The 576,716-nt window shown below is 46.6% G+C and overlaps 2 protein-coding genes, 1 long non-coding RNA gene and 1 pseudogene across 4 annotated transcripts; 2 read left to right on the forward strand and 2 right to left on the reverse strand.

The window, feature by feature from the left end:
* Positions 1-403: 403 nt before the first annotated feature.
* On the reverse strand, positions 404-7,576 carry LOC131398093 (uncharacterized). Its single transcript, XR_009216826.1, has 3 exons — positions 6,607-7,576; positions 4,666-5,035; positions 404-4,070 (listed from the first exon to the last, which is right to left on the reverse strand). It is a non-coding gene; the product is annotated as an uncharacterized LOC131398093 (long non-coding RNA).
* A 71-nt stretch (positions 7,577-7,647) lies between these two features.
* SLC15A4 (solute carrier family 15 member 4) lies at positions 7,648-36,287 on the forward strand. Of its 2 annotated transcripts, none has more exons than XM_058531235.1 (8): positions 7,648-8,206; positions 13,758-14,053; positions 18,291-18,459; positions 18,894-18,971; positions 19,436-19,604; positions 28,494-28,649; positions 29,838-29,996; positions 35,216-36,287. In XM_058531235.1, exons 1-8 carry the CDS (start codon positions 7,682-7,684, stop codon positions 35,362-35,364), a joined length of 1,701 nt encoding a protein of 566 aa, XP_058387218.1. In that variant the 5' UTR covers positions 7,648-7,681; the 3' UTR covers positions 35,365-36,287. The 2 variants fall into 2 exon arrangements, with proteins under 2 accessions (XP_058387218.1, XP_058387219.1); XM_058531236.1 differs by having other exon boundaries at positions 19,499-19,604.
* Positions 36,288-96,680: 60,393 nt separating this feature from the next.
* Positions 96,681-453,667, reverse strand: TMEM132C (transmembrane protein 132C). The gene is made up of 9 exons (XM_058531234.1): positions 453,429-453,667; positions 334,530-335,418; positions 231,285-231,431; positions 175,788-175,971; positions 129,944-130,087; positions 110,025-110,230; positions 108,254-108,527; positions 106,875-107,066; positions 96,681-101,370 (listed from the first exon to the last, which is right to left on the reverse strand). The coding sequence occupies exons 1-9, from the start codon at positions 453,511-453,513 to the stop codon at positions 100,186-100,188; spliced, it is 3,306 nt and encodes a 1,101-aa protein (XP_058387217.1). The 5' UTR covers positions 453,514-453,667; the 3' UTR covers positions 96,681-100,185.
* On the forward strand, positions 158,380-158,664 carry LOC131398092 (small ubiquitin-related modifier 2-A-like; annotated as a pseudogene).
* Positions 453,668-576,716: the final 123,049 nt, after the last annotated feature.

Here is a 576,716-nt window from a genome sequence, read left to right on the forward strand (position 1 = left end):
TTTCGGGATGAAGGGGGCTACGTGGCATAAAATGCTGGCAGGTTCTAGAAGCTGAGAGCATCCCGCAGCTGACAGCCAGCAAGGAAACGTGCACCTCAATCCCTCACCTAAAGAACTAGACTCTGGGGGGCTGGCCTGGTGGCGCAGTGGGTAAGTTTGCGCACTCCGCTTTGGCAGCCAGGAATTCACCAGTTCAGATCCTGGGCGGCGACCTACTCACCACTCATCAGGCCAGGCTGAAGTGGCGTCCCACACAGAAGCGCTTCAACTCTACAACTATGATGTACAACTATGTACTTTGGGGCTTTGGGGAGAAAAAAGAAAAAGAGGATGAATGGCAACAGATGTTAGCACAGGGCCAATCTTCCTCAAAAAAAAAAAAAAAAGAACTAGACTCTGTCAACCACGTGAGCTGGAAAGAGCTCCAGATGAGATCTCAGCCCAGCACACAGCTTGATTTCAGCTGTGAGACCCCCAGCTGAGAACCCAGCCAGCCACACCCAGACTTCTAACCTACAGGACTGTGAGCTAATATATGCGTGTTGTCTGAAGCCACTAAAGTTGTGGTACCTTGTTACACAACAATAGAAAATAGAATAACACACCACAAATAGTTTTCCTCCTCTGAATCCTACTTCTACAATGTCATTTGATTAACTACATAGTATCTCCAGTGTATGCGTGCACTATAATTTATTTAATCAATGCCTTCTTATTGTACATCTTTGCTGTTTCTGAGCTTTTTGCTACTTTAAGCAACATTACAATGAATATTTTATAGCTAAGTCTCTGCACACATTCTTTAATTCCTAGAAGTGTAACTGCACAAAGTGTAGGCGAATGTGATTTTCATACTAATGACTAATTGCCCTCCAGCAAAGTTGCACCAATTTACCTTTCCATTGGTTACTTATGAGTGCACTCATTTCCCAAAACCTTGCCAACACTGGGTATTTTCAGTTCAAGTGACAAACATGTCTGTCCTTTTTCCATTTTAACATTATTGGTGTAATTTGACCTTTTTTCATGAAGGGCATTTGTGTTTTGTCTTTTCTCTGTGTCATACATGTGTATGTATTGCTTGTATTAGTTGGGACTTTTTCAATTGCAAGCGACAGAAAGTCACATTTTCTTAATCAAAAAAAAATTTATAGGCTCCCAACTGAAATGTCCAGGAAAAAAGCTACTTTAAGGCATTGTCAGAACCAAGACCTAGAAAATGTCTTTTTGAAACAAGGCCTTCCTCTCCTCATCTCTACTTTCTTCTGGGTTGCTTAATTCTTGGGTTTCACAAGATGGCCCCAACAACTCCAGGTGTATATAATTACAAATCCAACTGCAAGAGGAATCAGTTTTTTCCTGGTCACCAGAATGTCACAGGAGTAGCTGTGACTGGATCAACTTGGGTCACATGTCCATGTTTGAGCCAATCACTGCAGCTCAATAGATGGACTACTGCTGACTGGATAGGCTTAGGTCACATGACCACTCCTGGTTTAGGGGACCACCAAGTCCTACCTCAACCACAGGGAGCACTGATGAACCAAGATAATCAAGGTGCTGTCACCAGAGGAGGGACAAATGCTGAGGAGGACCAAAGGACAGCCACCCTCTACATTGCCTGGACATTCACTTTGTCAGTTTTATATATTGGATGTTTATCCAATAAATTTCATGAGATTCCTAAGAACTCTTTATAAAATAATGACATTAACTTCGTCGTATGTATCGCAAATATTTTTTCAGTTTGCTGTTCACTGCAATTATTCTTTTTTATACAAGTAAGTTTGAAGTCTTTATGTAGTCAAATCGATTAACGTTTTCCTTCATGGCTTTAGTGCTGGGCTTAGAAAAGCATTCCTCTCCCTAAGATTTTATATTTGCCAATATTTTCTCTTAATGCTTTTATATTTTTGATTTCTCCATGACAATATTTTATCCATCTGGAATTTATGTTGGTATGAAATGTGCAGCCTATTTTCCCCACACGTTCAGTCGCTTATTCCAACGGAATTTATTCAATAATGCATTCTTTGCCCCGTGGATTGGAAATGTCTTTATTATCAAATGCTGAATTATTTCAAATGTATGCTTCAGTTCTCATCCTTTGTATTCATCTCCACTGATCTTTCCTGTAAGGCCTAATCTAAAAAACAAATACACTTCTAACTGCCAATTATCTACTTTATTATTGCAATATAAAGATATTTATAAGAAAGTATAAAAGTGCTAGTTAAAATGGAAAGGGTAGGTGTGGTCCCACATTTGTGAACATCCATCTTGCGCTTCTTCAAATAGGAGGAAGCAGAAGTTCACTTTCTTTTACTCACTCTCTCCCTCCCTGTTCTGCCTGCCCTTGTACTGGTGAATGCCTCGCTTTTGCAGGTGTCTTGTGGGTTTCTAAAACACAGCAGGAAAAGAACCCAAGAAGTAGAGGCTGCTACTCACAAGGGTCAAATAAAACGAGGGCTTGAGAAAAGCCAAACAAAAACCCATCCTCCTGGCCACACACTCTCACATCCTCCGTAAAAATAAAGCACAAGTCATTCTGAGAGCCGGGTTAACTCACACTAAGGCAGGTTAGCGTTGCCTTGCTTTGGGCTCAAGAAGATAAAGCCTGATTCCATTCTACTGGTGGACTGTGTTTTTATTTCTTATCTTTTCTGCTTCTACCAAGATTATCTGCAGCCAGATAGAACTGTTGCAACAGGGCCTCCCTGAGATAAACAGAATTTATGACAACTCTCTGTTCCCAAGGAGAGTCAAAAGATGGATGACATGGCCTGTGGCTCTGAAATGGCTACTGACTTAGGCCATGGCCTGATGCATAAAGATGAGCTGGGCCTATCAGAGGCCCTCTGCAGGGAACTGGGAGACCAGAAAAGCAGAAGCCTCGGACATGAGAGCTGACACTGAGCTGTCGTGACGTATGGAGTAGGTGCTCAACAGTTATTTGTTGACTGAACGAGACAGTGATGTGCAGATGGCACAGAAAGTCTGTGATGGGTACTTGGAAACCAGCCTTTTGAGGAAGCTGAAATTGGGAATAAGCAGCTGCAACTGTCTGGCAGCAAGGGGTGAGCAAGGCAGATGTGAAACAGGAAGCAGAAATGTCGTGAGAAACGCTGGAGGAATTAGATGGCCCCTGAAATGTCCTCCGTCTCTGATGGCTTCTGGATTCACTCCATCAGATAGCATCTTCTCTGAGCTCCACTCACTGAGCAAGGCACAAGGGCCAGAGAAGGAAGGGCCCTGCATTTCAGAGCAAACAGTGCATTTCCAATTCTGGTCCACACTGCAAGCCTCCTTGCAGTAAGGTCCTCTTTCCCAGAAGGCCCTTGAGGTGAAGAGGCTACCCACAAAACTGTGTTTTGTAAGACAATGTTACCCATCCCCTAGACACCTGCTGTATGAGTCAGGTCATTATTTATTTGATTATTTTAGGTGCAGAGACTCATACAATTATTTTCAAGAACAAAGGTGTATTACAAGTATACCCAACCAAGTGGTGAGAGTCGACTTACACCAATTCCTTAGCCGTACAATCATTGGGGCTCAGTACAGGGGCTGCAAACCGACTGATTACAGGGGCCAGGCAGAAAACTCTAAGACAAATTAGGCGAGGCATGAGAAAAAAGTCCAGTTTCCCTATTGTTCGTTCTTTTATTTTCCCACTTTTTGGTAGAATCACAATAGGCGACTTTTGGCTACAAGTAACAGAAAGCCCAACGCAGTGGCTTAAACAATATAAGATTTATTATCTTTTGTTATCTAACTTCTCCCTTATTATCTTTTGTTATCTAACTTCTCCCTGGTTCTCTACCGTGCCATCCACAAAGCTGGCTTCGTCCTAAACTGCTTCATCACACGGTTGTGAAACAGCCGCCAGCAGCAGTGAGGGCTCTAGGCTTCCTGATTCGTGCCGTTTGGAAGAGTGTTTCTCTCTCGCAGTCATGAAATCAGAGTCCTTTCCTTCAGCCTGACTGTGCCAATTATGTCCCTTGTTCTCTCCTGGGCCCCAGGGGAATTTCACGTTCTGATGGTCAGAGTCCAGGCTCCTGAACTCGTCACTGTGAAGAGGCATGAGAGAGTAGCATTGGTTTGACTAGTCGGATCCAGAAATGAAGATGAAAGTCCTTTCTCCTGAGCCACAGGGGCAGCTGGTTGGGAACAGGAGTGGGGTGAGGAGGACAAATAAAGACCTAAATAGAATCAGGAGTCTGTTTGGAAGGAGAAAGGGGGTGTGGCTATTGGATAAGCAATCAATAGCGCTAATCACATATTAGTATAGAGCAGGGCTGTCCAACAGAACTTTCTGCAATGGTGGAGTTGCCACGTACTGTGCCATCCAATATGGTAGCCACTAGTCACATGTGGCTATTGAGCACTTGAAATGTAGTTGGTATGATTGAGGAACAGAATTTTTCATTTTATTAAATTTGAACTAATTTAAGTTCAAATAGCCACACGTGGCTAGTGGCTACTACACTGGATAGAGCAGATACAGAGAACACTTTCCCTACTATAAGAAAAATAAGACAACAGAGCATGGGGAGGATTTGTGTGCCCCACCTAAAGACAGCAGCTGCTCCCTGGTGTCGTCAGAGAGCGGCCATGGGGGAAGCAGGTGTGCTTTCATTACCTGATGATGCACAACAAACCTACCCAGAAGTTAGCAGGTTAAAATCAACTGTTTTATTTGTTCACGATTCTGCAATCTGGGTTGAGGCTCAGCTGGGCACTTTTTCTGTTGGTCTTGCTGACAGTTATGTGCGTGGCTTCACTCAGCTCGCAGGTTGGCTGGGAGGCTGGGGCAATGGGACCCCCTTTCCACGCAGCTGCAGAGTCTCCCTCCATGTGTGACCTCTCCAGCCAGGCAGCTGGACTTCTCACATGGTGGTTCAGGGCTCCCAAGGCACAAAATGGGAAGCTGCCAGAACTTCTTACGGTTTAGGCCCAGACCTGGCCCAGGAACACTGCTGCCACATTCTCCTCGCCAAAGCAAGCCACAGAGCCAGCCCTGCGCGACGGTGACCTATGAAGAGTACGTAAGGGCACAAGTGCCAGAGATGTGGTTCAAGCAGAGTGGGAGGTGGTCACTGGTGTAACAGGCATCCGCAAGTCCCAGTGCTGCCAGAGCTCCAGTTTACTCTTTCAACAGCAACAGGGCATCCAAATTGATACGTGAAACCTCCCAATTTTTAACCCTTAGCTCATTTTTTTGGCAAGAGCCCTACTGAGACATAATTCACATACCATATAGTTCTTCCACTGAAAGTGTACGATTCAGTGGTTTTTAGTATGTTCACAGAGTTGTGCAACTATTACCACAATCAATTTTAGAACATTTTCATCACTACAAAAAGAAACCCCATGCCCTTTAGCAGTCACTTCCCCGTCTTCCCATCCCCCCAGCACCTGGCAACCACACCACCAATCTGCACTCTTTCTCTACAGATTTGCCTATTTTGGACATTTCATAAGAGATGGAATCTTGCAATATGTGGTCTTGGCTCTTTTTTTTTTTTTTAAACACTGCAGCCAAACCCAAACATTTCTGCCTGCTGGCTTTGTTTTGCACCCTCAGGGTATCAGAGACTGCAGTGCACAACAGACCTCCCCAGGACCAAGAACAACTGCTCAAAACTCCTCAGGGTACATCCTAATCTCTGAAACCGCCTCCCCTCCCTTTCTTTCACTTAGCTTTAGGCTCCTTTTTTTTAATTTATTTTTTTTGTGTGTGAGGAAGATCAGCCCTGAGCTAATATCCATGCTAATCTTCCTCTTTTTGCTGAGGAAGACCGGCTCTGAGCTAACATCTATTGCCAATCCTCCTCCTTTTTTCCCCCCAAAGCCCCAGCAGATAGTTGTATGTCACAGTTGCACACCCTTCTAGTTGCTGTATGTGGGATGCGGCCTCAGCATGGCCAGACAGGCGGTGAGTCGGTGCGCTCCCGGATCCAGATCCGAACCCAGCACGCCGGCAGCGGAGCGTGTGCACTTAACCGCTAAGTCATGGGGCTGGCCCAAGGGGGGGGGGGTAGTTTTTTAGTGAACTTAGCATACAAATATATGCCGCAGAACGCCACAGGAATATAAAAAAAAAATAGGTGAACATAACATGTTCTTCGGACACCATTTACAATTCAACAGGTATTCATTCATTCATTCAGTTAATTCCACAAATATTTATCATTGGCAGGTACTGCGCTACATTCTAGGTATATAGCAGGGGACAAAACAAGCAAAATCTCTGCCCTCCTGGCTTTGAAGAGAGAGATGTTTCACAAAATAAATAATTATAAATTATAATGGGTGCTGTGAAGAAAAAAGCAGAGCATGCTCTAATCACCTATAAAAAGAGCTGATCTAATCTGGGAGGATCAGGAAAGTGACCTCTGAGCTGACAGCTGAAGAGGACCAACATTAACAGGCAGGGTGGCGAAAGTCCTGTTCTGGCATCAACTATTCTCTCCTTAAATATTAAATATTTACCTACTGCCTGCCCTGTGTCAGCACAGTGCTGGGCATCTAGAGGTCAGACGTAGGAAAATACAAAAGTTAATAGTACATGCTACTTCAAGCCTTTTTGGAAGGACTACTTACCCGGATGACCCACAGGCAAGCCCACTTCCCAGCTGACGGCTCCATCCTGGTCTTAGCTGGAGTTAAGGATGGAGGAAGGAAGAGGAAATGGCCTCCCACTAATTCAATCATTGCAGCGTGGTCCCAGTTTCTGCAGCGATGCCGGGGTCTGTTTTTGGAGGACCCTCTTCCACCCCACCAGGTGCCAGGCAGTTGGCAGGTGCCGGGGACACGGTAAGGAACAGGACACCCAAGAACCTGCCACCATGGACCTTATACTTGTGGGGACCGCATACAAGCTGGGAAGACAAAGCAATAAACGAAACACGTGGCAGGTGCTATGGAGAAACTAAAACAGGGCAGTGGGATGGGGGTGGGAGCCACTTGAGATGGCCTGGTCAAGAAAGGCTTACAAGGAGTCAACACTTGAGCTGAGGGTCGAAGGAAAACGGGAAGCCAGCCGTGTGACGACACAGGGCCTGAGCCTGGCTTGTCCTAGGTCAGAGGTTCTCAGTGGGGGCGACTTTGCTGCCCACGGGACACTCGGGAATGTCTAGGGACACTGTTGGTCGTCAAAACTGGGGAGCAAGGGTGGAACTGGCATCTAGCGGAGAGCAAAGGCTGGGGACGCCTCTGACCGTCCTCCGAGGCACAGGACAGCCCCCACGACAAAGAACTGTCCACCCCCATATCAACAGTGTGGAGGCAGAGACCCCCGTCCTGGGGCGGGGCGGCAGGAGGCTGGGGCGCAGGGGCGGGGCCACCTGAGGAAGTCAGCCTGGAGGGCAGGCGGAGCCCCGAAGCCACCGTACGAAGTCTGGGCTTTCGAGGGGACGGTGGAAAACCTAGGAGAGCAAGGCTCTGATTTCGCTTGTCACTGACTTCTGGGGGCAAGACGGCGGCCATGTTGCCCCACTGAGGCGGAAGCGGGAGCCCGACCGGGACTTCCGGGGTGGTGCCGGAAGTCCCCGTCGGGCTGCGCGGCGGCCAGCCCGGCCAATGGGGACGCCCGCGGGGCGTGCCGCGGCGCCGGCGGGGCCGGTCTCGCGAGAAGGGCGGCGGCGGCGGGCAGAGCGGCGGCGGCGGCGGCGGGCGCATGGAGGGCGCGGGCGGCGAGCGGGCGCCGCTGCTGGGCGCGCGGCGGGAGGCGTTCGCGGGGCGGCGCGCGGCGTGCGGCGCCGTGCTGCTGACGGAGCTGCTGGAGCGCGCCGCCTTCTACGGCGTCACGGCCAACCTGGTGCTGTTCGTGAACGGGCCGCGCTTCGGCTGGGAGGGCGCGCAGGCCAGCCAGGCGCTGCTGCTCTTCATGGGCCTCACCTACCTGGTGTCGCCGTTCGGGGGCTGGCTGGCCGACGCTTGGCTCGGCCGCGCGCGCGCCATCCTGCTCAGCCTGGCGCTCTACCTGCTCGGCATGCTGGCCTTCCCGCTGCTGGCCGCGCCCACCACGCGCGCCGCGCTCTGCGGGGCCCCGCGCCCCACGCGCGTCCGCAACTGCTCGGCGCCGGCCTGCGCGGACGAGCCCTCCCGCTACTGCGCGCCCGCCGTGCTGACCGCGCTCGCGATCGTCGGCCTGGGCGTGGGCGCCGTCAAGGCCAACATCACGCCCTTCGGCGCCGACCAGGTGAGCGCGCGCGGGGCGGGGCCGCAGGGGCCGGGCGGCAGGTGGGGCGAGGACGCGTGAAGCCGAGCGCCAGGACAGGTTGCCGTAGGCGCTGGGGAGGGGTCCGCACGGGGCGGGGCGTAGGGGTGGTGGCGAGGGGATGAGCTCCTTTCCACTAAGGGGCCATTGGGGAGTGACGACGAGGGTGGCTGCAAATAGCGGGGGCTTCCTTTCTCTTGGGGGGACATATGAGTGGAGACCTGAAGAGTGTCAAAGGAGCTTTGGGGCTTGGGGATCAGCAAGTGCGAAGGCCCTAGGGCCGGGAAGACAGGGACGCCGTCCTTGCTGCTGTAGTAGCTACAGTGGCAATCATGTTGCAGTGCGTAAATGTATCAAGTCACCAAGTATTGTACACCTTAAACTCACACAAGCTTATGTGTCAAGTATATTTTAAGACAAAAGAAGTGGGAAGAGGGATGGTAGGCAGGGGCCAGGTCCTCTAAGACTTGTAAAAGAGTTTGAAGTCTGTTTTGAATACAGTAGGAAGGCTTCATGGGGTTTGAGCAAGGAAGTAATGTGATCTGATGTGTATTTCCAGTACAGGGGCCTGGCAGCTGTGGCCTGCCAGCCAAATCTGGTCTACTTCCTGTTTTTGGAGGACCCACAAGCTAAGAATAATAATGGTTCTTAGGTTATTAAACGGTAGGATGAAAGTGAAAAGAATATTTTGTGACAACTTATATGAAACTCAAATTTCAATCTCCATAAATAAAGTTTTATTGGAACACAGTCCTGTTTACATATTGCCTATGCTGTAGCCGCTTTCACAGTACAGTAGGAGAATTGAGTGGTCATGACCGAGACTAGGTTGTATGGGAAGGGATGACAGTAAGCATACCAGGTAGGAGTCTGTTACGCTGGCCAGGTGAGAGCTGGAGATTTGGACTAGAATGGAGGCAGAGGACATGGAGTGAAGTGGGTGGATTTAGGATAAGTTATGGAGGTAGAGTGGGCAGGAATTGCTGGAGGATCATATGTGAGCCGTAGGGACAATAACTCCTAGGTTTAGGTGCTAAATACCCATATGATTGCTAACATTCACTGAGGGCTTACTATGCACCAGGCCCTGTGCTAAGTACTTTGTGAGTGCACAGGACACCGCTGCTGTTATTGTGCCCGTTTTACAGATGAGGAAACTGAGGCTTGAGAGGTTGGATCATTAGACAGCTGGTACATGAAGAGCCAGGATACAAGAGCCTGTCCTTTGAATCTGAGCTTTGACCATACCTGTGTAAGGCTGTCCGTTATACCTTATAATGTTGTTGGAAATAGTAGTTGCCGGATGTCCTGAATTCTCCCTTCTCTGCACCATAGAATGGGCTTTATGTACTCAAACTCATTTGAATCTCCTCATGTGAATCTTACAGCCATTTTTCAGATGAGGACGCGGAGGTGCAAAAAGAGATGCTTTCTTTGTTGTCCTGTAGGTAGTGAGTGGTCAGGCCAGCGTTTTAGTCCAGGTCTGATGTCTTCATCTGTATTTGAACCACGGCACCAAGATGGGCGTTGCATGATGGTGCAGCAGAAGCACAGTCGGTGCAGAGATGATCTCAAGGCCCAGGTGTGTGGCTTTGGCCTCAGGGTGCCATCGGCTCACAGGCCAGCAGTGAAGTCGCAGCACTGGGAGCACAGTTCTCCCTCTTTAAAGACCAGGCCGCACAACTGAGGGGCCACATGAGTTGGTTATGCCCGAGAGTGTACTGCGTGCTCTTCCTACACTGTCTTATCCCAGCCTCACAACAATTGTGTACTGTAATTGTCCCTGTTTTACAAGAATCAGAGGCTTAGAGGGTTTGACCTGCCAGGGCCACAGCCATTGAGCGAGGGAGATGGGTTTGGACCCAGGCAGTGCAAGTTAAGAGTTAGTGCTCTCCAGTAGATGAGAGACAAGTAATTAGTATTTCTTAAAAGAATGAATGGTCCTGTAGAGGTTATCTAGAATGCATGGCAGAATATGCACTCTTGATGTGTAACTAAATGTGGATGTTAAAAGGATGCTCTGTTCTACAAGGTAACTGGCCTAATCTCTTCAAATACGACACTTTGATGGAAAAAAGAGGACCACTCTAGATTCGAGGATATTAGAGAGACTTGGCAACCAAATGGCACGTGTGTTTTGTGGTTGGATCCCAGATTTTTTTTAAGCCATTTTTGGGGACAATTGATGATTTGATTATAGACCACATATAAGGTAAAATTGCATTGATGTTACGTTTCCTACGTGTGATAATGGTTTATGGTCAAGAGAAGATTGGCCTTATTATTAGGAGATTCATGGTGAAGTCTTTGGGGTGAAATATCATGATGCTGCCACTTATTTTTAAATAGTTCAGCCTAAAAGAGTATTTCATACATATATATAGAAAAAGAGAACTGGGGATCTAAGTGAAGGGTATAGAAGTGTATGTTGTACTGTTTGGTCAGCTTTTCTGCAAGTTGAAGATTTTTTAAATAAAAAGTTAAGGAGATGTCCATCAACTGATGCATGGATAGAGTACATGTGGTCCATCCATACAGTGGGGTATCATTCAGCAGTGAAAAGCAGTGAAGTGTGATGGGTGCTGCAACATTCATGAACCTTGACAGCATCATGCCGAGTCGAAGGATGCCAGGCAGGAAAGATCATGTATTGTGTAATTCCAGTTATGTGAAATATCAAGAGTAGACATATCCATGAAGCCTAGATCAGTGGTTGCCAGGGGTCGGGAGAGGGGGAGTGGGAGTGACTGCAGAGGCAGCAGGGTTTCTTGCGGGTGTGATGAGAAGGTGGAAGTGGACAATGGGGATGGTTGTACAGCTGTGAATAGACCAAAAGCCACTGAGTTGTACATTTCAAAAGGGTGAATTTTTTAGTATGTATGTGAATTATATCTCAGGGAACAAACATGTAGAAGGAAAATGTTAGTGCCCTTATGCCAGATGCTGCATGTCAGGTGCTGGCTGGTCTGTGAGGGGAATTTCACAGGCAGGCGGTCCCCCAGGGTGCTGGCTGCTTGGTGGAGGTGTGGCTCTGAGCCGGACACCTGCCAGGGCTGTCCTTCAGGACTGGTTAGTCGACTCCTGGCCCTTCTCATTTTGAGAAAATGTAATTGTGTTTTTAAGGTACTTTTTATGCTTCTCTGTCCTCACATCCCTGTCTCCAACGTGGGGTCTTCAGGAAACATTCTGAGTGAGAGATGAATGAGGTCAGGCTGTGCAGTTTCCAGGAGGAGGCCCGGGCTGACTTTTGAAAGAGGATGAGTAGCTGAAAATTCCAAAGGTGATCTATTTTGATGTAAATCACGTCAGCTCTGTATTTTCCCTGTGCTTAACCTTTTTCAAAGGTCACAATCATTCTTCATGGATGGATTGAGTATTTGAAATAATGAACTGAAAGAAGCAAAACTTATTTTACAGATAAAGGGAGCAAACGATACATTTTTTTTTTCTAGAGGAAAAAATCTTGTACTCGTGTGCGTTTTAAGGAATTTTTCCAAGTCAGCCAACTGTTGGCCTCACTGTACACAATTCTGCTCTTTTCTTCGCTGCACTCTGTGGATTGATTGCAGTGTCTTTCGACCAGTCACGTGAAGAGCCTGTTTACCCTTGGTTGCGCCGGGCACCGGGCAGCTGTGCAGAGGGTGATCTAATGTGTCTGATACGTAGGGGCCGCCCAGGGCCTGGAGCATGTGATCTGCAGTTGGTGGAACCAGCTTCCCATTTGTTACACAGAATTACTGGGCTGTGGTTATTTAGGGCCTTAGTAATAGGCTTAGGTTTCTAAAGTAATTTTGGTGAATTACTCTTGGGAGTTCAAATAAGCTGACTGCCAAGTGTACACGGGGCAGTGTGTGTTGATAATGGAATGCCCCCACATAGTTCAGTTAATATGTAAATTATGTCTCCGTTAATTTTGGGTATTGTACTCACTGGCCCTCTTCCCTTTTAAGCTTGCCTCCGACCCCCAGTTACTTGTTTTTAGTTGTATTTTCTCTGTAACCATTCCTCTGCTTACAGTTTTTCTTTCCTCCGGTCTGTCTCCAGGATAGCATGAATATTTGAGTCCAGTTTAGTAACATTTAAATGCATTGTGTCCCCATGAAGAACTGTCTCGCTTTGAAATATCAGGAATTCTCAATACAAATCATTTATTCAGTAGTCATGCCAGCATTTGGTCTGGGACCTCTGTTCAGTGAGTAGGAGAAAAGTTTAAGCTCCCCCTGAGAACATGTGGTTTATTTAAAACTCAGATTTTTAGTTTGAGGTGGTGGCTACCATACAATTACTTCAAGTGTATTATTTGCCCAAGCAGTAGCCGTGTTGAATCATTTTGGATTAAAACAAAATTTTTTTTGAGGAGCACAGGATTTTGACTATATATTTTACGGCTGTTCTTTAATCTTAAAAAAATAGGATAAAATATCATATCAAGTAACGTGACTGCTCAAAAGATGCTTTTTTGTGTATCGTAGTTGGTTGTTTTGGCCCCCATTGAAAACCTTCTTCTTTAGAACAAAGTAGAGGAGATTGCTCTGTGGATCAGAATTCACATCTGTTACTGGAACAGAAATTACCCAACTTTTTCATAATCTGTAACTTATGGACAAGACAACAGAAGTTCCTAAGACAGCAAGATTAGGCAATCTTTGTATATGATCGAGCATCAGCCTTTAGAGTAAGTTTGTTTAAAAATTTTACGAAATGAAACTGGCTAGAAATGACTGGCTAGTATAGAGCCTGTTCTCAGTGTCCATGTCGATGTGAAAATCCAGGTGGGAAGGGGAGTTATGGGGTGCCTGCCCCCACATCTCAGCCACCAACACAATGGGCTCCGTTTAAGCGGTGTTGTGGAGAGTGTACACCTAGAAATTGCTTGTGTTACCTGGTGCTTGTGTTTGTCTCAATTCAGGAAAGTAGTGATTTTTGTGCCTTCCAGGAACCTCTATCCTTATCAGAATTCCTCCTGATTCCATTGATAGCCTTCCTAATCTAAAAATAGCGTGTGGTTTTAGCTTCAGTCTGTAATTTCCTCTTTGCTCTAGATCGAGGCGTGGAGCTATTTAGCTGTGAACAGAAGTCCCTTGGAAAGTTTTTTAAAATGCAGATTCCTGGGCCCCAACCCCGGAGATGATGAGTAGGTAGGTCTGGAATGCAGGTCCTGTGAATCTGTATTTTTAAGGAGCATTCCAGGTGTTTCCAAAGCAGGTGGTTCACAGATGGTACTTTGAGAAACTCTGTAGGATATTAAATCCAACTCTGTTGGCTTTAAGCAAAATTAAAAGAAACAATCCCCAGAATCTGTAGCAATTAAGAGTGTAGGATACTTTTTTGTCAGGGAACCCTTAAATCTATCTGTAAACACCATTTTGATTGTGCTGCATTTCTTAAAGGCTGTGATGATAACAGCAATTATAATATATAAAAAAAATACATAGTATATATGAAAACATTATATATACGTATATATTGTGTTCTGTTTTTCATTCTTTCAGGTTATCACACGTTTTTAAGTCTTTTTCCTTCCTGATTTTAGGTTAAAGATCGAGGTCCGGAAGCCACAAGAAGGTTTTTTAATTGGTTTTATTGGAGCATTAATCTGGGAGCAATTGTCTCGCTGGGAGGCATTGCCTACATCCAGCAGAACGTGGGCTTTGTGACCGGCTACCTCATCCCGACCATCTGCATCGGCGTCTCTTTTGTGGTCTTCCTCTGTGCCCAGAGCTTCTTCATCACCAAGCCTCCCGATGGCAGCGCCTTCACCGATATGTTCAAGATACTGGCCTATTCCTGCCGGCCCCGGAAGCGAGGTGGAGAATGCAGCCGTAGTGGGTGAGCACCGAATTCTCGTCCCAGGCTCAATTTGATAGGATTTACCGATCACTGTACGTGAGACATTAGCTTACGTCTGTCGAGTGGCTTATTGTGTGCGGGCACTGGGCTGAGTGATTTAAATGTCTCATCCCCTTCACTCTTACATCACCTCAAGGAGGTGGGTGTAGCATTCTTGTCTGCATCTTAAAGACAGACCACCTGCTGACTCTGCAGCTCCTGCTTTTCTTTTTTAACCTGTGCACTGACCTTCCTCACACTGCTGGCTTAGACGGAAGCCCCCAGCTCCTTAGTTATATGCAGACGATAAAGGTAGAAATCCACGAGGGCACAGTGAAGACAGTGTACGTATTCTATACATTTCTTGTTTTATTTTAAAAAGCGCTGAAATGCATTTTAATGGAAAACCAAGCAGTTTCTTACTTTGTGGGCACCTCTCTGTGCTCCTTAAACGGTAAGCTGCTGCCTCTCACTTCTGGGTCAGGAACGGAGTGGTCAGCAGGGGCCCCGTTATCCAGCGGTCACTTCAGCCGCTCTTTGACAGAGGACATAGTAGCAGAATTTTGAGATGCAGGTAGGGTAACTCCATCATCCAAATTGGCACAGACTTCCCTGGTGTTAACGGTGTAAGTCCTGTTAAAACCCCGAACTGGGGTTTTAAAGCTGAAAGCCCCTTGTCCTGGGGAAGTCCCACAGTCCCAGGCAAACTGTGACAACAGCTGGTCACCCTAGGTGCAGATTAATAAAGAAAAGTCCAGAACTTAGCCCAAGAAGAGAATTTTTGTTATTTATTGAAGTATAATTTACATGCAGTAAAATGCATGTCTTTTAGCTGTACACTTCTGGGAATTATTTATTCGATCATGTACCCACCGTGCAGTCAGGACACAGAATATGTCCATCACCCCAAAAAAGTCCCTGGACCCTTTATAGTCGACCCTCTCCGGTAGTACTTTTATCAGGGTTGGTGTTCTCAATGGGCATTTAGTCCCTGAGCCAGAGGTTGACCACTCAGCCATGTGCAGCGTCCTGCCTCTCAGCGCAGCACACTCATTGTTGGGTGGCATTAATTGCTGGAATGTTCTTCTGCAAGCCGACCTCCACATCGGCCTCCTCGTGGCTTATCTGTGTTTTATTTATGTCCTTGGAGCCATAACAAATGTCTAATGTTCCTTCCATGTGGTAGATTTGTGGCTAAACCAAAACAGTGCTTATGGCCCTGCTCCCTCACTCCAGGCTGCACGTCTGGTTTCTTCAGCTGTCCCCGTGGGGGGTTCCGACAGATCTCCTGACCATCCTGTTGACCTGGATGTTCTGGTGGGTCAGTGTGGCGTTCAGACTCATAATTCAGAACTACCAGTGGTGGGACCACACTAAAGAATTTTTGAGAATTAAAACAGCACAGCCTCAGTAGCAGGTGTGAGTGCTTCCCTGGGCCTTATTTTAATTAGGCAAAAGCAGGGTTTCACACGCTAGGGGTTTATTCTGTAGCTTGAGTACCCATTAGCAAAATACACCCTTGTGAAGGGGCACCCTTCCTGGTTTCAGTGTTCTGTGTGGGTGGTCCCTGGTAGACATTTCCGCAAGAAGGGCCGTTGCTTCCTGGACGTCTTGGGGTTCTAGTGCACAAATGGCCTGGCGAAGACGATGTGGGCTTATATTTACTGAGGAATCTGATTTCCTTTTAGGTTTGATTTTGGAAATCTTTGGCACAATTAAGAAAAAAGGACTAGTTTGAGGAAAAGTTGATGGTCTAGAGAATTCTCAGACTGTGCTCTCCTTATACACAAGGTCCGACTCTGTGACCTTGGGCAGGTTAGTGACGTTGCCAAGTCTGCATTTCCTTTTGGACGGTGGAGAGGAACTCACCCTATAGGATCATGGTGGGTCCTGAGTGAGCTGGTATGTGTGATGTTTTTAGCAGGACGCCTGGCCCAGGATAAGTGCCTGCTTGATGAGGATGCTTTCACAGAAGGTCGGCTCCAGAAGCCCAAGGAAGCACATCACCCAGTGTTTCCTTATTTCTGGCACTAATTTCATCTGGCCAGTGCCAGTTTCTTTCTCATCTATGTTGATCTCTGTTTTGAAGATAATGTTGATTTTAAATGAGAAATCCATGAATATCTGTTCAGTTCGTCAGACCAGAGTGGAGATGGTTTTGAACATTCTTGAGATACAGACATCTTTGTGTTGAGAATCTGAGAACCAGCAGGGCCTCCTCCCGGGAGAATGCACATACCTGCCCACACAGCCTCTGCAGGCAGTCTCAGGGAGGACAGGCCTTGTGAAGCGGGAGCACTTCGACTTGCTGGGTTCTCGTCTGTGTTCCTTGTCATTTGTGGCCATGGCTCCATGTTGGACCCTTGTATGTTGCAAAATAATACACTAACAATATGTGTGAATTAGGTGAGGTTTTAGGGGCATATTGACTTCGCAGTTTTAAAATATTTTAACAACATAAAGCAAAAGTAATATAACCAGTAACCTGTGTTAATGATTCTATGTGTGAAAATAGATTTGTTATTTGACGTTTACATTTTTTAAGAGAAACACGTGTAGTATGATGTACTAAATCACTGATGGTATCTGTGTTAGGTATACAAGGACTTTAAATTTACTTTCTAGCCAAAAAAAAAAAAAATTTGGAGAAGGTATTAATGTTTTCAAGTGAACATGTGAATAATGTTTTTGGAACTTAGAGTTCCACTTTGAGTGTATTTTTTCTGATTATTTCTCCCCCTTAGACTAAGGTACATATGGACAGGAAATGTATCTTTTAAAATGTATTCGTGTGTCCCCAGCACCCACTTAGAATGGAACTGGGCAAATAGTCAATGCTTAATAAATATTTGCTGAATTGAATATAGTTTTCCTGTCCAAAATGTGGCTAAAATATTATTACACTTTTTTGTTTCTCCCCAAGTCTGAAAGTTCAGATTAAAAATGTCGACATTATAGGACAAAAATGACTTGAAATAGTGGCAACTTAGTTAAATGGGATAGAAGTTTGTAAACTAGAAAGCAGACAATTGCCGTTTATATCTGAGTCCCAGAATTGGAAGCAACCTTAATGGTAATTATCTCCTGATATTTCTGGCTTTAGAGAATAGCATGCAATTAAAGCAATTTTTTTTCTTTCTCTTTTACCCTTAAGAACCTTAGATCACGTTTCTCCATTAGAATGTTTTGAGCTAGGAGAGATCTGGGATCTATCCACTGGGACCTGTTCATTTTATAAATAATGAAACAGGCCCAGGGTAAGCGAGAGAGCAAAGCTGCTGATACCAGAGCCAGGACCAGAGGGCCGAGTCCTTGACTGCGACCAGCAGACCTAGCATGAGGGTGGTGCCTGTGGGCGGGGAGCAGAGGGGCAGGGGGTGTCCTGCCATGGTCGGGGCCGCAGGCTCAGCCACCAGGACTGCTGGGGTTCAAATCCCGGCCCCAGCTCTCTAGCTTTGTTTCCTTGGGCACGTTCCCTACCCTCTCTGTGCCCTAGTCTCCCCATCTGTGCAGTGGGGCTAGCAGGAATGTCCTGATGCCTCCTAGGGTTGTGGTCAGGGCTGACGAGGGGCCACCTAGGCGGGAGCGTGGTGCACACTGAGCACCCGGTGTTACCGGGTAACAGGTAACCTCGTTGTTATCATCATCACGAGCATTGTCGCTCCCCTCTCAGCTTCCCCGCCAGAACAGAGCCCTTCCTCACACTCACACCTGTGACTACATTTTAAAGAAACCATTATGGTTTATGAACAACATTCGTATTGGTTGTCAAGCCTTAACATTTGGTAAATTACCTAATTAAAAATCCAGACAATGCAGCACAATTTTTTTTCCCAAATACTAATGCAGTGATGTGGCTGATGTTGTCAAGGTCAGCTTCAGATGAGATTGCAGGCTTTCCTCAACACAAGGGGATGTTGACCAGTGGGGCTTCAGCCGAGGTGAGGCCAGCCACGATGTAGACTGATCATTCCGTACCTGCTAGTCTCGTTAAAATGACAGGAGCCCCGCCTGCACTTTGACTAGGAAGTCCTTCTCTCGGCGTTTTGTAGATTTTGCAATGTGTAGGAATAATCTCGGTAGCTATCTTTGGTGTGCGCAATTAGTAAGTAATAGAAAGAAGTTAAAGCAAATTCAAGACAGCAAGCTGGTTTCCTACCTCCAAACTTAATATGTTACCAAATAATTGATTTCTGGGGGTGGAAGAAAACTAATTCCTTCATTTTATTTCCCAAAGTGAAGGCATTGGAGTCTTTCAGCAATCTTCTAAACAAAGTCTGTTTGATTCATGTAAGATGTCTCGTGGAGGGCCATTTACAGAAGATAAAGTGGAAGATGTGAAGGCTCTTGTCAAGATTATCCCTGTTTTCTTGGCTTTGATTCCTTACTGGACAGTATATTTTCAAGTGAGTGGTGACAAACAGGTTTCATTTCCTTTATCTCCTATGCAATGTTACCCCGGCACTGGTTTTGGCCATCCCTAGAGTGCATAGGGTCTCATGATTTCCATGAGTCTAGGATCTTGGAATCTTGTTTTTAGCTAAGGAGTCATTTTTGCTGATTTAATTGTTTTGAAAACCTTTTCAAAAAAGAAGCTAAGAATGGATATGCTTCTGTTTTTCCAGGCCCCATCTTTTAATTTGATTTCTCATTTGGATAACTGTTAGTTCTTTTTCAAAGTCGATATCCAGACGCGTCTTATGATGACCACATAGTTGACTTGTCTGTTTCCAACCTGAGCCACTGGTCTCTTGTCAGGAGTGGGCTGGGGGAGGGCGACACGCTGAGTGGTTGAGAGGCAGAGCTGCTCTCGTGTAATGACTCTGCTTTTTACACCCAGATGCAGACAACGTATGTTTTACAGAGTCTTCACTTGAAGATTCCGAAAATTTCCAATGTTACAACCACTCCTCATACGGTGAGAACAACTGAAATGATCTGAATATTGTCCCTCGGGGTTTATGTGACAGACGGATTCCTTCTGCCAATAGTAGATGCTTTATAAATGTTAGCAGTTAGCAGGAACTTCCAGCATTCTTATTGAAGTGGGATTTTTACTTATCTCAGAGACTTTTTCCATTGGTTGTGTCATTTACTAGATTCACTGATATCAATTAAACATTAGTTAATATTTTCACCTGCTGCCTTTTCTTTTTCCCACTTAAAGCACAGAAAAACAAATGCAGACCCATTTAGAAATGAAACTGGAGCTTTTCTCGGTTCCAGTTTCTTGAAACTGAGACTTTTTTCCTAGGCAGTTATACTTTGTAGACATGAACTGTTCTTGAAATAAGTTTTTCCCATTTGGACATTAGTTATATAATAAGTGACCACTCATATTGCAGAAAAATAAACATGTGTCTTATGATTTTAAAATTCTAGTTTCCGGCAGCCTGGCTGACCATGTTCGATGCAGTGCTCATCCTCCTGTTAATTCCCTTAAAGGATAAACTGGTCGATCCCATTTTGAGAAGAAATGGCTTACTCCCGTCATCCTTAAAAAGGATCGCTGTTGGCATGTTCTTTGTAATGTGTTCTGCCTTCGCTGCAGGTAAGATGCAGTTTCTGCCTCATTTCTGCTCACGTCAGCGGTTGTGGGTGATTCAGAATAGGGATCGACCTCCAGTCGTGCTCCCTGTTACTCAGGAAGTGCCTGGACTTTAAAAGAGAACGTCTGTGGAGTATTTTAAACCTGAGTGTTGTTCATTTTCTAGTTTTTTGTTATATGAAGTTTAAGTTTTTTCCTAAGGATTATTATTTTTCTGCTCGAACTAAAACCAGTGAAGTGCTCTGGAAAGGGACTTTGGATTGAATCAAAGGAGGCTTGTTCTCTCCCTCTTGATCTAAATTTTAGACAACTGTTGACTGCTGAATAGATGAAATTTTTTAAGTTAAAGGTGTTACATAATTCTCAAAGATGTGAATTCACCCTTAGGTTAATAGGATTCAGTCTGCCCCTCCACTCTTTGCATGTTTACGGAAAATTTCATCTGTGTTTTCCCAGGGAGAAAGGTTTTATCAAATATAGGTTCATGACCAGCCCCCATCTCCTAGGGGAAAAAAAGGTTAAGAGCTAATGTCTGAGTATTCCAACACCAATGAGGAGAGTTGTCCTTTTGGGGGCCCCATGCTGTTTTCATAATTCTTATATAAGTTTAAGTATCTTCTGATAAAGCTGAGATATCGCTGACTCCCTAAACCTACTTGGGAGTTCTTCCTTCATTAATATTTGAAAATTATTGAACTGTAAAATAGCTTAGTTATATAACAAGAAAAGCTGCTATTCCTGAATCAACTATATATCATCTCCTGTTATGAGGAATTTCGTGTTAAGCACTGCTGAGATGGAATTTAATATTCTCCAACAATGCTTCATAGCAGCCTTCATCTGCTATCGCCAGAGCGAACATATTGATGTAGTACTTAATAGTTCTAAAGAAATGAGTCCCTAGGCTTAAGAAATCCATATTCCAGAGACCGGGACATCTTAAAAGACTATTATATTTTCTCTTGATCAAATAGATACTTAAAGTGAGGTCGTGTCTGACTGGAGTGTTTTCTGTGTGCTTTCGTTACAATTCCGTTTCTCTTCCAGTCCTGTGGCACATGAGGAAGTGAGCAGAGTGAATAAGAACTCAATTAGAGCGGCATCTAATTGCAGGTTTCATTAGGCAGAGTCAGTGAGCAACAGGGCCGTCTGGAGGCACACTGGCCGCGTTGGCGATGGTGTCTGTCTGTCTTGCCGCCTCAGAGCACCTGCCGTTGGCTCAGCTTTGGCCCTAGGGAGCCAGCCCTCTCGGTGCACCGTGACCACACTGGTCGGGTGCCAGGGAAGAGAGTCCTTGTTCTCCCCCTGGGGAAGAGGACATGTCCTTGGGCTCCCAGGCATTTCCTGGTAGATCCTGAGTTTGGCCTCCTTTAATTTCATTTTCTCTTTCTGTTTCATTAATGGCCAAATAGCTCGTGTGGGCTGCCCTAAGAACCACAAAGGGCATTCTGGTGGTTTCTGTACATGCTTGTGCAGGAAACAACTGGCAGACAAGTGGCAAGTGCCCAGTCAGGCATAGCAGTTCTAACTTTTACAAGTGCCAACAAAATACATGGTAGTTCCTCCCAGGGCTGAGCAGTGAGGCTGCCTTCTGCGTGGATGCTGGCGCCTGTGGGGACCTAGGTGCTTGGAGCAGTGAGACCACACAGCTCTGAGCTTTCAGCATCTAAATCGATGCCTTAGAAATGGAAAATGCCTACTCTGCTTGTATTCTTAAGAAGGCTTTCTTTGCTAAGTGGCCAGGTATTGGGAAGGAGCTTAACTGTCACTGGTTCTGAGAGCTTCAATATCTCGTAACTTGACTTAAGCACAATTTATTAAATTTAATGTAAGCAGTGACCTGGGTTTTGTATAGTTTTACTTCCAGCTCTAGTGTTGATTATTTAATTGGAACATTGATAAGCTTTGAGCTTTGAGGAGAGACCTGAGACTATTATAGCAAACCAAATTTTAATAGAAAAGAAATGATTTTGCCTTGAACTTACTACATTCACTAATAATGTTTGCCTTTTAACTTACTACATTCACCCATAATAAATCAGTGTCTTCCCTTAGTACCACGCCTGCTGTAGTAATTCTTTCTTTGAAGTTTCTCAGATAAGAATCAAGCAGGTGCAAGGGATTTCTTCAAGTCAGCTTAAGAAAAAAAGAAGTGTGTTAATTTGTCAGATTTCTTTTTTCCCTTAAATTGTGCATGTGTTAAATTACTAGCATAATAGATGCTCACTGGAGAAAAGGAAACCTTAGAAACAAAGAAGGAAATAAAAATCAACAGTAATTCCCCCAGAGATGCTCGCTTCTAGGATGGTGTGTATCCATCTAGTCTTGTTTGTGTGTCTGTACACATACACCTTCTGTGTTTTTGCAAAAATGAAATTGTATTGTGTAAGCTAATTTGAGCCTGATTAACAAAAAATAAATGTAAGAAAACCATAAAAGTATAATAAAAGCTGTGCATGTTAAGTATAAGGAGGTAAAAAAAAATCCCCCAAATACAGATGAGCCGTCACACACACATGCGTACACACACGCTGATATAAGTACTCATAATTCCACCACCCAAGGAATCCACTATGACCATTCTGCAAGTGCACGGGAAAAATTGATACATGATGTTAACACACATATATATTTACTTATACTTCGTCACCTGCTTTTGTAAAAAAAAAACCTAATGTATCGCGAATATCCTTCCATGTCAGACATTCATCCGAATCTTTTGTTGTTGAGTATTTAGGTTTCTAGTTTTCACTGTTATAGTAATCACCGCAGTGAAATTTCTCTACTCTCAAATCCCCGGAAGTATAATCAGTGCATCCTTTAAGGCTTTTGATAAATTGTCAGAATTGTCTTCCAGGAAGGCAGTAACTCCCACCCATCATCCTGGGACAATGGTACCCACCGTCGGCCTTTGCGGTCTGCTCGTTACACTTGGTGGTGTCCTGGATGCTGTTGCCACGGTGGTTTTCAGACGGGAGTCCACGCACGGGCTCCGGGGCCTGGAGAGCACCTGAAGCTGAGCAGAAACATCTCAGTGCCTTTCTGGTCACAGCTTTCCTTAGAAAAGCGTTCAGTACCACTGGTCTACAGCAAGCTTTTAAAGATTTTCATTACACGGTCCATCCATGGTCATGAGAAATATATAGATAAAGTGGAGGGAGACCTAAATTCATCCATAATCCCACCATCCAACAGTGACCACTACAACTATGTTTAAATCCTCCTAGAACATTTTCCGTTACAGCTAAATTACTTTCTTTTTAAACAAGTGAAACAAGCTCTTCACACGATTTATAACCTACTGTTTTTGTATACCATGTACATACCATTTTTCCATGTCAATAATTAAAATTTACATTATGGTTTTTAACAACTACATAATATTCCATTTTGGAATGTACTATCATTTTAAAACCAGTCCTCTCCTGTTAAATATGACGGTTGATTCCGGTCTGTCCTTACTGCAGACAGTGCTCTGTGTACACCCTGACACGTCCCTGTCTGTGCACTTGTCTCATTGCTTCCTCAGGGTAGATTTCTCGATACAAAAGAGCAGAGCAGAGTGCAACATGTACGAATGCTGATCTTACAGCACCCTTCAGTATATGTTCCTTTCTTATCTGAAGGGTTAGAACATTGTATATCTTTGCTTGAATGTATATTATTAGTGATGTTTAGGATTTTTTCCCCGAATTTATCAGTCATTACATTCTGTGTACAGTGCATGTGTTGTGCCCAGTTTTCTAGTGGGTTTTTCTTTTTCGTGTTGATAGTAATAGATTGTTACTATTCAGAATTTTATGGCATCTTATGTTTTTTGCCCATTTTTTCATTTTCTTTTTAATTTTATTTATGAAGTAGACATTTTATTTATTTATTTATTTATTTACTTTTGAGGAAGATCAGCCCTGAGCTAACATCCACGCTAATCTTCCTCTTTTTGCTGAGGAAGACCGGCTCTGAGCTAACATCTATTGCCAGTCCTCCTCCTTTTTTTTCCCCAAAGCCCCAGTAGATAGTTGTATGTCATAGTTGCACATCCTTCTAGTCGCTGTATGTGGGACACGGCCTCAGCATGGCCAGAGAAGCGGTGCGTCAGTGCGCGCCCGGGATCTGAACCCGGGCGGCCAGTAGCGGAGCACGCACACTTAACCGCTAAGCCACGGGGCCGGCCCTAATTTATTTATGATATCTTGCAGAGTTTTCTTTTAGGTCATGTACATTTTATGTTAGGTTTATTCTTAACTGCTTTATGTGTTTTTGGTTTCTTATATATGGGATTTTTAAAAATTCTGAGTTGCAACGAATCATTTTCAAATCGTCATCTTCAGATAACATAGTTCCTTTTCCTCCTTCTTGATAATTCTGCCTCTTTTCTCCTTTCATTGGGCAGTGTTGTCTGGACTTTCTCTTAAGGCGTAGATGATGGTGGTGATAAATATCCTCCTCCCGTCCCTGCCTTTAACAGCGGCATCTCTAGACGTTTCTGTGACGTTCACTGTTTACCATTGACCCTCAGTTTGAGATATCTGTTCGTGATGATGTTAAATATCTCACCTTTATTTCACCTTTGCTGAGTATGTTTGGCAGAAATGAATGTTGAATTTTTCTCAAATATCTTATGTTCGTTTCTAAGAGGATTACATGTCCCCCATGTGTTTTATTTATATTAACTTCTGATATTTAACTCTTCCTGCATTTCTAAAATCAACCCTGTTCGTTAATGGGGTGACTGGTGGTTTGATTGGCATCTGTGGCTGTTTTATTTAGCACCTGTGCGTCTCTCTATAATTGAGGTCAGTCCCTGGCCTGATGTCAGGGTCGCACAGCCTTGTAAACGGGGTTGGTGAACTCCCACTTCTGTGGGCAGGGAGCATTTTAACAGGGTGAGAATTACCTATCCACTCCCAGGAAGCTCCAGCTCTTTGCCTAGAAAATGATGTGAGCCCATACCTCTCTGAGAGGAAATGTGGTAACCTTTTACTTCTCCTCAGTTTTGTGTAGATTTTTTTCTCCCTTGAATCACTTAAGCTCTTTTTTTTTAATGTCCTGAGTAAACGATTCATTTTATTGAGTTTTAGAAAAATTATTAGAGTGGAGATAAAAATAGTCTTTTAAATAAATCTGTTGTGGTTCCTCTCTCATTGCTAGTTTCATGTATGTATGTGCTCTTTTTTATCAAACTCACCAAAACTGTGCATTTTATGCTTGTGCTATAGAAGTATCTCTTGAATTTATCAATTTAACTGTATCTCTGTTTTCTGAGTGAAATGAAGAATGAAGAAAGTAATGTCTTTCTATTACCTTGGGTTTGTTTTGTGATTTTTCTCTCTCGTTTGTTGAGTTAAATTCTTCATTTACTTTTTTTTGTTCTTTCCTCTTTAACAGTGAAAACCAGGTAACAGTGTGAGTTTCCCTGTTCCTGCTGCTCTGTCGCAGTCTCATGTGCTTGGATTTCTTGTAGTGTTTTCTTTGTTGGTTTCTAAGAATATTGAAACTGTGGTTTTTGTTTCCTTTTTGATCCACGAGTCGTTTCAGAGAATTTTCCTTTCCCAGTGTTGATGTTTGTGTCTGTCCATTTATTGGTGATATCTGGTCCCGTTGTGGAGTTGGGAGAGAGCGCGGCTTTATAATTTCTGCATTGAGGAGTTCCGGGTTCCTTTGGGCCTAATAGCACTTTCTGAACGTGTTTGTCGGGAGCTGGGTGGGATGGTTCGTCTGTTGTAGTGCGGTTGGCTCTGTTAGTTAGATCCTTGGTAGCAGGTGTCCGCATGCCTCTGGGGGCCTGGGTCACGTGGATGAGTGCACGGTCCAGGAGCGCGACAGTCTGGTGAATGGGAGGCAGGGCCGGTGCAAGCGCTCTCTAAACACTGGCTTGTGAGAACAAAGCCCTGAGAGGCATGGATCTCGTGTCTGTCCGCTTCCTTCAGTGAATCGAACTGAATGCTTCGCTGTGTCAATGAAGTTCAGGGCCTGGGTTTCCCTTTGTGTCTCTGGATTGGGACCCTCACGCTAAGCAAAGCCTTATTTTTGTCTCCTTGTTCTGACGAGGACCGAGAGGCGTGTTTCTGTCCGATTCTCACTGTGTTTCTAGCAGATGATGCTGTTTTACTTATAAAGGTTTACAGCTCATGTTTTCTCTGGGGATGGTATGCGTCGTCCACAGCAAAAGTGCCCTTTGGAAGGGAGGCGTGCACGTGGCGTCCCTCAGGCTGGGGTTGAAGCCCAGGCTTACTCTGCTGGTCCAGTCTCCAAGACTCGGCCTCGTTGTCTTCTCAGGAGCCTGCTGGTGTTTCTCTCTGGCTTGCTGTGGATAATAAATGAGGTGTAGTGTCTGTAAGCAGTGAGCAAAGGACGCACGTTAACACCAAGAGCACTCCTTGAACAGTGCCTGTTTGTTCTCTTTGGAGTGTTTGTCTGAATCTCTCTGCCCTGGTGTCCTGGTTGTCACCCTTCTTTCTCCATGAATCCACCCCTGTGTCTGGGCCGTCCTTTCTTCTTTTTCCTTTCTTTTTGGTGAAGAAGATACACCCTGAGCTAACATCTGTGCCAATCTTCTTCTATTTTGTATGTGGGGTCGCCGCTATAGCATGGCCACCGATGAGCGGTATAGGTTTGCGCCCGGGATCCAAACCCGGGCCCCAGAACTGGAACGCGCCGAACTTAACCACTAGGCCACGGGGCCAGCCCCTGGGGCCAGCCTTTCTTTGACTCACAACTTGGCGTTGCATTAGCTCCAATGTTTCATCTCATCCTCAGTGTTCAGTTTTGTTTTGTTGTTGGACCCCATGTGAGTTTATGCCCTTAATTGAAGACTTTGGCCCATTTATGGCAAGGATGCTGTGTTGGTTGTTCCAACATCTTCTTTTATCTTCGTTTATAGTGATGCTTCCTGGTTGCTTCCCTCATGCTTCCTGGTTGCTTCCGTCATGACGACGGCCTCTTTCGGCCTCCTCAGGAGCCTCAGGTGTTGGTGAAGGCCTCCTTCCCCCACCAGCAGCTGCTTCTGTCAGCTTCTCGGGACGCGCTTCCGGCCTGTGCTGTGTCCTGCAGCATTGGTCACGCCTCTGCATCCTTCTCCAGTCCTGCCAACGAGCAACTTTTATCTCCCATGTTCTCTTAAGTTGGACTCCTTACATGTGACTCGTTAGACAGCACCCCTTAGTTTCTGGTCCCTTTTCACTCTCAGTCTTCACAGACTCTGTGTTTTCTTGAGTAATAAGGAGCACAGAGCAGATCCTGGCTGACAGTTGTCTTCCCTTCTCTGCCAGAACTTTGCCAGAAGTCGACAGTATCTCTTCTCTTCATGTACTCAGCCTGTGTACTGTCCCCACCAGTACCCACCACACACACACACACACACACACACACACACACAGGTTTGCCTTTCCTGTGAAGGACTGAAGTCTTACCCAGTGTCAGTATTTATTCCCCCAGAACAGGTGGAGTGGCTCCCTTCCCTGTAGGCCTAACCGCACTTGAATTGCACTGGGACCCTTCCAGCTGGAGGGCTGGTGGCCGGTGCAGTGACCTGGCAGCTGGAGGGGAGCAGGCGGGACCAAGGGGAAGCCCGTTACACTTGATCCTGTGCACTTGAGCACTCCAGCCAGGCGAAAGTTGTTGCCCCGTTAGTGCTGCCCACTGCCCCTCAGGGAGGAGCTGTCACTTGTGGACAAGGCCCTTGCCGCCACCAGCCACGTCCTAAGATCACCACTGGGCACTGCCACACCTCAAATACCCTCTTCAGAGCAACCTGAGCTCTAAATAGCCTGCTCTGCACCCCCCGGGTCTGCGTCTGAGTTTCTTGGTCTGAGTCTGCGTTTCTCAGTCGGAGGACGGGGCTGAGGGCTGGGTCACCTCAGCTCACCTCCGGGAGGAGACACGGGCTTCTGAGGGGAGTGAGCCGGGAAGTGTCTGTACCTTGGTCCTTGGAAACATTTTCTCTTTGCTTGGGCACTTCACTTTAGATGTGGTTTGGGGTATGGATTCCAGAGCTTTTCTTCTCGTCACCCTGTCAATCAAATCCTGGTCCTCTCACCCAGACTCTCGTCCCTCCTCAGACCCATGGTTGTAAATACGTGTATTTTTATATGTGCCTTAAATATTAGGGTCCATTATTTCCTTTGCAGTTAGAATTCTTTAAAAACAAGACTTGGTGACATCTTTAACTTAAGAACTTGTCCTACAAATTGTCATTTTTAAACTTTATTTTGATTTTTTTGTTTTATAAAGAGTCACTGTCTCTGCTCTTGCGTATCTTCCCATGTCTTTCTGTTGCACTTGACAGGTGACCAACAATTTGGTGCAGTCTTGGTGCTGCTGAGAGCAGAAGTTGAGTTGGAAAGTTCAGTTTACTTTGTTGTTAAGGTTAAGCCCGCCTGTACAAGGAAACCAGCATTATTATTAGCAGCCATGGTTGTAATAGTAATGATAATAAATCAGTGGGTCAGCTTAAATCCATTACCATGATGGGAAAAATATGTCAAAATTTATTACCTTCTGATAAGTAAAATAGCGTTATTAATCTTTCATTGCAGGACTATTAGCTTTCCCCACTCTTCCTTTTAAAAGAAACAAAAGGAATATAGGTTGTGAGCAATCCAGATATTTGAGGATTGAATTAAACATGTTGAACATCTATTTTATAAAGCACTGTAAAAACGCCCAAATGAAATATGTGTGGTATGACCTCTATTTTTCAGGAACCTACTTAGGAAGCTGAAAGCTGGGAGATTCCTAGATCGAGTGGTTTGGGGAGAAGCTGTGTCATTGGGCATTATCCTTCCATGTATTTTTCAGAATAATCAATAAACACCTTGTAGCAAACATCTGGTTTTTTAGTTTAATTGCAAATGTTAACTAATGCTCTATTAACCTACTTATGTATTCTAGGAATTTTGGAAAGCAAGAGGCTGGACCTTGTTAAGGAGAAAACCATTAATCAGACCATTGGAAATGTCGTTTATTTTGCTGCCGACTTGCCAATATGGTGGCAGGTCCCACAGTACGTGCTGATTGGTGTCAGTGAGATATTTGCAAGCATAGCAGGTAAGGTTCATGTCAGAGGTGTCTGGGTCTAGTCTAGGCGTAAGATAACAAAAGCCATACTGTTTTCTTACGTGTTAGAATTATTGAGACAGAAATAGCACAGTGCTATTGTATGTTTGGGCAGGCAGTTGTGGTTCAGAACATGGATTGTAAATAAACAGTACGACTATGTCTGAGGTTCTCATTTCTTGGTATAAAAACAAGATTCCCAAAACATTTCCATGACATTCATCCCCTGCCATAGAGAGGCCGCAGGAGAGAGGAAAAGAAGGAAAAACCTATTGGGCGGCTTTCCCTGGGCCTGGCGCTTCTAACAGACCCTGCAGTTACGCTGTGGCAGCCGGTCCAAGGGATGTGAATCACAGCTGCACTCTCAGTGTTTCTGTTCAGATTTGTATAAGTGTGCAAACCCAATTTTGAAAAACATGTTCCCACAGGCCTCTCTTTCTCCATTAGTGGGAGTCTGTGGTGGTTTGGACAAGTGTGTTCTGTGCAGACCTGCTTCCACTGCTGGGAGCGACGGAGGGAGAAAATTAGTGATGACCAGAGTCGATGGGTCACGTGGGCACTAGGAGACGATCATTTTCACCTCTCCTCACGTCTCACAAAACTCAGGCGGAATTGGCTAATGAATTTGCGAAGGGCATACATCAAACAGAACAGTCCTCCATTTAGAACACTCTGCACATCTCAATGTCTAGTTATTACACAAATCGGAATTTCTGGATGTGCCTGTTTTAAAAAATCGTTTTAAAATATATTGCTTTATGATAGAATTCTTAAGTAGATGCCCCATTTTAGTGTACGTACTTTGTTTTCAAACTCCCATTAGTTGAGAATATGGGAAAGTTTTGCTTCTTTAATCTCTTTCTTTCCGTAAGGAATAAGAAATTCTAAGAGCTGACAAATCAAATTTACCTTCAGGTTTGAGAGCAAGGAGTTTACTTTCTACCTCCTTGAGATGTTTTAGGAATTGTCGCAGTGAACAGGAGAGTGAGCAGCTAGCTCTTAGCCAGTGATTGCTTGAACTTGTGTAAGTACTGACTTCAAAACAGGGAAGGGAGTTGCACTACTTAGAGCTCCAAGTCCCCATTGGACCTCTGCTGCTTCTGCCGTATTTAGGCGGGAGCGTCGATGCGGCCGGTCAGAGGGCTCGTCTCACAAAAGCGCCTCCTTTCCTTCCTGTAGGTCTGGAATTCGCGTATTCCGCCGCGCCCAAGTCCATGCAGAGCGCCATAATGGGCTTGTTCTTTTTCTTCTCTGGCGTCGGCTCCTTCGTGGGCTCAGGACTGTTGGCTCTGGTGTCCATCAAAGCCATCGGATGGATGAGCAACCACACGGACTTCGGTGAGAGCGGCGGGCCGTCTTTTTGAAAATGACCGGTGACAAAAACCACGGGTCTCAGGCTGTGGTGGAAGGTTTGTGAGTGAGTGAGGTTGTGTGAGTGCTGTTAGGCTGTCCCCAGAGCTACTGTGCACTGTGCCCTGAGCGGCATCACACACTCCCATCGTTTCGTTTACTCACGTGCTACACTATTGCTGTTTACTTGGAATATCTGTGATGAATAGACTGCTTCTCCACCTTAATGTCCAGCACTACTTTTATGAGGCAAGTAAAATCTATATCACAAATTTCCCTTCATTTACCTTGGGTTTTTTTTTTCTTTTCCTTACAGTACCTTTTAATTTTCTGCTATTAAAAAAACCCATATAATAAATGGGCTTTTTTTCTAGTAAACAAATATTACTCATGCTCAATCATAATGGGCTTTTACAGCTAATACCAGTAGGTGGCATCTTGGGGTATTGAACAAATTCACTCACAAAAGATGAGCGTTTTGCCGTTTCCAGATTTATGATAGCTTTTAAACGGACCCAGGAGATGAAGGTGTCTTTCTTTTCTTTTGTGTTTTACTTGTGAAAACAACCTTATTCCTTTGTCTTGTATAACTGTGTAGCACTTGCTCAGATCCAGTGGCACCGAGCCAGTTTTAGGTTATAAATCCCCTTGAAAGTCTGATGAAAGCTTAGGGACTTTGCTCTAGAAATGGCGGAATTCCAGAAGCCCTTCCGATGTTGAGTTAAATTCCTGTCCTAAGGGATGCATTTAGGCCTGTGGAGTCCTGATGTACCTCCCAGAAACCCATGCCACCCCCGCCGCCCCCAGGGCGCTGTCAGGATGTGCTCCTTGGTTGGAGTGAGTCTGGTGGCAGGCTTGGGCCTGGGTGCACTGGGAGAACAGGCAGGTCTGGGGCTGTGGCTTTCATTCCCGGAACCCTGGAGGATACACGGCCCTGCATAAGGTCCAGGTACACAGTGGGTTCTGAGCATTCTCCTGAGATTCCTGCATTCACAGAATCTACGGTGTACGTGGGACAGCCGCCTTCAAAGAGAGACTTGTCACAGAGACCAAAGCCCTGTAGTTCTTAAGGTGTCGATTTTATTTCATAGTTTTTGTTTTATTTCTAAATGTATCACAAAGGATTGATTGGTTTTGTCACTCGCATTGCTTTCCAGCGATTTGATCCCCTCGTTGCTAACATAATCTCAAAGTTTACCTGTCACTCATCATTTGTTTCTGACAGGTTACTTTTAAACTTTGCATCCTGAGGTTCGTCTCCAGTACTCGTGCATCCAGCACACACGTGCAGGGGTTGGACCTGGTTCTGTTTGTTGATGTTATTTTCACGAGAGGGACATGATTTGTAGTGTTTTCTCAGACAGCCCCCACACCGCATCCAGCAGCACACGGGGTCTCTCCTGGTTCTTACGTCAAGAAGGAGAGTTTGTGTCAGTCCTGCGCGTAGCCCCGTGTCCTGGGTGGGGAGTTAGGACAGTGACGTGGGTGTCAGCTCCCTCTCGTTCGGGGGCAGATGCTGTCAGAGGCGGCTGATGCAGAGAGAGAGTGGCACCAGGTAACCCCCGCCCCCCAAAGAGAGATTCTTCTCTAGAAGGAGCGGCACACGTAATCCCAGATTTCACGGCTTCCCTCAGCTTCTCTCTGCCCCCCCCCCCCCCCCATTCCGTATCCCGGTGAGTGGTGCAAGGGCTGGAGGCGGAGCTGGCTCAGCATCTCAGGATTGACGCCTGAAACAGCTTCCTGTGGGGTCACGGGGCTGAGGTCAAGGACGAGCCCCCAGGTTCTCCTGTCGGTTTCCTTCTCTGCCTGTGCTGGGGGGGCTGCTGTTCTTGTTGATGGTTATGGTTATTAGATTCGGGTTAACATTCGTACTGTGCAGTGCGCTGGTCTTAAGTGCACAGCCTGACATGTTTTTACTCCAGATTGAAATGCAGAACATTTCGGAAGGCTTCCTGTGTCCTTTCTCAGCTAACCCCCGTCCCCCCAAGATCACACTGTCCCACGTCAGCACCCTGAGCCTTGTCTGTACTGGTGCTCCGTCGTGGCTGTCTCCACTCAGCACTTACATCCAGGAGAGGCATCCCCAGTAATGAGATCTCTGTTGTTTCTGAGGGGTGTCCACTGTACGAATATGTCACAGTTTATTCATCCCTCCTGCTTCTGAGAGGTGTTCCCGATGTTTCCAGTTTGGGGCTGCCTTGAATCAAGCTGCTGGGAACTCGAATGAATGTTTGGTGGACATATGAGCTCGTTTCATTTATTTATTTATCTATCTATCTATCTATTTATTTATTTATTTCCTTCCTCCCTTCCTTCCTTCCCTCCAAAGCCCCAGTAGATAGTTGTATGTCATAGCTGCACATCCTTCTAGTTGCTGTACGTGGGACGCGGCCTCAGCATGGCCGGAGAAGCGGTGCGTCGGTGCGCGCCCAGGATCCGAACCCAGGCCGCCAGCAGCGAAGTGCGAGCACTTAACCGCTAAGCCACGGGGCCAGCCCATGAGCTCGTTTCTTTGGGGCCTGAAAGTCGATGTTATCAAATGTAAAACTCCAGTGTTTACCACCTTTGTATGGGGCTCTCCTGCAGTATGTGAAGAGGCCCAGGAAGGTACAGGGGGATTCCTCTTAGGTGTGGCCCCGTTTCTGAATACCCTTCCTCATCCCAAACCGGACTGACTGCGAGGGAACAGTGTGCATTTCTCTTTGCCCCCCGGGATAAACCCGGTGTACAGTCTACCTGGCCTGCCAGCTTTGAGCTCTAGAAGTTTTAGTTTTATTTATTTATTTATTTTAAGTTTATTTATTTATTTCTCCCCAAAGCCCCAGCAGATAGTTGTAGGTCAAAGCTGCACATCCTTCTAGTTGCTGTATGTGGGACGCGGTCTCAGCATGGCTGGAGAAGCTGTGTGTTGGTGCGCGCCTGGGATCCGAACCCGGGCCCCCAGCAGCGGAGCGCGTGCACTTAACCACTAAGCCACGGGGCCGGCCCTGAGCTTTGGGAGTTTTAAATGATCATCTCTTTAATTTGGGGAGATTCCTATTTCAAAATGAGCACGTAGAATGTCATCATTGATATTTTGACAACAGCTTTGTGGTGGCATCAAATGCTAACACTGTGGTAGTGGTGCCAGCAGACACAGGGCTCCCTGAAGGGGGGTGTCTCTGTGTCCAGGACAGAGCCAGCACGTAGTGAGGACTACATCACTACTATAAGTGTCTGTCGAATCAGTAAAGCCCAGTCTGACCGAAATTAAAGGTATTACGAGATCTCTTCTGAAAACAATAAACGCAGGAAATCGTTGTCTACAGCCTGTGTGAGTGAGGATTCCTTAAAAATGTGTAAGTGCTCATTATACAAATGTGTGATATAGCTGTTCATTAATTCCGTGTATCTGATAAAAGCATTGTTAAACATCTGATATTGGTGAGTTCAGGTAGAAACAGGAAGTTCCAGAATAACCCAGCTTTACAGGGACCTTTGGAGGAAAGGAAGTCGCACTTTCTTAATAAACAGATTGAGAGCTGCTCTGAGGCCGTCGGCATGCACAGCAGCTTTCATTCTGAGACGCTGGCCCCCTGTAGGGACACTGCTGACCAGAGAGCTCCCTGCTCGCCTGTCAGAGACATGTCGGGTCCTCCTCAGTGGGTGACCAGCGGTGTAAATGGTGCGCCATCCTCGGGCCGTGAGGATGAGGCAGGGTTGCCTGGTGGTGTGGTCAGTCTGCAGGGAGCACAGGGTGACGGGCTGTGAGTGGCTCTGGACGTTTCCTTACAAACCGTCCTACATTTTCTACACACTCACCCTCCCTGCATCTCCATGTTGAGTGGTCGTGGTCAGTTCTCCACTGAAAGACTATCCGTTTACAGACCTGACGGCACTGGGCCTGTGTGCAGAGTGGAGATCGTAATGATGGCAGGCCCTGAGGACGCCTCGTTGGGTCCCAGCTACTGTCCGCGTACGTTACCTACACGTTTACCCCGTATGAGCACACCGTCCAGGGGGTGCAGTGTTTCCCCCTTTCACAGATGAGGAAGCTGGGCCCAGAGATACCAAGCCACTCACACTTGAACCTTGTTGGTTGAGCCCACGGTCCACGACTGTAACCCCTTCAGCCTCCTCGGGATTAATGGGAACCAGATGGAGCACCGCGTGTGCACTCCCTCACGTGATGCTTGGGGCAGAGTCGAGCGTTCAGCGTGTTAGCTGTTAGGGCTAAAGTGCACACCTGCATCAACTTGAGGGTGCTAAAACCTGGAGATTTTTAGGAAAAATTAAAAAGCAAACTTGTGTCTTCCTGTAGTATGTGGAATGTAAGTTCAGCCGCCTGCCTGGCTCATAAAGGGCCCCTTGGCGTGTCGTGTATGTCAGTGAACCTCGAGCTGGATCAGGACTCAGCCGGCCGTGCTGTCAGGCTGTGTTCCCCTGTTGTCTGTGCTGTCACGTGTCCGCGTTCTGTACCCGAGTTAGGAAGACAGCCGCTTGGGATCTGGTGTGGAGCGAGTCAGGTACTCTCTGCTTGTCTTCACGCCCCTCCTGGGAAACGTCAGCTCTGCGTGCCGGTGTGACTATGACCCTAGGAAATTCCCTCCCACAGTCGAGGGGAAACGCTGCGTGAAAACAGACTGAACGGAAATACACCATCTGCCAGGTGCTGCTTCTGGCGGCAAGAACACTGGAAGGTAGTTTTTCCCACATTTTGTGTGTGGGGAAAAAAAATATAACAAACAAGAGAAAAGACTTGCCGTTTTTTCTCTTGCGGCTGGTTCTTCCGAGGTGGACGTGCGGCTCACACTTTCCGTCAGTCCTCATCTCATCCACCTTCTCAGACTCGTCCCCCTGGCCCCGAGCAGATTCCTGGGTGTGTGCTAGACGTAGGGTACGTCCCTGCCTTTCGTTGTCAGGCGCTCTGGGAGCCTGGTCCTTTTATCTCACAAGGGAGAGACGCTGGAGTTGGACGCGCAGGAGGGGTCGAGTCAGAGCCCCGATCCGGAGCCTGTGTTAGAGATGTGGCTGGCGTGAGAGTGGCTTGTGCAGTGTTTTTGGAAATAAAATGCTTGTGTATTTGGAATTACAGAGATATGATTGTTTATTTTTTATGACCACAGTTAGAATTCATCCTGACCTTAGTAGGAAGCAAATGAAATAGATAAAATCTTGTAAAGTATCTAAGTGCAGCTCACATGCCTCTTTTTCTCTTGTTTCTTTAGGTAACATTAACGGCTGCTATTTGAACTACTACTTTTTTCTTCTGGCTGCTATTCAAGGAGCCACCCTCCTGCTTTTCCTTATTGTGTCTGTGAGATACGACCGCCAGCGATCACGAGCGAATGGAACACCCGCCAGCAGAAGGACCTGACGCGTCTGAGGTCCGGTCGGGTCTCAGACTTTAACCGTTGGCAAGTTACTGGCTGGCGGTGCTCTGAGAAGAGGCAGGACTTCAGGTCACTGTAAACGTCAGACTTTCTTAAAACTTGCATGGTAGCTGGTTTGGTTTCTTCTTTCCTTCGGCCCCGATGGACGAAGTGCCTCACGTGGCTCGTCTCCGGTCCCACTGGGCCCTCTGGGAGCAGCAGTGCAGGCGTCTTGAAGATCTGCTAATCCTGCCGCTGGTTTCCTCCAACAGACTCACCAGTGGAGCTCACAGAGTCTTGGAGACGACACGTCAGTTGGTTGGCATCTCAGTATTTTAAACAAATGTATTCATCTCCTTCCCAGAAACCTTATGATCTCACTTTTTTTTTTCTTTTTGATTAATAAACAGCTACTTATGTTGAAGAAAGGGAGGATGTTTTAAGAGGTGAAATTGTGGTCAGATGCTGTCAAGATGTTATCTAGAGGTCAAGTGTATGGTTTCTTTCTTAAGCTGCGAATCTTGCCATTGCCAGCTTCTTTGGTACAGGCCGGTAGTGAATATATTTTTTCTGCTGCTTCAGACGATACTTATTTTTTTAAACTATTGACATTGCTTTTTATCCTCAAGTCAGAACACGCAACAGGAAATCTTTAAGAGCACGTGTCCTGTCTCAAGCTGCAGACAGCCTGGAGGGTATTTGGAACCTTGCCTGGTCAGTTCTTGTGTATCTGGGCACCACCAAGACTGAAAACTGATTATTGGGGGTGTAAGGAAAACGATCTTTCAACAGAATGAGTGTAATAAAGATAATTGCAAGTGTTAAACGTGAACTTGAACTGTTTGCCAGCCACTCACTTTTGTATTGTTTTACATGTACGTGGGGGTTCTAGTTTTGTTAAATAAACTATTCTTTATTTGTTGCTGTATTTTTGGTATAACTTTATTATAAAAAGCACCTCAAATTTGAGACCCGTTAACCGGTCCCTTGCGTGGTTTGTCCACAGTCTTTGTTTATTTGGCATTTACACAAGGATATCAAGAGAATTCATAAACCGTCACATGGATGGTGTATGGTTTGCTGAGTCAGGAATTGACGAACATCAGGGAAGGACACCTGTTCTGGACACAGCTGTCAGGTTTCCAAGGTGTCGTGAGTCTTAAGCCTGCTCTGTATTAACATATGGTTTTATATTTGGGGAAAACAAGCAGAGACAAAAACCCCCCTTATTTATTTTTTTTGTAATACAAAGTGTAGAAAAACTGCAGAAAAATACGAGGAAATCTTTTTGACCGGTTAGGCCAGACTGAAGACAGACGACTTGGGGCAGCACGGGTTCTCTGTGGGGCCGGAGGTGGGAGTTTGGGTTATGGGCAGGGGGAGGTGTTGAAAGCACCGCTCTTGGAAATACGTTATCCCCTAGAGGTATAATGCATGTCTTCAGGATATACTGCGTATTGAAAACCATTAACCCATGCTGTCAGAAGGTCCATTTTCACTGTAGGGAGTTAGCCGTGAAAGGGAACAAAGGAGGAGTCACGAGAGCGCTGCAGCCTCCCCGTCACATGGTGTTGACTCCTGGGCACATGGAGGCAGGAGGTGAAGGGCCAGGTCCTCGCCCAGCCTCCTGGGCCTTACATGGGCGCCCACCACAGACCCAGGGCAGGGCTGGGAGCGGACCGCCCATGGAATCCATCCAGGTACAGAGCTGGAAACGCCCTCGGTGTGATTAAGGGGAACCTCTCCAGAAGGTTAGTTGAAAATCTGACAAAGCGATCAGAGGAACAACCTTTTAATCTTGCAGCTGATTCTAGATAGTGAGTAATGGGGTTCACCCTGTGGCACTGAACAGTAACTGAATAAATAAGTACACAAAACCAGTGTGCTGTTGGGAGGTTTATAAAGAGTATGTGCCTGCCCTCAAGACTGCGTCCTTAACGTGTTTCTCTCGGCCTCATAAAGCAAACGTGAGTTCAGTCTGAGGCGACGCTCACAGCTGCTTCTCCTCGTTGACGGAGGACGGGCCAGAGCTCTGCATTTCTGCACGGTATCCTGGGTAGATTTACAGAGGAGGTTTTAATAAGACAGCTTTTCCACAGGAGTGTATGGTCCTTCTGGTTTCAAACAGGGACCTGTCCAGCCTCTGTTGGTTCCATTCAAGTGCCACTCCATCCACACGTCCTGCTTTAACCTGCCAGGGGGTTCCGCTTCCCAGGGCCTGCTGGAGCACCTCGCCTCCTTAATATCCAGAGGTCGAGATGCCCTCTTCCTGGTAGACGGGGAAAGCACAGCACTGTGGATGTAACGTTGCAAAGTTTCAAAACAGTCCTTTCCAAGTTACATTGGGCCGTACAAAACTGATCACTTCTGAATTCTAGGGAATGAAAAATGGATGGTCTTCAGTATTACCAAATTGTTCCACTTGGTGCAAAACGGTTCCATTCTCTGAAAATCAAATCACATTAGAAAAGAGTGAAGTACTGTAATAACCCTAAGTTACTCGGGACCATTGAGTGATTCACTCTTACTGAAACAGGCCAAGTATTTTATGGGCATTCTCAAGTAGGATGAAGTCATTCGAGTAGATATTTTTAAATGTTCATTGTAACACCTTGCTCTTTCTGAAACAGCCTTTTGGAGGAAATAATACATAAAACGTGCTTTGTTGAACTAGAACATATTAAATGACAAATACAAAATACAAAGACAGCCAAGAAAAAAAGCCACATGATGCAAGGCTGCATAACAATATGAAAAATCAGCATTTGCTAATTGCCGAATTGGCTAAAAGGCAATGCTCTTTGGAAGAGAACCCAGCACAAAGCCAGATAGACCCATCCATCGTATTTACGTATGAATCCTGCAAACCAGCCACAGGAGAGAGGCACCTCGGCTGACGTGGATGCGCAAACCCAGACAGTAAATGACTTAACCCGCATCGAAAGCTCTGAAGTGGGAGAGACTGGACGGGAGCCGCATTCTCTTTTCTCCTCTGAGCCATGCTGATTTTCCCGTGGGTTTGGGACCTGCAAAACAGGTCAGATAAGGCGTAGAGGAGGCGACACAGACCGCCTGGCTTTTTCGAGAAACGCGTGGTCGGCCCCTTGACCTGCAGGATTCCGGTGCTGGAGGTGAAGTTGGACTGGCTGATCACGATCTTCACTTGCATATTCTCCGTATCTGTCCCCGACTTCCCTGATGCTCAGTCAGAGCTGCAGTCTTTCGTTGTTTTTAAAAATAGATCACTACCTGAGTCCTCCTTTGAAGGCTTCCAGTCGTTAATCAGTGATTTCTCCCAGGGAACCCAAACCTGGAGTCCTGCCCCAGACAGGCCCCGAAGGCTTTCCGCCTAGTCGGTGACATGGTAGCTGGACCGCAGAGACGGGTTGGAGTCATCTGCGGATAGGGGATGCTGGACGCTGAGTTTGTGAGGGCAGAAGCGTTGATAGAGTGGGGATCTGACTCCGGCCGCCCCACGTTCCCGGGTCCAGGAGATGAGGGGTGGAGGTGTCTTTCCAGAAGGAGGGAGAGACCAAGTCTGCCGCATGCTCCTGCTGAGCAAGATGAGTGGACGTGGGGCCCGCTTGGGAGGGGTGGTGAGCTAGACTGGAGAGTGCAGCCGGCTGGGAGGGGAGGACAGAGCATCTGTACAGACAGCGCTAACCTTACCCCAGAGGGAACTGGAGAAGGGGATGGGGGTGCTGGGGGCCATGCGGGGCAAGGGAGGCCTTCATGCTCTTGTTTTTTTTAGGAATGGAGAAATAAAAGATAAGCTTTACGAAATTCCAGCATCTGTGTAAATTGAGGATTGTGCTAGTGGGAAAGTGCTGATTCCCAAGGTGGCATTCTCCTCTCGCCGCCTGGGTGGGCTGGGCTGGGGTCTGATGAGTGAGAAGAGAGGAGTAAGGGCCCCTCCCACAACGGAAGCCCGCCCCTGCCCAAAGGGGCCCCAGTATGTGGGGGACGCCATTCTCCATGTCCTCCCCCTGTTAGCAAAAGCGTAAGGCAGAAATGCAGGGGACCACTAACTCGGGGGGAAGAAGAAAACGGAGCTCATGTAGGAAGCTGTGTGCCCACCACAACTGTAACACGGCCATGCAGGCCAGACAAGGAGCCATGAGGTATGGGGGACAGGCCCTCCTTGGAATACAGCCACCTCTTGGGGTCTGTCCTGGTGGAGAAAGAGGTGGCTGCTGTACTGGGTGGAGTGGTGTCCCCCCAAATTCTTGTCCACCCGAAACCTGCGAGTGTGACCTCATTAGGAAACAGGATCTTTGCATATGGAATCAAGTTAAGAAGAGGTCATATGGGTTCCTGTGGGCCCTAAATCCAGTGACTGGTGTCCCTACAAGAAGAGGGAAATTTGACAGAGACTTGCAGGGAGAGCGCCGTGTGACGACGGAGCAGAGATGGGAGTGATGCGTCTGCAAGTTGTGGGAGATCAAGATTTGGCCACCCTGAAATATGTCTCTTTACCTTGATTGTTTTCTCTGAAGGACATTTGACCTCCCCCACTAACTGCCTAAAGAATTTGACATGGTGGCTCCTTCCTGGAACAGATCTTCTATCATGATGGCTATAAAGATAATGTAAAATAGATGTTACAATGGGAGGGGCACCAAGCCCCTTTTATCAAAAACTCTGTCTCTCCCTGACCACATTATCTATAGATGACCCCGAAAAGAATTGTCCTGCTGCCCTCTGAAGTCCCAGGCCACTACCCACCCCCAACACGCTCCTCGCCTTTAGCTGCAATACTTAATTAAGCAAGCAGCTTAGAAAGAGGGAGGAGTTGCTCGTTTCTGAGTTTCTCCCATGTGTACATGTTATTAAACTTGGTATTATTTTCTCCTGCTAACCTGTCTTGTTGATTATTTGGCCAGCCATAAGAACCTTAAGGGAAAGGGCAGAGGGAGATTCTCCCTCTTCCCCCGACAAAGTCAAGGAACGGCAGGACTGCCAGCAGCCCCTGAGCTGGGAGAGGCGAGCAACGATTCTCCCCTGACCGTTCAGAGAGCACGGCCCCGCGCACGCCTTGATTTCAGACCTCAGGCCCCCAGAACTGTGAGAGAATACACTTCCGTTGTTCTAAACCACCCAGTTTGTGGAACCGTTACAGCAGCCCTAGAAAACCAGTACCGCAGATTCCTAGGGCTGCCCTAACAAGGTGCCATCGACTAGGGGGCTTAACAACAGGAATGTGTTCTCTCGCAGTTCTGCAGGTTGGAAATCCACCACAGCTCCCACCGGGCTACAATCGAGGTGTCGGAAGGCTGCGTTCTTTCCGGAGGATCCAGGGGAGAATTTGTTTTTTTGCCTTTTCCAGCTTTGGGAGGCTGCCCACGTCCCTTGGCTGGGGTCCCCTCCCTCCAAAGCCAGCGGCAGCGTTGATCACATCTCATCTCTGGAATCGTGTCCTCTCCCTGATTCCACCTGCAAAGATCCTGTTTCCTTGAGGCCACACTCGCAGGTTCCGGAAAGGACTGGCCGCCTCCTCCGCCCCCGTCTTCCACTGTCAGAGATTCTTGTGATTATACTGGGCCCACGCGGATGACCCAGGATGATCTCCCATCTCCAAGCCAGCCAGACAGCAAATGTCATTCTCTTTGCCAAGGAAGGTACCCTGTTCTCAGGTCTCGGGAGCTGGGTGTGGACATCTTTGGGGGCCGTTATTCTGCCCACCATGGTGGCTGACCGGCAATCAACATTCCAGAAGGCTGAAGCCACTTGCACGAGGCCCTGGCATGTTGTCACAGGAGAGCTTCGTAATAAATCAAAATACCTTCCACACGTACTCGGTAAAAATGCTAAAATCGCTCCCTCTAGGTCCGGCAGTGTTAATAGCCAACAAAATTAAAATTTTTTGACAGATCCAGACACGAATTTTTATACTTTATAGTACTGCATAAATTCACTTGATGGGTACAGATGTGGACATGAATAAAAGTAGTGGCTCTTTCAGAAAACTGAATTAGGAGGAGCGCAGCGTTCTCCCCTCAACCCCGCACTGTCCAGTCACGCACACTGCCCAGCACAGCATGTCGGCCAGAAAACACGCACGGTCAAGTCAAGTCCTCTTGCTTCCTTTGCATCTTTGGTCCAGGACTTTAGTTGTTCTGCGTACCGAACACAAAAGTAGTCTGTTCCTGAAGTCAGGAAAATTGCAGCTGGCCATTTCTATCAATTGAAAGTTAAACATTCGCTCTGCTCATTAAGGCGTATTAGGCAGAGCTTTATGGCCCACATTGTTCTAACGAGAATCCCGTCTCCGCCAGACAGGACTCTCCTCTGCACGGCCGCTTTTCATGTCCACACCGCAATTTAAAATCCATCAGGAAATGGAAGAGAGGAGCCCGGGGCTGTCACTAAGTGGTGTCTTTAAAGCAGAAATGTGCTGATGGTAAGGGAGCCCTTGCCGGGGCGCAGCCCTCCACACAGCCGGGGCAGGCCCGAGACCCACGAGGCGGGACAAGGGCATGCGCAGGGCACAGGGTTTCCCTTATGAATAGGTGGACCTCGAGTGTTAATTTATTTGGGCGCGGGGGGGGGGCTGTTGATGTATTTTCTTGGTTTTATTGAGATAACAAATCATCATGATGTATGCTTTAGATATTTTACCATGTGTCAGTGAGAGTCTTGAGTGTTGAAAAGGCCCCTTCTGCCTAAAACTACAAACGATGGAACCCCTTGGACCTGGCGGACCCCCATGCCCAGGCCGTTGAAACCTTCAGACCCCATGCATGCTTCCCTAAATTATGAAGTCGGCGGGGGCTGCACCCCTGCCTTAGAGCTTTGATCCCACGTGCTCTTTGCAGGTTTGGTGGCTGGTGTGGCTGGAAACCAAAGAGAAACAACCACCTATGGGAGTTCCTCTCGTCTCTGGTCTCAAACCCGGGCCAGCCTGCGTGGGGCGGGTGGGCTCGCCTCATCGCCCTCCTTGCCCACAATCCCCCGATTCCCTGACGATGCTACTGGTGTCCAGTCCGGAAGAATTGGTCACCCACGGGGCGCCCCTCCTCTTAATGAACCAGTGCACATAAGGCAGCTGGCCAGGGCTGGAGCAGAGCAGTCAGGGTTGGGGCCCTGCCCTTAGAAATGGTGGCACAGGATTCTTCACTAAATGTGGCCTCTTCAAGTGCATTTTCCTTCTTGGGAGCAGGCCCCTGACAATGAATATTTTCTCTGTTCTCTGTTAATTGCAGGGGGGAATTTCAGATCAGTTTTGTGGTAGACTGAATAACGCCCACTGCCTCACCCTAAATATGGCCTCATCCTGATTTCTGGAACCTACGATTATGTTACCTTATATGGCAAAAGGGACTTTGCAGATGTGATTAAGTTCAGGATCTTGAGGTGGGAGGTTGTTCTAGATTGTCTGGGGGATAACTGGAATCACAAGGGTGCTTACAAGTGAAAAAGGGAGGCAGGAGATTCAGAGTGAGGAGATGTGACAGCAGAAGCAGAGTGCAGAGAGGTGCGATTGCCAGCCTTGAAGATAGAGGAAGGGGCTGTTGGATTCCCAAGGGGAAGGGGAGGGAAATCCCAACTCACCAGGTCTCGGGATGACGCGGGCCCACAGACACAGAAGACCGAACTTGATGCAAACGCAAGAGGTTTATTGAGCGGAGCTCCGGGTCGACTCGTGTCCCTCGCAGGAGACAGAGGGGTCGACCCCGAGCCTTAGGGGGCAAGTTCTTTTATAGGATTTGGGAGCATAAAGCGGGAAAAGGTTGGCGCGGTTTTACATGATTGGTTAATTCAAAACATTCAGACAGTTACATTTTATGGCGCGAATTGCTACGGCGCGAAACAGCTATCAAGGTGCACACACATGTCCCCACCTGGCCCCCCTCCACCCCGACCCTCCCAAACTTATCCCTCTGTAGCACTCCCTTGTTCTCAATTTTCTCTGAACAGTTTAGGGTGAGTCTTCCGCGAACAGAGTCAGTTAGGATCGATAGACTCTATTCATAGAAGACTCGCCCCAACTGCCCCTTAACATATTAAATTTTTAACATAATTTACATCCTTCAGGGCCACGAGATCCTTGCTCTTGGAAGACTCAGCCTCACTCTCCTCACCCTAATCCTGGCCCTCCTGTACTCGTCCACTTGATTTCTCAGTCCACGGGCTTGTTCATTTCCAGGATGTGACATACAGGGCGCTCCCCACAAGCCTAGCAAAATCTGTGACTGCTTCGACGAATTGCAAATGGGTGATTTATGTAAAGCAACCTCAATGGGCCAGAATTTACGGCTTCACTTCTAAATGAGTCATTTGCTGTTCCTGGAGCTGAAAGGGAATGGATGCACGTCAGGGATGGTCAGAGAAGCCTCTGAGTGGATTTATGCTTGCCATTTTAAATTTTAAACCCAAACCAAGCTAGTTAGACCCAGAGGACTTCTTGCTTATTGCTCTTCAGGGCTTAGGTATTTCAAAGACAAACCAAACCACGGAGTTCAGCAGTTTGCTAATGTCCTGGACACCACGTTAAGTGCAAATGGTCCTTCACGATGAGGCGTAATGCCACTGGAAACAGCCAGGAAAGTCAGAGAGGGAGATTCAGCCTGTGTATGAGCGTGGATCAGAGGTCACATTCATTCGTTCACTCACATCATTCATTCACTCAACAAATACCCCTCGGCCACCCATGGGGTGCTGGCTCTATTTTAAACATGGAGGCTGCAGCAGGGAGCAGAGTCTTCCCTCTCCTGGAGCTCACATTTTAATGAGGGAGACACGATAAACATGGAAGCAAGCAGTGACTTTCAGAAAGTGTAAGGATTGTGACAAAAACAGTATAAGATGATAGGACGGCATGATGCCCCCACGAAAGGCGATGAGATACAGAGCAAGACTGGGGCACACCTCCTCACAGGGCAGCCCCCCCGTCCCTCTGGCCAAGCAATTGATAAGAAGCCCGTTAGCTGTCCACCATGTCTCTCCGCCTGCCATCTAGTGGCTGGAAATAGAACTACAGGCTATTTGCAAAGACTGCTAGGAGATTTTTTGAATCCCTCTACTAGAAAAATTACGTTGTTTAAGGGTACAAACTGGGAACCAGTAGATAAATAAGTCCTGAAGAGATAAGGCATAACATAGTGATTATAGTCAACAATACTGTATTGTAAACTTCAAAGGTGGAAAGAGACTAGATCTTCACTGTTTCCACCACAAAAAAGAAATAATTATGTAACGTGATAGAGGTGTTCGCTACAGAGGCAATCGTATTGCAACATATAAATGTATCAAAGCAACACATTGTACACCTCAAACTTACACAATGTTAAATGTCAATTATGTCTCAATTTAAAAAATTTAAAAAAAAAGAAATTTGTGTAGAGATGAAAAGTACAGTTCGAGTCCACTAAAATGTTTGTATGGAACCTGATCACTCCAGTCTTTTTTCCTAAACCTCTTAGTTGCAACAAAATTGTTGAGGACTGCTTAAAATGTATTAGCGCTAATGTGATAAGTTGCATTCGTCTTTGGGTTTATTGCTCTTTCTTGCACACCTGGTCCTCTGCAGTAACATGAACCAGCACAGTTCCCCATGGCCAGGGAGACTGAGCACAGGCGTATAGTGTTACAGCATAAGAGGGATTTACGTAATTGTGGGTTTGCTTTTGCGACACATGGAGGAACGGATGCAGGTCCTCGCTCAGGAGTCCAGCCGGCTTCGAGAGCACAGCCGCGTCTGTGGGACTGCGTCTCCCTGGAGGAGAGCCTGCTGTGTGATCTCAGAGCAGGAATGGGCACGGAGAGTGACATGGGGGGGAGAGAGAGCAGGTAAAGACCAGTTACCAAGTTGTTGCTGCCACTACAGGCGCCTGGCGCTGGATTCCGTGGGGTCTTCAGAGGAGCCTTCTGAAACGCATCTCAGATCTGTCTGCCGGGGAACGGAGGGGGACCATCCATCCATCAGTCCCGTCCCCCATTGTCAAGTGTGGCGTTCACTCCCTGACTGCTTCTGGACTCCCCACGGGTGAGTGCTGAGTGGGTCCCCACTCATCCCACCTCGTGGAGTCAGAAAAACCCCAGGGGGGAAGCCCGGGGCTCCATGGCCCGCCCAGTGGGGCCGAGAGGCTTTTGAAATGGGGAGAATTGACCAGTACACTGTGAGACGATGCCAAGTAGCATGTCCCCAGAAAGCCGTCCCCAGGACTGATGGGGACTCCCACACGTGGAGCAGCAAAGAACTGCCCACTCACAGGCACTGGAGGAGACGGAGGCCTTATCTGCACTGGGACTTTGCCCAGGACGGAAAACGTCCGGGGACGCGGAATGGGGCGTCTCCTGGAGACTGCATCTGAGCATCCTCCCCTCTTTCAGCTGCGAAGACACTTCCTAAGGGGAGAGGCTCTTGGGGGACCAGTGTTTACCCCTGTGGGTTTCAGAAGCCGGCGTTTCCAAATCCATTTGCTGGCCTCAAGTGGTCATCCCTGAGGGCTGGGCTGGGGTCAGAGCGGGTCGAGATCCTGGGCTTACATAAGACTCAGCTTGAAGAGTAGTTTTTAAAATTCACCCAATATATCAGTTTCCGGGGGCTGCTGTAACAAATGAGTACGGACTCTGTGGCTTAAAACCAATGGAATTAATTCTCTCACTGTTCTGGAGGCCTGGAGTCCAGCATCAAGGTGTCGGCAGGGTCCGGTTCCCTCCAAAGACTGGGGGAGGGTCCTCCTGCCTCTGCCAGCTCCTGAGGCTCTTTGTGTTCCTGGGCTGCCCGCGTCTTCTCATGGCTTTCCCTGTGTCCCTGTGTGTTGTTTTCTGTCTCCCATAAGGACACTCGCATTGGATTTAGAGATTTAGGTCCCATATTAATCCAGGATGATCTCATCTCAATCCTTACCTTCATTACATCCGCAAAGTCCCTATTTCCAAATAAGGTCGCATTCTGAGGTTCTAGATGTGAATTTTGGGGGAACATCGTTCAAACCACTACATCCGACATTGAAAATCGGGGGATTTTACATTAAAAAATCCATACTTCGGGCCCGACCAGGTGGCCCAAGCAGTTAAGTACGGGCGCTCCGCTGCAGCGGCCCGGGGTGCACCGGTTTGGATCCTGGGCATGCACCGACACACTGCTTGTCACGCCATGCTGTGGCAGTGTCTCATGTAAAGTGGAGGAAGATGGGCACGGATGTTAGCCCAGGGCCAGTCTTCACCAGCAAAAAAAGAGGAGGATTGACAGATGTTAGCTCAGGGCTGGTCTCCTCACACAAAAAAATAAAAATAAAAAAATAAATAAGTAAATAAATAAATAGATAAATAAATAAGCCATACTTCTGAAGACATCAGAAAACGGGTCAAGTGGAGATTCCTGTCCCTGGGGCATAAGCTGTAGCCGCCTCCTTTGGATTTGTCACAGTTTCCACCTCTCGGAGAAGGCACAGGTACGCCTTCCACAGGGTTGGTTAATGCATTTACATCCCCTGCCTGGGCCAGGCGAGGTCTGAGCTTCTTGGTCCTGATGGGAGAGAGTTGGGTAGTCAGCAGAGAGAGCTGAGGAAGCAGCTGGTTCATTACGGTCATTCAAAGTGTAACAAAACCACCTTATCTTGAAAAGTCCATCAGTGTGGAAAACACACCATTCACACCCTTCTCTTCAGAACCTTCACGGGTGGGTCACAGGATAGAGATAATACCTGGGTGAATTTCTCTGTCTTGGGCAGACAATTTGCATTATAGCAATTTATATCATTCCAATGATGTAAAGCCATTGCTTCTCATACTCATTAGCCCAGATTGCTCTTACTTCCTAGAGAGGGCAAGTTCATCCAGGAGACCGACTTTGTGTGATCTTACTTTCTTGCCTTTGGTAAGAAGAAATCTGACTCATGTTGCCTATTATTTTACAAAGGTTCCAAACTGGAGAAATATCTTGCTGTCATAAAGTTGTGAGTGACAGAACAAATTGTTTTAAATAAGCAAAAAGCCCAGACACGGATTTCAGGTATGGCTGGATCCAGCAGCTCACTTTATGTTGTCAGAACTCAAACTGTTTTCATCTTTTGGATACGGTTTTGTTTGTGTTGGCTTTACTCTCAGACTATCTTTTCCCACGAGAGCGCATGAGCTCCCAATCCCCAGAAGCCCCATACTTTTATTCTACCAGCTTTGAGACCTGTGAAAATAGGGTTTCTCTTTCTCAAAAGTTCCACCAAAGTCTTAAAGTTGATCTCATTGGCTCCAATTGGCAGGATTACAGACACACGCCCATTGTCATGGCTAGGATGGTGCAATGCTCTGATTGCCCAGGCCTGGGTGATGTGCCACCCTGGAGAGGGGGTCAGAATCAGCTCTCCTAAACCACCTGGATAAAGACTGGGGGACTGTGGCTCCCCAAGTCTGGGATACTCTTTCCACAGGAAGGGGAAACACATTTAAGCAAATTAACAGATGCATGTTGCATATTCTTTACCCACTTTACCTGTTCAGAGTCTTTCAGGATCTCAAACTTTCGTCCAAGTTCAAGGCCCTCAGCAGTCAGTCTCCCTGCAGACTACAGAACAGTTTCCCGACTGACTTCATGGGTCTTCTCGCCTGGACCGCTTTGTCTTACTTTCTGAGCAAGATCTCCAACGACCGAAGCTCTCGTGCATCTCACGAGCTGTTGTCGGAACTAAATGAGATCTTTTTCTTAAAATACCGTCTGTCTGTTTCAGCTCCCTGTGAATTTCAGATGCGCTCCTTTGCCAGGGGATCAGCTTGGTGGTGGCCTCTGAACTGAGGACTGGGTCCTGCAGAAATGGTGAAAAAGGCCAGAGGTAAAGAGTGCAAGCTGGGGCCAGGGGGTCCTGAGGAGTCCAAGCCCGGGACCCTGGGACCTGGGTGTGTGCCCGGGTCAGTGGAGGACAGGTGGACGGAGACTTTGAAAACAATGGGGTGGTCCTAGAAGGGGGACCAGAGGAAACGGTGGCCCACGGTGCTTCCACGTCACCCCCGTTCAGGCACCACCACGAGTCTGCTGTGTCGAAGTGCATGAGGTTCCTGGGGCTGCTCTAACACAGTACCTGAAACGGAGGGGCTGCAAACAACAGAAATCTTCTCTCACTGCTCTGGAGGCCAGAGGTCTAAGGTCAAGGTATGGGCAGAGCTGTGCCCCCTCTGAAGGCGCCAGAGGAGGACCCTTCCTGCCTCCTCCAGCGTCTGCCGACTGCTGAAATCCTGGGTGCTCCTTGGCGCGTGGACGCATCATTCCAGTCTCCGCCCCGTTGTCAGGCGGTCTTCTCCTCTGCGTCTCTGTGTCTCTCCTTTCTGTCTCTTATAAGGCACCAGTCATTGGGTCCAGGGCCCTCCTGCTCCAGGAGGACCTCCTCTTTACTTGAGTCCATCTGCAAAGACCCTATTTCCAATTAAGTTCTCATTCACAGGTGCCGGGGTGAGGACGTGGACATATCTTTTGGGGGACACAGTTCAACCCATTATACCAAGTACTGTTTATTTAACATGTCCTTTAAACCAACTCATTTTTTGCCGCCTGAATGGGAGGCCGCACAGAGGGCAGGGTGGAGCGGAGTTTGGAGCAGATTCTCGAGGCTCAGATCCCAGGTCATCTACCTCCTTGCTGAGCAACGAGGCACGTTGCTTTCTCTCTCTGCCTGCTGCCTTCACTATAGTGGGCATAATCGGATCTCCTCTTGAGGTCGTGAGAATTAAAGCAAGGGCCAGGGCTGCAGGAGCTAGACCGGCGCCTGGCACACAGGAGAGGCAGGTGGTGTGGTCATTCCGTGATTTATTTTAAAAGGAAGCGGTGTCGCTGCCTTGCATGGAAACCACGATCACATGCCAACAACGAAAGATCATTGTCAAATTACATACCGTGAAAACAGTACACACCATCGCCTGCCAACGGCCAAGGCCTTAAAAGGGCAATTAGGCAACGTGGGAGCAGTGGTAAGGCCGAGCACCTGGGGGAGACTCTCCTGAGCTCCAGGGCGGACTGCAAAGGGGACGACTTTCTGGTTCTCTGGATTGTCTGGGTCAGCGTCATTTCTCGCCGTCGGTGTGCAACCTCAGATCACGTCCCCAAACAATGGATTCACGCTTCATTCAGTGTCCAGTTTCCAATGACCAAGGAAGTCGGGGAGAGTGGGGCGCTGTCTGCGAGGCTTCATTCCAGGGTTGTGAGAGTGCAGACGAGCGGCCTCGTCCCAGCCAAGCCAGGCGGGCAGGCCCGCATGCCAGGCCCCGCTCAGCTGTCTCCCCGGAGATGGCTCAGCTGCTGCGGCCAGAGGCGGTCCTCGCTCCCCCCGGGGGGGGGCGGCCAGCACGGCGGCTTCTGCGGAGTCAGCTGTCCGGGCCTGTAAAATAAGGCCCCCCTTTGTCTCCAGATTCTGCACTGAGAGTAGGGCTGCCGGTGGCAAAGCTTGGCAACTGCTTCTTCACACACAGACACACATGGGTGCATACACACACTCACGCACGCATGTGTGCACACACAGGCACATGTACATCTGGTGCATACACACGTGCATTCACACACACACACACACACACACACACACACCCAACCACCCCCCAAGGCTCGGCTCTTTCTTGTCTTCATTGTTTTACTACCTACGTGTGTGTCCCGAGACACTGTTTTTTAGTTTTGCGTACATTTAAATTTTGCATCAGTGGATTCACACTGTGTGTATTTGACAACTTGCTTCACCATTTCACGCATGAGATTCAGCATGTCGATGCGCTGGCTGCCGTCCCTTCATTTTCACGTCTACTGAGTATTCTAGTACACGAATACACCACAAGTTCTTGATCCAGCATCCGGCTGGTGGCGTTCGAGTTGTCCCAGTGTCGTGCGTATGAAGAGGCCAAGACGTGTCCCCCGCACGGTGTCTCTCTGGTGGTGGCATTGGTGGGCCTTCCTCCTTTTCTATCTGGTGAACACCTGATTGGCTTCTAAGCCTCCATTCAAAGTTGCCTCCTCTGAGAAGTGTTCAGATTACGTCTCTCCCTCCCGCCCCTCGCCCACAGCGGGCCAGCGGCAAGGCCTGTAGGCTCAAAGAACGAGTCTTATCACGGCCCCAGGCATCCCTCTCTGTGTGTCCTGAGTATTAGTCACGTCTCCAGGAGGATTTAAACCTCCTGAACTTACTCTTGAGGAGCACGATACCACAAACGCTAAAAATACTCCAGAGCCGGCCTACTTACCTTCAAGTCCCACGAGGCCTAAGTTGCATCTTGAACGAGTCTCCTGAGATGACAATGACACTGCGTCCTCCCAGGGTTGTTGGGGGCTGAAGGGGTCAGCACAGGCTGAGCACGTAGACTGGGGATGGGCTCAGGGCAGTGCTGTGGGTTTGCCGTCATTCCTCCCACGGCCGCCACACCGTCTACCGTCAAATCCTATCATCTTCAAAACGTGCCTGCCTCTGAGCATCCCCACTGCCACCTTTCCTGTCCTGTCCAGCCCTCCTCCTGCACACCAGGCTCCTGCCCTGAGTCCTGGTCCCACCCTGGCCCCCAGGGTCCATTCTCCACCCAGCCAACAGGGTGATTCTTTTAAAACCTCAGTCAGATCATGTCACTCACAACATCACCCCTTGTCCTCACTGTGGCCTCTTGCCAGGGCCCTGCATAACCTACCTCTGGCCTCAATGTCCACCTGTACCCCCTCCTTCACCTGCTCCGGCCACAGCAGGACTCTTTATGCTCCTTGATCACTCTGAGCCTGCTCCCACCTCAGTCTCTGCACTTGCTGTTCCTCTGGGAACACTTTGCCTGGGTGCACACGTGGGGTCCTCATCAGAGAGGGCCTTCCCGCTGGTTACGTCCACACCCCAGTCACCTCCTGTCCCTTTAGCCTGCTTTAGTTCGTTGCACCATTTCTCATTACCGGAGACACATCTGCTTCTTGATGCTGTCACTTTCTGTCTTCACGTTGGAAGGTAAGCACCAGGAGGAGAGATTTTATTTTGTTCTGTGCTGCATCCTGGGCATGGAGTCCGTGATCAATACCCATTTGTTGAGTGAATGAATGAACAAAGAATGTCCAGATCTTCTGCACCGTCTGCATTAGTTAGCTATTGCTGTGATGATGCTGTGCGACAAACAGCCCTGAAATGTCATTAGCTTATAACACAAATGTTTATGGGTGTGTGAGCTGGCTGAGTGGCTCTGCCTCAGTCTGTGATCAGCTTCAAGTTGGTTCTTCCTGTCTCTCCTCCTGGGACTCAGTGAAGGAGCTGCAGTTACCCAGGCGTGCTCTTCCCACGGAGTTGGGTGGGACCACAGAGGCCAAGGCAAACCGCGTGAGCCACGGAAAGGCTCTGCCTGGATCTGGCACATGTCAAGTTGGCTAAAGCCGTCACATGGCTGAGCCCAGTGTTGAGGTGGGGAAAATACGTTCCACTCCCAGGAAGCCATGGCGGGGCAAGGAGGGGAGGAAAAGTTGAGAACACGTAACTTCTGACCACCATGTCATTTATGCTCCCAATGGTTGCACAACCAGCCCCTGGAACTGTCAGTCATTCAAGACCCAGAGAGAACCCACACAGGCCGGTGTGGCTGGAGCAGAGGGGTGGGGGAGAGGGGACAGGGATGAGGAATGGGATCACACGGAGCTTCAGGACCTGGAGTTTTCCTCTGTGTGATCCTGGGGACCACCAGGTGGCTCTGAGCAGGGGAGTGACCCGGTCTGACCGAGGTTTGAAAAGAGTCACCCTGCTGTCTGGGTGGAGAAGAGATTCTAAGGGTGAAGCCTGGATGCAGGGAAACACAAAGCCCTGGAAGAGAACTGAAGGGGAGCGTTTCTACCACAACATTCGAGGAGATTGCTTCAATGCCCTGCCCTGTCCCTCCCTAAACCGTCCTGTGTCCTCTCAGTGGTCCACAGCCCACATCGTGGCCTTTGAGGATGACAGCGTCAGCGGATGTCTGCGGGGAAAAGAGAGAGACAGCGCTCCCCTGACGGAGGCAGCGCCACCAGCAATGCTCAGAGTTGGAGGGAGTAAAGGAAACAAACTCCATGATCTCCCACCCAGAGCGACACCTGCTCCTCATTTCTCCTGTTTCTGAAGAGGAAATTCCCATTCCTCGCCCCAAGAAGGGAGGCTGATAATGTATCATCCAAATCAAGACACCTCTGAGAGTGACAGCTTTAAAAACAACAAACACTCTGTACTTGAAAAAGTATTTTTATGGACTTATAAATTGGTTTTAATATATTGGCAAACTTATAAGATCTATTCAAAAACTCTTCAAAAATATAATGTTTTCTAAAACATATGCATCATATGTCTGTGTGCATTACAGAAGAAAGGTAATCCTTTATAATAATTAAAATTAATTCATATTAATTAATTTTTTATATTATTACATCTTCTATAAATATTTTCTATTAATTTAAAAATAATATAAGCAGGCTAATTCTTCTTGGTGCACATATTAGGGTTCTCCAGAGACATAACACCAATTACATACATATAATATATAACATATATAGTATATATTATACATATATACACACATATATGTAAAGATTTATTATGAGGAATTGGCTCATGTGATCAAGGAGGCTGAGAAGTCCCGTGATCTGCCTTCTGTAAGCTGAGGCAGAGAGGCGGTGATGTAGTTTCTGACCAAGATTGAAGGCCTGGGAGCCAGGAGGACCAATGCTGTTGGTTCTAGTCCAAGTCACAAGGCCTGAGAATGGGAGTACTGCTGGTAGAAGTCCCCGTCTGAGGGCAGGAGCAGACGGATGCTCCAGCTCAAGCACTCAGGCAGAGAGAGAGAGACAGAGAGAGCATCCTCCCTTCCTCTGCATTTTGTTCTATTTAGGCCCTCAGTGGATGGGATGCTGCCCACCCGCATTGGGGAAGATCATCTGCTTTACTCAGTTCACCAATTCAAATGTTAATCTCTTCCGGAAACACCCAGAAATAGTGTTTAACCAGATATCTGAGAAGCCCAGTCAAGTGGACACATAAAATTCACCATCCCAGTACATATTCACATCCTTTCATTAGTTTCTTAGTCATATGTATCTCTAACACTATGCCACAGTTATTTTTCTGAAGAATAAATTTTTTCAATACAATCTATCTAATATAAGCTCAGAACCAACGCTATTACATAAAGGCGATTTTTTATTAAACTTTCAAGTATTGAAATTAATAATAAAATATTCGGTCCAAATATTTTCACAGGCAGTGGCTTTTTTTTGCCTGCATTCCGAGGACTTGTCTTTGACAAGTATTTTTACAACATAAAACCTATCAAACAATTGACCTTTACTTAAGGTTTCTTTTAATATTTTACCAAATTTAGATCTTGCAAAATTGTAGGCTTTCTCAATTTTACTCCGTTCTGACACAGAATAGAAATTTACCTAATTAAGTACAGGAACTCTATCACAAGAGGCTTCTTCTAGGTCGGAAAGTTTCAAGGGACAGTTGTATGATTTCAGAATTAAATCTTGCCTGTCGTGTTGTATCCTCACAGATTTGTTCTCTTCCTCCTGTGCGTCTGTCGGGGTAAACGTCAATGTCTTCTTGCTTTTTTTTTTTTTTTTTTTTTTTTAATGATTGCCATTTGCTAAAAGCTTTAAAAGCTAAGATTTGTGATGTTCCATTGTTCGCATACTCTGAGTTCCATCTGATTTTGGACACAATGCAGCCTGAATCTCAAGTTTCACAAGACAGTTCAATACCACTGTAGGACACTTTGCTGACGCTACAAGGCTGTTCTTCATTCTACAATCTGAGTGAAGAGTGGCACCAAACAGAAAGTGCACGCTGCTTTGGTGAATTTTTCTTATTCGGTTCACTTTCATTGAAACATCTTGAAGTCCACTTACTCTGAATGTATAGAAAAATATCTAAATTTTCACAACTAGAACTTTGTATTAGTTTTCCAGTGCTGTGCAATAAATTACCCCCAAACTTAGCAGTTTAAAACAACACACGTTTATTATATCCCAGTTTCCATGAGTCAAGATCCAGACCGAGCTTGACTGGGTCCTCTCGTAAGGTTGAAATCAATGTGTTGACCAGGACTGCCATCATCTCAAGGTTTGGCTGAGATGACCCGCTTCTCAGATCCCTCATGTAGCTCTCGGCAGGCCTCAGGCGCTTGCCGGCTGTTGACTGAAGTTTTCGGTCACTTGCCACATGGCTTCTCCACGGGGTGTTCGCCACGTGGCAGCTTGCTTTTCCCACAGCAAGAGATCGGGAACAGATTGCGCAAAACAGAAGGCAGAATCTTCTTGTAAGGGGCTCAGAGGTGAATTCCCTCCACTTTGCTACATTCCATTAGTTAGAAGCAAGTGTCTCCATCCAGCCACACTCTTGGGGAGAGAATTATGCAAGGGCATGAATTCTTGGTGGTGGGGATCAGTGGGGTCCCTAAGAGACTGCCTGCCACAGCTCGTATTTGTCTTGGTAGACTATCGCAACCTGATCGGCCACAATTGGCCATAAGATTGTTTATCACTGCAATCAAATCAAGTAAGTTCTGCTTCATGAGGTTTCTTAATTTAGTACACTATTTTTTTTATCATGATCTTGTACTACACTAAGGTTTGTATTCATATTATTGATATGAAAACAAATAACTATCTTGTCTTCAATGTAGAAATTTTACCCAATTTACAACAGCATTCACAATCATATCAGATATTTCCTCTTCAACTGAACAAACTTCCAAAAACTTTGTTTTGATTTCATGAATTGGATGAAAAAATTGAACCATTATTGTAATAACTGATTTTTATTCAAAGCATCTAAGATAAAGTCAGTATCATTTATCCGTTTGAGAAGTTCATCTTCTGCTAGCGGAGCCAACACATTTTGCATCATTGTTTGAACATACCCAAGAAAGCAAGGAATCAAAATGATCTCACAGAAAAGTCATAGTTCACAGAGAAACATAAACAAACCTGCTGTAGCTTCACCTCAGGAAGAGAATATTTCAATAACTACTAATTGTTTAAACTGTAGTATAGAATAATTTCCCATATACATTCCCAGACATTAGGTCATGTTATCCATAAATATTTTGTATGTATCTCTAGAAGATAAGAGTGATAAATAACTCCACAATACCATTATCACACCTGAAAAAATTAACAGTAGCTCCATAACATCATCAAAGACCCAGTCGTTATTCAAATTTTCACTTGACTCGTAGATGCTTTATGGACTTATTCATTTTTACAGTTTGTTTGAATCAAGATGCAAATAAGGTTTGTGTTGCAGCTGAGTGATGTCCCAACCCTCATATAATCTCTAGATCCTTCCTCTAGTTCTCTTTTATTGCAGGTCCCACGAGACCTGGAATCACTCAAGTTTAGCTAAATTCAGGGTTTACAGGACATTTTTCAGGACCCGGTTTCTCTGAGCTTTGGCCTTCTGTTGGCACCTTTCTCACGCTCCGAGACTTAGCATCCTGGCAGCCGGGCTCCTCACGTCCTCCCAATCCCACGTGCAGCAGGAAGGGAGAATGTCTTTCTTTCAGGTGCTCCTGTGAGAGTACTGAGGTTCTCTAGGATGGGATCCATTCGGGCCACATGCTTACCCTTGAACCAAGCCCAGAGGCCAGGGCAATGCCACGTGCTGACTGGCTAAGAGTGGACGCACGATGTGCCCTGTCGAGGTGCTGCCTGCAAAGCACGTGGCTGAGAGTCAAGAGAGGCGGGTCCATAGACAAAAACAGTATCTTCTCCTGGAAGAAAAGGGGGAGAGAATTTCAGGAAAACAAGACGCCAATATCCATTATTCTCAGCATCCTTCCACTATCTTTCCCTGGAACCAGATCTTTGCCTTCAGCCTTTTCTTGCTTATAAAGACAGACCGTTGGGTGAGGACCTCGACAGCAGAGCCTAGGCTGCCTCAGAGCCCCCAAAGCCCACCAGTGGCTTGCCTCTCTCCAGGACCAGCAGTTCTCAAGTCCAGCAGAGGGAAGCCCCCGGCCCCCTCCCCAGAGCAGTGGATGCATTGTTGCTGGGTTATTTTTGTTTTTTCTGTCATCTAAATATTGACTCTCTCTGGAAGCAGCAGACATTGGAACAAACTTCAGAATTTTTTTCAATCACTTCAGACTAAGGAATCTCCTGGAAGGCGAGAGTAAATATTTTGTTGAAGTACGTGGAGAGTGAAAGCAGAGAGAAGAGAGGCATAGTTGGGCCGAAGGGCTCCTTGGTCAGACTGGCAACTCTAGGTGGATCCTGAAGCCTGGGAGAGTGAGGCAGCACTAATTCTGCACCAACATGAGCGATCGGGAGGGTAGACCACCAGGGCCAGCACTTTCCACTCAGGTGGCTTTAAATGAATCGGGAAGAAGATGAAATAATCAGGGGGAAAGGCTGCAGCAGGCAAAGGTTTCTCTCAGAGAAGTTACAGAACAACAACAAAAATCCCAACATTGAGAAAGAACCGGCCGGTAGCAGGGACACCAGCACGTTAGGGGTTCACGAGCACCTAATTTGTGTGAGATTTTTACAGGCAGCGGTGCATTTAATTCCTACAACTTTATGATGTGGTTATTATAACCCCCAGTGTTTTTACACAATGCAGGGAGGTAGGAGTTATTCTTCCAAGTTAACAGAAGAAAAAATTTGGGTGCAGAGAAATGTGCGTCTCTCTCCTGTGTTCAACAAGTATTTGAGAGCACTCGTCCTGTGCCAGGTGCCGAGGAACATGCAGGAAAGAAGACCGTCCCAAATGCCTGCTCTCATCGACCTTAGAGTCTAGTCGGGGCTGGGCTGGGGGAGTTGAACAGACAACAAACAAGTAAACAGCTCAAACTAGCTCATGTCACAGAGTGATTAGTGCCACATGGGAAATTAAACACAATGATGTGACGGTGAGTGGGGTGGGATCCCTTAGATTGGGGGAGACTTCAGAGAAGAGGAGCCTGTGAACTGAGGCCTGAATAAGGAACAGAATCCATGAAACCTTGCTGCCACCATTGCCCTTCCCGGGGAAAAGTCTACCAGGCAGAGGGAAGAAAAGGATCTCATGTTGGGTCTGTTTGAAGGATAAAAAGAAAGTGCGTGTGGCCTGGCAAGGAAGGGGAGAGGATAAGTCGTGAGAACAGAGAGGAGAGCAGATAAGGGCTCCGTGTCTCCCGTGGCCAGAAAAGGAGAGACAAGGGCACTCAGTCTGGCTTCCACGTCCAAGACACGCTCTCTTTAGTCACCCATTCTGGCTCCAGCCCACCACCTAGAGGAGCAGGCTTAGTGTTTCTCAATGGGGCAGTGATCAGCATTTTTTTTTTTGTGAGGAAGATCGGCCCTGAGCTAACATCTATTGCCAATCCTCCTCCTTTTTTATTCCCCAAAGCCCCAGTAGATAGTTGTATGTCATAGCTGCACATCCTTCTAGTTGCTGTATGTGGGACGTGGCCTCAGCATGGCCAGAGAAGCGGTGCGTCGGTGCGCGCCCGGGATCCGAACCCAGGCCGCCAGTAGTGGAGCGCGCGCATTTAACTGCTAAGCCACGGGGCCAGCCCACGATCAGCATTTTGAGTAGGTAACCTCCCTTGCTGGACCATCCCACATGTTGTAGGATATTTACCTAGAAGCCCTAAAGCCACTAAATGCCAGCAGAGTTCTTGAGTCGCTGTGATGGCCCCAAACTGCCCTTCATATTATCAAATATTCACTTGGAAAATCCTTCTAAGTGAAGGAGTGAAGCAGAAAGCCAGGTCGAGGGGTTTATTGATTAAGGTAATGTACTGGTTTTGTGCTGATGAGTTATCACTGACCCCACACTTGGTGTATTAAAAAAACAACATTTATTTTGTTCCTGAATCTGGTCCTCGAGAGCGCTCAGCTCTGCTCCACTCGGCTTCAGCTGGGGCGGCTCGAAGCCTGGGGACAGTGGGGTAGGAAGGCTCACTCACTCCATGTCTGCTGGATGATGCCGAAGACTGGGACCTCAGCTGGGGCCATGGCTGGACTCGACCTGCTGCCTTTCCATGGCTTGGGCTTCCTCACAACATGGTGGATGGATTCCAAGGGCACGTGTTCTAGGACACAGCCACGCCAAGATGAAGTGCCTTTCCTAACATCACTCAGAAACCTGGCAGTGTCCTTTCTGCTGCGTTCTCTTTATTAGAAGTGAGCTATCAAGACTGACTCATATTCAAAAGGAGGGGGAGGTAGTTTCCCCTTTTTGACGGGAGGAATACTGAAGAATTTGTAGACAGGTATTAAAACCATGACAGCAAGTACAGATAAATCCTAAAATCTCAGTGCCTATACACAATGAAAATTTGGTACCCATGTCACAGTCCAGTGTAGGGGTGTGTGTGTGTGTGTATTTGTATCATCCATCTATTCAGGGACCCAGCCTCCTTCTGTCTCATGGTTCATCCTTCCTCTGAGTTCTCAGAGCCTTTTCAAGCCCTCAGGATTCTGCATGGAGGTTTAACGGCCCTCGTCACGTCTGCTCACCTTTTATGGGATGAAACTCAGTCCCATGGCCGCACTTCATTGCAAGGAGCCAGAATGTGCAGTCTATCTGTGTACCCATGTAGCACATTGAAGATGTAGCAAATACTTTGACACTCGTATCAAGAGGTGGGATCCGCTCCCCTTCACCTTGAACCCGGGCTGGCCTGTCTTTGCTTTGACCAAAGGAGTACAGGCAGGGACAAGGCAGCTTTTGCCTTAGTCTTGTCAGACCCCCAAGCCACCCACCATATTAGTCCACCTGCTTTGAGGTCACATGTTGTAAGGAAGCTGAGTGTTTAGAGAGGGAGACGCCCACACAGACCCAGCTAGCTAAGCTGTCTCAGCTGTGCCTTGTTTGAAATACTGACCCCCTCACACACATGAAATATAATAATAATAAGTTGTTGCCTGAAGCCACTGAGATTTGGGATAATTTGTTATGCAGCAATGGGTGACTGAGACACCAAGGAAAAAGAGAACACTGACAGCAGTGAGCATTGCTGCTCTGCCCCATTTCCCTTTACTTCCCCCTTGGATAGAACACTTGTGCAAGAATGACTGTGATAAGAAACAGCGCAGTGGGGTCCAGACAGATGCCCAGCAGTCAACTCTCATGGGGGCGGGGGTGAGCCTGACTCGTCTTTGCCAATTTCAAGGTGTAGATGTTCCCACCACAGCTGATTTCATGAAAGTTGGGATTATTTTCTCCACCTTAAAGATGAGGAAACTGAGGTTCTGAGAAGTTAGGTGACACAACTCAGGGACATTCAGCTGCTTAGAAGAGCTAGGGTTCACACTCACTTCATCTGGATCTAGAGTCCATTCCTGTCTTTTAATCACCTCCTCTTCACCCCATCGGGGCAGGAGGGATTCATGCCCAGGGTCACGGGGAGGGCTGAACACATGACTCTGGACGTTGGTGAGATGAGATCAACAGCGGTTATGAGCTGTGCACGCTCAGCGTGGAGAGGGAGGACACCATGCACCATGAAGGGCACATGGGGTGTCCTGGGAACAGAGTAACCAGCAAGGGCTGTGGGAGGCGGGCTTTGTGGTAACGAGAGGGTGGGGTGCCCCCCGGTTCCCAAAAGAAGATGTGATTGGTTTGTTTGAATGATTCCATGGGCTGGCAGAGAACTGAAACCCGAACTCAGGGACACACAGGAATTATGCCTGGTCCCCGTGGTGGGGAAGATTGGCCCTTCATCGATGCCATGACAAATTACTGAATATTATGCTATGGTAGTAAACCCCCAAATCTTGGTGGCTTACCGCAGTACAGATTGGCTTCTCACTCACAATCTCATCCAAGGCAGGACCGGAAGATACTCCATATAGTGGCCGCACCACTACAAGGGGCTAGGGGCCCTTGTCTGTGGGAGCAGAGCCGGGAAAGGAGCTTTTGATTACGCCATCTCAGGCCCTCCTAGTTTCTCCTGGCTGCTGGGGCAGCACGTAACATTAGACCTTATACCAAACCAGGCTGTCCCATGGCAGCCTCTGCCACCTGACATACACGTGGCTACTGTTTGCTTCTGGACACTTAGCCAAGTCCCCTCCCTTGACAGTAATGGCTACTACAATTACCTTGTGTGTTATGTTACACAACATTAGGTACCCTGTTGAGTTTGACTCTGTGTCCTGTATCTTATATAATTCTTACAACAGATGCACAGACTAGGTTCCACTGGTTGACACATTTTACAGGAGAGGAAACTGAGTCTCAGGGAGTTTAAATAGCTTGCCCATGAGCACATAGCTAGCGAGGGGTAGAGGTGGGAGTGGAGCTCAGGTGTGTTGACTAGTCACTCGTACCCTGTGATCCAGCCCTTCTCCCTCCCTTCCCTGCAGCTCCCCCTGTCACTCAGGTATCATCAGCCCACGGGGCAGCATCCAGACACTTCCAGAGTTATAGCCATATTCAGAGACTGAATCTCGAACGTCCTTGAAATTGAGATGTTTCCATTCAAATCAAATTCTTCAGGGCAGTTGAACATTGGGGATCGGCAAAATGAGCTTAGCCAAAGCGATAGATGATTGAAGCCATCACTCAAGCTTTAAACTGAACCCCAGCTTTGCCTGGGACGTGTCCAATTGCTTCCCCCCATGAGGGTTTTCATTTCTACAGAACTCTCCATGTGTAAGCACCCGGCCCTGGCCTGGACTCAGAGCAGGCACGTGCAGTGTGTATCGGGTGGTGTTTCGATGGCTCTCTCCCCACTTGGATGGTGAGCACCTGAAGTCAGACTCTGGGCTACACTCATGTCTACACCCCACTGCCCAGCCCAGTGTCAGATCAGAGCAGGTGCTTCGAATGGCACGGGGATAAGTGCAGATGATCACAGCTCTCATTTGTTGAAGGCCTACTATGCACCAGACACCGATCTAAACTCTTTGTCATGTGTTAACTCACAGAATCCTCCTCTCAACCGCACAAGGCAGATCCTTCTATGAGACACATCTTCACATGGAGAAACGGAGGCAGAGTGTCAGCCCACCCTCACCACTTCCTGGGGCTGAGTCATGAGTTTCTTCCTGGTGGGATTTCTGTGCATGGAGCGCCCTCTGCATTTCTTTCCCTTTTAGGAGAATGAGAGACAGTTCTCAGCTATCTGGAGTGGGAAAAGGGAAGAAAGCCCATATAGTGATTCTTTCTGGTAAGGTAGAGCCTCTTGGGGGATGGGTCATCCCTGACTGAAAAATTGCCTGGTAATTCCCACACCAAGAAAAGTCTCTCCAAATAGCTGGAAATTCAGAGTTCACAATTCTAATGATTTTTCAACTACCAGACCTTTGGTTAAATGACTAAATTTCTAAAAGCTGTAAGCAGGGATTCATTTTGGAACAAGTCTCCTTGGCAAGAGGATACAGAAGAGGCAAAAACTGAGTGGCAGAAACTATAGAAGTTTATTGTCTCACAGTCCTGGGGGCTAGAAGTCCAAAATCAAGGTGTCAGCAGGGTTCATTTCTCCTGAGGGTCATGAGGGATGGATCTGTTCCAGACCTCTCTCCTTGGCTTGTAGACGGCCGTCTTCTCTCTCTGTCTTCACATGGTCTTCCCTCTGTTTGTGTGTGGTAACTTGTTAAGGCAGCCCCAGTAAACCAATACATGGGCTAAAATCAAGGTGTCAGCAAGGGCTGGCTCCTCCCGGGGCTCCAGGGGAGAGTCTGTCCCTTGCCTCTTCCAGCTTCCGGCTGTCATTCCTTGGCTCCTGGCCACATCATTGCAGTCTCTGCTTCTGTGTTCCATCTTCTTCTTCTTTCTGACACCCCTCTGTGTCATCAATCTCCTCTGCCTCCTTCTCATTGTGATTAGATCTACCCTCTCATAATCCAGGATAATCTCCCCAACACTGATGCTTAATTCAGTCACATCTGCAAAGTCACTTTTGCATGTAAAGCAACACATTCACGGGTTCCAGGGATTCAGATGTCGACACCCTTCGGGGGCCTTATTCAGCTGGCCACACGCATCTTTGGAGGTGATCTTGGAGGTCACATGCTCCATATGGTGCGGCCACTATGTGGAGTATCTTCCGGTCCTGCCTTGGACGAGATTGTGAGTGAGAAGCCAATCTGTACTGCAGTAAGCCACCAAGATTTGGGGGTTTACTACCATAGCATAATATTCAGTAATTTGTCATGGCATCGATGAACTCCAAGATGCTCACCGCGAGTGGCCTTCTCTAATGAAGGGACAAGCTGCATGTCTGGGTGTTAGGAGCCAACAGATAAGGAAATTGCTGAAATTATGGATAAATTTTTATGCTTATAAAATAAGATTTGGGTCAAATTTAACCTTCCCTCTGAAGGACAAGGGGACTCAGTTTTTTCTTGGGTTCCATGTAAAATTGACTTAGCACATAGCAGATTTTTCCCTACCAATATTTGATATTTCTGAATTCAACCCCTTACTCTCGCTCCAGGCCACCCCACTCAGCTATACGCACAGCAAGCAAAGCCCCTGAGATTTCCTGCAGACCTTCAGTGGAGAAGGATGATGTCTTTCCTATAACAATGACGCCTCTATTCCAGTATCTAATTGACTCGATTTCCGTATCAAGAACACTTTTCTCCCTTCCCACAAAGGAATCTTCACGTCTCCGTCTGCTGATGAACCACCGGGCAAGCGCACCTCCTGAGAACTGCCGTGTGGAGTCTTCCTCCCCTGTAATTATTTTCCCGATACTACATGATGCTTAATTACCTCTCGATCGATTTCTCTTGCTGGGAGCTGCTTGCTGCTAAGGTTGAGCTCAAGGCTGATGGAAAAGTCAATCTGACTCGCACATTCCCCAGCCCCGCCGAGGACGTTAATAGATAAGAAAGTGTCACTGTTTGGGTACTTAAGTTAAACAGCCGAGAAGTCTGCGGACGTCTGATCAAAATGGGAAAATGCTGAACACGGACAAAGAGCTTAATGCTGGTCGGGAGAAAGGATCGGAGCTCACGAGTCTGGAAGGAAGGTTTAGGAGTTTTTTGCCTTAAAATGTCTTAGCAGGGCTGGCCCCGTGGCTTAGCGGTTAAGTGCGCGCGCTCCGCTGCTGGCGGCCTGGGTTCAGATCCCAGGCGCGCACCGACGCACCGCTTCTCTGGCCATGCTGAGGCCGCGTCCCACATACAGCAACTAGAAGGATGTGCAGCTATGACATACAACTATCTACTGGGGCTTTGGGGGAAAAAAAAACCTTTAAAACGTCTCAGCAGAAGCCACCGCTAAACGGTGCTTCCAGGGTGTTTTCCCCGTCATTAGTCGTGTCCTTCAAACGTCAGCTCTGCTCCTCGCTGCACTCAGCCTCCTGTCCCATCAGCAGGTGCCGGAGGAGCCTCCTCGACCCACTCCCCCGCCCTCCTCCTGCTGAAAGAGCCTGTGTTACTGGGTGAGTGTCCGTCTCCCCCACAGATCCCGGAGCTTCCCTACATCCGTCATGACGATCCCATTTGGCTCAACAGGCATTGGTTTGGGAATGAGAATAGGAAACCATTCTGGCCCGGGGAAGGTCAAGTAAGGCTTGGAGGCATCTGGGAGATACTCCTTTTTTTCCGTGAGGAAGATTGGCCCTGAGCTAACATCTGTGCCTATCTTCCTCTATTTTGTATGTGGGACGCCGCCACAGCATGGCTTGATGAACGGTGTGTAGGTCTGTGCCCACGATCTGAACCTGTGAACCCTGGGCTGCCGAAGTGGAGCACGTGAACTTAACCACTATGCCACTCGGCTGGCCCGATACTCCTATTTTTTAAAAGAGAGAAGCACAGGAATGAACAGTGTCTCCTTCCATGTGTTTTGTATCTGTCAAGAATGCCCAAAACCTTGGTCGCCATCTTGAGCTTTCTGAGGAAAAGTCCACCCTCTGCTAACGGTGGAGCAGACAGATGGACAGAACCTGGTTCCTCGGTGGCACTGTTGATCGTCTGAGTGGAGAACTCTGTAAACTTCCCAACCTTGGGAATTCTGTCACAGACAGAGATACCTTTTTCTATTGTTCAGGCCATTTGGAGCTGGGTGATCCTGGAGGAACCCTGAATGTACGTCCCTGTGCGGGGCATGACTCTCCTCTCTGGGCTTCCTCAGCATGTTGTGACCCAGTTTTGACAAGTTGGAAGGTGGTGCTTTTTTGTCTTATTTTTCTGCTCAGCTGAATACTCCTTGAGAGCAGGCTTTCAGAATCCATTTCCCCCTCTTCCCCAGTCCCAATAAGCAAGCTGTGGTGTAGATGGTGCGGAGCGTACTTCACTTTAAGGAAGATCTGACTATTCCCATTACTATGGCTGCATTTCTGTTACCGCAAAACTTAGGGGCATCGAACAACCACTGGTTATGCTCACAGACTTGTGGGTCAGGACTTTGGAGAGGGTGCAGTGGGGACATTGTCTGTTCCATGATGTCTGGAGGCTCAGCTGGAAGATTCAAAGATAGGGGCTGGAATCCTCCGAAGGACTGACTGCTCACTTATGTGTCTAAAGGTTGACGCTGGCTGTTGGCTGGGAGCTTCAGTCTCATTCATGTATGGTATCTCCATGAAGTATCTCCACATGGTCTCTCTGCGTGTGTCTCTCTGTGTGGGTCTATCCATGTGGTCTCTTTATACGGTCTCTCAGTGTGATCTCTCCACATGGTCTCTCTGTATAGGTCTCTCCCTGTGGTTTCTCTGTGTGGTCTCTCCATATAGGTCTCTCCATGTGGGCTTTCCGTGTGGTCTCTTCGTGTGAATCTCTCTGCATGGTCTCTCTGTAAAGGTCTCTCTGTGTGGGTCTATCCAGGTGTACCAGTTTGGGCATCTTTACAGCATGATGAAGCAGTTATCTTCCTCCAGAGTGAGCACCTCCCAAAGAGAGAGCCAGGCAGGAATTGTATTATTTTTAAGACCTAAATTTGTCAGTCACGTGGCATCACTTCTGCCATACGCTACCGGCGGAGTAGTCATTGGGCCCCACCAAGACTCAAGAAGAGAGAACTTAGAACCCCTCTCAGAGGAAGGAGCATCTGCCACATTGTAAGAAGAACAGCGGGATGGGGGAGTGTTTGGTTGTTTAGGAAGATACAGCTTGCTGCACAGACTTAGCACAGCACTCCCTGATGAATACATCAGCTCCACGTTTGCTCCCTGAACACCGCAGGCCCTGGTAGGGTCTAGCACAGCCCCACACCCACGTCTGCAGAGTGCTTTACAATTGGCCAAGTGCTTTCCCTCACTTCCTTGCACCTGGGAGCGACCGCCCCATCTCTCCTTTCACAGAAGAGGAGCTGAGGATCTCAGAGGGATGAGAGTCCTCTGGAGGTCATAGCAAAATGGTGGGGACAATCCAGATTTTCACCAACAGAGATCTAGTTAAATAAATGATAGCTCAGCCATTCAATGTAATGTTAGGCATCTACTGAAGGAACGAATTTTATGTTTGAAAGTGAAAAGATCACCAAGTGATAGTGTTATTTACTGAAAAAAAAAAGATGCATAAAAGTTGGGTTAGTGGCTACTCTTGAAGAACAGATGGAATTATAATTGAGGGGAGCACATGGAGGGCTTCTGAGTTGGATAGTATAGGTGGTAGTTACCAGGGTGTTCATTTTATATTAATTTATTAATTATTTATAAATACAATAATTTATATAAATTATAATTTAATAACAAATTGAAAATTTATTGTTTTTCAGGTTTCTGTGTTTGTGTTATATTGAATTATTAAAAAGTTTAAACTAAAAAAAGGCCAGAACAGTTTGGCAGTCCCTCAAAAGGTCGAACACAATTACCATATGGCCCAAGAATTCTATTCCTAGGTTTATACCTAAAAGAATGGAAAACAGGTGTTCAGACAAAAATTTTTACACCAATATTCATGGTAGCTCTATTTTCAACAGCCAAAAGGTAAAGATAGCCCAAATGTCCATCAATAGATGAACAGATAAACAAACTGATCTGTCATGCACTGGAATAGTATTCAGCCATAAAAAGGAATGAAATATGAATACATACTGGATGAACATCATCCTAAGTAGAAAAAGCCAGACACAAAAGGCCACAAGCTGTATGATTCCATTGATACGAAATGTCCAGAATAAGGGGGTCTGTAGAGACATAAGGCAGATTAGTGGTTGCCAGAGCCTGGGGAGGAGAGGGCATGGGGAGCAACTGCTAATGGGCACAGGGTTTCTCTTTTAGGGGATGGAATTGTTCTGGAACTAGATAAAGGTGATGGTTGCACAACAATGTGAATGTACTAAATATCACTGGATTGTACATGTTAGAATGGTTAATTTTATGCTGAGTTTCACCTTAAAAAAAAAAAAGACAGTGCTTTGAGGGTCCTCTCATGTTAGGAAGAGATAACGATGGATAAGGGGGAACAGTCACGGGCTCTCACTAATTACACCATGAAGCTGAACGAGTCCACCTCCCAGACTGGCTCTGCGTTGGCAGGCAGAACAGGTGCCTTCTCTGTGGGCCTCCTGAGTATTGCGGGGCGATGGCTGCTGTCCTCCTGCCTTTGTTCTTTGCAGATCACGGCCCGCACAGCCAGGTCCCTGGCCTGCGACAATTCCCTGGGTGACAGGGCCCCAGGAAGGAAGGCAAGATGGGAATGAATTCACAGCCCCTACAAATCCTAACATTTGTTAGGATCTAGGTATTTCATCTCATGTGATCCTTTCCTTAAGGATGTCTACACAGTCTACAGGATCGATAGGGAAACAGGAGTGGGTGTCAGGAAGTCCAGATTTTAACTGGAAAACAACTTGTGGTCTTCAATAACAGACCCCAAGCAGAGCCAGATCACAGTAGACTAAACACGTCTATTGGGGGTGAGACCTGGGGTGGTCAGGTAGGGGGAGCCATGTGTGTGTGTGTGTGTGTGTGTGTGTGTGTGTGTGTGGTCTATGTGTGCGTGTGTCTGTGCATATGTGCACATATGCCTGCGTGTCTGTGTGTATCTATGTGTCTGTGTACGTGTGCACGTATGTCTGTGTATATCTGTGTGTGTGTGCACCTGAGTTTGTGTGTGTATATGTGTCTATGTGTCTATGTGTGCGTGTGTGCATGTACCTGTGTGTGAATATGTATGCATGTGTGTAGGGGCTGTGAGTATGAGGTTTGTGTGTGTGCATGAATGCAAGTGTGTGCATATCTACGTGTGCATGCAAATTTGTGTGTACATGTGTTTCTATATATGAATGCATATTTGTGTGTACATGTGTTTATATGTATGGATGTGTCTTTGTGTGTCTGTTTGTGCACATGAATCCATGTGTCTATGTGTGTGTGTGTTTATGTGTGTGTGTGTTTTTGTGTGTGCATCTGTATGTGTGTGTAGGGGCCATGACTGTGAGGTGTGTATGTGTGTGCAACCCTGGGGACAAAACCTCGGGGTGACGTCATTCCCTGGGCTGTCTAAACTCACACGGGTTCTCATTGGAAGAGTCAATCCCGAGCCTCGACTGTAGGTAATTTAACGACCTCCGAGAGATCCAACAAGTCTTTCATTGTCCTTGATCAAAGGAAAAAACCCCAGCCCTCCAAAATATTAACGTCTTTTTGTCACCTCAAACCAAACTGCTTTACAATAAAAAATAAAATTACTTTATTGTACGCAGACCTCAAGTTATTCACTTTCATCGCTCAAAAATTTTTATACGCTCCTAACATATGGAAAGCAGGCATCAATGGCCCATAATCCTTTAAAATGAGAAATCATATATTTTCCTTCCACGATAAAAAGGCTCGGCTCTGCGAGGGGAGTGGAGCGTGCTGGCCGCTTTTCTGGTAGTCATCATGGTGAAGGTCACTTGTTTGCTGGCAAAGAAACAGTGTCCTTAAAAGGTGAGCCAGGCCTGGTGGGGAGAGATGGGCTTTGGGGACGGGCGGGGCCCTGAGTGTGGGTTCTGGGAGCCCCAGTGCGGGCCTCCTCTCCCGCCTGTCCCACCTCCCCTCCTCCCAGCCCTGTCTCCTCCACCTCTAGCGCCCGGACAGGCTCCCACTTCCTCTCCCTGTGGCTTGTTGTAAGGAATTTGACTATTTGTGAAAATCCTGGAATAACATGGTATATTAGTTTCCCAGGGCTGCCATAACAATGCACCACACCCGAGTGGCTTAAAACAACAGAAACTTACTCTCTCTCAGTTCTGGAGGCTAAACGTCCACAGTCAAGGTGGCAGCGGGGCGGGGGGGGCCCTCCCCACAGGTGCTGGCAATCCGTGGCGTCCCTGGGTTTGTAGACACGTCACTCTAATCGCTGCCTCCATCTGCACGTGGCGTTCTCCCAGGTCTGAACTTCCCTCTCCTAAGCGCATCAGTCACTGGGTTAGTGCCCCCCTAATCTCGTATGACCTCATCTCGATGTGATTAGGTCTGCAGATAAGGTCACATTCTGAGATTCCAAGTGGATGTGAATTTGGAGGCGCTCAATATTCAACCCAGGACACATGACGAGGATTTGGATAAGGCAAAAATCACGCATGGTCAAAATGACCCTTAAAAACCCTTTGGGAAATAGGCAAAGAGGTCGAGGGCAGCTCTTTCTTCATGAGGGAGGAAACTCTCTCCCTCTGAGACCCCCAGCAGACTCACCTTAATTGTCATTGGCCAGAACTGTGTCACATGTCCACCCTGGACCAGTTTTGGCAAAAGGAATGGGATTGCCATGCTTGGCTTGGACCGATCATGATTCATCCCTGGAGCCTGGGCACCGTGTCACTTGTACAGAATCGATGGAAGCAAAAAGCAGGAGTAACTGCTGAGAGGGGAACCGAATTGTCTGCCACGGAGGGGACACACACCCCAACAGAAGCTGCCAGACCGCTCTCCAAATTATACAAGCTAATTTATGCTGCCGGGAAGCCTGTTGGCAAAAATGGCCTCAATTCTCTCCCATCCTGTATCCACACTCCTTGCTAGACACTTTGCCACTCCTCCGTAAAGAGGTGGAGTCTATAACTCTGAAATATGGGACATTTGTACAATGGAACATTATGCAGCAATGAAAGGGAATGAAGCACTGACACCTGCTACAACAAGGATGAACCTTGAAAACATTGTGCTGAGTGAAAGAAGCCCGATACAAAGGGCCACATACTGTATGATTCCATTTGTGTGATATATCCAGAATAAGAAAATCCATGGAGACAGAAAAGAGATGCATGATTGCACAGGGCTGGGGTGGGTGTTTGGAGGGTTATGGGGTGAGATTAAGGGGTGAAGAGTTTTTTGGGGGATAATACGGATATAAAAGTGTTTGTGGTGATGGATGCAGAACTGTGACTATACTAAAATGAACAATTTAAATGAATGAATTGATGGTATAGGAGTTAAGTCTTCATAGGACTATTAAAAAAGAATCTATGCTCTTGATTCAGGGCTGTTTTTGTGACTTGCCTTGGTCCAAAGGATGTAGCAGAAGTGACGGTGTGTCAGTTCCAAGCCTCTAGAAGCTTTACACGTGACTGCCATTTCTCAGAATCCTGGCGGCACCGTGTGCACAAGTGCAGACTAGCCTGGTGGAAGATGATACATGGTCCAGTCAACTCCCTCGCCCCAGCTGACAGCAGGCCAACCACCAGGCATGTGAGTGAGGCTGTCCTAGGTCACCAGCCTTCAGCCACCTCTGCAGCTGACCACAGACCCTGAGCAACCAGCCAAGATCAGCTGATCCCCCAGCTGACCCATAAACTCAGGCTCAATAATAAGTGGTTGTTAAGATGCGTTGTCTTGGGGCAGCTTGTTACTCAGCAATAACACACAGCTACCATCATAACTTTCTTTTAACAGCTTTATTGAGATGTAATTCACATGCATTACAACTCACCTTTTTAAACTATGCAACTCAATGGTTTTTAGTATATTCACAGAGCTGTGCAGCCATCACCACAATCAATTTTAGAACATTTGCATCATCTAAGAGAGAGACTCAGTACACCTACCATTTTCCCCTTCTCCACCCCTGGAAACCACTAAGTGACTTTCTGTCTCTGTGGATTTGCCTCTCGTGGACATTTCATACAAAAGGAATCATTCAATATATGGCTTTTTGGGACTGGCTTCTTTCACTTAGCATAATGTTTTCAAAGTTCTTCCACATTGTAACATAGCATCATAACTTTTTATTAATAATATTACTTATTAATTTGCTTCCTTATTAATTGTCTTTCTCCAGTAAAATGTGAGATCTGCCCTCAGGGAGTTCGCTTGTTTTATTAATTGCAGCATCCTCATTGCCTAGAACTGAGGTTTGCACATAAAACACTTCTTGAGTGAATGAATGGATTAATAGGACAGTTTAGAAAAGTGTTGCGGGAATATTTAAAGAACCCTAAAGGGCACTGAGTTATCAGCTTGCCTGAGCCAGGGCATGTCTCAGGACTCCGTTGTCACATGGTGGCAGAGTAAGAACTGTGATCCAGACCAGGCCACCTCTGCACCTTCCACCAACCCAAGGGGTCAGCTGCTTCCTTCTCAAGCCTCAGACATTTTGGTTCCAGTCTTGAGCAAGGCAATGCTCTTTTCACAGTTGAATAACAACAATAACAAATTTTCTTCTTTTGCTTCTGGCAACATTGACAAAATTGATGGTGGACGACAAGGGAAATTTCCTAACCTGGTAATGGGGCTAGTTTTGCCTCGAGTGCAAATGCTCCCCTGCCCCGCTGATCACTTTCCATCTAAGCGTGTGTTAACAGGAGTGATGGAGGCCGCACGCCTCGCTGTCTATCCACGCATTTACTCTAATTCCAGGGCCCTGGGTGGGAATGAATTACAATGTTATTCAAACCTGCTTCACAGTAAACCCTGACAAAGTCTTTCATCTAAAGAAAAAAAATGTTTTTCATTTTGGAAACTCGCTGTTGGCAGTGGTGGGTCCAGCCTGTGATCTGTTTCTGCCCACTGCATCCATTCTCCTTCCTGTGATTGGAAAAGTCTTTACCTGCATCATTTTATCAGGATGGGGAAGAGAAAGAGGTCTAGCCACAAATCACCCAGAGAAGACCCTGTTGCGAGATGTTATCACGTCTGAACCAACATCAGGGCGCCGGGCTTGGTGTCAGCCAGTGGAACATTTTGGACTCTTCTTAGCATTCAGCAAACTTGTGAAGGTCGGAGCCTGTCTGCTAAGAATGTTGTTGAAGGGCAGACACGAGGGGGAGAGCAATAATTTTCAGACCCCTGGAGGACCATTTGGTGTTCCAGTGCTGACGCGTCACCTGTGCTGCCGAATGGATTTGTAGTAGATGCATGGAACTCACACTATTAAGGCATTTCAGGGGCTAGGACGGAAAGGACACGTCGCCAAGAAGAAAGATGGTGGCGCGGTATTTGGGGCAAATAGCCGACAATTCACCAAAACCAAAATCATCCTCAGCCTTTGCCGCGTCTGTGAGGAAAGGGAAGGGAGTTAGGAGCCGGTGTGTGCAGCGTCTTGGCCAAGAACCTTCAGTGTGTTAGTTCCTTGAAACCTCACGACAGGTCTGCAAGGGGGTTCAGAGTCGTGTGGTCCAGCTGAGGACACTGAGCACGGGAAGACCAGGAGCCGGACGCTGCTCTGTTTTATTTGTGGAATTAAAAAAATTGCCCTTTTTCTATTTTTGGTCCTCAAACAATACCTGCTTGCTGTAAAAATTCAAACAATTCAAAAATATATAAAGCAGAACATAAAAGTACCTTTTCAGGCCCCACGCCAGCCCACCAAGAGGTAACCCCTGGTATTGACTGTAACGCTCAGTGCATGCTTTATCTGTACCTGGATTATCGTGATTCTTTGAACTAAAATGAGAATATAATCTTTATATTGTTATTGGTCTTACTTTGTAAAAAATCTTTCCTTGACTGAATTCTTTACACCTGCACAGAGGGAGAGAGAGTACAATGATGTTCACATGTTCATCGTCAGCTTCAGTTATCGACTTGGCCATGCCTGTGTGATCTACCACACCCCACTTTTTAAAACTTTGTATTTTAGCGATTTTTATATGCAAAGGTAGAGAGATGGGTGTGAGCCTCCTGAGTTCCCCACCGGCGTCGAGTGTTTTCAACGCAGAGACAACCCAGCCCCGACCACTCAGCTCCGCTTGCGAGACACCATCTGTCTCACTTGCCGCTCTCTTTCCTCCTGGCTATACTGAGATATAATTCACGTAAAACTCACCCATTTAAAGCGTGCAATCCAACGATTTTTAGGATATGCACAGAATTGCGCAGCCATCACCATGATCAATGAACGTTTTCATCACCCCGAAAAGAAACCCTGTACCCATTAACAGTCGCTCCCCATTCCCCCCTCCCTCCCCAGTCCCTGGCAAACATTTACCTGCTTCCTGTCTCTATGGATCTGCCTGTTCTGGACATTTCATATGAATGGAGTCCTACACTATGTGGCCTTTTGCGTCTGGCTTCTTTCACTCAACATAATGTTTTCAAGGTTCATCCATGTTATAGCGTGTTATCAATATTTCATTTCTTTTTATGGCTGAATAATATTCCATCATATGGCTACACTACATTTTGTTTATTCATCAGTTGATGGACATTTGGGTTGTTTCTACTTTTTGGCTATTGTGAAACATACTGCTATGGACATTTGTGTAAAAATTTTTATGTGGGCCTATGTCTTCATTTCTGTTAGGTTATACCTAGGAGTAGAATTGCTGTGTCCCGTGGTAACTCTGTGTTTGACCTTTTGAGGAACTGCCAGACTGTTTTCCAAAGTGGCTGTGCAGTCTTACATTCCTACCAGTAGTGTATGAGAGTTCTAACTTCTCTGCCTCCTTGCCGACACTTTTATAACCTGTCTTTTTAAATAACGTCATCCTAGTGGGTATGAAGGGGTATCTCATTATGGTACAACATTCTTTAAAATTTAACTATTTATCGTGGGACTATTTCTAGGTCTGGATAGCTTCATCTATATTATTCTATTTACCAGCTGCCTGCTACTCTATTATATGAATGTATTGATTCAACCGTTATCCCTTTGGCTAAACATTTAGGCCATTTCCAATTTTTCAGCACTTCCGGACATCCACAGCTTTCTCAACTAAAGTTTCCAGGAGAATTACATCCTCTCGCCCTAAGGCATCCATTATACGTAACGAATTAACGTTCCTCCCATGCTTCTAAAATGGTGCTGGTTATGTACCGCCTTTGGGAAGATTGATAAAGTAGCTATTCGCTATTTTCTGTGTTCTGGGATTTAGATGGGTAACCTTGGTTGAGAAAGGCTACATGTGTTCAAATACCTTTCAATACTTTTTAGAGCAGAATTGAGGTCAGAGGTTCCCTTTTCACCATGGAGCCGTTCCTCAACTGCCCTCCAGGGTGGTCATTTCCCTTCACACCATCGCAAACGGTGTAGAGAGCACACCCCACATATCCACAAATTTTAATCTTTCACAATCTGAGAAGTCAAAAATATTTTGTTTTAATTTGTATTTTCCCCCCATCCTTAGTGCAATTGAGAATCTTTTCAAATGTTTAATAGCCACTAGTAATTCTTCCTGTGAGACTTTATAAGCATTAGAATTTAGGAAAATTACTCTTTGGGGACACATGCATTTCCGAGGGCCTGGTGGACTTCAACATTTAATTCAAGACACTCCTGACAAGTGTTGGGGGCTAATTCTGCTTACTTGTAAAAAGTGGTACCAAAATGTGTCTGTAGACAGCACACAGGTCACAATCGATTTTGTTTGACAGTGATAAATTTATGTGACTCTTGATACATTTTTCATTTATGGGATTCACATTATTTTAAATTTTGCTGATAATTGAGACTTTATTGATATTTTAAAGTTGCTCCACTTTTTTTTTCATATTCACATAATTCAAATTGATGTTAATTACAACCCGAACTCTAGGTTCTCTTAATGTAACTAGCGAGTTGTGGAGCCCGATGGAAACAGACCTGCTGGATTCTAGAACCCTCCATCATTCCATCCCAGGCAGCCCCCTATTTTCCTACCCAATTCCTGAAAATATGTAGAACAATGTGAAAATATGTCAAAAATTCCTGTCAATGTATCAAACAGACTTAGTGTAAGCGGACTGGGCACTGGGGAATGTCTATTCTCAGTAAAAAATCAGAAAAAAACATTATAAAATCTGTAATTACACCTCACCTTTTAGACACAATCTCTGTGATGTATTTTCAGCAATTATACACAGCCCTGAAAACATAGTCACCTATCTTCACCTCAATTTTATTAAGAAGTACGAGTCTCATAACTGTGATGATGTCACTTGATCTGGTTAAGGGAAGCCCAGAGAGCTGGGAGCACCTTATGCTCGGATGTGTCTGTGCAGGCGTCTCCGGAAGAGATTAGCGTTTGACGTGGTGGACTGAGTAAAGAAGATCCATCCACACCAAAGTGGGTGGGCATCACCCAGTCCACTGAGGGCCCGGATAGAACAAAAGGGTGGAGGATGAGAGCATTCGATCTCTCTCTTTAAGCTGAGGCATCCGTCTTCTCCTGCCCTCGGACACTGGATCTTCTCAGACCGGGACTCACACCACCAGCAGCCCTCGATTCTCGGGCCTTTGGACTTGTTCTGAATTACACCACTGGCTCTCCTGGGTCTCCAGCTTGCAGATGGCAGACTGTGGGACTTCTTTGCCTCCATAACCGTGTAGGCCAGTTCCTGTAATAAATCTGCTCTTACATATTTCTCTCTCTATATCCTATTGGTTCTGTTTCTCTGGAGAACCCTGACTAATACAGTAACCATAAAATAATAATTTTATTTTTTTACCATTTTTCTCAATTTCACAAAGCAAAGGCAAAATACATTTCAAACATTTCAGATAACTGCTCTCACCCATACCTCCAAATAAAGAATTTTTGTTACTGTTCACATCCACCACCTTCCATTTAAGGAGAGTCCTGTATTTTCCAGCTACGTTCCCAGGAGACATCAGAAGAACGGCTGGAGAGAAACATGGCAAGGTGGAGACTTCCGGTCTGGGGCTCAGAGGAGAGGGCTGTGGTGGAGATATCCAAGTCTAATCATGGTGACATCATTGACGAGATTACCAAGCCAACGAGTCAATGATGGAGAAGAGGAGGGAGCCTGGACTGAGCCTTGAGGGGTGGGAGTCTCATGACCTGGGTGTTCCTGTGTTTCCCTCTGGAGCACGGCAAGGGCACCCTCCCAAATGTCACTCTCCTCTCCTGTCCCCATCAGACCCTGTGCAGCATCATCCTGTGCCTACTCTTCCCTGTACTGTTTTTCCTTCTTATCTTTTTCGTTTTGCGTTGAGGGAAGGTATTAGTTGCCCATTGTTGCCGTAACAAAGGACCAGAAATATAAGTGGCTTAAAACAACATAGATTCATTATGTCACAGTCCTGTAGGTCAGAAGTCTGAAAGGAGTTCCACTGGGCTGAAAACCAAGGTGTCAGCAGGGCTGCATTCCTTCTGGAGGCTCCGGGTAGGTTCTGTTTTTGTGTCTTTTCCAGCTTCAAGAGGTGGGGGGCGTTCCTTGACCCACCTGGAGGATCCAGGATAGTCTCCTCATCTGAGGGTCCTCAACTTAATCACATCTGCAGAGAGCCCTTTGCCATGAAGGTGCTATATTTGCAAGTTCCAGGGTTTAGGATGTGGACATCTTTAATTTGTCTGTCTCAGGGAAATTCTCACGATATGAGTCTCTCATTTTCTCATTGTAGGAGTCAGAGCCCAAACCTCCAGAGTCTCCATATCCCATCTTGTTGCAAGGATGCTGATCATCAGGGAAGAACCCCAACCTCATGGAGAAGAGAGGAGAACCAAGAGTCCAGGGTGGATGATGTGGCAGGCAAGCAGGTTGGGTGCCAAAAGCAGCCAAGACTTATGGATCAGAGCAAGGCTTTTACCATCCACGGCACAGGACACAGTGCGAGCATCTGCATCAGAATGCTGGCTTCTCTGCCCCAGGTTCCATGAGGCTGGAGGCTGCACACACCTGCGTCACACCACAACTGGGGAACCCAGGGCCCAGGACCCAGTGCCTTTGGTAGCACGCATGGGGAGTGAGCAGTTGCCTGGTGGTCCATCCCTGGGCACCTACATGGTTAGCTACCGAGACTGCTCAGCATCAGGGGACGACAACCCTCCAGCAAGGACACGCAGAGATGCTGCAGGGCCGTGGACTGCCTCTCCCAACATGGACATGTGCTCGAGCTGATTCGCGGAGATTCCTCTGGATGCAACTTGAGTTCCAAGGTGAGCCATGGGGAGAAAGCTCAGCCTGGAGCTGACAGCTTGTCGGCCTGCTGGCTGAAGTGAGGCTTAGCTGAGGGTGGGAGCCGCAGTGGTCCTTTCTCAGTGATGTGGGTCAGGTTCCCAGTGCAGAGGTGGAATCGCGGAGGGGAGGAGAGTTTATGCCTGAGTTGGGGGCTCTCTGGGGCTCAGCTGGTCAGCAATAGCAGTGTCAGTTTCTGCATCTGGGCAGGTCTGCTGTGTGATGTTGGAGAAGGTTCTGGAAACTTAGCTTCCATGTTGGTTCTCTAGTCCTGCCGAGGATTCTGTGAGCTCCCCAATGGCCTTGAAAGGGACTTTTTTGAGCTCAATAGCCAGAGTCAACCTCTGATAATTGTGGCTAAGAAACTTGATCTGAATGAAAGTTGTTCTTAAAACATCACTTTTGGCTGCTAGACTGTTTCCTCTTATTTGCTTGTTATCGTGTAGCACTACAGAGGCTGAGCTATCTGGGACTCTGGGATTTGTGTGTGTGTGTGTGGTTGTGTTTGCGTGTGTAAATTTAGCAAAGGAAAATCCTGAGAAGTTATCCAGATTTTATACCATTTTGATTCCTGCAAACACAGTGTAAAATGTGTCTCATAATGCTGCTGGTTCAGTAAGTGAAAATATCTTCTTAAATACACTTGTTGCCCCAGGGTGGTGGACTCTTCTCCGAAATGCACCATTTCCTCTGCTAACTCTTCTCAACGGTGTCTGCAGAGACATGAAGGGAATCAGAGAGGAGAATGTTATTAACATTTTCTGTCTCTGAACCAGGAAAGCCCAGCCTTCAATTGCTATCGATTTACTTTCTGTCTGGAGAGGTTGTTGTTTGGTCTGATGAAGGCTGAATGCGACTTTATAAGCTGTTTCAGCGTTCCCTCAACGAGTACATGCAGAACTTCCAACAACTGACTCATCCAGCAACATCCCAGAGCTGTCCACCTAAAACACCCCGTATATTTATGTAATACCCAAGATCTTGTTATCTTTATCAAGCACCTTTGGCTAGCACGGGGGTGGGGGTGAAGAGAAGGGAAATAAAAAGACAGATTTGCCGATTTCTTACGGACAACATGTCAAAACCACAAAAATATTAACTAGGGCAAGAAGAAATGACAAAACACACGTTCCATTCTGTTCAGCAACTTCTGAGTGCTCTCTCCGGATACGCAAGCATTTTCTTGAGCCTGCGCAGCGCCGGGAGTGAATGAGATGCAGACGTTGATGATGGTTTCTGCCCCGCAGGTGCTAGCTGGGCAGAGAGAGCGAACACAGCGCGAGTCGATCATGAACAGTCCTGGGTTCGCAGGTGAGCACTGTCGTGGCCTCTGAAAGGCACTGATTCTCTGAGTGCCGAGTTGTTTGGTGAGGCTATGCCATCTTCTCTCTCCTTTTCCCAATCCTGCATCCATTCTCTCTTCTTCTTGTAACAAAACCATATAATTTTTCAGGGAATGAGCCGACTTTCGGTCTACGAGTTTTCCTTGGCTCCGGAGGTAGGCGTCTGACCCAGGCAATCAGAGCTTCTAACACCCTTAGACACAGTGGTGGCTTAATAAATAGATACGTAATGCAATGGTCTAAAGAGACTCAATTTTGAGTATTTTGTTTGAAGGGTTAGCAGAAAGAATAGTTCTTTTCATTGGAGGTACTGAGAGATTACAAAGCAAGTCTAGTGCTCCTGATGGCCATCTTTCTACCTGCCTGGGCATGGAGTTAACATAGAGAAAGCAGAACTGAGAATTCCTGAGGACCTGGGAGGAGCACCTGGATCCTACTATGCCTGAAGCTTCATGGACTTTTAATTTCAGCTAGCCACCTCCCACTCCTTTTTGACTTAAACCATTTTGAGTTGGATTTCTTACCGCTTGGAACCCAGGGTTCTGCCTCCTACAGAAATCATGTGATACTTCCCTTTCTTTCTCCCACCCCCCACCATTGTCTCCTTTTCTATCTTGTTTTGTCTCTCAAATTTTGTCATTCTTATCTGTTTTCCCTTCCACTCAATTTTCCAGCTCTCTGCTAGTGATATCACAACCTTCTTTAGGGGCTACAACGGAAGAATCAGGCACTGGTGTCATTCAACAGCATTAAAATAAGGATGTACCCGGGTTGCCCCTGGGCAAAGCCGTTCCAGGTCAAAGTTGCTTCGGAGCCTGCCAAATTAAGCTTCAATTTTTAAGTCAAACATCTGCTTTGAAAGCTGATTTTCCACACACAGGGATTATGGACTGAAGGACCCCATGAGATCTGGGAATTAATTTTATTTCTGCCAATTCACCAAGGTTTAATATTTATACTCAAGTTTGTGCTTCCAAGGGAAGTTCCCATTCTTACTTTCTGATTCTTACAAGACTGAATTATAAGTACACGATCCTGAAGCCTGCACTTACGAGGGAATGGATGCCAGTATCGTTCCTGGCGTTTGTACAGTAAATGTCTGCCGAATGGAAGAAGCTCGGTTCATAACCGCTCCTCCCTCTCCCAGAAGGAAACCCCTAATGAAGCCTCTGAAGCCGCGGCCTCACCGCAGGCACCTGCGGGACAACACCAGCCCCTTTTCTTATTCCCAGAAGCAGAGGAAAAAGAAAAGATTTCACCTTCCTCGTTGGGGCCGTGTCGATGACCTTGTTCCTAAGAAAGGCGCAATTACACTGTGAACGGGACGCTGCGCTCTTTTATGTGAACATCAATTTTGGAGGTGACGGCTCCAGAATAATTAGAACACGTTAAAATTTTTATAAAATAAAAATTTGGACATGATGAGTGAACACGAATCTGAGTATGGGCCACAAAACCTGAAAGGGGTTTCCATGGTAACCCCGCTTTGCTAATACCGCTCGTGGCGACAATCACAAATTAGAGGCCAGCTCTTTCAGATTAGACCCCCTGCCGGACCGAAGTCCTGCTTTTGTGCTGTGCACCTGAATGGGTGTCCCTGATTAGCGTTTCCAAATATGTCTTCGGCAAATATGGTTTGTAATCCCCAGAGTTGGAGAGGCCGGGCTGCCTTCTCTATTAAAGAGATTGGAAAAGGCGGCTTGAGAGAATCCACACACCATCCCTCCGCCCCACTCACCATCAGAATCAGGAAGATGAGAACGCGGCGCCCACGGCCAGTGGAGTCCCAAACTCGACTGTTGGCTGGATGCTATCGGCCTCACCCACAGCGTTTGTGGTGCCCCAAAAGCAACATTAGTGGAGGCCCACATACGTACAAATGCTTAAAAGTTAGTCATCAGGCTAACTATTAAATGAAATGGGTTCCATCCCCCGCTTTGACACTAGGCCTTCATAACAACCCGGATGACCAGGCTTGAGCTGGAAATCCTTACACTCTGGAGGTGAGTGCAGAAAATGTCAGGACAGAGAAAGCCAGTTCCCCACAGCTGGCTCGTGGTCCACCCCCCAACTTTCTCCCCACCTCTTTCTCCAGCACCTGGAGAGGCCTCACCTGCACACAGTGGACCCCTGTCTTGCAGAAGCAAGCTCTGCTTGGACCCTCTGCAAACAGCTGCCCCCGGGCACCTCTCTGGGCCGGGGCTGAGCATGCAGGCTTCATGGTCCTCCGTTAGGAGGCTGGCCTCAAGGTAAAGGCCCTTGCTGCACAGGAGCCATTGTGTAGGGGATTCTGCGGTCCAGGTACCAGTCACATTGGATTATGGTCCACCCTACAGCCTCATTTTAACTTAATCATCTCTTTAAAGGCCCTGCCTCTTAATACAGTTACATTCTGTGAGCCTGGGAGTCAGGGCTTCAACATGTGAATTCGGGGGGGATACAACTCAGCCCATGGCAGCCTCCTTCCCAGGGAAGGACACAGGTCTCTGATAATGTGCAGGTGGAGGAGAGCCAGGATGAGGCTCTCTGAAGTGGGGTCCCAGGGCAGGGACCCACCTTGCCCAGGAGGAAGGGCGCTACTGGACTATTTATCTGTAAAGCTAATGGTCCGGTCTCCATGTTTTTGGTGACCTCTTTTTACAGCTGGACCAGTTATGGTATTCTCAGATCCTTCTTGACATGGGACAAGATGATATCTGCCCTTCACACTGGTTCGGTGATGAGCTTTGCTTTGCAGAAACCACAAAGCTCTCTTCCCAGGGACCCCAGGTGGGAGTGGGTGTAACACAATGGCATTTTGCCAGTATAATGGGCTATCAGCCCAACTGAACGTGGTCAGCTCATAGAAAACCATCACATCTGTTGCTAGAATAATCATTTTCAGAACTAAAGAAAGGAAAAAAAATCGGCCAGTGGTATTGGTGGGAAAAGCAGATTTCCAGCGGTTTCCAAAAGAGAGCGTATTTTTTTCACAAAGGAGATGCAGAAAATCATCGTTTCTGATGGAAAATCTCTTCTTGATTGATCAAAAGATGCAGAGCTTACAGTTTGGGCCAGGGTGCCCTGAACTGAGGTTGATTTTTCTCCTCTGAGAGAGCCGAGTGATCATTTGCTAGAATGGAAACACTAGGAAACATCTGATTTCCCTGTGCAGCTCCCCGCAAAGCGGAACTGGGGCAGCAGACACACGCTCAACTAGTCAACCTTGCCAGCCGAGTATCGTTGCCTGACAAACTCCTCAGGAGTCGCATCTCTCTCAGGCTTTCTTCCCAGTAACAAAGACAAAATGCTGGAAATTGCTGAACACAGATCCTCAAAGAAAATTCCTAGCCTGTAGACATGCCTGTGTTCCCTTAGAGGCTTCTGATCCAGTCTCGACACAATAAGAAAGAACAAATGAGTGGTTCCTCCCTGTAGAAATAGGAGGACCACTAATAAAATCGTGCTCTATTGAGTGGTTTCAAAGAGCTGGGCGCTGGGCTGTTTTGCCTGCATTCAATAAGAAAATCTCCCCAGTGATGTTGAAGTTAGACATCGTCCCATTTTACAGCTGAGCAAACTGAGGATGCAAGTCATTGATTCATTTGCTAACAGCCACTCAGCTAGTAAGTGCCTAAGTTGGTCAGGTTTGTTTGGTTTAAGTGTACAATTCAATGGTTTTCAGTATATCCACAGAGTTGTGCAACCATCACCACAATCAATTTTAGAACATTTTCACTGTCCACAAAAGAAACCCCCTACCCTTTAGCTGTCAATTCCCCATTCCCCATTCTCCTGAGCCCTAAGCAACAATGACTCACTTTCTGTCTCTATGGATTTGCTTATTCCAGACATGTCACACAGATAGAATCACACAATATGTGGCCTTTTGTGCCTGCCTCCTTTCACTTAGCATAATGTTTTCACGGTTCATCCATATTTAGCTTGTATCAGAGTTTTATTTCTTTTTGTGGCTGAATAATATTCCACTGTGTAGATAAACCACTTTTGTTTATCCATGCATTCATTGATAGACATTTGGGTTGTTTCCACCTTTTGGCCATTGTGAATACTGCTGCTATGAACATTCGAATACAAGTCTTTGTGTGAATATCTGTTTTCATACTTTTTAAAAAAATCCACGTTATTGAGGTATGATTGACATGTACAAAGCTATACAAATTTAATGTATACAACTCGATGAGTTTGGGTATAAGTACACAGCCGTGAAACTATCACTACCATCAGGGCCATAAAATACCCATCACCTCCCCAAGTGTTCTCCCGCCCCTTTATTATTATTACTACTACTACTACTACTATTTTTGTGGTAAGAATACTTAACATAAGATGTACTCTCTTAGAGTATTTTTTTGTTGTTTTTGTTTTTTGCTGAGGAAAATTCACCCTGAGCTAACATCTGTGCCAATCTTCCTCTATTTTATATGTGGGTCACCAGCACAGCATAGCCACCGATGAGTGGTGTACGGCCATGCCTGGGAACCGAACCCAGGCCGCTGAAGCAGAGCATGCTGAACTAACCCACTAGGCCAAGGGGCCAGCCCCAGAAAATGTTAGGTTTACAATAGAGTGTTGTTAGCTATAGACACTGTGCGGTACATTAGATCTCCAGGACTTTACCCTGTGTGACTGGAACTTTGTGCCCTTGATCATCAGCTCCCCATCTCCCCCACCCCCACCCCCTGGCAACCACCATTCTACTCTCTGCTTCTGTGAGTTTCACTATTTTAGATTCCACCTATGAGTGAGATCATACAGTATTTGTCTTTCTGTGTCTGGCTTATTTCACTTAGCATGATACCCTCCAGGTCCACCCATGTTATTGTTAATGATCCAATTTCCTACTTTTTAAAGGCTGAATAATATTCCATTATATATATACACCACATTTGCTGTATCCATTCATCCATTGGTGGACATTTAGGTTGTTTCTATATCTTGCCTGTTGTGAATGATGCTGCAATGAACATGGAGTGCAGGTATTTCCTAGAGATACTGATTTCAATTCCTTTGGATAAATACCCAGAAGTGGGATAGCTGGATCATGTGTTAGTTCTAGTTTTAATTTTTTGAGGAATCTCCATACTGTTTTCCATAGTGGCTGCACCAATTTGCATTCCCACAAACAGAGCACAAGGGTTTCTTTCCTCCACATCCTCGTCAGCACCTGTTACCTCTTGTCTTTTTGATAACAGCCATTCTAACAGGTGTGAAGTCATATCTCATTTTTCAAGAGTTTGCATTTCCCTGGTGATTAATGATGCTGAGCATCGTTTCGTGCACCTGTTGGCCACTTGTTTGTCTTCTTTGGGGAAATGTCTCTTCTGGTCTTTTGCATGTGGTTGTCTGGTTCTCCCAATGCCATTTATTGAAGAGACTATCCTTTCCCCATTGTGTATTCTTGGCGCTCTTATCAAAGACTAGTTGAACATATATGCGTGAGTTGAGAACACCTGTATTCAATTCTTTTGGGTGTACGCCTAGGAGTGGATCTGAGCCAGGGTCTGAGCCGGGTCTGTCTGGCTGCTGAGTCTGTTTACAACCAACAACTTTGCTGATAGAGCAGCAACGGGAAACCAAGACATGGTTCATGGGCTTAAAAAGTGAAGAAGAGCTATTAAGTTGAAAAGCAAGATTCTTTTGCGCCCACTCCAACCATTTCCTAGTTTTCCTCTCCTGAAGTGACAATTTTTAACCATTGCTAATTTGACCTATTTGGTGGCAATCTCCATAAACCACCATTTGCATATACTGCAATTTCTGAATTTATCAACTTAAGACATTATCTAAGGACTCTCCACTTTGTGAGAGGTCACTTAACCTCACCCCTAACACCCTTCCCACTTCCTCCCTTAAATTGTTTCTTAATTCGTCAGTTGGTTATACTTGTAACTTTAAATAATGCATACCAATCTCTACCTCTTGATCCATCAGCATTAAATTTTATCTTGTCGTGTCCACATGACCAGATGGGAAGGTAAATGCTTTTGCTTATCTTCCATCTCTCTTTCCCTTCTTTTATCAGCTTACCTTTGGTTTGATTCAGTAAGATTTACTCTTTGGCAACCCTAATTAAATAATGTCTGCTTTAGCTGTAAGTTGATTTTCAAAGTTGCAAATGAATATAAAATGAGTACATTCTTGTGCAAATTAAAATATTCATTTTGCCATCAGAGAGAGTCCTAGAATATAACTTTCCATTCTTTGACTGTAATAAAATAACACCTATGCCATCAACAAAATAGCCATCAGTCTTAGTCTCAGCACAAAAAAAATGTATGTCTTCCATACCTCTCCCATCAAGAACCAGCAGATCCTTATTGCTTCACCCAAGGCCATCTTTTTCTATACAGTTTATTATTTTCCAGGATTCTCTAATTGCCTTCCCTTTTTCTGGAGGAGAAAGAGGTATGCTTTCATAACGTTGCTAAGATCTTCCAGCTTTTCCATCTTCCAAAATAAATCCCTCCATTTTTCTTCTTGAAGACGTTCTCCACTGAGACATTGGCTTCTTGCTCAATTTGAATTGATGCTTCCTACACCCACTGCAGAGATACTGCTGTTTTCTTTCCAGTGGACACCTAGGTTAGTTCTACAGTTTCTTGGGCCCCACATCTTTAGGGTTTTCATTCTCATTTTTATCCACAAGTTACTTCTTCAAAAATGGGCAGAGTTTGGGGTCTTTTCATATATGAAAATGACATTACTTTGCATTCCCAGTTGCATGATAGTTTGACTAGGCTTAAATGTCTAGGTCCAGAGTAATTTTTACTTAGAGCTTTGAAACAATTATTCTACAGTTTGTTATCACTGAGCATTGCCGATAAGTTTGATGCAAGCCTGATTCTTAATTCCTTTGTAGGTGAAATTTTTTCTCGGAGCTTTTACAATATTCTTTTTATCTTTAAAGTTCTTAAATTTCATGAGGATATGTTAGATGTGGGTATTTTAGAAATGTGTTTGTTTACATGAGGTGAACTCTCTTATTCTAAAGATTCACGTCTCTCTATCGCTCTGGAAACTTTTCTTTTATTATTTCTTTGATATTTTTCTTCCCACTATTTTTTCTAGTGTTTCAGTAACTCTTCATAGTTTCTGTCTTGATCTATATTCTGGAAAATTCCTCCAGTTGATCTTCCAACCATTCAACTTAATTTTTAGTTTCAGCAATGTTACTTTTAAATCTCCAAGAGCACTTTTTTTTTGGTTGTTTTCTGATTGTTTCTTTTTTCTTTTTCTTTTTTTTTTTTTTGTGATTTTAGCTCATCAGCTCTGAGCTAACATCCACGCTGATCCTCCTCTTTTTGCTGAGGAAGACCAGCTCTGAGCTAACATCTATTGCCAATCCTCCTCCTTTTTTCCCCAAAGCCCCAGTAGATAGTTGTATGTCATAGTTGCACATCCTTCTAGTTGCTGTATGTGGGACGCAGCCTCAGCATGGCTGGAGAAGCGGTGCATTGGTGCATGTCCGGGATCCGAACCCTGGCTGCCAGTAGCGGAGCATGCACGCTCAACTGCTAAGCCACGGGGCTGGCCCCTGACTGTTTCTTTATCATGTTCTTGTTTTCTGGGTACAGTTTGTCTGAAAATGATAATTAGGGTTTCTTCAAGCTCTCTTCTGTTTTCTGAACTATTTCTGTTTCCCGTGGTCAATTGATCTGCTTGCTTTTCTTTACGTGTCTGCTCCTCTTTGGCAGTCTGTCATATTTTGGAATGGGTTATCCACATTTTCAAAATTTGCCAGTTGTTCTCCAGAGAGTTGATAGATTTGAATACCCACAAGCCTGTGTGGTCACATTCTTGTCTCTCCAAACCCTCCCCAACTTGGAGCAACTTCAGTAAAACAATTGCAAAAAAAAATCATTGCCAATCTGGATGATAACAGATGATGGACTGTTTTCATTTGCAATCATTTGACCATTTCTTAGATGTTTATTGACTCTTTATAGTTCTTCTTTTGCCAGTTAGTAACCGGTCAATAAATGGAAACAACAATGAAGCAGCGAAGAGGTGGCTGAGAGAGAAATTCTCTGGCATCCGTGAGTCCTCATTCAATACTGTCCTTCCCTCTCTGCTCCCCAAGTCTGACCGTCCTGGTGTTCCTCTCTTTCCATCTCCCTCAACGTATCCAGGAATGAGTTACTCTATTCAGCTGGGAAGGGAGATGAATTCCCCAAGGCCAAATAGGAAAGAATGACTTCTATAAAGCTGCAGAACGTGCTCAGCTAACGAGAAGAGAGAGCTTTTGGCAGCTCCTTCTCTCCTTTCTTGTCTCTGCTCTATTCTTGCCATTGCATTAGGAATTTCTACCTTTTTCATTAAATTGCTCCAAATGAAGAGAATTCAGCAAGCTACAGAGGCACCTCTTTGGGAGTTATAAAGCAAGCTCTGTAGAAATGCAGGCACGGTTGAATCAGACAAAAAGCGCTCATTATCCGGGCACACTTAAAAAAAATTCAAACCTGTGAGCACGGATTGGGTTCAGCAGCAAATGGGATGTGACTGCAGATGCCAAGGTTCATTGGCTGGGGCCCTGCAAACTAGACTGAGAGAAGGCAGATTAACAAGAGAAAAGCAAACAGAAGTTTATTAACATGTGCATTGCATATACACATGGGAGAATTCGATGATGAGTAACTCAAAGGAGTGGTTAGAACTTGGGCTTCTGAAGCATCTTAACAAAAGGATGATAATTTTGTATAGAAGTGGCAAGACAAAGGAAAGAGCCTTTGAGCTTCTAGGGGTGGCAAATTGTGTTATCATAAATGTATGGAGGAAACTAAGGGGAGATCAGGGCTAGTTAGAAGGTTTTGTTATGTAGATTCCTCTGGGCTGATAAGAGTCTAGAGCTGTGTCCAGTGGTTGAGAGTTGTCCTGCCCTTCTAGGTAGAGAGGGAGAGGACAGAGTGTCTTTCTTGCGTTTGCTTTTTTTCAAGTGCCTTCAGCTCAAAATAATTAGAGTGGCATACTCTGAACCCCTTCAAATACTACTGAGTACTTGAAATGTGGTGAGTCTGAACTGAGATTTACTCTCAGTATTTTACAATGGTCTTGCTGTGTTTACATGGTAGTTACTGGAATTTGAAGACTTAGTACAAAGATACAAAGTATCCATTAATAAATTTTTATGTTGATTACATGTCAAAAGGATAATATTTTAGGTAAATTGGATTACATAAAACATTAAAATTAATTTCACCTTCTTACTTTTAAAGTATGGCTTCTAGAAAATTTTAAATTACGCTTATGGCTTGCATTATATTTTTATTGGACAGAGCTGGTCTAAAATCTCCGGGAAATGTCTGTCATCTATTCACACATCCAACACATTTATTGAGAAGCTACTAAGTGCAAAGCACAGGAGACCCAAGAGAGAATAAGAACAGACAAAATCGCTGTCTTCCTGGCCAAGGGTGCCCCTGAATTAGGAACCAACTGATCCAGGCTTTAGACCGAGGGGCGTCAGACTTTGGAGCTGTATGGGGTCCCTCCCACCCTCTGCTTGATCTGTGGTTAGAGTTCCACGACCTCTCGATTCCACCAGGACAGCCACACCTTTCCAAACTTGGCTTCTCTGCTTTCCCAGTCCTCGCCACTTGCTTCCAGCAGTCTGTTTAGTAAAACACTCCTGCTGCTTTCCGAGGCGTGTAGGTATGGAAGCGGGAAGCAACCCCCGATGGCTCTGTGCTGGCGTGTATGCTGTGCCAGGGCAGGCGTGAGTGCAATGTGCATATGTGTGCTCTGTCCAACCTCTGGACACACAGAAACTTCTCAGACACCTACAGAGGGAGCAGACTAGAAAAACAGAGCCATCAGCTTCCCCAACACGTTCCTCCCTCCCTCGCCATCTGGTGACCCAGTCCTGGCCCACCCAGCCAGAGCAGCCTTGAGTCCTTGGCAGCGCTGGGGTGGGAGGGCATTGTTTGATAGCCAGGAGGAGTGATAATCTCATTAGTCACTCAAGAAGAAGCAGACCTCTTCCTGAAGCCTGCTTGTCCTTAATTAACCACAAAGAGAAAATAGACCCAAGAAGATGGCCCTGGGTGTCAGATAGGGCAGGAAGGGAAGATGGGAGGGAGGCCAGTAGGCAGGTGTGAAATTACCTGGAGCTTTGCACCAAAATCAGGTCTAGCTTCTCTGTGGCTGATTCTTTGGTGCCAATGTTTTATTTCAGAATTGAAATGGAGCTTAAGATCTTTTCTAAACTAAGGGGTGCAATTTTCTTAATTTATGTTGGGGCCATTGCCAGCACGGGAATGGCATGCCTGCTCTGCAGTGTGTCCCAACCTGCACCTGAGAATCCTCTGGGTCTTGAGAGGGAGTGAGGGTAAGATTGGTAGGTCTGGGGATTTGACTCTGTAAGTGAGACCATCTTGTTACACTAAATGGCCCCAGCCCCTCCTCTGTGTGACTACTCGCTGTTCTCCACATACTCTAAAAAATTCACATGCTCTCCTGATTTATGGCCTCCACTCGGGTATGTACTCTCCAATAACTTGATAACTTAAAACTTTGTTCTATGAGTTTCTCTTCAGGAACAGGCTGACCACAGGTAGGAAACACACCTACAAGGTATCCATCACAGCTGATGGAAGAATGGAGCAATGTGATGCCTGGAGCCCGTCACGCCTGGAGACCAACATCCCTGGACCCCCACCATACTGCTCATTTTCCCTATATAACTGCCTCAGGAGTCTGTAATCCTTGAAGATGGTTTTTTGAGACATTAGCCTGCCATCTTCCTGATTATGCTGGCTAATAGAATTAAAACTTCCCTTCTCGATCCCTAAGTCATTGTGATTAATTGACTCGGATTGCGGTGAGCAGAGCGAGCCCACTGCTTGGTATCAGCTCTGCTCCTGAGTGCTGCATTTGTGCTCCAGGCAGTAGAAAATTCCAGACTGGCTGTCCCTCATCTCCCCCTGATTCAGGGGGATCAGAGAAGACTCACTAATAGACCACATTTACTGATCATTCATCAGACATGTGACACTAAGTATTTTGCCCATGTGACATTTTTATGTGACAGGCAGTGTGGTACAGTGGTTAGGAGCATGGGCGCTGGATCCAGGCTGCCCAGTTCCTGTGCTGACTTTGCCCTCTAAGTAGCTACGTGACCTGACTTAACAGCTGGCCTCTTGCTGACTCGCTTTTCTCATATGTAAAAGGGTGGCTGTGATAATAACTCTGCTTACTCCACAGGTTTGCTGTAGGGAGTAAACGAGCTAATGCTTTTAAAGCAGTTGGAATTATTATCATCGAATCTTCACAACAACCCTGTGAAGGAGTGAATGAGCTTCCTATTGCTGCAGTAACGAGTGACAAACATCGTGGCTGAAGACAATGCAAATGTGTTACCTTACAGTTCCAGAGGTCAGAAGTCCCAAAGTCAAGGTGTGGGTGGGGCTGCGCTCCTGCTGGAGACTTTAGGGGAGAACCCGCTTCCTGCCTCTTTCGGCTTCTAGAGGCTGCCTGCCTTGGCTCATGACTCCTGTTTGCACCACTCTGACCTCTGCTTCCAGTGTCACACCTTCTTCTCTGACTCTGACCCTCCTGTCTCCCTCTTTCCTTATAAGGACCCCGTGACGACACTGGACCCACTCAGATAATCCAGGATAATCTCCCCGTCTCAGGATCCTGAACTTGATCATATCTGCGAAGTTTCTTTTGCCCCGTAAGGTCAAATATTCACAGACCCCAGGAATCAGGGTGTAGACGTCTTTGGGGAGCCATTATTCACACCACCAGAGTTAGACTCATTATTATTATTATTCCACCTGTGCCATCATATGTCTTCCTCAAAAATAGCAGGGAAGGTTTATTTGGGCCATATCCAGCTGAAATTACTGTTAGCAGTCAGGCATAATGGTGGAATTTAGGAATTTGTCCAAAACAATTCTTTCTCTCAGGAGTGAGTTGTACGTTCTAATCTGTTCAAGTGGCAGAGCCGGGATTTGCACCAGGTCTGTCTGATTCTCAAATCCTCGCTTTAACCACCATGTGGGAGAAGAAGAGGGGGATCAGTCATGCAAATGTTGAACAAACAAATTCACTGGGGCCCGCAGGCTCACCTGGACCAGTTCTCAGTTTAGCTTCTTCTCATTCATTCAGTGGAGGTTTCCCGAAGCATCTGATGTGTTGAGCATCGTGCTAAGGGTATAAATGCCAGTGAGCGCTGACAGTCCAGAGTCCGTCTTATCTTCCCACCTGCCTCCTGTAACTCTGTGTGCTTTGCTTCATACACAAACATGTTCCTGCATATTGTGTGCAGAGCAAATCACATTTGAAAGGTAACATGTATGTTTATTCTTTAAAGACTCTTCTGGTGGGGACTTTGGTAAAACAAAGCTTTGGAGATGGTGACTAATGTCATGTTAAAAAAATTAAATGTGGCAAACACAAATTTCAGTACTTAAACAGAAGTCCGTGAGACATGCATCTTTGTTTTTCTACAATCATTTAATTTCTGCTAGGGCAGACTTACCTAAAAACCCACATCAGACAATTCCCATACATGCAAAGTGATTTTGTAAAGCAGTGGGTTTTGATGCATGCAGAAGTAGCATGCACGGTTGTAGACAGCTCCACGAGCATTTCTTCAGATCCAGCAAGGAGGGGGAGCTCTAGAAGGATCCTGTGCAGCCTGGGAGTAAGTTGAAAGTGAGCTGGACCTGGAGGAAAGTTGGGTTGGGCCTAGCAATGACTTAGCAGGTGCCTCCACGGATAGATGGCCCACATGAGATACAGTCCCCCGACCCCACTCCCAGTATAATTTCACGAGATTACCTCAGCCTATTGGAACTTAGATGCATCCCTGGGGAGCAAGGAGGAAAATCTGAACTGCTTGAAATTGAATTCTTGTTCCTAAAGGTAAAAGATTTCATAAGAAAACTTAATTTCAGTTATAGGAAAAAAAATTATATTTTTTACATACCTGAGTGTGTGACCTAGAAGCCATTCCACTAGAAACTATTCGTATCTTTTTTTTTTTAAACTTTTTTTTCTTTCTCCCCAAGGCCGCAGTACATAGTTGTACATCCTAGTTGTAGGTCCTTCTAGTTCTTCTATGCGGGCCGCCTGCCTCAGCATGGCTTGATGAGCTGTGAGTAGGTCCACGACCAGGATCTGAACTGGTGAACCCGGGGCCGCCAAAGCGGAACGCGCCAACTTAACCGCTACGCCACCGAGCCGGCCCCTAAGTGATCTTGAGGTTATTTAAATTAGAGGCCCATTTGCTTTTACTATATTAGGTCATTTATCTATTATTTAAGTCATTTATTAAGAAGCAGAAGATTCTAGAACCTTCCAAGTCTGCCTGAGGCCGTGAATGTCCTTGATATAAACAATGAATAGTAATTTAGGGTGGGAATGAGGAACATCGCCTTCTTTGCTGCTCTGAACTTTGGCTTTGGGTGATTTCAACTTTTCTTTTCATGTAATTGATTCTCCTTTATTGAGAAATGCCTGATAAGTCTTTAAACTGCTTTGCAGCCCAGTAATCCGAGTCCTCAAATTTTTACATAATCGCAAGGTTTGCTGCAATTTGTGCCTGTTTTCCTGGGTGTGAAACTGATAGTGGACTCCACTGGAATGAGGCACTTCATTTACATCAGGCCAAAATCTCGAAGAGGATGCTGCAAATGAAGAATGCTACTTATTAAAAAACCAGACAAAACACAAATGCAAACATCGACAAACTGAAGAGGGATGATGGCTGCTTACACCGATACCCACAGAACCTGCGTTCTAGTAAGATTTGGGCTAGAAGCTTCCACAGAGGAATTACACAGATGTCATTTGTGGATTTCACCTTAGGAAATGGATGGACCCTCTGCCAATTGCACAAGTAGAAATCCCAGAATTCGTTGCTTTCTCTTACCCCCAGGTACCATCTATTAGCAAATCCTGATGGTCCATGTCTTAGATTGAGAATTTCTCCAGAGACAGAACCTGGAACAAGGATTTGGGAGCACATTATTAATTTTGCAGTAGTTTATTCCAAGGAAGCACCAAAATGGAACTGGGGAAGTGAGAGAAGGTAGGAACCAGGGTGTGCTAATGAGCATGTCACCTCGGTGTGTAACGGGAGCTCATTCTTCCTGGGAACCTCAGGAGGTGGTGTCAGCGATGTACCAGTGAACCAGCTCTTAACGAAAGCCCTGATTTGTAGTGTACTGCATTGAACAGTGTCCCTTCAAAAGTCATGTCCTCCTGAACCTCAGGTTGTGACCATGTGTGCAAAGAGGGTCTTTGCAGATGTAACTAATTAAGATGAGACCATCTTCGATGGGGATGAGCCCTAAATCCAATGACTGGTGGCCTCATAGGAAGAGAAGAGACACGGACACACAGAGGGGAGACAATGTGAAGACAGAGACAGAGACTAGAGTGATGCAGCCACACGCCAGCAAATGCCGGGAGCCTCCAGAAGCTGGAAGAGACAAGGAGGGATTCTCCTCCAGAGCCTCTGGAGGGAGCATGGTCCTTCTGACACCTCGATTTCAGATTTCTAGCCTTTAGATCTGTGAAAGAATATATTTCTATTCTTTTAAGCCACCAAGTTTGTGGTCATTAGTTACAGGACTCACAGGAAACTAATACATGTAGCATTTTCCAATCTTCTTGGTGTAAATATTCCTACCAGGGCTGATTTCAAGCTACCAACAGGAGGTCAGAGAGCCTTCCGGTAGCCTCCCCCTATGCCCACTCCCCTTATGATGCTGTTCTAGGCTGGCAACCTTCTCCTCCACCATTTCCTCCTGCACTCACTGCCTTCCAGCCACACTGGCATTTCCTAGTTCTCAAACAACCCTCAGCTCATTCTTACTTTAAGCCCTTTGTGCCTACTGTTCACTCTGTCTATTAACGCCTACTGTTCATTTTGTCTGTTAGCCAGATGTAACTGGATTTGATCACAAATTCTCAGTTTACATGTTGTCTCATGACTACCCTATTGTAGAGTAGTCCCCTTCCACACATGGCACTCAATTATTCTTTATTGCATCTGTTTATTCCCTTCATAGCACTGTATTTTCAGTCTGATATCATCTCATTGATTTAGTTAATGTTTGTTTTGTCTATTTCCTCCCCACAAGAATATAAGTTCCATGTGGATACGGACCCAGAATTCGCTTGTCTTCTGTCACAGTCCAAGTACATAGACTAGCGTCTTATCCATAGAAGGTTCTCAGTAAGGATTCTTGAAGGGACAGGGGAATGAACTTCATCCTCTCTGTCTACGTCCCTCGTCTCCTGTCTCTATCCAGTCTAACTCCATAGTGTCACATTTAATGTAAGGACTCTCACTTTCCATGGCAAAGAAAGCCTCTGAAAGCCACAGCACTCTGAGAGTGCGTCCTCACAAATCAAAACGACCCGGTCACCCAATCATACCCTTCCTCCAGAGGACAGAACAAATGAGAGAAGATGTAAATCTCGACCCCTAGCTTAACCTGGATTTTTAAAATCAATGAAATTTCACAGTCCGGTAATTTCTTTCTGCCCAAATGTCCTCTTTGACAGAAAAAAAAAAAGGCTTTTTGGACAGAACATTTTGGTCCGTAGACTATAAATTGCAAAAAAAGTCATAACTTGCTTCATTCTTTGAAACATTATCTAATGTTCTCCCTAAAGAGCGGCACTGACAGGATAACCTGACTTTCCTTGTCTTCTCAGTTCCACTTTATAAAACCTCCTGGATCCAAAGTTTTAAGTGAGTATCAAAGAACTCCTCAAATAGGACTCGCCTGTCAGAGCCCTTGGGTTTCCTTTCTATTTACTTGTCTAATAAGCCTTCCGAACAGATACACACTTAAGAAACCCACCCAATTTAGCTTCTTCCAGCTGGAAATTTGGAGATGCAGAGACCAATCCAAAATATTAGTATTTGGTCAAAGGTTTGAATACTTTGGACCGCTCTAAAGAACTTGGAAAAAATGTCCATTTTCAAAGCCAACATACTGTACAGGCATTTGGCCTCTGTTCCCAGCAGAGCTGTGCCCTCCGCAGTGTGACGGAGGGGAAAGTGAATCTTTATGTGTGTGAATCCGTTTTCAATGCCCCTGGGAGCCAGTCTCTCCAGCTATGTTTTTTTAATGCCTAGTCCTGGCCACATTCTCACCTGACTGTGCAGGAACTTTGCACCTGCGCCTCCCACTGCCTGGTACTTTATGCAGAGTGCACGGCATCTCTTAGGCATCCTGTGCTTCAGGTCAAACCACATCTGCCCAGAGAGGCCTTTTCTGACCTCCTCGGCCACCTCGAGTGCCGCATCAGAAGCCACATCTAACACCATCTACTTCTCCTTAGTATTTGTCACAGCTGAGACTTTTACAGTGGTCTGTGTGAAGATTTGATTAATATTGGGGATGGATAGCATGCATGCTCTGCCCAGATCCAGATCGCTAGGCCCCGTCCCTTCCCCCGTCTGCTCAATTTCCGCCTGCTTTCCCTGCGGCTCGCTCTTGGTGAATCCCACTTTGCTCCCTATGCAGAGGCCGAGGAAGGCCTGGGGATTTACATCCCTTCAGGGCAGCCCTTAACCACGAAGTACTATGAGATCACCTACAGCTCAGCACAGCTTCTAAACCCTCCGCACCTTTCCTTTTGCTTAGTTTCTTAGTCATTGCCCCTTCGTGTCCAGCTGAGGAATCAGCAAAGGCAGTAAGAGGAAACTGTGCCGAGTCTTGGGCTCTCTTCTCTGCAGGCCCCTTTCCTCAGGCATCTGGGACCCTTGGATCCTTGCTGCCTTCACAGTCCTAGATATAATTTTGTCTCTCCAGTCCAGCAAGCCAGCTGCAAGCTCTAGGCCGTGGCTTTTTGTTCAGTCTCTGAGCTCTACAAGGCGAATCTATAACGCCCCAAGAGGAAGGCCTGGTGGCAAATGTAGGGCTCACCTCAAGACGCTTCCTGCCCCCCTGGGATCTTTGCCCCCTCAATCTTGGCGGCCATGGCTGCTCTCCAGTGCCTCGAAACAGCTGTTTCTAATACTTCCTGCAGCTGGTGCCAGTATTATCTGTGGAGGAGTTTGTCTGATATGAGTGAGTCCTTCATCACCAGTCACAGAAGTCTCAGTGGCTTTTTGCTGACAAAGATCAGACTAATCACTGGTGCTGGCTGGCACCTTGACCCCTTTCACATCATCTTCTAGGGCTCCTTCTGCCCTTGGGAGCAAACTGTAAGCTGTAACTTCCTCTTGGAAGGTGCATCCCCAGGGCCCTTGGCTCAGCAAGCAGAGGGAGCTCTTGTTCAAATTAGCCCGACATGCTTTTCCCCCAGACAGATGCATATTGATAAGCAAAGATGGGGCCAGATTTCAGCCCCGATCTCTCCCTCCCCTTACGCATACGAGGCCCCTTAAGCAACTTTCAATGTTCCACCATATATGGTTATCCTATCGTCTTCTGTTAAGGGCTGAGGAACTTTCCCTGTTAATTATGCTTAAAAATCAATATTTGCACTTTGATCTCAACTATGGAAGAAAAAAGAAATACAAGGGCAAAAACCTATAAGGACATATCTGGAGTACCAGCAGAGGTGAATTTGGTCATTTTTATAAATTTTGTACTATGCTCATAGGCTACTTTTAAAATTGGGAAAATAATCTAAAAGTCATATTTATAATGGTATGCTTTCAAAATACGAATAAAGCCAGGCAAAATTACATGCACTGTTAAAAACACTGAAGGGTGTATAAGACGAGTTATTAATTTTTATTTCCGGGAAGAAGGACGAGGGTTTTTTGTTTCTTTATTTCTTCTGCTTTTCTGCATTTTCCAGATTTTGTGAAATAAGCCTGAATTGCTTTGTTGTCATTTCATTACATTTTTAGCTCACGAAAATATACGTAAAGCTTGTATTAGTGTAATAATCAAGACCACAGTCTTTGGAGACACAGTCAGGGTCAGAGTCCAGGCTCAGCTATTTCCTAGCTGTGACCTTGAGAAGGATACTCTGAGCCTGTTTCCTCCTCTGTGATACAGAGGCAACACCTACCTCAGGGGGTTGTTGCGAGTGAATAACTAAGGAATGTTTACAGCCGGCCTGGCACAGACTCCTTAAATGGAGTCTTATTATTATGTTAGTTATTGTTCATGTTAATAAAAGGTTAATGTTAATAAAAATAATATTAATCAATTATTGTTAATATTAATAAAGATTAATGTCAATAAATGTTAATATTAATAAAGATCTATTCTCATCTGAGAGAGAACAGTTTCTTTTCTCAGACCCTCGTGTTCTGAGGCCATGAGAGGTCAGCCTGGGGTACACAGTGACTCTGGCGACGAGCAGGGAGGAACAGAAGACCCACGGGTGAGGCTCACCCGCCAGTGGGCACCTACTCGCCACGGCACCCATCGCCCTGTGCGGTAACCGCCCGCCTCTCTGCCTCCAGCCTCTGACTGCCAGCGGCTGGAGGGCTTGTCAATTATGCCAGCCTTTGCGTGTTGTGCAGGGCCAAGCATACAGCAGGTGCTCAATAAGTGTGTGCTAAATGAATGACTGGACCGGCAACCAAGACACAAGCTGCCGTTGTTATTCTGACCATTTCAACAGGAAGGAGGAATTCCAGAGCGTCTGTCTGGACGGACGGTCTCGCTGCTGCTGTGTGCACCTCCTCAGTCTCGCAGGCTCACGTCCCCGTACGAAGGCAGTGCCTTTCCTGAGACGGCACATGCTCGTCTCACTGTGACCTCATCTGCAGAACCGGCCTGACACACGTCCTTGGGAATAAATCGGAGGTCATGTACCTGGACTCATTCAGTGGGGACAGAGGCTCACACACCGAGGGACGGTGGGCTTGGCGGGCGGGGGCAGCCCTGTGCTCAGCAGGAAGCGAGTGAGAAATGACTGATCCGATTTGTTTTAGGGTCTGACAACATTTTTTAAAATTATGTTTATTTAGCGTCTGTACACATAAAAGAGAAATCGTCCTCTGATTCCACCCAGCAGAAAACACGCACAAACCCAAGGTATCCGTGGAGGGAAGTGGCCCCGGCCCCACGTTAGTGGTTGGGGTGGTGCAATCCCGTGAGTCACAGGCCCTGGTCAGGGGCGGCTGGACTCGAGTGCTGGGCCGGCTGTAGCCCCCTGCTGCCTCCCTAGGGGAGGTCAGGCTTGAGCCTTAAGATTGCAAGAAAGGAGACATTTTCAACACCGTGACATCCCCATCAATTGAAACGACGGACAGGAAGCTTCAATGATCGTTGGCATCACTTACGTAGACCAGGGTGGCCAACCATCCCAGCTTCCCCTGAGAGGCTTCATGGGACACGGGTCTTCCAGTTTTATTTTATTTATTTTGTAATCGAAATATATTTGACATATAACATTGTGTAAATTTAAGGTTACAATATGTTAATTTGGGGAAAAAAGCCCTTCCAGTTTTAAAACCAGGACAGTCCCGGGGGAAATGGGACCAGCCGGTCACCCAACATGGACACAGTTCTATGCTGACAGTGAGGGCAGGGGCCTCCTTGAGCCTCCCGCTTGTGAGGAAGACCTCAACCGCCCTGGTTGTCTCAGGCCTCAGAGCCTAGTTGCTCAGTTGTTGAGCGGCCCCCGAGGTATTTGCCTACGGCCAGCAGCTGGCTGGGGTGTGTGGTGGTTCTCATCCTTTTATGGTTTAACTCAGGGCAGAAATTAAGCATCCGGCGTTAGAGCCAACCACAATCCTCTCTCCCCTTATTTGGAACCTTAATCTTTTAAAGAAATATATGGGCTAGCTAGGTAGGTGGCCAGATTTAGGAGCGGACATGGCTTCCACATAGAATGTCTTGAAGACCATCCTCTCTCACTGCACACGTCCAGCCACGCTGTTGGCGTTGGGCGGTAGAGGTCTCCTGGTGCCTGGATTAAGAACAGTCACCATCTTTCAATTCTATCAGCTTCTTACAAGAACAACAATTGTTACTTGATGATGTCGTGGGGATTATAATCCCACGTGGAGAATTTTCAGGAGGGGCTCCCATAATGAAAGAGATATCAGCACCTCTAGGCGAATCCACAGACAGAGAGTAGATTGGTGGTTGCCTGGGGCTGGGAATTGGGGGAAAACGGGGAGTGACTAACGAGTTTGGAGTTTCTTTTTGGGAAGATGAAAATTTTTTAAAATTGATGTGGTGATGGATGCACAATGCTGTGACTATACTAGAAACCATTGAACTGTACACTTTAAATGGGTCCATTTTATGTCATGTGAATTATGTCTCAAAAAAGCTGTTATTAAAAAAATACCACCACCTTGTCTTCTACCAAAAAATTCTATATAGCCAACTAACCAACAGCAACAACAATCCCACCGAAACCTCAAACAACAATAATCACAAAAACAACCAGAATACAAGGAGATGTTTTCCCCAGAGGATGGAGCCACATGGTCGTCCACTCAGTGTCACAGCTGTCCTTCTTCTCTGATGTCGATCAGTGGATCACAGGGTGTGGGCCTCAGACCGGAAGCATCAGCAATGCCCTGGACCCTGCCAGAAATGCACATTTTTCGGCCACACCTCGGCAATCTGGGTTTTATCAGCCCTTTTGGCGATTCTGAGCAAGTTTGAGAACCACTGATGTAGATGATGGTGGACAGCAATTGAAGGGTTTCTGTATTAGGAGTTACTCTGGATCAGTCAAGAATCCAGGAGGAAAAAAAAAAAAAAGATTGGCAAGTATATTGTTTTCCCTCTAGCCTAACAGACAGTTTATTTCTTCAACAAGTTGTACCTTCGGTGGGGAGAGGAAATAGGAGTCAAATGAGATAAGAAAGCCCACAGGAGACCGACTTGTCAAGCCATGGATAGCATTTTAATGACAATTGACTTCACAGGTATAAATAAATATCTCCTTCTTTCTGCCTATAGTATGTGCTAGAAATATCTTTTTAAAAGGTCCAGCTGAGGCTATGAGGCTTCAAGAACCCTTTCTTAGCTACTGATTTTAGTAATTAAAAAAATAAAAACAAGAAGCATCCCCCGGGTCTGCCAGCGCCGCCCTGCCAAGGGTACCATGTGCCGGCCGCTGGGTGTCATCCTCCCTCGCTGGCTGGAGTCTGCAGTCACGAAGGAGTTTACTCCACTGCGGTGTGGGCCTCCCTGCCGCATACGCTTACTTTGGATGAATGCGTTTCGCAATGTGCTGCTACACAATTAGGCTGTTAAAAAACACAGTTCATTGACAATCTAACATAGATTTTTATCTTTTCATTTTATGCTGGTACACCCCACCCAATAAAGTAAGAAAAACAACTGAAAAACCCTCCAGCAGGTTTTATCTTTGTTTGTTTCTCAATACCAGTATCTCCTGATAGATGAGGTTGACACTAGTTTTTCTTGGGAGTGGTCTTTCTCTTGTGGGTTTGACCCGACTTTCCCCCACATAGGAGCGTCCCCACAACACCAGGGATGGAGTCACTGAGTGGACAGGGGGCCCTGGCTGGTTTCTGTGATGCTGGCTGCGTCCCAATCGAAGACCCTCTGACAGTGTCCCACCCACTGGCTTGGGCCCTATGGTGGGTGCGGTCGTGGGTCAATGACACTGCCCCCACCCGCCAAAGGCTCCCAGAGCTCTCTCTAATCGTAAAAACCAGCAACTATCAACAAGGCTGGAGGGATATAGAAAAGCATCAAACTTACTACTTAAAGAATGGATTCATTGGCATTGCTTCTAAGAATTTGTCTAATGAATAGGAGTATAATTTATGTTTAATTTAGGAAAATATATCATTCGATCCTCAGAAGTAAACATTAAACGTAAATCAAATGGAAGTCTAGGACACAAAAAGAAAAATGAGGGGGAAGAAAAACGTGGACAAAGAGAAGAAAAGATTATCAAGTAAAGGTTTAAAAATCCTCAGGTCTGTCCCAAGAGGCAACTGATATCCGGAAACATGTCCTCCAGCCCCACGGTGACAGTCACAGGCTGTCCTAGACGGGGCAATATTGAAGTAAAATGGAAAATGTCTTTCGCAGGCCCTAGTTTTACATTTTGCTCCTTTATTAGAAATATAAACAGATGATTATTTCTGTCTCTTTTTATTTGTCTTTTTGCATTTTTTAACAAATAATTTTTGGTAGCGTGTCTGTGTTATAGTTTGACTCATAGAATAACGTCCCTAATTTGGCCTCTCGCAGTTCAATGTCGCTGTCAGCTCCCCTCCCAGAGTTGGTTCCGCTGACTTTCAAAAATCTGCCATCCTCGACTGCTAAAAAACCTTTGATTACAAAAAACGTCCCTTCCAGGCTTCAACACTCCCATCTGGTCTATAAGGGGCCCCAGCGCTTCCCTGCGCAAGCCGCTGACTCCTGCTGCCCTAATTCCTGGGGCCCAGATCTACTCGGGAACTGAAGGAGGGGCCCGGGCACCCGGCCCCTTGGCCAGAGGGGCCTACACTTTACCCTTGAGTTTCTCCAGATAGTTTCTGAGTTCTTGGGGGGCGCCCACGTCCACGTCCTCGCACCCGCATTTGATGTCCTCCTCGTGGCCGCCGAGGATGGAGTTCACGGTGGGGCAGCCGTCGTCCGGGGGGATGGTGGTGAAGGTGGTGAACTTCACCTTCTTCCTTTTCGAGGTGGGCGAGTGCAGGGGCTCGTGCTTCTGGTCCCCACCCTGCTTCCCCCTCGCGTCGGCCGGCCTCTGGAGGTGGCCCTGAATGTGCTTTTGGGAGCCGCCGTTGAGGAGGAGCCGGTTGTTCTCCTCGCAGCCCCCTGGCCCGCGGTCGATGACGGTCGTGTGCTCGTCCTGCGGGGCCGAGCCCTCGGCCACGTTCTCCAGGAGCTCCGCCTCGGTGCCCAGCCACACCCAGTCGTGCGAGTGGGTCACGGAGGCCTGGCCCTCCAGGGGCAGCTGCTTGTGCCTGTACTTGAGGGCGAAGGTGACGCAGTTGATCAGGAAGACCAGGATGGCTAGGCAGAACACCCCCAGGAGGGCGTACATGCCGATCTCCAGGTCGCTCAGGCCACGCGGCGTCTGCACCAGGTCACCGTCCCCCAGCCCGCCCCCCCCCTCGGGGAGGTCCACCGGGGCCGGGAAGTTGGTGAAGTCGATGGGGATGTTCTGCAGCTGCCCCTCTCCGGACAGCCTGCCCCCGTCCAGACGGCTGTCCTTCGCCACCTTGTTGTCCAGCAGCGACTTGGCCGTGGTGCTGCCTCTCCGGAGGGCACCTTCCTCGCGCCCCACGGGGGAGCTGCCATGGAAGTGCGCGTCCTGGCCCTTCTGCCGCCGGTCACTGGCATGGTTCCTGATCTCGCCCTCATCGTAGTCCCTGCCAGGGCTGGAGTCAGCGTCGTTCTGGCCAAACTTGACCCTGACGTTGCCGATGCCCACGGCCAGGATGCTCTTGCGTTTGGATTTTTGGCAGGCTTCCGCAATGGTCAAGTCCACTCGGACCAGCGGCCCCTGGCCTTCCCCTTCGGCAACCACAATGGGCCACCTGGGAGAGCGGGCCTGGGGAATGGACACAACGGCCTCATCCAGGGAGGTGGCAGTCAGGGTGAAGTCCTTGGGGTCATAGATGTCCAGGGGCGTCACCGAGCCGTCGCTGAACTGGAGCCAAGTGCTGACCACGGCTTCCTGCAGGGAGAGAGGCAGTTAGAAGACCAGAGCTCGGGGAGATGCCTCTTCTCTTAGGAACCTGCCCACCCCTCCTAGAACAGAACCCCCCAAAGCAGGGAGCAGACTCAAAATCCAGACCTGGTGGTTGGGCATCTGGGGAGAAAACGTTCAGATTTTATGTCGAGATCAGAGAATGAACTTAATTTAAACTTTTATGTCGAGATCAGAGAATGAACTTAATTTAAACAAGACAAATGTTGACACATGATGAGAGCGCGGCATCATCCTTACCGGGAAGAACCCTAACTGAGAAGTTGCACCACCGGCCTTGTTGACAAGGACTCACTTGAACGCGTTGGCTGAGTCTTCACATCTCTGCTGCTCACTCTGCTGCTCCCACTTCCCTCCCCTAAGGACCCTGTGAGGACGCTCCGTTCAGTGTATTACATTATCCGGATAATCCACAGTCATCTCTCCATGTCAAGATCCTCAATCACAGCTGCAAAGGCCCTTCTGCCATGTAAGTGACATATTCACAGGTTCTAGGAGTTAGGACGTGGCCGTCTTTGGTGCACCCTCATTCCACCCACCACCATGATGACAATAGCTAAGACATACGTAGTGCTTCCTGGGAACCAGCCTCTGTCCCAAGGGTTTTTCATATATCAACTCATTTACTCTTCACAATATACAAGGTGGATACTATGATTGTCAATATTTCTCATTCTGCAGGTGAGTAAACGGATCAGAGAGAGGATCAGTGGCTCTCCCAAGATTGCTCGGTGAAGGGATGGAGACCCAAGCAGTTTATCTTGAGTCTTAACCACCGTTGCTGGTCTGTCTCCCGGCTGCCTTTGACTCCAGGTCAGGGATTGGAGGAAACAATTCTGACTTGTCTGGAATTCTGCCCCGTTCTCTGAGAACAGGCATTTAGTGATGCAATTTTCATTCATCTGATCATTCCATGGACATGTATTAAAAGCCTCATTTGTGCCTAACCCTGCACCAGAAACTGAGTATTCTTTGGAAAGGAGGCTGACAGAGCCAGAGAGAGAGAATGAACAAGACAGGGTGGTTTATCGTGGCAGGCGGGGATGTTGACTGGAGGTGGGCTGGGATGTTCACTCTGCATAGGTTTGAGCGTGCTGAATTTTACTTTGTAATGCACAGTCAGTCAACTCTTTGCACGTGGGGAGGACGGAAGGTGATCAGAGGCCAGGAGGGAGAGGGGTGGGCACTGGCCATGAAACGGGGCCGGGATAACTCCTGTCAGACAATCTGCTGGACGTGATGGAGGTGAAGTAAGGAACAGAGTGAGGACAGAAATGGGCAGTGATTTCCTGGTTGGGAGGAGCTAATGGAGCCCCCGGGGTCTGTTATGGGTAAAGGATCCAGTGTCTCCTTTTATCCTGGCTTCTGGACACGATGACAAAGGGCAGAGGATTTAGAGAGAGAGTTTGGAATTAAATACACAGATCCACTATTCTCTTGAGGACATTTTTTTAAACCAATCCTTCTGGGCCTCAGTTTCCTTAACTGAAAACGAGAATGTGAATCCCTAGACAGCACGGTCTGACATGAACATTTAATTTGCCTTCCCTCCTTTCTGGCAGGGACTAGAACACTAATTTTCCTTTCAGGACCACATCTTCTCTATTCAGTGTCCATGTGGTGTGAGTGGGGTGGACCCACCCCTCCAGCTCCAGAGGTTGGCATGTGCCCAGGGTCTGGCCAATCAGAACATTCCACCATCCTGTTCACAGTGATTGGCTCAGGGAGGGGCACATGATCCAAACCAGCCAATGGGACGTCATGCCTAGGCTTTTGCTGGAACCACAGAGGAGAAGGTTGCTTGACCTGGGGCTGCTGAGTTCGGACACAAGCCTGGCACAGGGAGTGGTCATCTTGCCACCACCCAGGGAAAGTCAGCTGGGACCTGAGGGCAGCACAGGGCGAAGAAGAGCTGAGAGATGGAGAGAGAGAGATAGAGGCTTAAGAGCATGTCCAGCAACAAAGAAGACTGGCTGAGTATAAACCAGTTAAAAAGTAGGCAAAAATATACAACAAGGAGATGCAAATTCCCAGGAATGAGAAATGAAAAAGGAACACACCACAGAGTGGTGCACGCAGTTAGCTGTTGCTGGGGTGGCCTGAGGGGTGTCAGAGCTGCTCAGAGGACCCAGCAGCCCGTGGCTGGGATGTTGATGTCGCCCTGGGGACGTGTCAGAGGAGGACGAGGCCTTTGCATACAGCAAGGACTAGTGAGGGGGCCCACTCCACGCAGGGGGATGAGAAAATCCTTCCCACTGGGCCTGAGACACAGCGATCATGCTTGTTTGTGCTCTGAGCCCTGGGCGGGGAAAAGTCTCCCCCAGAAATCAAAACCCTGCACCTTCCCCATGGCTGGGTGTGGAGTCTGAAGTTACACCCCCCATATGGCACAGGAGCCGCAGGCAAAGGAATTCACTCGAAGCTGGACCTGTGCAGATAAAATGCAAAAGTGCGCAGGAATTCTGAGCTCAGGAGCAAGTCAGAGCAGGCACAGGAGGTGCTCATGATAACAAAATATTTACAGTCCCTAGGAGGGAAGGCTCTACCGTGGGAGAGAACCACCAAACACAAAGAAAAGATCAGCAGACCAAGGACTTGAGATACTGGGACAAAGGAAAAGGACGATAAAATAAAACAAACCACCACCACCAAAAAAGAGCCTGTGAAATAAAGTAGTTGAAGGAAAATTAAAAGGAGTGGAAACCACACTGACAGAGCAGGAGGGAATGGAAAAAGAACGGGGGGATGCAAAAGGAACCAAACAGAACTTTCTAGAAGCGGAAAATACACTAGTTGAAGTTGACTACTCAATGGATCATTTAAACAGCAGATTAGACATGTCTGAGGTGACAATTAGTGTCCTGGGAGACAGAGCCAAGAAATTTACCTAAAATGTGATCACAGGAATATAAAGATGAAGAATACGAAAGGAAGGTTGAAAGAAATGAGGGAGAGAATGAGAATGACCAACAGTTTTCTGTTAGAAGTTTCAGAAGGAAACAATATGGGGGGAGTCAGTATTCAAAGAAATAATGGCTGGACATTTTCTAGAATTGAGGGAAAATACCAATAATAAAAAGGAAGATTTCTGATAACAGTGTGTGAGCATCTGGATCTAGCTTTACCTGAAGATGCAAATGCCTGGACAGGACTGATAAATTCCGATGTCTGTTTATGGCAGCCTGAGTTGGGTGTCTATTACCTGTAATTGGAAGCCCAGGCTGACTGCACTGCCTGTAAGGAGTGAGTGGGATTGCACGCGAATCTGAAGATGGAAAGTGTCCACCGTTGGCGCCTGCCCATTTCTGATTCAGAATCTGCCTGCCCAACTTTTAACTGCCAACCCTGCAAAGTGATTTTGCCCAAGGGGATTCCATGGCCTCTGGAGCCCATGCGGTCATGTCTGCAGCCAGCAGTGCCAAGGAATGAACCCCTCCAGGAGCAGCCCTCAACAGGAGTTGTTATATACGTCCCAGTTCCCTTGCCCCTCAAAACCAACGACTCTTCTCACGTTTTCTACACTGGCTGACAGTTTCCCCAGCAGCCTCGGAGCCCACAGTGGTGGCTGAGCTGGGAGCACACTCTGCTGGCTGTCTTCCCTTCCCGCCTCACTTCCCACTCCCCTACTGGGATTCCCGTCACTGCCCAAATAAAGAACAGGCACATGAATCCTTTCCTCAGGCTCAGCTGCTGGGGGAACAAAGCTAAGACAAATAATACAGCTCAGCAATTTTCCTTCTCACCCTCATCTCCTTTGTCCACATTGACTGAAAAATCACACAGTCAGACAAGTCCTCTTCAAATGCACTCACACCAGGGGTTTCCTTGTTTCATGTTCCCATCCTAGCCTTCTCTAGAACAAATGAGGCACAGGGCAAGTATACGCTGCTGCCCTCACTCGTGGGCCTAAAAACCTTTCCAATCTTGTATTCCAAGTTGGAAACATCAAGAGCAGGGTGCCAGCCTTCAACACTCCGAGGGCTGAGATAAAACGCTATTAGCTCAGTGTGCGGGCTCATCTTGCCTAACTTTTCATCTTGAATTAATTTTTCTTCACATCTCTAGACAGAGAAAGAACTTCCATAAAACAAGCCCCCTGAATGGCAGATTGCCTGAATGGAGCCCTCAGAACACCGCAGGCTTGCCCAAATCCATCCCATCAGCCCTGCTGTGTACGTGAGACCAAGTGCGTCCATTAGTGCATTACGGCGAGGTCGGGATGTAGGGTTTTCTCAGGAGAAGCCAACCATTTCCCCAAAGATGAGACATTCTGAGTGACTTAAAGTAACACGTGCCCACGAGTGACTTAGAGCCCCTTCCTTTCAAGAGTCACGTCTGCAAACTGGATGAACTACACCAACAAATCCCCCGCGTCCGTGCTGGGCCCGCCAATTATCAGCCGATGAAGACAGATGGGTGACATTGGATGGGGACTGGTGGCCTTGCCTCATGCCAGGGAGGTTGCGATGCCAGTCACCCTCAATTAATTACTCATTCTCAGCAAACAGCTGCGTGATTTCTGCTCTGTCTCCTCATTTTCCTCTGCTCCTCTTACTCTGCTCTTTATAAACCAGAAAACACCCTCCACTTTCCCACCCCCAGGAGAGACGAGCAGAGAAGCCAGCACAGCAGGATGGACGTGGATGTGAATGTATCCCAGGTCCCTGTTGCTGATGTTGGAACAACGTCAGGCAGCAACTCCCTGCAGAGTTTCTAGGATGGCCTGCCCTAATCCTGGGGACCTGGGAATAATGAGACACTGCTGCCGTGGTTATGTTATGTTATATGGCACAGTTGACCTCAAGACAGAGAGATCTGCCTGGGTGATCTGGGTGGGCCTGATGTAGTCCTGTGAGCCTTTAAAAGCAGAGAGATTTCTCTGGCTGGTGGCATAGGGGAAGTCAGAGATTTAAGGCCCGAGAAGGACTCCACACACCGTTGCTGGTTCTGAAGGTGATGGGGGCAGTGGGAAGTGAGGAGGATGCTGAGAGAGGCTCCCAGTCAACAGCTCACAGAGAAATGGACTCCTCAGTCATACGACTGCAGAGAGACGGGTGAGTGTGGAAGCAGATTCTTTCCCAGAACATCCCAAGAGCCCAGCCAGCAGACACTTTGCTCTCAGCCTGTGATACCCTGAGCGTAGACCCCGCTGAGCCCACCTGGACTCCTGACGCCCAGGACTGTGAGCTAGTAAGTGGGTGTGGTTTTACTGCTAGGTTTGTGGCGATTTGTTACACAGCAGTAGCTGACTAATACACCCCTGTGCAGTGGGCATCCTTACTCATCGTTACTCATCACAGCCCCATTATTCAGACGCTGTAGCCATATGGATTTCATACAGCCTGCATCACTCCATTCTGGAATGTAGTTCTGCGACCCTGCCCCTCTTCCTCCCTCCTCCTTCCCCTTTTGCTGAATCTGGCACAGTGACTGGCCCTGCTCCTCTTGACCTCCGGCATCTGGGCCCCTACCTGCTTGGGGGTCCGCAGCAGCTCCTCAGCTGTGGCCACAGCTGTGATGGCCTTGCTGTTCTCCGTGCTGGGGTGGAGGGTGACAGATAGCCCAGCCACTAGCTGGATGGCCAAGTCTGTCACCGAGACTTTGTCATCTAAGACGGTGATGGTCTTCTCTGCCAGGATGGAGTCCGACAGTGGGGACAACACCTGTGGCATTGGCAGGACAGCAGACACATCTGTCACCCCTGTTCCCAGATGTCGGAACCTTTCCCAGCAACACTTCCCCCATGCCCCAGGCCTGGGTCCAGAGTACAGGCCAAAGGAGTCACACAACTACTTCACTATATACACTAACCCGACCGTGCCTTTGTAAGAATCAGATAGAGTCACCCCTTCCCCGAGACACTTTAGTTATCTCTGTTGGAAAATTGAAATAAATCTTAAAATCCATTCTGGTTTTAAAAGGAAATGACCCCTCCCATTTAGATGAGGCACGCTTGTACACTGTACAACCTGGTTAACTAAACATGGCGATCCTGCTAACTGGACTTATGAGGACTTGCATACAAACACTTTGCACATCATGAATCACATTCTAAGATGGAATTAACTGGGGAGAACTGAATTATAAATAGTCTACTCTCTCCCCAGGCCCCCAGCACAATGTATCCTCTGCTGAAACATTACTTTCCGCCTCATCTCTTAAACCAAATGTTGGACTTGAAACATCCAGGTGAAATGACAGAAATGTATGAATCACTTCCACATATGGTGGTTGTGTAAGGATCCAGAATGACATTCCAAAAAGGTGGAGTTAGTAGGGTGGGACTTGAGGGCTGGCGGAAAAGGCCCTCGACGCCCCTGTCATCTGTCCTGAATCCCACCATTCTATACATTTCCTTGAGCAAAAGATAAGTGGTAGGAGTTTGAAGAGGGTTTGTTGAATGAATAAACGGCAGAATGACAGAGTGACTCCAGGACAGAAGGATGGGAAGAATGAAGGCATGCATCTTCCCCTGGCCACTGGCAGGAGCAGTGCGTGGAGGAGGGAAGGTTATTTCTAAGAGGGTGTAAGAGGTACAAGTCTGGAAAGGGGGTACAAGTGTGGAGAATCAGCAGTAAGATGGGGAGTGTTGGGAGGAGGTGGGAACGGAGGATGACCAGTGGAGAGTGTGGTGGTCCGGGGTGCTAAGGGATGTGGCTACCATTATCTTGGTTCTGTTTGGAAGGAGATGGGGACTCAAAGAGCTGGCCCCTGCTCCCCTTCTGGTGTCCCCACGACGCCATCACAGGGACAGGGCATTGGCCACAAGGACCCCCATCCTGCAGGCCTCCCCTGTGCCAGCACACGCTCCCTGTTGGGGATGCAGAAAGTCCGAGCCCCAGCTTCCTACCTGGATCGTGGTCATCCCGACCTCCCGCCCGACCAGGACCCTGCTGTCCTGGAGTGTGGCCACGTGAGGCTCCTCCAGCTTCATGAAGTCTGCCACCAGGTGGGTGATGTCCACCTGCCAGTCGGGACTGAGCAGGTGGCTCGGCTGGCCCCACGGACCGGCGTCCTCGGACACAAACTGGGTGAGGACACGCACGGTGGCATGCTGGTACTGGAGGGCGCAGCCCCGGCCCCGCCGCTCTTCCTCATCTTCATCCTCGCTGTCTCGCGTGGGCCTGGTGGGAAAGGGGCAGACGCTCTCAGGTCCAGGGATGGAGTCAGAGATGCCCTCCAGTCACAAGCCAGACAGGCAGGTGCCCCCCTCAACCTCCAAGAGACAACACGCCCGACAGGAGCCTCAGGACCACACGGGGAGCACTGGTTCTATCACTGGGCAGCACAAAGGGTTAGGGAGCTCCTTCTTGAAGACATTTATTGACAAATATAAGACTAAAGAGCTAATATTTACTAAGCTTACACTGTCCAATGAGCAGCTAATAGCCACATATGGCTATTTCAATTTTAAATGAATAAAAATTAAATACATTAAAAATTAAATTTCTCAATCACACAGGCTGTATTCCGAGCACATGTGCTAGTGGCTACCATATTGGACACTGTGGTTCTAGAACATTCCACCACTGCAGAAAGTTGTATGGGACAGAGCTGTGCTATGCTCTCGAGATGTGCCTTTCTAAGCTCCACATGTGTGAACTCCTCTAATCTTATAACACTTTGAGGCAAAGCTGTAACTATTCTCATGTCCAGATGAGGAAACGCAGGCACAGAGAGGTTAGGTAGCGTGCCCAAACTCACAAAGCAGAAAGTGGCGGAGCTTGGGGTGGAACTCAGCGAGTCTCTGTTCTGCCTTCTTCAGGGACATGGAATAGACTCATTCTCTTGGCCACTCACGAGCACTAAATGATGCGAGTATCGGCTGGATTCATGGCTGCCCTCCCCAGTCAGGCCGACTTCCTTCAAGTTCTGGTTGTAATGGAGTCAGCATTGCACTGTCCCGGTCACTCTTCCTGAGGAGCACTCTAGTTTGCACCTTAAATGAAGATCCTGGTGCCTGGGAGGCGTCAGGAAAACGGCCCTGATGGTCTGGGATGGAGGAGTCCAGGCAGGAAACCAGGACTCAGCATCAACTCTTATTTAGCTAATCCGGGGGCCACAGAGCTGAGAAAACAAGACCCCAAACTGCTACCTATGACAATCCAGAGTCACACAGAATAAACTAGGGGCTTTTTTTTTTTTTTTTTTTAGTTTAAGAGCAAACAGTAACCCCATGGTCCAGCATAAATACAATTAAACTTTATCCAATAGTTTGATGAGCACAGAGCTTTTCAAGTTTATAGGTGTCCATAAAGCACAGAGAAGGAATCGCTGAGAAGATAAACCAAACTTCAAATTCCCTGGGGGCTGAGGGGCTGGAAAAATGCATGACATCTGTTGCTTCACTCTGGGGGGCCACTTTCAGAGACAGCCTCCGGGAGCCCAAGTTCGGAGGGCAAATGGCCTGGGTCTGAGGCTGACCCTGCCGCTTAGCAGCCTTCTGCCTGGCTGGGCTCTCCTGGCCTTGGTTTCCTCAGGGTGGCTGTTCAGCTTTGGGGAAATGTGATCGCTGTGATAACGCTATGCGCTGTCTCCTGCGCTGGCTCCTGTCGTGTTATGGTGGGTAAACCAAGCCACTGTCATCACGACTCTGGTGCATCTCCCCATCCCGGGCTCACCTCTTGCTGGCCGCGATGGGGACCCTCCAGCCTCTGATCTGGCTCAGCTCTGTGTCAGAAACCTCGATCTGCAGGGGCAGCCGGGGCACCCACACCGTGACGTGCAGGGGGGCACTCAGGTGCTGGTACGTGAAGTTCACCACCGCGTCCACCTTGCCCTTCATCTCTTTGCCGTTGACGAAGACGTAGTCACAGTGGTCAGACACCTGCAAAGACAGAGGGAGAGGGGATGCAGGGGAAGTTCATGGGGCCCGAGAGACCCCCCTTCTTCCATTTGTCTTTTTCTCTTGCAAAGCACACGTACTTAATTTATGTTGCTCTCAATGCAGAGCCTGAGACAAGGATTCAGTGCAGTTGGTTTACTTGGGGGTGACTCTAGGGAGCAGGGGTCAGGGAGCAGACTGAGGGAGACAGAGAAAGAGGAAAAGTCAATAGAAAGGTGAATTTTTGCGTTTGCTGCTGTGACCATTGGGCTTAGTTTCTCTGGGGCCTCATGAAAAGCCTACAGAGGTCCGGCCCCATGGCTTAGCAGTTAAGTGCACACACTCTGCTGCTGGCGGCCCGGGTTCAGGTCCCAGGTGCGCACCAATGCACCGCTTCTCAGCCATGCTGTGGCAGCATCCCGCATAAAGTGGAGGAAGATGGGCACGGATGTTAGCTCAGGGCCAGTCTTCCTCGGCAAAAAGAGGAGGATTGACATAGATGTTAGCTCAGGGCCGATCTTCCTCACAAAAAAAAAAAAAAGAAAAAATGCCTACAGAATTGTCCACCTAAAGGATAACAGGCAGGAATACTATCTACCAGCTCCTGTCCCTCCCTGGGTGAGGGACGCCCCTGTGGGTTAACTCGCCAGCACTTCTGCATCTGGGAGGAAGGCCCTGGGGCAGGGGGCAGAAAGCAGCTTCAGGTGGGATTTGGTGTCATCACAAAGTGACCTTGAACCTGCACAAAACTGCAGCTGGGACTGAACTCTGGGGGTGGGGTGAGGGAGTGTGATGTGGGCACCAGCGCTGTCCGTTCTCCAGGCTGACATCTGCTCAGAAACTGAGCGGCACGCATGTCCCACCCCATCCAGCCTCCTGGGACCTGAAGGGCTCTATTGCCTTCCTCTCCAGCAGGATTCCCACCATTCGCTCCTCCCTCCACACTGCCCAGGTGGCTCTCCAGGACACCCAGGACTTCACCCATGTAGAGGCACCCTTCTCTCCCTATTTGCCTGCCTGGCCAGGTCCCTCCCCTCACCCCAGGCCTGTTAAATTTATTCGTGTCATAATTATTCATCCTGTGAATGGCAGCATCGCATCAGTGACTACCAACCTGTGTCTCCCCCTGTGTTTTGACCATTTCTAGCAGATTGTGGCCTCAGGAAAGAGACAAAACAGAGCACAAAGCAAAACAGACACACAGACAAAGAAAATAAAAATAAAGGTCTGCAGGCATCTAGACTTTGTGTTCCAAACCTTAAACCTTTAGGGGGATGGATCTATATGCAGCCCATGGACATTCTCCTCTGGCAAAGAAACAGCAGGCAGATGCTTGCGTTCCCTGGGAGCTGGGGGGAGCAGTGTGCACGGGGTGAGACCATAGCAGAGGTAACCCATCTGACTGAAAATGGGTGTCCTCTAGGAACTGTGAACAGAACACTTGAAGACCAGAGGCCTCCTCCCCAAGGCCTGGGCCATAGTTAAGTCTCCCGGAAATTAGACTGGGATTATGTTCTGCTGCCTTAATGAACTGAAAATAGAAATCAAGTTGGTTATAGAGAAACAACATGATCTGTCTTGCATAGCCAAGTTTATGGCATGTGATTTAAACTGGCCCCATGTGTGCCTATCAACCACTAAGCTGTGAAATCTCTGAAGGCAAGAAGTACGTCTTTTTCTTCTTTGATCTCTTGGTTCTTCACACCAGCTTCTCATGAAGCATTTGCTCAGCAAAGTGAATAGTGAATGGATGGATGGATGAGTGGATGAATGGATGGATGGATGCATGAATGGATGGACAGATGGATGGATGGATGCATGGATGGATGGATGGATGGAAAAATGGATGAACGGATGGCAGTCAGAAGGATGGATGATCAAGGCCCTTTCCTCATGGAGAGGCCTGCTTCAAGACAACCAAACAAGGATCTTGGGCTGAGAGGAGATGTGGTTGGGGACTGAGATAAGATGGAGCCAAGAGCAGCAGAAACACAAGAAGTTAATTTGAAATCTTCCAGAAAGCTCGCAAGCAGTGTTTCCTAATCATTTGGGGGTCACTGACTCCTTTGAGAATACACATAAAGTTAATTCTTGCTATAGAAATGCAGATACATACAGTTTTGTGTAACATTTCAGAGTTAACGAAGTCACACATGGCCTCTTCACATAGCACTTACCATACTAAGCTGTAATTGCTAATTTGCTTATCTGTCTCCTGTCCGGATTGTATGTCCTCTGGAAGGAGCAGCGTTTCCTTCAGGGGGGTCTATGGACCCAGTTAAATCACATCCGATGCTGAGCAATGAACTCCTGTGATCGTCCTCTCTTTCCCCAGCTTCCGGGAACTGTAAATGGCTACTCTGGGCCCAATTTTCATCTTCAGCTTGCACTTCTGTTTGGAGGGGCAGCTGGTGAGGGCTGGGCTGAGAGCACTTCCTCCATCTGCTGGGGACAGCGGCAGGGAGCAGTTGGGAGGGGAACCCAAGGATGGATCTTCTTCTTCATGGTCAAGAGTGCTTTCAAAATGTTTAAAGCATTTATTGATTAAAGGTGGAAACCAATTTTAGTTGTTGTCCCAGGCTTGTCATTAGTATGTAAACACTGTCCTGGACCGGGGCAGGCATTAGCATAATAGCCGAGCAAGAGTTATATCAGTAATCACTTCTTTAATCAATGTTGTAATTCACAGACCATTGACTTTCCTCATCTATTACCTTGCTGCGCTCTGGTGGGAGGGAACCCGGCCGCTCCAGAATATATAAATAATTAAGAAGAACGCAGGGGTAGGAAGTTGCAGGGCGCATGATAGAGCCATTGTCACCGCTATTCCTGAAGGTGCCATAAATGTCAGGGGACGTCTCAGGACACATTAATCATCTCCTAAGTGGCCAGCAGTGGGAACCACAGCATCACAAAATGAGCTGGCACGTCTGCAAAAAAGGAACTGAAACCCCGCAGGAATCTTTTCAGTCCCTTGGCTTCGTTTCTGGGACTCTTTTTCATCTTTCCTTGTGGGTGGGCTGCCCATTGAGAAAAGTGCCTGCTGGCCTCTGCTCACTCTGGTGTTTAAACTCTCCAGCCTGAACGCATGGTGGCCACTGAACCAGCCATTGATGTCTGCTCTTAAGGACCTGGAAGGGCTGGGGTGGGTCCCGTGGGTTCTGGCTGAGCATCATATGGTCCATTGACATGTTCTGTTGCCACTCAGGCCTTGGAAAGTTCCTGATGACCTGACCTGCTTCCTAAGAGAGAGGCTAGGGACTACTTTCTATGGGGAAGCCAAGGCATCTTCTGGTCAACCATGGACATCCAATGAGACTTTTGTCTGGACCCCCTCAGCCAAGCAGGTTCTCACACTTGAGCGAGCATCAGAGAGGGTTTGTCACATGCAGACTGTTGGGCTCACCACAGAGTCTCAGATGGAGCAGGCGTGGGGTGGGACCCCCGTAGTGGCATTTCTAACAAAGTCCCGGGTGATGGTGGTGCTCCAGGATGGGGAACCACAACTGGGGACTCACTCCTTGAAATAATGCAACTGCCCCTTCTTCTGTGTTTCCACAGCATCTTGTATGTCCTGTCTTAGTCCATTCAGGCTGCTATGACAGAATATCATAGACTAAGGGGCTTAAACAGCAAACATTTGTTTCTCACAGTTCTGGAAAGGCCAAGATTAAGACGCCAGCAGGTCCAGTGTCTGGTGAGGGCCATTCCTGGCTCATGGATGGTGGTCTTCTCTCTGTCTCATCACTTGGTGGAAGGGGTGAGGGAGCTCTCTAGAGCCTCATATAAGGGTACTAACTCATTCTTGAGCTGCTACCCTCACGACCTAATCACCCTCAAAGCCCTGCCTCCTAACACCACCACATTAGGGGTTAGGATTTCAACAGAGGAATTTAGGAGACATAAACATTCAGTCCATGACATATTCTATTCATTATTGCAATCATTTAGTTATGATGCTTTAAATGCCGTCTCTGTGCTAAGACTCCCCAGCTCCTATGTCCAGATATGGAACTGCTCATTCAACATCTCCACTGGGATCTCTAACTTGCATCTCACACTTAGTATGTTCAGATATCAAACTCCTGCTACAGTTTGTTGCCACTTAGGAGACTGGGGGTTGGGATAGAAATGAAGTTCAGGCACAGAAGAATGAGACTGACGCTTCTGCACCCCTGATTTTGCGTACCTGCTCTGTTCACGTGAAATACTGAATGCTCTTGCACAGCAAGGACGGCTTGTTTCACAATTGCAGGCGCTTCTCATTATTTGCACCCTCAGTCCTTTCTGGAGCTATAGGCAGCAAGGACGACCCCATGGCGTAGATGAGGAAACCGAGGCTCGTGAAGTTGGGTGAGGAGACGTGGGGTGAAGACTAGAACTTGTGTGCGGCCAGTGCAGGATTCACAGGCTGTTTCAATCACATTGTCTTAACAGGCAACATCCTGAGACTGTGGCCTTGGAAGCCATCTTTCCTGCCACATGGGTCTTAGGGTCATTTCCATTCCTGTTGGCACTGAGAGAGGCCACTGGCCATGACTCTGATATGGACCAAGTCTGGGTCTTTTCCTTAAGCGCCCTGGCTCCTGTCCCAAATGAGCCCACTGGACAGGCTGGATCATTCCAAATCTGGGCAGGGCACACACGTGACCCAGAACTTGAGGAGAGTTTAGTAAATGCACTCTTTACAAAGGCGTGGGTAGGGTTAAGGGAAACCAGCAAGAGATGGCAAAGCATGCCAGAGATGGAGGGGGTAGTGGACTGAATAGTGGCCTCCAAAATCCACGTCCACCCGGGACCTCAGAAGGGGGCCTGAGTTGGAAATAGAGTCTCTGCAAATGTAATTAGTAAAAATGAGGTCACAGCAGCTCAGGGTGCGCCCTAAAGGACTGGTGTCCATGTGAGAAGAGGAGAAGACACAGAGACTCACACATGGAGCCAGATGTGAAGTCGGAGGCAGAGACTGGAGTGATGCTAAGGCACGCAGAGGACTGCAGCAGCCCCCAGGAGCTGGAGGACACAGGAAGGACCGTCCCCCAGGCCTACAGAGGGAGCATGGCCCTGCCACACCTTGACTTCAGACTTCCGGCCTCCAGAACTGTGGGAGACTTTCCTCCGCCCAGTGTGTGGTCATTTGTCATGGCGGCCTCAGGACACTAACGCATGGGGCTCAAGGAAGTTGTGACCACCTGGAAGGCCAGGTGAGCGGGCAGGAACCAGAGCCCAGCCAGGTGGACAGGCCCGCCTATGGGGGCTGTGACCCTGGTGGAGGATGCAGCCACTGTCGACCCACGGCCTTGCTCCAAGAGGTCCAGCGGGGTGAGACATAAGGGACCTCACTCTTCTCCCCCCTTCCAATGTCCGCGGTGCCTCCCACGGCCCCAACCCAGTGGGAAACCCGAGGATGACTCCACGAAGTCCAGCCTCCCAGAGCACGGTGGGAGAAGCAGAGAGGAATATGGAGGGACAATGAGAATTCCCAGCGCAGAGACCTCTTCTCGACGTTTTCCCATCCTCTTAATCTGGGGCTATCGTTTACCAATTTTTGTGAATTGCAGACCTCTTTTAAACTCTGGAAAAATCCTTAAATGAGTCCAAGCTCTTCCCTGATGTGCCCCTGCTGTCTTTCCACGCATCTCCTCCCAGTCTTCACCTGCTCACCCTGCCCCACAGGTCCTGGAACACAGCAGACACACTCCTGCCCCAGGGCCTTGCACTTGCTGTTCTCTCTGCCTGAAGGTTCCTCCCCAGGTGTCTGCACGATTGCTCAGGGGTGGTTGTGTTCCCCAGAGGACAGGTGACAATCTTTGGAGATCTTTTTGCTTGTCACAACTAGGGGAAGACACTCAACTGGCATCCAATGGTGGAGTCCAGGGATGCTGCCCAACATCCTACAGGGCCCAGGACAGCGCCACCACAAAGAATTAGCCGACGCTGAATGCCAACAGCGCCGAGGTTCAGAGACCCGGCCCTACCCGAACGTGAGCATCTCAGAGATCTTTCTCTGAAGTTTCTGTTTAAAATTGCAACACGCCTGATCCCCCTCGCCCTTCCTTGCTTATTTTCTCCGTCGTCCATTGCCATCTCATACACTACACACCTCACCTGCTCCTTGTGGCTGTCGCCTGTCCTCTCTCTCTAGAACGTAAGCTCCAGGACAACAAGGAGTTCTCTCTGTTTGTTCCGTGTTGTATCTCTCGTGCCCGAAACAGGCCTTGGCACAGAGCAGGTGCTCGAGAACGTATGTTGAAAAATGAAGGAATGAGTGAGTGAATGAATGAATCAGAGCTTGTAAACCGGCGGCCCTGGGTCCCATTGGCCTGCACGGTATTTTTAAAATATCAAGTAAGTTACCAGCATGGGAAAACCATTGCATTCAATTCTGTCACCAGCCTGAATCCTGAGAGCATTTGAATTTTCTCCCCTGGTGTCTTGCTGGTCTCATAGGCCGGACTGGAGGGTTTGGGGGGCGCCACTGGGCGGGACAGTGGCCTGCAGGTGGCCTTGGAGGATTGAAAGCAGCCCCTAAGCTGCCTGCACTCCCAGCAGGCTGCCTCCCCTCTGTGTCTGCTCTCCACAGGCACCGCACATCAGAGCTGAGTGCCCGGATTTATTTACTTCTTTTGTTATTATTCAGTTTGTTTTTATTTTTGTACAGTGTTCCCACCCGGCTGTATGCAAAGTGTGCCCCCCGCCTGTTGGGAGCCGGCCTGTGCGCTCTGGATGGTGGCAGGCTGCGGGGCCGCTGGGGAGCGTGCCTGGGAGACCACTGGGCAGATGGTTTCTCCGCGCAGACAACGGGCAGACAGCGCGCAGTCTCCCAGTGGAGAAGTAAGCGGCCAGAACGGCTCCGCATCCTCAGGGCAGAGTGTCGCCAAGGCAACCAGGGCCTGCAGCCTCCTGGGGCGAAGGTGCTCAGGTGCCTGGTGACGACACACTCCCCACCTCGGGGACACTCAGGGCTGCCTGTGCTCACAGGACCCCTGACCTCCACCCACCCACCACACACGTGTGAGCACACGCAGATACATGGACATGCACACGCACACACACACACACACACACACACACACACGGGGAGATGGACTTCCATGGTGACCGCATTCTTTATAACAACAGCAAGTAGTGAGTGCTGACAGTAGACCAGGAGCCGTTCCAGGAGGCTCACGTGAATCAACTGGCTGAATCCTCAGCGCGAGCACACGAGGGAGCTACTCTTTTTTATCACATCCATATTTCAGATGAGGCAATGGAGGCACAGAGAAGTGATGTAACTTGCCCGAGATCACACAGCTGGTAGTCAGTGAGTCAGGATCCAAACACAGTCTACCCTGGAGCGCTGCTCTTAACCAGGACGCCCACTGGCTCTGTGTCTAGTGGGTGGCTGTTTTTGACTCTTCTCTCTCTTACGTGGGTGGACTCTGTTTCCTCTTCCTGTGGATGGCAGACTGGCCATGTCACTAGCTTTGGCCAAGAGAAAGTGGACAGAAGTGACAGCTGACCAGTCCAGGCTCAGGCTTAAGAGGTGTTGTGTGTTTCTGCCACCCCTGTGAACTTTGTCAAGAGAGGAAGTTCCCCTAACGTAGCTGCTGCCTCTCAGCCCAGCCCCAAAATGAGGCACACGGAGCCCATCGTAGCTTGCCTTGCAGTCAGGGGCCACACTCCGCTGAGCCTGCAGACCACCAGACCACCCACGAGTGCAGGAACAAGAATAAGCAATCGTTGTTTCAAACAGCTGAATGCTGGGGTCATTTGTTACGCGGCATCGCTGACTGAGTTATTCTGGGAGAAGCCCGGTGAAGATGACCCTGATGGTAACTCTCAGGAGCTGCCATATTCCCCCCTCTTGGCCCCACTCCCATTCTCCCTTCCTCTCCTCCTCAGTTCTCTCCTTAAGGATCAGGAAAGCCCTGATCCCAGGTGTAGGAAGGGCCCAGTTGCTTCGGGAAGCCTCCGCATCGGAGCTTCTCGTCCTGGAGCCGTGACTTTGGCCTGGACTGGCTTCGGGATGTTGGAATCCCTTTCCTTTCTCTGCCACCCCCTTCTCCCCAGGACTTCTGGCTTGTCCAGCACTTTTCACTCAGTTTTCCCCCGCCTCCCCGCAGCTGCCAGAGAGAGAGTCACGTGTCCAGGAGGACTCGTGCAACCTCAGCAGTTCCCTCGTCCTAACGCGTGTCACAGCTGCTTCTCTGCCCTCCCCGGAAGGGCAGAAAGAGGGGAACGGAGACAAGTCGGGAATGAGCAGCGTTCTGAGCTGACGTCTGCGCTCCTCCCTCCTTCTCACTTCTCGCCCTCGCTGTGATGGCCCAGAAGGCCTGGAGTGGCCGGGCAGCCATAAATCTCACTTTCTCCAGCTGACAATGCGAAATGCTGCAAGGCTGGGGGACACCACTGGGTTCTCAGCTCGGGGCCCCTGTCCACCTGGGAGCTGGCGGTGCTGCAGGGGGCCTGGCCCACGTGGGGAGGCCGGGAGGACGGCCGGTGGGCAGCCCAGGGACAGGTGGACGCCCTCGCAGAGGCTCCAGTGTGTGGTTAGGGGCCCAACCTTGCATGTCCGTTGGGGCAGAGACCCCTCTGCTCCCAGCCTCATCCTCATCACCTGTCAAACGAGGATTCTTTCTCTCAACCAATGCTCCCTGGGTCCTACCATGTGCCCGGCATTTTCCTCGGCACTGGAGACACAGAGTGAGAGGCAAGGAGACTCCTCTCGGAAGTGAGTTTGGGAGGGTGGGAACAGATGAGGACAAGTAAATAAGAAAGTAACTGTAGGCAATAAACACCACGAGAAAAATAAAATAAGACAGAAGATGGAAGATGGCACAGGGAAGACCTCTCTGGGGTGGTGACGCTGAGACAGAGTCCTACCTCACAGGATGGTAGCAGCCCTGCGAGATTTGGGGGAAGAAGCTTCCAGAAGAAGAGAATCAATAAGAAGAGCTAGCATTTATTAAATGTCTGCTGTATACCAGATTCTAAGAATGCATGTGTACTGACTCCCTTCGTCCTCACACAAATCATTTTACAGATGAGGAAACTGAGGCACAGAGACGTCAAATAACTTGTCCAAGGTCACACAGCTAGTTGGAGTGGGACTTGGGCTTGAAAGCAGTTGTCTAGTTCAAGAATTGCTCCTCTTTTTTTTAAAATAACCTTTGCCAATTTAATTGGTGAAAAGTTATCTCAGTTCTTTCATTTTTGAATGAAAAAGAACAATGAATAAAAAGACACTTCTCGAGGTCGGTGATAATGTCCTCTTGTTCCTCTCTGTGACTTCCTACAATTCCAAGCCACTAATAGACAAAATTTAAGCTGTATTTCTCTCCTTCTCTTTTTTAACATTCGTCTCATGTAATTACGCATGAGAACTTGTACAATTATAAGATCAGAGGCCCATCTTCATCATCTCAGCACGTACTACTAAAAGGAACATTAGACGCAACATATTTTTTTTTAAAGGAAAAAATCCTTCTTTGATTTTTTAAACAGCTTTATGAGATATCTTTGACATTCAAAGTTGTATATATTTAAGATGTACAACTTGATGTTTTGATATACGTATACGCAGTGAAAAGATCCCCACAATGAAGTTAAATAACTTACCCATCCCCTGACATGGTTACCATCGTGTGTATGTGTGCGCTGAGATTTAATTAGGATCTACCCCTTCTGCAAATTTCAAGACTTTGAATCATTTACCTCTCTCTTATTCTGTGCAAAGGGCCCAGAGGGAGGAATACGTTTGGCCTGTGGTAGAAGCAGAGGGAAGGCTGGCCGATCCAAGGTCAGAGAAGCAGGCAGGGTGCGTTGGGCACGGAGAGAAGAGCGTCGCAGATTTGCCAGGAGAATTAAATGAGGAAACCCACAAGTACGGGAGTTAGCCCAGTGCCTTGCACACACGCGTGCCCAGCAGACAGGGAATCTGGGGAGGGTTGGGTAGACAGAGCGTATTAGCCCCAGAAGTGTGTTTACAAGGGGCTTTAAAGGGGAGGGTGGAGAGAAGCTTCCAGAAGGACAGCCTTAAACTGATCCTACCGTCGTGGGTTGCACAGACTTCTCTCCAGGGGCTCGTGCCCTGAGTCACCCACCATCTGCCTCGCTTTCTCCCTCATGATGTCACTTGAGATCCTAAAGTCCGGGATCCAGGACACAAGGCACAGGGCCGTCCTGCTGATGAGACTGGCTTTGGCACAGCTTCCCTTTGACCCTCTAGGCCCGGAAGAGCTTCCCGGAGACAGAAGCTTCTTTCAAAAGAAGCAGCCGCCACCTGAACACTCTTGCTCTCACCTGGCACCCCTGCTCTGCCGCTGGGAGTGAGGAGGAAAGGGTGTAGTTGTGGGGACACCAGGCAGCAAGGACAGGAATAATCCCGCCACACGGCTCGGCTCGACACAGGAGCTTAGGGAGGGACGTGGTTGGAGCCCCGAGACCAGGCCTGCTGCCAGGCCTGTCCGCCCTCTGAGGGCTCAGGGGAACTGGTGAAGCTGGCGGCAGACAAGTCTGGGTTCAAGCACGTTGGTTACGTTGTTGTATGTCAGGTATTTCCTCCCGTCTTCATTTTCCTTTTCTGATCTGGAATCATTCCATTTATGCTTTCTGCACACGATGGTGCTAATATCCTTGCCAATCGTCCCAGTGTCCTCAACAGCCCAGCACAGCCCCCACTACCCCCCCGGAGATCTAAGGGCAGAGGCTTGCTGGACGACTCCCAGAGACTCCAGACTCCACCACCTCCTCTCGGTCTTCGGCTCCATCAGGGCGGATCATTGCTTTGGCTAACGTCCCCAAGGAAAGCCCGGTCCTGGGTGGGGCTTTTCCCTAACCCAGGCCAAATTAAGAAATGGAAGGGAGGTTGTGGGGCAGGGAAACATTGGGTAGCAAAGAGGAAGGGGGTGGGAGGAGAGGAGCCCCCACTCCAGGCACCCAGTCCTGTTCTCTGTGGCCCCGGCCCCTGTTGCATTTGGGGACGCTCCTGTCCCCAGTGTCAGTCCAGAGGTTTGGAGCAGCCAGCAGTCAGCCTCCAGAGTAGGGTCATGTGACCATGGCCTAAGCCTATCAGCGTCACATTCCTCTGGGCACAGTGATTGGCTCAGGGGTGAACACATGACCTAATCTGGCCCAATCAGAGGGAATCTGAAGAATTTTCCAGGCAAAGCTAGACGGAAGATACTTGCTCTCTGCTGCTGGAATTCTACACGTAAAGGTATGGTTTTGTAGCCGCTTGCAGTCACCTTGGGACAGGACAACTTGCTTGAGAATTCAATCAGCACAGAGGATACTGAGCCGAGAGACAGAGAGCCAGAAAAAAAATATTGATTGATTTCTTCATTTGAGTCCCTGGATCCAGCCATTCCTGAAGCCAGAAAATCTCTTACTGTTCAGATATAGGAGCCAAAAAATTTCCTTTTTTGCTTAATTTTGTTTGGATCACATTGTTAACCAAAATCATGCTTTCAGATATAAGGAGAGAGCTCTTCCGGACGGACATCGTCCCCAGCCGAGACCTATCTGTGTGCATCTCTTTCTAATAGCATCTCAGCGGGGAGGACAAGATGAGACACAGTTAAAAGAGCACTGTTATCATTAAGCAGACACTGCCCGGCCATTATTAATCCTCTGAGAGCTCGGAAGCAGAGGGTCATGGGAAGAAAAGTGAAAGTAAACTGGAGTAATCTGAAATCCAGCTCAGATACGGTGGGCATTATTTTTGCTGCCTAACGGCCACTCATCTCATTTCCTGTGATGGTTTTTAAAACATTTTCAGGGGCCCCTGTCCGGATCCCCTCTCTCAGTCCATGTGCTTCAGTAGGACTGGACTTCAGCTACACAGTGGGACGTACCCATAACACATCACCGCCACCCCCACCCCGGCCCCAGGCCACAGGGATTGGTCCAGGAATGATCACACGGCTCAGCCCAGCCCAGTGACAGCAAGTCCCAGGATTCTTGACTGAGTGAGTGCAGGTAGCATCTCATTTCTGCCAGACTTGAACCTGGGAAGCTGTGGACCTAGATCCTCCAGGGACCACCTCGTGGGGGTTGAGAATGATGTCTACAGTCAAAGGCAGAGCTGAGGGGTGCAGAGGAATCGATTCCTGAATCCACCTGTGCCTGAAGCCAGAACTGGTCTAGGCTTTTCACTCATAGGCAGTTTCTCCCTCATTTATTAAGCTACTTTGAGAGTCTGAGTCATTCAGCAACCACATAATCCTTGATAAAGATATGACGGACAATTGAGAGGTTGGCATACGATGCTGCCTGAGACCAAATCCTTGTTCTCAAGTTGATTTCAGCCAAGCGGTCAAAGAGTGATGGAAATTTTAGTATCTGGCAGGAGAATAAGCTAACACAGGAGGAGAACTGTTTCCAGATCTAAATCTCCCCTGAGGCAGGCCAGATACGCAGGCTCCAATCTGGACCTTCTCCACCTCGTGCTTCATGGAGCTGGCCAGGAAATTTCCATCCATGCAAAGGCCCTTCACCCCTGGCTGCAGGATTCCTGGGGCCTCAAACCCACTATTCCCAGTCAAGGAAATGCAGATGGAGATTTACTTGGCTCAAGTAAACTCTGACTCATAAATATCTTTTGCAAAAGTCTTTTATTAGAACAGAGTATTCTTTGCAGCGTAAGACAGAGGTCAGAACAACCTGCCCTTTCTTGGCTGGTCCCAGGCATCCACTTCTGCCCATCAGCCTCTCCCAGGAACGGGTGTGTGACATAGCTCCTACCACTTGAGGGCTCTGGGTCTGTGCTTTCCATAGGAGTTTCTATGATGATGGAAATGTCCTACTTGTGTGCCATCCAGTACGGTAGCCACTAGCCACAGGTGGCTACTGGGCACTTGAAATGTCACTAGTGGGACCGAGGAGCTGAATTTTTGACTTTAGTATTTAATTTTGTATTTAATTTAAATAGCCATACGTGATTAGTGGCTACCATCTTGGAGAGCGCAGCTTTAGGTAAATCATCTTAACATCTACCTGTGAGAACAGTGTGCTCTCATACTAGCCTGAGCCCACGGGGAGCCTGAGACCATATGCGCCTGGCGATCAGGCAGACCAGGCTTTGAATCTTGGCTCTGCCATTACTGGCTGTGTGGCCCTGGGCAAGTTCCTCAACCTCTCTGGACTTCAGTCTCCTTATCTGTAAAATGAGACTTATAATAGTATCCACCTCAGACTTGCCTGAGTGATCTACTTAAAATCCAAATCAGAATATCCTGCAGTGTCCTACTGCTCTTAGAGTAAAACAAGATTCTGACCCTAGACTCCAAAGCCCTGGGCAACCTGGCCCTGCCGACATTTCTCAACCTCAGCACTACTGTCGGGGCCGGATAATTCTTTGTTCTCAGGCTCTCCTGGGCGTTGCAGGATGATCAGCAGCATCTCTGGACTCTATCCTCTGGATGCCAGGTGCACCTTCTCTGAGTTGTGTCAACCAAAAGTATCTCTGCACATTGCCCAATGTCCCCTTGGGGCTACGATCACGCCACGGAGACCCCTGCTCTAGGTCCACCCGGGCAGTGAGAAGAGCTAACATGAAGGCCTTGTCCTACATGCTTTCTGTGTATAACTGCATTAAAACTTGCAACAGCCTCACGAGGTTGGGACGAGCATGTCCCCATTTTGCAGAGGAAAGAGCTGAGGCCCCAGAAAGACCCCATCAGCGGCAGGTGCACTCTCAGATGCTCTGTGTAAACTGCACTTTGAATCCCAGCTGGAGGAGATCCTGGTCTAGAAGGTCCTCTCGTGGAAGGAACTCCCTGCCTTGCAGTGGAAACCCCAGCCCTGAGCAGGGCATGGCTGGGAGTGTCCTCAGCGGGCCTGGGGACCCAAGACTCCTGCATCCGGGGACTGCTTCACTCTCCTTGGTCTCCTTTCCTTCTCAGAACCAAATGGCTCCCGAGGACAAAGGCCTCCCAGCATTTCCTGCAGAGCCCCTCGGGCGTGAAGCAGGAATGGGGGAATCTCCGCCCACCTTGGGAAACAGTCTGACCGTTTTCCTGCTGGGCGAGGGGGCATCACCCACGGCGGGAATCAATCTCACAGGCTCTTTACAAACTGTGGCTAAAGAGCTCAGCTCTCTCTCTCAAGGACTCAGACCTTGTGGAATTAACAACAAATTCAGTTGGGAGGAAGTTTCATGCTGACAGGAGCCAGAGCACAGGGGAAACATAAGGCCTTTGCCCAAGAAAAACTGCACTCCACCTATTGGAGCTAACGAAGGCTCCTCCAGTCATGGGAGAAAGCCAGGCCCGCTGGGTGCCTGTATGCATTATTTTTAGCTCTGCACTGGGACCCATTAGCTGGAAATGGAGCCTGGGGGTCAGACAGGCTGCCCTGGAAATTCTAGAAATGAACTGTCTTTAGAGGTGTTTTAAATCTCAGCATCCTCTCCAGGTTGTGGGTGGTGCCCAGCCCCTGGGGTCTCAGGAGCTCCCGGGGAAGCACATGCAGGGCCAGAGACCAGGGTAGGGGCCACCAGGAAGCACAGGGTGGGTATCATGGTGTCAGCCTCATTAGGATGAGGGGTGTGCAGATGGCACTGTGCAACTAGGGGTACACAGTCGACGACCCTTCTCCAAGACCACCCCATCAGGTCGGCCCTCAGCTCCAGGCCTCTCCCTGGTACAGCATCCCGTGCGTTTCCTTCGCAGCCCTCGCCACCATCTGCAATGTTATTATGTGTTTGTCACTGTGGGTCCCCCTCTATCACTAGAATGCCAGGTTCCACGAGGGCGGGGGCCTTGTGTTTTATTTATTGCTGAGTTCCCAGTACCAGAATGGTACCTAAAAGATGGCCAATGTCTTTGTTGAATGAATCATCACGTGATTTTTGAAAAGCACTTAGTGTATCTTGTCGAATCTAAGACACTGTTGAGTTCTGCCAATTAATCTATGCCGTGTCATCGACTGCAACACATATCTTTTTCAAAGATGTTGACGTGTGGCCAAATGTGCATAGTAGATGCTCTATGACGGTTACTGGGCTTTGGGAGTGCTTATCCGTGTTACGGATTTTCCCTCCTGTTACTGTTCCTGGGGTTTTGTTGGGCAAATCACTGCCCTTCTCTGGGCTCTGCTGCTCTTTCGTCTCTGGAATGTAAGTCAACACAGATGCTGACATCCGCGGGCCTCTCCCACTCCTATTAACCTGAACACGAAACGTTGCAGACCAGACTCTTTGGCGCTTGTGGTTCTTTCACACTGGACACTGGCCTGGCTTCATGTCCCAATGCCCACCAGTCAGGGGTATTCATGAGGCATCACAAGGTGAGAAGAGGGAACAGGTAGAAACGGGTAAATAATATGACCCCATTTTTGCAAAACAAACCATGACAGAATAACCGTTATATATGTGTTTAGTATATATATATATATATACACACACACACACACACACGTGTCTGTGTGTGTGTGTTTATGATCATATGAGCATGGAGAAAGTCATGGAAGGAGATCGGGCAGGTTACCTGAGGGCTGGAGAGGTATGCCATAGCATGTGTGTGTGTGTGTGTGTGTGTGTGTGTGTGTGTGTGTAGATCTGCCAATTAAAAAAGTCTGTAGCAAAAAAAAGTAATTTGTATGATATGATCTCATTCTTATAAAAGTATATCTCTCTATATGGGTATACACATATGTGTCAAAGAGACATGTAAGAAATGATCACCAAACTGTTTTAACGAGACCACATATTGCATGATTCCATTTATATGAAATGTCCAAAAACGGCAACTCTATAAAGACAGAAAGTAGATTAGTGGTCGCCCAGGGCTAGGGGTGGGAATGGGGATTAACCGTAAATGGGGTGACAAAAATATTCTAAAATTGGGTCATGGTGATGGTTACCCAACTTGGTAAATTTACTAAAATATCATTGAATTGTACACTTGAAATAAGTTGCATTCAATTCTAATTTTTTAGGAACACTGTGCAAACCACACAAAATATACCGACAGGCATCCAGTCTGAAACCCCTGACTTACCTAGTAGGGCCTTCGAGGCGATGACATGAGCTAGCCAGGGTCCACGCAGAGTTAAGTCCTTTCCATGTGTTGGCTACTAGGTCAAGTTGTTTACTTGGTTAATAAAAGTCATTAATGCTCACAATGACCTTTTGAATAGGTATGCTGTGGTCTACCCCATATTGCCAAGGAGGAGACTGAGGACTGGGGGGAATATAGGAATTAGCCAAGACTGCATAGCTTTGAAATGGCAAAGCCAAGAAGAACTTTTTGGAAGAAACTCCGCATTACTCTTACATTTCTACACATCTTACAGGCAGAGCCTTGACTACCTTTGTCTGAATGGTCTTTTCAAGAACTTTTATACAGTGAACAGCCTCAGAAGACAAGATAATGTCCTCTTCTGGAGCGAATGGTGGGCACATTTATGGTCCAGTATAGTAGAGATACTGTCTCTGTTTGGGGAGAAGGACAGCAGGCTTGGGCTGCCATAACAAAATGCTATAGACTGGAAGGCTTAAACAACAGGTATTTATTTCTCATAATTCTGGATCCTGGAATTCCAGAGATCAAGGTGGCAGCTTGGCCGAGTCCTGCTGAAAGCCACCTTCTTGCTGTGTAGTCACATGGTGGAGAGAGAGCAAGCTCTAGTCTCTTCTTTTTTTATAAGGACACTAATCCCATCATGGGGCCCCACGCTCATGACCTCATCCAAACCTAATCACCTCCCAAAGGCCCTACCTCCTAATACTCTCACGGGGGTGGAGGTTAAGTTTTCAACATATGAATTTTGGGGGAACAGAAGCCTTCAGCTCATAACACTGCCCATTATGAAAGACCTAGGTTCCTTAAGCCCAGGGTTCTCCTGGACACAGACCACTACATCTGCAGGCATCCCTGGGCCCCCTGCCATAACCTTATGGGAACCGGATCTCAGGCAACCAGTGCAGGAAGATGCAGATACACTGTTGCCCTTTGTCTCTGGCCCAGGAGTCTCGTGTCTTCTGCCAGCAAACTGTGACAGGTTGATTTGTCAGCCTGCACAAATGTCGGCACCTTCAAGAGTTCCTTACAGAACTCAGGTCTGTCTAAATCCAAACCTCAGGGGCCTGCTGCAGAGCAGGCACTGAGTACAGGTCAGCTCTCTCTCCCTTTCTTCCCTCTACGGCACACGGAGCAGGACCAAACCATCCCTGCAAGTATCATGGGCGTCTCAGATCCCAAACCACAGGCTGAGTCCGGGTCTCAGGGATGGAATTCACACATGCCAAGCCTCCCTGCTCAGACACCCTCGTCTGCTTCTGCTGACTCAGGACTTTACGTTGCTTTGTCAACAGCCAGGGGTATCAACTCTGAATTCATTTCAGCAGGCAATTTTTAGTTTGAATACATTTATTTCCCAAAAGACACTGATTATGTTCCTGGAAATACTAGTAATGGGCTCCATGTCAAACTCACTTAAGAGCAGCTAAGGGTAGTTATGTATACAACTGCGATGAAATTTAGTTCTGGGTTTTTGTAGGCTAAAGGATGGACTTCTTACCCATCTAGAAAAGTCATCAAGGCTGGAGGTGTCCTTTCAAAGGGTCACACTTATCAAGGGTCCTGGCTCTTAGGGGAGTTGCAAATCAGTAATTAAGGCCAATGATTGGCAAGGACCTGGTATGTGACCATGGCTGGGGGGAGGGGAGGCTCCAGATCTAAGCCAAGTGCCTTCCCCGCTCCTCCTCCTAGCCAAAGTTACATTTCAGCCACAAGAAAGTGGGTGACTGTCCAGCCAGAAATAGAGCAGGGTTCCCAATGGAGGTGACCTTGCCTACCAGGAGACATTTAGTAATGTCTGGAGACATTTTTGGTTGTCACAGCTCAGGGAATGCTATAGGCAGATATTGGCTAGAAGCCAGGAATGCTTCTGAACATTCTATAATGCATAGGACAGCCCCCATAACAAAGAATTCTCTGGCACAAAATACCAGTAGTGCCGAGGTTGCAAAATCCTGCCTTAGAGTTTAGATCGTTGCTGTCCAATTCAGCAGTCACTCCCACATGTGGCCATGAAGCACTGACATGGGGCTGTACTTGAGGTGTGCCCTAAGTGGAAAATACACACTGGATTTGAAAGACTGAGTGCCAAAGAAATATGAAATATTGCATTAATAATTTTTATATTGATTACATGTCGAAATGATACTATTTTTTATATAGTGGGTTAAATACATACATTTAAAAAATTAGATTCACCTGTTTCTTTTTACTTTTCTGAATGTGACTACAAAAGAATTTTAAATTCCATATTGTATTTCTATTGGACAGTGTGGTTTAGAACTTCACCTCCCTCCTCTCCTCCTCCCACAGACTTTTTGGGTCTTCTGTAAAACACTTTGGGTTCAAGGCCACCATTAGCCCCAAAATCACTTTTGGGTGAATTAGGAAAAAGCATCCCTTCCTTGAGACACTTTTATCTCCGCCAGTCAGAAAATGGTGGGAATGTACTGATGCTGTTGGAACGCTTCACTGCCACCTACTGGAAGGTTGCCGTAATAACGTAGACCGTGTGAGTGTCGCCCCTGATGGTGGCACCAAGCGCAGAGGACGGTCTCTGCAACGCTGGACGCCCACTTGTCTGTACCGGACGTGGGGTTTGCAGAGAAGGGGTTTTCACCCCAATCCTCCCCCTCAACAGTTTGTAAGGTTCTCTTGTACTCACACATGGAGTTTTTAATATCAGAGAAAAGACTCTGATTGCCGTCAGACTCTATTTGAGGGGGAAAAAAGCATTATCTGGATGCTTTCTTTTGGATCTTTATGCTTTTTCTAGGTGTGTTTCTGGGGATTACAAAAATACAGAAAAAGACCAAATGTTTCATTTCTGTATTGGAAAAGCCCTCACACTGTCTTACTCCTTGAGCGAGCATTGCTGTGCATTATCACAGCCAATGTTGGCGGGAAAGGGGTTAGGGTCCCTCTCTCAAGAAACTTAGACTCTAGAGCAGGGGTTTCTGTACCCAAACTTTTTCTTGAAGGGCAAAATGGTAAATATTTTAGAGTTGCGGGCCCTGTGTTCTCTGTCACAACTGCTCCACTCCCCTGTTGTGCAAACACTGCCACAGACAATATGGAAATGAATGTGAGTGGTCGTGTTCCAATAAAACTTTATTTACAAAGGGTCATGGGCTGGATTTGGCTCATGGTTCCTAGTTTGCCCTATAGAACAGTGGCTTCAACAGCTGCTCCATGGCCAGACCCATCTTGCACATGTATTTTATTTTTTGCCTATTTTTAAAAATTATAATTGGTTGCCAACATTGAAAAACAAGGGGACTTTTACATAAAATCCGGGTGTGCAGCTGCTCTTGAAGAGATAGCAATACTGAACTCCCATTTACTCATGGCCACAATTGGCTGTAGCTGAATATTGACTGCCCTTCTAGAAGAGGGCAGGTCTGATTGACCGCTTCACTCATTTAAATCACCTGCTTGGGTACTGTAGGCATTTGGGGTTTGACCCCTGGTCCAAAGCATACTTGATGAAAACTAGGCTGGCACGATGTCAAAATAAAGAGACGGAAATGGAAAAGTTTAGTGAGTCAGCCAGAAGTATGGTGTCATAAACCAACAGTTGAACCTCTTACAAAAGGTTAGTAGGGTGGCTAACCACACTAAAGGTTAGCCACCCGGCCAAACCTTCTAGCGAATGGGATACCCAAGTGAAGTTCCCATCAGTCCAGCCTGGCTGGTTAATGGAACCACTTACTTTGATGACGTCTTCGTCTGTGGACTTGCATTCCACCGACTCCGAGATATCCGTCACGGCACTGTTCTCCTCCACAGAGACAACCCTGATGGGCATGGCTACTGTCTTTCCCGTGAGGATGGCGGTGTTCAGAAGCTCAGTGTCCTGCCAAAGGAACCAGACATAGCCGGGTCAAGGGGGCTATTCAGTTGTGTAGGACACTAGAGAAACCTTCCAAGGTGTTTTCCCTGCTCTCCTTGTCTAGACAAGATACTGTAGCACTTACCTTGAGCAAAAGCGCCCTTCTTGGGAACAATTTCCGAGGAATATTTAACAATTTACTTTTAGTTTACTTATGATCATCTTCTTAGTTTCTAACAACAACAATCAAGAATTATTTATCGTTTTTCTCAATTACAGAGACCAAGTTACACATCAGTGAGATTCTGGTTGTAAGCAACAGAGACTGACTCTGGCTGATTTGAGCAACTGCGGGAGGTTGAATAATGCCTGTCGCCATCAAGATGCCCATGTTCTAATCTCCAGAAACTGTGCATCTGTTACCTTACATGGCAAGAGGGATTTTGCAGTTGTGATTAAGTTAAGGATCTTGGGATGGGAAGATTATCCTGGATTACCTGGAGTGGACCCAATGTAATCATAACAGTCCTTATAAGAGGTGGCCAAGAGGGTCAGAGGAAGGGGTGGGGATGTGACGATGGAGGCAGAGGTCACACTGACGGGATCATGAGCCAGGAGAAGTGGGTGCCCTCTAGAATCTGGAAAAGGAACAGATTTTTCCCTAGAGCCTCCAGAAGGAACACAGCCCTGCTGACACCTTAGTTTTAGCCCCATAACACTCATTTCTGACTTGTGACTTCCAGAATTGTAATATAATAAATTTGTATTAATCTGTAATGCAGCAACAGGAAATGCAGGTTCTTATTGGATGGATCCTGGTCCATTCACACAATCAAAGGGAAAGCTGAAAAAGGCTTTGGGAAGGCAGGACCCTAGTCAGCCTCCAGGATATTAAAACCAGGAAAGAATGGGTGGTCCCTCCAGAGTGAAGTGGAATGAATGGCTTCAATCGTTTCCATCCTTAACTCTGCTTAAGATTTAAATTCTCTGCAAGGAGTCTGATTGGTTTCATTTGGGTTAAGGGCCCATCTCTCACCCAGAGGAGGATGGGGCCACTTTGACTGACACGCCTACCAAGACTGATTCCAACAGGAGAAAGGTAGTTTAACAAAAATCAAGACTATGTTATCAGAAGAGGATAGAATGGAGAGATTATAATCAAGCAAACAACAGCAACAATAGACGTCCAGCACAAGACCAATGACTCAGGGAATGTTTATCCTCAAACGCCCATGATCACTACACCTTGGCCACTGGGGCTTCATTTTTTTATGCAGACTTTTCAGCAAACCAAACTGTCTTCCTCCATTGCCCCCTGGGAGCCCATTCCATCACAGCTATGGAGACTCTGGTTTATCCTGTTCCTATAGACTTCATGTAAAATGATTCGCACCACATCTCTCCCACATGTGATTTGCAAAATGATGAAGAAAATATGTCCTCTTCTGAATATGTAGGCTACGACCTGCCTGCACTTTTGTAATCCTCTTTATGGCCACATGAAGACGGAAAAGGGTCTGTGTCTTTGGGATGACTATTAGCACTTTTTACCTTCGGGCCAATTTCTCCCCAAGTCCCTCTCCAGAAACGCTGCTCCACTTTGAAGCAGGAGATGCAAGGAAAGAGATTTTCTCAGTTCTTTCTCCAGGGAAGCAACTGACACAGAAACGACCTTTTGCATTAAACAAGAGCACCGTTGGAAGAGTCATCCGTCATCAGAGGAGTCCCAGCCTCTCTCTCGTGCTTGTGCCCAGCAGCCAGCAGTTAAATAACCCTTTGCCAGGTCTTCTCCCGGGTCCACGGGACTCCGGAGCTGGGGCCGCAATCTGGGCAGCTGGCACATTGGCTATTACAGATGCTAAGAATACCGCGGAAATTCCCCAAGTCCATTTTCAGGTTCATTACGGGTAATGGGCTCAGAGTTCAGTCTTTACATTTTCTCTCTCAGAGTGGTCTTTGGCTAATGGCTTCATTAGAGCAGCAAACTCCCTCGTGGATTAATTGGGATTAGCTTTTGAATGGTCCTTGAAGTTTCTCCCACACATGCACACACACACACACACACGCACACAGATATGCACACACACACACCCTCCCCTACCTAACACTTCCTATCCCTAAACTGAATTACATCAAAATTTAGACTGGTTGGACATTAGATATTTTTCACTGACCAATATCAATCTCTGGAGCAGAGAACTAACAGTCATAGAAATACCGAATGGGTGAAGGAAGCATTGGCCTCCAGGATAAACTGGCTAAGACACGTGGGGGAATTCCCTGTATTGAAAAATTACTTTCCCAGTCAGTAGTTCTGGTCTGTGGTTATTACTTGGTGGGCACTGGGAGTCCAGAATCCTGGACCCTGCTCTGCGGTTTATTAGCCTTCTGTATAATCTCGATCCCATCTCTTATCTTTTGGAATCTTCATTTCTTCACTTTACCAATTAGGGATTGGGCCACATCATCTGTAACTATTTTTTCTGGCTGTCAACTCCTAGACATCCGTGAAGATTCAGCAGCCCTTTAATGAATACTTGCCGTGCACTTTGCATGTTCTTGTCACTGGGGTATAAAGTAGTGAACCAGGGGCACAAGTCCCTGCCCACACGGATGGACAGAATGACAGGGGAGACACGAACAAGCAGGCCATCACAGTGTCGTGTTCGTCAGGACTCTTTCATTAGCTAGGGGCAAAAATCCAACTCAAGTTGGTCTGAGTAAAAAGGGGGTATTGCTTGTATAACTCCAATAGCCGAGGGGAGATTCCAGCCTCAGGATTTGCCAGAACCTAGCCCTCAAAACACGTTGCAGTTAATTCCCATGTCTCTTCACCTCTGGACGCTCTTTTCCTCTGTTTGGTTTCATTAATAGGTAAGCTGTGTCCATACAGTAGACTCCCAGCTCCAGGCTCCTATTCTCCATGGCTCAAGTCCATGCCGTTCCCTCATACAATGCAATAGCAAAAAAACAAATAACCGATTAGAAAGGGAGCGAGGATCTGAATAGACATTTTTCCAAAGAAGCCACCCAGATGGCCAGCAGGCACATGAAAAGATGGCCAGCATCACTAATCATGAGAGAAATGCAACTCACAACCACAATGAGTCACCACCTCACACCTGTTCGGGTGGCTGTTATCAAAAAATCAGAAAATGACAAATGTTGCCAAGGATGTGGGGAAAAGCGAACTCTTGTGCACTGTTGGTGGGAATGTAAATGGGCTCAGCCATTAGGGAAAAGTGTGAAGCTTCCTCAAAAAATTAATAATAGAACTACCATACGACCCAACAATCCCACTTCTGGGTATACGTCTAAAGAAGAAGAAGAAGTCACCATCTTGAAGAGTTGTCTGCACTCCCATGCTCACTGCAGCATTATTCATGGTGGCCAAGATACGGAAACAACCGAAGTGGCTGTCAACAGATGAATGGATAAAGAAGATGTGGCATATATATACAACAGAATATTATTCAGCATTAAAAACAAGGAAATTCTGCCATTTTCTACAACACAGATGAATCTGGAGGACATTATGCTGAATGAAATAGGCCAGACATAGAAAGACAAATACTGCATGATCTCACTTATATGTAGAATCTAAAACAAAGTGATACTCACAGAGGCAGAGAATAGATTGGTTGTTGTCAGGGGCTGGGGGTGGGGGAAAAAGGGGAGACGGTGGTGACAGGGAACAGACATTCATTAATAGGAAGAACATGTTCCAGAAACCAAATGTGCAGCATGGTGACTACGGTTAACAATAATGCATGGAATACTTGAAGTCTGCTAAGAGAGTCGATCTCAAGTGTTCTTACCACACACGCGCGCGCGCGCGCGCGCGCGCGGCGCGCGGTAACTATATGAGGTGATGGATGTGTTAATTAGCTTGATCGTGGCAATCATTTCACAACAGATACATATATCAAAATATACCTCTTAAATATATCCAATTTTTATTTGTCAATTCAACCTCAATGAAGCTGAAAAAAATCCATGTCTTTCTGGTAAAATCCTCAAATGGAGTGTCAGTGATTCTGATTGGGGGTCAGTCAAGTGTCGCTATTTGAACTGTGGCCAGGGAGGTAGAAGAAGTCAGTGGGCCGGGCTGGAGTGTTGCCGGGTGGAGGTCACGTGCTGAGTGTCTCCTGTGGGTCCCTCCAGATCCCTTGCTTCCTTTCCCGCCCTGCACTGTGTCCCACGAGGCTGACTCGAGTGGACGAAGTTACAGACTCCCCTGCCTTCTGGCTTCTGGCCACCTTTGGACATGCAGCAAAACTGTGTTTCCCAGAGCCTGTGTGGTTGGTTGGAGCCATGTGACTAATTGTGGCCAATAAGTTTGAGCTGACATGACACAGGTCACTCTGAAGCTAGAGCAGTTAATTGCTCCTTCAGGACCCTTCAGGACTCTTTTTTCCTGAGTCAGAGTGCCTGGAATTATTTGGGATGGTAGCTGCCCCATCTGCCTGAGGCTGCGAGCACCGTGATGGGGACACCCCTTTGCTGACCAGCTCTGGGTATAAAGCCTGAGCAAGAAATAAAAATAAACTCTTGGGAAATTTGGGTTGTTTGTTACTGCAGCATATCCCAGCTTATCCTGACTGATACAAAGGGAGAAGGAAGACTCAAGGATGACCCCGTTTACTGAAACAAGAGCAGGAGCAGGCTATGGCGATAAGTTTAGTTTCGAACATTTTTGCTTCAGGTACCTGGGTAATATTCAAGTATTCAAGGTCATTTTGATATTATTTTTTTGCCATGCATACCCTCCCTTGATGAACTGGATGCTTGTTTTTGCTCTGCAATTTAGACCCGCAATTTCTCGAGGTCCAGGAACTACGTGATTGCTATGGACTGAATTGTGTCCCTCCAAAATTCACATGTTGAAGCCCTAGCCCCCAACGTGACTGTATTTGGAGACAGGGCCTTAAAAGAGGTAATTAAGGTTAAATGGGGTCATAACAGTGGGGCCCTACTACAACAGGACTGGTGTCCTTGGAAGAAGAGGAAGAGACACCAGGGACGCAGCCATCTGCAAGCCAAGGAGAGGGGTCTTGGGAGAAACCCAGCCTGCTGAGACCTTCGTCTTGGACTTCCAGCCTCCAGAACTGTGAGAAGTTAAAGTTCTGTTGGCCAAGCCCCCAGCCTGTGGTGTCTTGTTATGGCAGCCCTAGAAGACTAACAGAGTATTCTAACACAACCCTGGACGTGAAATTGGGAAATGGAGCGAGCAAACATCCCTAATGGCGACCTGAGCAGGGATCCGTGGTATCATGGAGAAAAGGGGCAGGTCCTGTTGGCATAAACCACGGAGGAGAGATGCTGTGAGAGGCAGCCACTTGTTAGGTGTCTGGAAGATAGCAGACTCCAGGGACCTGGGTCTGAGGCTCTGGGGTGGGACATTGGAGGAAAAATCCCTGGGGGCCTGGGTTAGGGGAACCAGGATCGAGTCACTGAGGGAGCCCCCTTGGCTGCCTTTCTGAGGTGCATGGTGCCCTCGAGAGGTTGGAAACGAAAGACCTCCCATACCAACCTCTGTGCCCTATGAGTGGGTGATTTCCGGGTTGGATTGTACTTTTTTGCCTTCTCCAAATTATGGGCATAGCGATGGGATCACAGAAGACAACAGTGAACATCGCAGAAGCAGGATAACCAGGAGGAACCCCCTGGACTGGGTGCATCAGCCAGGTCTGGCTGGAGAGGTCACGGGTCCCGCCCCAGGGACTCAGCAAGTATAGTGGGTCAGGAGGGAGGGAAGCTTTCCTAGAGAGGTAAAACTGCATGCATGTGTGTGCACATGTGTGTGTGCCTGTGTGTGCACATGTGTGTTGGCCCGTGTGTGCACATGTGTGCACGCCTGTGATATTGACATACAGACAAAGAGTTAGATGTGGCTGGTTGCTCCTCCCAAATCCTTCTTCATTCGAGGTTAATTCACAGGGATACGCCTAACATACTGCTTAAATGCATAAAATTGTATTGTTTTCTGAAACCAATCCAAACGCCAGCCGGACCTGAAAGAACACACCGTGTGCGGGGCGGGCAGGGAGCAGGCGGCTCTGGAGGAGGCCTGGACCGCAGGCTGCCCTCCGCCAGCCCTCTGGGCCCTGGGACGCTCAGCATTGCGGCGGGCGTGCTCCCCTGACAGCCCGCGGGGTACAGTTCCCGCCGCTCCAGCACAGATGAGAACTCGCCCACCAGCTCCGTCTCCGAGCCTCACAGAACGCGGCTGCTACTTGGAAGCTTTTCGCGTTATTAAACGCTTTCTCTCTGCTTTTACTGTCTCTTCTCCTCCTCCACCCCTTCCATCATAAGCCAGAGAACCGTTCTGTTTTGCTGAAAAGAATCAATAAAGTCAGGTACTTTAAATCACTGTCACTTCCAATTTGAAAAAAGCCCGAGGCTCCGGAGAAAACATGCTTTGTTGTTTGAGTTCCCCTCATAAATGGAAATTGGTTTGGCCATTTTCTGTCTTTTTACCAATTGCATTTTTAATTTTTAAATAAGTAAAGAACACTGAATTACTTCTGGAGTGTTAAAAAGACTGAGGGGTGTGAACTGACTAAAAAGATGTTAGACAAGTCCGACCAGCTAAGGGGCGGGGGCATTTAGCCCAGGGATGGGGGTGAAATCCCACTCCATATACCCCCCCAGGGTTCTTGTGAAGGGAAGAGGACTGTGGGAACAAGTCATATCCAGACAGTGGAATATTGCTCAGCCATGAAAAGGAAGGAGGCACTGACGCATGCTTCCATGTGGACGAACCCTGAAAGCATTACGCGAAGTGAAAGGAGCCAGACACAAAAGGCCACCTAGCGTATGGTTCCATCCACATGAAATGTCCAGAACAGGCACATCCATAGAGACAAACAGCAGATTGGTGGCTGCCAGGGGCTGGGGGAGGGGGAATGGGGAGTGACTGCTTAAAGGGTATGAGGTTTATTTTTGGAGTGATGGAAATGTTCTGGAATTAATGGTGTTGGCTGCACAATCTCGTAAATATACTAAGAACCATTCAATTATAGACTTTAAAATGGTGCATTTTATGGCATGTGAATTACATCTCAATAAAAAAAGAGAGAGAAAGAAAAGAGCGTGGGAGAGGGGTTGGTGCCATGGGGAGGCCCTGGCCCAGATCGGACCTGGCTCTGCCTCTTGGCCGGCTGTGTGGCCTCAGACAAGCCAGCGATCCATCCACCCTCAGTTAACTCGTCACAGAAACAGGACTAAGAGAAAACACGTCTACAGCTCAGAGGCCAGAGGGCTGGCCTTCTAAACCAATGCTGCGGGTTCAAGTCTCATGAGGGTCTGAGGACGGGGTGAACTTAATCTAAAATGCCCCAGAGAGCAGGAGACACCTCTCTCAATGCCTGTGTGTCTGGGAGTCACTTAGAGGCAGTAGTTAACAACAATAAAACAACAACAGATCACATTTGGGGAGCTTTGCTATGTGCCAGGGATAGCTAAATGTCCTCATCTCTACCACCAACCACGAGGCAGGTGGTCTTATCGTCCCCAGTCTACAGATGGGGGAACTGAGGCCCAGAGCTGCTTAGGTGCCTGGTCCGGAGTACACAGCCCGAAGATGGCCTCGCCGGGTTTGCGTGTGGACCTGCAGGCCTGGGACACATGTATGCTTAACCACCACCCTCTCCCCCTGCTGGGCCAGTCGAGGGCGAGGACCTGGGACAGAACTGCCTTAAATCCTGGCTCTGCCCTTTTCTTGCTATTATTTAAATTCTCCAAGCATTAGTTTCCTCGGCTGTGAACTTGGGGAATAATTAGGGGTGTTGGGAAGATTAAATCAGATAATGTTTATGAATTGCCTGTCAGAGCTTAGAACACAGTCCCTGTTGACTAAAGGGGCAGCTGCTTAGCATAAATGTGAAGTGTCTGGTAAGGCAGACAGTAGATGGAGGAGAGCCAACGCTGCCACTTGAATCTCTCTCTGCTCTTTTGGGGCTGTGGACGAGGAGGGACAGAAAATAAAATAAAAACAAGACAAGTATGTAGCAGGCCTCCCAACACCTAAAACGTGGAATGACAGAGTGTTAGCACTTCTTGTACTCATTTCAGATTTTTTTCTTTTATAAAAGAGAAAAAACATGGCTGATAGCTTTGAAATCCCCATTGTCATTTTCTCCAATCCTCTTCCTTTATTTCCCTCCCCAGAGGCATCCACGATCAGGAATTTGGCATCCATCTTGCAGTTTGTGATTTTACACTTTTATCACGTATTCCTGCATCTGTAATGAAAATATCTCGTTGTTCCTTGCTTTTATGTTTTATACAAACATGTGTTTATACAGTTTACACCAATGTATCATATTATATGTGATGTATCAGTCATATCATATATACCATCTATCAGTATATCATCAACTGGTTTTTCTTCACTAGCCATTATGTTTCCACGAACCATCCCTGTGCACGTGGCTGAACAATATATCCATAGGAGACCCATGTCTACATACTGGTCTGACTCATTCTTCTTAAAGAACGACTGGAATCCCATCACAGCTCTTTTCCATATTTCACGTCCCCATGCCCCCACTGATGAAAGTTAAGAATGTTTACAACTCTTTGCCGTTACGAACACCTCTATCTCTCCTTCTGTGTATGTGTGGACCTGAGGGCCTCTAGCATCTGATGGGACCAGTGCAGTCGCTGGGATGAGGGGCCCACACGTCTTCGTCTTGGATCCCCCCACACTGCTCCGCACGGTCCTGTGCTCATCTAAACTCTGAGCAGCAGCGCGGAAGGGTGCCTCTTCCTGAAATTCCTGCCAATACTTGTGTGATGACATGTCAACTGGGCCAGCCAATGGTCCTGATTATTCAGTCAGACCCTAAGCTAGGCGTTACTGTGAAGGTATTTGGTGGATGTAATTAATGCTCATTATCAGTCAACATTAAGTAAAGCAGATGATCCTAGATAATCTGGGGGGCCCTGGTTTAATCAGTTGAAAGGCCTTTAGAAGCAAAGTTGAGGCTTCCCAGAGGAAGAAATTCTGCCTGTGAACCAGGTAGTTTTGTGGCGATTTCGGTTTGTGCTCCAGAGAGTCAACCATGGACCTCTCTCTAGGTACAGAGATAGATAGATAGACAGACATATATACAGATATGTGTATACATATTGAGAAAGATAGATGGATAATAGATCTACGGATATATAGATCTATAGATATAGACATATATAGGTATATATATATATCTAGATAAATGTCTGTCTATCTATCTATCTATCTATCTATCTATCTATCTATCTATCTATCTATCTATCTATCTATCCATCCGTCCGTCTGTCTATCTATCCATCCATCCATCATCTTTATCTATCTGTCTATCTATCTGTCTGTCTGTCTGTCTGTCTGTCTATCCATCCATCCATCCATCATCTTTATCTATCTGTCTGTCTGTCTATCTATCCATCACCTTTCTCTATCTATCTATCTATCTATCTATCTATCTATCTATCTATCTATCTATCTATCTATCACCTTTATCTATCTATCTGTCTGTCTGTCTGTCTATCTACCTACCTACCTATCTATCTGTCTGTCTGTCTATCCATCCATCCATCATCTTTATCTATCTATCTATCTATCCATCCATCCATCCATCCATCCATCCATCCATCTATCTATCATTACTCCCTGTTCTGTTTCTTCAGTGGACCCTGAGCAGATAGGAGTCGGTATTATCAGCCTCTCTAATCTGAGCTAATGTGCTGGGTAGGATCCCACTTACTTTCCCACGAACGTAGTAGGCGTGCGGGGCTCACGGTGGCTGTGCAGGGAAAGGGGATGGACCGCAGAGAGCCGATGCGCTCCAGGGCTAGCGGGGCTGGTCCATGCTGCCAAGGGCACGTGGATGGATGAGGCTTGGCAATCTGCTCTCTTCCTTGAAGAAGCTCAGCCCCATTTTTAAACTATGGGCTGGGAAAGTGGCTCCATAAGGTGTCCAGGAAGCATGAGCCACAAGGCTCATCCTACAGAGAAGACGGGAACAAGCCCTTTTCACTCTCACTGTGAGAAGCTGGGCCCCTATCTAAGCGGATCCAGTTTAGGAGGCTTTGTACCTGTACAGGTTAAGACCAGTCAGCTCCAACCCCAGTGGAGACCCTGCAGGACCTACTGTGAGGTCACGTCCAGCCCTCACCTTCTCATCCCCAAACCCGACCCCCAAGACGAAGCTTCTTCTACAGGACCAGCTGTGTTCCTCCCAAACAAGGCTGTAAGTCATCCACTTTCAAGTGTCAGAGTCAGGGTGGGAAGGGGTTTCTCAGACGACCTGGAGGACGGGGAGGGACGTGCCCCGTCCACACAGCAGTTGGTGGCGCCATCCTGCTCCTATGCCTTTCATCCGCCGCACCGGCCTTGTACGCGCAGCGCGTCCTCGTGTGGGGCCCAGAGGGGACCCCGGCGGTAATGGCAGCATGTTCTTCTCTTCCTGGCTGCGCGTGCCACCTCCCTGGATCCTCCCGGGAGCCCGGCGACCTCGGTGCTCTTGGCACCCCGATCTGAAGGGTGACTAAAGAGGACAGAGAGCGCCCAGGTAACGCGTCCAGGGTCACAGAGCCGGTGGAGGTGGAGCTGGCGGGAGCCAGGCAGTGGAGCCCCTGGTTCTCACCCTTCTCACCGCACTGACCATCCAGAAAATGGGTCCACGCGCGAGTAGCCTGGGCGTGAGAGGACAGGTGGCCGAAAGGGCCTGCATCGCCTGGACTCTAGAGAAGCCGCTGGATGGGGCACATCAATATTTCCCATTTCCATCCAAACCCTTTGCTGTCATCCGGTGGCTCTTAAATCCAGGCTTCCCTCTTTCCACCAGTGGCCGGCGAGGCAGTCCACCCCCGTGAAGGATGCAAGACGCACTGGCTCTTCTGCAGCCGTGGGTCCCCCGTCTGGCTTCGAGGGAGAAGCCACGGAGGGGACCCCCCACATCCACAGGTGCAGACAGAGCCGGTGTCGTGCTGGCGTCTCCCCTGGGGCTGGGAGCTGACCGCGACTGAGACTTCCACGTTGTCCCGGAAGAAAGAAGCTTAGAGCGGATTCAATTAATAGGGACGTCTACGATTTACTGACTCATTGTCAACGCTGGGGACAGAGATGTCAGCCACGTACTGCTGTTTAGAATGAATTTTTATAAATTTAATGAATTAAATTAATTTAAATTTTTGCAGGGAAGGGTGGTGTCTGTGGCGGCCTTACAGACGCTTTCACGGCACATTAAACTTCTGCAGACTGATGAACAAGATTCAGGGGTCAAATCCTGCCTGTGGGCTGTTTTTACGTGGATTCGTGAGCCAAGGATGATTTTTGCATTTGTCAAGGCTTTAAAAAAAAGAAAGAAAAAGAACATGCAATAGAGACTGTATGTGTCCCCTCAAAGGACTTGCTGATCCCTGGACAAGAAGATCACTTTCCCCAAGTGACAGGCTCTCAGTCCCTCCCCTGAGGGCCTCTCCCAATCCGTTGGTGTTCAGGTCATTTTCCGTCGTAAAGTGGATGGTGTTAGCATCCTTGTAGATGTTAACTCCCGCCGTTGTCCTCACAGCTGTTCTATTCCTCAGCCGTTGCCTCCTCTGATGCGCTGTGTTTCGGGCGAGACTTCAGCATCAGTGCCATGGTCTGCAGGAGAGCCTGCGCCTTTGCTGGACTTGGACAGATCTGCATCGCGAGAATTTGCTGCCTGTGGGAGACCTGGAGGCTGCGGGCCCACGAGAAGCGTTGCCCTATAGCAGAGGGACTCGTGTGAAGTAGGAAAGGATATTTGAATCGGGGATAATTTTACGAGCGATTAATAATTTACAGTCATGATTATTTTCATGTTGTGACAGCATTTGGTTCCCAGCACAGGCTTTTAGCTCTCGGACGGTGAACACGAATACTTGAATCATAAGAAGCTCCTACCATTGGTCTTTCCAGACTTCAGTGTGGTAGGAAAAGTATATGAATAGAAAAACCATGACCATCTCTTCCTCTATCTCAGTTGGAATGCAGCAGGTCAGGAAAACGTGCCACAGGCTTAGAAGAAGGACGTTTGAGACGGCTGGACGGTACCCTGGCTCTTGTGGCCGGCTCCAGCAGAATCAAAGCTCCAATTTCAAAAGCCAAGAAAAAGAGTCCAGCTGCTCCGTTGAGAGGGCTGCAATCCTCGTTGCTTCAGTGAGACAACGTCGGCGTGCCCCTCCTGCCACCTGCATCCTTGCTGTGTGCTGGTCCAGGCCCTGCCTGCTCTGGGCTTCGTTTTCCTCATCTGCAAAATGGGCTAATCCCACTTTCCTTGAGGGCTGCCCTGGAATCAGATGAGAGATCCTCTGCAAAGCCCCAGCTCAGTGGCCGGCACAGAGGTGGCCACCCCATAAACACCAGCCCCGTCGTCCTTAACCCCAGGACACTGCATCCAAGCACGGTGACTGAATTTCAATGTCCTGTTTCACCAAATCCCTCTCGAGCACCTCGGTCTCTCGGCTCTAAGAGGGTGGGCATTCAACTGCAACTAATTTGGAGACTAATTTCCATCGCTTGGAAGTCGATGGAGAAGTCGTTTAATTAAACTTTCAATTCCATCAGGAGGCACCATCAGCAGGACCCCCAGGGGCTGTGGGAATGGACTTTGCTGCGGGCTTTGTGCCTTGAGGCTGAACCCCAAAGTATGGGGCGAAGGGGACCCGGCTGGTGCCAATCACTCGAGAATTTGGGGTCCAGGTCTGACCTTCAAGGGGGTGTTAAAGCCCCCCCATTGCCTGAAGCGAAGAAGAGCTTCTCTCCAATTCTTGCCTGGCAAACAATGGCGAGGTCTGCTCGGCAGGACAATAGTTTGAGATATTAACGTGTGTTTGGTTTTCCTTCTGTGGTTTCTCTGTCCTTATCTCCTGTTCAAGCAAGGAAACCAGTTCCGAGTGTGGATCTTTGGAGGAGAGAGAGCAAGCTGGCATGAAAACAGCCCCCCAAACTCCCTTCCCATCCGTGTGGAGTAGAAAGCAAGAGTCCTCTCTCCTGGAGAAAGGGGTCTTCGGATTCTGAGAGAGAGAGGGAACAAGGGTCCTGCTTCTGGACGGCACCTCTGGGAAGAGGCAAGGGCAGGTGGTTGACTGGTGTATCTACGCAGCAACACCAAAGACTTCTGAATCCCAGACTGGCTAGAAAAATAAATTGATTGCGTTTGGAGGAAAGAAAAACCCAAGATGTTACAGCAAAAAGGGGTTAGTTTCCACTCAATATCCATTCTCTTCTTTTTCCTTAGTAAACTACAGTTTTTGGGGGGTGGAGTGGGGAAGAGTACCCAGCTAAGGGGCTAAACTTCTCAGTCTCCCTTGCAGTTTAGTGTGACGGTGTGACTGGGAACTGGGACAATGGTTCGCAGAGTGGGGTCCCTGGACCAGCAGCACCAGTACCACCGGGGAACTTGTTAGAAATGCAGATTCTAAGGTCCCAACCCAGACCTACTTAGTCAGAAACTCTGGGAGTGGAGCCCGTTAACCTTTGTTTCAACAGTCCCTCCAGGTGATTCTGGTGCTGCTAAAAGTTTGAGAACTACTGTTCTAGTCCATACATAAACAGGAATATTACACGGCACTTTAGGAAATCTGCTTAAGGGGAGCTGGACTCAGTAAGGGTGGATGTTCTTTTTGTTCTTTTTCCCTCCCTGCTACCTGGAATATAGATACAATGGCTGGAACACTAGCAGCCATCCTGGACCATGAGACAAACTTGGAAATGAAAGCCAGTCACTGAGGATGGTGGGGTAGAAAGATGGGAGAAGCCTAAATCTCTGATGACTAAGGAGTGGTCCTGGACTTACTCATGTATGTGAGATAAACCTGCTTTATGTTTCAGGTATTGGTTTTGAGGGTTTTCTGTTATACTCAGGCAAACCTAAGGCTACTCCACGTAGAAATTTCTTTGCATGCTTGAGATGGTGGACGAAAACTGCACTTGCTATACTGGCATGCAACACTTCTAGTTCTGTAACCACAGCCAAGGTGCTAGATGGGGGTTTGCATTTTGGGAACGGCAGGGAATGGTAGCGATCCCATTGTTTTCGGCGGCTGGTGGTGGCGGCGGGAACCTCTGATGAGCAGAGCTGACGGCAGAGCCCTTATGGGAGAAAGGCTGAAGCAGAGACTGACAATTCAGCCTGATTTGCAGCAGCAGAAAAATTACTCCAAGAGGGCGCTTCATTTTCTGGATTCAAGGCATTCTCCTTAAAAGGATGCACGGGCCGCCCGGCAGCCATGGGTATGCTGATGAGTGAGGGGCTTGAGATGAGGGTCTGGACTTAGAGCAGATGAGCCCCGAGAAGTGCCACCTGATTAACAAGCTGACTTTGTTAGGTGCAACCAGCTACCCACACAATCCTGAGATTAAGAGTACATTACGTACATGCACAGGCATTGCAGGGGCGGCCTCTCAAAATTCCACCACTAATGTAATTTTCCCTCTAACCAGGCTGAGTGCAGACACCCAGCTCTGCTGCATGGCTCGGTCTAACAATGTCTCCCGTCAGGGAGAGAAGGGAAACCTTATTCCCGGCGACTTGCGAACAGCAGGCCTGACGGAGCAGGCCGGAGTGGACCTGCTCTCTGTCCACCCTGCCTCCTCCTCGCCCGTTTCCTAATGAAATAATCCCCAAGAGTTCCGCATGATTTTTTGGTAGAACTGATTTAAAAAATGCTCGAGGAGATACCGATGGGGAAACGCACAGCTGCCGATGGGGAAACGCACAAATGGAAACTAACATCTCCATCACCTCTTTGCAATCGCTTGGGTTCTCCGGGAGCAGCGAGGGCCGGGAGGGGGGAGGCAGGGAAAGAGGAGCGGGATGTTCCCCACAGGAAGGCTCTCTCTTCCTAACGTTCCAGGAGCAGGAGAAGAGACCTCCTCCGTCAACAACGCGGCAGGTCCATCCGTAGTGTGTTTGTTCTCAATTACACTTTCTCCTCTGTCATCTCTGTCCTCACTTTGCAATTCCTTCTAGAAGTCTTAGCACAGTGGAATAGTGTACCGATGAGGGTCCATGTCTAAAAGGAGAAAGCATCTCAGTCCAGCATTGCAGAGCAGAGGGCGCAGGGCGCGTCCGAGCTGAGTGAGAAGAGCCACCAGCCAGCTCCAGTGTCCCAGAGGACGGCCCTGAAGAATCAGACTGGTTCCTGCTCATCGGGCATCTACAAGCAGCAAGCAGTCACAGTAATCATCATCATCACCATCATCGTAATTCGTGTTTATGTCTGTATTAGTTCTCTAGGGCTGCTGTGATGAAGTACCACAAACTTGGTGGCTTAAAACGGTAGAAACATCTTCTCTCACAGTCCTGGAGGCCAGAGGCCTGAGGTCACGGTATCGGCCGGGCCCCGCTCCCTCGGACACCTGTAGGGGAGTTGGTCCTCGCCTCGTTCAGCTTCTGCTGTGGCCGGTAGCCCTTGGCGCTCCTTGGCTTGTAGACGTGTCGCTCGGATCTCTGCCTCTGTCGTCACCTGGACTTCTCCCCGTGTGTGTCTGTGTCCCCATCTCCCTCTTCTCATAAGGACGCCAGTCCTCCTGGATCAGGGCCCGCCCTCAGGACCTCATCTTAACTAGATCATCTGCAAAGACCCTATTTCCAAATAAGGCCACCTTCACAGGTATGAGGGTTGGGACTTCAGGGTATCTTCTTGGAGGAGGGGCATAATTAAATCCCTAAAAATGTCTCCGCATCCTTTGCAAAGAGCCTTCCTGTGGATTCTTGCCACAGTTGATCTTCAGCACGGCAGAGTTGGTGTTACCACAGTGGGGGAAACCGAGGCCCAGAGGACTTGTATTTGGACCCTCCAGTCTTCTGACAGCCAAGCCCTCCAAGTGAGTCCCTTCCTTTACCAAAACAGCCCCTCTGAGCTGAGCTGAACCAGTCATCACTGTCATCAGGAGTAAAAGTACCCACCCCACCTCGGCCACCTCCCCGCCTGCCATGACCTCGAGTCCCGCAGGGTACCACGTGCTGTTCCAGGATCTGTGCATGTACTGATCTATTTACTTCTCCCAACAACCCCACGAGTAGTTACTTCAATTCTCCCCACTTCACAGGGAAGGAAACAGAGTCACAGATAGTTTGGGTCACTTGCCCAAGAATCTCGAGCTGGCAAGTGTGGAGGTGGGGAGGGGAGCCAGGGACGGAACGCCATGCTCAGAACCACTACCTTGGGCCGGCCCTGTGGCTTAGTGGTTAAGTGCGTGCGCTCCGCTACTGGCGGCCCGGGTTCGGATCCCGGGTGCGCACCGACGCACCGCTTCTCCGGCCATGCTGAGGCCGAGTCCCACATACAGCAACTAGAAGGATGTGCAACTATGACATACAACTATCTACTGGGGCTGTGGGGAAAAAAAAGGAGGAGGACTGGCAATAGATGTTAGCTCAGAGCTGGTCTTCCTCAGCAAATAGAGGGGGATTAGCACGGATGTTAGCTCAGGGCTGATCTTCCTCACAAAAAAAAAAAAAGAAAAGAACCACTACCTTATCTAATGGCAATAACTCTAAAAGTACTGTGGACTGACTTTGAAAAAGCAAATGCATATACTGAACATCTCAAGAAAGCTTTATCTTTAAAAAATCAACTTTATTGAGATATAATTCAGACACGGCAAAATTCACCCCTTTCACATGTCATAGCCAGTGCAACCATCTCCTCTATTTAGTTTCAGAACATTTCCATCACCCCAAAAGGAAACCCATATCCGTTAGCAGTCACTCCCCAATCTCCCCTCCTCCTCCCAGCCCCCGGGAACCACTCGTCTGCTTCCTGTCGCTGTGGATTTGCCTGCTCTGGACATTCCCTGTGAACATAGGGGTCATACAGTACGTGGTCCTTTGTGAATGCTTATTTCACACAGCATAATGTCTCCAAGGGTCACCCCTGTTGTAGCCTGTGTCGGCACTTCATTCCTTTTTATCGCCTAGTCATACTCCTGAGTCTGGATAGGCCACATTTTTGGGGGTCCATTCGTCAGCTGAAGGACATTTGGGTTGTTATTTGACTACTTTTGGCTGCTGCTAAGAACACGAAAGCACAGTTTTTTGTGTGGATGTTTTCTGTGTGTTTTTTCACCTCTCTGGCGTGCATGCCTAGGAGTGGGCATTGCAAAAGCTCCTTTTAAAAACCAGGTAATTCCATAGACTCTTCCCTAAGATGAATTATCTTTCTTCAACTCCTTTGTATCGAAAAAGTTACAATCATCCCAAGGATTTATGAATTTCCTTTCCTCCAAGCGGCCCAAGCATTTTCCTTAATACTATGCACCTCGTCCTCTGGCATCTGGACAGAGGAAGGTTATTTTTGACGGTCATTTCGTAAAGGGACAAAGGCGGTGAGACGGGCTTTGCCCCAGCTCGGAGGCTGGGAGGAGCGATGCTGACCCGGGCCCCTGTCCGTCCCCACTTACTCGCACGTGGGCGATGGCTCCTCTTTCTTCTGTGACTGCGGCTTCTTGTGACTCTCAGAACGCCGTGTTCCAAGCCCGAACGTTCCTAGACGGTGTCTCATCAATTATAGTCTCAGTCTATCGGCTGCCTTTCGAGCTGCATCTTAATTAGTGACCCCCATGGCTGACCCTGTATTAGCACAGGAGTTCTTTGTTGGATCTTGTGTCTCTTCCGATTCTTAAAGCCCCGATCAATGGGATGTTGTGAGGCCAACTTGTCTCCCTTCCCGTTTCGGGAACAGGAGAGGGTCCTTGTATGTGACGTGTGCGGCTCTGTTCCTGGCACAGACCCCACCCCACAGCAACAAGAGACCCCTTTGATATGCAGAGGAGGATGGCGCTGAGTTCAAGCATTATCTAACCTATGTGGTACTCTCCACACAGCAGACGGGGTGAGCCCCTGAAAACCCAAAGGAGATCGTGTCCCTTCTCCACTGGAACCTTCTCCTGGCTCCCAGCTCACTCCGAGTGAAAGCCAAGTCCTGTGGGATCTGGATGCCGGGCCTCTTTGCTTTCCTCTTCTGCTTTTCCCCCCTCCACATGCCTTCCAGCCACTGCTGCCTCTTAGCTGCACCTTGAAATGACCGAGTGTTTGCATATGCTGTTCCTGCTGCCTGGAATGCTGTTCCCCCACACGGCTCCATCCTCACGTCCCTGGAGTCTTTGTTCAAACGTTATCCCCACACCCCCATTGCTCCCCATCCATATTCCCTGCTGTGCTCTCCAGAGCTCTGATCACCCATGACGTTAAATATTTCATTTCATTCTGGGACGGAAGCTCCACGAGGGAAGACATTGTGTCTGTCTTGTTCACTGCTCCCTCCCCAGTGCCTGGAATGAGAGGCGCTCCACAAACCTACGGGGAATAGCTGAAAAAGAGAAATTGTCTGCAAGTGTTTCTAGTTGGAGGTTCTAAAAGCATTCGGCGGAACGGAATTTGAGGGCTTTTTGAAGATGGCCTTGAATTAGGTGGAGGAAGGGAAGTCTTGGCCTGCTTCCCTCGGGGATGTAATCAAGATCCTGGAAGGAGCTGTGGCCTGACAGCCGTGTAAATGAGGCCGGGACCTTGGATTTGTCATAGAAACTCCTGCAGGTGCAAAGAGACCACAATCCTGGAACGATGGCTGGCTCAGGGCGACCTGCGTGGCTCAGGATCATGGACCCAAATTGCCCTCACTATGGCTGCATTGGGCAGCAGGAGAGCCAGGAGCTGTTACAAAAACGTGAAGGAGTAGAAACTCCAAGCAGGACTGGCATGAACTTGTTTTATTACTGGCCTGACGGAATGGGAGGGGAGATCCAGAAATCAGGGCGACTTATAGGGAAGCACGTGCCGGTCTGTTTCTGCACACCTGATCGGGCAGCTGGACACACGCCCGGCGCTGATACTCCGCTGCATCGCACAGGTGCAGCCAGCGTGCTTTCTGATTGGTCAGTGCTACGCCTCTGGTCCGTCCTGATTGGCTGGAGTCCGCGCCATTCCAACAGGTAAAGAGCTTAGCTGCGCATCACCCGTTTGCCCCCACTGCGAATGGGAAATGGAAGAGAAATGATATTCTGCACTTTCTGGGCCCCCCCGTGCTGGCGATGATGACACCCTAATCTCCTGTTGGAAGTGGTCCAGCCATTACCTTTTAATGAGGCTCTCACAGGGGTCTTCTTGGGGGGTACCCGGAGGGTCAGAACACAAAAGGTAGCTGGTCTTGCAGAAATTACCTACAAGGGCCCAGGCACGTGGGTTTTCGATTGTGGAGAACCGTGCTAACCGCATTAGTCACGTTAAGTTAAAAACAAGCCTCATTCCTCTTCACTATAGCAGCTCCGAGTGCCTGCCAGCCCTGACTGGTGGAGAAACACAGCCTCACGATGGAAACCTTTTAACAGATCACTCCTGGGGAGTCGCAACTCGTCTCCAACGGTAGCCGAGCAATTCCCCTCCCTCCCGGAGGACCGACGCTCGCAGCTCTGCGGGCTCGCGGTGACAGACCAATAATTCTGGGCTCTGTCACTTTGGGGAAGCACAGCTCCCACCTCATTTACTTCCAATTCGTTCACGGCGCCAACTGGGGTGCCGGAGCCGAACTTTACTTATCCGTCAATTTACCTCTAATACAAGATGGAGATGCTGTTCCAAAATGTTCATTTAAAACAAGAAAACAATTCGGTTTCAGAAGGCATCCGTCTCCAGAAGGTGCAGCACTGCAACTGAGGTATTAAACGGGATGGCCCTAGGGGATGGCACGTGGGATATGTGAAATGTCACATTTTTGCAACCTCGCCAGAAAGGAGGCAGTTGAGAAGTATGTACTTTATTTCTCCAAAGTTGTAGTCTCTTTCTGTTTGCAATACGTTTGCATCACTTAAGCATATACAAATGCTATTGCTATGAATCAAGGCTGTTTCACAGGCCGGTCCTGAGGCAGAGCCTGCTCTGGCAGTATGATGAAGGGGCAGAGGTGGCCAGGGTTCTGCATCATTTCTGCTGCTTATGATACTCTCGCTCACCAACAGCACACACCCAGTGTGAGGCATTTCAGGGGTGCATCCATGCCTGGACCTCCTCTCTTTCCTGAGGCCCTGGGAAGAACATGTGTCTTAGATCCCTTGCAGCCAACAAAACATGAGCGCAAATGATGTGTCCTTTCTGAGTAGAGCCAGTGTGCCGGCTCTCTGCTTTCTCTCTCCTTGGGGGGGGGGGGGGAGGGCGGCAACCTAGAGCACCAGGACACTGTGAGTCAAATCCCCGGGTCACCGGATGGAGGCGAGCCCAGGGCGACCTGCACCAAGCTTCGCGTGAGCGTGACAGATAAACTTCGGCTGTGTTGAATCACTGAAATTCCTGTGCTTGTGGAAGCCAGGCATGGCGTCCATCTGGACACAAGAGAGCTCTCCGGTAAACACACTCATATTCAAGCATGACGGACTGAACTACAGGTGTGAGCCCTGCCAGGGCACTGGGTTTTCAGAGGGAACCACGGAGAGAAGGAATATGTAACTCAGAGGCATGAGTTACCGATGGTGAGCTCTTGAGATGACAGCTGTGGGCTGTAAGGGGAGACGATTTTGGAAGTGGGCTTTCTTGGTGCCCATCAAATCATAGAGAGCTTTTATCACGCGGGGATTTGGGGTCGTCAGCACAGAAAGGAAGTCTGGATAACTCAAGCAACAGGGGAATTTGCCCAAAGGATCTTGGGTGTCTCAGACTTGGGGGGGGGGTCAGGTTCAAGAACAGGGCGGGCATCATGGCTGGATCTGGGCAGCAGGTGCTCTGCATCTCATCAGGGAGATGCCAGTGAATGAATGCCAACAGTTGTGTTGTGCCCTTATATCACGCCAGTCGGGGATGAGAGGAATCCAGGCAGCCCAGTGGAGGCGGTGTGACCCCACTGGTAGTGGCCAGGTGGTGAGAGGGAGGGATCTGGTGGAGGGGCCCTTTACTGGGCTGGGAGAATTCTCAGCTCCATGGTCGACCCAGACTCCACGGACAGTGGCTTGGGCACAACCACACCTATTTCCCAGGCTTTCTCCAGTGGGGTCAGAGGCACCGGCAGGACCAGGAGTCCACTCTGAATCTGTGGGCTGCCTCCAATGTAGTTCAGCAACGGCCAGGAAGTTCCTACATCTCAGGGCCCGATTGTTGGCACAGAGGACTCATTTTCCCCCTCAGCACTGCCTGCTCAAGTCTGTCAAGACCCTCATGAAGCCTACTTGGCCATAGTTGTAGACTGAACGCGGAGCATCTGCCACACAAGTAATGGATGATACTTCCCCCTAGTGACAGAGGTCGGCCACACACAGCGTCCCCGCAAATGTAGACATCCGTTACTGATATTTCTGAGCAAACACAAGCCACAGCCCACACCCCTGATCAGAACAGAATGGGGTGAACTCCCTTATACTATTGACTGTTCCCTTTTGAGGTAAAGTACACATTCTGTAAAATTTAACCCTTTCAACTGTACAGTTGGATGAATGTGAGTGACTTTATGTAGTTATGGAACCTTTAGCACCATCCAGTTTCAGAAGATTTCCATCACTGTAAGGTCCCCTTCGCCATTTGTGGTTGATCTCTGCTCCTACATCGGGGCCCAGGCAAACACTGATCTGCTTTCTGTCTCTATAGTTTGCCTGTTCTAGAAATTTCATAGAAACAGACACCTACAATGTGTAAATCTTCATGCCTAGCTTCTTTCCTCCCAGTTGTTTGGTGGCTTTTTCCTTTTCACTGTCTAGTAGTACTCTCTTGTCTGTCTGCCCCTCAGTCTGTTTACTCGTTCACCAGTTGAGGGATATTTGGGTGGATTCCGGTTTTTGGAATTATGAATAATGTTGTGTAATAACGTTTGCCTCCCTGTCTCCGTGTGGACAGGGGTTTTCATTTCTCTAGATACCAAGGAGTAGAATCGCTGGGTTATATGGCAAGTGGACATTTAAGGTATTAATAAACTGCCAAACTGTTTTCCAACAACTGTTTATCGTTTTACATTCCCACCACCAATACACGCAGGTCCCATTTTCCCCCATCCATGCCAACACTTGGGATTGTTGGTTTTCTCTGTTTTGGCCATTCTAGTGAGCGTGAGGCAGAATTTCATTATGCTTTAATTTGCATTTCTCAATGACTAGTGATATGGAGTATTTTAATTCCCCTAACGTTTCAGATTTAAGTGAATTACTACGGTAAGTCTCTGGCTCAAATTCCTTGAACCATTAACATCCATCGGATTTAACCTTTATGTTAAGAGAATTGGAAAAGAACCAGATAATAGGATGGTGAGGAGGCATTTTGGTCCATCGCCAAAAAAACAAAGTCTTAAGAAAATGAGAAGGGTAGTTGTAAGTAGCCTGATGTAGCAAACACAACAATAACATGTTTCATGCTGCCAACCATTTCAATGAATTATTAGAAGTATTTCACATTTCACCATCTCACATTTCCTTGTAAAATTGAGATTTAAAAAAAATATCTGCCTCTTGTCTACACCAGCAAGCACGGTGTCTGAATCATGAGATTTCAGGGCACTGAATGCAGGCTCTGCATGCTGCCGGCTGGGTGGTGGCTCGCTCCACCCGGTTCGCAGAGCTCCTCAGCCGAGGTTTCATTACCTCCTCCTCAATTGTTAACAAGTGTGTCTGCTGAGGAGTCTGGGAGAATCCACCAGAACGTGAGGTCCACATCAAAAGGGCACAGCCAGACAGCAGCAGCCAAAAGGCTCCCTTCCTCTGGAAAGGCTGATCCCTCAGATTAAGGCAAACCTTTTGCAAATTAGTGGAGAAATTTCCAGTTTCCTCTGCCTCGGCCCCACTTTGGAGATTTAATTTTGAGAAGCATGAGCAGTAATCCAGCCGTAAAAAATCTCTTATCCCACGCGGAGTCCCTGACATATTGGACAAATAAGAGCCCGGGGAGAAAAGAGGATCTCGCCTCTTTCTTTCAAATGATTAGGGAAAGAGAGCTGGTTTGTTGCCTCCATGATTTTTCTGGCAAATTCAAGGAAGAAGTGTTCTCTGAGGGGCCGTGAGGGATGATTGTGGTAAGAAGGACGGGAGCAGCTTCGGGAAATGGAGCGTCTGCTGCTCCCGCTTGTCAAATGCTCACTGAAACCCCTTCCGGGTCTCTGCCGGCTGCCCCAGGTAGTGGGGGAGGTTGACAGCACAGACCCCTGATTCAAGCCCACAGCCCGCCGCTCATTAGCTGTGTGTCCTTGGCAAATTATTTAACTTTGCTGTGCCTCAGCTTCTGCCTCTTTAGAGAGGGGAAAATAATAGTTCCATCTCGTCTTGGTTGCCTGCGGCCGCTGGAATCATAGACTTGCTGGCTTTAAACAATATGAGTGTATTCACTCACAGTTCTAGAGGCCAGAAGTCCAAAATCAAGGTGCGGGCAGGGCCACACTCCCTTCGAAGGCTCTTGGGGAGCATCCTTCGACGCCCTTTCCAGCTTCTGGTGGTGGCCAGATCCCTGGCATTTCCTGGTTTGTGGCTGCATCACTCAATCTCTTCCTCCCTCTTCAGGTGGCATTCTCTGTGTCTCTGTGTCTTCTTTTCCCTCTCTCATAAGGACACCCTTGTTGGATGTAGGGCCCACCCTGATCCACCATGATCTCATCTTGATCCTTACCTTATTCACACCTGCAAATACCCTATTTCCAAATAAGGTCACGTTCACAGTTACCAGGGGTTAGGACTGGACATATCTCTTTGTGGGATATAATCCAACCCAGTACAAATCTCATACGGATACTGGGAGGATATGTCTGCAATTATCGTTGTTGTTATTGTTATTATTGGAGGAGATGCTGGAAACGGATATGGAAGATGATGGAAGACGTGGTCATGTGGGGACGATGGCGTGGGCAAAGGCCTGGAGGCTGGAACTGATCGTGTGAAGGGGGACCCATCACACCACCTGGGCTGGAGCTGAATGTGGGAATGAGGAGGACCCTGGCGCAACAGGGGCTGGAGGTCCCGGTGTCAGGACTCAGTTGTCTCTAGTCTGCACTCCTACCAGGGGCTGTTTCAAGTCTCCCCCAGAGCCTTCCGTGTTCCCCTTCTTCCCCCCAGCCTTGTCTCCTGGAGGCTGTGGTATTTGCACTGGGAACTGAGATAGGCTGCAGCCCTTTTTTTTAGAACAGCTTTTTTTTTTTTCTTTTTTTTTGGGGGGAAGATCAGCCCTGAGCTAACATCCATGCCAATCCTCCTCTTTTTTGCTGAGGAAGACTGGTCTTAGGCTAACATCTGTGCCCACCTTCCTCCATTTTATATGGGACACCGCCACAGCATGGCCAGAGAAGCGGTGCGTCAGTGCACACCCAGGATCCGAACCCGGGCCACCAGCAGCGGAGCGAGCACACGTAACCGCTACGCCACGGGGCCAGCCCCTAGAACAGCTTTTTGAGACACAATTCCCACGCCATACAATTCACCCAGTGGTGTTTAGTAGATTCACAGAGTGGTGCACCCATCTCCACAATCAATTTTAGAACATTTCCATCACCCCAAAAAGAAGCCCTGGGTCCCCCAGCTGTCACCCCCAATCCCTCCCAGCCTTGGGCAGCCATGGAGTTGCTTTCGGTCTCCGTGGATTTACCTGTCCTGGCATTTAGTGCAAATGGAATGACACAGGATGTGGTCTTTTGTGACCGGCCTCTCTCACTCAGCATCGTGCCGTTACAGTTCAGCCACGTCACAGCAGGTGTCAGTGCTCCTGTCTTTTCATTGCTGAATGACCGCAGCACTCAAGGTGAGGGGTACCACTGCTAAGGAGGAACCATGAACTACAATGGCTAAGTGCTTTCTAAGAGCCAGGCCCTGTGGAAGAACATGCATTATTTCAGCTGAAACGCCTACAGAGGTCGGGAAGGCAAGATGAATGGGTGAAACAGGCTTGGTAGAAACTATGGTGAACTCTAGTTCACGCTGGTCCAAAGGACTCCACTCCGTGCTGCCTTACAAGAACGTGGGTTCCAGATCTTCTGATTCTTTCAAGAGAAGTCAGGAGTCTGGATTTATTGGTGAGACATCTCTCAACTGCTATATGTGGACAAAAACCCCAAATTCATCTTCAGGCCAGATTCAGACAAAGGACTTCTTCCAGTTAACGATCTATGCTTGTAAAGCAAAAAGACAGTCTTAACCACAGCAGATCATACACCTCCCTCTTGTAACCCCAAAGTCAATTTGCGAGAAAGAGTGACCAATTCATCCTAGTTTGCCCAAACTGTCCCAGTGTTAAAACTGAAAGTCCTGGGGGCCAGCCCCATGGCTTAGCGGTTAAGTACGCGCGCTGCGATACTGGCGGCCTGGGTTTGGATCCCGGGCGTGCACCGACGCACCGCTTCTCTGGCCATGCTGAGGCCGCGTCCCACATACAGCAACTAGAAGGATGTGCAACTATGACATACAACTATCTACTGGGGCTTTGCGGAGAAAAAGGAGGAGGATTGGCAATAGATGTTAGCTCAGAGCCGGACTTCCTCAGCAAAAAGAGGAGGATTGGCATGGATGTTAGCTCAGGACTGATCTTCCTCACCAAAATAAAAAAAAAAAAAACCACAAACTGAAAGTCCTATATCCTGGGAACCTCCTCAGTCCCAGGCAAATTGGGACACTTGGTCACCCTACCAGGACGCCACAGTCTATTCCAGTGGGGTGCCCATGTCTGAGATATTGTGGCTGCTCACTCTTGGGAACTACTCTGAGTGAGTTTATAACACAAGGAAGGAAAGAAGTCAATCTCTTCAATTTATTCACATATCCTTTTGGATCAAAGACACCATTCTCTTTCTCTCTAACTTCTTCATTCATCAGATCTGACTTTTGGCTGTTCTCAAAGATGATATCATCACTATTACAAAGACCATCACCACCATTATCATCATCATCACCACCACCACCACCACCATCATCATCACCACCATCAGCACCACCATCATCATCATCACCATCATCACCATCATCACCAGCATGACCATCATCAACATTTTCATCATCATTCACCTCTTCCTCTTCATCCTTTTACTACAGATATTTTCCAGTATAAGGTGTGAGAGTGAAGAAGGTAGACGCTGGAGTTAGATTTGACTTCAAACCCAATTTGTACCATTTCCAAGCTGTGTAATCGCGGGCATATTAACTATGCCCTCAGGCCTCAGTGCCCTCACCATAAAATGAAGATAATACAGGCTCAGACACTGTTAAAGCAACTGTTATGGGGACTAAATGAAATAATGACTAAGAAGCACTCAGCACAGTGCCAGCACCCTGTAGATGTTAATTATTATTATCATGGAAATGAATCTCAATGTGATTCAGCAAATTTTGATTTCATAGATTTACCAAACCACGGTGGCTCTAATTTCTGGAAATTCCTGCTAGTTTTTCCTCTGACTGTCTCTGGTTAGGTTCCCTAGGACTACACAACCACATTTTCAGGGGTTACTGGTGGTGTTTGCCTCTAGGGAGGACTCTCCGTGACTGACACTGACAAATGAGAAACAAGACCAAATATGGGAGAGTATTTTTACAAACTGTAGAGTGCTGAGCACATGTCAGGGAAGGGGGTTATGACTTATTATCTAGCCTTTGGCCACTCATAGAACCAAGAAGGGCAGCCAGTCCAGTTCTTTACCCAACCTCTTCTCAGAACTGAGGACAAAACACCCAAAGTCAGGCCTCCCACGCAGAACTGGAAGCTTCTGGAGGTTTTGCAGAAAATGAAGGCACTCATGTTTCCTCTGGTGTCCCTCTATAGGAAACTCATTTTATAAGTAATCTCAATTAAAATTAGCCATCAAATGACTGGTGACATTTTCATTTGCTGACTCTGAAAGTCCCAGAGTCCCTACCTATACACAGAAGCCTGAAGAGAAATCAGGTCATGAGAGGCAAATATTCACAGTGAACTTGCCAAAGTTCTGTTCCAGGAATTTCCACTCTGCCAACTGTGGGATCCAACTGGGATGTTTGTATTGGATGAGGCCTCATTTTATTTGCTGTGTTCCCCAGAAGCAGGATTGTATGGTAGGGAGAGGGGCACCTTAAAGACACCTTAAAAATGAGACAGCAAGAATGATTTAGAAAATGTTGCAGTAAAAACAAAAATGCCTTAGACTATACCTACAGCCTCCTAGCTGGTCTCTCAGCTTCCAGAGTGGTGACAGGGAAGAATAATGAAGTCATACAGACAGAGGTTCAAATCCCACAGCTGTGACTTACAAGCTGTGTGATCTTGGATGAGTGACTTCACCTCTCTGAGTCTCAACTTCCTCACCTGTAAAGTGGGAGTAATAATTCCTGCCCTGTGGAGCTTTTGAAATGACTTAAGGAGACACTGTACGTGAAATGCTGAGCAGGTGGGAAGCACTCCAAAATGTTAGCAACTGTTGGTGTAGGGCATTGCAGAGTGTGGGGAGGTTTCTAATAACGTTTTGGGAAAATCAACAACAGGAGGGTGAAGGGACCTCAAAAAATTAAAATCAAGCTACCAGAGGATCCAGCAATCCCAATTCTGCATATATACCCAAAAGAATTGAAATCAGGATCTTGAAGAGATATCGGCATCTTGTGTTCACAGCAGTATCATTCACCACAGGCAAGATGTGGAGACAACGCAAACATCCGTCGACAGATGAATGGGTAAAGAAAATGTGGCACATACATACAATGGAATAGTGTTCAGCCTTAAAAAAGAAGGAAATCCTACCACTTGCAACACCATGGATGAACATGGAGGACATTATGCTCAGTGAAGGAAGCCAGTCACAGAAGGACAAATACCGTGTGATTCCCTTACGTGAGGTCTCGAAAATAGTCAAACTCAGAGAAAAAGAGACTGGAATGGTGGTGCCAGGGGCGGGGGGAGGAGGAACGGGGAGATGTTGTTCAGTTGGTCTAAAGCTTCCGTTACACAGACGAGTCAGTTCTGGAGATCTGCTGTGTGTCATCGTCCCTGGAGTGAACAAGACGCTCAAACTTTGTAGGAGGGTAGACCTCATGGTAAATATCCTCACCCAAAGAAAACCAAAACCAAAGACACAAAGGACACGGGAAACTTTGAGAAGTGATGGGCATGTGTGTGACCTTGATCGTGGTGATGGTTTCCAGGGTGTATCCGTGTGTCCAAACTCATGGCATTGTAGACATTAAATACGTGCAACTTTTTTTCTTTGTACATCTATTAGGCCTCGATAAAGCTGTTTTTTGGTTCTTTTTGAAAAAAGGAGGATGAGGCACGACGTGTGCACACCCCCTCCCTCCTCCACCGCGGCCGCCTCCTTGCTGCTGCCTGTGTGCTTGTTCCGTGTGGACCTGGTACCTCCTTTGTGAAGTGGCAGCTGAAGGGACTCCGGTGTTCACCATGGCCGACTAAAAGCCCAAGGAAGGAGTCAAGACTGACAAGAACGACCGTATTAATTTGAAGGTGGTGGGGCAGGATGGTTCTGTGCTGCAGTTTAACATGAAGAGGCGTACACCACTTAGTAAACTAACGAAAGCCTGTCGTGAATGACAGGGCTTGTCCATGAGGCAGATCACATTCCAGTTTGACGGGCAGCCAATCACTGAAACAGACACACCTGCACAGTTGGACATGGAGGATGAAGATACAATTGATGTGTTCCAGCAGCAGACAGGTGTCTATTAAAAAGGGAACCTGTGCTTTACTCCAGAACTGCTCCTCCAGACAAGAAGACCTTCTCAATTAGAAAACTGCAATTTGGTTGCACCACATCCTGACGACTACGGTATAGTTTTCTCCATTCTTTCATCTCCCCTTCCCCATTCCTTTATCATACATAAAGTCACAGTATATGTGCACAAGCATATTGCATTGTTTTAAAACTAAATGGCCAATGGTATGTTTTCCTCAACATCAAATGGAGATGGGATAGGGAAAAAGACCGGTTCTGTGAAAATACCCACTTTCTCCATTAGTGGCATGCTCATTCAGCTCTTATCTTTATATTCCAGTAAGTTATTTTGCTCTCACGGTTTAAAAGAAAAAGAACAACATAAAAGTCTGCATACCTTGTTCAATTGGAGAATTTTAATGTTTTTCATTTATCATTGTAAAACCAAGGGAAATCTTATAGCTTTTTTGTACATAGCTGTTACATCTAGGGCAATCTGTCTTTAAGTAGGGATAAGTTACTCTAAAAGAAATGAATCCTAGATAGTTTTCCCTTAAAGTCAAGCGTCTTGTTGTTTAAATAAACTTCTTGTTTAAAATGAAAAGAAAGAAAAAAACAGGAGGATGAGAAGAATCCTAAGTATCCCAAGGGCTTGGTAGAAGTGACAGAGCTTGATGCTTCCCCTCCCCCTGGGCGAATAGAAGAAAGGGGCCGAGACGGGGAGGTCAGTGAGGGGAGTGGGGTTCAGGGGGGCATCGGGAGGTAGCTGGACCCTCCTCTGGGGCTCCCTGAATCACAGTGAGCAGCCCTGAGTTCCGTGTCCTCAGTTTTGGACCTGGCCACAATGCGTGGCAGAGGGAGACTCTCACAGGGGCAGGTTGTGGGGCAGAGAGGCGGCACGGCAGCACTGTGCCCTGTGTACACGGCACCCACCCGCCAGCCACGGCTGCCCAGAAGTCCTCTTTAGACTCAGAAACAGAATCCCAAGTTGCCAAGGGCTCTCGTAATGTCCCGCTGCAGCCCTGCGAGGCTGTAACTCGCTGCAGGCTGCCTTTAGTTAATGGAGATCAGTTTCAGGGTCCGTGTGTCACCTGGTAGCAGGTGGCCCCTCAGAGGGAAAACTGGACCTCCCCCCCATGCATGTTTGGAAGGCAAAAGAAACACTTTTCGGTAAAATAAATGAATGTGCTGATTTTGACCTTTTTAAACTCCGTGACAAAATCCAGATGGAGGCAAAAAAAAAAAATATCTCATTCCATCCAGCTGTTCTTATATTAATTTATAAAGCAAAATACCAAGATTAATTCTCATTCACGTCTGCACCCACCTAAGGTTCTTGAAAATGAAATTCCATTAACGATTCCCTTTCGTTTCCACTTTCACGAATTTTTTGTATGCAGGGACTTAGGCCGGGGCGATTTCTGCACTTGAGCGCAGTGGGGATGCTGCAAGCATTCGGGAAACTTTTTCTTTCTCTCCCGTTGCAGGATACAGCGCGGTATCTTAGAGAGTTTGTTATTTACAGTCTCTTAATATTATGTAAGCACGTATCTGAGATAACAGTCACGTTTGTAAGTGAATTTTAGGTCTGATTACAGCGAGTGGTTTAAAATACTTGTTCTGAGGGACTCCATCCTTTGCCGTGTTCGTAGGCGATGTGCATGCCTGCCCCAGCCCCGCATTTCTCAGCAACAGTGAGCCCTGCTTTGCTGCTACGGCTTCTTGACAACAGTGCTGGGGAAGGAGGAATCCTATCCTGCTCGTGTCCTTGTTGTCTAATAAATCCAGTCTTTTAAGGCCTCTCCAGAAGGAAAGGAAGTAGAAGGCACACCACGAATCTCAAGCCACTAATGACAGTCACTTTAGACTCTGACACGGTCAAGGCAGAAAGCAAAGTCCTTGGTTTGGTGCTGAAACCTAAAAAGAGGATGAAAGGAAAACTAACCAAGAAATGAACATTAGGTAGATGGCATCTCTTCCCCTGTAACTAAGGAAAGTGGGTTTTACTTGGTTTGCAGTTAAGTTCAGGCAGGGCTGCCACGTACGGTTGGGCAGGCTTTGCACTGCTCAAGGGCTCCACATTCACATGGCAGACATCACAGATTTTCTGACAGAAGGAAGTCAAGCGTCTTATGGAAGGGCGTCTCTTTCTAATGTGCATGAAGACACTGCCTGGGCCAGTGGTTCCAACCCTCCTTCAGGACATTATGAATTACGGAGAGGAAGCGCACAGATATTTTCACAGCCGTCTCTCCTAAGACAGAAAAGCACTGGTGTCTAAAGCCAGCCCAGCCTCCTTATTTTCCGATTTCATTAATGAAGGGCATGTCCATTCATGTAGCATGTAAGCAGGAACATTGACTGTTTTGTTCACGCCTTAAACTCAAAGTCTAGAACATTCACCTGGCACACTGCCGACATCCAATAAATATTTGTTCTGTGAATGAACTGATGGGTCGTTCTGTACATGAGGCTATGACTACAGTTAGCTGGACACCTGCCCTTAGCTGTTTTCCTGTTGCCTTGGGAATATTAATCATTATTCATGAATTTTTTGGGGAGAAAGGTCATATGAAGGAGTGATAATAATCTCTACCATCAGGAGGAGTCTAGATGGAAAGGTAAATAAACGAATTAAACTCCTCACTCACAGAAAACTCACACATTTGCAAAGACCTGTTTGGTCATGAAGATGAGATTTCTGGGTGAGAATTTGGGATTAGTCTCTCCCTAAACATCTCTTCTTATGACAGTATTCAGTCCTTCCAGCCCTCCTCCCCCGGCCAGGGATTCCCAAAGATTTGGCCTCGGGATCCCTTTACAGTCTTAGAAAGGATTGAGGACCCTAAAGAGCCTTTGCCTATGTGGGTTACACCCACCGATGTTTATTGTGTTAGAAACTAGAACCAGAAGTCCTGGAAACTCAAGATTACAGAAGCACAGGTTCCCCTGGCTGTTAGAGTGAGGACTCCTCTTATGTCTCTGTGCACATGTGACAGAAAGTGAAGAAGGCAAATCACGTTGTAGCATCTCCGAGAGTCAGCACCTCCAAATGGCCCCTGTAATCCTTGCCCCGGAAGTCACGCCCTGTGTGAGCCTGTCCCGGGCTGAATCAGAGATGGTTGATGGAACCAAGGGAATATGGCGGAGTCTATGGCGTGAGACCCATAAAAGGCTCTGCATCTTCCGCCTTGGTCTCCAGGAGCCAGCCGCCATGCTGTGAGACTGCTCAAGCAGCCCTGTGAGAGGAACTAACCTGCCAGCCATGGGAGCGAGCCACTCGGAGGTGACCCTCCAGCCTGAGTCACGCCTTCGGACAATGCAGCCCCCGCCAACACCTTGACTGCAAACTTGTGAAAGACTCTGAGACAGAACCCCTCGGCCGATGGTCCTGAGTTCCTGGCCCTTTATTGCTATTTTCAGCCACTACATCTTGGGGTAAATTGTTACACATCATTAGATAACCACTACAGTATTATTGTGAAAATGGTTTCCTTCTCACAGGATCCCTGAAAGGGTCTCGGGGACCCCCAAGGATTTCTGTACTGCACTCTGATAACTGCTGAACGAGGGCATGCAGAACTGAAGGAGATGGATTCCACAAAGGTCCAAGGGCAGGAGAAGCATCTGACCAGAAAAGTGAATGAAGTGCAACACGGCTAAACGCTGAAGGGACTGTCCACAATCTACCAGCTCCTCGATGCTGCGCACGCCTGAGGAGCAAGGGAAAGCGCTCGCCACCTCCCAAGGAAAAGAGCTCGTCACCTCCCTCTGGCTCTTTAGAGCCCACAGTGCTCTTCTGCTCTGTTATCTGCTCATTTTCGTAGTCTTGGGGGAAAAAAACCTCCTGTTCTTCTACTTACCAGTAATTGAGGGCCTACTTCTACCTGATGTGTTGGGGCAGAAATTTGCATAATATTAATGAACCTGGAGTATGTACTTGAAGAGAAAAAGAACATCAATAAAGTCTGTATGGATCAACAAATAACAAGAATTTGCTCCTTCCTAGTAAATAAGGCATTTTATTATGAATGTGGAGGAAGTAATTAATTAATACTACTGTTACTATTGCTACTCACAAAAAATAATGGCCAGTATTTGTACAGCATTTAATATGTGCCAGGCACTGTTCTAAGGGCTTCATTTATATTAACTGATTTAATTGTCACTACAACCCTATGAGTAGGGACTCTTATTACCTCCATTTTGCAGATGAGGAAACTGAGGCACAGAGAGGGTATGTGACTTGCCTGTGATTGCATAGCTCAAAAAGTAGTGGATTTGGGATTAGGAGCCAGGCATTTGCTACGGTCCACGCTGTTAGCCTCTGACTTATCCCTTATTCTGTCTTCACAACATCCCACAAGAGGTGGCCAGGGAAGAACTTAGGCCAAGAGGATGAAGGTTGGTGGTCGTGAAAGCCAGATGCTTAGCTCAGGTTGGGGCTCACCCCGCCTGTGGGTTCTTACTCCATGGAGAGTAGTGAACCACAGACCAAGGCTGTGGAAGCGGAGCTGGGGTGTCTGTAAAGCTGGGCCAGTGGACATCTGTTGGGTTTTGTCTGCCAAGCCCCCAATGGTCCAATTCTTTGTGGTTCCTTTTGGACCTGGCCTTCTTCTGGGTACACACACCATGCTTGGCCAATCACAACCAGTGTGGTTGCCTCAAAAATGGGAGTTAACACAAGCTAGACCCAGGGCGAGGTCTGAGACTTTTGCTGGAACTCTTGGGGAAAAGGCAGACTTCCTCTTAGGGATGCTAAATGACATGGATGGAAGCCTGCAGACAGAAAAGCCTTTGGGAAACCCTGCCTGAGAGGGAAGCCTGCAGACAGAAAAGCAGAGCTGAGAAAAAGAGACAAATGCCTGGAAATGTTATTTGAGCACCTGAATCCAGCTGTGCCTGAAGCCATGTGGGCAATCTAGTTAATTCTCTCTTTGGATTAATCCAGTTGAGTTTGGCTCTTGACACCTGCTCCAAAATTGTGCTGATAAAACTCAAGGAATTCAAAGATCTTCCATTACACTTTTTTTTTTTTTTTTGAGTTTAACATACCAGATCATATACAATATGAAAAAAAAATGTAGCCCTATCATTGGTGGGTCCCATAAGAACCACACTGGGGGCTGAACAGATGAAGAATGACGCAGAGAGAGACTGTGTCTCACAGCAGGGCTGGGGCAGAATCTGGGCCTGTATTTCCCATTCAGTCACCCTCATTACCATCACTCTATATCACTGCTCTGTCCAATAAAGGAGCCACTAACCACATGTGGCTATTGATGTTAAAATTAATTAAAATTAGGTAAAGTTAAAAACTCAATTCCTCTGTTGCTCTAGCCAATTTTAAGCGCTCAGTGACCCCATGTAGCTGGTGGTTCCCATATTGCACAATTCCCATATTGGACAGTGTAGATATGGAACACTGTTACAGAAAGTTCCATTGGATAACACTGCTTTGTAAGTTTCTCAATATGAATCTTTCCTTCCCAGACTATAACTGAAATTCTATAATGTTTAGGGATATGTAGAAGGCACACACGTTATTGTAACTCATTAATTCAATGTGGGTATTTGTTGACCGTCCGCTAGGTCCATTGGATCATCCAGTGGTCCACGGAGCACCATTCTGGAAGTGGAGGACACGGCACTGAATAAGCCAGAGAATCTGCCAACACGGAGATGACCGGCCAGAGGGGAGATGGACAGCCAATAAGTCAACAAAGACACACAAAACATCACGTCTCATAGAGATGGGGCTGTGAAGGGAAGTCAAGCAGAGAAAGGGGAAGCCCTTGACCCAGGGCAGTGGTCCTCAAAGTGTGGTCCCCCAACCAGCAGCATCGGCGTCACCTGGAACTGGTCAGAGATGCAAATTCTTGGGCCCCACCACGAACCCCCTGAACCGGAAACTCTGGGTGGGGCTGGTAATCCATGTCTCTACAAGCCCTCCAGGGGATGTGGACCACATCCAAGTCTAAGAACCACCGAAACAGCACGATGTGTGTTCCTCTCTTAGTTCTCAACTCTCAAGATTTATTAACAAAAGCTGAACCAGGAACCCTGCGTAGCACTTGAACTCTATTCTCATTTGAAAAATGAATGGACAATGCTGTAACACAGGTCTGAATACACACGATATTTGTGAGGGTGATTGAAATGGCTCCAGAGAATCCATTACGTCCACACGGACGTAAAAAAGAGAGTCTCTTTTTTCCTCCAAAATATTTCCTTTTCTCTCTTGCGTGACAATTACTTAAAACGAATTATAAATTCATTCATAGATCAATGCTCTAAAATGTTTCAAATGCTGACATAATTATGGGGCTGTGGAAGAAAGGCTGACAATTATTTAATGTTGGCCTTGGCACCACTGGTCACACATCCAACAATAAGAATAATGCAGCTTCCTTCAGGCTGGATACGCTGAGGGAACAAGTGTTTGCGGAACGACTTCCGTTCGGCAGGAGCCGTGCTGGGCACTGCTGAACGAATGATGGGAGAGACAACAGTTCCTCACCTCGACGAGCTTACACTTGGTGATCATTCATTCATTCTTTCAACAGCTCCTCATCAGCACCTACTGTGTGCCGGGCATGGTTCTAGATGCTGCTGACATAGTGGTCCCGGTCCTCATGGAGCTAACATCCCAGTGGGGAAATTCAGACAATGAACCAATAAGTAAATACGTGATTTTCTATCATGGTCTGAAAGAGAATCAAGGTCTTCAGGGCATAGAGAGGGACCCGGTCATGATTCTAGACAGGTGGCTGAGGTCACCTGAGAAGATTTAAGCAGGGCCCTGCATAATGTGAGGAAAACACAGTAGGGATCTGGGGGGAGGCTCCAGACACAAGAAGCAGCATGTGCAAAGGCCCTTGGGCTGGAGGGTGCTTGAAGGGAAGGCAGGAAGGTCACTGGATCCAAGAGTAGCTGTGGGCCAGACGTTGAGGGCCACCTAGGAGGTGGTGAGGCCCGCTGTGCTTTTTTTTCTCTTTAAAGTGCAATGGGGAGTTGTCAGAAGGGTGAGAGCCCCGAGGAGAGAGATCTGGTCAGGTTCTCCGCTTGGGGAACGGGCTGTCAGGGGTCAGGACAGAAGCAGGGAGACCAGCCAAGAGCTGATGGTGGTTTGGATGAGGTTGGCACTGTGTAGGCAGGAGACGCAGCTGCATCTGAGATCTGAGAGACAAGACAACACGGACGAGTGGGTTCCATAGCAGAGTGTGAGGCAGCAGGAGGCGAGCCGGGTGGTGGCAGAATTCTCCGCCCACAATGGAGTATTCCTTTGGCAGCATTTCCTCGGCCCCTTGGAGTCTTCTAGAGGCTGGCAGTTAGTCCTGCCCAGTAGTTTCCAGGCCATTCTCGGCTCCTTCCCGTGGCACTGAGCAGGCCGCAGCGTCCCTGGACATGTGGGCCTGACTGCTCGGCTGGTGGGCGCCGGGACCGGCAGAGCCGCCGTGCGGCCGGAGTGCGTCCTCCCGCAGACCTGCCTCTTAGGGCGGCAGGATCAAGGGATCCGGGTGTGCAGAGAGGGTCAGAGTGAAAGTCGCAGGGTAATCTCTAGGGTCCCGGCACGCAGGGGCAGGGGTTTTCCGTCTGTCCTCTGCTGTTTCCCCAGCCTGGCACACAGCCGGCCCGCGGCAAGTATTTGATGGAAGATGGAATGAGTGGAAGGCAAGAGACTCTGGGCTAAAATGAAATAGAGACGAAATCCCAGCTGCCACTGAGTCAGCACACCAGATGGGAGGAGGGCTGGGGTGGCGGGTAAGAAATACAGAAAAACATAAACACATAAGAAAGAGAATGTCAGGTAATGCTACAACAGTAATCTGGTCAGACGTGATGAAACTAAGGAATGGTAGCAGAGAGCCTGGGGGCGCCGGAGGCCGCTGTCGGTGCTCCGGGGGAGGAGGGCCAGAGGAGACCCCCATGCGATGAAGCTGGAGCAGAGTCCGGGCTGCTGAGAGGGAGCCAGGCGTGCAGGTCACGAGGAGGAGCCTCTCAGGAGGAGGACACGGGACAAGGACGCTGAGCGGGGCGGGGCTCGCAGCAGCTAAACAATGCCTGGCACACAGTAGGTGCTTAATAAGGAGAGGTTCTCGGCGGTACATCCTTTCTCCTCACAGGCTGTGGTGCGGGAGGTTGAGGATTTGCTTCCCCTTGTCACCTGCGTTTCTGTCACGGCCCCTCCCGCTGGCTGGTGAGGTCCAAGAATCCCTCTCAGCATATAGGTTTTAAGTGCATAAAATAAAACACGTATGCTTACAGAGGAAACCAACCGCACTGACGTACAGTTATCAATACCTAAAAAATCCCAGTTTCAGGTAGAGTGATACGTGTCTTCCGTGTTACTGCACTGAGTGACGAGATCTGGCCCCGGGTGTGCAAACACCATCATTTCACGTTAGTGACGAGTGGAAACAGCATCTCGGGGCATCCGTGTCGACTGTAACCATATGGAACTCTGTGTTACAGCTCAGTGGGGTCTGCTCATCCTTTCGGGGCCTGGGATCTGAGTTCAAAATGGGAGGAAACGCCGAGTTCCATTCAAGGTAGTGAAAATGAAGGTGTAAGTCTTCCCATTCGAGTTCCTGGACCTGCCTGGATCTCCCTGTGGTTCCCTAAGGGACTGAGGGGCCCTGCAGGGACATTGTGACACTTTTATTTCCTGGTCTTCTGTTTGCATAAATGTTGTGTCACTTCCTAGTGAAGTAGCATTTCCTTTTATACAATAAATAGAAGTTGAACGTGGAGTTTATTTAAGATAAAATAGCTAGGATTTCCTGAAGGCTTACTTAGCGCCACGCAAGGGGTTCTGGGGACATTTAGTTCTCAAAACAGTCCTATGAGTCTGGTGTTATTTTTATTCCCATTTTACAGATGAGGAAACTGAGACACAGAGAGGTCAAGCCACTTGTCTAAGGTCACACAGCCATTAGAAGGAAGAGCTAGGATTCACACCAACACAGTTGGTTCCCAAGGCTCAGCTCCCAATTCCTATACTGGTCTCTACCTGGAGGAAACATGAAGGAAACGATGGACTCAGTGATGTGCGGGCATGCCGAAAAGTGAGACGCTGGTGCAAAGGGCCGGCAGTTGGTCGACGCTGCGGGATGGGGTTCCTCTCCTGGGCTCCCCTCCTCTATCACATGGGACCCTGCTGACCCGCAGGGTGACGAAGAAGACACTGTGGACCTGGGAGTCCTGCTGATTCTCCTGGTTCAGCATCACTCTTCAATGCTGGGATGAGATGATTTTTTTGATCTACATGTCCTCCATCTCCATCTCCCACCTCCAATGAAGTTATACAATCTTTACAATTAGAACACAGTTTTTACTTTCTAAGTAATGTAAGTAAAATAAGGGAAAGTGTAAACTTAGAGAAGACCCGAGCCATTCCTCACTCCTGCCCCCTCCTTTTACCGATGGGGAGACCCGAGTTTAGATGACGACGATCATGGTCTGAACCACGGCAAGAATCACTCACAGCGTTTGAGCATTTGCCTGTGACAGGCGGTGGGTGAGGTATCGTTTATTGGGTAATTAATTGGTAACCCTGAAAACATTACTACCAAGTCAAAATAGCTTCATACGAGTCAGAGATTTGCTTTTTAGACAGAAATCTGTGCTGGTTAGTTGGAGGGAGGGATATTTTAAAATTTAATTCCAAAGTAAACCTCCAGCTGTGACAAGGAAACACTTATTCTGCCCATATAGTCATTTTTCAACAAAGCAAACATTTTTCAATTGCCCTAGAGCGTCAAAGCCATCCTTAAAATACTCATAGAGAATTATAAATGTAAAATTTTCAAGTTGGAGAAGGAGCATGGAGAGTGAGGTAGGATGTTTCTGGAAAACAATAAAACATTTTTCCATTGTCTTTTTGAAAACAATATTCTCCAATCTCCGTCAAAGGAGATGTCCCTCAGCTCTTTGAAATGCCTGTCTTCACCTTCTCGAACCAAAGGATATTGCCAATATGCTTCCCTACAGACGCCAAAGCAGAGTTAAGTCATCAATCACTTGTAGATTGACAAGCGGATCCAACAGCATCTCTGCGATGCCACAGGCCTGCTCATGCACAGTCTGTTCCCCACACCTGGCTCTCTGAATTTAGCAATGGCAAGGAATGCAGACAAGTATCCACAGGAGGCTGCTGGGTACAAAAATCCGACCATGGGGTTCAGGTACCCCAGTGAGATTCCTTAACCTCGCCCTTCAGTGTTGAGAGTCTATAAATCATGGAAGAAAGATGACCCTTTCGTGATCAAGATTGCTCCCTGACCATGTCTGTTCCTGAGGACAATAGTGGTGGGTTCTCCCAGAAGCAGAACCTAGAGGGAACATACAGCATGTACCCCCCAGGTATCTCTCAGGAACCTGGCTGGAAACAGATGGCCCACTCAAATGGTGGCCCACTCAAAGGGGTTGGCTTGGAGAGAGTGTAATGACAGAGCTGCAGGCAGGATCAGAGGAAATAGCCAGGGTGGGTGCAGCACCCCAACACTGGTCCCAGCTGGGAGCTGCTATGAGTCCTAGGCCTGGGGGCAAGGGAAGGCAGCCCAGTTACTGGAACCAGAGAGAGCAGAACCACGGAAAACAGATTCTCTGGCAGGACAGGAGCTGTAGGCAGAGGACAGGGCCCCTGGCAGACAGGAAGCAAGATGGGAGTGCATTCGTGTTCTGGGGCCTCTGTAACCAAGTACCACACCTGGGCGGCTTAAAACAACAGAAGTGTATTCTCTGGTGACTCTGCAGGCTGGAAGTCCAAAATCAAGGTGTCAGCAGGGCCACGCTCCCTCTGAAGCTCTAGGGGAGGATCCTTCTTGCCTCTCTCCTAGATTCTGCAGGTGGTTGAAAATCTTTGGCATTCCTTGGCTTATAGAGGCATCAGTTCCATCTCTGCCACCATCCTCACACGGCCTTCTGCCCTGCGTCTCCTCCACGTCCAAATGTCTCTCTCCTTATAAGGACATTGGATTTAGGATCTCATCTGATCTTAATCACATTTGCAAAGACCCTATTTCCAAATAAGACCACATTCACGGGCACGGAATTGGGGGATGGGGGTTAGGACATCACCATATCTTTGGGGAGGACATAACTGAACCCACGACAGGAGACTCTGTCTCTCTCTGCTCTGTCCAGTCACCTTTGGCGTGTCCCCTGGCTAAACCCCACCAGAATCCAGAGGGCAAGGGAGGCTGGGGGCTGCAGTCCACACAGGTCAGCCCCCAGGCCCAGAGCTGTGCGGAGCACAGCAGAGAAGGAGGAAAAGGCTGCCATCTCTTTTCCAATAACCCTCTCTTGCAGCACACTTTGCCTGGGGGCCCCAGGGATCTCTCAGACCTTAACGAATCTCCATGACACCCCAGAGAGGTGAGCATTAAGCCCATCATTTCGCACTCTTGAGAACAAGGAGCAATCTCTCCTTTAACCAGCCCCAGCGATAGCCACTTTATTTTAAGTCTGATTTTATGCAGAGAGATAGGGGGACATTCTAAGAAACTTGAAAGCTTTACATAAGAAAACAGCCCAAGTTCCCACCATGTTACAGGGATCGGGAAAATGATTTCATCTTAAGTTTGCAAAAGTAAAAAATGATAATCTTTTGAAACTCTTCAAAATTCCAGGTAAATCGTGTTGCCTCCCAGGAAATTCAATCCAGGACTAAGTAATTCAGTCCTGGAGCAAAGGGCCTCTTCCTACACCTGCCGAAATTAGGGGTTCTTGCCTTCTTAGACTAGGAATACAATTGAGTTTTTTATTTTTAAATAAACTCTAGGGAAAAACTCTTGAGATGCTAACAGAACGAGAAACCAGTTACACTGAGTTCCCTGGCCCTGCCTTATTCGTCTTCACAGCTGCATCTTACCATTACCTGGTCTTGTCTTATGAAATATCTACCTGGCTGCTGTCTGTCGGCCCCCAGAGTGTAGACTCCATGAGGGCCAGTCTTGTTTGTTTACTGCTGATTTCTCAGGATTGACCACAGTGAATATCCGCAGAGCCTGCACATCATTAGCTCAGTTTAAGGTCGAATGGATTCTGCGGCCCCTTTATTCTTGAAAAGACATCAGCACCCCTGCACCCCCGCTGCCAACAAGCAGAAACTGCCAGGGGGAGGTCTGTGCCGGCCGCTGATCGTGGGGTTTCAGCCTGTGATGTGAATACTTTTTTCTTAGGTCAAAGAAGAACTGAACGCCAAGAACTGAAGATGCTCCTTCATCTCGTAGTCTGTTCTGCTCACCAGCTGCCCTGGACAGCCCTTGGTCCTCTCAGCCAGACCCTTTCCTCTCCCCACCCAGACTAAAGTGGGGGCAGTGAGGGCACCGGGCAGGGGGCAGGGACGGGAGGGAGGGAGATGCATGAAGGTCCGAGAGCTGAAACCTGGAGCTTTCCTTCCTCCGCACCAGCCTGGAAGGGGATGAGCGATGGCGGATTTGTGGGTTGATATTCTCCGCACAGAATGGTGCCGAGGGGCCAGTGTGATTCAGGCGGTTCCTGCCTCGACGGGTCGCTTTATGGGAGAGTTAGGCCACTTCCCTCTGCTCGGTCCATCTCACTTACTCCGTGGGAGTTAGAAGCTGCGGCTGAGAGACAGGTAGCACTGCTGAGGAATCGCTGGATTCACGGCTTTCTCCCTGGACTTAGGAAGGGGTTCGAGAAGGCCTGATTTTAAGGTGAGAACTTCCCCAATCTGATAATCCTCTGTCTTATGTCTCTGAAGTTTGCTTTTCTTTAGAATGAGCAACAACTGGGGGAATTAATTTCTTCAAGGATGTAACCATTTGAAGCAAGGGCTGCTAACAGGTAACATAAGGATTTCCTTCTTGCTCAGTTTTTTTCTTTCATTTTCTCACCTCCTAGTCAAACTGCACTGTTATTTGCTACTTACTTCCAACAAAAGTTTATGTTTTGGCTGCTTATAAATGTACGGAAGCTCATTCTAGAAAAAACTTTGAAAATACAGAAAATAAGAGAATAGAAGTTCCTTTAAACCACCTCAATTATTGTCTACCTTTTAGTGTAGTTCCTAATTTTCCACCTTGCTTTGCAGAGTTGAGGTCAAATTGTCCGTTCCAGTGGATGCAAAATGATGATATCACGTGAGCACCTAAATCCAGCGCTCAGACTCGCCATCTCGGCCCCATGCAGAGATGGGAGCTAATCAATGACCTTTTGGATGAAGCCAGTTTGAATCCACTTACAGTTACTTACAAACAAAAGGATTCTGGTACGACATAAGTAGCCATTTCATTTTACCCTAGGCGTTACAAAAACACAATAACCACAATAATAATACCTTGCTTCAAAGAGGGCTCTCTTGTGGTCCCTTGAAAAGTGTGGCCAAAATATCTCATATCCTTATAATGATTTTACTTTTCACAGAATCCAAATGTCTTATCCTTTTGAAATAGGTAGGACAGGAACTAGGAACTGATGCCCTAGAACTGATGCTGATGTTTTATGACATGGGCCAGCAAACATTCTCTCTAAAAGGCCAAATAGAAAGTGTTTTAGGGTTTGCGAGTCAAGAGGCAAAACTGAGGATATTAAGAAGCTACTTATATAACCATTTAAAATGTAGCTATTTGAAAATGCAAAAAACATTCTCAGCTTGCATGGTGTACAAAAACAGCAGCAGAATGGATTTAGCCTGTGGGCTATAGATTGTTGACACCTATTCTAGGACAGGAAAAGGCAAGAGGAAACATTCTCCAACCTCAAAGTAACAACACATCCTTGTGGTAGATACTAGCTTCTGTGGTGGACATCTGTTGCTTGTGTCTGACCAGCATCCATCCCCCACTCTTTCGGTGGAAGCCAGATTTTCCCATCATGCACCATGCCCAGCAGCTCTCAGTCTGACTCGACACCTTCTCTGGGGGGACATGGTCCCCAGCCCTGGCCAATCAGAGCATCTCATCCATTTGGCTTCAGTGATTGGCCTCTGTTTGGGCGCATGACCCAGGCCAAGCCAATCAGTTCTAATCAGAGCAGTCCCAGGAGATTTGCTTGAGTGATTGGCAATGAGGCTTTCCCTCTGCCTGCCAGACATGGGCTGTAAGAATATCAGCACGGCACTGCCAGGGGCCACCTTGGGGACAGAGTCTCCTGGATAGTGACTCTAACCACGAGGAACACAGAGACGAGAGAAGAAGAGAAGCCACCTTCCGTGATGACGTCATTTGCACACCTGGATCCTTGGTACTTAGCTTATGGTCTGCACACCAGCAGCATTGGCATAACTCAGGATCTTTTAAAAATACCCAACCCAGACCTCCTAAATGAGAATCTACACCTAAGAAAAATCTTCAGGTGATCTGTAAGCACATTAAAGTCTGACAAACACTTTTCTAGACTTTTTAAGTTACATGAGCCAAGTTTAAGTTGGATTGGGTTGGGTTTGTAGCCTTTATAACCCAATGAGATCTGATTGATCTATTTCCCGTAATCCATAATGCATTTCAGTCAAGCAGCGTGTTTGCTGACAAGTTCTCATCAGTGCAGGCTAATAACAGAAGTGCAAGAGTAACAACAGCGTAAGTCAGAGCCAGTGCATTGGTGCTACTCAGTTTCCAACCCTGGCCGCCCAGTGGAACCAGCCAGGGAGCTTCTGAAAATCACTGGTGCTCAGTGTCCGCCTCCGCCCACCCTCATTTAATTTGTCAGGAGTGGGGCCCAAACAACCGTAATTTCTAAAGCGCTCCTAGATGATTCAACGTACAGCCAGGGTCGAGAAATACTCTTTTAGTTCTTCTGTAGCAGAGGTTGGTAAGCTTTTTCTGCAAAGGGCTGAGAGTAAATATTTTAGGCGTTGTGGACCATACAGTATCTATGGCAACTACTCAGCTCTCCCTCTGTGGAGCGAAAAGAGGCCAATTCATAAATGAGTGGGCGTGGCTGTGTTCCAATAAAACTACTTACAGAAACAAGCACAGGCTGGTTTGACCCCAGGGTCGGAGTCTGCAGATCCCTGCTGTATCGAGTGGCTTCCTTATTTGAATGGGACATTTCTAGCTCCTTGCACGTCAGGTGAAGGAGGGGCCATCTGCTGTGTTTGCTGCCCGGGGTCCATTCACACCTTTTCTAGTGAAGCCACCCTGAACTATTCTTTGGGAAACCTCCCTCCTCTCCTCGCAAGCTCCTGTGGTTTGTGGGGTCGATGAATGTCTTAGTTTGGGTTTTCCCAGAGGCATACTACGAGACAAGGACTCCATGGCAAGTGGTGTATTGGGAGGTGCAGGCAACTCCAGCAAGGGAGTGGGGAAGCGAGACAGGGTGGGGACAGAGCAGCAGAGTGTGCGTGATTCAGCAAGTAACCACTGTGTGACTGGAGCTTAACCCCACTGGGGAGATTCAGGTGCTGTGTGGAACTCACGCCTCCCAGTCAACCCAGGGCAGGGCCGAGGGAGCTGGAAGGATTACATGCTGACTCCAGAGAGTGACTGGCTGGGGACGCTTCTTGGATGGGGTGTGCTGATTCCTTGGTGCTTCTGTCCTGCTGTGCAGGTGGGAAAGAGGGCTTTGAAAGTGAGATAAAATTCTCAGGCAAAAATGTGCTGGTGCTTCAGTGGAAGATGGCAGGTGTGCGCTGAAGTGGAAGGTGTGAGGATACGGGTAGGGCACTGACAGCGTCTGTCCCCATCCATCCCAAGCCCTAGGGGTTTGCCCTTCCTGCCCCCGTGATTGCTGTGGGTAGGCGACATGACCCATAAGAACAGTGCGTGGCAATCACACCTCTGTCAGGGTTCCTGGAAATGAGCCAAGTGCTCCTCCTGGGCTTGAAGCTTGAGCCATCTGGCAGGAGCATCGGCCGCCACCTTGCCATCCTGAGTAGACTGAGAGTGAAGCCAGGAGACAGAGTGAAATGGGTCCTCACCCGGTGTACATGAAGCCAGGACGCGTCCTGGATTTTCAGTTACACAAGCCGGTGAATTCTTGTTTGCCCTTAAGCCAGTTTGGGTTGGGTTTTCTGTCACATGCAGCCCAAAGAATCCTAATTTATATATGTCTCAACCCAGTAGCAATGAAGCCTGCTTATTCCAAAGCTGAACAGAAATTAAGTGTAGAATATCCATGCCAGGCTCCATCCTGTGGGGGAGAATTCTGGCAAAGACACTTCAAAACACTCTTCATGTGCCTCTGACACTCCCTGCTCTGTGCGTCTCCTAGTAGGGGGTCTTTACGCTTGTGCACGAGCATAGGAACGGCCTGGAGAGAGGCCCAGGGCACGGCCAATGTGAGTGAGCGACCAGAGGGTAAAGTTACAGACTAGCTTCTTACCATTCTCTCTGTTCCCTGCTCACAGCCCGCTCCACAGGGTCTAGCTAGAAGTTAGTAACATAGGACTGATATACTGTATTTGTGCTGTGTTCTATTTGTGTCAACGATACGCTGACTTAACAGTGTTGTGAGGCAGAGACCCTGGTGTTCATCCAACTCCTCCTCTGCACCCAGCTTTCCCAGCCCTCTTGAAATCTGACGAGGACACGAGACTCCTTCTGACCAACAAGATGTGTGTGGAAGTGTCATGTGTCACTTCTAGGCCATTTCTTAGAAGAGCCTGCATGTAACTCTCCAACTGTCTGTTCCTCTGTCATCGTGACCAAGAAGACCACATGTTCCTGACGCTACAGCTACAAGATGATGAGGGGTCCATCAGTCTAGGTCCCTGAGGGACCGCATGGAACAGAGCCCCCACCGTTTAAGCCATGTAGTGTAAGCAAGAATAACTTACATTGCATTAGGCACCTGAGATTTTGGGGTTACTTGTTGCAGCAGCATAACATACTTATCCTGACTAATACACATGGTGGCCTAAAGTTTCCTTATAAAAAAGGAACTGAAAAAAAAGAACTGGAATAGACTTAGAGCAGAAAAAGTAAGTAAATAATAAACATTTGGTATAGGGATATGGCAAATATCATGAAGCTGGTACGAAAATAACAAATTGACAAAGGCTACATTAATGAAATGTAGCAAATTCCAGGGAGGAGGAAGATGGGACACTTTTAATGTCAACATCTCATAAAACAATTGCGGCAAACATCCTAAGACAGATAGAAAGGAAGGACACAAGGATGCAACCAGACAGCTGAATACAGGCGCACCCGTGATCACACGAGCTTACCATGGCTAAGGGAACGATGCCAACCAGGTCCTTCTGGCTGATGAAGATCTCAGACACGGCGATGTCTGTGGTTCCCTTCCGTGGGTATTCAACCTGCCAGGTGATGGGCTGGGTCCCCGAGAGGCTGCTGAAGCTGGCTATTTCAAAGTTCATCTGCACAACCTCGTTGAATAAACTGCTGCTTCTGGAGGGGAGCAAAAGAAAATGGTTTAAGCTGACTCTGTTCGGTAGAAGGACCCTTCTCTCCCTTTGGCCCTCCTCCTCACAACTGTGACTAGACCATAAAGACAAAGAAAACATCTTTCAGGGAATGCACCTGGGACATGGCACCAACTACAAGATAGGGGCCTGGGCAGCTGGCACGGAGCAGCACCCACAAGTTAAGGATCTGGGCAGAGTCTTCAGCTTTGAGCATTAAACAGTGTACGCACTGATGAGTCTCTGGGATTGGTGTTTACCAGCTCTTCAGACAATGAGTTAATCCACCTGGCTTCATCCTCATAGTATGAACTTGGATGAGCTTTGAACTAAATGGACCCCCCTTAAGTTCCATTTCATAGATGTGGCAGATGCTTTAGGCAACTCACTCGCCATCTTTGAATCCCCTCCTAGCTTATCCTCCTGTCCTAGGGAGGCTGAGAAGCATAAAACAGCATTTCCAGACTCCCCTGCAGCTAGATGGAGACTCAAAGCAGAGCTTTCACCAGTCAGGCTCACTCATTTGGGACTTAGATGGAGAGGTGGGTTATGAAGCGGCAGCTGGGAAGGGAGTTTGAATTTTCTGGCAAGCATCGTGTTCCTGGTTCTTCCGGGGCGGCTGTGCTGGCCTTTCATGCATCCAGGCCCTCAGGTCATCATGCCAAGTGGCTACCAGTAATGCTGCCACTGCAAAAGTCCCCTGCAGGGTTGGTCATTTTTCTCGTCTGTGTTTTATCTCTGGCTGCCTTATCCCTGGCTGTGTAGTAAATAAATTCAATTCAACGGCTCTCCAGAGATTCTCTGAATTGCCTCCTGTCCTTTAATGAAACGTCTTCTGCTCAGAGGGACTAGTTAGCTAAAGGGACTCTGTTGTCTGCAACTAAGAATTCTGACCAACACCCTAAATCTGAAGTGGCCCAGATGTATGTATCGTTAGCAAGATTGCCCCAGCAATTCTGTTTCTTTGGGAACCACTGGCAGTCCATACTCCTCATTTTTTAGATGATGAAATTAAGGCCTGGAAAGGGAAATGGCTTGCTCACAACCACACAGCTAGTTAGGGGCAGAGTCAAACGGAAGGCAGCATCTCCTGATTTCCAGTCCTGTGCTCTGGACGGCATTCTCCTCTAGACAGTTAGTGGTCAAGTAAGAAATCACAAGACACCAGGCAAGTTTCTCTAGGACAGGGGTCGGCAACTAGGCCGGGAGCCAAGTCTGGCCTGTTGCCTGTTTTTGTAAATGGTTTCATTGGAACGCACGGCCCTGGCCACTTGTTTGTGTTTCGTGTTACAAGAACATAGTTGAGTAATTCTGTCAGGTAAGGTGTAGCCTGCAGAGCCTAAAGGATTTATTATCTGGACCTTTTCAGAAAAAGTCTGCCAGCACTTGTATTAGGAGGTCAGAGAGGGAAAGCTGGAGAAGCTTTCTGGAGCTGTTGAATCAAAAGAATTGATATTGGTGGAAATAGGAAGAAAGGGCTTTCCAGGCACACTGCTGGGCTTGTAGGGTAGGCCAGGATTCTGGGATATGTTGAAGCCAGGCTGAGGTGCTTCTAATACTTGGCTGTATGCTAAGTATTGCTGTAAGTGCTGGGTCAACTGTTAGTGATATCTCAGCTGGCACCCACCGGGAAAGCTACAGGTGAATTGAGGGGGATTTTCCATAGGACAGCAAGAAAGAAACACCAAATACGCTTAAAAACTGCAACCAAGCATGTGCTGGCACCACTGCGAAGAGTGGTGGAGAAACACTGCCCTTTGCTGGGGGGATAATCAGTTAAAGATGCACCCACTCAATCTTTGGGGTTTGCTCAAAAGCCAGAACGCTAATTCCCCAACCCACCACCCTCAGCCCTGCTCAGAGGCTGGGGCAGGAGGTAACGGGAAGGTTGCTGCACCAACCAAAGTTCTGGGACCCGTGAATCTCCCTTACGTTCTCTGGGCTGGAAGAGAGGTCCAGAGAATTACATTTTATGAGAAGCTGGCTATCCCTCTGGTAGGGAAAATAAATCCAGCGTCTGGAACATCAAGCCATGGTCTGTGCAATCTCAAGAGTGAATTATTTGCCTTGGAAAATGAGGGAGAAGTGTCTGGGGTCTGGAGTGTTTCCAAACTAAGAGACGTGTCCTTGGTCCAGCAGCTAAGGCCCGCAGGGATGTGAGCCTGCTCAATTCGACTTCTGGAAATCCTTCCTGCATGCTCCGGCCCAGCCTCTCTCTTCACTGGGTGACAGACACGCTTTCATTTCAGGGGGTTTAATCTTGTCCTCTTAGCAAGAACACCCGGCATTGGCATCTCCTTATCTATACAGAGCTGTGTACTGGCTGAGCATGCAGGAGATGTCCAGTAGCTGCTTGGCTATCTGATGGACTCTCTTCAGCAAACAATTTACTTTCCTTAGTCCTGGATCCAGTTGTACCAAGACCTATCATCGCCCCAAAGAGATGCCTGCACTGGCACAACACTCGAGAGTTTGCAGTGTGCCTTCAACCTACCCCATCTTCATTCTCTCCTAAAATTCTTTCTTGAGCATCACAACAGCTCACATCACCTCTCTGAGACTCAGTTTTGTCATCTAGAAAATTGAAACAATGCATTCCCACTGTCCAGGGAGGAGCTGATGTGCAGAAGGGGCCAGTGCAACTTCTCATCCTCGAGCTGCGTCCTCCACCATTGCAATCACGCTGAAGAAGGGCGTTAAGAATGGTGGAATGCCAGACAAGAGAAAAGAGAAGCGGAGTTTTTCTTTCTGGTTTTGAAAGATATAATTATGTTATCTGATTTTTGTGAGCAATGGGGTTACCTTCTAGGGTATTCTGCTCAAGTTTACAGAAGAATAAAGACAACAAGCTACTGTGTATGAAATGTCCCCTATGTACCAGGCAGTGAACCAGGTTCCATGCATATATTATTGCAAATCTCAATAAAAACCTTTATGGTGGTAATTATGGTTCCTATTTTACACAAGTGCCAGAACAGAGACTTTTTCATATTTCTGCATCCAGGGAGTGTGTTTGCATCTGCTTGGCCTTCACCAGTGGGTAGAAGGCAGTGACTGGGCAGGCGGCCATTCGAAACATGGCACAGCCCCCACCCAGACTCCCACCACTTGTGAACCAACAAAACTTAATCTTGGTTTCAGGATAGAAAAGAATAAAAATTTCACCATTTGTGGAAAACTCTAGTTTTTCACAGAGCTTGCAGAATTCTGGGTGAGAGTGACATCAGGACGAGTGCGGGGTGCACTGGGGGCACATGCCCGTTTAGAATCTTGACCTCAGTCTTGCAGGGAGCTGGAGACCTCAGACGAGGAGAGGAAGCTGTTCTGTGTCCACAGGGACCCCGGGAATGTGTGTGAGAGAAAAAGCTAGACAAGTGTAACCCAACAGAGAGATGAACCCCGGGAAGGCCCCAGGATTAAACATCCTGACTTAAGAGAAGGAATTCCTCTGGGAAGACGCAGAATCGACTTTCCTATTTGTTTACTTCTGGGCGACCATGCCACTTCTTGCTCTGTCTCATTCCCACACAGCCTTTATCTTTTTTGTCTCTAAAAACTGCGTAATGTGATATATCCAAATTAAAGTAAATTAAACTATATTTTGAAACCTCAGAGTTTTGTGGAGATGAGGGGCGAAAGCCTTATGGTGCCTGGGGTCCCTCTTTGTTCGTCTAGAGGGGAAAGTCACTTCGCTCCTGTCAATGGCTGCCATATGGGAAGCCATGCCAGTGTGCTGGATGGTGAAAGATTTTTCTAGAGAAGCTGGGAATCTGGAGATTTTCTATAAAATCCCTGGATTTTTAAACACAAGAACTTGAACCTTTTAGCCATGATGTGGCTCAGACAACCTCTCTGCTGGCTGTCTGTTTGCTGTCTCTGGCTTAGGGAAAGGGTATTTCCATATTCTGAAGGCAGCATTTCATAGCAGTGCTGTGATTTGAGGTGGAAGACGCCTGCCCTAAAGACGACACAGTGTGGTGATTTCAAACTGTGGTTCCCAGGACCCTTAGCACACCAAGGGGTGTGACAGCAGTGGCTATGGGGCTGGAGTTGGTCCTTAATACCACCCCTTGTCCCCATATTACTCCTCTTGCAACAAAAGCAGCTCCAGCCTTCTATGTGGCAAAGATTGGGCCTCCACGAAGTACTTTATTCAAAGAATGAAAGGAAAGGGAAAGAGTGAAGGAAAGAATTAAATGAGAGAAGCTGGGAAGGAAGTGGGAGAGGGAAGGAGGGAGGAGGGAACTCAGGAGTTAGAACCAAGACTACAAGCCGTAGCTCTTTAAAGTGAACGCAGCGAGCGTTATGATTCGTGCTGTGGGCTCCCAAACAGATTTCCTGAGTTCAAATCCTGGCTTCACCAGGTACTGGCTGGGTAACTCTGGGTATCTCTGCCTCCTTTTCCCTATTTGCAAAGTGAGAATGTTAACCCTTCCCCTTTCATAGAGTTGATATGAGGATTAAATAAATGAGCGCATAAGTCTCATGCACTTAGAGCTTGGCACTAGCAAATGTGGATAAATGTTAGCTGTTCTTGTTTCTAGGAGAACTTGACACTACGTTCATTCTCAGTGACTTTAGGTTTAGCTGCCTAAAGCCACTGTTAAAGCATGCCCCTTTAGGGCTGCTCCAGGAGCCTCTGAGAATGAGCCACAGTAGAGATGCTGATTCTCTGCCATTCATGGCAACTGGGATTCATTCCGATTTGTATATAGTGCATTTACTTGATAGCTGCCCCCATCAGACAGGACACAATGGTATAATACATCATGCTGGTAGATGGGAACCAAGAAATGAAGAAATCTGTCTGCAATTCTGTCTGTGGTCAGTGCCCTTCTGCTGTCTTTGAACAAGATGAAATCTTTGCTAAGCCTTTGCCTTGAAGGGGCCAAGGCCCCTCCATGCCAGCCTATATGGGGCTTGTGATATTGTTGGAGTAATAAAAAGAGGAATTTAAACACTTAAGTGACTCTAGAGAGTGCCCAATAAACACCAGTTGCTAGATCAATAGTGTAGATTTACTGAAGTAACTCTCAAAAGAAATTTTCAAAATTGGCTTTAAAAAAGCTCTTACTCAAAAGCAAATAAATTCCCCCAATAGTCACAATAAAGTTTGGACCACTGGAAACCCCATTTACCAAACCTCTTAGCTATTGAACTCTTTCTCGTAAGAAAATGGAGTCTGAGAGTGTGTTAAGAAGCCAAAAGGGCTTTACCTCCCCACCATGGGGTGTAAGGGATTTCAGCTCCAAAGTCATCAGCCACTGTTGACAGCTTAATGCCCGCAGAAAGAAATGAGACTAACAAAATGAAGAAATCAACCTCATAATAGGGAAGTTGCTCCAGGAGGACAGAATCATTTGGCCCAGGCTTTGTTTTATTCATTCTACTTCATGCGTATTTCATGAAGGCAAAGGATACATACTTCTCCTCTGGGAAGGCTTTTTTAGATAGTCCCGTTGACCCCAACGTCCAACACTAATGGCCTGGTGATCCTTGAGAGCTCTCCATGGTGCTGAAGCATATCAGTTTGAGCTGCACGTTGCAAGCAACAGAAAACAGCTTGTGCTGATTGATAAAGAAAAGGGAATTTTACAAATGCCTCAAAACTACTAGGAAGCCTGGAGGAAAAGACATGGAGAGTAGGTGGGAGCAAAGGGAAGTTACAAGATGAGAACCAGGGACAAAACCAGTTCTAGACTGGACACCACCGCTGATGCCAAAACTGATTTTCTCCTGTCCTTGATCCTTTAGATCATTAATCCTATGGTCAAAGTGCTGAGTGGGGATATCTGATTGGCTGAGCTGAGATAACACACCCTAATCCAATACGTCAGGGCAGCGTGGTGTAAGGATCTGGTCTGTCATTTGAGGGAGTGACGTCTTTCATCTCTGCTTTCTGCAATTAGCATACGGGACAGAATTCAGCACGCAGGATCATGGTGAAGGGCAGACGGAAGAGAAAAGCCTCTGAGGGTTGCCCTGTTTCCAGGCACACTTCGATTATATTATGAGTTTGGACTTAATATAATTTTTTTTTCTTCTCTCTATCCCAGTCCCCAAAGCCTAAAAATTTATAGGAGCAGGTAAATGTGGAAGGATGAGGAAAGACAGTACTTTACTACAAATCATATCGATGCCAATGACATTACTTCAAAGGAGAACTGCAACCCTATGGAAGTAACCTGAGCCTTCCCCTCCTATAATGTAGGGGCTCTCAACCTTGGCTGAATGTTATAGTCACCTGGAGACAGTAAAAGAAAAACTATCGATACTTGGGTCTACCCCGGACCAACAGAATCAGAATCTCAAGAGGTGGCAGTCAGACCTTAGTATTTTTGAAGCTCAGGTGAGTTTAATGTGTGGCCAAGGTTGAGAATTACTGCTAGACACAGAAGGGTTCTCTCTGTGGTCACCAAGCATTTCACTTCTAAATTATTATTATTTTTTGCTCCCCGTTGTCTAAGAAGAGATTGTATTGGCTAGGTGTTACAACTACGGGCTCTGAAATCAGATACACTTGGGTTTGAATTCTGACTTTACTATTTAGGTGGGGAGGTCACCTTGGGCAAGTTACTTAACCCATTAGTTCTCAACCTTGGTGACAATCTGGAATTATTTGGCAGAAGAGCTTTAAAGAAATTCTGATGTCTGGGTCCCATCGCAGGGATCTTACTTTCATTGGTCTGGAGGGGGATCTGGACATTGGGAGTCTTAAGGATTCCCCAGGTGATCCTAATATGCAGCAAAGTTTAAGAAGCACTAACTTCACCTGTATAAGAATCCGTTTCTTGACCTATGATAAGCTAACCTCATGGGGCTGTTGCAAAGATAAATGGTATAATGCATATGTAGAGCTTGGTGCATACCATAGCAACTATCCATCAGATGGTACCTCTTTTTTTTTCTTCTGTGAGGAAGCTCAGCCCTGAGCTAACATCCATGCCAATCCTCCTCTTTTTTTTTTTTTTGTTGAGGAAGACTGGCCCTGAGCTAACATCTGTTGCCAATCCTCCTTTTTTTTTTCTTTTCCTTTTTTCTCCCCAAAGCCCCAGTAGATAGTTGTATGTCATAGTTGCACATCCTTCTAGTTGCTATATGTGGAATGCTGCCTCAGCATGGCCGGACAAACAGTGTGTTGGTGCACGCCCAGGATCCGAACCTGGGCAGCCAGTAGCGGAGCGGAAGCACTTAACCGCTAAGCCATGGGGTTGGCCCCGTACCTCTTATTATTGCTACAATTATTTCTCCTGTTCAGTAACCTGGCAGGACTCTCACACCTTTGCCCTCCTAAGACCACGTGTCCTGAGACTTGCTGAACACAGCAGGTGAGGAAAAACAAGATCTTACGCAAGCTCACCAGGTCCTGACATAAGTGTCCCTCCTAGTGCAATCGAGTTTGCACCAGCTCTGCCCCTGAATCTGGCTAGACCACGTCCTGTTGTTTATTTTTCTTGCTGCAGGGTGGTGGGTGAGTGTGAGCACACATTTTGGAGTCAAAGCCCTGGATATAAATCCCACACTTAGCCTTGGGACATTTCGTGTTACTCAAGCTCTCAAAACCTCAGTTTCCTCATCTCTGAAATGGGGATACACATTCTGGTCTTACAGGGTGTTGTGCATATTTAGGGAGATAAATGTACATGTTTAACACACCCTAGGAGCCTAGTGCATAGCTGTGAACATGTTGACAGCTAATCCAATTAATAAAAGAGACTGGGGCTGGTGAGGGGGACACAGGTAGGCTGAACAAAACCATGGACCACATGGAGCTCCTGATAGGTAGAGAGAAAGAGCAAGAAGCTTCCAGTTCTCCTAGACCCCTCCTGTGTGAAAGCCCCCCACAATGGCTCCGGGGATCCCTTGGCCACACAGTTGAGGACTCAGTGGTGGTCATGCATTCCTGCTGGCTTTTATTTTCCATGCAGGCTGCAATTTCCTGAAGTGGAGCCTGTGGCTTACATGGACCTAACATACCAGGAGTGTAGGATACATTAATTCTCAAGCAGCTGAAATTTTAGCTAAATCAGGTCATACCTTAGGAAGTGCAGCTGCCAAGAGGGCCTCCGAGGCCTGGGTGGAAGAGGCATGGCCCCATACAACACCCAGCAGGCTCTTGGGGCTCTGCAGCCACTGTGTGGGCTTCCCAGTGCTGCCATGGTGGTCTCTACACCAGGGGGTAGGCACTGAGTCCATCCCTTCAGATCCAATTGGTGAGCCCAGATGCAAGACCATGTGGAGAGAGAGGGGCCTGGCCATTCTGGCCTCAAGCCATTGTGCCAGATAAATATAGCTCCATAAGAGAGTCCGGAAAAAACCAACAGAGGAATTGCCCAGAAAATTCCTATTTATTGTGAGAAATAATAGTTGTTGGACAGTAAGCTTGGGACAGTGTGTTGTACTGCAACAGATAACTGATGAAGACTCTGACTGATACAGATCTTTCACTTGATTCCTAATTACCCTAAAGTCTCCTCTGCACTTTGCCAGCAGGATATGACAGAGGTAGAATAGAATTAGCTTGGGATGTCAGGGGCAGGGAGGGCCTGAGAAGGAGTCCACCCCACAGCCTCCTAAGGCCCTGAGTGGTAGAGGAGAGCAGTGGAATTTTCACCTAGTTTCAGGGAAGGTTACTGAAGTTGGCCGAGAGAGAGAACTGAGGCAGAGCCTGACCCGGCCCCAGTCTCCTGCACACGGGCATGGCTGGAGCAGCAATGATGTCACAGATGGTACACTCGGAGACCAGGTGGAAACATGGAAACCCATGAATGTCAGTACTGAACAATGGCCACACCCAAGCATAAGACGGATACCTGTGGATGACGCCGCAAGAGAGAAGATCTGAAGACCTACGGTTTCCCCCACAGTCCAATGCCATCGTGACTCTTCCCACCTGGGTCAGTCTTGAGAATAATCAGGCAGAATTCCATAGACTGATTGGCCACGTTTAAACCTGAAACGCCTTAGAAAACCTGGAATCAACCAGATTAACTTTTCTGCTACCAGGTAGACATCAAGAGCAATGACAGACAAAGGAACAGAGTGGTGTGTATTGTTTGCACACTGGAGTCTGCAGATTGGAAATACAGCCAGGACATTTGTTAGTGGACGTAGAATGTGGCATAACAAATGTTGAGTGACTCTTCTGCGCCTGGCCTGGGATTAGCAATGCTTTCATCTCGCAATTCCCAATAATACGAGGTGCCTCCCCCACTACCGCACTCCTCTACTGTTTTCTCCACACTTTATTCCACCCTGGGCTCCTTAGTATCATCAGACACCAAGCTTCCCTCTACCTTAGGCCCATTGCCCTTGCTTTTCCCCAGACATCCCCACAGCTCACCCATCACTGGACTCAACGTTATCCATGGCTCACTTGGCCCCTTTATCTATATCACCATGCAACACATACATTTATATGCATTTGCTCATTCACCATCTGCCGCCCCTTTCTCAGCCGTGAACACCATGAGAGCAAGGACATTGTATTGTTCCCATCACAGCGCTGACCACTGACCCATAGGAGATGCTCAATAAATATTTGTTGAATGAATAATGAGTGAGTGATGGCTCCAGGAGTTCCCTGATAGTCACAGTTTCCTTTCCCTCCACTCGTCAGGTTAATATTAATTTCCACTCCAGGAGGGAGCTGGAGTCTCTGCTTAGTTGGAGAGGAAGGCAGAAGCATCCTTTGAAGCTATCAGGCTTTCCAGAAAGGTTGAACTTGTTCCACGAGAAAAGCGAGAAGCAGAGCCGTTGGAGGCCTTCCAGGAAAGACATGCTCCGAGGTCCACTCCTAAAACTTTGCGTTTTCCAAATATCACAGAAGACAGAAACTGGATCTGGTCCAAGGCTTGCTATTGAATTTTATGCCTGCTGAGCTCCACTAAATACATAATGAACAGGCTGAATTAACGATGCAAACGTATAATTTACAGTTAATGTTTGTAATTGATGAGTTGAGGGTCTCTGTGGCAGCATGAACTGCTAAGACTAAAAGGATCAGAGGGGATAAAGGGAAGTTTTACTTTTGAAATAGAAGGCATGCTCTGCTCAGCGTCAACCCGTTTGTCCGTTCATGCATCCATCAAGCACTGACCAAGCACCCGATTGGTGCCGGGCACTGTGGTCCGATACTAGAGATACAGAAGTGAATGCACCGCAGTCCACAGAGGGTCACAGGCCGCCACGAGCAGTGCCCACAAACCTGCTATCGGTTCCCCATTTACTTGGCTAAAGACACAGAGAGAAGAGTGGCAGAGCGAGCACAGATGCAGCCCATCCAGGGGCTGTTTGCTCCTGTCCCTGGTCCCCTCCGCAGCATCCTGCCGCAGTGGCATTTTCCAAGCAGGTGGGGTTCCACATGAGTTGAGAAGGCAGTCTGGTTCTTGCTTCATCACTTCTCTTTGCATTGGGGGGTCCATAGCATCCTCATTCTGGAAGAATTTATACTAACAATCTCTGCTCTTCTCTTCAATGTCCTCAACCCCAGCTGCATTATAGGATAACTTGGTGAGCTTTTAAAAAACACCAATGCTTTTTAAAAAACATCTTCCTCTCTTCCCTTCAGATTCAACTGGTCTGTTGTGGGCCTGGATATGATTTGTGTGTGTGTGTGTGTGTGTGTGTGTGTGTGTGTGTGTGATAAAGCTTCCTAGGGTATCCCCATGTGCATCCATGGTTCAGAAGAATTGTTTCTTGTTTATTGTTTTTCTAAGGGAATAGTTTCAAATATGGAGACCTTATTCTTGTACTAAACTCAGCAGCAGCAAGAAGACAGTCTCATCCAAAGCACAAATGCAGAGGCAGCCCCAGGTGTCCCGGTGCAGTGTCTCTGACCCCTGTTTTGCAGCGCTGTGGAAAGCCCCACCCACCAGACCCTAAAAGGACTCGGTTTACTAGATGCTGCTGACACTGTGGTCATCAGTCAGGAAACCGAACCCGTGGCAGGTGGTTCTATAGAGGGGATTTAATTCTAGTTATAAAGGCATTGGAGGGGCAGAAAGGACAAACTGAGGATGACAAGGTAGCCAGAGATTATCAATGAGAGGAAGATGCTCTTTGTCCAGGGCCAAGGGACAGAGGGTGGGAACAGTGACCCCAGGGGCTAGGTCATTGGTGAGGGCTGCAGCCGTGTCAAGAGGTGCCCGGTAGGAGCTGGAGCCACAGAGAAGAAGGACCCACTGCCTGAGACACCATTGGAAGCAGAGAGGGTGACAAATACCTTGAATTTTTTGCTGAGGAAGATTAGCCTTGAGGTAACATCTGTCACCAACCTTCCTCTACTTTGTGGGTCACTGCCACAGCATGGTTGACGAGTGGTGTAGGTCCACCCCTGGGATCTGAACCCGCGAACCCAGGTCGCCAAAGCGGAACGTGCCGAACTTAATCACTATGCCATGGGGCCAGCCCCCTCACTTCTTTCTTCTATCTCTCACCAGGGCCTCCCACTGGCTAAACACAGCCATAATCCAGTTGGCGAGGGATTCTGGATAGTATAGCTTGGAGGGGTCACAGAGCGAGGGAGGGCAGGGAACGGGATTAGAGACCAAACAGGCAAACAGCTGGCACACACTCCCACCACCACTCCCACACCAACACCACCAGTGCTGCAGAACGTATCACCACATCCACTGGGGAACCTCCAGCCTGGTCGGCCCTGCCAATGAGAACACAGTGTAAATGATCATCAGCAGAACTTAATGAGCACCTATTGTAAGCTGGGCACTGTGCTGCGTGATGCTAGGCGAGAAAGAAGAGTCTTCTCCCTGGAGAGTGGTTTTACTGCAGGATCGGAGAGGTGGGCACTGACAGCAAGATGTGATGCGGGCTGCCACATGAAGACAATTCCTGAGATGGGGACAACTAAATGAGAGAGTTAGAGAAGGCTTCCCTGAAACAGGGGCTGTGAGCTGAGGCCTGAGCAACGAGTGGGAGTAAGCCAGGGGAAAGGGGGCAAGTGGTATTTTAGGAAGAGGGGACATCCTGGGTGGAAGTCCTTTGAGGGACTGGAAGGAGACGTGTGGGCTGGAATGCAACGAACACAGTTTTAGACACACATTCTAACATCTGGGGCAGCCAGCACGAGGGGGAGGACAGGGTGGGGCCAGCACCGAGGCACCTCTTGGTGGTGGAGGAGGTGGTGGGTCTTTCACACTCATTCCTCTAACATTGTTTAAAACATAGTCTTAATAACTGTCAGGACAACGCTTTATCTTAAAAAAGAAACAAACTAAGAAGGCAACATGTTGGGTGGAAGTGCTCGGGGGAGCAGCTGTTCTCATGGCTGGGTTTCCAAGAGAGTCTGAGAAAGTGTTGGGAACTGAGACTGCAGAGCAGCCAGGGCAAGACCCAGCAGGACGTCGGGCTCTTACTGAAGGATCTGGGTACTATGGGATTAAACAGGAGAGTAACAGCACGAATTGATCAGATCTGCATGTAAGAACCATCCCTCTGGCCTCATTGGGCAGAGTGGCTTGAGAGCAGCAGTGAGGAGGCGAATGGATCACCTCAGAGGAGAATAATGGCGGCTGGGAGAGGAGGTAGCACGGAGACGAGGCCGGCAGTTAGAGAGAAATCCATTAGTACTCACGATGGAGGGGATGTGGGCGATAAGGGAGAGAAGAGTCAACGTGACTCAGCATAAGTGGCTCATTTTTTTACTTTCTTCTTTGGCTGCCTAGTGCATAGGTTAAAAAGAAGAGTGCTCTGCTTGATATTAAGGGCTGCTAGTTCCTAAAACAGGCTTTATTGCTTAAATTCTCATCCTTGGGTCATTTGTCTTCCCTATTGGGGTAACCGGTACCATCATCCTCCCAGCTGTTCCAGCCCAAAAACTAAAAATAATGATTGATTTCTCCTTTCCCCACATTCCTTCCCCATACCCCCTCCTCTAGCCAGTCCTCTTGGCTCTGCCTCCAAATGGATCTTGAATCTGTTCACTTCTCTCTATCTACACTGTGACCTCTGTAACCCAAGCCCTCTTCATCTTTCTCTTGGAGCATTGTGTCCGTCTGTTCTCCTGGCTTCTACTCTTGTCTCTACAGTCTATTCTCTGCCCAGGAGTCAGAGGCGTCTTTCTATAATGTACAGCTCATAAGGCCATGTCCATCCTTAAAAATCTCCCTGGCTTTCCACCACAGTTAGACTACAAGTTCAAGTCCCTTCCTTGGACATATCCTCTCCTTCTGACCTCACTGTCTGCCTCTCTCCCGTGACCACTATGGGGCTCTTGTCTGCTCCATAAACATGCCAAAGTCATTTCCACCTTTCCATTTGCTGTTCCCTCTGGTTGCTCTTTCCATGGCTGGCTCCCTCTTGTCACTTAGCATAGAAACCAATACCTTCAAACATTTGAACACCCAACTCAAGGAGACACCCCAAATACCCACATTTCAGAAACAGTCACATTGCTAGATTTTCATCATTGCACTTGTCACTGTTGGAGACACTGTTGGGTTTTCCTTTGTTCATTTTCTACCTTCCCTACCAAGATGTAAGCTTCTTAAGACAAGAGACTTTGTCTGTCTTGGTCTCTAACATACCCAAATGCCTAGAATGGCGCCTGGTAATATAGGAGGAGATGAATAAATCTTTATTAGTTAAAGGAATGAATCTATGTTCCTTTGTTGTAGCCTCCAGCTTCATTATCCTTAGATAGCATCGCTCTTTACATCAGCCAGCCATCCTGTAAACTCACCTGCCATCCTTTCCCAGTAACACTTATTGGCAGCATCCCAAAGGGCACATCCAATGGGTTAAGCTGATTTGGGGAAGCAAAATTAAGCTGAAGAAAAGGTGGGGAGAATAAAACTCACTTCTGGAGGTGAATTGTTGAAATGCAGAGCTACAGTAATTCTTCAAGCATCTGCAATTTGTCATTGCACAACAGGAAAATCAAATACTGCTTAGGAATCAAGGGGTAGCCAGCTTGCCCTTACAAACCTTCCTTTTAGTTTCCAGAGGCCCTTCAGTGTCCCAAAGGCAGGCATGGGGCCAAGCCTCCTTGCCAAACCATCCCCTCTCCACTCGACTATGTGTATTTGCACCAGTTTAGGACAAGCCTATATTAAGTGCCTTGAAATTGTCCCTAACAGAAACTAGATGAGCTGAAAAGAACTACCTCCATCAGAGAGTAAAGTTCTACAAGTGGCTGGTACTATGAGATGGCAAAGCGTTTGACTATATCAGTGTTAACAAGTGGATTTCAGGAGGAAGAGCTCCCAAGTGGTGAAATTCCATCCTGATGGGGCTATCATGCTATGTGTAGGGGGAAGGCAGATTCTTCAAGCCGTGCTTCCGATCGCCTCAGGACCCACAGGAAAGGCAGCCCAGTGTGACAGAACACTGTGGCTATGGCCCTGACATGGTGGACATTTGTCATTTCAGAGCTTCCCAGGACCCATCCAATTTAATCCGATTTAATAGCATGGCAGTTTCCTTCTGGAGAACTATCCTTACACAGAGCTGTGATGGGAAGTTAATTTCTGGTGGCTACTCCCACTTTAAAGATGAAATGGCTGAATCCTCCATTTTTCCAGTTTTGCATGGCGAACGTGGCTTAACCAGCTGGGTGCACCCTTCTGGGACCTTGACGACAAGGCGGCAAAGAAGGGAGAAAGGAAGGAACAGCCGAGGTAGGTCATTATTCTGGCCAACGTGGCTGACCTTTCTGCCTCAAGGCACCTGCTACAGTCACTACTGCCCTGTCCTATGCTTGTCACTGCTTCTTCACCACTCCCAAGTCTGTCTTTCTGCCTCTTAAGACCCTGTGACCTTCTATTCTGGTTCACGTATTCCCTTTGGGTTAAGTGACCCAAGATTCAGTTTCTCATGCTTTGCAACCAACAACCATGATGAATACACCTGCTTTACCCTTGCCCCTCCCTTGGCCTCAGTTTCCCCTTTTGTAAAAGGCAGATATGGTAAAATGACCAGATAATCTCTGTGCTATGCTTTAACACTGGACACGGTGGTGTTTATCCCACATCAGACATCAGCACTTTGGGAAGCCAGAGCCTGGAGAAATGCAGCCTCAGAAGACGCTCCCACCTTCCTCAAGTTGCCTGGAAGCTGCATCGAACTCCTTCACCTCTAAACGGTTCCTTGTGTTCCAAGACCAAGGCGATCTGGCTTGAAAGGCAGGCAGATGCCGTGAACAAATGTCTCCCCTGTGAGCCATCAGCAGACACAGCAAGAGAGTCAGATATCAGGAAAAAATGTAGTGGATGGAAAAATAAATGGAGGATCAAAACAATATTTCCCCACTCCGTTCTCTGGGGAGCTGTGTTTTCCTTCCAGCTTCGCTGACCATTTTGACCCATCATAAGAAAGGAATGCTTGCTGGCAAGGCAGCACACTCCCTCCTCAGATGTGAAGGACGCAGCCACCCCCAAGTCTGGTTTCCCTGGAGCAGCCGCAACGGACAGCCAGGGGGATTTTCAAATCTAAGGCACTGAAGCCATAACTATTTAGCAGAGGCAATCTGAGGGGACCTCCATTTAGAAAAAGCCATTCTTAGGGGTCTCAGAAGCTGCTTGAAGAGAGAGTAAAGATGCTGAAATGAACCGTATCCTTTGAGAAATCAGTTTAAAGGCTGCAATTTCATCTCAGAGCAAACTCCGTTTAGGTAAACTCCCCAGACAGAGGGCTGTGGGGACTGAATAATACTGTGTTCACACTGGAAATGGAAACATCATCCTTGTTGAAGAATAGTTTCAATCCCAGAGCCCTCCTGTGCTGAAGTGGCACAGAGCAGCCGTGACAACTGCTTTTTCACTTTCTCCAGTTCCCAGCCCTGTGTGGGAGGGATGCTGGCTCTGAGTCCTCCAAGCAAAGGATGGGGAGGTCTCTGGCTACCTCTGTTTGTACTGTGCAATGTGCACTCTTTCCAGAAATAGCTACTGAGGCTCACAATAGGCAAGGAGAGTTTTGAGGAACTGGGGACACAGCAGCAGCAGGACAGACAAAGCCCCTGTTTCTCATGAGCATTCATGCTAGCCTGAGCATGTTGGGGGGCAGGAAGGAGGTGAGGAGACTGGCGTAAACAGACCAGCAAGGGTAGTGACAATGACTGCTCATAGTGGGCATGGAGCGTGTGGCCTAGCACTGTATAAACGCCCCAGAGATGGGCACTGAAATATTATCTCATCGATCCATCTCCTTACACTGGGCCTCCCAAGTTGTAGGGACCCGGCGGGATGTCTGTGCAAAACTGTGCAGGTGACCAGGTGCTAATTCTGGCCAGTGTCGATGCTCAGATCCCAGAGAGGCCACCAAAGCCATTACTGGGAAGAAGGGTCCTCACTTGGCCTGATTTCTTTGTCCTCTGGTTTCTTGAACTGGGGGCTCAGAATAAGTATCATATTGAGGGTACAAACAGGAGCCCCATATCCTTCTCTGGCCCTCAGGAGAGCCAGGGTTTGGAAGCCAGGCTCCTAACACACCAGCCAGCACTCCTTCCACGATTCTGTAGGCAAACACAAACACTCGACTAGTGAGAGAGGAAGGTGAAAATGCACTGGGAGGAATACAGGAGAGGGGAAAATGGTTTGCATTAACCGCCTGCACGTGTCTCCTGTCTTCAAAAGTGTCCAGGGAATTGGAAACTGGTGGATGACATGGGGAAAGAGACAGTATTTGTGGTGCGAATGCACTGTGCTGGGTGTTTACTGTGCATTGGCTCACACCGTCCTCAGAACAATCCTACAATGTAACCCTATTCAGGCTCACACAGAATAAGTAAGGACACAGCTCACAAACTGGGACTTCAACCCAGGCCTGCTCGACGGCAACTCCCACACAGGTGTCACACGCATCCAGGTGAATCCCTGAACTCCACTTGCTGACTGTGCGGTGTTGGGAGAGTGTGTCTATGCTGAGGTCTGCAAGATGCAAGCGACATCACAGCCCTCACAGAACCGGCTTGAAAATTAAAAGCACCAGGCTTCCACTTCAGTGGAGGACAGAAATCTTCCTCTTACTTTAATTTGAAGAGAGAGAAGAGAAAGGACAGGAGAGAGGGGAGGGAGAGGAGAGAGGAGAGAGAGAGAGAAGAAGGAGAAGAGGAGGAAAAAGAAGGAGAGGAGGAGGGGGACAGAGAGGGGAGAGGAGAAGAGAAGAAAGGAGACACGAGGATTTCAGAGACGTCTGTGACAGTCATTCCAGTGTACCCCACTGCAGAGCCAGGCTGGCAACAAAATAAAGTTGGTCCTCAGAGCTCCCAAAGGGCCTAGACCTCTCAGTCCTTGACCATGACAAGTAGCATGGCCAGGACCCTAATGTTAAGTGGTCCGTAAGGAAAGGGACTCGGTGTGTCTCAGAGCCCTTGCTATGGGGGGCCCTGGAGGTCAGCCGTGTGCTCTCCCTGTCCCTCTGGCACGTTTTCCTTCCATGGCTGTCCTAACATGAGATCCCTCAGTTTCAGAGCCCCATTTCCAGTAATGGCAGAAAGCTCGGACTTCCTTGAGGCAGCCAATTTCATCTGTCGGCAGCCTCATTGCTAGAAAGTTCTTCTTTATATTGAGCGGACATCTGCTGGGTAATGCCCAGCCATGGCCCCAGTTCATTCATCTGTTCATCCATTCAGTCAATCAATCATTGGTTGGTTCATCCACTGAACACATATTTTGAGCACTTGCCATATACGAGGAACTGTGCTAGAGGTGTGTGGTGAGTGAGAAAGGTAGAAATAGCAGAGCTTCCTTCCTTTGGGGGTCAGGGGTCCCATAACTGGATGCCTCAGGGGGCCAGTGAGGGGGGAACAAAGATGAGTGAAGTGGCCTGGGTGGATAAGAACTAAGAAGAAGCACATGTGACAGCACCTCTGTTCAGCCTGCTCCTCTTTTGAGCTCTATTTTTCGATACCCTGGACCCTTGGATCATTGCCTCATCTTCAAAATGGGATACATTAAAGTACCCACCTCATAGGGTCTTTACGAGGATGAAATGAGGTAATGTACATGCGGTGCTTTGAGCAGGCTCTGCCCCGGAGGGAGCTGTCCCTCTGTGTTAGGCGCTGATGCTGTTTCTGTCACGATCATCCTCGACTGCAGGCCTCTAACTTCAGAGTTGGCACACACACCACCCGCAGGACTTTTGGCCAAATCCAGGTACCATTTGTTCTATTATTTACTTTGTGTTTTCTCTGTAAACGGTCCCACTTTTTCTTAAACTTACATGACTCTATTTAACAGAGGATTTTATATCAATACATCAAGTTGGAAACGAAATACACTTGCCAACATGACACAAACGAGGTGAATACACTCATTCGATCTTGTTGCAGGAGAAAGCCCTGAGCCCCGGCTGCTCCCCAACCCGACTCATCAGAAGATTCGAAAAGAACAGGGACTTGAGGTCACTTTCTCTCTTTGTGATTTGATTGATGCAATGTCACCTTGTGCATGATATAAATAAAGTCATTGAACGTGATACCTTGGGAATGCTGCTTTTGTGGCTTATCTGGCTACAGATGGTCACTGTTGTCAACACTCACTGGAAATGCCACCACCAAGAGGAAACACCCTCTGAATGCAGCTGCACCGAGAAATTTTGCCTCCGTTCTCCTTCCTCCTTCAGGGCCTAAAGCATACTTGAGGATTGTCCTAAGAAAAAATGGAGGGCGGTGATTTGGACTCAGGGGCTCCAGGTCCCCAGCATGGCACTGTCTCTCCACTCCCTGTGGTCTCTGCACCCACAGAGGTGACAAGCAGCCGTCCAGGACACTGTCTCCCGGAAGCCAAGCTTGCTGGTGCTGTAGAAAGGCCGCCAGGACGTGGACCAAATGTAGCCGCAGAGATGCTTTCAGGAGGCAGAGAAGTGAGGGAGAACTGAACAAAGCCATCAACACAGCGTGCTTGCTGTGGGGTCTTTCTTTTCCATTTCGTGTCACGTGTGTTCACATCGGCTTCATGTGAGAGAGACATCTTCCTCCCTGCTCCAGGTTAGGATCTGTTTAACATTTGCCACAATTTTCTTTCCACAAAAGGCAAGATTGTTTCTCTTAAAATAAAGAGAAAGAAAAACAAGTGGAAGATGCGGAGGAAAAGTCTCCCACATCATGAAGGAATCTTTAAGGAAAGAGGGCCATTTGGAGGTTTTATTTGCTTATGTAACAGTGGAAAATAACAAGTTGAAATCCCAGTTCACCCTGTAGCTAATAATCCATTTAACCACAACAGAGCGGAATTCTGGCCTTGCAAAGTAGGTCACAGATTGCTAAATATATACTGCTAAGTATATCTTTATAATATACAGTATATATTTATATAAATGTAATGTATTAATATAAATATATAACAAATTACATATAAACATACATTTTATATTTGTAACACATGCTGTGAAAGTATATTTGACTATTGTAATTGTTTACCCTTTTTCGACACAGAAAAGATACTTTCAAATGCAACACATGCACACAGTAACCAAAATTCAAATGCTACAAAAAAGAGTATGGTGAAAAGGAACTTTTCTTCCCATCTCTGATCCTTAATTTCTCAAACCCAGTCTCACTGAATAGCTGTCCAGAGATCTGCTATCCATTTACACATACATTCCTTTGTTTCTTCATTTTTAATTATGTCAAATGCACATACATAAAATTTACCATCTTAGCCATTTTTAAGCATACAGTTCAGGGGCATTAAGTACATTCACATTGTCGTGGAGCCATCACCACCATCCATCTCCAGAACTCTGCTCATCTTCCCAAACTGAAACCCAGTCCCCATTAAACACTAACTCTACCCCCCAACCCCAGCCCCTGGAAACCACCATTTAACTTTCTGTCTCTATTAATTTGACTGCTCTAGAGACCTCATATAAGTGGATTCTCGCAGTATTTGTCTTATTGGGACTTGTTTATTTCACTCGGCATAATGTTCTCAAGGTTTATCCACGTTGTAGCCTTCTTTTGTTTTCTTTACATCCAGTATTCACATGCCACACATGCTGCTGGGTGCCTGGCGTTTTTCACTTAGCAATACTTTTTAGAGAACTTTCCAGATCAGTGGATACAGATATAACTCACTTTAAATGGCTATATAATATTCCATTTAATGGAAGTGTCAGAATTTATTTGACCAGTTGTTTCCAATCTATTACAGACAACGGCATGATAGATGTCTTTGTGCACACATGCAAATGTACTGCAGGGTGCCTTCCTACACGGGCACTGCTGGGCCATAGGTTTGGGGCATTTACAATTTCTTATCACAGAACTGCTGTCCAGAGTGATTGTATCAAATTACAGTCTCATCGCATTATCCTAGAACATGCATTTCCCACATCTGTGTTTATTTGGCTTCAAGAACGGAGGGTTCGAAAAAGTGACCACAGTCTATCTCCTGGCTACCAGCACGAAGACACTGATTTGTTGTTCACACATTCATTTTAGCCCTCAATGAACCATGCCTGCTGGATTCAAGCCTCGGTTAGCCAGCTCCCCTTGAATCTAAGTTGGCCTGTGATGGGTTTTGCCAAAAAGAATGTGGCAGAAGAGATGCTGTGCTGGAACCAGACCTAAGCCTTAAGAAGACATGGCACACAGGCACCCATCAGCAACAATAATAACAATAATAATAAAGGGTGGGGAGGACACTTTGGGAGGTGATGGAGATGTCTACAGCCTCGATGGTGGTGACAGTTTCAGGGGCGATCCCCAAACGCACCAAGATGTATACATTAAATATGTACAGATTTTTCCCTGTCATCTGTACCTCAATGAAGGGATTTTTACAAAAAGAAGACGAAGCACCTTCTGCTTTGTGCTCTGGGGAAAGCCAGCCTCCGACTCCTGAGACCACCACGGGGGGAAGAGCACTCCAGCTGTGGGAGAGCCAGGTCAGAAGAACTGAGGCCCCGGCCCTCGCCCTGGCTGAGCTCCTAGCTGACAACAGCCAGCACTAATTTGCCAGCCACGTACATGAGGCATCTCGGACATTCCAGACCCAGTGGAGCTGCCACCCGCTGACGCCATGGGGAGCAGTATGAGCCGTCCCTCGTGAGGCTTCCCAAGATGACAGACATGTCACGAGCAGTAGAAAAACAGTTGTCGAAAACTACCTTTTGGGGTTGCCTGTTACCAGCAACAGTTACTTCACAGATCATTCAAAACACCGTGGAATATGTACAAAAGATACAAGAACAACCCAGCCCCCAATAAGGTCATTGTTTGGGTGGGGAGAGATCCTGAAAACAATACTTATGCTGGACCGTGCTAAGGGCAAAAACAGTGTGTAGAAAGTGTTATGGCTCAAGAAGGGAGGGAACAACTACCTTTACCAGTCTTGGTAGGATTCAAGGAGGGCTTCACGGAGGAGGTGACATTCGTTCTGGGCTTTCAATGATATTGCAACTTTCAAGCATGAAGCTCCAAAAAGTTCTTCATTCGTTCATGACGGTGTGCGCTTTGGGGTAACTCCTTCCTACAGAGTCAAACCAAGGTCAGGAGGCTTTCTCTGAAGCGCTTTGGAGGTGGAGGCGGGGCAGCGGGCTGAGAGTGATGTCAGAATTATTGCCAACACCAACGTTTCCGGTTGACTTCCATAGCAGTTCAGCTGCCGCTTTGAGCTTGGAATTAAGAAGTATGTCTGAGCAGGACCAGCGTTCACCCCACTACAGAATACCCAGAATGCACAGCCAGCAAGGAGCAGGGGGCTTTCCTTTTACTTCTCTTAGCGTGGAAAACATAGTTAGGTCTTCCTCTTGTCATCTCCCAGAGCTTCCAGACGGCTGCTGAGCCATTCTGAGCAGACACCCCCGGGAGCCTCCTCCACTCAGCTTTTCTTTGTGGGGGGCAGAACGATAGACAGGTGACATTTTCATGCTGTTCTTTCTGGTGGGGCTGCCAAGTCTAGGTGAAGCTCATTTAGCCCTCACTGGGTGTAGTGTAGGGGGCTTGCTGGGAGCAGGGCTGCTGGGCCCCAGGCTGGGTTCCGGGTGTGCTGGGTAACAGGAGTGGGGAACCGAGAGGCGAGGCTCTCTCACTGCTCTGAGCTCCAGCCACTCCAGCTGCTGACAGAGCTCGGTGGTCCCGCATCGTCCCTGAGCCCTGCACCACGTGGGACGGGTGGGATGGGATCAACAGCCTGACGAGTGGCAAGACCGTCCATCGGCTGTTCCTTAGACAGAGAATGCTTTCACACCTGGGGGGCAACTGTTCATCCTTCAGTGCTCAGCTCAAAATTCTCCTTTTTTGGGAAGCTCTTTTAAACCAATACTTCCTGTCTCCAATTTCCTGCCTAAGAGAGACCTCGCCTCTCATCACTGAAATATTTTCCCCAGTGTTTCCTTGTCTTTTTCATTTTCAAAATTTTCCTATTTATGTATATGGTTCATAGTGTATATCAGCATAGAAGTACATCTATATAACCTGACAAAACTATACATATATTGAATTCATGCTCAAAAATGATTTATAATTAGGGGGGCAAAATCAAAGATGTTTGGAGGCCAATGGTATATATTGATCTAATTGGCTGTTTTCCTATTGATGATCTTTTAGGTTGCTTTCAATGTTTTGCTCTTATAAATAATGCCACCATGAATAAAGTCTTGATGCTTCTTTGTGAGTTTTCTAGTGCAATAACTGGGAAGTGGAAATGTCACACATAAGAGTTGAACACTTACACACTGAATAGCAAATTCCAAATTGTTTTCCAAAAAATCTGTACCAACTTACAGTCCCACATGGGGTGTGTGCAAGTCTCTGTTTCTCCTACACCTCCAACAACATGGGAGATCATCAAAGGCTTGAATTGACACTAATCCAATAGCTGAGAAACGAAATCTTATTGTTGTTTTAATGTACGTTTCCCTAATTCCCAGCGAAGCTGAGCATTTTTCCTTAAGTTTATTGGCAACTTTTATTTCCTTTCCGGCAAAGATCCTGTTCATATTCTTTGCCTATGTTCCAACGGGTTATTTCTCTTTTTCTTATCCTCAATACTACTCCTTGTCTGGTACATGGGCTGCAAATATTTTCAACCTCCTCTGGATATGCTTGTCTCCCCAGCAAAGCCCTGTGGTCACTGAAACCTGGGATCATGTTGCCTTAACCCTTGTTCCTCGATTGTCTAGCTCCCCGTCTGCCACATGCTCGGGGTGCGGTGTTTGCCGAGAGAATGCAGAAGGGAGTCGTGGAGCCGAAGCCCCGTGTTGGGGTCTGCCGTGCTGGAATGTAGCAGCATCGTGCGCCCCCTTTGCTCACAGCTCCACTTTTCTCAATGGCATGAAAACATCAGCTATACATCACCCCCAATTCATCTCTTCAGGGAATGTGAATAAAACATCTGCTTCCTCCATTTTCTCATAACTTTGTTCCTTTATGACTTGGCACCACTTGGCTTGCCCTGAACCGGAGCCCCCTCGAGCAAATGCAGTAAAAGAGAAGATGAGAAGTCGGGAAAATCGACATCAGCTGCCTGGCTCTGAAATCCTCTCCAGCTGGGCCTCAAATGTGTCTAATATCCTGGCCGGTCATTATAATGGCGAACTTTGCATTTTAAAGACTGGGAAAGAGGTTCAGATTCAAGGAGCCTGGGATTTTTTCTAACTGCTGTGATGAGCATCGATCCTCTTCAAAACAAAGTCAAGGGGAGCTATGAAATATTGCTAAACTCACTGATGCAATGTGCCCTCTGCAAATGCAATAAAGAGTGTTTCCTCTCTCGCCGATGGAAGCACAAGTCTGTGAGGGGCCTTGTCGCCGACATATGCTCTACATTTGTTCAAGGACTGGCTGTGTTTTGGAGCTCACTGCGATTTGCAAATTAAACATTTCTTTTGTTAGTTTGCAGCTTAAAAGGAAAGGAAAAAAATCCCGGAATGGGGACGCCAACAGCGCGGTGATAGAATCTGAGCGCTCCATCCGTGCTGGCCCGTGTCCACACTGATCCTTTGCGATGGTTTCATATCTGCCCCGATCCAGCGCAAACTTCTTCTGACACTCAAGTGCCCCGATGATTTCTCCCACTCATTTGACGTCCCTTAGCTTCTCCATAGCATCCTCGCCTTCCACAGGGTAGGAGGGTGGTTGGGGTAATTCAGCGGCTCCCAACCAGGGGTCATTTTGCCCCCCAGGAGACATTTGGCACTGTCTGGAGACATTTTGGGCTGTCACACTGGGGTGGAGAAGATGGGCATCTAGTGGGTAGAGGCCAGGGATGCTGCCAAACATCCTACAAGGCACAGGACAGCCCCCACAATGAAGAATTATCCCGCTCAAAGTGTCAATAGAGACAAAGTGAAAATATAAATGCCTTTTAGGGCCGGGTAAGTCACGTCACCAAGTGGAACACGGCGGGGCGAGTGGAGGTGTAAGTTCCTGGATAGGGGGTGGTGGGTCTGTCACTATTAGAACAATCATGCCCAGCCACCTCTCCATCCCAGGCCATCAGTACCATGGGGAACGCGCCTCTGTCCTTTGCAAGAGACTTCAGAAATCTAGAGTTTTAGGTAAAATGTGTTGATTTTAAAACCTCTACATGGAATAAAACAAAATGCACCTTGGTGGTCGAATATGCCAATTTGGACTGAGACCTGGGACTCCTTCTAACCAGGCTACAGTGAAGTAAGATTTATTTGTGCCAGGATCTTTACATGGGTTACTTATCTATTTTTCATCCTTACGACAACTCTCCACAGTATTATTCCCAGTGTATAGAGGAGAGAATGGAGGCTTGGCGAGATGAACTCATCTGACCGAGTCCCAGAGCCAGTGCTCATGGCGGGTTCTGCACCTCGTCCGCCTGAATCTTTCCTCCCTGCTTGGGAATGCCCGGCTGGTGTTCTCTTTGCCTGAGTTGTCACGTTTCTTTCACCTTCGCCTTCCCCTTTACCTAAATCTAAGCTGCCTGTCCAGGCCTGGAGTAGTTCAAATTCCTCCGTGAAGCCTTCCCTCCCCCTGGAGTGGTACAGCCCAGTGGATCAGGACAGTCCTCTTGGTTAATTCTGGGTCAGTATCACACAGCCCCATCTCAGCAGCTGGACTAAAAGCCCTTTGAAGGCAGACCCTCTGGCTTATCACCCTTCTCCTCCTCTCCATCCCGCCTGCCAAGCATAGAGAAGGGCATGGAAACAGCGAACGCATCATTTGTCTAAGTGGGCTCTTTGCGCACACCGTTTGGGAGAGAGATTCTGCCACCCAATACATTTGGGAAGCAAGAACTTACCAGAGTCTTCCTATGGAATGTGCACTGGGACACTCCAAGAAAGGGGATATAAATTGCACGATTTTCCAAACTTATTTGACTGGAGAACCAGGGATCTAAGTGTTTGTTTGGAGGAGGAATGAATAATGCAAGAGGATTGTTCCTGCTCTGGCTGCCCCAGCATTTTTAGAGTAATATGTTGATATGATGATTGATACACCCTTAATGGAAGACATCAGAGTGGAAATGATTTATCAATAAGGGCCAGTCTGTTCGACATGTGAATGAAGCTGGACCACTAGGTGATGAGATATTCAGGGAAAGCAGGCAAAGGGGTTCCTTCACGTGCACCCATTCTCCAGCCCACTGCTGGTACAGAGGCCACGCCCGGGGGGCCGAGGGCGCTCCCTCACCACGCTTGTTCCCGGTTTTACAAGATGGCGCCACCCACCGCTTCCATGTGCGGAATGCATTTTTCTTTGGCAGTGTTTGTGTGTTTCTTTGTTTGTAGCACAACTGAAGAGACTACTGAGGAGACTTTGGGAAATTGATTTAATTGTTGGAAGGTGGGGTGGGATGGATAATCCCCTAAAACTAAAAACCCCCAGGCACTTCTATTTGGAGTAATGCTTTTTATGGCCTTTTCTTTTCTTTCCTAATTATAGCTGTCTTTATTACTTTTTAAAAAACTTAAAATTTCCCATCCACAGGTAAGCAGAATAGGAGGAAAGGAGCTACTGGGGAAATAATTTGCACGTGATAATTCATAATCAGATAAGAGGTAGGCTTTGAAGGTGGGGGTGACTTTGGATGGGCAAGGAAGCGAAAGGGTATTATTGATGGGGAACCAGAAAGAGCAAAGTCGTGAGTGGACACCCAAGGAGCTCAGACAGAGGTGAGGGGAGCGCTGGTTAAGGAAGAAGATAAGAATTCATGTTCACATGTTGGCCATGACCTTTTGACGAGGGCCTGGAATGCCTGGGCAAGACGCGGCCATCTGACAGACCAGCGTTTCCCACAGTGAGGTGTGCATTCGGCAGGTAGCACTCAAGACGATTTTAAGTGGGACCATCTAGGGTTGGGAGGTGGGAGGCACACAGCTTGCTTAGCTTCAAGGCATGACCTACATTCTAATTTCAAATGCATCCTTCTGTTCCTACAGAAGGGGATTAAGATGAAACCTCTCTTGGGGCATTCAGAGAGGAGGAGGGGAGCCTTTTAGGATCACAAGGCTCCACTGGAGTGGAGAGAAGTGGGCCCCAGACCAAGCATTTAATTGCATTTATTTTTATGTTTCCCTGCTATTTATGGCCGATGGTACTGGGTTTTTCATATGCAATAATGACATAAAGTTTCTTCTTGGTATACATTTATGTAAGTAGAAAAAAAGATGAGTTGACTTTAATATAAAATACTAAATAATAATAGTACTTATGACCTGTGGATGTGGAAAAAATCGTGAATGGCATTTAAGAAACTCTGCCACAGGTACGCGAAGTCACTGCAGAGTCATCTGAGGTCAGCCACGAGGAAAGTGGAATTTCAAGGCTTCTAACACGGCAGTGAGGGCAGGACCAAAAGCGCAGACACCTGGTTAGCTGGCAGGAGGAGGACTCATCCCACACCCTGGGGGACGTTGAGGCAACTGCTCTCTTTGTGACCCCCAAGATGGGATCATAAAACTTTAAAAAGATCAATAGCCACTTCAGGAGGGCAAGGCCAGAAGGGAGAGCTGAGTTAATAAGAGCAGAGCCAGCCAGTGCCCAGAGGCACGGCTCAATTCCTTCACGGGCCAATTAGTTTACAAGAGGAATGTTTCCAAGACTTGGGAACAGATACTCATCTGAAGTCTCACTGTGTTATTTCATAGAAGCACAGCTTTCGTTCCAACGATGCCTGAGAGAGAAGTGCCACTGGCTCAGGGACTGCGTGTCTTCCCGTCTCCCAGTCTCTCGCATTCCACACCGAGCCAGGGCCACAACCTCTGGGTATAAATGGCGGTGTATCCTCCCTCTTAATTTGCCAGTTTTTCTCCCAACAGTGAAAAGAAGCAGCACAGAACGGGATTAAGAACACAGGTCCATGCAGATGAATGGATAAAGAAGAAGTATGATATTCCACACACATGATGGAATATTATTCAGCCATAAAAAGAAAGAAACCCTATCATTTGTGATAACATGGATGAACTGGAGGGTGTTTTGCTAAGTGAAATAAGCCAGACAGAGAAAGTCAAATCCTGTATGGTATCATTTATATGTGAAATCTAAAAAGTAAAAGAAAAGTTGAACTCATAGAAACAGAGAGTAGAACGGTGGTTGCCAGAGGATGAGGGAGGGGGCAAGGAAGATGTTGGTCAGAAGGCACACACTTTCAGTTATGAGAAGAAGTTCTGAAGATATAATGTACAGCCTGGTGACTATAGCTAATAATACTATGTGGTATACTCGAAATTTGCTGAGAGAGTAGATCTTAAGCACTCTCCCTCCAAAAAATAAATAACAATGAGGAGGTTATGGATGTGTTAATTAACTTGATTGTGGTAATCATTTCACAATGTATTCGTATATCAAATCATCACATTGTATACTTAATACAATTTTGTCAATTATACTTCAATAAAGCTGGTGGGGGGCGCACAGGTCCACGTGGTTTATCCACACAATGGAACCTTATTCAGCCATAGATAGGAAGTACTGATGTATGCCACAACATGGATGAACCTTGAAAACATTATGCTGAGTGAAAGAAGCCAGTCACAAAAGACCACAGATTGTATGATTTCATTTATAGGAAATGCCCAGAATAGGCAATCCATAGAGACAGAAAGTTGATTAGTGGTTACAAGGGAATGCAGGGAGGAGAGACGGTTGAGTGACTGATCACAGGTTTAGGGTTTCCTTTTGGGGTGATGAAAATGTTCTAGAATTAGACAGTGGTTATGGTTGTGTAAGTCTGTGAATATACTAAAACTCATGAGATTATATACTTTAAAAGGGTATATTTTACGGTATGTGAATTGTACCTCAATTAAAAAATATATGAGAAACAAAAGACAGGAGAGAGATTACTTTTTAAAGCATCTTTAAAGTGTGTTTTTTAAAATTGAAGTTACATTAGTTTCTAACAGTATATAACTTTTCAGTGTGCATCGTTACGTTTCAACTTCCATATAGACTATATCATGTTCACCATCAAAAATCTAGTTGCTGTCTGTCATCATACATGTGTGCCTCTTCACCCCTTTTGCCCTCCTCCTACCCTCTTCTCCTCCGAGAACCATCAATCTGTTCTCTGTATCTATGTGTTTGTTTATCTTCCATATATGAGTGAAATCATACAGTATTCATCTTTCTCTCTGTCTAACTTATTTTGCTCAGCATAATAACCTAAAGGTCCATCCATATTATTGCAAATGGCAAGATTTCATCTTTTTATGGCTTAGTATCCCATTGTATGTATATACCATATCTTCTTTATCCATTAATCCGCTGATGAGCACTTAGTTTGCTTCCAAGTCTTGGATATTGTGAATAATGCTGCAATGAATACAGGGGTGCACATATCTTTTCAAATTAGTGTTTCCATGTTCTTTGAATAAATATCCAGAAGTGGAACAGCTGGACCATATGGTATTCCCATTTTTAATTTTTTGAGAAATCTCTATACTGTTTTCCATAGGGGCTGCACCAATTTACATTCCCACCAGCAGTGTGCAAGGGTTCCTTTTTCTCCACATCCTCTCCAACACTTGTTGTTTATTGTCTTTTTGATAATAGCCTCTCTGATGAGTGTGAGGTGAAAGTGTTCAGAACAGCATTCTCCCAGCACAATAAAAGAATCTACTTCACCATCATCATCATCATCGACAACGGCATGCACAAAGGAATCAGATGACCTGCCTCCCGTGCTCTGTGTGGATGTGGGCAAGTTGCTCAGCCTCTTTAAGTCTCAATATCCTCATGTGTAAAACAAGGACAATTGTAGAGGATCGGCGTGACAATTAAGAGATGCAAAGTGCTTAGCAAAATTTCCCGCAGATAGAAAGCATACAAACACATCAGCTATTATTACTGACAGAGAGCAGCTGCTGGAGAGCCATTTGTTGGTCCACCCAACTTACTGATGCAAAGGCAAGTCTCAGGTCAAGGAGGAAGGACTCGCTTGGTGGTCCTGGCACCAGTGGTAGGAACCACTGGACACAGAGAACACGCCCACTGATGGGCTGTTTTAGCGAACTGAGTTCACAAAACTGCACGCTACAGATGGGACCACCTCTGCTTATGCAATGGCACTCTTCTTTGACCCAAATAATTTCTAAGGCTTCGGGAGACAGGGCTTTGACTGCCCTCACAGACATGGGGACGCAGCTGATTATGCAAAGTCGGTCCCGACCATGAATTGTACCCCAAGGACATGTGATATCAGAAAGGTAGATTTCAACCACGGATAATTTGGTGGTCACATACGTAAGGAAATATTGCCAAAGAGTGAAATGGACCAAAAGACCATTGAGTATCATCAATGGAAAATTATGCTTTGTTTAGAACGTGTCCTTCCTATCATCAAATCCTATGGTGTTTGTGCCTTTCATTGTCTTTGATCTATTTCACAATTCTGTAAATTGTAGATAAACGATAGCAATGTAAATAATTCTTGTCAATAGACACACAAGTAAATTATGTCCAGTGGAGGGACAACTGAGTTCTCTCCACACTCAGGTGGAAAAAGCCCATTTTTCACCCACTTATACATTTATTCTGTGGCCTAATTATGTCTCTGCTTTCTAAATGCTTCCTTGGAATGGTTACAACATTTTTCAGGTTCACCCATTAATCACTGGTTAACTAAAATTTTTGGGACATGTTTGTTTTATATTTGTAAGAGAGTCATCACTTTACTGTTTTTTTTTTTAATTATCGTGCAACAAAGTAAAATCTGGTTAAAGTTAGTTATTTTTCCATAATCCTGCTGACAAGAAAGTTAGAGAAAGCATAGGGCTCTCCACACTCCAAAAGAGGGCAAAGTACGGAAGTGTGTGCTTACAGGGAGGCATATACGATAACTCGAGAGAAACTTCCTTAGGTGTCCTCCTTTATTTCACCACCCTTTACCTCTGCCATGACCTATTATTCACTTACTGACCCCTTAGGAAACAGGACTGCAAATTCAGACGCCTTCAGGGACCAGTCACAGAATGAAAATGTGTGAAGAGGCCGGGCTTAGAATAATGAGTGGTAAGGATGGCTGGAGAATGGGTTCTCTGCCTCAGCTGACCAAACCCAGTGATACAACTCACAGACCAAGGACTCTCCTTTAGAGGGTTGAGGAATCAGTCCTCGTGCCACAGGGTGGCATGATTTTGTCACTTGGCATCACCTGAGCCCATGGATCTGGATCTCATGGAAACATCTGGTCTACATTGAAGCACTGCCAATTTTCTGGAATGGAAGTCCCACACCTGCCCTCAGGAAGGGGGCCATAAGGAAGGACAATCCAAAACTTGGCAAAAGGAGCAGAATGACACCGTGCGGAAGGGCACAGGCTGTGAATCAGTCAGATCTGGGTAGGGACATTGTTCTGCTCCAAGGTAACAGGGGGCCATGAGCAAACGTTCCTTAACTTGTCTGAGCCTCAACTTCTTCGTCTGTAAACAGGGGATAACAGTTTCTCCACGTAGGGACGTTGTAAAGATTAAATGGCAGTGGCAACGTGCTTCACTCAGTCCTCAGCATAAAGTGGGCACTCAAGACACACTAGCTGTCATTGTGAAAATGGTGCGCCAGGTATTAGCATTGGAATGTGTCATAATGAATAAGCGTCAGTTAGCACCACTTATGGGCGAGATGTCTGGAGAGATACAAGGGTGAATGAGGCAGAGTGACAATGGAGTGGGGCAAACAGAGCTGTCCAGAGTCACATAAACCAGGAGCAAGGAAGTGGGCTGCTGTCTAAGATGCCAGGTGTGGGGAGACTCTGGCCCCACTGGGACACAGGTGGGACCTCCTACATTGTGGTTACAATGCCCCCTGTAGTGGCATCTGCTGAGTCTGCCTGCCCAGCACACATTTTTTTCCAGTAACAGCCCCGATTTTCCTTAGGGAAACCTCTCCCCTCCTCTTTGGTGCTGAGGGGCTTTGTCATGGGGTTGTATCTTCACCATTCTTAGTCCATATGTTTCCAGAGGGGCTGAGTCAACACCCAGTTCAAGAAGTGAGCATGTGACCCAGGCCTGGCTAATCAGGTGAGCAGAAGTCACAAGGGGGCATGAGACCCAGGTTTAGGCCAATCAGAGGTAAGCAGATGTCGTGTGATTGGTTCAGGGCTAAACACGTGACTAAATCGGCACCAATAAGTCTCTACTCTGGGATTTGTGTGGGAACAGTTGAGAAGAGGCAATCTCCTTTTCACTTAACTTGTACCTGAGGATAGAGACCTGCACCCAGGTAAGAGAATCTGCCTGTGAATAGAGCCTGCACAGAAGAAAAGAGAGCTGCTATGGGAAGAGAAGTCACTTCTCGATGGCATAGTTCTGGTCGCTGTATCCACCCATGCCTGAAACTAGCTCCTCTGTGGACTTTGTGATTACATGAGCCAATATATTCCTTAAAAAAAAATTCTTAAACAGATTTCAGTTGGATTTTTCTGTCACCTGTGAGCATGAAAGTTCTGATCAATACACTCTCTTTTAAAGGAAAAATACTGCATGATTCCACTTATATGAGGTAACTAGAGTTAGAGACAGAAAGTAGAGTGGTGGGTGCCAGGGACTGGGGGAGGGGCATGGGGAGTTTTTGTTTAATGGAGACAGAGTTTCAGTTTGGGATGATGAAAAATTTCTGGAGGTGAATAGTCGTGATGTTGCACAGCAATGTGAATGCTCCTAATGCCACAGAACCCTACAGTTAAAAATCGTTAAAATGGTAAATTTTATATTATTTCTATTTTACCACAACAAAAAAATCATTAAAAAACTCACTCTCCTGTATGTAGGAGGGAGACGGAAGATGATGTCAGTTCCAATATTTTGACTGAACATTCCAGAAACTCTAACTCAGACTAGATTAAATGTTGTGAAATGTATTCTTTCACCATGGAGGAAAGATCAGGGACGGCTAATCCAGGGACTCAGGAACACCATCAAGGACAGAGAGTCTTGAAGTTTCTGTTCTACCATCAGAGCACTGGCTTTTGTTTTCCGGCTTCTCTGGCACAGTTTCAAGGTTGCTCCAGTAACGCCAGCCATTACACCTCCACACAGCTACATCCAGAAGCCTGAAGAAAGGATGTCCCTCCTTCTGTCCTGGAGCAGCCACTGTTGGTTGCATTCCCAACATCCATTCTTTCCTTCTAACCAAAAGAACCCTGATTTGTTTGGGGTGGCAATATGCCCAAAGTAAAAATTTCCACCTCCCCAGTCTTTGCTGCCAGGGGCTGCCATATGGGTCTAGCCATAAGATGTAAGCAGATGTCTACAGGCTGAGCTCGCAAGAAAGTTATTGTTTTTCTGATCAAAAGAGACAGATGAGGCTGGCCTTCATCTATTGTCTTTGTCACACACTTTCCCACATTTGTCCTTCCTGGAACACAAATAAGATGCTTGGAGGTATAGCTGCCTTCTTGTGAGCATGAGAAGGGGTACCATATGCCAAAGATGGCAGAGCAGGATGAAAGAAGGGGCCTGGGTCCCTGATGGCTTTGTGGAGCCACTAAACCAGCCCTGGCCTTCGCCCTAGCCTCTGAACCTCATGCCATGTCAAGGCAGAAAAAAAAAACCCCACAAAAATATTTGGTTTGGCCACTGTAGTCTGGTTTCTGTTCATGGCATCAGCAAAAGCATCCATTAGGGCAGTGCATGCATAGAAAAAGAAGAGAAAACTGGCCAGATCCTGGAAGGAAGCCTCATTCATCAGAGAAGCTTTTCCTGACATGCACGTCAAAACAAGATTTGTGAAGGCCCATGAATGCACTCAAGTGTTGTTAATTATTTGCAAAGGAAACTGACAACAGATAGCCCATCCCAAATGGCTGTGCTCCAGCGAAACGTCGGAACATGCCGTGTGCCTTTTCTCAGTGTGACTATAGTGTGTGTGTGTGTGCGCGCGCGTGTGTGTGTGTGTATTTTTCAGTCCTTGCATTTTCTCTTACTTTTCCATTCCTCTTTGGTGCAAAGGGGCTTTATGATGAGAAAATAAACCCCAGCTGTATTCACTCCAGGTTATATGCTTTTTCATATTTTTTCCTAATATGGCCAGAGTTTATTCTTCATCTCTCCTTTCCCTTCTCATGTTAACAGCATGATAATAAAAGAGCATCGAAATTGATCAAAAGAGAATGTGGTGAAGACAGAAAGAATCCAGGGGCTTGGAGGGCAGAAATGACTTCAATACATCTGAAGTTGGTCTTTGATTTTATTTAATGTTTGTGTTTTTTTTTGTCTTTCATGATTTTGGCAAAAGGCGGAATGCAGTCAAGGTTCTATTTGAGGCAGCTGTGTAAGCAACCCTCGTTTAACTTGAGACAATGAAAAATTAATCCAAGCCCAGGGTAACTAAGTTTTCATAGAAACAATGAAACCCCTTGAATATTATCATCCTCAACAGATGTTTGCTGACTGTCTTGATTTACCAAATTACCTGTCAGGTTTTATTGCTCTCTCCACAAGCGGTGCCGGGTGCCGGCTCTGTCTCCGTGTCACCTGGCTAATAAAAAGCTGATGGTATAAATGGAAAATGTAAATTCTGCTTTCGTTTCTTCCCTCCCACCTGCCCTTCCTCTACTCTTCCCTGCTTGGTTGGAAAAATCCCTGTCCTGTTCTTTTTATGTGCATCCTTTAGAAACACAGATATACAACTCTGTTGAGGTAGGTGAAGGCACTGTTTCTTTCTTCCCCATTTAAGAGCTCATTAGTGCTTTTAACTTCTGCGTTTGTAAGGGAGGCAGAGTGAAAACCATATTTGGACCTGATTTTTGCTGCAGAGAGGAGACTGCAAAGGAATCAGGCCCCTAAGTCCTTGAGATGCTTGTCCTGACTGATAACATCCTGAATGGCCCCTACCCTCCTCTCTGACCTTGGCGCCCACCATTGTCCCCATGCATCCTGTTCCTGGCACACTGCTGGTCCTTGGATACACCTAGCATGGTCCCAAATCCAGCCAGCTGTCCCTCTGCCTGGAACACCTTTCCCCCACAGAGCCGGGAACCCACTCTTGGACTTCATTCAGGTATCAGACGTCAGCTCCTCCCAGAGGACTTGGCTAACAGCACGCCCTCCCACGCCCTGCCTCAATATCCCTCATCATGCCTGTCTTCTTCTGACACACCATATGTTTATCTGTTCTCTCCTTTCTCTCTCTTCTCTCCTCTCTGGACTGAGAGAGAAGGGTCTTGGTCTATTCAGCACATGCAAACATAGACTAGTGAGTGTCTGGTACAGAGAAGCATCTTATAAATATTTGTTAAATGAATGAATGAAATCGAAGATTGCAGTATACTGCACAAAACCCACAGTAACAATTCCTTTCTGTTTTCACTTGACTGTATTTTTTCTGGGCAAATTTCTTCTATTCACCTAAGATGGGCACTTCGAATCTCACAACTAGTCGTGCTGGCTATTGGGGTTCCCAGAAGGCGAAGAGACGCGTGTGAGGCCTGCCCTGGCAACGGTCCGGAGTCCCATGGCGTCTGTTTCGGTATCAACCTCACTCTTGGATCAACCTCAATTTCCCACCTTCCGTTTCTCCTTGTCAGTATCACGAGAGGTTAAGAACCCCAGCTCTGAGCTGGACTCCTGGGGTGAAATCCCAGCTCAGCTGCTTCCCAGCTGTGTAACCTGGACGGTCTCTCAATCTCTCTGTGCCTCAGTTTCCTCATCTGTAAACCAGAGATAATAATAGTACCTCCCTCGTAGGGATGCTGGGATTAAATGAGTATGTACAAGGTACTGAGAATAATGCTTAGTGCATGGCAAGCACAGTGTATTTGCTCTTATTATTTATTGGAAATTTGTTTTGGCTTCCCATATTGGATGGAGTGTTGTAAATCACCTGAAATCCTTTGTAGAACAGGGCATGAGCATAAATAATACAGCTGTTGGGGTGAAGCCGGGAGAACATATCCTTGCTGCCGTGCACATCTATGGTTTATTTTTTTGTCAATTTCATACACTTCGGCCACCTCCTTCTCACTGGAACCCCCTGCCTTCCACGAGCCATTAAACTAAAGGTCTTCGTCACTAAGTCACTCCATGAAAGACATTTGGTCCGTCATTGCAAGGGAGCTGCTCTTCTCTCTAATTACAAGATGATATCATGAAAGGATGCTTTGGAAGGAAATGAAGCAACAACAATGTTTAGTAAATACACCCCCAGCATCATTTGTTCCCTAAATCACAGACTCTTCTGAACACTCAGGCACAGTGGAAGGAGAAGGTAGGAAACATCTTTGCATGCGGTCCTTGCCTCGGGAAGGGCTGTGTAATGGGTGTTGGTTCCTATTTCTTTTAACTTAGGATTCCTGCCATCCCTGCCGCTTGGTCCATGGGGTCCAGATGGGGTCCAGTGATGCAGCACATGACACAGGTCTAGAGAATCAAAGTGCAGCACATCCACTAAAGCTCCGTGTTTAGTTCAAACACAGGTGATCAGCCTAGGACCTACATGGCAGAATGGACCTCAGAACTTTGGCATGGCCTCAGGAACAGAGCTTCTCCCTGCCCTGTTGTACTGGAAGTTGGGAGGGCGTGAGGTTGAAGCTGATGTGGCCACCACGCAAGAAAGGTGAGAATTACTCCAACGGAGGGAAGAAGAGAGAAATCACACATCTTAAAGTAGAGAAGGCCACTTCCTGTTGACATAAAGTGAAGCCAAACTCCCTTATAAGGAAATCAAATTTACTCCTAGCTCTCTAGTTTTTTTTTTTTCCTCAGTTCAGTTTGGGTTGGCTCTTCTTTCTTTGAATTGAAGGAACATTTTTGATAAAGACAGGTCTGGGTGGAACATTCCCTGAGAGGATTATAATGTTCTGATTTGTGAATGGGGTCTTCGAAGACTTGCCATGCTCGAGTGGTCCCGGGAAGATTTGGAATTGGGTCTGGACGTCTTCTGAAGGGGCAATGAACTGAGTCTGCTCTTCAAAATGATGCATCCATCTGGTACTACGGCCCCCAGTAGCTAGCTGTTGTCCTTGCAGAACCAACAGCAACAGAACCAATAATAAAACTATAATGCTTAATGTTTGCCAGGCACTTTTATAAGCTCTCTCATTTATTCTCAAGACAAGTGTAGGAGGTAGATGCTATTCTTATCATCCCTTTCTTACAGGTGAGAAAACCTAGACATAGAAAAGTTCATACCTTGCTAAAGTTCAGTGGTAAGTCGAAGTGTTAGAATCAGAACCCTGGCAGTCTTATTTCTGAGTCCAGGCTCTGACCCCTCATGCTATACTACTGATGTGAGGCGGCAGTGTAGCTGGGAATACGGCTATTTATTTCCCATTACCCTTCTGACAGAAGATTCGTGCATAGAGATTAACCTCATGTATGAACAGCATCACTCCTCCATGCATCCTCAGATATCATTTCATAGGATTTTTATGTCAGCCTAACATACTCTAGACCAAGAAAAGCAAAAGCCACTAACATTCCAGATCGTTCCCCCCATGGTATGGTTGCAATCAATACAAGGCTAAAAACATTCCAGAATTTCAAGTAATGGTGAACCAACCCAATACATTTAAAGAAAATAAGTAAAGAAACAATGTTTGTGGGTACAAAAAGTCAATAAGTTCCTTAGGAAAATCTCCCCCAAACAACTCAGGTTGTCAGAAATATGTACAAAAAAGTCAATCATTTTTATATACGTTAGACCTCTGTTCTTACACAATCTTCTCTAGTTGCCTTCTTTAATATGAACACCTAGAATGCAAAGAATCTGGATGATCAGAGCTGGCTATTGATTTTTTAAAAATTGTTATCTGTCCAGGTTCTATTAATCTCTGACCTTCACACAGTTCTTAGAGGTCAGTCAAATTATGGCCAAAGACATGTATTCTGGGTTTTGCAAAGAAGAATCCTCAAATAGGTGGTGAGTTTCTTGGAAAGAACACAGGATTGAGGTAGAATACAATTTGTTTCTCTGAACTGCTGGGGATTATGAGTCGATTACCTCTAATGCCTTTGACTCTGAGTCTCTTCACCCGTTACATGAAGATGATACCCATTACCCTGTCCAACTTTCAAAAGTTTTCTGTGATGATCACGTGAAACATAGCCATCAAAATGCTTTTACAAATTATAAGGCTCCATAAAGACACGAGGGATTTTTACGTCTTACACTGACATATCCTTCTTCAGCATCATTTTCAAGACCATGAGTTTGTATGAGCAATCTTAGAAAGTCTGTAAGAACATTGTATGAGTTATATATTGCTGTGCAACAAATTAACCCCCAAACTTTGTGGCTTAAAATGACACATTTATTATCCCAAAGATTCTGTGGGTCAGGAATCCTGGAAAGGCTTAGTTCAGGCCTCTCCTTCAGGGTCTCTGCAATCACGAAGCAGCAGTCAAGGTGTTGGGCAAGGCTAGGGTCTTGTCTGAAGGCTCAGCTTGGAAAGGACCTGCTTCCAAGCCCACATCGTTGTTGAGAAGATTCATTTCCTCGTGGGTTGTTGGCTAGACTCAACCCTCAGTTCTCTGCCACATGGGCTTTGCCAACACACAAGCCAAGAAGATGATGGAGAGAGTCTGCTAGCAATTCCTACGTCCCAATCATCTTTGTAACCTAATCACAGAAGTGACATCCCAATGCTATCGGTTAGTTTGATATCTCACAATCTTGGTTAAAAGCAAGTCCCCCATCTAGCTCACACTGAAGACGACAGGCTGACATAAGGGCTTGAACACCAGGAGGAAGAACCTTTGGGGCCCACGTCAGAAGCTGCATACTAAACCCCCCCAAACTTGGCTTCCCTAATAACACCGGTATCGTTATGCGCCAAGCATTTGACAGAGGATAGTTCATTTGCTCTTGGGGGAAATCTCATGAGGTGGGAAATGCAGCCTCTATTTTAGAGATAAAGAAACTGAGGCCCAGAGAAGTTCAGTATCTTCCTCGACGTTGCACAGCGAATACACGGCAGAGCTGAGTTCAAATTGAGGATCCTTATCCCTCAATCCCTTTGACTTCCTTACACTGTTTTCCTGTAGGATGGGACTAATAACGTCCATATCTCAGGTTTTTGTAAGAATCAGAGATCATTGGTGGCTATAGAAGCAGCGTGGGGGCAGCCACCCATTGCGGTGTGCATCCGGCACTGCTGGATAGAGGGCTGGCCTCGGAGCTGCTTTGGTGCTGCGGCCATGTTTTTACTTGCATGTCACGTTGGCTTGGGGGCCTGCTGGAGAAGATGCAGGGATGCCTGAAGCCCCTCCGACCTACTCCTTAGCAAAGCTGCTAGAAATAGTAGCTATTATAAAGGTAATATTTAGTGAGCATTTACTAAATAACAAGCATGGTTCTAAGATTTTTACATATTAAATCACTTTTCATCCCCACAAAAATCCTATGATATCCCCATTTTACATACAAGAAGTTGGAGACCTGAAGAGTACATTTTTTCCAAGATCGTGCAGAGCCAGGATCCAGGCACATCACGTGCAGCTGCTTGGAGAGCATGTGGCACGGTGCTGGGAACACAGTGGCTGCTCTGCAAATGGGGATATCTGATTTTTATGTCATTATCATCATTGTTACAGGGAGCAGATAAAAGTTCTTGCTTGAGGCAATGGTAGCTTTAAATATCCAGCCCCTCCTAGTGATGGCCAGCTCTCCTGGGCACTCCTGGTTCCTGCCCATGTGTTTGAAACCTTTGAAAACCCTGCCTGGCTCTGCACTCTGCACTTGAACCCTCTCCTTCCCGTCTGGTGACCGCCCACCAGGCTGGCTCCAGGGACCACCAAGACTCTGGCTCTGAGGTCTGATTACTGGATGTGCTTCCACTTCAGACAGCCCCCCTCTTCCCGGCCTCCTGGCTCCCCCTTGGTTTCCCTTCAATCTTCATACTCTGAATATTTTCAAATTCCTACTGTGTCAGACAATACTGGCTCTCTCCTTCTTCCGTTATGCCCTTCTAGCTTGGCACACACTAATTAGGATAGAAGATGATTCTTCTAGGCGTGGCCACGTGTGTGTGTTCTGCCCGTGGATGGGAGTTGAAGTGACATGTGCAACTTCTGGGTCCCACCTTCAAATGTCAGAGGCAGACTCTGTGCTTCCTCTTTGTCCCTCTCCACGAGCTGGAATTTACGGCGGTGATGAGCCCTCTTGGATTGCATCCACCAAAGCAAGACTTTAGGATGAGGGAGCGACAAGTTGGAAGGAATCTGAGCCCCTGAGGCCTTTGCAGAGTGGACCTGCCTCACACACTCAAACATGTAAACACAAGAGAAATCAACTTCTATCTTGCTGAATCTGTGATTGGGGGGGGGTGTGTCTCTATCACAGCAGCTGAGCCTTTTATCTGAACCAATGCACACTGACATGGTAGCCATGGTGGTCTGCAGGGTGACTTGCTTCTGTCTGCCCAGGGCAGAAATGTGGAGAGTGAGATCCTGGGGAAGAGCCAGTGAGGTGTTAAGGTGACTGCTTTTATCCTCCACTGAAGCCGCAGTGCTTCCTCCCAAGGTGGAAAACTAAAGGCATGATGGATGAGGTGTCTTTGCCATTTCACTGGCCCAGTTTACACCGCCAGAGAGAAAATACTGCACTGGAGGTGGAACAAGTGAGGAATAATAAGGACCATTTATGAAGAATTAATGTGATGTGGAAAACGGAAAGAAAAAAGTCATTAGGTTACCCGGGGAAGGCGTGGAGGACAGCCCACAGAACAACCTGTCACCATGTCTTCGAGAGAGAAATAAGTGAGGGGTCTGGAGGACTAATTTAAAGCTGTTAGAATGATCTCTCTGTGTGGATGATGCCTCTTTTCCATATTCTTTTTTTTTTTTTTCTCTAATAAGTGTTGCTGTGTTTTCTCCTGAACAAAACCAACTCAGGTAGTTTGCCAACTCGGGAGGTTTGGCTGTCATTTCAGAATGCTTGGTGCCAGTGGACATGGAAGGTGATAGAGGAGAGAGTAGACGAGGTCCCTGGTCCTGTGGAGGAAGACAGAAGGTGGTGGGAAGATAGAACAGACTTCTAATCCTTATTTTGGACCATTGTACTAGGCTAACTTGTTGCTTGTATCTTCTTGGACTCCCCCCAACCCCAGTCCATTTTCTACACATTCACTAGTAATATTTTTTTACATAAACATGACTCTGCCACCATCCTGCTTAAAATACGTTAAAAGTTTCTCATTGTTCTTCAGATAAAGACAAAAACACTTTTCCACGGTCTGGCATCTACTGTCATCCCTGCTCTCCACCTTCCCATGGGCTGGGCTTCCATGAGCTGGTACGCCATCTTGGATCATGCGAGTGAGGGCAGCCCCTAGTGGTACCAGAGCCACGAGAGAGAAGGAACCTGGCAATGCAGAGCAGAGGCACCAAACCACTTTAGGCTCCTATGCGACAGAAAAATAGTTTTCTTTGCACTGCTTTAAACAAGGTCTCTTGTACAAGCAACTGACCCATATCCTAAATAATACACACCCTGATTGTGAGTTCTTGAACACCACACATCTCTTCTTCATAGCATTTGCCAGTGTTGCCATGGAATATTTCTTGGTGTGCTTATTTCATTATTTTCCATCTTTTCAAATAAGCCATGAATTCCACTAGATCAGGATCCATACCTGTCTTATAAACCCTAATATGCCCACGGCCTGGCAGGCACTCAATAATTATTTGATTATTGAACACAAATACAAAAGTTCAGCTTCTCACTCTGAGAACCTTTAATCAAGCTGATGTAGTCAGAAGGGTCCTTCATGTGAGGGTGTATGGGGATTCAGATGCAACCCCTGAAGACCCCTCATTTGCCAGGCTGTTGCAGGGAGGCCCAGCTTTTCTGTTTCCTGAAAGTCTCTGAGTCCCATGTGGCAGCCTGACAGGAAATATCAAGATGAAGTAGAGATGTATATCCTTATGACTAGAAAGTCCAGGCTTGGGCAAAGCTGTGAAGTTACTGCCAACTGGAATGACATCTTAAGAAAATGTCTGTATGTCCATCAGTCCTTAGTTCAACAGTGACATATACAAATTGCCTCATAAATCCCTTACCGGACAAACAATACGTCCCCTCTCCTTTATCACAGCTACAGAGAGGGTGAGAACTGGAGTGGAGAGTAGGTGGGGGAAGGAAGCATGGAGCACGATGGTGGGCTTGGTTTCCGCTTGCATGCCCCTTCCGAAACCTTGGGGCTCCTCCCATCATCGGCTCCCAGGACACCATTGTCCCAGCCCATACAGACTCTCCGAGCTTATTCCTTCCTCTGTGCAATGGGACAACACGCTCTAACTCAATACATCCTAACAAGCATCACTCGTTTATTTAGCCCTTCAGCGAATATTCCTCATACTCTTAGGATAGAGACCCTCTGATCCTGAGTCTTCATCTGCAAACTACAGACAAGATAACTCAACTCAACATATTGTTGCAAAAATCATTCATGTGTTCAATCAATCAGCAAGTATTTTAGTCCTTATTCAGTGTCAGGAACTGATCTAAGCACTAAGAATGCCGAGGTGAAGACTATGGGCAAGTCCCTGCCTTCCCTCATGAAGTCCACATTCTTGTGGGGAGAGAGGTGGTAAACAAACAAAGTAATTTCACACTGGTGAGTTCTAGAAAGAAAGTGAAACAGGTGATCAGTGTGAGTGGTCCCAGATTGCCTCTCTGAGAATGACATTTGAGCTAAGACGTAAAAATTAGAATGATCCAGCCATGCAGAGCACAGTCAGAGTGGACAGCAGATGCAGTGGCTCTGGCAGGAACAGGCTTGGCTCGTGAGGGACAAGCCCCACAGAGGCCAGAGTGGAGGATGAGTGGAGACCGATGGGAGAAATGTAAGGAGTAAGATCAGGGAGGTAGGCAGTGGGCCAGATCACCCAGGACCTTGGAGGTCACGGTCAAGCGCTGGGATTTCATTCTGGGTGTGATGGGAGCCTGGAAGATTGAGACAGTAGGAATTCCATGATCTGATTTATGTTTTGAAGAGAATACTTTAGCCATTTTGAGAAGAAGGGATGGAGGCTGAGATTGGGGAAAGAATGGAAATCAGAGCCCAGATTAGGTGAGATTTTAGAAGAGACCTAACGTGGAGTCTGCACACGGCACCTGTTTATAAATAGTAGCTGTCAGTACAGTAGATCCACGGCACACCCAAGGGAGATGCTCCAGGAACATGTCAGAGCCTGGAGGCACAAATGCCACTCTAGAGCTTCCCAGGAATTACGGGAGTGGATTGGGATCAACATCCTAAAAACTCACACCATGTTGACTGATTCTCTCATGATCCCCATGTTGAGTGTCACTCTCAGGCCACTTGCTAGCCAAGTCATTCATGAGGAAACAAAATATGAGCATTAAGAGATCAAATAGCTTGTTAGCAACGTGGGTGAGGGCGACGGTGGTACAAGTTGGCGCAGTCTCTGTGCAGGGTAACGCATCAATCTCTGTAAAACAAATGCCCATCCCATTTTATTCAGCTAGCCCACTTCTAGAATTTATTTCACAGATATAACCATAAAAGGGCAACATGGTGTTTGGACAATGTTATTCAAAGCAGCATTTCCAGGCAAAAAACTGGGAATAATGTAAATGCCAGTTAATAGGGGGCTGGTTAAGATAAATGATGCTATATGCCATAATATGCAGATGCTTTAAAAAAAGGAGAATGAAGAAACTTATGTACTGATATGGAAAAATTACAAGATAGATTGTTAGGTGAAAAAAAGAAGCAACGTTGTTTAAAGCTGATGTGGAGGAGGAAAGAGATGTGTATGTGTGTGCATGTTTGCATATGCATAAAATAGCTTCGGAAAGGTTTATGATAAAGTGCAAACTTTGATGAGCTCCAGGGAAGGTGGCTGGGGAAGTTGAGGGCAGGGATAGACTTTTGCATGTCGGTTTGTCTACATTTTGAGCTCAGAACTGTGTGACTATATTACCTATCCCCCCCACTCACCCCTCAAAATAAATTAAGAGTAAAAAATAACAAAAGCAGAAGGGGAAAATGTGGCTTAGTAATGTGACAAATTACAACAAGCTTTAGACCTTTGGGGTTGGCTTATAAATAGTCGAAGCAGGGAATATTCAACCCACAGGTGCCCACAGGCTACTGCTGTTCCTCTGATGTCTCCATCATCCCTTATAAGTTCAGGTTGCCCTCAGAGTGGGAGCAAAGCTCAGAGCCAACCAGCTACTGAAACTCCAACAAGATTGTGAGCCAAGAGGATCAGCAGGGGGACGAGGAGGAATGTGAGCAGGATGGAGCTTCCATTAGAATGTTGGGGATGAAGTCCAGTCAGCAGGGCAGTGTGACTCAGTGACTGACATGTGCCACCAACAGGAAAGAGCGCTGTGTCTTTGTCACAATTCTAATGCAAAAAAGTCTGGGCTACTGTGTAAAAAATTGGGAAGAACTTAAGGATGCCTTGCTCCATGGAAAATACAAGAATCAACACTCTACATGGGCACTTAACACAGACTGACTCCTTTGATCCACACAAGTACTCCACGACGAAGGTACTTCTGTTATTTATCACCTCATTTTCAGAGAAGACCCAAAGAGACGGACTCATTTGCGCAAAACCAACATCTTCAAAGTAGAAGAGCTGAGACTTGAATCCAAGTTGCCTGGTTGGCTCCAGAGGCCACACTATTCTTCATGGCACCATATGGCTTCAAGGGATACTTGGGAATGGAGGCACGATGTGAGCAAAGATGTTACTTTTGATGTAGAAAAAAATAAACATTAAATTTTTACAAAAGGAACATAGCTCATTTCCACTGCTGTTCACCATTTTCTTGTGAAGACCAGTCAGATAGGAGAAGGATCCTTAATCTGAACAAAAGTCCTTGAATTTAAAAGAGTTAGACAAAGTGGATACAATGAGTATCTCGTGGCAGCTCAGTGGTGGCTGGGAGGATTAAGAGCATGTCCTATGTATCACACCGAGCCTTGAGGTATTACAGCACTGTCCCCACAGCCCTGATCTAGCACATGTTTGCTTTCTGAGGACCAATAATGGAGAGATGTTTCAGGAGGACAACTTGCCCATGCCTCTGGGTAAGATGGGGTCTCTGTGGCAGGATCAGGGGCTCTGAAATGCACCTGCTCTTGTCAGAGGCCACAGCATCCGCTCCACAGCCTTCCCTTAAAGGTAATTACTGTTCTGGCCAGAGCCCGAGAGACTTGTTACCATGATGCAATATGTCATTTCAGGACAGATGCTGGGAAATGTATTTACTTTACACATTTTCAGCCTGGACTGGGGACCACGTGTCAGCATGTGATGCAAGGAGGGAAAGAGAAGCGCTTTGTTCTGGCCACGAAAGGCTTTCGCTGAGCCTTGGGTGCCTAAAAGCCAAGAAGTGAGCCTGCAGAGGAAGTGACGCGGGGCTGGGCAGTGGGAAGGGCCCTTTGGTGTGAGAAGACACGCCCTTCTGCAGCTCTTCCTTGTGGTGGGAGAAGTAGGAGGACTTAGAATCAGACAAACAGGGTTAACATATTGGCCCTGGTGCTGTAGCTGTGTGAGGTCGGAAAGCAGTTTAACCTCTCTGGGTAGCCAGCGTGCTGCTTATATGCTGCTGTGTCATAAATTGCCCTCAAAACTTAGCAGCATAAAACAATCATTTTATTGTCTCTGCAGATCAAGGATTCTGGAAGGGCTTGGCTGGGTGCCTGGATGGACACCATTCTCTCCCTTGTTCAGGGGTTCTCCTTGTGGTCCTTCCACTTCGGATAGTTGAGCTTTCTCACAGCATGGCGGCCTCAGGGCCACAGGACTCCTCACAGGTTGACTCAGGGGTCTTTCATGACCTCATTCTCGAAGTCACATGGCATCACTTCTGCTGTTCGCCACTCGTCAGCCAGTCACAAAAGTCTACCCAGGTTCAAGGGGAGGAGGCAGACTCCACCTCTTGCTGAGAGAGCAGGGAGATCCAGAAGGGCACGTGGGATGGGGACGTTGAGAATATGCTCGTGGGAACATTTGGGCAAACATGACCTCTCATGCACAGTGTCATCATCTGGAAACTGATTCTATTAATATGCACTGTGTAGGGTTTGGAGAAACGGGTATGGTGTGTACAAAGCCACCACCATTGTGTCGGCTTTCACAGGGGCTATGCCCTAAGCATTGGTCCTAACTCCGGGCGTCTATTACTCCTCTGTAGGAGCAGATTTCCTTTAAGGAAATCGATTTCCTCCGCTGTAGGCAGCCTTGATGGGATGATAAGCCATGCGTGATATACTTTGCAGCAGCACCATGCAATGGAGAAACCCGATGGCCATTTCAGACGTCAGATCAAGGTTTGATGCCAGAGCCCGCCCTTCCATCTCCAGGAAAATCTCTTATTCTCTCAGGGTCCTTCAAATCCTCTTCTCTACCTGCTCTCCTACCCCAGGTACTTCCAGCAAATTCTCTTGGGAGAGTGTAGCTTCTATAAATGACAGGAAACACCAATCACTTCCACCATCTTGGGCTTTAACCTTCACCACAAGTTGCGAGTGGGAGGGAAGAGAACACACACGACGTGTAGATCAATAAATTCTCCCGCCACAGAAGCTGACGTGAGCCCGTCGTGAGCTCACGGTGGGCTGAGTGGGAGCACTCTTGACTTCTTCTTTGGGGACCCGGAATGCATGCCTCTGCCATCAATTGGGAGATTTTCATTCATTCGTGGAAGTCTGCCTGGCAGATTTTCTATGCTTTCTTCAAATATCTCTTAAAGAGAGGACTTTGTCTGGGCAATTTCCTTCAGGGAGAAGCAGATTATCTCAGTGGACTATTCCCCTAAGCTCTGCTGAAGCTGTTTACGCTAAGCAGCTATGAGCATGTTCATAGTCCAGAATTGTCTGAAAACAAACAGCTGAGAATAGTTATGAATATAAGGTCTGTAATCGAGACTGCTTAAAGGAATACTAATGGGCATCTTATTCACCAGTTTCAACGAGTTCTGCTTTGTGAAAGGCCCTTCTCATTTTACTACCTGGCTGATTTACTTCTCTCCCCTGCAGCAGACGGTCCCTGAGGCATGATGACTGAGGGGCCGGGGGGCTGCGGCAGCTGCTGCTGTTCCGGGAAGAAGGAGATGGGTGTCTGTCACTTGATGTTCCGTGAAAGTGCGTGGACCAGAGAATGCCTCCCGTCTAGACCACCTGGAGGACGTTGCCTGACCTACCGCCCCGCCAAACCAGAAGCCAGGCGACAAGCAGAGCAGGAGGAGGGAACGCCAAGCCCCAGGCAGGTATCCTGGGAGGGCTGACACTGCAAAAGCCGAGGGTGAACACAAACAAGGGGCCAGAGGACAGACGCGTGTTTACAACACCTGTGGACTCACGAAAGAGTCTGTGCCACCTGATCTCTGTGCAGGAGGGATCGTGTGGTGAGAAGGAGGGGAGCTGAGTCTTTGAGGGGGCTGACCTCTCTTATAAGTCCCTCTAAAAGAGACACACAGTCTAGGCCCCGGTCGGCTATTCTGCTGCAGACTATATACCTTGAAGAAACAGACTACCAACCCCCTAAAGAAAACAGGCATGATTTTAGCTAGAGCAGAACGTATGATCAGCTGAGACTGGACAGTTTTGCACATGATTCGTTGCTGATGAACCATTTTCCTGAACGATATTCCTTTTGCTTGATCTGCACAGTGATTTTAAAAATCTGAGCAAATATTTAAAAATTGGGATATTTCATATGACAGTGTAAATTTTCAGCTGGAGTTTTCTAGAAAAGTCCAGAGATGGGGCAATGTAGCCTGCATTCCCACATGTGAAGGCTCAACAGTTGGATGGATGGATGCTCCCTGTAAGAGGGTGCAGTCTGTCCCATCTCCGTCTACCTCTTCCAGCACGCAGGGCTCACCTCCTACATTGACCTCTCTGGCAAAGGGTCTGACTTCCATGGGGACGCCTCTGCTTGAGCTCTGCCACATGGCCAGCCTCTCAGCTTGCAGCCCGTGGACTGACCGCCCAAATCCATAGCCTAGGTTTGCAAGTCTCCCCTGCAGACTCTCTGGAGGCCCCTGCAGTCTCCCAGGAAGTGTTTCCCGAAGGGCAGTGCACTCCCCTTGAGTTAGGTTGAATTATATAGACAGAAAGCATTTTCCTTTCAGATTCTTTCACAGGCTTTAAGGTTCTGTAAAAAGAAATTCTCCCCACTGGCCTGAAATCAGTCCTGGGAACAGACTCCCCCAGACCCCGAGTGGGGAGTGGAGGGTGGGGGTGCACGGGAGACACCTCTGCCTCCTCCCACTGGCAGTTCCGAGCTCCCAGGCCCCTCCCTCAGCCCCTTTCCTAGTTTGTCCTGGTTGTCAGCTCCCTGTAAGAGGTGTTGGGGGAAGGCATGATACAATAAATTTAGGAGGGCATGAACTTGGACATGGGACATCCCCAGGACCCCTCAAATCAACTGACCTGTGCCGGTAAAGCAGAAATGGGGGGAGAGGAAGGGCCATATAGGTGTGGAAATGTGCACCACTGATTTATTTACACAAAAAAGTTAGGAGCAAACAACCGAGGTGACCTACAACAGGATGCTCGCTAAATAAATGAAGGTTCATCCACTTATGAAAAACGAAGTTTGGGATGGGCAAAGGGCGTTGGCGATGTTAAGTTACAGAAGGAGATATATCACAGACTCATATCCCAACTATCTAAAATTTTATATCCCAACTATATAAAAATATTTATCTGCACAATAATGGTAATAGTTACATAAAAAGTGGAATATGAGTTTCAAAAATGTGTTTTTGAATACGTTTTTTTCTGATTATAAAAGTGAAATATGAACATTGAAGAAAATAATAAAAAGATGAAGCAAAAAAGAGAGAAAGTCTCAGTGTAGAGCCAGTGTATCTTCAACACCTCTCGGACATTTGCTAATGTCCGTTTCTAACCCCAAGGGCGGGTGCAGAGCCTCCTGCTGGTCACACTAGCGAGGGAGACTTCAGTAGGGTTTGTATGTTTTAATTGTATTTGTTTGTGCTCACCTTTAATTCACGCAACAGACATGAACTTTTTCCGTTTATTTATAGACATGAAAGTGATTTTAAAAGAAAACCTTTTTTAAAATTATTTGCATAAATATTCAATTGGATGCTTTCTCCCTCTGAGTATCTTCATTTCTTTTCTTTATCTGCCCAATGGCATGACTCCCCAGTTCCTGAAACTATGGAAAAGATTGACTGAAATAATGCACACAAAGCATGTTGTGAAATGCCTGGCGCTATGAAATATACAGAGTATTATTGTTATTTAAATTTCTATTTTTGAGATACTATGTTTGTTTCCTCAAAGAGATTGTAACAGTAATATTTTTAATAATAAAACCTAATATGACACTTTAAAAATGCACAAGTGAACCAATTTAAATAAAAGTGTTCAGTAAATACTAGCACGGGTGTGTGTGGCTAGGTCAGGAGTGTACAGGTGGCACACAAGGACCCTCACTGGGGAACCGGTCTCAGTCAGAGCTGTAGAGGTTGCATCCCCAATGTGGAGGTTCCTGTTAACTTAAAAGAATGGCCACAGTTTAAAGAAACACCTAATTTTTGGCATTTCCCTTGAAGAATGAACCTCGGAGAGTCAGGCTCAGGGAAAGCTTAGGGTAAAAGCGTGTATTAGATAAACGTGCTCCATTGGGATCAAGAGGGGCCCAGGGCCAGCTGTGCCTCCTCCTTGCTGGGATCGGCCTCACAGCCTTTATGAAATTCTTGCTTACTGGATCCCCAGCTGCTCAGACTAGCCCAGCTACCCAGATTTGAAAAAAGATTCAGAATGAGGGAGGGAGAGGAAAGGGCAAGCAGAAGATACTCCCTAAGGAACGCACACTGAAAGGTTCTTACAACATCGACGATATGGGGGCATGTGGATGGGATGTTAATTGCTCCACTGGCCTCACACCCTGTGAGTAGAAGTACCATCTAGGAGGTTGTTAGGTGATTTTGTGTGATTGCCAAGATGCTCAGACTACTAAAATATTAATCCAAGGGCATGGAAACCAAATGCAACACAATTTGGTTTGCATATGGACCAGTTGCAAGCTCTCTTCCTGGATCTGAGGGTTTACAGACAGATGGCTTCAGGACCGTTAAGCCCATACGCCTTTCAGAGGTTCTGGGCTATGGGGAGAAAGGGCTCCATTGAAACAGCTGTCTTGTCTGACAGTCTTCCTAACAAGTTCTCCTTCCAGTTTTACATATAAGAGGCCACTTCACCAGGGAAGGAAGCCGGGGGGGCCCTGGTGTTTCTGAGAATCTCAGGTTGGATTTGTTAGAAGCAGACCCTAAGATGAAGATTCATTTGCAAGTGATTGAGAACGATAAGGGAGAGGGAGAGAGGGAATCAGTTCACAGAAGGGAAAGGTGTGAGTTCAAAAAAGGTCCCAGACCATTTTGATCCTGCAGGAGCTCTGGAGTGTCAATTACAATTCAGAGGGGAAGGAGCTGGCCTTTCATGCTCCACCACCATCCATCGCGTGCAAGGACTGCCTCAGGAAAAGGAAAACTCCCAGGCTTTTCCAGCTGTCTTCATGAGCAGGCAAAAGGGACCGGGGAGCCCCAGGGTAGTGCTCTGAAGGATGCAGGTGCAGGATGTTACAGCAAAGCTCCCTGTTGTGGACTGAATGGTGTCCTGCTCTTCAAAATTCATATGTTGAAGCCCTAATCCCCAGTGTGACTGTATTCGGAGATGGGGCTTTCAAGGAGATAATTAAGGTTAAGTGAAGTCATAAGGGCGGGGTCTGAATCTGATAGCACTGGTGTCCTCATAAGAAGAGGAAGAGACACTAGAGCACTCGCTCTCTCTCTCTCCAAGCGCACACACAGAGGAGAGGCCATGTGAGGACAAAATGAGAAGACCAGGAAGAGAGCTCTCACCAGAAACCATCCCTGCTGGCACCTTGATCTTGGACTTCCAGCATCTAGAACTGTGAGAAAATAAGTGTGTGTTGTGTAAGCCCCCCAGCCTGTGCTATTTGTTACAGCAGCCCAAGCAGACTATTACACCCACCAGGTGTGCAGAAGCAGAATAAGGGATGTGAAGGGGAACCTGGGCAGAGCAGCGTCCACCACACCGGGCGATTCATTGGCTGTGTTTCCTATTATGACAAAAACATGCATAAATTACATCCCTGTTCTTTTTTTTTTTTTTAAATACACGGCCAACGATGAACCCCAAAGCTCTGTGTGTGTGTGTTTGTGTATATTGCATACTTCTTTTTTGTTTTTTTGTCTTTTTTTTTTTTGGTGAGGAAGATCAGCCCTGAGCTAACATCCTGCTGAATCCTCCTCTTTTTTGCCGAGGAAGGCCAGCTCTGAGATAACATTTATTATCAATCCTCCTCCTTTTTATTTTTTCCCCAAAGCCCCCAGTAGATAGTTGTATGTCATAGCTGCACATCCTTCTAGTTGCTGTATGTGGGACGCGGCCTCAGCATGGCCAGATAAGTGGTGCGTTGGTGCGCGCCCGGGATCCGAACCCGGGCCGCCAGTAGCGGAGCGCGTGCACTTAACCGCTAAGCCACCAGGCCGGCCCCTACGTCCCCGTTCTAATCACCAAGGAGAATTATTTAAAATAACTCTTATAGTTTTGTACTTATTGTAATGTACATTAGAAACTCATAAAAGTAACTTCAATGTATAATTTCAATGATACTATTAAAAAAAATGAAGGTGTATTTTCAAAAACTAGAGCAATTTAAAGTTGATTTAAAGAAAAGTCTTCAGTGAGTAGAGATGTGAGTGTTACACAATGAGGGATGATTTGGGGCGAGTTCTCGGCTATAGCTGAGATTCCCCTGGTGGTGTCCATTTCCCAAGCTGATTTTACAGCCTTACCGGCAACATCCTTTGGGTAAATTCCTCTTATGCTTAAATAAACCAGGATCATCACTTTTTAGTGCCTCTAAGAATACTCATGAGTACAGGCAGAAACATAAAATTTCCTTTCCAATAAACTGGCATAAGTTAAAACAAAAAAAGCAAATAGATTTGAAGAATTAGGAGAGATGATAAACAGCTAAGGAATTGCCAGTTTAAACCACCGGACTGTTAACTCACGTCCCTCCGTTATATGGCCTGGCCACCTTCCCACAGTAATCCTTGTAACTCCTGTGTCAACTCCAGCTGGGCCCCATCACTCCCTCTTCTCGGCACAAATTCTCCTGATGTTACAGCTTCAATCATCTGCCTCTTTCTGCACCTGCAATGCCATACGTCTCTATTTCTGCACATCCGATTCTTTCCTCCTGTCCTTCAAGGAGAGTGCGCAGGCACCAGCTACAGAAAGTCCTCTGCAACTTGGCAGAGCTGTCAAGGTGAGGTAGGCAGTGTAAAATGGCTAAAAATGGCTCCCAACGTCCCCAGCCCCTGGTATCCACCCTTCTGTGTAATCTCCTCCCCTTGACTGGGGCCCAGACTTGCTCCTAAGGTATAGAATATAGCAAGAGTGTTTGGATGTCACTTGAAGACGAGGCTATAAAATACCATGACTTCCATTTGCTTCCTTTATCCCTGGATCTTCTCATGTGCTTGCCCTGATGGAGAAGGACATCTGGCAAGGAATAAGAAACTGAGGCCCTCAGTCCCACCATCCTTGAGGAACTGCATCCTGCCACATGAGCTTGGAAGTGGACCCTTCCCCAGCTGAGCCTTCAGATGAGACCACAGACTCTGGCCAAGGCTGATTACAACCTGTCAGAGACCCTCAAGCAGAGAATTCAGTTAAGATGCTCCTGGATCCCTGACCCACAGAAGCTATGAGGTGATAAACGTGTGTTGTTTTAAACTTCTAAGTTTTGGGGTAATTTATTACACAGCAGTAAATAACAAATACACTTGGCCTTCGCTCTACAGGCAGAGGGAAGTAGGCCCCTCACCCCCTTCCATGTCACTGAATGTTCTTATTTGAGTTGCGATGTCTGGTCCCAGGTGCTCCACAGTGTTTAGGTCCCTTGAAGGCAGGGTCTGCATCTGATTCAGTGGAGATCCACCTGGCATGGAGCATAGCTCCTCACACTGAGATGAACAAGCCAGTGCCCTCTGAAGAGCTCAGTCAGGAAGTGAGTGAGCACAGGACACTTATCAGAGGTGTGCTGGTAAAAAGGCTTTCCAACAATGACAAAAAGTCCTGATTTGGCGTGTTTGCCAATTTCTGTGGTGTAAATACTACTACTGTAGTCAATTTTAAGCTACAGACAGTCACCGAATGAGGAGTGGAGAAGAGATGCGCACAATCCCATCGGCTTTCACAAGCTGCCACTGAACAGTCTCAGCAGACCGCCGACACCAGTTCTGACATATCAGCTCTTCTGCAAAGGCAAAAATTACCTCTGAAGACACCACATTAAGAACCTGAGAGTGTCCAGAGCATAGGCAGGCCTCCCACAACCACTCGGCTGTGGCCAGCCTGATTCTAACTCACTGCAGTAAAAAACTCCGGAATACAAAAGGGAGGGAACACTAGTATTGAACCACAGCTCCCTCTGCTGAAACATCCAGAATGGCTGACAGTGGAAAATAACGCACAAGGTGGACCCTCTCAGCAAACACAACTGGCCCAAAGCGGGGTTCCCAGAAGACTCGGATCAAACAGAGCATCCACGAGGACCCTCTAGAACTTGCTACAGCAAGGCCTGTCTCCCTGACTTCAGTCTCCTGATTGTGACATGAAAAACTATTTACATACATAAACTCACTGTCTGTTAATTAACACATTCACTTTTATTTGCATAATCAACACTAATCTTGTGAGTTAATTAGACTTTATGTGCATTTGACTCAGGAGATTTAATTTGGCCTCTGATCTCTGCTTACAACAAGGACCCAGGCATACATTTCCTTCTGGCCGTTTTTTCACAAGTTGAAACATTTGGACACCCAAGCCTCGCCCCAGACATACTAACAACCCTTCGTGGGGTAATAGTGGTGACGGTGGGTGTCGGAACCAGGAAGCTGTTAGGACACCAGATGTTTTTGCTGGTTGCACATGAAAGGAAGGACTGAGGAGAGGATTTTAGAAATAAAAGAACTGGGTGTTTTTAAACAAAGTGGAGAATTTGCAGATTTTTTCTTGGCAGACTTGTAGCGTTCACTTAAGAAAGTGTGTTCAGTGATGGAACATTTCTTCCTCTAGTGCTAATCCCTTTAAGAAAATACACTTACTAAATGTATCAAGAGCCCTGAAAAATGATCAACGTTTTTGAATCTAAGAAGCCACTTTAAGCAAAAACAGAAGTGGACAAAGACTTACACGGAAGGTGGTTTACTGGTGCATTATCTACAAGAATAAAACTTGGGGACAACTTAAATGTTGAAAAATATGGATACGGTTATTTATGCAATGTTAAATCGCTACAATGGAATATTATGAAGCTGTTAAAATGTTTTTCAGGAATTTAATGTCAAAAGAAGATGTTATCAATATAAGTGAAAGCAGCTTAAAAAATCTGTGTAGATATTATGTTATCAAATTGTAAAATAAATAAATCTACTACACACTTACTATATACAGATGTTATATATACATAAACATGGGAAAGAAATGAACCAAGATGTTAGCTGTGGGTTATCCTTGGGTGGTAGGGATACTTACATATCATTTAACTTTTTTTCCTCATATAACTGTGTTTCATAAATATTCTAAAATGAGTATGTGCTTCTTTTATACGCAGAAAACAATTATTTCAAATAATAATCCAGATGTCTACCTAGAATCTCGCAGAGCATGTTCTTATTTATTATTGCCACTGATGGTCACCTCCTGTCTTTAAATTCCTCCTCACTGAAGACTAAGTCTAATCTTTTAAGATTCTGACACCAATTTCAATATGTGTGCTTTTTCCACATCACTAAGCAATTCTCTGACACCAGCTGAGTGTCCTACAAATCAACTCAGTTCTGATACTGCCTACCTGGAGATAGCATCAGATCCACAGGTGAAGGGCTCAGTCCCATAGACTGTCCCCCAACCCCCATTTCAGATGTCCATTGGAAGTCCAGGTTGTCACCTGTGCTTCTGACCAACTGCATATAAATCAAAGTTTCCCACGACTTCCTCCTTGGGTTCAATTAATTTGCTAGAGTGGCTTACAGAACTCAGAGAAACATTTTACTTTACTAGATTGCCATTTATTATGAAAGGCTATAACTCGGGACCGGCCAGATGGAAGAGCTGCATAGGGTAATGTGTGTGGGAAGGGGCGTGGAGCCTCCACGCCCTCTCTCCCCAAATCTGTGTGGTCACCAACCTAGAAGCTCTCTGAACCCAGCCCTTCTGGGTTTCTATGAAGGCTCCATTACATAGGCAGGATTGATGAAACATTGGCCATTGATGATTGAACTTAATCTCTGGTCCCTCACCCCTCCCCAGAGGTCAGGGGGGTGGGGTTGAAAGTTCCAACCTCCAATCACATGGTTGGGCTGGGAACCAGCCACCATCCTGAGTGACCTAAGAGCTTTCCAAAAGACGTTTCATTAACAGAACAAAAGACAACTCTATGGCTCTCAACACTTAGGAAGTTCCAAGGGTTTTAGGAGTTTGTGTCAGGAACTGGAACGAAGACCAAATATATATTTCTTATTACAAACCACAATATCACACCCTTTGTGCAAAGGATGAGCTCTACGCAGGAAAGCATTCCCTGATAATCTAGGGAGGCACTGAGAGATGACACAGCCCCAAGAACATAAATGTAGGTGATGAGAACACGGAAGCCTCGGCCAAGCAGAGTAGGACATCGCTAACCAGTCTCTGCTCCAAAGGCCAAATAACAGACTTTTGGAATCAGCGCCCTGCCTGCCCTGCAGCAGATGGTCAGATGGCCCTGCAGTTGGTATAAGTGCCTCCAGATTTCCAGGCTGGGGGTTAATAGCTCGGCTAAGCAGCAGTTAACCCGCGTCTAAGGCAAGCCTCTTAGGCGGCGACCAGGTTATCGGGACCACGCACGGCACGTGCAGCGGGAGATGGTGCCACCTACCTGTTGCGCGCGCTGGGTCCCAGGCGCTGGCACACCACCGTGGTGGTGGTGTGCTTCCCGCCGTCCCCCATCTCCTGCTTGACGTCCCACTGCCGAGGCTCGCTGGTCTGAGTGCCCAGGATGTTCACGCCCTTCTTCACCTTGGCCCTGCGGGCATGAAGATAGCAAGAGAGAGCCACAGATTAGTGACTTGGCATTTCCAGACCCGCCCAAGCTCCACTGAACTGTGATGGCTGGTTGACATCTTTCCATATCCGGTGACACAAAGTGCGCCAGATGGCGGGAATGCTGGGGGCGGGCCAGATGGGGGTCGAAGGGGGATCTGCCCACAGACTCAGAACCATGGAACTTGCTGTCCAGGGCCGAGGTGAGGGGAAGGGGCCTGTGGACAGTCTCTAAGCCGGAAGGAGCACAGTAAAACGTCAGGAGAAAAGTATGCCTGCCGGGGCTAGTCGTCCTCAATCGGGGGCAACTGTGTCCTGCAGGGGACATGTGGCAACGTCTGGAGACATTTTTGGTTGTCACAGCTTGGAGGAATGGTGTCTTCTGGTGAGTGGAGGCCAGGGAAGCTGCTGAAGCTTCTACGATGCCCAGCACAGCCCCCACAACAGTCTCATTCAGTCCAAAGTGTCGACAGTGCCCAGGTTCAGAGACCCCAGCCTAGGTCTACACCCTGGTTTCACCACTTTGCAGCTGTGTGACTTTGGGCAAATAATAACCTCTCTGTGCCTCCCTTTCCTCCTCTGTAAATGGATATGATAATAGTAACCGCCAGTATAAAACTGCTGTGGTGATGATACGTATTAATGCATATAAAGTGATTGCAACAGTGTCAGACATACAACAGGCACTTCATAAATGTTAGTTCTTGTTACATTGCTCCAGAGAGGTCCCCAACCTGCTTGATGTGACTTGCCAGGCCTCCTCCGGGCACACACTCATCCAAAGTGCACGAAGTCAAGGAATAATAAAAAGGCAGACCGCTCCTCTTACGACTGTTGTTCAGGCCACGTCTCTTATGCCTCTCTGACCCTCAGTATCCTCATCAGTAAACTGATGAGAAAAATAGTGGATTAAGCACAAATACCTACTGTTCTGTCTTCCCAAACCCCACTTAAAGGAGAGGAAGGGACTGTTTTCAAAGGCATCAACTCACAGAGTTGGGGACAAGAGATGCAGCAACAGCAAATGACTTTGGAAACCGGAAAGTAGATGTACCAGTGGGTGAAATGAGTTAGCAGAACTTCAGACTACGTCGTGAGCTGGCAGTGAGAAAAGCTAAGAACCGACAGTTTATAGCATGGAACCTCCCCGTCTCAGGAATCGCTGGTACGGCTCTAAAAGTGGGAGGGAATCAGGACTAAAATAAGGAGGATTGGTTAAAAGTCTGTTTATGAAGTCACAAATGTTCTTCCCTTTTCCATGCAACAGGGTGAATCCAGAACTCCATATCAGGGTACCATGAAGATCTGAGACTTGAGTTACCATATTGAAGATAGAGTGACTATGTGACCCTATGCTGAGATTCCTAGGCCTTTCTCCCCACAGCTGGACCTTCACCTCCAAGAGAAATCCTGGATTGTGACACTGGAGCCTCTCCAGCAGCCAGACTACGTCTCAGCGAAGCTTGTGGTCAACAACTCTCCTCCATGGTGTCAGAGCTTCTAACGGCTTTTAGTCCCTCATTCTTTTAGATGAGCAAACAAGGATTGTTGGACACTGACAAAGTTCTCTACATGATACAGAGACCAAAACAGTCAACCTGTAGGAAGTAGAGCCCATGCGGGAAAGACAGTAATTAAAAACACACAGTCATTCACAATCACAGAGAGATCAGAGAAGATCTGCAATCCTGACAGAATGCTATAAAAAACACCCAGAAAGGAAAAAAAAATAAGCTTTTGCAAATTAAAAATATTAGAGCAGAAATGGAAAGTCAGTGGAATGGTTGATGGATAAAGTTAGGAAATTTGTCCTAGGAAGTAGAAAAAGACAACGAAAGGGAAGATAGGAGAAAAGATAAACTAAGAGGACCACTTCGAGGTTCAACATCTGAACAACAGAAAGAACAGAGAAAAGGGAAAGTAGGAATCATAATGAAATAATTAAAGAAATGTCCCCAGATGACAGGATTTATGTGCGTCTCCAGGTTGGAAGGGCCCCTGGGTGAGGACCATGGTCAATGAGGATAGAGCCACACCAAGGCACAGGACAGATACATTTCCAGACATAGAAGTGAATTCTGCAATCCTCCAGAGGAAAGAAAGGACCAGGGATCAGAATGGACTCAGAATTCACAACAGCCACTCTGGGAACCAGAGGACAATGAAAAATATCTTCAAAACTCAATGGGAAATGATTTCCAGCCTAGCTTTCTATATCCAGCCTCATTAGGAAGAAAATGTTTCCAGATATGCATGTTCTCCAAAGATTTACCTCCTACACCTTCACTCAGAAAACTACTTGAAGATGTGCTCCATCAAACAAGGAAGTAAATTTAGAAAGAAGTCATGAGATTCAGGAAACAGAAGATCCAGCACATAACACAGATGAAGGGGAGGGTCAGGGGGAAGAGAGGTCCTAGCACAACAGCTGAGCACCACATGGAGAAGGTTCTGGCAATGATGTCTCTGGGAAACTGAAATTTTCCTCATAAATTTGATGTGAATGAATGTTCTGAGAAAAAAATTAGATAATCAGTGAAGAGTTAGGGAATAAATAAGAGCTAAATACACAGAAAATGAAGAAAAATCCAAATCAGTTTTTAATTCTGAAGATTGGAAATCATTATGCAGAAAATGAAAAGTAATCATAATTTAATACTTGGTTTTACTGTGACTAGCACACATACTTATGATATTTTAAACACTGAATATTAATCTAGACAAAATATGATGATTATATTGGAAGGATGGAGACATGGAAAGCAGAGCACTTATGTGGGGGCAGGGAGAGAGATATACCCTTATCCTCCATGGTGTGAAACTTATAGATATTACCTAAAACTCAAAAAAAAGAAGTATCAACTTTACTATGCAATTTAGTGATACAGGTGTAAACACCAGACAAGGTAAGAATTTTGCCTCTGTACAGGGAGAAAGGCAATAGAAGTGAATAGAATACTGTCGTGTTTTTTAAAATAACTTTTAATTTTGAAATAGTTTGATAGTTTGAAATTAAGAAGTTGTAAAAAAAATATGTAGAGAGAGTTCTTGTGTACTCTTTCCCCAGCTTCCCCAGGGCTAATATCCTAGGTAATCACAGCACATCATCAAAACCGGGAAATCAACGTTGCTACAGTGCCATGAAGTCAGGTACAGACCTTACATTTAGATTTCACTGTTTTCACACGCACCTTTTTTTTTTTTTGGTGTGTAGTTCTATTGAAATTATATCACATGTGTAGATTGGAGTAACCTCCACCACGACCAGAACACAGAACAATTCCACCACCACAAAGACCCTCCCTCCTGCTCCCCTTAATAGTCATGCCCTCCCCACTCCCCACCCCACAGACATGGATCTGTTCTCCATCACTACTGTTCTGTCACTTCGAGGATATTATACATGGTTTTGACCAAAAACTCAGCAGAACTATTTGACTCCTTAAATTCCATGCAAAGTTGTATCTTATGAAAGTCATAGCTTAAAAAATTACACACACACACACACACAGACACACCCACACATCCCTGCCCTGCTGAGTTCCCAGAGTGGAGGAGACAAATCCTTGCAAATAGTAAAGAGGCTAGACAGAGCTGAGCAAATGTGACTACCAGGCGGTCACCGTGAGGGAACCAAGGGGGCGGGAGGTAGTGATAAACCATGTCCCCACCTTTCAAATTTAGGGAATCTGAATTAGCATCAACCCCAGAGCAGTGAGAGCATATCAGCAGGCAACAGGCACTTTTTCTTTAGAAACTTCTTCCGAGTTTTATCTTAAAATGATCTGCTAAACACACATGCCACCTTGACCAGGGTGCGCTTGGGGGACAAAGATGAAAGACGCATTAGCAAGTGAAAGCCCCCGTTTGTCCTAACCCCAGGAAATCCACGCCACAGTCAGCTCATAGCATGGACACCTTCCACCTCCACTGCCTGTAATAAATGCCTCTGGAAATGTGACTTTGCTTGAAATTGGGTTTTGCTGCATTTGGATTTTGCTCAGATCTCCACGTTTACTGAACCTACAAATTGTTCTTTCCACTTAATAGTTCCCACGAATAGGAGGATTCCCGTTGACTGGTGCAGTGGCTGGTTTCACCTCTGTGTGGGGTGGGACAATGAGCCACTGAGATGGGAGGAAGGCATGGGTTTTAAGAGGCCGATTTTGTTAATTAGGCGTTTTCTTTGATGAGATCAATGGGTGTTCCCATTTACTTCAAGGAACTAACTGTTGCAGGAATGGGGGTCCCAGGACCAGAGTTTTGCAACCAGCGTCAGCGTTAAAACACAGTGGAATTACAGGACAAGCCTGGAGAATGTCTGGCTGCTAGGGAGGAGCTGTGCAAGTCGGCCTGTGGTGATGTGAGAGCTGCCCTTTCCCGGCATCCAGGGTTGAGGGGAGGCTGTGGACCGGATGCAGGAAACCCAGCCTCTAGTCCCGCCTCTGCGGGGATGAGCTCCATGACCTCAGGAAAGTCACTCATTGGACCTCTGCTCTGTCTCATCGTCTGTCACTAGGGGGTGGCCCCAGTTCAGCGGTCCCCAACTTGTGTCACTGCTGTTGCTGATGGTCGAGGAGATTGATTTTGGGTCCTCGGGCATAGTGCTGAATAACGCCCACGGCGTCATTTTCATTTACTGGGTTAATACCGGGTACCGACTCTTCCTGGCCACTGACCCTTCCTGGCAGCCACCGTGCTGGATGCTGGGATGTGTCATCTCAGGATTCAGGCGAGGGCCTGTCCTGGTGGCACTTCTAGTCCTGTCTGGGCATACCTGAGCTGGCTCATGCCACCTACACAACGCATTTATAGTTCACACTACTACTCAGGTTTTCAATCGTTAAAAACCAAAACTATTCCCCCTCTTTTCAAAATGTGCTTGCCTCAGGTGTAATACAGGGATGATTAAGTGTTCCTTAAAGAAAACCAATATTCAGTACAAATTTTGAACACAGGAAGCCTAATTTCCACCCTCCGAGTCACCTGTCTCAAGGTCAGCTATAATCTCCACGTGAAATGCTCTCTCTAGAAGATTCTCAAATCCACTGAGCTTCTAGAAGCCACTGAGACGGTTGCTGCTGGAATGTGTGAGCATCCGTGTGTTGTAGGAGGGGGTGTGTGTTGGGGGGCTAGGTACCACTTGGTCTCTGGGCCTGTAAGGCTGAGTCTGCTGAGGGGCTGAATCTGATCCTCAGAGTACGTAAAAAAGGAAAAATGGAATTAGTTGCTATTATGGGTTGAACCGTACTTCCCCCCAAATTCCTATGTTGAACTCCTAAGTCCCAGGACCTCAGAAGGTGACCTTACGTGGAGATGCGATGCTTGCAGAAGTAATCCATTTAAAGTGAGGTGATGAGGGTGGGCCTTAATCCAATAGGACTAGTGTCCCTTATAAGAAGGGGAAATTTGTAAACAGACACTATACAGGGAGAACACCACATGAAAGTGAAGATGTCCATCCACAAGGCAAGGAGAGAGGACAGATTCTCCCTCAGAGCCTCAGAAGGAACCAAGCCTTCCCACACCTCAGTTTTGGACTTCCAGCCTCCAGAACCGAGAGATAACCCATTTGTTGTTGAAGCCCCCCCAGTCTGTGGTACCGTGTTATGGCAGCCCTAGCAAATACACACAGTTGCCAACAATGAAATAAAATCAAAAGCTTCCCTATAAAAATCTGGATTTCTGGGGCTGGCCCCGTGGCGTAGCGGTTAAGTGCGCGCGCTCCGCTGCTGGCGGCCTGGGTCCAGATCCCGGGCACACACTGAGGCACCGCTTGTCAGGTCATGCTGTGGTGGCATCCCATATAAAGTGGAGGAAGATGGGCACAGATGTTAGCCCAGGGCCAGTCTTCCTCAGCAAAAAGAGGAGGATTGGCATGGATGTTAGCTCAGGGCTGATCTTCCTCCAAAAAAAAAATATATATATATATCTGGATTTCTGCTCCTTAAACCATTGCGACGTTTAGTCATTCAACAAGCCCTTATTGCGTACGTTGCATGTGCCAAGTGCTGTTCCCAATGAGGAGCATCCAGTGAGCCCACGCTCCCTTCCTGGGAGAGCTCACATCCCAGGTGGAGAGAGACAATAAACCAAAACATAGGCAAAATAAATAGCATGTCAGATGCTAGCAAAGGTTATAAAGGAAAATAAAGCTGGGAGAGTCTGGGGTGGGGTAGAGGAGGTGCAATTTTAAATGGGAGGAGCCTCACTGGAGAGGGGCAGTCAGGCAGAGACTGGGAGACGGTGAGGGAGACCCACGTGGACCACGGGGACCCACTTCCAGCAGGGAAAGCCCACTGTGAAGGCTCTGTGGTGGCGGAATTCTAAAGACGCCACCCCCAACTCCAATCTTGGTTACTCAAACACTAACCCAGGGACTGCTCTTAAGGGCCTTTGCATTCCCAAATCAGCTGATCCTAAAATAGGGAGATATCTAGGTTGGCCGGATCTCATCACACCAGCCCTTTAAGCGCAGAGTTCTCTCTGGCTGGCAGCAGAAGGGAACATCAGAGAGATTCCAGGTATGACAAGGATGCTGCCTCCCGTTGCTGGCTTTGAAGATGGAGGGCCCATGAGCCGAGGAAGGAGGGCGGCCTGTAGGAGCTGAATTCGGCCCCCATCTGACAGCCAGCAAGGAAAGAGGGTCCACAGACCTGTGATCCCCGGAACTGAATTCAGCCAGCAACCTGAATGATGTTGGAAGCAGAATCATCCCCAGAGCCTCCAGACAAGACCCCAGCTGGGCCGACACCTTGAATTCAGCCTTGTGACACCTTAGCCTGGAGTTCAGTTGGGCTGACGGAAACTTTTCACCCACAGTACCCTGAGCTAATAAATGGGTGCTATTTTACGTTGCTAAATTTGTAGGAAATTGTTACACAGCCTAGAAAACAAATATAGGCCCAGTGTTGCAGGAGCAGCAATGAGCCCAGGGAGGCTGGGGTGGAAAGTGTGAGAACAGAGGGTCCGGGATATGAGATCTGGCAGCATTCCCAAACGGAACAGGGAGTGAGTCTGAGAAGTGGCCGCTCCACGGAGAGTCAGCAAGCTTGCTTTGGTGCAGCTCATCCGAGTCCCCTCTGTGTCCTTCATTCACTCACATCAGGGTTTCTCAACTTGGGCACTGCTGATATTTTGGGACAGACACTATTTTGCTGCAGGGGTGTGGGGATGTTCTCTGCTTGTAGGATGTTTAGCTGCTGCTTCTCACTAGATGCCAATAGCATCCTTCCCCATTTGTGACAACCAAGAATGTCTCCAGACAAGGCCAAATGTCTTCACGCCATCCCTGGCTGAGAGCATGATTTATATGACCCCTCTTGGCACGGAGCAGACCATCCTTGTCCTAAGGTGTGGACCAAGGTACCAAACACCTACCCAGGAAGCCACTTTGTCTTCTAGGTTAGACTAGATGCTTCACTGCTGGAATCTTCCATTCATTCTTTCCCTAGAGATCTTCAACAAAGAGGCAAACTTTGAGGGATAGCCATTTTCTGCCAGAGAGTGGATGTTTTAAATTTCCTGTAGCCGTTGGATCTACAGCTGGCACCCCAGAGCAGTCAGCAGCAGCATACTTATCCAACAGGCTGGGTGGTGTGAATAATGAATGCAGCAGGGGAAAGTGAAGAATGGGCTGCCCACATCAGAGCATGAAAGGTTTGCCCATCTCTGGGTAATGCAGATAAAAGGGACTCACCTGCTCCCAGTGTCTATGGACTCCCCAAAAGGATTGAATGGATGGAGAGGAAGGTCAGAGAAATCTCATTGTGACAAATGTCTGTCTCCAATGTCCCACCTCACTTCCTGGTCTCTGCTACGTGCTTCTAAAGGGGGCTGGCTAGGACAAAATTAAGAAGCAAGCAATCACTAAAACAGCCCACCCCTGGCATGGCCCCCTACAAGGAGTTGCTATGAAGCAAAACAATGCCGTCGCTGAACAAGCAGAACAATCAATGTCCCACTGCATCTAGCCTGTGAATTCAGTACCCTCCACCAACATCACTCTGGGCACCGTGGTGGGAAAGCCTGCTGCTGCATATGCACACCAGCTTCTGCTGCTAATAAAATGAGAGGATGACCCTCTGCAAGTGGTGCATGCTGTACAGGAAGGCGTAACACACTGAGGGTTTGTCCTTCCATTATAATAAGAATGGTAAATTCCACAACCACCCAGTAACCCGATCCGTCCTACGAAGCTAATACAGCAGAGAAAAGGGGCTGGGGGTTTTCACTATTTCCAAACACTCAAGAGAAAACAAACATTTGTCCAGGATCAGGGTCCACAGATAACGAAAATGATGTAGGTTCAGTTGTTGCTGTTACAAGCTCATCAAGTCAGTACGGCTACTCTGGGTATCGCGGGCTGCTTACGCGGTCCCTAGAAGCTAGACATGTGTGAAATATCGACCTGGGTTTCCCCAAAGCCCACCTTCAAATTGTTGACATATTCATACTCTCTCCACAATAGCACTTATTTAATATTTTTCTTTGAATGAGCTACCTCTGTCTTCTCTTATTTTAGCAAAGTTATTTCAAAAAGGAACTATTTTTGACTACCACAAATGAAAAACAAACTACTTTTTCTAAATGCACTTTAAAATAAATACATGATGGTACAAATAAAAAAATGTCCGTTCATGAATCTCATAAAACAGCGTCCTTTGCTACCAGCATGCGTATCACGCTCGGGCAAGCACCGACATACATATAGTTGAAAAAATGCGGAGTTTTCTTTCATCAATGCAGCTTTAATACACAATCTTTCAAACATGGGAAGGAACAGTCACCAAAAGGGTCCTGAGTAGTAAAACAGTGAGCACACTTGCTCCGTGTTTTGGTCTTAATAGCGTGAGCTGGTTTCCGTCTCCCTGTCCCCCACCAGGAACTCTGTGAACATAGGCATCCCATCCCACCAGCCACGTCCGGACCTGGGGCTCCTGGGGGACAGTGCCTTTTCCAGGCAGGAACCATTTTCTGCCCACTTTGTCATTCCTAAATTGCCTGTCAGGGCAGACTTTTTGCCCCTGCCTGGAGGAGTGGAGGCCCCAGAAGTGAGGAAGCACAGACTGGTTCCAGGGATGCAAAAAACGTTCCTAAACGGTTTCCTTGCGGTTTGCTAAAAGAAGCTGTGTGTGCATGTGTGTATTCATGTGTCTGCACGAGCACGTGTGCCTTTGGAAAAAATGCTCCAATTGTCACCCCTGAAACTTCCTGGAAAATGGCGTGCGTTTGTGCATGTGTGTGTGCATGCGCCTGTGTGCACACGTGTGGGCGTGAATGTGTGGGTGTGTGCATATGCGTGCATGGGCATGCATGCCTGTGAAAAATGCTCCAATTCTCACCACTACAATTTCCTAAAAGCAGTTGTGTGTGTGTGTGTGTGTGTGTGTATACGTGTGGCCACTGAAACCCAGCTCTCTTCCCTGTGTGTAGAACTCCTTGCTCATTTGGAACAAATGCTCCTCACCTCTCTCGTGCCTGCTGTGAATACGGCTGCGGTCAAAGGCGTTTCCAATTGAACGCAGGGTTCATCTTCCCTTTAGCTTATCAAACACTGACCCCTATTGGCTGTTACCCTTCCCTGCTTCAAATTTTCCTTTGCTGTTGGGCACTAATGAAAATATCTTTATCAGAAACTCATCAAATGTTTGAAACCATGCCTGGAGCTCAGAGAACACTGGGATTTCACAAGTAATGTGGCTACTTCAAGTCCCATTATTTTTTTCCCTGTTCTGGTCCCATGAAATGGGCTTCTCGTGCCTCCTATTGCAAGCTTTGGCAAAAGGGACGTTTATTCATAAAATAAACACCAATGTTCTGCTTTCATAGGTCTGTTCTTAAAAACCCCCAGTTCTACCTCCACACGCCTACGATTCTCTTCTTTCAGACTTCAGGCTGGTCAGCATAAGCCAGTGGCATGCTGGCTGTGAAATTTTCAGGAATTTTGCAAGCTGGTTGTTAGACACAGCAATTATTCAAATAGGAATCACACAAACTTACAATTGAATAATCTTTACTAGAAAAAAAAGATGATGCATACTCAAAACTCATCACCCCCTAATTATTTCACCAAAATTTACCATTATCTGTGCTCCTGAGGTTTTTGCCACTGTGTATGGAGGGCGTACCGTATACTGGACGGCTGCTGTGCACCTCTTCCCAACTCTGTGCACGGTGGTGTCACGTTGGTAGCTTGAAATCGGCTATGGTGAGAACATTTACACAACAGAAACTGGCAAACACTACAAACCAGGGCCTTTAGCCCCGAGGGAGCCAGCTTGTCAACATTCACCAGCGCACCACTGGTGACGTGCTAACTGGACCGGTGCTGTAGGGGATGGTTTCCGTAGCAAGTGTTCCCAGCATCACACAGGCAGTTACTGCTTTGCTGTCATCGAATCACCGCCAGTCTGGATGAGCCTCTGCTATGCGTGCTGAGGAGTCTCCGTTTATGCACCCTCCACACCCTGATCCACTTCTGCCCCTCTTTGTTCTACTCCGTGCCCTAGGTGGCTGACTGCTAAAACTAGCACCACTCAGGATCCCGTCCCTTCTGGCTCCCATAGAGTTTGGCCAATGGGGGACATGAATACCAGATGAAAGAGCAAGAGAGAGAGGTGGGTATTTATTGCCCTCCATCCTGCACCATGGTCTGGGTGGTAGCTGTATCCCCCTACAGGGATAGCTCGCCTCCAAGGCTCCAGTTCTCACCAGGCTCCAGTGACACTGGTCCCCTCCCCATCCTGTCAGGCCAGGTGATAAAGCTGATCCCTGCATGCCTCAAATCTGCCCACACCACTACACACAGCCCCTTCAATAACAAATACCTTCCATTAAACTTGGGGTGTGCCTTTTGACTGGGGCTGGGACCCTGATGGGTACCCTTAAGTGTCTTGTATCTGTGGCCCATTCAGTCTTGGGGCATTTCCTCCAAGTGTGCAGTGGTGTTTCCTAAGTTCTTTGTAAGGACTGAGAACATCTATCCATCCCTCAATGACAGCTGATCTTACCATGTTTTCCCAGTTTCTTGAAAGAGCTGACCTGCCTTGAGTCACTATACAATCTGTATTTAACAGATAATATACCCTTTCTTGGCATGTTGGTAACACAGTAGGGGTATCTCTTGAGTAGTTTAGTTAATCATTACAGATTAAAATAATTCCCCAGAATGAAGGCAGAAGGAAATATCATGGCAAATATCACTCAGGCTAAAGAAAGCAGAATTTGGTGCACCAACTTTCTTTGTGTGGGTGGATGTGATGGACTCACTCTACCCTGAGAAAAATAGGCATTAACTCAGCGGTTTAGTAGTGAGAATTTCAAGCATATACAGATGTAAGAAGAAAAGTATAATACGAAGCCATCAGCCAGTTTCAACCACTGTCTACACTGAGCTAACCTTCTTTCTTCTATCCACCTCAACTTTAACCAAAACCCAGATACCATGCCATTTCACTCATAAATACTTCAAGATTTTTAAAAACATAATCACCTTGCCATTAACATACCTAACAAAATTAATACTTTCCTAATGTAAAAATTTCCCTAATGATCTCAGAGATATTGTACTATGAAATTAGTTTGCTCCCATCAGAATCCAAATAAAGCCAACACATAGGATTTGGCTGTGATGGTCTTAAGTCTCTTTTATTGTATTAACAGTTATCCTCCCAACCTTTATTCACACACTTGATATTTTTTTGAAATACGAAGTCATTCATCCTATAATATCCACATTCTGGGTTTATCTGACATTGTCTTTGCATTTGTCATTTCATGTGTTCCTCTATCCCCTGTTTTTCCTTTAAATTGGTTGTTAGATGTAGAAATGTGGTTTCATCCAGATTGAATGCTTTAGGCAAGAACATTCCATGGGCGGTGTTCTCTGTCTCTTAATGCATCACGGGCTGAGTCCAGATGGGGTCAACCTATATTAAAATATTTTATATAAATATTTCTGGGATGAACAGTGCTCTAATAAGTCAGCGCCATACAGGGCAGGGTGAGACAGTCTACGCCTGTTAGAAATGCCAGGTTGGGTGCCAGCTTAAGGTGGCTATGAGAAGCAGAACAATTCTGGAAAGGGTCAAAATGTCAAGTGAACTTTTAGCTTTGAAAGCAAAGCTCTGCAGAGTCCCAGCAGTTTAATGCAATTCTTCCTGAGGCATGGAATCTATCCTGTCAGCCCTGCATGCAAAGGTCTTTGAGGGTGTATATCATGGAGGGGTCTCAGTCCCACCCTATCTGTCCCAAACACCACTCTGAGCTATGCCCCAAGGCAGTGGTTCTCGCCCAGAGGACTGCTGCCCCCCAGGGGACACTTGGCAAAGTCTGGAGATGTTTCTGGTTGTCCTGACCAGGAGACGGGGGTACAGCTGACATCTAGCGGGTAGAGGCTGAGATGGTGCTAACCATCCTACAATGCACAGGACAGCCCCCACAACAAAGGATTATCTGGTCCCAACTCTCAATAGGGAGAATGTTGAAAAACACTGCTCTAAAGCAGAGCACACAGCCCAGCTGAGTGAGTCTGGCATACGGAAGACGCTGCAGTCTAATCACCAGAATAACTTGAATGTGCTTTCCCAAACACTCCCCATGCATCTGTTGCTCTGAGATTACTGTGCTCTGATCCTACCTGTGCAGACAGTAAAGAGTTTTTATGATCTCACCTCATCTATTTCAGAGGGTAAGCTGGCGCAGTGCTAATTTAATTATGGCAGAATAAACCACCAGGAGGGTAGTTCATGCTGTGGTCCAGGCACGATTCATTGCAGGGACGACGGTGAGAGACGAGACAGAATACCGAAGGTGGGGCTCACCTGGCTGTGTCTGAATGCTAGCCAACAGAAAACCAAGCTAAATATTTTCTGCTGCCTTAATTTATTAGATTCTTGCAGAGGTAGGGAAATAGCCATGGAGGCTGTGCTCTGCTGCGCTTGTGAGAACGTCCAACAAACTACGACAAACAGCTAACACTTGTTATTACAATTCCTAGTATCAGCCAGCCTCTCTGCTAAGTGTTTTCCATGTGTTACTTAAAAAAATAAAAAGAAAGAAAAAAACCTCCATATGTCATCAGAGAAATGCAAACTAAAACAACAATGAGATACTACTACACATCTATCAGAATGGCCAAAATCCAGAACCCTGACAACACCAAAGGCTGACGAGGATGTGGAGTAACAGGAACTCTCCTTCACTGCTGGTGGGAATGCAAAATGGTCCAGCCACTTGGGAAGAGTTTGGCAGTTTCTTACAAAACTAAACATACTATCACCACATGATCCAACAATTGTGCTCCTTGATATTTACCCAAAGGAGTTGAAAATTTATGTCTACACAAAAACCTGCACATAGATGTTTATAGCAGCTTTATTTATAATTGCCCAAACTTGGAAGTGACCAAGATGTCCTTCAGTAGGATAATGGATGAATAGACTGTGGTCCATCCAGACAATGGAATATTATTCAGTGCTAAAAAGAAATGAGCTATCAAGACATGAAAAGACATGGAGGAAACTTAAATGCACATTACTAAGTGAAAGATGCCGATCAGAAAAGGCTACATACCGTATAATTCCAACCATATGACGTTCTGGAAAAGGCAAAACTATGGAGACAGTGAAAAGACCAATGGTTGTCAGGGGTTGGGGGGGAGGGAGACGCATAGGCAGAGCACAGGGGATTTTTAGGGTAGTGAAATACTTAGTAGCATACTACAGGGATGGATACATGTCATTACACATTTGTCCAAACCAGTAGAACGTACAACACCAAAAGCGAGCCCCAGTGCAAACTATGAACTCTGGGTGATGATGACGTATCCCTGTAGGTTCACCAGTTGTAACAAATGTCCCACTCTGGTGGGGCACGGTAATGATGGGGGAGGCTGTGCATGAGTGGGAGCAGGGGACATATGGGAAATCTCTACACCTTCCTCTAAATTTTGCTGTGAACCTAAAACTGCCCTAAAACATTAAAGTCTTAACAGACTATAAAAACCTCTTAAGTCCATTGAGTAGGTTCCATTACTATGCTCTTTTTTTAAACAGGTGAGAAAGAAGAGACACAGAACGGCAGAGAAACTTGCTCAAGACCACACAGGGTTAAGCGGCAGAGTTAGTGTTTGCTCCGGGTAGTCTGACTCCAGAGTTAGAACAACCAGCCTATCCTGTTCCCCAGTAAAGGGACAGCGATCCATCACAAAGTGTTGGCTTGAAACACTGCCCCTGTTGCCACACTTTTCCCCTATGGAAGGGAAATCATCTGAGGGTAACACACATCACACACGCATTCCGCTCCTAACCTGATAGGCAACTGCACTACTCTTGAGTCAAGAACCACTGGTGCAAAAGAATGTATTAATGATAAAACCCCAAAAGGGCAAGAGTCCATCCATCAAATCCATAATGGCCCCTTAAGTAACTTCTCGCAGGTATCTGCGGCCTCCTTGAGAGACTTGATGGCCAGTCACGGAGGGCCTTCAGCAGGAGGAAGATGGCTTCGGTGCAGCTGGCTCATCAATATTTGATGAGGGTGACCTACTAACTGGTCCCTGAAGGAGCCCTGAGTCGCTCGGTAGCAACGCTTTCTCCAGCAGGGAAGTGAAGACTCCTTCCTAATAACAAGCTAAGGATGGGAAAATAACACCAAGCCCCCTGGTGTGGGAAGCAGCACATCGCAGCCGCTTTCTTGACCACTAGTACCCCAGAAACTCATCTTTCCCTTACTCCTATGTGGGAGTGCAATTCAGGACACAGTGACCGACCAGTCTTGCTTTCCAATTCTTGCACAAACTTCCCAAAATGCCTTTCTTAGTTGCATCAGAGGTTCTCTGGAGAGAGACCAAGAGAAACTTCAAAAGGGTACATGGGCTGTGATGCATTTCTCCAGCTTTCCGGAAAGTCAGGCGGTGTGGTGTGGGGATTAAAGGCCTGTGCTTTGAGGTTCACTGCCTGGGTTCAAATCCTGTCTCTCCCCTTTCTAGATGCTTTCTACTCTTGTCCTTTCATTCAAGGCTCTACATGGTCTGCCTCCCCACCTTCTCCCGCCTACCTGCCTCTGTGACCTCACTTTGCGGCCCTCAGTCGTGGCAATCCAGCCAAGCTAGGCTCCTGGTGCTCCCGCCTCCGAGACTCGTTCTTACTGTTCCCTTCTCCTGCATGCCTGTCCCTCAGGATCTACATGGCCGCATCCTCACCCCTCTTTGCTCAACTCTCACCTTAGACAGGTCTTTATAAAAGGGGCCCTACCCTATCTTCCCTGTCCCTTTATCCCACTTTACTTTTCTCCATAGCCTTTATCACTACCTGCCATATACAACTGTCTATTTTTCATTAATGTGTCTCCCCCGCCAGACTGTAAACTTCACCAGAGCAAGGATTTTGCTGCTTTGTTCATTACAGTATTTCCAGGGTCTAGAACAGTGCCTGGTACATGGCAGGCACTCAAAAATATTTACTGAGTAATTTCAATAAATATTTACTCACCGAGTGACTGCCCTACGACTGGCACTGAACTTGGTTTCTGAAATACAGAGATGAGACCCAGCATCATACATGCAAAGGTGACGTTTAACATTTAGGCTGAGTGTCTATTTTCTGCTCTCAGTGAAATAGCTTACAGAGTTGTTGCAAGTAAGCCTGCCATCTTGGATTGCGAGTTCTTAAAAGGTAGGGCCATGTTCATGTGACTCCCCTGGTATGAAGACAAATACAGGCCTTTTTTATGCCAGTGGCACTTTCTGTGCCATCAGCAGCCAATGACTCTGTTGGACCTCAGCATCCTGGCAGCCCCAAGTGGTTCTTCAGGATGCTTTCACAGATCTCGGGGGCTAACTGCTAGCTCATCAAATGCAAGCCCCTCACGTGGACCAGAGGTACTGAGCAGTTAAGCCACTTACAGCTAGACAGGGGCCAGGCAGCTGGGCTCCAGGATCTGCATTCTTAATTCTTGCACTTCAAGAAATCACGTGTCTCTTGGGAGGACATGTAAAAAATTCGGGTCAGCCAGTGGATGTCATGGACAGAAAGCACATTTGAGCATTTGATGTTATTGATTGGTAATGCTTTGGGCTGCAAAAAATGATTTTAAGGAATGCTTAAGAAAGAAAGACATTAATCGTCTCAAAGAACAGGACATATGAGAGCCGGCCTGGTGGCACAAGCGGTTAAGTGCGCGTTCTCTGCTTCGGCGGCCCAAGGTTCATGGGTTCAGATCCCGGGCGCGCACCGACACACTGCTTGGTAAGCCATGCTGTGGCGGCGTCCTATATAAAGTAGAGGAAGATGGGCACAGATGTTAGCTCAGGGCCACTCTTCCTCAAGAAAAAAGGGGAGGATTTGCATCTGATGTTAGCTCAGGGCTAGTCCCCTCACAAAAAAAAAAAAAAAAAAAAAAAAAAGAACAGGACATATGGAAGTTAGCTGCCACTGAGTTGGTGTCTCCATGATGCTCTTGGATTTTCTCTCATTGTTTCAGGATAGTTGCCACAGATCTTAACATCAGATTCTTTCACTACCGTCACAAGCAGGAAAAGAAAAAGAGTTAGGAATACGAGGAACGGCAAAAGGCTTTCTCTTCAAAGGACTTTGTCCCTGAAACACACCAGAAAACGTCCCTTTATATCTCCTGGGCCAGAAGGCCACCCTAGCTGGAGAGGAAACTGGGAAAAGGACTAACTGGGATTAGACTAATGGTGATTCATCCTTGGAGATTTGGGGAGGGCTACCTTCCCGAGATCAGGGCACCTCCACCTGCAATCTAAACCACATCAGACTTCTATTGGCAATGAAGAAGGAAGAATGGCTTCTGGGCACTGAACTAATTCCCTCAAGCATCTGCCTCGCCCATTATCCTGGGGGCTCCTTCCAGACCGAGCTACGAGAATTGCTACAGTGGACACGTGGAAGGGAAGGACGTTCTTATACTCTGCTCCTCAAGGAAGGGCTTTCCCACATTCACAGGGCCCTCTGGGCAGAGAGGGAGAAGACGGCTCTCACTAGGAGGTGTGGCAAACAGCATCTCTTGTCTGAGTGAGTGGGCACTTGCCTTTACAGCCTAAGCCCAAATATGCATAGAGCACTGACATGTTACTATAGGGAATTCTGTTGTTTCCCCACGTGCCCTTTCTGTAGGAAAAAACAAAAAAGGAAAACGAGAGCAAAGAAAGCCATCCACCCCAAAGCCTGCTTTAGAAGGATGCTTCAACCTGAAACCTCACCAAGAGCTTCTTCCTGCAGAATTTTAATGAGTGGGCTTGTTTTCTCCCAATTCACAAATTACCATTTGTAGCTTCCTTTTTGATGAATTCTGCCCTGGAGTTTGTCTTCTAGGGTTAGAATTATATTCTTGGTTGAAAAAGGTGAACAGGAAAAGAAAGAAGTAATATCCTGGGCCATAAATGACAGCCTGCACAGGAGCTATGTAGGGCTAAAGCCAGCAGGAGCAGGGCTCTCTGCAGAAGAGCCACGTGTTCATAAGGGAGAGCGCTCGTGGCTTACTGACACCGCGTGGCAGAGCGAAAGCCCTGGAGAGACTGTGTATACCACTGCTAATGTGTTTAACACTCACTCCCAATGGCATAAAGTTCTACAGTGACTGGAATTGCGTTCTACACATCCCCTAATTTTTTCCGAAAGGTTCCTCACATCAAGGATAAAGTTGACCTTGACTATAATATTTCTCTTCCTTTCTAAGAATGGAACTCCACTTTACTCCAAGGAACCCATTCCACGTTGTTCTAATGTAGCTAAGCTTGTATCCACCATAACTACCGCATGCCCTAGCCACGGGGACTGGTTCAGGGATGAGTCATGACTCAAGATTGGCCAATCAGAGTTCTTTACAGATTTTTCTTTACAGTAACAGGAAAGCAGGTCCCCTTTCAAGGATCATTAAGCTGGGAGGTTGTGAGTCTGAAGCTGTTGGTGGCGCCGGGTCTACTTTGGAAATTTCCTGAGAAATAGAGAGACAGAAACTTGATGACATCATTCGATGTCATCATCCAGCTGATGTCCCCTGGATCCAGCTCTGCTTTAGTCTAGTATTACCTCCAGACTTTTCGGCTGAGAGAGTGAATCAATTTCCTTTTTTTAAAAAAAGCTGTGGTAAAATACACATAACATAATATTTACCATCGTAACCATTTTTAAGTGTACTGTTTAGGGGCATTACGTACATTCACATTGTTGTGCAACCATCATCACCATCATCTCTAGAACTTTTTCATCATTCCAAACTGAAACTCTGTCCCCACTAAACACTAACTCCCCATCGCCCCTCCCGCATCCCCTAGCACCCGCCATTCTACTTCCTATCTCTATGGATTTGACTCCACTAGGGACCTCATATAAGAGGAATCTTCAGTATTTGTCCTTATGTGACTCAGCATAACGTCCTCAAGGTCATCCATGTTGAAGCCTGTGTCAGGACTCCCTTCTTTTTTAAGGCTGAATAATATTCTATTGTATGTATGTACCATATTCTGTTTATTCATCCATTGATGGACACTTGGGTTGCTTCCACCTTTTGGCTACTGTGAATAATGCTTCTGTGAATATTGGTGTACAAATATTTCTTTGAATCTCTGCTTCCAATTCTTTTGTGCATAAACCCAGACGTGGAATTGCTGGATCATTCAATTTCCTTTTGTTTTTGCTTGAAAGTTTGAGTTGGGATTCTGTTGAATGCAATCAAGAGTATCCTATCTAGTACCAATGACACCTGCAGCATCAATGGCAGTGAGAATAACAGAATATTCTCTAATAGTGAGTAAGCCCAGCTTGCCTTTAACCACATCTCAGTAATCATCTTGGATCGACATGAAACAGTCAAACTTTGTTCAATATTTCTTAAACAGAAGTGCATTTCTAAAACTTCAGGAACTGGTCTGACTGCTCTGTTTGCCAAAGAAATTAGGAATAAGCCATCACCATGTAAATGTGGCAAAATGCAAACATGGTAGATGATTCATTCATTTTTCCATGTGTCAAACACACGGACGATTCCAACCCCAGGGCTTTTGCACTTGCTGTTCCTTCTTCCTAGAATATTTCTCATTCATATCTCTTGGAGATTGGCTTATTCTGATCATCTGAGTCTCAGAAAGCCCATCCCTGACCACTCTATCTTAATTAGACCTGCCTCCTTCACTTGCTAATACAATACTCTATTTTAGTTTCCTCCCAGCACTGATTACTAACTGAAGGGGTCTTATTAATGTTTTTTAAAAATTTTTTTTACAGTGTGTGTCTTCCCAGCAGACTATAAGCGCCATGAGAATAGGGACCTTGTCCATCTTGTTCATGGCTGTCTTTCCCCAATTAAAATGGGCATTTCATAAATATTTGTAGATGGTGTGGACACACACGCACTGGATGTTGTAGACACTGTAGTAATCACTGTGCTAAATCTCACACATACATTGTTGAATTCCTCGTGACCAGGATATCTGGTAGCTTCTGGCTTGGGTAAGGGAGCAGAGATTGCTATGTAGACGAATGAGTGTTTGGGGCAACAGGTGGGTGAAACAGGGTGTAGGGTACCACCCAGCAGTCAGTGGACCTCAACATGTGGTCCAAGGACCCCCAGGGCTCCACTAATTCCTTCAGAGTGTCCATGAGATCATCCCTTTCCCAACCACACATCTATGTGCAGCCACATGTTCTTCAGGTACGTCCACAGCAACGATACATCATATCAGCTTGAAGCAGGAGCACATAGAAGAATCCAGGTGCCTACTAGTACACCAGATTTGTAAAAATGTAAAACAGGGAAACTCTTCTCACTAAATTTGCTGTTATCTTGCAAAAGTAGTTATTTCTCATAAAATATGGTACTTATGTTAACATGTAATGGGCTTACATTGTTATTTTAAATGAGTTATTATTAGTTGTAAAATTAATTTTTGAAATATCAGTTTTAATTTCTAATACTGTAAATACCGATGTATATAACTCACAGAAACAACTGTTTTTTGGTGTTCTCAATAATTTTTAAGAGTATAAAGGGGGTGCTAACACCAAAAGTTTGAGAACCATTGGTCCAGATACACAATAACAACTTGAATGCTTCTTAAAAACTTGGTACTAAAGAACAAAGTAAGAAGCAGAACAAACGGATGAATAAAGCAGGAGAGGGGGACTTACAGACAGATGGTGAAGGTGGTCTGGGGATGGAGCATAATCACCGCCGCTCTCCAAATCTGAGGTCCAACAGAAAGTGAAAATAAAATAACACAACCAAGCAATATTAGTAAAGTCTCTGAAGGAAAATGTGCAGGCTGAGGGGGTCGCAGAGCAGAGAGGGGACAGCTCTGCCCAGGAGGTGTGGGCAATCTGGACCGTCTTCATGAAGACCGCTAAGTCCAGGTCTGGTCTCCTGATGAGCAGATCTAGAAACTGACTGCACTTATTAAAGAGAATCGCGTGGCTCCTACAGTACCCGCAGACGTCTCAGGGTAAACCTGGGCGAGCCATGACAGCCTCCCTACCGGCTGTGTGCATCAGTAATTGTTGTGACAAGATGTTACAAGGGCCCGCATGAAACAGCCACAGGGAACATACACCCCAGCGTTCTTGAGATGGCGTGGAGTTCAGATTTCCTCCCCCATTGTCTGACCATGTGTCAAATCAATGTGTCCCAAGTTTGGGTCTAGAAAACACGGTCTCCACAGCACACGCAATCCGTCACTCAGATATGACCAAGGAATCATTGCACAAAGGACTTACGCATTTAGCTACATGTTAGGATAAGGAGACCAAGTCCACCACGGATTATGTATGGAACCATCTTTACTTCCGGGTGGAGCCATGCAGCAGTGAGCACAGGGGCTCTGGCATGCGATGGATTGGGATTGAATTCTGGCTCTGCTGCTTGTTAGCTGGGAGACCTTGGGCAAGTGGTTTAGCCTCTCTGAATCTCAGTTTCCAACTGTGTGAGATGGGGCATCCCCATAGTCTTGTTGTGTAGATTAACTGGTTAATCAGGTGACGCACTTAGCTCAGAGTCCCATGCTGAATGGGCGTTGATACCTGGGAGTTATTGCTATTGTTGTTGCTACTATTACTGTGATATTTGATTCCTCTGTATAAGGATTCATTTTGGAGGTCATCCCCAATTCCAGCCTCTTTGGTGGATTAGCTCAGGGTGCCCAGCCCTCCTGATGGGGAATCGAGTGTCACTTTCAAATGATGAATAAGGATATATGTAGATGGGACTCTAATTTAAGAACATGTTTCCTTTAAATGAAGGAAATGAACTCCGTAGTTAGGGGGACATGCTCTGGAGCCAGCTTGCTTGGATTCGAATCCTCGTTCTACTCTGTGAGACCTTGGGCAAATTAAATTAGTTAACTTTGCCTCAGTTTCCTCATCTGCAAAATGGGGATATAATAGGATTTACTCTACAGGGTTGTTGAGAGGGTTAGCAGAGATTACACAGGAAAGCCTGTGAACAATGCCTGCCTCAGCATAAGCACTTAATAATTTTAACTCAAAACAAGTATTCAAAGATGCCTTGCCAAGTGTGAAGGAATCTTAGAGGAGATGGTCAGGCATTACGGCAGGGTAAAAGTGACATAGTGAAACTAGGGGCCAACTTGCTTTAACTATACTCAGTTAGTTGTCTGTAAAAGAAGTTAGATAATGCATTACTAAAGCCCACTCTATAGATACTATCTCTGATGCTTGGGTCACCATGGCAATGAGTGCTTAAGTTGTTTTTAGTCAACTCCTTGTCCAGTTCAGGCTGGTTAAGACCACTGACTCATCAACTGGGCCTGCACAAACGCCCTATAGGTGACCCTTTGATGTTAGGGGGCTGAAAACTCCACCCTCAGATCACGGTAACGCTGCCATTTTGTGAACATGCGTCCTATGAAGGGGCATGAAGCTTGACTATGCTTGCGCAGATCATCAATTACCTCACCTCTCTTCACCTCCACTCATCTATCTCCACACGTCAGACCACTCCGCCCCTTTATCCCATAAATAGCCCTAATCCCTATTTTTAGGGAGGTGGATTTGAGACTTGTTCTCCTGTCTCCTTGCTTGGCTGCGTTGTGAATAAACCCTTTCTCTGCTGCAAAACTCATCATCTCAGTGATTGGCATACTATGCAGCAGGCAAAATGAGCCTGGTTTGGTAACAAGGGTAATTCTAACCAACTGTCTTGACCAGATAGTGGGGGACTGCGCATCCTCTGATGAAAATGAGAAATGTGGTTTCAAATCAAGTGGCTAGGGCTGGTAACCAAGTTGATATTTTCATTGGGTGTAACAGGCCTCAATTACTTCAGCTCCACCAATGAGCAACACACTAGAGGTAATGGGTGCACTTATTGGTTGGAACCTCTCAGGGGGTTTGACTTTGAACAGCAAGTCATCCAAGTGGTCTGCCAATAGGAGCTGACCCAAGAGGTGGAACTCAAGACTAGGTCTCTTCCTTCTTGCCCAGAGTTTTCCTCTACACCAAGCAAATCAAATTCACAAACACAAGGTAAGTCAGTGAGTGGGGGTGGGTCTGGAATTGCTTTTTTTAAAAAAAAATTAAAGATGCACTGTTATCACATCTTAGACATTAAGGATTTTTCTTCACTTTCATGAAGAAATATGTTCTTTTCCATTTTTCTTGAAACACAGCCCTTTAATCTATATTTAATTTTTCTAACCTTTGTTGTGGGTACAAGAAATATTTCACTTTCTTCTTACCTGTGCCAAAAGTGAAATGGCAGCACGGACACTATGACAGGGAGTGGCAGAGGATGTGAGCAGAGAGGGGCACGTGCTGGGTCTAAAGTGGGAAGTCGCTTTCCAGTGCTGTTGACTGTTGTGGGGATGTAATGTGCACTGTTATTGCCAGTTCTTCTGATTTTGGAAGAGATGCCATCAATATTTATTTTTGTATGCAATGCTATTATTTTAAATTATTGTGAGGACTTTAAATATTTTAAAAATATTATTAACAACAAAACATGTCTGAGCACCAGATTCCCCTCTTGGGCCACCATCTGAACTTCTGCCTTAGAGGACTGGCTGTAGAATCTCAGTGAGGAAGGAAGATCTAGCCAAGTTCACATCAGTGGTCTGGTGGGGGAGGCTCTGCAGTCGTCTACCCAAATCAAGGATCAACCTCTCTGTAATGCTAAGGAGTAAGGAACTGAAAACACAGAGAATGAAACTTAGTAAAGGCAGCACCAAGCACACAATGTCAGAGGTGGTTTTACAGATATGACAGCAGAGATCCAATAGGGAAGACACCCCAAGGGGCCTACCTAACCACCAACCCCTCATCCTTCCTTACCGATAGTCCCTGATTTTGTTCCCATTTCAGATGACCACTTACTTCAAGGGAGGTTGACCCCCTTCCTCCTGCCCTAGGGAAGGAATCTTGCTGAGATGACAACAAATGTGTAATTCCATTCCCCTTCCCAGGGATTGGTTTAGAAATAGGCATGGAAAGTAATTTTGGCCAGTGATAAGGGAGGCTTAGTCTACAGGGGCGTGGGACTTCTGGGGGAAATTTCCTTGCCCTTTAAAGGAAAGAGGAATGGACATTTTTTTCCTTTTAACCCAGGCAGGTGTCCTGTGAAGACTTGACCCATGGAGCTGTAGCAGCCATCTTGGGACTTTGAGGGGACAAGTATGAGGGTAAAGACTACTATAGTCAGGAGGGAAGAGGGGAAGATGGAAAGAATCAAGTCCTTGAGGGTGTCAGTGAGCCCTGAACTAACCAACTCAGAGAGCACCACACCTTCACAACTTGTGTTTCATGAGATAATAAACCCACTGATTGCTGAAGCATTTATGTTCCCCTCCTCTATCCCTTGACCAAGGCAGACATCACTAATCAATCCTGTTAATCCTAACTAAGGCTTCCCAAACCTCCATCACATGGTGCTCTAGAGAGCCAACGTCCAGTTGACCAGTGCATGAGAGAAAACCTACGTACTATGATGGCCTAGCTGATGCACAGAAATATATAGCAGTGCACAAAATTTTAGAATGTAATTTTTTAAAAATTCTATTAGCAACATATGGTATCATGTTAGTCGTGAAAAATCCAAACAACACACAAGCATCTGGATTAAAAATAATAACTACCTCTTCCCTTCACTATTTATACTCCTTGACTGTTTGCTCTTCCTAATTATACAGTGAGGTAGGCAAGACAGAGATTATGATCCCCAAACGACAGATGAAGAAAATGATGTCCCACCACCCACAGAGATAAAAAGTGGGCAGATGTAAGGTTTATGGCAGCAAGTACAACATCCTACCTGGTGACATCAGGCTTATGAGGGTAAAAGTGACTAGGCTTATCACGCAACTACTTGGCAAGCTTTAAGCATCAGTCCTCAAAACACACACCTATGGGAAGAAGAAGAAGAAGAAAAAGAGGAGGAGGAGGAGGAGGGAGAGGAGGAGGAGGAGGGAGAGGGGGAAGAGGAGGGAGAGGAGGAGGAGGAGGGGGGAGGAGGAGGGATAGGGGGAAGAGGAGGGAGGGGGGAGGAGGAGAGAGGGGGGAGGAGGAGGGAGAGGGGGAGGAGGAGGGGGAGGAGGGAAAGGAGGAGGAGGGAGGGGGGAGGAGGAAGGGGAGGAGGGATGGGGAAGGGGGGAGGAGGGATGAGGGAAGGAGGAGGGAGGGGGGAGGGGAAGGAGGAGGGAGGGGGAGGAGGAGGAATAAAAGGTACCACTTTTCACCCTTCAAACAAGAAAAAATTGAAATCAAGCGTTGATGAAGGTATAAGATAATAGGAATGCACACCCCCATTGAATGTAAGAGGCGAGGGGAATGTAAAACGGGTCAGCTACTTAGGATAGCCATAAAGCATGGTTTGTTAAAAATAACATGCTCTACCCTGTGACCTGTTGAGTCTACTTCTCAGGATTTAATGCAGAGAAACCCTGAGCACGAGGACGCACGTATGTATGTGCTCATTGCCGCGTTGATGGTGAGGATACGAATTGGGGTCCCCTCTCGTAGTTTTCCAAGGAAAGCCTAATTTACACTTGCTGTCAAGGAATAATTATTACTAAGACCTTCTTTCTCTCTGAGACATTCCCAGTTTGGACAATAAAATGTAGTCACTCTCTCAATAGGAGAGTGGCTAAATCAACTGGACTATATCCACACTCTGGGTTCTCTGCAGCAGGTAAGGAGAGTGAGAACGCAGGGTCCGTGTAACGTGGCACGTTCTCCAGGACGTACTGATGAGGAGAAAAAGCAAGTAATGCCAAGCGACGTGAAATTCGTATAGTGCAAAACAATCTTAACGTTTAATGTACAATATGCAAATTACATATAACGTACAATACTACCTTCTGCTCTCTACGTGAGAAGCACTTTTCTAAGTTCTGTAAATATGCCAAGACATTTAATCCTCACATGAAGTTCTGGGGGAGGTAGAATTATTCCCATATGATAGATGGAGAAACCGAGGCTCAGAGATCAGGTAACTTGTCCAAGGTCACACAGCTTGTAAGTATTTAGCTGGATTTCAAACCAGGAAGTCTTCTGCCTCTAGTTTCTGGAATCACAAGAGTGTGTGTATGTACACACACACACACACACACACACACACACACACACACACATACACCCCAATGGTTACTTCAAGGGAGTGAAGGAGATGATCTAGATTGGAGCTGAAGATCAAAAGAAATACTACTTTTATAAGTAATGTTTCAAAAAAAAGTTTTACAAAAGGTATCCTCATATAATTTTTCCATAAAGAAAAAGTAATAATATGTATATTTTAAATCCACTTAAAAGAGGAGTTGGTGTCTCAGCAATGACTCAACATGTAGCATCAGGTCCAGTTCTGTCCACCAAGGCACTCGTGTCCTTCTGAACTACATCTCTCATTCCCTAAGTACAAGGACCCCAAGTCACTGAAACTGGAAGGTGGGAGATTGCATCCAGCACGGTCTTGGAGCCTGCCGCATACAGACACCGTTTGGTCTTTTCTGTCTCCTCCTCCCTGTCTAAGCAATTGATGGTAAAACTTGTGGGTTAATTGCAAAACAACTCCAGACCCAAATAAAAGACTCTGGAATATATGCACAGGTGCTTTCCCTCTCAATCTCATTAATTGTCATCACGTTATTTCATTTTCTGCACAAATAAATCAGTGGCCCAGAAAATACAAGCTTTACCCACAAGGGCCCGGAAAGGGCAGGGCTAAGCCTCAGAGCCTTCAGTGCACATTTGTTTGTGCCACATAAGATGTCGATTCTAATAAAAGAGAAAAGGCTGGAGCTTAACCATGCTTTCCCCCAGGGGCGAGGACTTCTGCTACCTGAATTTCAATGTTCCTCACTGAAGCTTCCAATGCAGCATAATCTTGAGGTCCCTGGTTTACAGGTTTATTCTGGTCTTTGAGGCTAAGCTCATTTGGTGGCGGGCATGCCCCTTTTTGTATCTGTCAGAGACGTTCCTCCCTGGCATTACATGAAGCTTTGCATAAATAGTTCAGTCCCAAGAAGTACAGCTCCACGCTTGGCTCATCTACACTCCTCGGTCCACGTCTCATTTCCATAAAACTGCCTTCACCACAGGAAGGGCACGGTTGCTGGGTAAACCATGAAAAACTGTATCAGTCACAACTTGTGCCATGTCTATGTTAATGTCCTTCTCCCAAACCTTTATTATGAAACATTGCAACATAGAGACAAGTTAAAAGAATTGTACAGCCAGCACTCGTACCCATTACTTAGAGTCTACCGTTAGCATTTCATTATATGTCATCATACATCCATCCACCTACCCATCCTTCTATCCACCCACTGATCGGTCTTATTTTTGGATGCATTTCTAAGTGTTATGGTACATTTCGCCCCTAAACACTTTAGCGTGCAAATAATTAGCTTAACTTCAATCTTTTTTTTAAGGTTCCTTTTTTTTCTTTTGAGGTAAAATCTACATACCTTGAAGTGCACAAATCATAGCAGTAACATTTCATACCCACCTATGCGATGTTAACCCCCACCAAGGTACAGACACAGAACATGACCATCACCCCAGAAAGTTCCCTCATGCCCCTTCCAAGTTACCATCCACTCCACCTCGCTGGAGACATCCAGCGTCCTGATATTCTTTTCCACCAGAGATTAGGTTGCCTGCTATGGAACTTTTCATACATGGAATCATATAGTATGTAGTCTGTGTGATGACATCGTCCACGGAGGATAATGCACTTGAGATTCACCCATGTAGCTTCCCATACCACTTCTCCGCTCCTTTTTATTGCTGAGTAGGGTTCCACTGTATGAATAGAGCACAGTTTATTTATTTTGTTGATGGACACCTTAGTTATTTCTGGGTTTTGCCTATTATGAATAAAGCTACTATGAACATTTTAATCAAGTCTTTTTGTGGATACTTTAATGTTTTAATGGGTTGTGTTTGTTTTAAAATATATCAATTCAAGATATTTTCAACTGCAAATAAGAGAAAATCGAATCAAAGGTGGGTAGGTAGTCCCACTGTTAATTCTGCTGCTTAGTGTTTTGAGGACTGAGGTGCATTCAGTCCTTATATTTGGCCATCCTCAATGGCTTTTACACTTTGGCTTGAATGCTCATGCTCCCAAAAAGGCTGCCACAGCTCCTGATATCATATCTTCATATTATCAAGGGCAATTGCAGGTAGTGAGGGGCAGAACTGACAAAGTAGGAGAGCTATCTGTTTATGCCTCTCTCCTTATGCATTTCCCAAAAGGTGTCCATACCATTTAAGTGGCCAGAAATGGATTCTCTAGCTACACCTAGCATGCAAGGGAGAAAATGGTTGGTAATGGCTGTTGGTTAGCCGACCAACAAAATCTGCCATGAAAGTTTGCTTGATTTTAACAAAGAACTTGTCCAACGTGCTAGGGATCGAGTTATATACATGGTAAGGCTTATACAGCTTTGCATTATCAGTGTCCAAACTCTGTCTTGGCAGTGTAGACAGTCTGCAAAGTTGTTCTACTCAAGTAAGTTATTATTTTGTGTTTTACTCTGCTAGGACTCAGGATCTGCCAACAGTCTGCCCACTCTATTGACGTATTTTATTTATATAATTTGTTTATGGTTCTGCGTCCCCTCACTAGAATGTGGGGCAGGCAATTTCACCGCTGTGCTCACTATTATATCCCCAGGGCCTAATACGGCTCAATACATATCTGGGGAATGAACGACTGCCGTCTGTGATGAAGGCACAGGCTCACGCAGTCATGAACTGCTAGTCTTCACAATATAGGAATGGGACAAATCCTAATTCTTGGATTCCATTATTGTCACTTTTTGCTGCTCACAATGGTCTCCTCACATTACCATTGAATCCATTGATTTGTTCTTCTGGGTGAAGACTTTGTGTCTGGGGTCAAATGAGACCTTTGGAAACCCCGAGCACTGAGCAAATTGTGTTGTCACATCCACCCTCCACCGCCTTCCGGATGTATGAACATCAAAATAAAAAGAGATAAGGAAATAAGTGGAGGGAAGTCGTGTCTGGCCATGGATGAATCACTCCCTCTCTCTGTGATTCATTTTCCTCATCTTAGAATGGAGAGAACAATGGAGCCTACACTGTAGCGTCACTACGAGAATTAACGAGAATGTATTAGTAAGATGCTTAGAAGACAGTAAGGGCTCTCTGAGAGCTTCTGCTATATAAATAGAAACAGGTTTTCCCTATAATTACTGCTTTGATTTCTTTTGAGCTATCCAAGTATAAAATGTTTTCATAAACACTTCTGGTGCCTGGGTTTCAGGGGCGCCCTAACTTGGGTTGGCACCCCCTCTCTGGCATTAATGGAATCAACACTGTTGTCTTGGCAAGAAAGGGCTGTGGCTCCTGTTTGTGTGCTGGGCAGGCCGGCGGCACTTCTGACTGCTCCACGTGGTTATTACTCAGCCTGGGAAGCGTTTGAGCCTGAAAACATCAGGAAAGGCGAAGCTAACTCAGATCACCCGAAAGGCAATGCCACCTCCCCAAAGTTGCTCGTGCTGCACGGCCAGCCTCGTCCTTTGAAGTGGCTTTACCTCCACTACCTTTGGGTTGCCAGCAAGGAGGAAGGCTGAGCAATCCTGGGTCCTAGACGGTACACCGCTGGCCGTCCTGCTGTGTGGGCTTCGCCACAGGGAGCCAGGACTGGTGTCTGAAATTGTTTGTTCAGTTAAAGAAGTCCTCACAGCCCCTGGACAATTCTTGGGTGAAAAGGAATTCCTCCAGTGTCTACATCTCATTTTATACCTGTCATCTCTTCTAATCAGCTTTTCCCTTCCTCTCCAAGGAGCAAAATTTCCATTATAATTGGAGATGTCAGGTTGCACCTGAAGAAACTGGGACGCTTTCTCTCTTAGCTGACCGGGACTCACTGCGTGTTAACTGAGTAAAATATGCGCCAAGATCTCACAGCCCCAGAGCTGAGGTTTTCTTCCGGAAGGTAAGAGGTGGCTCTGCAGAAAGCGTCTATTGTGCATCATCTCTTTCTCCCTGACGAAGGCAGAGGAAAAGGAATTAAGACATGTTTTCTGTGTTAGAATATGTAACGGGGTTAAATCTGAATGTGTGAACCAACCCGATTTTCATTCCTGGCATAGATCTGACCCTTCCTCACATTTGGGATTTGGGGGAGAAAGGGGGTTATTCCATACTCACCCCCTCCCGCCAAGCACCTGCCCACTTCAGGATCTTCCCAGTTGCTGTTCCCTCTGCCTGGAACTTTCTCCCCGTGAGCATGGCTCTCCGCCTCCCTTCAGGCAGGTCTCTACATAAATGTCACCTCTGCGGAGAGCCCATCCTGACGACGCACCTAACGCGGCTCACCACCACTGACCTCTGTGTTCCCCTGTTCTGCGCTATGTTTCCACCCAGCACCTCTCACGCCCTGCTCATGTATCTCTGGTCTCTATGGTGTGTTTTCCCACCAAAAAGATCAGCTCCACGCGGAGAGGACTTTGCAGAATCCCAACGCCTACACCACTGCTGGGTTCAATCGTGTTCAATATAGATGTTTGTTAAATGACCTCAGATGGAGAGCATAGAAAATCACAAGCTTCTGGCTTTTGACTTTTCCAAAAGTGAGGCAAGAGGAACCCAAAAGATGCACCCAGCCCACCCTCTTGGTGAGCTGTGGGGACAGACTCTCTCCTGCTGGAGGGGGTGCAGAGCAGTGCAATCCATGGAGGGAAATTTGGCAAAATCCACCCAGATTACAAATGGCTTTTCCCTTTGACCGAACAGTCCCACTTTGCTTACTTAAATTTCTTTACAGAATTTATCCTGCAGATAAACCTATACGTATGCAATGGCATATATAGGAAGCAATTTGCTGAAGCATGATTCTAAAACATTTTTTGGAGCATTATTTTTAATAGCACATGTTTGAGAAACACCAGAGTTCTCATTGACTTAAAGAAATTCCAGAAGCTCCAGCCAGTGGAATATTATGTGGCAGTGAAAACACTGAGAGCATTAGCTGTACTAATGAATAAAGCTCCAGGAGACATCGTTTGTGGGAAAATGAAGCAAATGTCAGTACAGAAAGGGTGTTTGCTTTTGTGTAAGAAAAGCGGGGGGGAAATAAGAAAATATTATCATATTTGTTTGTATTTGCATAGAGAAAATTGGAAGAAGACAGGAAACTACTGCACGTGGCTCTTGTGGGTGGGGTCGTGGGGACGGCTGCTGATAGCTGGGCACAGGAGGGGAGCAGGCATCTCTCTGTCTGTCTTTTCAGGTTGTTATGATTTGTGAACTATATATTTCCTTTTAAAAAATAATGACATAAGTTAAAGAGAGAGCAGAGGCCTGAGCACAGGAAGGGCTCCTGTGGCCGACAGAATCAGACCCAACAGTCATGCCGGGTCTGCCCCGCAGCCCTGTGTGGGTCAGCACAGAGAGGAGCTGGGCGTGAGGTGGTCTCGGCAGAAATGAAAGTGCATGGATGGCAACTCGGAGGTCAGATGCACCAACCTCCAGGGTCCCGGGGGACAATCTCCAGGCCCCTGGAGTGTCATGCTGGATATGAATGTTGCTGTTTGTCTGAGGCTGTGCGCCAGCCAAATAGTAACAATGTGATTCAGAGTGACACCCCTTTGAGCCACACCAGGATGGGACATATGGGGAAGCCCTGGGCCCCAGGACATCAGCTGGACCTCTTGAGAGGCTGGAGACTGAGATCAGCCTCGTGGGTGGTCGACCATGCTTATGTGATGGAGATTCTGGACACCAAGGCTCAGGTGAACTTGGCCGCACCCCCTGCGTGTTGTCACACATCCAGGCTGGAAAAGTCATGCTGTCCCCACCCCACAGCAGGAGGACACCCAGAAACTGTGCATTTGGTATTTCTCTGGACTCTTCCCTCTGGACCTGTGACTGTGGTAATAAACCACAACCACAAGTATGACAGCCTTCTGCGAGTTCCGCGAGTCTTTTCAAGAATTATCAAACCTAATGGCGGTTTGGGGAGCCCCCTCAACTTGCAGTGGGTGCCAGAAGTGAGGGTGGTCTTGTGGACTGTCCCCTAATTTGTGATTGGCTGACTTCTCACTCCCCTACCAGAACGCCAGCTGCCCGGATCCTAACAGGTGCCTGGCTTACGGAAGGCGCTTTACAAACATCTGCGGAATGCAGGAAGCAGCTGAGTGTCCAGGTGGAGATTAGCGCCTGCAGCAGAGGAGCCATGACAGGCAGGGTCCTCCCTGGGTGTGCAACGTGGCTGGACCCAGGCACACCTTGTCACTTCTGCCGTTAATAAACTACAGAAATCCCTGGGCTAAAGACCAGGGCCAGGCCTGCAAGTGCACGGTGTTCATGATGCACCAATCCGCTTCCACGGCTGTCGACTTGTGGAGAGACGGGATCCTCCAGCAGGACCCAGAAGGGGACAGTCACCAGCCAGCAGAAACGCAACGTGGAACTATTGGAATGCAGAGTGGCCACAGATGGGTCAGCGGGGCGCACAGCATCGAGTCGCAGGCCTTCTCCAGTCTGGGGAGAAACGAGCAGCCAGCATGGCATGCTAAGAAAACGCTGTGCTTGTCAGCTGCCAGGGGAGGGATGCCTCAGCGGGCGTTCCAGGCCCCTCCACGGAGCTCTCCCTCTCAGCACCGGAGAGCCTGCCAGGGTCCTTTCACCCTGCTTGGGGTAGCCCTCCAGAGAACGCGAGGTCATCTCGGCTTATCCCCACTCTGGCGGCTCAGCAGGAACCGGGGTTTACCAGGCTCGCATTCCTCTGATGGAAGTGGGACTGAGGCCAGAGGGCTTTGCGTTAGCTGCCAACCAACTCCGGCGATGCGGAAAATGCAAGACGAGCCTTCTGGACGGCAGGCTACCAGAATTTACAAAGGCAGGGGCTGAGGTGGACATCAGAACGGCCCTTCCAGGACAGAGCCTGAAAGACATTAGCCCGGGAAAAAGACACTGCGTGGAAGACAAGCAAACCGTGTTACTTATTTATTCATTTTAAAGCAATGAAGCTCCTCCCTCCTGGCCGAGCGTGTGAGCAGCTGCCAGCGCGAGGGACCACTTCCAAAGGGGATCCATGCGCAAGGCGGTCCCTTCCAGTCACTCTATGGTCCACCTGTACAAGTCTTTATAGAGTGGTTGCTCTCAGGATCCATCAACCAAGAGGTACCACAGATTTCAAAGAACGAGTAAGTTACAATACAAAAAGAAGCAGACAAATACCAAAGAAGGAGAAGTGACCCAGGTACCCGAGGCTTCTCCCCACCCGAGACCAGCTCAGCTCCATGGTGAGTCCTTGGTTCCAGGGAGAGGACCAGTCTCAGAACTGTGGTTTAGCGTCATCATAACAATTTCTAACCTTTGTGCATCATTCACTCGGCCGCTTTCTACCTTTTTCCTCCATTATTCCCCCATCAGTGAAGACTAAGGCACAATGAAAATGTGACAAAAACAAGAAAAAGGAGAAAGCCACTTGGTATCAGCATTCAGTTTGACCCTCTGATAATGCAGTAATACATTATTTTTCTTTTTAGCAATAAAACACTTTCATGCCAGTAGCATGGTACAGAAAGTCTTATCTGCCTTATTTATTTATTTTTTTGGTGAGGAAGGTTGCCACTGAGCCAACATCTGTGCCAACCTTCCTCTATTTTGTATGTGGGACACTGCCATAGCATGGGTTGACGAGCAGTGTGTAGGTCCGCACCTGGGATCTGAACCCACAAACCCCGGGCCACTGAAGCAGAGCGTGCGAACTTAACCACTATGCCACCGGGCCAGCCCCTTATCTGCCTTATTTTTTTTTTCCGAGGAAGATCAGCCCTGAGCTAACATCTATGCCAATCCTCCTCCTTTTTTTTCCCCTTTTCTCCCCAAAGCCCCAGTAGATGGTTCTATGTCATAGTTGCACATCCTTCTAGTTGCTGTATGTGGGACACGGCCTCAGCATGGATGGACAAGCGGTACGTACCTGGGATCCGAACCCGGGCCGCCAGTAGCGGAGCGTGTGCACTTAACCTCTAAGGCACAGGGCCGGCCTCATATCTGCCTTATTTTTAAGAAAGATTATCACCAAATACCCATGTTCACTTTGAGCAGGCCTCGGCGTGCTCCCTCCCTAGCAGTCGAACCTCCTTGGGGCATTTCCCGCCCATGTGGGCGTCCTGCTGGTCAGCTCTGTGGCGGTTTCTGCCCCACTCTCTGACCCGAGAGGCGTGAGGTGGGCAAGTTATCTGGGTGCTCCCTAATGGGCTGCCCTGGTCCTTCACACACCCACCCCGGCCCACTACTTTCTCCCTCTGGTTCTCATTCATTCATCCCACAAACATTTTCTGAGGACCCACTGCGGCCCAGGCAGGATGCTGGCGCCAGATTTACTGAGGACCACGACAGGCGGGCGTCCTGCCCTCATGGAGCTGGCTCTCCGTTAGGAGACAAATAACCGTACAACTCAACGTTGAGGCGCATGTGGGAGCGGGTGGGGGTGTCAGGGAAGGCATAGCGTTGGAGCTCAGCCTGCAAGGATGAACTGGAGTTGGCCAGACTTCCTCATGGGACACGTAGAATCAAAGTCTCCCTTTGTCCCTTCCTGACCTCTGACCCTAGATCCCCACCATCAACATCTCCCTGGGCCACATCACCATCCTCGTTACGGTAGGTCCTCCCTTCCATACTTGGTTGGGTGACTTCACACGTTCAAGTTAGTTCTTATTGCCACTCAAAGTTATCAACTCTAACAGCAAAAATAAATAAGAATAAATAAAAATTCCACGTTTACTTAAAAGGAAAGAAATGTAAGATGTTTTTAAATTAAAAAAAACCTGTTAAAGCGGACAAGCTTGTTTGTAACTGTTAGACAGCAGTAGAATACTTTCTTCCCTCTGTTTTCTTTTCCATTAAATGAGACTAACCATAAAAACAATAACAAAACCTGCTTCATGGAATTGCTCTAAGATAAAATGAGTTAATTTATGTTGTGTTTATAATACCTGTCACATAGTGAGCTCTCAATAAATTGTCACCCTATTTGTGGTTCTTATTGATTAATACATCTCAGTAAGGAGATTTTACCACCTGCATTACACTTTCTTTAAATTAATGGTTACTTTAGAGGGACGAGGTGGGGCCTGGAAGTGACTAGAAGGGGTGCGAGGCAGCTTCTAGGGGTTGGGAATAGTCTTTCTCTTGCTCTGGGTTCTGGTTCCACAGGTGTTCACTGTACAAAAATTGAAAATACTGCACTTTTATTACAGAAAAGTGTGTTATATGTTGGTAAAAGTTTTCTGAAAGCTAAATAAGCACAAGGAAAGAATTTTAGAAAGCAAGCAAGCCCCATATCAGGAATTGAGAGGCTGGTGTTTCAACGGGGAATGTATTTGGATAGAAAGATTTTTTTTAATTGATGTTTTAATAGTTTATAACGTTGTGAAATTTTGGGTTGTATATTTTTTTGTCCATCACCATATACATGTCTCCCTTCACCCCTTGTGCCCACCCGCCACCCCCATTGCCCCTGGTAACCACAATACAGTTTTCTCTGTCCATGTGTTGGTTTATATTCCACATATGAGTGAGATCATACAGTGTTTGTCTTTCTCTTTCTGGCTTATTTCACTTAACATAATACCCTCCAGGTCCATCCATGTTGCTGCAAATGGGACAATTTGGACAGAAAGATTTTGGTATAAATATTGGTTTACAAAACAAACAAACAAAGAAAAAGAAAGGTTCCTTAATCTTGCATCAGGCTCTGAGCTGCCCCACAACTCGGAAAAGTGCGCTCCTGCAAAACCGTCTGAGCCTGGCTGAATCAGCCATCCGGACGGACGGAGGGATGGACGGGAGTGGAGGCCAGCATGGCACGAGGCAGCCTTGGAGGGAGGACATGTTCCAGCCTCTCCACGTTCCAGCCCAGATGTCGAGCAAAGGGAGGGGTACGTGAATCAGCAGCTGGGGATAGCAGGGGGTTGACAAGGAGGGAAAATTAGGGGCAGCTGCTCTTAAGGAAGAGCCTAGGGAGCAAGGGAGAGCTTAATGGGCAGAAGAGAGACTGGTTATCAAGGACCTGCACACAAGGAGATCCTTGGGGTGTTCAGAGCCAGGCCCTGCTCCGCACAGAGGCTGGAGAGTTTGCAGAACACAGATGGTTCACAGGAAGAGGCTCTGCACATGGTCCAGGGCTGGAGCCACACTCTGGGGCGCCTGGGCAGCGGTGCCTCAGACAGCCATGCTCTTCTTCCTTGCCTCTGTGGTTGAGAGGACAAAGGTCATGAACTGCGCATCTTGAGGGTCCTGCGAGGAGACAATGCTGACAAAGCAGGGCCGTCAGGGTGACCCTGGGCTGTCAGAGTTGACAGAACAGCACCATAGATAATAATCAGCGAGTATCCAGAAATCAGACAATCCGTTAGCACCTGGTGCACTAAACTGGTTAGAGCCACCTCTGGTGTGTTTCCACCATCTCCACTGATAGTTGTTAATCCCACTTTACAGAACGAGCTTAAGTTTCTCCGGCCACGATCAATTTCCTATCATCAATACGTAGGATCACCCACAGAGAAACTTATAGAGTCTTGCAAGTCCTTTTCTCCTTCAAAACATGCTTCTAGGAGAGTGTGCTCACTTCATCATGGATTTGTCAGCGGGCGAGTTTTTTTACACTTCTCGAAACATATAAAACGTTTAAACGATCTGATTACTTAGGAAGACTGGCTGAGCTGGCAGCCCCGGAAAGCAGCCCACGAAAGAAACACACGGCAGCTCCGAGTCATATCCATTAGAGACGGAGATTTTTCAAAGATTTCTCACCGACATTTCTGGAGCTCTTTCTAAAAGACAGTCCGAGGAAATGAAGCACACAGCCGAGGCCTCAGGAGAAATGCCATCCTTAGGATTCTCATCTGAAAGACAAAGCCTCAGGGATGGCGTGGTCTTATAAAAAGAAATAGCCTGTACCAGCATTCTCACACAGTCGCAAGGGTTTCAGTGTCTTCTCTTCCTCGATCCTAAAATCTCATTATCACATTCCTCTCTGGTGTTGTCCGCCATTTCTCAAGTGCAATTAGGCCTCCAGGTGAAGTATGTAGTAATGGGGTAAAAAATAAAACAGGGGGAGGTCCCCAGGGCGTAGGGCACCTCTGTTGGATGGGAATTTTTTTGGTTGTGAGCATCAGAAGCCCATGGAAAACTGATTTTAAAAAATGGTGGAAAGCAGGAAAGCAAAAATTTTAAATTAATCCAGGAGTCCATCAGGTCGTCACTTTCAGCTCTGCTTCCCTCTGGCTTGGCTTCATTTCAGGCACAATCTTTCTAGGTGATAGCGAAAGTGGCAACCACCAGTTCATAATCCTGGTGGAAAGAGAGCTCTTTTCCCATTACCTTCGGCAGAGGTCTCAGAACAGAGTCTGACAGAGACATCTGGGTCACAATCGCACCCATAAAGTCGTCACCATGACTGGGTGTTCCAGTTTAGGACACGTGCCCATTTCAGAAGCAAAGGCAGTGGCCGATGGGAACGAAACATGTTGACTGGCCAGTTCTACCTCGCCCAGAGGTGAGGACAGGAGTCCCAGAGTCACAGTCACTGGTGGTGGGCATCACCAGCAGAAGTGGGAGGGAGCGTTTTCAGAAGAAGGGGGTGGAAGCCAGGCAGGTGAAAGCAACAGATGTCCACAAAACCTGCAGGCACGGGCCTCAGGTGACCGCACCTCAGTGTAAGGTTGATGACCCACATGTTGCTTCCGCAGCCTCCCCAACAACCGCCCCCACCCCCAGCTTCCCTTCTATTTCCCAGTCCTGTAAAGGAGGGAACTGGGGAGATCTTGAGGCAGTTCTTGCAGTCATGGCAAATCCACTCCTCGTTCCTCTGTCTACAACACTACAAGGAAAACCAAAGCATGTCCCACATGCTGAATGAAGCACCTGCTCCTTTGGGAAAAGAAAAACTAATGTCTTTCTGGTTTGCAGGATTTGAGACGCTGACTGAGAAGCCGAGCGAGACAGACCGGAGCGGTGTGGCAGACACTGAGTCTGGCCAGCCCCACCCTTCTCCACTCCTTTCTCCCGTATCTGGAAGTCTGGCGTGATGGCTAGAGGTGGGTCAGCTATCTGCCGACCACGAGGATAAAAACCACCCACAAAGATGGTGGAGCAGAGAGATGAAGGAGCCCGTGTTCTTGAGAACATCCTGAGCTGCTGTGCCAGCCCTGAGAGCTAACCTCCAGACTTCCTGTTACGGGAGAATAAAGAAACAGACAAAGACCTCTAACCCCTTCAGTGGCCGCAGGATGGTTTTCGGTCATGTGTAGCAGCATTCTTCTGTCCTGGTGGAGGAGGCTGTGAGACATGGACGAGCCAGAGTGCAGGAACACCAGGTCCTGCCCCGAATCGTGTAGGGTCTGCTCACATCCTGGCCACTCTCTCCTCCCTGTTCAGAAGGGTCTGCTAGGAAGGAACCCATGCCTAGAGATGGATCTCCTTGTTCTTGGTCTAGAGAACTAAGTGGAGGACCTTCCGCTCATCCGTTCTATCACCAAATCGACACTGAGCATCCCTCACAGACAGGGCAAGGCTCAGACACACGCTGGGCGGAGCCATCAAACACATTGATTATGACTTAATAACTGGTAATAGTTACCGAGGGGCTCCTAGGTGTCAGGCACCAGATTACGCACTTTCCACATATTATCTTTAATCTTTACAAAGTTCTCTGAGATAACGTGGTGGACATGCATCATGTTTTTGGTCACTATGCATTCCCCTGATTAAGGAGTAACAGAACTCCTGACTCACTGAGGGAGAACTGACACCTAGTACCTGTGTGATCTTGGGCAAGATCCTTAACCTGTCTGGACCTCTATTTCCTCACCTGTGCAATGGAGATGATAGAACCTACCTCACAGCATTGTGAGAGGACCAAAGGAAAAGACTCAGTAAGCACATTGTAATCACTCAATAAACGTTAGCTATTGCTATTACTGTTGTTTTAATGCACCAAACTAAGATTATGCTGGTATAAAAAGATCAGCAACCCTGAAGGTCAGAATTGGAAATTTTAGAAGTCTATCCAATTCCCCACTTTACAGATACACATACCAAGGCCCAAGGGCACAAATGAGTGGTCCGATGGAAGAAAAAGCCTCCTGTGGAACTTAGCAGGAATCAGGCAAAGAAAGGTGTCATCAGGCTACTCCCAACAAAACCAGAAACTTCTGCTCCTTGCCTGCATTTTGAGTTCCTCACTGTTTTGAATCAAAAATGGGAGAATTTTCTTGGCCTTAAAAACTGTGCATCAAATTTTTGTCAGATAAACTCCAAGAGCCTCATGCATAGGTAATGCATCTTCATGCGAAAAACTCTGCCATATTGAGGTCAATGAGATCCTTCAACTTTTCTTCACTTCCTTTAAAAGAAATTATTATTTAAAGGTGGAAAGCATCAAAAGTAAGGCCTCGAGAGTTAATGGGGCCATTCTGACTCGATGCCATCACTTCTGAGAACCTGAATAATGAGACACATTTTACCCTTCAAGTTTGAACAATGCTTGCGGTAATGGCAGCGCTATTATTCCAACCTCCACTTGACACGGCCTTCTAAAATGCTCTGTGACTGGTTAAGTGGGGCCCAACGAGAAACACTTGGTAGAACAGGCAGATGGAAGTTCTATGGACTTGTGTTTTCTATTCAAAAGAAGACAGCATCCCAGCCTAGGCAGGGAACCGCCAAGCCCTCTGCCACAAGCAGGGGCTCTTTGGGTGGGGGTCATCCATAGGTATATTAGTCAGGGTTCTCTAGAGAAACAGAAACAATAGGATGCATATCGCTACAAACAAGGAGATTTATTATGGGAATTGGCTCACGAGATTATGGAGGCTGAGAAATCCCACACTGTGCTGTCTGCAAGCTAGAGAACCAGGAAAGCCAAGGGTGTAATTCCTTCCAAGTCCGAAGGCCATGGAGGGTGTGGTAGTTTGGAGTCCAAAGGCCAGAGAACCAGGAAAGCCAAGTGTGTAATTCCTTCCAAGTCCGAAGGCCATGGAGGGTGTGGTAGTTTGGAGTCCAAAGGCCAGAGAACCAGGAGCTCTGATGTCCGAGGGCAGGAGAAAATGGACATCCCAGCTCAAGAAGAGAGAAAGGAAATTCACCCATCCTCTGCCTTTTTGTTCTGTTGGAGCCCTCAACAGATCATTGATGGCCGCCCACATTGGGGATGGTGATTTTTCTATACTTGGCCTACTGAATCAAATGCTAATCTCCTCCAGAAACATCCTCACAGACACCTCAGAAATAATGCTGTACCAGTTATCTAGGCATCCCTTACCCCAGTCAAGTGGACACATAAAATTAACCATCACAATTAGCGCCATCAGAGTACCTGATGCGGAAGTGTCCTTCCACCTGAGGAGAACCAGTTGTCTCAGCACCATTTGTTGGAAGACTATTGTTTCCCCATTGAATTGTCTTGACATCCTTGTTGAAAATCAATTTACCATAAATCTCTGGGTTTATTTCTGCACGCAATTCTATTCCATTGATCTATTAGTCTATTTTTATGCTGATACCACCTGTCTTTGTGTTACAAAACTTACTGCAGCTTTAGAGTAAGCTTTTGAAATTAGGAGGGGTTAGCCCTCCAAATTTGTTCTCTTTAGAGTTTTTTTAAGCTATTCTTGTTCCCTTATATTTCCATCTGAATTTTAGGATCAGCTTGAAAATTTCTGCAAAAGTGGCAGCTGGGATTTTGACAGGAACTGCATTGAATCTGTAGATCAATTTGGGGAGGATTGACATCTTAACAATAATACGTCTTCCAATCCCAGAACACAGATGTCTTCCCATTTATGCAAGTATTCTTTTACTTCTTTCAACAATATGTTTGGGTTTTCAGAGTACAAGTCTTGCTCTTCTTTTGTTAAATTTATACCTAGGTATTTTATTCTTTTTTATGCTCTTGTAAATGGAACTGTTTCCTTAATTTAATTTCCGATATTCATTGCTAGTGTATAAAAATACAATTTTTTAATATTGATCTTATATACTGAAACCTTGGTGAACTCTTTTATTGGTTCTAATAGTTTTTAGTTGATTTCTTAGGGTTCTCTACAAAGAGATAGGTTGCTGCTTCCTTTCCCATCTGGATGCCTTTTATTTCTTTTTCTTGCCTAATTGCCTTGGCTGGAACCTCCAGTACAATATCGAATAGAAATTGTGAGAGTGGGGATACTTATCTTGTTCCCGATCATCCAGGTTCTATTTTGTAGATAGTAGAAGCAATATATACAAAGGTTTCTGCTTTTATAAAGATTATAGTTATGCAAGGGGATCATCTAATCAAAATAAAAACATAACTTTAGATCCTTATAGAACTTATAAATCCTAGTGACATAGCTCAAAGACCATAAGGATGATTGACAACGACTGGTGCAGAGAATCCATCTGAAATATTCCTCAGAGGGGATTAGTAGAGCTAAAGAAGTTTTGGCAGGTAGCTGAACAGACAGTGAGGGCAGACAAACTGCTGGAGGAGACCTGAAGCTGAGAGCTGGTGACACTAGTACCACCCAAAGTCCTCGAGAAGGAGCCAAGAAATGGTCATCCAGGGGACATGATGGGAATAAGGGCTCAGTCTGAAGGACAAGAATGAGCTCATAGATGAGGCATGGAGGCCACAGTCAAGCATACAGGGCCTGGGTTGGAACAGGAGCAAGTTGATTACAGGGTGAAAAGGTCCTGAATGGTTTAAGGAAAGCTTCTTGAGCAACTGCAACTCTTAGGGGTATATCAGGATGCTTATGATTTAAATCCGAGTCAAAGAGAAGTCACAGAAACAGTGCAAGGAATAATCTGCAATTGACCCTCCCTCTGCTGGGGACAATCAGCCAGCGGACTGTGGGAATGTACATGCTGCTCTATGCTGAATGAGGCAGGGTAGCTTGAAGCTAAATTTACAGAGAGAATCAATTGGTAATTCTGAACTTATTAAGATGCCCAAAATGTTCAATTGCAGACAAATTCATCAACTACAGAGTTGTTGTTTTCCAAGGAAAAATAAATAAATAAAAGAGGCTCCAGGCAGCCAACGATCCTGGTCCTTATCAATGATAACAAATGTCCCCACAATGGGGCAGCTTCTTTCTTTTGCCCATCTACTACCTTCACTTCTCCTTTCCATTTGGATCCCACAAGAGAACAGCACGATAGTCAAAAGTGTGGTCTTCGCAGTCATCAGTGCTGGGCTGGACACCAGCTCCAAGCCTCTTGACTGCTCTGTAGGTGAGCCACTCAAAAGTGGACCTTGATTTTCCCATCTGAAAAATGGGTATTTTACCTGGAAGAGCTCGTATGGTTATGAATTAAATGAAATAAGACTCCGAGAGTACCCGGCACACAGTTATCACTACAGAAAGGACAATTATTGGTGTTGATAAACTATCCCATGGGGTGGAAAGGACAGATAGTATTACCCTAATTACTCAGATTCTGATTTAGCAATTGGGGCTTAGAGACTTTTCTAGAATCACATCATCATATAGGACCAGAACGAGCTCTGAAACCCCCATTCTCCTGATTTATAACCAACGTTCTCCCCACTCCACTACTTGGGCTGTTTACGTTGTGATTGGCTTGTTATTTCGTACTGCTCAGGAGGTATATCCACACTAAAGGGACTACAGTGACTCTTTATGAAGAGAATTTGTGGTGACAAGCCATTATTCAATGTGACAATCATGATGGATCCCCCGGTGGGTCCACTGAGGTGCAAGCCTTCACCCACAATGTCCTTCTTGCTAAATATGATGAGAAAGGGGCAAGGGCGTGAAGGGGAGAGATTATGTTTCACTTTGTCTCAGAAGCCACGGTGGTGGCCCAGGTCTCTGGGCACACCGGAAGGGTTTCGGGGCAAGGTGAGGCGAAGAAAGCCCTACTGGTGCTTCTGATCACTAAAGAGCCAGGGTAGTTCCTAAAATACTAGCCAAACATGAGCTGGGTTCTAGAATCATCCAGGACCTGATCTGGTTCTTGAGTCAATACTAAGCTCCTGGCTCAAAACCCAGTCTCTTGCACAGACATTCAATTAAGGGAACTGAATGTTCACCAAGATAGGACTTTCTTTCCCAAATGACCTCTTCCATTAGCCTTCCATTGATTCTCACTGCTCCACACTGAGTGCCTCTAATTGGAATTCAGTCTGAACTGTATTTTGAAGGAATGGTTACAGTCTAGACTGGAAGGTGATAGCGCTCAGTCTTCCGAGGTTCATGACACACTTTCAAACACTACACATGGAGACTTCTAGGCTCTTTGGATTTTTTGCTCAAAAAGCGTATTTCAGGATGTTGTAAAAAAATCCCAGTTCCTGCACTATTCACTGTAACATAGAGATGCTTTTTCTGTGCGCCACCCATCATGTCTTACACGTTCACGAAACAAAGATTTCACGTGTTCTAGTACAGCTGTACTTTTTTTGGCATCAGCTTGTGTTTAAATCTCACAAGCCTGCCCAACACTCCTTCTCACAATTGCTCAGCTCCACCTCTGTCTCACGGACTTCATGGTCACATGACAGCAAGCCCTCGCAGCCTTTGTGCTGCAGCTGTCAAGAACGGTGGCACACAATCCTGGTAAGGGGCCATGTCTTTTTCAGCTTTTATTCTCCCATCTTTTTCTCCTCCTTTTCTCCTTCTCTTCCTCCTCTTACTTTGCTGTGAGCATGGTAAGCAAGCAGGCAACCAACAGCGTGTTGGAAAGAAGAGCTACAATCTCATCCCTTCTAGGTGTGAACGTCTCCCTTCCCAACCTTCACCTAGCAGGAGAATGTGCACAGAGTAAGTGCTGGTGGGGAGCGGATGATGGAGAGAGAATCGCAGGTGGAAGGAGGGGGAAAGGACGGCAGGCTGCTGAGACGAGGCATCTGCTTCATGCTCTTTCAGGGAGCAGCCCTGCTGTTTTGAATCCTTAGTCTTTTCAGGGGACTGTGTGGTTTGGGGATCTCCAAGGTCCCCTAAAGTAACAGCCTTGAAAGGGACCCTCCATATGAATTTGGGGATAAAGAGCCTGTTCTTGTCATGGAGAACTTCAACCTTCATCAACCTGGCTGGCACAAACAGCACCCACATGAGAATTGAAAGGAGAGAATTTTATTTATAAAAGCTATTCTGTTACAGATTTTTAGTTTTTTTTGGAAAGGGACTTGGTGACACTCAAGCATTCATTCAATAAATACATATTAAGAGCCCTCTATGTTCTAGGTACTGCAGACAAATTTCTGCCATTTGCAGGGAGTGGGCTTCTAGTTGTTGCAACAGACACAAACAAATATATATAAATATTTAATTTGGCAGATGATGATAAATCCTATCAATCAATTAATCAAAGCAAACATTCAGAGTACTGTTGTCCAAGAGAAGTTTCTGAGATGATAGAAAGGTTCTACAATCTGCACTGTTCAAAATGGTATCCCTAGCCACAACGTTGCAAGCCAGTGGGCGAATACATTGTTGAAATCAGCTATGTTGGAAGTGAGTGAGATGAGAAAGCACTGGAGAATTCTGAGCAGGAGTAGCATGACGAAAAGAATCACTTTTGCTACTGTGTTGTGGACAGACTGTAAGCAGCAAGGAGTGAGGGTGGGAGTTGTAGGGAGACCAATTATAGGACTATTTCAGCTTTTTTGAAGATGGCCAGAAACTAGAAATGGTCCAGGGATCCATTACCAGGTGAATGGACAAACTGTGATATATCCAGACAATGGAATACAACTCAGCAATGAAAAAGAGTGAACTGCTGATGCATGTTACTACCTGGACCATCTCCACATCATGCTGAATGAAAGAAGCCAACCACAGAAGGGTGCCTGTGGTGCGATCCCACGGGCATGAAATTCTAGAACAGGCAAACCAGCCTATGGGGGTAGAAACTCGATCTATTCGGATGATTTCTTCAGGGGAGGCAGTGCATTGACTACAAAGGGGCACTGGAGAATCTTCCAGGGTGATGGGAAAGTCTGTGTCTTGATAAGCAGTTGTCAAACTGACTAAACGAGGCACTTAGGACCTATGCGTTTCACTGTTTGTTCATTATTCCTGCAAAAAAAAGACAATTGCAAAAGTCCAGAGAGACATAAAGGAGGTCGTTCTTGGGTAGCTGATGTAAAATTGGTAAGTAGTTAGATTCTGGTAGAATTCTCCATTTGAGGGCTGGAACAACATAGTGAAGGAGACCAGAGAAGGGGGTCAAAGAAGTGCCATCGGAAAGGTGGCTTTAAGGGGCTCAGTAGCCCTTAAAGGAGGAGGGGGAGGGACGAGAAGGAAGCAAACTTCCCTGAGCACCGTGGAAGCCAATACCGGCTCCATAGTGGACGCACTGCCACTTCAGGGAACCAGTGAATGAGGCATCACATCCCAGAGTTGCGCACAAGCCACCAGCCCAGAAGTTGCCCTGGGCTGTGCCACCTGCATTTCCAGAATGTCCTGGTGCCTGCTTCTTCACTGTGGCTGTCAACTGGGTTTCAGTAGTAAGTTTCTAGACTAGAGTAGAAATTCACAACCTCAGGAGCGTTGTGACTCCTTGGCATTATTTCTTTCTTGCATATCACACTAGTACCAGCACTAAAAGTGCTGAATTGTGTGTGTGGACGCACGCATGTGTACGTAAAATGTCTAAAAATACATTCCTGAGAATCTGCAATTATTGCAGCAGGTGTAAATTCTCCACAACCACTAGGTCACACTACACTGAGGATGAGATATAATAGTAGAACTTTAGTGCCAGTAGAACTTTCCCTGGACTGCCCAAGGACTGAGGGCACGTCTACCAACAAAATCTTCCCTCCCACAGTGTTATTTAGTTGTCATTGTTTCTTCAAAGATGGTAAGAATATAAAGAGGCAAGTGAGAAATAAAGAAGGCAGGCATGTTGTCAAGGAAACAGAATTCTTCCAGAAGGAGTAAGTTTCTTCAAAGTCTTACTGACCCACAGTGTCTGCAATGCAGGGATTTGGAAAATCCATTAGGCTAAATGTCTGAGAGGGAGGTGTCTTGTTTGTCGGGAGGGACGACTCTTCGTCTCAGCTTGTAGAGACATGTTGCGTCAATTTCCATCCAAATTATGTTCATTCCCAGTGTTCACTTTTGTGGGTTCCCTTAATTACTTTTCTTACACTTGAGAAATATTAGATTTCCCCAGATCTTGCCTAACTCAACATGGTGTCAGTCTTGGAAATGTGAAGATAGGAATCCCCAAATAATGCTGTCCCTTCTCAAAGTCAGACAATATCACCTAGGGCTTAAAAACAGTAATACTTTGATACCAGACTGTGGGAAATAAAAACGCAGATGTGTTTACAAAGGGCTCACCGCACAGCCAGCCTGACAATATTCTAGGTCCAGAAGGTAGAGCTGGGTGGACAGCAAATTTTGACTCTGTCTCCATGAATTATCCTGCTGTCCCATCTCTAAAATGAAATCAACCCATAATGTGTCAATCTCTGTCTCCTACATACGAAGAGGAATCTCTGAGTGTCCAGGGAGAGGCCATTTTTTCTGACTCGACATTTCAGAGTCTAACCTTGAAGCGTTACATGCTGTAAATATGATATACAGCTGCTGTAAAAGGAAGAGTGGATGAAAACCCAAATGAGGAGGAGGCAGAAAGGGAAAATGCGTTGCTGTCCCTCGGAAACCCCTATCCCCTCCATCGTGCGTTGTTGGGATTCAGTGTGATGGTGGGAAAGGAGAGAATCAACAGTTTTGGAACTCAAAACTCTTCTGTGTCACCTTATTAAGGCCTGCTACCAGAGGGCTGCGACATCTTAGAGCAGGTTCCTCAGCCTGGGGACTACTGAAATTTGGGGATGGGTAAATCTTGGCTGTGGGGGCCACCCTGTGCATTGTAGAATGTTAGTAGCATCCTCAGCCTCTACCCAATAGATGCCAGCAGCACCGTCCCACATTGTGACAACCAAAAATGTCTCCAGGTATTTCCAAGTTCCTCTGGGGGGTGAAATCTGCCCCCCACCCTCACCCCTAAGAACTACTAGCTTAGAGTTAGAAGGTGGCCTTAGTACAAACTAGGTCCCAAAGCCCGGATTCCCATACACAAAAATTAACTCAAAATGGATTAAAGACTTGAATGTAAGACCTGAAACCATGAAACTTCTAGAAGAAAACATAGGCCCCACTCTCTTCAACATTGGTCTTAGCAGCATATTTTCAAGTACCGTGTCTGACTGGGCACGAGAAACAACAGAAAAAATAAACAAATGGGAATACATCAAACTAAAAATCTTCTGCACAGCAAAGGAAACCATCAACAAAGCAAAAAGACAACCCACCAGCTGGGAGAAAATATTTGCAAATCACCTATCCGACAAGGGGTTAATCTCCAAAAATATATAAAGAACTCACACAACTCAACAACAAAAAAGCAAACAACTCGATCAAAAAATGGGCAGAGGGGGCCGGCCCGGTGGCGCAAGCGGTTAAGTGCGCGCGCTCCGCTGCGGCGGCCCGGGGTTCGCTGGTTTGGATCCCGGGCGCGCACGGAAGTACTGCTTGGTAAGCCATGCTGTGGCGGCGTCCCATATAGGGTGGAGGAAGATGGGCACCGATGTTAGCCCAGGGCCGTCTTCCTCAGCAAAAAAAGAGGAGGATTGGCGGATGTTAGCTCAGGGCTGATCTCCTCACAAAAAAAAAAAAAAAAAAATGCTCAGAGGATGTGAACAGACATTTTTCCAAAGAAGATATACAGATGGCCAACAGGAGCATGAAAAGATGTTCAACATCATTAGCTATCAGGGAAATGCAAATCAAAACTACAATGAAATATCACCTCACACCCATCAGAATGGCTATAATTAACCACACAGGAAACAACATGTGTTGGAGAGGATGTGGAGAGAAGGGAACTCTCATACACTGCTGGTGGGAGTGCAAACTGGTGCAGCCACTATGGAAAACAGTATGGAGATTCCTCAAAAAATTAAGAATAGAACTACCATACGATCCAGCTATTCCACTGCTGGGTATTTATCCAAAGAACATGAAAACTCGAATGTGTAAAGATACATGCACCCCTGTGTTCACTGCAGCATTACTCACAATAGCCAAGACTTGGAAGCAACCTAGGTGCCCATCAAGGGACGAATGGATAAAGAAGATGTGGTGTATATATACACAATGGAATACTACTCAGCCATAAGAAATAATGAAATCCGGCATTTGTGACAACATGGATGGACCTATAGGGTATTATGCAAAGTGAAATAAGTCAGAGGGAAAAGGTCAACCACCATATGATCTCACTCATAAGTAGAAGAAAGGAACAACAAGAAACAACCACATAGAGACAGAAACTGGATTGGTGGTCACCAGAGGGGAAGGGAGGAGGGAAGAGGGCAAAAGGGGTGATTAGGCACATGTGTGTGGTGATGGATTGTAATTAGTATTTGGGTGGTGAACATGATATAATCTATACAGAAATCAAAATATAATGATGTACACTTGAAATTTGTATAACGTTATAAACCAATGTTACAGCAATAAAAAAAAATTAAAAAACAAAAAAGCCCAGATTCCTTCTCCAATATCCTCTTTAGATGGCCAAAGGGCTCTGCTCAAGCACTCTGAAGAAGTTTATTTTGAGAGAAAGCCAGTTTCTTGGGCAGTTCACCTCTAGCTACTAAGAAAGTCTTTAATTGAACTGAACTGTCTCTCTCAGGAACTTCTTCCCATGGACGTTTTCTTTCCTACATCAGAGCCCTTTTCAATTTGAGAACAGCTATTACATCTCCCACAAGAAGGGCTATTACAATGAGAAGCAAGGAGTTCCTAGCAAGCAGAGGTCTGGGCGGGAGATGTGCCCGGGATGCAGACAAAATGGAAGGTCGGGAACACTGCAATGGCCTGTGGGGTCAGCGTGCTCCTGGAGGATCTCAAGACCCACTTCCACCTGCCTACTCTGTCACCTCCCCCTGGAGCTCTTCCCTAGAGCCACAGTCTCTGGCGGGACTTTCTCTTCCAAATTTCCCGCTGCCCACTCCCAAGTCCAAAACCTTGGCCAGATCTGTGGTCTTTCAAACCTCTCACACTGAGACGTTAATGGTGAAAGCAGCTTAAAATGTCTTTCCCCCGGGGTCTCTGCATTTTAATGGGAACTACTAAGGACCAGCTAATGTCCTCCCAGGCGTGCTGGTAAATGATTGACAACCAGCTTTCTGACGCGGGGAGAAACTGAAGCCCTGCTTTGCAGTATTTGCTAATTTCTGTGGTGTAAATATTCCTAACAGAGCCGAGTTCAAGCTGCAACATGAAGACTCTGAACCCGAGCTGGGAAGAGATGTGAGGAGCGTATTAGGCGGTATTTCCACCCTTTGAATACAATAGATGTGAATAATCTCAAGAGCATAGACAACAGTAACACTCAGTATAATCACTGAGAAGCATTGAGTTTTGATTATTTATGACTGTTCTTAATATAAATTAATTGTACTTTTATGTAATTTCATTTTCAGGGATGGCTATGTTTTAAAACTGGCTCATGTAATGCCTGAACGTTTCACAGTGGGCCCTGACGAGCCGGCTCACTGGCTCCAGCCCGCCGTTACGTTGATCCACAGAAACGTATTTAACAGACGCCCACAGAAAGCTTACTGTGGGCCAGGATCTGCTCTAAATGCTTTACCCCCATCCTGGCAGCCACTGCATTGTACCAACAGGGCCAGTGAGGCGCAGGGCGGAGGGGAGCTTGCCAACCTGCACAGTTATTAGTGGTGGAGCAACTACGGGAACCCAGGAAAGCCACGCAGTGAGTCTGCAGGGATTCTCAAGGGTGGGAGAACCTCCTGGAGCCCCTACAGCTCCTTCAATAAACAGATGACTCCAGGAGCCCTGTAGCCGCTCCAACAGCTCTGGAGCAAACATTCTCTATTTTATTTTTTGCTCTGCATCCAGGACCTACCCACACACTCATCCATCCATCCTCAGCACGTCCAGGTATATGCTGATCTCCTGCTCTGTGCAAGGCTCTGTGCTGGATGATGAGGAAAACACACATCCCAAAACATAACAGTCCCCGTCTTCAGGATGCTGAAGGAGGCCGCTGTGGGAAACTCAGAGCCCTCACGGCGGCTCTAACTTTAGGTCAAGGGGAGGTCCTAGAGGGAGAGGGCTTCGTGGGCTTCTGAAGGTGCGAATCTGGGGCTTTGAGGGGCATGGAGCTTGATCCTGAAGAAGCAGATGGAGAAGAAAACCTGTCTTCACGTGTGGCAAACCCTCCATGTGCTCAGGGCTTCTGCTCAGGTTTTAAAACAGCCCTGCAAGGGTCGATGTGGTCTTAACGTCCATTTTCCCGTGAGGAAACAGACTCTGACAGGTCGAGCGGAGTGTCCTACGTGACACAGCTGGTAAGCCAGGGTGGGGACCACCGAGCCCTCCCCTCCTCCTCTGGGGTACACCATGCAGTTCAGTGCAGGTCTGGAAGGGACACCAAATGACAGATGCCACGTGGAAGGCTCTGAATGTCTCTGGTTGAGGAGGCAGGATGAGGATTCTGGGTCCAGAATCAGACTGCTGGGGGGAGCTTAGCCACTCCCCTGTGTCACCTGGGGCCACCAGCTGCACATTCCAGGCCTCAGTGTCCTCATCCGCAGAGTGGGGATAAGGAGAGGGCTTCAAGTGATAAGAGGCTTCTACGAAGTGGGTGGAATGGCCCTTAGCCCGGCGCCTGGGACACAGGAGCACTTTGGAACAGCCCTGCTCCTTTGGCAGCATCGGTACAGCAGAGGGGTTAAGGGTGGTGGTTCCACAGCCAGATGGCCTGGCCGACGTCCTGGCCCTGATCCTCACATTTGTGGAACCTTGGATAAGCTTCAGAACCTCCCTTGTTTTCCACCTTTAATACAAATCATTAGGGTTGTTCCATGGATTACATGGCATAATGCATGCCAGTGTTGGAATCACAGCTGGCACCTTGTGAACCCTTAGCAAGTACTATCTGTTGCCGATGTTATTATTATTGTTGTTATTATTTTAATAATTATTACCATGATACATGCCTTCTTTTACTCCAGAAATGATACATTGAAGCATCTGGCTATTTAGCCCAATAAAAGCAAAACTGACTATATACAAGCCTGTATTCCACTAGCAATTTGCTCGTTCAGGCATTCAGCTTACATTTATTAAACACCAACTATGTGCCAGGCACAATGCCGGGAGATGGGAACAGTGATAACAACACGGGTTTGATCCCCACCCCTCTGAGCTGACAGGCAGGGTCTACTCACAGACCCTTTTCAAACAGCTGAATCCTTTCTGATGAATTATGGGTGAAAGATATGCATGTGTTTGAGTCTGTCTTCTCAAACAATTTGAATGGAGCATGCCAAATGCTCCTCATAGTCTCTTCACGGGTGCTGTGTCCTCCTCATGGCACCCTGGCTGCAGAAGGAAGGGTTCTGGAGGCTGTTCAGGTCCTGTCATACTCTTGATCGGGATGACAAACCTGCACCCTAAGTGATAACACGGGGGATGCCTGGGAGTTCCCAAAATTCAGCCCTGATGAGGGCCTCAAAGGACAGAGGTGTCCTTTCCTTCAATCCGGGCGTCGGAGGAAAGTCTTGGTCTGTGGGTTCCCTGGGTCTAGAGCCTTAGCCTGGGTGAGCCCCACCCTGTTTGAGCCCTACCCGATTCCCCACCTCATAGGTGGGCCAGTTTGCTCTGGGCTAGGATGCTGTCACTCCCTTGCACCTCTGCGGTAGCTGGCGGAGACATCTGATATAAATCTGTTAACCATTTAAGATTTCTAGTACAAGCTGAGGTGCTTAATACAGTCTATTTTAGCTTAAGAAACAGAGATTCAGCAAGAAAAGTCCAAACGGAATGATCGCAGAGGCACAGAGGTATCAAATAGGTCGGGTTCTTGCCCATGAATTCTAGCAGAAAGGTCAGACAAGAGATTTTGTTCAGACTTTTTCCCATCACAGGTTTTCCCTGGCAGAATTTTCCTCATCACTGAGAATCGTTTTTATGCGTGAGGCACTGTTTTACGCACTTAAGGTATATTGGTTCTCTTTATTCTCACAACATTCACATGAGAAGGTTACAGCGATATCATCACCATCATTCCCATTGTATAGAAGGGGATACTGAGGCACAGCGGGGTTGAGAAACTCGCTTAATCCTAAGTACATAGCAGAGTGCCCCAGTAAGTCTGGTTCCCGAGGTTATGCTCTTAGCCGGGGTCGGCAAACGCGTCCTGTGAAGGCCAGAGAGTCAACATGTTAGGTTTCTCATGCCCTACGGTCTCTGTTGTGACTCAACTCTGCCGTCGGAGAGTGAAGGCAGCCACAGCCAATATAGAACAAATGAGCATGGCTGTCTTCCAGTAAAACTTTATTTATGGACACTGGAATTGGACTTTCATATAATTTTCATTTGTCACAAAATATTTTCCTCTTTCAACGTGTTTTTGATAATTTAGAAATGTAAAAACCACTCTTAGCTCGCGGGCTGTACGGAACCAGGTGGCAGGCCAGACTTGGCCCATGGGCCAGAGTTTGTCAACTCCTGTTCTCACGCAATATGCCGTGTCTATGTTTAGACAATGAGTGACCTGGATTTACTCGGACAACATTGTGATAGGCCAGCCTTTATGCAATCTCTCTCTTAACTTTTAATTATGAAATTTCACCAGCACACACAAAAGAGGAGAGAACAGAGAATACATCCCCAACACAGCCATCCCCCAGCTACGACAGCCACCGCTGTGAGATCTCCTGACACAAGTTGGGAGTGCTGGATAGACATGATTAAATGAAAACGGTTGTCCCCCCTTATCCACGGGATACACGTTCCAAGACCCCTAGTGGGTACCTGAAACTGCAGATGGTACTGAATCCTAGAGATGCTAGGTTTTTTCCTATACATACATACCCATGATAAAGTTTAACTTATAAATTAGGCACAGTAAGAGATTAACAACAATAACTAATAATACATAGAACAATTATAACAATATACTGTAATAAAAGTTACCGTAGATCTTAGCAACCTCAGTGTATGATTTTTTTCTTTCTTTATTAAGTCGAGAACTTTCACCTCTTCACATAAAGGAAGCACCTGACGGCTTCTCTCCGGCATATCCTATTGCCAGCATCACTACTCTTGTGCTTTGAGGCCATTATTAAGTAAAATAAGGGTGACTTGAACACAAGCACCTCGATACCGTGACAGTTGACCTGACAATCTGGATGGCTACTATGTGATTCACCACGGGGTGGTGTGCACAGCGTGGATCTCCTGGACAAAAGATGAGCCACATCCTGGGTGGGATGGCATGAGATTTCATTACGCTACTCAGAATGTTGTGCAATTTAAAACTTAGGAGTTATTTTTGGAATTTTCCATTTATTATTTTCAAACCGAGGTTGACCACAGGTAACTGAAACCATAGAAAGCAAAACGTGGATGGGGGTGGTGACTGTAGGTGCATCTGAGTCCTCGCTGAGTCCAATGGGTGTGCAAATAATCAGGGGGTTCCTATGCTCCTGTAATTTAGAGACAAAAGCTGTATTGAAGTGGGTGAAGGGGGGCAATGTTTTACCACCTGCTGGTGAGCTATAAGATGGTACACAGGTCATTCCGAAGAACAAAATGGGTAAGAGCTTTACAAGTCAGGTCAGATGCAGAAGATGGGTGGGAACTGAACACTCTCCCATCCACCCATGGGATAAAAGGAGAGTCACGGGTGGGACACCGACAGACAAAGTTTCTGAGTGCTCTTTGGGCCAATAATGCACGGGATGAAAATCTCCCCTGAAAGGGGTCACCTGGCTTTCCTCCTCTGCTGAGCTCCGTTGGCCTCCTGAAGTTAAAAGGGGCGGAAGTGGGTGTTTGCTAGTTTGCCACAGGATTTATTTTCTTTAAGAATCATAAGTACTTAGAGATTGAAAAAAAAAATCAGTGTTTTTCAATAAACAGCTGATGGCTAAATTGAGAATGGAAATGCAGTCGTAATCATCTCAAATGAGCATTCATTAAGCGTCTATCTGCATGTGGCACTGTGTGCGGGTGCTAAAGGAAGTGATGCATCGACCTACTTTTCTCCAGTAGGGATGCTTCACCTGTTTGGGTTTTGGTAGAGTTTGCAAACTGTAAGAACTTTGAAAAGAACTACTCATAAACCCCAAGACTCTTGCTTGTAGGACTGAGGAGAAGCTGGAAGACCTAGCAAGAAAGTGTCTTGGTCTTGGCATGTCATCATTTTCTTTTCTGAATAAAACAGACGTGTCATTAGGAATACACAGCGACATCTCAATTTCCATCCTGGAGAGACCAAGACCAACTTCCATCTAGAGGGCCTTCTCACTGTCACTCAGCAGGATGGTATATATTGCATTAATCGCCTCAATTCTTTATCCCTTCCTGGAGCCCCAGACATGTGGTTTGCAGTGCCCTTCCAATGAGGGAGTGGGGAGTGGCTTCTTTCCTATTCCTCATCACTGAGCTCTGCCACAGACTGACTTTAACTAACAGAACAAGGTGGAAATGACGGTGGGCCAGCTTAAGCCTCAAGATGCCATGGATGCTTTTGCTTGCTCTGCTGTGCTCTGCTATTGCCACGAGAAGGACATTCCCAAGCTAGCTTGCTGGCCTTGGAGGAGGATGAGAGATTTGCAATGCAGGGAGCATCTGCCCATCTGAGGTGTGAGTGAGGCCAGCCAAGACCAGCAGTGAGATTATCAGAATGCCCAGCCCAGCCGACCTTCACCATAGAGAGAAATAACAAATGAATGTTGTTGTAGGCCATTGAGTTTTTTTTGGGGGGTCATTTGTTACACAGCAGTAGCTAACTGATACACTAATTGACTTTAAATTAAACTTAAGCAAACCATAAGCAGGAAGCTAATGTTGCTGGAGAAAATCATCGTGAAATATTCTAAATCAAAGTGAATATGAGGCTTATTTTATGCACAGGTTTGCATGATCAGTATTTATGTGGATAAGTGAGACTCTGTCCTACAGGTTGTGGATAGTGTAATAAAATTCCCTACTTGGGGAATATAGTTGGCAAATATAAATATCGAATGTTTCTCGACTATGGCTGTATGACACATTTATCCGAAGATCTGTCACCTGGGCCCCATTCCCTCAGATCAGGAATTCACTTGTCTTGGGGTGAGGGACAAACACTCTTTATAAAGTCCCCTAAGTGATTGCATGGTGCAGCTAAGCCTGAGAAACCCTGGGCTACGTGATGCTAAGATCTAAAGAGTTAAGTATGATGGAGACTTACAGCAAATTCCATGGGTTTTTTTCTCTAACACTAACTGTATTTCACAGTCACCATCAATATCAGATCAGACAGGAGGTTTTTTTCCTACATGATTTTATGTTGTAGACGGAAAATGTTCTGCTTCCAGGCTGGAGGCAGCTGCAGGCCACGTGAGAAATGTTCTTTTCTTCATCCTTTCTGTCTCATTAAAGTCTCCCAGAGTCATTAAGCCTCTTTCTGTGGCCTTGCTTTCATCCTGCATTGTACAAAAGTCGGGACGTGAGGATAGCTCCCCATTCTCCCTCTGTGCTGCCATGTGCATGCATAATCCTTTTCCAAAACTACAAGGAATGATACCCAGCCCCAGGAATGAGGAATCCGTATCTTGTGGGCACAGGCATTAGACTTGGCTGTTTCAGTTCCAAGTAAATTAATCAATTGAGAGCCTTTTCTGGTGGCCCTCTGCCAGTCACAGGTAACTCAGAGAGCGGGGGGCTTATCAGAGAGCAACTTGAAAAGTGAGTTTGCCCTTTGCTGCCTGCCAAGAGGGAGGCAGGCACTCAGTCGCTAACTCGCCTCCCGTGGTCCAGAAGGTATCTTGATTCATCGCCCTGATCAAGCTATAGAGCAAACGTCCCTGGTGGGGCAGGAATTTCTGCAGGCTCCTGAGTCACCTGGAAGATGTGAAAGTGAGCAAAAAAGAGCGCCACCTACCTGCCCAGACCCATCCCAGTGTGGTCACTTGCCAGCTGTGGGCCCCAGGCAGGCAGTGCCAGCTTCCTCACTGTAGAATGGTCTGACCCAGGACCCGCATCCTAGGGAAGATGTAGGCTTCAGTGATGTTACATACGCACCCCCACTACTGTGTCCTATGGTGTTCACTCTTCACGTTAAGTGCTCAACAAATGCCAGTTTTTTTGTGTGAGGAAGCTTGGCGATTAGCTAACATCCATTGCCAATCTTCCTCTTTTTGCTGAGGAAGACTGGCCCTGAGCTAACACCTGTGCCCATCTTCCTCTATTTTGTATATGGGACGCCTCCACAGCATGGCTTAATGAACGGTGCGTTGGTCCGTGCCTGGGATCTGAACCTGTGAACCCCGGGCCGCTGAAGTGGAGTGTGTGAACTTAACCACTACACCACCAGGCCAGCCCCATCAAATGCTAGTTTTAAGATAAATATTTAAAAGAACTGCTAAAATGTGAATGAATGAGAGCCAGCTCTGAAGGCCTAGTGGTTCAAGTTTGGCACTTACTACTCTGGCGGCCTGGGGTTCGTTTCCCAGTCATGGAACCACACAATGCGTATGTCAGTTGCCATGCTGTGGCGGCGGCTCACACAGAAGAACTAGAACGACTTACAGCTGGGATCTGCAACTATGTCCTGGGGCTTTGGGGAGGAAAAAGAATGTGAATGAATAGAAGAGGTGAGATTTGACTGCACTATCCGCCTTTTTTCTCTACATTTTTCCCTTCTGGATTAAGTGGTCTTCAGTATAATCTTAAGCCTGGATACATTTTTTTATTGAGATATAATTCATACACCATATAACTCACCATTTTAAAGTATATTCAGTGTGCATTCCTATATTCACAGAGTTGTGCAACCATCACCACTATCTCATTCCAGAACATTTTCATCACCCCGAAAAGAAACCTGAGTCCACTAGCAGTCCCTCCCCCTTCCTTCTCTCCCGGCACCTGCAACCACTAGTCTACTTTCTGATTCTGTGGATTTGGCTATTTTGGACACTTTGTATAAATGAGATTATGTATAAATGGAATGGAAATAAATACAGGATGTGGCCTTTTGTGTCTAAACCCCAGTCATTTTTATCAGAAAAGAAAATTGCAAATAACTTCCCGGACGCCCAAGAAATGGTGAAAATAGCATGTCGGGTGGAGTGGGGGCTGCTATGATTGCACCACCCGCACCCTTGTCTCCTGGCTGTGTTACCTGCTTTCTCCACCTGCCGGCTGTGCACTGAATTCTGGAAATGGGCCTCATAAGGTTGATACCCCACCGTGCTCTTTCTCCCAGCTGCTCTGCAGAATTGCTACCATACTCTTGCCTCCTCGCCCCCTGCTGCCTTCCACACAGTCCCACTGCTGCTCTCCCGCACTCTGACGGAGAAGTCCCTGGGTAACCCATTGTCCTGAGCGGAGAAGTATTCCTGAGAGGGCATTGTCTGACAACTGCTCACACACAGAAAACCCGAGACACGGACGATTCCCGTCGTTTTACACCAAGCTGCGATTTCAGAGCTTACTATTTTTCACCAATTTGTGCAGCTTGCCACTGTGAAGTTTTCAACAGACCACTGCTCAAAGGAGAGACATAGTCACAATTCCGGAATTCATAACGAAAATAAGGGATCGCATGGAGTGTCACAAACAGGCTATGCTGTAATTTCCCCTCCCGGGATGTCAGAATTTCCTCCGCTTCAATGAGCATTCTCATCGGGCATTCTAATTACGATGACAAATATCAAAATATTACCTCTGTTGTCGCTGCAGTCTTACTTAAGAAAATGTGTTTGAATTTAAGAAGTGTTGTTTGGAGGCTTGGCTGCAAAATAAATTGTGTCTCCGTTGAAGTTGTGCCTTCCTGGCAGTTGGCAGAATGATTCTTAGGGACCAATGACATCGTCAGGTGAGGCTTTTCTGGAGCATCACAGTGTGTGCTAAACGCAGTGAGGCTTTTGAGCAACAAGATAGGGAGTTAGAGGTATAGCCCAGAACACAGACCACCAGCAAACTGTGGTCCAGAATGCCTATGAATTCCCTCCTAAAGAAAACCTATTAGCCGATGGTTCTCAAAGTGTGGTTCCCGGGACCAACAGCATCAGCATCACCTGAAAACTTTAAAATGCAAATTCCCAGGTCCCACCCTAGACTTGCCCAATCGACACTCTGGGGTGGGACCCCGTAATCTATGTTTTAACCTTGGGTAGGTCAAGCCCTTAGGAGATGCTGATCTCACTCACGTTTAAGAACCACTGTTCTGCAGTTTTACTAGAGAACAACCCATCAATGCAAAGACTTAGTGTATCAGATCTGAGATGTCAATCAAGTGGGTTTTTATCAATAGCATCAGCAATTTTCAAGATTCCTTGAACTGTAGTGGGTTGAATGGTGACTCCCAAAAATATGTCCACATCCCAGAAACTGTGAATGTGACCTTATTTGGAAAAAGAGTCTTTGCAGATGTAATTAAATTAAGGATCTTAAGACAAGATCATCCTGGCTTTTCCGGGTGGGCCCTAAATCCATCAACAAGTATCCTTATAAGAGACCCACAGAGAAGAGACCAGGAGAAGAAGGAGAAGCCAGGTGAAGACGGAGGCAGAGTCGGGAGTGACACAGCCACAAACCAAGGAACGCCTGGAGCCACCAGAAGCTGGAAGAGGCAAAGAAGAGATTCTCCCCTAGATCCTCCAGAAGGGAACCAACCCTGCCCAATCATTTAGGGTAATTTCTTACAGCATCCCTAGGAGACTAACACACGGCCCAACCTTGTATATAATGTAGACTCCTGGTCACATGACCCTCAAGTACGGCTACACCATAGGGCACCATCTTATACCTAAGGATGCAGGATGAGCAGAATTGTTCTTAAGTTCAGGCCATCAAGGGAGCTTGGCCTGTCTGCTCCTGGATGAGTCAAGGCCGCTGTAGACTGAATTTTGGTGTCCCCCCCAAATTCATATGTTGAAATCTAACCCCCAACGTGATGGTATTTGAGGTGGGGCTTTTGGGAGGTGATGAGGTCATGAGGGCTAAACTCCCATGAATGGGATTAGTGCCCTTATAAAAGAGACCCCAGAGAGCCCTCTCTGTTGGTGCCTCGATCTTGGACTTCCCAGCCTCCAGATCTGTGAGAGGTAAATGCTTGTGGTTTAAGCCCCCTGGGCTATGATAATCTGTTGGAGCAGCCTGAATGGATTTAGACAAAGGCCAAAGCTGACCCTTCGATGCTTGAGTCCTCTGCCCCCGACCAGTTCCCGATCCAGGTGTCACCCGTAGACTTTCCTAATTCCAATATGGATATCATCCCTGCTTGTAATTCACAGCAGGGCTGCAACACTAATCATTAACACAGGGGATGTGATATACGGGGGACGCACCTAGACACCATCAAAACTCTTGTCAGCTGCTCAGCTGCACCGAAGTTCTCAGCCTGGAAGCGGAGGGAGAGCTCTCGAGGCGGCCTTTCCCGAGCTGCACTATATTAATGCGTGTCCTGTAGAAGGTAGAGGGAAACTCCAGCCTACAGCCCCCAGAGTCCCCGTGTGCAATGGCCTGTTAAGGCTCTGAGGAGTCCAGGAATAAAGAACCCTGGTTCCTTTGGATTAACCTAATATTTCCCAAACTTGTGTGGCTACAGAGACCTTTCTGCCCAAGAGGTGCTGGCATCTCACAAAGCACGAGTGTCATCTGGAACACAGACGGGGAGGGGTACTATGCTCCTTGCTTACAACTGGCTGGACAGGTAGAGAGATGCATGCGGCACCAACAGTCTGTTCATCTTATACTCCCCCGTAGCCCCAAATGTGAATCTACACACCAGCATCGTGCACTGGCCCGGAGGCTTGTTAAAAGCAGAGTCCCACTCTCCTCCAGGACAGTCTACAGCAAGAGGCCTCGGACACACCAGCACTCCCCCGGCGACCGTGTGCACATCTCTTAGGAAATGCCACGGCTGGTGGAGGGGATTCCTTCACCAGTGTTGCCCCACAACACCCTGGCCCACAATTACACAGCGAGGTTTGATTCTCGGGGCACTCAGGATACTGTGTCCATACCCCACCAAATCTTTCCAAATTTCCTACTTTAGTGATGCCCAGCAGTGGATCGCAAACCGTCCTTCTTTACTTTGGCATTCATTTTATTTATGTTAGTTAACAGAGTGCTTACTTCAGGCCAGACGCCATCTAAGCACGTAGAGATATCAATTCGTCCAGTGTTCAACACAGCCCTATCAGGTAAGGATGAACATTATTCCCGTTCTACAGACGAGAAGACAGAGGCACAGAGAGGTCAAGTAACTTGCCCGAGGTCACACAGCCAGGAAGTGTTGGGGTGGGGATGACATCCCAGGCAGTGTTGCCCCGGAATCTGTGCACGCAAGCACCATGCCATGAGATGCTGCTTCTCGCTTAAAGCCTTCCTCCCATCTTAAATCCGTCTAGTACGGCTAGCTTTTCAAACTCTTATCTGTGTCCCTTCTTCACAGCAGTGCCCAGGGGCAAGGGCAGGGCTTGACAACCCTCTCCCATTTTGTTCAGAAGATGGAAGACCAAGATTAGGACGTAGTCAGAATTCATCCTGTGAGCTACAACCAGGGGCAAGCTGCACTTCCAAATCCCCAAATTAACGCTACAGTATCTTGGCCAAGGGACCAAACACAGCAAATACAGCATGAAGGGACACGGGAAGGGCTTAAAGCTGGAGTTCTTAATGGAGGGCGACCTTGCCCCCTGGAGAGCTCTGCAGGTCTGGAGACATCTCCGGTTATCTCCACACTAGCATTTGGTGGGCAGAGGCAGGGATGCTGCCAACACCCTGCAATGCACAGGACGTCCTCCACCACAAAGGAGTACCCGGTTCAAAATGTCAATAGTGCCAAGGTTGAGAAACCCTGGTGCAAAGATTGCTTGTGACATAGTCTAGTGCAGAAAAACGTAATTATGGAAAAAATGGACGACTGAAGGCAGGGATTGACAAACGATGGCCCGTGGGCCAAATCCAGCCTGCCGATTATTTTTGCAAATAAAGTTTTATTGGAACACAACACACTCATTTGTTATGTATTGTCAATGGCTGCTTTTGCAATATGATAGCAGAGCTGAGTAGTTATGACAAAAAGCTTCTGGTTTGCAAGGATAAAAATATTTACCATTGGCCCTTTACTCTAAGAAAAAGTTTGCCCACCTGATGTAAAGGGTCTATTAAAATTTGAATGCATTCCTCTTGCATAGTAAATTCAACCACAGAGTCTGGTTGCTCCCTACTGCTCAGCTGGGTGTGGCTCACGGTATCAGTGGGATCTGAGCAGCTCTTCGAGGTGTGCGTGGTTGATCCACGCTGGTTTTAGTAACTGCATTCTTCCTCTAGTCTTTTCCTCCACTGTCCCGTATACCTTCCTTCCAAAGTAGCAAATGTTAGAAAACTGGCTCACCAAGACTGGGAGGTAACAGAGAAGCAGGTGTTAACAAGCCACCAGAAGATCCTTTAGCCCTCGCCTGGGCTAAAGAATCAAAGAGAAATCGGTTCAACTGGGCTGAAGGCTGGTCCTGGAACTCCAGGAAACTCAAACACAAGGCATGAAATCGTCCTTCATAACCAGGACAGAGTTATCGAGTCAGCAAGCCCCTTTCTCTGCCTGGGGGAGGACCCTTCCTCTTCTCGTCACCGGAAAATATGCAATGAATGGTCACCAGCCAGTCTGGCGTTCTGCCCTCACACCCTCCCCTGCAGCTTTTCAGAAGCTGCTCCATTTAGAACACACAACTTTTCAAAAAAGTGTCTCTCAAATAGATGCTGCAAGCTGTCTGGGTTTTGCAATCAGTTTAGGGGGTGTCAAGCAGCCTTTTACAAGTAATGAAGGAGAATCGATAAAAAAATATCAGTTTGTCACACAAAAGTAAATATTATTTTATGATATTTTATTTCAGATATAAATATACACACACATATATGGGTGTATGCATATACATACATACAAATACAAAGATATTATATAAGGATACATGTTATACCATACTACTTGCTTCGTGCCCTCACACTTATATATGTGTTCTGTCATAATGCAAAATGTATTTCCCTGTATCACAAAAAATGGTTGAGAAACTTGCTTTAAACTGAATCTATATGATCTGAGAAACTAGAGCTTCTGTAAATGGCTTAAGCTGCTGGGATAGAATTAAAAAGTCAGAAGGAAATATTTCCACTTCCTCGTGTTATGAAACCGCAGTCGGTAATTCCTTTTGCCTCCCCTAAGGGTTTGATCTAACTTCAACCAAGGGGGTGTGTTTGCCTACAAGGGATGAGTTTAATTCTTTGTGTTTCTAAGACCTAAGAAACCAGAGTATGAGAGGGCTAGAAATAAAGCCCAACATATTCCATACTTAGTCTTTTGAGTATTTTCATGATTTTTGTTAGAACTATAACTCATACTATTATTTAATATTTTCACTGATTTTTATAAGTTTTGTCAGAAGCAATAATACTTGCGCAATGGCAGATTTTTATGTGATAGGATTGTTTTTCCTAATGCACGTACAACTAAATACATAGTTACATAAATAAAAATGTTTATGTACCACCTAAAATGTGTGCACCTAGTACATTTTGGGAAATCTTGACCTTGCCCACTCTTCCCCACTGATTCTCTTCCTTGGCAGTCAGAGTGATCCTTTTAAAATGCAAATTTGATCCTCCCCTGCTCAATGACTTCCCTGTGCTCTTAGAAGAAGGTCCCAGCCCCGCCCCACCCTGCTCCTGCCTCCCCAGGGCCTCCTCACCAGGGCTTCAGGCAGTGCCTCTAACTTGCCCTCATCCTTCTCACCCCAAGGCTGGTCCTTCTGCTGGACCACTCTCTCTTTGCACAATTAACGCCCTCATCCTGCTCTCCTGAACAGGTGCACCAACACCTGCCCAGCCTTCAGCATCGCATCATCATCAGACACATCCCTACCCTTCTGACTCCCTGCACAGCCAGACCCTCTCAATACCACGCATGCAACACCTTGTATGTTTCTCTTTGCACACTTGATCCTATTTGTGTGCCCATCAGATTTACAGCTGTCTCCTCGATTGGACTGTAGGCCTCATGAAGGAAAGGACTCACACCTGATGTCTGTTGAATGAATCAATGGACAGATTGACGGACAGACGGATGGACAGATGCATGTGCAGATTTTGCAGATGGAGGAATGGAGGGCTGGGGAGATCGGGGCCTGTCCCTGATGCAGATAATCAGAGGTGGCGTATTGGAACTCGAGTCTTGGCTTCTTATCCTGCTCTCTCCCACACGCCACATGCCTTGCAGAAACCTAAAAATCATTCAGCCAAATAATCCAGGAGCATATTCCAAATTAGCCCCAGGCCAGCGCTGGGGAGGTCCCCGCTTCCGCAGGGCCGCAAATCTGAAGCTGACTCCACTACAGACAGGTTTAGAGGCCAGCTTGGAGCAGATTAGTTCCAGTTCACAGAAGAACAACAAGTGGAGAGCAAGGAAAAGAAAACAAAACTTAGCTCAATTGACTCACAATCATCTGTAACAATCAGCGTCTGATTAGCCACCTCCTTAAAATATAAACTAATTTAATTCAATCATTTAAGCAATAGCCCAAGCCAGCACAGCCATTATCATCCGTAATGTTCACTCTCTACCAGACATGACAATCTGGCGTTTTTATTAAGAATATGAATTTCCTGCTGGTGCGGAGAAGGAAATCTCTGGCAGCCGCTGTGCTCCCATTGTTCCCACATGCCAATAGCATCTTTTTTAATTTCCCAAACAAAGCGATTAGGGAGGAAACCACCCAAACACACCCGGAGTATGAGATGATAGCGGGTATAAATAGTTCATAAGGAGGATTTTCTTTCCAAATTAGCAATGGGTCTGATGCTTGCAATATAAATGCAGTGAACTCCCAGTTGGATGGGGTTTTCAATGGTGGCTGGAACAGAGGACAATTCCACCCTCCCCACTCATGCATCCAGACCTTAGAGTCTCTGCGCAGCTTCCGTCCTTCACCTGCAAACCCTCTCCTTCATCGTGGTGAAATTCAACTCATAATTCAAGCACCAGCTCAAAGCCTCCACAGAGTCCTCACCCGGTTTACCAGAATGAATCAACACCTCCCTCCTCAGTGTTTTAGAGCTTTATCTCAGTCCATGTGAAGCTGTGGGTCGCAGCTCCCTAACCCGAATGCCTGCCGGGGCCGGAACAGTAATCTTCAGGAGTTTAGCCATCCAGGTGCGAGAGAATCACGACCCGGAGGAAGGATCAGCCTCTGCTTGGCTCCAGGTGGTCCATATTGCTGGAAATTCTGCATTTCCATAAGTATACAGAAAGCTGAATGTTCAAATGAAAAGTTTAAATGTTGGCAACTGAATTAGCAAAATGGAACTTTATATATGCTAAACAAACCATGCTTGCAGATCAAAGTGAGCTGATGGCTTCCATTTTCCTCCCTCTGTTCTGGGATTTCGCTTACACAATGATTCTCTCCAAAAGCAACACGGACCCTTTGGTCTATAGCTCCCAGAGGACAGTCACCTTGCCCCCCTCATGTGTGTGCTCTTCTCTTCACAAGTGGTTGGTAATTCTCCATTTCACTCCTGGAATCTCCATCTCCTTTCTGGGGCCTTCTCCCACTTGGAACCCCACTTCCCTGCCTTGCCCTGTGTTTATTTAAAATTTTGGTATTTTGTTCATTATGGATTTGTTGCATTAATCTTGAATTTAAAAATATTGCATTAAAATATTATCTTCATTGCCAAGTCTTTTGAAGCCCCTTAAATTTTGTGCCAAGGTGATTGCCTCACCTGCCTTGCCCCGAGGCCTGCCCTGTCCTTGGGATCGCCCTTCCCTTATCTGTTCGCATTCTCTTTCCATGTGTCCCAGCTCACCTTCCCACAGCCCCGCTGAGCAGATGTCAGCAGCTGGTGAACCTGCACACCACGTCCTGCAGTTCCAGTGGCTGCTAACTCGCCACGCATTTAGTTGGGTTTTGCATCTTAACTAAAAGGCATGATTGTTTGGGCAGTTGGGGGTATTATTCTGCTAAGGAACATTTTGAACCCTCACACCATACCAAAGCAGACTCTTACCCCACTGCTCATGAGCGCAGACCTGGGGTTGGGATATGATGGGACAGAAAACCCCAAATGGTTTTTGACTATGAGCCTCAAGAGGACAGAGGCTGTGCTGGTCTCATGACGGCAGACTCCTCATGTAGAGAGTGCTGACAAATATTTGTGTGTGAATAAACAAATTAAGAACGATCAGGATGATGAACAGCCTGTATGTATGGAAGTCTCATCACTGGAGGTTCTAAAATACCAGTTATTTGGATGGAAGATGAAGAAACCCACTTCATATTGCATAAGAATGGCCAAGGATTCACGGAACATGACCCAGAGAGCACAGAAGCCTCGGGAAAACCGGAGGGCCCTCCTGCACCTCCGGTCTTCCTCTTCCCTCCCTCTCCCCCTCACTCACATCCCTCCCTCCCTCCTCATCTGCTTCATTCAAGTCTCTCTGAAAGGTCACTTCTTTGCTGACTCACTCACTTGCATGTGCTCCCTTCACAGCTGCCCCCAAATGATGCCCGAGGCCCTTGAGTCCATCTAGCCTTCCAGTTTGCTCTTCCCAGCTATGAGTTTTCCTTCCAAATGCCCTGAAAGAGAATCTGATGGCCCCACCTAGGTCAGATCTCCACTCCTGGTCCAATCAGCTAAGTTCCAGGGGGAAGACTCATGCTGTACAGGCATGGCCCCATTGGAGTGTGGGCAGGGAGCCAACTGTGGTGTGTGTAGGCAAGACAGTGATGCCCACGGCTGTCCTTGCCTCACTGGTGTTTCAATCCCGATGAGGAATCCACTCTTGGAAGCAACCACTCAATGCACAGTCTCCCTGTGCTCACGCCCAGCATCTCCCAGGCCAGCAGTGAAGGGGAGCTGGAAGGATTGGAGTGACTCAGGATATGAATGGAGAAAGCACTGACTGAATCGACTTTAGGAGATTGGAAAGTGGCTGGACAGAACTTAGTATGGCAGACACTGTTGGCTAATAACTCAATTCTATTGTAGTCTCCTTCCTTGCCAGTCGAAATGCCTGTATTATTTAGGGGAATGCTAGATGTTAGAAAAGGTAAATGTCCAAATCTCCATGGTTTAACACAACAAAAGCATATTTATGACTCACATAACAGTCCAACGCAGGCACATGGTTGGTGGTGGGTTTCCTGCACATGGTCATTCAAAGGTTCTGGCTGCTTCCATCTTGAAGCGTGCCCACCCCCCAGGGCCTCTGCATCCTCTGCATCCGGCCGGCAGAGGAGGGAAGAGAGAGTGGGGAAGGCACACAGCCTGAGCCTGGAAGTGACACATGCCAGTTCTGCTCACCTTACACTGACTGGCAAGTGCCAATGCTCATGACATGCCCATCTCAATGTAAGAGGAGCTGGGGAGCACAGTCTTTGACCAGGCAGCCACTTCCAGGGACAAATCCATACCAAGGGAATGGAAGCATGGGATTTTGGTAAAGCAACACCTCTGCCATCATAGAAGCTGAGAGAAAGAAGTTCTAATTTCTCCTGCTTCCTCGGCAGGCAGACGAGGCCACATGACATAGTTCTGGTCGGTGACTTGTAATTGGAAGTCTCCAGGGGACCTCCAGGCTGGCTTTTGCTTCTGGGAAGAGGGAGAGTCATAGCTGATGCTACTTCTCACTTCCTCCTGCTGGAATAGCACCGTGGTGTCTGGAGCAGCCACCTGCAGGCATGAGGGGAGACCAAGGGCGTGGCAGATATACACATCCACACCCATGTCATGTGGGGCCCCGCCTCCCAGTGCATTGTTCCATAAGAAAAAGAGCCCCCTCTTTGTCTAAGCCGCTGTGACTTGGGGATCGGGGTACTTGCAGCTGAAAGCATTCCTAACTGACACAGCCAAGAGAGGGAGTCGTCTTCCTCCAAAGCAAATATCCCTAGACTCTCATCAAGTTACAAATTATTGCTTTCTTTGGTTTATACACACACGGGCCTTTGGACATTTTTGGGCACAACTACTGATTTAGGAAATTTCATAAGTTCCTAAATGAAATAAAAGAAAAAATTAAAATGAGACGAAATCAAAGGGTTAGAGTCTGTCTTCCCTTCAGCGGGAGAGCTCAACGGTGTGGCCAGGCCCTTCCCTGTGTCCACCTGGGCGGAAGCTCAGCTTTCGTATAAATATTTAGCGTTGACCCCTCACGTTACAAACAATTCTGGGAAGACCAGAAAGGCACACACAAGAGCTACACGGGAAAACAATGAAAGCTTAAACAGGGAAATAAAAAATCCAATTTCAGTGTTATTTCTCCAGGGATCATTTCAATTGCCTAGTATAAGTCGTCTTTTTCTCCTCCTCAGATCTGCGGATGCGTCCACATGATCCGCTCTGAATCCCACCTTTTAAATTCTCCCTGAAGGATTTATACATGATGCTAACGTGCTGTCCCGTCCCAGGATTCTAGGATGGAGAGAATTCTCAGTAGCTCCCAATGAAGGAGTAACATCATCTGAGACTCTTCACGACTCTGGAAGACAATTCACCTGACAAACCGTCATTGATCACCTCCTGTGTGCCGGGCACTGGCCAGGGGCCAAGGAGGCAACCCCCGCCCATCGGAAGTCACAGGGTAAAGGAGACTCAAAGGGGAAATAGAAAATATTACACAAAGTCCTGGCCTGTGTTCCTGGGGAATGGAGGGAGGGATTCCCATCCAAACCGGCACTCCAAATGGGACAGGAAGACTTTGGAGATTTGTAAGCAGGAGTTGACACGTTCTGATTTATGACGTATGAAAATCTCTCTGGCTGTTGTACAGAGAATAGATTAGGGAAGAGATCTGAAGCTGGGGAGAAATCACGCTGTGTTGAGGTTGTCCAGGCAGGTGATCTTGGAAGCTGGGCATAGAGAGATGGTGGAGGAGGTGAAGGGCCCGGGTCGGAGTCAGGATGTGTTCCGGAATGGAGTTGACAGGACTTGCTGAGCAATAAAAGGGAGAAATCCAGCCTGACTCGTGAGCCTGGGGCCTCAGCACCTGGGCGGACAGTGGTGCAGTTACGGAGATGGAGAACGTTCGGGCAGAAGGCGTGGTTGCTGAGTCGTCTTTTGTGGGATGGGGTTGGCAGTGGGAGCATCTAGGCGATGGACCAAAGGTTTTGCTTTGTCTGTGTGGTTTGAGATAAAACAGCAGAACAGCAGATAGATACCCAAAAGGAAACATCAACTGTGAGGCTGACGTGCAAGACAGGAACAGAGCCGAGAGCTGGGGACTCTCACCACACAATGGAGACAACACCAACTGCTCACTGGGCCCCGCCTGCCGTTCCTTCAGCTCTCCAGCCATAATCACCTTTCTGTCCTTTGAATATGCCAGGCCTGTTCCTACCTCAAGGCCCTGGCACCAGCATTGGCCAGCTGGTCCACCCTCCCATCAGATCTTCACATGGCCAGATCCCTCCTGTCAATCATATTCTGCTCAAATGTCATTGCTCGGGAAGAAGGACTCTGACAACCCAACCAAAAGTAACCACTCTCACCATCTTACTTTCTTGTCTTCAAAACACTCATTGGTATCTGAAATGATCCTCTGTCTGCATTTGTTTACTTAGTTATTGTACGAGCCTTGCTGCAGGAATGTACGCTCCAGGGAGAAAGGATTCTTAGACTGTCTGATCCACAGACACGCTACCAGAGCACGTAACACATAGCAGTTGCTCCATAAATCTATGTCGAATAATAAAAAGGCTCACACAGTTATCACAGGTGCTTTTCTTTGTTTAATAGAGACCACTGCATTTAATGCTGCTTTTGTAAAAACAGATGCAAAGGAGAAACTGTACTTATGCCCAGAGCTCTGAGGAGGTGAGACTGCAGAGTGAGGAAGTCTCCCACCTTCCGCTGGACACACAAGCACGAGCCCCGTGCTCACGATCAGGTCGTGTTTCCATCTGACGGTGCATGTAAGAGGCAGCAGAAACCTGCCAGGTACAGAATGAAGTGTCCCCCAGATAGTGCGGACCTACCTAACTGAGAAGCCTTTTTATGAGTGAGTCCTAGCCCAGGAACTATCCCACCTGTGGAGGATGGAGTTCGCAAAGATGGGCCTTGGGAAGTGAAGCAAAGCAAAGGTAAAGCTTATTCTGGGGGCTTCAGTGGGGAAGGCAGGCCACTAGCACATACATTGCCTTTGAATGAATTACAAAAAAGAGTTTCCTCTGGGCAGTCACAGGCCCCTAGGTGTCCTGGCTTAGTGAGCAATGGGTGGGCTGCATCTCAGCCCCCATCGTCCCCTCAGCTGAGTCTGCTTGAGCAGTGAACAACCTGTATACCTGTGCAGAGCAGTCCTGGGGAGCCAGGATGGAGCTCCCCAAAGTGACAGTCTTCAGGCCAAATCTTTTTCCCAGAACTTTTTCTCTTCCTTTTTTTCTTGGGGTGTGTGTGTGTGTGTGTGTGTGTGACCTATACAGAGTTTTTAAATAATTCAAAGTATTTTAAAACGTCTTTAGACGGGACATGTGTTCACTTCTCAGTTGTCTATAGATCCAACCATCCTCTGTGTTGATTACACTCTTCCTGGTGCACAATCTCATGTTCCCCGTCTGGCCTTTTATGGCTCCTGAATGAAGAGGATCAGAACAGGTAGGAAAAGATTTTAGCATGCCAATTGCCTCCTTTTTTCCCCTTCTAATTAACAGCTGCCAGGAGCAAACTTCCTGAGGTGAAACTCACAGACAGAAGATAAATGGTTTTCTAATTTGGGTCGCTGACAAGGTCACCAAGAGAACGACGCTATTGTTATTTTTTTCAAACACGCCTTCATTAACTTTCTTTTAAAAAATAGTACAAAGAAGGCCAAGACTTCTGATGAACACGCCTGCTCTCCCCAGCTACTCATTTTCAAATTAGGGAATCGCCGTGGCGGAGCCAGCGGAAGCCGGCGCTGCCCCCGGCCTGCTGCTCTTTTTCTGAGGAGAGGTCTCCACCAAGCCCACCCTCCAGTGAGACGCCAAACGTGAAAAGCTCCAGGAGCAAGAGCCCACGGCCCGCGGAGGGCTGAACAGACCAAGAGCGGAGCTCAGGTTAGTCAGCGACAAGCGAGTCCGGGAACGTCCCTGACCAAGTATGCGCCACACGAGAAAGAGCAGCTCCTCCCTGGAAACTTGCTTTAGTCTACAGACACCTGCTGCTTTGGCTGGTCCAGCACCCATTCTCTTTTCTTGGCCATGCGTTTTATTTTCTGTTGAGTAGCCATCGCCATTCCACGTGGTTTAGCTGGGACTGACCACCCCTCGCTCTGGGTGGGCACAATAGTCAAGCCAGACCAAGACGGTTCACAGTGATTGGTTCAGGAACAGCCCTGTGAGCCAATGTGGGCCACTGAGAACCAGCCTCAGTACTTTGGCTTGAACAACTGGACTTGTGAAGCTGAAAGGATATAGATCTGAGTTTGCTGGCAGCCAGCTGGCTACCCTGTGGGGACAGGCTGCCTGAGAATGAAGCCACCACAGAAGAAAGCAGGGGTGGGAGCTGAACATAAAGACAGTACATGTCCTAGGGACACTGTTGTTCACCTTTGATCTAGCCATGCCTGAAGCTGGCTCTATCCTTAGACTTTTCATTACTACTTTTGAGCCACTATTTCCCTTTCTTTCCTTTTCCTTAAGCCGGTTTGATTTGAACTTCTGTCACCATAACTGAAATGGTCCTGACTGTTTAGTATACCCCCAAGCAGATCTCTTCTGCAGAATTCACCAAGAAATCCAAATCTGTAAACCACTAATATGGATTCTGATCACTTCCCAATCTTCCCTCTCTGAGCTCCAGGCTTTATTTTTAACACTTACTGGATAGTAACACACAGAGGTGCCAATAGCAAGTCAAATGCAAATAAATTTAGAAGGAAATTCTTCATCTTCCCCTCAAAACTTGGTCTTCCATCTGTTTTTCTCATTTCAATCGATGGCACCACTATCATCCAGGCTGGAGACACGGGGGTCTTCCTCCATCCTTCTACCCCTTTTAACCCCAGCATCCTAGCACCAACTTGTAAAAACCAACAACCAAATCCTGGGGAGCCTGTCTCCTAAATCTCTCAAACCCAGTTCCTCCTCTCTACCTGACGCAGTGACTCAGCCTCCCAACTGGCCTCCCTGCTCCAGCCCCACCTCCTCCATCCCTCCTCTACAAGCCGCCAGTAGGACTTTCTTGAAATTCAATTTTAATCACATAATATTCCCCTGTTTAAGATCCCTTGTACCACAGACTTCTTGTGGTCTCAAATAATTCATCTTCTATTTCTTCTGTAAGAAAAGAATCTCTGAGTTTTAGCTGAGCACACAGCCACCAGCCCAAAGGCGGGCTGAAAACTACAGCCCAAAGGCAGGCTGAAAACTACATTCCCCAGCCTCCCTTGCAGTTAGGGGTAGCCATATATCTATGTTCCGGTCAGCAAGATGTTAGTAGAAGCGATGATGTGCAACTTTTAGATGATGCTCTTAAATCAGCAGTGTGCCGGAACATCCCCAGACCAGCCTGCACTGTGGGTATTTCTTCAACTCCACATTCATGTTGTAGTTTGATATTGGCCATAGTAGAATATTTACACCATAGTAATGGGCAAAAGAAACAAATCGGCCTTCCCTGCCCCTATCTGAAATGCGGCTGTTAAATATTTACCAGTCACCATGCTTTAAAGCAAAGGGGTAAGCCCTTCCTCTTCCCTTTTCTCCTCCTTTCCACGGGGTGGAATCAGCGTGTGGTGGTGGACCACCAGGCTATGGAAGACAACACTCGAAGGATGGTGGTGCAAGAAGTGAGAAGGAGCCTGGGTCCCCAACACGGTGATGTGATTATACAACCCTAAACTGCTGATTCCTGGATGTTTGTGAGAAACAAAGAAACCAACAAAAGGAAGAAAATAAATCTATATTTTGTTCTATATTGTTGGTAGGAGAGTAAATTGTAGAACCACTTTGGAAGACTGTTTGGCAGTTTCTTAAGAAGTGAAACATATGCTTACCTATAACGCAGCAATTTCACTCCAAAATAAAAAAAAAAAACATATCTTCACACAAAAACTTGTCTAGAGATATTCATAGCAGCTTTATGTGTAATAGCTCAAACGGGAAACAACCAGATGAAGAGATAAACCAGTCCTAGTGTATTTGTAGGATGGACTACAGCTCAGCAATAAGAAGGAATGAAGTAGCGATGCATGCAACATCGTGGATGAATCTCAAAAAAGAATGCCCAGCTAAAGGGGCCAGCTAAAGGAGTACAGTGTTTATTAATCCAGTTCTACGAAGTCAGAGAGCATGCACCGCTAATCTATGGTGACAGAAATCAGAGCACTGGCTGTTTCAGGACAGTGGGGAGGGGATGCTCAGGAAGGACCACGAGGGAACTTTCTGGGACAAAGAAATCATTCTGTGTTGATAGGGGTGTGGGTTACATAGGTGTATGCATTGTCAAAGGTAGTCAAACCATATAATTAAGATCTGTGCATTTTACTGTATGTAAATTATGTCAATAAATAATATAAAAGAAAAATATGAAACATATAAAGAATATCTATTTAGGATTCTAACACCAATTCCAATATGTGTTGTTTTCCCAACCACCAAGCAATTATCTGACACCAGCTGGGTGTCCTACAAATCAACTCAATTCTGACACTATATACTGGAGATGGTGTCAGATCCCACAGGTTAAGGGCTCAGCCCCACAGGACTGCCCCCCATCCCTATCCCACATCAGACACCAGTCACAAGTCCAGGTTGTCACCTATGCCATAGGTGCTATAAATTGGAGGTTCCAATGACCACCCTCCTTGGGTTTGATTAATTTGCTAGAGTGGCTCACAGAACTCAGAGAATCATTTTAATTATGAGATTAAAAGGATATAACTCAGGAACAGCCAAATGGAAGAGATACAGAGGGTAAGGTCTGTTGGAAGGTGGGCACAGAGCTTCCATGCCCTCTCCAGCACACCACTCTCCCCAAATCTCCACGTGTTTACCAACCTGGAAGCTCTCTCAGCCGCATCCTTTTGGGATTTATGGAGACTTCATCACATCAGCATGACTGATTAAACCATTGGCCATTGGCCTCGATCTTTAGCCCCTTTCCCCTTCCTGAGGTCTGAAGGTTCCAACCCTCTAATCACAGGATTGGTTCCTCTGATGACCAGTCCCCATCCTTAGGTGACTAGGGGCTGTCCAAAAGTTGCCTCATTAACATAATGAAAGGCACCTTTATCACTCTCATCACTTAGGAAATTCCAAGTGTTTTAGGAGCTCTGTGCCAGGAACAGGGACGAAGACCAAATCTATATTTCTTATTGTAAATCACAATGGCACACTGTTGATTCCATAAAGAAAGAAGGAAGGAAAGGGAAAATGAAAGGAAAAGCAAAGATTTCCATGCAAATCAAACAATCATATCTAGACTGCACTGGGCCTCAGACTTTTGGTCTTTTGGTGTCTGCTGCCAAGATTGTCAAGTTATCTGAAACTAAGAGAGCTCAGTTCCCGAAACGGCACATGTGGTCTACGGGCTGCTGCTCTCTTCCTGGTGCACGGGGACATCAACCATCAATGCACTCTCTTCCCCTCAACCGAGACACGGCCTCAGAATCCTTCTCAACACATCATTCGAGACATTCACGGCAAATAGATCAAAGCTGACATATCTGCCATTCTGGACTAGAAACGTGAGCTCATGGAGTACAAGGTTACGATCTCAATCATTCCTCTTTTACACACATCCGGCACAACATCCGATGCACGATGCCTGCTGAGTTGACGCTGCAATGAGCATCCTCCAGCTGCCGCTGGGCAGAGCATGAGCTCAGGTGGGCTAGGCTGGCCCTGACCCCTCCCCCATCGCCGGTATGTCAGTATCTGTGGTAACTCCCTAGTCTCTTCGTGCTTTGTCTTTGTTTCCTGGGCTTTTAGCGCCCAAAGCTGGGTGCACACGACCTGCCGTTTATAAGCCCCAATAAAATGGAGGTCGTGTTTACTCAGTACCCACAGAACAAGGTCTTCTGTTTCTAGTTTGCTGATTAAAATGACTTGATGGTGGAACATCTGCTCACTAGCAATGTAATTAAGTGGCGCTGTTTCACGGGCAAGTTCACATTCGCATACCGTTCGCATACTGTCTCAGTGGGAGAAAGTTACTTCTCTCACAAAGAATGGTAAGTCTGTCCTATGTCCTACTCACTGGCTTCCTTGTCATTTCGTGAGGCCAGAATGTAACCTCTGTGGGTAAGGCGCACATGGTCCCATCCTGAACCCAATCTGCAGTAGCTGAACCACAGAGCGCGAGGGCCACCCCCACGTTTTCACATCTCTTGTTTCTGAACTGAGCCATGTCTATCCGGGGAGAGAGTCTGGGTCTGGAGCGACACTTGATGCAGATGGCGGATCTTGTGCCTACAGATCCACTTAATTGGATTTGACAGCCATGATTTATTTACCGAGCAGCTCTTTGCTTCAAGCCATAATCAAGCTTAAGACTCACCTTATCTCAAGCTTACCTGGAGTACCAAAAATTCAGATTTTTCCTGACACTCTGTAGTCGCAGTAGAAGAGGAGGAGGGAAGGGAAAATGCCACAAAGAAACTTTAAAACATTCTTTTTCAGTTACATGGCCTCAAGTTCCTACTTTTCATGTTTAATTTCACTGGTTTCTCGGGTACGAGGAGGCAGGGAATCAGTTCACACCATCCCCACTCCACCACCGTGTGTAGACAACTCACCCCACAGGCTCTCCGCCTGGAGGCCAATTCTCCGAGGGGACAGAATCAGCTGCCATCTTCAGAGATGGGAGACCCCTTGTCTACTTGTGTCCTAAGGACCTAGCAAGGGAGGGGATGTCAGCACTCAGACCTATGCCAGGAGCCAGGACACATTAGAATACAGTCACATGTCACTGAATCACGGGGATGTGTTCTGAGCAATGCGTCGTTAGGCGAGTTCGTCTTTGTGCAAACATCACAGACTGTACTTACACAACCCTAGATGGTACAGCCTACCACACACCTAGGCTGTACGGCACTCATCTTAGGGGACCACTGTCGTATGCGCGCTCCGTCGCTGAATATCACCACGCGGCACATGATCGTATCTGTTTGTGCACAAACCTTCTTTTGAATAGATCTGCCTCCTGTTGCTTTTGTTCTCCTGTTTTGGGGTTGAGGTTGCACACGCGGGATTGGAATAACAAGAGAAATAGTGCCCCAAATCCCTCGGGCCATTTCCTCTTTAAGGGCAAGCCGGAAAGTTCCCACTGTCTCTCCTGGCTCTCTTAGTCCCCTTGCTAATCACCCCGGGATGCTGTCGCAGTGGGTGCAAAATCTAAGAGCAGGCTCCTCACGGCTCTCGTGCAGCGGTTGGCAAACTTACTCTGTAAAAGTCCAGAGAGTAAATATTTTAGCCCTTGCAGGGTGAGAGGCAAAACTGAGGATTTTACGTTGGGATTCATATAACAAGAGAGGAAACAAATTTCCACGAGGCTGTTATTGATGCTGTCAAGTTATAATTCCACAGCAGCAATGAGCCGCGCACGGAGCAGAGCGGGGGCAGCGATGAGAGACCCACCCACACATGATCTTCTGCTCCTATCCAGCTCTGCCGTAACCTGGAAGCAGCCACGAGTGATGCAGAAAGGAAGGGCATGGCTGCATTCCAAGAGAACTGCATTTGTGGAGACTGAAATACAAGTTTCATAGAATTTTCACGTCATGCATTATACTTCTTTGGGTTTTTTTCAATCATTAAAAAAATTGTACAAACCATTTTTGGTTCGTGGGCTGTACCAAAATAGGTGGTAGGCCAGATTTGGCCCTCAGGCCATCGTTTGCTGACCTCAGAGAGGTTTGAAACTCCAGCTCCAGGATGAGCCTCTCCTACTTCAAGGTGGAGGGTTCCGAGGCTGCAGGACTGGTTTGTTTGGTTGGTCACGTAACCTTCGATGAAAGGCAATTCCATTCAACTCATCATTTCCCTGGCTCTTCCTCTAGGCTGGACCCGGGCAGCTGGGATGGATGATCCCCAGCTCCCATACTCAGGGAGCTCCCAGTCAAGGGCAGTATTCGCCTCAGGTGACATGGACTGCAAGTTCACAGGACTGGAGACTGTGTCTCAACGGGGTCCTCTGAGAGCTCAGATATCACTTGTCTAGGGACGAACGAGCATGATGAAAATGTACCAGTCATTTTAGGTGGACCTCCCAATGAAAGAGAAAAGACCCTCAGAGCCAGCAGCGACAGCCCAAGTCCTCAGACAGTTGGACACGGTCCCAGGGGGAGGAGACAGAGGTGTGCACCTGACCAGGGCTCTTGCTAATCAACATGTGGACGCTGAGCAGAGCTTCCTGGGCCAGGGCTGGGGAGCACCTGTGCTGGTCTGGGCTCTGCCTTTCCCTCCCTCCCAAGGTTTCTCCCGTGCTCCCTCCGACCCCTCGTGCGTGGTAAACTGCTGACAATCCAAGTTACCGCCCACTGACAAATGAAGTGCTTCACCTGGGGATGGTAATGCCCAGGCTGAGTATCTCCCGGGTTATAAAGAGGATATAGTGATACAGGATGCTATTATTAAGCACCTGTCTTTCCAGTATGGGCAACTCATTAAATACCAAGACCCAGCGAGGAGCAATCATATCAGGTCTACTGGACACAGCCACGCCTGCCGCCCTGCTGATAAATGTGGAGAACATTAATATTTTTATTTATTTATTTGGATCAGATTTAATTTAGACCAGATGAATCATCTACTTGTTAAATGAATTCTATAAATGTCAGCAGGCGAAAGGATTCCTAGGCATTCCATTTTATATTTATTTAGTACCACGTTTAAAATAGAAAACACTTTTCTTTTAATCACCTTGACCTAATTTTATTTTCCGCCCCAGCAATAAATGTATAGTTCCCAGAAATATCATTTAACCCTGGGAGGAAATGCTGGTAAAACTATGATTGCACATAGTTAAAATGTTTTATATCCTAAGAGCTCCAGGCTTCCTACAAGGATGTTGTAAGTATGCAAAGGACCTACAGGCATTTTAAAATATCAAAAGAAAGTGGAGAAGAGGGGAAGTGGCAAGATGAACAGAGATGGAGCTGGAGGTATGGAGGGAGGAGGAAGAAGAAAGAATTAGAAGATATCCAGAATGAAAGGAATAAAATGGGGCATGGATCCAGTGCTTGGAAGTAGCAGCCTTGCCCTTACACAAAGTCAACAAATTTGGTGTAGGCAGCATCACGGTCCGAAGTCTGGAACCCAGTCACCAAGGTCTGTGCAAAGACCACAGCTGTGGTTGGCACCTTTGAGGACTCAGTTGACTGTTGTCTCCTCTCCACTAATGCCAGAAGTGTTAAATATTAAGGTATATTTGCCAAGGTGAGAGTGATGTATCCAACTCAAATTGGTTTAACCAATAGAGAAATTTATTACCTCACAGGACAGGTGCTCAATGGTTTCAGAAATGGCTGCTCCAGAGGCTTAGTCAATTATCAAGGACACTGCTTCCTTTCTCCTCTTCTCCCTGCCATCTCCCATGTTGGCTTCATCCTCAAGCTGGTACACAAATGGCTGCTGAATTCTAGGTGTCACAGCAGACACAATGACACCCAAAGAAGGGGGATTTTCTCTCAAGTGACACAAATTGGGACCCATGTCCATTCCTGAATCAATTAGTGGTGAAAGAAATGGATTTTCCTTAAACCAGCTGTGTGAGTTTTAAGATATGGCCCCAAATTCTTTGACAGTCCTTTCACTGAGAGGTGGGGTCTACGCGTCCTCCCCATGAATCTGGGTGGGCTTATAATAGCTTCAACCAATAGAGAACGGCAGAAAGGATGCATGTGAATTCCAAGGCGAGGTGCAAAAAAGATCTCTTGGAATGCTTCCCCTGAGGGAAGCCAGCTGCCATGTGAGAAATCTGACTACCCCAAGGCCACCATATTGGAGAGATCATGTACAGCGCTGCCATTGATAGCCAGCTAAGCTCCAGCCAATAGTCAATGCCAATTGCCAGCCAACTGCCATTTGAGTGTGCCATCTTGGATGGCCAGCCCAGTAGAGCTCTCAGATAATTTCAGCCCTAACAAACATCTCCAAAATTTCATGGGAGACCCCAAGAGAGAACTGCACAGCCAAGCTCTGTCCCACAAAATCATGAGCAAAACGACATGGTTGTTTTAAGCTTCTAAGTTTCAAGATAATTTATATACAACAATAGTAACCAGAAAAACAATCACATCAACTTTTGGAGCTGGAGAGGGATCGACATTTCCTGCGGCACATGGATGGGTAAGAAGGGCGTATACATAAACCTGAACTAAATCAGGAGTCTGTTACGATGGAGGAAATGGATGCTGGGTAGGCAACTGGCAGTAATATCTACACCTTTGAAAAATTCAATGCATTAAATTCCCATGAGTTAATTTGTGCAAAGCATTAACATAGTACCTGGCTTATAACAAAGACTTGATAAATGATAGTTATTTCTTTATTATTCTATGTGTGAGTGTACTTAAGAGTTTCTTATATACCTTTCCAAGGAGTTCACAATAAAATTTGGTTATCTTGACTACTTACTTGTTGATCTAGATGAGAAAAAATATGCAGAGGCAAAGACAAATGTTCCTTTCAAATAAAAAAGGCCCCTATGGCTAGATCTTGTTCATTTGCTCTTTTATTTCGCTCTCTCCACCTCCTGCTCGTGGTCTCCACACATTCTCCCTTACTTTTTCAGCAGTCTCTCCCCATACTGGCATTTTTATCAAACTTAAGTACCAAGGCGTTGAGTCTTGTCATGACAATCTTCTCGTCTCTCTTGGTTTCCTATAAATGGTCGAAGATCCCATTCTCCTCCCCTGCCTTCTTCTTCTTCTTATCTGAAACAGCCCCAACTCCTGAGGTCTGTTCCTCCAACGCATACACACCAGCCGAAGTCATAAACCTTATTCTAGATGCTTCCTAACTTACTCAGTTCTAGCATGCGTCTAATTCCAGAGGATGGATTGTTGTAGATTTTTACCAAATTTGGCTGCCACCATCATTCCCACTACTCACGTTCTTTTGCACTGGGGCTTTGTAACTCCTCCCATCAAGAGTCAGGCGGCTCCTGTCCTTGATTCTGGGCTGGCCCAGTGACTTGCTTTGAACCTGGTCATTTCTACACTTGTTCTCTTGAAGTCCTGAGCTGCCATGTGAAGAAGCCCATCCGCAATGCTAGAGAGACCATACGGAGGGAGAGAGACTCTAGAAGTTGAAAGAAGAGAAGGAGGGGCCGGCCCGTGGCTTAGCGGTTAGGTGCGCGTGCTCCACTACTGGCGGCCTGGGTTTGGATCCTGGGCGCGCACCGACGCACCGCTTCTCCGGCCATGCTGAGGCCCCGTCCCACATACAGCAACTAGAAGGATGTGCAACTATGACATACAACTATCTACTGGGGTTTTGGGGGAACAAAAGGAGGAAGATTGGCAATAGATGTTAGCTCAGAGCTGGTCTTCCTCAGCAAAAAGAGGAGGATTAGCGTGGATGTTAGCTCAGGGCTGATCTTCCTCACACACACATACACACACAAAAAAAAAAAACCAAAAAAAAAAAAAAAAGAAAGAGGACAAGGAGAGAGAAGGCCCAGCTGAGAGACCAGACAGAGGGGTGAGGCCACCTTCGAGCCTGCAGACCTAATTGCAGCTGCATGAGGAAGCCCAATCGATACCGCATGAAGCAGAGACCAGCATCCGGTTGAGCCCTGTCTGACCAATCCAGGGAATCGTAAGCAACCCAAAACCTCAGTAGGAACTCTTGGTCACACTGAATGATTAAATCATCAGCAAGGGCTTGTCTTCCATTTCTTTCCTCAGTTATTATTTTTGGACAGAAAACATGTATTCAGCTCACTGGAGCAGCCGTATGTGTATTCCCTTCACAAATTTTCTCATATCTATATACTGAAACATCTATAATTTACTTAATATTTTTCTTTGCAACAATTCACCTTTGTTACTTATAAATTTACTAGAAAAGGAAACTTCATATTACTATTATGAATGGAAAACTTGTATCACTTGATAAAAATGGAAGGTTATTATAACACTAAATATGTAATTATTACCACTTAAAGATATTGACCTATAGACTTCCAGCAATGCACAACCAACCACTCTCCAGAAACACTGCCTTAAGTACACTGGCAAAAATTGCTGGTTCTTCAGCTCTTTGTCTTTCCTCTCTTTTTCAAATTATTTCTCGACATAAGACTGGTCAAAGAATGTTTAAGAAAGTTTAATTTTTATTTTAATTTTTATTCTTTGCACTTATCACCCAACTTTTAAGTTATTTTATTTTATTATTTAATCATTGACTACCTACCCATAGAACATAAGTTCCCTTAGGACCCTTTTTTGTCTGTTCTGCCCACCTGCGTATCACAAGTAAGTCGAGATCACACTTAGTAGGTCCTGAATAAATATTTATTGACTAAAGGAATGAATGAAGACATTAATGATTTATGGCTCAAAGCCTCTAACTCACCCCACCAATCAAGAGTCAACTTGTTTGATTATAAAGACTCTCCTGGGAATTTCTTTTTCATAAATCAATATTGTTTGTGCAAACCCAAAGTGAAATGCTCACTCCCCTTCATATTTTAGTCGGTATTGCAATACATTTTTGATGGTGTATTTATTTTCTGCCAAGTAACAATAGGTCTGATGAAAAATGGGTAGCCCCGAACTGCCGGAATGTGCAAGGAAGAATAGTGCTTTGATTAATCAACCTCACAGAATATGCAGTCTTCTTTCCTGCAGAGGGTAGCGGGTGGAGACATACACAAATTAAAAACGATGAAGAGGATCAATTTTCTAGGAATAAGACAGCAAAGGGGAGCCTGAGAGAAATTGAAGGTATGTTTTTAGCCTTTGATGCCTATCTCTTTTCTTTCCATAGGACAACCAGAAAAAAAAATTTCCCCCCTTTTCATTAATCATCTTATCCTGTCTTCCTCTAATGCTCAAGGATAGAAAATGGAAGTATATAAATACAATAACTTTTTTTTTTGCAGTTTTTTCCAAAAGGGGATCACACCTTAGCAGCCGAAACGTCTACATTCTTAGCAAAAGTAAATGGTAAATAACCAAAATCTCTGCTGCTGATCTTTCAATGGGGCTTTCATTCTCCAACTACAGGGCCACAAATGGAAAACTTCAGATCCATTTTTGTTTTCAATAAAAATCTTGTTTAACAGCATCATGAATATTCATGTTTTAGGCTTACTTCCAAAAAAAAAGAGACGCCAAATGATACAAGAAAAAAAAAAAGTAGTTCACTCAGCTGCACAAAGGTTTGAAGGACGAGATTTTATGTTTTAAGACATGTGCCTCTGTTAAAAAGAAAAAAAAACTTACAATAATCAGAGCACAAAAAGTGCCAGCATCTATATCAGCATTTCTTAAATTCCAGTTATTTCCTTACTGACTTTTCAATGTTTGTCATACCTGGGGACCAACGATCTCATTGTTTATGTATCTTTATCTGTCAATGAATTCAATCAACTGACTTCTTAAAAAATGTAGCCTCAATTCTTATCCATGACATCAATAGTTTGATAAGTTAATTATAATTTTCTTGTACATATTAAAACAAATTATAAATAGAAAATTGAAGCCTGTCCAAATAGTAACTAAAATTTGGTATATTGCCAGTGGCATGCTCACCATACTTTTGGAAAGAATTATCTACCTCAATATGGAGCATTTCATCAGCCTTTAATCTTCATGCGACAGTCATTGTTAGCTGAGCCCATCTGCTGAGGGGCTGGGGGACAGAGCAGCGAGGAACACGACCTGATTTCAAAGCCTTGTCCTTGGTAGGACTCCAACTTATGAAAGGAGTTGGACTCACTCTACTATTTATTCTAGACATTGAACACCCAGCATCGATGTTGAAGACCAGGCTTCTCATGAATGCTCTGTGCTATCCAATATGGTAGCCGCTAGCCAGATGTGGCTATTTAAATTAAAATGAATTAAAATTAAATAGAATTCAAAGTTTAGTGCCTCCATCTCATTAGCCACATTTCAAGTGCTCAGTAACCACTGGTAGCAAAAGCCTGCTCTACTGCACGTAGTACATACTCAGACCATTGCCATCATCACGCAAAGTCCTACCGGCCAGCTCTGCTCCAGAAAGCACAGGAAATTCCCTGTGCTTCCCTCCACACTTGGAGCTACTTTTGGTAATTTGCTTGTGAAACTCAGGGCTGCACATCCCTCTATAGGCAGATGGGGGTCCCCAGATCTTCATAGGCATTGTGGATATTTCACTGGAAGATTCTAGAAACTACCGAGTATTAAACTTGATTCCATTTTCCAGGAAGTTGCCTTCCATCTGCTTCTGGGTGTCAAATATACCCTCATCTCCTGGCAGAGAGTTTCCACATGGAATCTTCCAGTTACTACCTCACCAGAAAGCAGGGGCTTTGTTCACTTCAGTCGCTGCATAGCTAAGAAGACACCTGTCATAACATCTCTGCCATGGTTGAGACGTTGGGATGATTTACAGCATTAGGATCTTGTACTCTGATGGGCACACTGTAATGCATACATAGCCAGGCCCTGATAAGACTGCGTCTTCACATATGACGTATTGGAAAGCGATTACTTCCTCTATAATGGAATCGTGATAACATCAGACAAGAATGAGGTTTCATTTCGGCTTCAGTCCAGATGGAGAAGTCATCCTAATAAACTGGAAACAGACCCAAAGCACAGACTAAGAAGAAGCTATCTGGTCTGCTTGCCTCTTGCGTGGGAGTAGGTTAACACAATTAACTCGACAAAGCCAAAGACTGAAGCCCACACAGCTACTGAAAGGCTAAAGTAGGGATTGTAAACAAAAATGCCTCCAGGGGTCAGGAAAGTAATTTAAGTGAGTGAAGAAGGCTCCTCTGGAAGGTACTGGAGGGGGTGGTGGGAGCTGTGATGGGGTAGAGAGCAAAAGCCCCCCACAGCAGACTCCAAAATATTAGAGCAGAAAGATGGGCTCAATTGTCAGATCTTGTGATTTTTAAGACAAAACAGAAAACCAGATTCTTAAATAAAATTTATTTTTAAAATACTATGTAGGCCACCAGACGCTAAGCCGTGTATTAAGTAATATTTGGATGAATTGGTTAATAAAAGAGAAACAAGGAGCATAATTTCATGTTCAGGCTATCCTTTGTGGTAGATTGCAAACACAGCCACAAATCTTTCTTGCCTGTAAGGAGTCCCTCAGCCATGTGACCTTGAAGCTCCCCCCATGAGGAGGTGAGGTCTATTTCTCCATTCCTTGAACATGAGCCAGCCTCGTGCCTTGTTGTGGCCAAGAGAAAGTGGCAAAAGCAATGTTGGACTCCTCCCAAGCCGGGACCTTGCTTCCATTCTCTTTCTTGGAGTCCTGGGACCGCCATGTGAACAGGCCCAAGTCAGCATGCTCCAGGATGAGACAAACATGGCTCTGAGATCCCCATCATGCCAGCCAACAGACAGCCAACCCGCAGAAGCAGATCTGCTGGGCCGACCGGCGGTTCATCTCTGACACATGAGTGAGCCCAGCCAAGATCAGAAGAACCACCCAGCTGAGCTCAGCACAAATCACAGACCCACAGAATCTCAACCTAAAGAAATGGTTGTTATTCTAAGCCACTTATTTGCAAGGCAGTTTATTATGGAGAAAGTCACTGTTATACCTTTTAGTTCAGTGGCTATATCATTGAGGTTTAAACCCCAGCTCCATCAATTACCAGCTAGGTGACTTTGGAACGGTTACTTCACCTTCAATTTCTCAATTTCCTCGTCTGTAACATAAGGACAATAATAATAATACTACCCACTGCATAGGGCCATTATGGGGATTTAGTGAGGTAGTATAATCCACGTGAAGCATTTAGACTGGGCATTTAGACACAGTAAGTTCTTGATTGTTATCAGCTAACAACATTGTTGTATTAGTCCAGTCTTTAAAAAAGACCTCCAGTCCATTTTCATAAGTAACAACTAAAAAAAGTCCTAATTTTACCAGCTCTAATGCTCAACAGACCACTTCTTTCAGAACCTGGGCATACGTGGTAGGCTTGTTTTAGGGTTATACAGTACGCTTTTCAAAAGCAACTGAAATAATTACATGCACCCAGGGTGTGTTGAAGCCAGCTTATCCTGGCTTGTGAGACCCACATATTAAATTTTCAGGAATTTCACAAGCCAGATGGTAACCTGAACCATGGAAGCATTGACACCCCAGAAATAGGCCAACACTACAAATAAGGGCTGTCTTTTTTCTCCTTCCCAGAGAGCTGGTTAGCAAACATTTATCAGCATATCCCCGGGTGCATCTCTTATATGCGAATCCAGGAATCAAATGTAGATCCTTCTTTTATAAACGTTTGTTCTTCCTTTCCTAGCGGCACCGGGCTCCCTCCTATCCACTGTATGCAGTCCTGGCAAGAGGGCACTGTTAAAGGACCGGAGGTGGAAAGAGCCACATCGGCTCCTAGACCTGGGACATTTGTGTCCCACATGCGCTTTGTTCATTGAGATATGCTGTTACGGAACCACTCTTTAGAGAACAGTAGTGCAATCAGTCCCCAGAAGCAAACTATGAAGGTATCAGCAGGCCTTTTAATTTTACAAAGGCCATTTCTTACTACATCTTAAGTAAGGACTGAGTGTGGCTAGAAGTGGCATAATTGCCCGGGACCCTCTGGAGCACGGGCACCACACCTAATGCAATGGTGGGTGCAGAGCCATCAGGAGCGAGACAGCCTCAGAATTCAGACGTCTCCGGAGCTAATCTACTTAAAGTGCTGAACACCATGCTGTTTTCTTTCATGGTGACTACTGCGCCCAGTCAATAGACATTTGCTAAATAGTTGATTATATGAATGAGATGAAGAAATGTAAACGCCTCTAGGAAAATGGAAGAAGGGGCATCTTATGATCTGGGGATTTTAGTACCCCTCAATGGTGGTCTCCAGGATGAGTTGCTGGACTTTCATCATGGAGAGAGGATGCTCGGTGTTGGCTGGTATAAGAGCATTGAGTGTCTCGCATCCCAATCGAGACCCATCTTTCGTCTGCAGCTCGCGCACCCAAAAGGCTACAAGTCTGTCTGCATCCCTCACGGCCCGGGGTCCAGAACTTCTCAGTTCTGAGACTGGAGCTCAGCAAATAACCTCCCCAGAAGGACTGAGGTAGGGTCTACCCACCATGTCACTGCCCTGTGAGTCTGATTTCTCTGGAACTGGTGATGATTTCACCTTGGGCAGTGGGCAGAATCATGCATTCGATCTGTTGAAAGCAGAGTTACCTTAACATATTCGAGAGGGCAATAATTTTGACCAAAGATATATATTGGATCACTAACCATTTCACACAGTCCTCCTTTGCTTCTTATTTTTCATAGCGTTAGGGGGGAAAAAGGATATGCAGGAAGATGCAGTATTACGAAGTTGTCAGCGGCTTTGATGATGACAGAGATTAATCATCTCACATTCATTATGGCTCAATTAGTGTGGTTCTTTAGTGTTTTGTGGCCTCTCCTTTCATGTTCTACAAACAAGAGTTTGGCTGTGTTTGAAGGCAGAACATTCTAGAAGCCGGTGTAAAATCCCCAGGGGGGCTTTTAATCATCATTTACTCAATTATGGAGGGTTCATTCTTATTCCACACAGACCTTGCAGCGAGTGCCAGAACACTGAGAGAGACACTCTCTCTGGAGAGTTTGCGAACGCCAAGCACTCAGGGCGAGTCCTTCACACACCAGCCAGGGAAGCGTTTCTCAGCAGCGGCCACACGGATGCTGGCTGCTGCCAGCTAGAGCAGGGACAGAAGGAAGAACTGGAGAAGAGAGCTCGTCTCCCCACCCGACACGCCAGCTTTCCAAGGGAACACCTGCTCCACAGCTCCTGCCCTCTCTCTGGATAGGGAGTGCCCCAGGACCAAGGCATCACATCCTAAATACCAACACCTGTCACATCACAAAGTGGGATGGCTCTGCCCCACGTTTACTCAGGGCTTTGAAAGCTCTTAGTGAAATGGCAGAGAGAACGGCAATGAACTAAGATACTCAACCTTAGGAGAAGGAGTGAGAGGGGAAAACAGGCCACTTGAATCTTATAAATTGCGCCCCTCTCTTTTAATCCGTTTCTTTGTTCAATGCAGTTCAGAATTGCATATCTCTGAGCTGTTCAAATTAGATGGCCAAAATGACAGAAATGTGGAGGCAAGGAAAACAGTTGTAGGTGCTTTTTAAAGCAACATTTTCTTAACTTTTCTTATGCAAAAAAAAAAAAAAAAGTCAACAATTTCCATAGCAACAGGCCTGATGCCTGTCTTTTTGGAGACAGTTCAAGAATGAAGGATGGAGCAGTGATGCCAGGCGACTGAATTTCAGAATTTTGTATGAGGCTTTTCCAGATACAGGTAACTTTTCATTCTTTTCTGAGTAATGCTCTTAGTGGCTTCAATTAGCCTCAAGGGAGGGAGAGCCTGATATAATGGCCTTTAAGCTTCTGTACAATTTTTAAATTTCTTCCTTTTAGTCTCCCCTATCTCTGTCAGACTGAAAAAAATATAATTTCTTTTTTTGTGCGTGAGGAAGATCGGCCCTGAGCTAACATCTGCCAATCCTCCTCTTTTTTTTTGCTGAGGAAGACTGTCCCTGGGCTAACATCCATGCCCACCTTCCTCCACTTTATATGGGACATCGCCACAGCATGGCTTGACAAGCAGTGTGTACGTGCGTGCCCTGGATCTGAACCGGTGAATGCCGGGACACCGCAGTGGAGTATGCGCACTTAACCGCTTGGCGCCACCGGGCTGGCTCCAAAATATAATTTCTTAATGAATTCTTTGGGTGTTGACTTAAGACCACTTCTTAATGGTCTTTGCTCAGCAGAGTTAATCACAGGAGCTACATTTCAAGTGCAGCTGGGGAGAGAATGAAAGAAACCTCAGCAAATACTGTCTGTGCCAAGAAGGTGGGACCACACGAGGGTTGTCATGCCTTCACTCTGACAAAGAGGAAAGATCTTTATTGCCACTATCTTTGTCAAAGAAGAGTTGAGATTATTTCTTCCAAGAAGAGTCAAGTGCCTGAATGTGGCCCAACGTGAAAGCCGGACCTAAGGTTATACCATGCTTAGGCCCCACAAATCCCTTTTAGAACGACTATGACTGTCATTAACAGGGAATGACAACAAATCTGAAAATTCACTTAATTCGTTACCAGTCTGCTCGCTCCCTGCCTACAAAAACCAGGGGCTTCTTTATCGAACCATAAAAGCTTCCCATGCAGTCACAAGATCACCCTAGACCCAGGGCCTTACCACCCACTACTGTCATCATTAATTGTGTCATGGACCTTCCACCTGAGAAGAGGCCCCTTGAGCTGCTGTGGGGAATGCAGAGACACAGACATAGCTAGGAATGTAGCACCGAGGGGTATGTCCACCTTTGCAAATCCAATAGCATAGTGCAAAGATGATACATGACGAAAGAGTGGTAGGAACAGAAAGCTACAGAGAACGTGAAGGAGGGTGAGCTCATATCTGGCTTGGAGGAAGGTGAACAGGGGGCAGAACCAATGTGAGCCAAGTCCTGAATAACTAGAAGGAGCCCACTTAGTGAAGAGAGAGGAAAGAGCATTCCAGGCAGATGGAACAGCAGGTGCCAAGGCCATGAGCTGGGAATGAGCTTTTTGTGTAGCAACAGGAAGAAGGCAAGGCTTTAGTACAGAGAGAGTAGAAAGAGGGATGCAAAACGAGGCTGGAGACGTGGTGAGCCTACAGCTGGGAGTCTCCATCTTGACTGTTCATCAGAATCACCTGGAGATTTTAAAAAATATTGATGATCTCAAGTGCATCCCCAGAGATTCTGACTGAATTGGATTAGTGTAGGATTCGCACAATGTTTCTTTTTTCAAAGAATTTTAAAACTGTGGAAAAATTAAAAGAATAGCATCATAAATGCCTGTCTAATCTTCACCTAAATTGACAGACTTTGAAATCTGGCCATGCGTGCTTTTGCTTCTGCTTCTGTGTCTCTGTCTGTCTGTCTCCATATATGAATCTCATATCTCATATATGAATCGGCAGATTTGGTTTCTTCCGAAGTCTTCTGGTGGTTTGCTGGCACTCTCTGGCATTCTGATCTCTGCCTTCATTTTCACATGAGTTTCACTGGATTAGGGGCCCACTGTACCCCAGGGGGACTACTCTTTACTCATGACATCTGTAATGACCCTATTACCAAATAAGGTCGCATTCTGAGGTCCTGGGAGCTAGGACTTCAACACAGGAATTTTGCAGGGATACAATTCAACCCATAATTCCTGGGAACTTGTTAGAAATATAAATTCTCTGGCCCAACTCCACGTCTACGGAACCAGAAACTCTACTGAATCGGGAACTCTAGGAGGGGGTCCAGCACTTCGTGTTGTAAAGGTCCTCTAGGTGACCCTCATGCCCACTCGAGGTAGGGAACCCGGGGTTTAAACTACTCTTGGTTAGAGCTGCTCACTGCGGCTGAAGGCGATCTTGCTGATGGACGCCCATCCCTAGAGGCACATGTCCATTCTTTGGGAGTTGAGGGTGAGTGGGGCATCCAGTCCTTGGGGCCTGGGGCCACACTAGCATCTGCACCTGTCTGTGTTGCTATCCAGGTACACAGGTGTCCAAGGAAAATTTCCAAATCAACAGAGTGACTTGACAGGCAGTCCACCAATGCGCCTTGTTGATTCTGACAACAAAGCCAGCATTCTCTCCCAGTTGCTTCTCTGTCCCTTACACTGCACAGAAAATATGGGAAATGGCATGGGGCTGAGGCCTTTTTGCCCAGATGTCTCATCACTTCCAGCCTACTGCTGTTCCCTCCCTGCTGGGCACAGGAGGACTTTAAATCTGGCTGTTTTCTGTTTTTTATCTGGAGATAGAGAAAAGATATCCTTTGCTTTCTGCTTTTCCAAACTTCCCAGGCATATCTCTCAGAGCTCAAGAATCCTTTTAGGTTCCCATCAACATTTAAGTCCTTCCAATTCCCATCTGTGGCTCTTTCTCACTTTACCCTCAGTTTCGGAAAACTTGAGCTAACATTTTGGAGTAGGAACAGACCTGATAAGAGTCTTCCAAATTTCTTGTCCAAATCCAAAGCTAAGGGTTTCACTCTCTTGTTTTCTGTTTGTGCCAGGATATCCCATTCCTGATGGAAATCAGTATAACATGTTCTTGTTATGGCTTGAATCTTGGGAAGAGCCATGGTGTAAGGAGAGGCACAGTGGGATGAAAATATCGCTGATTATATCCAAGTGTTATCCCCCAACATAAGGTGGGCTGATGGACGATTAAATTCCCATAGTAGGTTAACCAGGAACGTGGTGGGGGGGAGGGGAGAAATGGTCTTGAGCTCTGTAGAGACTTTGTAGACCAAGTGGTTACTGAGAAGGAGACCAAGCTGCTCCCCCACCCTACAGCCAACAGCTCAGCTAAGTAAAAATGGCACCTTCCCATTGTCCACTTGAATGCAGCCACCATGTTCGATTCTCCTCTCCCCACTGTGCACTTCAGGATGGCATAATTGGGTTTGTCAGCTGGACTCAATATTTAGTTCTTCCATCTCGGAAACACTGACACTGATCTATCCATTTTGAGAGCCAGTCACGTGCCTAAGGAGCCTGTTCTGGGAAGTGCTCATTAGCAGCTAATGAAATGAATCGTAATTGAAGTGTGATAGATTTCCTGCTGATGTGGTATCAAGGATGGGCTCCCTCTTTGAACGTACCTCTCTGATCTTATCAAAGCCTGTTCTTTCTTGTTTTTTTTTTAAGAAGGGATATTAAGATATACTTATCACAAAGTATAAACTAACTAGATTACATCCTTACTCTTTGGTAAACATGAAAATTGGCCTTGATTTCAATGGCTTATTGCCACATTATCTGCTGCCAACATCTGGGAGGGGCATTTCAAAGAAACAGAGCTCCTCCATTGTCAGGCAAAGCCCTTCAGTTCCCAACAGACGGCACTCACCACGTGTTCCTGGGTACATTCCTGATTCCCTGAGCTTCACACTCGCCTTTTAAGCCACAGAGACAACTGGTTATAACCTATGGCTGTAACAATGCCCCTGGTGACCAATCATTCGTTTCCTTCAGGGTTTCTCAACTTCAGCATTACTGGTTGGCATTTTGGGTTGCAAGATCTTTGTTGGGGAGGCAGGCTGTCCTGTGCATTGTGGAATGTTTAGCATCAACCCTGGCCTCTACCCACCAGATACCAGTAGAAACTCCCTCCCCAGTTTTGATAGCCAAAAATGTCTCCAGATATTGCCAGATGTCCCCTGGAATGGGGGTAAACCTGACCCCTGTTTGAGAACCCTGGTTTACCTGAATGAAAGCAATGACGTCCCTCCTCCTAAAGGATGTCAAGACAGGAGTTCATTGTTAGAATACTTGCAGCTGCAATTAGCACCTCTCAACCTAGAGTGGCTACAATGTCCTCTCTGTGTAACTTCAGGAAAAACACATATAATACTAAAGCAATAATAATAATAAAGTTAATATGTATTAAATGCTTAATATGTGCCAAGCATATGTTAAAATTCTATCTCATTTAAGCCTCACAATAACCGTACAAGTAGGTGCTATTATTACTATCCTCATATAGAAATTGAAGCACAGAGAGGTTGAGGAACCTGTCCTGGTTGCACAGCTTGGAAACCATGGGTCCAGGATTTGAATTCAATCATCCCTCTCTGGAGGTCATACCTCCACCACTATGCTGTCGTGATGGACATCTACTGCTCTTTCCTGCCCGATATACAAATCCTCCTTCTAGTACATACACTTCAATTTTCCCTTTGTCAACAACTCTGCCTATACTTTCAGTCAACAAGTTTTTGGTAGGATTAATCCATCAAGTCCAAGTCTAAGGGTAGACTGGTAAATAAGCATGTTTAAATTTGGTAGTCACAATAAATGAATTAGGGTTGGGTAAGTGGCCCCTACCAAGCCAAGGAGACTCAATTCCAGGACATTTTTTTGATCTAATATAAAGGAGAAGTCCGCTTAAAAATTTTTTGTTGTCGTTGTGGTCAAATATACATAATATAAAATATACCATCTTAACCATTTTTTTTGTGTGTGTGTGAGGAAGATCAGCCCTGAGCTAACATCTGCCAATCCTCCTCTTTTTGCTGAGGAAGACTGGCCCTTGGCTAACATCCGTGCCCATCTTCTTCCACTTTATATGGGACACTGCCATAGCATGGCTTGACAAGTGGTGCATCGGTGCGCGCCCGGGATCTGAACCGGCGAACCCCGGGCCGCCGCAGCGAAGCGTGCACACTTAACCGCTTGCGCCACTGGGCCAGCCCCCCATCTTAACCATTTTTAAGTGTGCGGTTCAGTGGCATTAAATACACTCATAACGTTGTGCAACCATCACCACTATCCATCTCCATAATTCATTTCATCTTATAACACTAAAACTCTGCCCCCATTAAACAATAACCCCTCCATTCATCCCCCCAACCCTGACAACCAAAATTCTATTTTCCATCTCTATGATTCTGATTATTCTAAGTACCTCATATAAGTGGAATCATACAGTGTTTGTCGTTTTGTGTCTGGCTTATTTCACTTAGTATAATGTCATCAAGGTTCATCCATGTTGCAGCATATATGTCAGAATTTCCTTCCTTTTTAAGGCTGAATAATATTCTATTGTATGCATACAGCACAGTTTGCTTTTCTATTTGTCTACTTATGGACATTGGGTTGCTTCTCTTCTTGGCTACTGTGAGTAATGCTACTATGAACATGGGTGTATCTCTTTGAGACCCCACTTTCAATTCTTTTGGGTATATATGCAGAAGTGGACTTGCTGGATCACATGGTAATTCTATTTTTAGTTTTTTGAGGAACTGCCATGTTGTTTTTCACAGTGGCTGTGCCATTTTACATTCCCCCAACAGGACACAAGGGTTCCAATTTCTCTGCATTCTCTTTGACACTTGTTATGTTCCGTTTTGGGGTGTTTTTTTTTTTTTTTGATAGTAGCCATTCTAATGGGTGCAAGGTCGTATTTCATGGTAGGGAAGTCCACTATGAAACTCTAAGCATGGTACCCGCTGTGGACCACTGGGAGTCACCATATAGAGAGCCAGCAGGAGAATTATAACAACATGTAAGAAAGGAAGCTGAATGACGGAGGGAGACAGATTGAATCCCAGAATGGGTTGTGGAGAGGATTGTATGGTATATGAATGACTTGCCAACCACTACGCAAATATGATCGTCTAGAAGCCCAATGGGGACATCCAACCAGTCGTCCCAGGAGGAGCCAGGATTTTGATTCTCAGGAGCAACAGGTGTGATCCAGGTAGCACTGGGTAAGAGCCTCTGAAAACGCTGTTCATTCCCTTATGTTGTTGCAGCAAATTCTATTTTTTAAAGATTCCTCTGAAAAACTCAAAAAGAGAGAAGACCTCTTCAGGAAGGCGTGTCCAACGTGATCACAATACTAAAACAAAATGCAACGGATGCTGGTATCTTAGGGAAATGTGACATACGGTCTCCATCTTCTTCTACATGTTGTTCTCACAAGTGGTTCCACCTGAGTGACAGCCACCGTCCATATCTGGGGATGCTGGTTTCTCCAGCTAGATGCTCTCAAGGTAAGACGATGGAGGAAGAAAGTCCTAGTTGACATAAGTTAAACTAAGGTAGCAAGGTCAGGCCTTGAGAACATGGATCCCACCATGGAGGAGAGAGGGGAAGGAGGACAATGGGACTCCAGCCATGGGAGAGGTGAGGTAATGAGGCACAACAAGAAAACTGGGTCATTGGGCTCAACGGGGGAAATGACCAGTGACTGGGCCTGAGATCCACAAGCCCGCCTCCTTCCCCGCTTCTATCCCCTCCTACACCACATCCTCCTGCTGTCCTTGATGCCCTCACTTCTAGGACCCCTGCTTTCTGAATAGTAAAGTGCATCATCCCTCTGACAGTGGACTGAAGCCCACCTGGCCATGGGGAAAGCACAAAGGACTAATAAGTACAAGAAAATATACTCAGCTTCTCTAGGGACACACGACATGGGAGGGAAAACAGCAGTGAGATTCCAAGGAAGGTTCTGAACAGGGGGAATGCAATCAGAATGCTTTGGAAACCAGTAGGCTTTCTTCCCCTACCCAAGATTTTCATCCAGCTAATAACTCTTGGGGTTGCAAGAAATAAGTGCTTCAGATTTCCTATATTTAGGAACCAGGAGTAATGAGATGATACCAAACCAAGGGGCAGCAAATAGTAACTTAAAAATACCCCAGTATGCTGAATACTGGCATACCCAACACTCTCACTGCAATTATTATTCTCCCCCTTAGCCTGCCTCTTCTCTCCAAAAATGTCCACACAGAAAGGGACTGTGTGTCACAGGTCCACTTGTGCATGTGTTCAACTGTTTGCAATAGACAAAGCTGTGATCTGGGGACTCGAAAACCAAGATGACTTTTAAATGGGTTAAAGAATGTGGAACAAAAGAGGCCAGGCTCCGGTCAGGAGGGCTCTGGCTCCCTTCTCTTTTCACAGAGCTAGAGTCAATTTTATGTTTAAATGTTTCCCACAACAGTAAAATCGCTCTCCGATGTTTCACCGAAGCCGGGCTGCCTGGCAACCCAGATGTGTTGTGGGGAGCTGGGGAGGGGCCCTGGGCAGGAAACATTATTTCCTCACTTCTTCCCAAGCAGAAAGAAAATTGTTCCTTTTCTCCATTCCAGAAGAATACATTTAAAATGACAAGCTGAAGAAAATGAAAACAAACCTTTTCTTTGGAGACATCCAACAGGGGAAATGAATTTTAGACAGAGTGTGGGAAAATGAATTTTCCAGAATTTTCTGAATTAACTCCAAACTTGCAGTCAATGCAAACATGAATGTGTTTTAGCGTCTCCTCCTCATGATGAGTCTGGGAAGAGTCAAGTCGCTCCTGAGGACTCCACTTGACCCTAAGGATTGATGCCCGGCTGGAAATGAAGAGCCAACAATTATCTAGGGCCAGTCGGGTATCTGGAAAATGCCTTTGAGGGTTTTTCATATCCTCAGACATAAAAGGGATAAAAAAAAAAAACACTCCCTGAAATTAAATTATAATAGCACACGCACAGGCTGTGCTCAGTAATTAGAGGAATGGATTTGAGAGTGCAGGTCTAGAGTCACCCGGCAGAGAAGGGCTTATTCTCCACATGGCCAAGGCACACATTCCCATTCACAGCTTTGCTTTCCCACCACAGGCAACATCAGTTGGAGCTGCCAAGGGGCATGTAGCCATGCAAACCAAGGATGACACAGTGGAAGGCTCTGAAATACATCGGGTGGTCCGTCCTCTCTGTAGTGGGTTGAAGAGTGCCCCCTCCCCCAATTCATTTCCATCCAGAACCTCAGAATGTGACCTTATTTGGAAATAGAGTCTTTGCAGATGTAACTAGTTAAGGATCTCAAGATGAGATTGTTCTGGATTCGGGTGGGTCCTAAATCCAAAGACTGGTTTCCTTAAAAGCGAAAGGAGAGGAGGATTTGAGATACACAGACATGGAGGAGAAACAGAGGGAAAGGCCATATGAAGCCAGAGTGATGTAGCCACAAGCCCAGGAGCACCAAGGGTGGCCAGCAGCCGCCGGAAGCTAGACAGAGGCAAGGAAGGATTCTTCTCTGGAGCCTGCAGAGGGAACACGGCCCTGTCAGCACCTTGATTTCAACTTCTGGCTTCCAGAACCGTGAGAGAATAAATTTTCTGTTGTTTTAAGCCACCAAGCTTGGAGAGATTTGTGACAGAAGCCCTAGGAAACGAATACATTCTTCTGCTTTGAGCCGTGACTTAGATCAGGAGACACAACTCTGCAGCCTATAGACACAATCGGGTCCTCTGGGCCTGCGCGGTGACGGCTGACAAGTGATTCTGTGGTCCACATTCATACATGGAAAGATTGTGCTTAAAAGCCCACATTTTCAGCTTCTCTTCAAAACCACTAAATCTGGTTGCAGTGGTCTTGTTGGTCCCCAACAATTGCTGGGAGCTGAGGAGCGGCCACTCCCTTTAGAAAAGGCACGGGAGCCCCATTTGCTGCCGTCTCCACCCATGGTGGCTCCATCCTTTCCATGGTGGAGTGGGCATCAGACTGGCCACTGTGCGGAGGCGGGGAGCTTGTTTCAGTGCTGTGTTTACATAACTAACATACTGTTCTTACTAGATTATGTGTTAATCCGGGGCGGTTTGGGGCTTGACTAAATGAGATTATGGGGGCGTGCTAAGGCCCTCACAAGTCACTTCTTAGCACGCACTGTCCCCCTTACAGTTCCACTCCCCTGTATTCCCTGGCTAGCTGGTATCGGCATTTAAGTTTGCCTCCTTCCACCTACACATCTGATTTAAGCCAGCCGGTCCCTGCTTTGGCCTTTCTCATTAATCAAAAATGTTAAGTGGCTTCTAAATGTGACATGGCACAAAGTATAATAAATACTTTAGTATCAGCGCAAAAGGTTCATCCTGGCAAGATCCTAAGAATATTGTTAAGTGTAGGAAAGGCAGCTAAACATTTGGTCACTTGATGGAAGAAGTTTCAGTAGACTACAGTTTTTTAAAAAATTGCTTCAATCACTTTTTCTTTTTTTTTTTGTGAGGAAGATCAGTCCTGAGCTAACATCTATTGCCAATCCTCCACCATTTTTTTTCGTTTTTCTCCCCAAAGCCCCAGTAGATAGTTGTATGTCATGGTTGCACATCTTTCTTAGTTGCTGTATGTGGGATGCTGCCCCAGCACGGCCGGACAAGCGGTGCGTCGGTGTGCGTCCGGGATCCGAACCCGGGCTGCCAGTAGTGGAGCGCGTGCACTTAACCGCTAAGCCACGGGGCCGGCCCCTGGTGTGGTTAGTTCAGGGCAATAAAGGAAGGTCAAAGTCAACAATCTTTTCTGTGCCACACATCATCTCTTGGGATATCTTTTTGTTGTTGTTGTTTATTTTTTTAAGTATACAATTCAGTGGTATTCGGTATATTCACAAAGTTGTGCAACTGTCACCACTATCTCACTCCAGACTATTTTTATCACCCCAAAAAGAAACCCTATACCCGTTAGCAATCATTCCCCACTGGCCTGCTCACTGGGTCCTGGCAACCACTCATCTACCCTCTGTCTTCATGGGTTTGCCTGTTCCAGATATTTCACACACGTGGAATCATATAATCTGTGGTCTGTTGTGTCTGGCTTCCTCCACTTAGCATCTTGTTGTCAAGGGTCATCCACACTGTAGCATGTATCAGTACTTCCTTCCTTTCCATGGCCACATAATATTCCATTGTATGGGTAGATCACATTTTGATGGACATTTGTGTTGTTTCCATGTTTTGGCTATTATGAATAATGCTGCTATGAACATTTGTGTATTTGTGTATATTTTGCGTATAATTCAGTATAAATAGACTCAGTTGTAAAAGTCCATTACTGGTTTGAGTCTACTAGGAGAGACATGTTCCACATATCCCACCACCCACCCAGCACTGGGGACCTATGGCCCTGCCCTTTGCCCCTGCTGGTTGGGGACTATGTTTGCCTGTAAAAGAATAACTTCACAAAACCCTTTTACAGGAGGTGAGAGCCAGACTTTGAATTCTACTTGAATTCCCTGTACATTCAGGTTCTAGAAATGAATCCACCTACGAATCTCCTCTGCTTGGAAAAATACGTCTCTCAACATTCCTGCATATGAAGTCACTTTAGCACATCTCTTTAAAAGCTTCTTCCTTGCCTCCCTCTCTATCCTTTTTATTTATTTATTGGAAGATGCTGGGAACAGACTGCAGCTGTTAAGCAAAACACAACGTTGAGTTGATTTGGTTGGGGGAACATTAGTTATTAACAATAACGATTGTGCATACACCCACCCGTCAGACAGGAACAGAACTAATGAATCAGTAGGTCCCACCTCCAACAGCTGGGAAGGAACGGAACGCCCTCTCTGCACCAGAGCTGACAGCACCTCATTGCTCCCCTATTCTGTGATCCTGACTCTACAAAGCAAGAGATGTTCAAGACTGGATGCGTGGCAGAGAGCAGTCTCTCTCCTGCTCCTTCTTTATTCTTCTGGGGGGACTATCTCCCTACTTCACAGTGTTTTACTTAAAAAAGAAAAGTCATCTCTTAGGGTTTAGGCCCTGAAGGCTCCATTATCAGTCCTGGCACATGAAACCTACCCAGCAAAGGGCAAAGCAGTCACACGAACTGCTGTTCTATTATCAGTTATTCTTGAGAAACATCACGTGGCCCAGAAGAGCAAGCAGAAAAGGAGATGGGCAGGTTTCTGTTTTTGTTTAGTGGAGGGTGACTTGTGCCGAAGGGGCAGCCAGCTTTGAGGGATGCCCTGGTGGCTGGGTCACTGGCTGACCGGACCTGGGATAACTACCTGAGGGCCACAGAAATCCAGAAACGTGTGGGGTCAAAGACAGGGGATGCCAAGTAACTTGTTTTCTCTCTTCCTCAATCATCTTTGAAATATTTTGGATCCTTCGATATTTGGTTGATTGTACTGAGTGGACAGTTAGCTGTTGGTGGGGTTGGAGGCACGTGAGTCATTTATTCATTCAACCAACACTGGCTGACTCTGCTGTGTCTCAGACACTCTTCTAGATGCTGTGATATAGCAGTGAACAGAACACACGCCCTCCTGGAGATACAAATGAAGCTTCTACTGGGAGAAGGGAGACAAATAACTATGTGCTGTGACAGGTGGTGACAGATACAAAAAAAAGAAAACTTAAAGGGGCAGGGGGGATCAAGAGTGCCAGGGAAGGGAGATTTTGCTATTTCACATAGGGTGGACAGGGAAAGCCACTCTGAGAAACTGACCTTTAAGCACAGACTCAGAGGAGATGGAGGAGTGAGCCACATTGCTATCTAGGGGAAGCATACCTTAGCCAAAGGACACAGCCAGTGCAAAGGCCCTGAGGTGGGAGCATGCTTGCATGTTTGAGGAATCAGTAAGGATACCAGTGGGGCTGTGGATGAATAACCAAGGAGGAGAGGGGTGGAAGGTGAGACCAGAGAGCTAATGGATGGCTTGTAGAGCCATATTGGCCATTACAGGATGTAACTTTTCAAAGTGAGATGGGAGCCATTTGAGCATTTGGGTGACATGACCAGGTTTACATTTCAGAAGAATTGTTCTGTTTGGTAATTGAGTACACAGTGATGACAGAGGCTGTGCCAAGTAGCCTAGACATAGGCACAGAGATGATGCTCCATAAATCCAATTTACATTGATCTGCATAGAAGCTCATTTCAAGTTAAATTTGATCCATTAAGAAAGTTTGAAGACCTAACCCACTATGTACTCAGTACTGTACGTGTTGCTGGCTATCAGGTAAAGTAAGACATGATGGTGAATAAGACACGGTGTCGGCTTGAATTAAAGAATATTCACTTACGACGAGGAACCATCTTCACGCCCAGTATCTGAAGCTGCTCATGCCTAGGAATGAGTCACACCATTTCTTCATTTTCCCACCCAGATCCACACACAGACCATCCAGATGTCTATACTCTTTGAACATCAAAGACGTAGATCAGTGGTCGTCAGTTGGGGTGATTCTGTCCCTCAAAGGCTATGTGGCAATGTCTGGAGACAGTTTGGCTGTCACAGCTGGAGAGAGGAGGCTACTGGCAGCTGGTTGGTAGAGGCCAACAATGATGCTAAACATCCCTCCATGCACAGGACAGTTGCAACAGCAAAGAATTGTCTGAGCCAAAATGCCAACAGCACCGAGGTTGAGAAAGCCCAGCATAGACTAAACCAGTCCATAAGCGAATCATCTTCCTTCACCATGAGACACAGAGACATGACTATTTGCTCTGCATAAACTCATGGGAGCAACATAATGCAATCTCAAAGTGAGGAAAGACTGTGACCCTCCTTGCATCCCTAATTCCAGTCGTTGAGTTTCAAGGTTCTGAATTAGTTACAACTGGAGAACAAACCCCCTCCGTTCCTGTGAATGACTTATTTCAATTAGGCAAGCTTATTTTAAATGGGAGAGGATGAATGAGAACCGCCTTTGCTTCTTTAGGAATGAGTTTCAGTTGCTTACTGACAACGCCAGAGGCACGATGGCCTCCCACTTCTTCCCTTTAATGACCTGCAAGGTCAAGGATCTACCTAACAGCTGTGGCTTGGGGTAATGTGAACCTGGATCCCACACAGGGAGTGCTTCCACAAACTCAACTTCAAATGGGGCTTTGAGGAAACAGGCGTCTGGAAGAAGGACCGTCCTCGGCATCCCGGGGTCATTGGTAGCTTTCAAGCGTGTGGAGATGGCCACGGGGAGTTTTCAGGACTGACGACCCCAATTGTCAAAATATTTTGGAAACCCTCAGAATAGTGAACAATACCTATGCTTGCTATAAGGAATCTTGATATTTATTTCAAGAAGCCTCAGTCAGTCATGAAGGAAAACATCCATGCAAAGGAACATTTCTGACACAGGTTTGATATTTAGTATTTGGTTTTATATTAATTCAATAAATGTTTACTGGGCCTTACTACGTGCTAAGCCATATGCCAAGGGACAAGGGGCTGGACCCAGGGAACCAGCATACTCACAAGTATTTGTAAAACATATCTGGTTATGCATTTTCCATTTGTGTTGGTAATTATTTTATTTCTTATTATTTTTTTTTTGGTGAGGAAGAGCGACTCTGAGCTAACATCTGTGCCCATCTTCCTCTATTTCGTATGTGGGTTGCCACCACAGCAGGGTTTGACAAGTGGTGTAGGTCTACGCCCGGGATCCGAACCTGCAAACCCAAGACACTGAAGCGGAGTGTGCGGAACTTAACCACTGTGCCACCGGGCCGGCCCCTCTTTTATTTCTTATTTTCTCAAATAGATATTTACAATAACATTATAACTATAGGAAACAAAGATTGGACCTTCACCCCTTGACTTTTGAGTCTCAGGAAGTCATGTGATCCTAGAGCAGAAGTTGTCAGTGAATTAAATTCATGAAGTTGCAAACGAAATGCAGGCTGCTTCTTTTCGCCTGTGGAAGAGAGTATCATTTACGAAAACGATCTTGTAAAGGAGGCTTAGGCCAAGTTTCCATATATGCTCTTGGCCCTATAAAAATTCTCAGGAAGTCCAGGCTATTTTCAAATATCACCGCCTCATCAGTGAAGCCATTATGCAAGGTGGCGATAGACTGTCTCTGGATTTCACAGTCAGGAGAGTCTCTCTGCAAGGCCCCACGAGTTTCTCAGCGGGAGCGGAAAGGTCCCAGTGCAGGGCCAGATGGATGCCTCCTGTGACCTCACCAGTAGCCGTAGGTGGAGGTGGCTGGAGAAGTGTGGTTTCCAGGAGCCGTCGCCCTCACTGGAAGAGAGTGGTGGTTCCCAAGCTTCAGTGAGCCTCACACAACTCCACTGTTTCTTCCACCTCTGCGCACCTCCTCTTGTATTCTCTTACTGAATATTTTTCCCTTCAAACAATTAATTTAAAAATTAAAATTAATTTTAAGTTAAAATTAAATATGCTGTCTGGAAAGGGAAAACCTGCTTCTCCCAGTCTTCCCATCCCAGTCACGGCAGCTGCGTCCCTCATGCCCGATGTCTTGGAGTCATTCTTGACTCTGGGTCTCCTCCACCTCTCTCCCTAGGACTTTGATCTGCGGTTGGAAAGGTCAGGAAGGCAGAAAGAGGGCTGCTGCCCTTCACAGCGTTAAGCAACATCCTACCCAGAACCACGTCGTTATTACCCTCTGTGCTCCAGAAACTCTTGTCATTATAAAAACAAATTTTGCTTTTTAAACAAAATCACGGAGAAATGAGAATCTATACAGCTTTCAGAATAAACCTGGTAGCTGTTGTTTTAGGCAAGGCACGAGGTCCTCTTACTGCTAAAATAGAATTCAACGCTTATTGAAGTTTTGATGGATGTTTCAGAACAACCCTGTTAGTAACATTCAACATTCACATAAGTACTTTTTATGTGCCAGACACTGTTATAAGCACCTTACAAATAAATATTAGCCCACTGAATCCTCACAACGCTATGGCGGTAGGGACTGTGATCACATCTGATTTAGAGATGTGGAAACTGCAGCACACGGAGGTTAGGTGACTTGCCTAAAGTCACACAGGCAGGACGTGGAAGAAACAGGAACAGAACTGAGGCCAGTTGGCTGCAGGACCTGTGTTCTCCACCAGTGTGTGATGAACGATACAGAGAACATCTCCTCTCCAATGAACCAGGTCTGAGCAGCCCACCTTCAGCTAAAGGATTGCACCTTAGACCTAGGGACCCAGTGACTCACTCATTCTCACCCCTGGTGGACCACAGAGCCTGCATTTCTGAAAGGGAAGTCAAGGATAAGTGCAAAAGGGAAGATCATTATGACTCTGGGATTTTAAAACTTGTTAGCCGGGCTATCAGTTCCCTATCTACTGTCCAAAGAGCCAGGACCGGATATATTTGTTTTACGATGGAATGACGTGAAACCAGGGGTGCTAAGGGACTCAGTGAAAATGAAACTCAAACCTTCCAGATCCATCTCTTTCCCCATCCAAGGCAGAAGGAAGCAAATCCAGATCCTTTTATCTCAATATTTGCTATCCTGGACCCTCGGTTATAAGGTTAAGACACTTCCAATAAGTCATGGATGCCTGACAGGGAGTTTATCTCTCCTCACCACAAAGTCAGCGGGTGCCCGGCCTATACTGCAAACGTGATGGGAACCCCTGGAGGGCAAACTTTACATCTCGTAAAAGATGTAGGATTTCATAACGTCGCTGAATGCGCTGTTGTAAAAGTCCTCCATCATATCCAAACACACTGTCAAAGGAGGGTCAGGGAAACTCAGTCCACTGAAAAATTGAAAGAAAACATTGTAAGGCTGCTGACAAGACAGACACTTCAGAAGAGAATTATTCAGGTCTGAAGGACTTAGGTATTGAGAAATGTATTGAAATTGAGGAAATGAATGAAAGAAACTTGAACTAAACTGGAGTCGGGAAGGCCTGCAGGGGGAGCTCTCACACCCTATCACACATGCTCGATGACACCAAGCAGAAAGCATCTTCCACAGGAAATAAAACTACTTTACTACTGAAGGAAGACTTCTCTCCCTACCGGGCAACAGCTCAGTCAATGAGAAACGCTGCAGCTCAGCCAATGAGAAGCTGTTGCTGCCCGGAACTGTTGCTTTCCCCCCATGAACTTTCCTTAGGAACAGCCCCTCTCTACTTCCCCTTTTTCTCTATAAAAGCAGCTCCTCTCCTTTGTTTTCCAGATTTGCCTATGGTTCGCCATAGCATGCACATCCCAAATTGCAATTCTTTTATAAGAATAAAACTCATTTTGAGATAAAATAACAGGCGAATTTGCTTTTTAAGTCAACAAAACCTCTGAATGCATTTTGTAAAAACAAATAAACAATCAAAACCTTTTAAAATGACCACTCTAGTCATACAACAAAAGTTAAACAAAAAGGAAATATGCTATAACATGCTCTCGCTCTGTTTTGCAAATATTTTTCCAAGCAACTCATTCAACATGTGATTAATTTTTTATTCTAAAAAGGAACCAAAGCATAGCTGCAATTATAACCTAAATCCTTCTTAATTATAATATAACAAAGGCGATTTTTATCATCTTTATCTTTTAAACAAATCTCAATCAGACACTTTTTCATTATTATGTAATCCTGGTCCACATTTTAAGAGGATTTGCTTTAAGTGGCTTTCCCCCCAGTGTTAATTATCCTCAGATAATAGGCACTCCTGGACCAAACTTGAGAATCATTATACAGAGTGACAGAGCAACTCTCTTCAAACTTTGGTGCAATCTGTGGAACCAGCAGTCGTAATGGTAGGTGGGTTATTCTGTTGTTGTTTTAATTTAGTTTTTTTTCATTTTTATGAGATGGAATACCTCTGCGGGATAATTTTCCATTGGGCAGATTCCTTTACTCGTTGCTAAACTGTACTCACAAACTGAGGTTTTCCCAGCTGCTACCTGGCAACACTTAACCCCACCAATTTTTTTTAAAAAGAGTTTATCCTTGGCTTTTTAGACATATACACCCAAAGTGAGATATCATAACGCCTATGTGGGCTCTGTGAAAATATACTCTCACTAAAGCAACCAGTATCTGCATTTCTACAAAAGAATGCAAAGCTAAAGAAAAATCATATCTGTCTCCAAGTTCAATGACAACCCAAGGTCAAAAGAGAGTGAGTAATTTAGTCCTGCTTCTTTTGGGTGGAATTTCTGGCCTCCTTCTCCTGCCCCCCAGTACACAGCGTAAGAGGAGCTGCTGAATGCACGCAGGCAGGTGCATAATTTGGCCTCCACTCCGAGGCAGGCGGAGGGGCCCTGAAGGTAGTGAAGATGGACTCTTCTTGAATATATATCCTAAGCATCAAATACAGCCTCACATTAGGACCAAAGACTACTTCGGGCCAGTCTGGGCACCTACCTCAAGATGAAGAGGTCCACAGTGGAATTGCTGGCGACAGTGACATAGGCAGTGACCACGTCTCCTTGTTTGACTGGCCTGGAAGGCAGCCAGATGACCACGTTGCCATCCAAACGCAATTCGCTGAGCTGAGCACTGTCCTGGGCCCGATAGAGGCTGACGGCACCAATCCTCTGCAGGTGGGACGTGGTCTCCTCCAGTCCGTCCTTCCCTGGACGGATGGCATTGCCCTTCCTCATGTCCCCACCAGCACAGTCTCCTCGCCCGTCCCCGGGCTGCACGGTGTAGTAGAGCTCCACGGGGCTCCCCTCCTGCCGGTCCCCCGACTTCTTCCTCCCGGCCACCACCGTGGGGGGGCTGAACCAGCTAGCCAGCAGCTCCAGCTCGGCCACGCACAGCCCCAGGTCCCCCTGCAGCCGGCAGCCGCCCCTCACCTCGCGGGTCTCCCGGAAAGCGAAGACCCGCAGGCAGGGCAGCTTCTCGGCGGGGCTGTGCTCGTCCCAGTCTCTGCCCACGACGTGGAACAGGACCTGCACCCTGGGCCGGCTCAGGTAGATCTCGTCCCGCAGGACGGAGGCCTTCAGTTTCCAGTTGAGAGAAAACTTCTTGGTTGGGCCTAAAAGGTTGGAAGTCAACATCAAGTCCAGAGGCACCACCTTCTCCACAGAAAAAGGCCCATAGCTGGCATTTAATATGGGAGGCCGCTTGGCTTTGTAGGTGAAGAAGGACTCCACTCTGGTCTGCAGGCTGGAGTTGCGCGTCACGTCCTGGTTGGACTCCCTTAGGAAGAAGGAGGTCTCTGCTCTGAGGACGTGGTAGCTCACGGGCAGGTAAGGGGGCAGCGAGGAAAATCTCTGCATGTTGTCTGTGACACCACGGCCCTCTATCACTAGAGGGGGAGAGAAAGAAAAGACCAAGACAGAGATGGGGTTATTACTGGGCTCCTTAGAAGTCGTTAGGTCCAGAAGCAATTTAGAAATGAGAAACATCCTGAGGTCTAGTGGGCTAGAATTTTCACGTTCCTTCTGGGATCAGCCAGTAAATGACTCGACATGCTCTGCAAATTGTATGCTTATATTAGGTTGAAATATATGAAACTGAGATTTTTGTAGGTTGAGCATTGTTGAATGGTGGCAGTTTTACATAGTTCAACCTAACAGAAAGCTGGCAGGTTACATACAGGGGTCAAGTGAGTAGAGTTATTAATAATTTGCGTGAGTTTAAAACGTATTTCATAGCACTGGTACGTGAGGAGAAAAACAGACCAATGGAACAGAACAGTCCATAAATAAACCCACAGACATCTGGAAATTTAGTGTGTGATAAAGGAGGCACCACAGATTGTGAGGCAATGACAGACATTTTCCTAAATGGTGCTGAGAAAACTGGCTAGCCATTTGGAAAAAAGGTACAATTAGATCCATACCTCACACCATACACAAGAACACACTTCAAATAGATCAGTGATCTCGATGTAAGAATATGAAATTCTGAGTAATAAAAGAAAAATATGGATGAATTACTCTAAACCTGGGTGTAGAAAAAGCTCTCACACTATGACTCAAAATCTAAATGCAATTTTTTTAAGAATGATAACTTTACCTATGTAAAATTTTTTAAAAACTTTTGCGTAACAAAAAAATATAATAAAGTCAAAAGAAAAACGACAAGCTGGGAGAAAAATATTTGCAATATATGTATTGCAGATAAAAGGCTAATGTCCCTAATATAGAGAGATCTTGAACTTTGAGAGGAAAAGATTTAAAAAAAATTGAGAAAAAATGGGCAAAGGATATGCACTGACAATTCACCAAAAATATATTAAAATTTTCTTTCCATATATGAAAAGTATGCAACCTCACTCACAATTAGAGAAATACAAATTAAAACTACAAACAGACACCATTTCTTACCTATCAGATTGGCAAAAATTACGAAGTACACAATTGGCAAGACTACAGGCAACAGGCTCTCTGATGCATTGCTGCTGAGAATGACAAATGGGACAAGTCTTCTGGAAGGGAACTTGGCAATATCTGATAAAACTACACAGGCATTTTCCTGTGACTCAGCAATCCCACTTCTAGGAACCTAGCTGAAGATACACCTCTGGCAATTCAAAAATACATACGCATATGGTCATCTATTGCAGCATTGCTTCTAATTGCAAACATTTGACACAACCTATGTACTCATATGTTCAGAAATGTTGAATAAACTATAGTATGTGCACACAGTGGAGAACTCTGAGCTGCAGAAAAAGGAGGAGGATCTGTGTGAACCAATATGGTGTGGTTTCAAGAATATACTGTTAAGTGCAAAGTGTAGAAGAGTGTCTACAGTATACACTACTTTATATACTTAAGCATATGTGTAGTACATATTTACTTTTGGGTAAAAAGAAGGGGAGATTAGTAAATACACATGCATCTGCTCATTTGTGTAAAACACATACAGAAAGGAAAAAACAGAATCTCGAAGATTGGTACCAATGGGGGTTGAGTGAGAACAGGGATGGGGGACGGAGAGAAGGGATGAGGTGACACTGCCAAATGTACCTTTGTGAATAGTTGTGCCTTTTGTAATCATGTTAATGTTTTACACATGATATTAATAATAACACCAACAAAAAGAAGTAAAAGCCTAAATTGATTATAAATGGAAACAAAAGAACTTAACTCTATTTCACATGAATATCGAAACCACACTGAAGGAGGAAGAACTGATCCAAATAAGTTTTAAACAGATGTTTTTATTATAAATCCTCAGGCTAAAGACAAAAAGAACCATAAACAAATATTGAACCACCATTAAGTTTGTTAGGGGCAGAAATATGGATTAGCAATTCTGAAAGTATTTTCTGTATGTTATAGGATTGAGCAAACGAGATAGATATTGTGAAAAATGGAAGCTAGGAGAAGGGAGTTAAAAACCTAGAAAGGGAGAAGGCAAGAATGAAACCTATAGTGTGTTATAAGGGGATTGGAGGTATCAGTATGGACTCAGAGTTTTTATACACATAAATATATAGATATAGGTTATGTATACACATGTATGTATGTATATGTAAACACATACATTTCCCAGCTCTGTCCAATGAGAGGTTTAGAGGCAATGACAGCCAGTAGCAATAAGCACGCCTAGCCCCCAGATATTGGTTTCCAAATACCATTCTTCATGAAACGGAAGCAGGATTCCTTAGAGAAATGTCTGATTCCAAATACGAGATAATCTGGAACATCTTAGTGTGTCAGACAATAAGGCAGTGCCCTAAGAAAGACGAGGACATGTCAAAAGGACACAAGAGCCAGCAGCTTGAAGAGTCTCCCACTGGATAAATCTGGGATAATTTAAGCATCAAAATAAATGATGGTAAAGGATCACAAACCGTTGAATGGAATAAGACTCCATGAGTTGATAGTGATAGAATAGAGTATCTAACCTTAGAAGAAAGTTCTTCCTTATGGTATAATCTATACTGAGGCTCGACAACATTCACAGCAGTGGCTGGTTCAGGCAAGAACCATAAATGGATGCTAAAACTAGTCGGTGAAAGTTTCGTGAGTTACCAGACGATCACATAATCTTAAAGTGTCTTCCAACAAGATGGCCCCAAGTTGCTCTTTGAATTACACATGGAGAAACCCGGCAGGCAACATCTTAACCAAGTGATCAAAGTTACATCACCAGTGATAAGACAAATAGGCATTTTGTTCCCCCTAATATGCACTAAGAAGAACACATGGATTCTCCAACATTTCTGCAAAAAATTGCATATTTGTATAGAAGCACGAGGAAATATCAGAGGGACACTCTATGAAATAACTGGCCTAATAAGTGTCTAGGTCATGAATGATAAGGAAAGTTGGAGGAACTGTTCAAGATTGGTGGAAAAAAAGATGTCTAAAGATACAGAAACTGAATGCAACCCATGACTTGAGATTTTCTTTTGGAGAAAGTGGCAAAAGTTGCAATAAGTCTCTAAGGTAGCTAATAATATCGTATCAATGCTGATTTCCTCATTTTGATAATTGTACTATGGTTATATGAGAGGTTATCTTTATTTTTAAAAAATACACCCTGAAATATTTAGGGGTGTAGTGGTATTATGTCTGTAACTTACTCTCAAACAGCTCAGAAAAGAGAGAGAGAAGAAAGCAGGAGTGGGAGGACGGGGAGGAAAGGCAGGACATATGTGAAAGCAAATATGGTAAAATTTTAGTATTTGAGGAAACCAGGTGAAGGGTATATGTGAATTCTTTTTACTGTTCTTAAAACTTTTCTTTAATTCTCAAACAGTGTGAAAATTTTAAAAGTTTAATGAAATAAATAAATGTAAGCCAGACTCCTTGGGCTTCCTGGATTCCTCATCTCTCAGAGATTCTGCTTGCTTATTTATTCATTTGTCAGGAAAAATAGTAATGAGATAAATCATTTTCCCGATATTATTCAGAAATAATGAGTAAATGCACCACCGTGGAATTATTCCTAAATCCTTTAGATTCGTGGATAATCTTGACCCATTTGGGCAGAGAGTGATTTTTAGTCGTTAATTACCAAAGACACTCTGTCACCATCACCTTACTCCATAGCTGGGAAGAAAGTGTCTGTTATTAACTATTCCAGATGAAATGAGTAAGACTGAATAGGCATGCCACCTCTCTCCACGGGATGCCAGCCCTGTTCCAGGGACACAGAGTCTCTCTGGACCCATCCTTGGATTTATTCCAGTGAGTGGTTATACCTGACTTCATGCACATGCCCTCTGCCTTTATACATATCAGACATTGCAAACTTCTCCCTTATGGAGCTCAGCCCAGCCTACAGATGGGTTTTGTTTGCCCCACAGTATCTTAAAAGATGGCTATGAATGGGAACCATTTTTAAAAACTGGGAAGTATCTGGGTTTCCAGCTTCTCTTTAAACGTGGGAGGAACTGGCAACACTTAGGCTTCATGCACACCTGGCAACAACAGGAAAAGACGCTCAGCCCACATTGCTCAGTTAAGTTACCTGCTTGACCCTCAGGTGCATTTGAGTTTGAAAGCACTGATTAGAATCTTCCAGCCAGGTGAGTTGATGTACACAGGCTGAGACAGGAAAGAACATCACCCCTGTCTTCCTGTCTTTCTTTGTCCATTGCAGACATCAATAGCAGTCCAACCAGCAGGCTCCTTGCTGTTTGAAGGTTCTCCTGTCTAAAGATTCCCCATGGGCTTAGACTTATATTGTTGGCAGCTCACACCAAGGACATAAGGAGTTAAAGGGCCCCAAATGCTAACTTTGCAGAGCCCAGGAAAGCCCATCACCTTGCCCTTGTCTTTCGAAACCAGCCCAGAAATCCCAAACAAGCCTCTAATCATATATTGGGAGACAAGACAGGATTCCGTCTCTCTCCTCCCGTCTTTCCAAACTTCCCTTCTGTCCCTCCTTCTAGCTGCAGCAAGCACAGCCCATCCAGCATGTGGGGCAGCCTCGTGCCTCTGGAAGCTCCCCTAATCCTTTTCCCGGCAGGGACACTGGCTAGCAGATCAAAGCTGCCTTTGGTGCTGAAGCCAAACAGACTTGGGTTGTCAAGATGGCTTTTCAAAGAAATAGCATTCTCCCCTGTTCTTTGCCCAGGGGCTTTGTTCTGAGGTCACCAGTAACGAGGGTACATGTGCCTCTCTCTTTAGTGATGTCTCAGTGCTTCCATTTTAACCCACTCCTTTCAGAACCAGGTTAAAAAACTCGCAAAAGGCCCTGCCACTGTACAACATTCCAGAAACGGTTCTGGCTCTATGTCCTCAAAAAATTCCTTATTTAAGCAACTTGTAATACTTTGTAAAAACCAATGGACTAATTGCCGCATTGGATGCTTTTATTCTGATGTATTTATCCCTCTCCAAAAAAGCTGTTAAACCTTGAAGTGAAGAGATTTAGAGACTCATTTGTTTGCAGAAGGTAGTGGGCCAAGGAATCTCTGAAGGAACAGAGCAAGGACTCGAAGGCCCGTCTGTGTAGGGGTGCATTCCACAACAGGAAGCATTTGTCAACAAGCTTTTTTGCCATTCTGCACTCTTCCTGAACATAAGGATTTCTTTTTTTTTTTGGTATTTTTACCAAAAAAAAAAAAAAAGCCTAAAAGATGAAACTTTTGCTTTTAAGCCAATGCTGAGTTTATTTTCTATAAAATAAAGCTGGAGTGAGCTTGCTGTCTTGCTGTCTCTTACAATTCTTCTGTTATGTAAGCAGTTCATTCTTTATCCTTCATATGGAGCAAAGTGTACCTAGATTATACCTTCTTCTTGAACCTGGTTCTGAATTTTTTCAGTTCAAGAGAGATTTAACTTGAGCCAAGAAGAGACAAACATTGTAAAGAAGGGAGTGTGGTCTGGTATGGTGGTTAAGGACCTGAAGTTTGGCCATAAAGAGATCTAGGATTGATCTACTCAACAGTCATGTGATCTTGAGCAAGTTCTTACCTTCTTGGGGCTTTTGTTTCCATAGATGAGTAGATGGATAGACGGATGGATGGATGGATGGAGAGATGGATGGATGCATGCATGGATGGATGGGTGGATGGATGGATAGATGGATGGATGGATGGATGGATGGATGGATGATTGGAGGGATGGATGGATGCATGGAGGGATGGATGGATGCATGAACGGATGGATGGATGCATGAACGGATGGATGGATGGATGGATGGATGGATGGATGGATAGATGGATGGATGGTTGGATGGATACATAGGTAGATAGATAGGTAGGCAGACAGGTAGGTAGAGAGAGGTAGATATATAAGGTATTATAGTAGCTGTGGTAGAGTGGTTACAAAATGGCCCCCATTCTCCTCCTGTGTCTATACATTTTGCATGTAACTTTGTAATTCTTCCTTCAAGAGGAGGAGTTGATCGCCCCTCCTCTTGAATCTAGGTTGGCCTTGTGATTTGCTTTGGCCAACACAATCTGGCAGAAGCGCCAGGGTGCCAATTCTGAGCCCAAGAAGCATTGCACACTTCCACTCCCTCTTTTTGGAACTCCTGCCATCACCTTAAAGAACAAGCCCAGGCTAGCCTCCTGGAGGAGGAGAGACTATGTGGAGGAGAGCAGAGTTATCCCAGCTGAGGCCATCGTAGATCAGCCAGCTCACAGCCCACAGCCAACCTCCAAACAAGTGAGAGAGCCCAGCCAAGATTAGCCAAGTCCAGCCAAAATCAGCAATCCCTAGAATCACGAGAAATTACGAATGTACAAAGCCTCTAAATTTTGGGGTGGTTCCTCATGCAGCAACCCCTGATGGAGTGGCCAATAACTATGAAGAGTTGACTAACGCATCTTAGGTATGCTTTTAAATGCTTTATATGTTGAATCACAATCAGTTCTTCACAACAATCCTAATAAATACTATGATTATCCCTTCTATAGGTAAGGAAACTTAGGAATAGAGATGAAAGTAATTTTGCCCAAGATCTCCTGGTTATAAGTGATGTAGCTGAAATTCAAACCCAGCTGTCTGGTGCCAGAGTCTTCTGTCCACTGAGCAATAAGGCCCGCCTCTCTCTGCTATCTGCCTCACAGGTATGGGAGGGTTTGGTGAGATGATGCTTAACAAAGTGCGTAGCAAGTGCCTGGCTCCTAATAATGACTCAGATAGTGTTACATACCAATATCTATTGCTCCTGATTTTTATTATTATTGAAGTTTAAATGTACCTTGTTCCTTCATATCTCCAGAGCCCGGCACACGCCATTCATTTGCCTAATTACTTCTGCTCAGTTCTCAGCTCCAACCTCACCTCCTCCAGGAAGCCTTCCCAGTTGTTCCCACTAGGTCAAATGCCCCTCTCACACACTTATAAAACACCATGTGACATTCTTTTTGACACAGCTGTAATTTATTCATTTGTGTGCATCTTTGGTTAAGGGCTGTCTCTCCCCTAACAGATTGGAAACTGGGTAGGAATAATGCTTGTATTCACATGGTAACCTTTCTGCCTGGCAGAAGATGTGACACAACAATCACTCATTACACACTTGAGGAATGCATGAGGTCTGACCATGGCGAAATGGGCTGAATGTCAGATAAGCAAGATGGTGGAAGCAGCCACTTCACAAAACACTGTAGCAAGGTGTTCAATGAAGGCGAGTGTAGACATCATCCTATAAGCGATCAGAAGAGTTGGAGTCAAAGCCCATGGATGTTCCAGCAACAACTACCAGGGGGTGGCAGTTCTCTGTAACCATTCAGTGTCAGTACACCAAGTGTTTTGAGGAAACTTCATCTTCATTTAGGGACCTTCTTTGCCTCACAGCTTTCTACTTCTAGAGTTTACTATTGCCTAGAAGTAAACTAATCTAAAATAAACAATGATTACAGCATTCAGGTACAATAATTTCTATTCACCAATCAAATAATGCACCAGGAATCATCAGTGGGTTTGCTGAGAATTGATCAAGAACTTATTGAGAATAAAGATGTCCTTCAGTAGGTGAGTAGATAAATAAACTGTGGTACATTCAGACAATGGAATATTATTCAGTGCTAAAAAGAAATGAGCTATGAAGCCATGAAAAGACATGGAAGAATCATAAATGCATATTACTAAGTGAAAGAAGCCAGTCGGAAAAGGCTACATACTGTCTGATTCTAACTATATGACATTCTGGCAAAGGCACATCTATGGAGACAGTAAAAAGATGAGTGGTTGCCAGGCATGGGGCAGGGGAGAGAGATGAAGAGGTGGAGCACAGAGGATTTTGGGGGGCAGGGAAAATACTCTGTATGATCCCATAATGATGGACACATGTCATTAGACAGTTGTCCAAATCCACTGAATGTACACCACCAAGAGTGAGCCCTGATGTAAACTGTGGACTTTGGGTGATGATGATGTGTCCATGTGGGTTCCTCAACAGTAACAAATAGACCATCTGGTGGGGGATGTTGATAGTGGGGGAGGCTGTGCATGTGTGGGGGCAGAGAGTATATGCGAAATCTCTGTACCTTCCTCTAAATTTTCCTGTGAATCTAAGCTGCTCTAAAAAAATTAAATATTTCTAAAAAATAAATTTATTGAGCATATATCTGCCCAGGACTGCAAAGAACAGCTCTCTGCACACACAGTGCTTCCAAATGAAGAGGGTGTTTCCTAAGGTTCAGACATTCAGGTATTGCTTTCATGACATCAGCCATATAGTTATGCACTATTAATTAATCAATGAGTTTATTAGTAATTTTATTAATTAAAATATTTAGATTATTAAATATCAGCAAATTAATTAATAAGTTTCTTTAGATAATCCTACCATGAATGCAATCCAAGCTCCTGCGCCCCAAATTGCTGCCAGCCTACCGCTCTGAGCCTGAGGTTTGCCATTTCTTTGTTAAGTGGGGAAATGATCAAGTGTAATGTGCTAAAGATACGGCCACACCAAATGAGACTTTCTCCTTGATGGAATTAGAATAATTCAAACAGAATTGAAAAGGGAATCACTTTCCCATTTGTGAGACTCAGGCGCCTTCACACCATGTCCATGTACCTCCACCAACCAACCACGTGGATGCTCATGAAAACGGCCCCCCTGGAGCTGTGCAAGGCGCCGCCTGCACTGTCACACACGGCGGCTCTGTGTATGTCACCGAAACTCATCTCACATTTTGGAGAGCCCGGATCTCATGGATTAAGGAAGCAGAGGTGATGACCAGCCTTTGTGGTGTTTCTTTCCCAACACTCTTTCTCCTGATTGCAAGGAAACCATCCCACGACCTCGTGAGCACTGACAAATATCCACCCTCTTACTCTGGTTCATCTGCTCACAACAATGTCTCCAGAAAGATAGGATTATTGAGTAATTTTTTTGATCTGAAACAATAGCCCCAGAAAAGTCCGCTGCTGGCTTCCTAAGGCCGCAGGAGAGGGAGAGAGGACAGTTGACAGCTACACCTTTGTCTCTGGCCTCCCAGCTGACAGCACGTTCATTTGCTGTCTCCCTCCTGTTTATCCGTTTTCTTTATCTGTGCTTGCCTGTCAGCGTGGGGGATATTGTGTCCTGCATCAGTTGTTCATCAGAGAACTCTACTGCAAAGCCGTTGCCGGAAATTGAGTTTTTGAGATTCTGAGATAGTGAACACAGGAGATGTCTGTGTCACTTGGCACCCAGACAGAACAACACCGCGGGAAATGACCCTTTCAGCCAACATAACGTGCCACCTTCATCATGATGCGCCCTTTTGGATGTGTTGACTGAGATGGATTCTTTCGAGTTGATTCTCTCTGAGCTGCGACGTGAAGGATGGGTGGGGTTGAGGGAGGTTGAACAGACTAGGGAAAGGATTCAGGAGGGAACGGCATGAGCAAACGATGAATGGAGAGAAAGACTGGGACCTACGTGTGGGGAGTGGGAGCGGGAAGTCGGTCTGTCTAGAAAGTGGGATGGGGCCAACTTTTGCTCCGAATGGGGTAAGCCGTGGATGCCCACGAGGCACCACAAGGCAAAAATACCAGGTCCTGCTTCCTCTTCAACTGGGTAAGAGAAAAACAAAAGTCGCAGGAGTAACCTAAATGCACAGCGGTAGTGTTTGGGGCTGTGCAAAGGGCTTTCACAAAGAGCATCTAAGTCAGTGGTTCTCAACAAAGGGGGATTTTGCCCCCTAGAGACATCTGGCAACGTCTGGAGACATTTTTGATTCTCACAACTGGGGGAGGGCGTGCTTCTGCCACCTAGAGGGTAGAGGCCAGCGATGCTAACATCCTACAGTGCTCAGGACAGGCCCACCACACCGTATCCAGTCCAAAGCGCCAGCCGCGCCGAGGCCGAGAGACGCTGATCTAACCTGAGTTACTGGGACGGTGTTCAGTGGTTTGTCACAGGTACGAGAGGGGCAGAGTAGGGGCTTAACCAAGCCCTCTCCAGCCCGGGCGGGGATATGGATCACGTGGTGAAGAGAGCTCCTGAAGTCAGACAAGATCCAAACCTGGATCCCTGTCCCCAACGTACTAGATAAGGATTTTTTTGCAAATACCTTATTCTTGGGAGTCTCGGAAGCCTCATCTCTATCATGGGAATAATATCAAAACCACCTCATGTAAAGCAATATGCAAAGAACCCAGTACATAGAACATGCCTGAAAATTGGGAGAAATTGCTGTTGCTATCATCATCACCATAATGAGTATTATTAACATTACCATTATTTCAATCACGTTGATAAGTTATAGTCAAAAGCTTGTAAGGCTACAGAAATGTGAAAAAGTTGGGTGACATCCCTGTATGCAGAAACCTCTGAACTCAGAGGAGGTGGATGCCTTCCATGACCCCCGTGGCATCGTATTCTGCCTCCGGCAGCTCCGGCTCACCCACGTGGTATCAGACACCTGCAGAACAGAAGCCTGCGTTTCCAGGCGTGCCTCAAGGAAAGCCCTGCTTGGCTTTCCCTTCTAAGTCACTGCGGCTTTCTTGAAACACAAGCCCGCCCGAGTGTTTTGAGGGTTTTTTCTCTCCCCGTTTGGGATTTATTAACATTCGGCAGACACCAAACGCCCCTTTCTGCTAAATATGCCTCATTGTTTCCTTTTTCTTGAAACAAAAGATGCCTTGATGAATGGATTATTCTATTTCCATGCCTCTTCTGAACAAACTCCTGAATATCCTTTGCTGAAATTACATAGTGTGGTTGGCAATTTCGGAACAGGAAAACTCTCCTTTAAAAGAGCAGGTACTCAGATTCCCCTCTGAGCCCCTGGGGGGGTGGTAATCCCCCTTTTACCCCCAGAGAACTCCGTAATCACTTTGAGTGCTCCTCAATCAGGCCCCCCCAAAGTAGAGCAAAGGAGTCACGCCTTTCCAAGACAAATTCTCTAAAACATCCAGAATCTTCGACGTTGTCCGCATGAGAATGGTGCCTTGGGTAGGCACAGAGAGAAATATTTACCAGGCAAAGTTATAAATCTAATATGCAATGTTTTAACTGCACTGTATTCATATTTCCTGAAGTTGAGCTTGGCAAACTGCCCACGTTGAGTGTATTGTGCATTTTCCAGTATTGCAACTACTGGGGTGAAGATTGTAATTGATTTGATGAAACTTTACTAAGAAGTTGTTTATCCTTTTGGAAAATTACATTCACAGTGCCCCATCTGCTTGTGAAATCCAAGTTGCCCAAACTTGGCTCTATCCATCTGAATTTTGGCTGACACATCCATGGTGACTCTAAACACGGGGCAACTCTGGCTACTTCACACGGTTTGCTAGAGACACACGTTAAAATATTATTTTACTATGAATTACTTTGGTCGTATTTTTCCTCTCTATGACAGGGCTCTACACAGATTTGTTTTTAACTATGTATATAGGTAGGTACAAGGTTACAAATTTAATTTTACGATGTATAAAGGTGAGGGCTGAGAACCACTGGTCTCATCCAGGAGTCGGCAATTTTTTTCTTAAAAGGGCCATAGAGTAAACATCTTAGGCTTCGCAGGTGAAGAGGCAAAACCAATATTATGCAGGTACTTATGTAACCATTTAAAAATGTAAAAAACATTCTTAGCTCGTGGGCCACGCAAAAACAGGTGGCAGGCTGGATTTGGCCCATATTTGGTAGTTTGCCAATCCTTGGTTTAAACCAAACAGGGTATTTCCAAACCTGTTTCCAGTAACTGGTTCAGTAATGCATAGACCTAAAGCAGCGTTCTTAAACAAGGGCAATTTCGCCCCCCAGGGGACATCTGGCAATGTCTGGAGACATTTTTGAGTGTCCTTGTCGGGGTGGGTGGGTGCTACCAGCATCTAGTGGGCAGAGGCCAGGGATGTTGCTCGACATCCTGCATGCACAGGACAGCCACCGCACAGCATTATCTGACTCCAAAGGTCAACAGGGCTGAGGTTGGGGAACCCTGCTCTAGGCCAATTGGGGTCAACGAGCTATGAGGAGAGGTTTGCTGGGACTTCTGGGAAAGAAACTCGCTCCTAAGAGAACCACAGAAGCAAACGTCTTCCTCCCCAGAGGCAAGTGAGGGACCAGGTCGCCCCATTCATGCTGTCATCCATCCCAAACCTATGAGTGAAACCCCCAGAAACAAGGTCAGCCATGGGGTGGGCACGGCAGAGGGACCCTGAGCCTTGACAACATGGAGACCACTGGATGAAGGTGGCCTGAATCTCGCTTCCCTGCCACGCTTCCCGTTGTGTGAACCAATGGGCGTCCACAGTGCATAGGGCTTTTCTCTTACTTTCAGCCAAAAGCTTCTAAAATCATACACTTTGGTTCCATGCAAACTGAGGTTACTTGGCTTTGCAAGTCATAAAGAAGGGATCAGCACACTTTTTCTATCAAGGCCCAGATAGTGAATATTTTAGGCTCTATGGGCCAAATAGTCTCTATTGCAACTACCCAACCCTGCTCTTGGATCACGAAAGCAGCCAGAGACACATGCCAACAAATGGCTGTCTCCTCATTCCAATAAAACTTTATTGATGAACACTGAAACTGGAATCTCATAAAATTTTCCCATGTCAGCAACATTATTCTTTAAAAAAAATTTTTTTCCAACCATTTAAAAATGTAAAAACATTCTTAGTTTGCTGGCCATCGAAAACAGGCGGTGGGCTGGATGGGGCACGGATTTGCTGACCTCCGAAACAGACGAAGCCTTTCTAAGAGCTTTGTTTCACGCAGGTGATGACTTTCTGGGTGTTTTCTTCAGAGCTCTCTACAATCTGAATTTTATACCAGGTTTATCTCATTGATTCAAAATATAAACATAGCTCTTACTATGCCTCTAAAACAGTTTGGGAATGGAAGCAAAAAAAAAAAATTGATCAGAGTCAAGCATCAGAAGGGATTTAGAGTTGCACAATGTAAGCATTTAGAGCAGAATTTAAGTAACTGCATTTGCTGCTCATATAGCATATGGTTTGAGGATGTTTAGCTGTATCTATTCAAAGAGAGGGGCATGTATTTATCGCAGATGGTGGTATTATTTACGATGGAAACTTACATTAATCCTGCGAGTCCCAATTATCTCAATTCATGTAAATAAAAGGGAACAGCATTCCTGTTCTTCATGATGGTCTTTTTCCTCAAAAATAAAGAGCTTATTTTTAATATAGTCCACATATTTTCTTTCCCACTAATTACAGATAATTAAAAAAAAAAACCCACCTTCTATATCTCATTGAATCATTCCCATTTTTTTCCCACATATGAGTCTCATTTGCCTGCTAGTTTGCATCTGTAGTTTTGTTTGGTTATGCTAGTATTTAGGATGATTATATTAATGAGGAGTCTTAGGACACAAAGGAGAAAATGCTTTCCTGATGGTTGAGTAAACAAAAAGAAGGAAAGAAACACCAGAAGATGAACGTGATTTTCTCTTTCATTATATAGTCTTTAACTCTTCGTATGGTGAAAAAGGACATTTAAGCTGAGCCTTCCGAGAATAATGGAGAATTATAGGGGAGAATTCTGAAAAGAAAAGGGGAAAAAAATATCTTCCATGGAAGGTGAAATCTTAGCCCCATGAAACCTGCATTATTGACACAGGAGGATGAAAATAATAACACCAATAATCTACAGCTTGTAGGTCCAGGTGCTGCATCTCATACATCAAGTCCTTTCAACAACTCTGTGTTGAGTACTCTTATTGTCCCATTTTACAGATAAGGAGACTGAGGCCCAGAGAGGTTAAGTAACTTAGCCAAGGTCACTCAGCTAGGAACACTAGAATCAGGATTTGAACTCAGGACCTATGCGTTCACCTTTATGCTACACTGCTTTGGGATATTGCTTTATTTAAGTTAATATCTCACTTCTAGTTATGTTTTTCCTATGGAGATAGAGTGCCAGTGCTTGGTAAAAAATAACAATGAGAGAACTATTACCATCTCATGCTTGTGTCAGTCTAGAGATGCTGAATTCCAGCTTGAACATCAAGTTAACCTTGAGGAAAGAATGGTCGAGAGATGGAGCCCCTGGATCCAGCAGTGCCTGAAGCCAGCAGGTCTCTGAACTTTTCCCTTCAAGAGTTAAGCCAGTCTGAGTTGGGCTTCCTGTCACTTTGAAGTAACAGATACTCAACATCCTGTTTTTGATTGATGAGCCCACGGAGCTTACAACCATCTTATTTAATATTGCAGGGGCAAGACATCAATCTCGGTCTTAATACTAATCTCCAAAAAACATCAACCAGGGGTTATTATGAGGAATGTTCTTCATTCAATAAACATTCACCGGGAGGCTTTTCCGTGTCCCCTGCTGCCTTGCTTCTGTCGGGAATATTCAGATAAATACACCACATTTATCAAGCTCACAGGACTCAGCGCAGAGGAGAGGAGACCAGCCACAGAAGGGAAGAATTAAGGTGGGTAGAAGTAACCAGGCAAATGTGACGTAACAGGCAAGAGAAGACAGGGACCTGAATAACTGTTGAGAAGCAGAAGGTGGTCCTGTAAGAGAGAAGCAAAAATACGGCGCCTCGGGACTGGCGAGGTTGGGAGGGGAAGAGGGGGAGGCACGTGGGGACCAGCGTCCCGGAGCAGGTGTTTGCACAGGCAGTGACATTGCAAGGGGAGGGCGCAATATTTTACCCCTCCTGCTGTTTCAGAAAGCCGGCCCTGGTGATAAGGAGGCAGACCCACCTTCATTCGCTTTTGTTGTTGTTTTTGAATTCTCTACAGAATATGACCCCTCCCTGCCTCCCACCGCCTCTGCCGTGGCAGACAGCGGGAGCTGGGTGCTGAAGGCCATTCAAGTTTGCAATTGTCCAGAAAGAGACACTGTCCTTCACAAACTCACAAACTGAAAGAGACATGTACAAGGGAAGGGGTACGGAGCGTATCAGAGAGTGAACGTGAAGCCACCCAGACGCTTCTCTCTCCCGCACGGGACAATAGCCTTAAGGGAAGAAGGAAGAACAGCAAACCACGACCCCCACGTGGAGGTGAAGCCCCTGAGCACTGGCGGGGGGGACGTGGGGGCAGAGACAGGTCCTGGGCCCCACATACTAACTAGGCCACTAGAACGGATGTTGTGTAGACAGTTAGTGTTATCATACAATTATCACACAAGGAGCATATCATTTATGTTAAAATATTTATGTTAAAAGGCATAACTGTATCAGTATTGATATTTATAAAAAGTAATACCGTTAACATAATAATTATGTTAAAATAAGCACAACAAACTGAATCACAGCACTATACACTGTGTGAAGATATATATGTACATATACACACACATATAAATGTTTCATGATAACATCACTTATAAAAGTGATCACCTAAGAGGGGTAGAAGGGAGATGAGATCTTTTGGATGGTCACACATATTTTAGCTTTATTGGGTGATTTATTTCATTATATTTTATAAAATACAAAAGTATTTGCACATTAGTTATGCGATTAAAATGTTGTTTTAAGAGAGCTTCCCTTGGCAACAGGGCTGCAATGATCTGATTTGGCCAGCTAAAACAACAAAGCAGATGTGTAGTCTTGTGTATGGTTTTTCAACAGGTGCATGATTTAAAGGTACAATTACTTTTATTTCTTCCCCCTTTGCTATTTTTTCTAACATCCAGTTTCAAAGGAGACAGAGGGTGGTGAGTTCAACATAAACACGTGTGCATCGGCATGCCTCGGTTTTATCCTAGGACGAGAAGGAAGTCGCTGGACGCTGGGCTGACCAGGAGATGCTCCTTGTGAGCACCCGTGGTGCCAGTACGGAGAGTTAATCCAATTTGCACAGGTGTATCTGTTGCTTTATCTCTCTGGTAAACCCTTTTTTTTCCTTCCCGTGTTATTAAAAGTCCTGGTAAAATGCTCCCTTCCCTGCCTGCAGTGGTTTTAATAACAATATGTCCACAGATGCCTTGATACTCCTCCCTTCGAAAGGCTGAACCCTTGTGGATGGGACTTCGTGATTCACTTCTAAGGAGTAAGGTTAAGCAGAAGTGACACTGTGTGGCCTTGGAGACTAGGTTGTGAAGATGCACTGCAGTTTCCACCCTGGCCTGCCTCCCTATATCCCTCACTCCGGGGAAGCCGGCAGCCACATTGTGAGGATGCTGAAGCAGCCCCGTGGAGAGACCCCGGTGGCGAGGAACCGAGGCCTCCCACCAACAGCCACGTGACTGAGCCACCCTGGAAGTGGACCCCCAGCCCCAGTCAAGCCTTCAGATGGTGGCCGCCCAGACCAACCTCTGGACCACAAGTGAGAGACTCTGAGCCAGATCCACCCAGCTAAGTCACCCCCAAATTCCAGAGCCTCAGAGACTGTGTGGGATAATAAGTGTTTGTCATTTTAAGCAGCTAAGGTCCAGGGACTGTCACACAACAGCAGGTAAGTGACACGCTGCCTTCACGCGTACTGACAGTGGCCCCCAATGAGCCTGCAGGAGGCTGCCCTGTGCCGGGCTGTGGACAGGGAAAGGGCAGGAGCAACCTGCGTGCTCACGGGACCCAGGGCCACCGGTGGGATTTGCCTTGGCCCACGTTTATTTCCTCTTCATTTTTGGCAACAGAGCCTCTGTTTTCCCTGAGGAACTGCCTCTCTCCCATTCCCAGTCTGTGTATCTGGGGTCGGTCTGGCCCCAGCACTAGGGCCAGTGGGGCCATCTCCAGCTGGCCAATCAGAACACTGCAATCCGCGTGCCACAGGGACCTCTTCACAAATGAGCGTGTGCCCCAAGCAAGGCCAACGAGAGTTCTCCGTGGAGATTTTGCTAGAACTAGCAGGGAAGGTAGTATTTATTTTCTGCTATGATTGCAGTGCTGTTCGTGTAAACTTGAAACTACTTGTAGCTGTGTCAAAAAGCTTCCCTAAGAGGGGCTGGCCCGGTGGCGCAAGCGGTGAAGTGTGCACGCTCCACTGCAGCGGCCCAGGGTTCGCCGGTTCAGATCCCGGGCGCGCACCAACACACCGCTTGTCAGGCCATGCTGTGGTGGCGTCCCATATAAAGTGGAGGAAGATGGGCACAGCTGTTAGCCCAGGGCCAGTCTTCCTCAGCAAAAAAAAAAAAAAAAAAAAGAGGAGGATTGGCAGATGTTAGCATAGGGCTGGTCTCCTCACAAAAAAAAAAAGCTTGCCTAAGAAAGAAGCCAACTGATGAAAATAAGAGTGCCAAGAAGTAAGAGCCGGGTTCCTGATGACATTGTTTGAGGAACTGGAACCAGCTCTACCTGAAGCCCATGTGAACCTTCTGGTCCTATTTGCCCATAAATTCCTCTGTCTGCTTGAGTATTTTTCTTTCCTACTTGCTACTGAAAAGTCCTGACAAACTCAGAATCTGACTCCCATTTTACAGACAAGAATGCTGAGTCCCAGAGAGGTCAACATCTCAGTTTATTCATTACGAAAAGAAGAAGAATTTGAGACCAGCCTATACGCCACGCAAGAGCGCCGTGTGATAACAGACGTGGATATTTCCAGAATGAAAACTAACATAATCCTGTCACATGCCACAGTGTGGATAAGCCTTGAGGACATTATGCTGAGTGAAATAAACCAGTCACAAGAGGACAAATACTGTATAATTCCACTTCTATGAGGCATCTAGAGTGGTCAGACTCCCAGAGACAGAAAGTAGAAGGGTGGTCACCAGGGGCGGGAGGTGGGGAAACAGGGATTTGTAGTTCAATGGGGACAGAGTTCCGGTTTTGTACGATGCAAGTTCTAAAGATCTGTTGCACAACAATGTGAATATGCTTACCACTCCTGAACTGTACACTTAAAAATGGTTAAGATGATACATTTCATGGTATGTTTTCTACTACAATTTTTAAAAAATTTTTAAAAACGAGAAAAGAAAGCAGTCTTTGGAATCTGATAGCTCTGGGTTTGAATTCTGGACTAGTCAGGGAATTTATCTCTCAGTTGTAACTTCTCTACAAATGGAGGCAAAAATGCCCAGCTTCTGGGTATGCGGTCAGTATTAAAAGAGCTAATATGTGTGAAAAGATCGTCCATGAAATGTGTGTGAGGATGATGAGAAATCACACTACACGCAGGCCTTTGAGGATTGAGGATCTGAGAGTGAGGCCAAAGGTACTTAGGGATGTGGTGAAAGAGGCCGGGTCACAGGATCCTTGCCACCCGGGTCTTGGGTCCCCAGAGCAAGGGCTGCCTCAAATCGGTGTTAGAAGGGGACTTGGTGCTGCCGTGGCTCAGCCCCCAAGGGGCATACCTGGTGTTCACTCCGCCTGTGGCATCCGCAGGCATCCATGACCATCTCCCAGGCCCGACCCTGGCAGCTGCAGGCGGGACCTCCTTGGGAGGACACCACAGGGGGAGCCCCCGTGTCACCTTATCAGCTCATAATTAACCCTCTTCCCCAGGTCGCTTTACTCACAGGGACTTTAGCTCTGGCCTGGCTACAAATCCAGGGGAGGGAGGGGGTGGGCTCCATGGCTGGGGAACTGTGAGTAGAAAGAGGCGGGTAAGTGTTCAGGGACCGCTGCCCCTTCCTCCATGGCCCAGAGGAGCTCCTTGGAAGGGACAAAGACATCTTGAAGGAAACCATCAACTGGCCCCCTCCCCGCTTTGTGAATAAAACTGAGGCTCTTTCCCAGTTGTGCTTTAGCTGATGACTTTGGCACATTGCTTATCCTTTCTAAGTCTCAGCCTCCTCTAGAGTAAAACTGTGACAATAGGGTCACGTCCTTCATAGGGCTATTGTGAGGATACACTGCAAACCAGCGTGAAAAGCACCTAGCAGAGGCTCCCCAATAACTGTTCTCCTTTCCTTAGAAATGGAATTCCTATTTTGTTGGGCAACACCATATGGCCATCTTTAAAAAAATACACTCCTCAGCGTCCCTTGCTGTTAAGGATGGCCGTGGGTTGACATCCAGGCCGTGAGCTATAAGATGAAGTTGTCAGATGGAGCTTCTGGGAAAGCTCCTTAAAAGGAGAACAGCTGAGCCATAGTGTTCCTCGGCCAATTTGCCCTTCCCATCCTGCCTGATTGCAACGCTGATCTGATGCTGGAGCTGGAGCAGCCATTTTGTAACCATAAGGCAAGGAGCCCATGCGGAGGATAGCTGAAAAGGAAGAGAGTAGGAGCTGTCTGGGTCCCTCTTGGCATCTTGAAGCATCACACTGATGTGGACTGCCAAATTTTGGACTATCAAAGACAAAACTAATTCCGAGACAAAAAAGGCTGTGGATTCATACACTTGGAGGAAGGGAACCCATCTGCTCTCAGTTTCCTCTCAGCGGGTTCAAGGGCTTTAGAAAGAAGAGGGAGTATATAGAGTAAAAGGAGAGAGTCCTGAGACGGTGTCTGATTGGCAAGCTCTATGACGCTGGGAATTTTGAACTGGTGGGGAGAGGTCTTTCCAGTGGGTCTTTTGGTGCATTTGACAGTCCTCAGCTGGCTGCCAGGGGGCAAGGGAGAAGAGTGGGGACATTTCAAAAGAGGTGATTGTTCAGTGTGTAAGGCTGAGGGGTTTCTGTGGCCGGGCATTTCCTGGAATGGATGGGGATCAATAAGGTGCTAGTTTTACAGTAATGATCTGAGAAGTCACCTGCCACGACGGGAAGTGTCTCAGGACTTTTGTTTTCTAAGAAAAACAAAGACCCTGATTTGTTGAATCACCCATTTTCAGGTTCCCTTTACTTGCAGATTCCCGATGACATTCGGTGCACCTTGAACCAACTATGCCTGAGGCTGGAAACCGCTACGCAGCTTAGAGCCACAGGAGTGTATAAATTCCCTCTTTCTGGGTAAGACAGTTTGAATATCATTGTTTGTCTGCCGTTCCTGCCTCACCTCCTCCAGGAAGTCTTCCTTGCTATCTCTGGCTAGCACTGGCCCTTCCTTTTCCCTGACTTTCCATCCTACCCTTTACTCAGACCACACACTGTGGTCCCCCATGATGCACTGGGATCAGGCGCCTTGCACTTAAGTCTTGTTTATCAAACTGGAACATAAACTCCTTCAGATCAGGAGGAAGATGAGTTTGAGAAGGAAGCATATGCTTTGGAGTCAGGAGCAATGAAATTTCAAATCCTAGCTTATTAACTTGGCCACTGGGCAAGTGACTCCACCTTGATGAGCCTCAGTTTCTTCATCAATGAAACGGAAATGGCAACCCATCCACCTCCAGCAACTGCTGCAGAGCTTGATGGGGATCCCCAGCAGAGTCCTTGAAAGCACTTAGCTCCCTCTCTCCATGAGGGAGGGGTCTGTGTTGCGTGTACACACCTTCTCTAGAGAGAGAGACAGGGAGAGAGACACACAGAGAGACAGGGAGAGAGAGAAACACAGAGACACAGGGAGAGAGAGAGAGAGACAGGGAGAGAGAGAGAGAGAGAGAGAGGCAAAGAGACAGGGAGAGAGAGAGAGACAGGGAGAGAGAGACACTCAGAGAGACAGGGAGAGAGAGAAACACAGAGACACAGGGAGAGAGACAGAGAGACAGGGAGAGAGAGAAAGACAGGGAGAGAGAGACACACAGAGAGACAGGGGGAGAGAGAGAAACACAGAGACACAGGGAGAGAGAGAGAGAAGCAGAGAGACAGAGAGACAGGGAGAGAGAGACACACAGAGAGACAGGGAGAGAGAGAGAAAAACACAGAGAGACAGGGAGAGAGAGAAAGAGGCAGAGAGACAGAGAGACAGGGAGAGAGAGACACACAGAGAGACAGGGAGAGAGAGAGAAAAACACAGAGAGACAGGGAGAGAGAGAGAGAGGCAGAGAGACAGAGAGACAGGAAGAGAGAGACACACAGAGAGACAGGGAGAGAGAGAGAAAAACACAGAGAGACAGGGAGAGAGAGAGAGAGGCAGAGAGACAGAGAGACAGGGAGAGAGAGACACACAGAGAGACAGGGAGAGAGAGAGAAAAACACAGAGAGACAGGGAGAGAGAGAGAGAGGCAGAGAGAGAGAGACAGGGAGAGAGAGACACACAGAGAGACAGGGAGAGAGAGACAGGGAGAGAGAGAGAAACACAGAGACAGAGAGAGAGAGGGAGAGGCAGAGAGACAGAGAGACAGGGAGAGACACCAGCAGCAATTTTTTTCTTAAAGGTCCAGATAGCAGACATTAGTAGACAGTAGATATTTTAGGCCAAGAGGCAAATGGAGGCTATTATGTAAGTACTCACACAACCATTTAAAATGCAATCATTCAAAAATGTAAAAACGATTCCTAGCTAGCAGGCCATGAAAGCCGATGGCAGGCTGGACCCAGGAGCTGTAGTGAGCCCACCCCCGGCTCTCGGGTCCAGGGCAGGGGCCAAAAGCCTGGACAGCCCTGAAGCCTGACTGGATCCTCTCTCTAGCACCCGGCAGCTGTGTGGCCCCAGACAGGCACTTCATTTAATTGTGCCTCAGTTTCCTTATCTGTAAAATGGAGACAGTAGTAACAATAGTACCTCCCTCCTAAGGTAGTCAATATGCCAACGCACATAAAATGATGGAAACAGAGCCTTCTGTCCAGAAAGTGTTCAAGACACGCTCTTATTGTCTCTTCTCACCCTTGGCACCCAAACCAGAGCTACTTAATCCTTTTGTGGGGTCTCGGGCTCTTCGGAGAAGCTGATAAATACTAAGGACACCTTGCCTACGGGAAAAGGCATGTGTCCACTCAACATGCATTTACAAAACATGTCGGAGGTCCAGGGACCGCTTCAATCCCAACCACGGTGAGCTTCTGCCCCGTGGCCTGTCTCCACCTCCTGCAGTCCACGCTGAGTGGTCTTGGAGACAGGATAACAAAGGGCCTCCTGACCTTTCCAGAGGCCCCTCTCCAGAGGCCGGCCAGCTGCCTCAGACCCCTGCACAGCAGAGTGAGGCCCTGGGTGTTAGACCAGACCTGGGGTCCGAGGCTCTCAGACCTTGGCGTGTGTGCACAGGATCACCTGGCGGGTGTGTCCTTGCTGGCCCCTTCCAGAGTGGGGGCAGGTGGAGGATTTGCGTTTCTGACAAGCTCCCAGGTGACACTGCTGCTGAGGGCCCAGGACCCCACTTCGAGGATGCTGGTCCTAAGCCGTCAGACCCTGCTCTCCAGAAGCTGAGAACACACATCAAGAGGAGAGGATACGGCTGCTTCAAATTACGGCTTCAGCATAAAACCCTGCAAGGCTGGAGGATGATCTGACTGCAAGAGGGCCTGACCCTGTCTCCACCGGCTCACCCCACGTTACTGTCTTCATTCCTCTTCTCACTCTCTCTGAAATGATGTTTGCTTATTTGTTGGTTTCTTTGCTTTATGTCTCTCTTCTCCTACTAGACAGGGAAACTCACGAAGAGAGACTTTATCTTCTCTCTCCCCAGGGCCAAGGTCAGAATCTGGAACATGGGAGCATGCAATAAGTATTTATCAAATGAATGAATGAATGAATGAATGAAGTGAACGAGTAAGTGTCCTGTGACCCACAGGCTGCCTGTTCCCTGGTCCCCTGAACTAATTCCCACGTCCCAGTAGCGTCTCTGGCCTAGCTGCTCCCAGGACTCTGGGCCGTGCGCAGGTAGCCCCAGCCCGACAAAACCCCACGTGTCACATCCTCCGGCTGCCCGCCAACTGTTTTCAGAGCTGCCTCCTGTGAATTTAGTGTCTGGTGTGTGTTCAGGCAGCTGCCACTGTTTTCTTCAAGCTACGTGTGAAGCCAACATTCTGTTAAAAAGTGGAAACAAGATACTCCCAGTTATTGCATCAAAACCAGGGCAACTGAAACAAACAGCAGAAAAAAACAGAGATGGAGGCAGAGGAGAGAGGACAGGCGTCTGGGCTGCGAGGAGGGTAGGGGCTCAGCCTACGGGGACGAGGATGAAACCTCCTTCCCGGGCGGCCCACACTGCAGCCTCACCGGCAGTAATGATGAGGCCGGCTGGACCAGGACGGCTCTCCCCGCATCAGGGAGGCTGGTCGGCCAGTGAGCTCAGACTCAGGGACCCTCCCCAGGGAAGGGCTCTCACAGTGCAGGCTCACGGGGCCACACTGGCCCTCAGAAAGGGTTATTGCATGCCACAGTGTTTAAAAGAAAGACGGAGGGAGAGAGGGAGGGAGGGAAGAAGCAAGAAAGGGAGGGAAGGTTGCCAATTCTTTGAAATTAGAGAGCACATGAAAATTTAGATTCTTAGTTTCTTTTGAAAAATTGGAATTTGGGCAATACCAGGCTGGCCTGTCTGCCCGGCAGCAATTGGCCGGAGCCAAGAAGGAGCTGCCCCTTGGGTCTTCAGGACACCAAAATCCCCACCTGCCTGGCCCCCGCGTTCTCTGCGTGGGCCACCCCACTCTTAAAGAGAGGTGCTCCCCTCCCCACCCCGAGCCTACGGATCCCAGAGGAGGAAGCTAATCCGGTCCAGCTCCCCAACCAAGCAGGCCTCAGACCCAGACCGTTGCCTTAGCTCAGGCTCCTTGAAGTGGAGGGGCATCTGATGTTCTAAGAGACTTGGCCTCGTCTGCACAAAGTCCGGGGAACCACGTAGGAATCCCGGGGCCACAAAGCGAGGGGACATTTCTAAGCTCAGCCACCAGAGGGCGCACTCTGAGGGGCGGGGAGAGGCCCAGGCCCTGGAGGTCTGCAGGCCACACCCCAGGCCAGCCAGGAGCAGGCAGTGGCAGTCACCCACCTAGACAAGGACAGGACAGCGGGGCCTCCGATCCTCCAGGCCTGCGGCAGGCAGTCTCCAGTGACATGGGGCGCTCTCCCCACTACGCCAGGGACTCTCGGTAGTTTTTGCTTTTAATTGTAACGAATTAAAAGCAATTTGGAGCTTTAGACTTCCTGGAGGAATGCACAACAGAACTTAGAAAACTCAGAACGCCTTGGGGGAAGGGCTGCGTTTGCGGCTCCGGGTCAAGGCCCAGGCTTTGCAAGCTGAGCTGTGCCAGGCGGGCAGCCGGCCAGAGGTGCCGACATCTCCTTGTGCCCAAACCCCAAATCGGGAACAACAGCGGAGCCAGAGTGCACTAGTGAGCCTCTCCCGCCAGGGGTAAGGCCCCAGGCCCGGCCAGAGCAGCCCGACGCCGCCACTTGTCCTGCGGGTCCCTGAACGGGGACTTCGCTGAGGGCAGAGCGCAGACAACTCACCATGCTTCCAGGCTTTGCAATCACTTTTCATTCATTCATTCATTCACTCACTCACTCACTCACTCACTCATTCATTCATTTAACAAAGACGAATTGAGCTTCTGCAATGTGCCAAGAACTGGACCAGTGAACAAGGCTGATGGAGGCTGTGCTGTGAAGGGGGAGACGACCCAGGAACAGACAGAGACGCACAGCACACAGCGTCGCATGGCGAGGGCTACCAGGGAAAGGGCAGCAGCAGGAGAGGGGAGCAGAGTAGGGAAGAGCCCTCTAGGAGCAGAGACGTGGACGCGGTGAGAGAAGGGGACGCCACTCCAGGCAAAGGGACAGCAGGGACGTCCCGGACTAGCCCGTCTCAGGCCCCGGGGTCCCCGTTGCGCCCCTCACCAGTGTGCGGCTCTGGGCCAAAGACCTTGGCTTTCTTCACCTCGATGTCCTCGTCTGTTAGATGGGAGAGTAATAACAGCACCTGCATATCAGGGGCGTCAGGAAGATGAAGGACTGAAGCCACAGGACCCGGCAGCCCCAGCCCAGAGCAGGCGCCACGACGTGCTGCTGCTGTCTCGTTTTTATTATTACCACACCTTCGTGTTCTTCCTCGCTGTCTCCTTCCAGCCCTCGCATCCCTGAGTCCACTTTCTACTCCCCTGAGACGAGTAAAATCAGGGTTTGTGGGAGGACAGATGATACAGGGGAAGCTCAGGGAAGGGAAATGGAGGGAGGTTCCTGGGGGGGGGGGGGCAGTCATTTCCATGGCTGCTTATCCATAGGGACATCTAGGATCTGGAGACTTCCCATATCTGGGCCCAGAGGGGAACGGATAGAGAGCCCCCCTGGCCAAAAGGCAAGCACTGACCCTCTTAGCAGCCCAGGAGATGATGAGATAGATGCTGGTCAAAGAGACTGTGCCAATCCCGGGCGACCCGGAGAGCCATCCAGATGAACAAGAGGCGAACGCTGGAAGGGGCTCCACCTCTGATTAGAGCACATCCGCTCCCGGGGAGCCTGTCAGCGTTCTGACCTCAGGCTCTGCTACGTGAAACGTAAAATGCCCGTAAGGTCAACGAGGAAGAATACACAGCCCCAACACACATGCATTCCGGGTCTCAGCATGGGGCCTGTCCACCTTCCAGCCTCCAGGGCGCGTGCACCCCGACTGTTGAGGGCCTGTCTCCTCGGGCTGCAGCCCGGCTCTCCCTCTGAAGAGGCGGCCTCAGTCCCAGCTCAGAGCGGGAGGCGGGCTTTCAAGACACAAGCTGACGTTCACAAGAAATGCGTGGGGCACCTCACCCAGGTTCAAACCTCACCTGAGCACTCCCGTCCTCTGCTCTCCACTCAGAGCTGCGAATCGGACTTCCTTCCTCGTTTTTTCTGGAGCATTGCATTTTACGCAAGGACGTGTACACCAACGCAATTTCTGATAGTTCCTTTCTAACTTAACTTCAGAGAGGTTTTCCCATTCCTAACTTCCGGTTCTCCCACAATGATTAATGATTTAAAAGGCACTAAAGTGGATCTTGCAATGTATGCTGCACTAAGGGGAGTAGTGATTTTATACATATCACCAGCAGAGTTCACAGGCTGGGGATTCTTATCTGGGCACTGACTGTAACTGAAAAAAAAAACAAAATTCTAGGGAGAAATGGAAATCGGATGACCACCTATCAAGCATCCGGCACTTATGTACGCATTTATGTTTCTAAGGTTTTCAATAATCCTCCTAGGATTATCGAAATGGGTGATTTTGAAGTGGATAATCCCCCTAGGATTATCGAAATGGGTGAAGGGGGTCAAAAGGCACAAATTTCCAGATATAAAATAAATAAGCCCTGGGGATGTAATGTACAGCTTGGTGACTAGAGTTAACAGTACTGTATTGTATACTTGACAGTTGCTAAGAGAGTAGATCTTAAAAGTTCTCACCACAAGAAAAAAAATTTTGTAACTATGTATGGTAATGGATGTTAACTAGACTTATTGTGGCAATCATTTTGCAATATATACAAATATCAAATCATTATGTTGCACACCTGAAACTAATGTAATGTTATATGTCAATTATATCTCAATACCAAAGAAAAAAACCCTCCTTGGTCTTATTGCCTCCATTCCTCAGATGGGAGGACCGAGGCTGAGAGGTTGCCTAAATTTCCAGTCCTATAGGATTCCAACTGAAATCCATCCAGAGTCCAAACCTAAACCATTTTTGTCACTTATGCTCCCTGCATCTGCAAAAGGCTGAGGCAGCAGCTCGTAAGGGGTCTCAGACATTTCCAGACAAAGTGACAAAAATCAAGATGGAAGGCTGTGTCCTGAGCCTGGGCTGTGACAGACACTCTAGAGCTGGATGGGGCCACGTCCTGCTTGGAGGCAGCTCTGTTAATGGCATTTGGTGTGAGGCTGGTTAAGGATGTTGTGTGTGTCAGAGAAGCGAGGGTGGGTGGATATCCCTCGGGAGTGGAGGGAGACAGAGTCTCTCACCAAGCCAGTCTTTGGTGCCACCACAGTGGGGGTGGGGAGCTGGAGGGGACCAAACATTCACCGACTAAATGAGGCCTGATTAAGTGAACCCCCAAATCCCTAGAAATACACGAAAAATCAGAACTGAACAAGAAGTATTCAGAAGCTCTCCCACACAACTCTCCGACTTCAGGAGACCCCGGGGGAACTCCTGTGACGAGACTCATGACAGACGTCCCCACAGGGCGGTCTCACGAGAGCGATGGAAAGGCCATCAGACGCCTCGTCGCCAGGGTCACCTCACTTTGAATCACGGAAACTTTGGCGTCTCATCTTTCACCCACGAGAGGAGGGACGCTCCCCTCGCCCCTAAAAAGGGTCCTTAGAAGCTCTTGACCCCTCCTTACTTGACAGAAGCCAAACAGTAAAGTCCCTCCTTCACAGTCACTAGGGCCAGGACTGCTCCTGAAGGCAGGTTCCTCGGAGACCCATCCAGACCCCATCGTGGTCCAGACCCCATCAGAGTCCAGACCCCATCACGGTCCAGACCCCATCATAATGTCTTCTGTGGGGGCAGCAGGCTCCAGCTCCTCGCCCACTCTGTGACCTAAGCCCATGCCCAGCACACCTAAAACCAATGACTTGAGTTAATCAATTCATAATTTCCTCTCTAAACGGTTTCCTTTATCTTCCAGGGAGGAAAAGGCCAGACTTCAGTCCCTCCAGTAATAATTTAGGTCTCTCATTGGATTTATCCCTTGTTCCCTTTTCCAGAATCTGACTGCCTCCTTTTGTTTTGATGGTTTTTTTAAAACTTTTTTTAACTGTGCAGCTTAGCTGAAATCCCCCTTGGTGTTAGCAATTGGGCCACAGTCTGCCAGCTGAACAGATGCCAGTTCTCCTAATGGTTTCAAAAGCGTAGTAGTCACTTAGATAATCCATAAACATCCCAATTTTGAGGCATTTCTCAGTTAAAAAGAGCGGTTACAATACCAGGTTTCCTCGAAGCAAAGCAGAACTTTGCGAGCTGTTGGAAAAGCCAAGGAGCTTAGCCTTTTCCATCCCCAGCTCCTGGTTCCTTCCTACATTCGCTGAGTCTTTATGGGAAAGTACTCGCCTGGAAAAACTCATTCAAGTACCCTCTAAAAACACCGATGGTCCCCTGCCCTGCCGAGACAAGGGCTGGGAGGGAGAAAATAGAGATCCCCCGGGGGTGGAGAGAGAAATTTAGGAATGATAAAATGATTAGGGCCACAGGGGGCCTTTGTGTCATTAATCTGACCTGCCTTTATCTTGCCGGAATCCAGGGACACCCAGGGACTCCCAGTGGTGTCCAGAGCCTGAGTGCCATGGGAAACGCCCGAGCATCCATCACCAGGATGGCGGACTCGGGCAGCACTGTGAGCTCCTCAAGTGCCCGGGTCAGCTTCCAACGTGTGTTTGTTTCACTGCTTATGGAAATGATGGGCCGGGGGCAGCTGGCAGTGTGAAGGTAAAATGTGCCCATCCCACGACCCATTTCTAAGTTTTGGCCCTAGAGAAACACACACACACACATGCTTACACAGATACACACACATATACACATACACACCTGCACCCACAGATACACAGATATATATAAACACACATACACACACAGACACATGCAGATACATGCATACACCGACACCCATACACACTCAGATACACACACATGTACACATACACACATACACACCCACACCCACAGATACACAGATATATATAAACACATACACACAGACACATGCAGATGCACAAATACACAGACACCCACACACACACAGATACACACACTTGTACGCATACACACATACACACCTGCACCCACAGATACACAAAGATATGTACACACATATGCACACACAGACACACAGACAGATTCACAGACACCCACACGTACACAGATACACACCCAGACCACAAGCACTGAGAGAAATGTACAAGGAGGCTCATTCTCTTACATGTTTTAGCAGAAAATTAGAAACAACTTAAATGCCTGTCTATAAATAGGAGAAAAATGGCTAAAACATAATGTTTTTATGCAAGGGAATACTCTAGAGCCATTAGAAGGAAGACTAGAAACAAGAATGGTGACGCACTGGTAATTATTAAGACAGGAGGCTGAACACATGGGAATTCATTATACAATTTTCTCTTTCTTGTAGGTTTGAAAATTTCCCATAATAAAATGTTAACTTAAAAAGTAATAAAAAGAGTGGTCTAGGTCTGAGCTCGCTGTCCGACAGGGTCGCCACCACCCACAGGGGGCTATTGAAATTTACATTAAGTAAAATTAGATAAAATTAAAAATTCAGTTCCCCGATCCCACTCGCCACATTTCCAGTGTGCAGTGGACATGTCCACCATCGTAGAAGTTCTGTTAGTCAGCGCTATTGGGATGTATATTTAGCCACACAGTTAGATATTGAAAATACCTTGAGTGTCAAGAACAAGGGAAAAACAGTATGTACAGTATGATGGCATTTACGTACACTTTTAAAACTCAGAAAAGAACACTGCATTTTTCTACGGACTCGTATCTGTGTAGTGAAAAGTATTAAAGGGTCCGGGGGCTGATGACAAGTTCAGAACAGTGGATTCCTTTGGCGGAGGAGAGGCTGAAATGTCGTGGCTGGAGGCTGGTTGCTGAGCAACAGGCAATTAGCTTAGCCATTAAGGTATCAATGCATTATTTGTGTTCCTAAAAACAAAGTTAAAAACTGAATAAAGAAAACAAAAAAAGGCACCCCTGGGAAAGGAGTATTGAGGGGGATCTTCTCCAGGACCTGCACAAAGAGAAGGAGGTCGGGGAACTAGACCATGTCCGGATGGTTCCCCTCTTTGTGGCCATGCTCCTCCAGAAGGCAGACCCCCTTTCCTCTTACGAGGTGCACTCAGCTTCTATCACTGTTTTTCACCGCTTACAAAAAGCAAAGATTTCGGAGATGTGATTCTCTTTGAGCCACTGAAGTTTGTGCCTCGCCGCTGGCGCTCTTTCAAGCTGACAGATGTCGCCTCCCTCGAGCGGCTCTTTGTGGCTGTCCTGGTATTAAGTCCCCTCCGCTCTCCCAGCTGGGAAGGCTCCCTCTCTGATCTGTCTCTGGGGAGCCCGCCCTGGGACTACAGCCTGCAGATGGGGTCTTCAGAACAGCGCTTCCCGGCGGGAGACCCTAGAAGTGACTCGCTGGAGGGACTGAGAGTGAATCGATTTCCTTTCTCGTGTTCACTGTTTTGTTGTGGTGGTTTTAAGCCCTTTCAAAAAAAAAAAGCACCCACAACCACTCAGCTGAAGCTGTTTCTCAGCAAAGATTGCGAGTCCCTCCCTCGGCACCGTGTTCAGCATTCACAGCTTTATGTTTCCTAGGAGCGTCTGATTTGGTTTCCCGGAGAGTATCCAAAACAAGTAGAGCAGGTTCACGTCTTTAACGGGGCTGACCGGGTACACAGCCAATCCTCATTACTGGTGGGTCCCCTATTTGCGAGCCCATCTCCTCGCTGATATTTATTTGCAACGTCAAAATCAGTACTGGTGGGCTTTCACGGCCCCTCACGGAGGAGGCAGAGTGGAGAAGATCCTGAGCGGCCTGAGGCACACGTTCCCAGCTGAGTTTGGATGAGATCATGCTCAGTCTTCTTGTTTTGGCTCTCAGACTGCTGTAAACAAGCGTCCTTTTCACAGTAGATATCATGTCATGTTTTTTGCCTTTTTGTTGGTGATTTTGCTGTTTAAAATGGCATAGTGCTGAAGTGCTGGCTAGTGTTCCCAAGTGCAAGAAGGCCGGGGTGTGCCTTATGGGGAGAATAGGTGGGTTAGATGAACTTCATTCAAGCGTGAGTTATCATGTTATCAGCCGTGAGTTCAGTGTTGATGAATCACAACATATGATAAATCAGGTGTCTTTAAACAGAAACACACACACAACAGTCAAGTTACGTATCGATCAGTTGATGGAAATATTGTGACCAGAGGCTTGCGGGGACTAACTCTGTATTTCCCTTGGATCAATGGTCCCATGGTCACTAATTCAGTGTTCACAGTGACTTTTTAGAACAAAACTACTGTGAATAACAAGAATAATGAGAATCGACTACATTTCTCACTAGTATCTCTGCCTGGGAAAAGAGGGGAAGTTCCAAGACTACATTTTGCTACAATATTACTTAAAATCCTGTGGCATGTTTCTTACTGTGAATGAATGATACCCAAGGCATGACAGATCTTGTGTAGAAATAATTCAACCAAAGGGACAAGGGGAAGGAAGGGGAGCTGACATTTACACAAGATCTGCTGTAATACTTGATACAGATTCTCTAATTTAATTCGCACCAACATCAGGTGAGATGCCCCGAGGCATCCCCATCACTCATTCCACACATGGTCCTGGAACACCTACCCTGTACCAGGCACTGTTCTAGGCACCGGGATTAGAACAAGGAACAAAATAGACAAAACTCTGCCTTTCTGGGGCTTACTTTCTGTTGGGAGAAGAAGACAATAAGGAACTAATACATACAGCACGTAGGATGCCAGATCTTGATAAAGGCTGTTGCGTAAAATAAGGAATGGCAGAGGGGCAGGGGTTGGTGTCACTTTAATATGATGATCAGAGAAGATCCCACTGAGACGATGACAAATGAGGAAAAGATTTGAGGGAAGGAGATCTTACAGATGAGGAAACTGAGGCCTGCAGAGATGAAGTGACTCGCCTGAAGTTCTGTGGCTCATCAGGGGCAGATAACCACAACTACCATGACCACTTGACTGGTCAGGCTCTTTTATATGTCTGCCATCCTAACAGACTACCCCAGTTCATAGCACACTGCACACTCCTGTCAAATAATGATGGAGCAGAACTCTACTCTGACCCCGTTAGAGAATATTCTTCTCTTGGGTGGTGGCCCCCTAAAAAGATATGTCTACTTCCAACCCCAGAACCTGTGAATGTGACCTTATTTCCTTGGAAAGGGGGTCTTTGCAGGTGAAATTAAGTTAAGGATCTTGAGATGAGATTATCCTTGTAGGGTGGACCTTTAATCAAATGACAAGTATCCTTTTAAGAGACAGAAGAGGAGAAGACAGAGAAGAGGATAGAGCCTTGTGAAGACGGAGTCGGAGACTGGAGAGACCCAGCCACATGCCAAGGAACGCCAGGAGTCACCAGAAGCTGGATGAGGCAGGGAGGATCCTCCCCAAAGCCTTTGGAGGGAATGAGGCTTCAATTTCTGGCCTCTAGAGCTGTAGGAGAATACATTTCTGTTGTTTGAAGCCACTCAGTTTGGGGTCATTTGTTATAGCAGCCTTAAGAAACTAATATAAGTTGTAAAAAGCCCAACTGAGAAAAGTCAGTCAGAACCCCCCAAACTGTGTGGCTGATTTGCCAAAGCAAGATAGAGTGAGATGCAGAAAGCAGTTGTTCAGCTAATTTGTACAAACACCACTAGAAAATCAATCCTCTCTCTTTCTCCCAACATCCTACCCTGCAGTCCACGTCTTTCCTTCCCTGACCTACAAGACCTAGCCCTGCATGATGACCCACTGCATGTATGGCACGTGATGCACAGCTCCAGTGAACAGCCCATCGCAGCATCTCTCAACCTCCCCGTTGTCCCAAGCAAAGGGGAATCCAGTCATCCTGTGTGCCTTAGAAATTGGTCCTCATCCTCCTCGCTGAGCCTGGGGAAATCAGCATCACTATGACAACCCCCTCCACCATCGGTGAAGGCTTATGGAGAGAGTCACCTTAATAGCACCAATTAGCGCTTCGCTGAGGGCATCCTTGAAACTGTGTTCTCCTGTCAAAAACTGAGTGGCATTAAATATGTTTGTTCTATTAAGTCTTGATCTCCTTGCTGGGTACAGAAGGTGTAAATGAATAGTGGTACTTAATGCTCTTTAAAAAACTCTGCTCTCTTCTTCAATCTCCGAGTGATTTTTTTAAATGGGTACAGTAACAAACCTAAAGAGCTGGTTAGACGGCTCAGATTCCCAGCTGTGTTCTAAAGGCATTCTTGTAGAGCAAGCCCAATTCTGGATCTCACGTAAGCACAAATAACTCATCGAAAGAAATGCTCTGGGCAGACAGGAAATCTGAGCTATGAAGTTGGACATTAGAACTCAGAGTTGCCCTCACACCTCGATCTGCCAGCCCAAGACAAGGAACCGACAGTGTCCTTAAGGAAAGAAAATCTGATGCCAGAGAAATGTCGCTTAATCTAAAAATCTACAAATTGACTATTCACGAACCTAAACCATTCAATCTAAGTGTTTTCTCCACTTCACGACCTAACAATGAGGAGATGGAGAGTGGAATACACAGCAACGGTTTTCAAACATTTTGGGGTGTGTCCCAGGGTTTGAAACATTTTCGTCATGACTAGGACACACGCAAAATTTTGATTCATTTGAAATACACAAAAAATTGATTCATTGGAAATATGGTGTTGGAGGAGAGCTCTACGGATGCTCTGGCCTGCATGAAAGATGAGCAAGTGGGTCCTGGGGCAAATTAAGCCTGAACCATCACTGGAGGCAAAAATGGTAAAACTGAGGCTGTCCTACTTTGGGCACATCATGAGAAGGCAGGATTCTTTGGAAAAGACAATAATGCTGGGAAAAGAGAGGCAGCAGGGAAAGACGAAGACCAAATAGGAGATGGACTGACTCCATAAACGAAGCCATAGGCGTGAGTCTACAGGAGCTGAGTGGGGCTGTTGAGGAGGGGACCTTGTGGGCAGCACTCATTCCTAGGGTCCCCAGGAGTTAGAGCCAGCTTGACGGCATGTAACAACAATGACAGGACACACACACATGCACATATATAAATTCACCTAACCAAAATGTAAGTTTCATTATGCAGTGTTCTGTGGTTTCTGTTCTGCTCCAATATACTCTGTTGCCTTCGGTTCCATTTCACTCCATGCTATTCCAATTTCTTTTTTTTTTAAACTACCCACTAAAATTATCTCACCTCCTTCCAGAGGACCACCACTTGCAATTTGAAAAGCACCAGTCAACTGTACAATGCAATTACATCTTATACGGCAGGTAGGTTTCATCATTAGCTCATGAGGCAAGATATGTATAGTCAATGTATCCCTGGAAAAAATTCTCAGGAACACATCATGGTGGAGAACAATACAAAATCTCTTAGTTCAGTGAGTCCAGAGTTTCTCCTTCCGGCATCAGAGAAATAGATATTTCTCCAGTTGAATGCCAGTAGTAGTTGGCATGCTTTGGGGGGCCATGCAACATGCTTTATGCAGGAAACATGCTATGAAAGTGCAGCAGAACTGAGTGATGAGGGAAAAACAGATGGATTCCCATTTAATGCCCACTTCAGGGCCTGTGGCCACGAGGGAACCATTCTTTCTCTTAAGTTCTCTGTTGTCAATACGAAATGAGATTCTACCCTTTATGAGTTACGTTTTCTCATCTGTGAAATAAGCATTCATTCACCCAACAAATTTTTTGAGTGCCTTCTATGGTCAAAGCACTGTTCTAGTTTTCAAAATCTCCAGAGCCTCTAAATAATTTCACAATTTGATTGACCTTTTATAAATCAAGTCACATGCTGACACATAAGCCTTGAGACCCCTAGAATCTTAGTGGTTCATTTAATTCTTCAAGTTCATGAATTTTTCAATCCCAAATTCTTAAGTCCATGGCACTTTCAGTCTATTTTCCCTTTTATAGCAACAAATATCACATGATTCTTTTGATATTTGAAGTTGATACTTTACCAAAAGAGATCTTCTGAAGGCTTTTTTCCTTATCAAGATCTTGAGCGAATAATCAAAGGAATTTTATTGTGAGACATGTAGAAAAGTCTCAGATTCCTATGAAAACATCCCAGAACACATTCTATCAGCAGTTTCAAAATTTAGACCCTGAGACCTTCATAAATCACAGGAAGAAATATAATCTCTTCAATACACCTGGTTACTGGGAGCCAGGAAATAATTAGGGCAGGCCACTGCAGTATTTCTTTGGTGCACTTCCTTCTAAAAATCCTTAACTGATGATTTCAAACATTCTTTTAGTGATTACAGCTTGCCGATGATTAACAGCTGCAGAGTCATCGCTATCTTAAGCCTTCTCCAAAGGGAAAATGAGAAACCAGAACAAACCCATAGCAAACCCCTGCATAAAACCCTGCAGCTCCCCAATGCACTCAGAATAAAATCCAAACTTCTTCTCGTGGCCCTGAGGTCCAGTATGATCTGGCCTTTTCCCAGTTCTCCAAACTCACCTTCCAAATGTCCCCCTTGCTCCCTACACTCCAGACCCAGTGGTCATCATCATTTTCCCTGGACACATTGTACTCATTCATGCCTCATATCCATCATCTTTGCATCCATCAGCTTTCCTGGACTATCTCACACATACACACACACACACACACACACACACACACACACACTTCAAGTGCCTCATTCCCACACTTCACTTGGTCTCAGCTTACTTCTCTGTCACCTCCTTAGGGAGCATGTTCAGATGTGTCCCTCAAAAAGATACGTCCACATCCTAACTCTTGGTTCTGGGAATATGGGAAATAGGGTCTTTGTAGATATAATTAGTTCACAATCTCAACATGAAATCATCCTGCATTTAGGGTAGACCCTAAATCCAATGACTTATTTCCTTATCAGAGAATGGAGAGGGATATTTGAGACACAAAGGAGAAGAGAAGGCCACAGAAGGAGGGGTCAGAGATTAGAGTGATGCGACCACAAGCCAAGCATTGCTGGCAATCACCAGAAGCTGCAAGAGGCAGGGAAAGAATTCTCCCACAGAGCCTCTAGAAGGAACCAACTGTGCCACCACCTTGATTTCAGATTCCCGGCTTTCAGAAATTTCTGTTGTTTTCAGCCACCCAGTGTAGGGTAATCCATTATGGTGGCCCTATGAAACGAACACAGGGAGACCTCCCTTACACTTCCTATTGAAAATAGCACCCACCCCCTTTCAGTCACTCTCCATCCCACCCAGTGCTTTTCAACCAGAGAAGTTTTGTCCCAGAGAGGACGTGTGGCAAAATTGGAAGGCATTTTTGGTTGGAACAACTGAGGGATGTTCCTGGTGTCTAGTTGGTAGAGGCCAGGGATGCTGCTAAACATCTCTCAGTGCACAGGGAGGCCCCCACAACAATGAATGATCTGGCCAATGGTCAATAGTGCCGAGGCTGAGAAACCTTGCTCTAACCCCTCACATTCCTTCATTTATTTTTTTGTAGCCTTATCTCTTCATGATAGGTATCATGTGATAACTCATTCATTCGTTAATTGTATTTTCTCTTCTCTAACACAGGCTCCAGGAGGGCAGGAACTGTGTCTTGTTTCACATCATGTCTCCAGAATCTAAAACAGTGCTTGGCGTAAGGTGCTCAAGAGATACTAGATGAATGAATGAACAGCCCATGAGCATGAAATGACTAAAATCAACCCACTGCCCATCATGTGTCTCCAAACTGTTAATGCTGGTGTCTTTCTCACCCTCCCAAGCATACCACTCACTACACTGAAGAACTAGATTCACTTTTAGTTATTGCAGGTGACCCTAGGGCGTAAATCTGAGGAACACCACCAGCAAGGCTTATGCCCAGTCAACAAAACCTGAATCCTTAGGGTTATTCTTGATGCCTCTCCTTCCCTCATCCCGTTAATCAGTCAGTTTTGAAAATTTACTTCCTCCATATGTCATGCACCAACTCCACATTACAGCATCCTAGTTTAAGTCCTATTATCTTTCATATGGACCATTACATTAATCTCCCAATTGTTTCCATATCTCTGCCTTTTTTTATTTATTTATTTTGTGAGGAAGATTGTCCCTGAGCTAACATCTTTGCCAGTCTTCACCTATTTTGTATGTGGGATGCCACCACAGCATGGCTTGATGAGCGGTGCGTAGGTCCACACCTGGGATCCAAACCCCTGAACCCCGGGCCACCCAAGTGGAGCACACAAACTTAACCCCTATGCCACTAGGCAGGCCTCCCTACCTCTGCCTTTACTATTGTCATCATCATCATCATCATCTTCACCACCATCATCACCATAATCATTACCACCATCATCATCATCACCATCATCACCATCATCATCACCACCACAATCACTACCACCATCATCATCATCATCACCATCATCACCATAATCACCACCATCATCATCATCATCACCATCACCACCATCATCATCACCATCATCACCATCATCATCATCATCATCCCCATGTGTTAAAGTCACCATAAGCCAGCCATTGTTCTTCCCGCTTTGCCTGGATTAACTGATTAAGCCTCACTACAACCCTATGGAAGCAGGCACTCTTATTATCCCATTTGAGATGAGAAAAATAAAGCACAGAGAGGGTAGGTGGGGGAGGCAGGATTTCCAACCTAGGAATTCAGGCTTCAGAGCCCATGTTCTTATCCACTATATATTTTAAATCCAACCACTTGCATTATCAAAGCATGGAAGGTAGGCTGTTGCTCCAGGAATAGAACTGAAGCTTGAAGCAGAGCACGCAAGGCCACGTATGACTTCATGCCCAGGCACGTCTCTAGTCTCATCTCCCTGACTCTCACGTTATGATGTAAAAACACGGACCTCTTTGAGCTTCTTTCAACACACTGAGAGATTTAGATCTCCCTTTCTTAGCGCCTGCCTCCACCTGCTGAGCCCTTTCTCCCTCCCCTCGCCCACTCCCAAGTGACTCTTTACTTATCTTTTAGGATAAGCTCAGGAGTCAACAACTTCAGATCTTCCCTGATCCCCCACGGGGCCAAGTGCCCACTTCTATGCTCCATGGTGCACTGTACATCGCTCTATCTTACGCACAGAAGAGGGCAGCCATCTACTCGGGAATTGGTTGTATTCATCATTGTCCCTTTGGCAAACATTGCTGGCTCCCTACCCAATATTCACTCCCTCCTTCTTCCTTGCTAAGGGAAACTGATTGTGTTGCCTTCAGCAGATGGTGATAACTGGCCTGTCAGTCCTCAGTCCCATTCCCTTTGAACAGTTTCGTTACTTCCCAGCTGGCCTGGAAGGTGGAGGTCATCAAATTCCAGTCAGTTATAATCAAGAGAACATCTGCTTTGAGGGAAGCACTCCCTTTCTGGGTAAGAAAGGGCAGGGAGGACTGACCCCATGCTCTTCCTTTCTTGACCAAGGATGTGATGCCTAAACAGACAGAAATAACTTTTGATCCTGGGGAAAGAAGCCAAAAATCTGAAAAAGGCCAAGCAGAAAGAGAAAGATCCTGGGTTTCTGAGGACATCTTCGAGTCAGTGAACCACACCTGGAACCCTCTCCTACACACCCCGTCCCCACCAGAGTTCTTGTAATTGCAGATGATTATAAGCCTTTGTGGTTCTACGTACTATTACTTGCAGCCAAAAGCATTCCTGACTAACCTAATTCCCTTAGTACTCAGCACATAGTACATAGCACAACATACCTCATCTTTGAACTAGAATCCACCACTGTGTTCTCCACGGATGGTGTCATATTGACCCCTATAAAACTGCTTTTAGCAAATTGCACTATGGAGTGGTTCAAGAGAGAAATTCAGCAACTAGTTTGTTTTGTAAACTTATAAACATCATGTTTTACAAACTAAGCATATTTCCCTCTTAATTGTGGTTACCCTAAAGCCTAGAGGTCAATTGTCGTCAGTAATTGTGCATTTTGTTGAGTTAGCTTTTTGTTTCACTTTCCGCTTCATTCCCAGCCCACAGTTCCCCTTTACTTCACTTTTCTTATTTTAATTTACTTAGTCTTTCTCTTGTCAGCATCATTTTACGTCTTCTTTTTTGAACAAGCCAGGAGATAAGAAACTAACAAGTAGACATTTAAACGTTTATTGTGCATAGGAGTAGTAAACACATCACCAATTTAGCTAGGAATAGTTACTTGCATACATCATATCTGGCTTTTTCTCACCAGCAAATCTAACCTTTCTTTTCTCCTTACATTCATTTCATCTTCAGAGCTCTCTCCTCTCTGTCTCTCTCTGTCTCTGTCTCTCTCTCTCCCTCTGGAATATAATTTATAATTTGGATATGGAAGTCAAGATACTTCCACTTACATGAGACAGAAAACTTAACAAACTAGCTCACACATGCATGCATGCACACACACGTGAGATCACATGCATACACAAGCACTTTTACAGGTAAGGGTCTTGTATTGCCTCTTATATGTGGAAATTCCAGGAGCAAAGATTCAGTGATGGCTAGATCCAGGGGCTCAAATAATGTCATAGAGCTCAGTTTCTCTCCATCTCACAGCCTCACTTCCCCTGTCTTGTTCCAGTCTCACGCAGGACTCCCCTTCAGCGTGGCAAGATGGCAGCCAGCAATCGATAGAGACAAAGGGGACTAGTGGTTGCTTGGGGCTGGGGGCGGGATTGGGGACTAACTCCAACGGGGTTTGAGAGATCTTATTGGGGTGATGGAAATGTCTTAAAACTGGAATCATGGTGATGGTTGCACAACTCAGTCAAGTTACTAAAAATCACTGAATTGTATACTTAAAGAGTTGAATTTCAGAGTATGTAAATTATACTTCAATAAGGTTGTTTAAATGAAAAAAAAGAAAGATGGCAGTTGGAAGCTTACGTTCTACCACGTTAGCATCCCCAAAGGAAAGATCATGCCTCTCCCTCCACAGATCCAATCAAAACCCAGGATGAGTCTCCTTGGCTCTGATTGGTCTAATTTGTGTTACATGCCCATCTCTCGACCAATCACTTTGGTCAGGGAGATGACTGCTTTGATTGGACAGGCTTGGGTCACACGCCTTCCCTGGAGCCACGAGCAGGTCAGTTGCACATGAGTTACATTGACTGAGAGTTAGGGAGGGACAGTTCCCCAAGGAAATTCCGGGTGCTGATAACAGAAAAATGGAAATAGGTCTTAAGTAGGCACAGCAACAATATCCACACATCAACACACCTTCATGCCCAAATGAGGACACAGTCCTTGGCCCACAGCAACCTCTTCACTTTAAATGCCAACCTGCTAATGTCACATGAGGCTCCCGAGCATCCCAGTTAAGACTATGGATTATTCTAGAGCCAAAATACATAGGTTGCAATCCCAGCTTCATCACTTCTGTTTGCACAAGGACAATGTAATGCCTTCTCAAAGAGCTGTTGTGGAATCAAACGAGTTAGTCTACAGAGAGTCCTTAAAACAATGCCTGGGGCGCAGTAAGCTCCTTGTGAGCGGGTGCTATTCTGGGGTTGTGCGGGAGAGGCTGAACTCTAGGGATAAATCTGAAACAGTTTGTCAGTGTAAGGAGCTGTGCTGGAAATTCCTTGTTTAGCCTCCCACCTCCTCTTCAATCTCTTCTCTACCTTTCTCTGTGTCTTGGGGAGTGGACCCACAGATGCGTCATCTGGGCTCCCTTGCGTGCTGGCTCAGAGTAAGGTAAGGGACATTGTGGGAAGAGCCAGAGGTCAGGATGCTTTCCATGGCCCTCTCGGGTTTGATGCTGTGCCTCTGGTGGTGGCTGCTTCCTTCCTTGTTTATGTCTCCCTCCTCCCCTGCTCTCAACATCACTGGGCTCTAGGAACAGTGCCCCTTCAGCATCCCTCTTCTGCGCATCCCTGGGTACCTCGGAATATCTTGTCTGTTCCCTTAACCCTGCCCACAACTCAGTCAACAGTCTCTTCATTGAAGAGGCTTCATTTGAACCACCCTGGGACAATTCTGGTTCTTACTGGGATGTTGTCCAATACAGAAATAATCCCTGATCATGTGTGTGGCACGTTCAAGCCCTCTCTAGCTTGCCTGAAATAGTCCAACTCATCTCACTTACAGTTGCCCAAAGGAAACCATTTCAGAACCAGGACATTGGGCGGTCACCGTGCGCATGTCAGATTACTAATGCAGGAAGGCATGGATCCTCCTGCACTCCTCGGACCCCAGCTCTGGCCAGTGGCAGCTGGCCAGGGCATCTGCCAGTCTCAGCCTGCGCCCCCAAGATGTCAATGGAGATGGCAGTTGGTGGATGCTGAGAGGGGGAAATTCAGTGAAGAAGGGAGAGACTTTCAAGAAACATAAGCTCCATCAGCAATAAACAGAGCATAGAGCCCAACTCTGGATTTTAAACCCAAACTAATGTTTGGGGTGCAGTGTTAGCCAGGGAGGCCCTGGAAATACACAAGCAGCTACATCATGATGCGTATACTAATTTAGGATCAGGTACGAGGGTCTCTGTGACAGGGACAAGAAAGAAACCAAAATGTGTGCATGGAAGGCCTGAAGCACCCATGACAACACACCTACAGGAGAGCACGGCTTCAAATCCAGTCCCCCCCCAGCCTTAGGACTGGGTGAAAACCACCACGAACATGAACACGTCCGTCCCAGGCCTAGACTTATGAACAGAAACCATGCCCCAGGTGACCACTTTCCATCGAGGGGAGAACTGTGAGCCCTTTATTCCGATGAAAGAGCAGGATGGACCAGTTACAGTTACCGGGCGCCCCCTCCAGGCCAAACGCTCTTCTACGTCATCCTGTTGAACAGCCCCATGACTGGGCACGGATGCCACCACCACCCATCTTACACAGGAGAAACCAAGGCTCCAAAAGCTGACCTCATCCGCCAGCATCACGGAGCCAGGCGCTGCAGAGCTGAGATTTGTGCTCAGGCGGTCTGACTGCAGAGCGTGCAAGCTCGAGCAGGAACCAGCTATGTCGACACAGGCAGGGGACTTACCCAGTGAAGCCTCAGTCCTCGCAGCTATAAAAGGGGAACGATTACAGAACTTCCTGGGGGGTGTCTTCAGTATCAGTGAGATTGTCAGTGTAAATGCTTAAACCAGCGTCTGGCATTGAAGAAGGACTCAATATAACAAGGGTTACCATGATCACCATCTTCACCATCCTCATCTCATTATCATCTTTGTCACTGTCATTAAAATTAAGTGCCTCCCTAGACTTATCAGTATCTCCATAAATAGAGCCAACAAATAACAACCGCCCGCTCATGTCCCCCTCTCAGGACACTGAAATGCCCCCATGGAGCCTCAGAGAAGGTACCTTAGCCAACCACAGCCCTGGAGTACTCCCTCGAAGTCATCCCTAAATGGCAAGATGCGGCAAGCTCTCAACAGTCTCTGGGAAGGTCACTCCCCCAAACCCAGTCTCCTTGCTTTTGGTGCGCTTTCTTCTCACTTGATGACTAACTTTGAGAAGGGACACCCTGACCCTCGGGCTCCCTATCTAATGGGCTGACAATGCCTGCTCTGGATACGGGATAATAAACAAACAGTTACCTAAAAACGGTGAGCAGAAATCATGGTCTGTATTTCATAGGATCATTTGGCAGGGGGACAAGATACTTTCCAACCAATGAACTAAGGGTCCTCCAAAGCCAGAAGTGACATTTATTCCTCAAGCACATCTGTTCACACCTCCTGCCTTCAGCCCACCCTGCTGAGCGAAGACGAGGACAGTCAATCACAACGGCGGCTAACACTAACGGAGTGATTACTATGTGTCAGGGACTGGGCACCTGGGAGATTAATTAATCTTTTCATCAAACCCAGTGGGCCTTCTTATGGTCGCTGCTGTACAAGGGGATAAATTGAAATCGGAGAGTTTAAGTAAGTGATCTGCCCAAGCATAGATGTCTGGTAGTTAGTTATCAGAGTTAGATGGAAATCAGGCATGTCTGACCCCAGAGATGGCAGTCTTAACCACTAGGCTACCTTGCTTCTCATAAGGCTATTATTAGAGGCACCCAAACCAAATGACATCGGTTCTGGCTGTACACCAGAGCAGGGGGACACATTAGCCCTGAGCTGCTATGTGCAGCTGGGCAGGCTGTGAACTGCACAAAGGCTCCTGGCCACGAGGGCACTAGTAGAGGCTGAACTATGCTCCATGCTCCATTTGCCAAGCCTTGCCCCTGGCGGGGGCTCAGTCTTCCTGGAAGAGGTGGTATTTTCTCCTTTTTATGCACAGAAGCAGCAGCTCTTTCTAATTTACACCATGTATAAAGAAGATCTCTGATAATGTCCCCTATGCTATCACCTCCTGAGGCCAATGAAAGTCTCGTTAGCGTCACCTGGACCAGGGCCCTCTAACACAAACACAATGTAAGCCTCAACAACAGCCAAAACAGACTAACTCTCCTAGCAGCCATAGTGGAAAAGTAAAAAGAAACTGGTGAAATTAATTTACAAAATATTTTATTTAACCCAATATATCCAAAACATTATCGTTTCAACATTTAATCACTATATAAATTATTCATGAGACTTTACATTCTTTTTTCACAGGAAGTCTTCAAAATATGGTGTGTATTTTACACTTCCGGCGCGTCTCGATTTGGACCAGCTCCATTTCAAGGGCTCACGTGACTGCCACAGCGGACAGAGCAGGTGGAGAGTCATCAGCAGACGGCCACCTCACTTCTCATCACTAAGATCCCTAATTTTCTACTCCAGGCGATCAGAGACCACTGAGAGACCTGCAGTTGGAAAGTGAGGGACTCAGACGTGTATTTTGGTAAAAGCTCTTTAGGTCGGCCGACTTACAACTCATGAGCCTGGGCGAAGGGGGACGCAGTTTTGAAGGTAACAAGATGATTTTAAGAGGCTGCTGGGCATTGAATAAAATCAGGATTCATGAGCTAATATAAATAAATAGATACGTAGGCAAGTAAATAAACGGATAAATAGGGGAGGAGGGAAAGCTCTTTCTTACAGCAGAAAACCAAGAGGTAAATATAGAAGGAAGCCAGGCAGGTAGAGGTTAGGGAAAAAATTACCATTTGGCAGCCACCATAGTAATAATTATTTTAGGCAAAACTCATCAATAGATGCACAAACCAGCGGGTAATAGTTTGAAGAATGACCAGATCTTTACAAAGTCTTGAAGTATCTCCCCACAAAATACTTACTTGTCATAAAGGTGACTTCACAGCAGGAAAAAACCCGGCAGGCAGGTGACCTTGGTGCCTGGAAGGTGACAAGGGAAAGCACACACCTCCCGATACGATGCACTGGGAAGGACGCAGCGTCTCCTGCGCGCTCCCGCCAACAGGGCACAATCTGAGGCTAATCAGGAGGAAACTTCAAACAAACCCAGAGGGACGTCCTGGGACATTCCTCCCTTCTACTCTCCAGGTGCGGCAAGGCTGTGAAGTCATGGAAAGCCCGAGGACTGTTCTGGATTAAGGGAGAGGGAAGGACGGTAACAACTGAATGCAACATGTCATCTGGGACTTCCTTTTGCTGTCAAGGCCATTACTGGGGCAACTGGGGAAATCTGAGTACCGTCTGTAGATTGATTATAATATTACATCAGTGTTAATTTCCTGATATAAAGTATACTGTGGTGACGTAAAAGAAGGTCTTTGTTTTTAGGAAGTTAGTGGTAAAAGGGCATTATGTCTTCAATATGTTCTCAAAGCGTTCAGAAAAAAAAGTATGTGGGTATGTATATTATATATGTGATATTTATATATATTTATACACACATACATATGGAGAGAGAGAGAGATGGAAAGATAGCAAATGGGGTAAAATGTTAACATTTGGAGATGGAGAATCTGGGTGAAGGTGTACCAGATTCTTTGTACTATTCTCACAACTCTGCCATAAATCTGGAATGATGTCAAAATAAAAGTATTTTTTAAAAAAGAGGATGCAGACAAACACCCAGGCAGGAAACACTGAGGTGCTGAAGAGAGCAGTGTAATTCGGGTAAGAAAGGATTCAAGAGAAATCAGAGAGGTTGACTCAACAGGACTTGGTGACCCGTGGGAGGCAGGATGGGGGATGACTTCAAGGTTTCTCGCTTGGCTAACTAGTGAACATCATCCTCCGGGGTGGGAACAGCATCTGACGAGAATTTGGACTGCGCTGGGGAAGTCATTAACCCAAGGTGGGGCATGTCAAATGGGACTGTGTGAATTCACACACCAGCATCATTCTCCAACCCTTTGGGTCATGGAAGGGGAGGGACTGCCACCTAGCTTAAGCTGCCCAAAATAACCCACCAGAACAGCTAGCTTTCTCCTCTAAAGATGGCCATTTTACATAATAAGCATACTACAGAGAGCTCATAAATGTAGTATCTGGAAGAAACACTACTCAAGGACTATGCTCCAAGAATGGACACATCTTTGTAGTCTCTGTTCCCGAAACAGACCAATGTTCTTACCAAAACCCTCAGTAATAAGACCTCGAGGGGCTCTCCAAGCTCATATCTTTCCCTACTCCCCTTCATTCTCTAAGCCCCAGTCACACTGGCTACCCTTCTGTATGGCCCAGGGATTTATTTTCTCCTACCCCAGGGCCTTTGCACATTCTGTTTTCTCAGTCTAGAATGCCCTTCCCATACCTGGCTCCATTGTTTCATTCTGGTCTCAGCTCAAATGTCACCTCTGCAGAAAGCCCTGCTCTGACGCACTACTTAAGCAGCTTCACATTCATGCCCCTTCCCAAGTACTCTCTGTCAGATCACCTCTCTGCTTTCCTTCCCACTGCTTACACTTTTCTGAATTCACCTTGATCATTTACAAACTTGCTTATTTTCTGTCTCTGTGAACAGGGATGTCACGTGGGACTCTGTCTTTCTTATTCCAGGCAAGTGTTCCCATTCTGTAACACAGCATCAGCACATAATAGGTGCCTAATAAATGCACGTTAAATGAATGAATGAAGCTGGAGAGGGCTTAGAGCACTGGCAGTGCAATTGCCAAATTTCACAGATGAGGATGCTGAGACCCCCCTTAGGGGCACCACCAGGGCTCTCCCACTGTTTCCCTGCTGCCTTGGAGGCTGGGGCTCTTTTCCATCACACAAGCTCAAACTTAATGAACGGGAGACAGACAAGGGCTACTTCCATGTCCTGTGTACTGAGAGGTCAGACGGCCGCGGAGATCTCGGAAACCATCAAAGAGCTCTGTGACGGGGGATACAGGAGCCCTGTCCAGCTGGGAAGCTGGAATGTCATTAGGGTGACTGCATGCTCTGGTGACGCACTGGTGCCTTTTTTTAAAAACCCCACCCCACAGGACCAGCTCGGGGAAGTCAGCAAGTTCACATTGTGCACTTGTCCACATTGGGAAAAATGGAGATAATGGTTTGCATCAAACAGCCCCCTCCCTTCAAAGGCTGGCACTCCAGGAGGCTGCTTAGCTGAGGAACGCAACCGGGAAAAGCAAAAATGAGCAGATCAGAGGTTTGGACTCTGTTAGGAAAACCGCGTGGGGACAATGAACAGCGCCCTCTGCATTCTCAGCCCCGGGAGGGAGGCGGGAGCCGCGCCGCATCCTAGGGCAGCACACATCTTGTCTCTGCAAGCCTGGCAAAGGGAAGCGCATTCACATCGCCTTCCCAAACACCATCTCGGCAACAAAGCGGGCAATGTGTTTCATCTCGGCCTGCGGATCCAGCTGAGTTTACAGCAGTGGGTGGCTTTCAAACCTAACATTTGATCGAAATGAAAAAGTAGCCCTTCCTTTCAACCCGTGACAAGCCTTCCCGTATAAATCACAGCCTTCCCGGGGAGGGCTCCTCGGCGCACAATCGGCGGGGCAGCCTGGCCACCTCCGTCCCCATCTGGACAAAGCGGGCTGGGGGTTTTCAGGGGGCCCCGGGGCTTTTAAAGGCTCCTTGTAAAAACGAAACTCAGCCACCACTGCAGCACAATTGCGGGGCAGGGAGGGAAGCCGTCCTGGGAGATTTGCATTTTATTTCGTTTGAAAGCTCAATGGAAATTGCACTAGCTGCCAGAACAGCACTCCAAAATCCAACGCTAAAATCAGATGGGGGACAGAAATTTCTAGATTTCAGATGCAATACGCTTTGGGGTTCTGAGAAAAGGAACTGAGAAATGTGCGTTCGGTTGGCAAAAAAGTATAAGGATGATGATAATGATGATTTTTAAATTAGTAAATTTACTTCATAGTAAAAATGTGACATTGGTAAATGAACAATAATAGTAATAGTATAGGAGTAGAGTATAATGTATAATAGTATAGTAATAATGACAATAGCAGCATCAGGCAACAATTTATTGAGGATTCATATAAAGCTGGCCCGTTGTTCAAGTGTTTGAACATCACTATCACATCAACCCCTTTCTCCCCAGCTTTATTGAGATATGATTGACATGTAACATTGTGTAAGTTTAAGGTGCACAGCGTGATGGTTTGATACACGTATATACTGTGAAATGATTACTACGGTAAGGTTAGTTAACACCTCCACGACCTCACATAATTATCTTTATTTGCGGGGAGGTACAACTTTTATTATCTATGCTCTTAGCAACTTTCAAGGATATGATACAGTACTGTTAACTGTAGTCACCATGAGGTACATTAGCTCTCTAGAACTTACTCATCTCAGAAATGGAAGCTTGTACCATTTAACCAACGTCTCCCCATTTCCTGCATCCCTCACCCCTGGCAACCACCACCCTACCCTCTGTTTCTATGAGCTCAATGTTTTTAGAGTCCACATATGAGATGACATGGTGTTTGTCTTTCTCTGTCTGACTTATTTCACTCAGCATAATGCCCTCAAGTTCCCTCCATGTTGCTGCAAATGGCAGGATTTCCTTCTTTTTTATGGCTGAATAGTATTTCATTGTGTATATATACCACATTTTCTTTATCCATCCTTCCATCAATGGACACTTAGGTTGTTTCCGTGTCTTGGGTATTGTGAACAGTGCTGCAATGCACACAAGGGTGCAGATAGCTCTTTCAGATAGTGATTTCATTTCCAAATGAAATCTTCTTCATCCTTATCACAACCCTACGTTGTGGGCACTGTGATCATCCCATTTCACAGATGGGGCAAAGAGACCTAAAGAACTTGTCCATGACCAGACAGCCAAGTGAGGGGCAGACCTGAGACGGGAACACCCCAATGCGACTCCACGTGGGTCTTCCCCAGTCTTCACCTTAGAAACAGTGCCGGGTGTCATCGACCTGTCTCACTGTCAAAACCCCCACAGGGCTTGTTTGAATGTAAGAACTTGCCAATTCTTCAACTCGACTGTGAATAGTGAAGTGGGGTGGCGAGGAGAAGGCTCTGACTGGGCCTTTTTCTTGAAAAGTGAGTTATGAAAATAATTACATTTGACCTGCCTCTTAACAAAATGTAGGTTTTAATTAAAACCATGTGCTCACTTTTAGAACAGAGAATGAAACGTTACTTTTGGTGAAAAAAACGGCAACTCGGCTTTTTCCTACGAAACTGAGTGATAGTACTATAAATAAGTTTTTATTTATATTTGACTTTTGCGGCTCAATCATAAAGAAGGACTTTTTTTTTTTCCTGCAAAGGCTTAGCGTGTTTCATCAATTTTACGAAGGCCCCCTCTTGATATTCAAATCATTCTCTTTTTATCTTCTCTTCTTCCACTGCGAGCTGGGAGAACTCCACCAGACAAAATGCTCCCTGGCTTGTTTTCAGTGGTTTTCCACGTGGTTGGAGCAGCTGACTAAAAAAAAACAATTCCTTTTCATGGATTTCAAGAAATCTTGCATCTTTATTTGCAAATTCAGTTTGTAAAACATTACACTGTTTTGGCATTATATTGGTGGATATTTCCAATACCCCAAAGTAGAGAATGATCAAGAAAAGAGTCTTGATGTATGATAGATAGCCACAACAGTTAACTAGATTTTGAACTAGTGTCATCATTAATGAATCCCTTCCTGAGACGATCACACCCACATTCTAACACAGTCTCCTAACAGACAATCAGATCACGACCATGTGGCTGCTGAGAGACCCTGTAACAGGTGGAGAGTACTCATGGTGACGAGGCCCGTTGGGCCCTGCAGCCCACCTCCACACCATACTGACTCTCTTTCTTGGACTTTCAGGCACCTCGTCGTCTGCTGTTACCATTTCTATATTTTGCCTTTGGGAAAGGCACCAGGGATGGTTTTGAGCTGAGCCCATGACTGCGGCTTACCTAAGCTGGTCATCTCACAAGTAAGAAAGTGGAGTGTGGACAGAGATGGTAGCGTCACAAGGGAGGGACTGGCCTACGGCGTCTAAAGCAAATGTTCCTTCCCTGGAGAAATCCAGGGCCGACAAAACTCCGCATCCCCGACCTGTGAGTTCCCGGCTCTCGGGCTGGCTTCCTCATCTTTCCTCTCCCTGATGAATGAATTCCTCGTGTTTAAACCTGCTGAGATTGCACGATCTCGGAGTTTCAAACCTTCCTGTGATTCCCATTTGTCTCCTAATGGGGAAAAAAGCGGCCTCTCTTTCCTAAAGAAAAATGCTTAGAGGAAAGGGGCTTATCAAAGTGTCCTCTGGATGGCTGCACATCAAACAGCCTTTCCCAGAGTACGGTTTGGAGAGCTAAGTCCTCAGGAATTGGAAGCATATGGCCTCGTCTTCTCCCACAGGCACAAGGGTATAAAAAAATTTAAAAGAAAGAGGAGTTGGGAGAAATATGGTGCAGTTTTTGCAGAGCCCCAAGCACTTGAAAGCAGTTCAAGATGTGGCCCATCAGCTCGCCAGTCACCGTGCATTTTCTTTTCCCAATTACTACATGTTTCAAGACCACCAATGGAGACATTTGCTATTTGGGGAAGTCTTGACTTCAAAAGGTCTGTTCTTGCTGAGGGCGACGTGATGGCAAGGGCCAGGCAGGCACTTTCTGATGTCCCTGGTGCCCGCTAACTGGAGATTCCTCACACAGACTCACAGCCAGCCTTGGAACTTCCGGCCAATATGGGCAGCGGCACATGGCAGTCTTTGGAACTTTTCAAGTATTGTCCCCACATTTCTCCCGGCTGATGCACACCACAAAGTCCAGTCACACCAGCCCTTTCTCTGCTTTGTAGTGACACAGGTTCTAAGACAGAGGAAACTTCCTGATCCACTTTGGCCAACCCTCTGGGTTACAGATGAGGGAATTCCGCCCACACAGGCCAGGTGAGTTGCTTAGGAACAATTAGGACCAAACTGAGGTATTCCAATGTCCCCTCCGTCCTGATCCTGCACCTTGAGCTTCGTAAATGCAAAGACTCTATCTTATTTCTGGGTCCCCGACACCTCGGGCAGCACCTAGCACATTCTATGTGTGTTGAATAAGCGAATGACATATGTGGTCACTGAGGAGATACGATGAGTCTAGGCTTGCAAGCAATGGAAAACCACCGTGGCTCATGTGTGGAGAGAGAGAATTGCCTGGTACCCCGCTCAGGGCCCGCGTGCACTTGGAGAATTGATGGGCAAGTTCAAGAAGCAGACACGGAAAGAACAGGCAAAAGGGGAGCTCCTGAAATCTCAAGGCTTACACTGAAGCATCCTCCTGAAGGAAGCAGTTCCAAAGCCTCGCTAAAGAGTCCCATCCCAGGAAGAGGGCATCTGACTGATTTCTCTCTCCACCATTCACTGCAGCCAGGGTATTCCATGTTTGACGGTTCAGGCCTGAGATCTACGCCTTGCCTTGGAGTGAGCGGTGAGATCTATTTCACCTGGTCACACGGAGCAAGCGTGGAGACAGGTGGGTCCCTCAGGAATATACGGATCCATTAACAGCAGGCACATGTGGCCATTTATATTTAAATTAATGAAAACTAAAAAAAATGAAGAATTCAGTTGCTCAGTCTCACGAGCCATATCTCAACTGTTGACCGGCCATAGTGGACAGCACAGACATAGGACATTTCTACCATCACACACAGTTCTGTTGAACAGCACTGCTCCACCAAATTCAGGTTCCTTCTATCATTGTCTCTTATGTTACTCCGGTTTTGGGGGTGCATGTCATGTATCAGTCTCACATTGTTATTATAGATTATGCATTTCCCATTCGATTCTTCCATTAGACCGTAAGAGCAGGCAGAGTGTTGGTTTTGTTACTGCTGTGTACCCGGTGCTGAGCAGAATGCTGGCACAGAGCAGACACTCAACAAATACCTGTCAAACAAACATGAATGACATCTAAGCCTACCACAGTAATCATCATTCTCCTCGCAATTTAACAGAAATTATTAAAAAATTAAAACACCCTTCATCACCAGTCCTCTTGGGTTCTAAATTGATATTTTGCCTTCCCTGCTATAAAACCTAGCTCTTATTAGCATGCTTCAAATTAGTTTTATCCTGCTATAAAGACTAATTAGCCGCTATCTTTAAGTTAGCACCCATCAGGTCTCTGTCGAGGGGGTGTCTGCTTGATGAGCGATAACAACAGGACCACCCAAGAGAAAGCACGAAGTGTTCTTTGTGTGTTTGGGGGTCTGTCTAGTTGCCACATTTGGATGTTGGAGACAGCATTTCATCAGGGGACTCTGCGATGAAAACAGCCTCAGAGAACCCAATGAGAAGCACAAATCTTTGTTTATTTTTAGAATAGGACAGAGGAAGCCTCCATTGGAGAGGAGTGTTTCTCATGAAGCTGTAGAACATTATAAGCAGAAGGTCTTAGTTGCTCTCCAAAAAGACCAGGAGGTCAAATGACACAGTAGTGAGGAGGTGAGCCTGAAGGCGGCCCCTCTGTGACCTCTGTGACCTCGTGCGAGTCCTGCAGCCTCTCTGAACCTTAGTTTTCTCATCTGCAAAATGGGAATACCATCATCTCCCTTGCTGTTGGGGGACTGAATGGGGTGACAGCGGTAAAGTGTTGCACAGCGGCTGGCACAGGGGAGCAGGCGCTCTCCATGTGCCCGCGGTTACCATTTTCATGACTCGGACCCTGTGTGCATTCTCCTGTCTCAGAGTGGAGCAGGTGGGAACAAAGTCCAGTAACAGTGTGTGTGAGCAGGTCTTCTCGCCACAGCTGGAAAGCCTACGTGAACATTCCAATTCTGTAGATATTTGTTCCCTGCTGCTCTGCAAGCTGACTCAGCGCACGAGTCCATACAGGGTCATTCTACGCCCGCCCTAACGGGCTCTGGCGTCACACAGGCTCTCCAGGGCCTCGCCCCAAGGAACATGCTCTCCCCTTGGAGGATACACGACCGGTCCAGGGCCCTATCCCAGTGTCTGGGTGGTCAGACCTTCATCCCCCAAAACTCTCACACCTTGGAACAGTTCTGTGGGAAGCTCAGGTACACACACATACACACACACACACACACACACACACACTCCCCACTTACACACACACCACTTACATACACACCCCACACTACACACACACCCCACCACACACTCCACCTACATACACCACACCTACACACACAATTAATTTAAAAAATGGTCATGATACTCTTCTGATATTACCTCACAGCACTTACTATTGGTGTTCTTAGTGAAAGAAAATCCAACTCTGACATTAAAAAATGTAAACAAAAAAAAAAGCATTTTTTTTTTAGCTTATGAAGCAGGTTCATCAACTTAGAAAGCAATCCAATCCCCTGGTTCTTAGTTTTTGAGCCAGGTAAGCAGATATTAAAGATTTAAGCTCCATGCTGTGAATATGTCAGATACTTTCTCTACAAAAGAGAGTTTGTAAACCTACTTTCTCCGAGGAGTGGTGACCTGGGGCCACAACGTTCCCTCCACCATTTTTCTTTTAATCCTCAATCCTCCCATCCCTGTGAAAGTCTGCCCCAGGGAGGGGAGCCTGCCCACTCTGGGCCTCCCCAACCAGGGGCTCAGCCCTGGAGTCGTGGGGTTCAGAGGAGCCTGGCTGGGATCATTCCCGCACACACGCACCCAGAGAAGGAGCGATGATGCTAACGCAAGTCGCCGGCAGACCAGGGACACTGGGGGCCCCTGTGTGGGGTACGGTCCCTGAGTCCTGTCCATGGCTGCCTGCAATTCCACGGCAGGAACTGGAGGGAAACTCAGCCGGGGCGGGTGGGGAGGCTGCAGGTGCTGTGCTGTGGGCAGAAGGGAGGCCTGGGTGCAGGTGGGCACATTTCTCCCGTCATCTCCAAAGCAGGAGCAACAAGCAGAAGCACAGGACTCAACCTTGGAGGTGGGGGTGGGCGTGGGCGCCCCTTTGCATCTTTTGGATCTCTCCTCATTTAGCCTTTCGATTGCATGAGAACACAAAGCACGTGTGTGTATTGGGGATGCTGGGGCTGGTGGGGGAAATCCTGGGCGGTCGCCTCCATGAACTCAGTGCTACAAAGAGACTGCAGATACACGCCGGGGGTGTGTCGCAATCACGGCCAGGAGGACAGAAAGGTCCTTGGTTCTGTCAAAACGGACTTTAGTGGAGCCATTTTTAAATGGAGTTGGAGCTGCCTTTCCAGAGAAACCGCCTTGCTGTCTGGAACCTTGGACTGGGGCAAACCTTTGGACTGGGACAAACCTTTGGACTGGGACAAACGGCTTTTGTTTTACAAGCAATTGTTTGAGAAGTCAGCAGGAGAATGGACATCCTGATCACAAAGACTGAGGATTGCGGACTTTCTGAAGATGGAATCAACAGTCACTCAATGTTTAGCCAAGAACAGCTCTCTGCCTCCAACTCCGATTAAAACTTTTTGTAATACAACCTCCCTTCTTTGCCTTTAAAAGTCCCTGACTTTTTCTCCCTAGCGGGACACTGTTTGGGTTTCTACCTGAATCTGTGCTCCCAGAATGGCAATTCTCAGATCCCAAATAAATGCTTTGCCTCTTAAACTGGTTTCCATTTTTGAAGGCTGCCAGTTCAGTGGGCTACGGGTCTGCACTCTTCTCCCCAAAGCAACTCAATTCCCCTTCTTATTTCAGTGCATTCAAGTTGGACAGATGGACTCCAAATACCTATTCCATTTGAGGGGGGCATATACTGTCGTTCTGCATGTGACTCCTTGGGTTTCTCAGTATGAGGTATAGAGATATTGCAGATGTGCGTGTGTGGTGCACATGTGTGTGAGTAGCGGAAGAGACCGAGACAGAGAGGAAGGGAGAGACAGAGAGAGAGGGACAGAGAGAGAGGGAGATAGTGAGGGAGGGAGAGAAAGGGACTTTATATGACTGAATGTAAATGAGATTTCTATCTCCTATATTTATCTTGGGTAAGTTGTTGGATCCATCTCTATTTTGGGTGGAAATAAGTACATTTTTAGTGGAGAAACAACAGCAGCCTCCCAAGAAAGGCGGACCGCAGAGCTGACAAAACTCGTGACAAGGTCAGACCTGGCGTGGGGTCTCCGGAGTGGACAGAGGCTGTGACATTAACACTCGGCTCATTACAACAGAATGAGAGGCTGCTGACTCAGCGCTCCAGAAATTAGGGATGGTCACAGCAACCTGACTGTCCCACGAGAGCAGGAAGCATCCCGTTCAACCCTGGAAAATCACTCATTACAGCGTCGATGCTCTTGAAATGAAGGGACCCCACTTCCTGCTTCCTGTTTGAACGCCACGGTTTCTGGGTGTAAACATTGTCTCCTCTCGGGAGCTGCTGTAGATCGGGGAATCATCTTGCCTAACTGAGCAGGCAAGAAAGGAACCGAGTGTAAAGTCATGTTTTTGTAGGTGTGTATACAGTGAGGTCACTGCATTTTGTGGATGAAGACGCGACTTGGAAGAATGATTTGGAGTCGCTGATCTGCGGCCCTTCTGCGCAGTGACTGTGTGCTCCGGGGGGAGAGGACCCGGGTTTTTGTTCCCCCAGCGAGTCTCAGATCCCCACCCTCTTTCTCTGTCAGCCTTCCCTGATGCTTGTTGATTCTAGTCTTTAAAGACGTATTTTTCATTCAACTTCATTCAAGGAGGTCCTGAAATACAAGCTAAGTATTTCTTCTGCACCTCCATCTGAGAGAAAGCCATCAGTCCCAAGAGTAGAAAAAAAAATTCAACTTTCCAAGCCCTAAGGATTTGTGATTCACGCATGCTATCATTCATTTATTTACCCATTCATCCAACAGCTGTGTGTTGAGTGCCTACTGGACGCCTCGCACTGTTCCGGGTGCTGAGGATACAGCAGGAAACAGAGCAGACACCATCCATCCCCACATGGAGATGCACTGCTTGTGGTGGAAAAACAAACATCAAACCAGTAATAAAGGACATAGCAGATGAGATGGTGACAAAGAAGGAACTGGGTAAGGAGGATGAGGAGGCAATTTTAAATAGTGCCCTGGGAAGCCTCACTGAGCAGATGGAATTTTAAAAAAGCAAAAATAGAGGAGCATGCAGAGCTTGGCAGGCAAAGGAGAGAGCACGTGCAAAGGTCCTGAGGTTGGAGCTTGCCTGAAGCATTTGAGGAACATCCAGGAGGCCAGCATGGAGGAGGGGAGGGAAGAAGGAGAGAAGTATGCATGGGGGGAGGTGCAGATCATGCCTTGTAGGTGATTGTAAGGACCTGGGGTTTGTTCTGAGTGAGATGGGAGCCGTGCAGGGGCTCAAGCACAGGGGCGTCATCAATGGACTTAGGATTTAAGTGGAACACTCAGGTTGAGGGTGGAGAGAATGGGAGCAAGTGCAGAGGCAGGAAAGCCAGGTGGGAGGCTCCTGATGCTCCAGGTGAGAGACGATGGTGGTTTTAACTACGTGACTTTCCCCTGAGGACCACTGAAACCCAGCGTCCTATAAGACGGTGCCCCCTTTACTGCAGGCTGCAGCCTCCTGAGGCAGAGGGCCACTCGCCAGGTACACACCCACGTGCGCTACTGTGCCCTGCTGAAAACTCTCTTCCCTCCAGGGCACCCTTCAGTGTCCGGGACCCTCCACTTTCCCTCTCATTGGGAAGCCCTCCATCTCCCTCCCCTGCTCCTTCCCCCCTTTCCCCCTTCTGGGTCCTTCTTTGTTATCTGGGTCCCCAAGGGCTGGCAAGCAGAGCCTTCCAAATAAGACTTGATTCTGCACAAACAGCTGTGAGAATTCAGCTTTCCCTCCCTGCTCACCCCCTCGGTCCCATTCCTCTGTGAAGATGGAACCTTCTCCACTTCAATCCCAAGATCACTTCTTCTCTGGGCTTCTGGATGGCTTACAGTGGAACATCTCAAGAGGGTTTTCTCTTCCTCCTACAGATGTCATGTCTTTGACTGTGGTGGGAGGGACTTGGGGTTGTCATAAAGAGAGGAACTTCCCAAACCACGACAGTTCACCCACAAGGTGTAGAGGGCGTGTGGACTGGTTCCCCCAGGGAGCAGAGCTGGGAGCTGTCCTGTCACCTGACCCAGGCGGTCTGGGTTTCGGTTCACCTGGTAATGAGGCCTGTGTGGGTGGAGGAGTGATGGGGGGTGACGCTCCCCAGACCAAGGATGCCCAGCCGTATAAACCGACCCCTCAGTCTCTTCAGGAAGCCTCTCAGCCCGAGTGCTCCAAAGATCTGCATGGCATGCTGTCGAGCCTTCTCAAGCCTGCAGGTAAGGTGCAGATCACGTGGAGCCAAAATGACTCCTGAAAATCCTCTTAAATCCCCCCAAAAGGACGGGACGGCTCCATTTCTTCCTAAATCCAGCATGGCCTCCTTCTCTTCCTGATGGAGCCCCACATGAAGCCCTGGACTTGAGCTTAGACACTATGTTGTGGAAGGAAGGGAGGGAGGAAGGGAGGGAGGATGGGAGAGAGGGAGGGAGGGAGGGAGGAAGAAACTGAGAAACCAAACACCCTGTCCCTGCCGCCCCTCTGCTGAGCAGCATGATGAGGGCAGAGGTACAGGGTCTTCAGATCCACACTTGCACACCCTGGGTGCACACACACTGGGGGGATCCATGGTGGAAGTCAGTCTGGCCCTCTGTCCATCTGTCTCTCTCTCTGGTTGAGTTTATTTTGCCCAAGTTAAACGTGCACAGGCTGCCCCAGTTTGCAGACAGAAGTTATTCAAACTAGGTTCCCTGGAGGTAAAGACACTCAACCCCCCCCAGGCCAGCACGCTTCTCTGTTGACATCTGCATCGGTACAAAAACACCATTAGAGCATCTGACTTTTCAATACCCTGATGTGTCAGGGCTGACTTAGCTCAGGGAGCTCAAAGTAACACAGTAGTTTTCATAAAGGAAGAATAGGTTGCAAACAATAGCAAAAGTACCGATGAAGCCCCGCGTACCGCGTGCTCCCTGTGCCGGACGCTGCCTTCCAGCACCTCACGCCCTCCCTCTCACTTCATTCTTTCGCCACCCCTAGGAGGCAAGGGCTGTGATGAGGAGGAAGGGGAGACCCAGGGACGGTGAGCCACCCACCCAGGTCACAGAGTCGGCAGAGACGGGATTGAGAGCCGGGCTGTCGCTGCGCCCTGCTCTTTACGCCGGCGGGAGAGCAGACGCATCCCGAGGACAACCGTTCCCAGGAAGCACGCACCCCAGAAAAGGTCTCCAGGGGAGGAGCAATTGAGCAAAGCAAGGACTTGAAAAAAGATGACTCTTTCTGAGCTGTGCTGTGTTGTCAAGCCCTGGGCTTTTGTTAAGAAAACGCTGTGGAAAAGAGCTTTAGGAAAGCTGCTGTTGCATCTCTGGGAGCAGGTACCGACCGTCACAGGACTGTAAGGAAAAGCGGACTCCTGGGGCCTCGGGCGACGGCTCGATAAGCATGTCTGCTCTGTAAGAAACTCCCCTCTCCAAGCCTGGTCCAGGAAACCTCTGCTGCCACCGCGTTGCTGGCCTTTCTCCTATGGATGCTGAGAATCCTGTCTCTAACCAAGTTTCCCTTTTCGCTTGGGCTGCCAGGAAGCCTCCTAATAAAACTGTTACTAAAAAATAATAATTAAAACTTTTAGTGATATAATTTAATCACTCCTGGACCACAGGATACTCGATAAGGGCCAACGGTTCTCCAAACTCTTGAAAAAGTTACTTGTAACAGACGAGAGTTACTTTCTGAGCATCTAAACAAGTAAGAAAGTAGATCCTTCCCAAATCCCTGAGTGTACCTACACAAACTCCTAAGCTGCCTGAAACTTTCTCCGAGTGCCACCTGGCATCATCTGTCACCCTAAACTTCTGCATGGCCACCTACATGCAGAGCCTGTGGCCCCCATTTGCTAAGTCTCTGTGGGGACATCTCAAGGATCTGGCTTACTCTGCACTATAAACAGGATGTTCAGACCCGCTGAAAACCGCGAGGAAGAGACCCTCCGTGGGCATCCTCTCCACTGAGGTCAGTGTGCGCGGACATCACGGCTGGCCGGGGCTGGTCCTCCCTGCACACGATGGGAAAAGGGGGCAGGGGGGCTCTCTGTCCATGAATAGAAACCCTGCCCAAGCACGTGGGGCCCTGGAGCGGAGCGAGCAGCAGGCAGCAGAACTCCGTCTCTGCGTCCCTGGGAAGGATCAAAGCAAGACGAAACAAAACCCATCTGGTCTGGAGAGGAGCCTTGGCTCCAGAGCGCAATCAGATGTGAAGGCTTCTCAACACTTGCCCGGCTTTGTAAGCCCCCGCAGAACAGACAAGAAGGAAGGAGGAAATGGTGGCCAGGCGATCACGCTCGCAGAGTGATGAGTGACATCTCAGCCAGGGGCATCTGCTGGGAGCAGGGCCTCGGCTCCTTTTTCCAGCTTCAAACAGCTTTGGGGGAGTTTCTACCTTATGCTGTCAAGATGACTTCTTGACTAATACCTTCAGAGGGTAGTAGTTGGAAAGGTGTTCTGAAAAAGAACTTAGCCAGAAGGATGCTTTCCTTCCTTTCCTTCTTCTTACTAAACAACCTCAAAGAAGTATGGCCAGGTAAACTTTTAATGAGGGGGATGGAGTTGGCTGTGGCACTGAAATCCAAGAAAGATAGAGAGAATATAATATATAAATATTGGTTAGGATAACCAGTGGTTTATAAAGTAGATAGAAACTTATTTCTCATTTAAAATCCAAAGGGATGAAGCAGTCCAGGGCTGGCTTGACAATTCCATAGTGTGAGAGACACACAAATCCACATGTTGGTCTCTGCATGTGATTTCTACCTCATGGCCCAATATGGCTGCACTAGTGCCAGCCATCATGTCTACATTCTAACCAGCAGCAAGAAGAAAAGGGAAGAAGCCTTCCCCCAATACTTCTAAAGGTATTTCCTAACAGTTGCCCACTCCACATCCATTTATATCTGTTGTACAAATTAGTTAGCTTCACCATGCTCCAGGAGAGGCTAAGTAATATGGTCTTTTTTCTTGGTAAACTACACATTTTTGCCTAAGTCTAAATGTGTGGTTGACACTGAGCTAAAATATTTCACAGTCCTTTGGAGTAAAATAAAACACCTTGGGGGATAAGTGGTTAGTAATGGCACTAGTCACTCTTTTACAACAACAGACTACTTTTATCTTCCTTTACCACTCCAAATCAAAATACTTACTTCTTAAAATTGCATTTTAAGAAGCTACTGGTGCCTTGCATGAATGTGAGAAGGTATGCAAAAGCTCTGTGTAACCCAAAAGAAAGATCCAAATATTATTATTATTCTTGATGCTTTCCAACTGTCTGCACAAAGACTTGCATCCATGACCGTGTTTGTATTGTACTAACAGGAAGAGGCCTGGAATCATCCTCCAGAGAGTATCTGTTTGGACACAGTTCTGCCAAGAGCCCCCAGTGACATCCTGGGGGTGGGCGTCTGAAGCTGCCCAGTAGTTGCTTGGACTGGGAGAAAAGCTTGACAGTTTTCCTTCTTCCCCGGCTAAGGGTCCACGTTCTGAAGGACTGCCTCCTAGGATGCATGGAGAAATGTACCGGTATTTGAGACCAGGGGAGTGGAGAAACCCACGGTGGGGTGCATGGGATGAAGACCCCCTCTATGCAGCCACATCTTGTGGGAAGACAATAAATAACACCAAGAGAAGCCCCCCATGTCAGGACCACCCGACTTCCCTCTGCACATGGCCATTTTCCTTTCATCCTCCCTCTAAATGGTGGGGGAGAAAGGGGGCCTCAGCTTGAACCAAACAGAAGAGATACATCATGTGAACAGCAGGCTGCTCTGAACCACAGCTCTTGATACGCAAGTGAAATGAAATCAGGGGACCCCCTCGCTGCTCTGAACTTCCTGGCTCCTCTGGACAAACCAGCAAAGCAAGATTAGACCAGGAGAGAGACAGGCCTCCAACCCCCTGGGCTGACATCCTGCCCTCACAGATGAACTTAAAAGGAGAAGCGTCTGTAACTTGATCCCCTCTGCCTCTGAGAGCTGGAAGCCCATGGAGCCCCTGGCAGGTCTCCCTGAACACAGACCACATGCCTGCAGGGGGAGGCTGACCTCCAGTGCTTTGAAGGAGGGACCCCCCACCCCCTCCCCCCGCACAGACACACACTCAAGCAGGGCTCAGAATAAAGCAAGAGAGGAAGAGAGGCTGGAAACCCTTTATAAATTTGCCTTCCAGATGTGAAAATCCAGGCAACCCAGGAGGGGCACTCAGAGAGACACAGAAGATCCTTAAATGCTTAAGTTAAGTCCTCCTTAAGGATCTCATGCTAATCATTTAAGCCAACCAACATCTTTACAAAATCGAGGGAATTATCCAGAGCCCTTTGAGCAGAGTGCTTCTAAGTGGAGACTCAGCCTGCCTCCTCCCTTGACATCATGTGAAATGATTCAGGCAACAGTTAATAAATCTTAAGACCTGGGGATGGATTTCCTCTTCTGTGCAGAAAAAATAAAAAAATAAATATATCTCAAGAAGGGAAATAAGAACGAACAGGATCTAAGTGTAATCAGCTGGCTGATCAGAAAGCTATGGTCCCGGCAGTCAAAGGCTTAAGCACGGCTGGGAGGGACCTCTGAGAATGCTCGCTTTGGGGAACTTTCCCAGATATTCCTTCTCTCTATCATGAGGAATATTTATTGGACAGTCACCATGTACCCTGCACTGTGCTAAGCACAGAGGATACAGCAGAAGCAAAACAAAGACTCCTGCCCCAAAAGGCCTCCATCCTACCAGGGGTTGATGAGAACAGACAATAAACAACACATAGAAAGTAAGCACACTTTATAACAACTACATCGTTCAGTGCTCTGGAGAAATAAGGGAGAGCCAAGCAAGGAGTGGTGGGTGCAGATTGCCTTTTTTTTTTTTAAATAAACAATTTCTTAGAGCAGCTTTAGGATTACAGAAAAATTAGGTGGAAAGTACAGAGAGGTCCTATATATCTACTCTCCACCTTACACACACACACACACACACACACACACACACACACACACAGAGTTTCCCCCATTATTAGCATCTTGCATTCATGTGCTACACGCGTTACAACTGATAAACCAATACTGATACATTATTATTAATTAGAGTCCATAGTTCACATTAGGATTTACTCTTTGCGTTGTACAATCTATAGGTTTTGTCAATGTCATGCATCTGCCATTCTAGTATCATACAGAAGAGTTTCACTGCTCTGCAAGTCCTCTGCGCTTCACCTGGTCGCCACTCCTCACCTCCCTCCCAGCCCCAGGCAACCACTGGTATTCTTACTGTCTCTATAGTTTTGCCTTTTCCAGAATGCCATAGAATTGGAGTCATACAGTATGTAGCCTTTTCAGACTGGCTTCTTTCACTTAGCAATATGCATTTAAGTTTCCTCCATATCTTTTCACAGCTGGATAGCTTATTTTTTTAGCACTAAATAATATTCCAGTGCCTGGATGGACCACAATCTGTTTATCCATCCACCTACTGAAGGACATCTTAGTTCCTTCTAAGTTTTGGCAATTATGAATAAAGCTGCTATAAACATTTGTGCGCAAGTTTTTTCTTTTTTTTTTTTTTTGTGGACATGCATTTTCACGTGATTTGGATAAATACCAAGGAGCATGATTACTGAACAATATGATAAGCCTGTGTTTAGCTTTGTAAGAAACCACCAAACTGTCTTCCCAAGTGGCTGCTCCATTTTGCATTCCCACAGCAGTGAATGAGGGTTCCTGTTTCTCCACATCCTCGCCGGCATTTGGTGTTGTCGGTGTTGTAGATCGTAGCCCTTCTAACAGACGTATAGATGTTGTGGGCTGCAATTTTAATTAAGACGATTTCTGAGAAGGTGACATTGACCAAACACTTGATGGACATGAGGGAGGAAGCCATGCAGATATCCAAAAGTCTAATTCTGAAAATTGTTGATTTTTTTTCTTTGTATGTAAGTTGGATGAAATGGAAATGTTGCTTCTTTGGAGAGCAGGAAGGATATGACCATCACACTAGAAATATGCAAACATACCCAGAATGTTGTGAAGTAATAATGCCACCCAGTCCTAGGAGTAACAGCCAGGGATCCTTTTGGGAGAAAACCAGTGGTGGGTTCCATTGCTATTCCTGTTGTGTTTACCACACTCCTGTCGTGTCAAGAGCCAACCTACATCTCTGTCCACGGGCTTCTGAGAACATACATTATTTCCTTCCATACAAGTGCCTGAAGTGAACTCTGTGGTCACAGTGGACCTCAGCAGACCAGGGCTGTCATCATAAATTTCCTCCCTAACCAAGCTTATCTTTTACTTTCTTCTTCACACTTTTACACAAGAAAAGCTCTCTTTGGAACTCGAGGCCATTGCAAGCACACCACGAGAACACGTCACTTACCTGGAGGGTCAGACTGTGAAATGAGCCCCACTATCTAGAAGCTGGTCAGAACCAGAATTAGGCAAAACAAACACAGAAATTCTGAGCATCCGAAAGCTTTCTTTAAAGAGCATTGGACTTGATTTCATAAAGAAACACCTATGAAGAGAAGACACAATTTTTTTTTCTTACTTTTCTCAAGCAACTCTAACTAGTTTATCATTTGATTTTTCCCGGACAAAGTGTATTAAGATGGGCTGATTAGGTTGGCAGAGCCAGGAAACCCCTGAGGCCACCTAAGGACACAGGTAGGAAGTAATAAACTTCACTGAGAAGGAGTCAGGAAGGCAGACAGTTCCTTAGACACTCACAAATCCAAGTCACGTGAGGTCACTTATACTGATAAACAGACCTGCACCCTCCAGAGGTTTTAATAAGAAACTCCATTCCCATTAAATTTGCTAACAATGAACCAGAACAGAACTAGCCCAAACAAATTCTGATCCTTGCCTTCTGTTTAAGCAGTTGGAGAAGTGCGTGGCACGGGTGTGGAGATAACGTCTACCTTGACTGGTTACACTGTGACATCGCTGGTGGTGGAGGAGTTAAACTCCCATGAGTCGGAACGCATGCCCATGTGGTATTTCCTACGATTCCACGTGCACGAGTTCCGCCTCGACCAGTAATGACACGTAACGCCCCCTCGCTGTGATCTAGAAGATGCTATGTACAAACCTAACCAACTGCTCACAACGTTGGTCCTATTAAAGAGAAAACACGATGTCTGGTTCTTAAACGAATCGGTCGTACTGCTCCGAGAGCTTCTCCAGGCGGCAGGTAAACATCAAAGGTAAACGAAGCAGGTATAGAGCACTTCGTCGCAGACCCAGGAGTTTACTGCAGAGAAAAGGAGTGTGAAGCGGCAAATAAGTAGGCGCTTTACTCCCCGCCTGTTATTTCGGGAACGTCACACAGCTGATCTTCCCTGGGTGTGACAATGACAATGCTCAGCGTCACTACAGCGTCACTACAGGAGTCTTACCTGTTTGTGAACTGGGACGCAAAAACCCCACCTTCCAGTTAATGCATCCGTTTCCCGAGCTCCACAAGGAAGGAATTAAGTGGACAGGAAACCATCCAAACACGAGGATAACAACTCTGACAGAGAGCGTTTGAAATATGAGAAGGGGTGCTATGAACTCTCCAAAGAAAAGAAACAGCAAAGACAGTGATATAATTGCAAAAGGCTGCAGAGAACAAAAGTACGCCGGGGGCAAGGCAAAGACCACGCAGACCCTGAGACCCTCCTGTTTGCAACTGCAGGTGGACTTCCAGAACCGCTGAGGGCAGAGGCTAACTGAGTTCCATAAACCGGGTGATAAGATCCTCAGGATTTTGCTCTCTCTGAGTAAGCTGTGTGGCTTCAAGACATTTTGGATCAGGGGCATTCCAACCTGAGAAACCAGGCAAAGCTGGAAATGTCACCGAAAGCCCACCTGGGAGAAATCAACACTCTTCTCTTCTTGGTTGAGCATCAGCCGATCGATGAGGCTGAGCCGTGAACACAGCCTGAGTCTCCGGGAACAATGGGAAAACATCATCAAGGACTTAAACCCCAGTGCAGTCATAATTATTGTTATTGTGTCATTCCGCGTTGAATATAATAAACCAGACACTATAATCCTCAGGCAAAATGTGGCACAAACAGCTGTGGTAATGAAAGAACATGCTAACGAGATCAGAGACCATGAAAAACCAAAAAGAAGAGGAAGAAGATGAAAACAATCAACTCCCACCCCAGCTCTTCCTGAAGCTCTCTCCCTTAAAGCTGGATATCTCTGCGGCGTGTTCCTCTTGTTCTCTGGAAGCCTTCACTTCAAGGCTGACTGGTTTCTGATTTCCAAGGCTTTAGACTTCAGTTTGTCATGCCAACTTGGAAAGAGGCCAAACTGTAGACAAAATAGAAACTTTCAACTTAAAAGCAACGGCGTCTCAGACCAACGGCTACAGAAATGCCCAGAGGAGAGGAGAGCATCCTCCTTGCTCTGTGCCACCTTCTCCAGGAAGCCTGTCTGGACTAAATGGAAATTGGACTGACGTGCTCTCTCCGGACCCCTGGAAGGGAAAGGAAGATGAGGGCAGAGATGTGGGGTTCTTAACACTGTTCGCAGGGAGCTTGGTCCTGGGGACTTTTGCATAATAAATGGCACTTCACCTGGTGTCTCTCTCCCGCTGCTAGAGAAAGGAAATGCCACCACCGCTTAGGGACAGACAGATGGCTAACCAAGATGGTTTCTCATCACAGGCTGGTGTGTTTCATCTTTAGCGTAGTTACAACAGCAGGAGACCGTTTGGATACATGGTTGCACATTTAAGAAAAATGATACATATGTGATATTTAAATTGCAGAGCACAATAAAAGGAATGACTTATCAACCTTTCAAGAGAATGGTCTTGCTAGAAATAGTAACTCAGTTTTAAATATCGAGTCATAGCTTCGACGTCTTCCTCCTATAATTATTTAAGTGGAGACGTTCCCTTATGAAGTAGGCACACAGCGTCGGCACAATCCCCCTCCCATAGAACTGCAGATTTTGTGGAGAAAACTCCATTCCTCACACAGCTCTGTAATGACCATGTATATAAATAAGCAAGCATCTATTTACATATGCACATCCTTAAATGTAGTAATAAAGGCACACATATTTTTATAAATTCAGCCTCTTCCCATCTAATGAGCAAACTCAAAAACAATACATTTATCCAGTGCAATAGTATGAGTAGTAATTAAACCAAAATCACTTAAACGTTTATTGCCCAATATTAGACAAGTGTTCTCACAATGAAGCTGGCTCTATTTATTTAAAACACAAAATTATAATGGAAAATTACCCTGATCACTTAAACTCCAATACTACAGAGACAAAATAACACTTTTTTTTACCCTCATTGATCTAATTTAATGAGCTGGGATAAAGCATTGTGGATAATTAAGGATCAGATCTAGGAGAATATCTACACTCTGTGTTTCCAATAAAATAATTCCGAGAGAGACGGTCTAGAGAGACAGAAAGATCACATGGAGGAGGGGGACGTGTCAGTTCTGGCTTCTCACCTTGCACATCCGGGCAAGAGCTTGCAACTCGCAGCCAGATTGCTCAGATTTGAATCCCAGCTTCCCCCTACTGTTACTAGCTGGGTGCCCTTGGGCAAGTAGAGTAACTTCTCCCACCTCAACATCCCCATCTGTAGAATGGGATAATGCCAGTACCCACCCAGCGGGACTGCTGTGAGGACTGACAACCTGATTCTGGCCTCATCACTGAGTCAACCAGACAAGTTATTTCACCTGTCTGCTTCCATTTTCCTCTCCTATGAAATGAAGATAACTGGTGGTCCTTCTCTTCTCCAGGCTACAAGGATAATTGAATGAGATTATCTGAGCATGAGTGCTGCTAAATATAGCAAGCTTTGAACAAATGTGGGCTGTTACTGCTCTGTCTTGACCTCATTCATACAATGATGGGAGGTCAGAATATATCAGTGATTGCCAATCTTTCTTAGTAGCAGATCTCTCTTTTTAAAAATCAAATGCCAATATATAAAACATTTAAAAGGGCATTATGCATTTATTGGGTAAGTTCAAATTTATAAAATGACTTCTGATAGAGTTGATCAATAAGAAAGATGAGGATATTCTAGTGGACACACACATAGCTAAAATTCCTTTGCAAAAGTTGACAAGTCAGATATTATTCCCTAAGTCATAAAATTATGCCACTCTCACAGTACCATCACAAGGCATGTTCATCGTTCACTGATCAGCTACACGTGAGGCTTACACGACATTTAGCTGAGAGGCAGGAGGGAGGGGGCTTCCCTGCCGAGTGTTGCAGGAACCCAACATGCAGATCTGAATTTAAAAAAATTTTCTGATTCAGTCATATCACCTTAGCAATCATGATGCATCCAAATAACTCTTGAGTTAAATTAAAACAAAGCCCAAGTGGAAACCTCCAAGCATTTAGAACTAAGAGCCAAGAGTGCTGTGCGATCCAGCCAGAGTGGCTCTGAAAGGGACGTGTACAGCCTCAGATGTGTGGATTAGAAAACTGAAGAAGAATGTCAATATACTGACAATGCTTAATTTCAAGCATTCAAGAAACTAAAAAGAATAAGAGTGTTTTGCTAAGGAAATCAGATGTAAATATTTATATATCCTCTGAAGGGAGCGAGAGGTTTCTGTGGGTCATAGCTGGAAACCGTCAGGCTCAATGGGAGATGGTGAATCCTCCACTCCCGTCACCCAGGAGACCGAGGAACCAGGACGCTCGCGGCCCCAGAGCTGGAGGGGTCCTGGGCCCCTGCCTGTCAGGCGTCTTGACACCTTGAATCCTGAGGACATGGGTGGGAATGGTGGCCCCAGGAGAGAGGCTGGGCTGTCACTGAGGAGGGGGCTTAGGGCAGTGGCTCCTGCAGTATTTCTGCAACTCCTGCCGCCTTTCCAGGTCACACCAGCCAAAAGTGTGCACTGAAGCTAGATTGTCCTCAAGATCCCTGGCAGCTGTCTAGGAAATCCAGAAGTTTCCAGTTTTTGTTGAGGTGGGGTGGGATGGAGGAAGTCACGAAACCAGAGAGAGGGAGAGAAGAGCAGGCTTTCCTTCTCCCATCTCTTCCGTCCCACACACAACACACACACTGTCACAGTCACACACACATATATACAACTCACATATCCATTCACACAACACACATACACAACTCACGCACAACACACACACTATCACACAGTCACACACATATAACTCACATATACATTCACACAACACACACATACACAATCCATGCACAACACACACACTCTCAGTCACACACATACACACAACTCAAATACACACATTAACACACTCACAGCACACACACACATACACAGACATCACTCACACTCATACACACATGCATGGAACATACATAAACATGGCAGACTCTCACAGGCATACACACACAACACACTCACACACATATGTACACACACACTCACACACACAAATAACTAGTGAACATCTAGACCAACTTTTCAGAGCATCACACTGTGTACCCATCTTGTTGTGTTTCCCAGCGCTGGCCTCCGAGACCCACAGTTTCTGCAGCTCGCTTTGTGCTGTCTGGAGATGGAAACCTCCACAGAGCCACTGGGCAGAGTTCCAAGATCCAGGCCACTTGGCAACTGTAGCTCCTTGAAGAATAAAGACAATCTCAGAGACACTGGGAAGCACCCATCCCCTTTCTGAAGGGAACCGAGAGAGATCCAGGCCTCCGGGCCACATCCACCCGTTCCCCTGGGGACCCTCTGGGGAGGGGAGGGGCTGTCTTCAGGGGCCAGCATGTTCCCACAGCCCAGGAGGCAGAGCCTGTCCTCAGGTGTCACGTCCACAGGTGCACCCAGGAGCTGCTGTGGGAGCTGCTGCCAAGAGGGTCATGGCCTTTTATTTTTCATGCTTCAGGAAAATCAGAGGCAGCGCAGGAGGGTTTTGGCTTAGAAGCTTGACATGTGAGAATTATAGGGTCTATCACTCCCAGAACACCGCTGCAGCTCACAGGAGAGAGAACGAGAGAGAGAAAATACCTGCTCACTGAAGAGCTGTTAACAATACTGAAACACAAGACAGCAAACTGACGTGGCTCCTCATATTAAAATCTCTAGACGAGCGTCCCGGGGCTGGTGAAGAAACAGCTTTTCCAACAACAGGAAAAGGACAGTAGAGGAGCAAAGAGACTGACCTTCCTCAAATAGATCACCTTGCTCTGCCTTTCACGAAGAAAGAGCTGCATGATGCTCAGCTGTCTGGGAGACATTAAGACAACGTCTGAAATAATCTCCTTGAGACGCCCGTTCCCATGTGTGCCCGCTGCTTGGAGCATCATTAAGTGCAATCACGAAAACCTGGAGATATCGTACATGCCTGTCACCCAAGAGCTGGTTGCAAACTCAGGGCACTGTCATATAATGGAGTAAAACTCTAGAGCTCAAAGGCATGAGCTACACCCACAAGCGTCTTTAGGGCTGGAGCTGGAAATTATCATGCTGGGTGAACAAATCGAAGTGGAGAAAGATATACTGTGATACTCCTGTATGCGCAGTTTCAAAACAAGCTAAAAAACTCTGTTACTTATGGATACGCCTATGTTACTAAAAGTTCACAGATACAGACTGAAAAATTAATGCCAAATTCTTGTTAGTGGTTGTTTCCCAGAGAGATGGAGGGAGGGGTGGTGGGAGGGAGAGGAGAGAAGGGGATGGGGGATGAGGGAGGGAGAGAGCAGAGTGAGGGGAGGGAGGGACTAGAGTTACAGGAGATTGGAGGGAGGAGGGGACAAGGGAACAGGGTCTGGGGAGGGTGCAAAGAAGATTTCCACATCATCAGCAATGTTTGATTTCTTTTTTTGATTAACCAAACATCTGAAGCAAATATGATGAAATTTTAACATTTGCAATTTTGTGATGGATGTTACAGCATTCTCCATACTACCTTATATTTTTTAACTGTCGTTTTTTAAGAAGGCCTTCTTGTCATGTTTATAACAGGAAAATGTTAACAGTCATGCATATGGAAATTTGATGTTTCTAACAGTTTGCTTTTAAATTCTTCCCTCCTAATTGAAAACCAATGGATGGCATTTTCTGCTAAAACAAGGTTTTTTTGTACTAGGGATTCAGAGCCGGGACATGAGACATAAGTGATAACAGGCATGCGAGGATGATTCACAGAAGAAAACAGTTAGAGGGATTCTAATTAAACAGACAAGTCCAGAAACAATCTCTAAAATGAACTTCTTCACATGATATATTAGAGAGAGACTTTAAAAAACTTTGTGTTTGCCTAGCATGCTTAAGGTTAGTTACAGTGACAGACAGCTGAGAGGAATCGCCATCAGGTCTCAGATCATGTTCGTTCACGCAAGTAAATTGTTTGCCACGGCCATGGAAGTCTAAACAGCATCATGACGTGGGCATTTGTTGTGAGGGCTTCCTGGAGGCATTAGCTACGGGTCTTCATATATCGGGTATGTTATATACGTGTGTGCTTGTGTGCATATGTGCTCGCACACCTGTGGAGGCACCCATGGGCTGTGGCTACTCATCATTAGGGGCTTTCTTTTCATAAGATAAAGTTGACCTCAGATAAACAAGCAGTTTTCTCAGGGCGAGTGACACGTGAGCTGGAGCGATGCTTCCTTGTTCTACTCACTGGCTTAACCTGACCCCTCACTTCTCCTTGGTATTGTACAGACACAACTGGAACAAAAGAGGCCCTCACCTACGGGCAAATGCAGCATTTCCTGCCATGTGCATAGTAAAGAAGCACACAGGCACCCACGCACCTGAGCCATGAAACCACAGGAACGTTATCACCCCCGCACTTCACAAGTTTCCATCCAACGCGAGCAATCAAACCTCAGCACCTTTAATGAGAGTGATCTTAACTCAGTATTTGGCTTTATATATTTGAGGAACCGTTTTTTTTATTAATGTTTAGCAGCCCAGACATCTTGGGACCAGCTTAATGGCCTCCACATGCCTTCGCCATGGGGTCCAGCTCTGTGTCTCCCCCACCCCCAAAGTCACTGACTCTTCCGTTACAGAAACAGCAGGAGGCTGCATAAGCTCAGAGCCTCCGGGCTGCCAGACCTCTGCATACCATCTGAAGATCAAGGGCATCCATCTGCAGGATGATAATTCAAACCATCTCCCTGTCTCCAAACACAGAGAAGAAAACAAGGGCAGGATTGGGCTCCTCTACAGATCCCAGGCAGGGGGAACACAACTTTGTTCAACTTCTCCTCTAAGAACCGCTAGATTCACAAACCAATAAAAGTTAATCCTCTTGCCGCACAGCTACCTTGACCCAGCGCCTTGGGCGGTACACAAATGGCCGGAGGCTTTGCAGCCCCAGGTCCTGAGAGGATTAATCTTCAGCCTTTCCAACTGCTTCCCTTCTTCCCCACGCCCTGATGGAGTTTACTGAGATCAGGGGATTAAAGGAAAAGTTTTTTACACAGCAAGAAAAAAAATCTAACTCCGCTAATACTAGAGTTTTCATCTCTGAAATAATCCCAAAGTTCAACCACACTGGGTCTTTAAGAGCGAAATACTGACTGACCTAGATGAAACAAATAGAAATGCTTTTCCCATCCCTGGGTTACCAAAACCTTTTCCTTGGCGAGTGATGGCTGTGCCAGATTGTCACTCACGGAGCAGGGCTGCCCCTCCCCTCGTGAAGTCCCAGGGCTCAAGGCAGAAATCTGACTCAAGAAAATAGCAATGAAGTTCCCATGGAAACCACGGTGGAGGGAAACATGAAAAGCAGGGAGCAAAATGGAAAGCAAAGGATAAGTCACATTTATCCAAATCTTTGCTTCCTGGGTGTGAGAGGGAGATCTGGGCAGTGAGAATCCACACAACACCAGCGATTCCATATTTGGTTTAAATCATGGTGGTATTTCAGAACTGGGTCTCCTGTCCGTAGACAGCCAGCACCTCTGCCCCTCTCTCTGGTGTGGGCTTGGGGGCAGCATTAGTTCTGCTGCAATCTTTCCTTGCCTGTGGTCATGGACAATCCACAGTTCCAATTTGGCCTTATCCACACATGATCGATATTTTTCACTTAATGATTCTTTTTCTCACCAGCTTATCTAAAAATTAGCCTTGTTCTCAGCAATTATACATATGATATTAAAGACTTGATGAGACAGTTATTTTGAAATAAAAACTTCAGCTTAAAAACAGTTTTAAAAACATGGCCATCCCATCACTCACTGTCTCGTTCCTTGTTGGGTTTTCATCACACCTGACGTTTCCTAGTTCATTTCTTGGCTCATTTCTACCTGTGTTCCTCACTGGGGAACCCACATCCAGGGCTGTCTTCCCGTTAGAGTCACCCCATACAGGTCTGTTAGATGAATGAGGGAGTGAACGGGGCGATAAGACATGGATTCATCCTGCCTTAGGAGGCAATTTGTGATACCGCCAAGGGATTTGGGGAAAAGGAAAACCTAAAGGTAAAAAAGTCACCAATTTCTATTTTTTTTTTTTTACATTGTCTTTTTTTTCTTACAATACAGGTAATCTTGAGCCTCCCAGAATTAAGCAAATTCAAGGTAAAAATAAACATATCGTAATAAAAAACTAGGCTCTGCCTTACAGAAAATCCGATTAGTTCCTGAGTGCTGTTTTACTACTCTGTAGAAGGAAGAAAAGTATTGTGAAGTAATGAGATTTGAGGCCATGAAGACGTATGAAGAGGCTTCAGACCTGTCTGCTCCCTGCCACCCACTTGCTCAGTCCTGGGGGAGGTAAAGGTCGTACAGGGGTTAACAAAGACACTGCTTCAACGTACCTTCCCTGAAAGTGACAGACTATTACCCAGGCTGTGGACAGGTCTTGGTGGGAGCTGTCTCCGTGCACATTTCTTTCCCTCCAGCTACAGTTTCAATTCTAGATATTGGAGATTCCTGGGCTGCTCAACCGTGCACCATGCTTGGGACAGAATGGAAAACCAAGATCCCTCTGCAGATCCGGGATGATTTGTGAACCTGCGTTTGGATAGACATGTGACCCGAGAGCGGGTGAGCATCCGCCAAAGGCTCAGAAGTATTCATCTTGGTAATTGTTTCCAGCAGATCTGGCAGCTTGAAAGGAGCCACTCTGCCAGGCTAGGTGAAAACCATCTCACATCCAGAGAAGCAGACAAGGGCTGGTCCAAGGAGGCTGGACGTTTAGTTGAGTGAGGCGACAGGGATGAATAAAGATATAAAATCAAGATAGATTTTTGCCTTAATATTTCTTAAGAATTTGTTAAGCAAAGAACTATTCCCTTACACGTATATAATAAAATGGAACAGATGATATTTTTCCACCTAACTTTGAAATGATATTTATCTTTGAAAATACATGCATTCATTCACTCATTCATTCATCCCAATGCTGAGCAGATACTGGCAGTGTCCTGAGTACTGCACAAGGACCCAGGAATCCACCCAGCACAGACTCTGCAGGCGTGCATGGAGGGACCACATCGGTCCTGTCCTGTCCACGTGAGGCCATGAACCCAGGAGCAAGGCGTCACCACAGCAGAGCCTACATTGGAGGGAAGAGAAACTTCTAGAGGTCCAGCAAGCCCAGAGGGGATGCCTCAGGTCACCAGAATGCTTTTCTTACTGGGAGGGCAACACAAGGGTCAGGTTGCTGGGGCAAAACATGCCCAGACCGATCCAGGTCACCAAATGGGGGACCAACAGGATGGCACTGGGGGGACATCAGGTCCCTGTTGGCAATAGGCCCAAAGTGGAAACAACCACAATTTGTCCCTCCAAAAGGGACTGGCCAATGATGATAAAGCCATGCAGAGAACTACAGACCACAGTGAAGACATCTCCAAGGCACACTGAAAACCATGGTGAAGAATAGTACACATAACCTGCATATTTTAAGTCACATTTAAAAAGAATATATATTCTTTTATATATATACATATATATATTTACCTAGGTATGTAATGCACCCACAGACACACACATGTGCATTTTTATTTTCTGAAAGGATCACAGCACTCTTCATGGCGATCAGATCACGGCAGTGGGGTCAGCAGTATTCATTTCCACGTCTACCTTTCTGCCGTGGTCCAGTTTTCAGACCAGGGACAGACACTCATGGTGATGGTGTTACTTTAAACTCCCAAGAGGATTATCTGGGAATTGAATTTATGGACCCATTATTAGTTTATGTCTTTACATGTTCCCATAGAAAATGCATGCTGCAACACTAGGAATTACTAAGACAATGAATAGAACCCACAGAGAAAGGAATCTCTCCTTGAGATGGACTCACAGGCTGGCGGGCGTGTGGCTGCTGCCGCTTTTCTGCAGAACAGTTGGGCCATGTGGGGCGGGAGCCTTCGGGAGCTCCTCTCCCCAACACAAACTCAGTAATTCCACTTCTAGGAATTTGGGGTAAGGAATTTACTTTCAGGGATGTATATTGATTGACTTAAAAAGAAATCAGTGATTTACACCTAAGACTGTTTATGGAGTGTCATAACAGTAAAAAATTGGAAATAACTTAAATGTCCATTAATGTGATCGAATATAAGATGTAATCATTAACGTCTTGTTCTCAAAGATAACTTCTTGAAGTGAGGAAATGCTCATGAAATGATATTAAATGACAAAAAAAAATCTGTAAAAAAAATCTCTAAATACCATCTGTTTTCCACTTTGTAAATGCACACATACATATACAGAGAAAGAGTGAGCATGTGAGTACTAGATTAAGAAAAATTGGCAGAAAATACATAAAATTATTGATGGTTGGTATTATTGAGTGGGGATGACTAGTGGTTTTTATTTTATTCTTTACATGTTCTATTACTTTTATAACCTGAAAAAAATACAACAATAAAAATGCCCCTGTTTCATCACAACATTATAATCTGCTACCTGTTCTTCCGTTGGTGTTACACTTCCCATCTCAGGGAAGACGGACTGAGGATAGGCAGGTCGACAAGGGGCTCTGTCCACAGGGATAAAGACTGGCCATAAATGAGTTTCCATGTGGCACAGGGCATATGTGAGTGAACACAGACATGATCTGTCCTCTTTGTTTAAAGTTCTACATTTTAACCAAAGGTCTTCAGAGCAAAGCACTGCTCACAGGGCTTCCTTCCTTCTCTCCTTTGCTTCTTTCTCTTTGTTCCTCCCTTCCACTCTCCATCGATGCCACCTCCCCGGCGTGCGGCCTTTTCGCTGCACGCAGGTACCACGGCTTCCCTGGAAGACTGGCCAAGAGCAGGCGAGCATACGCAATCAGGCAGGCTGCCTCCCCACTCCCTCCAGGATGGTGTCTTGCAAGGGAATTACATTTTCTCCCCTGCGATTGGCCGCCCGCTGGTCCACTATCCACGCTCTGTTACTGTGCTCATTGGCAAAGCCCCTAGACTCTATCTGGAGCCTGGGGAGGCGACAGAGCCTTGTCTATCGGTAATCTAATTCCCCACGCCTGGAGAAAGCAGCCAACATTATCGCAGCAAAGACTCGCCTCTTGCTATATTGATTTTTATATTAACAATCAAGGACGGCCGGTCCCCCAACGAGCGCGGCTGTGAAGAGAAGATTAACATCCCCACTCCCCCCTTGGCCCGCAATTTGCGAATATTCTTCGGCTAAAATTCCTGCTCCGTCACGCCTGACAATCTCGCCTTTTAGGCTGCGGGCTCTCTGTTCCGTGTACAGTGGCCCTGGGCCAATCGTCAGCTGATGGACCTCACACTCGGTCCTCCACGTTCCCAATCAGCCCAGACTCCGGAAACTTCGCCGCCTTTAACTGATAGAATTCTTGTCTCCTGTTTCATTTTGCTTGCACGGAGCCAGGACCTCACTGAAATATTTCTCCTGGAGTTGGCGTTTGATGTGCATTTTTCTTGAAGTTTTCTTACCTGATGCTCTCACTGCTTCACCAAAAAAGATAGATATTAGCTGGTTTGCTTGTCTGTCTAATTCAGTCCCCCTCCACTAGGATACAAGACCCACAGGAGCAGGGACCCTGTCCAACTTGTTTATGGCTGTATCTGCCGACCTAGAACAGTGTAGGGACTTGAAAATACATGCTGAACAAATGGATGAGTTCTGCTTAATTTTACATAATAATATTGCATATATTTAAACCTTCCCTGAGTCTCTTCCTTCTGCTTATCATTTTAATGGATATCTCTCCTTCAATATGGACAGAGCAGCGGGGTGAAACAGTCTATGTAAAAGTCAAGAAACCTGAAAGAAAACAGGGATGTTTCAGCTAGAGATTATCCAATACTTACACATAATCGATGCACAAAATATTAAATAAAGTAGCACCCTCTAGATGCTTTAATGGATCTTCTTAGGCGGTTTCTTGGTCCTGATTTCTTCTGGTCACTGATGTGCTGCAAACGCCCCCTAAGCTCCTGAGGTGAGCTTTTACAAGTGATGGTGTCTGAAGAGAGAAACTGGCTCATGTCCCACGGAGGAGCCATATGTTGTTTTTAGCTCTCCAGCATCATCCTACAGGGAATTTCCTCTTCCCCACCGTGGGCAGTGTTTGGAAAGAAGGTGGTCCAGTTACTTATTTCTGTGTTACTAACCATCTCAAAAATTTCTGGCTTAAAACAACAACATTTAGGGGCTGGCCCCGTGGCTTAGCGGTTAAGTGTGCGTGCTCCGCTGCTGGCGGCCGGGGTTCGATCCCGGGCGCACACTGACGCACCGCTTCTCCGGTCATGCTGAGGCCGCGTCCCACATACAGCAACTAGAAGGATGTGCAGCTATGACATACAACTGTCTACTGGGGCTTTGGGGAGAAAAGGGGGGAAAAAAAGAAACAACATTTATTTTGCTCACGAATCTGTAGTTTGGGCAGGACTCAGCCACGACATCTTGTCTCAGCTCCACATGACATCAGTTGATGCGGCTCAAGTGCTGGGGATTAGAATCATCTTCAGACTCACTCACAGGTCTGGCAGTTGATCTGTCTGCCGGCTGGACTGCCAGCCAGCACGCTCTCAGGTGGCCTCTCCACGTGACTTGAGCTTCCTCACAACACAACAAGCAACCCGAGAGAGACAGAAAGAGGGAGGCAGAAGGCTCATCACCTTTCATGATCTGCTCTTGATGTGACAGAGCAAAACCAGCATATTCGATTTGTCATATAAATCACAAGCCTACCCAAGTTCGAGGAGAAGGAAAATAGTTTCCACTGCTTATTGGGTGCGGGGGTGGGGCAAGGTTCTGGAAGGCTTGTGGGGCTGGAAATATTACTGTGGCCACTTGGGGAGATATATTCTGCCACATTAAATGAGTCAAGGTCCTGGCTTCCTTCTACACGAGCTGTAGGGCCTCTGATGGATCTTCGACCACATCCTCTACTCAGTTCTGTTAGACAATAGGCCAAATGGATACTCTCTCCTAGAATGTCTTTTTTTAATTGAAAATTTTATTGAGATAATTATAAAAGTACATGTAATTGTAAGATATAATACAGAGAGATCCGTAGACTCTACCTGGTTCCCCAGTGGCAACATCTTGCAAAACAACACTACAACATCACAACCAAGATACTGACATTGTTACAATGCACCATTCTTATTCAGACTTCCCCAGTTTGTAGTCATGTGTGTATGTGTTTGCATTAGTTCTATACAGTTTCACCACATGTATAGGTTCATGTATCCACCACCACAGTCAAGACCCAGAGTTCCATCACCACAAGATCCCTCCTGCTGCCCTTTTATAACCAGACCCACCTCCCTCCAACACCTTCCCTGACTCCTAACCCCGGGGAATCACTAATCTATTCTCCATTTCTAAAATTTTGTTTTTTCAAAAATTTATTTAAATGGAATAATGCAGCATGTAACCTTTAGAGAATGGCTTTTTATCGCTCAGTATATTTCCTGGAGATTTATCCAAATTGTTGCATGTAACCACAATTTGATCCTCTTCATTGCTGTGCAGTATTCCATGGTACGGATGTACCACAGTTTTTTATCCATTCCCCTGTTGAAGGACATCTTCTCACAGAATTTAAAATCATGAACAATGACATACAGGCCAAAGAAATGGTTGGGGTTGTTTGTCTGTTTTTTAAGAATGGTGTGCTGAACAGCATGTCTCTACTGCAAATCACAGCTGAAGTTCCCTTTGATCTGTCACGGTTTCCAAGTCAGGTTTTATGAGTCCCTGATAGGCTTCTGACAGCTTTTCTTTTACTTAAATTATCCCAAGTCAGTTTCTATTGCAGCCAACCAAAGAACCCCACCTGACACGCCCCTAATGCAGGGGCTTTACACCAACAGTCCAAGAAATGGACATCAGTGATGGCCTCCGATTTCTCGGAAACCTATTTTTAAATACTTTCCTATCCTATCTCTTATGATATCTTCATCTTCTGGATGCGTAACTGTCAACTGAACTTTAAAAGAAAAATGAGAATCAGCAAAATAATAGAAAGAAAAGAGGTACAAATCCTAAATATATCAGCGCAACATATAATTCAAGAAAAAGTCATGCTCCCAAATCAACAAAAGTCAACAATAACAAAACTGACTTGTACAATTCTACAAAATGAAGATTTACACTCAAAATGGAAAAAAAAAAAACAAGAAAAGTTATAGGTAGACTCTCATTCGATCTCACATTTCACTGCGGCTTGACTAGTGAAATAAAATGAATTGATTTTATGACAAAGGCAATTCATCCAAGAAAAATACACTTAGATAAAACAGCCCAGAAGAACAAAAACAGAAGTGTTTCTAACAATAACTTTTGGGGACTTAGGCTGAGTCTTATTAGACTATTGGGCAAGATAATTAAAGAAAGACGCTTTTTTCTTTTCTTTTTCAAAGCCCTTGAGAGCCACAAACTTTATGCCGAAAATTTTTTTTTCTGAACACTGCTGCCAACGTTTTTATCATCTGGAAATGTCCAAGATGTCACACAGAGCAGGGCTTTCTCAGACAAAAGTCAGACGTATCACGTATTTGTTCGAAAAGGTTCAAGATGGGAAAGGACAGCAAGGTTTGTTGGTTTTGTCTGCCCAGGATCCAATACTCCTTCCCTTGGTTACAGTGCCCTGATTTCCTATTAGAGTAACCACCTCTCCCCCACTGGGAGAGACTCAACAGGACTGTCAGGGAGGGGTCCTACCCTCCCTCAGCCGAGACAGAGCCTGTGGGCCTGGCCCAACAGCCTCTCACAGGGATTGCGAACCTGGAGCGGAATGAAAAGACGTAGGGAGACAGCATTCCTTTCATTAAGGTTATTAGGCTTTTGTTAACTAGACCAGCGCAGGGTTCCCGTCTCTGGCTTTTGCTAATGCTGATTATCTTAATGTCTTTCCTGGAATTCCTTCTCTGTTAGGTTAACCATAAAGTTTCCCTTGTGGACCACCAAGGAACCCAACTCCGTAAAGAAGAGCAGTGACCTAAGACCCTAAATATTCTGTCTTATGACCGACATCGTATCTACCCTCCCTAAACTGGGCATCTTACCTAAGTCACAAAGCTAGGGTATCTGAGTTAAAAGAGATTTTTTAAGACCTATCTAGCTCTCATTCTTGAGATGGAGACACTTAAGCCCTAGAGGAGAAGTGGTATGCTTGGGTCATAGCGAGAAGAGACCCCTACAGGGCTGTAACCCACAACTTCTCATTCCTAGTTAAATGCTCTTTTCTTCCAGCACACCTGCCTCTTCATAGGACAACAAATTGCTTCTCTTCGTGTTTCTTTCCTAAATTTCATGTAAACGGCTTCACAGTTTAATATTTGAAGGCTGTGGTGCTAGAATGTATCTCATCTCTCAGTGATCATTTAAAAATATTCAATCTATTGACAATCCCCCCAATTAAGTTTCTCTTGTCAATTAATTAAAGCTTAGACAAATGAAATACTGGTTTTTATTTAAAGTTTAGTTTAAAAAATGGCGTGCAATTAGCCAGCAACAGACGTGATCTCAGCAGGGTTTCAATTACGGTATGGATGATAGTTCCCTAATTCAATACAAAGCTGTAATTGAGAATGTAATTAGCTCTTGAAGCTGTACTGATGTCATACACCATGAGAACGCATAACGACCCGTGTTTTTGTACAAAATCCTCTGGTAAGTCGAACTATTCCTTGAGGGGAGTGTGTGTTTTTACTTATCGCTTAAGTACATAAAATGATTTCTAATGGGCATTTAGCCAATATGTTGGTTACATTGACAACACCAGGGAAACGCAAGCAACAGAACTTTTCCAGCACTTGACCCCCAGGGACTTGGGGAGCTAGAAATTTGGAATTGTTTTTCATTACTGATAAAGAGCCATTTGTGGTACAATGTAACACAAGAGGAAATTCAAAAGTGGTCCTGTAGGAATTTATCTTCAAACACAAGTCAAGTTCAATATCCTTTCCAAACTTCTGTTTGTGATTCATTCCTCAGGAAGCTTTAGTGCTGAGACCATGTCTACTTCATTCACCACGGTGTCCTCAAAATCAAGTCCCCATCTGGGGTCTACTAGGTTCTCAGTAAATACCTCTTGCATACATGGACACACAAATATCCCACATCATCTACATTTTTTATATCTTATCTAATATCATACAATAAATAAATAGCAGAAACAGAATTTACTTGCTTCTGAAATCTCTACAGTTTCTGCTGATTTATAACCCTCATTCTCCTCCAGAGCACTGCTTTTCTAAAGCTCCCTCAGGGAATTATGTCAAAGGGAAGAGAAAAGAAACATAGAGCATATCAGACTTTCTTTTAGGTTTACTGACTCATCTTTTATTGGTTGGTTAGTTTGTTTCTCAGTAGATGTTAGTTTGTCTATTTTTTCCCTTTCATGTTTTATCACCTGGTATTTGAACACCTAGTATGATGAGCTGGAACTCTAGAATACTTAATAAACAGTTCTGGCTTGAAAAGATAAATCTGTTAGTGGTTGGGTTTACTGAGCATCTGTTTGTACTTCTTTTTTATTGTATAATCACCTGGCAACCAGGGTCACTCCTGGCTTTGTTCCTTAAAGAAACTAGTAAAGAAAAGAGAAAGTTTTGCTTAGGAAAAAAAAAAAAAGAGTACATAACTGCATCTGGTGCAGGTCAATAGAGAAGAGAAGAGTCTACCCAGAAGACGATCATGAAGTATTTGGTTCTGAGCATCAAAAACTAGGTGGGGGCTGGCCCCATGGTGTAGTGGTTAAGTTCAGTGCGTTCTACTTTGGTGGCCCTGGTTTGTGGGTTCGGATCCCGGGTGCAGACCTATCCCACTTGTCAGCCATGCTGTGGTGGTGACCCACGAGTAGAGTAGAGGAAGATTGGCACTGATGTTAGCTCCAGGCTGATCTTCCTCAAGAAAAACAAATGAGGAAGATTGGCACAGATGTTAGCTCAGGGCTAATCTTCCTCAGCAAAAAATAAAAATAAAACTCCTACCTGGGAATTAAAGACATGTCTGAAACAGATTTAGTAATCAAGCAAACAGAAAAAAATCAAGCCTTCAGGGTGTTTATGTAACTACATTTCAAAATGCTTATGAGTGATAGCTATTCAAAAAATTCAGGTTAAATGGATGTATGTCAAGGTCCAGCTTTTGAGTGATGAGTTTGCAGATGTGTATTACATTATTAAAACATAACTAATTAAATAACTATATAAACATAGGTGAGTCACACAGGGTTCCAAGAAGAGAGTGTGTCATGAAACAAGAGTTATGATTAAAGCTGATTCTGAACCCGAGGTCAAAAAAAAATAATAATAAAAATGAAACAAAAAATTAAACCAAGATGATGTAACATTAAAATATTTAAAATAAAACAAGCAAACTAAAAACTGTTAACAGTAGTGAGACAGAGATGGTCTCTTCTTCCCTCATACCAGAGGTTCACGGGAGGCTTAATTTTAATTTGCATCACGATCTTTCCATGTCTGTGATGCACGGAGCCACAAAGCACGTTTCCCCAGCTTTCTAACGCTGCATTTTGAACGCAAACCCTGGATTCCTTCAAAGCTTCCACAGTGGATGTTAGCTCAGGTCCTTTCTAAAGACAGTGCCCCCTTCCTCCCTTCCCTGGAATGGAAAATCAACCAAAAATCCTCAAAGAAGTCCACTGGGTCTGTTTTACTGCCGAGAGAGGAAAAGATGGAAATCGGGGATGGAGAGGGAAGAGAAACTTGCCCCAGGGGCTTTACAAGTGGTGTTGAGATGGGACAGACCACCCAGTACCCCATATTGGAGCTGCTGCCCTGACCGTAGGTACCAGCGGGGTCCGTGGGTTCCTGCTGGAACAGGGTCACTGAACCAGTGACAAAGGGAGAAATGCACTCAAATGACTTTCAGATTACCAAAAAAAAAAAAAAAAAAAAACATGTATCCATTTTATCCATTGTATCAGGTATCCAAAAAAAAAAAAATGCAAAGCACTTCTTTCTTCTGCTTGGAGCCTTTTTTTCTTCTCAAAAACCCCCCTGTCCCCTGGAGGAAGGGGAACTCCCGTGAATTAGTTCCTAGTGCCGCTGTAAGGAAGTACCACAAAGTGGGGGCCTTCAAACAACAGGAATGTCTTCTCTCACCATCTGGAGGCCAGAAGTGTGAAATCAAGGTGTGGGTAGGGCCGGGCTCCTCTGGAGGCTCCAGGGGAGAATGTGTGCCAGCCTTTTCCCGTATCTTCTGGTAGTTCCTGCTAGTCCTTGGCGTCCTCGGCTTGTAGAAGCATCACGCCAATCTCCGCCTCCATCGTCCTGTGGCCTCCTTCTCTGTGTCTCTCCGTGTGTCTCCCGTTCTTATAAGGACACCAGTCACTGGATCTAGCGCCCGCCCTCATCCAGTACGACCTCATCTTGACTAATTATACCTGCAAACACTCTATTTCCAAACTAAGCCATATAAAGTTCTGAGTGGACATGAATTTTCCAGGAACACCATTCAACTCACTCCACCATTGAATTCTCACCAAGGTGGGCGACACATAGCAGGTTCTTAACCACACATTGAGGAAATCTTTCTCAGCTTTCTGCCAATGACACATTCAACCATAACTTTGAATAGCCCCAAATAGAAGGTACAAAAGTCAGCTATTAATTTGTGCCTTCACCAATTAAATTGTTTTTCCTTATAAAGCTCAGAAATCACCTGAAAAGCAAACACTCAGATTTGCAATAAAGACAGAAATGGACAACACATTTCTTCTTTCTTTTCCCGCTCCGGGGATATTTTTGGCTCAACCAATAAGTGATTGAAGTAACAGATTTCTCCACTGAGCGAGATAAAAGTCCTTTGATCTCTGAGAGACTCTTGTTCGCTCTCCACGCCAAGAGCTATTAAATAGATTCCAAGTTCAAGGGTCTCCCAGGGACCCTAACCACTTCTAGGGTTTCCCACCCTTTCTTCTCAGCTGTGAGTGATGGATTTAATCAACTTCCCAGACAACTCGCAGTACGAAGAGAATATCTGGCCTCAAACAAGGGGGCAGGTTCTTTTTCTTTGTGGGAACTCAAAGGTTCTCTTACGGGAAAAAAATATAATAAAATAAATTAATCCCCATATGCTCAGCCATTTCTGCACCCTCCTAGTTATAACTCACTTGATCCATACGCTGTGTTTTCACTGTAATTCTGCCCACAGTGCCTGTGTTATGAAATCACCTTGTATAACAGAAACATCCAAAGTCCGTTCCCACCTCCCTTACATGGTTCTTAACAGGATCCCAGAACGACCAGTTCTTTACTCTTCTCTGCTGGCCCCATCTGCAGTGCCAGGGGCTGTGCCCTAATTGGTCTAAGCTAATCATAGTGAAAAGAATCCCTTGGTCCTCTAGGACCTCCTGGAAAGGAAATCTCTGTGTCTGTTTGCTCCAGCTAATCCACGATACTGCTCTCAGAAATGTGCTTGGCTCATTGTTAATAAAGACAGAGAAAAGCCCATCGCGATAACTGGACAGTTCTGGCCTCTGGGAGACGAACCCTCACTCCGTCTGGGTCTCCAGTCCGCTGTAGGGAGATCGTGTGCAGGAAGACAGAGCGGGTGGGATTCCTGGCACGGAGACAGAGCCTGGTGCCTGGCCGATTCTGCCGTTTGATGTCCTGAGTGACCCTGGACTAGTCACTCAGCTTCTCTGTGCCCTCCTCAAGGGGTGGTTATGAAACAGCATGGTGTCATAGACACAAGAGTGAGGCAGTGGAGACAGAGCCCCAGCTCTGTTAGTGACAGAGGTGATCTCTGGAAAGGCAGGCTTCGGGTGGGCTCCAGAAGGGCTTGTGCTACGTTCCCCTTGGGTCACCCCCCTCTCCCCAAGTGCTGGGCCTGCCCTCCCAGCCCAGGGCGGACAAGACGATGTCCTCCCTGCAGGCAGGCGGCCTCAAGAGAAAGCAGCAGCAAGGGCAGAGATGGCTCACCTCTCCCTCTCTAGTCCTCCTTCCATGTGGCCGGTGAGTGAGGGGAGGGCTACGGAGGAGGCTGGACATGTGGCCTGGGCAGTCCCTCCACTGGGGACACATCAGGATGAGGGAAAAGGCACGTCCCCTCCCCAGCCCTGGTTTGCAGGCTGTGACCTGGCGCACCCAGAAGCCGTCTCTGATTCTCTGAATCCACTCGGTGAGAACCAGCCTGTGAAGGAAGGTGCGTTACTTTCCCAGGGCTGCCATGACCAATGACCACAAACTGGGGGAGAATTGGGGGAGAAATCTATTCTCTTCCCGTTCTGGAGGCCAGAAGTCCAAAATGAAGGTGTGGGCATGTTGGTTCCTCCCGGAAGCTCTGGGAGAATCTGTTCACGGCTCTCCCCCAGCTCGTGCTGTTGCTGGGAATCTGCAGTGTGCCTCGGCTTGTGGCTGCGTCCTTCCAGTCTCTGCCGCCGCTGTCACATCGCCTTCTCCTCTGCGTGTCCGTGTGTCCAAAGCTCTCGCTCCTTTAGCTGATAAGGACACTAGTCATTGGATTTAGCACCCACCCTACTCCAATATTACTGCATCTTAACTAATTACATCCGGAATGACCCTATTTCCAAATGAGGTTACATTCTGAGGTTCCAGGTAGACATGAAATTTGAGGGGGACACTATTCATACCACCACTGAAGGCAACTCAGAAGAAATCACAACCAAGAGAGGGAGGGAAGACTCTCAAAGGTATCCTTTGGGTACCTGGAGCCAACTATTCCTGCAGTAGTCTCCACTGCTGGACTTTGAAAATGGTGAGTCAATCAAGTCCTACGGATGCCCCTCAATGAAGGTTGGAGTTGGATTTCTGTCACTTGCAACTCAGAATCTTGAAGAATTTAATCTGAGAGAAGCTTAGAATGAGGCCAAGGGATCTGATTCAGCTTGCAGGTCTGAGTCACCCTGGCGGAACACCGTCACGTGCAGCCTGGAGACGTGCTCTGCGGTGGCCGGGAACGCCGAGGACAGGTGTGCACTGCAGACGGCAGAGAAGAGCGGGGCTCGCTGGACCCCGCTGATGGGAAGCTTGGACGGGCAGCCTGGGGAGGTGAGGGCGTCCCCAGTGAGCCATGACCTGCAGGGGCTGCACGGAAGATGCGGCGGTGGAGCGGCACCCACTTCACCTGGTGCAGCCTCGTCTCGTCCACAGGGAGGGCGGGAACAGAACAACGATTCTGCAAGTACTGTGGGCGAGTAAAACACCTCTGGGCCAATCTAATTGACTCGATTCATGTTTGGTGCTGGCTCTGTCACTATGGCAACATGTCTGGACTTTTACCTTTAGAAACAAAAGTAGAGAAGAGAGCCAGAGACGGGGCCCCCTTCCTACCGTCCCTGTCGCATCGGTTTCATTTAGAGCCATGGTACCAGTTCCCTGTGGTGCACACAAAACGGGGAAAGAAGCCCAGCATGTAGCTCACTGGGCAGGTGATATTGCACAATTCCATAATTACACTGAGTAACAGGAAGAAAATAATGGAGTGAGACAGTGCTGCGTGCGACCTTTGCATCTAGCTTAGCCGAGTTAATAAGTGATGGCTGGAAAGTCGTCTGGACCTCATTTTATCAGAGTGCTGGAGACGGTTGGTGAAACAGCTTGGAAATGTGGAGGAAGGGAAGGGTGGGCAGGCTCCCGGTGCCAAGGGGACCACTCAGCTTTGTGGGCCAGTCACAGGCTCATTACGATAAATACTATCAATATTATTATCAATACATATTGATATCATTATAATTAGTGTAAATATAGTTAATAATATTATTTAATAGTGTAAATTAAGTAGTAATTATATCATTAACATAAATGATTAATAATAATATTCATCATCGTCATTAAAATGCAAATTCTTGTTCACAAATGCTCACAGCAGCACTATTCACAAGAGCCAAAAGTGAGAAACAACCCAAATGTCCATCAACTGATAAATGGATGAACAAAATGTGGTCTATCCATACAATGGAATATTACCCAGTCATAAAAAGTAATGAAACACAGCTACATGCTACATCGTGGATGAACCTCAAAAACACTCTACTAGTAAAAGAAACCAGACGCAAAGGTCACATATTGTATGATTCTTTTCATATGAAATACCCAGAATAGGCAAATCCATAGAGACACACGTAGACTAGTGGTTGCCAGGAGCTAGGAGAGGGGGGAATGGAGAATGACTGCGAATGGGAACCAGCGTTCTTCTAGGGTGATGACAAAGTTTTGAAACTAGAGAGAGGTGATGGTTACACAGCACTGTGAATGCACTCGACAGCACTGAACTGTACGCTTTTAAAAGGTTAATTGGGGGCCGGCCCGGTGGTGTAGCAGTTAAGTTCGTGTGCTCCACTTCGGCAGCCCGGGGTTCACAGTTTCGGATCCCAGGCGCGGACCTATGCACTGCTTATCAAGCCATGCTGTGGCAGCGTCCCACAGAGAGTAGAGGAAGATGGGCATGGATGTTAGCCCAGCGCCAGTCTTCCTCAGTAAAAAAGAGGAGAATTGGCAACAGATGTTAGCTCAGGGTTAATCTTCCTCAAAAAAAAAAAAAAAAAAGGTCAATTGTATGTTATGAGAATTTCATCTCGATAAAAAAATGCATGATTGGTGCTCACTGTGTACTACGACTCTCTAGTTTACAAAGAAGTTCTCAAGACTCTGTGAGGACAGGTAACTTATCAAACGTCGCAGAGGAAAAAGGAGAAAAAGCAGGATGTGGCTCCTTCTCTTTTTCTGGCTTCTCATCCCTGGGCATGGCTCTCAAACATAAAAATTCAGCGTAGCTTAGAATCTGCTTCTCTTCCCCCCATCCCTGCCACACCAGGCCTCAGCCGGAGGCAGGCAACGACGTCACAGGAGATTATTGAACGGACCTTGCTTTGCTTGAATGAGGACACTGACCCTCCTGAAGTGTCTCTTGGGCCTTTTGTCATCACAGACACACCAAATATTCCAAAAGACTTGCCTTGTCCCAGCACAGAGATGGCAATTATCCCTGTTACCAAGCTGGAGGAAGATGCTTTCCATCACATCTTAGAAACACCACTTCCCTCTACGGGTACCAAGGGAGACCAGGAAATTGAACCCAAGAGCTAATTAGTTCAATGAAGGAAGAACCTCCATCCACGGTGGTGAGACCGGAAGATTTCTAGCATCTCCTGCGGAGTCGTCTGCTGAGCCACTGAGAGACCAGGGGAGCAAACCTCTAGCCTTGTACACTGTGCTCAGCAGGTGCCTAATAAAGGTCAGCCACACCAGAAGACGCGAACAGCAGATGAAAGGTTCTCTCTTCCCACCCTCCCTGTCCATCCTCTTCCTACTGAAGAGATGGCGGCCCTCTCCGAGGACGCACCAGGATGCACTTGTGCACGTTCTTCCCTGTTCTTCCGTTCATTCAACAAAGCTTTCCTGAGTGCCAACGATGTGCCTGACGCAATCCTAGTTTCTCTAGTAGCCTCGTCTCCGTGCACCTTTGATTACCTTCCTCAGCACCTTCTGCTATCCTAAGCAATGTGTTTCCAGAATGTGAAAAAGAGAATGAGTTTTCAGAATCTGATTCACTAGAAAACTAAAAGGAAAAAAAGACTGGTGGAGGGCAGTGTGTTTGATACGACTCAGTAGCACAGAAAAGAAACCAAACTCACTGAGGGTGAAGCACCAAGGGGAATTTTATGGGCTCTTATGATTGAAGGGAAGAAATGCCAGGTCCAAAAGAGACTGGACCTAAGGGCTCAGATGATATCATGAGAACCTTCTAGGCTCTTCCATCCATGTGGGCAAGACGACCACCATCAGCTCCAGGATTCGCATCCCAGGGAAAAGAAAATGTCTGTTTCTAATTGTTGAGGTCAAAGTCACAGGACTGTCCCTCGTTGCCTCTGAATGGCCCCACACTGAAAACGCCAACCCCTGAGCCAGTCACCAACTCCCGTGAAATATACCACTCTCACTGCTGGGCCTGGGTCACATGACCTCCCCTGGGCCTGGAGGTTGGAAGCCCCACATCAAGGGACTGAGAGCAGGGAGGGGCAGCTCCCCCAAAGAAAAGTGAGCTGGTGGTCCATTGCTAGGAGAGCGATGAATTCTGGGTAAGCAAAACGCACTGAGCGGAAGGGGCTGGTGGGGAGCGTCTCACACATGACAGCAGAACTCACGAGCCAAGGGCAGGAAAGTCAAGGAAGAGGGGAATCTGGCATTCTTCAGAATCCTGACATCGCAAGAAATGCGCTGAGAACATTTATTGCAAAAAGAAACTAAAAAGTCAAAATGCCATTAAGAGATAATACAGTTTTTGCTTTCCTTAATTATTAATAGACATCGAGGAATAATTCAGAGTTATATTAAAACTGGATGAAGGAATTCATAATACATTTGGGTCACAGGAGATTATGGAAATATCTGGCCTCATTTTCATGTCACCTGATAGAAATTTATCCTGCAAAACAATTGTGAGATGTAATAAAGTACATTAAAATATGAGCCCTTGATAGCTTCGCCATTTTTTATCAAATTCCAAGAGCTGGGGCTTATAGTTTTACAGGCAGACAATTTTGAACATCTTTACTCAAATACTACTAAATGTCTAAGACAGATTTTGGCCCCCCAGTTGGGGTGAATATTTGTATGCTTTGACAGCTCAGCATCTTTCCTCCCTCTGGATAGCACCCTGATTTTGGGGGGCAGATTCCACTCCTCCCCTACTCTGTCCAGTCTAAGTGGAAAAATAAGTCCTCCAAGCTGATGGGGCACTTGGAATCTGCTCTCCTCTTGTGCCGTATAACCAGCAGTGGGCGTGTGACCCAACTGCGGTCAATCTGATTCTAGCCAGAGACTGAATCTTCAGGATGCCAGAAAGAAGGAGGTCATTCATTGCAGAGATGGTGGAAGGCTTCAAGTAGCTCCTTCCTTCGATTCCTGTAATAATTGTTCAGGGCTTTCAAGCATCTTCTTAGTGCTAGGGGCTAGCCCATATCCTCTTCACTTACAACAGCCAGAGCTGTTTCTTGGCTTACAGCCAAAGAACCCCAGCTCACCCAATGGTGAACCATGCTGGAGCATCCACACTTTCTCAACATGGCAACTAGACAACCCTGTTTGGGTGGCAGGCATACGGAAGAAGAAACAAACAAAAGTCCATCTCACATTTCTGCAGTAATTTAATTTTTTGAGAACCCTTTTCTTAGTTCTTTCAAGTTGCTTTAACAAAATATCCCCAGATGGAGTGGCTTATAAATAAAAATTTGTCTCTTATAGTTCTGGAGGCTGGAAGTCCAAGATCAGGTTGCCAGCAAGGTCAGGTTCTGGAGAAGACCCTCTTCCAGGTTGCAGACAGCTATCTTCTCCCTGTGTCCTCCATGGTGGAAGTGGCTAGAGAGTTCTGTGGGGTCTCATATTTTATAAGGGCACTAATCTCAGCCACGAAGGCCCCATCCTCAGGACCTAATTACCTCCCAAAGGCTCCACCTCCTAACACATCACCTTGGAGGTTAGGATTTCAACATATGAATTTTGGGGGTACACATTCAGAGCATGGAAACCCTCATTCATTCTTTCATTTTTCCTTTTCTTCCAAACCTTAGCCATAATCCATTTAATAGATGGGAAAACTGAGGTTCAGTGGAGGTTGGCAAAGGCATCTTCTTTTTATGTGCCCTTCTTGAAGGCTTCAGAAACCAGAACACTAAAAACAACTGCATACCTGCCCCAGAAATCCTGCTGCCACATAAACATTACACCTCATACAACCATTAGACTCTCCCTGTAGCCTTTCTAAAATAACATCACAAAAGAAAAGGCAGAAACTCCAAAATTGCAGGAAGAATTTCTTCACGGGGCAAAGAGGTGTGTTCTAAGCTAAAATCTTTACTTCTAAACATTTTAAATTGAAGTCAATAGGATGGAAGTTTCCTTGGGATGAAAAACCTGCACCTCTGGCTGGAAAACGATACCCACCATCACTGGTGTCAAACACGGCACTACTGGGATGGATACAGACTCAGGCAGACTTCATTAATAGCACCTGATGAGAGATGCTGAATGCCTGAATTAAGTCTCAAGCAAACCCTGAAAATGGATTACTGCCTCCTTGAGATAATCTCTAAAATAAGTGTCACATCATAATTATAAACATCACCAGGCTACTGGCAGTTCAAGGCACTGTCTATACAGGCAAACACCAAACCTTTGGGATCAAACTAGAAACTCCTGCCAGCAATCAGCATAGTCTGCAAAATTCCAGATGCAGAGGGTGCTGGCGTTACATTTTCTCTGAAAGACCGAGCCACAGATTCTGGGGGTCTTCTTAAAATAGGCGATTTGCAAATGGCAGCTCTTCAGATGGCTGCGAGGTCTTGTTTTTAATCACCAGCCAATTCCTCCATTAGAGCATAAGATAATGATGTTTAAATGTCATCTAATGCCCACTGTTTAACAGCTGTGGTTTCGTCATTTCAGATAATTTAATTTTGAAAGAAAAAAAAAGCCACAAAACCACAACATGGAGCCGCAGAATCATCTCAAGTTCAGCGGAAACTTCAAGTTTAGAGAATGTATTCAGTTCTCAGGCATGATGGTAACCTTAGGATTCAGGCCTCCCAAGGCTTGGGTAGTTTGGGGAAAAAAGACTAACTGTCAGGATGTGAACACTATCCAACACAGTCATGTGTCACTAAATGACAGGGACACGTTCGGAGAAATGCGTCGTTAGGCTATTTCATTGTTGTGTGAACATCATAGAGTGTGCCGACACAACCTAGATGGTAGAGCCTACTACACACCGAGGCTCTATGGTACTCATCTTATGGGACCACCATTGTACATGTGGTCTGTCGTTGACCAAAACATGGTTATGCGACACATGACTATAATTAAGATGTTAAGTCTCTTTCTCCTCACAAATAAAACCCTCACTCTTGAGACTGAGATGTCACAAGCGCTGTTTCCAAGGAAAGGTTGGTTGGAAGAGTGTGAAGAGGGCAAGCCCCATTTTGCACCCCTTGCCAGTAGGAACCCACTGGCAATTCGCCCTCCTTGATACTCCTCTCAGCCACAGCAACTCAGCCTCTGCACACGGCTCACGTCCCTGCCAGGTTAGAATGTGCCCCTCCAACTACCTCCCACATCCAAAACCACCTTTCTTCCCCTCCATCCCGTCCTGTCCAAGGAGCCTTCCCTAACTGGACAGGCCAGACTCACTCTTCTCCCCTTCTGACCCTTCGAAGCTATGGGATCTTGGAGTGGAAACTGTCTGAAGGGAGCACTGAGGCAAGGCTTTGGAATTTTACAGTAAAATTTCCCACAATTGTTTCACATGTGCTAATGCTTTCTCCTCAAATAGATTATACCCAGTGCTTCTGAAAGGCCGTTCCAAAGCTTAACACGCACACATGCATGCACACACACACAATCTCTCACAAGTACAGTTTTAGCAGATGCCATTCCTGAATACCTAAGGAGGCTCATTGATCCTACATCTGTTCCTAGGTGAAGAAAAAAGGATAAGATGAACTTACAAAAGATAAAGACAAGGGATGTGTTTATCCCCTCGAAAATGTTTTTCAGTAATCTAATTATTTGTCACCTGTGACCTTTGGGGACACTAGCTGTAGCTGTATCAGTTAGCTTTTACACATAACAGATCACCCCAAGACTTAATTGACTTAAAACAACAACCGTGTTTTTAGCTCACAATTCTGGGCTCTGCTGGGCTCACGCGTGTGTCCACAGTGGCGGTCAGGCAGGCTGGGGCTGGCTGGTCAAGAATGCCCTAAGCTGGGAAGCCCCCTCCCTGGTCTCTCAGTTTCCAGCAGGTTCACCCAGGCTTGTTCACACGGCGACCCGGCTGGTTCCAGAGGGAAACAGAGTGTGCAAAACGTCCTGAGGCCTCGGCTCTGAACCGACTGGCACAATATCACTTCCACCACATTCCCTAGGCCACCACAATCACAGGCCAGCTGGATTCCAGTAGGGAGATAAGAGTCTACCTTTAGAGGGGAGGAGCTGCAAAGTGGCGTGCATACCAGGAGGTGGGAACGGCCGCCATTTCTGCAGTCTACCACAACAGCCACGATGTGAACAGCAGTTCCACGCACCCACTACCCCGATGCTTAGGGTTCAGGATCTACTGTAACACCCCTTTCTGCTTATTAGTAATTGGATGGACAATCGTGTTATTTGCTTGCATTCACCACTGAATAAATAGCTAGAAGTTATTTTGAAAGACAGGCTTGAAATTCTGCAGAAACTACTAATACGATCCCTTGCCCTCTCTCCCCAAATGAGGGAGGCTTCGGGAGTCAGGGTCAGAAACAACGGATCCCTGGGTTGCTTCACTATCAGAACATCTGCCTCCAAACTCCTAAATTCGTAACCTGTGAAAGATCCGAGGGGGCGTCTTCAGGAAGGAGAGAAACTCAAGGTACCACCTGAGACAGTGTTGAAGCCGCTAAAAGCCTGGACCCATTTTACTGACAAATTTTGTATGCCTGCTGTCATAGTACCCTACTGTTTAAGAATAATACATTTTCTTTTGCTTAAACAACAGGTTGAGAGAATGATTACTTTTTTTCAAGACCCGTAGGAAGAAACGTGAACCCACACGGTCTGATCAGCTAATAAAGTCTGGACTCCATCAACGCCCCCGCAGTCCAGTGATGGATGGACACAGATCCCAAGGTCTCGGAAGGCAAAGCTGTGTCCCCTTCTGTCATTTTTCCCATCACTGCCTCATGGATTCCTGCTCAGGTTGGAGAATATCAATGTGGGGGTGGAGAGGCGGGGTTCCCACATTGCTCTAGGGTCCAAAGATGCTACCAAAGCTTTAGGCTAAGGCACCTTATTTGGGGTATTTATAAACTGAAAGAGGAAGGTGACCGAAATGTCTGCAAATCAAGGTGTGAAAAGACCCTCTTGGCATAGCCCATCTGGGTTAATCCCACCCAAATCTGAACCATCATTCAGCCCCTGGATCTTCAGTGCTTATAAATCACTTCAGCTTTATTGAGGTCAAAGGCTAGAAGCTCTGTCATTGTGGATGCATTTTATCACAAACTTCGCGAGGAAGCGTCTGTATCTCTTCCTTAAAAATCTACTCTCTCTCTGCAGCTCATAGTAATCTGTATACAGTAGATGGTCAATAAATCTTGTTAGCAAATTTGTGACACAACAGAGGTACACGATACTTCTTAACTTGGCTTGACTTGAGTGACAACTACATCTTAGGGCAAAGCTGGTGCTCTAAGCTTCTGAGTGCATTTAGCGGCATTTCAGAGAGAAACAAAAAAAGCCAATCAGAGGAACCCCATGAGGACTGGGTCTCAGAGCTATGAAATGATCAAGAAATCTGATTTTGCAGGCTCTGCCACTGCTTGCCTGTGGGACATACCTACCCCCATTTGTTTGTGAGATAGACAATAATACGACCAGCCAACACTATAGATGACACTTGTCAGCTCCTTCGACAGACCCTGAGGTTATTAGGTGCCAATGACGTAATTCAAAAAGTAAAGAAAAAGTTTTCTCCCAGCCTCCTCTGCCAGGCACTTCACTGGGTCCCGTACATCAATGTCAGGCTCACAGCTGAGTAACTATTTGACACGCCCATCACGACTGTAGTCATTTACACATTGGTCAGCCAACTTAGCAGGCTCCACAAAGATTGGGCTTCCATTGGTGGGCCTATTTTGCATCTGTTTACCAAACCAATGCAAAAAAATGGAACCCTTTCCTCAGATCCTTGTGAATTTCTTTCCTCTTTTGGTGGTGATGATGGTATGTGAAATCAAATTTTATATACTACCATCCCATAATGTATAATGACTCTTCAAAAATCGAGGCAATATCCTGGGTCAGGGAGAGACACAGTTCCCGGGGGCAAAGCCATGACAGTCATTTGCGGACACTGGGGCCGAAGGGAGAGAGGAGAGCATTGGCCAGGCAGGCCACGCCAATAACAAAAATGTCTAGTGTTTAAAACTCTTCAGATGCAAGTAAAAGAATGCCACTCTTGAAATAGGATGACTTATTTTAATCTGCAGAGCGCAGCATAGCAATGGCATAGGTCAGTGTCTCTCATACAGTGCTGGCTGCAGGAATTCACACGTGCGCTACAACGACAGAACTATGCACAGGCATTGCATCAGTGTCTCCTGCTCTTGAAGCTGCACTATAGATATGCAAGATGTAACCACTGGGAGAAGCTAGTGCTGGGTGAAGGGTACATAGGACTCTTTGTGTTACATTTTGCAACTTCCTGTGACTGTATCATTATTTCAAAATAAAAATTAAAGCCAAAAAACAATTAAAATAACAAGTTGCCCCGAGTTAGGAAGAAAATTTGGCAGAATAAACAAAGCAGAATGGCGGAGGCACGGGGGACTGGAGAGTGTCTGGGGTTGCGGTGGGAGAGGCGAGGAGGAGCCCGACCACACAGGGAATGTGGAGCTGATGCCCAGAGCAGTGGAGCCAGAGGAGGGTTTAAGCACGGGAAGAACATGAGTTGACGTGCATTCTTACAGGCTCTCTCCCGCAACATCCTGACCCGAGTTTTGGGCAGAAGCGGAGACATCTATCCAAGGTTGTTGAGAAGATAAAACGGGATGAAAATATGAGAATGCTGTGTAATATTTCAAGCTATATTCATAGCTAAAAGGAGCATTCAATACCCCACAAGGCAGTTACACCACCAGGTTTCAGGAAACCTGAAACCAAGGGGGGTATTGTCCTAAAGCATCTGATATTGAAGTCAGAATCACGAGAAAATAAATATTCTGTTGAACTTTCTTCCATTTGCTTTACAGCTAAGTACTGTTTTAATTTTGAATTGCAGCCAGGTCAAGCAGAGAACCATAATTTGTTTTCAGTGTTTGGGGTCTCTAAGGGATTTGATCAAGCCTGCGGTAAAACATTATGTTTTATTTTCCCCCAGCTTTATTGAGATATAATTCACATATAACACTGCAAGTTTGCGATGTACAATGTGATGATTTGATACACGTATATATTGTGACATGATCACCACAGCAAGGTTAGTTAAAACCTCCATCACTTCACATAACTACTGTTTTTGTTTTTTATAGTTAGAACATTTAAGATTTACTCTTTTAGCAACTTTCAAGTATTTAATACAGTATTGCTAACTGCAGTCACCCTGCTATATATTCAACCCCAGAACTTATTCCTTTTATAACTGGAAGTTTGTACCCTTGGACCAACATCTCCCCATTTCCTCCACCCCTCAGACCAGGGCAACCACCACTCTACTCTCTGTTTAAGGATTATGTTTTAAAATTAAAACAAATCGTTACACTCAGAGTTTCCCTTTAGAATCATGTGGGTGTCACAAGGAAAAAGTTCAGATGAAATACTGAATCCTTAAAAAAAGAAAAAAAAACTGTGCCAATCAGTAGATATTTCTGTGCTCTCCAAAAGGAGTGGGAGAGACCAGGGCTAAGAATTAAAGTCAGATCTTCTCAGTTTAAGTCCAGGGTGCCTTCTAAGCCAGCACTGACAGGCCCCCGTTACATGTTAACCCAACGCGGGAGAAACATAATGGAAGAGATTCAACATTAATTAAGGCAATACAGTCACTACCCCGGGAGGCGAAGCTTATTAGGGGCCTGAAGCCATGCTAGCGGCCATGAATTACTTAGAGGCGGACCAAGGAGTAATCCAATAATCCAGTTATGACTTTCAATAAATCTGGCTCCACGCTAAAGCCCTTCTGAGTTTACAAACCTATAATATTCACAGCCACTGGCCCCGCATCAGCGGGGGGCCATCATGTCCAGCCCAACTTCTGCGTGGTGTTCATATCACAGAAAATTCACCAGAGGCAAGCAGTCGATACCATATTATCTCCCTCACTGCCGGTGTTTATTCTATTTTCTGCTCTTCATTTCAAGCCAGTGCCCAGTGAAAAGCTGGCCCCAGCCCGACCCCCGAAAACAGCCTCTTGACTCTTTCTGTTGAATCATGAAAGTTTAAAAAGGCAAAAACCAATATATGTCCACTGCAACTGGGAAAATCTATTTGGCAGAATTAGAGCTGAATCTCCCACGTCCACAGAAACACGGGATTAATTCTATCCAAAGATCACAGATGAGTCTCGGCGGAATATGCAGGTTGGGAAGTCTGGTTTAAATCCAGTGATTCCCAAAATGGCACACAGTTAAATATCTTTTGCGTTTATTATTATATATTTATTTTAATGCCTATTAGAAGAAATTATTACAAGCATAGTAAACCCTGAGATTTTTTTTTTAAATATTATTACTAAGTTAAAGAAATGAGTCAATTAAAAAAAAAAACATTAATTCCTTGCATACTCCTGATTTCATTCACCCCTCTGCTCTGCCACCATCATAGCCATGAAGCTCACTGACGACCAGCTCCATTCTCAGCTCGATGGGCTGGTTCTGATCTGTCCAAGGCTAATCCAGCTCCCTTCCCTGTGACTGGCTAAGGAATGGCTATGTGCTCTAAATATGATGAGTAAGACAGGCAGAGAGGGAACTTCTGGAATGGTTCTCCCTCGTTCGTGAGAGAAAGCCTGAGAAGCTAGTCTCTCACGAGGGAGAGAATCGTGCACCCTGAATGCCACAGACAACTATCCTGTGACCTTGAGGACAACCAGTTTTAGGATGAAGCCAGCTCTGAGGATGATGTGGGAGAGACAGAAAGATGTTACCCATCAATGGCAACTATAAGCACAGTATCAACTAACGTGGGAAGCGCCCTACTTCTGGAGTTTGTGCCAGATCGTATTAAAGCTGCCACTACCTGCAGCTCAAAGCACACTACTTATAAAACCTGAATGCCCAGGGGTTGGGAAACGCTGGTCTAAATATTGCATCAGCCCTAAGTACTGTCTCCTGGGTTCAGGCTTCAGGCTATAAGCTTCATAGATCAAATGAGCAAATATTCTCTGAAATAGTATGCTACTGCAGTAAATATAGGAGACAAAGAGATTGGACACAAGGAAGAAAGGGAGGCAATGAGTGGTACAGAGGGAAACAATGTTTATTCACTCTTTCAAGAAGTGTCTCACTCTTACTATGCTTTGGATACTCAGTAACATCCTGAGGATATGGAAATTAATGTGGCATGGTCCATGTCTTCAAGAAATCACAGGGTAGAGGGAGAGACAGAGGAATGGACACCTATGTGACCTGAAAAGAGCAATCCTCTGTACAGATAAAGGAGGAAGGTCAGGAGAACCTGACTTTGCCGATACTGAGCTGGTACTTAAAACTGAACAACATGGTTGGACTGATCTCTGATCACTGAGCAAGACTTTACATAGGTCTTTTTTTTTTTCTTTTCTGGTTGCCTCCTCCTTGAGAGCACTGAAAGGCACATGGCAGAAAACCTTGAGAGTCTGGTCAAGGGTTAGGTCACACCCCACAGAGAGTGGAGAGGGTCTTGGACGTCAGGAGCTCAAGGTGGTCATCACTTATTTTCTGTGCGACACTAAGTGTCTCAGTGTCCTCATCTGTAAGATGGGAAGGGAGCTGCCTTACTCTCAAGTCAGTTCAAGGTTGAGATGGAATAATAAAGGTGAAAAGTCTTTGGGAACAGCTACACGAAATATTTATTTGGGGCTTACAGCAAACACTGGTTCCTCAGATACAAGTCAAAGATGGGGCAATGGAGACATTAAAATAAAATACTTGAAATCTGACTACAGTATCAATCATAAAACATCAAGCGTCTTCCCACGCTCAGGATGCACCACTAGTCATCTCCGCAATGGCTTGCATTTTATCCCCTTTCAGGAATCAGAGGAGGATGACTAGCTGAAGCCTGAGTCCTTGGTCACGCCACCTTGCTATCAGGAACCATGGGGAGTGGGTTTGCTGTTGTTGAGTGCTGTTGGGTGGTTTGCGCAGACTCAGATAAGAAGAGAGACAGGCAGGTTCCATTCTCGTCAAAAGCATCATGGGAAGTGAGCCATATGCCCGTTCCCCCCAATCATCTCACGTTTCCAGCAGGATACCTTTGGGCAGTCACATGGGAGGGTTGTTGAGAGAGATGCTGAGCTGGGGGCCTCTAATGCACTCGAAGAAATGCATCCCATTCCTTCCAGTTCTCCTGAAGATGCCTCCCATCCCCATTCCTGGCGGTGAAGAACTAAAGATTCTACTGCTTAGCAAAACCCAAGATAGGTCACCATTTTATTTCATTCTGATTCCTCAGGAGATCCGATCATCTGATTCCCCTCTGGAAATACTCTGCACCGAATGAAATCTGAATGAGGTCATTAATTATGAAAATTCACAATGCATAATTATAATAATTACTCTGATCACATAAACATTATACCACTATGAATAATTTAATAGGAATTGCGCTTTCTGAGAGAACGGCAATTAAAATAAAACCCAGGGAGATGACAGGGAGGATGCACAAGATAGACGCTCTGGTTTATTCTCAGGGAGGCTGTATTGTCACCAGAACGTTCCTTCCTGGTCATCGAGAATTATCCCTGACCTTTGCGGGTTGAGAAATAAAGACGGTGAGAGGCCTGGGAGTTTATGACTGAGTTCCACTCCCGAAAGTGGAGGCAAGACTTCAAAAAAGATGTTCTTCCTCTAACTAAAACAAGTTCCAGCTTCTGTCTTCATCCACCAGCAAAAGAAAATCCTTAAAGAAGAAGAAATGATCAGTCCTGATTTATAACACAAATAGACGGCGACACTCAAGTGTCCCCAGGTGCTTTGAAATTCCGTATGGAGTGAGCTCTAGACATAAAGACATGTTTCCTGTCCACCCCTCCCCCCAATATGTCTAATTATGCAAAAGCTGAGGGAGGAAGGAATGATATTTTGCATTAAAGAGATAAAACTTCCTTGCCCTGTGACTTTTCTTACTTACCACCAAAAGTTTTTGTTTTTAATCCTTTATTACGTTTGTGAACAAGCAACAACTTCCACATGAAACAGTCTCCTAAGATTAGGGGATTCAGTGACTCGCAATGGCTGGAGTGTAGGGCTGACACGGGGAGAGGTGCAAATGAAGCCAGATTGGTGACTGGGACCTGGAATTTAAGGGGGCTCCTCTATGCTGAGACACTGCGTGGTCAGATGCACACAGCTCCTTTCTGTTTAGGAAAAGCTGACCTGTGGGCTTGCTCATTGGCTTTTAAACTTTTTTATCAAGATCTATTATACGAAATGCATTATACAATGCAAGCCAGCGTGTGCACGCACACACACATATGTAGATCTACCGCGTGAAATGCACTCTGAGAGTTTCTATTCTACCCCATTTATTAAAAAGAAATGCTGGGGGAACCCACTAAATTATTTTACTGCATTCTTACATATTCATTTGACAGATAGCTATAAAGTGCCTACTGCGTGCCCGGCACTGCTCTAGGTGGCAGGGTTTTAGGACAGACAAAAGAAACAAAATCCTTGCTCTTGGGTCTTGGGCAGCTTACATTCTAGTGGAGCAAGTTAGAAAAACATCGACAGCTCCACTTCTCCCATCTGCTCGGGGTGGGGGCTGGGCAGGCATTATCAGCCTCCCTTCAATTGACACAAACACAGGCTCAGAGCGGGAAGGGCTAGAATCTGAAGGAGACAGGCCTGTGTCCAAGGGCCTCATCTAAGTATATTTCCTTGTACCATTTTTGGTCAGGAGTATTTTTTCTTTTTTTTTGCTGGGGTAGATTTGCCCTGAGCTAACATCTGTGCCAATCTTCCTTTATTTTGTATGTGGGTCACCACCACAGCATGGCCACCAACAAGTGGTGTAGGTCCGTGCCGGGAACCGAACCCGGGCCACCAAAGCAGAGCATGCTGAACTTAACCACTAGGCCACAGGGCCAGCCCTCTGGGGTCTTTTGACTGCAAGAAGCAGAAAGCAAACTTGAACACACGAAAAAAAAAAAAAAAGGCTATTTTTCAGGATCCCATGAGAAACTGCTCGAGTTATTTTGACACTGGGACTTGAACACAAGGACCTGATTACACAGGGATGCAAGAGCTAAGAAGCCAAAGACGCATGGTGAGACCTCCAACTATCAGCCACTGCAGGAGCCACTGCCAACTCTAGCGGTGGAGGGATAATGGGGGAGGTGGTGCTTCCTAAGGCCAGGGCCAGCCATGGTGAACAAAATGGGACACGGAGGGACGGGGCTGCCTGTGGCAGCAGGAGCCACCGAGAAGACCCAGCCCCAGCCAGAGGCAGCCCGAGAAGCAAAGCAAGAGAAGATCAGGAAAGCTTTGGCTTCTCCCCTCCGACCTCCCTCCAGTCTCTGTCTACCTCCTGATGCAGGCAGGTGTCTGCGCACCAGAGGCAAGAGGACCCCGAGGTGCAGCTCCCGATGACGGCGAAGCGAGCCGGGAACAGGAACGGACCTGAGGGCAGACAGGCGGTCCACCAGCACAGGTATTTAGCGCAAGAACCCCAGGGCATACCCTCAAGTTGCAGGAATCTAGCAAGCCTTGGGAAAACAGGAAGTAAGCCAGGGACTCAAACCCACTCAAGACTCTTCTTCTCCTCCATCTGTTTCAGCTTTAGTTCCTCCCACAGGATGGGCTTGATCCAGGCAGTCGAAATGGCTGCAAGCTGCTCACAGTCTCATCCTCAGAAACTGCCCACCCAGAAGAAAGGGGCATCTGGCAACGTGTGGAGACGATTTTGCTTGTCACAGCTGGGAGAGGGTGCTGCTGGCATCTAGTGGGTGGAGGCAGAAACCCTGAACTAGGGGAGTCTACCCGGCCTAGACCAGAGGAGGGGAGGGCTGGACTTCTAAGTGCTTCATGAGCACATGGCAGCTGGCCATTTCATTCCACCTTGAAATATTTCCTTTTCCTTAGCGGTACTCTCAGAAGAATTCTAGGATCTCCTCCTTGCTGCCAGATGAGACCACAGGAACCTCCCCTAAGACTCCCAGGTCCCTCCTGGTCCTCCCTTTTTGCTGGTCATCTGGCTAGTTTCCGGGTCTAGAAGCCGCAGTGCTTGGCATCCCCAGGAGGGTGGCACGTCTCTCTACCGCACTCCCCACCTCTTAGGCTGGTTTCATTTTTGCAATGATGTAAACTTTCATTCACGCCAATAATTCTCAACTGGGGAGTGGGGTGTGTGTATGTCAGAATCCTGGGGGTATGTTTAGCATTCAAAATGCTATTCAATATTTCCTATTAGGAAATTGAAAAACAACATATTTTATGTTAGACCAGCCATAGAAGGCAAAGTTCAAATATTTGTTCTTTTGGCTTGCAGAAGGCAGAGCAGGAATCTTAAGGAAGGGTATACCCCTCTGGGAGAAGGAGCAAAGAAAAACCTCCGGATTTTTATAGTTGTTTGAAAAGAGTGTATATGTTTAAAGTTGGGAAATGCTGCCTTAGATATTGGTTTATTGACTAGAGCCTGGGAATGTCCTGGAATAATTCACCACCCAATTAAGGAGGCGGCTCCCCTGATGACAATTGAATGGGGCTGACCTCCCGGTATGATAACTCACCACTCGGGATTCTCCGTGTCCTGTTGTCAAATGCTCCACTGTGTTTACATGGCTGCAAAGAACGTTCCTTTCCTTGTCTTTAGATTTGCTCTTTTGGAATTTTAGGAAATAATTCCACCATTTCCAGGAGCTCTGGTTCCAAGTTACATGACAGAGGATGCAATCAGGAAATTCAGATCTTGGGGAAGAAAGCAGATCTGCCTGCCACCATCTGCTGTGCCCCAGGCCAGTGTTTGCCCAAGTGCAGAGCACAAGATAACCTTGGGTAAAACACAGCAGGACTTTTAAGCACGTTATCAGTGATGTGTTTATTTTAATATTTTGGGGGAAAAACGTAATTAGCATGTAAAACAGTGACTTTCATGGAAAGTATTGCTTAGGGCAAAGCTCAGATTAAAAGAAAAGATTTGAGATAGAGAAAACTGTTATTAAGTAAATGGAAGTGCAGATGATACTAATAAATGGCAAAATTGTTGAAACTCGTATAGGACAGACTGCAAATTAGAAAATACCGATTTAAAAGTTACCAGCAATTTTCTGTCTTTGAAGATGGGAACTTAAATACACCTCTTGGGCATACTTTCTTTCTTTTAGAAAATCCTCCAAAGTGAGTTTTATGAGACTGTGTGTCTATGTGTGTGTGTTTTCAGCTGCACCCCTGCAAACCAAGTACCCTATGTTCTTGGAGAACTGTGAAGGCACCATTAACCTGATGAAGATGTCCAATGTCTTCTTCACTCACGCAAATGGATGTACTAATAGGACTCTGCCCCGCAGAGATGCGGACTTTTTGTTTTTTCTCCTAAATGTGGATTTAGATTCCCTTGTGCCGAGAAACTAATGTCTAGTCCTGAGGGTGCGCCCGTGTGTGTGTAAGCACTTTCTCCAAGAGCGTGAAGCCAAGAAGAGCTGGTTATGCTGAGGGCAGCAAAGGTGGGAGGGGAAGCAAGAAGACATGATTTTCCTTCAACTGTCACTGCAGGGAAGGCTGTGACAAGGGGCTGACATAACAGGCGACACTCCAACATAGTGGTGTGTGGGCTTCAGGGGCTGGCATGGGCTGGACCCGTGAGTGAATCAGACAACTGCTTCCAGCAGGGATGCGGGGTCCCTTGTGCCCCCCACCTTCCAGAAGGCCTGATAAAATTCACAACCCTGTCTTTGTTGTGCTGGGGGATTTCCTACAAGTAACGTCCTGGGGCCTTCTGCCACATTAATCAGGACATTGAAGGGAAGAGTGGATCCGGCAGGCATCACTGGGGACAGCAGTGACGCTACACTTACACCACACATAGAATCATCCAAACTCAGGACTTAACGTCCAGAAGGCCAGATCAATTCAAACTGAACAGAATTGTTACCTCAAAATCAATACAGATCAAATTGAGGGACATTCTACCAGAAAACTGGCCTGTACCTTTCAGACAAAAAAGGGCTGAGAAATTGTTTCTGATTAAAAGAGACTAAAGGAACTCAACTCAACGCTACCCTGGATTGGATTCTGAACCTGGAAAACCTTAGTTTTATTTTGCTAGAAATGACATTAATCAGACAAAAAGCAACAATTTGAATAAAGTATGTGAGTAGGTAATAGTGCTATAATGATGTCATATTCTTGATTTTGTCACTGTCGAGTGATTATGTAAGAGAATGCCCTTGTCTAAGGAAATACACATGGAAGGGAGTCATGTGTGCAACTCATTCATAATTAGTTCAGAAAAATTTGTATATACACACATATAAAAAATATACAGAGAGAAAGACAGAGGGAGAAAGAGAGAGAGACATAGATAAACAGAATAGGAATGCTAAGGCAAACATGGTAAAATATTAACTTAGGGGAACCTGGGTGAAAAGTCTATGAGATTATTTGTACTGTTTTCGTAACTCTTCTTAAAGTCTAAAATTATTTCCAAGTAAAAAGTTTATAAAAACATTATGATGCAGGAAGTACTCTCACACAGTTGGCACTACGTAAACCAGTGTTTCTCAATTGGGGCTGAGTTTGCCCCCCAGGAGGCATTTGGCAAGGTCTGGCGACATTTTTGGTTGTCATAACTGGGGGGGGGGGGTGCGGGGGAGTTCTACTGGCATCTGGTCCTGCACAGGTCATCCCTCCAACAAACCATCATCCGGCCCAAAGTGTCAGCAGTGTTGAGGTTGAGAAACTCTGATTTACGTATTTAAAGAAGCAGCAAGATTCTTCACAGACATCGGCCACAGGATGTTGGAGAAGCATCCTCCTTTGATACAGCTAATATCCTCCTTCGTAGCCTTCTCTCTCTCTGTCTCCTGTCCAACATCTCTACTCACTCTACGCCACCTACCAAGTACATCAGGATCCTGTGTTAGTGGACACTAGCTGGTCTGCCTAGCACCCTTGCTTCTCTTCTTCTGCTACCAACACGTCCCTTCCTCTGGGAAGGGTTCTTCTCCTAACTCCAGCCACGTGGATTGGATGGGAACTTCTGTATTTTTATGATCTTGCTGCTGTGGCCACACGTGATTGTGCCCAAACGGAGCCAATTCTATCACTGCACCCTTCCCACCACAGCCGAGGGGTCGAAGGCAGGCTTGGAATATTGGCTGTCCTGAGGCCATAATCCAGACTGTTTATCCCACAAAGCATTTAACATATTTTGAATTTGTTGCCAAAACTCGAAAGCTGGGCCGTTTCACATTTTTTTAACATCCTGGTTTACTTGAATCATTAAGACTTTGGTGCCCCCAACTGTTGGGATAACAATGTACTTATCTCTTGGGGTCGCTGTGAAGAGTAAATAGGTTAATGGACATAAATGAGTGTATCTGTCACACAAAAGAAGGCCCTTCTGGAATACTACACACTCTTTTGGGGGGAAAAAAGAGTTTTTAGATGCATAAAAAATACCTTCTCTTTTCTCAGGTACTACAAATGCAAAAACATTTAAATTGAGTTCATTTAGGATCCTTCACACCTGGCATGTCTTGGTAATCACTAATGTGTACCAGGGAACATTAAAGTGGCATCACACACTCTTTCCTTCATCCTCTGGACAAAGAGTTTTTGAAACAAGACAGCTGGTCAGTGTGGTATGGTCCATCGTCATCTCTGCTCAGTGTCCATTCGCCCCTGAAAAGAAGGGTACCTTGAGATAGAGAAGGTTCAGCATACTGCTTTGATTTGAAATATATAGACTTTTTCTAAGGAGATAATATAGTGAAATTTATGCAAATAAGAATACAAACCAGACACTTCCCCTTTCAGAATAGCTCAGTCCAACACCATCAGAAGGAACCTGGCAAGGCAGGCAATGAAGAGAGTGGCACAGAGCTGGCGTCAGAGGTCGAGTGACTATAAGAACAGCCACTTGGGATGGGGACCTCGGGACATCATAGCATGAGTGGGGCGAGGAGGTCAGCCAGCAAGAGGTGTTGGCAGCTGAGTGGATTGAGGAGGGGGAACAGGGGAATGGTCTGGTAAACAGATATGAGAAGGGAGTTACAAATACAGAAAGGAAGAAATCTAGATCGAACTCTGTACTGCTGGATTAGAACTGAGATATCAGTGTGAAATTAGATACCACTGATTAAGAGAGAGGGAGAGAGGTGTGAATGTGTGTACAAGCATTTCCTGGCTCTGTCCACTGAGAGCATTGGAGCACCCTAATAGCAATGAGCACATCCAGAGCCGAGATTTTGGTTTCTAAATACTATTCCCCCCTAAAAGGAACTGAGCTGACTCTAGGACTGGGGCAGAGAAATTACAAGATGAGCTGGAAGATCTTATATCCAGAAAGGAAGGAAGGGCGTAAAGAATAATGAGACATGTCCAAAGGACACAGAACATGATAAGATAGCTCCCACTGGCCAAATCTGGGATATTCTGAGCATCGAAATAAACCTGGATTGGTCTGGCCCCATGGCATAGCGGTTAAGTACATGCGCTCTGCTGCTGGTGGCCCGGGTTCGGATCCCGGTCACGCACTGATGCACCATTTGTCGGGCCATGCTGTGGCAGCGTCCCATATAAAGTGGAGGAAGATGGGCACGGATGTTAGCCCAGGGCCAGTCTTCTGCAGCAAAAAGAGGAGGATGAGCATGGATGTTAGCTCAGGGTTGACCCTCCTCACAAAAAAAAAAAAAAAAGAAATAAACCTGGATAGTAATGAGATAGAAGTCAGAGAGTACAAACGAAGTCCATGAGCCCATTCTTTTAATAAATTCATGAATGAAATATTGAAATTCCAAAGAGAAGCAGGATATTTACATCATCTCTAAACATCCTTTCACAAAATATTTATTAACTTCAAAGCGAATAAGAGTAACTTCACAGCAGAGTAGCATGGCAGACACTACCTTAATCAAGCGACCCAAGCGAGCATCATTAATATTGTGACAGATTGAAATCATGTGCCATCTGATAAGACGCAGGGGAAGAGCTGAGCATCCCGTCTGGGACGCTCCTGCCAAAGGTGCATAATCAGAATCTAATCAGGAAGAAACGTCAGATGAACCCAAAACTGAGAGACGGGCCACCAAATAACTAGCCTTAAACTTCAAAAGTGTCAAGGTCATGAAATTCAAGGAAAACAAAGAATCAGGACACGAAGGAGATTGTTGAGACAACAGGGGATCCTGAAATTGGGGTCTACGATTGGGTGGTGGTCATGAGGCAATGTTTATTCCTCGATCTTGATGCTGTGTTGTGGCTTCGTCAGAGAATGTCTTTGTTTGTAAGAAACCACACACCAAATATTCAGGGGTAGGGAACACCTATTCAGTCACTCACCCTGAGATGGCTCAGAGGACAAAATTCTAGGCACTTGCTCTTGAAAATTTTCTATATGTTTGAGCTTGTTTAAACACAAAAAACAACAAACACCCAACTATTTTCCACTAGGTGTGAGTGAGTTTTGTTTGTTTATGTGTCAATCTCGGGAGGAAAGAGAATCCCACTCAGATGGTTCAAGTGCCTTTAGTGAGGGACCCCTTATGGAGAAAATAAAAAAGCGATGCTCGGTGCCTAAAGATAAGAAACAGGGGGACAGAACCATCATTGGAAGAGGCAGAAGTGGGGAGTCGTGCTGAATCCAGGGAGAGCTAGAGCCTTGGACGAAACCCCTCGACAGGAGTTAAGAGTCATGGGGGACAGAAGCACAGGGAGCAATCGGGGACAGACACTCCAGCCTCTCTCTTCTCTTGCTCTCCAACTTCCCATCAGAGCCCCCGATGGCCAACTCCAGAAGGAATCCAGGAGGCATAGGAACCACCCTCTGCAAAGGTCAGCCTCCCAGGGCACAGAGTAGGATGAAGAAGAATGGAGACTGTATCTGGAATATGTCTAAATGGGAGAAAAAGCTGAATATACAGTAGCTCACTGGACTCTTGTCAATAACTCTGTGAGACAGGTTTTCCCAGCCCCGTTGCACAGACCCGGAAACTGAGGCTCTGTGGATCACCTGCATGCTCATAACTACACGATGGAGCAGGGACTTGACCTAAGCAGGTGTGAACACCACGCCTTATTCCTGCCTCCCAAAAGGACCTATCAGGCGAGGCCGAGGTCCTGACTTGCTGAAACAAGCTCCTTCTGGATCCTGCTTTGTCTCCAACCAGGACTCGGGCCATCTCTGTGTCTGTCTTACTTTGCTTCTGACGTTGGAGAGGGGCCTGGGCTGACAGGCAAGTGATGGATGAGGTTCGCTCATCTTTGGTTCAGGCAAGTGTGACAGACTCCACCAGGAGACACATCGTGACACCGCCCCCTGTTCACGCATGAACTCAGGGAGATCTCTGAGCAGGAGAGACACGCGTGCACGGTTGTTCTCTATCTTCTCCACTTGTGTTGCTCATGCTCTTGAATTTGGAGATGTAGGAATATGTATTGTTTGTTTCTGGCCCCAATCACTCACCTTTTTCTGGCTGTTGCATCCCAATTTTCCTCTGCACCCAACTTTCAGCCTACACAAACTCCTCCCAGAGCTCCTAGCCAGAATAATTAGAGCACATTGTCTTTTATAGACCAGGTTGATTTGTTCAGAAATGGCACATGAGCCAAACAGAGCCAATGAGGCACAGTATGACCTTCCCTGGGTTTACTGGGTTTTGGGAAAGGGACATTTGACCCCTCAAGGGTGGGAACCCAGAACTGTCAAGAGCCACCATGTGGAATCCAACACTGAAACAGGCAAAGAGAATAACTGAAAAAAGAAATCCTGACGTCATAATGGGACACCTGAACCAAACCCCATCTGATGACTAATTTCAGTGTAATTTCATCACCCCCAAAAGACATCTTGTCCCCATTTGCACTCACTTCCCATTATTTCAGTAATTCACCCAGTTGTTAAGAGAAAGTCCTAATCAAGCATGCTTTTCACGGTTTACAGTGAAATTCTGGTCTCTGTTTGCAGTTGATTCCTTTCATGTGGCCGTTTCTGGGAACCCATTACCCGCACAGCAGGGGGCCCTCCTGTCTCTCACCCGAGGGGAAGAGGCCCAGGGGCACAGAGGAGGATGGGCCACCCAGAAACAAAGGCAGTGACTGGAAAACGCTGCCTCTGGTCGGCACGCGCGAGCATCACCTCTTATTGGCATTCTCCCCTCAAATCCACCCGACAGGGACATTTTCTGTAGTGACTGATGGAGAGAAGAGATGGTGCTGGGTTCTGCTGTCAGCTAGAGACCCTTTATAAAATGGGGAAATCTAGAGATTTTCAGCACATGAAACATACCTCCCCCTTTTTCTGAGCTACAAGATCTAAGAGATTAGCTCAGGGTGAAAGACAGATACTATGAGAAGCCAAAGACAGAATTAAGTCATTCATTCATTTGTTTGTTCGTTCATTTATTCATCAAGTATTAAGAGCCGCAGATGTCAGTTACTAGGGCCAATGAGCAAAACAGATACATAGAACAGTGAACAAAACAGAAAAACTTTCTCTTCTCATGGAGCTTAAATTCCAGGGGAGAGGAAGATGAATAAACAAATGAGTCAAATCTATGGATCATCAGGTGGTGATAAGTGCAAATAAAAACAACAAAATAGGGAAGGGGCATAGAAAGTGCCAGAATGAAGAAAAGCTGATGGTGTGACAAGGGGGACCTCCACGAGAAGAGGATCTCTGAGCAGAGACATGAAGAAGCCTAGGATGCCTCATGTGGCTATCCAGAGGTGACCCCACGCAGGCCAGTGCAAAGGCCCTGAGGGTGGTGAGGACCAGCAAGGAGGGCCATGAGACTGGAACAGACTGTGCGTGTGAGGGCACGGGGGTTGAGATGAGGTCAGAAGGGTGCTGGGGGTCAGAGTTCATGTAGTGCCCTGTAGATTATTGAATTGACTGTGGCTTCAGCTCTGAATTTGATGGAGGCCTCCGGAGGGTTTTGAACAGAGGACAGCACGATCTGACTGCTGGTCAAGGAGGGTCTGCATGGGGGGCCTCCCCACCCAGATGCAGCTGGTGTGTGCTGAGGATGGTGGACGCTTTGGTCCTCTTGAGTAAGTAAGGAAGTCTCTACAGGATTAGCAGTAAGTGAATAAGAAAGTGACAGTCCCAACCCCTTAGCAATGAGTGTGCTTGGAGAAGGGGAGGTTAAGACATTTGAGAGAAAAAAATCCCCCAGGCCTCCCAGACACTGAGGGTGGGTGAGAAGCAGGTATTTGCAGACTTCCTGCCTCTGTGAAGGGGAGAGTACCCACCTAGAACTAACAGACAACCGCCCAGCCACAGCCACTGCTGGCAGATATCTCAGGGCACGGACGGGGGGAGGGAGGTCCAAGGGCCAGGCCACGGCCAAGGAGACAACTGACCAGTAGCAGGGACATCAGCACAATAGATGAAAACGTTGAGTTTGAAGGCAAATGAGAAAAGTCTGCTGTCTAAGTCAATTCATTGCTTACGATTAAAAAAGGGAAAATAAAGAAAATGATGACCTGACGCTGTGTACTGACCAAGAAGATTTACATAAATTGAAGAAAAGAGCACATCACCACTTAGGAGCTGGAAAGATGAAACAGAGCTGGAACAGAACAAATCTTCCCCAAATGGAGACGTCACCCAGGATTTTTTTTCTCATAAAGGACGATGCCAGAGAGGGAAGCCTTTTAGGGTTGCCTTCATGGCTGAGGCTTTAGGATCCAAGAGGCTTTAGGAACCCAAGCCAGAGCCCCTTATGGTCCTGGGGGGAGCACCTCAGGGAGGAGGGAAGGTCTGCAAGAAGGTCAATGAGAAGACGTTCTTGCTGCAGTGCCCGGTCCATAGTCGGTACTGGAGGGATGCTTGATGGAGGAAGGGAGGAATGAATGAATGAATGAATGGCAAAGCAAACAGAAAACAAGAGAGGGCCACCCTGCGCTGGAGGTGCAATGGGACGTGGTGAAGACCCTGATGTCCCTGACTTAGGTGTTCACGTATCCAGCAGGAGACACAAACTGACCTCCCTGTGGGCTGCTCCGTGAACTCTGAGTACCCCTGTGAGAAGCAGCTGCCCAGTTGGCCTTTGATCTCCCTTGTTTTGTTCGTTGGTTGGATAGGGTCTTACCTGCCTGGCATCCATCCCCCTTCATTTGATACAGCCCGACTGTCTCTGGGCACCATCCTTCTGTACTTTCTCTTACAGTAGTTTGCATAGAGATGATCTCAGGCTCCCGGGATCGATGGGTCCCAGACCTGACCAATCAGAAAACTCTATTCCTTCCCATCACAGAGACTGGCTTAGGGTTGGGCCAAGAAACCCGGTGAGCACCGTGAGATTCACTCCAACTTATTCTACAATCCTTTGAGAAGTCACTTTCTCTTTGTTGGGTGTACTGTGTGCACAGAATGTAAACCTGTAGCTGCTGGTAACAATGATGACCACTCAAAAATGCAGCCAACAGAGAGGACAGAGGAGACAAGAGATGAAGAGAAATCATATCTAGTGACTTTGGCTAATCCCTGGATCCAGCAGTGCCTGAAGCCTGCGTGGACTTTTCAGTTCCCTGACCTAATACATTTACTCCACTCATCTTTTTCTTTTTATTTTCTTTCTTAAAAAAAAAATTGTGTCTTTGACATCATTTGCTTAAGCTGGGTTTTTTGGCACTTGCAACTAAAGGAGTCACGACTAATATACTGAATGATTTGACGCAAATTTAAAGGTCATTTCCATTAGGCAGGTGGGGAAAACGTGTCTCTGTGCCCAGAACACAACCTCATTGTTTCCAATGGAGACAAAATCATGCTTCCAGGGTCACATCCTGTTCATGGTGGGAGTTTTTAAAATTTGGCTTAAAATCATCACTAAGCTGGAACCCAATGATAAAAGGAGAACTAGCTTTCTGTTCTGTGTGTGTGTTGGGGGCGGAGCGTGACTGCTTAAAGTTCCTTTGTTCATTTTGAGAATATGCGAATCCCTTATTACCTCAAAGAGCTGCTAATCGACCACCAGGAGCCAAAGCGGGTAGTGTTGGATCCACACTTCTGCAGCATCTGAGTCCACAGAGACGGTGTGGAAACACAGCAGAAAGCAAACATTATAATTAAGAGGCCAGAGGGACCGATCGAGCAAGAAAGATAACAAGAGTCAACTGCAGATTGGGGCGAGAAAGCTAACCCAGGGGAGACATGGGAGCAGCCCTGGATGGTTCTGATGACTCTGCGAACCCAGAGGGAGACGGGTGTTTAAGAGAGTATCGAGAGCATCATGGAACTAAGCCAAACGGAAGCATGTCTCAGCTGTATTTAAGCACGAAGCACATCAAGGGACGTCTTGGAGCACACGCCGCTGGCTCTCTGTTTAGGCGGATGATAAATGGACACCTCACACTGGACCAGCTTTGCCTATTCCCTGACACTGTCAAGTCCACTGTTTGTTTCATTAATTTTTTTTTACATTATCCTCAGTTATTTTTAGAATATCTATGTGTGGTTTCTATTAGATGATACTGTGTGATTCTTCTTCTCCATGGCTTTAATAGGTATACATATAATAACAGCTATGATTTATTGAACTTTCACTGAGCCAAATCTTACCGTGTGTGATGGGTTGAAGGCCCACAAAAGATATGTCCATTTAGGACCTACGAATGTGACCTTATTTGGAAAAAGGGTCTTTTTAGATGTAATGAAGTTCAAGATCTCGGGATGCGATCATCCTGGATTAGCCTGGGACCTAAATCAATGACAAGTGTCCTTATAAGATAGAAGGGGAAAGACGTGGGGAGAAGAAGGCCAGGTGAGGTGGAGGGGGAGACTGGAGGGATGCCGCCACAGTCAGGGAAGGCCGGGAGTCAATAGAGGCTCACAGAGGCAAAGAAGGACCCTCCCTAGGGGCTTCGGAGAGAGCACGGCCCTGCGGGCATCTGAGTTTGGACTTCTGGCTCCAGAACCGTGAGAGGGTAAGTTTCTGTTATGGTAAGCTACCCAGTTTGTGGTCACTTGTTACAGCAGCCTCAGGAAATGAACACACCGTGCTAAGTGTCTCAGGCCCATTTTTTCATTAAATATTCTCAACAATCCTACACGGTAGGTGTTAGTATCTCCAATTTATAAATCTGAGGCTCAGAAGAGCTGTCCTATACTCTAATTTTTGCTGCGTCCCCACCAGGGGTCCGAGCTGGTGGGGTTGACGTTGCTGATTTCGCATCCAGCATCCATCTCACCTTCTTTTGTAACAGCTCCTTGTTTTTTCTCTGGGAGGAATACCCTTGAATACAAAAGGTGGCACTGTCCATAAGACTGTCCTAACCTTTTCTGGACAGAGACGGGCCTAGGCAACCTGTTCCTCCCACTGGCTACACCTTAGAATCACCCAAAGAGCTTTTAAAAAACAAAAATGATCAACCGTGCCTCCGTGCCCACCTCCACTCCACCACAACCAAAGATCCTGGGTCAATCAGTTTGGGTAGGGCCTTGGGAGTAGCATTTTTTAAAGCTTTCCAGGTGATTCTAAAGTTCAGCCAAGGTTATGGGCTTCTTTCTCCCTGGAATCTGAAACATGAACCTAGAGACAAAAAAATGAAATGGTTGGAGCTCCTATATCCCAACAGCGGCGCCCTGGAGCCAGACATCAGTTACAGCTACAGGGATCCTTGAACAGGCAACTTCCTACTCTTAGGAAACCAGGTCCCTTAGCGTACCTTCAGGGTCATGAGCTCCCAATCCTTCTTCCTTAGGTGGCTCTGATAGGTCTCTGCTGCTAACAACCAGAGTCTCTGACCAGTTCATCTAGGAACTGGCAGAACAGAAGCTCAACTTAAGCTTCCACCTCTGTGATACTGAGCCTCCCTAATTAATCCTTCAGTGAGAGCTCCCCATGTGGCTGGTGACATGAAGGGTCTTGAGGAAGAAAGAGAAATCTTTACATAGAGAAGACACGGTCTCCTATATCAAGTCTGTGAGTTGCTTTAGGATCCCAGACATTAGCCAGTGTGAACTTAACACTCCTAACATACCACTAAAAGCATCCTAAATCAGAAAGAAGAAATGTACACACTGCAGAGGACAAGGAATCAGTCACTCTGGGAGAGAATCTAGAACCACTGTCTTGGAAATTTTGCTAATTCAGACTCTGGCTGGGTTGTACTTTACCTTTGTTCTCTCCTTAAAGGCAGTGACTTCTAAATCCCTAAGGTGTATAAACATTTTTGTTGGGCTCAGCACAGAGGTAGGAGAGAGAATAAAGTCCTGCAGATAAAACAATTTCAAGGATGTCAGAAGTACCCACTTAGAAATAAAGCAAGCCAATTAACCATGATTTTTATCCTCCTTCAAAGTATATAAAAATAATGTCTAATTGAAAATCCTCTTAGCCACACCTAGGGTGTAAGATGTATGCACTTGAAAAGGATTATACGTAGAAGAAAAAGGCTTTGGGGATATACTGTTTTAAGGTTCTTACACAACATGTGAAGTAATATAACATAATTTGAATGTAGACTTTGATTAATTAAAGATGTATTTTATAAACTTTAGAGTAATGACTAAAATTCAAAGAGGTATAAATTATGAGCCAATATGGAGATAAAATGAAATCATAAAAAATATATTCAACATAAAAGCAGGCAGAAAAAGAAGAAAAAACAGTAAGGAACAAATAAAGAAAACAAAGAGCAAGATCGTAGATTTTAATACAAACATATGAATAATCACATTAAATATAAATGGTCTAAACACAAGGATTAAAAGACAGAGACTATCAGATTGGATAAACAGGCAAACCCCAACCATATTCTGTCTATAAACAACCAACATTAAATATAAAGACACAGATTGGTTAAAACCAACAAGATAGAAAAAATATTACAATGCACACACTAATCAAAAGAAAGCTGAGGTGGCTATATTAACATCAGATGAAATAGACTTCAGAACACGGAATGTTTCCAAGAAAAAAGAGGGATATCACACAATGATAAAGGAGTCAATTCACCAAGAAGATATGACAATCCCAAGAGTGCATGTGCCAAAAACAATGTTTCAAACACGTGAAGGAAAGGCTGACAGAATGGAAATGACAATGGACAAACCCACAACTTAGTTGGAGACTTTGACACTTCTCTCAGTAACTGACAAACAAAAAGATAAAAATTCAGCAGGAATTTGAAATAACTGAACAACACTATAGATATATGGAGAATACTTGTGACCTTAGGTTAGGCAAAGATTTCTTAGATGTGACACCAAAGCATAATCATGAAGAAGAAAAAATAATAAACTTAATTAAAATTAAAAACCTTTGCTCTTCCAAAGATACATACTGGGAGAAAATATCTGTAAACACATATCTGATAAATGTCTTGCATCCATAATATAAAAAATACCCTCAAAGATCAATAATAGGAAAATAACAACCAATAAAAAATGAGCAAAAGATTTGAAAAAGACATTTCACCAAAGAAGATAACGGTAAGCATAAGAAATAATGCTCAGCATCATTAGCCACGATGGTGAAAATTAAAACCTCAAAGAAATACCACTACACACCTATTGAAACTGCTAAACAAAATCAAACAAAACAAAATGGATAATATTAAGTGGTTCTGAAAATACAAAATAACTGGAACTCTCATACCTGCTGGTGGGAATGCTAAATGTTACCATGTTTGAAAAGAGCTTGCAGTTTCTGATGAAGTTATACATCTAGTTACTATACCACCCAGAAATACCAGTCCTAGTATTTATCCAAGAGAAATGAAAACACATTCACATGAAAACCTGTTCGTGAACATTGATAAAGACTGTTTTCATAATCACCAAAAACTGGAAGTAATCCAAATGTCCCTCAGCTAGGAAATGAATAAGCCAACGGCGGCTCATGCATTCAATGGAATATTATGCAGCATTGAAAAGGAACAGACTACTGATGTATAGGTGAATATCAAATGCATCATGCTAAGTGAAAGACAGCAGACTCAAAAGCTGCATACTGCATGACCCCAGTTTTACGGAATCATGAAAAAGGCAAAACTATAAGGAGAGAGAACAAACCAGTGGTTGCCAAGGCCTGGGGGGAGGGGAAGGAGAAGGCTACAAAGGGGCACACAGGAACTTTGTGGGGTGATGGAAATATTCTACACCTTAATTGTGGTAGTCTTTACATGACTATATGCATTTGTCAAAACTTGTAACTCTATACACAGAAGGGTCAATTTTACTGTATGCAATTTCTACCTTAATAAACCTGACTTTTAAACAAAGTAGATTGCTGTAAAGATATTCTGTCAATGAGACTTTCCATTTATTCCATTAATTCAGTGATACTTCCTTTCACTCCAATTATTATACCAAAGACATGTTTATTAACCTCACTTCTCATGACTATGGATGTATGAAATATCTAATACATCAGAAGACTTTGTTTTAACCTCCGCTCATGGAGGTGCTAACTGCTAATATAATTGAGAGTTCTGAGTTCTTCTCTGCCTGACTCTAGTCACAGCTGTGATTAAGCTAGCAGTGAACAGTGAGACGAAGGAAGAAGAGCTGGAGACTCACATGGCCGAGGGAAGGAAGGGCAGGTAGATAAGAGAGGGATAAACACCCCGTCGGGGGGGGGACACCACACACAGCGCGGCACCATGGAGCCATATGGGAACGTGCACCGGAGGTTGGCAAACCACCCACGCTCTTGAGAGAAGTTGGAAATCCTGATTTTTATATGTGAATTCTCCCAGTTTTGGGGAGCCCATTCTTTTTTTTTTTTTTTAACACCATGTGGACAAAACAGAACATGTCTGCAGTTCATGAAGTCAGCAAGCACTAGTCAAGAGCAGTGGGTTTAGAGGAGAGAACCAGGACAAAGCCCAGGGTCTGGTGGTTTAACAGAACAACTTTCAAGAAGCTGGAATCACTTCTAAGAAGCTTCTACACAGCAGGGAGCTTCAACTTGAGGGATAGGAAGGGATGGATGAGAAGAACAGGTACTCGTGGGCTGAGTGTGCTGAGTGGTGTGTGCTGTGAGTGTAGGCAGGACAAGGCACCATCATCATTCCCAGGTGGCAGCACACACCCGGGGAGCAGAGAAGGACCTTCCACCCTAATGACCTCCTGCTACTCATGAAACCTACCGCAGCCCCCAAACCCCTTATCAGAAATTCCAAATCCCCAAAAGGTTGTTTTTAATTCACTGGGTGGCCACACTTATCTAAAGTGAAGTGAGGCTATTTTGGGTCTTTATCCTCCTTTATGTAAATACTCATACGTTTCATACAAAATTACCGATGTGTGCGATTACAGGGTACAACTCCAGATCAGGCATGGGCGTGTTATTCAATATATGTATATGACCCTATCCTTCTACCTATCTATCTGTCTGTCTATCTATCCATCTATCTATCTACCTATCTATCTACCTATCTATCTATCCATCTATCTACCTACCTACCTATATTGTCATCCAAAGATCTCAATAATTCTAAATCTTGAAACACATCTGGCCCCGCAGATTTCAGAAAAGAGATTATAGTCCTTTCTGACCTTCCCAGGGGTCCCATATGTGACTAACAACCATCCCTCCACCTCTGAGACCATCTCTGCCCACCACCGCCCTTCCACTCGCTTTCTATGGGGCCAATTTCTTAACCTCTAACTCAAGGACACTTCACCTCACCGACCTCAGCCCGTCTTAAATCTTAGGAAGACTGTTCTTGCGATGCCCTGGCCTATTTATGGAACCCCAAGAACAAGGACTCTATTCCAAACCCTGATGAACTGCAGAGCCTTTAAATCCATGGTCAAAAATAAACATACAATTGGTGTTAAAAATTGATCAGCGGTTTTGAGGATTCCAGAAATCAGCACTTAAATCCGTGGGCAGGAAGAGTCAGAGATATTTTTTTTTTCTTTTAAAGACAGCACAAATTTAAACAAGGGTCAGGAAACTTTCCTTTCTATAACAAATCTAACGGATTAAACATTTTCTTTGTGGAGGAATCAGAGGGAGGAATAAACTGCTGCTTTTGGTCATGAGAAGCAAAATGAGAAATATTTTGCAGAGGATAGTTGCAGACAGACCCACATGCTCCCAAACCACGTGGTGAAGACGGTTAAGCAAAAGCAAGGAGAAAATCTCACCACAGGAGGCTGCACTAAGCCAGTGGGGGGTGGGGGGGCTCTTTGGGGTAGGACTGGGGTATTCTCTTCCCACAATCTCCCTCTCCCCCAATCCTTGCTGTGTAAATAGCATCTTCAAAACAAAACCCCCACCTTCACTTTTGAACCAAATTGCTGCCCCTAGCCCTTTCTCCATGGACATTTGTAACAGACACTATTCTAAATCAAAAGTAAAATAGAAAAAAATAATAATAAATGTGAGTTCTAATTAATAAAAGTCCACAACTTACTTTAAAAAGCACATTAAGCACTGAGTTCTCACCTGATTAAATCCTCTCATGGAGGAGGGGAGAAAACCTGATCAGGGGCTCTCACCCCTGCTCAATGAAAAATGACCCCACCTTCCTCTACAAAGTGCTTTCTATCCATTAAGCCATTTTATCACCCCAAGACCGCTGTTAACTATTTTGGGAAGGGATCTTTTTGAATGGTCACTTTACATTTGGGGAAACTGAGTCCTAGAAATGATAGAACCCAGAGCTAACAGCAGAATTAAGGCACCAGATTCTGGATATGTTTGCCTTTTCGGAAAAAAAGAAACGTGCCCCCATCCCTTCACACGCGCGCACACGCGCGCTCACACACACATTCACACTCCTGTTGACCTGGAGCTCTTGGGAGAAAGGGACACTTTACTTAAAACTGCAATTTTGTCCAGTTGCTGTCTGAGAACCTGCAGCCTCAGGAAAGTAGATTTCTCTGGAATTTCAGAAGGTGCGCAATGACTTGTGAAAAGCAAACGCTACTTTTTAACATCGATTGGCAACTTGTCTCCCGATGCGTTTCCAGCCCAGCCTGCGGAGCTTCAGGAGGGAGACAGGCCGTGATTCTCATCAGGGTGGACTTGGTTCGTCTGCTCACTGCCTGAGGCTGGGCCCAGCCCGCCGCGCAGCGCGAAGACGCAGGAGACACTCGTGCACATCGCGCTTAACCCAACGGACCCGAGACCCTCGCCCGGGCGCGGGCAGCGGGAAAACGACGCTCTCCTTCTCCGCCCTGACCCGCGCCCGGGGCTCCGCACGGCTGCTGTGCGCGCAGCCGCCGTCCCCGGCGGAGCTGGGCCTCCTCCCCGCCTGCCCGCGGGCCCCGGTGCCTGTGCCCGGCGGGGAAGGGCGCGCGGCGCCGGCTGCTCCGGGCTCGGAGACCCCTCTCCCCGCTGCTCCCACCGCTGGCCCTGGGACCACTCTGGCCCGATACGCGTATAACAGTAACCGTCATAATAATAACAGCTACTTTCGGTGGGCTCTTTGGGCGCCACGCGTTCCCTCAGAATTCTCAAAATCCTAAGGCCGGGTCATCATGCCCATTGCAGAGACGCGGAGACTGAGGCAAGAGGCCGCCCAGGACAGATTCCCAGGCGCGCACCCACCTCCCCTACCCGCGCCGGACAACCCCCCAGACTCCCACACCACACCGGATCCAATCCCGGGCGCCTGGGGTGGGGGTCCCGGGTTTCTGCCAAGCGGAGATACCGGGCAGCTGCGCGATGAGCGTGCGTTCTCCGTGGGCCAAGGTCGGTTCTCAGGACCCCATGGTTGGGGGAAGGAGGCGCAAAGGACCCGGCCTGCCCTCTCGGATCTCCAGTCCCAGTCTGACTGAGCTGGGGAGGGGGCGCAAAGCTGGGAGGAAGGGGGGGCACAGAAGCCGGACCCTCAGCTCCACAGTGTGACGGTGCTGGGATTAAGTCCTCATGGAACTCAGGGGTGGGGAACAAACACATCTTGTCCCTCAGCCACGCCCCCTCCTCACCCCGGGAAGCATCCCCAGTCCGGAGATACTGGACCAGCCGAATTTGCCCCCATCCTCGTACGCGGCGCCCAGCTGGGTTCGCCCCTCCGCGCCGGGTAGAGGCGCTCCTGGCGGGACCAGCGCCCTCACCAAGGTCCCCACGACACCCCCACCTTTCGGCTCCCCCGCCCGGGCTCCTCGGGACCGGGGGGAACTTCCCGAGCGCCGGCCGACAGCCGCCCGGCCCGCCTTACCTTTGCCCAGCAGCGCGCCCAACACCAAGCTCAGCGCCCCGCACAGCGGCGCCCCCGGCCCGGGGGCCGCGCCCTCGGCGCGCATCCTGCGTCCCGGCCGCTCAGGCCGCCCGCCGCCCGCCCGGGGCGCAGCGCCCGCCCGCGGCCCCCGCCGGCTGCCCCATGCCCGGGGCGACCCCCGCAGCGAGTCGGCGGCAGGGCGGCGGATCGGGTGCTCGCGCCCCGCCCCTGCCGGCTGCGCGCCGCGGCGGCTCCGGCTCCCGCGGCAGCTGGCGCTCTGGCCCGGACAACTTTTCTCCAGCCGCCGCCGCAGCCGCTGCCGCCCCGCCTCCCGCCCGCCCACCCCGGCCCCGCCCCCAGCCCCGCCCCGAGCCAGGGTGCGGGCAGCGGCGCGGGTGAAGGGTCCCTCCCGCGGGGAGCAGGCACGGGGGGAGACTTGGCGGGTAGGGCTCAGGCCGCGCCCGGGAGGCCGCTCCTCCGACCTGCGCCCGGGCTCACGTCCCAGAGACTTCTGCGCAGGTACCAGACCCAAGATGGAGCTGGACCCTCCCCCTCGTCACCCTCCCGCGGTCACGGCGGCCCGGGTGGTCGTCACTCCCCGCGCCCCAACTTCAGGTCCTCCCCTGATTTTTTTGCCTGGCGAGCTGGGGACATCTGGAATTAAAAGTCCCACGTAGTTGATGCGGAAAGATGTCCCGGATAGATTATTCAGTGGGAAAAAGCAACGTGCAGAACAGTCTAAGAGGGACACGGATGTACACAGAGGCGTGTGCACGTCTGTGTGTGTGTGTCTGTGTGTGTGTGAAGCAAAAGGTAGCAGCAGTGTCTCTGGGAGGGAGACTGGAACGCCAGGGTGAAAGAAACGTTCCTATTTCTCTGTGTATCCTTTTATGTTATTGGATGTCGTATCCCCCCGCCCCGGGGGGTTTATTAACACTTCGGAGGGGAAACGCCCCCCTCCCCAGCCACTCTTGCTCCTGCGATAGCAATTTCTCTGCAGATTCAGACCAGGAAGCTCTGTGCTGGCCACCCCGTTCGTGCCCTGCATCCTTTCTCTCATGTTCCCAGCGCTGCCCGCCCTCCGCGCGAGGATCCCAGCTGCTAGCCTGCGCGGGCACTGATGCTCAGGCCTCGTCTGCACGCCGGTATCTCCGCACTCTGAAGGCGGGGCCCCGACTCCCTCTTGCGTCCGCGAGTGAAAAGCCGTAGTTGGGAGCCCAGAAGCCTCTCCGGGAAGCCCAGCCCGCCCCCAGCCGCGCGCTTCCCCAAACCCCACAGCCTGCCTGGAGGCCCCCTCAGCGTCCAGGGCTTCTCAGGGACAGGGCTCAGAGGCCCAGCTCTCACCTGGGCTGGCTCAGTCCAACCTCGGAAAAGAAGCTAACTGTGTCACATGTCACCATCATTCCTGGTCACTAGAGCCAGGAATGAATTTCAAGTAACAAAAGAATCTTTCAGAAAAAATAAAAGTGAAAGAATTTGGGCAACTACAAATCCATTCCTCATGCCCCAACTCAGTTACAGGGGACCATTGGGGGGTGAGGGGACACAGGCTTTGAGGGCACTCCCCAGCATGGAACCCTTCTCCCACCTGGGTGCAGCTGGGATTCTGGACCCTGTTGGGAGGGAGAGGGCCCAAGGGTTTTCTCTTCCACTCTGCTTGCCTGATGTGGGGAGAAGGCAGGGGGGCAAACCAGCCAGGCCAGAGAGGTGACTGTAAAGGTTGGTTCTTAGGAAGCAGAGACTTCCCTTTCTAAGTGGATTATACTGGAAAGGTGCCCAGTTCTTCAGTTCAGCTAGTGTAGACACAGCCTTGGGAAGCAGTCATGAAGTAGACTCAGGCTCCTCAGATGGAGGGCACATTTCCTTCTCATTTTTATTTTTTAGCCTGAAAGTCACTGGGGAATAAATATTCTTCATTGAAGTGTTTCTAGCCTCAGTGAGAACTATAACCTATTCATTATTCCTGACTGAGGGGTGGGGGTCTGCTTTAGCCTCACTCCCTCCTGTCTGATAACAGGAACAGAAAGCCCCAGAGAATGCCCTCCACTCCCCTCTCTTCTCCTTTGTAGGTTCGTAATTTACTCCTCCCGCCCTCCCCACACACATCATTTGTTTTCTCTTGGCACAGAATGTTGCCCTCTCTACTGAGAAGCCAAATGCAGGTCGTGGACCAGGACTCCACGGTTCAAATCATCAAAAAGGAGGAAACGAAACAAACAGCAGCAAAATACATAACAAGTCAAAATGAGAAGATAAAGGAGAAGAGGATCCCTAAGCAGGTCAATCACTTCACAGTCTGGAGGCATCGCTGTCCTCAGGTGTTCCAAGTCTCAGCTGTTCCTTGAGACTATGAGTCTCCGAGTATCATCTATAAGAGGCTCCTTCCTGCTCCTTCCAGAACAGACAAAAGGAGACCCAGGTAGTGGGTGCTTCGCTTCTGCAAATCTGAGTTTGGGATCCCATTTAATCTACCATCTGACCTAAATATCAAACAAACGTACACAAAACCAAACAAACAAATAAAAGGGATGATGTGGTAGGTTTATCTTTTTTAGGAAAACCCTCCAAAATAGAGGTGTGAACTTAGAGGTTCATGGGCTAACAGTTTCCTGTATTTTTTTTTAAGGCGTGTATTATTTAACCCCCAAATCATTAATTCCTTAACTTAAATTACTTCCAGATGCTTTTCTGAATTTCATAAGCAACATCAGAGAGTACTAATCTCCTCAAAGGCTATTGCAAAACTCCCCATGGGCTGTGGGCACATGGAGACAATTACCATAATTTATAGGAGGGATGAGCTATCAGAAAGGGGAAACCAGCTGCTTTTTCTACATGTGCCTGGGATCCTGAGTCAAAGAGGAGACTTCAGATTTGTTGTTGTTGTTAATGCTTAAATTCCAAATTGTTTATATCACATAAAGCAAGGGATGAAACTTGTGAATTTAGCTCATGAGTTTCCTATACGGTCTGCCTCTTGACAGAGGACTCATAGGTATATACCACTAAGAACGTGGAGAAAGGGCTATCTGTTGGCCTCACAGGGCAGCTATGGTCCTCCTGAAGCTCTAATGTTGAGTCCTGACTGTGGTGCTTGCTATTAGAGATAAGAGAGAAGGGAAGGTGGGAGGGAGGAAGGTGTGTGTTTAGCGCTCTCTGCTGGAATTTTTCTGAATGTATGGAGACATCCTCTCATTTAACCCTCACAATAGCACCAGTGGGGAGTACTATTATTCATTCATTTCATTCATTCCTTCACCAAATATTTGTCTATGGCTTCCCATTTGTCAGGTTCAGATATGGGGTTCTAGCAGGGAATGAAACAGACGGAGGTCCTAAACTCCGGGATGTTACACTCTAGGAGACAGACGCGAAAGAAATATACAAAGAAATCTATCCTATAAGAGAGTGACGTGTTATGAATAAAAGCACAACAGAATAAAGGGGAAAGTCTGATTTAGGGGTGCAACTTGAGAGAGGGTGGATGGAGTGGGTAAGTGCGTGGATTTCCGGGAAAAGAACTTTTCAGGTGAGAAAACTATGAAAGTACAAAGGCTGGGAAGTGGGGGAGCCAAGTATCTCGTTTTTATTTTGTAGGGTCACTCTGGCCTCCTGCAGAGCACGGCCTGTAGGGGGCAGCAGAGGAAGCCTGGGGTCCAACTAAGAGCCCACTGAAGTGCAGGAGGGCTGGGGGCCTGGACTGCGGAGAGAGGAGGTGGGGATAGGAGTGGTAAAGTGGGGGCGTGGACCAGTTACTGCTGCCTGCTGCAGGCAGGGCAAGAGGCATGCTGATGGGTGGGTGCCGCTTGTGGGAGAGATGATGACAATAATGGCAATAACATTTATTAAGTGTTTGCTAATCTCCAAATAATCCTGTTCACAACCCTAAGGATATGTACTCTTGTTATCCCATTTTACAGACAAGGAAACTGAGGTCCTAGGTTAAGTGGCTGGTTCAAGGTCCCCCAGCTAGGAAGCAGAAGACCTGGGTCTAGGCCGCCTGTAATCATGCCTTACACTGACCCGTGTTCATTGTGTGTGCTCAGGTCTGCCCGTTCCCTCCACCAGGTGTCCTGGTAACCTGTGTGAGGTGTCACTTGCTAGGCCATCTCTTTGTGTCGGTTTTTACTTGCTAGACCTTTCTATTGTGAACAAACACCAAAAAATTATTCCCTCTTAACTTCCACTTAACCTTGCAGACAAGCTCCCCAGCGCCTTGGGCTGCTCTGGCATCTCTCCCTGAACTCTGCCTGTATGGAGATTGATGTCCCCTGAAGGGAATGTGGGCCCAGTTTCTCCAGGTAAGATGCAGGATGCTGGTGACTTTGGGACTCTGAGAACAACTTTTAAGAGTGATACTCAAATGCCCACCCTGGCCCTCGTCCAGTTCCTCTCCTGGTACCTGCTGCCTTCCCAGACTCTCATTGTTCTGGTCAAGACCCACAGGGTGGATTTTCTACCCTCACCTTTCCACTCGAGGTTCAAGGTCAGCAAATGGTCCATTTAGTGCAGGAACTGGGTCACAAAGCTTCAGACTAAGTTACAAATGAAAGTCATCACAGTGACATTTCCTTACTGCATTTGCAGCATCACCATCATCATCGTCATCTCTGACACTTATAGATCTTTCACTCTGTGCCAAGCTCTATTTTAAGGACTTCGACAAGCACTTTGACTCATTTAATGCTCACAATAATCTTATGACATTGCTATTGTCATTAACCTCATTTTCAAACAAAGAAATTGAGGTACAGAGTTTAGATGACTTATTCAATGACACAGAGCTAGTCGTTGGCAGTGCTGGGATTCAAACCCAGTTACTCTGGCTGGAGACTCCCTGCTGTAAGTAGACAATTCTCAGACTTGACTGTGCATACACATCACCTTGGGAAACTGTTAAAATGTTGGTTCTAATTCAGTAGATCAGGAGTGGGGGCCACTATTCTGAATTTCTAACAAGCCCCCAGGTGATCCTGAGACTGTACGGCATGGACCACTTTTTGTGTAGCAATCCCTAAATCATTACCCTATTCTGCTCCCTCCATATTTACCCAAAGTATATCTCCAGACTATATTTCTCTGAAAAATTCACCAAAGTTAAACTCTTTCCTGCTTCTAACACAAAGCAATTATAAGCACATTGATCATTCCAGAAGAACCATGAGATTGGACAGTTTGTCATGCAGTTGATAACAGTTGTTTAATACACACCTCTCTCTGAACCCAGTATTTGGAGGGGGTGGGCATGGTGACTGGCTCTGGTCAAGGTGGTGGCTGCTTCATCACCTGGGGCCCTGAATGACCTCAATGAGCAGAGTCCCCTGCCAACCAGCAATGGACACGAAAAACTGAGAGAGATGAATGTTTGCTGTTGTAAGCCACTGACATTTTGGGGCTGTTCGTTACTACACTGTGACATAACCCATCCTCACTGAAATGTCGAACGTTCAGATTCATTGCATGATTCACCCACTCAGGTGTGTCCGTGTTCCTTTGGATTATCAGGTCTTATTGCAGGAATAAAACACTCCCCATGTCTTGTCATTCTTTAATTCAATAAGTAATTGTGGCATGATTACTATGGGTAAGGATGGGGGGGGTTCTGTTCTCAGAGAAAATAATCGGACAGATAATATGCATACACAAATATCCCGAATAAACCTCAGAAAACAGGCACAAATTAAATGTTGTAAGAGCCCAGAGAAGATCAGAACAATTTTCGTCATCTAACTACATCTACCTTTCTTCTGTTCCCTGTACAGGCTCTGCTCATTCTCCATCAGAGAGTTTGCACTTACAGTTTCTCTCTCTGAAGTTCTCTTCTTATGATTTCCCTCTCCTCTCAAATGTCCCCCCTCAGGGAGGTCTCTTCCCATGGCCACTTCCCAGAACCCAGGACAGAGCCAGAGCATACCCAGCACTCAATAAATATTGTTGACTAAATTCTAAATGATGCCTTTGAGGAAGTGATGTTTGATGACAGGCCTCAGGGATAGGGAGACATTAACAGTGACGATGGCAAAGAAAGACAGGAGGGCAGAGTCTTTGTGGAAGAAAGAACAAGACAGGAAGATAGGACAGCTCACAAACAGGAGCAGAAATCTTCCCTCCTGGTCAGTCCCCATAACCACCAGCCACCAGAAGGAAGAGATTAAACTAAGTCCAAAGTCATTGGCTTCCAGTTGGGGTGGGTTCAACCACTATATTGATTTCACCCTCTCCACCCCAAGTCTTTGGTTTTTTTCTCCTCAATTTTATAGTCATTACTCTTTAGGACATAAACTTTGCATTTTTAATAGGAAATAATTCAATTCAAACTCATGGGGTGCAACATGGCGCTTAACTTGCAATATTAATCTGCCTTTTAAAGCCCCTCCTGGCTGACCATGATCAGTATTCTAAGCTACGGCCTTCCTTATGATTCCTTAAGATCCGGCGAGTTTCTGGAAAGGAGGGACATTGATCACTTTTACGTGGGACTAGCTGTTATCAACCACCTTTCTCTGGTTCAGACAATCCAGGTAACTAAAGGAGCCTCACAGTGAGACCCACTACACTGTTCTTGACTCCTCTTAAAACTCTCTGATGGCCTCTTAAAAAAAGCTTAAGCTTCAAGTGAAAAACTGCCAAAAGTGTGTTGTTCTGACGCTTGGAACAATGCAGTGCTGATTTGGTTAATCTACGTGAGCAACAGCTCTGCTCCCTAACCCACTCGCGGCCTGCAGATGGTTACAGGGTAAACAGTGCTCCCTGGTGGCGCCGACCGGCATTTTCTGCTGGCAGAGAAGGGAAATAAGAAAAGCTCGGATGTCGGGGTCTAAGCAGAGTGGCGGACAATCACAGTAGTGTCGTTAAGTTCAGCGGCATTTCACACTAATGAATGTCCTTCCTCTCAGGAGGCAGTGCTGGTCACCACTGGCCCCTCTGCCTCTGACTTGTGAGTAGAAGTCATGGTCCTTCCCAGGGTGGCCCATCTGTGACAGGATCTCGGTAGATAGTGTTTCCTGCTTAAAGCAATTGCCTTATTGGAGCTCAGGAGACTGACCTGAGATCTTCACGGAGAGTTCAGAGGCTGCAGCCCAGCCAGCTGGGACTAGAACAAGTCTGGCGGGGGGAGGCGTGGGATTCTCTCCCTGCCTGACCCCTACAAAAGGCCTTGCACGTAAATCGTTTAGGTTGATATTATATTTATTGATGGAACTCAAATGCTGCAGTATCAGTCCAGGTTTAATTAGGGAAGCAGAACCACTGTGAACAGGGAATTTATTTTAGGAATGAGCCTTATATAATTGAGGGAGAAGCTAGAGAAACACAGATCCAGAAGGGGGAGTCGGAGGATAAGCAAAAATCCCCAACAGGCTTCCCTGAAGCCCTGACATGTGAGTCGGGACGAGCTGACCTTTCAGCCTATTTCAGGGGAACAAACTGGAACTTGCGGGAGAGTCTGGAGAGGCGGGAGTGTCCGGCTCCCAGAGGAGGACAGTGCAATGCAACACGAGGGGAGCTATTCAGAGAGGATGGGGAGGGGTTCAGCCTCTGCTGAGGCCAAGTCAACGCCTACTGGATACTTCTTCACACAGGGAACAGCTATACATTCTGCATGAAAGACAAGACAAAAAGAGATCACAAACAAATGAACAAAACTACCTTCCTGAAGGTTCTGATGGGCGAAGGGACCTTTGGAAGGAGGAAAAGGCCTGGAGGAAGTTTCCTGGGTGTGGCTTGTTTCCTAAGAACAGGTGACCATCACTGCTGCCTGGGACAACACAACACTCCTGTGGAAACCCACTCTTGGGTCTGAAGAACTGGAGGGCAGAGTTGGGAACAGTCACAGCCACTGGAGAGTAGAGGCGAGGAGTCCAAAAACGGACCGAGCGAGAAAGGAAGACCCCAAATTCTGTGTATAAACTTTGCCCAAGTTTTCGGAAGAGCCATGAGCCGCATGTGCATGGAGGATAAAAGAGCTGAACTGATTTGAGCTGCAGCCCAAGAAACTTTTTTTGAGTCCAACCAAGTTGATTGCCAACCAAAATTTAAAAAGGTAGCACTTTTCTGAGGAATAGAACAGAATCCAGAGTCCCCACAGCGGAACATTTACCATGTGCAGAGAATAATCCAACGTTATCTGACATTCAAAAGCCAGGAAATGTGGAAGTAGAGCCCCAACCCCCTCCTTCGGCCATCCCAATGGTTTTCCTGTGCTTGTTCCTGCGTTAGATATAACTGTATAAGTACCTACAGTGGTTCCTGTCTCCTGCTCTGCTCCATGGCTGGAACAAGGAGTAACAGCCCTGGCGACCTAGCACAAGGGGAGACTGAGAGAAGGGGATCATAGATCAAGAGGAAAAACTAAGAAGGGAATACTTTCAAATAGACGGATATTTTTTTTTTTGAAATGCCCATGGGGGCAAGAAAACTTCAATTAAAATCTTGCCCTTTTCCCCTCTTAGCTGTATAATGAATCTCTCTCCTTCCCCTTTCTCTATCCTCCCTCCTTCTCCTCTCTGCCAAAGGTGAGTACTAGGCATGTTGTTAGCACATGTAGATTTGGTGGTCAGCAAGATAGGAATAATCCCTGCTTTCATGGAGCCCTTAGGTCAGTGACTTAACCTCTCAGCCTCATTTTTTAAAATTGCTAAAATAGGGATAATTATTATTACCTTTCAGGTTGGTTTTGTTAGTCAGAATTCTTTCAAATATCCTACAGCAGAAGGGAAAATTTATTACCTCCCACAAATGGGAAGTTCAGGGATGCAGGTGGCTTCAGGTGTGGCTGAATCCAGGGTAAATGCAAGAATCATGTATCTGATTTATCTCTTTCTCTTCCTCTACTAACTTTGTTTCTTTTGTATATTAGCTTCACATCTACAAATTACTTAGGCTCTCGGAGCCTCCATTTGCTCGTCTGTAACATAGAATATTAATAATGCCATTCCCATAGGATGGTTGTAAAGGTTATATGAGACTGTATGTGTGACTCACGAAGCACAGTGACCAGCATATAGTAAGTGGTCAAAAATCTTAGTTGTTGTTGCTGTTGTTATTATGATTACATCCTAACATAGGTATGGGTGTTAAGGTAAAGCATGTGTCTGTTACATCAATAATAAACATTAATCAGACCCTTTTAGTGATCCAGTGGACTTTAGAGGCTGCTAATGGTACAAGAAGAAAAGGCAGAGTGTTGAGCACGAGAACTTCCCTGGTGTGAGCAGCTGAGCGGCCCAGAGAGAGTGGGGTGACTAATGCCAACTGTGGCCACTGGGCCTGGAGAGGGAACCTGGGAGAAGCTTCTGGAAGTCTGGGTGTGGGCACAGAAACTGGTAGGAAAAGATGATCAGCACTGAAGTTAGGAGAGAGAAGTAAGACCACCTAAAGACTTCCAGGGAGGCTGATGGTGGGGTCAGAAGACAGCACGGACGCTCCTTAGCTCTGTCCCCCAAGCAAAATGGGGCCTAGAAGCTGTGGTCACTCACAGTATTGTGTGGTGGCTTCTGTGCCCCAGACCCAAGGGTCCTGAGACAAGGAGACCACAGAGTGGGGGCTACGCCTGCCCGACTGTGAAGGGGAAGCCTGACTCTGGGGTCGTTTCCTATTTTGGGGTACCCACCTCTCCTGAAACTTGGAGCTCCCCTCTGCCCTCAGCGGCCTGAGCCTCTCTCTCAGCCTTCCGTCCGTCCATGCTCTCCTGCTCCTCATGATAGTAACAGATGAAAGTATGAAGAGCTAACATGTACTGGGACTCGCCATACGCCGGGTTCTGCTTTAGCCGCTTCCCCTGGACTAATTCACGGAGTCCTCCGGAGTGCCCTGACTCCTCACGCGGTGCTCCCCCTACAGGAGAGTCACTCGAGATGAGAACAAGGTTAACCCTTTACTGAACAGGAGGTAAGATACATATTAGTCCCCCCGTTGTGCAGATGAGTAAAGCGATGCACAGTGAGATGAACTGAGAGCCAGTCGCCCCGGGCAGTGAGACAGACTCCAGGTCAGCTAAGTCCTGGCTCGGCACTCTTTCTACTGCACCTGAGGTCTCCATGTTCTTTCAGATTCCACGGAGCAATGGCACGTGGTGCCAGCTGGGAATTTGGGGGTTCAAGGACAGTAACCCAGCCTAAACTACTTGATCCCGAGGAGAGACTTTACTGGGTCTCGCTCCTGAATATCCAGGAGGCTGGCTGCGCATCAGCCTGGCTGGATCCTGGGGCTCAAACAAAGGCACTGAGGCTCTTTTGCCTCCTTTCACCTTTCTCGCTTCTCAGTTGGCTTTGCTGTCGGGTGGGATGGCCCCATGTTGCGGGCCATGAGGATTCCAGAGGTATATCCCACCAGCTCAGCAGCCTCAGTAGAGAAGTTCTCTTTCCTGGTAACTGGGGCACAAGTCCTAGAGCTGCACCTCGTTGGTTGCGGCTTTGGTCACATGTTCATTCCCGATCCAATCACCACGGCCCACCAGGAGCTGAGCTCTGCTTGGCCAGCCTGGGTCATGTACCCACTCGTGCATCTAGGAAATAGACTCAACCCTCATAAACCAGGGAGTGATGGGGAGGGATGAGTGGTTCCACAAATGATAACAGGGATGCTGTTTACAGAAGGAAGATCAATACTGGGTGAGCAAAACTGTCATCCAAATATATGTTTTCCAACGTATGTGCCAGTAGTCCAATATTTTATTTTGCAAATTAAATATATTTAAATATTCTGCAAATTGTAATCAGTTGCAATTATAACTTCAAATAATAAAGAATAGTTTAATTTTTAAAAGCTGTGACGGACAGAACGGCAGGATAAGGCACACGCACGCTGAGGCAGGGCAGGTGGCGACATCCCACAGACTCGATTGTAGGCCACACTGCGATATTTGTCCATCTCCCTGTGTTCCAGTGGGAGTTTTCTCATGGACTCCGCGTGGAGATGGGAGCGTGCACAGCTCTGCCTTTTCACGGGCTGCCTCTCAACATCAGCACCAGGAGACCTGTCAGGGAGGAGAGAGCCTGCAGTGTATTCTTTCATCTACAGGCGGCAGCGATTTTATTACAGCTCCAGGATGAGAATTCTCCGTTAATAAATTGGGCAGTCCCCTGTGATTTGCAGGACAAGACGAAGGCAGTCATTCATGCCTTCTTTTATTGCAAAAATGGTTATTAGTCACTCCTCCTCCTTTTGTATTTGTCAGGCCACTTGGTTGATATTGGCAGAAACCGACAAAAATGGGAAAAAATTATCCTGTGTTACCAACTTCAGGAAGAGCTTGTGGAGAGGGTCTCAGCCTCAATTGGAACTGGGGAGTTGATTACATTCAGGTCTTCCCTTACTCCTCTTCTCTCGTTCTCCTCCTCTCTTCTCCTCCCTTCCTCCTCCTCCTGCCCCCTCCCCCCCCACATCTCCTTGTGCAACAACTTTCTTCACTTAGACTACGTGTTCTCCAAGAGCCTAGAACCACGAGTGAAGTGCTAGAAGCTCATGGGCTCACATTCTTTCATCGTGAATTTAAAACATCCTAGGGGAGGGGCTTTAATTAGCCCAGTCGGCCATTGGTCCAGCTTTTCCTCAAATCACAGCTACTAGAGAGGCAAGTCTTATAAGTGAATGGTATGGGTACTTCAAGCCACTCTGTGTGTGTGTGTGTGTGTCTGTGTGTGTGTGTCTGTGTGTGTGGAGGAAGAGATATGGGTCTGGTGGTGTGGAGTATGGCTCTCCAAAAGGAGAAGGCTGCATTTGCGTAGGAAGAGTGAGGAAGGGCTGAGAGAGTCCTGTGATCCCGTACCAGGTGCCGGGGGTGGGGAGTCTATCCAGGCATTACCCATGCTCTTTATTTTGGTATTTCTTTCTCACCTGGATGGTTACTGTGGCCCTAGGGAGCATTATGAAATTGTGGGGACTTTACCTGTCCCAATAGCTGGAGGCACCACCGTGCATAATTCGGTGGGCAGGGCAAGGGATGGGAGGCCACCTGCAGTGTGGATGAATGTCCCATGCGTTGACAAAGGGTCCTGCCGAAATGCCACTAGTGCCACTGTTGAGAGGCACAGTTTTCCTAGAAGGAGATGGACACATGTACAAAGCGATGACAAATGCCTCCTCTTTCTACGTTTAAGATCCCACCTGAAATACTCGCCAATAGCACAGAATTGTCTAAGTGGGCTCTGATTTTGCTCCATACATGAAATGCTGTTGAAAGCGATCAACTGAATGTTTAACATCTCAATATTGTGGGAGATCAAGATTTGGCCACCCTGAAATCTATCTCTTTACCTTGGTTGTTTTCTCTAGGGACATTTGACCTCCCCCACTAACTGCCTAAAGAATTTGACATGGTAGCTCCTTCCTGGAATAGATCTATCATGATGGCTATAAAGATAACGTAGGGTAAATGTTACAATAAGAAAGGCACCAACAAGCCCCTCTTATCAGAAGTTCTGTCTCTCTGGCCACATTCTCTGGATGACCCTGTGAGGAGTTGCCAGACAATCATTTACATTTATAAAGGAAATCTCCATTTGTAAAGGTATCTCCCTCTCTGTTTGGAGAAGAGAGGGGGATGAGCTCATTTCTAGTGACTTATCCATGTGGAAGGTGAGGCCTTGAGCTGCATAATAACCTTACTCTTGTTTTCTGTGCTTTAGTGGTAATCTCCTGTAACTGACTCCCCCCACCCCCAAAATCCTCCTTTGTCATTGGTTGGACATGGTATTTAAGACGAAAATTTCTGCTATTGTGTTGAGAAATGCAGTGTCCCTGCTTTCTCCCATGTATACATGTTATTAAACTTGGTATTATTTTCTCCTGCTAACCTGTCTTGTTGATTATTTGGCCAGCCAGAAGAACCTTAAGGGAAAGGGCAGAGGGAGATTCTCCCTCTTCCCCCGACAATATGAAATAGTTTGCTAGGTCTTACCACAGAGAGGCAAATGGCCTTGGTGGCTACAGATTAATGGGACTTCTTAGCATTATGTAAAGGAAGAGAAGGTGGGAGTTTTAAAGAAACGAAAATGCCAGTTTCACAGCTTGCACTAGCTCAAGACAGTGTGAGGGAGACCAAGGCAGGGGGTGCAGTCCACCCCAAACGCCCAGGACAGCCGCCTCTGCTATCACCTTCTTTGGGCTGTAAGTGTCCCAGGATGGGCTCTGCCTTCCTGTAGACTCATCCCAGCAATTACCCTCCCCCTAAGCATTTCATTAGAAGAAAGCAAGAGACTGTCTTCCTGCTCCTGAAATCGCTCATTTCAATGACAAATGTGTCGGCGAAGTGACTCACAGGGGAAGTGCGTTTACTGAGTCAGGGCCCCCAGCCACCCCCCGCCCACGCTCGGCACCCACCATCCCACGTGACTCTCTGTAACTTGCACGCTTGCGACTTCACGGAGAAGCGCCCTGAGCAAAATGAGGCACTTAGAGGGACATGGAGTATTTTGGGAAGCTTTTTCAGAAGAAAAACCTTTTTTATTTTCTTACGACTGTAAACGTTTGGCTGACATTAGGATAAACTGATCACTCTTTGGATGATAACAACACGTTGTCTTTAAAGGGTGGGAAAGCTGCTCGCCCTGGGCAACCAACACTCACCTCACCTCTCCCCCACCGGTGGAGGCAGGTCCTTCTAATTTCTCCTAATGTGCTTGTTTCATACATTTATTGAGTTTGGCTTAAAGACCCTCTGTGTTGGCCTCTGTTTTTTTCTTTTAAATCCACCCTTGTCCAAATGCTGGGCCCTCTAGTGTTAACAGGTGTTCCACGAATAGGATGTAGGGTAGTTAAGGTTAGGGTGAGGTCTCAGGATTCAGGGGTCCCTCTAGCTTCGTGCAGTCATTCCAGTCCCTCCTGATGCCCTTCAGGCCTTAAGTGTCAATATTCTGTTGCCTTTTCCCATAACGATCCTGGGTGACTCTTCTTCCCATGGGCACAGCCGTGATTGGAGGTGACATCTTGAGTGTGTCACCATGACAGGGCGAGCCTGAGGACAAAGCTGGCATCCTGGATGGCAGAGCCCAATTAGGGCGAGAAGATGTCACTTCCATAAATTAACCAGCCCTGGCTCAGACGCCCTTTTATCAATGAGATAATAAATTCCAGGGTCACCTGAGCCACGTCAGGTGAGCTTTCTGCGGCTGCAGCCATACGTAGCGCTCGAAAGGATACTCTTCCTGGCCCTGCTGCCGCCTGGCCCGTGACTTGAACACCTCGCCTGAGCTCTTTAGTGTACGTCTGTGAGTGAGAGCATCGCCCAAGACAATCTCAGGGGACTTGAGATCCCTGAAATTTAATTTCCTGTGCTTTAGTTTATTTGGGCCTCAGGGATTAAAGAACTAGGTGTTCCCAGCAGCAAGGCTGTTTTGTGGAAATCACCTGGAGGGAGACGTGGGAAAGCCCATAGGTGTGGCTTTAACATATCTGGATCTTAGATGCAATCGCATTTTATTTTCTCAGTTCACATTAACAGTGACCAAGACACCTTGCAACACATCTAGACAAGTTCAACACGGAAATCAGGACGGTCACCTCAGATGACTAATCTCATATTCTGCTACAGGGGGCTCATGCCTTTGGGGCTACAGGGCACTTGGTAGCTTCTGTTCTCATAGGTGAAGAAGAGTAGCTCTAAGATTCCACCTGCTCCAAGGCTATTTTCCCCAGTGCTGCAGGGTGGAGCAAATGCTTCAAAGATATAAGGTCATGGGCTCCATCCAAAGACCAAAGATTCCCATTTTATTACACAAACAAACCCAAAGGCGAAAGTGCTTGCTCCAATGTAAAGGGAAGTTCTTCTTGTCGAGCCAATATGCTGAGGCCGCTTTATGAAATGAAAATCACATCAAGCTCCGTTTTACCCAGATGGCCGGGGCGCCTGAGAGAATTACATTACCTGTCTGACCTCGTTAGGCTCCTTGCTAGCAAATGGAGAGAACACGATGATGCAATTTGCTGAGTGCGAGGGTGCTCTGAATCCCGATGTGCGCTGGGAGGGTGGAGGAGGAGACCGGAGGAGAGTCTGTCACACGGGCTGGACTGAGTGGACTGCTGAGCTGGAGGCCTGGAGAGGGAGAGGCTGCCTTCTTTCCCCAGGCCGTGTGCTGCATCTCCGAGAGCACGGGAGCCCAGGAGGACGGAAGCAGAAGCAGGTCTGGAGGCTGCTCTCACCACCTCCTTCATCTCTGGTCAAGGACACATATGTGAGCTTTGGGAGGATTAGATCTGCCACGGAAAGCACAAAGGGCCAGGCCTGGTGTACCAGAGAGGATTGTGTTTGGAGGAATTAATAGAACACTCAGCTAATTGTAGCTTAAGCAAACAAGAGTTTATTTGAAGCATATTACAAGAAGTCAAGAGGAAGGGATTTCAGACTTGTGCAGTGGCTCGATTTTGTCACATAGACCCAGGTTCTATTTTTCTGCCACCATCTTTAGCTTTTGGCTGCATCGTGGTTGCAAGATGGCTGCTGTGCCTCCAGATATCACGTCTGTGTCCCAGGTAGGAGGAAGGAGGGAGGGAAAAAAGCACAAGGCCTTCTGGGGTAGGCAGCATTCTGTGATGGTCCCCCAAGACTTCCTGTCCTAATCCCAGATACTGTCAATATGATGAGATATCTGCCTGTGATTATATTTACATGATAAATGGAATTTTGCAGATGTAATCAAGGTTACTAATCAGTTGACTTTGCATTAATCAAAAGGGAGGTTATCTTGGTGGGCCTCATCTAATCAAATGTGGGGGTTTTCTAGGAGCTGAGAGTGAGTGACCCCTGGAGGACAGCCAGCAAGGAGATGGAGACCTCAGTCCTACAGCCACATAGAGCTGGATTCCAATGATCTGAATGAACGTGGAAGCGGGTAATTCCCCAGAGTCTCTAGATCAAAGCCCAGTCTGGCTGACACCTTGATTTCAGCCTTGCCAGAGCCTCAGCACAGAACCTAGTTGAGCCCACCTGGACTTCCGACCTCCCGAATTGGAAGCTGACCAGTGGGTGTTGTTTTAAGCTGCTATGTCTGTGGTATTTGTTATGGCAGCAGTAGAAAGTTAATACACTCTCTTATGGGGTTTGGACTTTCACCTGGGAAGGCCTTGCCCTTTCTAGACTCTAGGCCACAGGCCCACCAATGAACAGGTAGAGGGGGTGAGACCACCACGATGTCTCAGCGGGCTCCCTTCATCAGGCCGTGCAAACCCGGGGGGCAGAGCAAGGGGAAGGGGAGTGAGGCAGGAAGGAGGGGGGTCTTTGCCAGGCTGGTTGTGGCTCAGCGTCCAGCAGGACTGATGGCTCCACCTTGCGGGCCTGGCTTCTGAGAGGACGTGGGAGGAGGGGTCTCGGAGGGGTCTGTGGTGAGGCAGAAGGAAGAGGAGTTACCCCCGGCTCCCACCTTCCATCGGTCACAGGTTACCCCGTGCATATGAACCCCAGTACTCCTGGGTGCGCACCTGTGGGTGTGAGCGTCCTCACTCCTTCCGTGTCTCACAGCTCAGGCCACCAGGGGCCTGGGGGAGGAGCCGCACTTCATGTTCCTTCTGGAAGGTGTGCTGGGTTGTGCCCACATGGCATGGCCAGAAGAGGCACGTCAGGTTCCACCTATGAGAAGCCAGGCAGAACCCACACTGAGCTGGGCTGAGACAGAAAATTCCAGGTGTCTGCTGGTAGAGTGGCTTCTTTGTGCCCCAAGACTGGACAAGAGTGGGCAGGAGGGGAGGTGGATGGGACAGGAGTGACTGAGGGTAGAAGGGAAAGAATGAGCGGTCTGCGCACGGCCCCCAGTCGGAGGAGGAAGGGCCCTCACTCAGCAGCAGCGTGTCAGTGACTCGGTGCTCAGTTGTGCCTGAGTGGGGCCCCCTGCCCATAGCCCTTTACCTGCAGATGTCTCCCCACCCAACGGTCTCAGAACAGACAAAAACCGTGAACAGAGGTGGAGGGTCTGGACACCTTGTGGGATTTGAGGTGTGAAGAGAAAACCTCCTCTTCTGACCCAGGTGGGAATTCCACGTGGGCCTGGACGGGATGTAACCTCCACCGTTGCATCTACATCCCCGGGAGAGAGTTCACCCACTCGGAAACTAGGATGATGTCACTTGCCGTGGTTACCTCACAGGGTTGTTTTGAGGATCAAATTGGAAAGGAGACATGAAGGTTCATAGAAGAGTTACAAGAGCTGTTCAAATATGAGATCTCTACGAAGGAAATACTTTTCAGAAATGCTTCGGTTTTCCATAATGGGTGCAATAGTTACAGTGTTGGAGGAGGTCATGGAGAGAGTTGACCAGGGAGCTGGACGTGGGCAATCGGAGGCTCCTCGCCCCTCCTGTCCTTGGAATGGACGTTCCGCCCACCCTTCCCACAGTGGGCGCCTTGCTCAAGGACTCAGCCTTGAGAGCAATGTGGTGTTGAGACCATATGGACAGTGTTGTGACTGAACCCCATTAAGGCCTCTCTAGAAACTTCAAGATTCTGGTGGGCAGGGAGGAGGTCTCCTTGTCGTGCAGCAGCACAAGACGAGCCTTGGATGTGAGTTCCCGTGCTTATTACACCTGCCATCTACCCATCTGGAGTGGTCTGCCTCTTTCTTCAGTCTCTCCCTGTCCTCAGTGTATGGGGATCAGCTTCAGATTTCACCTGGCCAGCTCCCGAGGGTGGGAATTAACACAGAGTGGTTCTAAGGTCATGCTGACTTTAATGAATGGATAAGACACTCTCTTAATTAAAAGTAACTATCGATTAACCTGAATACAGGTTATTTCCTCAAATATATCAAAGAGCCACCTTAAAATGTTATGAATTTTTGTAGTAAACCCTCTGATCATAAATGAACAAAGATTCTAAGTTTGCAGCTCCCAGAGGTCGGTGATGGAGTTAACTGGATGCGAATTGTACTTACTGACAACAATTTCAAAACTTAAGTCCTTTTTTGAGATAGCCATAATCCCGAGCTCTCAGATATGGTGTCATTGGGAGGCCAGAAGGTACAGAGGATGCTGGGAATTCAGGCAGGGGATTGAACATTCCTGGGACAAGTAAGAACCTCAGATACAACTGAAATTGCACCAGTAAGTTTCTGGCATGACTGCAACTTTATACCCTGCCACCAAGAAGTGAACACACCACACAGCAAAACCTATTTGCCTAAATCTTTGAGACAGCATTGCAAATGTTAAATTTTGTTCCTTCACCACATAATGCTAGGACCTTGGTTATCTACTTGAATATAAGCCTGTTATAGGTGTCAACTTAAAAGGCAAGTTTGCGAGCTATTTTACCCTCAAAACAAGTTTATTCACGAATTGCTAAAACAATTGCAATTCGGGATGTGCATGCTATGGGAGATGATAGGCAAATCCTGAGAACAAAGGAGGGAACAGCTTTTATAGAGAAAAGGGGGAGCAGGGAGGGGTTATTCTAAAGGAAAGTCCAGTGGGGGAAAGTAACAGTTCAGGGGGGACACGGCTTCTCATTGGCTGAGCTTTGGCGTTTCTCATTGGCTGAGCTATGGCGTTTCTCATTGGCTGAGCTGTGGCGTTTCTCATTGGCTGAGCTACAGTGTTTCTCATTGGCTGAGCTACAGTGTTTCTCATTGGCTGAGCTGCAGCGTTTCTCATTGGCTGAGCTACAGTGTTTCTCATTGGCTAGGCTGTTGCCAGGTGAGAGGGAAATCTTCCTTCAGTAGTGAAGTAGTTTTACTTCCTACGGAAGATGAGAGCTCTGCCTCTTCCTGTTTGGTGTAATTGATGATGTGTGATGGGTGTGAGAGCTCCCCTACAGGCCTTTCCCAGTCCAGTTTAGTTAAGATTTCTTTTATTAATTTCCACAAAGGCAGGGACTATGCCTGTCTTGTTCACTAATGGATCCCCAGCACTTAACACAGTGTTTGGCCCAACTTACATGCTCAATAAGTATTTGTGAACAGGATGTAAATAAAGCAGACCCTGTCTCAGAGACTGCAAACTCAGATCTAGAGAGACCCACTGGGTTGAGTCAAATAGAGCAGGTATCAGACAGTAGGGAGAGGTAGGGATTGTGGCCAATTGACATGCAACATCTGGGTTAAAAGGCAGCCAGTATTCAACTCTGGCCAATTGTTGTCATGAACGAATGGAGGCTGAACTGCCTGAGGTTTATGTAAGAGGTCCTGATTTGTAGTTGCTGGCCACCAATTTAATTTCTTTACAATGTGAACTAAACTCTTTTTAAAAAACCTGTGGGCTTATGAGTTCTTCTGGCCCCTACTTTGTGACCTTTCTCCTAAAGAAACAAACAGAACCCCAAGGGAAATTGTCTTATAAAAATACTCCTAGAAAACTTGTTAGCCCTTTATTCTTTCCATTTTCATGTTTGCTAATATGGAAAGGCATAAAATCCTGAGAATCCTTGGCACAATAGTGGACAAAGCCTGTAGATTCTTAGAAGCACTGCTCTTCCCTGCAATTAAAACCTGAATGGCAAATGTCATGGAATTGTACTTGGAGGAAGATGGGTTGGTATGGGCTCTGGAAGGAAGCAAGGCTGCCTGAGATTTTCTCTAAGTGTAAAGCAGACAAATGACACTTTGGAATCAGAAGAACACAGAAGCAGGGAGCAGCTGGGGTCTTCCCGCAGACGAGTTGCTGCTGTCGGTCGAGCCCGTCCTCCCTCCAGGGCTGGGCTGTGCCGATGGCTGGGAGCCGTCAGACCACGGAGGGGCTGGTGCTATGAAGGAAGCCTTTCCTGGGAGCTCATCGTGTAAGTTTCCCCGAAGAAATGGAATTCTTTTCATCGTTGTCACCCATGGAGAAAAAGATCTGGGTATGTTTTGTGGAAAAGGCAGCACTGTACAAAGAGACACTGTATGCTCCTCGTCATTTGGGTTCTGTGTTAGTGTCCTAGGGCTGCCATAAAAATTACCACAAACAGGGTGGCTTCAAACACAGAAATTTGTTGTCTCACAGTCTCACAGTTCTAGAGGCCAGAAGTCCAAAATCAAGGTGTCAGCAGGGCTGTGCTCCCTCTGAAGGCTCTAGGGGGTATCCTCCCTTGCCTCTTCCAGCTTCTGGTGGCCCCCTGTTCCTTGGTTATAGACACATCACTCCAGTCTCTGCCTGTCTGCACATGGCCTCCTCTCCTGTGTGTCTTCGTCTGTCCTTTTCTGTCTCTTATATGAACATTTTCACTAGATTTAGGGCTGCCCTGATCCAGTGTGATCTCATCTCCATCCTTACCTTAATTACATCTACAAAGACTGTATTTCCAAATAAGGTCATGTTCTGAGGTTCTAGGTGGACATATGTTTTGGGACACTATTAAATCCACCACGGGATCTGAAGGCAGGATTGGGGTCGGCATAGCAAGATGATTTATCATATCTTTTCCCCCTGGCCACACAGGTAAGGCCATTAGATAGGAGATGTGGCCCTTGATAGACGGAGGTAGCCCCGCCAGGAACACCTTGCAGGGAAGAGCTGGGGGATAATGCTGGACCTGCTCCCACCCCACACTCCCATCTCCTGCTGTGCCTGTCATTGGCCGAGGCCAGCTGGATGCACAGGGCAGGGAGCCCCATGATGCAGCCTCCCTGGGCACAGAGCACGGAGGAACTTCGGGGAAAACGGAAGACACTCCCTCACCGTCCCAGTTCAGAATTGGTTGAGAGGTAGGTACAGGAGCCAAAGAGATGGAGAAAAATCCATCTGCTCCATTGTTGTTAAAACTAGCTTGGAGGACAGGGCCTGACCTGTGGCCAGACTCTGGTGCTCTCCTCCTCCCCTCCAGTGTGAACCACACCCACCCAGAACCCAGAGAAGAGGAGAGGGGTGGCGGGGTCTCTGAAGGAGAGTGGGCAGGGCTGAGCTCCACCAGCTCTGTTCCTGTAGCGGCCCCACCTATCAGAGCAATCACTCCTTCTTCACCGACAGGAGTCAGCGAGGGGCATAGAGAAAGGTGGACGTGACCTCCCAGCCCTCCTGGGACACGGGCTGAGAAGGATGTTCTCATCCCCTCCGTAGAAACGGGAGTTGGGAAGGTTAACCAGCCTCCCTGTTAAGGCAAAATTAGTAGATTGCGTATAGGCTTGGCAGACTGGGGCCAGTAGGCCAAACCCGGCCCTCTGCCTGTTTGTGTAAATAAAGTTTTATTGGAACACAGCCATGCCCTCCGTTTACATATGGTCCATGACTCCTCTCCTGCTACAATGGCAGTTTGAGTTGTTGTGACAGAGACCATATGTGCCACAGAGCTAAAAAATACTATCTGGCTCTTGGAAATATTTTTCCAACCTCTGGTTTATAGGATTTGAAAAATCCTTTCAGTTGCCTCCCAAATCCAGTATAAAGTGCTCAGGGTGGTGGGACATTAATTTACGAAAGGCCCTCCAGAGTTCAGACCACCTGCGGGGATAGGAGAGTCACAATTCCCATCTCACCCTCACCCTGGGACAGAGGGGAGGACAGAATCACCCTCATTATTTACATGGTCCTTTCTTTCCCTCTTTCTCTCAGCAGGAAGGATGTAGTCGAATTTGTGCAAGATAAATGTGTTTCTAATGAAAATCTGCTTTTTGTTAAAATTTTGTGAAAATCGTTTAAAGAAAACAATAAAGAGAGGCATTCAGAAAGATGAGTGAGGAAGAAAACCGATACACCGAACAGGTCACGCAGAAAGAGGAGAGAGGCTGCGTTCCTGATGCCGCAGCCCAGTCCCCACACAAACCCTGCACCTGCCCCAGCCCTGGCTCCCCCGTAAACACACCCATCCTGGTTTTCAGTCGTCACCAGCGGATTATTCTACTGCTTGTGGTCAAACGCATTCTTATTGTGTGTACGGCTTGAATACTTATAAATAAAATAACATTATAAGTATCAGTAAAGATAAGCATAGGAAAAAAATCAGAAAAGAAATATTAAAATGTTACAAGTGATAGAACCGTGGGTGATTTCTTTTTACTCTCTCTTCCAAATTCTTCATATTGAACATATATTTCTTTTATAATCCAAAAAAAAAAAAAGAATGGTATTTAATTTAATTTTGTTTGTCAACCTACAAAATTAGTTGGCCCCCCAGGAGAGCCGCCTTTCCGAGAGTGTATTTCGAGGGTGGTGGCAGCAGCATCTCCTTGGAAGCAGCTCCTCAGGGAGAGCTGCAGCCGAGGGACCTGGGATTCAAGGGACAAGTTAATAGGTGAGGGGGGGAGTCAGCGCCACTTCCCTGAGACCTCCAGGAGTTCAAATGGGTGATGTATGAGCCTGTGCATTTGAAATGGTTAACAACTTGGCAGACTTTTTTCTTTCCTTTTCCAAATTGATGCACTCAAATTCGGTTGTTTGGTTTCAAAATCTCCAATTATCGCCTGTCTGGTTGTGATAAAGCTTGAGAAATTCAGCCCAAAGAGTCTTGTCGGAGGAATCAAGTGAACAGCCCTGGCAGGGTAAGGACTCCAGCCAGGTGTGACCAGAACTTCGAGAGGAGCTCATGGTCACAGATGCTGTGACCATTCTCTCCTATGCGAGGAACTAGAGTGATACAAACAGATCAGAGAAGAAATCTCTCCTTTTGACACCTGAAGAAAAGAAGGAGGAAAGCACTGTATCTACTTTCTTAGAGGCACTGACACTACCCCGTCTGTCCGGGTCTGTGGGGTGTCCGCCTGTGTTGAGGCGTGATCTGGTCCAGCATTTCTAAACAGTGGGTTGCGACCCATTAGGGGGTCATAGCTGATTTAATGTGCATCCACCAGCATTAAAAACATCAAATAGAAAAGAATAAAATGGAAAATACCTGGCACAGGGAGGAAGGGAAATGCGGTTTAACTGTGGAGAGGAAAGCCAGGGAAACAGTGGGATGAAGGTCTACCCCGAAGTGTGGGGCCTTGTGAATGGGCTGGCTTTTACTGAGTGGAGAAAAAGACATTTTGGTGGGTGCCACCATGGAGAAAAGCTGGTCCTAACAGATGCCCAGGCTCTGAACACTTAAGCACTGGGGAGTGTGTATGCAGACTCTTGCATGCTGGATGGAAACCACACCTACAGGCTCATAATCCAACAGCCAACAAGCCCAGTGGTGGGAGGGAACAGCTTCCCCAGTAGACTAGAATTTCCAAGGAAGTGCTCATGAGCCTGCTCTGGGTCGTTACCCATTGCTGAACCCATCTCTGTGGCTGGGCAGGGGGTCATATCAATATCTGGAACCATGAGCAGTTTCAGCCTCCCGGCCCTCACGGACTGACCATGGAGGAGGTCAGGTTCCTAAAGAAAAATGGCGGACAGGCAAAACCAACCAAATCCACTGTGACATCACAAGCAAGATTCACCTCTGGCAACAGCCCACACCCCTCCTATTCTAGGTAGAGGGGCAGACTGTCAACTCCTGAGAATTGTGGTGGGGACCGAGGTTAGGACCCTGAGAGAGAACCGTGGCATCTACGAGAAACAGGACTACTGTGTTTCACAGCATTTTCTTCTGCTGAGAGTGGTTTCCTTCCTCTACGGTACCTTTAATTAACCACAGCTGCAGGGCATCCAGAAGAATCTTGTAATCAGCTAACAATGAGAAGAGATTTTTAACTCCCTCCTCCTTGTCTTTTCTTCCCCTAAGCAAGCCTCATCTTTCTTTATTAAAAAATGAGAATATACATATTTATCCAGAGTGAAGGAAAAGAAAGAAAAGAAGGGAGAGAAAGTGGAGGAAAGTGAGAGCTTAAGGGCAGGACTCTGGCCAAGACCACTTGGGGTTTGAGCACCATCTTGGCCCTTGACTTGCTGTAAAACTTTGGGGCAGGTCCTTTATATCTCTGAACCTCAGTTTTCCTTTCTGTAAAATGGGGATGATCATAATCCTGATCTCATAAACTTGTGGTGAGGATTAATTGACTCAGAAAGAGACAGCCCCTAATGGCCCCTCAACGATGGCAGGCATGAGGTCGAGGAAGAAGGTGCAAAGAGGCAGGGAAAGAGAAGAGAGGAGTGCAGGGGAGGCGGTCCTGGGGGAGGACTCAGGTGGAGGCTAAGTCATCAGGAGCAGCTGTGTTTCTCCTGGAGTTTCCCTCTGATTGGCATTTGGAGCGGAAAAGCATTTCAGTCCCACAATCCAGCGAGCAAGAAATGTAATTTCTGTTCACTTATTTCTGTGGGGAGGGACCTAAATCTCAGGCAAATGAGGTGGCCGTCCTTTTCCCTGGCATTGATCTGCATTCCAGGGAGCTGTGGAACATCCAGGATCGCAGGATCGCAGGGCGGTTCAGAGGGTGAACCCTGCAGCCACACTGCCTGGGACCAAACCCTGTGTCTGCTGCTCATCACCTGTGTGACCTTGACAAGGCACTGGCCTTCTCTGTGCCTCTGTCTCCCCGGTTGTAAAGCCAGGATAAGAGGATGTAACTCATCGCTGGTGTGAGGATTAAATTAATTCACCCAGGACCACTGAAGGCCTGGCTCTAGGGAGCTCCATTTGCATGGAAAACACGGGAAAGGCACCCCCGCGAGCACACAGAGGACACAGGGCCCAAGGCAAAGGCGCCCTATTCCTGTGGGAGGACATGGCTCGCCCGCCTCCCTGGCCAGGGTGTGCGCGGCAGTGGATGGCTTTGCCGGGAGCCAGCTCCAACCTCCGCCCCTGTGCACTCTAAAAGCCCCCCGGGAAAAGGGTGCTTCTAACGGATTCATTACTGCTATCTCAGGGACAGCCACAACCTCCCTCCACAAAGCTCCCCACCTGTGTCACTGAGCCTTAAGTCCCCTGCAGGACAGTTACTCTTTGGGGGTAAAATGCATTATGCATAGAGAGTTATGTAAATACGTATGTTGTACTTGAGAGGGAACATGCTAGCTCATTATGGAGTGAGAATGAATCAGTTAATAGAGGAAACCCCAGTGGCACCTTAGACCATCTGGGGAGCCCCGTGCCCAGAACATGCCCCAGGGACCCTGGCTTAACTGATCTGGAAGGAGGCCCAGACGGTAGGACCTGATAAAGTTCTCCAGGTCCTTCTAATGTGCAGTCCGGTGAAGCTGGACCTTCAGTGAACAGGACAAGACCCGTCTGTGCTGATGGAGGAGGCAGGAGGGGCTTCCGCAGGAATGTGGCTCAGCGAGGACAGGGCAGGGTGCGCACTGGGGGACCCGGGTGCTGAGGACGCACCAGGGAAAGGGAGTGGGCTGACGTTCCCAGAGTGGGCTCAGGGCTTTTAAATTCCTGCGGTCTGCAGGACGCGGTGGGGAGGGAACCCCATTATCTATCAGAGGTCCACTTTGCCTCTGAAAGAAATAACACCCTTGGACACAACTGGCTTGATTGGGCCCTGCTCTCCAGCCTCATCTCACACTGCCCTTCTCCCTCCTTCACTCCAGCCACACTGGCCTTCTCCCTGTTTCTTTACAATACACCAGACTGTTCTCCACTCAGGGCTTTATACCTGGGACTCTCTCTACTTAAGTACCCCCCCGACCCTTGATCGTCCCACTGCTGGTTGGGAGGGGCCAAGGCATTAGCAGTTTTAAAACCACCCCCCACCCTGCCTACAGCAGCCTTGCCCCCCCTACTCCCGTTACACTCACCTGGTTGTATTGTCCCCCCACCTCTTCACACGCCCTGCAACACCGTCTTTATTCCAGCTGTTGACTGTCTCCCCCGCTGGGACGTAAGAGACTTGACAGTGGACCCCTCTTCTGTCTCGTTCAGGGCTGTATCCCTGAGGTCAGAACAGCGCCTGGCACAGAGTGGGTGCAGTACACATTGATTGGATGAGTGAATGAATGAGTGGATGAGTGAATGAATGAGTGAATGAGTGAATGAATAAGTGAAGACCTGTCTTCGTCAAAAGAGCTTGCAGCTCCTTTTAGCACCTGAAGTTTTATTTTTTTATTGTGGTAACATACACACGAAATTTGCCACTTTAACCATTTTAAAGTGAACAATTCAGTGATATCAAGTTACACTGATAATGTTGTGCAAACATCACCGCCTCTAGTTTTAGACCATTTTCGTCACCCCCAAAGGAGACCCTGTACTTGTCAAGCAGTTACTTTTTTTTTTTTCAAACAGGGCGATGCCTTTGACTCTGACAGCTTGTCCTGAACGACAAAGTTGCATAAATATTTTCAAGTGTGAGCCCTTCCTTTCCCGAACGCTGGCAATCTGTCCTCACGTCGCTACCCCAAAGCACTGAGCCTCTTCAGAGAGAAGTCTGCGCAGACTGTGTGTCTAGACATGTCAATCAAACCAGCTGTGTCAGGAAACCTGCTGCAAGATGGTCTTCAGTAGGTTCCTCAAATATTTCAAAACCCCTGGGGTGTCACGCCCAGGACTTTATCATCTAAAATGAAGGTGCCAGGCACTTCATAGTTACCGTTTTACCTTAAGAAGCCATATTTGGGATTGGAAGGCTGAGTCTCTGGGTGCCCACAGTAGCTTCAATTTCACGGCAGCGAGATATCCCCCCTAAGTAGAGGAAACGCAAACAGTTAATGTTTAAGTAGCATTTGGTACAACTCGTGCATTTGGGAAGATTAAATACAGAATCTGGTAAGTGGAGGGTGATGATCTTGGGGGAGTAAAAGCCCGGGGTGGAGGATGCAGCCACACCAGGCTGTCTTCTCCCCCAGGGATGGGCGGGCTCTGGGACACGGGGTCAGAAGTTTCACGGTTGGTGCGAATGTCACAGCGAAGAGGCACGGCAGAATTTAGTGGGGGAGCCTCTGGGATGAGAGGGAGTTTCTATCTGGTTCCGTGGTCGCTCTGCTTTGTGGCTTTAGATGAGTCAGTGAGACTGTGGCTCACTTCTTCGTCCATCAAATGGGAATAAAGCCGTCCTTCCACCTGCCCCACCCCCAGAGCAGCCTTCCCAGTGTGGTCTGCTGGAGGAGCGTGCCCTGACGCCTGGAGGACTCCACCTGAGGTTACAAGTTAACTCCTCTCCTCTGTGTCTCCAGTGGGCCAGATGCTGAGAAAACAGTCCAACTCTTTGTTGTAGGACTTAGTTATTTGGCCAAACCCAGTTGAGAAAAGCAGCTCTGGAGGGTGGCTGGGAAGCTGGAATAAAATGTTGGGAATACTTTGCAAAATTAAGATGGTGACATAGAATGATAACGTGGATGATTAGTATCCATTTTCTAAGAATTCCATGTTCCCCAAAGGAAGCATAAACAGTAAAGAAATACTCTGACTCCTATGGTCATCAGAAAGCACAAAGCTGTCAAGGTTTCAGGGAAAGATTAATGACTTAAGATAGGGTTTGAACACTCATGTGCCTACAGGAGCCAGACAGGAAATATAAATAACTGAAATGGATGGTGTAATAGGGAGTGGTGGGGACGGTGGCAAAATGGTGACATTGTGTCTGTATTAGTTTCCTATTGCTACTGAGCAAATTACCACTAATTTAGTGACTTAAAACAACACACATTACTATTTTACAGTTCTGAAGGTCAGAACTGTAACCTCCTCCCCTGAAATGAGTGTCACTGGATAAGATCAGGGTGTCGGCAGGGCTGTGTTCCCTTCTGAAGGCTTTAGGGAAGAATCCATTCCTCGTCTTTTTCAGCTTAGAGACCTCTCAGGTTCTCCCAGAGGCAGCGAAGGTCGGTCAAGTTGTTCTCACTCTGCATCCTGCGGACTCTCTTCCACCTCCCTCCTCACTGGTAAGGGACCTGTGACTGCACGGGGTCCACCCAGATGACCCAGGACGGTCTGTGCATCTCAGGGTCAGCCGATGAGCAAGCTTAGTTCCATCTGTAGCCTAAACTGCCCCCTGCCGGGAAACCTAACACATTCATTGCTTTCATGGATTAGGATGCAGACGTGCTGGGGGCCGTCATTCTGCAGCCACCATCTCAGTACAGCAGCTGAGTCATCTTGACACAGGTAAGTCAGATTGTGCCCCCTACCAACCCCCTAGGCGCTATCCAGCTCAACCACAGAAAAAGCGAAGTCTTTAAAAGGACCTCAAAGATGGCAGACAACCTGGACCCATTACTCCTCTAAACCCACCTCCCATTGCATTCCCTCTCCTCTGCTCTCAGGCCATCTTGGGGTCTCTCCTGCCTCAGGGCCTTTGCACGCTCAGGGTCTGCCCTCTTCCCTGTCCCCTCAGGTCCCTGCGTGGCTCGCGCCCACTTTTGCGCACTCATCACTTTCTCAGTGAGACCTCCCCTGATCTCCCTCTAAACTGCAGCCTTCGCTTCTTACTTCCCTTGTTTACAGTGCTCGTCACCATCAGACATCAGCACATCTTGTTCATTTATTTGTTTATCTTTTGACCTCTCCCACTGGCCTGCACACTCAGAAAGGCAGGGGTTTTAAACTGCTGTTCACTGCTGTGTCCCCAGTGCCTACAATAGCCCTGGCATATAACAGGTGCTCAAAGAACTTTTGTTGCATGAAGGAACATGTTCCCCGTCTAAAGCCGAGAGCACCTTCTGCTGATTGTTGCCGTGTGGGAAGCTGGCTGAAGAGAAGCGGCGAATCCAGATTTTCAAAATTTTTCTTATGGTGAAGAAAAAATTAAAACATTGTATAGGAAAACCCAAATGGAGCAAAGCCGTGCCATTGAGCTACATGTGGCCCATGAGTTCTGCTCGGGGACAATACAGAATGAGCAGAAACAAAAATGTTTCAAGGAACAAAGAGAACTGTAGGAAAAGGTGATTCTGGGATCATAAAGGAAATCCTGAGATCCAGAAAGAAAGGCCCAGCTGAGAGAACGTCTCCTTGTTTCATCTACAAGTTTATTTCCTGGAGTTCCTTCCTGAAAAAGATTGAAACAGGGAACTTCGAGCTGCTTTGGATGGAAGGAAGCAGATTTTCTGAGGACACACACACACACACACACACACACACACACACACACACACACTCCTTCAGGAGAGTAAAGAGAGACCACATGCTATGTCCAGAGGGAACAACAGGCAGTAAGAAATGCAAACACAAGTAAAATCTCAGCATCTTAAGCATCTTAATGGCAACTGAAAGTCTGGAGGAGACACTCCAAGTGCCACCCCAGGATTCACACTGGAGACACCTGATGGCAACGTCATCCTGAGACCATACTGTCCACCAGACTTGTCCCCAAGAAGATAATGTTAGCCAAAACATTAGAATGTTCCTTTTGGCACAGCCAGGGTCCACTAGAGATGGAAACTACTATCTGGGCTGGGGTGGGATGGTTGACCTTCCCAAGGTGACACGCTGTCCAGAGAAAGACAGGGCTGCATGAAAAAAGGACAATCCTTGGACTAATTGAAACTGGGTTTCAGTCCTGGTGCCACCACTTCCTCTCCCGCGACGGTTCCCAAGACCCCCCGTCTTTCTCTTGGCGCGTGGACTAAATTACCCAAGCTGAGAAGTCCCCATTCAAAGGTCAAACCCGAACATCAACCTCCCTCCTCCCCGGGCCCACTGGGGAAAGCCCAGTGTGTTTAGATTCTACTAGAAGACTACCATCAGGCTGCTCTGAGAGGACAAACAAGGGTCCCAGCTACAAGAGGCCGTGTCCAGGGCAGCGGAGGAAAGGAGAGCGCTGGACCCACCGTGCACGTGTCTGCGAGCACAGACGGCGGGGGGGGGCTCGCTGGACCCATCGTGCGCGTGTCTGCAGCACAGACGGCGGGGACTCGCTGGGGAGCTGAGCTCTGGGAAACTGGCGGAGCAGCCCATGGGGAAGGCGGAGGATGGGTTCACAGGGAAGGTGCGTATTCCTCACGCTCCCAGCGCAGTTCCTTGCTGGGCTGTGAGTGGACTGATAGAATTCTGAGAGCTCTCTGTAACTCGAAGCCTGTCCCCTCTGTTCCTAGAGGAAGATCAGCCTCCCTCCGCCTCACCTGGGAGCAGTGAACACGCTGATCCTCCAGCTCCAGCGGGCAAAGTTTCCCACAGTCGGGGCATAACTAATGGGCTTGGACCTCAGGGGGAGGCAGACGCGTCAGCAGGAAGGTGACGTGATGAACTGGTGCTGCATCTCAGGACGGAGCGAAAAGTCGATTCGAGGACTCGGAAAACGTTTCCTCCGGGGTCAGCCGCCCTGAGGAGGAGGCGCACTCCACCTCTGCCGGAGGTGGGGGCCGAGCCAGACACGGAAAGGGGACCCGTCCGACAAGTGGAGAAGGTTATTCTGAATCTATTTGCGTGTTCTGTGTTTCTCACCCGGAACCTGGTGCCCAGCACTCGACAGAGACACTGGAAACTCACCTGATTTCTCCAACTGTTTGCTCCTCGCGGGAGTTCTCGGCTCTTGGAGGAACATGCCGCTTTCACCGAGGAGATCACATTCCCGCCGTCCCGGCCCCTGCAGAAACCGCATCCTTGTTTCACCTCGGGGTCCTCAGGCCTCTGCCTCCTCCGCTGGGCGAGGCCCTGAGACGGGCTCCTGATGGGGGCGCGGGATTCTGTCCTGCTCCGGGGCGCACGCCTGCTCACCACCCGGGTCCACCCTTGGCACACAGACACGCCTTGAGCCAAAAGACCGAAAAGGAGAAATCAAGATTTATCCAAAAAGGAGAAATCTCCATTTTCCTCCACAAGTCCTCCCGATGCCTTTGACCTCATCTGGCTTTATTAGCAAAACTTTAAAATATTCATATTCTATATTACAATAATTTTAAAGTTACTATTCTATGTTAAAAAAAATAAAACAAATTCTAATTCCTTTCTCCCTGGTTCAGAGTGATGATCAGCTGGGAATCCCGGCACAGCTGAGGCCCAAAGCCCCCTCTGCTTCATCAGGGGGTAAAAGGCTTCTCCTCCCCCCGGTCCCCCGTGTTCTCGTCATCCCCCCCCCCTCCCCCGGCCCCGGCCCGCTTGTTCGCGTCGTCCCCCTCCCCCCACCTCGTCCCGCGTGTTCACGACGTCCTGGGTGTCCTACTTCGCGAAGACTTTTTGATGCTCCCTGTAGACCTGGCACGTCTGCGGGTATCTGTCACCCGGCCCTGGGGACCTCTATGGGGCCAGGGGATGCCCTGCATCTCAGCGTCAGGACTCAGCTGCACAGAGAGTGTGGTTACCTCGTATTTAAAGGGAAGGGAGCAGGGGCTGAGAACCTTCGTGTGTGTGTGCGCGTGCGCACGCAGGTGGAGGCAGTGTGTAAAGGGAAGAAAGACGAGGTTAGTGTCACAAAAGCTGAACGACACTGGGGGTAAACGGAAATGTTTACCTGGAATTTATTAAGCCTGGTCAGATGCAACTACTTCCCTTCATCTCCTCTCCATGAAATTTTTCAGCAGATTCAAAAGTGCTCAATCATGTTTTGTAGAATAGACATTTGGGAGGGAATGATGCTAACATAGGTTAAATTTATTGAGCGCTTACCATATACCAGGGACTATTCTCAGGGCCTTACCAGTATTAACACGTTAAATCATCACAGTAAACCTGTGAGTTATTGTCATCGTGCCCAGTTTACAGAGACAGCTGATGCTCAGATGTAACCATCCTAAGGTCCCTGTAGATAGTCAGTGTCGGAGCTGGTGCAGTAGCTTCCTATCTCTGCTGCCACAAAGAACCACAAACTTAGTGGCTTAAACAACATAAATTTATTCTCTTCCAGTTCAGGAGGTCAGAATTCTAAAATTAAGGTGTTGGCATGGATTTCTTCCTTCTGCAGGCTCCGGAAGAGAAACTGTTTTCTTATTGTTCCCACATCCTTGGCTTATGGCCTCTTCCTCCATCTTCAAAGCACATCACTCCAACCTCTATCACATCTTCTTAGCTGACCTTCCTGACTCCCTCTTATAAGGACCCTTGTGATGACACTGGGCCCATGGGATAATCCAGGATCATCTCTCCATCTCAAAATCCTTGACATCTGCGAGGGCCCTTTTGCCATGTAAGATAACATATTCACAGATTCTGGGGATGAGGACATGGGCATCTCTGGGGGCCATTGTTCAGCCTAACAGAGGTGGGATCTGAACCAGGTGGTTCCAGCTCCAGAGCCCTCAAACCACCACCCTCTGGTCACCCTGGTGTGAGTGAAGTGCTCATTCATTCTGGAAAGTTGATGCGGGGTAAAGTGACAGCCTTATGGTGAAAGGGCAGACAGGTGGGGAATACCTTTCACGTCCAGTCAGGGATGGAACATGCAGTTCGTTAACTGGCCAGAGGGACTTTCCTCCTCTGCGTTGTCTTAGCGCCGGGTGGTCATCACAACTTAGCATTTTGGGGATGAAGAGGGCCACCTAGCAGCCAGCCAAGAGCCTTTATGTTCTAAGATAGTACATAGTTTTAGTAAAGATCCTTCCAGAAAAACCAACTCAAAATAGCTCAATGATAAGGCAAATCTAGCATCTTACATATCAAGATGTCCTAAGGTGTGGAGATTTCAAAACAAGGTAATTTATAGCAGCTCAGTAAAGTTTCTTTCTATCTTTCTGCTTCTCCATCCCCAGCTTCCTAGCTTGGCCTCGGGCTGGTTCCCCTTACTTGGCAAGATGGAGCTGATGAATTTCCAGGGTTTCCATCATGATCTAGCAATGTTCTGTGTATCCCTCTTAGCAGCAAGGGGACATTTTCCAGGGACTTCCCAGCACATTTTCTCTCAATTCTCATTGGTGAGAATTGAGCCACATGCCCACTCCTAAACCATCACTGGCAAGGGAAAGGGAGACCATGCTTGGCTTAGACTATTCTGGATTTACCCCTGAGCTGGGCCGGAGGGGCCACCTACTCTGGGGGGTGAATGGACTTTGGCAGGGCACCAACACCGTGTGCCACGTGTAGGAACCAATTGTTTGAAACAGTGGATGGAGGCTTTTTGAGCTCTCCCCAGCCCATCGCCCCTCTGTCATTGCCAGGGTTACGGGGACAAGCATTGTGTCCTTCTGGTTATTCACCAGCCAGCACCTGTTCACTGGTGGATTGCTAGTGGTCCCAGGGAGAGCTCAAAAGTCAGACTATTCACTTCCTCTAGACCGTATCCACCTTGGATGAGGAAAAAAAAAAATGTACTCCACACCACATTTTCAACAGCAACTTCAGTAAAGACTTAACAGGAACATTTGCAAGTCTCTTTTGATAGGTGCTCGGAAACATGATAATTGCTCCTGAAACTGTACATTTTTCACAGAATCACATCACTGATAGCAGTGAAGAGCATTAGCATTTTTAAAATTTTGATTTTTCAGTGGAGTGAGGAGTTTGTCCCCTGGCACAGTGGAGAGAGGCAGCAGCACTGTCTCTGCTTCGGCTGCAGGAGGTTGTTTCTTCGGCAGAACAGCTTGGGTTTTTGAGAAAACAGACTTTAACTCAAGAGACTGTGACAAACAGAAGCCCGGGCAGAAAGTGGTTTTCTATCCTCAGCTCTTAAAGGGGAGGATGATAACTGGCCCTGGGTGTCCCAAGGGGACGGCAGCCCTCTGCCTGAGATCCGTGAGAAGAGACACCTCCAATTAGGAGATCAGCAGGAGGGGTGTTGGGGAACTTAGTCTGAAATCTTGAAATGTTTCTCAAGTGCAAGGCTCAGATTCTATGTCACCACTACCCTCATCAGTTTTATTTTGTTTTCAGCAAACTTCTATGATCAGTTGAGAAACCCCTCCGGGCGCTGGGTATGCCTTCCTTCCATAGGATTCAGCACCTCCTAACAAGCCACTCAGCTCACAGTGCCCATCTGTAATTATCCGAGGGTCTTTGGTGTCATTGCAGCCTGGGGGAACCTGGTCTGTGATATGATGAATTGCCCCTTAGCTGGACCCAAGTCTCAGAAGACCCTAAATCTTGCATGTGGAGAGTTAATAGATTGAGTGCTGGCTAGTCACCACCTTCTGAAAAAGCTCTTTCCCTTTCTTTAAATTTCCCCTCTTCTAATGCATGGCCTTATAGTTGTTTATAGGTCATGAGCTGTAAAAGTGTGCCCACAGCTTACTTGTCACATTTGAGTTGAATAGAATTAAAAGACTGGAATGGACAAGCGTGAGAAATTCAGAGCTAAAAGTTGGATTTGCATGGACAATTAGAAAAGGAGAGGAAGCATTTCTGACAAACTAATGTATGTTCACAGGAGAAGGGTGGAGTATGATTCATTCAACTTTAATCCAAAGAAAGTACCAGCAACATAAAATGGTCTTTTTTGGAAGGAGGTCAGGTACAAAGGCAAGAGTGTCCCCAGGGACTTCCTTTCTCTTGGCTTCAGGAAAAGCTGGGTCCCCAACAGCCCCTGGACAGGACCCCCCCCCCCCCGCCACCTCCCAACCACAGCTCCTTCTCAGCTCAGCTCTCACCCCTGGCTGTGTGGTCTCGCCCTACATAACTTCCTCCTCCATCAACGCTTCTCCTCCACCTTCCCCTGACCACACTTTACAATCCACCCTCTGGTGCAAATAACCCCAACTGAGAACCAAGAGGCCTCAGATTCCTCCTGGTTCTGCCTTTGCCTGGACCTTGGGCCAGTCACTTGCCTCATGGGCCTCAGTTTCCCTATTTTTATAATAAAGTGATTGCACAAGATGATCACCAAGGTTGCTTCCACCAAGAACATTCTGTGACCCCAATTTATAAATAAATAATTTTAGCGCCTCATCAAGTGAAGCTAAAGGAATATTTCGCTAAAATCTCAGGCATGACCAGAAAGACCAATGATGACCTAATTTCAAGATTTGAACCCCCAAATCTCTATTTTGGAATTTCAAGCTCCCGCAACACCATTCTGTAGAACTATTTTTTTTTGTCTTAATCACTGGGATTAAGGGCAATAAAGAGGGATGGAAGGCAAATGAGTGTCCGTTTGGGGACAGCCAAGCACGGCAAGTGTTGCTGGAATGGCTGTAGCTCTGACATATGAGATTTACCAAACATGTATGCATATATCTTGGAGTCAAGACTGCAAGTCCAAACCCCAGACCCGGCACTGTACCTGGAAACGCAGGGCAGTGACTGGCTTACACGGGGGCACAGGCCCCATGATGGGGCGCACGGGGAGGCAGTTCCACCCTGAGCACGTGGAGTGACATGGGGAAGGTTTGGAACCTCAAATGCAAAAACTTATGGATATTGAGAAGAAAATTATTGTCAAGGAGGCAGATAACAACTGTCACCTGCATCTCCTTGGCCCTCTCCTGTGTTGCCTCTCGTCAGCAGTGTCCAAGGCACAGAGAATCTGTCTCACCGAGTCAGTCATGAAGAGCACAAATCTGTCTGTTTCTGGACTTCACTCCTTGTCGTGGGTTGAATAGAGTCCTCCAGACATGCACATCTACCTGGACCCTCAGAATGAGACCTTATCTGGAAATAGTGTCTTTGCAGGTGTAATTAAATTAAGATAAGGTTATACTGGGTTATGATGGACCCTAAACCCAATGACTGGTGTCCTTATAAGAAGAGAAGAAGACACAGAGAGACAGAGAGAGGAAGCCATAGGAAGATAGAGTTCAACACCTAGCAGAGATTGTAAGACAAAAGAAAAATAAAATATACTCTTAAGAAATGAGATGATTTCGAGTGTTAGCGTTGGCTGAGAAGGCTGGGTGGAGTTTTAAACCCAAAGGAAGCGTTTTCCTCTGTTCTTCTCATATTTAATTATGAGAAACTGACATTAATTTTTACAGATTAAGTAATTAAAATTAAACTGAGCCAAGTGGTTGGTAAATATGTTAAAAGCGTACTTTATTTGTTAAAGATTTGGAAGGCCGTGGAGGGATAAGTCTAGTGCAGTGGAAGCTGGGATGCTAAAATGGTTTTCTGATGAAGTGTGCTCTGTTCTGACACTTTTCCCCAACAATACGTGTGATGAGAACTTCGACATCTAGTGCTGGAGGTCAGCTCATGGATTCCCTTTGAAGACGGGAGGCTGCTTCCTACGGAGCAATCTGTTCTGACACTTTTCCCCAACAATACGTGTGATGAGAACTTCGACATCTAGTGCTGGAGGTCAGCTCATGGATTCGCTTTGAAGACGGGAGGCTGCTTCCTACGGAGCAATCTAGGGGCCCAGTGACCAGGCTTGGAGGCCAGGTCAGAAAGCAGAGTAGCCACTTCTCAGACCCCCATCCACGACATCAGCTCCAGAGGGATGGGAATGGTGGATGAGCCCCTGGGATCCCCCATCTGGGTCCAGGGACCTGTGCTGGCCCAGAGGAGAAAACCCAATGAGGCATGAAATGTAAATGCTGTGTCAACAGCAAAATTCATGTGAAAGAGTTGTGTGCTGATTCAAGTGGGCGATGAGGAAACAGATGTATGAATGTGTCAAGGTAAAAAAAAATGTATTTGATCTTTATGGGATCTGGTGAGAGACTGCTAAATATGCAAATTATTCTTTTAAAATTATAAAGTTAGTTGCGTTGTGTAGAAACTTTGAAGGGGGAAACAAACATTCTCAGCTTTAATTGCTGGCGTTAATTGCTTCTCCCTGGGAGGTAAGTCCTCCTTACACTGCCTGGCTCTGGCACCTCCACCCTCTCGTTCCAGGACTCATGAAAAATTTATAAAACGCCATGTCTTCCTGAGGACACTCTACTGCCGTCTGTCAGAAAATGGTTTCAATACACTGAGTTTGTTAGAACAAGAAACTTTACAGTCATTGGAGAGAAAATTTCTCATAATAAAGATCCTATTTGATCCAACCTAAGATTCCTTCTATTGTAAGATTTGTCAGTATTTTGTAGACCACTAATCAAAAATGCTGCCAGTTAGAACGGGCAGATGCTATTGTTTAAAAATGTTTCCCGATTAAAGGACTGTTAAAGTGAGAAGTGTGGATCTTGGCATTGGGGCACAGGCGGGCACACATCTATCACACCGGTTGTGACGGCTGACACGTTAGATGGGGTGGTTGTGTGTGGTACACAACATGCCCAGCCGTTTACAGACCCTGCTGACTTCTAGAATCGGGAAGCAACATTCTTGACTTTTCTAGAATTTGTTGGTGCCACAAACTCCTGAGAGAAAAAAGTCGCGTGGTGGGAAGCTTGGAGGAACCAGGCGCAAGCTTCCAGCATCCTTCCAGTGGAGTCACAGAGGATGCGCTCCTCCAGTGATGGTTGTGATAACACGTGGGACATGGTCTCTACCAGAGAAGCCCATTAGACTCAGCGCCCAGGGTGATTACTGGGGATCATTCACGTCAGCACCCTCTGCCAGGCGCGGACCGGATTCCAGACTCCCGAAGGACAGCGGGCGTCAGTGTAACTGAACACACCGTACCATCAGTTTAGGGGCAGGGAGCCGCCTTATCACCCAGGGGAAGGTTTTCCTCAGTGAGGGAACCGTCCACCTTCCAAGTTCCCAGATGGCAGTCTCAGGGCTGACGTGTGAACTTTATCCTGCACACCTCCCTCTAAGGATTAAATAAAATATTCATGCAAATTCTGTGCTCAAGAAATGCTACCTAGATTTCTTTCTTTCAGAGTTTCTTGTAGATCCAGCCTGAAGTGCTCGCTTGCTCACTTACAAGCTATGCCAGAGTGGGAAACATGTTCTGTTTCACAGGAAATTTATTTTTGGAAATAAAAAATCTAAATATTTGTCATCATATAGACCATCAGAAGTGATTTTGAAGTGATTTTGTAGGCAAAAATATAGATTTTTGCTTATGTAAAGGCAACATAGTCTATATTAGAATGTGATAGAAAACAGTTTTGGATAATAGTCCTTCAGCCCTGGAATAAAATTAAAATTATAAAGTCACAGAGCTAAAAGAAATGTATTAGCAATGGTTAGTACTGGCATATGGAGAAGAAACATCACAAGTAGCATGCTAAATGGCATCTCACACCTTACACATTTCATTGTGAGAGTAAAAGACAGTTCTGTGATGCAGAGGATACGGTGACTAAACAGCAAGTCACAATACGAAATAAATGAAATTAGAATGAGTTCCTTTAGTCTATTTGTAGGCAAGGCAAACTGAGCAACAATAATAATAACAAAAATCCCCATAAATTTGATTGAATGCTCACCCAGGTTGACACACTGTATGTAGAAAAATCAATATTTCAGTAAAAAACAATAAAAACATAAAGGGGAAAGATAAAAAATCCCAATCACACTTGTGCATACAGAGAAAACAAACATTTCCCTGACTATTTGGTAGACCAGTAATCAGATGAAAAAAAAAAAAAATGAATGGATTCTAACTGAAACTAGCAGGAGTCCTAGATTCAAGAACTTCCTAGAACTTCCATTTCTCTTTGTACCTCTAAGAAATGTAAGTCTAAAATGTTAATACCTAAAACTCCACCTCTAACTATCTGATTATCTGAGCAGCCATCAATAGAAAGTTGCACATGCCCAGGAGAGCTTCTCCCAGATGGAAGCCCCGTGAGGGCAGGCCCTTTCTCTGCCCAGTGCACCTCTGTATCCCCAGTGCCTAGAGCAGCACTTGGCTCAGAGATGGCGCACAGTTAAAAATAGATGATCTCACCACACACCTATGAGAATGGCCAACATCCAGAACACTGACAACACCAAATTCTGGCTAGGATGTGGAGTAATAGGAACTCTCATTCATTGCTAGTGGGAATGCAAAATGGTATAACCACTTTGCAAGATAGTTTGGCAGTTTCTTGTAAAACTCAGCATACTATTACCATATGATTCAGCAATAGCACTTCTTGGTATTTACCCAAAGGAGTTGAAAACTATATCCATGCAAAAACCTGCAATGGATGTTTATAGCAGATTTGTTCATAATTACAAAAATTTGGAAGCAATCAAGATTTCCTTCCTAGATGAATATATTCATAAACTGTAGTATATTCAGACAATGAAATATTATTTAGCTCTTGATAGAAATGAGCTATCAAGCCATGAAAAGACATGGAGGAAACTTAAATACACATTACTAAGTAAAAGAATCATATCTGAAAAGGCTACATACTGTATGATTCCAACTATATGACATTTGGCAAAACTATGGAGACAATGAAAAGATCAGTGGTTGACAGTGTTGGGGAGACAGAGATGAACAGGAAGAGCACAGAGGGCTTTTAGGGCAGTGAAAATACTGTGTATGATATTAATGGTGGATACATGTCATTATACATTTGTCCAAACCCCTAGAATATAAAATAACAAGAGGTATTACCTAAGGCAATTACCTAAGGTAAACTAAGGACTTTGGTTGATTATAATGTGTCAATGTAGGTTCATCAATTGTAACAAATGTGATAGTTTGTATTTTCGAGAATCTGTCGACTTTATCTGTGTTGGCAAATTTACGCAAGTAGAGTAGTTTGTAGTACTTCTTTATCACCCATTTCTGCAAGGTTGGTAGTGATGACCCTGTTTCATTCCTGATATAAGTAATTTGTGTATTCTATCAGTTTTTCTTTGTTAATTTGATTGAATTTTCAACGAATCACCTTTTTGTTTCTTTGATTTCCTGTACTATTTTTCTGTTTTCACTTTTATTGATTTTTGCTCTTTCTTGTTTCTTTCCTTCTGTTTGTCTTGGGTTTACTTTGATTTTCCTTTTTTAGGTTCTTGAGGCGGGAGCTTAGATTACGGATTTGCAATTTTCCCTCTTTTTCAGTCTATGTAATTAATGCTATAAATTTCTCTCACTGCACTGCTTTAGCCGTTTCCCACAAATTTTGGTATGTTGTATCTTCATTTTTATTTCACTTAATGTACTTTTTGATTAAGACGTGAGACTTCTTCCGTGAGGCATGGATTATTTAGATCTGTGTTGTTTAGTTTCCAAGTGTTTGGAGATGTTCCTGTTCTCTTTCTGTTACTGATTCATAGTTTGGTTCCACAGTGGTTGAAGAGTACGTTCTCTATGATTTATAGACACAAAGCCAACTGGTGGCTGCTGGGGTCCGGGGGGAGTCACTACTTACCTGGTACAAGACTTTCTTTTGGGGTGATGAAAATGTTTTGGAACTAGATCAAAGTGGTGGTTGTACAACTTTGTGGCTACACTAAATGCCACTGGATTGTTCACTTTGAAATGGTTCATTTTATGTCATATGAACTTCATCTCAGTATAAACAAACGGGTCAGCAAGGAGAGGGAAGAAAGAGAAATCTGCTTAGTAATGATCTGGATACGTAATAAAAGCCAGATAAATGATGACTATTTTTGCTTTTTCCTCTCCTCTTTCTCATTTCTTTCCTTTCCAGCCCTCCAGCCCCTTTCTCTCCCTCTGTATTCTCATCTTGCTCTCTGTCAGTCAGCATCCTAGCAGGAGACAGGTGGTACACTCCAATGTGAAGGAAGTTTAGTAAAGAAACTATTTGCAAAGGAGTGGGCAGGATGTTGGGAAAAGAGTTTACCTCTGCAGACCGGGATCAGTAATGATAGGAGCCCTCACCCTCAGGTCTCAGGGGCAGGGTGGCCTTCAGGTGGTGACACTCCAGAGAAGAGAACAGAATAAGCATCCTTCCCCCTCATCTCCTGCTGGAGCCTCTCACAGGCTGAACCTGATTGAAAGCCAGAGTCAAGGTTGCCCACCCAGTGGTGTTCCACAGTCTCCACAGTGGGTAAAGCAGAGAACACGTCAGGAATTCTTGTACTGATGGACGGGTCAGAGTCCTAAGGAGACTCCAAGAACAAGTCTGCTCTTTACTGTTGTAAAGCAACACTCATTAACCGGAGAATGATGACCTGGACCTTGATAACTGTGCCGTTCATGATCGACCAGAGATGGCTTTAATCTCACACGCTTGCGTTCCATGGCCACACCCTGGGTAAACTGAGTCAGCCAGCATCAGCTGTACCACCTGCCTCCACTGTTGCCATCATTTGGCACTCATGGATGGATTTTTTTGATTAGTAACCTTCTTGGTCACCTTGAGTTCAAAGTTGACTGGTTTATAAAATCAAGACAAATGTGAATTGATAACCTCCAGCACCGGACTGCATCTGTGTGTCTAACTCTCTCCTCCCAGTCCGGATGCTGGAGGATAATTCCTCTGAGGCTCACACAGCCTCTTGAAGCCAGGGCACGGCCAAGAGTGGTTTAACATTTATTAGAATATCCACATCCTATTAAACCCTACCCCATCATTCACAGGCGCCCAGTAGGACTCAGAGCAATCAGTAACTTCACAGCCTGGTGTCTATCTCAAACTAAGAAACTTTTAATGAGGTCAGTTGCAACTAGCAAGAAGATGTTTCCATGGCTGTCATTTGATCTCTCAGGAAGTTCATCGAAATCTGTGAGGCGGACGCTTTTGCATTTTGCATATTTGTCATTTGTCACCTTCATTGGAATGACCCAGTTATAGTTTCATTGGTGACCAGAAGTGGAACAAACTAACCTGCTGAGGGCACTTCAGTCTTTGGGATCCATGCAGGATATTCACACCAAGTGACTGGGTGACTCTGTCCCAGCATAACTCCTCTGACCTATGACTTTACCCCACCTTAGAGTAACCAGCACCGGCTCTCCAGTCTAGCCCGACCCGAGAGCACAAGAATGGGATGTGGGCCTTGTCAACTGCTAGACCCCAGGTCGCCCTGCCCACGTCATTAAGGGTGTGAGCAGCTTCTCTAGAAAGAAGTCGCTTCCTGGCTTTCAGGGGGGAGACGGAGAATCGGCTCAGGGATACAAGCCCCTGTCCCGTCCCCGCTCAGCTGCCCATGTTGGTTCCCCAGAGCGAGGACTGTGGACGGCCTCCGGGAGGTGACTTTGCTGGACTTGATTGGGGCCTGGCTCCTCCCTTCTCTGGGCAGAAGCCTCTGCAGGCTGGTTCCCCCCCAGTCCAGCGGGGGACGGGCTCCTGCGAGGAGCTGTCGGTGATCATCAGGAGACGGACGTGATCATTCAGCAGCCGGGCAAACAGGAGGGCACAGAGCACCATGCTGTAAGGACAGAGGATGACCGAGGGACAGGGCTTTGCAGTGACAAATGTCACCACCACACTATTTCTTCCTGAAATAAAGGAGCTCATTTGTCTGCTGATTCGCAGGGCGAAAATATGACAACAGAGTCTCGGGGCTCAAGCTAGTCTGGGCAACCTGGACCCAGCCGTTGACAATGTCTAGGAATACATTTCCCCCCTCAGAGCTTTTTCCCCAAACTTCAGTCTGCAGTTATTCTTTTGTTGACGAGTTTCTTTACTTATGAGTTTAGAAAATATAATCTATCTAAAAATTCCCAATGGAAGTTACATAGAAAATTTCCCAGCCTTGTGACTCATCAGGGGTCATGAACAAAAATGCCCATGGGTGTTAGGGGCATGATGGAAACATGTGAGAGGAGGATTCGGGCCTGCAGCTCACTAACAGCCAAAACCATCCAGTCGGGGGGTCTCTGGCTGGTGGGCGCCCTGCAGGAATGTGGCCCCGTGGGATCTGGTCTCTCTGTCCTGAGACAAAGTGCTCTTAACATTGCTGTGCACTCACAGAGTCCCTCCTGTCTGCCTGGAGAGATGCTGGAATGCAGAGATCCGTGCACATGGCTGTCCATACAGACCTCGGGGCTCACTGGGGTACAGAGTTGTGGTTGCCCACTCAGAAGCTATTTACAGCCCCTTTTCCTTATCTCAAAGTCCTTCTCCTTCATTCTATGAAGGCTGAAAATGCCAGACAGCCATTATGGCAGCCTCTTCTAGAGCCAGGGCCTGAGAATTCCTCCAATTCTGGCCAGTGGGACAGAAGGAAGCCTCCTTGGATCTCTTGGGCATTATTGTCCTCTCTAATAGAAAGAGACAGACATGTGACAGAGGTCCCCTCCTTTAGTTCTGCTTTTGTGTGGTGTTGCATGAGGACTAGATAGTTGGAGCTGTGGCAGCCTTCTTGTGACTTTGAGGAGAGGATCAAGAGACTCATAGAGAGGCTTATCTAGAGCCCTGAGCTCATGAGTCACCAAACCAACCTGGAACCACCTGTTTCTGGTTGGGTAAAAAAACCAGTTGCCTATTATCGAAGCCTCCTTTAGCTAGATATCCTGTTGTTTGAAATCAAATGCTGGGTTTTAAAGCAGAATCAAGTATGATGGCTTGATTCTTGTGCTGTGTGTTTGCTGTATTATTTAAGAATATTCAGTCTTGCTATGGAAAATAAGAGAAAGAAACAAATAAGGTGGATAGATGGTATTATATATGGGCCTGTGCTGTACATAGATAAGGTAGGTAGAATGTTGTGTGCAGGACACAGATAGAGAAAGATGAAAGTACCAAGTGTAGATGAAATATTCATGAAGCATGCTGGGCACTAAATGTTTGTGATACACTGAATGCACATAAGGCACCAAAATTCATGGTGCATTAAATATACATGAGACAAAAAATGTAAAACCATAAAACTTTTAGAAGAAAACATAGGAAAAATATATGTGAGACACACAAGCATTCGATAGTCATGAGGCCTTAATGACCACCTGTAGGTGTCACCATTTTGGTGCTATGTTCTCTGAGCCCAAGAGCTATATAGGTAAAATACCTCATCATCAGGCTAAGTGGGTTTCTCTCATTTGCAACCAACAATGGCTTCCTAACACAGAGGAAAATGTTTTAGGGCCATGAAGAGGAAGAAATTGTGGGAACTAGACTGAGTACGAGAAGTCTCTATGGAAGAGGTGGCATCTGAAGTGACTGACGTGTGCTGATGAAGAGAAGAGAGGCATCCCAGGTGAGTCATGTCAGAGCTAAATGTGAAGCTGGGATCTGCATGCAGGTAGGTGTCCAGATCACCTGGTCAACCAGGGTAATCGGGTCACGTCTACTCTCACAGCCTGTTTGTTGATAGTGTCCCATTTCTCTCTCTGATCTATCCTGGTTTGGACACTAAATTAAGCAATCACTCTTGGCTTAGGGTACCTGAAAGACCCAAATTTCCTGACACCTTAATTCTCAGGAGTTATGAATACGTGTTGGTCCTCTGCCAACACGTTCCTTGGCGCTGATGGCCTGGGCCTCCTTCTCCAATGTTGATATTCTCAAGATCCATCCTGGATGATAATATTCAGAGAGCCATCCTCAAAGTGGGCAAGGTGTGAGCCCAGCACGGAGTCGAGTAGAGGAGAGTCTGCCTTCCTGTAAATGACGACGTGGAGGGAAAGACTGATGGAGAAGATGACTCACCATAAGTCATGCACTTGACAGAAGTCAGCTTCCTTAGACTAATGACTGTCTGTCAATAAGTGTCATGATCGTTAAAAACTCAGTCCAAGGGCATATGTCAGAAATGGATTACTTAACATTCTGAAAGACGCATCCACATGGGAGGCTTTGGGAAAATCTCTTACAAATTCTTAATCACAGTAGGCATCTCAGAAACAGGGATCGGGGAGAGAAGGCTACACGCCTCAGCTGATGGACAGGGAGGCATCAAACAGCAGGTACCCCTGCATAAAACACGTCTGGGCATCTGGGATTCTAAAATAGAGCTTTGTTCAAGCTCCAGTGTACGTGTGTGTGCGCGCGCACACGCACGTGTGCTGCAGGCACACACATTTTTCTGTGTCTGTGTGTATGTCATTCCATGTTTATGCTGTTTTCTTCTGAAGGAAGTATTTTACAGGATAAATTTATGAAAAATCGTTCCTACTTGAAGGATAGAATCTGTATTGTGGTTTAGCGTCTAATGAATACTTCCAGAAACTAGTTCTAACTGCCAAATGCTCCTGAAAATTCAGAAATGTGTACAGATATCCTGCACGTGTGCCATAGTATTTTTTTTTCCTGTCAAATTCTCGAAACAACACCCAGATTTTCTTTGGGAATCCCTCCCTGCCCTATTCTGAATCTGAATGCCCTCCAGTGAGGTCACATGACACATGCCTGGCCAATCAGTGCCGGCCATCACCTTGGCTACAGTGATTGGTTCAGGCTTGGTCGTGTGACCCTATCAGATTCCCTACGTGCTAAGTTCTGCTGAGGAATTTTATCCATAAGAAATGCAGCATTTCTGTAGCCCCTGGGCTGTGCATATGAGTGTTTGCCATCCACACACACAGGCTTTTCAGGGGCTTCTTGTTTGCACAAAGGAGGCAAACCTGCACTTCACATTTGCCAGGTCTCGGGAGAGTCACTTCTGCCCTGATCTCACCAGCCTGGGGTCACAGGAGCTGGACTGTAATCGATTAGGTGGTGGAAGCTTTAATTTGGATTCTGTTCCTCTCTGTTTGCTTGTGAAGGCTTTATTAATTGCATCCTTTCTTCAGGCATCAATTTTCCCATTTAGTTGCATCCTGTGACTTGGCCATTCTTCCTGTAGCCTAGCGTGCCCTGGAAGGCAGCATCTGGGATGGTCACACCATGGGATTGTCTTCTGGGAAGTTACCTAGACACAATGGGAGCCTCCAATACCCTGCCACGCAGACTCTTCTCGAGGTCAGGAATCAGAGAGGCTCACAGACCAAGTCAAGGTGCTCAAATGACACATTTCACTAAAATCATGCAGTGAAGATACAGGAGAACACAGAAACTGTGCACAAGTGTCCATGGGAGCTTTATTCACAGAAAGAAGAAATAACCCAAAAGTCCCTCACCTGATGGATGGATGAACAACATGTGTTATATCCATACCATGGAGTCTTCGTTTTATTTGGGAGCATGTTTAATCTATGGGACACCATGGGGGACATTGACAATTTAACAATCCTGACTCTTCCCATCCATGAATATGGTTTATATCTCTCCACTAATTTAGGTCTTTTAATATCTTTTCAACAATGTGTTGTAGTTTTCATTGTAAAGGTTTTTCATGAAATTTATTCCTAAGTGTTGTATATTTTTAAATTCTATAGTAAATGGTATTTAAAAAATATCTTCTCAAATGTTCATTGCCAGTATATAGAAATATACTTAATTTTTATATAATACCTTATATTTAGCACTCGATGGTATTAGTTTTGTTTTTGCTGTTCTCCTGGTGTGCAGTAGCATCTCGTGGTGGTTTTTTTTTTTTTTTTTTTTTTTTTTTTTTTTTTTTTTTTTTTTTTTTTTGTGAGGAGATCAGCCCTGAGCTAACATCCGCCAATCTTCCTCTTTTTTTTTTTTTTTTTTTTTTTTTTTTTTTTCCGCTGAGGAAGACGGCCCTGGGCTAACATCGGTGCCCATCTTCCTCCACTTTATATGGGACGCCGCCACAGCATGGCTTACCAAGCAGTGCGTCGGTGCGCGCCCGGGATCCGAACCAGCGAACCCCGGGCCGCCGCAGCGGAGCGCGCGCACTTAACCGCTTGCGCCACCGGGCCGGCCCCTCTCGTGGTGGTTTTAATTGGCATTTCCATAATGGCTAGTGATGCTGAGCGTCTTCTCACCCTCTGTTATGAGTGAGATGCTAAGACCCCGCCTGGGCGTGTTTAATCTGCAACACCCAGGTGCTGTCACATCTCACTGATGCAGGACTAGAACTCAGGTCTCCTAATCCGTGGTGTTCGACTTGTGTTCTCTTTCTGGAAGCTTCTAGAATATTATTCTATCTCTGTTGTTCTGAAATTTCACAATAATGTGCATGGTTGTGCATCTTTTTCTTTTTTTTTTTTAATTCATAGTTACAGGTACTTGGTGAAAACTTTTAACTTGGAAATGATTGTCTTTCACATTGCCAGATTTTTCTTGAATTATTTATGTGAAAATTTCCTCTCCTGAGCTTTTTCTGTCTTCTCTCTTTGGAATTCTTCTTATCCAAGTATGAAACTTCCTGACCAGATCCTCTGAATTTGAAGTCTTCTCTCTCCTTCTTTCCTTTTCCTTGTCTTTTTTTATTGTTGTTTGTTTGGTTTTCTTTGAGTTTCACTATCTGAAAGATTTCATAAACATCAGTTTCCAATTCTTTATGTGTTTTATATTTCTGCTATTCTGTTTTAATCTCTAAAACTCTTTCTTGTTTTCCAAATGTTCATTTTCGTAAAGAGAACACTATCTTCCAGTTCATGAACTCAAATGAAAATATTAATGAGTATTTCATAGAGATTTCACATGCCTGCATGGTCTCTTGTCTTTCAGATTCCTTTCTTGGCTTGTTTTAAATCTCCATCTTTGCTGTCGAGTCTGCTGTCCGCTCACATTTAGGGTTGGTGAGCTGCAGAGCTGCCTGGAATCCCTGTGGGCATGGACAGGGCTTGACGTCTGGGCCCTTGATTGAGTGTGATCCACTTGGGCTGTTCACTGCAGAACTCTGACTGTCAGTGTTTGTAGTTGGTCTTGTTTCTCGGCTTCGCAGTCTCCTCAGAGAGGCAGGCTTGAGTCTCCAGCCGGCAGCAGATTGGGGTGAAGGGAGATGATGCATCTGGCTGCCTGCACTGTGGAGCTGGGTGTGGTGAGGGGCCCAGGAGACACTCTCTGTTCAGTAGGGAGACTTTTGCACAAACCCTATTTCCACTGTGGCTTCCTCTCCCTCAACTGGGCCTGGAGTCCAAGTCCAGAGCCCCCCTGGTTTTTCCTTCCCATAGAGAAAGCTCCAGACTTCCACGGGGCTGAAAGTGGGGAAACTGCCTGGCCTCATGGGCAGCGGGAGGCAGTGGGTGGGGTCCAAGCCCTCAGGGAACGCTCCTGTTTCCACCTCTACTGGTGCCCGCATCTCAGAGGCACGCAGAGCCTTGCCTTCTGAGACCTGGGAGGGCTCCACCTGACAGGGCGCTTGCTTTCCGGGGGCCCCAGTGCCCAGAGAGGTCACTTACCACTTGTCCACCCGTTGTCCAAATCCCCACATTGTCTTGCTCACATCTCCCTTTTCCCATCTGCCTGTCCTTGTGAGTTTATGCCTCTGCTCTTCCCCTTTGTCATTGCTGTACTGCCATCATTTTGGGGGTGTCAGAAAGGGGTTAAGGTGAGTGCGTGGACTCAATTGGTGTGTTTAACTGCAGCCCCGGGTTCTACAGGGAGGATCAGAGCATCGTGTTACCTGTTCTGCTTTTTTCTTGACCATTAGGGCCCCCCCTCCCCAGAGCTCTGATACCCTGGAAAGGCTGTGCCGAGCAGCCACTCAAAAGGCCGCACAGGGCTGTGGTCACAGCGTTGTCTCTGGACTTGGGTGTCTAGGTGCAAGCCTTCCTCCACCCTTTCCTGGCTGTGTGACTCTGGATCAGTTTCTTAACCGTCTCTGTGCCTCTGTTTCTCATCTACAAAAGAGCGGTGACGATTGAGTCCCTATTCACTGATTTTGCAGACAATTACAATGCAGAGATTGGACACTGATACATAAGTGTTATTATTCGTGTTTGCCTCCAGGTGAGAGGAAGGGTCCTCACCTGAAGTTCAGAAGGCGCTGTGCAAACATTTATCACCAGCTGCAGACAAGCTGCAGACCCCCAGGGAGACCAGGCTGGGTTTACGTTTTCCTAATTGTTCTTCTTCTCTTATCCACTTATTCCTGTCGCTCCAGTGACATAGTTAGGGCAGCAGCGTCTCTCCAGATTTTTGTGGCCTTGTTTTCCTTGGTTGGTGTCACACCATTACGTCAAATGCCCATCCTGGCCTTTGGAATTTCAGCATAGCCAGGACTTTAATATCTCTGCGGGCGGATGAGGGTGAGAGCAGCCGAGGAGATGGTGCAAAGTGAGATCCCATCTCCATTAGCCCAGGAAGAAAAATGACGGGAGTCCCTGCCACCAGTCAAAAGGGCCATTAGCATTTCCTCTATTCTAGAAATATCTCAGACGCTTTCTTACCTGTGTAGGCCATCTCGTGTATGACTTCTTTTCCTGCTCAATTGACTAAAACTGGGCCTGGGGAGTGACCGTTGAAAAAATGCTTTGGGGCTAGAAGGAGCACGGTGCCTGGATGGATTAAATGGTCCGTTTGATGTTAAGAGGCCCTCTGATGCCAGCCTTCAGCATGCAGGCTGCTGGAACGCCGCAATTGGGGTTATTACAGCTCTTGTGTTTTACTGAAATTCATTCATTTGATTAGATTTAAATTTAAAAAAGTATTTTTGATGACAGTGTGAATCTCTCTCTTTCTCTCTCACTCTCTCCCTCCCTCCCTTGGAGTATTCCTTAATTTTATTCCTCCATCCACCCATCATCACAATGACACAATTCAACTGTGTGTCTTTCGTTTTGTCACCTCCTCCTTCTGGGATTCACCTCCTGAGCGTGTTCAGCTCCGGGATGCTACAGTGAGCAAGACGCAGGTCCTGGTCTCCAGGAGCTCAGCGTCTAGACGGCTCCGAGCACAAATAATTCCCCTACTGTGAGAACAGCTGGGGTCCCATGCGTACAAGCAGAGAGATGCAGGGTGGTGACACCAAGAAGAGGAACGCACCTCCACACAGGAGAGTTATGGAAACATTTATATGTGGAATGACATTTGAACTGGGCCATGAGGAGTGAAGAGGATTTTAATAAGCAGAGAAAGGGATCCCCATGTGTGAGGCAAAGGGAGCAAGTTGTGAAAGGCAAGATTATTTGGAATATAGTGAGGATGTCCACATGGATGACACCCAGGGAGAAGGGGTGTGGAGGAACAATAGGCAGTAGTGCTGGAGAGGTGGGTCTAAGGGGTAGACCAGGGCATGGCAAACCAGTGACTTCAGAGACTCAGCTGTGTCATACATATGTCTGTGGCTTGGGGTGATACTGGGAGTGGTGGGGATTGCAGTAAACTGCAGCCTGCCTACGCTAGGTGAAGATGAACATTGGGTTGGTAAAACTAAACACGCCTAATTGGCCACAAGCTTATGGCTCCTTTGGACTTTATCCTATGGACCTAAAGGAGCCAGAGAAAAGCAGTAAAGAGGGCATCATATATTTGTGCTGATTTTATATCTTGGACCACCCCTTTGGCCCTAAAATGCACGTCTGATCTTGAATTGTTATAAAAAGTTACTCAGCTTCTCCACTTGGCCTGATCTCTTCGGAGGTAGAGGGCAGAGCAAAATTCCTAGTGTTCCCAGAACTCTACACCCATCCTGACACATTATCTCTCCATTGTAGGAAAAGGCGAATTTCCCAAACACCCTGCCACTTTCATGCCTGTGATAGTCAGAACAATGTCCCCTGCCAAGATGTCCACGTCCTAACCCGAAGTGGGGAATATGTTACCTTACGTGGCAAAAGGGGTTTTGCAAGTGTGATTTATTTAAGGATCTCACGATGGGGAGAGTGTTCTGGATAATCCAGTGGCCCCAAGGTAATCACAAGGGTCCTTATAAGAGGGAGGTAGGAGGGTCAGAGTCAGAGGGAGTTGTAGGCTGGAGTGATGGGGAGCTGTGAGCCAAGGCACCTCTGGGAGCCGGAGGTGAGGAGATGGACTCTCCCTCAGAGGCTGTAGGAGGAACGGAGTCTTTGATTGTAAACCTGCAAAAACTTGTTACAACTTTCTAACCTTCAGAACCATAAAAAAATAAATTTGTGTTATTTTAAGCCACTAAGTTTGTGGCCACTTGTTACAGCAGCTAGAGGAAATTAACATGATGCCCTTCAGTGGGTGATCTCTCTGGGCAAGGGTCAGGCCTTGGGTGGATTCTGATGGCATATTCCTTCAAGGGAAAGGAGTTGTATTTGCAACATGACAGACTGCTTTTCACCCAAGGGTTGAAAGCTTTAGCCGTTTGCTGCTTTAAATGTTTTTCAATGTTACTTTTTAAAGAGGAGCCTGACATTGACACAGATTCTAAGTGCTGCCCAGTTCATTGTCCCTCCTGTGATGGGGGGAGATAAACACTGGCAGTTCAGTCTCTGCCCACGCGCACGTGCCTGCCTCTCAGGCCCCGGAGGCAGGAGAAGGAGAACTGGAACTCAGGCAGGTGGGGGCTGGCAGGAGGGGAGGACCACATGTGACAAAAGAAATGCATTTTGTTTTTGTGGCTTCAGCTCAGCTGTTGCATCCTGCACGTAGAGCCCCCAAATTTCCAGGTAGCTTTGAGTTTTTGGAGACGCCACTGTGTTTTCTACGAAGAAGAGCAAACTTTTCATTTGTGTGCAAGTTCCTGCCTGGCGGGCCTGTGTGACGTGGGTCTCGAAGCAGGCTTCTTGGGGTGGAATTCTAAGGTATTTCAGATATTATGGGTGAATTGTGCAAATTGCTTAAGATTCTGAGCCTCAGTTCCCCCATCCCTGGACAGGAATGACTATAGTCCCTGCCTCACAGGGTCTCTGTGACGGTTACCTGGACGACAGCACACAAAGTGTTCGGAGGATGAGGGACGCTGAGTGAGGGCTCCGAAAGGGTGGCCTCTAGAGCCTTCGATGTGGGTTCAAATCCCGCCTCAGGCACTAACCAGCCAGCTGGGTGACTTGGGGCTCGTGGCTCAATGTCTCTTCTTCAGTTCTTTCACCTGTAAAATAGGGCCGACACTGTGCACCCAGTGGGATGTGTGAGTGTTAGTTACCAGGTGACAAGCACTCACAGGGCCCAGCATGTGGTCAACAATGGTCATCTGTTTCTCTTTAATGTCAGCATCGTTGTTCTACAAGGGTGTGATCAGGGCAGGGGCCGCAGCACCGGGCAGACCTAATATATCCGAGAGGCGGTTCCCGAGCAAGAAGCAGAGATGGAATTTTGTCCTGGGTGAAGGCTCTGGCCTCAGGTGGATCTGTGTTCTAGTCTTTGTCACTTTCTAGCTGTGTGACTTTGGTCAGTTACTTGAATTCTCTGTGCCTCAATCTTCTCTTCTGGGAAGCGGGGATAATAGGTTTTATGAGGAAGGTCACTGTAAAGATGACCTTGGATGTACTGCCTGGCACCTAGTGAGTACCCACTGCATGCAGGGAATGCTGTGGTTCTCAGTGTTATTGCTGCCCTTTGTGTCCGAGTTGTGGGTGTAGCACAGAGATTAAGCAAAAGCTAGGCTGCCTGGGTTCAAATCCTGTAAACCACACTGGCTGTGTAGACTCGGACACAGTACTAACTTTTCTGTGCCTCAATTTCTTCATGGGGAAAATGGAGGACAATGATTGTATTGTGACCAGGGAACCAGGCAAAGGAAGGATTAGTGAGGATCTGATTAACAGCTAACACCGTCTGTCAAATGTTTTTCAGACAAGAAGAAACGGTTCTGTTTTGCAGACATTGATGTCCCCATTTTGCAGATGTTGCTACCTCGCAGAGAAATTCACAGGGTTGCAGCAAGCCCCCCTGCAGGATATTCCAGCCCCAAGTGTCCTAAAGTTACCTTAAACTTATTAGCATCCTAAATCCTCCTCCTCGGGGAGGGTCCAAGCAGCCATTTTCAGATCCTGCGATGTATACAATAGCATATTTACCTGCCGCGCTGCGCCCTAAATGAACACAGTTGTTACACAGTTGTTACAAATAAACAACCAGTTTTCTTCTGCACTCTTGTGTATAAAGGCTCTGCTGGCACTGAGCTCGGGGGAACACTTCTTTGGGGGCGATCTCCAGGGTTCTCCATTGCTTATGCAAGCAATAACCTTTTCTTCACCTACTTCTGCCTTGGTTGTGCTTTTCGGCTTTGCACTCACCAGGAGACGGACTACTTGAGTTTGGTTAAGATATCTCCTTGTATTAGTTTTCTATTCCTGCTTTAACAAATTGCTGCAAGTTTAGTGACTTAGAACAACCACTTATTGTCTCCTAGTTCTCTAGGTCACAAGCCTGGTCACAGTGTGGTTCCTTCTCTGCTTAACACGTCTCAAGGGGGGGATCAGGGACTCGGCTGCTGGCTGCCCTCCTCTCTGGGGGCTCTGCCGGTGAATCGGCTTGCAAGCCCATGCAGTTGGCAGTTGTAAGGACAGATCTCTTTTCTTACTGGCTGTCAGCCTGGGGTCGCACTTAGCTTCTAGAGGCCCCCCCTACATCCCCTGGCCTGTGGCTCCCTTCAGAGCCAGCAATGGATGCTCAGATCCTTCTCACACTTCAAATCTGACTTTCCCTTCTGCCTCATCACTTGGAATCTTCTGCTTTTAATTAAACACCTTTATTGAGATATAGTCCATGTATCATACAATTCACTCATTTATAATTCAGTGTCTTCTGGGATATTCACAGAATTGTGCAACCATCACCATGGTCTAATTTTTTAGTATTTTCATTCTCCTGAAAAACCCAGTGCCCGTGTATGTGATTACATGGATCCCACCTGGATAATGTCCACATCTTAAGGTCAGCTGCTTAGCAACCTGAATTCCACCTGCAACATCCCTTCACAGCAGTATCTGGATCAGTATCTGAATAACCAGGCTATGGGGGTCTTGAGGATTCGTCCTCGGTGTTCTCTTACCCCCCTACTTCACAGGGTCCTTGTGAGCCCTCAGTGAGCAATCTTAGGTAGGACACTCAGAACGATGCCTGTGAGTGTAAGTCTCCGTGAATGCTGGCAGAGGAGGTGCTGGGGCAAGGAGCCGTCTGACTGAGTTTTCTACAGTGTCCTCAGTAGCTGATGTGCATGAACTCATCTAACGCTATCCGAGTCTGGTGGGATTAGTAGACCCATCTTATAGACGAGGGATGGAACTACACTGAGGCACGTATTTCCACGTGGCTCATTTCTTCACCTACTTCCAGTCTTTGGGCAAATACCGTCCTGATTGGACACATTCCGATCACCTGTTTACCATGGCAACGTGCCCCACCCCATGCTCCCGAGAGCTCCTGCCCGCTCCATGTTGTCCATCTCTCCCACAGCATCTCTCAGCACTGGGCATTTGTTGTTCTGTATGTATTACGTGTATTTGTCATCCTGTCTTTTTCTCTTTAGAAGAGGGGTTAGCAAACCGCTGGGACCTTTATTTTTGTAAGGTGCATGAGCAAAGAATGTTCTTTACATTTGAAGGTTGTAAAAAACACGTTATGGGGCGCTCAAAGCCTAAAGTATTTACTATATGGCCCTTTACAGAAAAGGGCTGTTGGTGTCTGCAGGATATCAGCTCCTCGAGAGCAGAGATCTGTCTTGCTCTGCTCTCTTCCCCAGCACTTTGAACAGAAGTTCACCAACTGTTGGTGAAGCTGGTTCAGCGGGCCCGGGGCTCAAACCTGGAGAGCACTCAGGCGACTCTACTGAGCAGCCCGGTGTCACCCCCTGTGACTCTCAAACCTTGGCATATGTTGGAACAGCCGGGGAACTTCAGGCACACAGGCCCAAGGCCCATCCTCCTGCAGCCAGCCTGGCCCTGCGCCCTGATCCAGGCATCTCTTGATGACGAGGCCCATCTGCTTCACGCATCATTCTAGCCGCATGGACTCCTCAGAGGCCCAGGCGGTTACTGTGTGACGGGCAGAATAATGGCCCCCAAAAATGTTCATCACTGGAACCTGTGAATATGCAATCTTATACGGCAAAAAGGACCCTTTGTCATCCAAGTTAAAATGTTAAGACAATTAAGGCCCTTAAGATAGGGAAATTTTCCTCAATTATCTGAGTGAGCCCAGTGTCATCACGTGAGCCCTCGACAGCAGACAAGACTCTGGATGGATACAGAAGAGGAAGACAGAAGAAACTAGAAAGATGACAGGTGACTTGACCCACTGTTGCTGGAGGGGCTACATGCGAAGCATGAAATGGAGCATGGGAGGTCTCTAGGGGCGGAGACAGGCCGCCGGGTGGCAAGTGGCAAGGAAGCAGGGGTTCCCTCCTATAACTGCAGAGAACCGAATCCACCAACAGTCTCCGTGAGCTCGGAAGCAGACCCTCACCCCCAACTCCTCCCCCTAGAGCCTCCAGAAAGGAGCACAGCCCAGCTCACCTGGGGTGGTGAGACGTTGAGCAGAGGGTCCACCTGAGCCAGGGTCTACCCAGACTTCAGACTAAGAACTGTCAGGTCATATGTGGGTGCTGTTTTAAGCTGGTAAATTTGTGGTAATTGGTTACAGTAGCAATAGAAAATTAGTACCCTATGGGCAAGAAACCAAAGAGAACAGAGAGAAACTGACAGACGCTGCTGCCAAGGCTCTTACAGAACATAGACAGGCTGAGGTGTGGTTGGAGCAGGGCTGGCTGGGGTGGGGTGGTGATGGAGGGCTTGGGGGCGGTTGGTGGAGGTGATGATGTTGGTGTTGGTGGGCTGATGGAGGTAGTGGTTACAGCGGAGGCTGTAGAGGGTGTGATGTTGGCCGTGGGGACGGCTGAGGTTGTGAAGGCAGCAGTGGTTGGCGGTGCTGTTGGTAGCGATGGTGATGATGGTGGTGGGGGTGGGGGTGCTGATGGTGGAGGTGGTGGAGGGGGGTGTATGGGACTTCGCTGAGAAACGTTGTGCACTTGGCCGGAGGATGGGTTTTGGGGCTGTGAGTCACTGCTTCTCTCGAGCCATTTGATATTACACCGTATCTGATCTCTTCCTGTGTAAAGCAGATTCATCCCATTCATTCAGTGCAGGAAGACAAACTGTCATTTGAGTAGCATAGAATCGTGTGGAACAAAGTAACACACCACATACATATAAAATCCCGACTCACTCAGACAGTTAAATAAGAAAATGTGCTTATTTCCAGACATTTATCTTGCTTCATCTTGTGTCAAGGTGACACCAAGATATTAGGCAAAACCACCCAATTCATAGTTAACAGCCCAAATGATGGTAAAAGCAGGAAGGTCCTCACGTAGTGCACTGACTCCGGAGAAGACGAACCTCACTAACCAGGAGGCGTTTGGGAGGCCCCGGGAGGTCACCGGCCGGTGTGTGGAAGCACTTTCTCGTGGCAGAACATCACCCGCCCAGCTCCCAACAGAGCTGAGCCCCATCCTGTGTGTGAGGAACAAGTGAAGAGGGTCCAGGAGCACAGCAGGATGCTGATGCAGAGGATCTGGGTGAGAATAACACAGAGGGGGGTGGTCTCCAAGAGATGCAAATGGGCAGACTGTCAAATGAAATGGGATGTGGCCCGGGCATCATGGTCCTCCCCCTGTGGCCTTCACTAGCGGGTCTCCGACAATGCAAACTGAACATCAGAGTGAGGAGACCGGGGGCTCCAGCACACAGGCCTCATGCGGGGTGTGGGTTGCAGCCCCTGGACCTGTGTGTGCAGGTGGGTTTCCTGTATATGGAAGTTAATCCAGAGGGTCAGCCTGCCGGGTGAGGGACTCAAGGATGAGCGTGAGGTCTCCTGTCTAGAGCCCAACTGAGGGCCCCCCTAAAAAGAGAAGGGCCAGCAGCCCAGGAGGTGCTGGGAGAGACCATTTGGTGGCATTTGGTGCCACCTTGGGGCACCTTGGTCCTTGTTCCAAAAGGCAGGAAATGTGGTCTCATCACTCGCCTGCCTGGGGTGGTTCCAAGGTTTTCCTTTGCTTGTTGGCTGGGGACTGTCACTCCTCAGGTGGCCTGGGGGTCTGCCTGCCCTGGGTTTTTCTTTCTTGCACTTCAGCCTTGCTGGGACTCCCCAGTGTCTTCTGACTCGGGCCTCTGCTTGGGGTGCTCTTCCAACCTCCTGCCCTCCTGGCCAGTTCTGACTCCTGCTTCAGGCCCAGTGCAGGGCTCGTGTTCGTTCGGGTGCTCCATAGCAGCAGAGCCAATGCGGGGGTGTATGTGTGTAAGAGATTTATCGTAAGGTGTTGGCTCACATGGTTGTGGAGGCTGGGAAGTCCCGGGATCTGCTGCCTGCAAGCTGGAGACCCAGGAGAGCCGGCGGTGTAGATTCCAATCCTGGTCTGAAGGCCTGAGAACCAGGAGCCCTGGGGGCAGGAGTGGATCCATGTCCCGGCTCAGCAGTCAGGTGGGCACAGGAACCCTATTTTCCTCCATCTTGTTCTGTTCAGGCCCCGAGTGGGCCTGCTCACTTGGGGGGGCGGGGGGGGGGGCTTCTGCTTTACTCAGTTCACCGATTCAAATGCTAATCTCTTCCATAAACACCCTCCCACCCAGAAATAACACTTAACCAGCTCTCTGGGCCTCCTGTGGCCCAGCCAAGTTGACACATAAAACTAACCATCACAGGCTGCTTCAGACACCTTCCATGCCCCTGCCTGCTGTGCCCCTAGCCCAGGTCCCCCCTGAGCCCCCTCTCCGTGACAGCCTCGCCTCTAGGTATGAGTGGCACTCGTCGGTCTGTCCATACCTCTCCCAGTCATGAAGAGCTGTGCTGACTGTGTCACAGCGTAGGCCTGGTACGCACCAGGTGCTCACTAAATGCCTGTGGAGTGAGTGACTTTCCTTGAATTGTCCCAATAGCTCTCCGTGGCTGTTGCTAGCAATCTCTTCAGCTCAGAGAGGAGGAAAATGGGCGCAGCTGCCGGTCTTAGCTGCCCAGGGTCCCAGGCAGAGTTCCCAAACCAGCCTGACCTTCACTACATTAAGATTCCACAGACATACCCATTCCTGGCCTGCCCTGCACTAAGGAACCAGAGTCTCCAGGGGCGGAGCCTGGCGTTTGCGTTTCTCACAGTGCCCGCCTCTGATCCCCTTGACCGGAAAGTTAGGAAAGTTTTACTTCCTGCAGAGATGAGATGCTTATGGAGTTAATTTCCCCAGGCTTTGTTCAAGGTGGAAACTAATCAGCCCTCTCTTCTGTGAGGATTAACCTCTGCCTGAAAGATTCTCTCTGTTTTCCTCTCTTGCTCACTTCATCCATTAGAAAATTAGACACCTCAGAGACAGACATTCATAGCTCTCACCCCTCAGGGCTGCAGGTGGAGATTCAGGGATGCTAGAGGGAAGCAGACTGGTCTGAGCACCAGTGCTCCCCGTTCTGGGAGAGACAGCACAGCAGCTATACAATTAGTTTTGAGTCATTCATGTTGCACGAACTTGATTTACAGAATATTAAATCAACTGTTGTAATCAACTCTGGCGTCTGCCCCCTGTGAGGGATGTCGAAGGCGCTCAGCAAAATCAGAAGACCTCCAGGCATCCAGAGTTGGGTTCCTGGGAGATAATGTGGTGGATGAGATTTATCTTACGGGAGTCCTGTGGGTTCCAGAATCTTCCTACTCCCTGGACCCAAAATGACTTCAGATAAGACAAACTGTGGCAGCCAAGCCCCATCTCCCCAAACTTCGTGGGGACTTAGAGCAGAATGGTGATCTTACAAATCTTGGAAGGATCCTGTGGACTCGGACGTATTCAAATCGGCCAGATTCTCCTCTCCTTAGGCCCAGAGACCTTGGACAACATGCCAGTTCATGAATGAGAATGAAAAAGGCCACTTTCACCCTCACTTGGATTAGAATTGAGTTTAGATCCAGCTGCGGTGTGGCACTGCTTAACAGCTCAGCCCAGCTAGTCCACAGGGTAGGATGTCCATTCCTCTCTCTCCATGGCCCCTCCAAGCTGTACTGGCCACGGGAGAAAGAGACTCATCGCCTCGGGCTCCAAGAACAGAACCGTGTGCTGGGGCCTCCCCTGCCCCAGACGCCTGCCATCTCTGCCTAGGACAGGCAGCTGATTATCTCAGAACAGGATGCTGCATTTCAAATGGCAGCTCCAGAACGAAAGGTACTGTGGTAGAGAATTTTTCCTCCAGGGAAAATTATTGGACTTTATGTATCTACAGGCACCAAAAAATAAACAAGCACAAACGGAGATGAAGTGGAAAAGGAGAGGTTGAGAAAATCTGGGGATGTTTTGTAACATTTCATGGTTTAGGAATGTTAAGATGTGTTCAACTTCCAAGAACACTTATTCCTCTCAGGTTGTGTGGACCTGCAACAAATCAATGTCTCTTTCCCTGTGTAAGAAAAATATATTTGTGGTGGTGTAATGCTTGCCTATGGCAACTAATTAAATCATTCAGAGAAGTTTACGATAAAATTCAAAAGTCTCCACTCACCCCTCCTCACAGTCAGTCCCATGCTTCTGAAGCATCTTCTTTTAACCTTTGAAGCCTTTGGTTCTCCTTCTGTTTTCCTCCAGGATCTTATGCTTATAATGCTCTTCTGTATTTACCATCTTTAGACAACATTTATCTAGTCTTCTAGGGAATAGTAAAATCTTTCCCATTCACATGTCTCTTCTTTCTCCTTCCAGATCCGAGAGATAGCTAATAAGATGGTCACCTGGCTGCTCCTTCTACTGGTGCCCGTTGTAATTTTAATAAGATGCTAAGGTTTCTATTTCTTGTTGCATCAGCTCTAGTCAGCCACTTGCTGTATAAGGTGAAGAGATCAGAGCTGCTTTCTCCTTCTTTCCATCCACACCTGGACTACCTCCCACCTTCTGCCAGCCATATGTTTACAGTTTCATGGTTAACATTTATATTCCATTCTGTAAATATAAGCATGGCTTCAGATTCCATAGGTGGATTCTTAGAGCAGAAAAATACTGAACAGTGTTGACTTGAGTAGACGTGGTATCTCCCCTACAGGTTTATGAGAATTAGAGGAGACAATGGGTGTAAAGGGCCGAGGCTGAGGTCTGCCCAGGACCCTCTGTGTGCTTGATCAGTAGAAGCTCTTAGCAAATATTATCAAGCTACGGACTATTCCTGAAGAAGTCGGTGCTGAAGCAAACACACAATGTACACCTGTCTTTCTCCATCCCCAGAGTGAGCAGCGGTTCTCGTTGCTCTGACGTGAAAGATTGATCTGCCTGCTGCACTTCTCTGCTCCCGTGAGCTGTGTGTTAACTGGAGGGTGTAATGAGATGGAGAAAGTGGTGTTCTCTCAACAGCTGGTCCTAGAATTCCTCTGTAGTGGGAATGAAACTCAGCACGTCGACTCAACTGTGAAAGAAATGTAAACTTTATTTTAACATAATATCGATTTTAAGCTCCTGTTGTCCAAAATGGCAGAAAAACTTAATCTTAGTCAATTTATGATTTCCCCATATTTTCTTTTATATGAGACTGTATCTTAGTTACAGGATATTTGTGTAGCGTGAAGGGGTGTGTTTGTGTGTCTGTCCCTTTTCCCTCTTCACTAGTCCCTGTAGAAGAAAAAAAGAAGGAAATAGAGCTCCAGAGGGTCTTCGACTGGCAATGAAACCAGCAGACATCGCGTCGGTCACATCCACTGGCTGGAAGTCGTGCAGCCCCTACCCAACCACAGAGGGCAGGACCCGCCTCGGAGGGGAGAGCTGGAGATACTCGGTGACCAGCTCCGACGCCCTGCTGCTGCGCTGCCCCTCAGTAACAGTGAAAGGAGATGCAGGGGGATCTGAGAGAGGGTGGGGTGGATGAGGAAGAAGCAAACTGATCGTGAGGCATTTGTCCTCGTGATATGATCTGGCTCCACGATCCACCAAATTTTCAATAAAGTCTATGAAAGAAGACTTGGCGTGATGTCTGAGATTAATTTTCTTGAGGAAACCAGTGAAGAGAATGAATCTGGTGTCCTGAAGGACGTGACCCAAAGCAATGCCGGCCCACGTGGACACGGAGCCCACCGACATCTCGGTGTGTCCTGCTCCTCCCTTGGAGCTGCCTTTGCTCCATAAGAAATCCACTTCTTCCCGTACCCAAGTGGGGCTGTGTTCCTGGGGGCCTGGGGGATGCTTCACGGCCTCTTCCCAACCATCTGCTCCAGCAGCTCCCTGAGCAGCCACAGTAGACCACACACGTGTTGGCAAACAACACAGCAGAGGGCTCATTGCACAGACTGTCTGGGAGGGATTCCTCCAAGGGGACACTCCAGCTGCACAGAAGTGTGTCTAACGGCAAAGCTTAAGGAATTTGTCCCCACTCCCATTCCCTTATACAGATGCTCTACGTGGTCAACTTTCGTCCATTGAAGGATGCCAGTGCTGATTCTTGACGACGTGTGAATGTCTGGGCTGGAGAGGCACTGGTTTTAGCACAGGGGCCATGTGATGGCAGTCATCGGTCTTGTAGCCCCACCAGAGCAGGCTCTTCTCTTGGTCAGGGGTGGATGGTACTCCCGACCATGTGGTGCAGTTCTCTCCTGAGATGCTAAAGGGGGATGCTATTTGAGAAAGGGCCAGACATTCATTAGACACTCGCTCAGATCAAGGATATATGAAGTAAAGAATATTGCAGGGTCCTGGAGAAGTTTGGAAAAAACAAAACAAACCAAACTGTACCAAGTCAGTATCTCAGGGGGAAGTGGATGATACATGCAAAGAGGTTGCAATAGTTTAAGGAAAGGACTATTTACGTGATGTGGGAAGGATCAAGGGACTCAATGACATAGTGCAAAGCACCCAGGGCTTGCAAGCGTGGGAAGTCCTTGCCTCCCCTAGGCCAGGAGGGGAAAGAGGGAGAGTGGGGACCAGTGCCCATGGGGAGGCACAGCCCTGGACAGGGCAGCCTGGCAACAGCGTGGCCTTGTCTAGAGGCACATAGACCACGCCAAAACGTGGCGCCTCAGGCAGAAGTCAGGAGAATAAATACTCCGACCTCTGTCTCTATCCATCCTCTGATCTGCCACCATTGAGACCACAGATTTGCTTTTTAGATCCGCTAGTTAGAAGAAGGACATGGGAGCCTGGATGATGCAATATACAGCCTCCTGGGGCCCGGAGGAGAATGTCTCCAATCTTGATGAAGCCACAGCTTAGATGACCCAATGCATGAAATAATAGAAAAATGCACAATAAGACGCAAGAGCCGCTGTGCATCCCAGACTGAGACTCCAGGGGAGGGAGAGACCCTTGTAGGCTGGGGTGCTCTGCTCAGGCTTTATGGGGGAAGTGGAATCCGAGATGGTTGGGAAACACGGCTCCCTATTACCCATGTGGAAAATGCTAACTTCTCAGCACGTGCCCCTGTGGCCACCAAAATCTGCCCTCATCTAGCTTCTTATTTCTGGGCTCTTGCCTGCTTCATCTGTTCAGATCCTCACGGAGCTGCCTGAGGTTCCCGATCACTCTGGAGTGTCACACGCCTCTATTTCAACCTCAGTGCTCTTGAGTCAAACTGTCTGGGTTGAATCTGGGCTGCTGGTTTTCCAGGCTGGGTGGTCTCTGGTGACTTACTGAGCCCCTCCCAGGCTCAGGCTTTCATGGGCCAGATGGGGACAACGAGGCACCTAGTCAGGGGCTGCCGTGGGATGAATGAGAAAGTGCGTGTGGGGGCATTATGGGTACACTGTAAGCATTCAATGTGGGTAGCTCTTATCACTTGAATACACGTCGTGTCTGCACATCTAGAAACTCCTCCACTATTGGCTTCTCTGTGAAGCCTCCCTGACGTTGCGTACTCAGTCCCAGTTTCTCCTCCTCTGCTCTGTCTCAGCGTGAAGCTCTTACACAGCTTCCCGGCAGAACAAGAGCATCAGACCTGTCTGTCTGCTCGGCTGGACTTCAGTTGCCGCGTGAAGACAGGCGCTTTGTCTTTTCTGTTTTGTGTCGTTTCCCTAGTGCTTGGAAAAGGACCTGACAATTGCACACTCTAACAAATGACTGTTTCTAACAGAAGCGGGTTATGTGGAATCCAAAGTAATTGAAAGGATTTTAGAAAATGTCATGAGCTCATCTTAGCGTCTTAGAGCTCCAGAGATGGGCAGATCATATCCTGTGAATTTATAAACTATATACTAATTTTCCTCCAAGTAATGAAGATGGGGCATAGTGAAGGAGATAGCCGTCTAGCATCATGACTAACACAACTTGGAGGCACTGATGAAATTGAGATTCTGATTTCAGACAGACTTGGGTTTGCATCTGACCTGGGTTTGCATTAGACCACTGGTTAGCTTGGGACACTGGGCAATTGATTTGACCTCCAAGATTTACTTTTTTCCTCTGAAAAATGAAAAAAATAATAGTACCTACTTGAAAGGATTGTTGTGATGACTAAATGAGTTAATATAAGCAAAGCGCTTAACATCCTGCTCAACAAATAGTAAGTGCTCAGTAAAAGTTGGCTGTGTGGGCTGGAAGGAAGGGTTCCATTTTGAGAGGAAGGGAAAAATTGGAACTGGAGGGAGTGCATCAGAAAACCCGGTTCTGGAGCACCAGGATGAGGAGTCTGGACTCTCATCTTGCAGCTGGTGACCCCCGAATGACCTGCATCAGAACCTGGTGGGGTTGCCATGTAAAAAACATGCACTTTCTGGGGCCCGCCTGGGAAGCTTCTGCATCAGAACCTCTTCAGGTGGGCCCAGGAGCTGGGAGGCTTGATGAGCTTTCCTGGCCATTTGAGGGATATTGTGACTTAAGAGCCATTGCTAAAGGCACTGAGAAGGCACTGACAATAGAAACGGAGGAAGATACTTGCAGGAGTGCCCTGGGAACCCAGTCACACTTCCTAGATCTCAGACGGAAGAAGCAAAGGAAGCCTGGGAGCCAGCCAACAGAATGGACCAAACTCCAGATGCTCAAGCTGAAAGCAGAATCCCTAGAATCCAGGACAAGAGTGACAAGGATGCTTCCCGTTACCCAGAGCACCTGGGTCTCTTCATCTGGCCTTGGGTCACACCTGCTCAAGCAGTTAAGTTCTCAGCAAACTCACGACTAACCAACAGCCCCCCCGACACACTTATAACAGCTCGACTATTAGGTGCAGAGACTCCATCCTCCTGAAATAGTGCTGAGTACATTTGTGAGCATCACCAACCTGTGCTCCATTTTCAGTAATTGTTCTCAACTCGCATTATTGAATATTTACTTTATCTCAGCACAGTGTATTTGCCTGTATGAAAGTTAATTGTTTTGTTCTGAATTATTGTGATTTAAAAACTCAATGAGAACACTGCCTCCTGCCTTTCTAGCTTCCCAAGATGAAAGTTATTTGAGGCAACTCTTGCAGATATAAAGTTAACCACGTTTGCACGTTATGGTGAGGTTAGTACTTGCGGGATGTGTGTGTGAGACGAAAGCAGCATTTGCTGAAGAAAACATATGATGCCTTATTTCTACTAAATGAAATTTGTGTGTAAGGTTGAACTGTATCATGACCTAATGTAAAGCTTGGATAATGGCCTCCTGATAATCGGAAAAATAAGTAAATGATTATCCAGGACTTAAATAACTTATACTGAACATGAAGCCATAACTTAGATTATTTTTGGTAACGTCATTTCCTCCAATTTTTAAAGTTTACATTGCATATTAATATAGGTAAAATTATACATAATCAATAAAACAACTCTTACTTTACTTAAGAAAATCTCAATGAGATATAAAAGGGACAAAACAGGAAGATGTGGGGCACAGGGGCTCCCATATCTCTCTAAGCACAGAGAATAGGATGGAAAGTCACTGGGATATGTTCAAAGACGTGGAGAACTCCGTGTCTCGGAGTGGGCTGTGCGTGGACAGAGACGTTGAATCAAAACCTTTTCTCTGAGCCAGGAATAATAATAGATCAGAATTTACACTCCTTGGCTCTAAATGGTTTCCCTTCTTTAAAATGCTGACTTCTTCCTGCCTCTGGGAGGGGATATTTGAGAATGGTGAGGTATTTTGTAGAGACTGCGTCTAGATATAAATTCTAGCATGTTCCTCCTCTGCTGCATCTCCCCCTCCCCCTTTCTCCTCAGAGTAGAGAATCTGCTTTGCTTCAGCAAGGAGGGGCTTCTATTTGGGTGGGGGTGACATGTCTATTTCTCCTGGGGTGGTGGGGCCAGCGTCCCAGGTTTAGGAGCCCCAGCCTCTTTTAAGTCGCTAGAAGGTAACATGCATTTAACACTCAGTTGTGGCAAATGCCATTTTGATATATTGACAGATTTTTCTCTAGTACTTTTTTCTTTCAACCTCATGGCCCTGCCTTCATTTGGTCACTTTGTCGTTCAGAGAGAGGGGACTCAGAGGGAAATAAGCAACAGTGTGCCCGTGCTGCTCATACAGTCTCCCTGTGGCCAATTGTGAAACCTCCATGAAACTTGCGGGCCAGTTGTTAGGACTTTGGTGGCTTGAAACCAGCTGTAGTGAAGTATTTACACCACGGAAACTGGCAAATGCTCAAATCCAAGCACGCCTTTGGGAATGAACTGTCTTTGCTGACTTCTGGATTTCAAAAGCCTGGCTTTCAGAGAAAAATGGAACAGACTCCTGCACATAAAATAGAACACTTCCTAGACCAGGGAACGAGGGAGCACCAGTGGAGAGAGGCCAGCTTAGGAGCTGGTGGGCCCTGAGAAAGGACTCTTCCTCATTCCCACACTCTGTGGACAGAAATTCCAAGTCAGTTTGGGGGTGGGGGATCTGAGATAGAAGACACCGGTGTCCTTTCTTGGATAGAAACCATTACAAGTCCAAGACCCCCAGTGGAGATGGCCATGTGGTGTTTAGGTAGGTGGTCACACAGTTCATGCCCCACTGAGGCTGGGGCCAGTGGGACTATTAGTCAGCATCCTGAAAGGAAGCAAATAGCACACTCCTCATATCAGGAGAACATTCGAGGAGGATGTATTTACTGGCGACCTAGTTCCACTGAAGTGTGGGGAGTGTGAGGAATCGCAGGGAGAGAGGAGGAACCCGGGCTGGTAGCCGTGAAGCTGCCCTCTCTCACTCCCGCAGGCCAGAGGGTCATGGGAAGAGAGGTCACCAGAACTTGAGAGAAAAGAGGCCTCCTTGAGAGGAGCAGTGAGCTTTGAGGTGGGACACGGCCAGCCTGAGGGACCCTCGCAGTGAGAAAGCCAGAGAAGGAATATCTGGACTTCCCTCCACTCTTTGCCTCCCTTCTCCAGCCAAGGCTGCTCGTTGACCAAACCCAGCGGAACGCCAAGGCATGGAGCCCATCTGTGAAATCCTATTGGTCGGCCTGCTGGCACACAGCAGGTAGAGAAAGGTCTTCTGGAGGGGTAATTATTTTTTTTAACTAGAAATTAAGAAAGCTATAATTTAAAAAGGCAATTAAGGCCTCTCAGCAAACTTTAACAATATTAGACCTGTTGTACTCTTGTATTTTTCCCTCTACATCAGCTATCAATTCACTTAAGCAAGCATTTAAAAACATAAAAAAAAACTAACAGTAAAGATACTGATGCACAAACCCAAAGAAATGATTTTTATAAGAAAAATTAGAAAATAAAGTTACCATGAAAAGTATAGTCTTTTATTTCTTGACATGGCATATTAAAATCTTTCAATCTTAATTTTAACTTATCTGATGCATTCTGTGGACATGGAATATAGCAAGTGTATCAGTGAAAGAATACATGATGGTTATTAAACAATGGATTGTAGATTTTTCATACAAAAGAAGAGACTCCAGCTTCTGTTTTTACAAAATAATTATTCTTGCTAATATTGTCTTTACCTTTTACTGGAGCCAATTTTCTCAATTTCTATAATCTTATACACCCACAATACTCAACAAAGTAGAGTTCCCAACAGCCCAGAGTGGTGTCGGGGAAGCAACATGAATCCTGCACACTCAGTAACACCAGGATGAAACACAGAGTTCCTGGGCAGGGAGGGCCTTTCAGAAGGAACAAGAACAGTGTGGACCGGAGCAGTCCACCAGAACCGTCTGTGATGAGGATGGGGTCTATGTCCACACTGTCCGCTAGTGCAGCCGCTGGTCACATGTGACTATTGAGCACTCGAGGTGTGGCAGTGCAACCGAGGAACGGAAGTCTTTATTTTATTAAACTTGAATTTAGGTAACCACACCTGGTGAATGGCTACAGTATTAGCACAGATTTAGAGCAGCCTGCACGCCCTGAGCACCTGGGATGCAACCGCGTAAGAGACGCCTCAGCAGAAGCCGCATGGCCAGGTGACAACGTGGACCAGATGGCCGAGACTCTACACTGGCTTCCTCGAATCCCGACACATCTCTGAGAAAAAGGGGAGGCTCCAAACAACAGCATGGCTGTGGACAATAACCTTTTGTGGAATCTTGCAAATGCTTTGCATATGTAAGTTCAGATAATCCACTTAACCCCATGCCGTGGGTACCTTTATCCCCATGTCGTGTCGCAGGTGAGGAGACGGAATCTCAGGTTGAGGAACTTGCCCACCCAGATGGACTCCGACAGAATGGAGGCTAAAACACAGATTAGATTACACAAGAGCGGTTTACATCTTGACCGCCAGAAACTGTGGCCTATGGTTTGTTCTGGCCACGTGATCGCGGTTTCTCTGTTCCTGGATGTCCTGCAGGAATGTTCCCAGACACCAAAGTGACCACCAGGTTCAGTCCCCACCATCGGGTGGCCTTCAGTCTTCCTGGTTTGTAGAAGGTCCCCACAGTGAGGCGGCCTTTGGCCAAAAGCAAAATGGACTCAGCCCCAAAGTTGAGATGGTGGTAGATGAGAACTTTGAATTGTGGTACCAGCCCCTGAGTGCTGGGTCCTCTGTTGTTACATAGAGAGATGCTAGCTGTTCTTACCTTCTCCACCCTCTTCCTGAGACATTTCTAAGGGAGGAGAAATTGCAGCCCTAGAACGGGGTCCAGGAACCAGCATGCTGTCTACCAGCTTTGTGATCTTGGATGCCTGAGCTTCTCTGAGCCTGTTTTTCCCTCCCCTGAGAAATGGGAATAATAGTGGAACTTCTAAGGGTATCAAGAGGATGAAATGAGATCATTTTTGGAAACATTATGTGTAGTTATTATTATCTTAAGGAAACGAGGCAGCTCCCGTCCTCTTTTGGGATCTTACATTTCCCAGCTGACTTCAGTACTGTCATGACTCCACATCCCCTAACACTACTCTCTGGTCCTCACCACCATTTGGGTGCTTGTTGCTGGAGGGCAGGGAGCAGGCGGTGGGACAATGCAGTGGACTCTGCCTGGTCGGTGGGCTCCGGCTGCCCTGGGTTTGGATCTTGACTCCCGTTTTCCACTGTGTCACTCTGTACCTGGATCCTCAGGGAATGGGGGTGAACCCCCATAGGAACTAATAGATGACCTTGCAGCAGATGGAGTGGGTGGTGTGACCTTTTTTTTAAAATCACTTTTGCTTGAAACAGAAATTGTGGATTCATGGTGCAATCCAGTGATAGTTTATCTTTGGGACACAAAGGGACAGATCGCTCCCTGGTCTATCTGCATGAACATCAGTACCAAAGTGAACAAGGGAGGAGGAAATGTGTACAAAGCTGAGGGTTGAAGATACCTTTCTTTCTCTTTCTGGAAAAGGTGGAGCATCTTTTTTTTTTTTTTTTCTTGTTTATTTTTATTTATTTATTAATCTTTTATTTTTTATTTTTTTAAATTTTTTGTTTATTGCAGTAACATTGGTTTATAACATTGTATAAATTTCAGGTGTACATCATTATACTTCTATTTCTGCATAGATTACATCATGTTCACCACCCAAATACTAATTACAACCCATCACCACACACATGTGCCGAATTTTCCCTTTCACCCTCCTCCCTCCCCGCTTCCCCTCTGGTAACCACCAATCCAATCTCTGCCTCTATGTGTTTGTTTGTTGTTGTTATTATCTACTATTTAATGAAGGAAATCATATGGTATTTGACCTTCTCCCTCTGACTTATTTCACTTTGCATAATATCCTCAATGGAGCATCTTGATGAAACTAGTCTATGGGCTGTGATGTTATCCATGGTTTGCTCCTTCCTGAGATGTGAAAGTCAGTGCAAAGTGGTGCTGGGATCAAAGACTCATTTCAAGAGTTTCCTGAGGCTCCCTCATAATAACCCCTCACCCACGTAGCTTCTGGTACACTGAGTGAGTCAAATGGATCTGTTCTTTTTTCAGGGTGGAGGGACGTGCGTCTGAGCCCCAATCCTGCAGGAGGGAGGAAACTCGACACCCACAGGATGCAGTAGGTAAGACGTTGTTGCTGTTAACATGGTGTCCACTCGACATGAAGGACACCCTTCAACTCGACAGTCTGGTTTGAAAGAGAGTAGTCTGATCACAGGCTTCTTCCTTTACAGCGTCTTCTCCAAATTCCCCGTAGTCAAAGGGAAAGAAATGAGAATACTGACTTGTGTGTGTGTGTGCGCGTGTGTGTGCACGCTTTAAGTTACAACTGCTGCCCTGAGACTGAGAAATAACTAAAAAAGATTTAAGTGATATTCTTATTTGAATTAAGCCAATTCAACTTTGTGTTAGGCTAGTAAATGAATACATGAATTGTGCTATAGAGTAATATTTGCATATGTGTTTATTCTATATATTTATTAGTGTGCACACTACTTACATATAACTTACTGAGTTTGTATACACAAAACAAGTTTACTGGACATTACAATCAATAAGGGGTTTTCAGGAGTAATATTGACTCTGATTTTAACTGTACAGGCTGACCTGAGAATCCCACCTCTCCAGGAGATGCCGTGTCTCTGGAGTTCAAGAGGAATCGCCTTAGAGCAGAGATCCCGAGTCCAATCTTGAAATGTTCCGTGGAGTCCTTAACCAAGAGACTCCTATGAAATTCTTTAAAAAATGCTCAAGATTAAAAATATTTTAATGTACTTAAAATTTTCGAGTGGGTAAGGCATGGTGTCCCCAAATCATGCCTAATAAAAAACCAGGCATTGGAATCATGTGCCCGTGTTTAGATTTGCTTCGAATGACAGGATGATTCCCTTCCCCAGTGAGGACAGTGACACAGACCGATGAGTGTGTCTGTCCTGTGTAGAGATGGATGGTCACTCAACAGCTATAGCTAATAAGCCCAGTGCTTGTGTGGATAATAATAGACATTTGAACAAAGAATAATTCTAGCCACCACCATTGAAAGGACAAAGCAGATGCACACACCAAGCCCCTGCGACTTCCTGGGAATGGTAGCTTCACATACGCTTGTTGACAAACCACGTGAGTTACGAAAAGATCTGCTGGTACTCACCCTTTTCTGTAGATAATCAATATGAGTGAACTGGTGTGATTTTGATTTGCGTTTTCGTTCCATTTCTTAGGTACCACATTAAAGAAATCACAAATCTAATTAATTCACTTTCCTGCATGCTTAGGAAGATAAACAAATTGTGATTTATGGGATTTTTAGCTGCAAGTGATAGCACGTTGACTAACGGTGACTTACGTGAGAAAGATATTTAATTGTCTCACATCACAAAAACTCTGGGGATGGATTCAGGGTTGTTTTGGACACCCAATGATGACAGGGCCCTAGGTCAGCATCTTTCAATTCCCTAGGATTTTTCACATGGTTGCATGATGGCTGCCATTGCTCCATGAATCACATTCTCACATGACAGCATCCCAAGAGAAAAGATTTATCTTTTTACCTCTGCCACATTTTATTGGAGAGTAAAACATGAGCAGCAACAACTACAAAACCTACAGCTGACTTTCCCTTATACATCTTTGGTATGGATGGTGTCACATGGTCCCCTAGCTGCAAGGGAAGATGAGAAAGTGAGTATCTGGCGAAGGGGAATGGTATTGCCATGAGTGTCTTAGCACAACTATGACTCATCCCCTGATGCCCTGGCACATTGGAATCAAAACAGACTCCTGTAAGCCAGGAAAAAGGCAGGATGCTATTGGGAAGATAATCAATTTCTGCCACAGCAAATATTCCAGATAAGAAAACCAAGCCGAGGAAAAGGAGATTCTGAGCATGTTCATTATAAGACTTTCCCTTCCATTTCTCCTTACTATAAATAAACTTTGTTGTAAATATTCAAGCGTACCGACAATTAAGAGAAGAGGACAATGAACAACCACATATCCCAAATCTAGACTTGATAGTTAATATTTTGTTGTGTTTACTTCAGTTTACATGTGTATCTAATAGTCACTGGGCCACTTCAGAGTAAATTGCAGACATCATGATGCTTTAAGCCTAAATACTTCAGCATGCATCTCAAAAACACAGGGTCATTCAGCTAAGAAACATGACACATTTGTTGTACCTAACAAACTTAATCTTTAGTATAATCTGAAACTCAGTCTGTGTGGGTCTCAAATTACTTTTACAGCTGTTCTTAACTGAGCTAAGATCCGAGTGAAGATCATTTGCAGTTCCCTTTTCTTTGGTCTTTCTGCCTTTTCTCTCCGTTCCTCCTCTCTGCTCTTAGCTGAAGCTCCCTTCAAACTACAGCCCAATTAGCCTTTACAAATGTCTATTTGAATTTTTCTTCTCCTGGTTCAGAAACCTCCACACTTGCACACTGTAGGAAGAATTAAGCATCTCTCACCGGCTTTCAGGAACCCGGCTGAGCCTCACGGGCATTGTTCGTGGCTTGTCCTGCACACACTGCTCCGGGAGGTCTGGACGCCTGCAACTTGTCTATCTCACCCCACTGCCGTGTCCTTCCCTCTCTGTGGGCTGTTAATCCCCATCCAACGTCTCCAACGCCATCAAATCCATGTTTAGGCCCATCTCAGATGCTGGTCCTCCCCACAGAGCTGACCCCACAGGCAGCAGTGCTCAGTGCTATGCAGCCCGACACCAAAGGTTTCACTGGTGAATTGTCGGTGCAGGTAATTGATCCAGGAAGGTGTTTCCAGAAGAAGCAGGAGTGAGGCAGCAGGAAGGGTGAGGCAGAGAGGGAGGAAAAGCCAATAACGGTGCATTTTCAACATAGCTGCTCTACACAGGGGGGCTCGATGCTGGGTGGAGGGGCCTCTGAGAGGCATGTAATCAGCCTGTCTCAATGATAGGAGGGGAGGCCAGGTGCCTATCCAGTGGCTCCGCCCCCGGTTGGAGGAGGCTGCTCCCGGGAGTATTAACTCCTCACGCTTCCAGGCTGCACTGTGCCCTGGAAGTGTGCTCCTGGTGCTTGGGGAAGGCTCTGGAGCAAGCAGCAGATGACTCATGGCAGGACACTGGGGTGGGTGCTCTCCGTGGAAGCCTGAGCTCGCACGGAAGAGTCCTCCCAGCTGCGCCTGAAATCGGAGCAGCGCCAAGGAGATGTGTGTGCTTGATGCCCGCGTCTGTGCTGATGAGTGTGCCTTCTACTAAATGCACACTTACTGCATCTATAAACTTTCACAGCATCCTTAGCACAAAAGGATGGCTGGGGGTGCCTCATATTCTTCAGGGTAACTGCTAGACTCTTTCATTTGTGAGTAACACAGACTAACTGAGTGGCTTAAGTAAAGCAGGACACTTGTTGGCTCTTGTGGGGACAGCTGGATACAGACTAGGCTGGAAAAGAGGCCCCATGTCCCCGGGACTCGGGATTTATCTCTGGGTTCTTCTCCCCCAGGGTGGCTTCATCTGGGCTCCACATCATGGCAAGAGTCTCCCCAAGTTGCAGTCCTGTGAAAATCTGATTTTCACTCCTAACAGTAGCAGCAAGCGACCAGAGATTGGACTTCCTTGGTCCTGGTTTGGCCATGTCCTTGTCTCTGATAAAGAGAAGGGGGTGATGTGCTTTGACTGGCCTGAGTCAGTGTCTATTTTTGGAGGAAGGTTGTGGCATTGTTCCCAGGAGAGAGGTGAGTGGAGGCTGGGGGAGGTGGAGCACGTGGGGGTGGGTGCACGACGTGTGGGGGAGGGGCAACAGATGTCTACAACAGTAAGAAAGTGTACGTGATTCCTACAATTCTCACATAACTCTAACGCAGTCAATTTCAAGCTGGAGCTTGTTCCAGAATTACCTGGAGGTCTTATGAGAACATCGATGGCTGGGCCACACCCCTGGTGTTTCTGACTCTGGGTCTGGGGTGGAACTGAAACTTCTGCCTTTCTAACAAGTTCTCAGGTGATGCACATGCTGTTGGTCCAGGGATACCGCTTTGAGAGTCTCTGGTCTAAAGAGATAAAACGTAATCTGTAGCAGGGGTTTGGCACATTTGGAGGCTGCATCATGGTTTGGTTTAGGGAGAGCAAACACTTAGTTTTTGAGGTGTCTGTCACTGTATAACAAACCACCCCCAAGTCTAAAACACAATAACCTATCCATAGAGACAGAAGGCAGATGGGTGTTTGCCAGGGGCTGGGAGAGGGGGGTAACAGGGAGAAACTTCCCAATAGGCCTGATCGAGACCCCCTGACCAAACCCGAGTCAGGCCAGAACTGAGGCTCTGTCCTGGCTGGCTTAGTCCAGCTTTAGCAAGACTTCTGCTGAGTTAGTTTAGCAAAAGTCCCCCCATCTTGGTTCTGATCACCCTCGATATCCAATCAAGTTCCTCGCCCCCCACCCTGGTTCTCGTCTCACTCTGGCCTGCCCTCAGCGAGAACCCGGGAGCCTGGAGCCCCTGCTGTCATCCCTCTTAAATACAGTCTTCCCTACCGTCTTTGACGAGTGTCATGAATAACTTTCCTTCAATGGGTGTGGGGCTTCCTTCTGGAGAGATAACAGTTTTGAAAAGAGATGGGGGGGTGGTTGTACAACATTGTACGTGTGGGAAACACTACTGAATTATCCACTTTAAAATGGTTAATTTTACGTTATGTGACTTTCAGCTGAACTAAAATATGTGTGAAAAAATCAATACAATGGTTTACTCTTCCTTGTGATTCTGTGGGTTGACTTTTCTCAGGGGGGCGTCCTGCTCTATGTGGCGTAGCTGAAGTCACTACACTGCATTCAGCCAAGAGCCCACCTGGGGCCGGGCCATCCTGTGGGCTCCTATCCTCAAGGTCTCCCTCATGGGGTCTCATGCAGCCGGGGCCTCCTCACTCAGGGCAGGGGCTCCCAGGAGCGTGAATATGAAGCTGACGGGCCTGGAAGTGGCACAGCGTCACTTCTGCCAGACCCTTCTTAGTCACAGCAAGTCACAAGGCCAGCCTAGACTCAAGGGAGGGGAAACCATTACGTCCCGGTGGAGGGCAGCTGGTTCCTCCAGGGAGAGGGGGCTGGATGGGGTCTCCCTTGGAGATGACCCAGCACGGGCGGTCCCTGTGCTGACAAGGCCTCTCCCTCGTCCTTCTCAACGCAGACATAGACTTTGCTAGTTGTTCGCGGTTCTCCTTCCATCTGGACACAGTGCCCCCGGGGCTCCCACCACTCTACTGGACTTGGCACAAGGGGTGAAATCAACTTACCGTCCCTGGTGGAAAGAGCATGGGCTTTACAGACGAGCCATCCAGGCTTCACTTGCCAGCTCCGCCTAGCGTGACCAGGCATAGCCACGTGGCTGGGACTCAGCGCTAAAACCCAGAGAGTCCTGTGTGACCTGGGACGTTAGTCACCTTGCTCTGCCAGCACTTACTCTGAGTGAATTTAGGCAAGTAGTTCCGGAAATAAAGGACAAACATTCCGATGGGAACCCACAGAGGCTCTTTATCCAGAGCTTGCTATAGCAGGGAAGTCGGCTACCATCAATTGCCTTTGGCAGACTTGACAGTAAGCAGAGCTGCTTTACAGTGGAGGGAAGGAAGGCTTCAGATGTGTTTTGACTGGAGGTTGTTGGCATGGGGAGGCTAGAGGTGGGCTAACTAGAAGTGGGGCTCCTACGTGAATAGTTTGGGGAGTATATCTAGTGTTCTTTGTGTGGTTCTGAGTTGGAAGTGGGGGCAAAACCAGAAGCAGGTGGTCGTTGAGCAAGTTCTGACCGTTCTGGGCTGATTGCTGCAGGGGTGGTGGGTGCTGCTCTGTTGTCATGTAGGGTCCGGCCATTGTCTGTCTATCCAGTCTCTCGTAGTGTATGTAACACCTGTGAGCCTCAGTTTTCTCACCCGCACAATGGCAAAAATAAAACTTACCTCTGAAAATTAAATATAGCACGTGGTATACAGTAGGTGCTCAGTACATGTTCTTTCCCAAGAAGGTACTGTCTACACTGAAAGGTAATTTTGGGGACTTATTTGATTATGTCTCACAACCAAATGACTCCAACTCTCTAGGCACTCTAACCTGAAAGCCTCAACTTACCCAGGCAAAGAGCTACCTGCCTCCTCTAGACTTGCCTTGGACAAACATTATACCAGAGGAGCCAGCGTGGTATGTGTCTGTTAGATGGTCATGATTAGGAAAACATGGGCCAGTTCAATATGAACTAGTCACAAAAGACTGGTCGACAGTGTTAACAGGATCCCTGTGCCATTGGTCCTTCTCTCAGAAGAGGGACCTTTCTCTACTATAGCGGAGGAAGAACTGTTCCTCTACCCTCTAGGTTCTTCTGGCTGCTCTAAAAATTACATTGACATGCGACAGAATAACAAGAGAAAATCAAACAAGTTTAATAACACGTATACATGGAAGAAACCCAGCAAAACTGAGTAACTCACCAGAATGGCCGAATCCACCACCTTAAATACCGTCCTCAGCTAAAGACAAAGGAGGGTGTTGGGGGTAGTGGTTTGGGACTTTAAAGGGGAGGGAGACAATTCACATGGAGATGGAAAAGCAAATGTTGGTAAACAAATGTTTGCCATGCCTTAAAGAGACAGTGGGACACGGGGAGGACTTTCATCAAAGGGGCCTTGCTACGTTCCTCCCTGTCTACCACACCTAGTTCATATTGTACTATAGTTATCTATGGAGATACCTCCTTCCTGGAATAGGCTTTCTATCTTAAATTCTTTTGGAAGTTAGGTGGAAGGTCAAAGTTTCTTTCTGAATTTTTTGTTCTTAAAAATAATCAAGCAAGAGAGATACGTTTTCAGGTGGTGATTTCTCCTCCCCTACACCACAATCGCACCTGTCTTAGGGCCAAGCCTGCCAGGGGTCACCTACATAATCAGCGTAGGAGTTTTGATCTGACGTGATTCCCACCTGGGCCACTTGAGCCCACCTTAGGCGGCCTGAGGATCCCTGCTCCTAGGAGGTAACCATATTGATGCTGAACTCGGGGAGAACACCCAGTTGGCACAGTGCACCACAGCCCAGAACTCCTGGACCCCGGGGGTCGTCCCGCGTAGCTGGGACGATGGGTCCAGACCAGCGTGCCTGACTCAGCTGCTTGATGAATTGATAGCTCTGCAGCACGTTTCTCTTCTGCAACCATTTCTACATGTTCACCTCCAAAGACACACAGTCAGTCAAAGATGAGCCATCGCTCTACGTGCATTGGCAATTTGCTTCTTATGCATCTGAAGTTTGGAGAAATCTGTGCAGAGATTTTTTATAATGTTTTGAAGGTTATTTCAGTTCTGAGAAGGAATTTCCCTAGTTTATTCACTGGGAAGGTGCCCGGGGCTTTGGGCTTCAAGATAGCTCGCACTGAAATTTAGTAACCATTTTCTATTTTTAATAGAAAAGTGAAACAATACTTAGTTCATTCATCATCTTTAATTTGAAAAATATTTTTGGAATATTGTCTGTGTGTCATAGGCCAAGTTAAGGGCTTGTCATGTGGGGCTGAACAAGATCAACTCAGCTCCTGGCTGGTCCCTCATGGAATCAGGGGAGAAAGGCAGGCATGAAACAATTCATTTCATAGTCATTCAGGCAATTACGATTGTGGTGAGTGCTACCCGGCAGATGAACCACGTAGTATGAGGATGTATAACTGGGGAAGTTGACCTACAGAATATGCATCTTTGTATTATAATAGGGGGAGAAAGATGTATCCAATAGGGATGGTTTCTGCAAAAAGTAGCAGTTGTAGAAACGTCATCCAAATGAGAACAAACAGAGGCTATTTATTCGGAGCCCGTGATGACAAGGGAGGCAGCCGCCATCACTTGGTTTGGTGGAGACTCAAAGGCAGGCAGAGGAGTGGGAAAGCATGAGGTGGAAAACAGGGAAGGCTCAGATCTGCTCGGATCGGGGGTTGCTGGCGTGGGGAAGCTGGAGGCGGGCTAACAAGGACCAAACATCTTAGGAGACGGGTTTGGGGCCCATAACTGGCTTTCTGTGCTTGGCCCTGAGTTGGAAACAGGATCAATAAAAAGGGAAGCCGGCGATTGTTGCCCAAGTTCTCAACGTTCTGGGCTGATGGCTGCAGAGGTTGTGGTTTGGCTTCCAGGGCTGGTTGCTGCAGAGGTGGTGCGCCAGAGTTCTGTTGTCATATATGGCCAGACCATATATCTTGTATATTTGTATGTTCAGTCTCTTGCAGAATACCCAACTAAGAATGGCTCAAGTTCACAAGTGTGGAAGGGAGCAGTGCTGGGTTGTTCAGAAGCTCTACAACATCATGACAGTGCTTCCTCACATTTGTGACTTTCCTCGCCTTCTTCACTTGACTACAAATGGCTGCAGAGCTCCAAGTGTCATGTCCTTCCATGACAGCCTCCCAGGCAGATTGGCGTGAGTCAAGCAGAAAAGAAATCTTCCCCACAATATTCTCAGAAGCCTCCAGAAAATTTCACCCTTACCCACTCCATGACCGAGGATGGGCAAAGAGAAGGGGGGGTCACCGTGACTGGTTTAGACCAACGATTCATCTTTGCAACCTCAGTGGTGACCGACATCCATAGGTGTGTGGCTGCCCATGTGAGTAAAACTGGAGATTTATTAGCATGGAAGAAGCAATTGGTGCAGCCCCTTCACAAACACGGGCTACATTTGGGATCCTTTATTTGGGTGAAGCTTTACCTGCAGAATCTCGGTGTGAGCCACAGACCATCTTTCATCATAAAAGCTGAAAACGTCAGCCACTTCCTTTCTCAGACTCCCTTGCAGCTGGAGTACAGGCTCCACCAACCAAGGACATCCCTGCTGGTTTTGGAACCTCATGAGGAGAAGCTTTGTGAGGACAGTAGCTTCTGCAGCAGGTGGCGGCCGTAGTTACATTCATTTTCTTGGGCAGTGGTGGGACAATTCTGGGAGCAGAGTCTGTGTCCAATCTCGATGGTTTCTGTGGCTCAAGACAGAGCGTGGCGCAGCAGCGACTCTACTGGGGTCTTCGCAGGGCCAGTTCTTTAGCAAGATTTGGGGTTTAATTTCTTCTTTTCTCTGCCTCCAGCGTTTTAAATGCATCCATGCTGGATATTCTGAGCTCCCCAATAGTACTTTAATGAAATTCATTTCCAGCTTAGATAGTGTACCAGTCAGGGTTCAACTAGAGAAACAGAACCAGTAGGATAGAGATATTAGGATATTTATGGCAGGGGATTAGCTTGCATGATCCTCAGGGTTGGCTAGCAGATGTGAAATCCACAGGCAGGATGTCAGCAAGGGCAGGCCGCATCTCTGGGGCCTGGGATGAAGCTGCAGTTCACAGGCGGAATTTCTTGTTCTTCAGGGAAGCCTTAGCTCTGTTGCGACCCAGAACCCTGACTGATCCCAATAACATTTCCCAGGACTCTGGGTGTCTTCTGAGGAAGGGAGGAGGCCACCCTGGTGAAGCCATGCAGAGCGGGAAACGCAGGGCCTGGGTCCCGGCCCTGTGGGGCCTGGCTTCCATTTAGCTTGCTTCTCACGTTGTTCACCTGGGCTCAATGCTCTGCCCCGTCACCAGGGAGACAGGGCGCAATGACAGCTCTCAGAGGAGCAGGAACATGAGCATAAAGTCAGAGTCTCCAGCCTGGAATTTAGCTTCTGCCAAGTAAGACTGGGAGGTATCTTCTCAGACCTCAGCTCCTAAATCTGTAGAATGGGGTGGTTTTGATACCTGCATCCCGGGGTTGCTGTTTCATCACATCTGCCTCTTCCCCTCCAGTCTTTAAACTATTCTCTGCACTCTTTAGGATACACCAGCAATATCTACCATCCCCTGAACGCGGGGACATCTTTCTCACCTCTATGCTTTGCATATTGCTGCTGCTTCTGCCTGGAACAGCCTGCCCCTCCCTTTCCTTGGCTAATCCCTACTTGGCCTCTAAATAGAGCCAGGAAATATTTCTCCATCTTCTTGTCGGATGCTGATGCCCCTTCCCAAGTTCTGCAGCATCCTGCCCCAACTCCTAATGGACATTACAAACCATGGACACCGTGGGTGCCAGCACCACGCAGGGGATACAGTGTCAGCAGGGCAGATGTGGTCCCTTAGGCCATGAGGCTTATTGTCCAGCTCACTCTCAACGGGCTCTTTCTCTTTCCCCATCAAAACCTGTGACCTTTGGACTGTGGTGTGAGGGACAGGGAGAGGCTTACTTATTTACTCTCTCATAGGGTCATCAGCCCTCTAAATGCCCATTGGAGTGTGATGCTAAGAGAGATGCAGCCCAACTCGAATGTGTATTTGGAGGCTTTCTCCAGGAACCCCCAGGGGGACTTGGAGGATGCCACACAATGACATTGGTCACCTCATCCAATTCTTCATTTTCTGCCTTTTTCTGGTCTAGGGCAGCATCAGTTATAGGAGTTCATCAACAAATGATGTGCTGGTTCTTCATTTAAACATAGAATTGCCATATAACCCAACAATTCCACCTCAGGGTATATGCTCCAAAGAATTGAAAATGAGCGTTCAAATTTACATACGAACGTTTATCCAGTGCTACTAACAGTAGACAGAGGTGGAAACAACTCAAATGCCCATCAACGCGTGAATGGATAAACAAAAGGTGTTAGATCCATACAGTGGAATATTATTCAGCCATACAAAATGGCGTACTGACACATGGTGCTGACTGAAAGAAGCAAGGAACAAAAGGGCACATATTATGATTCCTTCTACACAAGATGTCCAGAAGAGGCAAATCCATAGAGAAACCAGATTAATGGTTGTCAGGGCTGGGGGAGGGGGAACGTGGAGTGACTGTTTGATGGGTACGGGTTTCCTGTTGAAGTGATAGGAATGTTCTGGAACTAGATGGAGGTGATTGTTGTACAACATGTTGAATGTACTAAATGTCACCAATGGTAAATTTTACGTGTATTGTGCCACAATTTAAAAAAATGATGTACTATTTCCTGCTCTATGTTATCATATTTGGTACTCTGAGCCTCTCAGGACCTCAGAAACATGTTTTGAAAGATATACACAGCCTATGTGGTCATCTGCCCAACGTGATTTGAGATTTTTAATGGTCATTTAATAATGTCTACTATTACACAAGTCATCCTATCTGATAATCCGACCTCACTGTTTGCCAGGGGCTTCAGTTTGGGCTTGAGTTGCATGGGCTTCAGTCCGTGCAAATCTAATATATTCTCATAGTCCGCTTGAGCTGCTATAACAAAATCCCATAAACCAGGGGGCTTAACAGTGGATGTTTATTTCTCACCGTTCTGGATGCTGGGGAGGCCAGATCAAGGCGGTGGCTAACTTATTCCTGGTGGAGGCGCTATTCCTGGTTTGCAGACTGCCATCTTCTCACTGTGTCTTCACATGGTGGAGAGAGAGATTCTCTGTCTGTTTCTGTCTCTCTCCTTCTCTTATATGGGCACTACTTCCATGCATGAGAGCTCCACCCTCATGACCTAATCACCTCCCAGAGGCCCCACCTCCTGGTACCATCACATTGAGGATTAGGGCTTCAACGTATGAATTTGGGGACATAAATGTTCAGTCCAGAGCACATGTGGTTGGAAATGCCACCATGAGAAGTTCCTCTGCCTGAGATTCTTGTTTAAAAGATAGATATTCTCTGGGAGACAGCAGTGAATTTGTTCTCACAGAGGTGTGAATGACTTTCTAACTTTACATTCTATGTTCTTCCTTTATTTTTTGTCTGTGTTTATGCAGGGAGCCAGGAATGTGTTTTGAATTCACCTGAAATATAGCACAAACCCATAAGTGGGGCTGGTCAATCCACTTAATTCTTGAATTTGAGTCAATTATAATATTGTTCAATTTTAGATAAGATGTGAAAATTTCTCATTGTTTTCAGAATGATCTTGGCTTTGCTGTTGGCCGTTACTCTGCATTTTTTTTTTCCACATAGCAAAGTGAACACCTGGAAGGATAATCTAAACCATGACGTCACTGAACTCTTTAAAATGGCACACACTGAGGATGGTTCTCTCACCCCAAAAAGATCTACCCGGGAATGTCACTGTAGCATTGTCATGATAGCAAACACTCCGCCATCACCTACTTGCCCATCGATTAGGGAATGGAAAATAAAATGGGCATGTGCATATACCTGATTGCAACTATGTAATTCCTTATCCACTTCCTTAAAATCCCAAAGTCTTTTAAAAACCAAAAGGAATGTTTTTTAATGCTTTGGTGTCAAAATTTGACAGCAAACTCTGATCTAGACTAATATGAAGCTACTGATAGTCATCATTTATCCTACTTTAAGTGAATATTTCCACATTTTGCTGTAGAAACATTAAAGAGTTGGATTATGAGGTGCTGCCCCAGACCTCACAGCAGATAGTAAGTAATATACAGCATATCCATCTTTCTAAAATCCAAACCGTTTTTGGAGTTTGAAATACCTCTGGCCCAAAAGTTTTGGAAGAGGGATTGTGGGTCTATACTATAGTGGGTTTTTTGTTTTGTTTTGTTTTGAGATCTGATTGTTAAATATTTGCCAGCACACACACTGATATCAGCCCAGTGCTGCACACCTGTGGTCCAAAACAATCATTAGAAATAAAAGATGATTTTGTAATAACCACGGGATGGTGTCTGACCTCACACCTGGACTCGAGGGAGCAAAGGATGCTGCAGGTGAGCTTCCCGACTGGATAACACCTGCACTTTGCACCCAGCGTCCTTAGGTATTTGAGACTCCCCTCCATTCTCAAGGGGTGTGACCACAAATGAGCCCTCCAGGGAAACAGCACATTGGATGGCTCCTCAACACACTCGGGCTTTCCTCATCTCTCCCTCCTCCCCTAAGTTTATTTTTAAGACTCTTGCTTCTATCCCAGCCGCATGTCTGGGCCAAGTAAGCCAGCTCCACTCACGGGCTGCTGAAACCCAGCAAGAAAGAGCAGAGGGAGGCCACAGGAAGGACTGCAGTTTCCCGTATTTGCTGGGAGGAGCCGTTCACGACCTCTTTTAAACAACACGCAGCGTCTTTGTAAGCTAAGAGTTCAAAGGGCAGCGCACCAGAATGTAACGCTCTGGGTTACTCTTTAATGAAAACTTTCACAAGCGATGCACGTGGCAGCTGAAGCCCTCTGGGGAGCTGCTATCAAGGGCGATCATAGATGTGCTGTAATTCCCGTCAGCAGCCTCCCTGCAGCTTTTACATGTGAGGCAATTTTCTCACATTGATCAAAATAAATTGAAATGCGGTCTCCGATGAAGGCGTTGCACACCCAGATAAGATGTTTGCAGGAAAGCCACTAAGCACGCGTGCCCTATTATTGTTCGTTCTCAGGGAATCCCCACTCAAGATCATCTCGTAGGAAGGAACCAGGCTAATGAAGGTTGGGACTTGGGAATAAGAAACTAAGAGGAACAAACCTAATTTTTGCAGAGAGAAAAAACAACATACAAAAACCAACCAAACAAAAAACCAAATATACAAACAGACACATTACTAAAATCCAGAGGGCCGACTGCCTGGAGAGGTTGTAGAATTTCCCGCTTGTACGTGGCCAGCCAGGCTGGATTCGTATTATATGCAGAAGTCTCCAGTCTGCGCAGCCCCCTCCGAATTTGATTATGGGGAACACCAGGCAAGGCTTGCTGCTTTGTTTTCTCTCTGGCTTACATTCCAGCCACATTCCTGAGCCGTGGAAATAAGGCTACGTACAGTTGGGGTTCTTTTCCTGAAGCAAGGTCATTAAAAATACAGCAGACTTTCTTCAAATAGCAGCTCTCTCTGGTGAACCATCCTTCTGCATGAACCAAAGTGTTTTACAATTTCTTATTCAGCAGTGGATTAAAAACAAGTAATTCAGCTAATTTGTATTATATGCTTCCCTTCCAGGAGGGACCTTCGGACAGTTAAAACTCAGGAAATCAAATCAAACCCAGGAAAATACTGAGGAACTAAGAACAGACTTTGGGACAGAAGGTCATTACATGGGTGGAAGTTTGCAGATAATTTCAGGTAAAGTTAGAGTACCGGCTACTTGGATTTGCTTATATGAGGCCGGTGTTTGTTTTTTTTAAGCTTAACGTTTAATTGTTTTTCTTTAAGAAAGGATCAACATGTTCTTAGAGTAATGTAAAAAACAAACAGAATAGATTACATCCAAAAAGTGCTCATTGCAGCTTTATGCAGAGCAAAGAAATATCTGTTACAAAATTTACTTTTAGGAATACATCTTCTAAAACTGCTTTCCAAAAGACCTCACTATCTTATCAGGACTTCATTAATCTAAGGTTTATGAAATAGTCAATATTTCAAAATTGTGAGACACAAAGTAGGCTCAGGCCTCTCACATTTGCATATAAATAGAAAAGAACTCAGATCCACACTACTAGGGAAAAAATGATTTTCTACATTTTTCACATAATTTTCACTAAATTAGCCTTTAAAAATGTCCTTGTCATGTAGATTGATTTTTTTTACTTCCTATTTAAACAATGAAAATGAAAATTTTTTTTCCCCAAAGAAATAGCTGCATGAGGCAGTTGAACTCAGTGAAAACCTTCCTTACTAAATCCTAGACAAATGAAGAGAAACCATGAAATGATGATTTTTCCCTGCACTGTGCTCATTGATTCGCTCCCCTCCTATCAGAGTCTAATCATCCAGGGACTTCAGGGACCCCCTGCCCCCTGCTTCCTCCAGGATAATTCAGTGCTTTCTAGAAAGTTCTCTGTCGTCTAGCATCCACATTCTCTCAGGGTTGAAACAACATTAAGCCCAAGAACTATTTCCCGGTTTATCCCATGCTCTTAGGAGGATTAAGCCTGCTCTCTCTCCTGTCATGCTCTGGGAAGTCACCGTAAAGCTTGGTGATTCTCCCTCCCTGTATTGGTTTTCTATCTCTGCTGTAAACGTAGCGACTTCCAACAATGCCCCTTGATGGTCTCATGTTCTTGGGTCAGAAGCCCAGCTGGGCTCTCCTGCTTTCTCTGTGTTCCTGGCCTGAGCTTCTACCGGAAAGCTCTGGGAGAGAATCTGCTTCTGGGCTCATTCAGGTTATCGGCAGAACTCAGTTCTTTGGGGCTGTGGGGCTGGGGTCTCCATTTCCCTGGTGGCTGCCAGCCAGGAGCCCTCTCGGCTCATCAAGGGCAGGTACATTTCTTGTCTGTTTGCCTTCAAACCAGCGACGATGTTGAGTCCCTCTCATGCTTCAGATCTCTCTGACTTCTGCTGCTGTTTGGCTTCTGCTTCCAGCTGGAGAAAGTTCCCTGCTCTTAAGGGCTCACGAGATTAGACTGATCACACCTGGATAATCAAAGATACACTCATCTCAAGGTCTAGACCCTCAATACATCTGTAAAGTCCTTTTTTGCCATCTAACATACCTATTCACAAGTTCTGGGGATTAAAGAATGGAAATTTTTTTGCAGGGGTGGGCATTCTGCCTATCATGCTCCCCAGATAGTCCAATACGTAGGTAAATCCCAATTTTAATATATTCTCCTAGTGCGACAAGCCACATGTATTTCTACTTCTAAATGGGATCCAGTCCAGCTCAGTTTTCACCACAATGGTTCGCAGGAAATCTGGGCTGGGTAGTCTGGAAGGCTGTCTTCCCTCTCTCTTGTGGAATTCTCTTGTACCATGGTGTTGCACCGTCTATCTGGTGCTCAGTCCATCATGGCCGCCACTCCTGGGTGCTCCTTCCTAGGTCCTCAGGGTCCATGCAGACAACCAGCTCCCTCCCTTTCCAGCCAAGCAGGAGACGGAGACCTGTGAGGAGGGACCCAGTGCCTGGCTGCCTGGGCAGGTGGCCAGCAGCACACATTGCACGTCCTCAGGCGCTGGGGAAAGGCTGGGAGAAGCCGTTCTCCCCATCCTCCTTCACTCTGCCTCTCCCGAAGTGGACACCAGGACTCTTCCTCTCCAGGAAAATCTAGACACTTATGTTCAAAGATCTTCAGAAATCAAGGCTCCTTCTCTACTTCCTGAGGCCAGGACAGTCGACAAACACTTACCACCTGGGCTTCTTTCTTGAGAGAAGAATGTCAAAATGTCCCATTCTCTCACCAGTTCTTCTCAGGAAATAAGGCAGTCATTTTCTCAGGTCACCTGAGCACACAGAAGCTTCTCTTTGGAAGTGGTTCTCAACCCCGGGGCACACACCGTCACAGGGGGGCTTTTACAGTGACCCTTGCTCTGCTTCTACTCCACCCAGGCGGTGGGTGAGCGTCTCTGGAGGTGGAGCCTGGGGCTTCAAGAGTTGAAAGCTTCGCCTGGCAATTCTCAAGGTTGAGGACCGCTCTTCAGCAGGATGTGCTTCTGCTGCTCAAAGTGGACAGGTGTCCAGGGACTGGTTAACGAGACGCAGGCTCTGCGGTGTGCTGCCTGGTATTCGGGACTGGGTTCCAACCAGATTGTGGTCTGGGAGCTGGACATATTTAGGGGACAACATGAAATACAAGAGCATGGCTAGAGGTTGTTCACACAGAAAGCAGTTTCATGCTTTGCTTATAACAAAGTGTACGAAAGGGTGGAAAGAATGTGCAAGAAGCGCCTTGCTGTTATTAATGCAGGTGGTCCTGGGCCAGAAAGGTGGGAGGAGGCTGCCCCCCGGGAGCTGCAGCCCTGCCTGTCCCGTGAGGCTGATGCTCTGCAGTGGATGAGAATAGGGACCCCCAGAGCAGATGCCTGGGCCTCAAGCCACGTGGTCTCAGACAGGTCACGTGACACTTCTGAGCCTGTTTCTCCATCTGTAAAATGGGTTTAATAACCATTTATTGCTGTAAATGGCAAAATGTTAACCTTGTTAAGGGGCTTCGGGCAGTGTCTGCAGAGCAGGAACTGTGTCTCTTTCTTTAAAACTAGATTTGAGGTAGTTATGATCAAAGACTGATTTTAACAATATTAAAGGCCCGCAGCTCTTAAAATCAACTCTATTATTGAAATTTAAAAAAAAGCAACTTTGCAGTTTTGAGGGTAAAACTCTGCCCCCAACTGCAGGTTGAGGCATGTTCTGGGGTTTACGCAGCATGAGAGCCGCAGGGGGAGAGGACTCTGCCATCCGACAAGGTAGCAGGCCCATTGGAAGCCAGGGGGCATTTTTGCTTTGGGTCACAACTGACATCAGGGTCTTAGCTGGAGGCTGTCTAAGTTTTACTACATGCCAGGGTGCAGCTCTGCTCTACGCATCTGTCACATAACTTTGTAGTCCAAAAACGTTACCTCGCGGAATCTGTGTGTCCATGTAGGAAGACACTTGGATGGAAGATCCTGGTGGTGGGTAATGAAACTATGACCATTGTTTTACGTTCATTTCTTGGCAGATTTATCCAAAACAATAATTTCACAACATTTACTTATGTTGAAAAATAAAAATAATTCCTTAAATCAAAATTTCAAAGATATTTTTATGGTGTACAAAATGCTTGCAATGCAATTTTGTGGGAAAAGAAGGATACAGAATTCTATTTATAGCATCCCTTTTATGAATAAACTAGCAGGAAATGGGCCAGGATTTTGAATTGTGGGTACTCAGGAAGGTGAGCAGTAAGGATGCTCTATTTCATCCTTTATTCTCTCGTCTGTTCCACTGCCCCCAACACAGCTGGTGGACGTCATTTTCTAACTAGCAAACATATATGCTTCACTTTTTAAAGGTGGAGAACTCCAGGGGTGTCAGTCACATCGGGGTTTTAGGAGCCCCCAGTCTGTGTGCTGAGCAGGGTGACGCTGGGACCTGCAGAAAATCACGACATCCTGCAACAGGTGCTTCTTCCCTTCCTTCTCCTACTGGATCCACTTCTCTTGTTCTCCTGAGAGACACAGCTTTTCCTATCAGATAGGGAAGAAGAATTAGGACGGCAAAGATATGCCACAGCCCCCAAATGCCAAGTCCTTCCCCCCCCCCCAAAAAAAAAGGCATTGAACACAGCACCTGAGTGTCTGTCCTGGTGTCACAAATTCAGTTGCCAAAGCCTGTGGGGTTCGGCAGACTCAACTTTCTGGAAGTGCGGTCCAGGGTTCACTGTGCATTTCAGGGCGCTGGTGGGAGTCTTTCCAAGCCAGGGCCTTGTGAAACATTGTATTTTTTTCAGCTTTACTGAGGCATAATTGACAAATAATATTCTATATAATTAAAGTGTACAATGTGATGATTTGACATATATATAATTTGTGAAATGATTACCACATTCAGGTTAATTAACACATCCATCACGTCCTCGTGTAGTTACTTTCTTTTTGTGTGTGTGGTGCAAACACTTAAGGTCTACTCTCTTAGCAAATTTCGGGTACACAACACAGCATAGTCACCATGCTGTACATTAGATCCCCAGAGCTTATTTGTCCTATATCTGAAGACTTGTCTCCTTTGACCAACATCTTCCCAGCTCTCCCGTCCCTGGTAACTGCCATTCTATTCTGTTTCTAAGAGTTTAATTTTTTTTGAGATTCCATATAAGTGAATAGACAGTATTTTTCTTCCTCTGTCTGGCTAATTTCACTTAGCATCATGTCCTCCAGGTTCATCCATGTTGTTGCATATGGCAGAATTTCCTTATTTTTTTATGGCTGAGTAATTTACTATTGTGTACGTACACATATATATATATATATACCACATCTTCTTTATCCATTCATCCATCAACAGACACTTAGGTTGTTTCAATATCTTGGCTGTTGTAAATAATGCTGCAGTGAGCGTGGGGGAAGATGGTAGAAACTCCTGTTCCACCATTGCACTGACATCACTTGTTAAACATTTGAGTGTTAAACTGGTCCAAGCGTATCTAGTATCTATTACAAAGATTGTCATTATAGTAAGAGATTGCTAATTACTCTAAATTTTTAAGCTATGATTAGCCTGGAAATTTCAGTACATGAGAAAGCCATCCTAGTTCATTTTCTCTTCTCTCTGATAACGGTAATGTCTAACTTTGCTTACTACTAAAGAGTAATGATGTATTTCAAAGAAAATAAATCAAGACTCTCTCATAGAATGAGAAATTCTATTGAAGATTCCCAAAGGGACCAAAGTAAAGTATTTAATCTAGTTTTACTGTGCTCTTACACACATCTACACCCCGGCCCCGAATCCATACTTCTTGTCATATGTGTGTTTGAAGTTGCATTGGAAGGGGATAAACTTAGTTTTTGTTGAGCCAAATAATTTCTGGTATGAATTATGCATTATCCATGTAAACTATGAAACCTGAAAGTACAAATAAGTAAATGTCACTTCTGTGCTTTCCTCAAAGACCACTCTGATTCGAAGCATACTATGAACATAAATACTGTGACTACTCTTTTAAATGTCAAAGAATGCAAAATTTACTCCATACAAATCTCTCTCTGTCTCTGGGATCTCCATGCAATATTCATGAAGATTAGCATTAGTAAATGAGTTTAGAAAATTCAGTAATTTTTGTCCCGTGATGTCTAAATATGAGTAATCACTTTGGGGGCATGACTTATGAACTAAATTACAACCTATGAGCACTGCAGAAAAAGGTAATGGGTTCATTCCATCTATAATGGATCATCAGTACCCACCAAAATAATAATTACATTAAGCCAGCTTTATACTAGGTGGGACTTCAATGTAAATTATAAGTCCTTGAGTTGCTGGGAGTATTAGAATGAAAAAAAATCCCTATATTTGAAAGATGTTTATCATCATAGGTTTAATAACCAAAATGTTGTGCACTGACTTCTCATTATTTTTTTCCTAAGGCATTTGATTGATTTGATCTCCAGTCTATTGGGAGGATAATCTCTGAGAAAATGGGATTGGCAGGCAATATAGCTGGTGTATTTAACAGAGGAAACACATTTTGAAAAACTAAGTTGTAGTGATGCATATCCCCAGGAATGAGATGATATGATGTTACAAACCAAGAAATGCCCAAGAACCTGGCTGTGGACAGAGGGTAGTTTTAGTAGGGAAGCCCTCTTTTAACGAATCATATCTTCCTGCGTGTTTGTAAGGGCAGGAATAAGGCCGTGCCCTGGGCATGAGCCTAGAAACTCAACAGCATCCTTTGCTTTTCCATCCCATGAGTAACTCTGTGAATGATACAGGCAAGAGCCTGTGGTCGGGGGCACCAAGATGCATAGAACACAATGTTTGCCTTATGTAGCTCTACGACCGTTCCTCCTTACAAACCCATTGATGATCTTGCTTTTCGGCTGTGAGGGAAGCGAGTGGTGGGCAGACTGTGGATCTGTCTGTGTTTTGGGGAAGAGGATATTGGTCTATGTTTTCAACCATGACTGTCTGAAGCACTGAAATTCAACAGAGTCAGAATCAGTTTGGATCAGATTCTCTTTCTTGGAATGTTCTTCTCACGTATCCAGGTGCTCGGCGTCTCATCTCAAGGCCCAGCGTATACACAAAGCTCACCCTGGTTCCTGGCTCACCTATTTTCCCTGAAGCCCTCCAGCATGATCAGTCTCTACTATATTATTTAACTCAAGAGTGTGCCTTTGCTTGTTCCGTGAGGATCTTGTTTTCGCAGTGGGGTCATGACTGAGTTTAGGGAAGGAGGAACATCTCATATCTCTCGACTTGACTTTTGTCACCTTCCATCTAGGTACAGAGGAGATGCGGGGAAAAGGGTGTTTGTTGATGGGTTGGAATCTGATACACTAATCAGACTCACAGGCAACTGGCTTTAATTAGTTGGGAAGGATCTGAGAACTGAAGCCTACCCAAAGAGGCAGCACCCTCAGGACTGCGGCCACACTGAAAACAGAGACATTCATCTAGGGTGAGTAGTGGGGAGTGCACAAAGCCCACAGCCCCTTCTGACGGTGACCCACCAGGACCCTGTGGATTCTTTGTGAGCAAAGGGATTCAGCTAAGCCAGGGCCTGAGTGGGGGGTATATTATTGGTATCAACAATTTGATAGGACAGTTAAAAGCCAGAAAATCAATGACACATATTGTGAAATGTATGGTATGGTGTTCTAGTGTCTGAAATGACTAAAAGTTACCAATTATTAATAGGATAGAAAGTAAAAGCAACCAAAACCGTACACCTTGGCAGAGATCTGGCAGGTGGCAGAGGATTGCCAGAGTAGCTCCAGGATCTGGATTTAGGGAAAACATCTCGGAGCACAGCGTTAGGATTTAGGACGTTGGCTGCGGATGCACGTGGTGCTGCTGCATCTCGGAACATGAGATGTGTCCCATCTTGCACCGTGCTCTTCCTGTGTTGACTCTCAAGGACTCTCCTCCCTTCCTTCCTATCCATAAATAGTATACTATAGTCGTTCCTTCCTCTTCTGTCTTTATCTTTATTTCCTCCGGGCCTGAATTCCGTCTCTTTATCTCCTTTTTGGAGGTGACGTTGAATTTATTTTTTGTGGTTTAATTTACACTCAGTGAGAGTCACCCTTTTTAGTGTATGTTCTGGGTTTTGACAAATGTATGTAGTTGTGTAACCATTACCACCATCAACAAATAGAAAAGTCCCATCACTGTCCCAAATTCCCTTGGACCACTTTGTCCTGAACCTCTCACCCTGGCAACCACTGATGTCTTTTTTGTCCTTATAGCTGGACCTTAGCCAGAAAGTCATGTAAATGGAATTAGCCGGTGTGGAGCCTTTTGAGTCCAGCTTTTTTTAAACACCCAAAATCCTCATTTTGGTCTATGTTGTTACATGTACTCCTTTGTATTGCTGAGTGGTATTCCATTGTCTGGACATACTGCAGTTTGTCCATTTGGCAGAAAAAGAACATTCGAGTGGTTTTCAGTCTTGTTGTAATTAGGAATAAAGCCACTATACATATTCACCTACAGGCTGTTGTGTGATCACAGATTTTCATTTCTCTCGGGCAAACATCTATAGTGAGATTGTTGGATTAGAGGGTATGTGCGTGTTTAACTTTATAGGAAAAGTTGCCACACCATTTTCCAAAGTGGCTGCCCTGTTTTGCACACATACCAGCACTTGGTTAGTTATTAAAAAAGAACAACATGCTGATAGGTGTGTAGTATTATCCCATTGTGATTTTAATTTGCTTTTTCCTAATAACTAATGATGAACATTTTTTCATGTGCTTATCTGCATATTCTTTATTAGAGTGTCCGAATAGCTTGCCCATTTTTATCAAGATTTTTGCTTTCCTCTTATTGAGTTTTGAGATTCTTAATACACTCTGCATACAAACCCTTTCTCAAATATGCTTTTGCAATTATCTTCTCCCAGCGTGTGGCTTGTCTTTTCATTCCTTTATCAGCCTCACACCTAGAACACAAGTTTTTATTATGATGAAATTTAATTTATCGATTTTTTTCTTTTGTAAATCATGCTTTTGGTGTCTTATCTATGAAATATTTACCAAACTCCAGGTCAAAAAGATTTTAGGTTTAGATTTTATATTTGTGTTACTAAAGATTCTAAATTAGAAAATGTTAAAATAATCTTGTTTTAGTTGCTTTATGTTTTATATGTTGGGTACATCCTTCCTGTATTCCATTCTCGCCAGGGCTCAATAATGAATGTTCTTGGTTAGGGGCACAACACAAGCATGTCAGGTGGAAGATAAGTTATAGATCTATTTGTCCCTGTAGATTTGGACCTAGCAGGAAACTCAGCGTCCCCCCTCTCCTAAACCAGTAATGTCTGGGACACCCGCTTCCTTTCCTTGACTACTGACTTACATCCTTCCAGTGAACTAATATTAACATCTACCTGAAGCTAAACTTTCTCTTCAGCATCCCAGTAACAAAGAGTCCTAACGTTTGCAGAACTATTTCTAGAGAGTAGTCACGTATATATCTAATTTAAAGGAAAGTTAAAAAAAGAAATTAAAAAATGTCCCAGATTTTTAAAAAGACTTTTAAAGGGTAGAAGCAATTTCTCTTCCTTTGCAAAGCCTATCACTGAGTAAAGACAGTAGAAAGATTTATTTTTTCAAGGGCCCCTCATTCACAAATGCCTGAAGACTTAGACTGCACGTGATCGACACACATTTATTATACATTTAATCTCAGGGATGCGCTAATAGGGCTGACAGAAACATTCCTACAGATATTTAAACCAGTGTCTAAATACTGCTTGGGGTGTACTATCAATAACTTTTTCCAATCTTTTATTTTGGGAATTTCACAATAGATAGCATTTTATTTTTCTATCACCAGAGTTAACTTGTTAAATATAAACATTCGAATGATGCCCCACTTTTTGTAACCTTGTTTTTGAAATTATTCTGTTTTAATGTTCCAGGATCTTGGGGAAAAGCCCTTGGTTTGGCACATTTGGATGTGTGTATGTTTAAAAATAAACAGTATTAGCCATCATTTGTTCCAATATTTAGAAACATCCATCAGTAACATAAAAACATAACTAAAAAATCATCTTTGAAAATAAAGGCATTCTGGTATTGTGCTCCCAGGTGATCCAGTTAAACAGAGATAATCTGGGCTGTTTCCAGCTTCCTGCTCACATCCTGCTGCTTCGCCTCTCACTCACCTCTGATCGGGGCAGGTGGAATGACGGTGTCACTCAGTGCCTCAGCTTTCTCTGCATATGAGGCACAGTTTCTGGTCAAGTGGCATGGTGGAGTTTTGGGGCTGTATTTATTTCACTTTGTCTAACCTTATTATAGCTGCTTGTCCTGAGAATATGCCAGGCCTGTCTTCTTAGTTCTGATATATATGTATGTTGTTCATTGCATCACACATCAGATATTTCCTGGGTTCTCTGGATGCCAAGCACTGGGTTAGGGAGAATTAGACAGACGCAGATCCTGCCCTTGAGAACCTGGGGTTTGGAGACTGTACAGAGTGGACGCTCCATGGTGACTTAGACGTGTCTCTTCGTGTGTCTCTGTCCCCTGATCTGAGGACAGGAAGTGTGTGATGTCCATCTTTCTGTCCTTGGGGCTCTGTCCAAGGGTTGGCAGACTGATGGTGCCCAACAAAAGAAATGAATGAACCCCATCTCCATTCTTTACAAAATGTGCAACTTGAATACATTTCATGCAATCTCTTTGTGCTTATCATTTCTCATTTAAAAATTAGGGATAATAATGTTGATCTCCTAGGGTTTTGGTGAGGACTGATGAACATCATAAATAGCAGGCCTGGGACCTTGTAGGTGTTAATGATTCCTGTGCCTGGATGGCCCATAATCCCCACTATGAGAACCATTCCTCCACCTGAAGAAAGGCCATCAGTGGTCTACGTGCTTTGTGACACTTCTTCCCATGTATCAGGATCCATTTCATCATCAAATTAGAGGAAATACAAATAGACTGAGAAATAGCCCTGGCTTAGTGGTGGCACGCCCATTGCACAGGTGGATAAACAGTCTAAAAATGGGAAGTTCAGGGTGGGATGCTGAATCCTAGCTTAGTATGTAGAGCTGTTTATCTCGCATTAGACACCTGAAGTCTGGGAACGAATCAGGAAGAGGTAGCCTTTGGTTTCAAGATCCTTTATCTTGAAGTTATAGGGTTTGTGTGGAGCTGAGTAGGATATTCAAAATATTTAACACCTCACACAGCCTCTGGGTCCCAACCAGTTAGAACTGCATCAGCTGATGGGAAGGAGGGTGGCTGTCCACAGCAGGATGGCTGTTCAGGTGCATTCCAGCAGTATTACACTCTTGGCTGGTGGCTGAGGGAGAAAAGACTAATGGACACCACGGTTCTCACCATCTCCCACTGTGCAGAATCATTAGGTACAAACAATAGTCCATAATGAAGCAAGTGCCCTTCATAATAAACAGACAAACAAGCAAATAACAAGACCCACATTTTGTGTAACTCAGAAGCAGGTTGCTCTATATGGTTTTGCCAGGTCCAGCTTAGATGGTCTCCAGCCCAGATCCCAAGGTAGTGCGGAGCTTGGTGTTCTCTCCACCACATTGCAAGTCTGCTTTGGCTCTGCTGGCTTCAGCCTCCTCCTCCTCCTGCTGATTTTAGTTCAACTTGTGAATCATCTCACTGTCAGTGAGGCTGCCACTGTCCACAGGATATCCTGGATTTGGAAATTCAGCTCTTCCTTAATTCCCACTTTAATTCTCATCCTCCCAAAGCCTTTGTATGTGTCACAGACTTTGCTGAAGATTTTAGAAGATAGAGAGTTGGACCTTTTAGAGCCTCAGGCGAAACTGGATATTTGGCCTCCTGATTTTTAAAGGATCCCACGGACACTTCTGTGCAGCAAGCAATGGCCCCTCCTTGACTTGCTGAGCCCTCCCTACAGCCCGTTTCCCTTTCCCAGGCCCCATCCTGAATCCTAATCTAATCTAAGCACAACCTAGAGTACAATGCACCCCAGTTTCTGTTTGCAGAGAGGGCCACTCCTGTTCCCTCTGCTGCTCTGAAACTCAGGTCACGCCTCATCTTGAGCCTTGACTGTCGGGATCCAAGGTTGGAAATTACTTCTTGCAAGTTCTTATTAAATTCCTAAGCAAAATGTTATTATTTTTCTCCAGTTTCTGCCCAGGGTGAAGAGATGGTTTTCCTTTTACTTCTTTTTTTCCCCCTAGAAATATTTATAAAAAATGCAAAATAGACGGATACAAACAGATGACTATTTCCTAAATCAGAGGTCAGCAAACTCTGGTCCTCTTATTGAATCCGATCACCGGGATGTTTTGTATAGAAAGTTCTCCTGGACACAGCCACGCCCGTCTGTTGTGAGGTCCGGGGCTGTGTTTCTGCTGCAGCTGTGGAGTTGAGTGGGTGCAGCAGAAACGGTCTTACCTGCAAAGCCTGAAATATTGACTCTCCGGCCCTTTCTAAAAGTCTGTGGATGCTGCTCTACACTACGGGTCTGAGGATCTCCTGGGTTGCTGACCCTGGAAAACCAAGGTGCTACAGCTGATGAAAAGAAAGCCTTAACCTACGTGCTGAAATTGACTCATCGTGAAACTGCCTTTGTCTAACTCCAGTTTAAATGCTCCAATTTCTTTGACCTACACAAACGCTAAATGTAAAATTCAAGTACCAGGGAAATTGGGCATTTCACGTCCTAGAATCTCAGGGTTTTATTCTGGAGGAGAACCCCCATCTCCAGTTCCTGCCTCTCCCCACGGCCCATTCAAACTCACAGCATCAACAGGAATATTTCTCAATTCACTGATCTTTTCCCAACAACTTGCTTAGCAAACAATGGTCTTCTTTAAGGGCTTCTCAGAACTGCATTTGGCTACATCAGCTCTCGGCAGCACGCAGAAATGTGTGTATTTACCTGTAAATGTGTTTGTAACTGCTTTAAAATGATTACTATGGCCTCAATCTTGAATGCCACACTTTCACATTATTTGGCCTTATTTATAATTGCCTGAAAGGTTTTTTCCGAGGACTTGCACTTTTATTGGGTCAGAAAAAAATCTTAGTGCGACCTAAACGTCATCTATCACCCTTTGTTGATTTCTGTTGTGAATGCAAAATAGTAGAGTAATTTAAGATCGTGCTGACTAGAGAAGTTGAAAGAGAGAAATGGCACAATTGTCACCTTTTCTGTTCTGACTAAATAGATTCAAAGAAATCCAGCTAACCTTTATAATACAAACTAGAAACTACAAGGGAAAGACCTAAGAACATATATTATTAGAAAGACAGATAGACAAGAGGGAGACTACTGAAGGAGGGGGCACAGGCAGCATCTGTTCTAACTCAGCTGCTCAGAGGCCGAGCGTCGACGGGGACGGTCCGGGGCAGTAAGTCCTCGCTACAGACCCTCAGCCGACCTTGTCCCCTGGGCAGGGGGCTGGAGCAGGGCCGTATGGGAGGGGGCACCCAGCTGAGTCCTCCAGGGCTCAGGAGCAGCGGGGTCGGGGTCCGGCTCTGACGTCTCTCGTCCCCGGAGAGCGGAGGACTCGGGCTGCTGGCCACCTCCCCCCACGTCCAGGAGATGGAACAGGTGTCACCCAGCGCTTCCTGTTAAATGCTCCCTGCAACAGGCAGGCGACGCCTCGATCCTCGTTTTTTCTTTTGAGGAAACTGAAATGGAGCGGAAAGCACTTACCCAAGAGCAGGCAGCTCGTGGGAGACCCTGACTTTAATCTGGGGAGCGGTAAAGACAGACTGTGGGCCATAGCGGCGACTCCCCAACTTGTGGGGGCGGGCTGGGTGCAGCTAGGGGAGGGCTTATGGGGTCAGTTTGAATCCCAGCCCCCTCTCTTACCAGCCTGTGATTTGGGGCAGGTTCTGTACTTTCTGGGTCTCGGCTCCCTGGTGGGTAACCCAGGACGCCCCATTCCACAGGTGCGAGCAGATTAACTCACGTGGACGACGTGCCCGCGGTCGGGTGGTGGTCGCCCATCTGAGGGACTGTCACTCTGCCCCTGTGCAGGGACTCACTGCACCCGAGAGCCCCCGGGGCTGAGGAAGGAGCCCGGGAAAGGCTGTGGGGCCGAGCGGGGTGTACATCTCAGCCCACGGGTTGTGGTTTCACATTGGGCCTCGTATTAGTGAAGCACAGAAACTTGTCTGTCTTTTCTCTGTGTGATGGAATCCAGACCCCAAGCCTCTCAGGGAAATTCTGCTAATTCTCACACGTTTTCTTAAAATGTACAAGTGTCATTATAGGTGAAGCTGGAATGTTACTACTGATGGCCAGACTGAGGATCCTGGAAACAAGAGGCTTTTGTGGGTTACAAGGACCCTACACTCTCTGGGGACTCCCGCTGGGTCACTGGGTGTCCCTGTGCCCCAGGCTCTGCAACCTCATTCGTCTTCCCGATAATCCAAAGAGGCAGGTGCTTCCCTTTCAGATGAGAGAACCAGACGTGCACAGGTACACACACCACACACGTACGCAGATAGACGCCACGCACACACAGATACACACACACCACATGTACATACACACACCGCATGTACATACATGTTTATACTCACACGTATACACTGGAACTCACACACGTGTACAAGCATTCACACACAGGCATCCCCCACTCTTTTCTGGACGTGTGAAGACATGGTATCCATTTTGTGTGCTAATTCACACCCGGTGGTGTGGGGTTGCTCCAGTGTTCAGAACCTTCCTATCATGGACTTGACATTGAACTCTGTGTCAGGCCTCCCCTCACCACCAGGGGTCTGACCCCTCCTTTATCATTCAGGTCAAGTCACTCTTATGTCACTGGCACTGACAGTAATCTGTAATCACAGGAAAACACTCCTGCCACTTAACGCTTTTGGAAGGCAGCAGATCACCTGCCTGTGGCCTCTGTCCGGATTTCCAGTGACAACTGATGACATTGATAGTAACCGGAAGGCCATGAGGTCCCAGGCATAGGCTAAGTCCTTTATGTCTTATTCTCCAGTAGGTAATCTCAGTCCCTATCTCATAAGTGAGTTAATTAATGCTCAGATGCCACATATTTGGGCTCAAACCCACAGCTAGTAAATAGCAGAATCGGGATTTGCAAATAGTTCCGAGTCTGACCCCAAACTTGAGCTCTGCCCCATTCCACGGCATCTGAGAGATGGGGTTTAATCCCCGCCCCAGCTATGTGCTGGCCTTAGGGACATGGGGACCTTGGAATGACGTGCAGGTGACTTCTGGGGCTTCCACCTCTGGATCCTGAGAAGTCCCACAGCTAGCTCTTGGCACACCTGCTTGCAGAACTAAGGAGACGTATTTCATCTCAATAGTAGAGAATTTCTTTTCCGAAGCAGGAATAAGCCTCTGTGAGGTACTGAGCAAACTGTCCCTGGAGGAGAGCAAGGACAGACAGATCAGAGCCTCGGAAGGTGTGTGTGTGATGGGCGAAGAGGTGAGAAAGGTCATTGGCCTAAGTCTCGTGTTTGCAGAAGACTTCAGATGGAAACTTCTGCAGTTGAGCAACACGATAGGGATGCTGAAATGAATGAAGAAGTTTGTCAGCTGTCTTCACCGGTGTGGCTCATTTCGGCCCTCACCGTGTGCCGAGGTGACGTAGTCCCACCATTCATAAATGTATCACTGTGTGCTTTGTGGGGATGCGGCCACACGTCAACTTGTTAAGTGAAAATATATAAATATATATTACATTATTTTAAAATCTTTATTAAAAAAATACATTTTCTTGGAGCCTTAAAAAGTTGTCAGAAGATCCAGCAATTGCTTTTTTTGGTATTTACCCAAATGAGTTGAAAACGTGTGTCCACACAGAAACCTGCACGTGGATGTTTATAGCAGCTTTATTCATGGTTGACAAAACTTGGAAGCAATGAAAATGTCCTTCAGTAGGTGAATGGATAAATACACTGTGGTCCATCCAGACAATGGAATATTATTCAGTGCTAAAAAGAAATGAGCTATCAAGACATGACAAGGCATGAAGGAACCTTAGATGCATATTGCTAAGTGAAAGAATCCTATCTGAAAAGGCTACCCACTGTATGATTCCAACTGTATGACATTCTGGAAAAGGCACAACTATGGAGACAGGAAAAAGATGAGTGGTTGCTAGAGATTCTGGGAGAGGGAGGGATGAAGAGGACGAGCATGAGGGTTTTTAGGGCAGTGAAATACTCCATATGATCCCATAATGATGGATACATGTCGTTACACATTTGTCCAAAACCATGGAATGTACAAGAGTGAACCCCAACGCAAACTATGGACTTTGGATGATAATGACATGTGATTGTGTAGGTTCATCAGTTGCAACAAATGTACCATCTGGTGGGGGATGTTGATGATGGGAGAGTCTGCGTGTGTGTGTGTGTGTGGGGACAGGGGGGTCCATGAGACTCTCTGTACCTTCCCCTCAATTTTGCTGTGAACCTAAAACTGCTCTAAAAAAATGAAGTCTTAAAAAAAATCGCCAAGCCCTGTGCTTCCTGCAGCCTCTGGGAGACCACAGCTGGATGACTGTGTAGCGTGGCAGTGGTGGAGAGGACTTTAGCATTGGACGAGGGGGTGACTGGCTAATCCCTTCCTGATCTTAGCCACGTGGCCTCGGAGATGAGCCCATGGTGGAGACAGAAGATGACTGTGAAGATATTGTCTTTATCAAGGAGTTCTTTGCTATGTCACCCAGAGAGGTTTCAGGAGTAAGAGGGCTGAGCCTTAGCCTGTCTCCAGTGGCCAGCAGTAACTCCTTTGGTCTTCTTGCCCTGATCTGGAATATTCCTTTTATATCTTCCATTATGGAGACGCCCCAAACAAGGCAGAGTGAATTGATTTGCTAACACCAAAACTACATTAATAGCCCAAATTAGAGCCGCTTTCAGCTTCCCAATATACAAATTATGAAAAAGAAAATCTGGTAAAAAGAGAAGAATTAAATGCATCTGTGAACATCTGTTTTGGGTTCACTCAGGAACCTCCCCCCATTCCAGTAAGGCTGCTCAATTTTCCCTTGAGGACCCAGCCTCCCTCCTTCCCAGTCTGTCTGGTGGGGTGTGGGGATGCTCACCCCCGCACCCCCTCCTGGCTCCAGGACTGTTCACGTCTCCCAGGACTTCCTTTCCCGCCTCTTCCCTCTCCGGCTCAGCTCTGAGTTTAATACGAGCAGAGGCGTCGGTCCTGGGTTTCCTGCTGTACCTGCTGACAAGGAGAAGCTCTCTCCAGGGGCTGTGGGAAGGACGGAAGTTGGCAGGATGCGGACCCAGAGCTCTCTGAAGCTGCCCGAGAATGGAGCCACCTAGACGAGCACTGCAGAGAGACGGAGAGACAAAACCTCAGAGCATCGTTTCAGCGCCTGGATCTCCAGAACCTGAAGCCAGACCTGTCCCCACCCCTTTATCGGGACCTTGTGCCAGCCTGAACTGGGTATTAGAAGTCATTTATTCACCATATTCAACGGGCAGGAACATTCTGAGGAACTGTGACTAATTAAAAACAGACGCCAAAAGATGAAAACACATTTCATAATATTTCTGTGCAAATGACTTCAGAATCTATTTATACTCGACATCAGCCATCCTGGTTATCTGGAATTTTTAGTCCACAGCAGCTGCTAAGCAAGTTAGAAGGGAAAGCAGCTAAAGGCAGTTCAGGGAGGGTGAAGAGAGGGATGGTCGAAGGAGGCCTTTGAAGAGCACTAACAACAGAAAAGTGAAACGCACAACAGGTGGGGATGCTCTTCAGTTTAGGGACGCACCATCTCACATGCCCGAAAAGTCCCCGAAGCATGACACGGGTGCTCACAAAGGTGACGGTGGGCACACTGGAGACACGCTGCAAGGGGCGGACTGAGGGCTCGGGGCAGAGTGAGGATCTCCAGGATTCCTGAGCTTCAGACGCCTTCCCGTGTAGCACGAGCTTGGGGGAGTGGCAATTAGTAAGTTGCATCAGAGCTTGTTTAACATCAGGCTCTGCTGCCGAGAACCTGAGCTCCAGGGAGCAGGGACACGCAGCCACCGCCCTCACTGCCATGTCCCCACCCCTAGTGCCCTGCATTGCAGGGGCTTATCAAATATTCAAGCTTTTAAAAAAATCACCTAACAGTTTTTTTGAAAACCTTAACTATTTGGGATGCCTTTTTAGCTTATGATAGTGCATGGTTGAGAGGTCAGAATAAGTCGGTTTTTTTGCTTCTTGGGGAAAAGACTGGTGTTGCAGTGTTTCATTCAGGAACTGCCATCCTGGAAACACTCTCAGCCCTAGTCCCGAGTCAGGACTTGTGCTTGGAAAGCTCACGTAGTCACAGAAGGTGGTATCTTTTTATCCAAGGATTGCTTGTGATGAGCATAAGAGACGGTAAGATTCAGGAGTCATTCCTCCCACTTTCTGAACTTCCAGGCAATTTTCCCTTGCACGATATATGGGAATCTGACTTACAGAAGCCTTAATCCTACCAGTGCCTGACGCAACCTTTCTCTCCCCACGTTAAGGGAAAAGCTAACATACGGAATTGCACCCTCAGTTGCCTTCTCCACCTGTAGGTTGGCTGTACGTGCTTTGAGTAGCCTGGGGACTAGTTATGCCCCTGCGCGTCTTCTTCTGGGCACAGGTACCTTCTGCCGTCCAGAGGCTATGCTGGAGCGGACATTGTCTGGGGAGTCTTCGGCTGGCTCTGGGGTACATGACGGGGCTGACTTCAGCCAGCAGTGAAACACCCTGTTTCCTCCTGAGCAGACACTGGTGGAGCTGAATGATGCCCCGGAGGGGAGAGCACAGTGGTCTCTGTCTGCACACGGGGAAGGCTTGACTTTTCCTCCACTCTGTGCCTCCCGACAGCTGCCTCCTCAGGGCCCCTGGTGTTGCTCACAGTGTGAGTAGCCGGGCACATTCCCCACCCAACTTACATGCAACTGATGGCCTCTCCCTCTGCAAATGGGCCAAGCAGGGGAGTTTCGCTTCAGAGCCCTTGGAACTCACACAATTCGTGTGCAGGGTGAGAGAAAAGTCACTTGAGACACTCGTGTTTTCTCTCTGAGAGGAAAGGAGTGCCGAGAGACAGTGAAGCAGAATTTAGAAACAAAACGGGCAGATTTCAACTTCCCAGAGTCGGTTGCCCTTCTAGGATGGAAACGGCTGCTCCAGCCTTCAGGATGGTCCCTGTACTCTGTGTGGGACAACATAACAGCAAATTCCATTTTAACCATTTTTAAGTGTAGAGCTCAGTGGCATTAAGTACATTAGCTTTGTTATGCCACCATCAGCACCATCCATCTCTAGAAATTTTCCATCTTCCTGAACTGAGACTCTGTCCCCATCTCCCCTCCCCCAGCCCCTGGCACCCACCATTCTACTTTCTGTCTCTGTGAATTTGATTCCTCTAGGGACCTCATATAAGTGGAATCACACCACATTTGTCCTTTTGTGACTGGCCTATTTCACTTAGAATAATGCCCTTAAGGTTCATCCAGGTTGTAGCATGAGTCAGAATTTCCTTCCCTTTTGAGGCTGAATCATATTTCATTGTATGTATAAACTACAGCAAGCTTTAATTTTTACAGAACTTTTAGGTCTACAGAGATAATGAGCAGATAGTAGAGAGGGTTCCCATATATCGCCCCAGCCCAGTGTCCCCTATTATTAACACCTTGCATTGGTGTGGGGCCCTTGTTGCAATTGATGAGACAACATTGATACAGTATTAACTGAAGTCCATAGATTACGTTAGGGTTCACTCCTTGTGTTGTTCATTCTATGGATTCTACCAAATGGATAATGTCATGATTCCACCCTTATGGTATCACACAGAATAATGTCACTGTCCTGAAAACCCCAGTGCTCCATCAATTCATCTCTCTTCTCCTTCCCTCCCAGCCCCTGGCAACTACTACTTTTCACTGTCTCCACAGCTTTGCTTTCTCCAGAATGTCATATAGTTGGTGTCATACATTATGTGGCCTTTTCAGCTTGGCTTCTTTCACTCAGCAATACGCATTTAAGGTTCCTCCATGTCTATTTGTAACTTGATAGTTCATTTATTTTCATTGCTGAATAATATTCCGTTGTCTGGATGTAATGCCCTGTCTTTATCCACAGGATCCATTTTTTAGGCAACTTTGGTTTCAGTTGGGATAATAGATAGAGGGGGGTTGGGTCACAGGAGTGGAAGCAGAGATCAGTTAAGAGAACTTCATAGTTGTCCAGGCAAGAGATGACCTGTACTAGAGATGTACTAGAGAGGTCACAGGGGAGGTAGAAAAAGTGGACAGATTCCAAAGGTATGAAGAGGGTGGATTAGTGAATGATTCTTGAAGTTAACTGTCCACCCTGGATGCAAGAGGACCTCAATTCTCCTGCCTGTGAGTCAGGAACATGGTCTCTAAAGCAGAAGCTTCTCACCTGGCACTTGGACAATCGCAACTGACGCCAAGCCAGCCACGGTAGGGACAGGAAGCCTCAAGGATGCCGGGGTGGAAAGGATACAGCTGTCGGGTCATGAAACCTGGGTTCCGGGCCAGCTCTGCCACTGTCTCCATGACCTTCGGTCAATCCGGTCCACATTATGGTTCTCAATCCTGGTTGCAATTAGAATTTGGAGCTTTTGAAAAGTTCTGATGTCAGGCCCCCATCTCTAGAATTCTGCTCTCGTCACCCAGTTGACTCTCTTAAGAGCAGTTCTGGAGACAAACATGAGTCCATAGAACCCTGCAATAAGCAGTTATGACCCAGGGGCACGAGGAAGGAATTGACTTGATGTGGGTTGGGGTTGGATTGAGGAAAAGACTTTCTGAATTTAAATAGGATTCTATGGTGTTTTCCCTGGGATCTTTGTAGTGCTAAGAAGATTCCTTGCATGGCAAGTAATAGTAACCAGTGGGAGTCAGCTTAAGCAAATTTAATTAAAATTTTAATTAAAATTTGGGGGAAACCCCGGGCAGGCACAGAGCCAGCTGCAGGAACTGGAATCAGGTTAAGGGACAGGCCAGCCCTGTCTCTCTCCTTCGCTCGCTCTCTGTGCACAAGGCAGGGGCCGGCTGCCCCAGGAGTGCTGGGTCAGGGATGATGCATCCTCAGTTACCATCCTGAGCGGCCACCAGCTGGGGGCCCTGATCCCTGTTCTAAATCTTGCTGGAATGAAGGTGACTTACTCACCTCTGCCATGGGGTTGGTGGAGGGATAGGCAGGTAATTAAAAAGATAACTCAAATATATAGCAGGTCAGGTGAGAATAAGTCCAATTGAGGGAAAATAAAGAAGGAGAATAGGGCTTCTGCTGATGGGTGGGAGTCGTGTTGAATTTTAAATACAATAGTCATGGAAAACAATATTTTTTAGCATAAATATGTCCTATGCAATATTGGGGGTATACTTACACTGAACAAAATACATTGTTAATCTGAAATTCAACTTTAATTGGGATCTTGTATTTTTACTTGCTCACCTTGACAACCCTTCTAATTTTAATCACGTTGGTCTGGGCCTCTCTGAGAACTCTGAGTAAAGACCTGAGAGGCAAGTGAGGAGTCATGTGGGTGTCTGGGGAGGAGATTCCGTGAGTAATGCCAAGTCCTGGGGGCAGACTTATGCGGTGTGTTTGAGGAACAGCAAGGAGGCCAGGCAATGGGGGTGAGGGGAGAGGTGGAGATGTCAGAGGGGCCACCGTCAGGACTTTGGCTCTGCTGAATTCCGGGCCAGTGGAGGGAATGAGCAGAGCAGGGACACCCATGACTTGTATGGCACCATCAGGCTGCTGGTTGAGATTAGAATGGGAGCTGGATCAAGGGCCACAGCACAGGACTCCTGACGAGTCTACTGCAGCCACTAAGGCACAGAGGGTGGGGGCCAGGACCTGGGCGTCAGCACATACGATGCTGAGACGTAGTCAGAGCCCAGACATATTTTGATGGTAACATCCAGGACCAGCTATATAATTTGTGAGGCCTAGTGCAAAATGAAAACGCTGGTCTCCCTGTTCAAGATAAGGAAGAATTTCAAGATGGCACCCACAGAGCGTGAAACCCCTTCTCAGCGAGAGGCTGTTTGTGGCTGCACAGACCACATGCCCGTGAAGCTGGATCTGGTCAGGGGCTGTAGAGTGTGAGAGAGATCTTGGCCTGATGAAGCGCATTTAGGGAGTTGGCATCGGCTGAGGTGGAGAGCCTGTTGGAGCAGGTTTGGCTGAGGGACGCAGATGACGGACAGGGAAAAAAGTAGAAAACCCTCTTCCCGTCCTTCTACAATCCAGATAATTGAAAACGAGTCATCTCAAATCCTCAGTGATTTTAGTTTCAGTGCTCTTCAGCTGCATTTTCCTCACAAACGTCTTTCAAAGTAGAGAGAAGATGTAAGCAATGGGTTGGGAGATGTGTACATAAGTGAAGGAAACATAGAATCCTGTCAAAGGAGCCTGTGTGGTGACTTTCTGGACATGATGTGATTTTTAAAAATAATACTTTAAAAGACCTTAATAACTGAAATACTATAAATTGATAGGAACAATTAAAATTTATAAGTTCAAATAATGCCCGAACTAAAAGGGCAATTTTTCCAAAATAAAATTTATGATTTATAGTAGCTCTTTATGTAAAAAATAGACGCAAATTCCTTTACACATAAAAATAATTTTTAAGGTGAAGTATTAGTTTATAAGAAGCTAGTAATTTTTGTATTTTTTTGGTATCATTTATATTTTTTCTCTTATTTTTAATGCTATGTTTTAGTAGATTTTCTTGGGTTTTCCTACAGATAATTATATGGTCTGCAAATGAGAATAATTTTGCTTTTCTTAGCCAGTATTTGTATCTCATTTCGTTTCACAGGAAAGTATAATTAGAAAAATATTTCCTTCACAATAGCAACAAAACTCATAAAATACACAGAAATAACAATAGCAACAAAACTCATAAAATGCACAGGAAGAAGAATAAATGAGTATGTGAATTATATGAAGAAAACTACAGAACTCTACCAAGGAGTCTTAATGCCCAAGGAGATGTACCATTTTGTTTTTTTTGTGTGTGTGCGAGGAAGATTAGCCCTGAGCTAACATCTGTGCCCATCTTCCTCCACTTTATATGGGACGCCGCCACATCATGGCTTGACAAGCGGTGTGTAGGTCCTCACCCAGGATCCAGGCCTGCAAACCCCGGGCTGCTGAAGCAGAGCACGAGAACTTAACCACCATGGCACCTGGCCGGCCCTGAGATGAACATTTTCATGGGATGATTCAACGTCGTGAAGAAGCTTTTCTCCCCACATTAATCTGTATATACAAAGCAACTCTGGTAGGATTCTAATAGGATATTTATTGAATTGTGACAAAGAATTTCAAAAGTTCATTTGGTATAAAATAAAAGTGAGATAATCTCAGAACATTTTGAAGAAGAACAATTATTAGAAGGGTCAGCCTTATTAGCCACTCAAATAAGAAGTAAAGTAAAAGTAACTTAAACAAAATCGTACTGATATAAATATGGACAAGTCCATATAAAAAGAATATAGTCATGACACAACCCCAAGTGTGAATGGAACATGATAGAACTGAAGTCACTGGGAAGACAAGGCAGGTGGTTATTCAACTATCAGCTAGATGCTTGCAGAATTAAAAGCAGGCTCCTCACCTCATCCACTTCAAGTACAAATCAGATTGATTACATTTTCAATTATTAGGAATCAAACTGTTAGTATAGAAAAGACAGTGAGCAAGACTTTTCTAAATAAGCCAAGAAATCTAGTATCCTGTGGGTAAAACAATGCAAAAATAACCCAACTGGAAGCCCTATGATGAGGGAGCCCAAGAACGAGCATCTGAGGGCTCAGACTCTGGCATACCAGGGCAGAGGATGGGTCAGGTGGTGGAGAGGGTGGCACGAGAATGACCAGCCCCCTAGACAAGCTTATATTTTAGGGGCAGTGAGGTTGGGCCGAGGACCTGCTCACACCTTCATATTACCACGTGCAATATTAACCTTCAGCAACGTATGAAATTTCTGAGCACACCTTCCTCACCTGAATAATGGAGGCAGTTATTCCAGCTTTGTTCACCATACTGGTCTTTTCAGTATTGTTTGAGTTAATGGATGTGAAAACTCTATACAAACTGTAAAGGGCTATGGGTCCTGCTGTCCTCATGGTGAGACCATCTTCACCTGGATTCAAGTCAGTCAGACACTTAGAGATTAATAAATTGTACCAGCCACTGAGTTTACATTTCTAATTTTTTACATGTGTTTTAATGAGTTGATTTAACTTTGAAAATTTATTTAAATTTATTTGCTCCAAGTAAATACATATATGAGTATTACACACACCCAGGAAGGAAGATCTTATTTAATCATGTCTGGTCCATTCCCTGGGAGCAATCTTGGTTTCCCCTATGTGGGCTGACCCTACAACCTTAACCACCACTTCTCCAGCCCTGAGGGAACCACACTGAAATCAGCCCAGCACATATGGAATGAAATCTGTGCTCGCCCCTGAGATGAGGTGGGACTGGGAGGGGAGAGTTAGGAAGCATCTCTGCCATAAATAAGTGTGTGGTCTGTGTGCAGACACCAAACTTACTGTGAAATATTAAGCAAGGCATGTCTTTCTACACTTTCTTGTATGTGTGACCCTCTTCCAACCCAACCAGCTAGGACACTCTGGCTTACTGCCCCAAAGTGTAACACTTGTAGCAATAATTCAAATAAAAAGCAAACAAGTCAATGCCCCGCTCAGCTATTGAGCCTCCTGGTATCACTGCTTGTGTGGTTTGCTGCCACGTTGTACCTGGAATTTGTCAGTGTGACCAATACGGGACAGCAGAAGTAATGGGCTGTCCCATCCGAGATCAGGTTATTAAAAGTGTCTATCTTGCTTGCTTTCTTGCTCTCCATCACTCCTTCTGGGGAGGCAGGCTGCCATGACACCAGAGCAGTCTTATGAAGAGGCCCAGGTAGTGAGGGACCGAGACGTCCTGCCGACAGCCACATGCACGAACTTAGGAGCTAGTCCTCCAGCCCCAGTGGAGCTTTCAGATGACTGCAGCCCAACCAGCAGCCTCAGCCTCACGAGAGACTCTGCCAGAACCACCCAGCTGTGCTGCTCACAGACTCTTGACCCTGACACACTGTCGTTTTGAGTTTTTAATAAAAGCTTTGGGGTAATTTATTATACAGTGATAAATAATATAGTCACATTAATAAATCTGTCAACTTCCTCTGATTGTTAATAAAAATTCAACTTTCACCTTATTCATTCCTTCACATGCATACTTCTGTCGCTGAATTTGCATTATCAAATTTTGACTTGATCATCTCCCCAGATTCACTGTGGGATCCATGAGGGCAGGGGACAATGCTTTATTTTTGTTTCCAAATCAACCAACTCTTTGGCACTCAACACGTAGTTCTTGAATGAAATAAATGGAAAAGGATGTAAATGTAGAAACATAACCACGGAGAGTGTCTGGGCACCATGAGTTGCTGGAGTGGCCTGTGCCTCCTTTCAATACTGCTTAGAGCAGAACAGCCCTAAATTTAAAGCAAGATAGAAAGGCATTTTACAATATCCTGAAAATCCCACCGTCTTACCTGGATGGGAAAGAGTGGCTTATTCTAACCTAATGTGATACAATGGTTCAGAATCTTTAGGTTCACTTCCAGAGGCAGGGAGATAATGCCACGCTCGGTGGTTACAATTCTCCACCTTAAGAGTTTGCACAGCCAGCAAATAAGATCCAGTCCCTTTGGAGGGATGTTCTCCAGAGCAAAGAGCACAGGCTGTTTTGTCCTCACAGTTAGAGCTGCAATGATAAATGGGGTTGGGTTTTTTACAAAAGGAGCCCCATTGTGGTTGGGGTCACGGAGGAAGGGGTGGTGAGCAGATTTCAATCAGCAGGATTATTTGTGAACTGAGGGTCATGATCCCTTTGTCGTGAAAACAGTCTTTTCTATCACTGAACATAAAACCCTCTTGACCCCACCCCGCGTTACAGCGCGACTCCACAAGGGACCTTTGTCAGGCCGTGATGATGCCACGTTGATTTACGGGGGTGGGAACCAGGTGCGGAATTCAGCCTTTATTCCGTCCATTTATTGCTGCTTTTACAGCTGTCACCACACTTGGAAATCGTAAAAGGAACAGAGCTTTCTCAGCCTCCTAGTCATCACCTGAGAAAGGTTTTGTATTTGGTGTTGCATTTTTCTTCCCGAACCATTTCCAGACGTTCGGGAATGCAGAGTCCACCAGCAGCATTCGTGGATGAGGGGGAGAAGGGGACAGCGGGGTTAACTCTTTGGGTTTGTGGGATGAACTTAACAAGTTCTGGAAGAAAAATCAGCCAAAAGAAACAGCTGTGAGATTTGCATGACAGCAGCGGGCAGCGTGCAGGCCGAGCATCGGCCGGGCCGCCTCACCTACCCATGCGTGCCTGGGGCCGTCCGGGGCACCCAGAAGCCCCCAGAGGGCAGCGGGGCCAGGACCTGGGCTTGGACTGGCTGCACGTGGACAGGCAGTGGGAGGCCGGCCTGCCCCTCAGTCCCCGGAGCCCGATTCTGTGACATCTGTGCAAAGATTGAACCTCGTCAGTAAATTATGACCAAATGAAAGCATACACATGGACATTTCAATAAAGCGTACAAGGGAGTTAGATCGTGCTCCCCAGTTTAGAATCTCTGGTTTTGAAAACTGCCACAACATTGCAAAGCAAATATCCACAGGCTTAAATATAGATACTAAATTTAAAGACCGCTGCATTCAATGGAAAATAAAACTACTTTCACATGATGCTTCCAATGAGCCAATTATTAACGAGAGACCTTTTGAAATTAAGTGTTTCTTTTAGCAGAAGATAGAGCATATGTCATGTTTTGAATTGTAAACAAATCATGAAGCCACTTTCGGTTTCTTGTAAGATCTCCAGAAGTTACAGATGTTTGAGGAAACATTACAGTGCCTTTGTAGTAAATTCACGTTTGAAATTAAATTCAGAAATGCACAAAAGTGATTTGTATAAAGAGTTAAATATTTTTAGAAAATTTATTCTTCAAGAATGATCAGCTCTTGATATACTAAAACATATATATCACAATAATTTACCAGAAATTTTTCCCAAATTTGTCACAATCTATAAAATATTCTTTTTCCCCACTTTATTGAAATATAATTGCCGTATAGCACTGCTTAAGTTTAAGATGTACAATGTAATGATTTGATACATGAATATATTGCAAAATGATCACCACATTAAGGTTAGTTAACACATCTGCCATCTCAAATAACTGCTATTTTTTTTTGTAGTGAGAACATTTAAGATCTACTGTCTTAGCAACTTCCAAGAATATAATACAGTATTGTTAACTATAGTTACCATTCTTAATAGCTCCAGTTAACAGTTGCATCAGCAGAAAGCTCCTTCTCAAAATTATGATTTATCAAAAATCATTTGTATTTACCAGGAGCAACTAATGTCGCTTTCAATTATGTCAGTTGAAAATGAAACTGCTAAAAGTATAAATATTGATTATCTAATAAATGAATTTGCAGAAAAGTGAGCCAGAAAGATCCTATGATCAGTAAAGATATCACATTATAAAGTATTATCATTTATTGTATAAAATTATGATACCAAACGTATATTTATAGGTAATAATATGTTTAATGGAAAAGGCTTTGTATTTTAGTACCTGTGACTTCACTTTTCTTCCTCTTTCTGTACGAGGGGTTGCACATTTCCATTTTGATCTGGCCCTCACAGATTAGGTAGCCGGCCCTGTGACCCCCTAACACATGCTAGGCACAGAAGACATGTGATAAAATTAGCATCATAAATACTTACATTCATAGTACGTTACAGATGATGGGTCGTGAGAAATAAACAAGGTGAGCAGATTCCAGGATGCTCGGGTGTAGCAGGGTGCAGCTTTGATAGGATGTTAGGATAAGCCGCACGGAAAACTTATGAGACTGTTGCCTTATTTTATTGCTCATTCGTATATATTTGGGTGTTTAGTAGACAAAGAGGAAGCAATTGTTAATTGTTTATTAGAGGCAGTTGTAATTATAGGCAACTGTTATTGTTTATCATTAACCAAGTTTGGCAGACATATTTACTAAAACGTAGTTAAACACCAGATTTGTTCAAAAGAATGATTTTTTACAGATGAGGAAACTGAGGCATGTTAAGAGAAGGAGAGTTTTGTCGACAGAGTGGCACACCCATAACAACGACGAGCTCAGTGTTTGCTGAGGGCCCATGGGGTCACGCACAGGGCAAACACTTTATTCTCACAATTACATTTAATTTGCACACATCCCCTTTTAGGAACTATTTTTGTCCCATTTTTGTAAAGGAGAAAACGGATGCTACAATGTTAGGTAGTCAGCCTGAAGTTATTGAGTTGATAAAAGGCAGAGGGTGGATCTGAATGCAGATCCACCTGACTCCACAGCCCTCGGATTTAACAATTGTTCTGTGCAGGGTCATGAGCACTTGCCGCTCAGCCCTTAATTCCCACCGCAACATGCCATCTTGGCAGTGGGGAATCAACGTAGGCGTTGGATGGTGGGGGACCAGGGCTTCCAAAACTCAACCACAGGCTCTCCCTGCATGTAGGGGGCATCTCTGGCATATATGAATGGTGACTGTTGACCTCAGCAAGACTCCAAAACCCTCTGACAGAACCACCCCGGTGCTCTGCCTTGGTCCCTCAAGGGAGTGTTAGAACATCTATCCTTCTGTTGTGGAATCCCTGACCTTGAACCAAACCTCTCCCCTTCCTTCCTTCTGCCCCTCCATCCTTCACCGCACCTATTTTTCTTTTTGTGAGGAAGACCAGCCCTGAGCTAACATCCGATGCCAATCTTCCTCTTTTTTGCTGAGGAAGACTGGCCCTGGGCTAACATCCATGCCCATCGTCCTCCACTTTATATGGGATGCCGCCACAGCATGGCCTGACAATCGGTGCGTGGGTGCGTGCCCCGGATCCGAACCCGGGCTGCCAGCAGCAGAGCACGCGCACTCAACCGCGTGCGCTGCCCTGCCGGCCCGCACACCCCACCTTTCATTGCAGTAGACGTACCAGCAGGGGGACAAGGGACTGTGTCTATCCTGGGGTACAAATTCATGAACAGGCTTATGAGCAAATCCGTAATGTTTCTCTCTCCTGTTACCTCTGAAAATCTATACCTCACGCTCAGAATGTACCTGAAACAAAGCCCTGTCTCTTTCTCACTGTTTTAGAATCAAGCCAGTATCTCCTTATGTCTGAGGACATTTTATGGAAAAACTTTTCTTTGATGACGAAAGGAAATCAAATCTAGATCAATTTATATAAATTTCCTTGTCTGCAAAATGAGGGTAAATTATAGCATCTACCTCATAAAGTTTTCTTTTCTTTTCTTTCTTGGATTAAAGAGTTATCGCTGGTAAAAGGATGGTTGGCACCATGTCCAGTACGTTCACTAATAGACAACTATATGTTATTGGCCTGGCCATGCAAGAAGTTACATAAACCCTGTGACTCCCCTCCAATGCTGTACCAGTTGCTAAGACTGTTGCTTTCTTCACATCTTCTGTGCCTAAGGTGGGACAAATTGTTTAATGTAGAGCTTGTCTTTAACTTAAAAACAGCTTATTTCCATATTTACAAAATAAAGGAAAAATACCCGCTAAGTATTCTCTTTGAACTATTTTTATATATAAACTGTAGCATCCTATGTTTTTCCAAATGTAATATATATTTATTTTCTCTTTCATCTGGCGGGAAAAAGTGGTTGTTTTGTGCTTTGTGGCATTTATATCTTCTGTTACATAGAGCTTTTCATTTTAACAATTACGGAGGCATAATATCTTTCTCCTATGGGTTCGATCACTTTAGTTTGGGGAGGAAACAGGCAGTGGATGTTTGCGCCTCTTCTTTGCCTCTTTGGAACTCGACAATCCTCCCCTAATTAAGCTGGAAGCTGTTCTGCATGGATCCTTATAGGCTGTAGCAGAGACTGGATCCTTGCTCACCAAACCCATTTCCTCTCCCTCCTGGGCCATGTTTATCCCAGCCTCCGTGCAGTTAGCTGTGGCCACGTGACAGTCCCCGCTTACGGAAGATAAGCTGCAGTAGCAGGAACACCTCCCTGTCCTGGCCAGCATAAACCTCCCACAAGGGATCTGAAGGTTCTATCCTCTTCCACCAGCTCGTTGCTGAGCAGCACCACATCCTCCGAAGCCGATGGTACAGAGGGAGGAGCCACAAGACAGAAGGAGCCTGGGCCCCTGAATCGTCACCTGGAGGAGAGCTGCTCACTTATCAGCTGCAAGGGCTGTGGAATTTATGTGAGTGAGAAACAGACTGCTATTCGAACTATCATACACGGGGTTCGTTTGCCACAGCATCTAGTTTTACCTTAGCCTTTATAAAGGCCGAAAGCAGAGAGAATGGGAACCAAGCCTTTGGTTTCTAAGAATTGAAGGGTCTTTCAGTTCAGTTGTTGACCTGGATGTCTTTTATCCAGCCCATCAATTACTTCTTCACATTTTCTCCTACTAGTTCCAAGAAACAAATAACCAGTGGAAGAGATGGTCCCATATCTTTAAGGGATGTCACGACCACCGGAAACATTTCAATAGGTGTCCATTACTGATGCTGCAAATAGACAAGACGGTAGTGAAATGAGCTTGGCTGTGATCTGTCTTGAGTGGTCACTCCATCTGTGTTTGGCCAGTGGATCCCAGCATGGAACTGGGAGCAGAGGAGGCATTTATGCGGTATTCTGCTCATCAAAAATTGATCTGACACCTACATTGTTCAAGATCTTCTAAGAAACATTTTGAAAATAATTTTTGATTTGTTTTCCTCTAAGGAGGAGGAGGTGTTCCCTTTCTTGACTTTTCAAGGCTTCCCTAGAACCAGGTCAATTGATGATTTTTCACCTAAATTGCAAGAGTGAATATATAGAAGAACATGCAGATCAAGCAAAAATGCAGGATTGGGTGATCGTGATGTTATTAGGAAGGAATGCCCGGTATCTGCTACATGACTGTGGAGACACAGACTCCAGCCCTGTCCTGTCTCAAGAACCAGGACTCATCTCTCCTCCCACCTCTCTAATGAGCCCAGAGACAGATCCCCCTCAAGACATCTAGACTCATTTGCCGTGACTTTTCTCAGGACTTGCTTCATCAATTTCAATTTCTGATTTGCACACAGGGGAGCAACATGATTTATCATCTCTTGGGCCAACAAGTCCATTTGGGGAAATTTATTTTTGTACCTGCAGACCAGCATCCTGAGCCTGGCTGATTCCTGAGGAACATCAAATAACAGCAAAAGAACTCCCAAATGCTGCTCTCCCTCCATAATCCCCCACAGAAAGGCATTTCCCTGTTTTCGTAAATGAGAAATCAGGCCATGTGAGTGACTTTCCTGTTAGGTCAGGTCTGAGGGTGATAATGGGCACACAGAGGACAGAAATGCCCTCCAGCTGTTTCTATGTAGTGACTGAAATAGTCTTCTGGGGTGTTCACTTTTGGTGGTTGTCCTGTTTTCTATTTCCTTTTCCTGTTTCAAGCAGAAACTCAGCTCTGAGTTCATCGCCTCAAGAGAGCATGGGGCAGAGAGGGAAGCAGAGGAGACTCATTCTTACAGGCTGTTGTTAAAGGACCTAGGGCTTAGGAGACCATGGGATCAGAGTCGCCAACACCTGCAAGGTGCCGGGCACAGCTGTAAGCCCTTTTGTTTATGAATTTATCCAATCCTCACAACAACCTTATAAGGTAAGTGTGATTACTATATGCAAGTCAATGCAGACCTCTCAAACAAGAACAAACACAGCCTATTTATCCAGAGCTTTCTTCACCAGGTGAGTCAGCCACAATCATTTGCATTTGGTAGAGACTCAAAGGCAGGCTGGAGAGGTGGAAAGCTTTATAGTGGCAAAGAGAGAAGGACCCAGGGGTGCCCCGATGGAGGCTGTTGGCATGGGGAAGCTGGAGGTGAGCTCACTAGAAGCGCAGTCCCCCTTGATTGATTTAGGGAACATTTTGACTTTCTCTAGTTGATCCTGAAAGTACCAACCAAAAAGTAGGCCTGAAAAATAGAGAGGTCGACAGTCACTGACCAAGTCCTGACTATTCCAGGCTGATTAAGTGGAGGTTGTGGTTTCTTTTCCTGGGCTGGTTGTTGCAGAGGTGGTGGGTCAGATCTCTTCACCATAGATGGTCTTACTGTTGTCCATTTTTAAATTCAGTCTCTCACTTGTCATTCCTGTATTATAGAAGATAGAACAGAGGTAAATAGAAACGTGATCACGTTTGCATAGCTAGTAGCTACCAAGCTAGGATTTGAACACAGGTGATTCTGTGCTAAAATCTAAGTTCTCAGCCACTGCACTGCCCCATCTCTAGACAACTGGCCTCTGCTGACTGATACCCCAGCCAAACTCTCTTGACCTCATCATAATGTGATCATAATCTAGTGTTTGCAGCTTAATAAGAATGATGCACACAAATAACTGTTGATAAGGGTTGCATTGCTTATCATAACTGAGCTGAGTGCAGATGTCACAGGATCTTTTGGTTTGGAGAGAAACATTTGTTTCTTGTTCCCCGTGCTTGTCATTGGCCCAGTCCAGTCTAGTGACGAGGTGACTTCCCTACAACAGGGATGCGTCCCGGCCAGGCTTGTATCTCTCCATTCTAAGGGTATTAGAGCGCTGTCTGTGCATTCGCTCAGTAAGCAGCTTCCATCCTCACTAAGCGCAGATTTACATACCTAAAAATTCAACCCCGCACACACGGAAGCATTAGAACGCTCACAAAGTACCCTTCAGGCTTTTGTCAGGCTGAGCCGATTGAATAATGGTGCCTTCAATAAAGGATGGGGCGCCTTATTTTAGCAGCATGATTTTAAGTTTGCTGACATCAAAGTAGTTTTAAAGGCAATTCTTAATATTCTTTTACTCTCCTTATTTATTTATTTTTCCAATCAAATCTTCCCACGGCATCAGTAAACAACTGAACCTTCCGACAAGGGCACTTAATCACCAGCTGCTCTGCCTGGAGAGTCTCCCTTATCAGCACAGAGGCTGCTGTCTTTGTGCCCTGGGCGGGGGCCCTGAAAAGGCTCCTGCTCGGGTGCTAATTACTATTCAGAGCCAACTCTTTGTGAGCACAGTGACTTCAGTCGTTCTGAAGGTTTGCTTGTCATTGTGGCTGGATTATCTCGGCGCTAAACTGCTGTCCCCCCAGCCTGCCAATCCTCCAAAGAGATTGTGCTTGAAACTGGAGACATAAGCAAACAGTGACCCTCTGCGGGTGTATATAAGCAGCCTGCCCCATGCTCCTGAGAAACCTTGAAATTTCAACATGCTGCTGATTCCTCCAGGGAAAGCCTCCTGGGGCCGACTCCGCCTCTAAAGACCAGGAAAACAGCACCCAGCAGGGGGCCAAACGAGGGAAGGGCGTGTTGAATTTAAGCTTTTGTGGTTATTTATAGAGTTGGTCGTTTTTTAATTTGGGTGGAGGGCTGGAGGAGACAGAAGAGAGAGACTGGAAGCGAAGTGTGATCCCTGATTCTGCGGGAGGGCAGGGAAACGGTAAGAAGTGAAATCTAAAGGATCAGCAGTGAAACAAAGACACCAATGTCATGAGATTACTAGTGATTAATTGTTCATTTTTTCCTTTTTTAAATGTTTTAATGGTTTAGCTGTAAGCATGAATTATTTGCCTGGTTGAAAATAAAAAAAGAAAAAGATTAAATGAAAAATATTCCCACTTGAAGCATCCCTATCAGCCTCTCTCCCTTTTGTCCACTCTCATGCCTCGTGTGTTGGTGTTCCATTCTCATGGCTATTGGGAGTGGAAGAATCTCCAAGCCATGTCCCAATAACTGTGCCACCAACAGGATACAGAGAGGGAGAAAAAAAAATAGACTTTGCTGTTATCAGGAGGTGTTCCCCAAAGCCTCCTGGCAGACTCTCGGTTTATACCCTTAGGCGACATGACCACCCCAGCTCCAATGACGCCAGGGAAATGAGGGTCTGACACGGGAGGGAGTTTGGGGGTGGTGATCAGCTGTCAGAGTTCATACTCCGCGGCTAGGCGTGGAGTGAGGAGGGGAGGAAGTTGGACTGCCTCTGTCTGTGTCCATGTCCATAAGGAGCGAGACCCCTTCGCTTCTGATCCCACTCCCTCAGCATAGGGTAACCCACACAAATACAGCGTCCTGGAGTCCCGCTGATGCGCGTGGGATGGCCATCAGATGCAACTCCCAAGGTTGTATTGTGCTGAATTATTTGTTTTCTTTGAGCCAGCAAAAGACCCTTCAGTGGACTCTTGGGCTTTAGACTAGTATTTTTTTTTTTAAATGCTGAAAACACTCTCCTGGAGCAATTGACATTCAAAGCGAATTCCTCAGGAAGTCTGTGGCTTTCCAAGGACCTTGGGAAAAAGAGGGAATGTTAGCACTGTTTGATTCATCAGCCAAAGCCATCTTCTGCAGCTGGCTGTCATGATGGCCACCTCTACCCCACTGGGCTCAGCTTTATGCTCAGAGGCTGAAGTTCCACCATGAACAACTCTGGACATTATAGGTGACTGTTTCTTGTCTTCTCCTTCAGGAGCAAACACAGCACTCCTTACGGTGGGACGGAAGATAACCCAAGGAGATCCTGACATACCTCGAGATATCCCTAAGAACACCTCATTCCTCATGAAGTAGATGGACAGGGCCTCTTGGATGCAGTGGAATGGCCACATGGTCACTGTTTATGCTGGGCTAGAGTTCTAAAAACAGCATGAAAGGGAAACCAGGAGTGGTCAAAATTCCTGAAGAACCCAACAGAGCGGTTTTCCTTCTAAGGCAGTTGTATGGCAGGGGCTGGAGTTGGCAGGTGCTTAGGGACCACGTGTGTGAAACATACACATCTTTACAAATCAGAAGGACGCTTCCTGCTGAGAAATGCTCCCCCAGCAGAGGCCCTGGAACTGAGGTCGACCACAGTCTCTCCTCTCCCTCCTGGGACAGCGAATTTTGACTGGGAGGAATTCACGCAGAGACCTGAGCACTATTGAAACGGTTTCTCATTCTCTCCGTGTTTCTCCCTAGCTAAGCACGTATCTAGTCGAGTTATGTTAGTTAAATGTGCGTGATACTACTCCAATGAATGGACTGGAAGAGGTTTAACTAAAAAACAAAACAAAACAAAGAACTGGGCAGGAGCTGTAGGTTGGTGGCAGAGAATCCCTCTAGAGTGTACTAAAATCATAGAACAACAGACCGAAAATTGGCATGGGTCACTCTGGTCCCCCCTTGACTTGCTTCTGTCCCCGCCAACCCTTTCCAGAGCAGGGAGATTTTGCAGAGTGACTGAGCCTTCAGGACAGAGAGAACTGGACAAACCACCTGGTGATGAAGACTGATGGTGGCCGCAATAACTTCCTTGTTTCCTTGCTGTTAAGGGGCGGCTTCAGGACAGAAGATGAGGCTTGCTTTTTATTTCTCCAAGAAGTCAGCATTTCTTCTGATTCTGGGAGGAGGAAATGGGAGAGGGAAGGAAGAAGCCTGAGATGGAGCTTCACCCGCAGCTGGAAAAGCCTTCCCAGCACTCGGTGCTGTGGCCCAGAGCGATCAGCGCGCTGGCTCTGCTGTTTGAAACGCTAACTGAACTTGACTTCTCATCCCTGTACCCGTCATCCCACCTCACTCGGCCCCTCTCACCCCGCCTGCCTGCTGGTTTATGCCTCAGGGATGGAATGTTGCAGCAGAGAGAAAAGTCTCTTCTTTGATTTTGAAAATTCCTGAGAGGAATGGGTACTCTTCAGGATGCAAGAGAAAGGCTTATTAAGAGCCCATGGTCCTGCCTCCAAGGATAGAAAAGGATTTCTTTCACTGGGGGTGGGGGAAAAGGTGAGAGGAAGAAGCAGAGTGAGTGTGATGAGAGAGGTGAGTGGATACTGGTCCTAAAGGAGCCCATTGAAAGGCTGCAAATGTCCCCTCTCTCCTTGCTTTATGACTAGGGCAGAGAGGGCTCCTCAGCAGGAGTGCTGGAGGGGTCTCTGGAGCATCTTCCTCACTGGTGAGTCCCAGCACTCTGGAACTGCACAGGGACCGCCCAGCAAGGGAGCCCAGAGTGACCGATGGATGATTGCTCATTCCCATTCACCTTTTCTAAGTTCTCCTAAAACGTCTTGATCATCACTGAATCCCTTTCCACTAACACAATTCCTGGCATAATGGAGACGCTTGGTAGAGTAAATACTGATAAAACATTAATAGGCTTTCCCTGGTGCCAAAACAGAAAGAGAACTGCCCTTTTCTTTCAGTATTTCCTTTAGAAAGCTTGGATTTGTAAATCCTTTCCCTGTCTATTGGAGACGTACGTACATCTTTTAAAAAGATTTAGAAGCAAATCTTCTAAATAAGCCTCTTGCTGGTTTTTCACCCCAGGAATCTCTTTCTCAGAGACTCTGGAGCCGTCTCTCTAGAATGTGAACATCAAGGAGGCTGTCACCCTGTCTCCCTGTCTCAGAGGGAGTCTCTCCCAGGTTCCTGGTTCCCAGATGTAACTGCCTGCTTCCTGCAAAGATACAGGGAGTTTTCTATTTCCTGTGGATAAAGATAATCAACACGCTTGCCATGGATTGTATCTGCCTGGCATCTCTTGCAGTCTCTTTAGTGGACAGCCTGTGACGCACATCACAGTCTAGTTTAATGCCTGTTCGATAATGAAACTATTTCCTTGCTTTATACGTTTTGTGGGGAGGTTTTACTGGATTGGCGGGAGATTTTTGATTATTTCCCCAACAACGATCAATAAGCATCTAGTGAATGAATGCTTGACCATCAAGTCAGGCTCTCGCCTTCTCAACCTGCAGAATCTGGGAGCACAGGTGTTCTAGAGCCTATCCTGGGATTTGCCAACAGCTGCTTCAATATAACCTAACTCGTTGAAGGATCAAAGTGCCACCAATCGATATTCTAAATGACTGACAGGCCAAGTTTGCCCTGGTTAACCTTTTAACTTTAGTCGGGCAGTTTCAAACCAGCATTTTAAGAAGTTGTATTTGGTTCTGTCCTTGTTGCCTGCCGGGCAGGTGTGTTCCCGAACAAGAAGATCCATATGAATATATGATGCTTATGCACCTGCTCCCCGGTCTCCAGCTGCGTCAGTGGGAACCTGGGCAGAGGTGGATGGGAATTTTCTTATTATGCTTTTAGGAATACAAAAATTAAAAAAAAAAACACTTATATCTAAATGACTAAAAGAAAAGTGAAAACCCACAAGTAGCCATCAGCACAGGGACTTGTTCTCCTCGGCGTGGTGATTATGGCCGAATGTGTGGAGAGGGAGTCCCAGCTCAGCCCCAGTGATGGAGAGCAGGCCCCCATCCGCCCCCAGGGTATGTTGTGCATGCAGGAAGTACGCCCATCCCAGAGCTCCTCAGATTCTGGGTTTGTTGAACACACCAACACTTGGTCCTCCCTGAGTGAATCACGTGCCCGCACACATTCTACAGAACTGGAGTCAGGGCCACTTAATCCTTCTAACCAGCTTTGTTTCCAGATGAAATATCTCATAGAGAGGTTTTCATTTATTTGTTAAATTATGGACAAATTAATTTACAAATACCGTTAAAAAAGATCATTACAGGTAACAGTGAAATAACGGTCAACAAATAAGCCAATAACAATCCAATTGATCTACAAAGTCATTTAAACATGAATTAGCCCAGATTCTTGTCACCTTCTTTACAGTCTCCCATTGAAAACATTTGCCCATCGAGTTTAGTTAAACCAGGAAATAAATTCATATATAAAACATAGCATCTTCACGAGCCTTCCTGATCGTGCTTGGAAGGAAACGTCTCCCAGAAACGCAGACTTAATCTGTGATTAAAGAAATTGTATTGCAAACAAATGGCAAGTTAAGTATTTTTTAAAAATATAGTTGCTTTGTGATTAATACAGAATGTTAAAAAAAATTTTATCAGCACATTAAGTTTTTTGGATGCACACATGGAATGGGCCTTGAAGCCTTTAATTTAGCGTTCAAGCAGCTCACTTGGAAACAGAAGTCCAGGATTAGATTATTTAAAGGAAATGGTGAATTCTAGGCAAAACTTCACTGCTTCTCCTCAGAGGAGGAGAGTTGTGTTGTTTCTGTTTTTTTTTTTTTTCTGTGTTTTCTTTAGATTCATTGGCTTTGTTTTTGTTGATTTTTTTAGCCTAAGGAAAAAAACGCACTCAGCTGAAAGCAGACACTAAGAAATTCGATTGAGTGTTTTGTGGGTACAATGAAGCAGGAGATGGGTGGGTGGATGGTGGGGATGAATATCCTGGTCTTCGAATGTTCCAGGTAAAAATAATAACAAAAGGTATAATTGCCCTCTAAGGATGGTGCGTCCTTAATGTTCTTTCACATTCTTTTTTGGGTTTGATTTATCCAAGAATCTATGCATATTGGTGAACTTGGAATTCATCACCAACCTGTGAAGGGCCTCTTGCCACTATCTCCGAAAGGCCATATGCACACAGTCAGGGAGGCACACTCAGAGTATTGAGAGAAGTTCACCATACACATTAGGCTATTATCTTACGACCTGGCCATAGCTACAGAAATTTAGATTTTAGATAAATCTATAGTTATCTGTAGATAGCACAGCAACCTTGCATTATATTGTGTGTGTGTGTGTGTGTGTGTGTTAAAAGATTGAGTCGAATTCTCGCCATGGTGGCCGTGGGATACTTGAAATCATGTAAAACTTAACTCTAAACAAACCAGCAGCCTATAGCCAGCAATCATTACTGCAGAATGTCGGCGTGGCAGAACAGTTCTGAAAGCACCTCCAACTCCCACTGCGGTCACACCTCTGCCTGTTTGAAGAACTGGGTACTTCTCTGACCTTCTTCTTTTACATTCTCAGGCTTGCCTTGGTCTGGGGAAGACAATCCTTCACTGGCCCTGTCTTGATTCTGTTTACTCAGTGCCTCCTACCTCCTGCAGGGAGCAGGCTGTGCCTCCGTTACGCTAGGACCTGGGAGCCCGCTGCTTCACATTTGTTTTTTCTGGCAGACGTTGCTGGTCAGAGCAGGTCACCAATGGCAGTCTGTTGACAAGGTACAGCCAATATCCATGTTTTGTTTGACACACATGCCATCATTAATTTTAATAGCGGATTTAACATTACATTTGGATTTTTGTGTTAACTTGAAAATGCGAAATAATAGGATTATCAAGACCATATCCCAGGCTGACAACAACTGGCGACAGCCACTTCATAGACAGGTCACTTCACTCACTCATGACAGAAGTGACCCTGTGGACATGAGAGTCTGTCACCCTTGCTAACAACAGCATGCTGAGATGTAGCAAAAATTACACAAGCAATATTAATGACACACCGTTTAAGAGTCTCTGGTCCTTTAAGCTGCCAAAGAAATATAGTTGAGGATATTTAGTGTAGTTCAAATGTTCTTATTTTTAACTTTTTATTTTAAAATAAGTATAGATTCACAGGAAGTTCCGAAGAAGGAACAGAGAGGTCCCATGTACCGTTTGCTGGGTTTCCCCAGTGTTTACATCTTCTCTAACAATAGCACTAAGCCAGGAAACCGTCATTGGTACAGTGTGCGGACAGTCCTGTCACTTTATCCCACACGTAGATTCGTGTCACCAACCCCACAATCAGAATACAGATCTAGTCCATCACCGCCAAGCTCCCCTCAAGTTACCCCTTTACAGTCACACTCTCCATCCCTAACCCCTGGTAGCCACTAACCTGTCCCCATCTCTATAAATTTGTCATTTCAAGAATGTTATCAAATGAACCATTCAGTATATGACCTTTCGGCATTGGCTGTTTCCACTCAGCATAATGCCTTTGGCATCCATCCACGTTGGATCAGTAATCTGGCCCTTTTTACTGCTGCATAGTCTTCCACGGAGATCCCACTGTTTGTGGTGAAGGACATCTGTGCTGTTTCCAGTTTCGCCTTTGACAAAGAAAGCTGCCATGGACAATTGTCTACATGTTTTTGTGTGGATCGATATGGTTTTCTCTCGTTTGATGCTAAACATGGGCTGTAATCTTGTTTCTGACAGGGACTACGATGCAGGTACAAATGGGCCAGGACTGGGGGAATTTGTTGACGGCTAGTTGTTGGTTTTTTAACTTTAGGTTGGTTTCCAGTTATTGCAGGACCCTTGAGTACTGTGGTAGGCTGGACACTGTCCCTCCAAAGATGTCCACATCCTCATCCCAGAAACCTGTATGTTAACTGACGTGGAAAAAGGGACTTTGCAGATGGATTAAATTAAGGATCTTGAAATGGAGAGATTCTCCAGGTGAGCCCCACATAATCACAGTGTCCTTATAAGTGGGAGGCAGGAGGTCAGAGGTCAGAGTCAGATGGGGAGATGTGATGATGGAAACAGAGAGGAGAGACAGACAGAGACAGAGACACTACGTTGCTGGCTTTGAAAATGAAGCGGCGGGGCGGGGGGCACGAGGCAAGGAAACAGGCAGCCTTTAGAAGCTGGAAAAGGCAAGAAAACAGATTCTCCTAAGAGTATCCAAAAGGAACACAGCCCTGTTGATACTTTGATTTCAGGACTTTATTTTAGGACCACCAGAACTGTGGGATAATAAATTTACATTGTTTTAAGCCACTATGCTTGTGGTCACTTGTTACAGCCACAGTAGGAAATGAATGCACCTATCATCAATAACGATGGTCATTTATCTATCAAGTATTTATAGGTGTTCCAAGGCACTATTCTGTTTGCTTGGTATGAACTAACTCATGTTCATTCAGAATTGCCTATGACATTGATACTCTCATTAACCCCATTTTTGCCCTGAAGAAACTGACCCTCAGAGAGATGGGCCACGGCCACCTCGCCTGATGAGTGGTGTCAATGGGTTTTAACTGCAGAGATCAGAGCCACACACAAGTGACTACAGCACAGGCCACCTGCTGGTGCAGCCATGCCGTGGCCTGGGAGGACCACAGTTCATCTTAAGGGACGACTCAGCCACGGCTCTATGGCTGTTTCCCACTTCACCCTGAAGTCCCGTTCAGCACTGCTCCCTGTGAGCAGGTCAGAGCCACACCTGGACTTCCTCCTGGATGACTCCGTGCTCAGCTGTGCTCTATTCCCAGGAATCCAGGGAGGAGGGGAGTGAAGAGACAGATGAGGACAGAGCCAACCTCCAGAGGAGCAGGAGTACATAAGTTCTGCAGTGGGCTAGCTGTTAGTTGAGCTTCTGTCCTAAGAGGACTTCCTTGTGTCCTGGATGCTAATTGTCCCGCTGACCCACACAGAGCCCAGGGTGTTATCTATAGCAGCTCTTGGAGGGAATTTGCCTTTCAGCCAACCTCAGCCCAAGAGGAATTGCAAATACCCCATTTGGAAAGGTGTGGGCCCCCTTAGAAATAATAAGGAGGCAGAAGATTTCAGTAGATAAGAAACAACCCTCCTAATGCTGCTCTCTGTCTTCTGGAATGACATGTGGAGCCAAGTTAGCACACAAGGAAATTTCCTCATCCTGGGAGGCATTGGCAGCTGCATCTGGCACTGAACTATGACTTTCTAAATAAAGGCCACTCTCCCACAGTGACACCATTTTCATCTGCTCCCAGTTCCCAGAGGGCAGGGAGAAGACCCTCTGTCGGCTTTCTAAGCCCCGCTGAACTCCATCACCCAAAGGCCTGGCTCTGGATAAGGGGGCCGTCGCTGGGCTTTCCTGCAGATGTAAATAGGCAGCAGGGCCCGAAGCCCTGCATTTATGATGGAGATGTTATCAGGGAGGGAGGCTTGGCATGGCACAGAACGGCAGCAACAACAAAGATTTACTGAGGCTTACAGTAAGCTGGCCACCTGACATCCCTCTCAAT

This window comes from Diceros bicornis, chromosome 35 (assembly GCF_020826845.1).
Source record: "Diceros bicornis minor isolate mBicDic1 chromosome 35, mDicBic1.mat.cur, whole genome shotgun sequence".
Lineage (NCBI taxonomy): Eukaryota > Metazoa > Chordata > Mammalia > Perissodactyla > Rhinocerotidae > Diceros > Diceros bicornis.

Bases quoted from the DNA above. Each gene is read 5' to 3' on its own strand.
- SLC15A4 (XM_058531235.1), top strand. From the start codon at position 7,682: ATGGAGGGCGCGGGCGGCGAGCGGGCGCCGCTGCTGGGCGCGCGGCGG. The intron at 18,972-19,435 runs GTGAGAACAACT...TTAAAATTCTAG, and splicing joins TTACAACCACTCCTCATACG to TTTCCGGCAGCCTGGCTGAC. The intron at 29,997-35,215 runs GTGAGAGCGGCG...TTGTTTCTTTAG, and splicing joins GAGCAACCACACGGACTTCG to GTAACATTAACGGCTGCTAT.
- TMEM132C (XM_058531234.1), bottom strand. From the start codon at position 453,513: ATGCGCGCCGAGGGCGCGGCCCCCGGGCCGGGGGCGCCGCTGTGCGGG. The intron at 130,088-175,787 runs GTAAGCTCGTGT...TTCCTTTGGCAG, and splicing joins GCATCGTTCCCTTAGCCATG to GACACTGAGCTTCTGAACAC. The intron at 108,528-110,024 runs GTGAGCCCGGGA...CTTTCCCACCAG, and splicing joins CCCATCGCGGCCAGCAAGAG to GCCCACGCGAGACAGCGAGG.